The 576,716-nt window shown below is 36.5% G+C and overlaps 5 protein-coding genes across 6 annotated transcripts; 2 read left to right on the forward strand and 3 right to left on the reverse strand.

Annotated features, from left to right (window-relative positions):
- Window positions 1–35,230: 35,230 nt before the first annotated feature.
- Window positions 35,231–35,931, reverse strand: LOC150096901 (histone H2B-like). The gene has a single exon (XM_090407857.1). The coding sequence runs from the start codon at window positions 35,892–35,894 to the stop codon at window positions 35,520–35,522; it is 375 nt and encodes a 124-aa protein (XP_090263983.1). The 5' UTR covers window positions 35,895–35,931; the 3' UTR covers window positions 35,231–35,519.
- A 36,953-nt stretch (window positions 35,932–72,884) lies between these two features.
- Window positions 72,885–73,335, reverse strand: LOC150096902 (histone H3). The gene has a single exon (XM_090408741.1). The coding sequence runs from the start codon at window positions 73,333–73,335 to the stop codon at window positions 72,925–72,927; it is 411 nt and encodes a 136-aa protein (XP_090264867.1). The 3' UTR covers window positions 72,885–72,924.
- An 83,800-nt stretch (window positions 73,336–157,135) lies between these two features.
- Bug22 (cilia- and flagella-associated protein 20) lies at window positions 157,136–213,449 on the forward strand. Its single transcript, XM_090408165.1, has 5 exons — window positions 157,136–157,349; window positions 163,478–163,557; window positions 175,153–175,264; window positions 190,808–190,996; window positions 213,032–213,449. The coding sequence occupies exons 1-5, from the start codon at window positions 157,266–157,268 to the stop codon at window positions 213,152–213,154; spliced, it is 588 nt and encodes a 195-aa protein (XP_090264291.1). The 5' UTR covers window positions 157,136–157,265; the 3' UTR covers window positions 213,155–213,449.
- A 12,489-nt stretch (window positions 213,450–225,938) lies between these two features.
- Window positions 225,939–402,892, reverse strand: csul (protein arginine N-methyltransferase 5). Its single transcript, XM_090408092.1, has 17 exons — window positions 402,804–402,892; window positions 383,286–383,404; window positions 371,219–371,304; window positions 366,573–366,704; window positions 344,375–344,517; window positions 342,102–342,315; window positions 315,323–315,406; window positions 312,781–312,852; window positions 301,759–301,836; window positions 301,614–301,672; window positions 282,005–282,127; window positions 279,481–279,656; window positions 259,375–259,484; window positions 248,058–248,151; window positions 237,258–237,374; window positions 233,226–233,290; window positions 225,939–226,143 (listed from the first exon to the last, which is right to left on the reverse strand). Exons 1-17 carry the CDS (start codon window positions 402,890–402,892, stop codon window positions 225,991–225,993), a joined length of 1,914 nt encoding a protein of 637 aa, XP_090264218.1. The 3' UTR covers window positions 225,939–225,990.
- A 37,130-nt stretch (window positions 402,893–440,022) lies between these two features.
- Window positions 440,023–527,283, forward strand: LOC150096905 (uncharacterized). 2 transcript variants are annotated; one of them, XM_090408416.1, is made up of 6 exons: window positions 440,023–440,197; window positions 458,890–459,259; window positions 463,993–464,134; window positions 492,987–493,117; window positions 507,598–507,775; window positions 526,515–527,283. In XM_090408416.1, the coding sequence occupies exons 2-6, from the start codon at window positions 459,051–459,053 to the stop codon at window positions 527,136–527,138; spliced, it is 1,284 nt and encodes a 427-aa protein (XP_090264542.1). In that variant the 5' UTR covers window positions 440,023–440,197; window positions 458,890–459,050; the 3' UTR covers window positions 527,139–527,283. The 2 variants fall into 2 exon arrangements, with proteins under 2 accessions (XP_090264542.1, XP_090264544.1); XM_090408418.1 differs by lacking the exon at window positions 440,023–440,197 and adding an exon at window positions 458,655–458,689.
- The last annotated feature ends 49,433 nt before the right edge of the window (window positions 527,284–576,716 follow it).

Raw genomic sequence — 576,716 nt, forward strand, 5'->3', positions numbered from 1 at the left:
TTTTACAAAGACATTGTGCCACTCATTAAGCGGATGTTTAAGTGACAGCATATGGTTTCAGATATCAGGTCAGTGAATAAAATTGGTGATTGGTTATCTGATAGATACCAGAATGTTGTATACAAGGAAGCAGAAGGTTACAAGTGAGATTTCGCAGGGGCTCCATACTGGAACCTGTACTGTTTAACCTTTATATATCGAAAGTTTATTTTTCACTTGGTTAGAGTATAATAAATTTAGTTTAATCCTTTATCCAAGTGTGAGCAAACAAAGTTTGCACCTGAAAGTATCTTCAGGACTGGGGTAAGGTGGTACAACACCAGGGCACTCCTTGCAAAGGTGGAGCAAGCTACCAACACTCCTTACTCAGTATCTCCCATAATGCAAAACACATCTCCTTGTGGATATGTCTAATGTTATGCATTAAGGGAAGGGCCACAACCCAGACTAGTTTTGACCTTTATTGAGGGCTCTTCAGTGGGAGCCAGGCCCAAGTGGAGATACCATCTTTTATCTTCTGTGGCTTCATGGATGTCAGTCCCGTGGACTTTATTCCCTACATCGCTCTGAAATTCTCTGTTTAATGGAGAAATTTTTGAGCACTTGGCTCGCCCTTATTAGGGCTGTGTTGAAAGGTTTCAATCTGTGATCAAGGCCGCCTTTGGACGTGTATGTTTCCATCTGTCATTTTCATCATAGTTGGATGACTCACGAATGAGTAGGTTGGGATGGAGTGATGCTTGAGTAAAGTGCTTGGTTGCTATCTGGAGGAGAAATGTAGGTATGTCTTGCAGGTTTCCATCTTGATGGAGAATGGTGTTTCTTACAAACCATGGGGCATCAAAGATCATTCGGAGGCATTTGGTTTGGATTAATTGCAATTGTTTGATGTTGCTAGGAGAGGTGTGACTCCACGCTGGGGAACCATAAGACAATATAGGTCTGATGATTGTTGTATATTCTTAATTTGTTTTCTGGACTGACTTTGCTTCTGCAGTTGAGTAGAGGGTAGAGCTGAGCTATTGTTGAATTTGCTTTATTGCAAGCATGAGAGATGTGGGAGTTGAAACTGAGACGGTTATCTAGTATGATTCCCAGGTATTTTACTTCTGTTTGCCATGGGATAACAGTGTTGAACATCGTGATTGTTCCATGATGGTCTGCTTTCTTCTTTGTAAATAGTATGGCCGTACTTTTTTCTGCATTAACATCTATTCTCCATAATCGAAACCATTTTTCAAGATTTTTAGCTGCAGTCTGTAATCTTTGGGTGGCCAGGTATGGTTTGAGTGATCTGGTGAGTATTGCCATGTCGTCCGCATAAAATGCCATGGTGGTTGATGTCGTACTTGGGACATCAGAGATAAAAATGTTAAAGAGTAGTGGTGATAACAGGGAGCCTTGTGGGACACCTGTTGTGATTCTTCTTGTAGTTGATCTGAGTCCACGAAGTTTCACTTGAAATTTTCGGTCTTTTAGGTAAGAGTCTATGATTTGAATGAGGTTTAGTGAGTATTTTGCAGTAATTAGTTTGTGGATGAGGCCTTTGTGCCACACTTTATCGAAGGCCTTTGCCACATCTAGGAAGACTGCACCTGTAATCTGTCTCCAGTTGTATCCAATAGTGATGTATTCTATGAGTCTGTGGATTTGTTGGGTTGTACTATGTCCAGTTTTAAATCCAAATTGTTCTTTTGGGATTACACCTAGATTCTCTGTTTCAGTTTGGAGGCGTTTAAGAATTACTTTTTCTGCTATTTTCCCCAGGCTCGACAAGAGGCTGATAGGTCTGTAATTCTGGGGGAACTGGGGTGCTTTCCCTGGTTTGTGTATAAGGATTACATCTGCCTGCTTCCATCGAGTGGGAAAATAATCGAGTCTTAGCATAGCATTAATGATTGCCACAAGATGCATTATTGTTTTATGAGGAAGTACTTTAATAATTTTGTTTGAAATCTGATCAGGACCTGGTGCTTTTCTGTTATTGAGGTTCTTGATAATTTGGTGTATTTCATTTGGTGTAGTGTAGTTTGAGTTGTCACGGGTGGCGGGACGACGAAGTGCATAGCGTACTTGCTTGTGGATTTTTTCAATGAAGCGCAAGTCTGCATGAGTGTAGTTTGGTTGAAATTGCAGCTCCAACGAGTCTGCAAAAGCTTCAGCTTTTTCATCGTCTCGGTAGACTATACCTTTTTTTCCATGTATTGGTTTTATGTTGAGGTGATCGCTGCGAAGGGCTTTAGTCATCTTCCATAGCGAGTTATCTTCAGTGCTTAAGGAGCTTAGTTTTCTCTCCCATTACTGATTTTTATGGTCATTGATTGCATATCGGACTAGGTTTATTGCTCTGTTAAGCTCTTTTTTATCCTGGGGTGATAGCGTTGAATGGTACCGACGCCTAATTTTGTTTTTGCTACGGATAAATTTTAGAATCTCTTCAGGGAGCAGGTTAGTTTGGGTTGGAATGGTGACGGTGGAGGCTGTTGTAAGGTCAGATTGGATTGTTCTTTCCAGTTTATTGATCGCTATGTCTACTTCTTTGGGTGAGGAGATAGTTGGAACAGGGCCTGTGGTGTTACTGAGAATTAAGTTGAGCTTCTTGAGATTTATGTAGGATTGTTCGGGGATGGTTTCTGCTTCTCCGCCAAGGCTAAGCAGAACTGGATTGTGGTCGGAGCTAAGATCATTAATAACTTGCAACTTGAATTGATATGGGGTGTTCCTGAAAATGGCGATATCTAGCACATCAGGCCTGCCCATTGGTCCGTAGTGAGTTGGTCCAACAGGACCTGCTATGGTGATGTTTCTTGACATAGCAAATTTGTGTAGGCTCTTCCTGTTGTTATTGGTGTTTTTTACTATTCCACGCAGGGTGTTTTGCATTTAGATCTCCTGCCAATATTGTTGCTTCGTTTGTGTCAAGGAGTTGGGAGAGGACTGAGGCTAGAAGTGATTTGCCTGGAGGGTTGTAGACTGAATATAGTTTTAAACTGCCTGTGTTTTTTGTTTGTATTTCAATTCCTGTTTCTTCCAGGTTTATGGTTGCTGATTTCTTGATCTCATTGTATCTAATGCTATTTTTAACAAATATCGCAGTTCCGCCCCCTCTGGCATTAAGTCTATCTGATCTTAGTAGTGTGTAGTACTTTATTTTGGGGTTGTCACAAGGTCTAAGGTGCGTCTCATTGACCAGAAGGATGTCTATCTTGTATCTTTCAGTAAATTCTTTTAGTTCTAGGAGGTTGTTTTTTAGCCCGTTAGCATTCCAATAAGCAATCTGTAGTGAATTATTTAAATTGACCGTATTATTCATTAATCATAGAGAAGATGACTTGTGTGCTTTTGAGGAATTTATTGGTGTCAGCCTGACTGGGATTTGTTTTGCTAAAGGTTGTCAACATCTCTCCTAGTGTGGCAGCTAGGATTGCTGCAGTGGCTTGGTTGCAAGATGCCGGTTTATTATTAGTATAGACGGTAGAAGCATATGACTTTTCAGGAGTAACAACCCGTGTTTTGCTTTCTGGTGTAATTCTCTTCTGATTGGGCAGGGGTAGAACCTCTCTAGTTTTCTGCAGGTTGAGTGGATAAAGTGAGCATCCCTTGTAATTTGCTGGGTGTGGGCCGCCACAGTTTGCACACTTAGCAGGTGTGGTTCGTGGCTTGACGCAAGTGTGTGAAGGGTGGTTGTTGCCGCATTTGACACACTTGAATTCTGCTTTGCATAGCTTTTGCGCATGTCCTTGGCAGCGATGGCATTGACCAGCTGAAGCCTTTTTTCTGAGAGGCTCAATCTTGATGACCAAACTGCAAACTACTTTAAGATCGTAAATTTCTTTATGCTCTTTACTGATCTCAACCAGGATCAGAGGCATAGGGCGCTTGTCCGATCGGTACATCCGTGAAATTTTAATCGGCTCTAGGCCTTGTGATTTGAGGTCAGTAGCTATTTCTTCGGCTGGTATGGGCTCAGCCAGCCTTCTAATTACTACTTTTAAGTTCTTTTCGCTTTTAAGCTGAAATGTGTGATAAGGAGCATTTAGATCATCCAGCAATCTGGTGAGTTGGCGGTAGTCCGAAATACCTTCAGGTTGAATCCGGATTCCTTCATCTGTGCTCTTTGCTGATGTAAATTTGATGTTTACGTTCTTCATCTTGGTTGTTATTGATGACCATTTTTCTTTTGTTCTCAAGATTACAGGTGGGATCCTCTCTTTAGGTTGTGCCCTGGAGTTTGTCTTTATTCTTACGTCAGGTTGTGCTGTTAACTCCATTGGAGTTGTTTTTTCCAGGGGTTGAAGGACTATTTCAGGCTCTGTTGCTGGCGAATCCTTCTTACATTTTTTCCTGCTGACAACCTGATAGTCTAATGAGTTATCTGAGTCCACTAGGGTCTGATCATTAATCGGTGACATAATCTCTCTAATGTTATCTTGAGAAGTGCAGGGGAGAGGGTCAGGGGATTGGCAGTCCTCTGTTTCTACCTCCTCAACCTGGTGGATTGCCACCTTACCTGGCCATTTCCTTTGTAGTAGGCCTCCTACATGTTTAAAGATAGCCAATAGCTGTTTGAAATCAAGCTCGTCGTATGGAGAGTCCATAGTTTGGCTTGTGAAAAACTGGTAGTTTAGGTGTCTACCAGCAATAAAATGTCACTATAAGAAACAATCAAAGGCGATACTGGCGGTTTTAAGCCTAGCGTATCGCCCTTGTAGTTACATTTGACTTACCTAGGTAAAGTACTATGGAAAAGAAAGTAACTTTATGGTAGCAAGCAATTAACTACTATTACTAATAGATAAGCATAAATATAAATCGCTAAAACATATCAATCATATTCATCATCAATAATACATGACACAAAACACTAACACACGGGCCTCCATCTTTTTTAATCCGTGGAGATACCAGGCAGAAGCATTAATGGTGTGCCACCCTTTTTTAATAAATTACTCTGGATTTAGAGAAAGATGTTGAAAGTTTATTTTTCACTTGGTTAGAGTATAATAAATTTAGTTTAATCCTTTATCCAAGTGTGAGCAAACAAAGTTTATGCCTGAAAGTATCTTCAGCACTGGGGTAAGGCGGTACAACACCAGGGCACTCCCTGCAAAGGTGGAGCAAGCTACCAACATTCCTTACTCAGTATCTTCCATAATGCAAGGAGTGCCCTGGTGTTGTACCGCCTTACCGCGGATATGTTTAATGTTATGCATTAAGGGAAGGGCCACAACCCAGACTAGTTTCGACCTTTATTGAGGTCTCTTCAGTGGGAGCCAGGCTTTGTTTGCTCACACTTGGATAAAGGATTAAACTAAATTTATTATACTCTAACCAAGTAAAAAATAAACTTTCAACATCTTTCTCTAAATCCAGAGTAATTTATTAAAAATGGGTGGCACACCATTTGGAAACTCGTATAGGTAGAGATGACCTGCTAATGCTTCTGCCTGGTATCTCCACTTGGGCCTGGCTCCCACTGAAGAGACCTCAATAAAGGTCGAAACTAGTCTGATTAAACTAAATTTATTATACTCTAACCAAGTAAAAAATAAACTTTCAACATCTTTCTCTAAATCCAGAGTAATTTATTAAAAAAGGGTGGCACACCATTTGGAAACTCGTATAGGTAGAGATGACCTGCTAATGCTTCTGCCTGGTATAACCTATATATCAATAAGATTGTTAGTGGATTGCAGGGAAATGTCCAGTTTTTTGCAGATGATGTGAAGCTGGAAATAGTTATTAGTAATACTGATGTGAAGCTGGGAAGGGTTATTAGTAATAACCCTTCCCAGCATAATACTGATGTGGTTTGCCTTCAGGAGGATTTGAATAAGCCAGATAGATGTATAAATGAATGTCAGTTAAATGAAACCAAATGTAAGACCTTGAAATTTGGGATCTACAGATGTGAGGCTGCATACTCTTATTTGCAGAACTGTACTAGAGGAAGTGGAGGAGGCAAGGTATCTTTGAGTGATGATTGCAAAAAATTTGAATTTTAGAGAATATATTCCAAAGATGGTCAAAGTAAACTAGAAGATTTCTGCAATACTGAGAAGGATGCTGACCAGCAGAGATAAAAGAGTGGTGATTCCATTGTGTAAAGCCCTGATCAGGCCACATCTGTATTATTGTGCTAAGATCTGATCGCCAAGATTTGAAGGAGATAAATTAACCTTGTAGAGGGTACAGAGATGCATAACAAAAATTATATCTGGACTATACAAATATTAGTTATTAGGATAGACTGAAGGCATGTGGATTGCAGGGTTTGATAGATAGAAGAATTGATGTGATCGAGAAATTCAGTATTGAGAAGTAGTTACATGGCTGACACTAAGATCTTTCATATGATAGAACTCCATTTATAACTTCCAGGGGCCCTGGAAGTTATAAATGGAGTTGTGAGCAAGAGAATGAGAAGTGATTTTTTGTTTTATGAAGGATGGTTTGGACCATGAGATGCGTTGCCTGATAGGGTAGCAAGAGCACAAACAGCAAATGAGTTTTAAAGGGTGGTATGATAGACTGTGTTGTGTAAGGTTGACTTCTGATAATGAGCCTTGTGACTCCACAGTAAATCCTGAATAATAATAAAATATCTGTCAGAAAGCCAAATTTCAATCCACTTCATTAACTCATTATCTAAACCTATCCATATGTATATATATATATATATCTACTTAATATGTGGCATCCTGTCAAATGCCTTACAAAACCCTCACAATTAAGTGGTTAATGAGGAAAAATGACTTTTCCTCATTAACCACTCTTGATACTTTATTATAAAGTAACAAGAGCAGTTGATTCATAATAAAACAAAAAGACCCCTTAACACTTCCATGCTGATATTTAATTAATTTTGGAAAATTAAACCAAGTGTTAAGCAAGTAAATAGAATAGGAGTGAAATGGATGAACAGTGAAAACAAGCAAGCTGTGCTGGAAAATAAAATGTTATCGAGGAGGTACAAGACAGTGGTGACTGGATCCATGAAAAGAAAAAATACAGGATGGAAAGGTGACGAGCATGGTAAAGAAAGAAAAGGTGCAGTATGAGAGATTGGCTGGACAGGCCAAGGTCAACTCAAGGGAATTTTTCTGCTGCATGGCAAGCAAGAGGAAGAATAATTATAGCAGATTAATTAACACTCGTGGATAATCATGGCAGCAGGCTAACAGTTACAAAGGATATATAGTGGAATTATTGAACGAGCACTTTATCAGCATATATCATTATTATTATTATTATTACCCCAACACCTCATGGAGTCAAAGACTCATCTGGGAGTTCCTTTTATCACACACACACCTCATCATACCGTGTCTTAAACACACTCAAACTCCTTGCTGACAGCACACTCTCAGGCAAAGCATTCCAATCATTCACAACTCTGCACGAAAAAAACCTGCCTCTCACTCCCCTACTCACACCCTCTTTATACAGTTTCCAGGGATGACCTCAGGTTCTCCCCTGATCTCCCTCTATTCTCTGTAGAACTTCTCCACCATTAATCTTATAACAGCCCCTTACCAACTTGTAGGTCTCTATCATATCTCCCCTCTTCCTCCTCTCCACCAGACTCTGCAGATTACATCTTCTCAATCTTTCCTCATACTCAACATTCCAGAGGTCAGAAACTACCTTAGTCAGTTGCCTTTGGACCCTTTCCAACATCTCTTCATCCTTCTGAAAACCCGGTGACCAAATCTGGGCACAATAGTACATGTGTGGCTTAATCAAAGCCTTATATAATGAAACAAGAATCTCCCTACTTCTACATGTCAGTGTCCTCCGCATCATTCCCAGAAGTCTTTGTGTTGTTTTCACAATTTTGGCAATGTGTTCCCTAAATTTTAGATCCTTATCCACTATCACCAGAGATCTCTTATTTCCTCTGCCTCCAACAATATATTCTTACCAAGCATAAATTCTGCATCCTATCTTTGTTTTCCAAATTTTAAAACCTTCCATTTTGCAACATTGAACTCACATCCCCATTTCCATGCCCAATCACTCAATTTATTCAAGTCTTCTTGCAAGGCCACAACATCTTCACTACTCTTTATGGTTCGTCCCAACTTTGCATCATCTGCAAACACTGAATATCTCCATCCAAATGTTCGCCAATATCATTAATATGCAAGTTAAACAGCAATGGCCCTAAAACAGATCCCTGAATCACTCCACTAGTAACTTTCCTTTTGCTGGATATCGCTCCTCCATACACAACTTGTTGATACCTCTCAGATAGCCGGTCTCCAATCCAATACACTAATCTAATATCTAACCCCATCTGCTCTAGTTTGACTGTGAACTTATCATGAGGTATTCTATCAAAAGCCTTTGCGAAATCCAAGTATATTACTGTGTATCCTTCTCCTCTGTCCAAGGAAGCAGTCACTTTATTGTAATAAGTAAGTAGATTACTAAAACATGACCTCTCTTTAGCAAATCCATGCTGAGATTGTTGTCAACCCAACTCTGGATCCTAGTTCTCACAAGCTTCTCTAACAACTTAAACCACAACACCTGACACACAGATAGGCCTATAGTTTGATGCTTGAGTTCGATCATCTCCTTTATGAAGTGGCACAATCTTGCCCTCCTTAGGAACTTGACCAAGTGCAAGACTCATATTAAAAAAATGTGTCAAGGCAGGTGTCAACTCCCTGGAACATTCCTTCAGAATACACGGTGATATATTATCAAGTCCTACAGCCTTATTTACATCTAGTTTACTCAACTCCCCAAACACCTCTTGCTCACTTACAGTCAGTCTCTCCTCCCCATCAACAACTGCTCTCAATCTCTCCATGAAGTCACATTCACAAGATTGAAAGATCTTTATGAACTGCTCATTTAGTATCTCCACCACACATTCTGCAACAGCTGTCTTTATACCATTTCCTCCAATCAATGTCATCCTTCCATAATCATTCTTTCTTTTGCTGGCTACATATCGAAAGAACTCCCTAGGATTCTTTTTGGCTTCATTAGCTAACTGCTGTTCATACCTCTCTTTAGCTACTCTCACCAACCAAGTCACCCTCCTTGCCTGGTCTTTGTAGACTAGGCAAGGAGATCATACTGGTGTAAATGATGAAGTGCAATATATAGAAAAGAGGCAAGTATTAGGAGGAAGTGAAATAATGAGGTGTAGGTTGGGTTAGATGTTAAGGCTGTGGGAATGAATGACATATCACCACATATTCTTAAGGAATGTGCACTACAGTTAGCTATGCCCTTGACTTGGTTATTTAATGAAAATCTTGCAGTGGGTAGGATTCCTAAGGAGCAGAAAGAAGGCAAAAAAGTACCACTCCACAAGCATGGTTCTAAGACAGAGGTCTCCAACTATAGGCCAGTCTGTATAACTGTGTTTGTGGTCAGGGTGTTGGAAGGATTGGTAGGGAATAGAATGCAGGTTTGGGTTGATGGACATAGCATTCTTTATGATGGTCAGCATGGATTTCTAAATGGTAGGTCATTTTAGTAATTTACTTACATTTTATGATAAGGTAACAAGTGTGTTAGATAAGGGAGAATCATATACAGTGATATTCTTGGACTTTGCAAAATCATTTGATAGATTACTACATAAGTTGGTGTACAAGCTGCAGAGGATGGGAATAAATGGTATATTGATTAAATGGATCAGAGATTGGCTCTCTGAATGATAGCAGCAGGTTTTGTATGATGGAATGGTGTCTCAAAAAAGGAAGGTAACTAGTGGCATGCCCCAGGGTTCTTTTCTTGGGCTCCTGCTGTTTTGTTTGTAAACAATATATCATGTGGACTGACTGGGGATCTTCAGTTGTTTGCTGTTGATGCAAAATCAGGAAGAATTATAAGTAGCACTACTGATGTTAATTCCCTTCATGAAGACTTGAATAGACTTTTTTTTTGGACAAAAGAGTTGGGTTGTAGTTTTAATATCCATATGTGCAAGGTGTTGCATTTTGGAGTGCTGAGATATAAGGCTGTGTACTATATTGATGGTGCCGTACTGCAGGAAGTGGATGAGATTAGGGAGCGATGGCCGACAGTACACTGAAGTTTAGATGGCATATTGGTAGTGCTGCTATGATTAGAAGTACTCTAACATGTAGGGGATAAGGAGCTTATTGTGCCACTGTATAAGGCACTGGTCAGGCCACACTTGGACTATTGTGCTGAGATCTGGTTACCTGGTTTTCAATGTGATGTGGAGACATTGGAGAGGGTCCATAGGCGAGTGACTAAGACAATATCAGAACTTTGGATTGCTGCTATGGAGAGAGGTTGAAGAAATGTGAATTGCAGAGTTTGGTGGATAGGAGGAAGAGAGGTGATATGATAGAGACAATTAAGTTAGCAATTAATTAAATGAGGTTTTGGCTGATGTGCTTCCTCATCATACTTTGCATGTTATTAAAAGTCATTGAAAACTAGTAGATTTCAAACAGCATGTTAATGAGATTAACATGCTGTTTACAGAACTTTCTAGGAATGGCAGGATGGGTAATATCTCCGTACCTCCCACCTCGCCTTCTGTTCCTACTCAACATCAAGTTGATTTTCAACAACCAGATTTAGTAACAGAAGCTCTGATTTCCAAGTTAGCATCAACTTTAGCATCATCAAATTGACCAACAATGGTCCCAAAACTGACCCCTGCAGCACACCACTAGTGACCTTCCTCTTTTTAATTATTAATTTTAGAATGAAAATTTAGTGTATGATGGTTTCATCACCTTCATCAGTGAAATGATGTCTTGCATCCATTTCCAAGAATTTTGCTATCATGAAATGTTTTGTTCTCGGTCCAGACACAAAATGGAAAACCACTCCAAAATGCCTGCTGACAGTGCCACTTTTTAGATAATGCATTTAATTTTCATGTGCTTTTCCCATACCCCACCTTCTAGTTATCATGATATTTCTCTTTGTTCCTTAATTTATGGATATATATATATATATATATATATATTGCCAGTGGATTGCAAGGGGATATTCAGTTGTTTGCAGATGATGCGAAGCTGGGAAGGATTATTAGTAATAGTGCAGATGTGGTAGCCCTGCAAGAGGATTTGAATAAGCTAGATAGATGGGCAAATGAATGGGGATGTCAGTTTAATGCAGCAAAATGTAAGGTCTTGAGGTTTGGGAAACATCGATGGGATGCTGCATACTCTATGGGAGGAGTTATACTGGAGGAAGTTGGGGAGACAAGAGATCTGGGGTTGATGATTGATAGAAACCTGAAGTTTAGGGGACATATTGCAAAGGTGGTGAAGGTAACACAGAGGAATTGCTGCAATTATGAGAAGGACACTGACCTGCAGAGATAAGAGGGCTATCATTCCGTTATATAAGTCTCTGATCAGACCACACTTGGATTATTGTTCTCAGATTTGGTCCCCAGGATTTGAAGGGGATAAATTAACTGTGGAAAAGATACAAAGACGGATGACAAAGATGGTCTCAGGACTGTACAAGGATAGTTATGAGAATCGGCTGAGGGAATGTGGACTGCAGAGTTTGGCAGATAGAAGAAGGAGAGGTGATATGATTGAGACTTTTAAACTGTTGAGAGGTGGTTACAGGGGTGACACTGGGGAGTTCTTTCACTTGGTTGAACAATGGGAAGGAGTGATGACAAGAGGCCATCCCTGGAAGTTACGAAAGGAAACTGTGAGCAAGAGGGTGAGGAGTGGTTTCTTTGCATGGAGGGTGGTTGAGCCATGGAATGCATTGCCTGATAGAGTGGTGAGGGCGAGAACGGTCAATGAGTTTAAGGAGTGGTATGATAGACTTTGTGTTTCTTAGGGGGAACCTCCCCTCGATGAGTCTTGACAGACTTTATGTTCTTAGGAAGGACCTCCCACGATGAGTCTTTTGACTCCATGGAGGCCTGAATAATAATAATAATAATAATAATAATAATAAATGTTAAAGATTGCCTAATGAGTTGCCTAAGACTTGCACTGCGAGCGGATCACCCAGACTTGCACTACTTGCAGGCGCAAACTTGACTTTCTTGTCTGTTTGCTTACTTGGGAAATGGATTAAACCAGGTTTATAATAGCTTGGTATCTTTAACATGTATATATATATAAAATGTAATGATAATAAATAAAGTACATCCTAGTCATATTTCTCTTGATATGTCTTTCCAGTCTGATATTTGTTTCTAATTTGACTGCTGTTTTAATTCCTGTATATATTTCTTCAATAGACTGTAAACAGCTGCTTTGGTTTGGTTTATTTAAATAGGCTAATATTTTAAACAATTTGTGTAACAATATCCGTAATCAATAAAGGCCATATGTGTTTGATGAAATTTCTTCTGTTTTTAATTATTAATTTTAGAATGAAAATTGAGTCTATACTAGCTTTTTTATCATCAGGAACTAACTGAATAATTCCCCTTAAATCGTTTCCTATATCACTGATGTACAAATTAACAGCATGACCAAGTACCGAGCCCTGTGGTACACCACTAGTAACTGCCTTCTCCTGGATTCTGTTCCCCACTATACTTCAGGTGGGAGATGAATTTCATTGTTTGGTGTGAGCCACTGCCCTGCTTATTGGAGGTCTGAAGTGGCTTGAAAAGGTTCCATCTTTGGTTTCTAGACTATTTAAAAAAAATAAATAAAAAATTATAAAAATTAAAAAAAAAAATAAAAAAAATTTTTGCCTGTTCTCAGTACTAATGTACTGTAAAAAATCTCACATATATGTTTTACTTATTATGTTCATTTTTTTTTTTACCATTTTATGAGGAATATATTTTGTTATGTGATTTGTTCACATTTAGTATTGCAAATTATATGTTTAGTATTAGTTTCACTAATTTCAGGAAAGATTTTATATGCATCTTTAATTACTCTCCAAGGAAATGGAACTCTGAAGTTAATAATTGAAGTACAATAATATTTCAGGCCTTTGTATGTGAGAATATTTTGTACTTAAAAAGTCCCTGTTGTATATGCATTTGGAACTGTTCAATTAATGTATTCCTATTGTTTGAGTGATTATTCTTCATGCCTACGTCAAAAAGATTGAAAAATAGATACAGAAGACAAATTCAAGTGAGATCTTTAGCTGTTGTATTTAAGGAATTTAAGAGATAGACTGAATGAGTGTGTAAAAAATTAAATAAAGGAAGATATATTGAACAGTAATAAAATGGATGTTACAAAGGAAATTTCCATATTGCCAAGTGAGACTACATAACTTTTAGCTGAATCTTTGGTTCAGGTTGATTTGTAAAGTATTTTGTGTTATCTTTCAGCATTGAATTTAACTATGAAAGTCGGAGTATGAGAGAATATTATTGACCTCATTTATGTAATTCTTAAAATAGCCATTTAATTATTATTGGTATATAATATAATCATGGCAAATAATTATTGGTATATAATAACATATAATTATTGGTATATAATTATATGTTTACGGTAAATATTTAAATTTTTTTATCACTGAGCTTTATTCTTTAGAACACTACATGATCCGGAAGTCACCATCATGGATACTATTCTAACCAACAAAAATATAAATTAAATATATTGTTATCTTACTCCACAACTGTCTTTAATATAACAAATTTGGATATAGTTGGGAATAACATACTTGCAGCAAATCAAGCTCATTAAAATATAACAGTACTACAGGCTTACAACCTTTCATGAGTGAGAACCACATAAAAAAAAATTTAAAAAAACAACTCTTTGATATCTAGAAGAGTGTGCAAAAAAAGTGTACCAGAGAATAGAATGAAATAAAAAAGAGTAAAAGATGTGATGAGTGATTCTAAGATAGCAGTATATGGAGATTCCATATACTGCTATTTCCATTACTGTCCATAAGGTCCGCTGTCCAGGAGGCAGAATGAGTAGGATAATTAGGCATTAGACAAGAGAGTTAGTTGTGATTGTGGGGACAAATAAGTGGACATAAGCAGGATGTGAGGGCAAATATCAGGAGACTATTTAGAAGAGTGAAAGATAAGTGTAGTAGGAAAAGTTGTCAGTGTGTTGCTGAGGTATGACAATAATGAGTTGTGATGGAGAGCCAAAATCGTGAATGGTATGCTAATAGAGCTGTGTGAGGAGAAGGGAGTACAGTTTGTGGTTAAATGGCATGTGTTTGATGGAAGAATGAAATTATACAGGCATGATGGGTTACATTTGAATGGATTTTGAGTGAGTGCACTGGAGAAAGTGTTGCTAGATGGAAGTAGAGTGTGTCTGTGTATGTGTGGGATGCGTGCAAAGAGATTAGAAGAAAGAAATAAAGGGAAAAATCAGGAGAGTGTCATTGAAGAGACAGAAGTGCTTGACAGTGGAAACAGTAATAGTGTAAGAGATGAAGAAAGAACGAGAATGCAAGAGGAACAGGGAAAGCCCTGGTGGACAAGGAGACATGGCATAGAAAGTGGATGTTAAAAATGGCAGTGAATGTGTGTGTGAAGATGGAGTATATTGCATTGTGGATGGGCATTGTGCATTGTGGAAACATGGTTAAATGAAGATGATACTATAACAGGAATAGTGGAAGGATAGAGTATTTTTTGCAAGGATAGAAAGGACAAGAAGGCAGGGGGAGAATGCTGCTGATGATAGTAGGGGAATTATGTCCACATAAGGTAGACATAAAAGAGGAAAACAGTGGCAATGGTTATGAGGCAATGTGGAGGTTGCAGTAAGATATATTTAGTTGGATGTTGCTATAGGCCTGGGAATGTGGAGGCTGGTGATGAAGAAATGTATAAACAACTTGGATTAGTGAACAAAGGAAGGGTAATTATGTACGATTTTAATTATGGCAGTATAGATTGAAATGAAGAGATAGCATTTGGGAATAAGGAAAATGAATTTCTTGGGTTCTTGAGAGATAACTATCTCAGGCAGGGCTGCCCCTAGGAATTTTGCCACTCCATGCAGTAGCATATTTTGCCACCCTTTCCCCCTTATTTTTCGTAGAGTTTATGCCAATTATGCGAATTTCATTGATCATGAAATTATCACCTGGGTTGTGGCTATTTATACATTCTGTTATTTGTAAAATGGATGAATGTGGAGTTTAAAAATGAATGGAAAAAGAGGGTACTTTGGAGCAAATACAATATGAATAACGGTAATAATCAGTTATGTGAAGAGTATAAAGGAACAAGCCAGGAGAGTAACTCAGTTAGTAAGGAAAACAAAAATGCAGTATGCAGAAATTGGCAAATCAGGTGAAGAATAACCGTAGAGAGTTTTTTAGATATGTGGCAAGATAAAAGGAAGAATGAGCATGGTAAGATGGTATTAATGAATGAAAGTGATAGAATGGTAACTGCTGCAGAAGACATTGTTGAGGTATTCAGTGATCAATTTATAGAGTATTTCATCCTGATCAGGATAGAATCATGAGGACCTTAAGCATAGAGGACATAGGAGAAGATGGCTTAATTGTGAGTGAACAGGAGGTATTAGAGGAAATAAACTTGATGTCAATAAAACAATAGATCTGATGATATATCACCACTCGTCTTAAGGGAATGCTCCATGGAACTGGCAGTAGCATTGGCATGCCTGTTTAATAAGAATCTTGCAGCTTAGGTTCCAGGGGAATGGAAAGAAGGTAAAATTGTTCCACTGTATAAAGATGGTGATAAGGCTGTGGCTTCAAATTTTAGGCCAATCTGTATATCTGGAGTTGTGGTGAGGGTACTGGAGAGATTGGTGAGAAGTAGGATACAGAAATGGATTGATAACAGCTCTGTGGTTATTGGTTATCAGCATATGTTTGTTAAAGGGAGATCATGTTTCACTAACTTAATGTACTATAACAAGGTGGCAAATACCTTGGAGGAGGAGGAGGAGATGCATATGCAGTGGTGTACTTGGATTTTGCAAAAGCTTTTGATAGGCTCTCACACGACAACCTATTAAATAAATTGAAACAGACGGAATTGGATAACAAACTTCTGAGTGGTCAGTGACTGGCTCTCAAATAGTCAAAAAGTTGTATATGGGGTGCAGTATCCCAAAAGAAGAAGACCTGTAGTGGTGTACTGTAGGGATCAGTTTTGCGACCTGTTTTGTTGTTTGTTTTCTATGTTAATGATATTGGGATGGATTTAGTTAGTGATATGCAGCTGTTTGTAAGTGATGCAAAACTGAGGAGAGAATGCAGAGTCAAGTGCAATGTTAACGCCTTACAGAAGGACTTTAACAAATTGTATGAATGGGCTGGTAAGTGGAACTATCAGTTAAATGTGGCAAAGTGTAAGGTTTTAGATTTGGTAAGCAACGATGGGATGCAAAGTATTCACTTCATGGGGAAACTCTAACTGAAATAAAGGAGATGAGAAATCTGGGAGTGGTGGTGGTCAAGGGCCTGAAATTCAGGGACTACATTGCACAAGTTGTGAATTAGTCACATTGGATAATGGCAATGATACAGAGCACCTGACATGCAGAAATAAAGAGATTATGATGCCTTGATCAGGCCTCTATTAGGAAAGAATTTGACATTGTCAGCATCCAGGAATGTGTTAGCAGAGCTAATCTCAGGTGGTATGGTCACTTAAATAGAATGGGAGAGGAAAGATTAGCAAAACAAGTGTTCTCTGCCAGGTTGGCAGGAAAACGACCAAGAGGAAGACCAAGAGGAAGACCAAGATATAGGTGGATTGATACGGTACAATGTGCCTTAGACGATAGAAATATAAGATCTGATAATGTTGCAGTCTTGACAAGTAACAGGCTGATTTGGAGGAAAATTGTAGATAGTAAGTTAGTAATGATGTAATTTTTTCATGTAGTACTATCATATCCTGCACACCCCTTGAGGGTACATGGCAGGAATTTGATGATGATGATGATCAGGCCTCATATGGATTATTGTGCACAGATTTGGTAACCTGGTTTTCATGGTGATGAGAATATATTAGAAAGGGTCCAGGAAGATTCACAAAGGTGGTCAATGGGCTTTTGAATGTGGAGTACGAGGACAAATTGAGAGAAAGTAAATTGCAAAGCCTCATGAATAGGAGGAGGAGGAGGAGGGGTTATGATTCAAACATATTTGCTAATCAGGGGGTTGTTATCAGGCTGACATAGACAAAATTTTTCACAGAATGGGAGAGTGTAGAACAAGAGGCCATCGCTGGAAATTGTATAAGGAGGGTGTGAGCAGAGGAGTGAGGTAGAGGTTCTGTGCATGGAGAGTGGAATGCATTGCCTGAGTGTGTTGTGAATGTAGACACACATTGAATCAGTTTAAGGCACAGTTGAATGAGCATTGTGTGCAATTGTATGTACCTCCCACTGTGAATTTCTGACTCCATGGATGTCAGAGGTTAATAATAATAATAATAATAGTATTACTCTCAGTCCTGAATTCTGTCTTTTACCAACTTCCCCAGCACCTTACCACCATTCCTGAGTGCAGAAAGAGATTTAGGCTAGGTTACCAAGTATGTTACACTTGACAAGAAATTATTTTCTTGTTTTAATCCTTTATCCAAGCACGAGCAAATAAAGTTTGCATGTTAAGCATCTTCACGCTTAGTCTACTTATATATAAAGGTTGTTGACTTCTCACCGACTGCCTTAGAATCTCATGATACAAAGCATTATAGATACTGAGTGGCAGAACCGTATTGGGGACCTGATGGATCTTCTGGTAGTGAAGAAGTTGACGATTAATGACTTTTTTGCATTTTGAAATGCCTGTTTAATAAGAATTTATTGAGGGCAATGGAACAGTTAACTCTTGTCTTCTATTAACATGTATAGATGACATAAGATGGGAGTTAATTCTGGAGTACAATCCATGCAAGTGGATTGTACTCCAGTGGATTGTATTCTTTGACAGATACCATTTTTCAGACACCAGGGGACTTATTGGTATCAAGGGTATCGAAAATTTTTCTAATGTCCTTGTGTTAGATCAGAGGAGGCATGCTCTGAGCAGAGGGACGAGACTGATGTCGAGAGGTTCACCTTACCTTTTGGTGATAGTATTATCAGGATTGAGAGAAAAGGCAGCAGTTGTACCTAACACAGCCTTAGCAAGGGACGAAGGCTTCACTTTCATTGCAGCAGTATGCAATTTTTTTGCATCCAGCCATTATGAAGTCTTTTTTAGATTTGCTGATTATTTAAAAAAAAAAGACAAAAAAACTTTCACTGAAGGTTGAGTGAGAAGCTGGTTTTTTTTTTTTACTTGAACCATTGAATGAACACTGTATTTTTATCTTGGATTGCACTTATTGACGTACTAATACTTGAACAGGAGTGGATAACGAAAGTACTCATTCTTGGGATTATTTCAGTTATTTGATTGGAGCAGGAGATCAGAAATAATAAACAGACCATGAAAAAGAGGCACAGAAATCTAACTGCCACCATTCATGCAAAATAACATGAGGCTGAGATTAGGTAGAAGGTTGATTTGTAGAAAATGAAACATGGAGAAAGTTAGAGTTGCCAAGAGAAGAGCTAACATCAGAAGTGGCAGGGAGAGCTGGTTAATTAAAGGTTCCAGAGTGTTTGGGAGAATGATGAAGATTATCTGATAGTTTTTCACACCCTTGCCAGCAACACTCTTACTCAATTTACAGGGGTGACCTCTTGTTTCATCCTTGTAGCCAAGCACTAAAGCATTTTCTCTGCATCAATCCTACAATATCCTTTAAGTTAAATGTTTCTATCATATCCCTTTTTTTTTTTGCCTATCAACAGACTTTTGCAACCGATGAAACCTCAGTCTGTCCTCATAGAGATCACTCACCATGGTCACTTGCCTCTGGATCTTCTCAACCGCTTCCTCATCCCCAAGAAACCCACCCACCCAGATCGCCAGACCTGAGGATTGTAATTCAGATGTATACATATCAAGGCCTCATAAAAAAGAATAATAACCTCTTTATCACTGCTTGTTAGTTTGTTCTTCAATTTGCCAAGTAATCCAATGCACAGCCTTAACAGTATGCCCTCTGAACTTCACCTCCCTATCTGCTATCACTAACAGATCTCTAGCATCATCAATTTCCTGAAGTACAGTTCCATCAGTGTGGAACTGTACTTAACTTTACACTCTTCCATATAATCTGAGACTCGTTATCTTTTCCCAGCCTATTTAAATCATCCTCCAAGTTCTCTGCAATGCCCTTGATTAACTATTACCCTATTCAATTATATAGTGAAACCTGTGGAGTATTCATAACTAAAAATTCACACATATACCACAGTAATTAAATTTTAATAATATGTAGATGTTTTGTCTTAAGTATCTTAAGACATCATCAGTACAATTATTACAAACAATAGTAGGAATTACATTCACAGGAATAGTTAGTGCACATGCTTTCATTGGAATCCCTCTGTGTGTATAGTATTGTGTTTGAGGAATTAAAATTTAAAAAAAAATCGGCTGTAATTTAAAATTAAATTAAATTATATCTGATAAATTTATATAAATTATCTGATAAATTTATATAAATTATCAGATATATTTAACATAAATTTATCAGTCTGTGCGGTTAGCCTAGTTGTTATGCTCTTTGCAACCATATGTCTGGGGAAGGAGTGTCCTAGGTTCGATTCCCGTCTAAGACATGAGGAGCTTCAGGATCTTTCTCAGCCATAGCCAAGTTAGCCAGTCTTGGGCGTGGACAGCAGGGTTTCCCCCCCAGTTTATCTGGGGATTTTCATCCTGCAAGCAGGCAAACCAGCCCCGTGAACACACACCGATACAGTCAGGAATATTACCCTTAGGGGATGCAGCAGAGGAGTGGCGAACCGGCTGCATTAATATGCAAATAACCCTTCATTAGGAGGGGACTCAACCCATCCTAGATGGGTGAGAAGGATAGGATAGTAATTTATCAGATATATTTTAATTTAATTTTAAATTGCAGCTGATTTTTTTTTTTAAATTACCCTACTCAATTTTGCATCATCAGCAAATAACTGAATATTTCCCTTCAAATTATTTCTTATATCATTTATGGATAAATGAAACAGTAGTAGCCTATAGTCTACATTTTTGGTATCTGTACATCAGTCACCCTCATATATCCATATCACCTCTTTCATATCCATCCCCCATTTGTTGCAGTTTGTATAACACAGTTTGTTGACAGGTACCACAGAGTTCCATGTGGTACCTATCAACCGCCATTGCAAAATCCAACAGTATCATTGTGTAGCCAACGCCAACTTTATTCAACTCAGCTGTCACTATATTATAAAACATTCACAAAGCCATGCTACTCCCATAAAGTATCATATTCTTATCCACCTATTCCTATTCTTCTGTCCTCGACCAACTTTTCCAATACTTTTACTCACTCCTAAGATACTGATTGGTTTATATTTGCTACTGCAGTTTTAGAACCTCCTTTACACAAAGAATTTATTTTCCTTCCTTTTACCCCCATAGGAACTGAGCTGAGACTTAAATTACACAGCTAGTAGTTCTCTTGCACATTCTCCTAAAATGCAAGCTGATAGTCCATCTAATCACATAGTTCACTTGCTTTGAGATTTTGTAATATCCTAAGTATCCCCCAATTCATCATCCTCTGTTCATACATCCGTATCACAACAATATTATTATTATTTGTTAACCTCCATGGAGTCAACAGACTCATCGTGTGAGACCCACTGAACCAGCAATATGTCTATTATAATGAGCTTTGAAGTTATTTACACTACCTGCATATACAATGAGCTCAAGCAATGCATTTCATTCACTAACAACTCTCCATGTAAAAAAAAAAAAAATCTGCTTCTCATACCCTTCTTCACCACATCTTTATACTACTTCCAGGGATGACCTCTTGTTCTTCCCATCTTTTTATAATTCCTTCTGTATTAATCTGATAAAATTTCTTAACTAACTTGAAGGTCTCTATCATATCTCCTCTTTTCCTTCTATCCACCAACCTCTGTAATCCACATTTTCTCAAATGCTCTTCATAACCAATACCCCAGAGTCCTGATATCACTTTGGACCCTCTCTAGTGTTTCTTCTATATTGCAATGAAACTAGGTGAACAAATCTGAGCAGAATAGTCCATATATGGTCTCACCAATGCCTTATGAGATACCACCACCTCCTTATCCCTACATGTCAACGTACTTTTTATCATAGCAGTAGTACAATGTGCCACTGCTTATCCCTACATGTCAATGTACTTTTTATCATAGCAGCAGTATAATGTGCATAACTTTGCAACACTTGCAATATGCCCTCGGAACTTCAGTCCACTGTCTACCATCACTCCAAGATTCTGAATCTCATCTACTTACTGAAGTGCAGCTCCACCAATACAGTACATACATAGCCTTATATCTCTGTATCCCAAAGTGTAACACCTTGCAATGAGCTTTAGCTGCTGAAAATCTGTTCAAATCTTTCTGTAGTGAATTAACATCAGCACTACTCCTGATAATTCTTCCTAACTTTGCATCATCAGCAAATATTTGAAGATCCCTAATCAATCCACATGAAATATTATTAACAGACAAGTTAAACAGTAAGGACCCAAGAACCCTGGGTCATGCCACTGGTTATCCTCCTTTTTTGAGACACTGCTCCATCATACACAACTCGCTAGTATCATTCAGAGAATAAATCTCCAATCCATCTAACAAATATACCACCTTGGCTGGCCGAATGGTTAGCATATCCGCTCTCCATCCAAAAGGCTGTGGGTTCGAATCCCACCATGGGCATGGATATTTGTGATTGTCTGTGGAAATACTAATCGTGGTGGTCAGCAGTAGATGGCATTGGTGTAGTTGTGGTCAGTTGGTGGATTGAGCTATAGAGCGGGTGCCCTCCTTAACAGTACTGTGGTTCTGTGTTTACTTCGGTTGTGAAATGGCGATGCATGGAAGGTCTCAACTTTGAGATCAATTTTTTTCTCACATGGATGATATACTCTTCCACCGTGGTCACTCAGTAACTCAACTAGTGATGGCTGAAATGGATAAGGGTAATCGGTTTACAGTGATACTGCTGGCCTTTGACAGGATACCACATGGAATTCTAATCAGTAAACTGCAGCACGTGGGGATGGATATAGGGTTGGTGAGATGGATAGGAGCGTGTGGTTGATGGAGAGATATCAGAGAGTAGTTTATTCAGGAGTAGAGTCCAAAAGAAGGCCTGTGACTAGTTGTGTGCCGCAAAGTTAGGAAGAATTATCAGGAAGAATTATCAACTGTTCTTGGACCACTGCTATTTAATTTGTTCATTAATGATATAGGAAAGGATCTGAGAGGAACTGTTCATTTATTTGCCGATGATGCAAAGTTGGGTATTTTGCAGGATGACTTGGATAGATTGGCAGACTGGGCTAAGAAGAATGGATGTCAGTTTAATGTAGCAAAGTGTAAGGTTATGCATTTTGGGATGAAAAGATTAGCAGCAGTATACCATATTGAAGTTTAGGGGGCACTTAGCAAAAGTAGCTAAATCAGCTCATGAGATCACTTGGTTACTAAGGAATACTTTGATGAGCAGAGACAAGCAGGTTATTGTTCCTCTTTAAAGCCTTGATAAGACCCATCTTAATTACTGTGCCATATCTGGGCACCAGGGTTTCTTCTTGGCAGATCTGTGGATTACAGAAATTGGTGGATAGGCAGGAAAGGGATGATATGATTCAGACATTCAAATTACTTAAGGGGTTTTTTTCAAGATGAATTCAGAGGAAATTTTTCAGAACAGGTCTGGTGGCAGGAGAACTAGGGGCATCCATGGAAACTGAGCAAGAGTGTTAGAACTACCTAGTTCTAATACCCTTGTTAGAACTAGGTAGTTCTACCTTTTTTACTTGGAGAGTGATGAATGAGTGGAATAAGCTGCCAGTCTGTTGTGGGTGCCATGACTGAGTTCAAGGCAAAGTATGATAGATACTGTGTGAATGCTGAATAGTTCTTGACATGATGTTTAGGGCTTCCTCGATGAGTCTAAGGACTCCTTGGAGTTGCACATAATAATAATAATAACTATTTCATTTACTATCATGTTGAACTTTAATGGAATAATTTACAGTACGAAGAGAAATAATTAAATGTTTATTTTCTCTTTGTGCTATAAATTATTCCATTAAAATGCAACATGAATGTAAACTATCACCTAAGCCTAAATACTCATTTCATGTGCTTCTACACCTCTCCTATCATCAGCACTTGTTAAAGTTATCCTTCCTAAAGGAAATCCGAAAGAGTGCTTTTGAAGTTCCTTTAGCTAATTTCTTCTCATAATCTGATTTTGCCTTCCCTACCATGCTGTTCGCCTTTCTTGTCTAGCTTCGTATTGTTTGTGAGCATTTGATCACCTCTCTCCTTATATACCTACCACAGCAGTTTCTTTTTTTGCAACTCCTGCTTGATGATAATACTGATCTATCTAACTCTTACCTGAGTTATTCTCCAGTCCTTGAGTATATAATCATATTGCTTCCTTCATATACCCTTGACTATCCCCTCATGCACTGCTTAAATTCTTCCCTTGCAGATTTTTATGCCTCTTAAACTTGTCATAATCATCTGCTTTATAGCTCCACATGTACTCCTTACTAACTGAAAACTCCATGTTGCACAGCCTACTAAGTCAAGACCATATATCACTCTCTACAGTTGTAAGGAATGTGGCCACCTTGGTTATAGACAAATCCCTGATCTTATGACCAGATCCAACACTTATATCCCAAGTCTCCATCACATGTTGCTTCAAGCAGGCAGCAGGCACATAAATTCCATTTCTTTCCTGCTATCTGACCTTTCCTCCCTTCAGTGTGTATCATCGTGGTTAATGTCATCCAAAATAATTACTAGACTGGCAATCATGCTAATTTGCTGATGCAGCTTTCACTTTATTCCTCGCCTATAGTAGCAACAACTGTATATTTTATCCTATTCGTGTATAAATTCCATTTTTTTTCCTGCCATATGACCTTTCCTCCCTTCAATTTGTATCAGCATAGCTGAAGTCACTTATAATAATTACTAGAATGGCACTCATGCTAATGCATGTCTTCCACTTCATCCCTGGCTTATGGTAGCAACTAACTATATATTTTGTCTTATTAGCCTCATTGCCTCAAATGAACTTCACTCCACATACGTGTCGCCTACTCTTTTTTTGGCTGCTATTCATCTGCAGCCATTAGCAGTATCCCTCCACCTGTCCAATCCCCTCTATCCTGAAAATACCAAACCTTTGATATTCTGTCCCTGTAACTACATCATCAGTGGGGATGTGAGTTCAATGTTGCAAAATGTAAGGTTTTAAAATTTGGAAAACAAAGATGGGATGCAGAATTTATGCTTGGTGAGGATATATTGTCAGAGGTGGAAGAAATAAGAGATCTGGGGGTGATAGTGGATAAGAATCTGAAATTTTGGGAACACATCACCAAAATTGTGAAGACAACATAAAGGCTTCTGGGAATGATGCAGAGGACACTGACTTGTAGAAGTAGGGAGATTCTTGTTCCATTGTACAGGGCGTTGATTAGACCACATATGGACTATTGTGCCCAGATTTGGTCACCTGGTTTTCAGAAGGACGAAGAGATGTTAGAAAGAGTCCAGAGACGACTGACTAAGGTAGTTTCTAACCTCTGGAACATCGAGTATGAGGAAAGATTGAGAAGATGCAACTTGCAAAGTCTGGTGGACAGGAGGAAGAGGGGAGATATGATAGAGACCTATTAGTAAGGGGTTGTTATAGGATCAATGCTGGAGAGGTTCTACAGAAAATAGTGGGAGATCAGGGAAGAACCAGAGGTCATCCCTGGAAACTGTAAAGAGGGGGTGAGTAGGGGAGTGAGAGGCAGGTTTTTTGCATGCAGAGTTGTGAATTATTGGAATGCCTTGCCTGAGAGTGTGGTGTCTGCAGAGAATTTGAGTGTGTTTAAAACAGAGCATGATGAGTTGTGTGTATGATAAATGGACATCCCAGATGAGTCTTTGACTCCATGGGATCTTGGGTAATAATAATAATTTCCTGTTTAGACCAGTCTCACTAATAGTTATCATTTTTTGACAAGATTGCACTAACCAATGCAAAAACTCCTTCCTGTTATTCTTGCATTGGTATATATTAATTGTAGTATCCCTTTAGATTCCTAAATACCTTTGCATCCTATACTGAAATTTCATTTGATGTTATTACTCAAGAAACTAGATTCCACATTGTTTATTCTTGCACTCACTTGCCTCATAGGTGCCAACATGCACACACAGACCTTCATCCATCCTAATTACTTTAGTTTTCCTGACTATGGACTTCCGCTCTCAGTAAAGAAAGTGCTCTAGACACTTGACTCTGAATCTAATTTATTAGTCCATCAACATTAGATAAGTGCTTCTATCTGTCAAATTTAGTTCATAGGTCTACAAACTACATCGTTTCTTCTGCATAACCTGCACATCAATTCAGTTACTATCATTGTCCTCCTCAGTTCGCTCCTATCATAATGATGGCAACAGACTTCCAGGCTTTGCCCTCCCACTTTTCTTTTTCACTCCTTTCAATAATTCCTTCACATTCTCCCTCATACAGAACTTTTCACCTCTCAGGTTATTAGTGAAAGCCAAAACAATCATCCTGATAGCATCATATTCTCAATGCAGAACCTATAGAAAAAGTAAAATATTTCAGCTATTTAGGCACACTTTTTAGTGAAGATGGGAAATTAAATATGGAAATACTCCTAGACAACAGAAAAAGTGGAGCTGATATGGTTGAATAAATTTATATGGAATAAGAGAAATTAGTCAAAACAGAAAACTAGTGTATAAAAGTGTTCAAACCAGTTTCAAGTAATAGATCTGAGACTTGGGTTAGAAATAATGCAGTTGATCAAAGATCACAGATATGAGAGTTAAGAGAAAAATTAAAGAAATGAACAGATGGAATCAATGGCAGCATCATATTAAAAATGAAGACATTACGAACTTGACATTGTTAGTATTCAAGAATATGTGAGGAGGGTTAATCTAAGCTGGTTCGGGTGCCTAAGAAGTGTTTAATGCCAGGAGAGTAGGAAAAAGACCCAGAGGAAGACAGAGTTCTAGGTAGATTAATTTGGTCATAGAAGTGCCATAGAAGACCAAAGTGTTAGATATGATAATATTGGAGTGCTGCCAAGTAATCTTGAATAACTTGGATACCACAAAGGCAGCTGGACCTGATGGAATCTCACTCGCTGTGTGCTCAAGAGAGATATGCTTCTGAACTAACACCTGTTCTCTATTATCTATTCACTAAACTGTACTCAGCTGGCATCCACCCTTCAGCATGGAAGAAAACTCGTATACAACTAGTTCTCAAAAAAGGAGATAAATGTTTACCTTCAAGTTATCGGCCTATTGTTTTCAGATCTTTCTTGCCTAAAGTAATGGAGAAGGTTATCAACATTCAACTTCTTCAACAACATGAGAACTATTATCTAATTAGTGACCATCAGTATGGATTTTGCCAATCTGGATCCACAGGTGATCTCCTGGCCTACATCACATGTTTGAACCCATTCCATGGAATGGTTTCAAGAACCTGTGGCATTGCTATTGACATCTCAAAGGCTTTTGATAGGGTCTGGCATCAAGGGCTTTCCAACAAGTTACCATCATTTGAACTGCCTTTGTTCTTGTTAAATGATTGCCAGTTTACTCTCAGACTCTTCTATCAATGCCAGTGTCCTTCAGGGTACTGTCATTTCACCCACCTTCTTCCTAATTTATACAAATGACTTGTTCTCATTTTTTTCAAACCCTATTCGTAGTTTAGCTGATGATAGCACTCTCCATTTGGAGTGTGGTATGATATCATCATCATCCTACTCATATGACAAGCCCTGCATTGCTCAAACATCTGAAGCTTCAAGATCATCTGTAATAAGTTCTCTGAACACTGTTCTCCAACAGTATCTTTGATTGGATTGAAAGCAAACTAATCAATTACAATACTTCCAAACCAGTTTTGCTTGTTTTCTCATAAAAAAGAATTCAATCTTCTCCACTTACTTTTGATAAAACTCTGCTCAACACTCAAGACCAAAATCTGTCTTTTCTTGGCAAAAGGATTCAACCACAGAGGTCCCTGCCCCTTCTTTTTTTTTTTTTTTTTAATTAAGACCCATTTATTTTACTTTTGAATAAACAGAATGAGAACTGAATGGATAGTGTGTCATATCTTGCAACTCCATGGCATTCAGGGAAAATATAATAATAATATAAATGAATTGAAATTATCAGATTGTCATTTTGGTCAAGTAATAGTACATAAAACTCAGCAAAAGTCCCATAAAAATTTAGGGTAATGAAAGTATTTGAGCACATCCAACAACAAGCAACATTTTAATTGACTTTCCAACTATTTGGAATATGGCTGAAGCAGGTTTTTTCCATATAAATTTATTCAGTTGACTTCCTACTATACAGATAATATTACTAGCTTTGCTCATTCTATTTCCATATTTAATTTGCCATCTTCAGTAAAGGTTTCTCCATTCAGGATGTAGATGACATTTTCAGTGTTCATGCTTATTTTCATAGTTAGACCAGGTGTATTTATTATATGTATTAAGATGCGTGTGTGCTTCTGGCCAGTTTACATGATGCCACCAACTACCTCTTTTTGTATCCTAGATGGGATTCAAACCTAGATCTTTCCAAAGGGCAATGTCAAACCACCAGAAATATTCTGAGACAGAGCAGTGTAAGCTGGGTAGGTTACCTATTCTTTTGAATGGCAAGAGTAGTGTGGAATGCTATCAGTGATAGCATTCCACAGCTGTAGTCAAATGGGCTAAATCCTCTCCCAAGTGGATTTGTCATCGTGGGAAAAAAGATGATCATCCTAACCCCTCCCCCATTCATTAAAACCATGAATATGTTACATTGAAGAATAGGAGCTGTCGAACTGAACATGTTACACTGACGCAAAATAATAAAACTACAAGAAAACTAAGTTCATGATTGCTACATACAGCAGACGATAAAAAGCAGAGGAATTGTTGTTGTTGTCTTGTCCTTTGAAGAGTCTTAGATGTTTCCGTGTGCTCTTTGTACTGCTTTGGCTATGTCTGTGATTTTGTTTGTATAGAGCTGTTGTTCAGGATTAGGATCTATTTCTTGCAAGGCTGCTGTAATTGCTGGACAGGTAAAGATGTGAGTGGGTGTCAGTTCAGTATTGGGGCAGTTGTTGCAGTTTCTATATGTTCTCGTATCATCTGTATTGATCTTCATTCCTCTATAATGTCCTGTTCGTAGTCTTGCTATCGTGGTGGAGGTCCTTCTGTCAGCATTGATCTCGGGAATTTGATGTTGTATCACTGATTTCAATGGAATTAGTTTAGCTTTTGCTAGTGCATTGGCATCAGCAAGAGTTATCATATGAGTTTCTTGGTTGAGTTCTCTGGCCTCTTTTGCTAATTTATCAGCTGCTTCGTTGTGATCAATGCCTACATGAGCAGGAATCCATTGTAAAATGCAACTTTTACCTAAACACTTTAGATGATTTAAGAGTTTATGGATGTCTTGTGTGAGCTTGGTAGCAGAGGAATTGGAACATGAAATAAACAAAATGAAATAGGATATAATAGAACTAAGAGAAGTGAAAGGAAAATCAGAACAATGCATAACACTAAAGTCAGGAAATGTGCTTTACTGGAAAGGACCAGATGTCAAGCAGAAAGCAGTAGGTTTCTTTATAAACAAAAGTATAGCAAACAAGGCTATTAAATATGCAAGAATGTCAGATTGGATAGCATATATCATAGTTCAAACATCAGAAGAAAACCCATTAAAATAGTACAAATATATGCACCAACTAGCAGCTATGAAGATGAAGAATTCTATGACACAGTGTCCAATACAGCAGGATTCTACAGTCTACACCAGTGGTGCTTAACCTTTTAGAAGTCACGGAACACTTTTGATTATAAGAAAAATCTGGGGAACACCAAGAGCATTAGGGTCATAAAACTAACAATAAAAATATGCATGGACTTGCTTTTTATAAAGATGGAACTTATTTTAATGTGATACTTGAGCTTGTCGGCTTTCAGCAATATTGCTGAATCAGGTCTAATATGTGATATAGCTTCCCTCATCTCCTTGTCTATATTAGCAAGTCTTTCATGCTTTTAGTTAATATTGAGAAACCAAGCTCACACAAATATGATGTTGAAAACTGTAACAAAATTTTCAGTGCCCTTGTGGAGAGAGCTGGGTATTTGGCTTGGACAAAAATCCAAAATTCCTCGAGAGTTATTTGAGAGAATTTCATTTCCTTTTTAGAGTACAATCCATTGACAAGGTAACTAATTTTTCTTCTTCTTGTAATGAAAATTCACAACTCGATGTATTAACTGTGCCAAATGAATTTCGTACCCAGTCATAACTATGTGTATTTAAGGAAGGAAAGTAACTTGAAATCTTTTCTTCCAATATTGTTGATTGTTGTAACTGAAATAATTCCCTCGACATTTTTATTCCGAGTAGCCAATTATACTCATAACTGTGTCATATGACATCTTTCACTGGCAGAACACAAGTGTTCTAGGGAACACCTGTTAAGAACCACTGGTCTACACAATAGTGTTGAGAGATTTTAATGCATGACTGGAGAAAAAATAAACTTGAAAAAGTGTACAAGAAAAAAAAAATGTGATAGAAAAACAAAATGAAAGAGGAAATATGATGTTAAACTTCATGATGAGAAACCAGTTGAATGCTATGAACACATTTTACAAAAGACCAAACCTGAAAAGGACAAACAAAAATATTACAAGAGGAAACAGAATAAAACAAAATATTACATATTATTTTATTCTGTATCATCTTATAACAAAAAAAAAAAAAAAAATGTAATAAACAGTGATACATTGGTAGCCAACAATTATGCAAAGAAACATGAATGAAAAAGGAAATCCAAAAATGGATAATATGCAGATCATATATAATAATATATCTTAAAATAAAACTGCTCCAGAAAAGAAAACTAATTGGAGAAGGAAAACAGAACTTCTATGAGGAAAAAAAAAAAAAAAATATATATATATATATATATATATATAAAAATTAGAAAAAATATTAAAGATAAAATGATGCAAGAAACAATAGATAACAAAAATATGAAAGTACTAGAAAATAATCTAACAGGAAAAAAAAAAGAAATAACGCTAGAAGATGAAAATGGATGAGATTTCAAAGATAAAAAAGCATAGTAGAAAGGACTAGATGGTATTTTTTAAAAGCTGCATACCAATACAAGCACTGTTGAAAACTATTACATGGAAGCCAGAACCGGAAGAAGAAAGTATTCCAGAAATACAAAATTTTGAAATAGAAACGTGCAATATAATAAAATGCTAGAAGATGGAATTACAACAGAAGTGACAAAAGCAGGAGAAATATTAACAGAACTAAAAAATCTGTTTAATAAATGCTTAAAAGATAAAGATATACCAAACAGCTGGAACAATGCTATCATGATACAGATGTATAAGCTTGCTGTCACAAGTATATAAACTGTATAAAAATTATAACAAAAAAGAAGCACGAGATCATTAGATGAAGTGCAGCCTAATGAACAAACTGGATTCAGAAAGGGGTTTAGCAGAATCAAATGTCTGCAGACATTACATTAAATCAACTAAGGAAAACTGCAGAAAATACAACTCTTTTATAGACTATATAAGAAAGCATTTGAGTCAGTTAAAAAGCAAGAAATCTTAATAGCAATGAAGAAATATGGAATAAGTCAAAATTATATACTGCAAAAAATTAAGATGCCAAGAAATATATTCTTGGTTTCACCCTTCATACAGAAAATTTGTTTTCTTACATGTAGATAAAGAATGAAACTAAGAATATAATTTCTTGGTATTTTTAATGTATATACAAGAAAGCATTTAATTCAGTTGAAAAGCAAGAAATCTTAATAGCAATGAAGAAATATGGAATAAGTCAAAATTATATACAACTAAAATTAAAGATGCCAAAAAAATTATATTCTTGGTTTCATACTTTATCTAAGTGTAAACAAACAAAATTTGTGCATGAAGGATGAAACCAAAAATATAATTTCTTGGCATTTTTAATATAAGAAAGCATTTAATTCAGTTGAAAAGCAAGAAATCTGAATAGCAATGAAGAAATATGGAATAAGCCAAAATTATATACTGCTAAAAATTAAAGATGCCAAGAAATTATATTCTTGGTTTCGTTCTTTATTAGCAATGAAGTCTAAATAAACAAAATTTGTGCATGAAGGATGAAACCAAGAATATCATTTCTTAGCGATTTTAATATATATATAGTATAACCAAATGAAAAAATTTCCAGCAAAATATATGAAAAAGCAACTGCTAGTATCCTTATAAGTAAACAAAGCAGCCCATTCTAAATAAATAAAGGAGTAGACAGTAACAAAATGGAACAAATACAAGAATATACATATAAATTTCTTCATGAATGCTTTTTCCTAATTTACATTAGGAAAAAGCATTCATGAAGAAATTTAGCTAGGCTAGATTGCATTTGGCAAACTGAAAAGATTTACTAGTCAGTAAAATAAAATAAAACCAGAAAATAGAGCTAAACTTTTCAATCAGTGTATTATCCCAGGTATGACCTATGGATCAGAGACATAGCCAATAACTAAACAAATATTGGATAAAATGAGGAAAACTGAGCACAAAATGGAGAGAGAGAGAGTCATGCTAAATATCAAACTGCAAAACAAAATAAGGAATGAAGATATAACAAAGAAACAAGTGTTGAATATATATATATTATATTATAAGAGAAATTTTAAAACTTATATGGAGATGGGCAGGAGACATATTGCATGAAGTGATAAATGGACAATCACCCAGTGGTTGTCCTAGAAAAAAAACTATTCTAGAAAATAAGAACATACAGGGAACGTTTTCAAACCACTTCAGGCCTCCACTAAGTGGGTGGTCTCACTCCCACTTTAGGTGAGAAATGAATTTCCCACCTAAAGACATCCACTTTTTTTGGAGGGAATGGCACTGTGACGTGTTTAGGTGGCGGTTAATTTAGTGCTGTAAACTTATGTTTTTTAGTGAAATATTAATGAATTATAATTAAGGGTGTGAAAGATGGTTGTCATAAAAGCATATTATTTAGAGTATGATTAAGTATGACAAAGATTAAGGATATAACTGATGCTGTGAAGTTGCAGAGAGATAGTGAGTGAGATCATTGTAGTTGTGGAAATGAATGACCTAAGAATGTAGCGAAAGATCTGTGACACAGGATTTGAAAGACTTGATGACAGTAATGAATGAGAGTGGAAACATCATGAATGTGCTACCAATGATGAATTAAACAGAAGAGTGATTACAGAAAATGGAATGATGTCAGGATTGTGTAAAAACTTTTGTAAAGAAATGAAATTGAATATTCATTTTATGAATGTCTGGAATGAGTTTGATAAAAGGAAGGAATTTTTTAAGAGCGATGGTTTGTACTTAAAACAGATTGGGTGCATGGCATTTAGAACATTTATTGATAAAGGATAGAGTAAATAGTCAAAAATAGGGAAATGGGATTTGCTAGAGAGGCAGGAGATAGAGTCAGCTGTTAATAGTACTAAGGTTAATAATCACTATGAATGTGGGATTAAATGTTCTCAGAAAATAAATTTTACACATACAGAGTGGGCTAATTTGGAAGGGAGTATTGCAGTTTATGTATGCTAATGACAGAAGTATTTGGAATAAGTGTGAGAAAGTTTTGGCATTAGTTAGTACAACTTGCCTACAAATTATATCATGGGAATTAGTGAGACTTGATTGACTAAGAATGATACAATTATAGGGATAGAATGTAAGGAATACAGTATTTTCAGGGAGGACAGAATGGGGAGAGGGGTTTTGCAAATGACAAGAGTTGAAGTGCCTCGAGAAGACAGGTACGTAGAGGGCAGTTCATTTGTTGGTGTGAGTAGAGATCAACAGGATGAAATATGTAATTGATTGCTGCTATAATCCATGGGTGTATAAGAGAGAATGTAGATGGTATGCATTGGCCTATTAGCAGGATGAGTGAAGGTCGAGTAATTATTATGGGGGATTTTAACTATGGGGACATAGATTGGGAGAAGAAAGTCATGAGGAAAGAAAAGTTTATACAGTTGTTAACAGATAATTACCTGAGACAGCATGTAATGGAAGGGACAAGATGTTCAGGAGTGTTGGATTTAGTCATAGAAGACAAATGCCATGATGACCAGAAGGATTGGATGGGTGGAGAATGTCAGCATTGGGAAACCTTCAAAAGAGAAAGATGGAAACAAATGGGGGAGGGGTATATATAACCATCACCATATCCCTCATCCATCTTTACTGCAGTGGGTTGAATCCCCCCCCCCTACCAAGGGGTGTACAGCTAATTAATGCAGCCAGGTCAAAGATAGCTAAACCCCTTTGTATTATCTCCAGATGTTGTACACATATTAGTATATGCAATTAATATTAGTATAATAAATATTTTTATAATTTAATTAAGACTATTCCAAACCAGTGTTTGAGTATCTTAAAAAATTGTGTGAAACTGTTGTAATAACTGTAAATTTGTATTTATTTTATACGTTTGAAAAATATTCCTGACTTTTTATTTGTTTTTTGTTCTGCAAAAAGTTTTTCCTGTATTTGAAGATTGGGGCAATTAATGACTCTGGATTCCCTGCTGGTGTCAGTTGATACTGCTTTGTTATGCCATGTAATTACCTCTCCAGCTGCAGCATTTGATATCCCATTCCCCCCCCCCCCCAAAAAAAAAAAAACAATTTATCAGCACATTAGTTACATTTACAGTTATAATAAAATTTCAGAACAAATCTAAAACAAATCTAACTATCATCCCAGGCCCGACAAGTAAACATTGAAACAGTTTAAGACATAAGACAAGAACCAATTTAACCCTCTGGAGCTCACAGCTGATGCAAAATGTTTAATATAAATAAATAAATATACTTACACAATTCAGTGTATATAGTATGGTTTAGTTGTTTTTTTAATCTTTGTTCAATAATTTTAGATTGTAACTGAAAATAAATAAACCATCATGTATTATATATTTGAAGATTGGGGCAATTGATGACTCTGGATTCCCTGCTGGTGTCAGTTGATATATTATATTACTGAAATATATATAGAGAGCCAAAGGCTTATTTTTATCATATCATACATGTCCTCTAAATGTGCTTTACATTTTTTTTTTTAAGGAAAATACTAAGGAAAGTGATCTGGAGCTCACTCCACCTTTACTACGAAATGTCCATAAGGTTGCTTATGCTTCCATCAGCCGGAACGTTTGGTCTGTATATTCGAAACTCTTGGTAGTTTCTATATTCGGCTACGAAAATATTGGATTCAATATCCACTTAAATTTTATCGTCATGTATTATATATTTGCTTTCTTTATGTTTTATTGCATTTTAGCACATATACTAGTAATGAATGTATCTCAGATCGTGACCTACGCTGCAATTTTTCCACCGCGAGCTCCGGAGGGTTAAATGTCTGTCTGTTAGAATGCAGTTTACTATTGCCTCCATTGATGAGTCTTGACTCCGTGTTTGTTGTATAATCTGTTCTGTATTCTTTAACTATCTTTAAATTTAAAATAAAAAAAAAAAATTTCAGCTGTAAATTTTACATTTCTGACGTAAAGTTAGGGTGCATGTTGTCGCACTTCCAAGTGCAGTGTGTTAGGGACAAAGGTCTGAAATGATAATTTCAGTAAAGTAGTAAAACAAACAGCAAGTGGAAAATTTCTCTCACACAAGCTTTAAAAAAATATATCCTGAGTGGATATATTGGGTAAGGTGAGTAAGTGTCCGATTCACAATCAATGCTTTCATTCGTTTGGAATGTCGCAAAATCTCTTGCGCAATGACGTTTAACCTTTCCGCAATGCGGGCTCGGCAAAGTAAACGAATACTCTGAAAGAGCAAGGTTTATTGTGAAAAATGTTTTGGCTAATAAAAGTTAAGCATTACGCATAAATATTAAGCCCTGAAGCTTATATCATAGAGGGAGTTAATTATCTAATGATGTCTACTGCTGTTATTTTGCAGGAAGATACTTCAGATGAACGGTTACAATTTTAGCATGATTGTTATATAGGACGTCATGATTGGTAGCGTCATTCATGTCCTTAGCAAATTTAAGCAGAAATTCTACTCAATAATAATTTTATTCGAGAAGTGTATCAAGCAAAATATATTAATACTAGAAAATGTTTAAAACTTATAAAGCACGGATAATTGTCACCAAGTTCAAAAATATTGGAAGCAACCACCTTCAGTCCACGATTAATTACACCAGATAAGTTATTGATTCTAAATGCAATGTATAAACCTGTAAATAAAATGTTAAATCATAAAATTAAAACAGTACGATCAGGTATCTCTTCATCAGGATTTAGTGGCCCTGAAAAGGGCCGTTTGGATCATCTAGACGAGGATTATTTGGCACTAGTATATTTCGTTACAGCCTTGGTGCCTTCGGACACAGCGTGCTTTGCCAGTTCACCAGGAAGCAAAAGACGCACAGCAGTCTGGATCTCTCTACTTGTGATGGTGGACCGTTTGTTGTAGTGAGACAATCGGGATGACTCCGCAGCAATACGTTCAAAGATGTCGTTTACAAAACTGTTCATAATGGACATAGCTTTGCTCGACACACCTGTATCCGGGTGAACTTGCTTCAGTACCTTGTAGATGTAAATACTAAAGCTTTCCTTCCTCCTCTTCTTCTTTTTCTTCTTATCTCCTACACGAACATTTTTCTGAGCCTTTCCAGGCTTCTTCAGAGCTTTCCCACTAGGTTGAGGTGGCATATCGATCGAAGCAAACAAGAAAACACCTGTAACAACAATGTAGACGATGGGGAAATTTTTGGGGCCGCGTTTTTAGCACCCTTTTTATATGAGAACGGTAGATTGGGTGCACAACAATGAGAACGTGCGAGAGAGCTCCTCTTTCTTATTGGTTACTCGATTTACCAATGAAAATAAAAAATTAAATCCATTTTCAAGAGCATATTCATTCAAATATAATAAGAATAATTGTCAATTTCATTTTGGGGAGGGGGAATGAACACCTGATTCCCGGAAAAGTCCTTTTTAGGACTTCCAGGGTGACAAATGGCAATGCTATAGCCAATGAAGTTTTAACTGAGGCTCGGCTATTGCCGTTACCCAGCCATGACTAGAGCTTTTTAGCTCAATAACACTATCCATACAGATTTACTTCATTCAGATGACGGGATAAAGAGTCAAGGACTCAGTCCATCGCCCAGTTCTTTTAAGAACTTTAAGAACTCAATTTCATTTTTTTTTTTTTTTTTCAATGGAAGTAAGATAGCGGGATTGATTAATGAAGATGGCGGCTCGCGTGGTAGTGTTTAGTGTCGTGTATTATTGATGGTGAATTGTGAATTTGACGGTTATGATTTAGTGATTTATGCGTATTCATCAGTAATTTCAGTTAATTGCTTACTGCCATAAACAGGCACTTTATTTATTTTCCATCCAGGTAAGTCAATTGAAGTTATAAGGGCGATACGCTAGGCCTACTGCCGTTAGTATCGCCATTGCTGTATTTTATATCGCGACATCTTATTGCTGGTAGAGTGTCTACGGGATTTGCTAGTGGACCCTCAAAAGTCCACAGGATTACTTTTACCTGCTCGGAACACCAGAGCAATCTCTACTCTTTCTCCATCCTTGACTTAACACATTTCCAAATATTGTCATGGCAAAACTTCTTAATGAGGCCAAATTCGAAGAAGTTTATTTTGAATTCCTCAGACTGGGAAAGCTGCTGAGTGAAAATTGGCCGGGAAAGGTTAAACTGTATGACACGTTTCCCCCCGAATGTGTCTCAGACGCTGTCGCTGAAGATCATTTAGAGTCGATGCCTTCTACTCCTCCAGACTTTGCAGAAGTGCGTGCTCACAAAGTCGTCGCTGAAGATCATTTAGAGTCGATGCCTTCTACACCTTCAGACTTTGTAGAAGTGCGTGCTCGCAAAAAGCGAAGAACAACAGAAGAACCGCACAATGACAACACTGTAATGGAACAGGATTCTCAGGGTTCGGACGCCGCTACCTCTCCCAAAGAAAAGGTGCCACCGGTCATCCTTAGAGAAAAACAAAAGTGGGCAGCTTTACGATCCACAATGTCCAATCTGCATATTGGCTTCATTAAGGCCAAAAACATGGATGAAGGCATAAAGATTCAGCCAGCAACAGTGACAGACTACAGAAGGTTGACCAAGGAACTGGACAACAGAGGCATCCAGTATCATACCTTTGCGCTCAGTTCAGAAAAAAATTTAAAAGTAGTCCTTCGTGGTGTCTGTGAAGACATTGACACAGCAGAAATCGCTGCTGACCTAAATTCTCAGGATCTGCCACCAGTCAAAGTGAGCAGAATGTACAAAGCAGACAAAACTCCCATGCCATTAGTCCTTGTTGAGATTCACAAAATATATAAGGATATCTACAACTTAAAAACAGTCTGTGGTCTCATCGTCACACCGGAACCACTCCGTAAAAGATCATCTTCTGGGCAGTGCCACAGGTGCCAAAAGTTTGGCCATGCCCAGAATCTATGCCGAGCAGAATATAGATGTTTAAAATGTGGAGACAGCCACCCAACCAATACCTGCACTAAGCCAAGGACCACCTCGGCCAAATGTGCTAACTGCAGTGGCCCTCATCCGGCGAACTACAAAGGATGCACTCAACACCCAAAGAACAGACGGATGGAGGCAATCAATCAGCCCTCCTCCTACAGTACAAGAACACCAGCGGCCCAGACATCAAAACCGGAGACTCATCGACCACAGTCGGAGACCTCCAACCAAAAGCAAACAAGAAGTTATGCCGATGTGACCCGTACAACTAGGCCAATTCCAGAACAAAATCAACCAAGAGCACCTAAAAACCTAACAGCTATTATCACGGCCTCACTAGCAAACATGCTACAAAATTTTAGCCTATCAAACCCTACTGAAACCTCCACTAAAAGATTTCTTCGTGAAACACAGGTCATCCTCACAGCTCTCATAAATGAATAGTAACAAACTCATTCCAGCATCTCTTCAAATAGTTGCTTGGAATGCAAATGGCCTCAAAAACAAAATCCTGGAACTCCGTGCCTTCACATCTAGGTATCAGCCAGATGTTATTCTAATCAGCGAAACTCATCTAAGACCCTCAGACAACCCTACAATAAGGGGCTATCACCTATACAGAAATGACAGACTACTCTACAGAGGTGGTGGCACTGCCATCTTCATTAAAAACTACATTAAGCACCACTCTGTGAGCATTCCTTCAACCACTAACCTTGAGATCACAGGAGTGGAAGTAGTCACCAGCTCCACTGGCAAACTGAAAATCTACTCAGCTTACAATCCTCCCCAAAAATCTCTACTTCACTCTGATCTAAATGCCATCTTAGGCATCAGAGGGCCCACCATTATTGCCGGGGATCTGAATTCCAAGCACCCTGCCTGGAATTGTTCAACCACAAACAAGAATGGTTGCATCCTTTTCAATTACTTAGGATCAAGCAACGCTGTTGTGGCAGGCCCCACCGAACCAACTCATCTCAGTACGTTCGGCACTGCTGATATCCTGGATATAGCTATCCTGCAGGATATTAAACTTCAGTACAGTATCATTTCTATGGATGAACTATCATCCGATCACAATCCAATACTGCTGCAGCTGGGAAATCAGGAATTCCTGTGTCCTCCTCACTCCTACATTGTATGGGAAAGACTGTCAGCCGCACTCAAGGATCATATTGGACCTGTTCCTCACATACACACAAAAGAAGAAGTAGAAACTGCAGTTACAAATCTCACACAACAAATTAATTCTGCTATAAAGGTAGCTTCCTCCTACAAATCTGCCCGCAAGCCAGATCGTTTGCCTGAAGACATCATGAACTTAATCAGAGATAAAAACAGAGCTCGAAAGAGATTCCGTAACACGTGTGCACCACAAGACAAAACAAATCTAAACAGATTAAATGGGGCAGTAAGAGATGCACTGAAAGCTCACAGAGACCATGTATGGGATGAAAAGTTATCCTCCATTTCACCTAGTGATCACTCCATCTGGGGACTACTAAAAAATACCAAAAACAAAGGCAGATCCCTTCCCCCAATATTAACTGATCAGGGCCTTGCTCACACAGATGTGGACAAAGCAGAGGTTATAGCGCACAGCTTGGAAGAGCAATGCAGGCCTTCGTATGGAAACCTTGACTTTGACCACATACATAAGATTCACAGCAAGGTCAGACACTCACTCAAACTTCCTATCACCAGCACTGACCATATTGCATCAACATCACCTGCTGAGATATGACATTATTAAAAATTTAAAGAACAAAAAAGCTCCTGGACCAGACGGCATTACTAATCGTGTGATTAAACTTCTGCCCCGGAGGGCAGTAGTGTACCTGACCAGTATAATAAATGCAATTTTAAGATTTCACTATTTTCCTTCAACCTGGAAACTGGCTGACGTAATTCCCATACATAAGCCAGGCAAAGACTCACACCTACCCCAAAATTATCGTCCAATCAGTCTCATCTCAAATCTGGGTAAGGTTGCAGAGAAGGTCATCCTCTCACGACTTCAAACCTCAATAAATGACCTAAACATCCTTCCAAAAGAACAGTTTGGTTTTAGGCAACACCATAGTACTACCCAGCAAATCCACAGAATTGTTGAATACATCACAACCAGCTACAACTGGCGCCAGTGCACAGGCGCTGTTTTCCTAGACTTATCCAAAGCATTTGACAAAATCTGGCATTTTGGACTCCTGCACAAGCTTATCTCAGCCGGCATCTCACCTAAAATGGTTCATTTAATCCACTCATATCTTCAAAATAGATCAATGCAAGTAAAAATCAACGGTTCTACATCCTCCCAGCGCCACATCTTTACTGGAGTGCCGCAGGGATCTCTGCTGGCTCCATTGCTGTTCTCTGTATACATGTCAGACATCCCACACAATCCGATGACTTCCATTTTGGCCCTATATGCAGACGATACGGCAATACTAACCAGATCTCTCAGACCCCTTTTCATTACCAGAAAGCTTCAAGAAAACATTCTAAAGCTGGAGGGTTGGTTATCTAAATGGAGATTGGAAGTCAACCCCCAGAAAAGCTCAGCCGTTCTTTTCTCAAAAAGGCCAATGTCTCCTGTAGGAGATTTGTTACTATTCAATATTAAAATTCCCTGGCAGTCAGAAACAAATTACCTGGGTGTAATTCTCGACAAAAAGCTATCTTTCAATCAACACACCAAGTCTGCATGCACAAAGGCATCTAAAGCCATAGCACAGATCTATCCGCTAATTAATAGAAATAGCAAGCTCAGCAACAGAATCAAATTGCAGCTATACCAGTTGACGGTTCGTCCTATAATCACCTATGCCTCTCCGGCCTGGAGCCACACCTCTAATGCTAACATCATCAAAATACAGCGAGTGCAGAACAAGTGCCTGAGAATGATTTTGAATGCCCCGTGGTATGTTAGAAACACTCAACTCCACAGAGACACAAATATTCCCTATATCTTCTCTTTTCTACGATCCTTAGCCACCAAGTTTTTCCTAAAGACGTCCACACATCCCAACGATTTGGTTCAACAAGCTACAGCATACGATCCAACGGACATATTCAAATACAGAAGACCAAAAGCTATATTGGCCTCCTTTAGTGATGCATAATCTCCATGCTCAATCAGGGCGAGCATTCTGCTCATAAATTTTACCTTCACTGCAACCACAACAGATAGCGGGGAATATGAAAAGCATCTTGCTTCACCCCTAAAGACATAAATGTCAAATGTCAAATGTCAATTTCATTTTGGGCCGAGTGTCATGATTGCGATTGTGATTCCTATTGCGAGATTGCGAGGCCGATCTGATTATGATCTTGAAGAGTGTGTCCTTCACGCAGCAGATTAGCAGTTCAATCGGAGTTTACTACTGTACCGTAGGTTCGTGCTCGATAAACAGAGCAGGTAAGACTTTTAGTTCTACTTTTAGTTCTAGCTTATTTTCATAAGCCTAGCCATGGATAAGTCCTTCGACGATCTCAATTTTCAGGAACTTTTGACGCTTTTCAGGGATTTAGGCAACTTGCTACACAAAAAATGGCCAGATAAAATCGGAGCACACCAGATCCTTGAAGCGGAGATAGAGGATACCCATCCCTCTAAACTTCCTCACCCTTCACATGACAACGCCTGCGAGCCAGCAATAACTACTGAAGACATCTCTCCTTCAAACTCCAGTAGCTTTCAGGAAGTTAAACGGAAGAAGAGAAAGAAAAAATCCCCTGCGACACATCCTGAAATAATACCTCAGACGTCGGAAACTACAGCTCCAATGGATACATCAGCGCTAGCTGATGAAAGAACAGGGACATTGACACAGCCCAAAGAGAGAATTCCGCCAGTAATCTTGAGAGCTAAAGAAAACTGGTCGTCACTTGCTGAGACGATGAAGAACAATAACATCAAGTTCTCATCAGCTAAAAACACCGACGATGGAGTCCGCATACAGCCCGAAGGAGAAACGGACTACCGCCAGCTCACCAGACTTATGGATGAACAGAAAGTCCCATATCACACCTACCAACTAAAAAGCGAAAAAAACCTTAAAGTAGTCATCAGAGGTCTGGCAGAAACCATAACTACTGATGAAATAGCTACGGACCTCAGATCACAAGGTCTTGAACCAATTAAGATCTCGCGCATGTACCGCGCAGACAAGCGCCCCATGCCTCTGGTCTTAGTGGAGATCAGTAAAGACCACAGAGCAATTTACGACCTTACTATAGTCTGCAACTTAGTCATCAAGACCGAACCACTCAGAAGAAAGGCATCCGCCGGTCAATGCCACCGCTGCCAAAAATTTGGGCATGCACAAAAGTTATGTAAAGCAGATTACAAGTGTGTAAAGTGTGGTGACAACCATCCCTCGCACACTTGCACAAAATCATCGTCTACACCTGCTAAATGTGCGAATTGTGGCGGCCCCCATCCAGCAAATTTTAAAGGCTGCTCAATTCACCCATCTAACCAACGGAAGACTAGAGCGGCGTTGGCTCCGCCCACTGAGATTCAAGACACGAAACCTTCGCCGGAAGTCACAGTGCGGAGTGTTCCCGCCGATAAAACATACGCTTCTGCGGTCTCTCCCCGGATTTTACCCGTAGCCTCGACAGATTACAATGAAAATTCTGCACAGATTCTTGCTGCCTCACTAGGGGAGATGCTAATAGCCTTTAGCAAGATGAACCCCAGCCAAGCCGACACTAAGAAATTCCTCAGGAATGCTCAAGTCATCTTCTCCATGATCACCCAATGACATGCTCCTGCATCTCGATGCTGATATCCCAGATATTTCCACATTGCTTCGTAACACTACCGCTACTTTTTCACCTAAGCAGCTTCTCATTCCGAGCAACTCATTCAGGAGTTTTCTAAGCGCCCGAAAGCTGCACTACCTTTCGGCTCACGCGCTTCCGCAATGCCCTAATCAGGGTGAGCCGAGTGCTCGCTAACCTTTAAAATAAGTCTTTTTCATACCGATGACGGGATCAGAATCCACGGGATTGACATCCATCAAGCCACAGAAGTTAACAGTTAACAGTCAATTTCATTTTTTTAAATCATTAAAAAAAAAAAAAAAAGTCAAAAGTTAAATCATTTTAAGAAATTTTTCTAAAAATAAAAATAAAAAATGGAATCAGAAGCTCAATGCTTACCGATAGTTCAACTGAAACGGTAAACAGAAATTAAAGTTTTTATGCTTGATAAATCAGTATTAAAATTTTATTGTATTGAAAATGATTAAAATCATTTTCAATACAATAAAAATATATTGCTCCTTTGATTCAATTCAATACAAACAAATTAATCATTAAACATAACGTTACATTATTCCCAGATTGTAAACACAACGTCTGTTTTTGTTCTCGCAAACAATAGAATTTATTATTTTTATATATGATATAAGATTTTATTCATACAGTGCTGCAAGATTATCCCCATTGAAATTCTCCAAATGTAGACATGACGTCTGCTTTTCTTCTAGCAGACGATCTAATTGTTATTATTATTATAATACAAAAACCATTTAACAGAGGCAATGTTTATCATACCTCGTTTTAAATTGGTTCAATGTTAATTAATAACCACTCCACAAATGCAAAGCGTCTGTAATTTGAAACATCTTAACGATTAACATTTCTGACATAAAGGGTGAAGAAAAATGCTTTTCACATTCCCCGCTATCTAATAGGGAAACACCGAGTGGAAAAATATAAGTCAATTGCTCGCCCTGAGCGGGCTTGAGTATTAAACATTAGAATTGAAGTCCCTCCCAACCGGCGGTATGGATGAAATAGTCAGCTCTCCCTAGCTTTTTTCATGGATCAAAACTTCGTTCGGCATTCTGCCTTTTATCATGCATTACCTTCCTCCGCCGTTAAACTTGTTACGGCTATTCTATAACCATTAGTGGATTAACTATTGCTGAGTGACCTTTGTGTCCCCCTGTCTTTACGTCTATTGTGTTGCTTAGAATTTCATTTACTGTCCTAAGCCATTTGACCTTTTTTGCCTCTAAAATGATTTATTGTGTCTCTTCCCAAAAATTGAAACGAATTTCACATATGCGAAAAAAATCAATCCTGAAATCACCACCGGTCAGCCTTTGCAATGAATCTATTTACTGATAGTAAAATTGGTGTATTTTATTCTAGAAATCAGTGCACCGGAAGAGTTGCACTGATTGTTCTTTCACTTTACTTATAATGTAGAAACAATTTTTTTCGAATTTCAGAATTTTCAAATGTTTGCTTTGAAAATTCTGAAATTCTGTCTAATATTTATATTTTTAAATAATATTTATTGAAATAAATATGTCCTTTTGCTTTCGTTTCTAGCCATAAATAGCATTATATGGATCATCACATTTCAGTTTTAGAAACGATTTTTTGTTATTCATAAAGACAAAATAATAAAAAAATGTTAAAATGCTAAATTGCATTGCTCGGTTTCCGATTGTGAGTCTTTTTGGTATCAAAAATTTATATCCAATGATATTTTAGCAGTGATTCTTTGCCTTCGTCTTTTATTTATTTGTATTATGCATATTACGATAATATCCAGTGCATATCCTCGTAGATATGTTGAAAATATATGAAAAATATCATATACGGAATGATTCAAAATTTTTGCTCATTTGGAAGATTTTTTAATGCCCCCCCCCTCCTGGAACTCAATTGCATTACTCTAAACTTCTACAGGTTTGAAAGCTTTTCTAGATAGTATTCAAAATCTATTACTTCATTTTACCATTTTGACAAAAGATGTACGGCAATCAGATTGTACCGTGAAGCTTCTAATTCTGTACTATTTATTTGCAATCTAAAACCAGCTGTTCTACTGTCTGCTAAAATTATGTGAAATTTTAGAAATAATATGCTACATTTTCACCAAAAAATTGTTTATATGCATACCACACAAAAGAAAGTTCAGTAGTATTATTTTTGTTTGTTTTTCTTTCAAAAAAATCTAAATATTACTTCTTCTGCTGCTAGAAGCTATTTCTGAAATAATCTACGTCTTATAAATACTTGGTAATATCCTCTTAGCTGGAGGCTTATTACTCTCAGTGCTATTGAGAAAGAAAGGGGAGAACACTAAAGTGCCTCAGGCTGTAGTGCAGAATACATCAAGAATGTCTTGTTTCCTTTTCCATTGTTGATTACCGATATCCTACCAGAATACTGACATTTCGTTTTACATGCTTATACATTATTTATGCCAAAATATTTTCTTAATTTATCATGATCAGTTTCACTTTTATTATCGAAAAATTAGAAATTATTTCATACAATTATCTTGAAAAAGGGGATTTGAATTATTTTCAAAGAAAAGGTGCATGTGCGTTTCATAATCTTCTTTTTTTTGGGGGGGGGGGGATATATAGACCTAATCAATCTGCGGATATTTCAGAGAATTTATTTCATAAATCGTTCGCAAGACAACTGTTACAAACGTAAATCACTTGGGGAACATACCCATTCATCTTAGTGTAAAATAGTAGCAAAGGTTCAGTTACTTGAGATATCTAATCTAGAAGAAAATGTTATGTCTGCTGAGATTAGAATCTTACGTGAATAATTTTTTGACATGATTTCTCTATTCGTTATAATGTAACCAATTTCCAGATTTTTTCCCTCCTGCAGACTCCATGTTATATGCAGTTATTTCTTGTTTGTAGTACAAGAAAAAAAAAAAAAATCAGATAACAGAAGAAAAATATGTAGTATTTTCTTTTCCACTTGCTGAATTTACAATGATCTTTCTTTGTGTTCTGAAGAAAAAGTGCAAATGACTTTTTTCTTACTATTTTTGCCATTATAACATCTGATATAATTATAAGAGTGACATTCTACCGTTTTTCTCAAACACGAGAAACAGAAATAAGGTAGTAATAATATTGTTGATTCTGTCAAACTTCATTGTAGCAGAAATTTTTATTACAAAACTTTGTAATATATATATATTTCCGAAACAAGAAATTTGGAACCTATATCACTTCAATGTTGAGTGTTGGCAAATTGAAAATGTTCACGTTATTATTTATATATTTCATTTATTAACTGGGGGGGACTATGCCCAATCCCCCCCCCGTGTTCAGGACTCCTTGAATTCTGATGACTCGAACTTTGAAGACTCGAAAGGGGGTTCCACACACCCCCTGGCGCCTACGGTGCCCAATCCTACAAGTTCCGGACTGGTAGGCCGGTTCTCCTTGAATTCTGATGACTCGACACTCAGGGTAATCCCTGAGTTTCAAAACGTTTCAAAAAACGTGACATAAAAAGGCTTATAATTTTACATATATATAGGGTAGATTTTATTTTATTATTTTTTTTTATCGTTTTGGTGAAATACTTTACCTGGAATACTCTTTCCGGTTCAAGAGGAACTGAAAAGAGTATTCCAGTTCCTCTTATATTTTATTCCTTCGAAAATATCACTGTGTTATAAAAAGAATTTAAAAATTAGCCTTCAAGATGAAAAGGAAACAGTACATTCAGGTATCCCTCTATCAATATTTGCAGTCCTGAAAAGGGCTGTTTGATGGCCCTGAAAAGAAACATTTTTTATTTCATACTGTTCAAAATTTAAAATTCTTGAACAGTTTGGAACACCCTAAAGCAAGAGTAAACACACAAAGCAGTTTTACACTCAGGGCACCAGATTTTTGTTTCCTTTCTGATTTTTTTTTTTTTTTTTTTTAAATATTAGCCGTTGGTGGTAGATTTTCGGGATAATGGTTGGAGTTAGCAGCGTTCAACCTCAGATGTCTGGCAGGACTGCCTGTTTTTCTGCTTGCTGAAGAAGGCGCATGTGCATGCAGCAATGCTTTCGCAATTTCTATTCTGTATTCTAGATATGTTATGGTAGACAAACATTTTTTCTTGTGCAGAAGGAAACTGTTCTAAATAACAAAATCCAATATATGTCCAAACACTTTTTTGTAATATTTTTTATGCTGTTTCCTCATTACAGAGTAGAATGTCGAGTCCACCCATAGTGTTGTTGTATGCACACACAGCAATTGGTTTTTCTTTCTTTAAACCATGCTTCTCCACGGATTCCGTTGATGGATTGTGCAGGGAAGACAGCAGAAAAACATCTTTTTTTGTCTTTCCAACGTAGTGCAAAGACTTTCCCTCGCTGATAAGCTCGGATTTCCCCCTTCGATAGCTTTCCCGAAGCCAGATCTGGAGGCATGTCTCGCCTTTTTGCATTTACAGTACCATAACTATCTGTACGATGCAGTAAAAGCAAATCAGCGAGTTCAGGACACATATAGTAATTATCCAATGTAATGCAGTAACCTTTTCCGAGTAAAGGGTTTAGTAACTTCATTACTGCATGCATCGACAAGGGGAGATCCGAATATTTATCATGCTCGATTACAGTTTGCTTTCCCGTATAAGGTTTGAAATCCCAAAGATATCCACTTTCCGATTCGCAAAGCATAAAAAATTTTACTTCATATTTCGCTTTCTTTTTGGGAATATAGTGCTTACATTTCAGTCTACCTTTGAATGGCATAAGGCTTTCATCGATACTCAAGTCTCTCTCAGGAATGTAGAGTGATCTACATTTCTGACGGATTTTCATCAGAAAATCATAAATTTTGTTGAGAACTGGGCAAGGATGTGTTGCCTGATCGTATTACTCATTATTCTGAAAATGCAAATACTTCGTGATGAGACTGAATTGTTTTTCAGTTATAACATCACGAAACATCGACGTGTTCAGAATCCAGCCTGTAGACCAATACATTTCGAGAGCGGGCTTTTTCACGATACCTTGCACAATGAAGAGTGCTATAAATGTAAGGAGCATGTTGATATCTATTGGGCTCCAAAGTTTACTGCGAGAATTGCTGCTTGCCATCTCGTAAATGAATTGTGTCTTGGGTATACTTACTAATTATTCCTTTCTGTCCAGCTCTAAGCTAACGGAGATTTACTAACCCCCACTGAGAAACAGAACAATAGAAACATGCAGCACACTAAAGAGCCTCAAGCAATATCTGAATATTTTACGGGCAGAAATTTCTTGTTTGGTTTTCCACTTTTTTTTATTCTGATATTGCATTTGAAGGATGACAGTGATTTTAAATATTAATTGCGCCTATTACCGAATATCACATAATTTCCTGATTTATAATAATCAGGAAATAATATGTATATTTTGTGATTTATAATTTGCTAATTCATAATAATCACCACATAGTTTTAGTATGAAAAATTAAAGTTATGTGGAACAATTGCTAGAGAAAAATAACGAATTAAATAAAGACTGTACCTATGTTTCATAACAATTTTCGGTTGCGTGATAGTGTTGCAATGGTGGGGGGGGGGGGGTTAAACTGTCAGAGGCGAAATAAAGTTCAATTCTATTGTGAAAGGAAATGAAATTTCACATTTGATGCATTTGATATACATATTTTGAATGATAAAAATAAGCAAATGTATCGCTTACTTTAAAAATTGGAGAATATAATATCTGAATTATGCAGAAAATATCTAAATATAAATTTAAATCATAAATGTTAATTTCATTTTGTAATGACCAATTATACAATGAAACCCAAAAAATGAAAGTACAAAGAACAGTAGATTAGTATACAACATGAAGAAAAAAATGTAGTGATATGATTAAAGAATTTCATGTTATTCTCTATAAAGCAAAGTTGCTCAAGCGTGTCCTAAAGGAAATCTGTGAAGTATTATTCGATTTCGATGGTTTTGTACAAAAATAAAAATAATATAATCTGGAACGTCAGCAGCCGGTTTTCTTTTCTTTTTTTAAAAGAATATTTCAAATAATTATCGTCAATTAATTTCTTCGAGAACAAAGAAAAATGTTTTGTCTAGTAAGCGATTAGAAAAAAATTACCGCAAAAAAATTAAAAATTAAATTGGTTCCCCAAGGTAAGGCAAGGCAATATTTAAGTGAAGAAATTATGCAAGATCTTTATTTTGTCCAGACATTAAAATTGTATTCTACAATAAAAAGAGAAAACAAAAATTAAATAATTTCTCTATTTTTAGTCTATCCTATATAACTAAAATCTAGTTACCCAACATAGAACAAGGAAGTGCCTTTCTTGTTATATGGCAACTGAGAGACAGCTCGAATGTGAGATAATCCGATTAACCGTTCTCTTCAGCGTGAGGGTTTATCACACCTAATGGACATGACAGTCAAATTGCACTTCTTATCCAGGCGGGCTGAATCATATCCAGATTAGTGTAAATATAGGAGATATCTGTGTCTCGATGGAGCGTTTAGGATCATTTTGCACTCATTGTAACTTGAGAATATTAGTATCAGCGCTATGGCTCCAAGCCGGAGAAGCATAAGTGAGCATAGGACGAACCATCAGTTTGTGGATAAGTAGTTGGATTCTGGTGTTTAGTCTACTGTTCCTGTTGATTAGAGGATAAAGTTGAGCAATGGCTTTTGATTCCTTTACACAGAGAGCCTTGATATGGCAGCTGAAAGATAGCATTCTGTCCAGTACACCAAGGTATTTGACTTCGGTTTGCCACGTGATTTTTATTTTAAACAGGAAGATGTCCTCTTTAGGAAGCATCGGTCTTCTGGTGAATAGCATGGCTACGCTTTTCTGGGGACTCACCTGCAGTCTCCATTTGGAGAACCATTTTTCAATCAATAGTAGGTTTTCTTGTAGTTTTTTTATGGCAAGATGCGGCTGTAGCGATCTGGCTAATATTGCTGTATCATCCACGTAGATGATCATGATAGATGACAATGGATTGTGCAGGATATCACACATGTATATGGAAACAGAATCGGTGTTAGTAAGGATCCTTGTGGGACTCCAGCCAACATGTTTCTGTGCCAAAACTGCACCGGCGATCTTGATTTGCATGTGCCTGTCAAAAAAGTATGATTTCATTAGGCGAACCATTTCCAATGGAATTCCAGTTGAGATCAGTTTATGCAGTAAGTAATCCGAAATGCCAAATTTTATCAAATGTACTGGCTATGTCAAGGAAAACAGCCCCAGTGCATTGATGCCAATTGTGATATATTCGACTAGTCTGTGTATCTGTTGTGTAGTACTATGGAATTGATGGAGCCCAAACTGCTCTTTAGGAAGAATGTTTAATTTGTGTACAGAGGCTTGGAGTCCAGTAAGAAAACCCTTTCTGCGATTTTACCCAAATTTGAGATGAGGCTGATTGGCTGATAATTTTGACAGGTGTGGGACTTTTCCGGTCTTAAGGAGTGGAATTATATCCACCACCTTCCAACAGGAAGGGAAATGTTTGAAATGAAGGCTGGAATTAATTATGTTGGTCAGACGTACAATAGCTATATGAGGTAGCAGCTTAATCACCTTGATGGTGATGCCATCAGGTCCAGGAGCCTTTTTGTTTTTTTAATTTTTTGATTATATCATGTATTTCTGCTGGTGATGTGGGTGCAATTTGTTTGGAGCAGGTTACAGAAGATTTTAATGAACATCTGACATGTCGATGGATCTTATAGATGTGAAGTCTAGATGTACATATGAATGATTACATTGCTTGTCTAAGTTTTCTGCTATTGCTTCGTGGGTTTTATCTACATCAGTGTGGATGAGGCCTAGATCTGTTTGGAGAGGGGGGGGGGCAAGAGATTTGTTTTTGTTTTTGATCTTTCTGATTAGATTCCAAATGGAGTGATTGTCAGGAGAGATAGAAGACAATTTTTCTTCCCAAAGTCGACTTCTATGTGTGCTTTAAGGGCATGTCTCACTGCAGAATTGAACCTAAGTAGGTAAGGATTTATTGACATATGCTATTATCAGCGTCCGTTCATCATGGAGGACCTTCCATTCGAAGAACTGGAATTTAACCAACTGCTCTGAGTGTTCCAAAAAATCGGAATAATACTACACGCCAAATGGCGGGGTGGGGCACAACTCCATTGGATCCTGGCGACCGAAACAGAGGTGAACAACCCCCCTGACCCCTGCAATTATGAAGATGACACAAGAACAACATCCCAGCTACAGTTGCCCAGACCCTGGAAGAACCTGACGACTACCAAACGTTCAGCAGAAAAAAGCGACGAAAAGAGACCAATTGAAGAACCGGAACACCAGCCAATTGGACACAGTGGCACAAAATAAAAAACAAGTCCAGCCAGTAATCCTGACAGACAAACAACGTTTGACAATCTCGGAGGGCATGAGGAACTCCGAGATTAAGTTCAAAACAGCCGAAAACTCCGAAGGAGTTCGTATCCAGCCCGAAGGGACATCAGACTACCGGCGGCTAACAAAGTTAATGGACGAGCCAAAGATTCCATCCACACTTTCGAACTGAAAAGCAACAAAAACCTAAAAGTTGTGATTAGAGGAGATTTCAAACCAAACCATAAAAGCACTCCCCCATAAAACAGTTATGCATCTAGTGCATCATCAACGCGATGCTAAGACACAACTACTACCCCCACTCGCTGGAAGCACAGGTATGTAATCCTCATCCACAAACCAGGAAAAGCACCTCAATTCCCCCCAGAAGTACAGACCCATCAGCTTCCAATCAAATCTGGGAAAAATCGCGGAAAAGATAATTCTGAACCGCCTACAAAACGAAACGGACAAAATCGACTTTATCCCAAAAGAACAATTCGGATTTTGCAAAGGCCACTGCACAATCCAACAGGTCCACAGACTTATAGAATTCATAACTACTGGACACAACACACAGGTGCAATCTTCCTGGATCCGGCGAAAGCCTTTGACAAAGTATGACACAAAGGCCTCATCCACAAACTAATAGTGCAAAATACCCACTAAACCTCGCCAAATTCACAGAATCCTATCTGAAAGACCGAAAATTTCAAGTTAAGCTACGTGGCCTCAGATCCTCCACGATAAGCATCACAGCAGATGTCCCACAAGGCTCCCTCCTATCGCGACTATTCAACATTTTCATCTCAGACGTCCCAAGCACAGCATCAACCACCGTGGCTTTCTATGCAGACAGCATGGCGATACTGACTAGATCACTTAGGCCACACAATGACTACAAAATGCAGCAACAAATCTTGAAAAATGGCTTCAGAAATGGAGGGTAGGATGTCAACGCCGACAAGAGCACGGCCATACTCTACAAGAAAGAAAGCAACCCACCACGGAGCAGTCACGATGTTCAACACATATCCCATGGCAAAAAGAAGTAAAATACCTGGGAATCAAACTAGATAACCGACTCAGCTTCAACCCCCACATCTCACAACATGCCTGCAACAAAGCCAACACAGCAATAGCGCAACTCTACCCTCTACTCAAACGAAGAAGCAAAGTCAATACAAAAAACAAACTAAGATTATACAAAGCAATCATCAGACCCATACTAACGTAGGATCTCCGGTGTGGAGCCACACCTCCTCCAGCAACATCAAAAGACTACAGGTACTACAAAATAAATGACTCCGATGATCTTCGACGCCCCGTGGTTTGTTAGGAATGCTCTCCTCCACCAAGACGGAAACATGCCAGACATACCACGTATCGCGACCAGACTGCTGCCAAGTACTTCACTCAGGCATCACTCCATCACAACCAGCTCATTCGCGATTCATCAAATTACGATGAAAACGACAGATGGAGACACAAACGCCTGAAGGCAGTTCTGATCATCGTTTCAAACGATTCTACACAACCCTAATTCGGGCGAGCCAGGCGCTCAGAAAAAATTTCTCTCTATTAATAATCACAATCTAGCGATGAAGGGATAAAAATCCAAGGGATTGACGGCCATCTCGACATAGAAGTTAACAGTAAGGGCATGCAGAATCCTATTCAGGGTTCGTTTGTCTTGTAGTGTGCAGGTATTGTGAAACCTTTTTCTAGCCTTATTTTTCCCCTTGATCAGGTTCATGATGTCTTCTGGAAAGTGTTTGGGCTGAGGGTAGTTATGGAAGTAGTGACTGCTGTAAGGGCTGTGTTAATTTTTTGGGTCAGGTCTTTAACAACTGTTTCAATTTCTTCTTTGGATTTTATAACCTGAAGTGGACCAATATATTTCGGGAGTACTTTGGTCAACTTTTCCCATCATATGAATGAGTGTGTGTGTCGGGGGGGGGAGTTTTTCTTGGTTTCCCAACTGAAGTAGTGATTTTGATCAGATGAAAGATCATTTAGTGTCATTAACCTGTACTGAAGTCTCACATTCTGCAGTATGACTATGTCCAAGACATCAGGCGTGCCATACGAATTATGATGGCTAGGTTCAGCCAGCATCCTTCTCAGTATTGCAGCAATCTGGATGATTTTCACCATCTTTATAATATATTCCCTGAATTGCAGGTTTCTATCATTCATCACATCAAGAACCCTTGCCTACCCCACTTCACCGAAAAGAGTATGCAGCTTCCCCATCAATGTATCCCAAATTTCAAGACTTTACATTTAGGTGAATTAACCTGATGCTCCTTTCATTTATCCAGTTTATTCAAATCCTCTTGAAGGACTACCACATCTGCACTATTACAGTACTAATAACCCTTCCCAGCTTCGCATCATCTGCATAGAACTGAATACCCCCATGCAGTGCTCTGATGTAAAAGTTATCAGGAACATATTTTCGCTTTAAGACAAATAGCTGAGAAATCTTGAGAATTATGGGGTAAATGGAACATTACAAAGAGCAATACATAATGTATATTTAATTTGCAAGTCAGCAGTTAGAAATGAAAGAAATACCAGTACAGACAGAAGATTTTATTTAAAATCAGGGGGGTTAGAGTGCACATTAAGTCCACTCTTATTCATCATCTACATGGATCACATTTTGAAAGAAAGTGACATTAAACTTGATATTAGAATCGGAGATAGCAAACTTAGCTCTGTATTTTGCATATGATGTATTCCTAAACACATCCAGTGCAAGTCTCCAGGGTTCTCTAACTAAATATACAGCTGTAACAAATTTGGCCAGAAAATGAGCAAGAAAAAGACCAACATGATGAAAATAGGCAGGAATACAGCCGCGTTGTATTCCTGGATAAGCAAAACTGGGCATGGTGGGGAGCTAGTTAAATAAATTTATATAGAATATGAGAGAAATTAGCTAAAACACCAAACTAGCAGTATAACAGTGTTCAAATCAATTTTAAGTTATGAATCTGAGAGTTGGGTTAGAAATAATGCACAAAGAATAGAGACTACAGATATAAGTTCTGAGAAAAATTAGGGGAGTGAACAGATGGAAGCAATAGCAGAATCATATTAAAAATGAAGATATTTGAAAGGAAGCCAACATTGTTAGAATCCAAGAATGTGCGAATAGGGCTAATCTAAGGTGGTATGGCCACTTAAATAGAATGGGTGAGGAAAGGTTAGGAAAAGAGGTGTTTGATGACAAGACAGCAGGAAAGAGACCCAGAGGAAGACCGAGATGTAGGTGGATTGATTTAATTCTCAGAAGTACCTTAGAAGAATGAAATGTTAGATATGACAATGGAGTGCTGACAAATAATAAACTAATTTGGAGGAAAACTGTTGATAGGAGATTAATAATAATGTAAACTTAATCATGTGGTGTTGTCATACTAACCTGAACACCGTTTGAGGGGTACATATCAGCAAATTGATTATGATGATGTATATGTATACAAATTACATTTTAAAGATTTATGTATATTCCTCTACTTTTACAGAAGAAAATGTATCAACTTTATAAACATTCTTTTTTCCCGCAAGCTAATAAGGTGATGGTATGATTTCATCTCTCTCTTTGTGTGTGTGTGCACATGCGTGCATTAAGTCATGATAGAATTTTTCAGATGGAAGAAAGAAAAACTGTGAACGCCAATGCAAAAGAGAATAAGATTTCTTTACAATTATGAACCAACTTTCAGCTTTTAAAAATTTGCAATTTTCTTCTTTTATTTTTTGAAGGATATTTTTTGCTAAGGTAGTTTGGTAACTGTAAAAAATTCAGGGAACCTACTCAAGTTTTATTTATGGTTATAATCTAAGAACCAGTTCACAGATAAAAATCACAAATAATCTAAATTTCCATAATTTTTAAATCATTTCTGTGAAAGATAATTACAGTAATCCTTCGATTAATGCGACCCTATTAGTGCGTCATTTTTTTTTTTCGATACCCAAATTCGATTAGCGCGCCTATATACATTTTAAAATTAAATGATACAGATTTTAAAAAAATTTTCTATCTATACATTTTTATGGCTAACTATTTTAAAAAATCACTACCGATTTAAAACATTTTACAAAGTTATTTTTATTGGCATACTACACTAGTCCCATGTACACTATGTTCCAAATGTTTACCGCCAAAATTTATGTCGTCTGCTATAGTACGCCCACAGATTCGAGACACTTTGACACTTCAGCGCATGACACTTTGACACAAAAAGGCGAATCCATTCCGATAATAGGATAATCAACCCGTCTTCTAGGATGAGTTGTTTATTATTACACGTCCGAAAATTAACTTTTTTTATCTATAAAGCCCGTGATTTCGCTTGTTGGCGACCAATTCCTACGTCCCTAATTTCTTTCTCGCCTTCAATGATAATGTCCAAGAGTTAATTAAATCTCATTCTGAAGAAATGAGTGATTCCGACCTGCTAAATTTAGATGCACAGCGGGAAGATCCCGAAGAATATGAAGAAAATTTAACCACTGATAGTCAGCCAAAAGAGATTTCACAGAAACAATTTGAAAATATTTTTCGTACAATCGAAGTTTTTAAGCAGCAATGCTTGAGGCTGACCCTGATGAAGACAGCAGCAGTAAAATTTGCACAAGAGTAAAAGAGGCAATAGGGCCATACCGTCGGCTGTATGAAAAAAGAAAAAAAATGTCAGCGAAACTACGTTAGCTCAATTCTTTGTTAAGAAGTAGAATAATAAAATTTTTATTCTGAATGTTTTATTATCTTTCATCTTCATGGTTTTCCTTTAACTAGGCCCTGAGACATACCTTAATTCTTTTATAAAAAAAAAAAAGGGTCAAAAAAGAAATCTGAGGAACGAATTATACATTTTCCTATAGGTTATTATATTCGATTAGTGTGTTTTCGATTAATGCACCTGTTTTAACACTTTCATTGCCAAGCTGAAAATTGGAATTTCGTGTGGTGGCCAAATTTTTTTTATCTAGTTAGCGACGTCCACGCGATAACGCGTGATCGGCCGTTTGGTGAGGAGTCGCATCGCGTGATATCGTTCATTGCCAAGCTGAAAATTGGAATTTCGTGTGGCGGCCAACTTTTTTTTTTTATTTAGTTAACGACGTCAACGCGTGATCGGCCGTTTGGTGAGAACTCGCATCGCGCGATATCGCGTGTTTGGCAATGAACATGTTACAGAACGCATTAGCGCACTACGCAAGACGTTGCTGACTATAAGGGTGAAGCAAAATGCTTTTATAATCCATGCTATCTGATAAGGTTGCTGTGTGAGGAAAAGTTTATGAGCTAAGTGATCTGCCTGAGTGGTTGCGATTTAAAGATCTTCATTTGGAAGTAGGATGGCCTTGGGTCTCCTATATTTTGAGAAGTCTGTTTCATCTTTAGGATGAGGAAAAAAGCACATTTGAGGCTGTTTGGTGTGAGATAGAATCTAGCAGAACAAAATATACAATTGGGTGCTGCTATAGACCGGGTGATGGAGTGGATGGTGGGGATAGTATGCATAAGCAAATAGAAGAAATGAGTGGAAGGAGGGTAATTATTATGGGTGATTTCAATTATGGTAACATTGACTGGAAAGAGGAGAGGGCACATGGGAGGAAGGAATTGGATTTTATGCGGTTATTAAGGGACAACTATCTACGGCAACATGTATTTAAAAATACCAGGGGGAAGAGAGTGCTGGACCTAGTAATTGCAACTGAGAATGTGGCTGTAACGAACATAACCATGTTGCCACCAATTGGTGAGAGTGACCATAAGGTCATGACTTGGGAGGTGGCTAAAGGAGTCGAATTTACAATTAAGACAGGGTACATGTGGAATTACCGGGCTGGTAAGTATGACAAGCTTAGGTGTGTGCTTGGCTCAATGCCATGGCATGTAAAACTGCAAGGGCTGGATGTTGATAGTGCATGGGAGGTGGTTAAGAACTGCATGCAGGAGGCAATGGTTGACTGTATACCAAGAGTCCGAATAATAAATCAAGTAGGGGTTAAATCGATGAATAACAGTATTAAGCTTGAGCTGCAAAAAAAGAAACAATTGTGGAGGGAATTTAAGGAGAAGGGATAGACCAGGATGGTAAGAAAAGCAAAAGCAGATTACGAACGGAAATTGGCCACGCAGGCTAAAGAGAATCCCAAACAGTTTTTTCAATATGTTGCAAGTAAAAGGAAAAATGCTCATGGTAGAATGATCTTAAAAAATGCTGAGGGTAGGGAGGTAACCGAATCAGTCGATATTGTGGAATTACTGAGCGAGCACTTTGCAAGTGTATATCATCCAGGTAGTGACTTTGCAGGAATGGAAGAACCAACAGCTTATACTGGAATTGGGATGAATGAAGTAGAGGTAACTAGTCTATTCAGAACCTCAATGTCAATACATCTGTGGGATTGGATGGTATACCAGCTCGTGTTGTACGTGAAGCGGCCAAAGAATTGTCAGTGCCCTTGACCATTTTGTTTTATTTGAGCCTCAGGACAGGAAAGAGGGTAAAATAGTTCCACTGCACAAAGGTGGTTCCAAGGCTGCTGTTGAAAATTACCGGCCAATCAGCATAACAGGAATCATTATCAAGGTCTTAGAGAAAATAGTCAAGAGGAAAATACAAGATTGGATAGAAGAAAATGGTATACTGTATCGGGGACAGCATGGTTTTATGAAGGGTAGGTCATGCCTCAGTAACTTGCTCACGTATTATAACACAGTGACGGCTGAACTGGATAAGGGTAATGGGTTTACAGTGATTCTACTGGACCTTGCTAAGGACTTTGACAGGATACCACATGGAATTCTAATCAGTAAATTGCAGCATATGGGAATGGACATAGGGTTGGTGAGATGGATAGGAGGGTGGTTGACGGAGAGTGGTTTACTCAGGAGTAGAGTCCACAAGACGGCCTGTGACTAGTGGTGTGCCACAAGGATCTGTTCTTGGACCACTGCTGTTTAATTTGTTCATAAATGATATAGGAAAGGATCTGAGAGGAACAGTTCATTTGTTTGCGGATGATGCGAAGTTGGGTAGGGCAATAGTGAATGCAGATGACGTCAAAATTTTGCAGGATGATTTGGATAGATTGGAGGTCTGGGCTAAGGAGAATGGATGTCAATTTAATGTGGCAAAATGTAAGGTTATGCATTTTGGGGTGAAAAGATTGGCGGCAGTTTACTGCATTGGTGGAACCGTGCTCCAGGAAATTGATGAGGCACAAGATTTAGGAGTGTTGGTGGATAAGGAATTGAAATTTAGGGGACACATTGCAAAAGTGGCCAAATCAGCTCATCAAATCACCTGGTTGCTGAAGAATACGTTGACAAGCAGGTTATTGTTCCTCTGTATCGAGCCTTGTTAAGACCCCATCTCGATTACTCTGCTCAGATTTGGTCACCTAGGTTTCTTCTTGATGGGGAGGATCCAGAGGCGAGTGATGAAGATGATAGCAGGTCTGTGGAATGAACCGTATGAGAACAGGTTGAGGATTTGTGGGTTGCAAAAATTGGTTGATAGGCGGAGGAGGGGAGATATGATTGAGACATTCAAATTACTGAAGGGTTTCTGTAAAATTAATTCAGAAGATATTTTTGAGAACAGGGCTGGTTGTGGGAGGACTAGGGGACATCCATAGAAACTGGGCAAAAGTGTGGTTAGTAAAGGTGTTAAGAGCTGGGGTCTTTACTTTTAGAGTAGTGAATGAGCGGAATGCGCTCCCTGAGTCTGTGGTGGATGCTGTGACAGTGAATGAGTTTAAGGCGAGGTATGATAGATACTGTAAGAATGTCGAATAGTTGTGATGAATATGATTTGGGGCCTCCCTCGATGAGTCTAATGACTCCCTGGAGTTGCCCGTAATAATAGTAATAGTAATCTTAATTTGCTGCTTGTTGCACTAATTTATTTGGATGTGAAGAGGATGGAGAAGAACTTTACTGCTGAAGACTGCACATTAGCGCACTAATTGAGGGATTGCTGTACTTCATCTTTAACCTAACCAAGTTGTGTCTGCGCGTGCGCACGCACGTGAGAAAGAGAGATTATTCAGTACAATTGAACGGATACCCTTTCTAAACAGATGGATTTTTTTTTTTTTAAACGTTAAGCTTAACCCTTTTTGCAACAGTACCATTATGCATGGAAATGTGTTTTCAATTCCAAATAACCATTCCATGTTGCTGTACAGTTCTTTCATTTCTGCTTTCCAGCCCAATTTTTCTTTTATTTTTGGTAATAGGCATAGCTGTGTTTATTGCTGTTTTTTGAATACGTATCACTGCTCTCAGCCATTTCAAAATTGTTTCTATTTACTTTGAATGCTTATAAAAATTAGAGTCACTATATATCCATGCAAGTAGCCAAGATTTAATTTAACATCCTGTATATGACATAATAGTGCATAACAAATTCAGCATATTAAAACAAGTCAAACTTAATATTCCAATGAATAATTTTATCAATCTTAAAAATTTACAATTTATAAAACACCAAACAATATATTTTGAGACCTTTCTTTCTATTACCAGAAGTTTCTCTATTGATTTCACATTGAAAATATTATCTATTCTATCCTTCTAGGACGGGTTGAGTCCACTCCTAATGAGGGGTTACTATCGTATTAATGCAGCCGAATCGCCACTCATCTGCTGCATCCCCTAAAGGTGATATTCATGACTGTATCCGCGTGTGTGTTCACGGGGCCAGTTTGCCTGCTTGCGGGATGAAAACCCTCAGCTAAACTGTCCACGCCCAAGACCGGCTAACTTGGCTATGGCTGAGGAATATCCTTAAGCTCCTCACGTCTTCGACGGGAATCGAACTTAAGACACTCCTTCCCCAGGCATATGGTTGCGAAGCGCATAGCCACTAGGCTAACCGCGGGGACTGAGAATATTAACTGAGAAATAAGTCCTTTGTTCCCTCCATGTTAAATGGATCCATAATTCTTGATGCATAAAAATGCTAGTTATATATTTGTGTAATCTATATTCTATAATTATGATTACACAGATATATGATATCATATTACACGTGTATTACGTTATTTGTGCAGCCAAAATTACAGAATAATTACACAAATATAAGCTAATATTTTTATGCATCATGAATTATGGATCAGTTTAATATCGAGGTAATCTATACGAAGGACTCATTTGTAAGTTAATTTTCTTTGCGATGAGAATACTCATTGTCCTGAGTGAAATAAAAACAAAACATGTATTTATCGTTTTTTAAACATTTTTAACGATACCGTATTAACATTTTTTTCTTTATTTAGCATCTATAAAAATAATAGTGAAAGTCCTTAGAGAATGCTTTCAAGACATATTATTCCATTTCAGAACTTCTTGTAGGTATGTTTTTATATCAATAATTACAAAATAGCCTTATGTAAAGTGACTGCTGCAAACAAAACCTTTCTAAATGTAGGGCTAATAAAAGAATGTATGAGTTTTATATTATGGGAAAAAAATAAATATATGCAACTTAAGGACATAAACGGATGATGAATATTGAACTGAAAGTAATTTATTATTATTATTACCACCACTACTACTACACGTCACCTCCATGGCGTCCAAGGACATAAGCTGTATCACTGGGAAAACTCAGTGGACCTTATATCTAGTTGTAAATTCATAACATTTTAGTAAATAATTAATACTGTGTTAGAAATCTCTCATCCCTCTCGTTTGTATGTGTGTATTTTTCCCCCTTCAGTAATAGCGTATCAATATATCATACACTTAGTACTAAAGTGTGAAAAAATTGTTTTGGAAATAAATGTATTATTTCCAAAATGTATTATTTTGACATTGTTTGACATCTCTGGTGGTTTGGCCATTTGAACAGAATGGGAGAAGAAAGATTAGCTAAACAAGTTCTTTGCCAGGATAGTAGGAAAAAGATCCAGAGGAAGATGTAGATGGATTGATACAGTAAAAAATGCTTTAGAAGAGAGAAATATAAGATCTGATAATACTGGAATCTTGAAATATAACAGGCTAATCTGGAAGATTGTCGATTGGAAGTTGGTAATGATGTAACATTTCATGTAGTACTATCGTAAGATCTGTACACCATTGTGTTTTTCAGGAATTTGATGATGTATTATTTCTTAATATAATGAAATTAAATTCAATTGAGATTAAAAAAGGACAAGAATCATATAATAAATTAATATTTTTTCATAATGTTAACACTAGAAATGGGTATTATCAAAACATTGATAGACTGAAAGTTTGTGGGTTAAGAAGTTGGTTGTTAGGTAGAGAAGAGGGAATATGATAGAAACATAATAATAAAGATTGATGCAGGGGAAATATTTCTCCAGTGGGATAGTGGTGGAACAACAAGAGGGTCATCCCTGGCAAATGGAACAGAATATCATCTGTTCCAGTTGCCTTTCTACATATCATGTTTCTGATAGTATGCTTTGCTGAAATTGTTTGTATTATGTGCTGAATATTCTGTTAAGAAGGGTTATATGTGGAATTACAAGGCTGGTGATTATGACAAGCTGAGAAGTCAGCTTTCAAAAGTGCTATGGCATGAGAATTTAAAGGGGAGAGATGTTGATGGTGATTATCGAGGAGCATTTAATGAAAGCAGTATCTGATTGTATTCCCAGTCAGGAGGAGGAATCAGGTAGGAGTAAGATGGATGAATAATATTATTAATCGAGAGTTGCAGATAAAGAGAAAATTGTGGTATAAGTATAAAGAAAAAGGTGATGAGCAGTACAAGATACAGGCAAAAAGGGTAACCTGCATGGTAAGGAAAGCCAAAGCTAATTATGAGAGGAAGCTAGCTGATGAGTCCAAAAAAAATTCTAAGGAGTTCTTTCGCTATGTGGCAAGTAAAAGGAGGAATAACTTTGGAAGGATGACTTTAAAAATGTTGATGGTAAGGAAATTATAGAAACTAATCAAATAGTTGAGTTGCTTAGTAATCATTTTGCAAAAGAGTACCATCTTGATTGTGATATTGCAGTGTCGAATGTGTCATTGACTGATGAGTCTAGTGATGACTTTGAGGAATAGAAGAATTTGAGGTGCTTAGTATATTACAGAAACCTTAATGCTAACACTGCCATAGGGTTAGATGGCATATCATGTTTTAAGGGAATGTGCAAGAGAATTAGCACCTCCTCTAACTTGGCTGTTTAATTTAAGCATCAGTTCTGGTAAAGTCCCAATTGAGTGGAAAGAGGGAAAAATTATTCCGCTACATAAAAGGGGCTCCAGGACTGAGGTAGCAAATTATAGACCAATCAGCATATCGGGAGTGGTGGTTAATGTTCTGGAGAAATTGATAAAAATTAGAATTTAGGACTGGGTGGACAGCAATATGATACTTTATAAGGGGCAACATGGTTTTGTGAAGGGTAGATTTTGCCTTAACAATTTGCTCACTTTCTATAATGAAGTAACAATGGAGTTGGATAAAGAAAATCCTTTTTCACTGAAAAAGGATTTTCTTTATCTGTTGGACTTTGCAAAGGCATTTGACAAGATTTTGCATGGAACTCTGTTGCATAAATTGGAGCAAATGGGTATGGATCCAAGGCTAGTGATTTGGATTAGAGAGTGGCTAGATATTAAAGAGTGGTTTATGGTGGAGTGGAGTCCAGTAGAAGGCAGGTGACTAGTGGTGTGCCTCAGGGCTCAGTCCTCTATTATTTAATTTGTACATCAATGATATTGGGAATAATTTGAAAGCAGATATCCATTTGTTTGCTGATGATGAAAAACTGGGAAGAGCGATAGTTAATTCAGATGATGTGGATATCTTGCAGAATGACTTAAATAGGCTGACGGTTTGGGCCAGTTTAATGTGGCCAAGTGTAAGGCGATGCACTTCGGAAGGATGAGATCACATGCTGTTTACTATATTAATGGAACTGAACTGCAAGAATTTGATGAGGCTAGGGACTTAGGAGTTATTGTGGACAGAGAACTTAAGTTTTGAGGACATATTGCAAAGACTGCCAAAACTTCACATCAGATTACTGTACATGGTTATTGAAGAACACACTGACAAGCAGGGATAAAGAAGTGATTGTCCCACATTATAAGGCATTAATAAGACCTCCTTTTGACTACTGTGCACAGATCTGGTCACCTGGATTTCTTGGCGATTTGGAAATGGTGGAGAGGATTCAGAGGCAGGTTATGAAAATTGTTGCAGGCCTGTGGGATGTCTCATACCAGGATAGATTGAAGGTCTGTGGGCTTTAAAAACTAGTTGATAGACATAGGAGAGGAGATATGATAGAGACATAAATTATTAAAAAGGTTTTATAGGATTGATACTGATAGCTTTTTTAAGACCAGTGCAGGAAGGGAGAGCATGAGGGGTCATCCCTGGAGATTGTGTAAGAGTGTGGTTAATAAGGGTGTTAGGACTAGATTTTTTGCTTGGAGGGTTGTAAATGGGGAATGCATTGCCAGAGGTGGTTGTGAATGCTTCATCTATGAATGAGTTTAAGGGGAAGTATGACAGGTATTGTATAAATAACGGTTAGTATGTCAATGTTGGGTCTCCCACAATGAGTCTTTTGACTCCATGGAGGCACCTTATATATAATAATAAACAGATGGTGAGTTGTGTATAGAGGAGTAGAACACTCTCCCACAACGAGTCATTGGAAGTGTCATGTAATAATAATAATAAATTTAAAACCTGGATTAGAATCTTGTTCAAAGAATCTCTATTAAGGCTCATAATTAGATATAATAGAATGAAAAACAGCACTGGATTCATAATTCACTTTAAAAACAATTAAAATATTATAAATTATGGAATGAACGAATAATAGAAGCTAGAATAAAAACAGAGAGAGGTTATTTAACAATAATTGGTTTATATGCCACAGAAGAAGGAAGAGAAGAGGATAATATCAAATTTTATAATCAATTACAAAATATATGTAATAAAATGAACAAAAATTATTATGTAATATTAACAGGAGACTTAAATGCAAGAATTGGAAATACGAAAATTAATAATAATATAGGAATATATATTATTCCTGATAGGTATCAGAGAGTGTATGGTGGAGCAGTTTCAAGGAGGCACAGGGTTACAAGTGGGGTCCCATAGGGCTCAGTACTAGGACCTATATTGTTTAACCTTTATATCAATGACATTGCCAGTGGATATTCAGTTGTTTGCGGATGATGTGAAGCTGGGAAGGATTATTAGTAATAGCGCAGATGTGGTAGCCCTGCAAGAGGATTTGAATAAGCTAGATAGATGGGCAAATGAATGGGGGTGTGTCGGTTTAATGCAGCAAAATGTAAGGTCTTGAGGTTTGGGAAACATCGATGGGATGCTGCATTCTCTATGGGAGGAGTTATACTGGAGACAAGAGATCTGGGGTTGATGATTGATAGAAACCTGAAATTTAGGGGACATATTGTAAAGGTGGTGAAGGTAACACAGAGGAATTGCTGCAATTATGAGAAGGACACTGACCTGCAGAGATAAGAGGGCTATCATTCCGTTATATAAGTCTCTGATCAGACCACACTTAGACCATTGTTCTCAGATTTGGTCCCCAGGATTTGAAGGGGATAAATTAACTGTGGAAAAGATACAAAGTTGGTTTCAGCACTGTACAAAGATAGTTATGAAGATCGGCTGAGGGAATGTGGACTGCAGAGTTTGGTGGATAGAAAAAGGAGAGGTGATATGATTGAGACTTTTAAACCGTTGAGAGGTGGTTACAGGGTTGACACTGGGGAGTTCTTTTGCTTGGTTGAACAGCGGGAAGGAGTGATGACAAGAGGTCATCCCTATAAGTTACGAAAAGAAACTGAGCAAGAGGGTGAGGGGTAGTTTCTTTGCATGGAGGGTGGTTGAACCGTGGAATTCATTGCCTGATGGAGTGGTGAGAGCAAGAATGGTCAATGAGTTTAAGGAGTGGTATGATAGACTTTGTTTCTTAGGGGGGACCACCCCTCGATGAGTCTTGACAGACTTTATGTTCTTAGGAAGGACCTCCCACCATGAGTCTTTTGATTCCATGGATGCCTGAATAATAATAATAATAATATGGAGAACATGCTCTAAATAGGAATGGTAAAAAAAATTGATCGACTTTGTAGTTTATAATAAACTTAAAATAATGAATTCTCTCTATAAACATAAAGACATACATAAATATACTTGGGCAGTAAGAAGATGGAAATCAATATTAGATTACTTTATCTTAAATGAAAAAGTTCTCTTTAGATGTTAGATTCACAGAGGATATGAAATAAGTAGTGACCACTTTCACATTAAAATAAAATTAAGATTACTACCTAAATGGCTACAAATAACAAGAACAGAAAGAAAATTTAAAACATCTATTTACATCACTAGATTATTAAATGACACAAATATACACTGGCTATATGAACAAAGAATTAACCAATATTTAAATAAGATAAAACGAAATGAAGAAATAGAAATATGGCTTATTATAAAAACGATACTAAATACAGCCGCAAATGAAAGCTTAGGAAAGACCAAAAAAATTCAATAAAAAGAAAAAGCCTGAAGATATGGGATGATACAATCAAAGAAATAATCAAAATGAAAAAAGAAGCACATCATTAATGAAAGATTAGAAGATGAAAGAGAATATAAAAGAATTAGAGCCATAGCTAAAAGAAAAGTCAGAAAAAGACATAAGGAATCATGGAACAAATTTTTTTCTAATTTAGAACATGAATTTATATAAAATAAGACCCAATGCACATAAGATTTTGAAACATTTAAGTACAGATACTAAAGAAAGTGTCAAATTAAACATCAAATTAAAATTAGAAGAATTTCTAAATTTCTATACAGAACTGTGGACAGATAAATATTTTAAAAATATAACTAGCAAACATTTAATGAAAATAAAATAACTAAAGAAGAATTAGAAATCAGCCTGAAAGAAATAAGAAATGGAAAATCACTTGGAGATTAAGTTAGGTTCAGAATTATATAAATATGCAGGAATAAGGTTCAAAGAAAGACTCATTATTTTTAAATAAAATCTATTCAATAATCAAGTAACCCACCAATAGAATGGAAAAAAGCAATAGTAATCCCTATCTTGAAAAAAAGGTAGTAGAGATGACCCTAAAAATAGCGGTATAAGTATTCTAAATTCCTGTTACAAAATATATAGCAGAATTTCGAATAACAAACTAATAAAATATTCTGAAAGCTTTATTTTAGAAGTACAAAATGGAAAAGGATGATCATGTATAGACCAGGCCTTTTGCCTAAAATTAACAATAGAGAAAAGAAGAAAATACAATTTAGAAACACATATTACATTTATTGACTTTGAAAAAGCATTTGATAAAGTTAAAAGAAGTATTTTATTTAACATATTAAAAGGAAGACAAATACCAAATAATATTCTAAAAGTTATCATAAGTATATAGGAAAATAATCAAGTACAAATAAGATTAAATTATAAACTATCATATTCGAGAGAGATAAACCAAGGAGTCCGACAGGAATGTCCCCTTTCAGCAACTCTTTTTAATATTTATCTATATGAAATAATAATAAAATGGAATAAATATTTCCATCAACGAATTAAACTTTCACCTACACTCCTTTTTTGTTGATGACCAAATAATAATTACAAATTCTGAAGATAACTTACAGAAAGATATTTTAAATGCCAAAGATTATGGAATGATAATATCGACAGAAAAATAAAAAACGAAGGCCTTTAAAGGACAAGATCCAAAAAGAAAACTAAAATAGTAATACATAACAAGATTTTATAACAGGTGAATCATTTAATCACCTAGGATGTATGATCACATGAAAATGAAAAAGATATAAATCTAAAAATTGAAAAATATTTAAAAATAACAGGTTTAACTAATATTACATTTACACCTAACCTAGTTCAAAAACAAACCAGACTAAACGTATACAATCCATTAGCCCTGCCAGTGCTATTGTATGGAAGTGAAATCTGGAATAAAACAAAAAGACAGACAAAGATTAATAAACAGCTGAAATAAAATTTTTGAGAAAAACTATAAAATACACTCTATTTGATCACAAAAGAAATTATGAAAGAATTAAACCAGGAATCAGTAATAGAAAAATTTAAAAATAAATGGATGGAATATGTTGAAAGAATGAAAACAGAAATATTATCAAAACAAGGCTTAAATTACAAACTATTAGGAAAAAGAAAACGAAACATCCTCTAAAGAGATTCAACAATGATATATAAGGCCAGAACAGAACACTGGAGGCTTAAATCCTTGAAAAGCATGATGATGATGAAAAACAGCACAAAGAAATAATTAAAGAGAGTTGTAATAGGTTTTTTTTTATGACAATGCCATACATGAAAGGTCATAGGAGTTATAACATGACAGGGCCATGTGTGAGTAAGTTAAGGAGAAAGAAGTAGCCTACTGATATTTAGTTAGAGGTTATACTCAGTGGGGAAAAACAGTATGAAAGAGATTGTTCCAAAGAAGGGAAGTGGATGGAATGAACAAACAATTGCCATAGGATGAAGAGGATTATTGGGTCTATGAATTTGTGGTATTTTCAATCCATTAAACCTAATTATGAACTTACACCATCACTTATGCCTTAATACATAGTTCTATAAAGGCACTTCAGCTGAAGGAGAGTTAGTTGGCATCATACAGAAGCAGCATGATTTTTCTGGAATCTCAGGTTTTTAATTCTGCAAAATGGCAAACCAGCTAGAACAACTGATTAACCTACCAATCTTGAAATGTATTCCTTTTTTTATTTTTTGTGAGTGACTCTCACCCATTAAAGGTTAAACCCAGGGCAGTCTAAGATTTTTTTATATTTTTTTATTAATTATATATATTTTTGTATATTTATTTTACTTTTTTTTTTTTTTTTTTTTTTTTACATAATCCAAAAACTGTTCTAGAAAATAGAGAACATACATAGAACTTTTTCAAACCACTTCAGGTCTCCACTAAGTGGGTGGTCTCACTCCCACTTTAGGTGAGAAATGAATTTCCCACCTAAAGACATCCACTTTTTTTTGGAGGGAATGGCACTGTGACATGTTTAGGTGGTGGTTAATTTAGTGTAAACTTATGTTTTTTAGTGAAATATTAATAAATTATAATTAAGGGTGTGAAAAATGGTTGTCATAAAAGCATATTATTTAGAGTCAAAGATTGGGGATAAAACTGATGCTGTGAAGTTGCAGAGGGATAGAGTGAGTGAGATTATTGTGGTTGCGGAAATGAATGATCTAAGAATCTAGCGAAAGATCTGCGAGACAGGATTTGAAAGACTTGATGACAGCAATGAATGCCAAGAATGAAGGTGAGAAGATCATGAATGCTACCAATGATGAATTAAACAGAAGAGTGATTATAGAAAATGGAATGATGTCAGGATTGTGTAAAAACTTTTGTAAAGAAATGAAACTGAATATTCATTTTATGAATGTCTGGGATGAGTTAACACTTTCCTTTGTAATGAGGCAAAATAACATCCTTATCTTTACATGTGAATGTTTGTTTCAACATTGCAATTATCTTTTGAGTTCAGAGAAAGAAAGTTTACCATTAGGAAGGCATGTTACTCAGGCATCTAGGAAGGGTAAACTATTATTATTTTCGTTTTCCATCGTAAACTGGATTCTTGGATGTTAGCTAATAAGGTGACTAAAGAAGGAGTCTAGGTCATGAGGCAAAACAGAGAACACATCTACATATCCTAGCCAGATAAGTTTTAGAGTGGAAGAGTATGGCTCGTTTTTCAAAATTTTCCATGTAAAAATTGGCAAGAGGAGAGGAAACCCATGGCAGTTCCCTTTATCTGTTCATAGATTTTTACTTCCAAGAAAAATAACCAGATTTGATGGAAAAGAGCTCCAAGATATCTGAAGGAAAACGTTTATTAAGAGTGTTAAATGCCATTTAGGGGAATATTGGTAAACAATGAGATGTCAGAGCTGACCAATATGTCTATTATTTAAAGTAAGATTTTCAATTAAATTTTTAAAGTGGGTAGAGATTTTTTACATAAGTAGTGGTAAGACCAGTGGTGGGGTTAGAGAGAGCTAGCTGCATTGACAATTTGTAGCAAGGTGCTGGCTAGGTTTCTTTAGTTTCACTCACTTGTATTACTTATTGCATTGTATTTGTGTGTTGTTACAAAAAGTTATTTGTAATCCCTGAAGATGTCTCGGACTGAAATGAAATATTAGAAGCATTAAAATTAGTTTAAACCTTTCTCAGTGCTGATAATATTTCATTAAACCTCCAACATGAATGCAGTTAGCACATCCTCGGGTTTATAATTAGTCACCTTTATCATCTGTGATTCGTATTAGTGTTTTTTTCATCTATATGCTTTATCAATAGCCTCTAGAACATTTCGCTACTTTATAAGTGGAATATTATGAAGTTGAGAGAGTACAGAAGCAAAGGACAGAGCGAGATGAGAGGAAAGTGTGATGGAATGAATATAGTTATGTATGGGGATTCAGTGTAGAGTTTTAGGGAGTGCTTGTATGGATGTTGCTTATAAGGCCAGTGAGCACACAGTGATGAGCAGGCAAATTGGTTTGGCTAGTGCAGTCAGCTACCATAATGGGGGATTTTAACTATGGCTAAATAAATGGATAGAGAAACAGCATACACAAATAAGAGTAATAAATCACCCACCACATACACAATCCCATCTCAGCATTATTAAAAGGTCACAATGCTTCAACAGATCTTGCCATATTATTTGTTCAAGCAGTGACAGAATAGTAGTAGAAAATAATCAAGAAGAATGCAAACAGGAGTATACATCAGTGCTGGAAATAGAAACAGCCACCAGAAAACTGAAATGTCAAAAGGAGTAGCAGATATTAGTCATTTACTCACATTTTATATAGATAGAATGGCAGCAGAATTAGATAAGTGAAATGGCTACACCATTATACTGCTGGACTTAGTAATAGAAAACTATTACATAGGTCTGAGCCATTGGGAATATATATGAAGCTAGTAGCACACTAGTTGGCCAGTGGAGTGCTTCAGAGTTTTGTACTCCATTACTGTTTAATCTGTATATTAATGATAGTTGAGGACTACAGGAAAGTGATGGGGCTAGGAAGGGATAATGGTGAACAGAGAGTTGAATTGTGTGGGGTTGCAAACTTCAGTTAATATGCCGAAAAGGGGGCACATGTTATTAAAGGGGTTCTATAAAATTAACACAAAGGAAATTTTTCAATATATATATATATATATATATATATATGTGTGTGTGTGTGTGTGGAATGGATTGCCAGAATTAATGTAGCACCCTGAGAGTGAATGAGCTTAAGCAGTATAAGTATTGTATCACCCACAATGATATTATAATATTCACTTTGAAATGCTCAAATATTAAAATTAAGTTTTACGGTGGCTGCACTACATAATTCATAAACCCTGGTTAAGTCTAATTCTGATGACCAGATTAGTTTCACAGGAGAATAAAAACTAAATAAATTATCAACATCAGATTTCCAATTTATGAAAAATAGTTGGTTCAACTGAATTCTTAATGGAGAACTCAAACAAACAAAAAACATTTTAGCTATTTAGTTATGCAGTTTTTAATGAAGATGGTAAATTAAATTTGGAAATAGATAACAGAATAAGCAAAACTGTATGTTGGGGATGAGCTAATAAATTTGTGGAATAAGAGAGAAATTAGCCAAAACACAAAACTAGTATGCAAGTGTTCAAATCAGTTTTAAGTTACATCAGTCAGGTTAGAAATGAAGCACTGTTAGGAATATGACAGCTCTGAGAGAAATTAGGATGACAAGTAGATGGCATAAAGTGGAAGTAATTAAACAAAGATAATAGAAGGGAAGTTGACATTGTTAGCATTCAAAATATGTGAGCAGAGATGATGTAATGAGTTATGGTCTTACTCAGTGTGTTTAATCAGAAAGGTTAAAAAGGAATTTGATGCTAAGATGGCTAAAAATGACCAAAAATGTATATAGCAATGTCAGTGGGTGACAAGAGATAAATTGGGATAATTTTGTAGCTAGATTAGCAACAATATTCCTTCACCTTTAGTGTACATATCCTAAAATTGATGTAGGCCTCTTATTTTACTGTTTACAATATTATTCAAATAATAAATGTAAAACAGTTTTCTTTCATAAAATTAAGTGAAATACTGCACTGCATGCCCAAGAATGGTTTCCACAAAACAATATTGAACTGGCCAGCTCAGAGCTCAACTCCAAACACTCTGGGAATGAATTAGAATGTTGAATTCACTCCACACCACAGCAGCAATGTGGGATAGCTTTGTATTAGTGTGTTGCAGCACATTGGTTCAAGCATACCCTGAAGGGTAGTTGCTGTTGTTCAGGCCAAAAGGTGTACCTACTCCAAACTAGAAATGCAATTAAAATGCATTTTTTTACTAGTGTCCAGATAATACTTTTGTCAACAGTATATATTTATATATAACATAACACAAGAACCTTCTTTTTACAAAATATTTCCTTCATTTCTGACCTTAAACAGCCAAGAAACTTCTATTCTCATGGTTATTTATTCACTGTGAAGTTTCAATACTCCTTCCCAGGAGTACTAATTTTTCAGTTATTTCCATCTCCTTGCTTTATTTCATCCCTCCTGGCTAAATCATCAAATTGACAAAATCTGAAGTCACCCAAGGAAAGCAAAACTATACATCTTTGAAACCTTTTGTATTTTTAGTTATTAATTTATATTGCAAGAGCTAATTTACCTATATGCTTTTAACTTAAGTCATTACTGTATCATTTCTATTTCCTACATATATATACAGTTAATAGAAAGCCTTGTTCAGGACTAACAAGTTAACTTGTCTAAAATAAAATAGCTTTGAACCTTTCAAGATTGTAGGTTTGAATTCCATAATAGCAAATATTTCAACAGGCAGCCTGAAGTAACCTGTCCTTTAGGTTGGGATATCTGGATTAACCAACACTCACCCATGGCAGGGCTGAGAAAGTATGCAGTACTTTCTTTCATTGTTCAAAATCTAATTTAAGGTACAATATATAAATTGTACCAATCATCACAATATTTCAAGGCTGAATAGATGTCTCAAGTCCTAGCTATGAAGAGCACTTATGAACAAGTGATAGCATCCCAGTAACTTGATAAGTATATTGTTTGAAGTATGCACATGCCATACCTTCACTTTCAACAAATGAAAGGTTCTGTAGCTTGTATTGCTATTATCTGGAGATATTAAATACATGTACTACTGTATAGATTCTCGATTGTTTTCAACGCCCTATCAAAAATTGGCTTCTTATCTGCATGCCTAAAGATAAACTACATTTCCTGATTGAATAATCAAATGTTGAGGAAAGTTGGATTTAATATAAATAAAAATTGTAGTTAAGAACTAGGTTACGCAAAGGAGCAATCATGAAAATGTGGATTTATCCCACCAACAGAATTTTAGGTCAAATAGTCTAAAATGTGAACTCAACTCATAATACAGGGAAATTAATGAAGTCAATGTTATTGTAGCTGAGAACATTCAAGATGTTTCCGAACAAGTTTATTTATGATTTATGAATATGAACATTCCTCTTCCCCCCCCTTTAAAATTAAGCTTAAATTTGTACCCCAACGTATTATCTAGAAACGCTTAAGTTGCTTCGGGCTACTTTTGATTATTAGAGCAGGGACAATCTTGTTGCAGTTTAGAACCCCACTAGAAGAGCGCCAATTACGAAACTACTCATGAAAATCAGAGGAATAACTAATCCTTGAATACCAGATTGAATAACACAGGTGTTAAAAAATGAGAAAGCTGTACACGGTTCGTAGAAAGTTCCTACATTTTACAAGCTGCCTAAATATTAGATTAAGATTAAAGTTACAATATATCTATTGCGCAATAATATACGAAGTTACCTACTTCTGAAGAAGAAAAAAAAAGTACGAAAATGGCAATCTCTTTATCAGCATTTGTTGGCCCTTAAAAGGGCCGTTTGTAAGGGAGAAGATTTATGCCCGTTCTCCTCGAATACGTCGGGCAAGCTGAATATCTTTTGGCATAATGGTGACTCGCTTGGCATGGATTGCGCACAAGTTGGTGTCTTCAAATAAACCTACAAGATAAGCCTCGCTAGCTTCCTGCAACGCCATTACTGCCGAGCTCTGGAAACGGAGATCAGTCTTGAAGTCTTGGGCAATTTCTCGAACCAAGCGTTGAAAAGGCAATTTTCTGATCAGCAATTCTGTCGACTTCTGATAACGTCTAATTTCTCGAAGAGCAACGGTGCCTGGCCTATAACGATGAGGTTTTTTCACGCCGCCAGTCGCAGGGGCACTTTTACGAGCAGCTTTGGTGGCCAGCTGCTTCCTAGGTGCCTTCCCTCCGGTAGACTTACGAGCTGTCTGCTTAGTACGTGCCATCACAGAATCGGTAAAAGAACGTCCGCACACTCTGAAAAGAAAGAGAAAATTGTAGTTCGCGCCCTTTTTGCGCTCGTATTTATAACATTGCAAGGAACACTCTGATTGGATAATGGTATTAACTTGTCATCGCGTTGCTATTGGTCTGTTTACTACAACTGTTGGTTTCGTATTTCCTAATAACCTGAATTTTTAAATATTTTTATTATATTATTTAATACATTTTGTTTAATTGCACAAGATAAATTCAAATAACCAAAATATGAAAGGATAAGACAATTATTTTTTATTCTTTCGATTTCTAAGTCATGTAAAATTTCTTCCAAAAAATATGGAGCTCTCCCTTAGGTCCCTGTACTCCATTTTGATTTTGAAATTCAAATTTTAATATTAAGTAGCCTTAACGAAATTTAATCGTAACGAACGTTCAATAAATGTGCTTTTCACTTATATTTGCACTGGGTATTCAATAAACAGCATAGAATACATTCTTTTCAAACACACTGAAATTTTATTAGCATGTAAGCTGATGCAAAGAGTTCTTGACATTTGTGTTAATTTTTTTTTTTTTGAAACAAAACTTGAGTTGTTATGAACTTTTGATATATGTTAAAGTAAGAAGCTACAAATGGGCTTGCGAGTTATTATTAATATGATCTTATTTATTTTCACTGCAACCACAACAGATAGCGGGGAATATGAAAAGCATCTTGCTTCACCCCTAAAGACATAAATGTCAATTGTCACTGCACATGTAATGTAATCATTGTTAGTTGCACATCCTTGATTAATCTTGACTACAAGAAGTGTTTGTAATAATATATTGTATGAGCTTATGAAAATGAGTTTGATGTTACAAATCTTTGTGCAGTCACTCTTTCAAACATTTTAGAGAACGGATTCTGTTTGTCAAGGCCGAGTGGAAATTTTTCCTTTGTTAATATTTGACCGTTACAGATGAATTTGTCTACCGAACTCGTCATATATTGATACTGAATTGACCTTTTCAAATCATTAAAGAACATTCTTCATACCCTTCTTCACTACATCTTTATGCAACTTCCAGGGATAACCTCTCGTTCTTTCCATCTTAACATTCACTCTTTTTTATAATTCCTTTTGTATTAAGGCTGATAGAATTCATTAGATCCATATGAGGTATAATTTTTAAATCTGGTTTTTGGGGTTACATCTGTTTAAGTGTGTAAATTAATAATACTGATATCTCGACAAAAACTATACCTAAAAATTCTGTTTAAGCCAGTGAATAACAATTGTTTTTGTATCTAGCAAGGAATATTAGGGGGGGGGGGTTAATTGTGGATATAGGATTGAAGTTCAGTAGACACAACGAAGGTGGTGAAGACGATTGCGGGAATAATGAACAGGATATTAGTAAGTCGTGACAAAAAAGTGGTTGTACCATTAGGAGTGCAAATAGGGTCGAATCAATTTATAAGACGTTGATTCTACTTCCATTTGGACTCCTCTGCACAGATTTGGTTTCAGGCGTTAAAGAAATATTAGTAAAAGTTGAAAGGCGAAGATAATTTCAGGACTAGAATTCTGACTGAGAAGATTGAGTAACTGGCAGTTGTAGCGTCTGTCAGATATCACATAGTCGAAGGGAGGTGATATGATAGACATATAAATTAGTGAGGGGGTTTTACAGAATAGATACAGGAGAAAATTATTTTCGAGAAAGATTGGTGATTCGTCATTCCTCTTGAAATTTCAAACTTAACATATCGTGCAATTTCTAACCTTTTAGTGGTAACAGCGCATCTCAATAAAATTGGCGCTCATTATTGGTTTTGGAATTAACCCAATTTGGAAATCGGACTCTTTCCCTTCCAACGGGCGTTTCGTTAACATGGAGGTCTACTGGAGATCGCAGCGGACGCATTGATGCGTGAGCGGGCACCTCCGTCTCCGTTCGCAACCGGATGTGCGTCACCTTAGGGGGGGGTGGGAATTACTCAGATCTGCTGGCGAGGAGGTCAGTGGCCACCGAAACTTTTGTATCTTTCTTGTTATGGTACAGTTGCTTGCGGTGTTATGCGGCCGACGACACCGAATCCGCCGCTTGCAGACAACAAAGGCAGTACGATCATGGATTGTACAAAAACACACATTACAATGTAACGAATACATGCAGTTTTGCAATTTTCAGGGGGAATGAAAACTGGTCAATGGATACCACAATTAACTAGGGTGGCTGGTCTCTGGAATGTTGAGGGATGAATGGGCGATTTTGATGAGGACGGACGTGTTACTTTAGACTGAGCCTGATTACATTGCATACAAGGTTTCTCAGTAATCTCACATTGCACTGGTGCTAACACAGTGTGATTCCTACTGTCTCCCCCTCTGCACGAATTGTGCAAGAGGTCAAATGGCCGGCAGGCCCCACCCGCAATGAGGACCAGTGGTGGTATTAAGGTTTTATAGGGAGGTAGGTTTCTAACTGTGGCCAAGTGAGATATTGATACTCCTTTTCCCAAACTAGTAGGTTCTAAGAAGACTTTGCTAGTAGACTAACTCAGTCTACGGGACATTTGCTGGCAGGCTTCAAGCCCTGCGGGATCATACATTGCTAGTAGTCCGTCTAGGTCCACAGGATACTTTGCTGGCAGGCCCCCGGCCCTGCAGGATTATTATACTGCTTTTAACCCATCTCTGCTGGCAGGAAATCGCCACTTTGAGATGGACAACATCAAAGATCACATCCAGATCCTTAACAAGGAGCAGTCTCTAGAGGTGCTCAAACTTATAATAAGCAAATTAGAAACTGACTGGTCAGGATTTATAAAAGAGTGCATTCATTCTAATGATGGAGTGGAGGAGGAGAATGAGATCTCAAAAAGATCTCATTGCTGCTCTGTCACCAAAAACCCCCTGTCAAAACATCTCTCAAGGGGAGCACTCTCACAAAAGAAGACCAGATGGATGAAGACACACCAACATTAGAAGTCCCAAGGGACACCGAAAAGGTTCCACCAGTAATACTAAGGGACAAGGACAAATGGATCACTGTCACAACAGCCCTTAGGGAACACAAAATTGCATATTCCTGGGCAAAAAATCAAGATGAAGGAGTCAAAATCCAACCAGCCCCAGTCACTGACTACAGACAGCTGACAAGACTAATGGATAACAAAAGTCTCCAATATCATACTTTTGCTTTACCCAGTGAGAAAAATCTCAAGGTTGTGCTTTGCGGAGTGACCGAGGGTATCACCTGTGAAGAAGTCACCACTGATCTTATGAGTTGGAACCTAACACCAGTGAAAGTGAGCAGGATGCTTAGGGCAGATAAACGGCCAATGCCACTGATACTTGTAGAAATTGATAAGACACAAAAAGAGATTTATGAATTAACAACGATATGTGACCTCAGAATTTCTACTGAACCACTAAGGAAGAAGTTGACAGCTGGGCAGTACCAAAGGTTTGGCCATGCCCAAAAACTTCGCAAGGCAAATTACAGGTGTTTAAAATGTGGCGAGGGCCACCAGACCATCATGTGTACAAAACCAAGATCCACTCCAGCTAAATGCGCCAATTGTGGAGGACCTCACCCCGCAAACACAAATGATGCATTACACATCCAAATAACCGAGGGTTACAAAAAATTATCCTTCCAACACAATTCAGCGATGCTCAAGACAACTGTGCCAGTCAAACCCCAGCCCAAACTATCCCTAGCCCAACAACTCAAGAAAGGAAACAAATGCCTAAAACTTATGCAGAGGCAGCACAAACAAAGGCTACTCCATCTCATAACCATATAGGCTCCAAGCTAACATCAGTACTAACTGCCTCACTAGCTACCATGCTACAAGAATTCAGTATGATGAATCCTTTGCCGTCCTCCATGAAAAGATTCCTACGAGGTACCCACTCAATTCTGACAGCCCTCAACAATGAATAGAAGAAAATTCCATCCCAACTCTCTCATGATCACAGCATGGAATGCCAACGGACTCAGCAATAAAACCCTAGAACTACAAGAGTTCTCTCACAGGCATAATCCTGACATAATACTGGTAAACGAAACACATCTCAGACCAGCTAATTATCCCAAATTCCTGAACTATACTATGTACAAAACAGATAGACTAACCGGAAGCAGAGGAGGAACAGCTATATACATTAAAAGCTACCTAAGCCACAATGTTCTGACCAATCCCCAAACCAAGAACCTAGAGATAACAGGCATTGAAGTTAATACCAACAATGCTGGCAATATTAAAATCTATGCTGTATATAATCCACCCAGCATTCCATTGCTGGTATCTGACTTGGACTCCATTCTCGGCTTCACTGACTCCATCATGGCTGATGATTTGAATGCCAAACATACAGCCTGGCATAGCTCCACAATCAACGACAAAGGTCGAATTCTAAATAATTACTCAACGCAAAATTCTATTGTTGTAACCGGACCCACAGAGCCCACCCATCACAGCTCAACTGAAAGTTCAGATGTACTTGACATAGTTGTCCTCAAAAACATCAGATACCAATATCAGCTGGAAACAATAAATGAACTTTCATCAGATCACAACCTTATTCTGCTTCAACTTGGTACACAAGAACAATTCTCCCCTCCCCACTCTTTCATATCTTGGGACAAACCAGAATCCTACCTGATCACACTGGCCCAATCCCTACTATTCACACTAAAGAGGAGATAGAAATGGCTGCAAACAATTTTACCAGTCAAATCAAAAATGCAATAAAGGCAATTACCCAAACTACAGTCTTTCACCCTAGTGGACGGATCCCTGAGGAAATTATGGATTTGATTAGACTGAAAACCAAGACCAGAAAGAGGTATCATAACACAAGAGTCCCTCAAGATAAAGCAAATTTGAATAAATTAAACAGACATGTATGTGAAGCCCCTCCAAAAACATCGAAATGAAGAATGGGAATCTAAGCTAACAAAATTAAACCCTGAGGACAACTCCATATGGAACTTTCTGAGAACCTTCCGACCAAAAGACAACTTTTATCCCCAATTCAAACCTCGAAAGGAATAGCTCACACTGATAAAGAAAAATCAGAGGCTCTGGCTGACAGCTTGGAAAGTCAATGCAACCCCTCATATGAAAATTTGAACATCAATCTCATCTACAAGATGAGATAAATTCACTGCCGAGTTAGGCAGGCCATAACACCACAAAAAGATATACCTAGAACCTCTCACACCTACTTCTCCAACAGAAGTTATAAACATTATAACCCACTTGAACAACAATAAAGCTCCAGGCTCAGATGGAATTACAAACAAAATAATTAAACTACTCCCCAGAAAAGCCATTGTACATCTAGTCAACATAATTAATGCCATCCTCAGACTCCAGTATTTCCCTTTAACATGGAAAATAGCAGATGTCACACCAATCAAAAAGATGGGAAGAAACGCTCAGCGCCCTGAAAACTACAGAGCTATCAGTCTTCTGTCTAACCTTGGAAAGATTGCAGAAAAAGTAGTCCTTATTAGGCTTCAATCACAAACGGACCAACTAAATATAATCCCAAATGAGCAATTTGGATTCAGAAAAAACCCACTCCACCATTCAACAGATCCACAGGCTGATTGAATACATCTCTGAAGGCTTCAACCGGAACCTTCATACAGCCGCAGTCTTTTTAGATGCTGCAAACTTGATGCCACACCTTTTGATAAGGTGTGGCATCAAGGACAAGCTCATCACATTCAATATGCCTACTAATCTAGTTAAAATAATTTACTCTTACCTGAGAGACAGATACATGCAAGTCAAAATAAATGAAACTGTATCAACCAGACGCAAGGTTCTGGCGGGAGTGCCACATGGCTCACTCTTGGCCCCCTTGCTGTTTTCTATGTATATTGCTGATATCCCTCAAAACCCAAGCTCAACAATCAGTGCATTATATGCTGATGACACTGCATTATTAGGAAGATCTCTCAGCCCCAAACTAGCTATTAAGAGACTCCAAAGCAGCATTCACACGCTGGAAAGATGGTTTATGGATTGGAGAATTCAAACCAATCCACAGAAGAGCTCAGCCATACTGTTCACTAGAAAAAAGCCTCAAATCAAGGAAGATATACATTTACTAGGTGGTAAAATCCCATGGCAGAATACAGTCAAATATCTTGGAGTAATTCTGGATAAAAAAACTACAATTCACCAACCATATAGAACACATAAGTTCAAAGACGTCTAAAGCAATAGCGCAGCTCTACCCCATGATCAACAGAAAAAGTAAATTTGATAATCAGAACAAACTGCTCATATAGAAGATGGTAATATGCCCAGTCATAACTTATGCATCTCCTGCATGGAGTCATACTTCAAAAACAAATTCAGAAGCTGCAGAGAATACAAAACAAATGTCTGAGAATGAGTTTGGATGCTCCGTGGTTCATCAGAAACTCCCAAATTCACAGAGACGTCAGCATTCCCTACATCATATCTCTTCTTCATGATCTAGCTGAAAAGTTCTTCAATAAGACAATTAATCATTCACTTGGTTGAACAGCAGGCAGGAGTGATGACACTTGGTTGAACAGCAGGCAGGAGTGATGACAAGGGGCCATCCCCGAAAGTTGCGAAAGGAAACTGTGAGCGAGAAAAATGAGGAGTGGTTTCTTTGCCCGATAGAGTGGTGAGAGCGAGGACGGTCAATGAATTTAAGGAGTGGTATGATGGACTTTGTGTTTCCCTAGGAGGGATCTCCCATGATGAGTCTTGATAGACTTGTGTTTCCTAGGAAGGACCTTTCGTGATGAGTCTTTAGACTCTTTGGAAGCCTAAATAATAATAAGAACAATAATAATAAGAACATCATCCGAACCCACTGATCAAAACAAGCATCAGACTGCAATGAAGCAGATTTCTGCAAATACAAGAGACCCAAGTCAATTCTATGCTCAGCTGAACACAGTTAATCTCACTGCCCTTTCAGGGCGAGCCTAAAGTGCAATAATTCTCCACCCAAAGAACTTTCCTTTTCAGATGGAGGGGAATATGAAAAGCATTTATGCTTCACCCATCAAGTCAGTACCGTTATGCGTGGAATGTTGAGTATGAAGATGCAATTTACGGAGTCTAGTAGCAGAATGTTAGGTTTCCTCTCAGTTATTTAGCACTGAGCTGGCATCACAAACACTTCTTTCACTAACTTTTTCTCATACATTCTTCAATAATAACAATGTTAATTACCTTTATACCTTCATTTTTAATGATTCTTCCATTGACCTCTTTCCATTCCTTTTGCACTCTACCTGACGTGAGATTCAGATTAAACAATCTAGTCAAAAGCACAACCACTTCATTAGCACTTTCTTGTAATACACATGCTGATATCTGTCCAGATGATGAATTTGGACAGGATATCAGTTTGAGGTGTCATGTAATGGTAATAAGAATAAAACTAATAACTGTATTCACATCCAGATTTTGTGATATCCTATGTATCTCGACTCCTGTATCCCTATTTCCACATTAATCCCTGTCATATATAGTACTGTAAGTTCTTCACCTGGATAATACACTCTTGCAAAATGATCACTGAATAATTCAACTATTTTGTCTGCTTCAGTCACCTCCCTACCACCTGCATTAATCAAAATCATTTTACTGGGGTCATTCTTTCTTTTACTTGCCACATATTGAAGAAAACTGCTATGGATTATTCTTGGTTCATTCAGCTAATCTCCTCTCATACTGTGATTTTACCTTTCTTACCATATCAGTCACTCATCTTGCTGTGCTTTATACTGTTCATAGGCTTGCTGGTCACTTCTTTTTGAATCTCTTCCATATACATCTCTTTAACTCATCCATTTAATTCCCAGTTTATTAATCCTCTTAACTCATCATGCTTCAGAATTTGATGATGATACTGCAATCTTTAACAACACCCATAAATGACACAATTAAATTTAACAGTTTTGGTGATACAGGCCTCTCAGATCACTCTCTTAAATCCCAATCAATTGGTTGATTGATTGACATGTACATTTCCAATCAATTGGTTGATTGGAAATGTACATGTTCTTTACATCATAGAAAAACCTGGTATGTGCATTGAAATTTAAAGAAACCTGTGAAATTTTGATTATTATTATTATTATTATTCAGGCCTTCACGGAATCAAAAGGCTCATTATGGGAGGACCTTCCTAGGAAACACAAAGTCTATCATACCACTCCTTAAACTCATTGACCATTCTTGCTCTCACCACTCTATCAGGTAATGCATTCCACGGTTCAACCACCCTCCGTGCACAAAAATCACTCCTCTCCCTCTTGCTCAGAGCTGCCTTTCGTAACTTCCAGGGATGGCCGCCTTGTCATTGCTCCTTCCTGCTGTTTCACCAAGTGAAAGAACTCTCCAGTGTCAACCCCATAACTGCCTCTCAACAGTTTAAAGTCTCAATTATATCACCTCTCATTCTTCTCTCTACCAAAACCTGCTTTCAAATGCCCTCCAAGCATCCACATATTCCAGTCCTCTCTTCTGATACATTCTGGCTATTATGCTATTCATTATTACTGCTCTTCTACTCAGCTTGTCACTATCATACCTGGGAAACACATGCAATCTTTCCTCTCTGCATTTTTTTTCGTACAACCTCAAGCAAGAATCTCAGCTCTCTCGCCACTCGATTTACATTGCCTCTCAAGTCATTCGTGCCCACCATCACAAGCATCTCATCTACCCTTTCACCCCGCTTAATTGCCATAGCCACATTCTCTCTCTTTCCTCCAGGCAAACACTACTCTGGCATCCTATCTTGCACTCCACAGATCATTGAGTCTCCATACATCACAGGTCTTACCACTCTGTTCACTGATTACTCACTTGCATCCCTCACTCTCTCTTCTCTAACTTTCACTCTGTGTTCAACTACTTACCTGCTGTCCTGGCATCACTCTATTCCTGGTTCCCACACTCCCTTGCATTCTTCTCATTCTTTCTCTCTTTGTCTATTTCCATTCTCTCCTCTTCTATCATTCCCATAACTCTCTCTCTCTCTCTCATTCCCCTCCCTTCCACTGTTTCTATTCTCTCCTCTTCTGCCATTCCCATACCTCTCTCTCTCTCTCATTCCCTCTTTTCTACTGCTCCTATTTCTCCTCTTCTATCATTCTAATGCTTCTCTCTCATTCCCTCTCTTCTACTGCTCCTATTCTCTACTCTTCTATCATTCCCTCTCTTCTACTGTTTCTATTCTCTCCTCTTCTATCAACTCTCTCTCACTCCTACTTTGATTTGCTTTGCATTCATCATCCTAATCTTAACAATAATGGTGGCATAAAAATCCTAAGAATTTGGTCTCTCAGTCATATCACATTCAACCTACTTCGTTCCAGCAAAGTTTTCCAGCAAACCCTGACTTTAGGACTCTAAGCAATTTTTCAGCTTTTATTGGCCACCACCCATACTGTTTTAATTTATATGCATATATGAGTAACTTTTGTGTGAATATGTTGCTTTTTAGCTTAATTTATTTTTGTAATCTGAGAGATAATCATAATAACAAGACTCTAGCTTTAATGTAGTAAGTTTTTTTTTTCTGAGGGCAGGCCAGTAGTTTTAACAGTTGACCAAATCAATGTAACTTTAGCATGCCATGTAGACTATAGTCCAGCTTGTTTCTTTGTATATATATGTGTGTGTGTGTGTGTGTGTGTGTGTGTGTATACTCCAGATGATGACCATAATGTGAAGGTCAAAATGTCAAGTGATTAATTTTGGTCTATATTAAACTGAAGTTTTGCTCCATAATTTATTATTATTATTATTATTATTATTATTATTATTATTCAGGCCTCCATGGAGTCAAAAGGCTCATTGGAGTTCCTTCCTAGTAAACACAAAGTCTATCATACCCACTCCTTCAACTCATTGACTGTTCTTGCTCTCACCACTATATCAGGCAATGAATTCCATGGTTCAACCATCCTCTATGCAAAGAAACCACTCCTCACCCTCTTGCTCACAGCTTCCTTTTGCAACTTCCACGGATGATCCCTTCTCATCACTCATTCCTGCTGTTCCATCAAGCGAAAGAACTCCCAGTGTTCAACCCTGTAACTACCTCTCAACAGTTTAAAAGTCTCGATCATATCATCTCTCATTCTTCTATCCAGAAAACTCTGCAGTCCACATTCTTTCAACTGATCCTCATAACTAACATTGTATAGTCCTGAAACCATCTTAGTTATCTGCCTCTGTACCCTTTCCACAGTTAAATTATCCCCTTCAAATCCTGGCGAGCAAATTTGAGAACAATAGTCTAAGTGTGGTATGATCAGGGTCTTATACAATGGAATGATAACTCTTTTATCTCTGCAGGTGAGCACCCTTCTCAGTATTGTAGCAATCCTCAGGGTTATCTTCACCACCTTTGCAATATGTTTCCTGAATTTTCGTTTTCTATCAATCATCACCCCCAGCTCTTTTGTCTCCCCTACTTCCTCCAGTACAACTCCTCCCATAAATGTATCCCAAACTTCAAGACTTTACATTTTGCTGCATTAAACCGATACTCTCCCATTCATTCGCCCATCTGTCTAGTTTATTCAAATCTTCTTGGAGGGCTGCCACATCTGCACTATTACTGACAACCCTTCCCATCTTTACATCATCCACAAACAGCTGAATAACTCCTTGCAATCCATTGACAATGTCATTACTATAAAGATTGAACAATACAGATCCCAGTACTGAGCCCTGTGGAACCCCCCACTTGTAACCTTCTGCTTCCTTGATATTGCCTCACCATACACAACTCTCTGATACCTATCAGACAGCCAATCCTGAATCTAAGTGACTAACCTGACATTTAAACCTGTGTGCTGAAACTTAAATATCAGCTTATTATCTGGCACCCTGTCAAATGGCTTTGCAAAATCCAAAAAATGGCAGTATATGCCTTTCCCTCATCAACTACTCTTGTCACTTTATTATAAAAGGCAATCATATTACTGAAACAAATCCATGTTGACTCTCACAGATAACATTACCCTCATCTGCCTAACACTGTATATGGTCCCATCACTAATTTCTCCAAGATCTTAACAACTTCTGATGAAAGCGCCTCCGTAGCACAATTGGAAGAACGGCAGTACATTTCGCCCTTCAATTAGAAAAGGCCTAAGTTCGATTCTCGTCATGACAGGAGGAATCGTTATATGGACTTTTTCAATTGAAGGTGAATTAGCTTATCTCATACAGAGGGAGCAGGGTTTTTTCTCCCAGTTTTTCATCCCGCATACAGACAAATCAGCCCTTTAGAATACATGCAATTTACAGACAAAAATACTAGCTGTGGTGGTTGTGAGCAGTAGATGGCATTGATGTAGGTGATTGGTAGTAGAGGTTTGGTGTAGTAGTGGTGGAGACAGAGTGTTGTATAGTGGGTGTCCTCCTGCGATGAATCTCGGACTCCTTTGAGGTGTCACGAATAATAATAATAATAATTATAAACACAAACTGGCCTATAGTTAAACACATCCAGTCTGCTACTACCCTTATGCAACAGCACTATCTTACCTTCCTTCCATTCCATCAGTACCTTTCTGTAGCCAGACTTTCATTGAAAAGCCAGGTCAATGGTGCTGTCGGAGCAAACGGAACATTTTTATGATGAATTTATTAAAAAACTTTTCCTGGGTGTGAGCCACATAAAATAAATAAATAAATTTTAGTACTGACTTCCCTCCTGTCTAGTCCAAAACATTAATTACAAACGATTGCACAAGGACCAAACTCACATCTGATAAGCACATGATTTATTCTTTAGGTCAAGTCTGTTTGTGTCATTGTGAATCAGATCTATTTTGAGTTCTTAGATCAAGCTAGCTTAAATAAGGTGTTGCCTAGTTTAATAATTTAAGTATTTATTTCATTCCTTGTTCTGTGTGGCTTTTTCTCTGAGAAAGCCAATAAAAGATTATAGTCATTAGCAAGATTCGACTGAGATGTGAAGGTGCATGTATAGAAACAGAATGCAAGAAGCATATATTTACAGGGAAAATAGAATTGGACAGAAAGAGTGGATGCTTCTGAAAGTAACAGAGGAATTGCATCTTGTAACAATGTGATCCAGACTGAGATTAATAGTTGTAACAGTGACTTTAGATAAAGCACATTTCTGGATCTCATGAAACAGAAGCTAATTATTATAGACTAGTGGTACTATAGACTGCAAGGGAGGAAATAGAGGTGATTGATTATGAAATTATTATTAGTATTATGATTATATGACACCTCCAAGGAGCCCAAGGACCTATTACTGGTGAGCATGCTATTCTACACAACCTGAAATATACAAAAAAATAAAAAAATACCTTAATGGGTACAAGGTAACTAATCACTATAAGCACTTTTAATTATGGAATGTAGATTGGGCGGAAGAACTAGCACTTAAAAAAAAAACCGGACTTCATATGGCTGCTTAGAGACAACTATCTTAGTGGGCATGTGACTGGGAAGGAGAACACTCTCAAAGTTAAAGAGTTATAACATCTGAGGATATACCCATAAATCAGGTGACCATCCTGCTGCCAACTGGTGAGCTATCATATACTTTTTGTCATGTTTGTTGAACATGCTTGGTCAGAACTTCATGATAACTCATCGAGTGATGTGATCTCTTACACAGAGCATATGTTGAATTACAGGGCAGTGCATTATGGCAAACTTAGGAGACAGTTTGAAGTGGCGTATTAACATCGAGGAGATTTTTCATATGGTAAAATGAGGGGAAGGAGCAAGGAGAAGTGGAGAGTAAAAGAGTAATAAGATGAGTTTAAGGAGTGGTATGATAACCTTTGTGTTGATTAGTATTAATCTCCTATAATGAGTCTTGTGACTCCATGGTGGTCTGGAAAATAATAATAATTCTGCCCTTCAAGTATCAGTGTTGTATGAAAAATAAATGGAATACTTGGTGGAAGTAGTATCTGATTGCATTTCCAGAGTTAAAATAAAAATGAGTAATCTCATTTAAGCAAGTATGCCACAAAAAAAAGGAGCGAATGATGTGGAGAAAAACACTATTGAGAGGAGTGATAAGCAACTGCATGAGTGTTAAAAAGCCCAGTCTAAAAAAGTTATGAGTATGATAATGAAAGCAAGATCAGTTATGAGGATCAGCCACTAATGGGCAGGCAAAGTACAATATACAGCATCTCCTATCTATCATGTGCATCCTGCCTTTCTGTGATATGGAACTCACTGAAAAAGGATATCTTTATGGATGGAGGAAATGCCAACTAGACCTTCACCACCTGTCTTATCAGATGCTTGAAGTGGCAAATACTATGTTTGGCTTCAGAGTAGGAGATCCAATTTTTGTCTCCCCTACCCTTTCTCTATGCAATGTGAGTGATACTCTTCAAGAGCATGCTAAACACACTTCATTATCATCATCATTTTGAAGATACATTAGTAAAAATGTACTGCCATTTTAACTTCCTGAGTAGGTAGTGGTATGTTGGTGCCACTGTTGAGTTTACATTATAGCAAGGAGACTGGTCACTTCTCTGTATTGAAGAACTTTTCTGCTAGATCATGAAGGAGGGATGGGTTGCACGGAATGTTGACTTCTAAATCTGGGAGTTTCTAATGAACCATGGGGGTGTCCAGAATCATTCTCAGGCATTTATTCTGTATCCTCTGCAGTTTTGAATGTTTGTAACCGAATTATGGCTCCATGCAGGAGATGCGTAAGTGATGACTGGGCGTAACATGTCCAAGAGTCTCTCTCACTGCATGTCTCCACTCTATCCTTCAATCTAACCTTAAACCTAAAATTAAACGTACAAACATTGATAGTAACACTGTGACTGAAATAAATCTTCCAACAAATCCCAACAAAAAAGCCACACCAAACACAATACACGAAACATGCTGGCATCTCTACTAAGAAGAAAAAAAAAAAAAAAGATGTGGCCCTGTCCAATGCCTTTGTTAAATCCAAGAAAATGTCAGTATATACCTTTCCCTCATCTACTGCTCTTGTAACTTTATTATAAAGGGCTAGCATATTACTAAAACAAGAGCACCCCCTTAACAAATCCATGTTGACTCTCACAGATAACATTACCCTCATCTGCCCAATGCTGTATATGTTTGTTCACTAATTTCTCCGAGATCTTAACAACTATGGATGACACACAAACTGGCCTATAATTATACACTTCCAGTCTGATACCACCCTTATGAAATGGCACTATCTTACCTTCCTTCCATTCCCTGGGCACCTTTCCTGTAGCCAGACTTTCATTGAAAAGCCAGGTCAAAGGAGCTGTCTGTTCTTTAGCACATTCTCTCAAAACTCGTGGTGAAATACCATCCAGTCCCACAGCTTTACTGACATACAGAATACTCAGTATTTGGAACACACTCTCCTACTGCACCTCTAAACTTCGAACCTGCTCTATCCCTCTAGTAGTATAGAAATTTACTCCTCCAGGATGAAATACTCCAATAAAGTGTTCATTGAACAATTCCACTATGTTCTCTGCATCAGTCACTCTATTCCCATTTCTATCCCACAGTGTCATTCTTCCGCAATCATTTCTCCTCGTACTGGCCAAAGAGCTAAAAAATTCCCTAGGATTTTCTTTGGATCTTAAAACCAATCTCTTCTCATATTTCAGTTTTGCCTTCCTCACCATACTAGTCACTCTCCTGGCCTGTGTCTTATATTCCTCATGCATCTGCTCTTCACCTGTCTCCTTATATCTCTTTCATAATCTCTTTTTCACATGCAGTTACTGTTTAATATTGTTTAACATCCACTTTGCACCAAATTTTCTCCTCTTCTTCACTTGTGGAATATAGCTTACTGTTGCTGCTAACAAATATTCCTTCACAATTTCCCAAGCACTAATGATATCCCAGCCTTCCAATTTCTCCCTCCATGAAATTTCCCCAAGTTGATATCTACGACTATTATAATCACCTGCCTTATAATTCCATGTGCGTTCCTATCTCTTTGATACTCCTGCATGTCTATTCATCTTCCAAGTCAAAGCCACATGGTCACACTCTCCAACTGGTGGTAGAGATGTCATCTCAGTCATTATCTTCTGATGGTATGACCAAATCCAAAACTCTTGAACCTCTTGTTCCCCTCTATTACATATTGCCTAAGACATTTGTCCCTCAAGAATTCTAGAAATTTCATTCCTTTGTTGCTACATGCATCTTCCTCTCCCCAATTTATACTGCTGTAGTTACAATCTCCCATAACAATCATTCTTCTTGCACTTGATAAGCTCAATTGTCTCAACATCTCCTGTTTTCCACCCTCTGTGCTCCTTGGTTTCTAGCAGCATCCCACTAAATACCCTCTCTTGCCCACCTCTGCCTTCCAAAGCTTAGAGGACATAAGTCGTCATTTATTATAAGCAGTACTCCACCACCACTCTTTCCCTTCCTATCCTGCCAAAAAATGCTGTTCCCTGCTACTTCTATTCATGTTATTATATCCTCTTCTGTCAACCATGTCTCAGTGATCCCAATAATCTTTGGCTAGTATAATGCTATCAGCACCACCAATTCCTCTCCTTTATTCCAGATACTCTGGCATTAGTATAAAGCATAAAATTACCACTATTTCTATACCTAGCATTATTCCCTCTAGACTCCACTGGGTTCAGCGTTACCTGATGTCGTCCCTCTTCTCCCAAGTACCCATTCCCACAAGAGGCCACCCCTGCTACTATCCACCCTGGGCATTCTAGTTTCCCTGCATCAACAAACAGACTCATTTCAGAACAGCAATTTATCCAGATATCTATTTCCTTCCTCATTCAAATGCAAGTGGTCTCATGCATACAATTACTTTCTGTTCTCGAACGCCCTCCAACCATCTACATATTCCAATCCTCTCTTCTGACACATTCTAGCTATTATGTTATTCAGTATTACTGCTCTTCTGCTTAGCCATCGCTATCATACCTAGGCAACATTCACACGCATTATCTTTCCTCTCTGTGTTTTCTTTTGTACCACCTTAAGCAAGAATTTCATATCTCTCGCCACCCAGTTTGCATTGCCTCAAATCATTCGTTCCTTCTATCACAATCATCTCATCCACCCTCTCACCCTCTCTTAATTGCCATAGTCACACTTTCTATCATTCCTCCAGGCAAACACTCCTCACGCATCCTATCTTGTACACCACGGATCATTGAGTCCCCCATACATTACACTTCTTACTACCCTGTTGTTCCTCGATTGCTCACCTGTATCCCTCACTCTCTCTCTCTCCCTCTCTCTCTGAGTCTCCCTACTTACCTGCCTTTCTGACATCACTCTATCCTTGTTTTCAGCACTCCCTCGCATTCTTCTCATTCCCTGTCTCCTACTGTTTCCATTCTCTCCTCTTCTATCATTCCCACAACTCTCCTCATTCCCTCTCTTCCACTGATCCTATTATCTCCTCTTCTCTCATTCACATAACTCTTTCTCACTCCTACTCTGATTTGCCCTGCATTGATCCCTTCCATTCACCTAATCTCATCTTCCACATTTCTCATCTCATTCCCTAGACATTCCATTCCACTTGCTCTTTCAGCTCATCTCTCTCTCTCGCTCTACAAGTCAGCCACCAATTGACACCATCTCCAAAAACTTCACAATCTTCCAACCTTTCCACACTTCCCGCTCTTATTTTTTCATTCATGTTTCTCTCATTATTCTTGCCCTCTATCATACCACTCATCTTCCTACGTGGAGGATCTCCTGCCTGTGACTCAACGAGATCAGTTATAGTCATCTCTAACTCACCAAGTTCCTCCCATTGCCTGCATTTTGTGCATATACATATTTCCTATTCTCTCACCTAATTTCTCCCACATTAACTTGGTACCAACCCTTTACCAACTTAAATGTCTCAATCATATCCCATCTCTTCCTCTTATTCAGAAGGCTTCTTCTGTCTTCATATCCCACATCCCAAAGATGGTTAGTCAGTCTTCTGTGGTCCCTTCCAATATATCCTTATCACCATGAAAACCAATAGACCAACTCTGCACACAATAATCCATACCATACGAGGCCTGATCAAGGTCTTATACAATGGAACCAGAACCTCTGAGCCTCCATAGCTCAGTTGGTATAGATGAAGCGCTTTGGTTGGAAAGACCCGGGTTAGATTCCTGGGTCTTTTCAAACACTAGCTACATATCCATACCCGAACCAAATGCAAAGCCATTTGATTAGATACCACATGGAATACTGATGTGACTTATATATCAGGATTCCATGTAGTATCCTATCAAACACCTTGTGAAGTTCAACAGTATGGCCATGTAGCCATTATCAACTGTCCAAAATGTTATATGTCCCACCCACCCACCCACACACGCACGTATTACCACATTACCAATACTTATATTTCATTATAGATCTGTAGCTCAGTCAGTATAGACGAAGCCCTTTGGTCAGAAAGATCCAGGTTTGCTTCCCGTCTAAGATGTGAGGAACCTTTATCTGGTCTCTTTCAACTAAAGGTGAATTAGCTGATCTCATATGGAGGAAGGGTTTTTTTCCCTCCTAGAAATTCAGGTTTTTCGTCCCCCAGAACGAAATCTGTAGATTATATATATACAGAAAGAGAAAAATTGGAAAGCACTGTAGAGTAAGAGAAAGAAATGGATGGTTGATAGTTTCGTATCGTGCAGTGAGTTCTGAAAAAGACCAATGATAATTAACATATGTATTTTAGAAATATATTACGATAAATATGATTTTTAAATTTTTCTCTTCGTATAAATATGAATTTAACTATAAATATGAATTTGACAATTAGAAACAATTTAGTTTCTAATTGTCTCTCATTTATGATAAATGTTATTGAGCTTCTGTAGCTCAGTTGGTATAGACGAAGCCCTTTGGTTGGAAAGTCCTGGGTTCAATTCCTGCCCGTGATGTGAGGAACTTTTATCTGGTCACTTTCGACAAAAGTGAGTTTAGCCGGTCTCATGCGGAGGTAGAGTTTTATTTCACCCAGAAACTCAGGTTTTTCGTTTCCCAGAACAGGAAAACTGGCCCTGTGAACACACACAGATCTACAGTCATAAAAAATATATATACTTAATCCCTCATTAGGAGGACTCAACCAGTCCTAAGCGATGGTTGAGGAAAGGGAGGGAATCCCACATGAATAAAACAAAAACAAAACAGAACCTCTTTATTTCTACAAGTTAAGGTCCTCTGCATCATTGCCATAATCTGATGTGATGTCTTCACAACTTGTGCAATGTGATGTCTGAACTTCAGATCCTTGTCCAGAACCATCTAAGGTCTCTTATCTCCTCAAATTCCTCCAAAATTTGTCCATCAAGTGTATACTTTGTATCCCGTTGTTGCCTACCAAATTTCAGAACCTGACACTTTCCAACATTGAACTGACAGTTCCATACTGTTGACCAATCATACAGTCCATTCAAGTCCTACTGTAAGGCTACAACATCTGCTTGATTCTTCATCACTCTCCCCAGTTTCGTATCATCTGCAAAACAATTGTATATCACCAATTAAATCCATCCCAATATCATTAATGTACAACTCGAACAACAATGGTCTCAAAACTAAACCTTGCAGCACACCACTAATGACTTTCCTCTTTCAGGAGAATGCCCATCAATACACAACTTGCTGATACCTATCTAATAGCCATTTACTTATCCAGCTCACTAGTCTATCATCCAATCCATTTATCCATCTGCTTCAGTTTAGTTCTAACTTGTGGTGGCACTTCATCATAGCCTTTGCAAAATCTACTTATACCACTGAAAATTAAAGATACCAAGAAATTATATCCTTGGTTTAATCCTTTATCCAAGTGCAAGCAAACAAAGTTTGCACCTGAAGTATTTTCAGGACTGGTGCAACTTGTATAAAGAAGCTAATGACTTCACATCACTTGCCCTACTATCCCATAATGCAAAGCACATATCCTTACAGACATGTATAATGCTATGCATTATGGGAATGTTCACTACCCAGACCGGTTTCGACCTTTATTGAGGTCTCATCAGTGAGAGCCGGACTCAGAGGTGATACTGAGGTTGAAGTAATGCAGAAGTCATATTTTCATATATGAGTAGCTAAAAGGTGGCACACCTTATTATTAAAATACTCTGGATTAGAGATAGTTGTTGTCTAATTGAGAGTATTTTAATAATAAGATGTGGCACCTTTTGGCTACTCATGTGTGAAAATATGACTTCTGCATTACTGACTCCCACTGATCAGACGTCAATAAAGGTCGAAATCAGTCTGGGTATCAGCACCTTCATCGAAAAGCACGAAATCAGCACCTTCCCATAATGCATAGCATTATACATGTCCGTAAGGATATGTGCTTTGCATTATGGGATACTAAAGCCAGTGATATGAAATCATTAGCTTCTTTATACGTTGAGTTGTCCCTGTCCTGAAAATACTTCAGGTGCAAACTTTGTTTGCTTAATGTATAAAGGATTAAACCAAGTATATAATTTCTTGGTATCTTTAATTTATAGTATAACCAACTGGAAAAACTTCCAACAACTGTCTCTAATCCAGATTATTTTAATAATAAGTTTTGACACCTTTTTGGCTACTCGTATATGGAAATATGACTTCTGTATATATGCGGAAGCGGTAAGAACCCAGACTTCTTCATCATAAGAGCGAACAAGCTCTAATCTCACATCAGCTTTAACCTCGTCACTTGCAACAATGCTGCATGAATTCAGCAAAGCAAGCACCTCACCATCCTAAAGAAAAAGATTCTACCTAGAAACCCAATCCATATTAACAGCTCTCTATAATGTTTAAAAAATTTAAACCAAATTCTCTCATGATAACAGCATGGAATGCCAATGGCTTAACAAACAAAATTCTCAAGCTGCAAGATTTGCAAAAAGATACAATCCAGATATAATCTTGATCAGTGAATCCCACCTCAGACCATCAAACAATCCAAAACTAAGAGGTTATATTTTATACAGGACAGACAGACTTAACTCTAGTGGAGGCGGAACAGCTATTTTTATCAAAAATTATTTAAGCCACAACTTGCTGACCAACCCCCAAACTCTAAACCTTGAGGTGACGGGTGTGGAGGTGCACACAAATAACGCTGGCAAACTCAAAATCTACGCAGCATACAATCCTCCCAGTACTCCACTATTGACAGCAGACTTAGACTCCATCCTCGGCTCCACGGATTCCATAATTATAGCTGGAGACCTTAACTCCAAACATACGGCCTGGTTCAGTTCGTCAATCAACACCAAAGGCCGTACCTTATACAACTACACATTACTCAACTCATCAATAGTAACTGGACCCACTGAGCCCACCCACTACAGCCCATCAGGAAGTTCTGATGTATTAGACATAGTTATCCTCAGAAACATCAAATATCAATACCAGCTGGAGACAGTAGAAGAGCTTAACTCAGATCATAATCCCATCCTACTCAGGTTAGGACTTCAAGACCAACTCTCTCCCCATCATTCTTTCATACCATGGGACAAGCTCTCTAAGGTTCTTCCAATCCACATCGGTCCTCCCCCTGTCATTCGTAAAAAAGAAGAAATAGATCAAGCTGTAAACAATTTAACTAGGCAGCAAATCAACACAGCAATAGCATCAGTCACTCAAACCACTGTCTTCCACGCTTCTAAGATTCCAGAAGAGATAATGGACCTGATTAGAGCCAAAAACAAGGCCAGAAAGCGATATCACAACACCAGAGCCCCGCAGGACAAAGCAATCTTAAACACTTTGAACAGACAGGTTCGAGAAGCCCTCCAGGTCCACAGGAACTCCAAATGGGAAACCAAACTGAAAGAAATCAACCCAGAAGATAACTCCATGTGGAAGTTTGTAAAATCTCTTCGTACCAAAAGACAACCACTTCCCCCTTTAAAGACCAATCTTGGAGTTGCACACACAGATGAAGAAAATGCAGAAGCTCTAATTGACAATCTGGAAAATCAGTGCAGCCCATCTTATGCAAACTTAAATATCAATCTTATTTACAAAGTTCATCGTAAAGTTAGAAATGCACTAAGCCAGCCTAAGAATGATTCAGAAACCATCACCCCCACATCTCCAACAAAAATAATAAATATCATTTCCCATCTGAAGAATAAAAAGGCCCCCGGCCCTGACGGCATTACCAATAGAATAATAAAGCTACTCCCACGGAAAGCCATAATTCATCTAGTTAATATTACCAATTCCATTTTAAGATTCCAATACTTTCCCTCTGATTGGAAAATCGCGGACATTATACCTCTGAAAAAACCTGGTAATAACCCACAACTTCCCCAAAGCTACAGGCCCATCAGTCTTTTTTCCTGTCTTGGCAAAGTAACAGAAAAGGTCATCCTATCAAGACTACAATCAGCAGTGGACCAACAGAAAATAATCCCAAATGAGCAATTTGGGTTTCGCAAAGCTCACAACATGGTGCAACAAATTCACCGACTAACAGAACATATCACTCATGGCTTTAACTGGCACCTTCATACTGCTGCTGTATTTTTGGATGTTGCCAAGGCCTTTGATAAGGTCTGGCATCAAGGCCTTATCTTCAAACTAATTGAAAACAATATCCCAATTAAACTAGTGAAACTCATATATTCATATATCAATGAAAGATACATGCAAGTAAAACTCAACAGAATTGTTTCTTCAAGGCGCAAAATCCTGGCGGGAGTACCTCAGGGTTCTCTTCTGGCCCCAATACTTTTCACAACTTACATGGCAGATATTCCTCTCAACCCAAAAACTACTACGGCTCTTTATGCAGACGACACCGCTATTCTAGCTAGATTGCTTAGCCCTCACCTAGCAATCACTAGACTCCAAGGAAGTATCAATGAGCTAGCAAACTGGTTCACCAACTGGAGAATTCATGTAAACCCCCTCAAAAGCTCAGCCATGATGTTTTCAAGAAGAAAGATCTGCAACAAAGACATCCTGCTCTCTGGTCAAAAGATCCCATGGCATTCAGAGACCAAATATCTTGGGGTATCGATGGATAAGAAACTCCTTTTCAACAAACACATCAATCTCGTTTGCTCCAAATCTTCCAAAGTCATAGCTCAGCTCTACCCATTGATCAACCGCAAGAGCAAATTGAACCTACATAATAAATTGCTTCTTTACCGGATGGTAATACATCCAGTCATTACCTACGCCTCACCAGCATGGAGTCACACTTCAAGATCAAACATTTCAAAATTACAGAGAATCTAAAACAAATGCCTTAGGATGATCCTGGATGCACCGTGGTTCATCAGAAATACACAAATTCACCGAGAAACCGGCACTCCATACATCTCCTCTCTGCTTCGTGATCTTGCAGAAAAATTCTTCGTGAAGTCAAGTTCACATTCAAACCCACTAATCGTGCAGGCTGTCAATTACAATGAGACTGATTACTACAAACACAAAAGACCGAAGGCTATTCTTCTCTCAACTGATCATAGCTAACACTACTGCCCTCAGAGGGCGAGCTTAATTGCTCACAAATCTCCCATTCCCAAATAACTCTCATTACAGATAAAGGGGAATATGAAAAGCACTTGTGCTTCACCCATCCTGTCAGTAACGTCAATGGTCAATGGAAGGAAGATGGCGATGATGCCTTTGTGAATTTTTTCATGAGGTCGCTAGTGAGTTTTCACTGATACGGTTGTGAACTTTCTTCTCTGTTGAACGTGGTAATTAAATATGATGGTTTTGAAGTGTAGCTGCTAGATTAACTAGCAGAGACGCGTTTAAAGTCATTAAATTGCGGATTATACTGTATTTAAGAACATCAGCAAAGGTAAGTGGACGGTAATTGCAACGAGGACGATTCGTTAGGCCTAACAGCCGATAGAATCGCCATTGTTAGCATATCTATTCCAGATACATTTACTTGCGTTTATACGCAAACTGTCAATAATGAATGTGTCAGATTTGGACGCCCTCACAGATTCGCTGGATGAAGAGCCAGCGCTCATACTTGTAAATAAACTTCAAAGGAAATTTAAGCTCAAATGGCCATCAAACTTGATAGATCCTGATACAATTATAGACTCTCTAGATAAAGGATTGGCTTTCAGCTTCATAAAGAAACTCCTTAAGAAGTTCGAGCGTGAATGGCCCGGCTTCCTGAATCTTTACTCTTCACCTGAGACTGACGATGATCAAAATGAAGACACTCCTCAAATGGAGGAAAATTTAAATCCAGTCACCTCTGACTCTACTCATTCAGATCAAGGAGAGAGGCACGTGCGTAAAAAACGCAAAACTCTCGCCTCGGAGTCAGCAAACGAAAATGGCATGGATGAAGATGCCCCCAATATAGATTCCTCTGCCTCCACCAATGAAAAGGTGCCTCCAGTCATTCTTAGGGAAAAACAGAGATGGACAGCCCTAAGAACCACCATGGCCAACCTGCAAATAAATTACTCCACTGCCAAGAATACAGAGGAGGGCATCAAAATTCAGCCCACTACAGTGTCTGACTATAGAAATCTAACCAAGGAGTTGGACACAAGAGGTATACAATACCATACCTTCACACTTACCTCGGAGAAAAATCTTAAAGTGGTACTCCGAGGAGTATCTGAAGACATTGAAACAGCTGAAATAGCTGCTGACCTCAACATGCAAGATCTGCCTCCCATCAAAGTCAGTAGAATGCACAGATCTAACAAGACCCCTATGCCTCTAGTATTGGTAGAAATACACAACATCTATAAAGATATTTACAATTTGAAAACAATCTGTGGGCTTAAGATCTCAGCAGAGCCACTTAGGAAGAGGGCCTCTTCTGGGCAATGCCATAGATGCCAAAAATTTGGTCATGCCCAGAAGTTGTGCAAAGCCCAATACAGATGTCTGAAATGTGGTGACACCCACCCCACATATACCTGCTCCAAGCCAAAAACCACCACGGCTAAGTGTGCTAATTGTGGTGGCCCCCACCCTGCAAATTACAGAGGGTGCATATGCCACCCAAAAAACAGACAAACTGAGTTAATCAGTCAGTCTACCTCACTGTCAGAAACGAAAGCCCCAGAAGCTCAAGTTCATCAGGCTCCTATTAGCTTGAACAAGATGACAGGTGTTCACCCACCATCAACTGAGCCCCCTAAGAAAATAAATCTTCAACACCAAACAAGAACATATGCTGATGTGGCCCGCCCCAAAAAAGCAATCCATGACCAGAATATGACAAATCCACATTCAAATATAACAGCCATTATCACCTCTTCTCTTGTAAATATGTTACAGGATTTCAGTAACGCAAATCCATCACTGAGCACTACAAAAAGTTTCTTGCAGCAAACACAGCTCATTTTATCTGCACTCTCCAATGCATAGGAAAAAATTGACAATTGACAATTGACATTTATGTCTTTAGGGGTGAAGCAAGATGCTTTTCATATTCCCCGCTATCTGTTGTGGTTGCAGTGAAGGTAAAATTTATGAGCAGAATGCTCGCCCTGATTGGGCATGGAGATTATGCATCACTAAAGGAGGCCAATATAGCTTTTGGTCTTCTGTATTTGAATATGTCCGTTGGATCGTATTGTGTAGCTTGTTGAACCAAATCGTTGGGATGTGTGGACGTCTTTAGGAAAAACTTGGTGGCTAAGGATCGTAGAAAAGAGAAGATATAGGGATTATTTGTGTCTCTGTGGAGTTGAATGTTTCTAACATACCACGGAGCATTCAAAATCATTCTCAGGCACTTGTTCTGCACTCGCTGTATTTTGATGATGTTAGCATTAGAGGTGTGGCTCCAGGCCGGAGAGGCATAGGTGATTATAGGACGAATCGTCAACTGGTATAGCTGCAATTTGATTCTGTTGCTGAGCTTGCTATTTCTATTAATTAGCGGATAGATCTGTGCTATGACTTTAGATGCCTTTGTGCATGCAGACTTGGTGTGTTGATTGAAAGATAGCTTTTTGTCGAGAATTACACCCAGGTAATTTGTTTCTGACTGCCAGGGAATTTTAATATTGAATAGTAACAAATCTCCTACAGGAGACATTGGCCTTTTTGAGAAAAGAACGGCTGAGCTTTTCTGGGGGTTGACTTCCAATCTCCATTTAGAGAACCAACCCTCCAGCTTTAGAATGTTTTCTTGAAGCTTTCTGGTAATGAAAAGGGGTCTGAGAGATCTGGTTAGTATTGCCGTATCGTCTGCATATAGGGCCAAAATGGAAGTCATCGGATTGTGTGGGATGTCTGACATGTATACAGAGAACAGCAATGGAGCCAGCAGAGATCCCTGCGGCACTCCAGCAAAGATGTGGCGCTGGGAGGATGTAGAACCGTTGATTTTTACTTGCATTGATCTATTTTGAAGATATGAGTGGATTAAATGAACCATTTTAGGTGAGATGCCGGCTGAGATAAGCTTGTGCAGGAGTCCAAAATGCCAGATTTTGTCAAATGCTTTGGATAAATCTAGGAAAACAGCACCTGTGCACTGGCGCCAGTTGTAGCTGGTTGTGATGTATTCAACAATTCTGTGGATTTGCTGGGTAGTACTATGGTGTTGCCTAAAACCAAACTGTTCTTTTGGAAGGATGTTTAGGTCATTTATTGAGGTTTGAAGTCGTGAGAGGATGACCTTCTCTGCAACCTTACCCAGATTTGAGATGAGACTGATTGGACGATAATTTTGGGGTAGGTGTGAGTCTTTGCCTGGCTTATGTATGGGAATTACGTCAGCCAGTTTCCAGGTGGAAGGAAAATAGTGAAATCTTAAAATTGCATTTATTATACTGGTCAGGTACACTACTGCCCTCCGGGGCAGAAGTTTAATCACACGATTAGTAATGCCGTCTGGTCCAGGAGCTTTTTTGTTCTTTAAATTTTTAATAATGTCATATATCTCAGCAGGTGATGTTGATGCAATATGGTCAGTGCTGGTGATAGGAAGTTTGAGTGAGTGTCTGACCTTGCTGTGAATCTTATGTATGTGGTCAAAGTCAAGGTTTCCATACGAAGGCCTGCATTGCTCTTCTAAGCTGTGCGCTATAACCTCTGCTTTGTCCACATCTGTGTGAGCAAGGCCCTGATCAGTTAATATTGGGGGAAGGGATCTGCCTTTGTTTTTGGTATTTTTCAGTAGTCCCCAGATGGAGTGATCACTAGGTGAAATGGACGATAACTTTTCATCCCATACATAGTCTCTGTGAGCTTTCAGTGCATCTCTTACTGCCCCATTTAGTCTGTTTAGATTTGTTTTGTCTTGTGGTGCACACGTGTTACGGAATCTCTTTCGAGCTCTGTTTTTATCTCTGATTAAGTTCATGATGTCTTCAGGCAAACGATCTGGCTTGCGGGCAGTTTTGTAGGAGGAAGCTACCTTTATAGCAGAATTAATTTGTTGTGTGAGATTTGTAACTGCAGTTTCTACTTCTTCTTTTGTGCGTATGTGAGGAACAGGTCCAATATGATCCTTGAGTGCGGCTGACAGTCTTTCCCATACAATGTAGGAGTGAGAAGGAGGACACAGGAATTCCTGATTTCCCAGCTGCAGCAGTATTGGATTGTGATCGGATGATAGTTCATCCATAGAAATGATACTGTACTGAAGTTTAATATCCTGCAGGATAGCTATATCCAGGATATCAGCAGTGCCGAACGTACTGAGATGAGTTGGTTCGGTGGGGCCTGCCACAACAGCGTTGCTTGATCCTAAGTAATTGAAAAGGATGCAACCATTCTTATTTGTGGTTGAACAATTCCAGGCAGGGTGCTTGGAATTCAGATCCCCGGCAATAATGGTGGGCCCTCTGATGCCTAAGATGGCATTTAGATCAGAGTGAAGAAGAGATTTTTGGGGAGGGTTGTAAGCTGAGTAGATTTTCAGTTTGCCAGTGGAGCTGGTGACTACTTCCACTCCTGTGATCTCAAGGTTAGTGGTTGAAGGAATGCTCACAGAGTGGTGCTTAATGTAGTTTTTAATGAAGATGGCAGTGCCACCACCTCTGTAGAGTAGTCTGTCATTTCTGTATAGGTGATAGCCACTTATTGTAGGGTTGTCTGAGGGTCTTAGATGAGTTTCGCTGATTAGAATAACATCTGGCTGATACCTAGATGTGAAGGCACGGAGTTCCAGGATTTTGTTTTTGAGGCCATTTGCGTTCCAAGCAACTATTTGAAGAGATGCTGGAATGAGTTTGTTACTATTCATTTATGAGAGCTGTGAGGATGACCTGTGTTTCACGAAGAAATCTTTTAGTGGAGGTTTCAGTAGGGTTTGATAGGCTAAAATTTTGTAGCATGTTTGCTAGTGAGGCCGTGATAATAGCTGTTAGGTTTTTAGGTGCTCTTGGTTGATTTTGGTCTGGAATTGGCCTAGTTGTACGGGTCACATCGGCATAACTTCTTGTTTGCTTTTGGTTGGAGGTCTCCGACTGTGGTCGATGAGTCTCCGGTTTTGGTGTCTGGGCCGCTGGTGTTCTTGTACTGTAGGAGGAGGGCTGATTGATTGCCTCCATCCGTCTGTTCTTTGGGTGTTGAGTACATCCTTTGTAGTTCGCCGGATGAGGGCCACTGCAGTTGGCACATTTGGCCGAGGTGGTCCTTGGCTTAGTGCAGGTATTGGTTGGGTGGCTGTCTCCACATTTTAAACATCTATATTCTGCTCGGCATAGATTCTGGGCATGGCCAAACTTTTGGCACCTGTGGCACTGCCCAGAAGATGATCTTTTACGGAGTGGTTCCGGTGTGACGATGAGACCACAGACTGTTTTTAAGTTGTAGATATCCTTATATATTTTGTGAATCTCAACAAGGACTAATGGCATGGGAGTTTTGTCTGCTTTGTACATTCTGCTCACTTTGACTGGTGGCAGATCCTGAGAATTTAGGTCAGCAGCGATTTCTGCTGTGTCAATGTCTTCACAGACACCACGAAGGACTACTTTTAAATTTTTTTCTGAACTGAGCGCAAAGGTATGATACTGGATGCCTCTATTGTCCAGTTCCTTGGTGAACCTTCTGTAGTCTGTCACTGTTGCTGGCTGAATCTTTATGCCTTCATCCATGTTTTTGGCCTTAATGAAGCCAATATGCAGATTGGACATTGTGGATCGTAAAGCTGCCCACTTTTGTTTTTCTCTAAGGATGACCGGAGGCACCTTTTCTTTGGGAGAGGTAGCGGCGTCCGAACCCTGAGAATCCTGTTCCATTACAGTATTGTCATTGTGCGGTTCTTCTGTTGTTCTTCGCTTTTTGCGAGCACGCACTTCTACAAAGTCTGAAGGTGTAGAAGGCATAGACTCTAAATGATCTTCAGCGACGACTTTGTGAGCACGCACTTCTGCAAAGTCTGAAGGAGTAGAAGGCATCGACTCTAAATGATCTTCAGCGACAGCGTCTGAGACACATTCAGGGGGAAACGTGTCATACAGTTTAACCTTTCCCGGCCAGTTATCACTCAGTAGCTTTCCCAGTCTGAGGAATTCCCTGTAGACTTCTTCGAATTGGGTCTCATTTAGAAGTTTTGTCATTTCAAGAAATAAAAATGTGTTGATACACAGATGGAGAAAGAGTAGAGGTCCCTCAGGTGCCCCGAGCAGGCAAAGACAATCCTGTGAACTTTTGAGGTTCCACTAGCAGATCCCGTAGACACTCTTAGGTGTCTACCAGCAATAAAATGTTACTCTATTATATATATATCCCGTAGATCAAATCGATCTACCAGCAACGGTAGCAAATATTTCACCTTAAAAAACCTTAGAAAATGAAGAACACTTACCTCTGTATATATCATTTATCATTCAAAACTATCGCCACTAATTAACAACACAATGACTCAGCTGACTCTTTAATTTCATCATCAATAATACACTACACAAAACACTAACACACGGGCCGCCATTTTTTCCTCGCGCCATCTTCATCTCCATAGGAAAAAATTTACCCCAGATTCTCTAATGATTATCTCATGGAATGCCAACGGCCTTAAAAATAAAATACTAGAAGTGCAGGAATTCAATGACAGATATAATCCGGATATATTATTAATTAATGAGACTCATCTAAGACCTGCTGACAGTCCTAAATTCAAAGGATATCAACTCTACAGGAATGACAGACTGGATTACAGAGGTGGTGGCACAGCCATCCTCATCAAAAATCACATCAATCATCATGCTGTAGTCATTCCTACAACCACCAATCTCGAACTTACAGGTATCAATGTCATCACAAACTCTATCGGAAATATAAAAATATATTCTGCTTATAACCCACCATCAAAAACATTGCTGACCACAGATCTGGATGCTATCCTCGGCATTAAACTGCCGGTTATTATTGCTGGCGATTTTAACGCAAAACATCACGCCTGGAGCAGTAGGTCTATAAATAGGAATGGCCGCATCCTCTATAACTACACAAGCTCAAATTGTGCAATTGTGGCTGGTCCCTCAGTGCCAACTCACCACAGTCCTACTGGCTCATCTGACGTTTTGGATATAGCTGTCCTTTAGAATGTTAACCTACAGTACTCCCTGGAATCATTGAATGAATTATCTTCAGATCCTATTCTGCTCCAACTGGGTTATCAGAGGGATTTTCCCCATTCGCCTCACACCTTCATTCCCTGGGAAAAACTATCCAAAATGCTTCCAAACTACATTGATCCCATCCCTCATATTAATTCCAAGGAAGAAATTGATTCTGCTGTCAATAAACTTACTGATCAAATCAACACAGCCATAGCATCTATCACCTCAAATTCAGCTGCCTTCAAGCCTAAACGATTACCAGATAACATAACGAACTTAATCAGGGAAAAAAATAAAGCAAGGAAAAGATACCACAACACCAGAGCACCCCATGACAAAAAATATCTCAACAACATGAACAGTGCAGTGAGAGATGCACTCAAAGCCCATAGAAACAAACTATGGGAAGACAATTTAGCCTCCATATCACCTGGCGATCAATCCGTTTGGAAGTTCCTGAGAAACATCAAAAACAAAAACAAATCTCTTCCTCCTCTCAAATCTGACCTGAACATTGTTTACACAGATGCTGAAAAATCCGAAGCTATAGCAAAAAATTTAGAAAAACAGTGTAGCCCTTCGTACAAAAATCTAAATTTCAATCATATTTACAAAGTCCACCGCCACGTCAGACACGTGTTAAAACGGCCTGATACCTGTACCAGCCAACTCACACCTACTTCCCCAGCTGAAATTTACGACATCATAAAGAATTTAAAGAATAAAAAAGCTCCAGGGCCTGACGGCATCTCCAACGAAGTTATTAAACTGCTACCTCGAAAGGCAATCGTATATCTCACAACAATAATAAATGCTATGTTCAGGTTTAAGTACTTCCCCTCTGCATGGAAGTTGGCAGACGTAGTTCCTATATACAAGCCGGGCAAGGATCCTCAGCAACCTCAAAGTTATCGTCCCATAAGTCTGATTTCTAATTTATGCAAAATAGCAGAAAAAGCTATCCTTTCCAGAATTCAACTTTCAGTAAAAAAATTAAACATCCTTCCTTCAGAACAGTTTGGTTTTCGCCAATTTCACAGTACCACCCAACAAATTCATAGACTAATAGAATTCATTATCACAAGTTATAATTGGCATCAATACACCGGAGCAGTTTTTCTTGATTTAGAGAAGGCGTTTGACAAGTTATGGCACTTTGGACTACTATACAAGTTGATTTTAGCTAGCATTCCATTAGATCTAGTTCAAATTATAAAGTCATTTCTTAGTGACAGACGAATGCAAGTCAAACTAAATGATATATTATCTACCCAACGACGCATCTTGGCAGGAGTTCCTCAAGGGTCCCTTTTGGCACCGATACTTTTCACGATTTACATGGCGGACATTCCGCACAATCCAATGTCATCCATCATTGCCCTATACGCAGACGACACAGCTATACTAGCCAGATCTATTAAACCTCACCTTGTCACCAAGAAACTGCAAGAAAACCTGCAGAGATTAGAGCACTGGTTCTCGGAATGGAGACTGCAAGTAAACCCTCAGAGGAGTATTGCCATGCTCTTCACTAAAAACTCAACATTCCCCAAAGATGATATCTTCGTATTTAATACCAAGATTCCCTGGAAAGCAGAAGCTAAATATCTGGGTGTACTGCTGGACAGAAAACTAACTTTCAGTTCACATATAAAAGCCTCATGTTCAAAAGCATCAAGAGTCATTGCACAGCTTTACCCTCTTATCAATAGGAATAGCAAGCTGGATACCAAAATAAAACTGCTCCTTTATCAACTGTTGATTCGACCCATTATTACTTACGCGTCCCCAGCCTGGAGTCACACCTCAAGTACAAATATCCTCAAACTACAGAAAGTGCAAAACAAATGTCTCCGCATGATATTAAACGCACCATGGTACGTCAGAAATGTCCAACTTCACCGGGATACAAATATCCCCTACATCTACTCTTTCCTGCAGTCTTCAGCAGTGAAGTTCTTCTCAGTGTCCTCTTCACATCCAAATGAATTAGTGCAACAAGCAGCCAATTATGATGAAACAGACCTCAAAATATAGGAGACCGAAGGCCATCCTACTTCCAAATGAAGATCTCTGAATCGCACCCACTCAGGCAGAGCTCTTAGCTCATAAACTTTTCCTCACACAGTAATCCTTATCAGATAGCAGGGAATAAAAAAGCATTTTGCTTCGCCCTTATAGTCAGCAACATCTTGCGTCTTGCGGAAGGAAGATGACGGCTCGCGTGTTAGTGTTTTGTGTCGTGTATTATTGATGGTGAATTGTGAATTTCACTGATAAGTTTTTAGAGATTTATGTTTATTCATTAGTAATATCAGTTATTTGCTTGCTGCCATAAACAGGCATTTTATTTTCCATACTGGTTTATCCAGGTAAGTCAACTGACTTCACAAAGGCGATACGCTAGGCCTACTACCATTAGTATCGCCATTGTTGTTGTATTTTAACATCTTATTGCTGGTTGACACGCCTATGCTTGATATTGCTGGCAGTCCTTTGCGGCTGCGGGATATTTTACAAAACTTTCTGCTGGCAGGTCTTCAGACCTGCGGGATATTTTATTAACGCACATACGCAGTTAAATCGATATGAGCGTACCTGACATAGACGTATTCACTGATTTCCTCGATAAAGAGCCAGTTCTTGAACTCATTGATAAACTCCAAAAGAAGTTCAAGCTGACATGGCCTACTAGCATGATTGACCCCAACACTATTATCGAGTCACTCGATAAAAAGCTAGCACTCAATTTTATTAAAAAGCTCCTCAAAATGTTTGAACGGGATTGGCCCGGCTACTTAAATTTGTAATGCTCACCTGAAGTCGATGTTGAGGAAAATGAAGACTCCCCTCAAATGGAGGAAAAACTCAATCTAGTTGTCTCTACCTCTAATCCTTCTGATCAAGAAGAAACCCACGCACGTAAGAAGAGAAAAATTCTTGCCTCTGAGTCAACAAATCTTGTTGGTATGGACGAGGATGTTCCCATTTCAGATCCCTCTGTTTCTCCCAATGAAAAGGTGCCACCGATTATCCTAAGGGAAAAGCAGAGATGGACATCACTCAGAACCATCATGGCTAATTCACAGATTCGTTACACGTCTGCTAAAAATGCAGACGAGGGAATACGAATCCAGCCCACCACGGTGGCTAACTATAGAAATCTTACAAAGGAACTGGACACTAGAGGAACCCAATATCACACATTTTCACTTGACTCCGAAAAAAATCTGAAAGTAGTCTTATGAGGAGTCTCCGAGGATATTGACACAGATGAAATAGTTACTGACCTTAACCTACAGCAACTACCCCCCATAAAGGTCACTAGAATGTTTAGATCAAATAACACACCTATGCCTTTAGTTTTAGTAGAAATTCATAACATTTACAAAGACATTTATAATTTAAAATCAATCTGTGGACTCAAAATCACCCCAGAACCACTGAGAAAGAAATCATCTTCTGGGCAGTGCCACCGATGCCAAAAATTTGGCCATGCCCAGATGCTATGCAAAGCTCAGTTCAGATGCCTAAAATGTGGCGAGAATCACCCCACAAACACCTGCGCCAAGCCAAAATCCACCCCGGCTAAGTGCGCTAATTGTGGGGGTTCTCACCCTGCTAATTATAGAGGGTGTATACATCACCCCAAAAACAGATGGAATGATCCAAGTCATCAATCTACCTCGTCATCTAGTGCGAGAGTTCCTGATGCTCAGTCTACTCAGTTCTCCAAGAGTGAAAACATGACAACAGGTGCTCGCCCATCATTAACTGAGCACTTAAGAAAATGAATCTTCAACATCAAGTAAGAACATATGCTGATGTGGCCCGCTCCAAACAGATAGTACAAACCCAGAACCGGAATAATCCACACTCAAATCTATTAGCTGTTATCACCTCTTCTCTTGCAAACAGTCTGCAGGATTTCAGCAACTCAAATCCATCCTTAAGTGTCACAAAAAGATTCCTACAGCAAACCCAATCCATATTATCTGCACTCTCAGATGCATAGGAAAAAAATCGTCCCAAACTCTCTTAGGATTATCGGTTGGAATGCCAACGGTATAAAAAACAAACTGTTAGAAATTCAGGAATTTAATAATAGATACAACCCAGATATACTGCTAATTAATGAAACTCACCTGAGGCCTGCTGACACCCTGAAAATCAGAGGGTATCAGATTTACAGAAACGACAGGCTTGGGTATAGAGGTGGAGGTACAGCCCCCCCCCCTTATCAAAAACTATATCAATCATCACTCAATAACCAACCCTACTACCACCAACCTCGAAATCACAGGAATCAATGTTCTCACAAACTCAAATGGAAACATCAAAATTTTTTCTGCATACAACCCTCCATTAAAGACATTATTGACCTCAGATCTGGATGCCATCCTTAGAGTAAAAGGACCGGTCATCATATCTGGAGACCTCAATGCAAAGCATCCTGCTTGGAACAGTAAATCTACTAACAAAAATGGTCGCATCCTTTCTAGCTACACAGGATTAAACCATGCTGTTGTGGCTGGACCTACCGAACCAACTCATCTCAGTACATCTGGCACTGCTGATATCCTGGATATAGCCATCCTGCAAGACATTAAACTATAGTACAGCCTTACATCACTAAACGAGCTGTCGTCGGATCACAACCCAATTCTACTGCAATTGGGAGAACAAGAATGCCTGTCTCCTCCTTCTCATTCAGGCATATCGTGGGAGAGATTGTCTAAAGCACTTCGGGATCAAATAGGACCCGTCCCTCACATATGCACACCAGAAGATGTGGAATCTGCAGTGACTAGCCTGACCCAACAGATTAAGTCCGCTATAATGGTTGCAACCTTCCAGAAACCTGTTCCCAAGCCTGATCGTTTGCCTGAGGACATTATGGATCTGATCAGAGAGAAGAGCAAAGCTAGGAAGAGATTTCATAACATTCGCGCACCTCAGGATAAGACAGTGCTTAACAGATTGAATGGAGCAGTAAGAGATGCACTTAAAACACATAGAAACGAAGTTTGGGATAAAAAGTTAGCCTCTATCTCACCTATTGATCACTCTATCTGGGGCCTACTGAGAAACATCAAAAATAAAAACAGATCCCTCCCCGCTATAATCTCAAACCAGGGCCTAGTCCACACAGATGCAGATAAGGCAGAAGCCATACTTAAAAATCTTGAGGATCAGTGCAAACCTTCTTATAACAACATTGATTTCTCAGCCGGTATCTCACTAAAAATGGTTCATCTAATCCGTTCATATCTTCAGAATAGATCAATACAAGTTAAAATTAACGGTTCTACATTGTCCCAGCGCCATATCTTTGCTGGAGTGCCGCAGGGATTTCTACTGGCTCCATTGCTGTTTTCTGTATACATGTCAGACATCCCACACAATCCGATGACTTCCATTTTAGCACTGTATGCAGACGATACGGCAATACTAACCAGATCTCTCAGACCCCACTTCGTTACCAGAAAGCTTAGAGAAAATCTTCTACAGCTGGAGGGTTGGTTCTCCAAGTGGAGATTGGAAGTCAACCCCCTGAAAAGCTCAGCGGTTCTTTTCTCAAAAAGGCCAATGTCTCCTGCAGGAGATGTGTTACTATTCAATACTAAAATTCCCTGGCAGAAAGAAACAAATTACCTGGGTGTGATTCTCGACAAAAAACTATCTTTCAACCAACATATCAAGTCTGCATGTGCAAAAGCATCTAAAGCCATAGCTCAGATCTACCCACTAATTAATAGAAATAGCAAACTCAGCAACAGAATCAAATTGCAGCTATACCAGATGACGATTCGTCCTATAATCACCTATGCCTCTCCAGCCTGGAGCCACACCTCTAATACTAACATTATTAAGATACAGCGAGTGCAGAACAAGTGCTTGAGAATGACTTTGAACGCCCCGTGGTATGTTAGAAACAGCCAACTCCACAGAGACACAAATATTCCCTATATTCTCTCTTATCTACAATCCATAGCTTCCAAATTTTTTCTAAAGACGTCCACACATACCAACGATTTGGTTCAACAAGCTGCAGCATACGAGCCAACGGACATATTCAAATATAGAAGACCAAAAACTATATTAGCCTCCTATAGCGATACATAATCTCCATGCCCATTCAGGGCGAGCAAACTGCTCGTAAATTTTACCCTCACTGTAACCACGACACATAGCGGGGAATATGAAAAGCATTTTGCTTCACCCTTAAAGAATAAATGTCAATTGTCGATTGTCAATTGCATTACTTTAACCTTGGTATCATGGAGGGATGGTTTTTCGTTTGGACTTTTGATGAGAACAGATGTATTATTTTAGATTGAGCCTGATTCGATTTCATCCAAGGTTTTTCAGGAATCACACATTGTGCTGGTGCTGACACAGTATGATTCCTACCCTTTTCCCCCTCTGCATGAAAAATGCATGAGGTCTGATAACCATGTAGGTCCCACCCGAAACGAGGACAAGGTGGACTTATGGTATTTTAGGGAGGTAGGTTTTCACTCTGTGGCCAAGTGAGTTCTTGACACGCCTTTCCCCTTTTAGTAGTCATTACAAACTTGTTTTACTTAGACTTGCGTGAGTCTACAGGATCTGATAGTAGGCTATAAGCCAGCATAACTGAACAAGAGGTATATCTACCAAGGTGGATATGTATGGACATCATGGACGATATTGTTCAAGCCTTTACCAAAGAGCAGTTACTTGACCTGTTCAAGAAGATATTAAAAAGGTTTGATACATAATTTGCAGGATTTATAAACATATACGCCCATGATTATGATCAAGGAGAGGATGAGGATACAGAGGGCGAATTCACAACGGTCCCATCGCTCAAGAACCCTCGACAGATTGACTCCCAGGGTGCACAGGCAACCAAAAGTCGGAGGACGACCTCTGAAGATCTTATGGAAGAAAATCTAACACCACAAGTTTAAGAAAACAAAAAAGAAAAAGTCCCACCAGTGATTCTCCAAGACAAAGAAAAGTCGATATCAATTTCAAGGACCCTTGGTGAACAAAACATCAACTTCTCCAGGGCCAGAAACACAGATGAGGGATTTAAGATTCATCCTGCTACTGTCTCAGATTATCACAAAATGACAAAAAATGCTGCACAATTCCAAATTGCCCTTCCACTCCTTCGCACTAGCAAGCGAGAAAAATCTTAAAGTGGTCCTCAGAGGGGTTTCCAAGGGCCTCACAACAGATAAGGTCACTGCCAACCTCATCAGTCAAGGACTTACCCCATCAAAGTTAGCAGAATGCTAACTTTGATTGGGGTAAGATCTGATAACAGGCATATGATCTGACAACAGGCTAATGTCTTAAGTACTAGTAGAAATTAGTAACACCCAGAAAAGGATATACAAAGTGACAAATAATCTGCAGGCTCAAAATTACTACTGAGCCTCTAAGGAAAAGGGCATCAGCAAGCCAATGCCATAGATGCCAAAAATTTGGGCATGCCCAAAATTTGTGCTCAGCAGCCTACAAATGTCTAAAATGTGGTGAATGACACCAGACCAGTTCCTGCACCAAGCCAAGGACTGCACCTGCCTGTTGTGCCAATTGTAGAGAACCTCACACCACAAACTACAAGGGGTGCCTTTTCCACCCAAAAATTGTGGGTCATCAAGAGTGAACCCTGCTCCTCCACGTAAAGACACCATAAGCAACCAAGCAGGTTGCCCTCCTGCTTGAAATACCTCACCCTCAGCAGCACAGGAAGGTATGCGATCTTCATCCATGACCGAAACACATGCAGAGGCGGCTCAAACTCAGATTCCTCCAATTCATGAGCAAGCAAGATCCAACTTAACATCAGTTCTAACTGTGTCTCTTTCCACTGTGCTTGAGGAATTCAGCAAAGTAAGCTCCTCACCATCTTCCAGAAAGAGATTCTACCTAGTAACCCAATCCATACTGAAAGCACTATAAAATATATAAAAAACTCAAACCAAACTCACTCAATATAATAGCATGGAATGCTAATGGTCTATTAAACAAAATCCTTGAACTGCAAGAGTTCACTCACAGATACAATCTGATATAGTCTCAGTTAACGAAACGCACCTTAGGCCAACTAATTGCCCTAAACCAGAAGCTTCACGATGTATAAAACAGACAGACTTACCGCCGGTCGAGGAGCACAGCCGTATACATCAAAAATTATTTAAGCTACAACGTCCTGACCAACTCACAAACTTATAGCCTTGAGTTAACAGGTATTGAAGTTCAAACTAACAATATCGGCAGCTTCAAAATCTACGCCGCATACAACCCACCCGGAATCTCACTGTTGGCAGCTGATTTGAATTCCATTCTCAGCTCTATTGACATATTATGGCTGGAGACTTTAATGCCAAGCATACAGCTTGGTTCAGCTCAACAATCAACGACAAAGGTCGTACACTAAACAATTACTCAACCAAAAACTCAATAGTTATAGCTGGACCTTCAGAGCCTACTCATCACAGCCCAGCTATAAGCTCAGATGTACTTGACATAGTCATCATCAGTCAACTCCATCCACCACACTGATTTATACCTTGGGACAAACTCTCTAGAATTCTCCCAGAGTACATCGGCCCAGCCCCTGTTATTCACAATAAAGAGGAGATAGACTTTGCTCTAAACAACCTAACCAGTCAAATCAAAAAAGCAATAATAAAATCATCACCCAAACTACAGTCTTTCACACGATCAGTCGGATCCCCGAGGAAATCATGGACTTAATCAGATTAAAAAACAAAGCCAGAAAGAGATAGCATAATACAAGAGCCTCGCAAGATAAAACAACTCTGAATAATTTAAATAGACAAGTCCATGAATCTCTGCAAAAACATCGAAATCAAAATTGGGAAACCAAATTGAATAATCTAAGCCCAGAGGACAACTCCATCTGGAAATTCTTGAGAACCCTCCGCACTAAAAGGCAACTCATACCCCCCCAATTTAGACCAAGAAAGGAATTGCTCACATTGCTCACACAGATAAAGAAAAAGCCGAAGCTCTAATTGACAGCTTGGAAACTAAATGGAATCCCTTTATGAAAATCAGAACGTCAATCTTATCTACAAGATTCACCGCCGAGTCAAGCAGGTCTTAAGACAACAAAAGGATAACTCAGAATCTATCACAATCACTTCTCCAGCAGAAGTTACAAATATCATAACCCATCTGAGCAACAACAAGGCTCCAGGCCTAGATGGAATCACAAACAGAATAATCAAACTACTCCCAAGAAAAGCCATAGCAAATCTAGTCAATATAATCAATGCCATCCTCAGATTCAAGCATTTTCCCATAACTTGGGAGACGGCAGATATCAAGCCAATCAAGAAGAATGGAAAGAACTCTCAACTCCCCGAAAGCTATAAACCTTTCCAAGGCTGGACAGACTACAAGTGTTCTATCCAGCCTTGGAAAGGTTGTGGAAAAAGTCATCGTTATAAGGCTACAATCTGCAAAGCATAAATTAGGTATTATTCCAAATGAGCAGTTCGGATTCAGAAAAAAAAAAGTACTGTACAACAAATACACCGACTGGTCGAATATATCACAAAAGATTTCAACTAGAAACCTTTTGTGATATATTCGAGCTTTATAGATGCTGTGAACGAACTAATCAAATTCAATATACCAATTAATCTAGTAAAAATAATTGACACAACCTCAAAGACAGATACATGCATGTCAAAATAAATGAAACTGCATCAACCCGACGCAAGATCCTAGCAGGTGTGCTGCAGGGCTCGCTTCTGGCCACCCTGCTATTTTCTATCTACATAGCCGATATCTCTCAAAACCCAATTCAACAGTCACTGCATTATATGCAGATGATACTGTTTTATTAGCAAGATCTCTCAGCCCCAAACTGACAATCAGAAGACTCCAAAGCAGTATTCATATATTGGAGAAGTGGCTGATGGACTGCAGGATCCCAGCAAATTTCCAGAAGAGTACAGCCTGTTCTTCAAAAAGAAGGTCCAGACCAAACAGGATATACACCTGCTAGGAGTCAAGATTCCATGGCATAATGAAGTAATATCTCGGCTTGATGCTAGACAAAAACTCTAATTCACCAGTCTTACAACATAAGCTCGAAGACATCCGAAGTAATCGCTCAACTCTACTCCATGATCAACAGAAGAAGCAAACTGGATACTCTGAACAAACTACTCACTCATATACAGGATGGTAATATGTCCAGTCATGACTTATGCATCTACTGCATGGAGCCATATCTCGGCTACAAACACTCAAAAACTGTAGAGGATACAGAATAAATACCTGAGAATGATTCTGGACGCCACATGGTTCATTAGAAATTCTCAGATTCACAGAGAAGTCAACATTCCCTTCATCACATCCCTCCTTCACGATCTAGCAGAAAAGTTATTCACCAAGACAAGCAATCATCCAAACATGCTGATCAAGCAAGCTTCAGACTACAATGAAGCAGATTTCTACAAATACAAAAGACCGTAGTCAATTCTGTGCTCAGCTGAACACAGCTAATCTCACTGCCCTTCCAGGGCGAGCTTAAGCTCAATAACTCTCCACTCAAAGAACTTACCTCTCAAACAAAGGGGAATATGAAAAGCATATATGCTTCACCCATTAAACCAGTAATATTCTGCTTTAGTATCAGCTGGAAAATAAGTGACGGATAAAAGATGGCGAATTTGAGTGGTGATTTGTATTACGACGATTACAAATTGTGAGTGAATTTGATCAGTATTCGATTATTTTAGTTTTTTGGAGTTTGGGTGGCGCATTGAATGATTAAGGTAGTCTTGGTATCTGATGTGTAGTTCTAGTTACTCTAGGTAAGTACTTTACTTCAGAAAACTGTAGTTGCAACGAAATTGATTTACTAAGCTTAATTTTTGCTTCCATTACACCCCTTCGTTAGAGTCGCCATTGTTGGCTTATATATATTAGAAATAACATATTATTACGTATTGTAGTGCCGTCATCACCATGCGCAAGAAGGAAGATGACACTTATATTGAATCGTTCAACAATTAATATTCAATACCAGGCTTTCTCTCTCGGCTCGGAGAGGAATTTGTAGGTGGTCCTACAAGGTGTTATAGAGGATTTCACTACAGATGAAATAGAGGCTGATCTCTACCACCAGGACCTACCACATATTAAGACCATCCTACTGACCTAGAGCGGATAAAACCATATGGCTCTGGTTTTAGTGGAGATTCATAAAGCTTACAAAAATATTTATGACCTAAGACAAGTCTGTGGACTCCTGATCACCCTAGAGCCTCTGAGGAAGAAAGCTTCAACTGGGAAGTACCACAGGTGTCAAAGCTCAGAGACTCTGCAAGGCAGAGTATAAACTCCTGAAATGTGCCAAGAGCCACCCCACTAACACCTGTACAAAGCCAAAAGCCACCCTGGCTAGTTGTGCAAACTGTGGTGGTCTTCACCCAGCTAACTTTAAAGAATGTGTTCAACACCTGAATAACAGACGGTCCGAAACAAATAGGCAATCACCTGCCTCTATCAGCTCACGAACACCTATACCTCTGGCACCACAGTCTCACAGTGTTCAACAATATGTGACAGAAGTCCCACCGCCGCAGTTTGAGGCTCCTAAGGGAACAAACTACTAACGGCAGGCAGAACCTATGCAGACATGGTCCATTCCAAAATGATACCGAAGGAACAGAATAAGAATCAATCAGCAGCGCAGTCAAACCTGACAACTGTCATTACTGCTTTGCTGGCAAATATGTTACAGGATTTCAGCATTTCCAATCCTTCACCAGCTGCTAAAAAAGATTCCTATATGAAACTCGATCAATCCTCTCAGTACTTATTGATGAACAGGAATGAACTAACTCCAGACTTTACAGATTGTGATGTGAAATGCCAATGGCCTCAATCACAAGATTATGGAGCTACAAGAGTTCACTCAGAGACTTCAGCCAGACGTTGTTTTGATAAGTGAAATGCATCTGAGGTCATCGGACAGCCCCACAATTAGGGGATATCACCTCTACAGAACTGACATGCCAAATTACAGAGGTGGTGGTGGCACTGCAATCTTCATTAAAAACTATAACCAACACCATACAGTGAACAACCCCTCCCCCCAACCACTAACCTCGAGGTTACTGGTGTAGAGGTTCTTATTAGCTCGGCTGGCAGATTGAAAATTTATGCAGCATACAACCCACTGCAAAAACACTACTGTACACGGATATGGATACCATACTAGATGCTAGAGAGCCCATCATTATTACTGGGGACTTAAACTCCAAACACCCGGCATTGAATTGTAGAACCACAAACAACAATGGACGCATCCTCATCAACTACACAGGATTCAATTGCACTTTCGTTAGACCCCACTGAACCTACTCATCACAGCCCGAATGGCACTGCTGACATCTTGGATATATCCATCCTGTAAAATGTTAAATTTCAGTATAATTTAAGAACATTAAATGAGCTGTCATCAGATCATGATCCAGTGCTATTACAGCTGGGAACGCAACACAACCTCCCCCCCCCTCACACTCATTCACATCCTGTGAAAAATTAGCAAAAGCACTCTCAGAGTTCATTGGCCCCGTTCCTCCTATAAGGTCAAAGCAAGAAATTGAAACAGCAGTCAAAAAGTTAGCTCAGCAAATCAATGCAGCCATAACGGCAGTTACCTCTTACACAAGTCGCTCCACAACAAATCGGTTAACGGAGGATATTATGAACCTGATCAAAGATAAAAATAAAGCTAGAAAAAGGTTTCACAATCCTTGCGTGCCTCAAGACAAAATAATTTTTCACAGATTAAATGGAGCTGTGAGAGACGATTTCAAAGCCCACAGAGATCGACTGTCGGAGGATAAGTTGGCTTCCTTCTCACCTTTTGCAAAATCCAAGTATACCGCGTATATGCATTTCCCTTGTCCAAGGTATTTGTCACTTTGTTATAGTACATAAGTAAGTTAGTAAAGCATGATTTCCCTTTAACAACACAACTCCAGATATACAGATTGGGCCTATAATTTGAAGCCTTTATGCAGTAGAAAAATTTTACCTTATTTCCACTCTCTTGGAACCTGTGCTCTTGTTAGACGTTTAAACAATCATACAATGCTACTGACAATTCCCTGGAACATTCCCTTAAGATGCATGATGATATGTCATGAAATCCCATTGCCTTACTGACATCAAGGTTTTTTTATTTCCTCAGATACCTCTTGCTCACTCACAATTAAGCCATCCTCTTCTATGTCCTGTATACTTAAGTTTCTCATGATTCCACCCTGACACCCATATATATATTGATCACTAAATGCCTAAAAAATGTCTTCTGTAGAAGTTACCATTCTACCATTTTGATCCATTAACATCATCTTACCATGATCATTCTTTCTTCTACTTGCCACATATCTAAAAAACTCTCTAGGGTTTCTCTTCCTGATTTGCCAATTTCTGCTCACACTGCACTTTTGTCCTTAATAACTGAGTCACACTTCTAGCTTGTTCTTTATACTACTCATGTAACTGATTATTATAATTATTCATCCTGTACTGTCTCCAAAGTACTTCCTCCAGATTTCATGCATGAAACCTCATTCATCCATTTACACCTACCTTATTCAGCCTTTTGGCCTTTAGAATACAAGCACATTGATGCTGTTATGTATTCCTTTGTCAGTTCCCAAGCAGAATTTATTTCCTTACCACTCAACTCCTCATTCCCTGCTATAGCTCCAAGCTGTGCCCTAAGCTTGCTGTAATCACCAGCCTTGTACTTCCACATATATCCTTTCTACACTCTGCACATGGTTAGCCACAACCTAGGTGATAACTTCACGATCACTCTCACCAACAGCAGGAAAATGCAAAATTCTACTCACAGTTACATCCTGTTATGAAATGATGAGATCTAAAACTCTCATCCCTCCTTTAGCAGCATGTAAGCCCTCCTTTACATGCTGCCTGAGATGATTGTCTCTCAAGAATTTGAGAAATTCATTTTTCTTGTTCCCAAATGTTATCTCTCCATTCTAGTCTACACTGCCATAATTAAAATCATCCACTTACGTCTTCAAAGACCTACAGCTATAAATAAGGGATAACTCAAATGGACCAGAGCATTGTTGTGTGAGAAGAGGCAGCAATTGGCAGGTCATGTGAAGAAGGTACCAAAAGCGATTTACAAAGAAAAATCCAGTGTCTAATTCAGTCTTCCATTGTTACAAGCTGCCATCGATCACTTTTGTTTCAAAAGTGGTCGATGGCAGCTTGTAAAGATGTGAAAAGGTAAGTTGAGGAGTATCTCAAAATGCGAGAAGAGTGAATACAATTCTTTCTCTGAAATGATCAATTTCCTTAAACTTATTGATTTGCTCTTCAGCATCTGTTATTTTATGTAACTAACTTTTCCATACAAATCAAAATTAGAAAGACAAACGGTAACAATTTCGTCAGGCGATTGAAACCTTCAGACAGGTTTTAACTTGCATCCACATCTGAGGAATGGTAGCATTAGATGGGAATTCAACTGCAAGATACTAAAGCACAAATGATCAGAAGTGATGTCAAGAAGTCGCATTTGAAAATCAAAGGTAAACCTATAGAAATTGGTCAAACGAAAGAAATATGCGAGAGGAGATCCCTCTGTAATTCTCTGACTACCTGTATTACAGACCATTCCCACAGCGAAATGGATCCTTCAGGGAAATATGAGCTCGTGGATGAAAATTCTTTTAAGAAGATTATAATGATACAAGTGTGAGAACTTCGAGCATGAGAGTTGCATTCGTAATGCACTTCCAAAAAGCAAGCCTTTGCTACGGTGAAAATTAGCATTTGTTTCAAGATCTGTTCATGGACATTATTACTAATTTCCAATTTGTAATATGAATTCAAGAGCCTTCGAATATGAAATTCATCAGCTTTAGTTAGTTTGTGACCTCCCTTCGCTAATTTTAGAAGTTCATTAATTGCGAAGCGGACAGAATCCCAAGGAAAATGGAGCGTCTGTCTTCTTGATGGAAACATGAGAACTGCGTCATTCATAGACATCTATTTAAACTTATTACCGTGAGCCACTCTAAATTTGTTTAGATTTGTTTCAAACCCCCTCCCCCCTTTTTAATGTATATTCTGGATGTGTGTTTAGCATTTCCATTGTTGAACGGAGAGAATTGTAAAAAAAAGAAAATTGTTTCTGTATGACAAAATGAAAATGTTTTTTTTCTGTCTTGTGTGTGTGTGTAAGAGAGAGAGAGAGAGAGAGAGAAACGTGAAGTCGCTTTTTTCTTGCTCTTTCCAGACTTTTTTTTTTTTTTTCAAAAATTATTTGAAAAAAAAATGGATGGAGAATAAAACAGGTGATAACTTTTTTGTGCTTTTGTTGAAATTTGAGATGCACCTTTGGTAAAACTTTTCCTCGTATTCAATTATTCAATTAAAATAACAAGAACATTGCTGAACTTTGAACAACATTACTTCCAGCTGAACACATCTGTGGAGTAAGCTGTGTTCAGCTGGGAGCAGGATTGTCTCGGTTCAAAAGAACGTTTGGAATCATTGTAGTTGACAGCTTGTCTGATTAGTGGGCTTGGATGCGTGCTTGCCTTTGAGAAGAACTTTTTAGCTAGGTCAGGGCTGAAAGATATATGGGATTCTGCTCTCAGTGGATCTGGGTGTTTCTAATAAACCATGGGGTATCCAGTATCATCTGCAAGCACTTATTCTGCATTCGCTCCAATTATAGAATGTTTGACTTCGAGGTATGGCTCATGTGCTGTGAGGCATATGTGATTACAGGACAAGTCACTATCAAATATAGCAGTAGCTTGTTTCGTGTATCTAGTTTGCTGTGGCGGTTGATCATGGGATAGAGTTCAGCTATGGCTTTGAGTGTCTGCAGCTATGAGTTTGATGTGGCTGTTATATCTGAGTTTGTTGTCGAGTTATACTCCGAGATATTTGGTTTCTGTCTTCAATGGAATCTTTTCTCCAAAGAGCTTGATGTCATCTTTAATGGAGACCTTCCTTCTTGAGAATAGTATGGCTGTACTTTTGTGGGATTTACTTGGATTCTCCAGCCAGAATCATTTCTCCAGTGTTATGATACTATCCTGGAGTTGTCAGATTGCTAAAGTGGGGGAGAGTTCTTGCTATTATTGCCGTGTCGTCTACATATAGAGCTGTGATGGTTGTCCTCGGGTTTTGTGGGATGTCTGCAATGTAGATTACGAATACTGGAGGGGGGGGGGAGAGCAGCGCGCCCTGTGTAACTCTTGCTAGGATTTTGCACTTGGTTGAGACAGTTCCGTTGATTTTACCTGCATGGTTCTTTCCAAGAGGTTTGCTTTTACTTACCTTATCTGATTTATTGGCATGTTTGCGTTTATGAGTTTACTGAGAAGGCTTGGTACCAGATATTGTAGGAGGTCTTTTCGACATTTAGGAATACCGTGTCGGTGTGCAGATTCTAATTATATCCTCTTGTGATGTATTCTACTAGTCGGTGGATTTGCTGAGCTGTGTGTGCTCTTCTCGGAAGAAGAATGGTTCATTTGGTATGATTCCTAGTTTATTGGTTGTTTCTTGTAATCTTGAGAGGATGACTTTATCTCTGACTTTTCCTACGTTGGATAGTAGACTGATGCGTCGGTAACTTTGCAGGAGTTGGGAGTCGTTGCCTGGCTTCTTTAAGGGTATGATATCAGCAGTTTTGCATGCTGTGGAAAAGTGCTGCATTCTTAATATTGCATTTGTTATGTTGATTAGGTTCACTATAGCCTTTCGGGGAAGCAGCTTTATAATTTTGTTGGTGATGCCATCTGGACCTGAAACTTTTTTTTGTTGTTGAGATGCTTTATGTTGTTATTTCTGCTGGTGTAGTGGAGGTGATGCATTGTGATTTGTCCTTGGACGCCCTTCAGGTCGTTTAACCTGCTGATGAACTTTGTAGATGAGGTTAATGTTTATTTTAGTGTATGATGGGCTGCATTGTTTTTCCAGATTGTCTTCGAGATCTTCCGTTCTTCCATATCCGTGTGTGCAATACCATGCTTGGTCTGCGTGGGGGGGCGACAAGGAACACTGTGCATTTGATACTTTACATAAAATACTATAAAAACAAACAAACTCAGCTTTAAGAGCGTAGGTAGGAGTCGGGTTCGTGATAAGTAAATACGAACAATACTTGAAAAAATATAATTTAATGAAGAAAACATTCATTTTTTACAATGTCAATGGTCAACTTGGCAATGCTTTTCTTTAACCAGCTTGCCGATTTTGGCATCAACATTGGAAGTCGCTATGCGCAGAGTACTCTCGAGATGTTGGTCAGTAATCTGATATCTTGTCTTGGACTGCGCATGCTTCATTCTGCAGAAGAATGAAGAATGCGCTTCTTAACAAAGCACATAGCTTCAAAGCAAGCCGGCGAAGATTAGGGAATGCGTCCTCAGAAATCTATTATTTGTAAAATATAAGCAAGGGCACATTGAATAATTTTTCTCTCAAAGAAGAGTTGATTTGGAATTCAGGCAGTTCCATTTGTATTTATTTAGCTTTTTTGAGATTTATCGAGCCTGGCATTTCGGCAGCATTAACACTGAATGGCATTGAAAATAAATCTAAAGAAGACTGTTGGTTACGAAAATCACTAAATCTTTTCGAACTCATCGCAACGCGGCTAATTTTGCAGCGTATTTATCAAGAGACAAACAGTTGGTCTCAGCGAGAAGCTGAAAATGAGTTAAGTCTTTTTTTTTCGCGAGTTGTGCCTCCCAAAGTTTGAGCCTGCCCACAAAAGCTTTGATGTGATCAAACAGAGTGTGCACTAGTTGATCTTTGGACTGTAGCCGCGTATTTAGGTCATACGTATGCAACGAGATGTCGGTCACAAAGGCAAAGTATGTCAACCACTTCGGATCGTTAAATGCCGCAATCGGATTCTCCTTGGTTTGCATGAAATGCTGTATTTCCCTCCTTAAGTCAAAGACTCTTTTAAAAACCTTTTCTCTGCTCAACCAACGCACTTGACTGTAATGGACCACATCGCCGTGATCCCCTTCGCACTCTGGGGTCAAAAACTCTTGGAATTGACGATGATTCAATCCTCTTGCCCTAATAATGTTGACGACAGTCACAATAACTTTCATGACATCCTCAAATCCAATAGTTTTCGCTCGCAAATTCTCCGGGTGGATTAAACAGTGGTAATGGACGAAATCGTTTCCTTCTAGTTCCTGTTCTTTCCGTAGCAACGCAACAAGCCCTTCTTTCTTTCCCACCATAGCAGGGGAACCATCAGTTACCACACCCTCGAGGTTGGTTAAGCTATGGTCGAAACGCTGGAGCGCTTTCTTGGCGGCTTCAAGAATATCAGTGATTTTCGTCGTTCCCTTCATAGGTATGAGCGCTAGCAGTTCTTCTATCACATTGAATTGTTGATTAATGCCACAGACAAAGAGAGAGCCAGTTATGCTGTATCCTTCACATTTGTACTCTCATCTGAAACAAGTGAATATAATGGAAATTCGGACAACCGTTGTTTTTAAAGTTCCTTCAATATTATTGGAGGCATGATTTGTATCGTAGTGTCGTTTTTTATTGTATTGTTTTGATACTGACACTGACTCACGACAAATTAAACACACTGGCTTATTGTTGATCGGCACAAAAAAAGTACAAATTGGTCGAATTTTCATTAAAAACCTGAAAAAAATTCACTTGATTTTTGCTCGTAGATGCGATAGTGATGTAAGATGAACCCCAAAAATGATCCAAACTGGCCGTGTAACTGTTATTATCCACTGAATATATCTCACAACTAGTAACATTACTGGCTTAACGGGTGAAGCAAAAGCTTTTCGTATTCCCGGCTATCTTAATAGAGACTGTGAGTAGAAAGAGTTTATGAGCTATATTGCTCGCCCTGAGTGGGCTAGGAGATTAATCCTCAGTGAGGGGGTTGAGGATGGCTTTAGGTTTTTTGTGCTTAGAATAGTCCATTGCATCATAGTCAGCGGCCAGTTGGATCAGTCTGTTAGGATGCACAGTTGCTTTTGAAAAGAATTTGGTTGCTATAGTCTGCATGAAGGTGTAGATATAGGGGACCTCCGTGTCGTGGTGCAGTTGGACAGTTCGGATGAACCATGGAGCGCCCACGATCATTCTAAGACACTTGTTCTGAATGCGTTGTAATTTAATGATATTTGAGTTTGAAGTATGGCTCCAGGCCGGTGAGGCATAGGTGAGTATTGGACGAACCATCAGTTTGTATATGAGAAGTTTGATTCTGGTGCTCAGTTTACTGTTTCTGTTTATTAGCGGATAGAGCTGGGCTATGGTTTTTGATGTGTTTGCACAGAGAGTCTTGATATGGGAGTTGAAAGTCAGTTTACTGTCCATTACTACACCGAGATACTTGATCTCTGTTTTCCACTGAAGTTTTGTGTTAAAGAGGAGAATATCTTCTTTGGGAAGCACTGATCTTCTAGAGAATAAGACGGCTACGCTCTTCTGAGGATTCACCTGGAGTCGCCATTTGGCAAAATATTGTTCTATTTGCAGTAGGTTTTCTTGCAGTTTCTTGATGGCTAAGTGAGGCTTTAATGATCTGGCCAATATCGCTGTGTCATCAGCGTAAAAAGCTTTAATTGAAGATAATGGGTTGTGTGGTATATCATGCAAGTATAAGGAGAATAGGATTGGTGCTAGTAAGGACCCTTGTGGAACTCCAGCGAAGATGTGTTTCTGTGAGGACACTACTCCACTTAATCTCACTTGCATGCGTCTATCGCAGAGGTACGTCTTGATGAGTTGAATGATTCCGATTGGAACACCGGATGATATAAGCTTGTATAGCAAGCCATAATGCCAAACCTTGTCAAATGCACTGGCTAAGTCTAGGAAAACAGCCCCAGTGCATTGACGCCAGTTAAAACCTGTAATGATATGTTCCACCAATCTGTGTATTTGTTGTGTGGTACTATGCAACTGTCTGAAGCCAAACTGCTCCTCAGGCAGGATGTTAAACCGGAGTACAGAATCTTGAAGCCTAGTAAGAATTACCTTCTCAGCAATTTTTCCGAGATTAGAGATGAGACTGATTGGCCTGTAATTCTGTGGCAAAGTGAGATCCTTTCCAGGTTTATGAATTGGAACAATGTACGCCAATTTCCAGTAGGAAGGGAAATACTTGTAGTGAAGTATGGAGCTGATTATGTTTGCCAAATGAACAATAGCTTTGCGAGGTAGAAGTTTTATAACTTTGTTGGAGATACCGTCGGGTCCAGGAGCCTTTTTATTTTTGAATTTCTGAATAATAGCATATATTTCAGCAGGTGAGGTGGGTGTAATTTGAGTAGAATGTGTGGGAGCAGACTTGAACGAATATCTGACATTACGGTGTACCTTGTAGATATGACTAATGTCAAGGTGATCGTATGCGGGTTTGCATTGATTTTCAAGGTGATTAGCTATTGCCTCAGCTTTATCAGCATCAGTATGGATGAGACCTGAATCTGTTTGCAAAGGGGGAAGAGGTTTATTTTTGTTCTTGATCTTTCGGATAAGATTCCATACAGAGTGGCTGTCAGTGGAGATGGAGGTCAGTTTTTCTTCCCAGAGTTGAGTTCTATGAGCTGCGAGTGCATCTCTCACTGCAGAGTTTAACCTATTTAAGATCCGTTTATCTTGTGGCGCCCTAGTGTTATGGTATCTTTTTCTAGCCCTATTTTTTTCCCTAATCAGATTCATAGTATCTTCAGGCAGGTGGTTGGATTTGTGGGTGGTTGCAGGGGTAGTAACTGCTGCACAGGCTGCTGTAATCTGTTCTGTTAGATTTCTGACAGCTATGTCAATTTCCTCTTTTGATTTAATGATGGGAACAGGACCAATATATTTTGGAAGCACCTTGGAGAGCCTTTCCCAAGGAATAAATGAGTGAGGGGGTGGGGATAATTTTTCAAGATTTCCTAATTTTAACCGTATTGGATTATGATCTGATGATAAATCATTGATTGTCATTAAATTGTATTGGAGTCTGATGTGCTGCAGTATGGCTATGTCCAATACATCAGCCCTGCCATAGGTGTTGTGATGGGTGGGATCAGCAGGGCCTATTACGTGAAGGTTGTTGAAATCAGCATAGTTCTGTAGTATCTGTCCATTTTTGTTAGTGGAGTGGCTATTCCAGGTAGAATGCTTGGCATTTAAATCACCTGCCACAATGGTAGGCTCTCCAGTATCAAATATGGCGTTCAAATCAGAAGGTAGTAATGATTTTTGAGGTGGATGGTATGCTGCAAAAATTTTTAATTTGCCTACTGAGCTCGTGAGAATCTCGATGCCAGTGACCTCGAGATTGGAGGTAGAAGGAATGTTTATGGAGTGATGAGAGATAAAATTCTTGATGAAAATTGCCGTGCCTCCACCTCTGTGGGTTGATCTGTCAGTTCTATACGACTGATATCCATAAATTTTGGGATTGTCTGCTGGTCTTAGATGCGTTTCATTTATTAATAGAACATCTGGCCGATGTCTGTGGGCAAAATTTTGGAGTTCTAGGATCTTATTTCTTAAGCCGTTTGCATTCCAGGCTATTATCTCTAGGGCTTCTGGTTTTAATTTTTTACCGTTCATAAGTGAGCGCTGAAATGATGACTTGAGTGTCTTTTAGAAATCTGTTAGTAGAACTTTGTGAAGGATCAGATCTGCTGAAATCTAATAGCATATTTGCCAGGGACGCGGTAATGATAGCTGTCAAATTTGGGCGTGATGGTGACTGTTCTAGAGATGTCTGTTTAGGGCGGGTTACATCCGCATATGTCCTGGACTGCCAATTTAGAGTTGTTTTTGGAGGGACCTCAGTTTTCAGCAGATGGGCTTCTGAGTCTTTATTCTGAACTTTAGGAGGCTGTGAAGTAGCCGCAGATGTAGGTGAACTGATGGAAGGAGAGAATGTTCCCTCTTCAGATTTCTTGTTACGTGGATTGTACAAGCATCCTCTGTAGTTGGATGTGTGAAGGCCGCCACAATTGGCACATTTGGCCGGGGTAGATTTTGGTTTAGAACAGGTGTTCGTTGGGTGACAAACCCCACACTTCAAACATTTAAATTCGGCTCTACACATTTTCTGGGCATGCCCAAACTATTGACATCTATGGCATTGCCCAGTAGAAGCTCTCTTCCTTAACGGTTCTACCGAGATTTTCAATCCACAGATGGTTGTCAAGTCATATATGTGTTTATAGGTTTGACTGATCTCGAACAGCACTAATGGCATTGGAGTCTTGTCCCTCCTGGTCATCCTGCTGACCTTGATTGGTGGTAAATCACTCGAGTGCAGGTCTGTAATGATTTCGTCGGTGGAGACATCCACAGGTACACCTCTAATCATTACCTTGAGATTTTTTTCAGAACCGAGTGAAAAAGTATGGTACTGAATTCCTCTAGAATTTAATTCTGTTGTTAACCTACGATAGTCTGTGACAGTTTTAGGGTGAATTTTGACACCATCTGTGATATTCTTTGCGTTGTTATATGAAATCTTTAAGTTGTTCATTATGTTCTTTAGTGTCATCCATTTGTTCTTCTCACGCAGACTAATCGGGGGGATCTTTTCCCTTGCGGTTGTAGGTGAGTCTGGGGCAGAGCCATCTTCTTCCATGACATCTATAATTGGTGATTCGGAGGTCGCAGTTTTGCGCTTTTTGCTTGCGCGAACCTCCTGAAAATCAGTGTGGTCAGTACGGGAATGATCTTCAGCCGTTGTTGTTTTTTCAGTAGCGTTGTCTTGGAGTAGTTCAAGAAGTTGAGCGTCGTCCATATCAACTTCTTGAATTTCATGAACTTATCTTACCTTACCTGGCCATTTTGTGTGTAGCAGATTTCCAATATGCTTAAAAATAGCCAGGAGCTGTTTGAAGGTGAGTTCCTCGTACGGTAGATCTGTGGTTGGACCCACGTTTTGTTCTGGAGAACAGGACATGCTTTCCATTTCCACCGTATTGTGATAATAGATAGTTTCTAAAACAATAACTGATGCAATGAAACAATGGCGATGCTGATGGCAGTAAGCCTAGCGTATCGCCGTTGTTTCAAAAAAAGGTTAACTTACCTACTGAATTAGTTTTTATGAGCCTATTTAAGAACCAAACCGGTTGACTATACCAGTAGGACTATTCACTGCCAGTAAAAATATTTGTTGAGTTCATTAAATCACATTTTATATCAAATATCAGAATCGCGAATCATATGTATGAGCACTAGGCAAAACGCCATTTTTCAATTCTCTTCTACTTCCTATCTCACACTAATGAAAAAAGTCTAGCAATATAAAACCACAATAGGTTATGACTGACACGACGAACCTGCGTGCACTTATACACGAATATCACACTGTTCACGAATGACTGACTGACTGTCACATTTGGCATTTGACATTAACACGTTCATTGCCAATCACGCGATATCGCGCGATGCGAGTTCTCACCAAACGGCCGATCACGCGTTATCGCGTAGACGTCGCTAACTAAATAAAAAAATAAAAAAAATTTGGCCACCACACGAAATTCCAATTTTCAGCTTGGCAATGAAAGTGCTAATGGCTTTAGGGGAGCAAGATGCTTTTCATATTCCCGCTATCTGTTACTGCTACAGTGAGGGAAAAATTTTGTGAGCAGCCTGCTCGCGCTGAATGGACATGAAGATTATGTATCGCTACAGGAAATTAAATGGATTTTGGACTTTAATGTTTAAATAAATCCTTTGCATCGTAGGCTACAGCTTGCTGACTAGATAGTTGGGGTATATGGAATTTTTAGGAAAAACGTTTTTGTTAAAGATTGCAGGAAAGAGAAAATATATCGAATTTTATCTCGATGAAGTTGCTTGGTTCTGACGAACCATGGAACGTTTAGAATCATTCGTAAGCACTATTTTTTACACGATGCAGTTTGAGGATATTAGTGATGGAGTATGGCTCCATGCTGGAGAAGCTTAAGTGACTATGGGACGAATAAGCAGCTGGTATAAAAGTAATTTGATTCTGATGTTTAGCTTGCTGTTCCTGTTGATTATGGGGGGGGTAGATATTGGGAATGGCTTTAGATGCCTTTGCACACGTAGTCTTGATGTGTTGGTTAAAACTTGATTTTTGTCGATCACGACACCAAGGGATTTTGTTTCTCTGCCAAGGGATTTTAAAATTGAATAATAAGACGTCTCTTGCAGGAGATATCGATCTTTTCTTGAAGAGAATGCCTGAGCTCTTTTGGGGATTTACTTGTAGTCTAAATTTGGAGAACCATTTCTCTAACTTAAGAAGGTTTTCTTGAAACTTTTTAGTAACAAGGTGTGGCCGAAGAGATCTCGTTAATAATGCTGTAATGTCCGCATATAAGGCCATGATGAATGACAATGGGTTGTTCGAAATATCTGACATATATATAGCGAACAGTAATGGAGCCAGTAGGGATCCCTGTGGTACTTCAGCCAAGATATGGCGCTGGGATGAGGTAGTACCATTGATCTTGACTTGCATGCTTCTATTCTGATATGATCTAACTAAATGTGCCATTTTCAGAGAGATACTGGCTTAGATAAGTTTTTTCTAGCAATTCGAAGTGCCACATTTTGTCAAATGTTTCAATGGATCAATGGACTCGCATCAGCTTCAGTGTATTGACGCCAGTTGTAGCTGGTGGTAATATATTCAACTATTCTGAGGATTTGTTGGGACATACTATGGTAATGTCAAAATCAAAATTGTTCTTTAGGAAGGATATTTAGTTCATATACTGAAGCTTGAAGAAATGAAATAATGACCTTCTCTGCATCCTTACACTGGTTGGAGATGAGACTGATCGCACGATAATTTTGAGGCAGGTGTGGATCCTTGCCTGGCTTATGTATAGGGATTACATCAGCCAATTTCCAAATGGTAGGAAAATAATGAAACCTCAATATTGCATTCATGATTATGGTCTGGTTTACAGCAACTTTTTTGGAATAGCAGCTTGATCACTTTATTTGTGATGCCATCTGGACCAGGAGCTTTTCGGTTCTTTAAATGTTTTATTATATCATATATTTCAGCAGGCGATGTGGGTGCTTTATGGTCGGCACCAGTATTGGGGTTTTTTAATGAATGTCAGACCTGTCTCTGAATATTATACAAGCGATTGTGGTCTACGTTTTCATATGAACGTTTGCACTGCTCTTCTAAAATTTTTGCTATAGCTTCTGCCTTTTCTACGTCTGTGTGAGCAAGGCCCTGGTCAGAAAGCATAGTGAGAAGGGATCTGCCTTTGTTTCTGATATTCCTCAGTAGTCTACAGATAGAGTGATCAGTAGATGAGGTAGAAAATAACTTTTCTTTCCATAATTGATCTCTGTAAGCTTTGAATGCATCTCTCAATGCCCCATTTAGTCTGTTAAGAATTGTTTTTGTCGTGGTGCGTGGGTATTGTGGAATCATTTCCTTGCTCTATTGTTTTCTCTGATCAAGTTCATAATGTCTTCGGATAGACGACCAGGCTCGGGAACGGATTTGTAAGAGGTGGCTGCCATTATAGCGGAGTTAATTTGTTGGGTGCGGCTTGTGACTGCGTTTCAGCATCTTCTTTTGAACTTATATGAGGAACAGGTCCAATGTAATCCCGTAGTACTTTTGACAATTTTTCCCAAGATATAAATGAGTGAGAAAGAGGAGACAGGTATTCTTGTTTCCCAAGCTGTAGCAGAATTGTGTTATGATCGGATGACAACTCGTTCAATGATTTTAGGTTGTACTGAAGTTTAATATTTTTTAGGATAGCTATATTGAGGATGTCAGCAGTGCCAAACGTACCGAGATGAGTTGGTTCAGTGGGGCGTGCCACAATAGCATAGTTTGATCATATGTAGATGGAAAGGATGCAGCCATTCTTGTTGGTGGTTCTACAATTCCAGACAATTCCAAACAAATCGCGTTTTAATGTTAAGTAGTTATTTTTTTCAAAATGACAGGCGGGCCACAGGTGGCCCGCGGGCCATGCGTTGAAGACCCCTGTACTAAAATAAGCTTCCAACTGTTGTTAATATTGTAAAGCATCTGTTTAAGTGAGTCTCGTTCACTCAAACCGAGTGAACGAGAGATTCGGCGACAGTATTTTCCATCATCACTGACATTATTTTAAAAACACTGTTTTATAAAGAGTTTTTAAAATATCAATAAACTTTGACATTACTTTGTTAAAGTTTTCCCTACCACCACAAAAATATGTTAATTCTTCTTTGTTTTAAATCACGCTCATTTAAACAGCAGCGATATTTATGCACCAACCCTTTTTTACTACGACTGCTCCTAGCAAACTGATTGAAACTATTTCTACGATAAATAAACAAGAAAATGATCTGCTTTTAATTTCCTTCCATTCTCAGAAAGCCACTTATTAAGGTCATTCTCATTAATTTCCGGTCACACTCGAGAAAACTGATTATTATTACATAACACCTCCAGCGAGTCCAAAGACACATCGAGGGAGGGCACCAACTCTTTAACTCTCCATCTCTACCACTCCACCAACAGCAATTACCTTCATCATCTATACCAACGCCATCTACCGCCGACCACTACCACTAGTATTTTCACAGACAGTCACAAACATTCATGCCCACGGTGGGATTCGGAAAAAGACTTAGAAAAATTTCCTCTAGTTGCCGACAAGATTCGAAACCAAGTCTTCCTTCGTGCGGTCAAGCGTCGTGGTGTTGAAACGCCACATCCGCTGAGCCACACAGGCTCCTTACACAAAAAAAGTGACCCAGCAATGCAATCTCATCTCTGCAACTCCCTAACCGAGTGCGCTCTTGAATGTTATTCGCATCATTAGCACCGATACTGTCCACTATACCAGCGGATAGACACGTTATATTAATATTATTGCATATTAATAACATATTAATACTATGAAACACATATTAATAACATAAAACACAGAGGAAAGAAAAAATCTGTTGTATTGTTGCTAGTCGATATAAATTACAGTCACATGAAATTAATTAATACTGATTAACAACAACAGCAAAGAAAATGCAACAAATTTAAGTATTCTTGGAAAGGTCGCCATTCTTTCACGAATGGCGGCTTCTCTCTAAATTATTTACAGCTTTCAGCACATACAAACCACATGTATAACGTGCATATAGCAGCACTCAATGTTCGAAATATCCCTCTTTTGCCTTTATACACGCCTAAAGTCTGCAAGGCCACATAGCGATGGCAACACGTACAACATCTAACGGACACTGCCACTGTTCGCTCCAAATCCATCTTCAGGCTAGCGAAGTTTGGGTGTCGTTTTTTTTCGGGCTACTCTCTTAAGCTGCGACCTCAATTTGATGTCCAACGGATTCAGATCGAGACATTCGGAAGCCAATCAGATGGTGATATGGTAGGGTACATTCGCCTCCAACCACTGTTGTGTGGTCCTCACATTGTGTGTGGGAGCTGAGTCCTTTCGGAAGGTCACGTCCACTGCCTACCACGAAACAAGTTGGTCAGAGGCATTACCACAGGTTTCATGTGTGTTAATATACTTTGGTAGAGGTTTGACTCCTCTTTTATTCCTTTCTCGCTGAAATGTAACTTGGATACCCTCTGATACATCACTCCTCCAAACCATCAGTGACACGGGGTGATGATCTCCCTGAATCCTGATCGCCAAAATACAGATCGAGAAGGGCTACGGTCTGGAACACATACCCGATCGTTTTGGCGATTAAACGACTCTTCAGTGATGAAAATCGCGTGTGTGAAGAGATATTTCTGTTTATTCGCGTACCGCTGGAGAAGCACCTTGATTTTATCATCGTCTTCTACATAAGTTGTAGGGTCAGGTCGTGTCCGGTAGAACAACAATAGGCGTTTACTCAACAGGTCATCAGTTAGTACATGTGACATTGTTCTCTGCAAAATCTTCATCTCTGGCGGTATCACTTTCTGCGTTATCACAGGATTACGGCCGAGGCGTGCCTTCACAGCTCTCACAAGCTGTTGCGTCATACCGTAGCCCTTCTCGATCTGTTCTTTGGCGATCAGATATTTCTTCTGTATGGTTATAACGGTTAATAGTCCGATACACAAACATCCTACTGAACTCGAGTGTTTTTAGTGTGTCAAAAATAACAGGTGGCTTCATTCCAACTTTGTGAAGTGCTATTACAGCTACACGGTTCTCAAAATGCTGCCCAGTCAGCATTTTGAGGACCGTGCCACTAACGGAACCACCTTAACAGAACCCGCGATTCTGTGCGGAAGTTGTGACAGTATTTATGGCAAAAATGTGTATGTGTATCTTATAAATATCTTATTAATTGAAGAAATGAACATGGAAGGAATGAAGCGAGAAGAGCATCCCTGCATGGATTATCGAATGATTAGCTTCTCTATTTTTAGCACATTGACAAAAACACATAGAGGGGGAAGAAATCAATAGCCAAGTAAAAGAGCATAGAAGCAGTACAAAGAAAGAAAGAAAAAACATTGTTTCCTAATAATAATATTTGCCGGCAAAGGTTGGTCGATTGGTAGAGCCTCTGCTACTAATGGCTCAGTTAAGTAAGTTTGAGCGCGGTTAGTAGTTGGAAGGGGTTCAATCGTTCGAAGCTGTCGGCACACTCTCCCTCGATGAGTCTTTGGACTCCCTGGAGGTGTCAAAATAATAATAATAATAATAATAATATGGTACTGGTAAGTATACTGCATCAGGATATTTTCTGGGGTTCCATTTATAGGTCATACAAATTTCTGAAAAAGTCGCGTAGTTGCTCTTGTAATGAAGTTTAATATCAAGGTCTTCTGAAGATTGTTTAACTTCCCACCTGCTGGTCTTCGCTCCAGTTTTCTCCTTAGTTGTACAATGAATGGGATAGTAAATATTCTTTTATATTGTAATACTTGGATCATTATTTATAACGGATATTCACTTTAAACTGCAGTGCCACTATTCAGCAGGATCGCGTTCATTTTCTCCATGAAAAAAAAAAAGTGAGATAGCTGATAAGAACAGGAAACTTGTAATTAATTAATTAATTAGCATAGCATGATACAACGTGAGTTAAATATGAATAGACGGCACCATCTTATGAAACCAATATGAAGCTGCTGGTCGCAATATATTTTTTGTCTCTCACAGGTCACAGAATGATGGTTGCCAATTCGCTAGAGCAGAATAAACCTATTGGTCACAATATATTTTTTTTTTGTCTGTCACGAGTCACAGAATGATGGTTGCCAATTCACTGGAACAGTGACCATGGAAGTATCCGTAGAATAAACAAGTGTTGAAACACTGCGTCTGTGAGATAAAGGTTGACGGGAATATTTAAGAGAGGATTCAACCATTAACCTAATTGCAGGCTTCTGGACACTGTGAAGGATTTATTTCGAGGAAGAGTGTTAGGTGCATCACCTTAAACATGTCAGCAGTATTCCGAGCATGGACGAATTTGGGATTTGTATATAGTTATGAATTGGTTGGGTTTAAAATAGCCACTTGAAGGAAAGAGAATGCCAATTTGTTTGTATACTGATGAATGAGGCTGTTGATGTTATGTGTTTATCTCTGGAGAGACTGGAGGTAAACGTTAGTAAAAGCAAGGAGATCTGATCTTCTCTGGCAATTTATGTATTAAATTAAGGGTAGGTAAGCTGAGTTCTGAAACTAAGGGTAGTGAGTTCTCTTTTAGATGAGCCTGTAGCCTGAGATGTCAGGGTACTGCATGGTTTGTCAAATGAGTAGGGTGAGGAGAGTACTATCGCCTGCAAAGCTGTGAATATGATTAGAGTTGATTGTCAGTAGGCCATTTATTAACAAGGTCTGTGATACCAATCAAGCGATCGGGGGTTGGATTGAAAAGTGGGATACAGAAAGGAAACTTAAACTGACAGAACTATTATCAGTAGGAACATACAATGTACAGACAATTTGGATGTTAGGAAAACCACAATTATTTCGTGAGGAAATGAAGAGATATCGGTGTGATATACTAGGAATGGCAGAGATGCGATGGACATCATCAGGAGAGATACATTGATGCGAAGTCATGTGGTCAGGGCATGACACCAAGCATGAAGCAGGAGTTCGTTTCCTTCTTAACAAAAAAGCTCGAAAGGCAATGTTAGGCTACAAACCAGTCAATGAACGAATCATAGTAGCAGCAAAATTTCAAGAAAAACAATTTAGTATATCAATAATCCAGATATATGCACCCACATCTGAAAGAGCATATGAGGATATTGACTTATTTTAGAAAGATCTGACCGAAACAATAGAAACAATACCAAAGCAAGATGTACTAATTATTGAAGGAGATTGGAATACCGAAGTTGGAATAGAAAATGATGGTTGGGAAAGCGTCAGCGGAAAATATGGTTTTGGAGAAAGAAATGAACGAGGTGAAAAAATGTTAGAATTTTTTGTGGACCATGAGATGATTTGCAACACAAGATCCAGCAAAAGGAGTGTAGAAAATGGACTTGGCGATCAAATGATGGGAAACTAAGAACATGATATGATTATGATTAAAAGAAGATGGATAAAATCAGTGGTACAGCAGTGTCGAACTTTTCAAGGAGCCGATATAGATTCGGATCTTAGTTTAGTGATTGCAAACATCAAATTGAAATTAAAAAGAAAATACAAACCCCATCATCAGAAACGAAGAGATACAGCAAGAATAAGTGAAACAGAAATAGGAAGAAGGTATAGAACAGTGTTAGAAGAGAAACCTAAAAGTGTGGACAAAGATGAAGGCGATAGAAGATGCAGTTGAAGAAACAGCACTAGAAGAAGAGAAGATCAAGAAGTGATTAGACAAGAAACACCGAAGTTATTACATGAGAAAAGAATGCTGAAATAAGAAGATAATAAGAAAGCAGTCAGAATGCATAAGATGAAATGGTTAGAAGCCCAATATAATAATATAGAACAGCACTATGGAGATCATAGAACTAGGGAGATGTATTGATGAATAAAGATAAAATTGTACAGCGGTGGACAAGATACTGTAGTGAGTTATATGAAGAAAAACTAGATTTAGATAGCGTTGGGAAACTGATTGAAGAATTGAAGCAGATATCACCACCAGGCAATGAGTATGACATGGACGTTTTAAAAGGAGAGGAAGAAAAAGCAATACGAAAGTTAAAACACAAGAGTCCTAGTAATGATAATATCAATGGAGAAATTATTAAATATGGTGGCGAAAGTATGATTATAGAAATGCACCAACTATGTAATATGGTATGGAGGGAAGGGGAAAATGCCAGAGGAATTGGTTAAAAACTCGATATTAGTGACATTATAAAAGAAAGGAAATAAGCTAGAATGTAAAAAATATCGAACAATTGCTTTGACAAGTCACCTTGGTAAGGTGGTGATGATGATAATGATACTAACAGAAAGGTTGAGAACGCAATTGAAAGCATACCTTGCAGATGAGCAAGCAGGATTTAGGAAAGATAGAAGTACAATTCGACAGATTTTGACAATGCGGTTAACAGCAGAGAAAGCTAGCAGAAAAAACAAAAGCATATAATACGAGGGTTGTTTGAAAAGTTTGGTAAAAAAAATAAGTTAAACACTTTTTTTGAACAAAATCACCTTTATTTCTCAACATTGTCTCCATCTAGGTCTATACATTTAGTCCAGCGAGTTTCTAATTTTTTCATCCCATCTAAATAGTAAGATTTGTCAAATTGTGCAAAGTCATGACAACCTTGATGATATCCTAGTTCGAAGAAAAGTTTTTGCCACCGAGCCAAATTTTTAAGTTTGGGAACAAGAAGTCGCACGGGACCGAGTTCGGTGAATACGGTGGATGTGGAACCAATTCGAACTTCATTTCGTGCAATTTTGCCATTCTAACAGCCGATGTGCGGGACAGTGCATTGTCTTGATGAAACAGAACTTTTTTGTACGCCATTTTTGGCAGTTTTCTCTTCAGTTCTTCTTTTAAACGGTCCAACAATGACGCATAATAGACTCCTGTTATTGTCTTACTCTTTTCCAAATAGTCTATCATCATAATTCCTTGGGAATCCCAGAAAACAGTGGCCATCACCTTCCCAGCTGACAGAAGGGCTTTCGCTTTTTTTTTCCCGGTGCTCTTTCACCGGGCATTGTCCACTGTTTTGACTACTGCTTGGACTCAGATGTGTAGTGGTGGATTCAAGTTTCGTTCACAGTCACGAATCGACGCAAAAAAATCCTGCAAATTGCGATTAAACATTGCCCAACACTAGGATGAAATGTCTTTTCGAATGCGTTTTTGATCGACAGTCAACAATCGCAGCGCACAGCTTTTTCATGTGCAATTTTTCGTACAGGATATTATACATCCATTCAGTTGAGATGCCTACATTCTCAGCAAAAATCTCACGTACTTTTACTCGGTAGTCTTCCATAATGATACCATGGATATTGTCAATTATTTCCTTCGTAGTGACCTCAGTCAGGCATCTGGAGTGCGTTTCATCTTCGATAGACTTATGACCACGTTTAAACTCATTTATCCAAAAATAAATGGTGCAGAGTCCCCATGAACTGCATCTAACTCGGCTTTGATCTGCGTGGACGTACACGTCTTCAAATAAAAGTGTTTTATCACTGAATGAAACTAGTTTTTCTCTATTTTTATGAAAAATATGAACGGTGTACGGTAATTTTAAATGTTTGCCAAATGAAAAATACGCATTGCACCTGGCTAAAATTTTGCCAGGGGTCATGAAAAAGATGATACTAGTCGTCTCTTGTATCTCGATATAGACGTCTCTTGCAGGAGATATCGATCTTTTCTTGAAGAGAATGCCTGAGCTCTTTTGGGGATTTACTTGTAGTCTAAATTTGGAGAACCATTTCTCTAACTTAAGAAGGTTTTCTTGAAACTTTTTAGTAACAAGGTGTGGCCGAAGAGATCTCGTTAATAATGCTGTAATGTCCGCATATAAGGCCATGATGAATGACAATGGGTTGTTCGAAATATCTGACATATATATAGCGAACAGTAATGGAGCCAGTAGGGATCCCTGTGGTACTTCAGCCAAGATATGGCGCTGGGATGAGGTAGTACCATTGATCTTGACTTGCATGCTTCTATTCTGATATGATCTAACTAAATGTGCCATTTTCAGAGAGATACTGGCTTAGATAAGTTTTTTCTAGCAATTCGAAGTGCCACATTTTGTCAAATGTTTCAATGGATCAATGGACTCGCATCAGCTTCAGTGTATTGACGCCAGTTGTAGCTGGTGGTAATATATTCAACTATTCTGAGGATTTGTTGGGACATACTATGGTAATGTCAAAATCAAAATTGTTCTTTAGGAAGGATATTTAGTTCATATACTGAAGCTTGAAGAAATGAAATAATGACCTTCTCTGCATCCTTACACTGGTTGGAGATGAGACTGATCGCACGATAATTTTGAGGCAGGTGTGGATCCTTGCCTGGCTTATGTATAGGGATTACATCAGCCAATTTCCAAATGGTAGGAAAATAATGAAACCTCAATATTGCATTCATGATTATGGTCTGGTTTACAGCAACTTTTTTGGAATAGCAGCTTGATCACTTTATTTGTGATGCCATCTGGACCAGGAGCTTTTCGGTTCTTTAAATGTTTTATTATATCATATATTTCAGCAGGCGATGTGGGTGCTTTATGGTCGGCACCAGTATTGGGGTTTTTTAATGAATGTCAGACCTGTCTCTGAATATTATACAAGCGATTGTGGTCTACGTTTTCATAAGAACGTTTGCACTGCTCTTCTAAAATTTTTGCTATAGCTTCTGCCTTTTCTACGTCTGTGTGAGCAAGGCCCTGGTCAGAAAGCATAGTGAGAAGGGATCTGCCTTTGTTTCTGATATTCCTCAGTAGTCTACAGATAGAGTGATCAGTAGATGAGGTAGAAAATAACTTTTCTTTCCATAATTGATCTCTGTAAGCTTTGAATGCATCTCTCAATGCCCCATTTAGTCTGTTAAGAATTGTTTTTGTCGTGGTGCGTGGGTATTGTGGAATCATTTCCTTGCTCTATTGTTTTCTCTGATCAAGTTCATAATGTCTTCGGATAGACGACCAGGCTCGGGAACGGATTTGTAAGAGGTGGCTGCCATTATAGCGGAGTTAATTTGTTGGGTGCGGCTTGTGACTGCGTTTCAGCATCTTCTTTTGAACTTATATGAGGAACAGGTCCAATGTAATCCCGTAGTACTTTTGACAATTTTTCCCAAGATATAAATGAGTGAGAAAGAGGAGACAGGTATTCTTGTTTCCCAAGCTGTAGCAGAATTGTGTTATGATCGGATGACAACTCGTTCAATGATTTTAGGTTGTACTGAAGTTTAATATTTTTTAGGATAGCTATATTGAGGATGTCAGCAGTGCCAAACGTACCGAGATGAGTTGGTTCAGTGGGGCGTGCCACAATAGCATAGTTTGATCATATGTAGATGGAAAGGATGCAGCCATTCTTGTTGGTGGTTCTACAATTCCAGACAATTCCAAACAAATCGCGTTTTAATGTTAAGTAGTTATTTTTTTCAAAATGACAGGCGGGCCACAGGTGGCCCGCGGGCCATGCGTTGAAGACCCCTGTACTAAAATAAGCTTCCAACTGTTGTTAATATTGTAAAGCATCTGTTTAAGTGAGTCTCGTTCACTCAAACCGAGTGAACGAGAGATTCGGCGACAGTATTTTCCATCATCACTGACATTATTTTAAAAACACTGTTTTATAAAGAGTTTTTAAAATATCAATAAACTTTGACATTACTTTGTTAAAGTTTTCCCTACCACCACAAAAATATGTTAATTCTTCTTTGTTTTAAATCACGCTCATTTAAACAGCAGCGATATTTATGCACCAACCCTTTTTTACTACGACTGCTCCTAGCAAACTGATTGAAACTATTTCTACGATAAATAAACAAGAAAATGATCTGCTTTTAATTTCCTTCCATTCTCAGAAAGCCACTTATTAAGGTCATTCTCATTAATTTCCGGTCACACTCGAGAAAACTGATTATTATTACATAACACCTCCAGCGAGTCCAAAGACACATCGAGGGAGGGCACCAACTCTTTAACTCTCCATCTCTACCACTCCACCAACAGCAATTACCTTCATCATCTATACCAACGCCATCTACCGCCGACCACTACCACTAGTATTTTCACAGACAGTCACAAACATTCATGCCCACGGTGGGATTCGGAAAAAGACTTAGAAAAATTTCCTCTAGTTGCCGACAAGATTCGAAACCAAGTCTTCCTTCGTGCGGTCAAGCGTCGTGGTGTTGAAACGCCACATCCGCTGAGCCACACAGGCTCCTTACACAAAAAAAGTGACCCAGCAATGCAATCTCATCTCTGCAACTCCCTAACCGAGTGCGCTCTTGAATGTTATTCGCATCATTAGCACCGATACTGTCCACTATACCAGCGGATAGACACGTTATATTAATATTATTGCATATTAATAACATATTAATACTATGAAACACATATTAATAACATAAAACACAGAGGAAAGAAAAAATCTGTTGTATTGTTGCTAGTCGATATAAATTACAGTCACATGAAATTAATTAATACTGATTAACAACAACAGCAAAGAAAATGCAACAAATTTAAGTATTCTTGGAAAGGTCGCCATTCTTTCACGAATGGCGGCTTCTCTCTAAATTATTTACAGCTTTCAGCACATACAAACCACATGTATAACGTGCATATAGCAGCACTCAATGTTCGAAATATCCCTCTTTTGCCTTTATACACGCCTAAAGTCTGCAAGGCCACATAGCGATGGCAACACGTACAACATCTAACGGACACTGCCACTGTTCGCTCCAAATCCATCTTCAGGCTAGCGAAGTTTGGGTGTCGTTTTTTTTCGGGCTACTCTCTTAAGCTGCGACCTCAATTTGATGTCCAACGGATTCAGATCGAGACATTCGGAAGCCAATCAGATGGTGATATGGTAGGGTACATTCGCCTCCAACCACTGTTGTGTGGTCCTCACATTGTGTGTGGGAGCTGAGTCCTTTCGGAAGGTCACGTCCACTGCCTACCACGAAACAAGTTGGTCAGAGGCATTACCACAGGTTTCATGTGTGTTAATATACTTTGGTAGAGGTTTGACTCCTCTTTTATTCCTTTCTCGCTGAAATGTAACTTGGATACCCTCTGATACATCACTCCTCCAAACCATCAGTGACACGGGGTGATGATCTCCCTGAATCCTGATCGCCAAAATACAGATCGAGAAGGGCTACGGTCTGGAACACATACCCGATCGTTTTGGCGATTAAACGACTCTTCAGTGATGAAAATCGCGTGTGTGAAGAGATATTTCTGTTTATTCGCGTACCGCTGGAGAAGCACCTTGATTTTATCATCGTCTTCTACATAAGTTGTAGGGTCAGGTCGTGTCCGGTAGAACAACAATAGGCGTTTACTCAACAGGTCATCAGTTAGTACATGTGACATTGTTCTCTGCAAAATCTTCATCTCTGGCGGTATCACTTTCTGCGTTATCACAGGATTACGGCCGAGGCGTGCCTTCACAGCTCTCACAAGCTGTTGCGTCATACCGTAGCCCTTCTCGATCTGTTCTTTGGCGATCAGATATTTCTTCTGTATGGTTATAACGGTTAATAGTCCGATACACAAACATCCTACTGAACTCGAGTGTTTTTAGTGTGTCAAAAATAACAGGTGGCTTCATTCCAACTTTGTGAAGTGCTATTACAGCTACACGGTTCTCAAAATGCTGCCCAGTCAGCATTTTGAGGACCGTGCCACTAACGGAACCACCTTAACAGAACCCGCGATTCTGTGCGGAAGTTGTGACAGTATTTATGGCAAAAATGTGTATGTGTATCTTATAAATATCTTATTAATTGAAGAAATGAACATGGAAGGAATGAAGCGAGAAGAGCATCCCTGCATGGATTATCGAATGATTAGCTTCTCTATTTTTAGCACATTGACAAAAACACATAGAGGGGGAAGAAATCAATAGCCAAGTAAAAGAGCATAGAAGCAGTACAAAGAAAGAAAGAAAAAACATTGTTTCCTAATAATAATATTTGCCGGCAAAGGTTGGTCGATTGGTAGAGCCTCTGCTACTAATGGCTCAGTTAAGTAAGTTTGAGCGCGGTTAGTAGTTGGAAGGGGTTCAATCGTTCGAAGCTGTCGGCACACTCTCCCTCGATGAGTCTTTGGACTCCCTGGAGGTGTCAAAATAATAATAATAATAATAATAATATGGTACTGGTAAGTATACTGCATCAGGATATTTTCTGGGGTTCCATTTATAGGTCATACAAATTTCTGAAAAAGTCGCGTAGTTGCTCTTGTAATGAAGTTTAATATCAAGGTCTTCTGAAGATTGTTTAACTTCCCACCTGCTGGTCTTCGCTCCAGTTTTCTCCTTAGTTGTACAATGAATGGGATAGTAAATATTCTTTTATATTGTAATACTTGGATCATTATTTATAACGGATATTCACTTTAAACTGCAGTGCCACTATTCAGCAGGATCGCGTTCATTTTCTCCATGAAAAAAAAAAAGTGAGATAGCTGATAAGAACAGGAAACTTGTAATTAATTAATTAATTAGCATAGCATGATACAACGTGAGTTAAATATGAATAGACGGCACCATCTTATGAAACCAATATGAAGCTGCTGGTCGCAATATATTTTTTGTCTCTCACAGGTCACAGAATGATGGTTGCCAATTCGCTAGAGCAGAATAAACCTATTGGTCACAATATATTTTTTTTTTGTCTGTCACGAGTCACAGAATGATGGTTGCCAATTCACTGGAACAGTGACCATGGAAGTATCCGTAGAATAAACAAGTGTTGAAACACTGCGTCTGTGAGATAAAGGTTGACGGGAATATTTAAGAGAGGATTCAACCATTAACCTAATTGCAGGCTTCTGGACACTGTGAAGGATTTATTTCGAGGAAGAGTGTTAGGTGCATCACCTTAAACATGTCAGCAGTATTCCGAGCATGGACGAATTTGGGATTTGTATATAGTTATGAATTGGTTGGGTTTAAAATAGCCACTTGAAGGAAAGAGAATGCCAATTTGTTTGTATACTGATGAATGAGGCTGTTGATGTTATGTGTTTATCTCTGGAGAGACTGGAGGTAAACGTTAGTAAAAGCAAGGAGATCTGATCTTCTCTGGCAATTTATGTATTAAATTAAGGGTAGGTAAGCTGAGTTCTGAAACTAAGGGTAGTGAGTTCTCTTTTAGATGAGCCTGTAGCCTGAGATGTCAGGGTACTGCATGGTTTGTCAAATGAGTAGGGTGAGGAGAGTACTATCGCCTGCAAAGCTGTGAATATGATTAGAGTTGATTGTCAGTAGGCCATTTATTAACAAGGTCTGTGATACCAATCAAGCGATCGGGGGTTGGATTGAAAAGTGGGATACAGAAAGGAAACTTAAACTGACAGAACTATTATCAGTAGGAACATACAATGTACAGACAATTTGGATGTTAGGAAAACCACAATTATTTCGTGAGGAAATGAAGAGATATCGGTGTGATATACTAGGAATGGCAGAGATGCGATGGACATCATCAGGAGAGATACATTGATGCGAAGTCATGTGGTCAGGGCATGACACCAAGCATGAAGCAGGAGTTCGTTTCCTTCTTAACAAAAAAGCTCGAAAGGCAATGTTAGGCTACAAACCAGTCAATGAACGAATCATAGTAGCAGCAAAATTTCAAGAAAAACAATTTAGTATATCAATAATCCAGATATATGCACCCACATCTGAAAGAGCATATGAGGATATTGACTTATTTTAGAAAGATCTGACCGAAACAATAGAAACAATACCAAAGCAAGATGTACTAATTATTGAAGGAGATTGGAATACCGAAGTTGGAATAGAAAATGATGGTTGGGAAAGCGTCAGCGGAAAATATGGTTTTGGAGAAAGAAATGAACGAGGTGAAAAAATGTTAGAATTTTTTGTGGACCATGAGATGATTTGCAACACAAGATCCAGCAAAAGGAGTGTAGAAAATGGACTTGGCGATCAAATGATGGGAAACTAAGAACATGATATGATTATGATTAAAAGAAGATGGATAAAATCAGTGGTACAGCAGTGTCGAACTTTTCAAGGAGCCGATATAGATTCGGATCTTAGTTTAGTGATTGCAAACATCAAATTGAAATTAAAAAGAAAATACAAACCCCATCATCAGAAACGAAGAGATACAGCAAGAATAAGTGAAACAGAAATAGGAAGAAGGTATAGAACAGTGTTAGAAGAGAAACCTAAAAGTGTGGACAAAGATGAAGGCGATAGAAGATGCAGTTGAAGAAACAGCACTAGAAGAAGAGAAGATCAAGAAGTGATTAGACAAGAAACACCGAAGTTATTACATGAGAAAAGAATGCTGAAATAAGAAGATAATAAGAAAGCAGTCAGAATGCATAAGATGAAATGGTTAGAAGCCCAATATAATAATATAGAACAGCACTATGGAGATCATAGAACTAGGGAGATGTATTGATGAATAAAGATAAAATTGTACAGCGGTGGACAAGATACTGTAGTGAGTTATATGAAGAAAAACTAGATTTAGATAGCGTTGGGAAACTGATTGAAGAATTGAAGCAGATATCACCACCAGGCAATGAGTATGACATGGACGTTTTAAAAGGAGAGGAAGAAAAAGCAATACGAAAGTTAAAACACAAGAGTCCTAGTAATGATAATATCAATGGAGAAATTATTAAATATGGTGGCGAAAGTATGATTATAGAAATGCACCAACTATGTAATATGGTATGGAGGGAAGGGGAAAATGCCAGAGGAATTGGTTAAAAACTCGATATTAGTGACATTATAAAAGAAAGGAAATAAGCTAGAATGTAAAAAATATCGAACAATTGCTTTGACAAGTCACCTTGGTAAGGTGGTGATGATGATAATGATACTAACAGAAAGGTTGAGAACGCAATTGAAAGCATACCTTGCAGATGAGCAAGCAGGATTTAGGAAAGATAGAAGTACAATTCGACAGATTTTGACAATGCGGTTAACAGCAGAGAAAGCTAGCAGAAAAAACAAAAGCATATAATACGAGGGTTGTTTGAAAAGTTTGGTAAAAAAAATAAGTTAAACACTTTTTTTGAACAAAATCACCTTTATTTCTCAACATTGTCTCCATCTAGGTCTATACATTTAGTCCAGCGAGTTTCTAATTTTTTCATCCCATCTAAATAGTAAGATTTGTCAAATTGTGCAAAGTCATGACAACCTTGATGATATCCTAGTTCGAAGAAAAGTTTTTGCCACCGAGCCAAATTTTTAAGTTTGGGAACAAGAAGTCGCACGGGACCGAGTTCGGTGAATACGGTGGATGTGGAACCAATTCGAACTTCATTTCGTGCAATTTTGCCATTCTAACAGCCGATGTGCGGGACAGTGCATTGTCTTGATGAAACAGAACTTTTTTGTACGCCATTTTTGGCAGTTTTCTCTTCAGTTCTTCTTTTAAACGGTCCAACAATGACGCATAATAGACTCCTGTTATTGTCTTACTCTTTTCCAAATAGTCTATCATCATAATTCCTTGGGAATCCCAGAAAACAGTGGCCATCACCTTCCCAGCTGACAGAAGGGCTTTCGCTTTTTTTTTCCCGGTGCTCTTTCACCGGGCATTGTCCACTGTTTTGACTACTGCTTGGACTCAGATGTGTAGTGGTGGATTCAAGTTTCGTTCACAGTCACGAATCGACGCAAAAAAATCCTGCAAATTGCGATTAAACATTGCCCAACACTAGGATGAAATGTCTTTTCGAATGCGTTTTTGATCGACAGTCAACAATCGCAGCGCACAGCTTTTTCATGTGCAATTTTTCGTACAGGATATTATACATCCATTCAGTTGAGATGCCTACATTCTCAGCAAAAATCTCACGTACTTTTACTCGGTAGTCTTCCATAATGATACCATGGATATTGTCAATTATTTCCTTCGTAGTGACCTCAGTCAGGCATCTGGAGTGCGTTTCATCTTCGATAGACTTATGACCACGTTTAAACTCATTTATCCAAAAATAAATGGTGCAGAGTCCCCATGAACTGCATCTAACTCGGCTTTGATCTGCGTGGACGTACACGTCTTCAAATAAAAGTGTTTTATCACTGAATGAAACTAGTTTTTCTCTATTTTTATGAAAAATATGAACGGTGTACGGTAATTTTAAATGTTTGCCAAATGAAAAATACGCATTGCACCTGGCTAAAATTTTGCCAGGGGTCATGAAAAAGATGATACTTGCCGACGCTGGTATGAATGAATGAATTGTGTCGCCGTCTATTGGAAATTTGCCGAACTTTTCAAACAACCCTCGTACTTACTCTGCTGATTTTCAGAAGGCATTTGACATGATCGACCAGAAAGTGACATTAGCACTGCTAGAATCCTATGGAATTGACAGAAAACTAATAGCTATATTAAAAGATGTTTATAAGAATGCAGTTGCAGCAGTGAGAATAGGTGATGATTTGGGAAAATGGTTTAGAATAAGCAGAGGTAGTAGACAAGGGGACCCAATATCACCAAGCATTTTCATCGCACGTTTAGAAAGAGCAATGGATAAAATGAAGGAAGATGCAAAAGGAATATCAGTATATAGGTTGAGAATTAACAATCTGGGATTTTCAGATGATATTGTGATTATTTAAGAAGACGAAAGAGAACTACAAAAAATATTGCAGCTGTTAAATCAGGGAAGGAAGATGTTTGAATTTGTTATTAACTTGGAAAAAACAAAGACAGTGGTATTTGGTGGGAAGAAAAGATACAAGTGGGTGGAATTGATATAGAAAATGTAGAACAATTCACATATTTGGGAAGTAAAATGACATATAAATTGTACTGTAAAAAAGAAATGAAGACCAGGATTGCAAATGGAAGAACAAATCTGAAGGTCATGGATAACTTCTGGAAATGTAAAACGATCACCTTGCAAACAAAACTAAGAGTACTAGAAACATTCATTTTTAGCGGTGTGCTGTATGGATCTGAAAAGTGGGTAATAAATATGGAATCAAGAAAAATAATTTTGGCATTCGATAGAACTTGTTACAGGAAGATTCTAAGAATAGGATAGGTACAAAAAATCACAAACGAAAAGTTCTATCGGAAGATACAACCAAAGGAGAATCTAATGCAGAAGACTATACAACGGAAGTTGCAATTATTTGGACACATCTGCAGAATGAGTGAAAACCGGAAGACAAAGACATTCGTGTTTGGTATTATGGACAGTGTAAACGGAAGTAGTAGCCCATACAAAGAATGGATAGAAGACATAAAAGACTGGTATGGAATGGGTTTATAGAAACTGTGAAGCTGTGCACTGGACAAAGAAAGACGTAAGAATATAGTGAAGGAGGCATCGGACACCAACGGGCAGTGAAACCATGGTTGGTGATGATGATTATGATGATGACTTGACATAGATTGGATCATATAGGATGGTAAACTTAAGTGGAACATATATCTAATGAAGACGTAATTTATAGAGACGTAAATCTCTGTAAGAATCATTGCTAAACGTTCTGTACTTTGTGAGATGGTGCGTAATGTTGCTAGGTAACATCCGTCAATTGGAGTGACTGTAAGTATGAAGGGATGCTAGTCAGCAACTTGCAAGTAGATGATAACGACATTCAGATGTAACGTATACTAAGTCGTGTGCCAAGAGTTTCCTTAAGCATATTGCTAGGTGATAATGTAGGAAGTTCCCACCAGCTTTTGCTGTTGCTGCCTTGCAACAATGTATACATTGAATCACGGCGATGTTGCCATATTTTGGCACTCCCCAGCTTGGAACAGCTGAAATTATTATCATTATTATTAATATTCCTGATACCTCCAAGGAATCCGAAGACTCATCGCGGGAGGATACTTACAGCTGTCTCAACCACTACACCGAACCTATACTACGAATCATCTCCATCAATGCCATCTACCGCCCACCTCCACCACCACAACTATTATTTTTTGTCTGTAAGTTGCGTGTGTTCTGAAGGGCCTATTTGTCTGTATGCGGGATGAAAAACCCGAGTTTCCAGGAGAAAAAACCCTGCTAAATCGAATTATTAGGAGTAGTCGACCTTTTCCGCGTTATGAGAAGTGAGATTGGTGTTTCTGTTTCCACTGTACATGTAGACAGTGGACCGATTGTGGACGATTTTTGTAGGAGTCTGTAAAACCCCATCAGTTGGCAACCCTCTATAGCTTTCCAACCCAAAATGCTGCATGTCTTCTAGTTGTCATGCAGCATTTTGAGTTGGAGGTCTGTCGGAATTGGTTACATTCTGTTGTGCCTGCAACCAAAGTCATTTGAAGCAGCATTTATTATGTGCATCTGGAAACATCTAAAAACATAACATATGGAGATAGAAAGCAGCATATTACTATTTCTGTTTGTGATAAAAAGCGACTATGTACCAAAGACGAATTGTATGTGACTATCTTATGAAGTCTGAAATAAGTCAAATTAATATATAACAGGATATATATATATATATATATATATATATATATATATATATATATATATTTATAAAAATAAATTTAACTGACTAGAACCCGAGAAAGTATAACAAAAACCTTTAATACATCACAACTAGTTTCATCGGTGATCCGACTTCTTCAGGTGAGAAATAAAAGAGAAATCCTAATTTCAACAATACATATATATAAATCAGCTAACGCCTTTTTATTCCCGTATACGGGGAGTAGGCGAGGCCATTTAGCCCTATCTAACTTTTGGAGACTGAGTGGGCAGTTCAATCTCCACTGGTACCAATCAGAGATAGATGGCCCAAGGCTATCACTAATTAAGCGGTACATAGTGAAGATATATATATATATATATATATAACAGGAAATATATTAAGACAAAATACAGTCCGACCACAGATGCGAGATCCCTCGATATTTCTGCGCATGGCAAAAGAGAAGACGAATCTTTTCTGATAATAGGGTGATCAATGCTTTTCGTGGGATGGGTATTTATTATTACAGGTCAGAAAATTAGCTTTTCTTTTATAAAAATTGAACTTTTTAAAGTGGTAACTATTTTGCTTGTATAACAGTTGGAAAATTTTACATAAGACACGTAATTTCGCGTGTTGGTGAGGAATTCGTACAACACCTTATTCCTTTCTCCCCTTCAACATGAATTGACTCTTCTTGGCAACGTCTCAGCTAGGGTTCTCGCAACTGTGGGCAGACTCTCTGAAGGCAGATTTTATTGTCTCAGTAAACCAAGTGTCGAATGGTAGCTTATTTACTGAGAAAATAAATCGCTCAGATTACCCGAAATTCCTGATTGCAATCAGTCCTATCAATGCATGAGGTATGATGCCTGAAAAAACTAGGAATGTGTATAATGTGAACTGATTTTTTTTTTTTTTTTGTAAAAATGAATTAAAATACATTTTTCGTGACGATGTAACTGAACCATGAAAAATGTTTGTCCTAAATAAGAGCATCGTAAGTTCTATTCTAGTCAACGATTAGAGGAACTTTTAATAAACCTTTTTTTGACCGATTTCCGAGTTAGTCAATCTCTGGTACGGAAATGGTGGTTTTTGTCCTGGAAATTTTGTTTTTCGTCCCGTAAACTTAGGAAAATCGACTGTAGGATCCACACTATTTTCAGACAGTGAACATAGTGTTAGGATTACAGACTACGAGATGGTGGCACTTCTCAGCTGCCTCCTTGTCTAGATGCCATATGTAGTCTGGGCCAGCTATCTCTGATTGAACTTCTCCCTCAATCTCCAAAAGTTATTATTATTATTATTATTATTATTATTATTATTATTACGGGCAACTCCAAGGAGTCCTTAGACTCATCGAGGGAGGCCCTAAACTCATGTCAAGAACAACTATTCAACATCCACACAGTATCTATCATACTTTGCCTTGAACTCATTCACAGTCATGGCACCTACAACAGATTCTGGCAGCTTATTCCACTCATTCACCACTCTCAAAGTAAAAAACCTAGTTCTAACACCCTCGTTAACCACACTCTTGCCCAGTTTCCATGGATGCCCCTAGTCCTTCCACTAACAGTCCTGTTCTGAAAATTATCCTCTGAATTAATCTTATTGAAACCCTTCAGTAATTTGAATGTTTTAATCATATCACCCCTTTTCCGCCTATCAACCAATTTCTACAACCCACAAATCGTCAACCTGTTCTCATAAGGTTCATTCCATAGACTTGCTATCATCTTGGTCACTCGCCTGTGGATCCTCTCCATCTCCTCCCCATCCATAAGAAACCCTGGCACCAATATCTGAGCACAGTAGTCTAGATGGGGTCTTATCAAGGTTCGATACAGAGGAACAACCTGTTTGTCTCTGCTTGTTAAAGTATTTTTCAGCAACCAAATGATTTGATGAGCTGATTTAGCCCCTTTTGCAATGTTCCCCCCTAAACTTCAATTCCCTATCCACCAACACCCCCAAATCCCTGGCCTCGTCAATCTCCTGGAGTACAGTTCCACCAATGTGGTATACTGCTGCTAATCTTTTCACCCCAAAATGCATAACCTTACACTTTGCCACATTAAATTGACATCCATTCTCCTTAGCCCAGTCCTCCAATCTATCCAAATCATCCTGCAAAGTTTTGACATCATGTGCATTGACAATTGCCCTACCCTGCTTTGCATCATCAGCAAATAAATGAATAGTTCCTCTCAGATCCTTTCCTATATCATAATGAACAAATTAAATAGTAGTGGTCCAAGAACAGAACCTGCAGCAGACCACTAGTTAGAGGCCGTCATTTAGACTCTACTCCTGAATAAACTACTCTCTGATATCTCTCCATCAACCATCCTATTTAGCACAATCATACTGTGCTAAAACGGCCTCACCCACTCGTTATACTGGGATAAAAGGTGTTAGCTGATTTTTTAAAAAATTATTTTTTTACATTAATCAGTAGATGAAATACACCATCTACCGATAACGTAGATATCTAAAGATGTATGCAATTTTATAAAAAATTAACTTATCTGCTGTTTTTGGATACACTCAATATAACTACGGGAATATTCTTCATACTCACTGGCACGGATAATTGCAAGATGAGACATTGCAGATTAAAAACGACCAGTTGGTACAAATATAAATTGATGACAATTTTATAAAAAAATTATGAGAAAATGATTAGTAAAAAATTTGATTAACATTACGATGAATTATAATTGTTTCAGACACTGGAGGACTTAGCCGACACTGCATGGATACATGTGTCCGTTCTTTATTTAAGATACTCTTAAAAGCCAAGTGTTTGATCAGGTCCTGAACCACTCAACTTCCCACCCCCCATTAACATCTAGTAGACTTAACAATGAACGAAATAGACACCAACGCCCTGATTGAAACACTGGACAGAGGACAGAGAATATTTGAAGTGGCCAGGGTCCTTGAACCTCTACTCCACAACGAGGGACGATGAGGAAAGCGAAGACACTGACAACAAAGAGGAAAAATTGGAGTTGGTGGTTCCCCCCCTCACATGATCAAGGTGGGTGAAAACAACCCAAGGATGAAGTTATGGACGAAGACGAACACAACTCTGACTTCCCTGCCTACACTAAAGAGAAAGTACCCCAATTATCCTAAGAGAAAAGAGAAGGTGGGCGGCACTAAGAGCCACCATCGATATCCTGCAGATAGTGTACACAACAGCTAAGAATCTAGACGACGGCATCAAAATCTAGCCCGCCACTATAATCGACTACCAAAGACTCATGAAGGAGCTAGACACCAAAGGTGTACAATACCACACCTTCACCCCCGACTTGGAGAGGAGCCTGAAGGTGGTTTTCCGTGGAGTATCAGAGGACATACCTACAGAACACATAGCCGCTGATCTCTGCTATCAAGACCTACCACCCATCAAGGTCATCAGAATGATCAGAGCGGACAAAAGTCCGATGCCACTCGTCTTAGTGGAGATTCAACAGGCATACAAAAACATCTAAGACCTAACAGAAATTTGCGGGCTAAAAATCAGCCCAGAACCAGTAAGAAAAAGAGCCTCATCAGGACAATGTCACAGGTGCCAAAAGTTTGTTCATGCCCAGACGTTGTGTAAAGCAGAATATAATCGCTTAAAATGCGGTGAGAGCCACCCGTCAAACACCTACACCATGCCAAAAACCACCCCAGCTGAATGTGCAAACTGCGACAGCCTTCACCCAGCAAACTACAAAGGATGTATGCAACACCCAAAAAAGAGACAATCTGCCTCGTTTACTAATCTACAAAAACCAGTAGCAGTAGCACCAGCTCCTCAACCTACCAGAGGTCGACAAAACACGATAGAGAACCAACTGCAGCAACCAGAAACCCCGATCGAAGCAAACCACAAACGGCAGAAGAAGACCTACGGAGACGTAGTCCGCTCAACAAAGGCCATACAGGAACAATATCACCCAAATTTAGCAGCCATCATTACAACCTCTCTCGCAAATATGCAGCAGGGCTTTAGCAAATTTTAGCTTCTTACTCCAGAAAAAGATTTCTACAAGAACCCCAATCCATCCTAACAGCTCTCATAAATGCATAGAAACAAAATCATCCCAGGTTCTCTACAGATCATCTCGTGGAACGCAAATGGCATTAAAAACAAGGTTCTGGAACTCCAGAAATTCACATGGAGATGGAACCAGACATCATCCTCATAAATGAATCTCACTTGAGACCAGCAGACAACCCCAAACTTAGAGGATACCTCCTCCACAGAAACGACAGACTAAATTACAGATTTGCATAAAGAACTACATCAATCAACGCTCTGTAACCATCCCCTCAGTCAAAAATCTAGAGCTCACAGGTATAGAAGTACCCACAATCTCAGCTGGGATACTAAAACTTTATGCAGCCTACAATCCACGATGAAAAACTCTGCTACATTCAGATCTGAATGCCATCCTGGACAATAGAGAGCACGCTATCATTGGCGGTGACCTAAATGCGAAACACCCTTCATAGAACAGTAAAACCAGCAATAGAAACGGTCACATCCTCTTCAGCTACTCCAGTTCAAACTACACGGTGGTGGCAGTCCCCACCGAATTAACACATCACAGTACGTACAGCACAGTTGACATACTTGACATAGCTATCCTGCAAAATATTAAGCTACAGTATAGCCTAGACTCTTAAAACGAGTGTTCACAACCCAATCCAGGTCTCAGATCTAAGTTAAAACTGGCTTGAACCCCGGTTTGTGTTCTGCTAATTTAGTACTTCGACTAATTTTTTTCTTATTCCATAAGTTGAAATAATTTCTTGTTTCAACTAACTTCCTACCATACCAGCATTACTAATTTCTTTACTACAGTTCACCTCTGTAAACTGATTAATTTTGATATGTTTAAAATTTTCTTACACTCTTATTTTCAATATGAAATTAAATTTTATCCTGCTGAAAACTAAATAATGATCACCTTCTATTTCAAATTTTGTGTATACTCTTGTATCTTGAAACTGGGAAAACGTCCCTGTCAATAGTAACATAGTTAATGAGACTTTTCTTATTTCTTGCATCGTCTGTCCATGTGAATTTGTGCACATTTTATGTTGGAATATGGTGTTGACTAGTTCACTAGTTTCTGTTCAGGACATGAACAAAAATCCCACAGGCACTTGCCATTACTATTAGCATTGCTGTTTTCTATAAATTTTCCGCTAACATTTCTATATGCCTGATAATCATTTCCTGTTCTGCTGTTTAGATATCTAACAGGGAGCAATTTTTCCTTTTTCGTTGTGTTAGATGCCTCGAATGTCTGGAAAAATTCCTCCATTTTTACCTTATTAGAACTTTCTGTGTTATGTATAATTAATGACCAGAAATATGAATCCGAAATATTTTTAATATTCTAATAGTTGTAGACGTTCTTCTAGTTTAGCAGAATGGAAAGAAGTTCCTATTTGTTTTAGAATTTTTTGTGTGAAAAGATTTCTCTTTGTGTCCGTGTTCTATAGGTACATGGATGCAAACTGTGCAGGGCATTCTTCATGTTTCGTAGCCTTTATACTCCTTTTATAATCTCTTCTGCGAAAGGAAGTTTCTCTTCGCGTTTTTTTTTTTTTTCCCTTCTTCAGGAACAGTCCACGTGGATGAACTTGCTGATGAATCTTCTTTATGTTTCTCTTTCTGTCTGTTTTGTGTAGATGTAATCGATTCCGTAAATTCCACCAAAATGGGTGAGAGGCTCCTGATTGACTGGTTAATTACAATTTTTTAGATTTATGGTTTTTCCCCTCTTTAATACGCTGCATCGAGTAGTCATTTTTTGAATTAATTTTTCTTGAACGTAATATTTTTTATATAACCGATTTCCTATAAAACTCCCTCAAAAGTTTATAGACCTCTATAATACCACCCCTCTTTCTTCTGTCTACTAGGGTTTGCACTACACATACTCTTAATTTATGGTGGTATTCCACATTTCATAATTCTTATAATTTTTGTAATTTTTGTAGCCTTTCCTCAGTTTCTCTGTTCCCTTTGGAACCCAGGAGACCAAATCTAAATCTATGCAGTAGTCCGTACTGGCGTATTAAGGCCATGTAAAGAGGAAACAACTTCTAGTGACACGTCAGTCTTCGTTACAACATTGCAATTATCCTCTAAGTTGTATTTGCATTTTGTTATATGACATTCGAATTTCAAATTTCTATCCACCACAACTCCAAGATATCCAGCCTCGTCAGTTACTACACGCATAATCCCACCAGTAAAATATTCTGTTGGATATCGCATCACGCCAAAGTGCATGATTTTTCATTTACTAACATTGAATTGAGGTCCATTATCGTTTATCAACACTTCCAGCCTATTCAAAGCATCCTGCAAATGCTGTATGTGAGTAGCATCTCTGATTCCTCTTCCAACATAATCAACAAACAAGTAAACAATCTCCTGAGAGCCGCTCTCCAATATCATTAACGTATTGATTAAAAAATGTCAAAAAACTGATCCCTGGGTTCACAACTGGTCACCTTAAACCTTAGATTCACATCCCCCATATTCACTCTCTGATACGTGTCCTTCAGCCTCCCAGTTTTCCAAGCAAATAATATATATTATAATCCTATATGCTCTAGTTTTATGCAACAGACTTTCGAATGCTATCCTATGAAATGCTTTAGCAAATCCAGCAAACTGTTCAGATATGACATCCCTTTAGTAAACCCAAGCTGTTCATTGCAAAGTATATATTGTTTTTCTGCCTATTTCTGCATGCGAGTTCTTACTAACTTCTCTACAATCTTTGTAATTACACTGCCGTGATACTGATAGGTTGATAGTTAGACACAGCTGTCTTTGTACCAGTTGATAGGTATTGGTATAACGAACACTGATCATTTGAACTACCTCATCTGTTTTTGATAACATGGCACCATCTAGGTTTAGTAAAGTTATTCTTCCACAGTCACTCTGTCTTCCCCTGCAGCATAACGATGAATTCGTTTAGGGTATATAGCCTGTGCATACAATTTCTTTTCATACTCCAACTTAGCTTTTCCTACAATAATTAACTATTCTAGCATGAGTTTAACATATTTCATAACTCCTCTCACTCGTTCTTATGATAGACTGTCGACATCATCTTCTTCTTATGAAAATCTTGTTTATGAGATTTTGCATTCATTTCACCCCCTATATTTATTTTTCGAACTCTACGGACATATTGAGAGATGAAGAATAATATCATGATGAGATATTCAGTGGCCTCATCATTTAAGCATTCTTTTCAAAGCTTCCCATTCATGAACTGATAGCCATGCCTCAATAGGAACAAGGGATAATCCTTGCGGATATATGGAAGACCACCCTCATAAGATCACTTAGCACACCAGAATTCAACTTCGCTGCCAATTACAGAACGCACTTGCATAATAATGTCTGACATCACACACGCTCCATGCGTTTGATGTAACGCATGGAGCGTGTGTGATGTAACGCGTCTTTTGAATTTGTTTAACGTTTATGTTTCTTACTTGACCTGTTTTAAGCTGTTTTTTTATCACCTTATGTATGCCCAGACGAAGCCAACAGTCAAGTTGACGAAACTAGTTGGCTCAATGTGTTATTAAAATCTTCGGCCAATATATCCCAGTCTCGTTTTATTATTGAATTAAAGTCGGTTGTCGGGAAAAAAATAGAATTATCAAAAATAGATCATCGTGTGAAAACGCTGAGGATGTCATAAATGTCAATCAGCATAGTTATCCATACAGTCATCCATCCAGCAGATTCATAATGAATCTGCTGAATGGATGACTATGACTACATTCTGGGTTCAGACATTTTGAGTTTGTGTGGGGAAGGAAAAGAGAAAGTTTCTCAACTGGGCCAAGCAGAATTTAGGTTTAAATATAAGAAAAAATGAAGCAAGAAAAACAGTGAAAAACTTATCATGTTTATACACAAACGTCAGGAACATTAGAAACAAAGTGGCCGAGTTTGCTACTTTGGAGAATATTTTGTGGCCTTAAAGTTGGTATTAACGTAACCTTCTTTAGGATTCTATTCTTTAGAATAGAATCTATTCTGAGATTCTACATTTTTTACGAATAATAGGAGAGGTAGAACTACTAAAAATATCAGATGACTTTAGTCCACTTTGGATAAAAACACGTGAAAGCAACAATGGTAATGATTTGCAGTATAACAGTGAGTTTGAAACTATCTGGCGTGAAGTGGGGGTTAACAGGATGTAATATATGCATGGGTGTTGCTACAGACCAGGAAGTTTATTTACTGCAGATGAAGATATGCATTGACAAATTCCCCAGATGTACAAGTAAACGAGTAATTATTATGAATGATTTAAAATATCAGATGATTGTGTATCAGAGAAAACTCATGATTTATTGAGCTGATGCGTGACAACTTTATCAAACAGCATATGAAAGAAGCAATTCAAGTAAAAAAAAATGTTAGATTTGAACACAGCGTCACAAGTTGTCTCATTTAACGGGATGTGACTATTTTGCCAACAGTGGGGACAGTGATCATTCCATACTAACCTGTTGAGTGACCAACTATATGGATGCTCCGAACAGAACAGAATATATGCTGAACTACAAATCAGGAATTTATGATAAACTCAGGAGAATAATATCTTTGGTTCCATGGTTATCAGTTCATGAATGGGAAGCTTTGAAAAGAATGCCTCATGATCATATCATTTTTCATCTCTCAGTATGTCCGTATAGTTCGAAAAATAAATAAAATAAATAAGTAAATAAAGAAAGAAAAAAAGAACACATCAGAGAAGTTAATCATAACAGAAAATATAATTCCGGGTTAGCTCTTCATTTCTCAAATACCAATCACAACATTGAATGGGACAAAAGTTCTATGCCATATTTATTGGAATACTTTCGTAACCGAAACTTTAAAAGAAGCTATTGTGGTAATCCATTCAAAAGGTAGCCTCAATAGGAACCAAGGGATAATCCTTGCTGATATATGGAAGACCCTCATAAGATCAATTAGTACACCAGAATTCAACTTCGCTGCAAATTACAGAACGCACTTGCATAACAATATCTGACATCATACATGCTACATGCGTTTGATGTAATGCGTCTTTCGAATTTGTATAATGTTTAGTACTCGTTTATGTTTCTTTCTTGACCTGTTTGAAGCTGTGTTTTATCACCTTATGTATGCCCAGACGAAGCCAACAGTCAAGTTGGCGAAACTAGTCGGCTCAATGTAATATTAAAATCTTCGGCCAATATATCCCAGTCTAATTTTATTATTGAATTATGATCTATTTTTTATAGTTTCACTGAGTCTGTTCATTTAGTATCATTCCAATCCATAAATGGTCCAGGTACTTGATGTCAAATCTATTCAAGTTCAAGCCATCTATCCTGTAGACACATTTTCTACCATAAAACTCACTTTACATATCCAAAAACTCACACCCGTTTTTTTCTACATAGCCTGCTCATTGAATCATTTGCTATCATTGCCTTTCCTCTTAACTTATTACTATCGTATTTCGGCAATAAACTAACACTTTTTTACTTTCTCACTTCTTTTATCAAATCTTTCATATCCTCTCTCACTATATACAAGATTAATTCAGAGGAAAATTTTCAGAACAGGTCTGCTCTTGGGAGAACTAGGGGCTATCCATGAAAAGTGAGCAAGAGTGTAGTTAGCAAGGGTGTTAGAACTAGGTTTTTTCCTTGGAGAGTGGTGAATGAGTGGAATAAGCTGCCAGAGTCTGTTGTGGGTGCCATGACTGTGAATGAGTTCAAAGCAAAGTATGATAGATACTGTGCGAATGCTAAATAGTTCTTGACATGATATTTAGGCTTAGACCCTCCCTCAATGGGTCTAAGGACTCCTTGGAGTTGCCCGTAATAATAATAATAATAATAATAATACTATTTTCATTACTTAAATAATTACTTCGCCCTTTTCTGCCTTGCCTTATTTGTTTATTGGGTTACGACGGCCGTGAGTTAAGGATCATGAGATGACAGCAGCTGCCTGCCGTCCTTTCTCCCGAGTACCTTTAACATCGGTATCAACGAGTTCAGCCATGTAAACTGCTTATTGATTTCCAAAAGTTAGGACTAAATGAGCTCTGCCTACCCCCTTTAGTGAATGAAGTGCATTAGAATATTTTTAATAATAATAATAATAATAATAATAATAATAATAATAATAATAATAATAATGACTATGATTATAATGAATTTCAAATTTCATCGCCGTGTTAGACCACTGCATTGATTATTGGAGATCTGAAGTGGCTCGAAAAAGTTCCATGTTTGGTCTCTCAGTAAATTAGAGCAGGGTTACTGAGCAATATAAAAATAAAAATTAAAAATACAAACAAAAAAAATTCCTTAACACTACAAAATGCATCTATAGGTTGCATATAACTTTTCGTAGGAGGAAACAACATTAAAAAAAAAATAATAATAATAAATTGGTATACTAAATTTGCTTTTTTTTTTTTCAAATTGCTATCATGAAATATTTTGATGGAGGTCGCTCTGGATTTGTGTCGTTTGACGCTAGTTATGGATCTGCGGTTGGTGTAATGTTTGTGTTTGTCAAATTCTTGAACGGATAATTGTGTGTACTAGCGAATAAAAAAAAAAAAAGAAGTTTTATTTTAAAAGGGCGAGTGGGTCTTTTGGAAATGTTTAAAAATACTTTTCAGAGTGGCTTTTTATCTATATTATACAGCGTTGGAAGCAAGCCCCTTCAGATTTGGGATAAAAAGGTATATTTAGTTACCCATTTTCTTTTCCAGTCTAGAGTGGAGTTTCTGGATTATGTAAAAAATAAATAAAAATACAAAATAAAATAAAAGATGATAAGAATAGGTGGAAAAAAAAGTCGTACTTTGCCCTCAGTACTAATGCACTATTACAAGTTTTCGGTGGTAGGAGTCACATTAAAAAAAAAATCATAACTTGAAGTAGAAACACTATCTACCGAAGAGATAAAAATGCCAAAGAACAGTTATATAAAAAAGTTATTCGTAGAAGTCGCAGAGATGATACACGAGGGATCGACATTTTTTTTGTTTAAAAAATTGGGCTACAATAGATACGCTAAACGTACTAACAGTGAACCATCTGTGGTTTTAAATGTGGTTTTACAGACCTGATTTGAAATAACCATTCTTGAAACGTTAATGGAATTATATATTTTTATGCTTTTTTTCTTTTCGTTTGGTGTATTTGGCTTCTTATTTACAGTTGTACCTAATCCTGTAACCAAGAATCTGTTCATAGATAAAACAGAATTGTCTAAAAAATAAATAAATTAAAAATTAAAAAAAAATAAATGTCATTCTTTTTTATAGATGGGAAGTATGAGAGCTCTACTCAAATCATCTAGAATTCGACCTTCTGACTAGGCCTTCTGAAGCAGTGTAGCCACAGCAAAACTCAGGTTTTTCATCTTGCAAAGCTGGCAAAAACTGGCCATTAGAACACACACAGTTAACATTCAGAATACACTGGCCTCATAGCCTCAGTTGCTTTGGCCATAAATCTTAATACACCAAACCCTCTTTCATATCTACATTATGTAGACATAATTCCCATCAACAGCACTTCCCTCTCTTCTTGTCCTTTCTAATCTCACATTTTTCTTCCCTCTTCCATTTCTGTACCTGTTAGGATAGCATATTCATTCAACCATGTTTCACTTATTCCAACATTTTTGGATGAATAAACTCAGTCGGTGAAACAATTTGATCTACCTTATTTCTGCTACTCTTGACAGGTGCAGAATTTTGAAACAGTGGGAATGAAAGCTCTTATTTCCAACATGGATAATTTCTGTAACAAGATCACAACATGCAAATGATAATCAATGGAAAAGAGTAAAAAGTATCAGATCTTCTCCTACTTGGTGGTGTTACAGTGCCAGGGGACACAAGGTTGTGAATGGTTGAGGGCATTCCACTAGGGATGAGATTGTGATCTGAATTACCAAGAAGAGTCATCACCTCAGCAGTGTATCTGGAAGGCGAACTGGTTAAGAAAAGATTCAGTGTTGAATGGGTGGAGATGATTATCAGGAATTCTAATTAGGAGATGATTTTCTTTTGGTCTTTGCTTATGGCAGATATCTTGGCTTCTCTTCCAACTTGGTCAGTAATTGGAAAAAAAGGAGCCATTTGGAGTTGTGGACATTAGTGTCACTAAGGATGATGACTTCAATGTTAGGGAATTTCGACAGCAAAAAATCAAGCTTGAAGGAATAGAAGTCAAAAAGGTTAGAATGATTTTCAGAATTGGGAGAACAGTAAAAATAGCAGATGATTGATATATAATTAGGTAAGGAAATCTTAAGCTACAGAAAACAGATTAAAAAAAAAAAATGTCCCACCCAATGCTTAACAAAACCTTTTGAGGGTGAAGGTCTCATCACCAGTGACTACACAACTCAAAAATGGAGATTGAACCTCTCAAGAAGTGCAGATGTTAACACACTCTCTTCGATTGTTGTTTGTCAGTCTATGAGAAATCCACTTGCCGAGCTTAGACACTATTCCAAGTTCTTGCAAATGGTGATGGATGGTCAATGACAATGAATTAAGATCTTTTGCTAAATCTTCAACAGTTACATTGGCATTTTTTGCAATAGCAGCTTCCAGCATATCATTATTGAGAGACAGGGCACCAAAAGCAAGAGGAGTCTTTCAAGCTAAAGTCCACTTGTTGAAATTTTTGGAACCATCACTGGCACTTTCGCACATTCAAAACATTATCACGATACACTTCTTGCACATTTTTTTACGGTGTTAGCAGCATTGTTGCCTTTTTCGAATTCAAACCATCATGTGCCTAATGTGCTCTTCAGTGATCTCCATAGTAATAAAGGATTATTTAAACAATAACTTATGTATGATGTTCTTGTAAGCTGGAATTCCTTAGAATGAGGCTGCCTCAGCTTAGCGGTACATATGAAGCTTTAAAAATTCATGTTTAGACAAGCTGAGACACATTTGAACAAGTACAGTATAAAAAACGACATTACTTTTGGGATGACCTGATACAACAAAATAAAATATTTGAAATAAAAAAAGAAAGAAATACTTTTAAGTTGGAGTAAAAAGTTAAATAAATTTTTCTCTAGCAAATTCATCAATTAATTTTGAAGTATCAATGTTATTTAATATTTTATTCCGTATACAGTAGCATCGTAATTGTTTAACCTTTCTTCTGACATCGTACTTGGGTAGTTTTTTATTCTTTTTAAGCCAGAGAAAGATCTTTCTCCCGATGAATTGGAAATAGGAATAGTAAAAAAAATTTAATTATTTCTACATTTGGAAAGTTGACATTTTTATTTCAGCCTGGTATACTTGTATGGCAGCTTGAAATTGTCTTTGCCTTATTTTAAAAATAGTAGAACCTGTTGTAATTCATCATCAAAATGCGTAACATTTATATTGTTCTTATAGATCTCTTTTAATTTTTTCACATAGTTCTTTTTTTCTAGATTAGGCAAGCTTAAATCAAAGAATATCTGGCCCAATCTTTTTTTCCCTCTGAGCTCTGGACCAATCTTTGAGATCAGGGTCCCTGGTGGCTGCCAAGTCTGACACTTGTTTGATTCACCTCTGGGTATTGAACGCCATCAACACTTAGTATGTTTTAATTGGCATTTTCTCCATCTAGGAAGATATCCCTTTACAGTAGGAATGCTTATTGCTATTGCCAGAGCCTGTTCGACAGAAAACAGGCCACTCCTCAAGAAGTCAGGGTTGACTTGACTGAGAGAGGCTATATATTGTGAATCACCAGCCCATTGTGGCCTGAATACAACCATATTGATAATTTAATATTAAATTATTAATAGTGTGCTTTATTGTTTATATTTATACTGGCCATTTCATTAATGAGGGAACATTATGGTAATTAATATTATTCAGGCCTCCATGGAGTCAAAAGACTAATCATGGGAGGTCCTTCCTAGGAAACAGTCTATCATACCAATCCTTGAACTCATTGACTGTTCTTGCTCTCACCACTCTATCAAGCAATGCATTCAACGGTTCAACCACCCTCCATGCAAAGAAACCACTCCTGCCCACTTGCTCACACTTCGTTTTGCAATTTCCAGGAATGGCCCCTTGTCGCTCCTTTCCACTGTTCCACCAAGCGAAAGAACTCCCAGTGTCAACCCTGTGACTACCTCTCAACAGTTTAAAAGTCTCAATCATATCACCTCTCCTTCTCTCCACCAAACTCTGCAGTCCACATTCCTTCAGCTGATCCTCATAACTAACATTGTACAGTCCTGAAACTATCTTTGTTATCTGCCTCTGTACCCTTTCCACAGTTAATTTATCCCCTTCAAGTCCTGTGGACCAAATTTGAGAACAATAGTCTAAGTGTGGTCTATCAGGGTTTTCCATTGTATGATAAAAGAGTTATCATACAATGGAATGATAATTTTTATCTCTGCAAGTTAGCATCCTTCTCAGTATTGTAGCAATCCTCTGGGTTATCTTCACCACCTTTGCAATATATTCCCTGAATTTCAGTTTTCTATTAATCATCACCTCTAGATCTTGTCTCCCCTACTTTCTCCAGTACAGCTCCTCTAATTGAGTATGCAGCCTTCTATCGATGTATCCCAAACTTCAAGACTACATTGTGCTGCATTAAACCGATACCCCCTCCCCCGTTCATTCACCCATCTGTCTAGTTTATTCAAATCCTCTTGCAGGGCTGCCACATCTGCACTATTACTAACCCTTCCCAGCTTTACATCATCTGCAAACAACTGAATATCCTCCTGCAATCCATCGACAATGTCATTGATATAAATGTTAGATAATAAAGGTCCTAGTACTGAGCCCTGTGTGGACCCCACTTGTAACCTTCTGCCTCCTTGATACTACCCCACCATCCATAACTCTCTGATACCTATCAGACAACCAATCCTGAATCCAGTGACTAACTAATCATCTAAACTCATGTGCTGCAACTTAAATATCAGCTTATCATGTGGCACCCTATGAAATGCCTTCACAAAATCCATAAAAAAGGCAGTATATGCCTTTCCCCTCATCAACAGCTCTTGTCACTTTATTAAAGAAGGCAATCACATTACTAAAGCAAGAGCACCCCTTAACAAATCCATGTTGATTCTCACAGATAACATTACTCTCATCTGCCCAATGCTGTATATGGTCCCTCACTAATTTCTCCAAGATCTTGACTTTGATCTTGATTTGTGACTGATGAGTCACAAACTGGCCTATAGTTACACACATCCAGTCTGCTTATGCAATGGCACTATCTTACCTTCTTTCCATTCCTTAGGTACCTTTTCCATAGCCAGACTTTCACTGAAAAAGCCAGGTCAACGGAGCTGTCAGTTCTTTAGCACATTCTCTCAAAACCCGTGGTGGAATACCATCCAGTCCCATAGCGTTACTGACATCCAGGGTGTTCAGTATTTGGAACACCCTCTCCTCTTGAACCTCTAAACCTCAAACCTGCCCTCACCCTCTAGTATTAAAACTTACTTCTTCAGAATGAAATACTCCAATAAAGTGTTTATTGAACAACTCCACTATGTCCTCTGAATCAGTCACGCTATTCCCATTTTTATCCCACAATGTCATTCTTACACAATCATTTCTTCTCTTACTGGCCACATAACTAAAAAATTCCCTTTGGATCTTAGTGCCAATTTCTTCTCATATTCCAGTTCTGCCTTCCTTACCATATTAGTCACTCTCCTGGCCTCAGTCTTATATTCTTCATGCATCTGCTCTCCAACCTTCTCTTTATATCTCTCCCATAATCTCTCTTTCACCTGCAGTTCCTGTTGATATTGTTTGTCATCCACTTTACACCAAGATGTGTCCTCTTCTTCACTCATGATATACAGCTTACTATTGCTGCCTAACAAATATTCCTTCACAATTTCCCAAACACTAATGTTATCCTGGCCTTCCAATTCCACCCTCCATGAAACAGCCCCAAGTTGATATCTAAGATATTATAATCACCTGCCTTATAATTCCACATATGTTCCCTTTTCTTTGATACACCTGCATGTCTATTCATCTTCCTAGTCAAAACCACATGGGCACGCTCTCCAACAGGGGGGGGAATAGATGTCATCTCAGTTATTATCAACTCTTCTGATGCTATGACCAAATCCAAAACTCTTCAACCTCTTGTTCCCTCCATTACATGTTGCCTAAAACATCTGTACCTCAAGAATTCCAGAAATTTCATTCCCTTATTACTACATGCATTTTCCTCTTCCCAACTTATACTGCTGTAGTTAAAATCTCCCATAACAATCATTCTTTTTGCACTTGCCAAGTTCAACTGCCTAAACATCTCCTGCCCCCCCCCCCCCCCCCCCACCCTCTGTGCTCCTTGGCTTGGAGAAACATCCAACTAAAATCCTAGCCTGCCTCTACCTCACACCATATGCTTTCAAAACCATTAGTGTCACTGCCTTCCAAAGCCTCCACTCTTAGAGGACATAAGTCATCATTTATCGTAAGCATTACTCCATCACCACGTTTTCCCTTCCTATCCTGCTAAAAAATGCCATACCATGCTACTTCTATTCCTATTATTATATCATCTTCTGTCAACCACTTCTCAGAGATCCCAATAATCTTTGGGTAATTATGGTACTCTTTGAGAGATTTCAAGTCATTTCTGTAAAACAGCTTATTTTTAGGAGTCATTTACATTTTAAATAATATTCAAATTAGCACAGTAGAATATTTAACTGTTTACATAACCATTTGAGCACAGTTGAAAATATTTTTTAAGTTACCTGTGATTGTCAAAATGTGATTATCATTTTAAGCATTAAATATTTTATATTAATTTATACTTTCTGAATTAGGTAAGAAATGGGCACATCAAAAGGATTACTGATAATGATATCCAGTCACTTGTCTTAGAAATTGTTGGAAATAATGTAAGGTAAGTGTACTTTTTTTGTTTGAGTAAGGCTATAGCCTATCTTATGTTTGGTGTTAGTTAAGATAAAAAATTTTTACCTTTGTCTGGTTAAAATAATATGAAATAGAGTGGCAGTGTTGGTTGGAAGGGAAAAAAACACATTTGTAAATAAAGACAAGTTTTATCATATAAGAAAGGCCAGATTTTACCTCTCCTTTCTATGAAACAACAAAAAAAAAGCGATTTTGTTGTTAATAAGAATTTATTGCAACTTTAAGTTTAGAAATTGACTTTCAGAAATAAAACGTGTAGCTTTGGATATACGTATTATTATTACTAGACCTCCATTAAAGAGGTTCCTCTTTCTCGCTCACACTCGCACACAGGTAATCAAACTATGCCTTAGTCATTTACTGTCTTCACTACACTCTCCATGTAAAAAATACCTACTCTTATTCATATCTCTTCTTACCTGCTACCCCCTCTCCCCTCTTTTATATTGCTTTCAGGATGGCCTCTTGTTCTTTTCCTTGTCTCTCCTTATTCTGTTAAAAACCTCTTCCACATTTATTTAAATCCTTTGTAACTTATATGCCTCAATCATCAATCTTTCTTTGGCTAGAACTCACCTTAGTCATCTCTAGACACCTTTTCCAGTATCTCTTCATCTTCCTTTTGAAAACCAAATGATCAAATCTGTGCATAGTAATTTCCATAATCATTGTGCTCTCCTTACAATTTATCAATATGCCCCCAAAATTTTAGGTCCTTATCTACTATCAGTACCAGATTCCTGACTCCACCTCCTCTTCTGTAAGATATTATTATGAGAGACCTCCAGTGAGTCAGGGACTCATCGAGGGAGGCTACATGCTACACACACACACACACACACACACACACACACCAGCTATCATACTTGTTCTTGAATTCATTCACACTGCTTGAATTTGTATCCCACCAAGTGTATTCAGATCATCATGTAAGGCTATAGCCTCTGCCTGACTCCTCACATACAACTTTGCATCATATACATATCCCCATTTCAACCTTTTTTGATATCATTAATATACAATTTAAATAGCAGTAGTTCCAAAACAGACCCTTGGGGCACACTACTGGTGACTTTCCTATTTTGGGATGTTGCTCCCTCATACACAACTTGTTGATAACTATTAGTCAGTTAGTCTCTGCTCCAACTCACTATTATATTATCCAGTGCCATTGCTATCTATTCTAGCTTGTCATGTGGCTGTCTATAAAGGCCTTTTTCAAAATTTAAGCATGGTGCTGTATATACATTTCCTTTGCCAAGTGTATTTGTCACCCTTAATCACAAATCCAGATCTAAAGATTGACTTATAATTTGAAACCTCAAGTCTTATCACCTTCTTTATGAATCAGAACCATTTTGTTCTCTTTCTACTCCTTTGGAACTTGGTTCATTGTAAGACTCATGATAAACAAGCATGCCAAAATAAAGGCAGCTGTTAATTCCCAGGAACATTCCCTCAAAACACTGCAGTGGTATATCATCAAGGCCCACTATCTTATTAACATTAAGTTTACTCAATTATCCTTATACCTCCTGCTCACTGAACCATCAGTTCTTCCCCTTCCTACCTTTTAATGGGAGAGGACTGAGTGAAATGCATAAGTTGCTCTTGAGCTAAATACTGGCAAATGAGCTAATAAGTGCAGCACTGAGTCACTAAATGGATACTACAATGTAAGAAGAAACTCCTAGAAAAGTCCCTTAATCAGTTTTAAAATTTCCTTTGATTTAGTTGTAGTGACAAGTCTTTGCTAGCAGTAACTTCTGAGAAGATGTTTAAAGTATGCGAGCCATATTTTAAACATCTTTAAAAATTGAACTTCTCTGTCTTTTACAAGGTGAAGCATTCTTTCTTTTCCATATTTCAGAGAGACATTTTTTGTGGAGAACAGATTCTGTTTAGCTAAAAACTTTGAATGACAATATAAATTGTGTGGAATAGAAATGGTAGTTGTTGTAATAAGTAATTAATCCCACTTGGCTGTTAAGTGTCACATTAAATTGGAGATAGTTTTACAAAGTAAGAAATTTTGGTTTATTGAGATATGAACCAAGATATGATAAATGAAGTATAATAGGTGTGCGCATGAAAATTTGTCATTAGTGTGCTGATCTTTTATGTTGTGACCTGAATCTAGAGTATGTATCATGCAAAGAAATTCATTCTGTTCATAATGAAGGATTGTGAGACATATTTCTTAACATTGAATTTCTAAATTCCCATACTAAGTGTTGCATTATCTGATGTTAGAAGATACTGAGTAGCCTTGCTGAATACTATGTTGCTTAAAGCTGTGTTAAATAAATTCACCATCTGTTAATTGTTCTATTAAGCATTATATGTAATTATTACTATTAAAGCATGTTAATAGACAACTGAGCCTTTTCTGAAATCTAAATAAAGACCATACTCTTACTCTGTTTGCCTGATAAGAAAACTTTTCTTTTTCATCAAATAGGAGATGGATCTGTTTTTATGACCTCACAGCTCAGACTGAGTTTATGCCCCACCCCAATTATAACAGTAGATATCCTAAATTATTACAATTTAGTAATTATTATTATAATTAACTCCCTGGAGGACTTATTATTAAGAGAGACCTCTGTAAAATCAGGGATTTATTGAGGGTGCTACATATCACCAGCTATCATACCTTTTCTTGAATTCATTCACACTACTTGCACTAGCTATCTCCAAAGGCAATCCACTCCAATCACACACCACTCTGATAGAAAAATCTAGTTCTCACCCATTTCTTCACTGCATCATTCTCAACTTCCGATGCCCCTAGTCCTCTCCTGTCTGTTAGCATAGATTTCTCCTGTCTGTTAGCATCCACAGTTTCTCAATTTCCTTCATAATCTTCAGTTCTGAAAACTTAAACAATTTTTCTTTTGCACCCTTTCCACTGTATCTGCATCACCTCAGAAACCAGGAGATCAGATGTGTGCTAGTCCAAATGAGGTCATATTGCTGCCTTGTAAAGAGGCAAAAACAACTTCCATATTCTTACATCAGTTTCGTTTCAGCATTGCAGTTATCCTCTGAGTTTTATTTGCAATTTTTGCTATATGAATCCTGAACTTCAGTTTACTATCTGCTAAAACTTCAAGATTCCTAGCCTGGTCAGTTTTTTCTAGCATAATCCCACCAATATGATATGACAATGGATATCTCATATTTAGGACTCCCACTCATGAAAGACTTCTATAAACTTATAGTACATTCATACCATGGGTGGGCTAAAGATTTTTCTTTTTATTAATTTTAAATATTTTTTTATATTTATACATATTCAGAGACTTTAATGTAAAGACCAAACATAAAACTTTATCAAGCCATTTCAGACTTTCAATAAGCAGGACTCTGGTCTCACACTGGGTGATGAAATTAATCACTTAAAGACAATCAGAAACATTCATGCCCAAAGTGGGATTTGAACTTGCAATCTGTTGTTGGAGAATGGATAGAGTGGTTAGCAAACCACTTGGACAACCAGGCCAGCATAAAAATGACTTTATATTTACTAACATTGAACTGATAGTCATTTTCACATTGCCACAATTCCTGCCTATTCAGATCATTCTGCAAATGCTACATATCAGCTATATTCCTAAGTACCCTTCTTATCCTTGCATCATCAGCAAAGAGCTATGTGTCACCTGTCAAAGCCTTTCCATTGTTATTAATATAGATTGAATAACAATGGACTACGAACTGATCCCTGTGGTACATCACTGGTCACCTTAGTCAGCCATCCTCTTATCCATGCTAATATTTTATAATCCAATTCCAGTATTCTCCAATTTATTATTATTATTATTATATGGGCACCTCCATGGAATCCGAAGACTCATCGCAGGAGACCCAATCTTTCCACATAATCTGCCATACCTCATACCTTTCCTTGAACTCATTAACAGACAAAGCACTTATAACTGACTCTGGCAACCCATTCCACTCATTCACAACTCTTCAAGCAAGAAATCTAGTCTTCACACCCCTACTAACTACACCTTTATTCAACTTCCAGGGATGACACCTTGTTCTGGTCCTTCTAGCCAAGTGCTGAAACATTTCCCCTGCATCTATCCTATAAAACCCTTTAAGCAACTTAAATGTTTCTATCATATCCCCTCTTTTTCTCCTATCAACTAACTTCTGCAATCCACATGCCTTCAATCTATCCTCATAAGGAACATTCCACAGGCCACTCACTATCTTGGTTACCTCTAAATCCTCTCCACAGCTTCCTCATCCCCAAGAAACCAGGGGACCAAACTTGAGCACAGTAATCCAGATATGTGCATATCAAGAGGAATAGCAACTTCTTTATCTCTACTTGTTTATGCATTCTTCAATAGCTAAGGAATCTTATGTGCTACCTTAGCAACCTTGGCAATATGTCCTCTAAACTACCACCACCCCTAAATCTCTAACTTTATCTGTTTCCTGGAGTACAGTGCCATCAATGTGACACACAACTTGCAATCTATTTATTCCAAAATGCATAACTTTACATTCTCGACATTAATCTGGCACCCATTAACTTTTGTCCATACTGGCAGTCTATTTAAATTGTCCTGCAAGCTCTCCACATTGCATTGATTAACTGTTACTCTACCTAATTTTGCATCCTCAGCAAACAACAGAATATTTCCTTTCAGGTTATATTCTATATCCTTTATATACAAATTAAACAATAATGATTCCAGCACTGAATTTTGTGGCACACCACAAGTCACCTGTTTTCGCCTCGATTCTGCCTCTCCATTTACCACTTTTTGATATCATTCCAGCAATGGCTCTCTTATCCATTTAAGCAGTGTCATAATCCATTCCCATTTGTTCTACTTTGCATAACAGTTCCATGTGGTATTCTGCCAAATGCCTTTGCAAAATACATTATGTAGCTATTTCCTTTATCCAACTCAGTTGTAAAAACTTAGTAAATTACTAAGGCATGACCAACCCTTCACTAAGCCACGTTGACCCTCATACACTATCATATTTTTATCTACCCATTCTTGAATTAACCTTTTTTGCAATTTTTCTAGTACTTTTACCATCACACCTCAGATACTGATTGGTCTATAATTTGCTACTGCAGTCTTAGAACCTCCCTTATGCAAAGGAATTATTTTGTCCTCTTTCCACTTCCTTGGAACTCTACTAGAGCTGAGACTTAAATTAAAGAGCCTAGTCAAAGGCATTGCCAGTTCCCTTGCACATTTTTGCAAACCCTAGCTGATATCCCATCTAATCCTACAGCTGTATTTACATTGAGATTCTGCAATATCCTAAGAATCTCCAATTCATCCACATCTGTTCCACATTAGTGTCTGTTACATAGGTTAAAACAGTAACCTCACTAGGATGATATACTCTTGCAAAGTGGTGACTCAGTAACTCAACTATTTTTATCTACTTCTGTCTCCTCATGTCCATCATTCCTCATTAAGGTTAATCTTCCATAGTCATTCTTCCTCTTACTTGCACATAACAAAATAACTCTTTGGGATTTCCTTTGGCCTGCTCAGCTAGATTCTTCTCATAATCTGATTTTGCTTTCCTTGCCATGCTGTTCGCCTTTCTTGCCTGAGCCTTGCACTGTTCATGAGTTTGCTGGTCACTTTTCTCTTTATATACCGTCCACAGCATTTTCTTCTTCTGCTGCTCATGCTTGATGATATTACTCATTCATCTAACTCCTACCCGATTAACCCTCCCTACCCTAGGTATACAATTTATTACTGCTTTCTCTAGATGACTCTTAACTATATCCCATGCACTACTAATATCCTTACCCTGCAGGGTTTTATGCCATGTTACAGGTTTAAGCTTCTTACTATGCATGTCATAATCATCTGCCTTGTAGTTCCACAAATACCTCTTCTTGATAGAATATTCCTCATGTTTTACAATCTCCCAAGTCAAGACTGCATGGTTACTTTCACCAATTGGAGGCAATGTCACCTTGGTTATGGATAGCTCTTCTGATCCTATGACCAGGTTCAATACTCTCCCTCCCCAAGTTCCCTCCATCACATGCTGCCTTATCCCTCAGCAGGTGTATAAATTTTATTTCCTTTCTGCCATGTGATCTTTCTTCCTTGCTGTCTATCTGCATAGTTGAAGCCCCAATAATATCACTTGACCTGTACTCATTGTACTAATTTGGCAATACATGTTTTACAGATCATCTATAGAACTCCCTGGCATATAAGAACAACCAACTGTATATTTTGTCTTGCCGGCCTTAATCTCGCACCAGATTGCTTCAAATGAACAGCCACTCTCCTGTCTGTTCCCTATTCTTTTTTGGCTACTCGTCCACTATCATTAGCAGTACTCCTTTCCCATCCTGTCGTCTTTATCTTCCCCAAACATACTAAATCTTTCACATTCAATCCCTGTAATTACATCATCTGCTGTTAGCCAAGTCTCATCAATGCCTATTACCTTTTGCGAGGTTGCACTAACCAATGCCAAAACTCTTCCCTCTTGTTTGTGATACTTCTGGCATTAGTATATAGAAACTGCAGCATCCCTTTAGTCCCCCACCCACCTTTATTTTCTGAATTGACTACCCTATTTATATTTTTGCTTGAGAGACTAGATTCCTTACTTGGCCATCCTCTCACTCACTCACTCAATGGGTGCCTTCATGTAAACTCACTTGATTCCACCCTAATTGCTCAAGTTTCCCTGAATTTGCACTTCAGCATGTTTGGTGAACAAAGCTCTATCCAGGCCTAACACCAATATACCACTTAGATGCAGTCTATCAGCATTGTACAAATCTTCTTTCCATCAAACAGACTACAAATCCACAAATTCTACATCATTTCTTTTGCACAATCTACGTATAGGCTCATTGGCTATCAGTACCCTCCTCAGTTTGCTTCTATAATAGCATGGTAGGGGGCTTACAATTTTCACCTTCTCATTTTTCAGTTTTGCCTCTTCTAACAATTCCTTTACATCTTCTCTCATACAATACTTCTTGCCTCTCAGATCATTTGTACCAACCAAGACAATCATTTCCTTCGACTTACATTTTTGCATCTGAATGCATGGTTAATATCGTGAATTTTTTCACCAGAGAAACACGTTTTTCTTACACTTTCATTAAGTACTCCCCTGATCATTGAGTCTCCATACATAATTTTCTCCTTAACTTGTTTTTCTTGTTTGTTCAGGCAGTCTTTATTATTCCTTCGGATCACCTGCTTCTTCCTTTTTTAAGCCCTGCTTAACTCTTCCATTTATGCAATTTTTCAATTTCACACTTTGTACTGTGAAGGATAACATTTAAGTGCACTATTTCTTTATTAATATCCATTTCATTCTCTTCTATTTCCACGGCTTCATGTTCAACATTAATAACATCATTTTCCATCTTACTGTCGGTATTTGTTGTGTTTTCTTCACCTAACAGACACTCACTTTTGAAACACTTAATAATTCTCTCTCTCTCTCTCTCTCCAGTCTCAATTTCCTTCCGCATATTCTTTAATTTTCTCAAACAAATACATTTCACACACACTACACCAAATAAAATTTCTCAAATTCAAATTACTGGACAACGTGGTCTTTGCTGCTATTGCTTGTCACGTTGGTGCCATGGCAACAACATCACAATAAAAACGTTATAAAGATACTAAATACTCTAACAAAAATCTAATCAAAAATGAAAACACAAAAATCTACACTAATACACAAATTTTCTAAGGAAAAAACACAATAAAACAGATAAAAAATCAATTTTACACAAGCGCTAAATTACATGACTATTCATAATAACCAGGGTGCTTAAAGGTCAAAGCTGTATAACTGAGAGGAGACCTCCACATAGCCTTTAAAGGAATGCAGAGAACCGACCAGGGCTTCTGACCTAATGTCCAATCCTCACCTTCTCGTGGTGCACCCTGTTGGGTATCTACTTTGATACTGAACGAACGAGGATGGGCTGGCAATTTGGGATTTAGCCGACCAAATTGTATTCTTATTGGTTAAACCAAAATAAAAAATGATGGTACAACATGACAAAATTTCATGCCGGCTGGGGCGTCGCCCGGTTAAACAAGGCCCCCGTTGTTTTCGCCAGGGAACCAGGGCGAACAGCGAAAAGTCAGCTACTGGAACAAATCTGAAAACAAACCCCAACTCAACATCACCAGAGTTAAAGATCGGTACTATCAATGTAAGAAGCCTGAATGGCAAAGAAATGGAGCTAGCTGAGGAATTAGATAAGTACCAGATCGACATAATAGGGGTGACTGAAACAAAAAAGACCAAAACTGGTGAGATCTTTCTGAGCAATAAATACAAAATGTTATATTCAGGCAATGACAATCAAGGAAAAGAAGGAGTAGCCATAGTATTCAACACAAAATATGAGGCTAATCTTCTTGAATGGCAGTCAGTCTCAAGTAGAGTAATGTGGGCAAATATGAGAATGGGGAACTGGACAATGAGACTTATTTGTGCCTATGGTCCCACAGAAGGTTCTACTAAGGTAGAAGTGGAGGAATTTTTTGACGCTTTAGAAAAAGCAATTGACACAATGAAAAAGGAAAAGTTGGTCCTTGTTGGGGATCTAAATAGCAGAGTAGGAAATGATTGTGAGACATATAAAAATATTTTGGGAAAATTTGGAGAAAAGAGCAAAGCTAATAATAATGGCAAATATCTGTTGGATTTCTGCTCAGGACATGGACTGGTTATTACTAACACCATGTTCCAACATAAAAATGTGCACAAATTCACATGGAGAGAAGAGGCTAGGAATAAGAAAAGTCTCATTGACTATGTTATTGTTGATAGTGATGTTTTCTCCCTGGTGCAGGACACCAGCGTGTACAGAGGATTTGAAATTGAAAGTGATCACTATTTAGTCTTGAGCTGGATAAAATTGAATTTCATATTGAAAAGAATAACATGTAAGAAAGTTTTAAAGCGAATAAAAGTTGAGCAGCTCTCAGATGTGAACTGTAGACTAAAATACAGAAAGATTATTGAAAAGAAAATGAAAGAGTTTGAGAACGGGAATCAAACCTTGGAGATTCAGTGGCAAACTCTGAAGAAAACATTGATTGATTCTGCCAGAGAGGCATGTGGTGAGGTTGTGTGCAAGGATAAAAAAATCAGAACTCCCTGGTGGACACAGGAAGTTAAAGAGGCAGTGAAGGAAAAGAAGAAAGCATATCAAAAGTTCCTGGCAAATAAGTCAGCTTTGGCTCTTAGAGAATACAGACAAATGTAAGAAAGCTAAACAGTGTGTAAAACTAGCTAAACAAAAGTCATGGGAGGACTTTGGCAAGAATATAGAAAATAAATATCAAGAAGGTGGCAAAATATTCTGGAGGTTATTGAAAAAGCTTAGGAATGGAGGAAAGAGTGCTGTAAAAGGAGTTAAAGATGATAAACGGTAGAAAAAGATATCCTTGAAGTATGGAGTAATTAATTTGAAAAACTGCTAAATGAAACAAGCAGTGATGACAGCACACTGATAAAAAAAAACACTGACCAGGCATGCAGTCAGGAATACATATCCATACTTGAAGTAGAAAAAGCCATCAAAGACTTGAAATGTGGAAAGGCAGCAGGAGTAGATGATATTCGACCAGAAATGCGGAAGTATGGTGGTATAAAAGTCTTACAGTGGCTGCACTGCATAGTTCAGAAAGCCTGGACAGAGGGACGAATTCCCGATGATTGGAGTAGAGCTCTCATAGTACCCATATATAAAAAGGGAAATAAAACTGAATGTGAGAATTACAGAGGTATTTCCCTACTGAGTGTTCCTGGCAAGATCTATGCAAGTATACTTGAGAAACGGTTGAGAAGAATTGTGGAAGAAAAGCTTGGTGAAGAACAAGCTGAATTCAGGCCAAATAGAGGCTGTCAGGATCAGATCTTCACTTTACGACAAATAGTCGAGAAAGCATGGGAATATAACAAAGATCTGTATTTAAGTTTTGTCTATTTGGAAAAGGCATATGACAAGGTGCCAAGAGAGAAGCTATTCAATACGCTACAGTTATATGGTGTCAATGGGGCATTATATCAAGCAATACTTAGTCTTTATTTGAGTTGTAAGTCAGCAGTTAGAATTGAAGGAAAGGAAGATGGTTTAGTGTTAAATCTGGTGTGAGACAAGGATGTACATTATCCCCTCTGTTATTCATTATCTATATGGATCACATTATGAAGGAAAGTGGTATTAAACATGATATCAAAATTGGAGATGTTAATGTCAGCTCTTTGCTTTATGCGGATGATGTTATACTTCTAAATAAATCCGCTCCAAGTCTGCAAGATTCTCTGACTAAATTGAATAGCTGTTGTAATAGATATGGTATGAAGGTCAGCAATAAAAAGACAAAGACAACGAAAATAGGCAGAATCATTGAAAATGTCAACTGTGTTGTGAATGGAGAACCTGTGGAACAAGTAAAACATTTCAGTTACTTAGGCACGATTTTTACTGAAGATGGTAAATTAAATATAGAAATAGACAACAGAATCAGCAAAGCTGGTATGGTGGGAAGTCAATTGAATAAATTCATATGGAATAAGAGAGAAATTAGTCGGAACACTAAATTAGCTGTATACAAGACAGTGTTCAAACCAGTTTTAACTTATTGATCTGAGAGCTGGGTCAGAAGTAAAACACTTGACCAAAGACTAGAGACCGCAGATATGAGAGTCCTGAGAAAGATTAGAGGCGTGAACAGATGGCATCAATGGCAATATCATATTAAAAACGAGGATATTAGGAAAGAACTTGACATTGTCTGCATCCAGGAATGCGTTAGCAGAGCTAATCTCAGGTGGTATGGTCACTTAAATAGAATGGGAGAGGAAAGATTAGCAAAACAAGTGTTCTCTGCCAGGTTGGCAGGTAAACGACCCAAAGGAAGACCAAGATATAGGTGGATTGATGCGGTACAAAGTGCCTTAGACAATAGAAATATAAGATCTGATAATGTTGGAGTCTTGACAAATAACAGACTGATTTGGAGGAAAATTGTAGATAGGAAGTTAGTAATGGTGTAAATTTTTCATGTAGTACTGTCATATCCTGTACACCCCTTGAGGGTACATGGCAGGAATTTGATGATGATGATTCATAATAACCTTGAACCAACCTCCTTATGCAATTATGCAACAGTATCCTGCTGTATCTTGTCAAAAGCCTTAGTAAAGTCTAAAGTATTGCAAATTTCATAAATCGCACTTTTTTTTTTTACATTTCTCATATTGCAGCATGTGATTTTGACACATTTTGCTGCTTTGTTTGTGCCTTTGCAGAAGATCTAATTTAGGTCGGTTTGACAAATTTTTGTTAGTATTTCAAATAAATTCCAATAAAATCTGTTCAAGTGATTTGTATACAGATGAACAAAATGAAGTTTCTTACAGATGCTTATGCATTTTACAAAATGTACCCTAAAAATGAAAGCTTCAGAAGAGCAAATGGAAGATTTAAAATATTACTTTTAAATAATTTTTATTTCTCTTGAAAAAGGTTGACAAATAGTTTTATTTTTAGCACAACTTTTATCACCTGCCCTGCAGATCCAAAGAAGACATTAGGTATCAAGCTGCCATTTCTAGTTCTCATTGTAAAAAATCTGAAGAAATACTTCACGTTCGAAGTTCAGGTACGTGTTATTTAGAAGTTAATGAATGAATAAAATATATATGGTCATCCAAAAAGTAAAGTTTTTTATATTGTACTTGTTCAAAGGTGTCTCAGCTCGTCTAAACATGAATTTTTAAAGTTTTATAGTACAGCTAAGCTGAGGTGGCCTCATTCTAAAGAATTCCAGCTTGCAAGAACATCATGCATAAGTAATTGTTTAAATAACCCGTTTATTACTATGGAGGGCACTGAAGAGCACATGATGCTTTGAGTTCAAAAAAGGCAACAGTGCTGCTAACACTGTAAAAATGTGCAAAAAGTGTATGGCAATAATGTTTTGAATGTGTGAAAGTGCCAGCGATGGTGCCAAAAATTTAGACTTTAGCTTGAAAGATTCCACTTGCTCTGGGCACCCTGTCTCTCTTGATAATGCTCTGCTAGAAGCCACTATTACAAGAAATGCCAATGCAGCTATTGAAGATTTAGTGTAAAACTATTGAAGATTTAGCAAAAGATCTTAATTCATCATCATCAACCATCCATCGCCATTTGCAAGAATATTGAGTGTTGTCTAAGCTCAGCAAGTGGGATGAACAGCAATCAAAGAGAGCACGTCAACATCTGCACTGCTCTTCATTTTCAAGAGGCTCAGTCTCCATTTTTGAGTCATGTAGTCACCAGTGACGAAAGATGGATAATTTACAAGAATGTTAAGTGTCGAAGGCAGTGGGTTCATTCAGGGGAACAGGCTAAACCTCATCCAAAACAAGACTTTCACCCTCAGAAGGTTATGTTAAGTGTTGTGGGATATATGGCTGGTATTATACACTTTGAACTCTTGCAACAAAACCAAGCAATCACTGCTGAAGTATACCGTGAACTACTCGATTGATCGAATGAAACAGTGAAAGAAAAGAGGTTCTGTAGTCAGTTGAAAGAGTGTTTTTCACCATGATAATGCATGCTCTCATAGCACAGGAATCAGCTGTACTAAGGAACTTGGCTGGGAAAAGATTCCACATCTGATCTTGCACCTTCAGATTACCACTTCATTAACAAAACCAATACGGTACATTAGAGGCACTGAAATTGAGCCTATGAGCCTATTTATTTATTTATTTATTTTTTCCTAATCACACTCCCATGCAGAAGAGGCTAAAACTTTGTACACATTATAATCTAGAAGAGAGGTGACTAAAATTATTGTTGACCAGTATTGTAAGGAAGAACAGTGAATCTTTTGAATATTTGATGTCAACAACTGCTAGATACAATTTTTGGAAATGGTAGGATAAAAGAGAAAAATGACTCTTAGCTGACTGGGCATATATAAGATATAAAGCTTGCACAGAAGTGTGTGTGTGTGTGTGTGTGTGTGTGTGTATATATATATATATATAGTAAAGATGTATGCAGAAACTGGTCATACACACACACACATATATATATGATAGGGAGTGGAGTCGTGAATTATTGAGAGTGGGTCATTAATTGCTCTTATGAATAGGATCAGGAGTTTTTGAAAGGGTAACTTTTTGTCAGAAGTGAGAACTATAGTGATGTTATATGTATGAGAGAAATAATCCTGCAAAGCAAACCAAGATAGATAGATAGATAGCTGAAGATGACATTTATATATAGTGATGTTATATGTATGAGAGAAATAATCCTGCAAAGCAAACCAAGATAGATAGATAGATAGCTGAAGATGACATTTATTGCTAAGTTGGATTTTTTTTATATGTTATCCCCATCCACAAAGGGTTATTATAAACCTGTAGTACATTTTGTACCATGGGTTGGCTAAGGATTTTTTTCTTTTGCCATTTTTATCAATTTTATGGGTTTTTTTTGGAATTTTTTAAAATTTATTTTTACACAGTCCAGAAACCCTCCTGCTCAAGAGATCAAACATGGAACTTTTTCAAGCTCTTTCAGACTTCCAATAAGCAGGGAGGTGGTCTCACACCAGGCAATGAAATTCATCTCCCACCTGAAGACAATCACAAACATCCATGCCCACAGCAAGATTCAAACTTGACCTGTTGGTTGGGAGAGCAGGTGTACTAACTACTCGGCCAACCAGGCTGGCATGTTATTCCAGGAAGAGAGAGACAGAGGTATAGGTATTATCAAGGGTAAAAAGTCTTTGAAGAGATTTTTTTTTTTATGCATGAAGTAATGAAGCATATCTTCCTAGTTAGATGAAATACCATCTAGATTGTCATTGAAATACCACCTAGGCACTGCCTGTTCTTTCACTGGACAGTGAAAATCCCCAGGCTGTGGATTTCATTGCCTAACGAATGTCATCACCCAATTTATTAGACACGTGAAGTAATCATTATCATGATTCATCTCTGGAGATCATTTGTAATAGTTACATGGTAATCATGTAATCAAGTAGAACTTCACTTTATCTTCCCCTCTTCATGCATTGCAGGTAATGCATGAAGAGGGGGAGTTGGCATCTCAATTTTTGAGGGTACAGTGTAAAGCATTTCCATGAGCTGGTTGCTAGAGGCCTGTCCACAGTTCTTTCACCTCTACTGCATTCCTTGCTATGCAAGTTTGATTTTTAATCGCCAACCATGAAAGATAGAATGATGAATATAGTCATACCATAGTTTTAAAAAAAATTCCCTGCAAAAAAACAACAAATTACACAGCAGAAAACCTTAAAAAAAACAATGCATTCATTCATGAATCTAAACCTGATTTGTTTATTAATGAACCTCAGCTTCATCAGCTACAAGCTGCATTTTACTTAAATTATCTTAGATATGATAATTTTTTTTTTTGTTTGTGGTGTTTGTTATTATGACATCCATAATAACAAACACCACAACAAAATGATGTGCTATCAAAAACTATGGAAAAGACCTGACATAAAGTTCCATAGAACCAATGCTCTTTTACACTCACCATTGCAAACAATAAAAGCACAAACCTTCACTATAGTAAACTGAATATCCTCACAAATTATATTACAAAATACAGCTGTTTGAAATAATGCTAAAGTTCTGCATAAAATATTCATCTTTTGTACAAAATCTGAGAAATAAAAGAAAGGATGAAACTAGATTTTTTGTTTTCTCTTATACATTAATTACATCTTTGGTGTATTATTATTATTACTAGAGACCTTCAGGGAGTCAGAGAGTCATCAAGGGAGGACATATCTCACTCACACCATGCCATACCTTTTCTTGAATTCATTCTACCTACACTTGCCACCTCCAAAAGTAAGCCATTCTGGTCATGCATTGATGAGAGAAAAATTTAATTCTTATCCGTTTCTTCACTGACATTCATTCTTAACTTCCATGGATGTCCTCTTTCCACTGTCTGTTGGCATCTATACTCCACAGATTCTCAGTTTCTCCTCATAATCTTCAGTTCCAGTATCACATTGGAATAACATCCAATAACACATTCTCCTTTGTGCCCTTTCTACTGTATCTGCATCATCTCAGAAACCAGGAGACCTGCGTGCACAATAGTCCAGATAGGGTCATATCAGTACCTTGTAAAGAGGCAAAATTACTTCCTTTATATTATTACGTGTCTGTTTAATTTCAGCATTGCTATTATCCTCTGAGTTGTATTTGCAATTTTTTACTGTATGATCCTGAATTTTGACTTCCTATAATGTGGGCAAATATGAGAATGGGGAACTGGACAATGAGACTTATTTGTGCCTATGGTCCCACAGAAGGTTCTACTAAGGTAGAAGTGGAGGAATTTTTTGAGGCTTTAGAAAAAGCAACTGACACAATGAAAAAGGAAAAGTTGGTCCTTGTTAGGGATCTAAATAGCAGAGAAGGAAATGATTGTGAGACATACAAAAATATTTTGGGAAAATTTGGAGAGAAGAGCAAAGCTAATAATAATGGCAAATATCTGTTGGATTTCTGCGCAGGACATGGACTGGTTATTACTAACACCATGTTCCAACATAAAAATGTGCACAAATTCACATGGAGAGAAGAGGCTAGGAATAAGAAAAGTCTCATTGACTATGTTATTGTTGATAGTGATGTTTTCTCCCTGGTGCAGGACACCAGCGTGTACAGAGGATTTGAAATTGAAAGTGATCACTATTTAGTCTTGAGCAGGATAAAATTGAATTTCATATTGAAAAGAATGACATGTAAGAAAGTTTTAAAGCAAATAAAAGTTGAGCAGCTCTCAAATGTGAACTGTAGACTAAAATACACAAAGATTATTGAAGAAAAAATGAAAGAGTTTGAGAACAGGAATCAAACCTTGGAGATTCAGTGGCAAACTCTGAAGAAAACCATGATTGATTCAGCCAGAGAGGCATGTGGTGAGGTTGTCTGTAAGGATAAAAAAATCATAACTCCCTGGTTGACACAGGAAGTTAATTAGGCAGTGAAGGAAAAGAAGAAAGCATATCAAAAGTTCCTGTTAAATAAGGCAGCTTGTGGTCTTAGAGAATATAGAGACAAATGCAAGAATGCTAAACACTGTGTAAAACTAGCTAAACAAAAGTCATGGGAGGAATTTGGCAAGAATATAGAAAATGAATATCAAGAAGGTGGCAAAATATTCTGGAGGTTGTTGAAGAAGCTTAGGAATGGAGGAAAGAGTGCTGTAAAAGGAGTTAGAAATGATAAAGGTGACATGAAAACGGGAGAAAAAGATATCCTTGAAGTATGGAGTAATTACTTTGAAAAACTGCTAAATGAAACAAGCAGTGATAACAGCACATTGGTAAAAAACACTGACCTGGTATGCAGTCAGGAATACATATCCATACTTGAAGTAGAAAAAGCCATCAAAGGCTTGAAATGTGGAAGGCAGCAGGAGTAGATGATATTCGACCAGAAATGCTGAAGTATAGTGGTATAAGAGTCTTACAGTGGCTGCACTGCATAGTTCAGAAAGCCTGGACAGAGGGACGAATTCCTGATGATTGGAGTAGAGCTCTCATAGTACCCATATATAAAAAGGGAAATAAAACTGAATGTGAGAATTACAGAGGTATGACATGTAAGAAAGTTTTAAAGCAAATAAAAGTTGAGCAGCTCTCAGATGTGAACTGTAGACTAAAATACACAAAGATTATTGAAAGAAAAAAAAATGAAAGTGTTTGAGAACAGGAACCAAACCTTGGAGATTCAGTGCCAATCCTTTAAGAAAACCCTGATTGATTCAGCCAGAGAGACATGTGGTGAGGTTGTCTGCAAGAATAGAAAAATCAGAACTCCATGGTGGACACAGGAAGTTAAAGAGGCAGTGAAGGAAAAGAAGAAAGCATATCAATAGTTCCTGGCAAATTAGTCAGCTTTGGCTCTTAGAGAATACAGACAAATGTAAGAAAGCGAAACACTGTGTAAAACTACCTAAACAAAAGTCATGGGAGGACTTTGGCAAGAACATAGAAAATAAATATCAAGAAGGTGGTAAGATATTCTGGAGGTTGTTGAAGAAGCTTACAAATGGAGGAAGGAGTGCTGTAAAAAGAGTTACAGATGATAAAGGTGACATGAAAACGGGAGAAAAAGATATCCTTGAAGTATGGAATGATTACTTCGAAAAATTGCTAAATGAAAAATGAAACAAGCAGTGATAGCACAGTCGTAAAAAACAGATTATAAAAGTAGATTATATTCGACCAGAAATGCTGAAGTATGGTGGCATAAAAGTCTTACAGTGACTGCACTGCATAGTCCAGAAAGTCAGGACAGAGGGACGAATTCCCGATGATTGGAGTAGAGCTGTAATAGTACTCTTATATAAAAAGGGAAATAAAACTGAATGTGAGAATTACAGAGGTATTTCCCTACTTAGTGTTCCTGGCAAGATCTATGCAAGTATACTTGAGAAACGGTTGCAAAGAATTGTGGAAAAAAAGCTTCGGGAAGAACAAGCTGGATTCAAGCCAAATAGAGGCTGTCTGGATCAGATCTTCACTTTACGACAAATAGTCGAGAAAGCATGGGAATATAACAAAGATCTGTATTTAAGTTTTGTCTATTTGGAAAAGGCATGTGACAAGGTGCCAAGAGAGAAGCTATTCAATACGCTACAGTTAATGGTGTCAATGGGGCATTATATCAAGCAATACTTAGTCTTTATTTGAGTTGTAAGTCAGCAGTTAGAATTGAAGGAAGTACAGGGAGATGGTTTAATGTTAAATCTGGTGTGAGACAAATTGTACATTATCCCCTCTGTTATTCATTATCTATATGGATCACATTATGAAGGAAAGTTGTATTAAACATGATATCAGAATTGGAGATGTTAATGTCAGCTATTTGCTTTATGCGGATGATATTATACTTCTAAATAAATTTGCTACAAGTTTGCAAGATTCCCTGACTAAATTGAAAAACTGTTGTGATAGATATGGTATGAAGGTCAGCATTAAAAAGACAAAGACAATGAAAATAGGTAGAATTGTTGAAAATGTGTTGTGAACGGGGAACCTGTGGAACAAGTAAAACATTTCAGCTACTTAGGCACGATTTTTACTGAAGATGGTAAATTAAAGATGGAAATAGACAACAGAATCAGCAAAGCTGGTATGGTAGGAAGTCAATTGAATAATTTCATATGGAATAAGAGAGAAATTAGTCGGAACACTATTAGCTCTATACAAGACAGTGTTCAAACTAGTTTTAACTTATGGATCTGAGAGCTGGGTCAGAAGTAAAACACTTGACTAGAGACCGCAGATATGAGAGTGCTGAGAAAGATTAGAGGCATGAACAGATGGCATCAATGGCAATATCATATTAAAAACGAGGATATTAATAAAGAACTTGACATTGTCGGCATCCAGGAATGCGTTAGCAGAGCTAATCTCAGGTGGTATGGTCACTTAAACAGAATGGGCGAGGAAAGATTAACAAAACAAGTGTTCTCTGCCAGGTTGGCAGGAAAATGACCCAGAGGAAGACCAAGATATAAGTGGATTGATACTGTACAATGTGCCTTAGACTATAGAAATATAAGATCTGATAATGATAATATTGGAGTCTTGACAAGTAACAGACTGATTTGGAGGAAAATTGTAGATAGGAAGTTAATAACGATATAAATTTTTCATGTAGTACTATCATATCCTGTAAACCCCTTGAGGGTACATGTCAGGAATTTGATGATGATTGGGTAGCAGAGAAATCTCATGAGTAGAATGAAACTGAATTTATTGAGCGATTACAATCACGAAGGTAAAATATTCACGGGGGTTTCCCACTTTAATAAATAAATATGCACGGGGGTTTCCCACTTTAATAAAATGGTTCTGCACCTGCCATCTTTTTCCTATGGAAAAAGATGGCGGGTGCAGAACCACGTAATACCCAAGGGGATTAATACATAGCAGAACACAAGGTTAGCGGAGCCAGATAAAAAGGGGGTTGCTACGATGAATCAGGGGAGTCAGAGGACGTTTTTTTTGTGAGGTCACAGCAGTCAGCGAGAAGTTACAAGGTCAACGACAGTCGAGGATTTACAATGTTAGTTACGGCAATGGAGGTGAATGGCTACGTAGTCGCAACGGAGTTTTGCCAATCATCTTAAGGTGGAAGGCCTTGCAGCAGGAGAGGCAGATTTAGATGTGTGTATGGCAGAATAAGTTCATCTTCGTTTCTGTTTTGGATCAAGGTTCGGGAAAGTCGCCCCGGTTCAAGATCGGAGCCCTGCATTCCAGCCAATTCGAGTTATTTTTAGAAGAATGTAGATACTTGAATATCGTGCCGCCAAGTTCCTGATGATCGCAAATAGTAATAGGAAATCCCACGAAACCCAGAGAAGGTACCCGTACGCGTTGCCAAGATCGGAAGGTAATGGAAGAAAGTGATTTCAAGAATTATTCAGAGAGAACTAGACAACTGATTCAAAGTATGATCTTTCTATTGTTTTGCTAGAGACAGAATTGTGGCGGTGATTTGTTTAAAGTTTTTGTTTGTAATGATACTGAGGACTATAGGCATTTTTCTAATCTTTGACTTGAATTGTTCTGTTCAGTTATATGTGAGAGAAAACTTAGCAGAATTTAAAGTGATATATTGTGTGCTAATATTGTTGTTATTAGCAGCTAAGCCTGCTTCTGTTTATGTAACATTGCCCTGAGTGTAACTAATTGATAGAAAAGGTAATATAGACACGTAGTCTTTCAAGAATTGTTTACATAAGAGACGTAATTGTATTTAAGAGAGTTGCTATTGAAGTATTGAATCTGATTTACTTGGAGTTTTAGTATTGACCTTTTTCTACAATTCTCGGATTATGAATAAATTGTTTTCTTGTTTAAATAATTTGCCTGATTCCTGTTACCAATGCACTGCTCATTAAATTCGAATCTGTGTGTCCTTGAATAGCCATGACTGTAGAAAAGAAGTTTTACGTTGCTAGATTTATTATAAGTAAGAGAGGAAGGTCCCGTGATTAACTGAGAAGTTTTCTTCGGAAGGACAATCATATCCTGCGCCACCATTAATTTTGGTGGCGCAGCTAGAAATCAAATAAATTTTCCAAAATTCAATTTAGAAAAACACCAGTTGTTCAGACAAAGAGATTGGCTCCAGCCAGAGGCATTCTCTTAGGTTTGAAAGTTTTGCACACGGGAACAATAATATTTGCGGCCTTGAGTCAACAGTGAATTAAGTTGAGTGAGAGGATTGTGAGCTAAGAGATTAAATCAAGCAACGGATCATATACTCGGAGTTATGACTGTTAAAGTCAAGTTAAGATTGAATATAATATAAATTAAGTAAAGTGAAATTTTAAGGATGAATTTTGCATAGTATAATATCGTAGATTTTACAATGGCACAAAGATTTAATAATGAGATTTAAACGCTATATATTTTTACAATGGCACAGACAACAAGATTTAGTGCGATTTAAATAAAACAATTGTAATAAGATTTAATAATATAGACAAAAATTTACATAATTTTACAACTTCTATATATAGCACACTTGTTTTTTCTTCCATCTAGTCCTGTGCAAAGGGGTATTTAATGGGCTGCTAGTCCTGACTTACCATAATGATGGTAGCAAATGTGTTGTGTTCTCTGAGGCAAATGTCGACCTATCTTCCTGTCTGTCCTATATAGTAGCCAAGTTACAATTTCAGGACATTTCATATACTCTATACTCTAGCACATTCTAGAGTAAATGAAATGTGTTAAAAGATGGTAGCAAATGTATTTCTTGTGTTCTCCGAGGCAAATGTCAACCTATCTTCCTGTCTGTCCTATATAGTAGCCAAGTTAGAATTTCAGGACATTTCATAAACTCTAGAATGCAAATGTATCCACTATCCTTAGGATTAGAGTTGCTAATTTCCATGTGATTTGAATGTGGTGTGAAAGTTTCATTAGTATTTTTGCTATCTTTTCAGATATCCCTTGGATATGTGGAAAGGAATAGGGTGTTCTTCTGTATTTGGGGAACAGGAAGTAGGGGAGGTTGTGTAGTATTTTTTCTATTTTGTTAGAGCTGTAGCCATTTGCCAAAAAACATAGTGAAGATAGTTGAGCTTTGTGGTAGTGGCTGCATCACTACAACAGGTAGCACTGGCTCCATGAGTTAGTGTTTTGAGGATTCTGTATCTGTTGGGCTGGATGATGATGCAATTGTTTGTGTAGATATCTTCTAGCATGTGTCAACTTTAAGACTTTGTATCTTTTGTCTGTTACAATTTTATTAGTTTCACTTACTCATAGTCATATAGATCAGTGCTTCCCAAACTTCTAGATGTCAGGGCCCCCTTTGCAAAAATTAAAATATCATGGTCCCCCCCTCAAAAAAAAAAAATTGTAATAGAGAGATATATTATTATAATATTTATTGTATTTATATTCAATACAAAACATACACAGTGAATATTGCAAAAATCGAATGCATATATTACATTTTTTGCCTCTTACCGTTTGGTTCTGAAGACGATGCGGGCTGTTCTGGTAAAATATGAAATACTGTCCTTTTTTTTGAGTCAGTTTCTGCTTCTTCTGATTGTTCGCGGGAATTTTTTTAAATTTTTTATCAGCCACTTATCCATCTCAGGGTTAAATTTTTTAACGTAGTAGAATAGATCAAATAATAGCACCACTTACCGATACAGGCACACCACAGACTGATGACATGAAATTAGTGAATATTACCTGAATAAGGGAATCCCCGGACCAGGAACATTTTTCTCTTTTGTGATTTCTCTCCCTTTACGGTAATTAAGCCTAACGCGAAACAGACAGCAAAGACAGGTTATTAAAACATGCATATGATTGGTGCGGTATTAACAAAAGATCGTGCAACCGAAAGATAAAAGCAGCATAGCTGACAATTGAGTTAAAATGCTAACTCTCTTTAACCGAATTCCATATGTGAAACTGCCATAACATTCATTATATATATATATTACTTAGTTTTAACACTTTTACGAATTTTAACACGTTCGGTTGAATTTTATTGCTACCTTGGGAAATCGAACTCACACAGATCTAATTAATAACAATAGTTTTTAGTTAGATACTGTGTTTGCCCATGCAACATATGGTTTTGTTTCAGTCTGTACAGCATAATTTCTGTATGAGGGGACACGTGATTCAGTAATTAGTGCATTTTATCCCAGTTGTCTCTAATTGCACTATTTGTTGAGAAATATATTACACAGACTCCTCATACCTTATTCACTGGCATAATAAAAGTACTTGTTTTTATTGCCTCTGCAGTATAGTGGCTGTTAGGGAGGGGTGTTGTTTACCACTGCAAGCGAGTTACTATCTCTCCCACATGAACTCGTTTAAGCTTTTTTTCATGTGTGAAGTATATGCGAAACTTTTATTGGTAACAGAAAACTAGCTCGGATGACAGTGATAATATAAAACGAGTTTTGATATGTATATAAAGTCAATATCAACAGTCCCTGATTACGAACGCGAGATGAAAGGGACAGGAAGATTTGGAGCTTCCCTGGAATTCAAAGTAAATACAATTAACCACTGTTTTGAAATGAAACATATGAATAAGCAATATTTACTAATATTCATTAAGTGCCGAAATACGCAGGAAGCAAAGTTTGTAAACCAACACCAATGTGCAAATTTTTCCATTAAAATATAAAAAATAGCAAAAAAGAAATAATAAATAATAAAAGTTAAATACGTTTCTTTTAAAATAAAAAAAATCTATTTAGTCTTAAAACATTTTAAATTTGTTTTCATTATTTCACGGCCCCCCTCAACAAAACCTACGGCCCCCAACGGGGCCGCGGCCCACAGTTTGGGAAGCGCTGGTATAGATTGTAACAAGTAGTTGTGTTCTGAGGATGCTAGTTTGAAATCCAGTGAAATATAAGCTAGTTAATAAACATCTTTTTTATGTTTTTTTTAATGTGATGCTGGAGTTTTTTACATATGTAAACTGTGAAAGTTTTTAAATATGTTTGGTACGCATGATCCATTAAAACTATTTAAAACACCTACTACTTCCACATACAGAGGTATTTCCCTACTGAGTGTTCCTGGCAAAATCTATACAAGTATACTTGAGAAACGGTTGAGAAGAATTGTGGAAGAAAAGCTTGGTGAAGAACAAGCTGGATTCAGGCCAAATAGAGGCTGTCAGGATCAGATCTTCACTTTACGACAAATAGTCGAGAAAGCATGGGAATATAACAAAGATCTGTATTTAAGTTTTGTCGATCTGGAAAAGGCATGTGATAAGGTGCCAAGAGAGAAGCTATTTAATATGCTGCAGTTATATGGTGTCAATGGGGCATTATATCAAGCAATACTTAGTCTTTATTTGAGTTGTAAGTCAGCAGTTAGAATTGAAGGAAGTAGAGGAAGATGGTTTAATGTTAAATCTGGTGTGAGACAAGAATGTACATTATCCCCTCTGTTATTCATTATCTATATAGATCACATTATGAAGGAAAGTGGTATTAAACATGATATCGGAATTGGAGATGTTAATGTCAGCTCTTTGCTTTATGCGGATGATGTTATACTTCTAAATAAATCCGCTACAAGTCTGCATGATTCTCTGACTAAATTGAATAGCTGTTGTAATAGATATGGTATGAAGGTCAGCAATAAAAAGACAAAAACAATGAAAATAGGCAGAATCATTGAAAATGTCAACTGTGTTGTGAATGGAGAACCTGTGGAACAAGTAAAACATTTCAGCTACTTAGGCACGATTTTTGCTGAAGATGGTAAATTAAATATAGAAATAGACAACAGAATCAGCAAAGCTGGTATGGTGGGAAGTCAATTGAATAAATTCATATGGAATAAGAGAGAAATTAGTCGGAACACTAAATTAGCTGTATACAAGACAGTGTTCAAACCAGTTTTAACTTATGGGTCTGAGAGCTGGGTCAGAAGTAAAACACTTGACCAAAGACTAGAGACTGCAGATATGAGAGTCCTGAGAAAGATTATAGGTGTGAACAGCTGGCATCAATGGCGATATCATATTAAAAACGAGGATATTAGGAAAGAACTTGACATTGTCTGCATCCAGGAATGCGTTAGCAGAGCTAATCTCAGGTGGTATGGTCACCTAAACAGAATGGGTGAGGAAAGATTAGGAAAACAAGTGTTCTCTGCTAGGTTGGCAGCAAAACGACCCAGAGGAAGACCAAGATATAGGTGGATTGATACGGTACAAAGTGCCTTAGACGATAGAAATATAAGATCTGATAATGTTGGAGTCTTGACAAGTAACAGACTGATTTGGAGGAAAATTGTAGATAGGAAGTTAGTAATGATATAATTTTTTCATGTAGTACTATCATATCCTGTACACTACCTTGTGGGTACATGGCAGGAATTTGATGATGATGACTACTTCCACACAATATGAATGATATGAAGAATGATAGTTCTTATATAGCATAATGGTGGCACATATATTAATACTTTCTTCTCTTCCTGTCACTAATGACAGGGAATACCAACACTTTGCTTTCAGTTAAAGAAATTCCTTTAATAAGTATTTTGAAAACAACAGCATATTAGTTGCTGTTAACAGACTTTTTTCCATGCACTTTTTAATAAAACTTCCATTTTATTCCTTAATTCATTTTACAGAAGGTTTCAATCTATATTATTCCATAACTTCAAATTTTCTGCCATTACTTTCTCTCTGTAGTCTCTGCTGAAAACAGAGACTACAGAGAGAAAGTAATGAATTTGAATGAATTTTGGATGAAATGAATTTGAATGAATTTTGGATGAAATGAATTTGAAATGAAAACAGAATTTCCTATTCTGTTAACTAACTCTGCTAATGCATTCTTGAATGCCAACAATGGCAAATTTTTTCCTAATATCCTCATTTTTAATGTGATTCTGTTCATTGATGCCAACTGTTCACTCCTCCTCTTTCGAATTTTATCTACTCTGACTTTCCACATTTTAGTTTTTTGATGGCTTTCTTCTCCACTTCAAATATTGATATGTATTCCTGATTGCATTTCTGTTGATGTTTTCTACCACCATAAGCACAAATAAGTCTCACTGTCCAGTTCCCCATTTTGATATTTGGCCTTATCACTCTACTTGATATTGCCTGCCACTCAAGCAGATTATCCTCGTATTTACTGTTGTATACTATAGGTATTTTCAATGTCAGAACCATCATAGAAAGATATCTAGAAAAACAAAAAGATGTGTACCTCTGCTTCATAGATTACAAAAAGGCATTCGACAATGTCCAACATGAACAATTAATTGAAATCCTTTCAAAAATAGGCATGGATGGAAAAGACATTAGGCTATTAACTAATCTTTACTGGAAACAGACTGCATCTTTGAGAATAAATAGAGAGACCTCAGAAGAATATCCAGTTCAGAACGGTGTGAGACAAGGCTGTGTCTTTTCTCCGATTCTCTTTAACCTGTACACAGAAAAAATATTTAATAAAATTAGTAACCTCAAAGGAATCACTGTAGGGGGCAGAAATATTAATAATCTAAGATATGCAGATGACACGATTCTTCTAGCTGAAAACAAATATGATCTCAAAACTCTTATAGATGAAACCCTCAAGTACAGCAAACAGTATGGCCTCAGTTTCAACTTCAAAAAGACAAAAATCATGATAATTTCAAGAGAAAAGGAAATACCAAAAATATGCATCAATATAAAAGGAAATAAATTAGAACATGTGCAATACCTCGGACACTGATCACAGAGAATGGCAGGACAGAAGATGAAATTAGAAAAATGATTGAAATTGCAAGGTCAACTTTCAACAGTATGAAAAATCTACTAACATCTAGAGAATTAAATCTGAAAACTAGACTAAGAATCTCCAAATGCTACATATGGTCTACATTATTATACGGAGTAGAGACACAGACACTCTCCAATCTGAGTGTGAAAAAACTGGAGGCCTTTGAAATGTGGATGCTGTGAAGAATTATGAGGATATCATGAAAAGACAAATGAAGAGGTACTAGAGATGATAGGCATAAACAGGAGCCTGATGAAAGAAATTAAAAAGAGAAAAGTCAGCTATTTTGGACATATTCTGAGGCATAACTGCCTACAAAGGACACTTCTCGAAGGAACTGTTGAGGGAAAGAGGAAGACAGACTGGAGTGAATGAAAAATATAGAAGACTGGACCTATCTCTCATATGAGGAATGTAGCAGAGAGGTGCAGAATAGGACATGGTGGAGACACATGGTAGTCAATCTCCTGGAGAATATTTGTTACTTAAAAAGATCTCACCTGTTTTTGTCTTCTTTGTTTCAGTCATGCTTATTATGTTGATCTGGTACTTATTCAATTCTTCTACTAGTTCCACTTCTTTTTCATTGATGCTTCTTACATTGATAGTACCAATCTTGACATCTGCTGATGTTGAATTGAGATTTGTACCAAAATGATGGTACAACATGACAGAAAAAAGAGTCTTTATCCAACAAATGAAGCAATTTGTGTATATTTTTAAAATCAGAACTTTTCATTACTGAAGTTAATACGTTCCAATGCCTCTGCAAGATAACCAAGCAGTTTACTCATGTTTTGGTTTATAGACAGACAACAGACATATAGTAATAATAATAATAGTAATTGCCTTTCAGTTATCATTAGTTGATATTCGCTTTGGTCATCACCAAAGCATTTTCATAAACACAAGAATGTGAGATATGCATGTGCACACATGCATATTGATAAATGTTTCTTTTTTGGTCGGTTATGTTTACTGAGGCATAGTCTAAATTCATGCATTTATTGTGGATTTAGTTAGTACCATTGTTCCATACTTAGAGGAAATGTTCACATACTAAATACAAATAAAGTGCTTAGAAAGTTACCTATGTAACTCATATGCCATTGAGGAGACACATGGGTTTTTTTAGGCAACAGGTAGAGTTTTTTCTATTTAATTTTTCTAGAATACATAGCTTTATTCTATTCGGAATTAAACTTTCTGCAGTTAGAAATTGGTAAATTTTGGTGTATTTTCATATTGATTGAACTTTGTAAGACATTTGATTACTTATATCAGTGGCTGCTATTCCTGACTGATCAATCAATACAGATAATTTTTTTTTTGAAAGGTGCTGGATGATAAAAATGTGCGTCGTAGGTTTCGTGCCAGTAACTATCAGAGTACTACTAGAGTGAAACCTTTCATATGCACGATGCCTATGAGGCTAGATGATGGTTGGAATCAGATACAGTTTAACTTGGCAGATTTCACCCGTAGGGCATATGGAACAAATTATGTTGAGACTCTACGTGTACAGGTAGGTCTACTCAAGACTATGTGAAAAGAGTAAACTTTTTTTTTTAATCCAAATGTTGTAAATATGAACTGCTATTTGAAATAAAAAGGACAGCGTAGGTGGTTCGCCCATATGGTAGCACTTTTTTTTTAAAATTACAGATGGAATCTTTTGTAATTGTTGCATATTTGAATCTGATAGTTATATAATGTGTATGGTGAAATAAAGCATTTTTATTTAGTTTCAGAAAGTGACCTATACCATAGTAAAAGTTGAAGTTTAGTTTTAATAAACAAATTGAATTAATACTCAAACATTCTACTATTGTTCCATGTAGCTCGCAAGAAATATACAGAATGGCAGGTATGCCTTGTTACTAGGTATCCATCTGGATATTGAATAAGCAAGAATGGATTGCTAATTTGGCCTAGTTGACCAGATTGCATTCTGTATTGACTTAAACCAGGGGTTTAAGTCAATACAGAATGCAATCTGGCCAGCTGGAATATAGATCAGGCCAGTGGACTATAAACTACAGTCCACAGGCCTGATCTGGCCTACCACCTATTATTATAGCCCTGTGAGCTAAGGAATGGTTTTTAAACGAATTTTGTGACAGAATCATGAAATTGCTGTTTCTGTATCCATAGAGTATTGTTAATGTGATTCAGCCATGTCCATTTGTTTCCATATTGTCTATGGCTGCTTTCAGGACACATGTATAGTTATGGCAGTAACTGTTTTTTGCACTCCTGTCACTGAACATTGCCACTGACACCACTCACACTCACAGTGCTAACTTGATGGTGTTTTGAGTGCTATGCATTTCATGTCGGTGAATACTGGTATATTTTTTTATATTAATATTTGGGAGCTTGGAAAATACATTTTATAAGATGAAACGGATATAATCTCATTACAGATCAACCTTATATCTAATAAGCATTTGAATCAGTTTTGATTAACACTAACCTTGAATCTCAGTTAAGTGTAATCATGTCTCATAAAAAGAATAATGTACTTCTCATTATTTTGCCAAAAATCTGTTTTTACACAATTATACATAGTATGCCTGTTAAGTAATGAGACTACAGTTATTATATCAAAACAAAGAACTATATTTGGAATTATCAATTACACAGATTCCAAATAATCTCCCTCTAACTCCACACAACATTTACATCTGTCATACAGGTGTTTGAAGGCATGGTAAAAGTCCTGAACGGGAACCTCCTTCAGTCTTGGGTCACATCTCATTAGATGCCCTCAATGTAGCTGGTGCTTCCCTTTCAGGGCACACTTCATCTTGTGAGAGCCAAATCTAGTGAATGGGGGGGGGTGACGTTCGATTACACAGATCGACTCTGAAGCCAGAAACTGCTTCACAGGCAGTGCGTTGTTGTGGAACAGTTCTTTCCTGACACGTCACACGTAAGCATACAAATGTTACATTACTCCTAAATGATACTAACTGTTGACTGTGGTGCCCTCAGAAACAAATGTGCAGTGGATAATTCCAGTAGCGTCGAAAAAAAAGAAAAAAAAAACAGCCATTGTCTTGACATGTGGTTTTTGCAACCTGACTTTCTTCTGCCAGGGAGAAGATGTTCCATGCTGTCTGGTCACTGAAGTCCCAACCAGTTTGAAACAGCTGTCAGGCGAGTGAAACCTTATCAAAATGGACTAATAAAAGGCTCATGTTCAGCTGAACTGAAGATAGTTAAAAATCTCATACAGTCATGATTTGCTTATGTTTGTGTCAGTATTATATATAAATATACAGTGGATTCTGGATAACTGGGACATATCATGACTAGAATATTTTGGCTCAATTAAGTGGCTGCCTCAATTATGCAAAGCTTCATGTTAATAGTTAAAAAGACATTATTTATTCAAATTAATTATTATAGTGAAATATATAGCCTATTTAAATTTCCCTCATTGTTAGTATCAATAGAGACTTGTCCTTAAAATCCTTCAATGTAATTCTATTTAAAATCATCATGATTCAGCTTCGTAGTTAGCTCTTCTGACTTCCTTTTTAACGTCGGACCACTGATGCCCACTTCTCATCAGTTATAATGAAAAACCACTGATTTAGGGTGTCCTTAACGTCAGGATCCTTATCTTTGTGCTTCCCTTTTTGAAATGTTCCCTGTTTTCTATGGCGTGTTCATTCTTCACACAGTTTATCTTGCTGTTGTATCAAACATGCAATCATAGATTTTCATAATCCAGTTATCTCTGCCAGATGATGATGACAGTAAGGCAATTTTTTCTTCTAGTCAGTCACAAATGTTGACCTTTTTTTTTTTTTTTAATCTGGCTTCCACTCATAAAAGGTTCATTTGTACCATGGATGGGTGAGGAATTTTTTAATATGTACTTTTTATTGATTTTGTATATTTTTCATTTATTTTTTTTACCTGGTCTAGAGACCAAACATTGAACTTAGGCCTCCAATAAGTGAGGTGTAGTCTCACACCTTTGATTTGATTTTCCCTTTTCAGTTGTTTCCAACTGTAGGTGACTTTGTAAGCATTGCCCACAAAGTATTCCTTATGAGATTTTTACAGGGTAGTTCACCATTGCTTTCTTTCCCCAACCCCCTCAATTTTATCCGGGCTCAGGACTGGCATATGGCTGGAACATATTCATGACTGTAATCCATGTGTGTTCATGGTGCCAGTTTGTTTGCCTGTTCTGGGGAACGAAAAACCCGAGTTTCCAGATGAAAACATCCCCCCCCACCTTCATATGAGACCGGCTAACTTACCTTTGGTCAAAAGAGACCAGATAAAAGTTCCTCACATCACTGATGGGAATCAAGCCCAGGTCTTTCCGACCAAAGGGCTTTGTCTATACTGACTGAGCTACGGAGTCTCACACCAGGATGAAATTCATCTCCCATCTAAATACAATCACAAACATCTATGCCCATTGTGGGATTCGAACCTGCAGCCTGTTTGTTGCAGAGCAGATGTGCTAACTACTTAGCCAACCAGGCCAGCATGGCATCTTGATAAGGGTACAAAATTTTATAAAAATTATAATTAAACACAAAATTATCCAGAAACAGAACACTAAAAAAATCTCTTTATTCTTTCTTGTAGTTTTTTAATTTCTTTACTTTTCTGCAGAGGCTAGTTGCTTTTTCTTATACGGTTATACACTGTATAACTTCAGTTGGTGAGAGTCATTTACATGCGTCACCTAAAACGTGTGGAACAAAGCTGAGTCATTTACAAGTTGTAATTTGGCACATTATGGCCTTTACTCTTCTTGTGCCAGTAATCCTTAAACCACCAACCGTTTACAAACAATTAGCTCCTAGGGATAATCTTGAAAGTTTATTTTTCACTTGGTTAGAGTATAATAAATTTAGTTTAATCCTTTATCCAAGTGTGAGCAAACAAAGTTTGCGCCTGAAAGTATCTTCAGGACTGGGGTAAGGTGGTACAACACCAGGGCACTCCTTGCAAAGGTGGAGCAAGATACCAACACTTCTTAGTATCTCCCATAATGCAAAACACATCTCCTTGCAGATATGTCTAATGTTATGCATTAAGGGAAGGGCCATAACCCAGACTAGTTTCGACCTTTATTGAGGTCTCTTCAGTGGGAGCCAGGCCCAAGTGGAGATACCAGGCAGAAGCATTAGCAGGTCATCTCTACCTATAGGAGTTGCCAAATGGTGTGCCACCTTTTTTTAATAAATTACTCTGGATTTAGAGAAAGATGTTGAAAGTTTATTTTTCACTTGGTTAGAGTATAATAAATTTAGTTTAATCTTTTATCCATGTGTGAGCTTCAACATCTTTCTCTAAATCCAGAGTAATTTATTAAAAAAGGGTGGCACACCATTTGGCAACTCCTATAGGTAGAGATGACCTGCTAATGCTTCTGCCTGGTATCTCCACTTCGGCCTGGCTCCCACTGAAGAGACCTCAGTAAAGGTCGAAACTAGTCTGGGTTGTGGCCCTTCCCTTAATGCATAACATTAGACATATCTGCAAGGAGATGTGTTTTGCATTATGGGAGATACTGAGTAAGGAGTGTTATAGCTTGCTCCACCTTTGCAAGGAGTGCCCTGGTGTTGTACTACCTTACCCCAGTCCTGAAGATACTTTCAGGTGCAAACTTTGGTTGCTCACACTTGGATAAAGGATTAAACTAAATTTATTATAGGGATAATCTTGAGTGCTGCAATCTCCTGTTAGAAATAACTGGCTTGCTGTTTCAAATAAGCAAATACAATTCTGGCAATTTTCTTTATTTGGTTTTGTTCTTTAAGATTTGTTCCAAATAAACTGCTATCCCAATTAGTCTATGGCCCAATTAATCAATATGTATAATATTGTGTAAATTTCATGCTAAAACATTTTTTATGATATTTATTTGTGTGCATTTCTTATGTTTTGTATTATCAGAGTTGCCACGTGGATAAGCAGTATCAATACAAAAAAGAAACTTAAATATATTTTAAATAGGCAACTTGCTTACCTTGATATTGCAATCCTTAGGGAACTAAGTATTAATATTGTGTATGCATGATATTTTATGTTTTATTATTGTAGTTTTTTCCTAAGCCACTGTAAAAAATGTAATCACTCTGCTATGTCAGTCAGTAGCCATGTTGTCATTTAAATTTTGCTTTGAATATAGGTAAAGGGTATCCAGGTAGTGAGTGTATATGCAATAGAAAAGGAGAAAATCTACAGAGTTGAATTCTGCTATCTTGATTTTTTTTTTTTTTAACATGGATCTTTATCTACTCTGCGAGAAAGAACATGAAATTAATATTTAAGGAGAATACAACATATCAAACCTTTGTCAGTAGGAGTGTTATGTATGTATATTCATGGTAATGGAAAGCAGGGAGGAGACATTCCATAAAGTGAGATGAAATCTACAATGAAATCCTATTTCCTCAAAGAACTCAATTAAATATCACCTCTGTTGTCAAAGCAATTATCTTCATGCCCACTTACAAAAAATTAAAGATGTTTTTCATCATACTTCGCTAGAAGAAGATATATGCAATTATGCTAGCGGAGTGAGATCTTCAACTTTTTTTTATTGTTGTGATGTAAGGAATTTGAGAGGTCAGACAGACTGAATGAGTAGAGTAAAAAAAAAAAATGATTTTTTTTTTACTCTACTTCAGCCATAATCCAAAAGGTTATTTTGGATTATGGCTGAAGCAACTCGGGCTATGAGGCACATGTATTATGTCTGCTAATTGTGTGTGTTCTTTTGCTGGGTTTGTCTGTTTTGTGGGATGAAAAACCTCAGTTTCAAGGAGAAAAACCATACCACTTCTGTATGAGACTGGATAACTCACCTTTAGTTGAAAAGTCCTGATAAAGGTTCCTTGTGTCCTAGATGAGATGCAAACTCAGGTTGTTCCAACCAAAGAGCATCGTTGAAAATGACTGAGCTACAGAGGCTCTGGGGAATGAAAAAGGAAGATAGTGAAACTATAGAACATTTAGCTGAATGCTATATTTGTCATTTGTATATTGATTGATATCTCTCAGAAATAAGTTATGAGAAGATATATTAATGCAAGAAATTTTTTTTCTGTGAGTTTGTTTTATGTATAATATTTGTAATCTATACAATTGTCATATAGTTATCTAATTCAAATTCATTAATAAGAATTTGAATTAGATAACTGTATGTAATACTCTCAGGAATGTACAGGATATTATGACCTGAGAAGTTTACATCACTGCTGAATTTATACCAACAAATTTTCCTCCAAATATAATTTGCTATCTGTCAGAACTCCAATATTATTAGACTGCATATTTTGGTCTTTCTCTGTTTTTTTTTTTCCTGCCATCCTTGTTTTAAATAAAACTTATCTCTCTCATTCTCTTTAAGTGACTACATTCCCTGAGATTAGCTCTGCTCAAACATTCTGAATGTTAACAATGTCAATTTCTTTTCTAATATCCTCATTTTTAATATGGTTGTGCCATTGGTGCCAACTGTTCACTATGCTAATCTTTCTCAGACTTATCATAGATGTGGTCTCTAGTTTTTGATCGAGTGTGTTATTTCTACCCAGCTCTCAGATCCATAAGTTAAAATTGATTAGAACATTGGTTTGCATACGGCTGGTTTAGACTAATTTCTCTCTTAGTCCACATAAATTTATTCTGTTGACTTCTTACCATACCAGCTTGCTAATTCTGTTGTGTATTCTATGTTTAATTTGCTATCTTTGCTAAAAATTGTGCCTACAATAGCTGAAACGTTTTACTTGTTCTATAGGATTTCCATTCAAGATGCAGTTGATGTTTTCAGTGTTCCTGCCTATTTTCATAGTCTGTGTTTTTATTAATTTTTTATATACCAAATATTACAGCAGCTTTTCAATTTACGTAAGGAATCCTAAATAAATCCTGTACTGGATTTATTTAGGAGTCTAACATCTTCATAAAGTAAACAGCTGGGATTAATTATTATTATGTGATAAGTTTTAAAAGAGGTAAACCGTGAGTAGACATAACTATACAAATAAATAACGGAAAAACTCACGTAGAAATATTATTTAATAGTATAATTTTCGCCTGTGTGTCACAGGCATCTTCAGTACAATTAGGCACAAAAATTAAACACTAACTGACAATTTAAAAAAGCGCCACCTAAGTAGCTGGTGTAAGATAACTAAAAAGGTCAATAACTTTCCTAAAAAAAAAAAAAAAAAAAAAAAAAATTAATACAATAAAAAGTTAGGAAAGATTAGCTGATTTGTAAAATACTATCTCCCATAAAGGGGATAGTACTTTACAAATCAGCTAATCTTTCCTAACTTTTTATTGTATTAATTTTTTTAGGAAAGTTATTGACCTTTTTAGTTATCTTACACCAGCTACTTAGGTGGCGCTTTTTGGAATTGTCAGTTAGTGTTTAATTTTTGTGCCTAATTGTACTGAAGATGTCTGTGACACACAGGCGAAAATTATACTATTAAATAATATTTCTACGTGAGTTTTTCCGTTATTTATTTGTATTATTATTATGTGGGTATATCCATAGTCAGAAGACTCATCATGGGAGACTTACACAAACCTTTATATACACAATAACTATCATATCTTTCCGTAAACTCAATCACCTGTCAGGGCACTCAAAATTACATCTAGAAGTCCATTCTTCCCTCTTCAAGCAAAAATTCTAGTCCGCATGTTCTTTCACAACCTGCAGGGGTGATCCTTTGTCTGTGTTTTTCATATATTGAAAACTTTTTGTGTCAGTTTTATGGAATTTGTTTTGATATTGTATCTATAAAGAAATTTTTATACTCTGAGTGTTTATTAATTATACAAGGATTCAATTCCGATTTTTGCAATGACTTTCAACTATTTCTTTTAGAATCCAGAAAATCAGACTCAAGACCAAATAAAAAATATATACATTTAACAAAACTATCATCATCATCAAATTCCTGACATTTACCCTCAAGGGGTGTACAGGATACGATAGTACTACATGAAAAATTTTCATAACTTCCTATATACAATTTTCCTCCAAATCAATCTGTTACTTCTCAAGGCTCCAACATTGTCAGATTTTATATTTCTATCTTCTGAGGCGGGGTGCTTAAGGGTCAAAGCTGTATAATTGAGAGGAGAACTCCACATAGCCTTTAAAGGAATGCGGAGAACCGACCAGGGCTTCTGACCTAATGTTCAATCCTCAGCTTCTTGTGGTGCACCCTGTTGGGTATCTACCTAGATACTGAACAAACGAGGATGAGCTGCCAATTTGGGATTTAACCGACCAAATTGTATTCTTATTGGCTTAAACCAATATACAAATGATGGTACAACATGATGAAATTTCATGCTGGCTGGGGCATCACCCGGTTAAACAAGGTCACCATTGTTTTCACCAGGGAACCAGGGCGAACAGCGAAAAGTCAGCTACTGGAACAAATCTGAAAGCACACCCCAACTCAACATCACCAGAGTTAAAGATCGGTACTATCAACATAAGAAGCCTGAATGGCAAAGAAATGGAGCTAGCTGAAGAATTAGATAAGTACCAGATCGACATAATAGAGGTGACTGAAACAAAAAAGACAAAAACTGGTAATGTTGCAATGACTATCTGTGCTCTATGACTACCTGAGATCTATCTGAGCAATAAATATAAGATGTTATATTCAGGCAATGGCAATCAAGTAAAAGGAGTAGCCATAGTATTCAACACAAAATACGAGACTAATCTTCTTGAATGGCTGGCAGTCTCAAGTAGAGTGATGTGGGCAAATATCAGAATGGGGAATTGGACAATGAGACTTATTTGTGCCTATGGTCCCACAGAAGGTTCTACTAAGGTAGAAGTGGAGGAATTTTTTTAATGCTTTAGAAAAAGCAACTGACACAATGAAAAAGGAAAAATTGGTCCTTGTTGGGTATCTAAATAGCAGAGTAGGAAATGATTGTCAGACATACAAAAATATTTTGGGAAAATTTGGAGAAAAGAGCAAAGCTAATGATAATGGCAGATACCTGTTGGATTTCTGCTCAGGACATGGACTGGTTATTACTAACACCATGTTCCAACATAAAAATGTGCACAAATTCACATGGAGAGAAGAGGCAAGGAATAAAAAAAGTCTCATTGACTATGTTATTGTTGATAGTGATGTTTTCTCCCTGGTGCAGGACACCAGAGTGTACAGAGGATTTGAAATTGGAAGCAATCGCTATTTAGTCTTGAGCAGGATAAAATTGAATTTCATATTGAAAAGAATGACATGTAAGAAAGTTTTAAAGCAAATAAAAGTTGAGCAGCTCTCAGATGTGAACTGTAGACTAAAATACACAAAGATTATGGAAGAAAAAATGGAAGTGTTTGAGAACAGGAACCAAACCGTGGAGATTGAGTGGCAAGCCTTGAAGAACACCCTGATTGATTCAACCAGCAAGGCATGTGGTGAGGTTGTCTGCAAGGATAGAAAAAATCAGAACTCCATGGTGGAGTTCTGATTTTTCTGAAAGCATATCAAAAGTACCTGGCAAATAAGTCAGCTTGTGCTCTTAGAGAATATAGAAACAAATATAAGAAAGCGAAACACTGTGTAAAACTAGCTCAACAAAAGTCATGGGAGGACTTTGGCAAAAACATAGAAAATAAATATCAAGAAGGTAAGATATTCTGGAGGTTGTTGAAGAAGCTTAAAATGGAGGAAAGAGTGCTGTAAAAGGAAGTAGAGATGATAAAGGTGACATGAAAACAGGAGAAAAAGATATCTTGAAGTATGGAGTAATTACTTCAAAAAATTGCTAAATGAAACAAGCAGTGATAGCAGTGTTTAAAAACACTCAACCAGCATACAGGCATGAATATATATACATACTTGTAGTAGAAAAAGGCATCAAAGGCTTAAAATGTGGAAAGGCAGCAGGAGTAGATGATATTCGACCAGAAATGCTGAAGTATGGTGGTATAAAAGTCTTACAGTGGCTGCAATGTATAGTTCAGAAAGCCTGGATAGAGGGACAAATTCCTGATGATTGGAGTAGAGCTCTCATAGTACCCATATATAAAAAAGGAAATAAAACTGAATGTGAGAATTACAGAGGTATTTCCCTACTGAGTGTTCCTGGCAAGATCTATGCAAGTATACTGGAGAAACGGTTGAGAAGAATTGTGGATGAAAAGCTTGATGAGGAACAAGCTGAATTCAGGCCAAATAGAGGCTGTCTGGATCAGATCTTCACTTTACAACAAATAGTTGAGAAAGCTTGGGAATATAACAAAGATCTGTATTTAAGTTTTGTCGATCTGGAAAAGGCATATGATAAGGTGCCAAGAGAGAATCTATTCAATACGCTACAGTTATATGGTGTAAATGGGGCATTATATCAAGCAATACTTAATCTTTATTTGAGTTGTAAATCAGCAGTTAGAATTGAAGGAAGTACAGGAAGATGGTTTAATGTTAAATCTGGTGTGAGACAAGGATGTACATTATCCTCTCTATTATTCATTATCTATATGGATCACATTATGAATGAAAGTGGTATTAAACATGATATCAAAATTGGAGATGTTAATGTCAGCTCTTTGTTTTATGCGGACGATGTTATACTTCTAAATATATCCGCTACAAGTTTGCAAGATTTCCTGATTAAATTGAATAACTGTTGTAATAGGTATGGTGCGAAGGTCAGCAATAAAAAGACAAAGACAATGAAAATAGGTAGAATAGTTGAAAATGTCAACTGTGTTGTGAACGGAGAACCCGTGGAACAAGTAAAACACTTGACCAAAGACTAGAGACTGCAGATATGAGAGTCCTGAGAAATATTAGAGGGGTGAATTGATGGCATCAATGGCAATATCATATTAAAAACGAGGATATTAGAAAAGAACTTGACATTGTCAGCATCCAGGAATGCGTTAGCAGAACTAATCTCAGGTGGAATGGGCGAGGAAAGAATGGCAAAACAAGTGTTCTCTGCCAGGTTAGCAGGAAAACGACCCAGAGGAAGACCATGAAATAGGTGGATTGACACGGTACAAAGTCAATTTTATGCCATCTGTTCATGCCCCCTAATCTTTCTCACGACTCTCATATCTGTGGCCTCTAGTCTTTGGTGAAGTGTTTTACTTCTGACCCAGCTCTCAGATTCATAAGTTAAAATTGGTTTGAACACTGTCTTGTATACAGCTAAATTAGTGTTTTGACTAATTTATCTGTTATTAAATATAAACTTTTTCATTTGACTTTTAATCATACCAGCTTTGTTGAATCTGTTGTCTAGGAACCTTGGTTGTCGAACTTAATTCATTCCCAAAGACTGTTCGGAAACCGAATTGTTCGAAAACTGAAACCATTTTCCCATAAGAATTAATGTAAAAGGGATTAATCTGTTCCCGAACCCGAGGTGATTGTTTATTTAAACCTTTACAATAGTACTTCATGCATAAAATCGTATCCCAAAATGATGAAAATCCATAAAATCTTACATAAAAAGAATAAACACAATAAATAGATAAGATATAGACGAAAATTGATCACCTCTTTATTTTTGAGTATTATACAGATCGTTGATTTCGCCATACTGAACTGCATAACAAGATCCGAGACATGAACAGCATTTTCATTTTGGATATGATTTCTTTTTTCATCTCTATTGTGGTGGTTCTAACAACTTTTCTTTTTGGTTTGCTGCTATCACTATTGTTCTGCGGTTCCATGGAGGTTAATTAATAATTTATGAAAAAAAAAACCAACAGAACATAAAGAAAATCAAGAAAACTCACTGCAAATTCGAGCAGGTATCTGCACTGAACGAAGGATGCCGTCTAACTGATACTTTCCTGCTTTATAGCTCAGCATGCAGAGCACGTGGTTGCCATTTGTCTGTTTGTAAAATATATGTTCGGGAACTGAATTGTTCGAGAACAGAGGCATTCGACAACTGAGGTTCCACTGTATTTCCATATTTAATTTACCATCTTCACTAAAAATCGTGCCTAAGTAGCCGAAATGTTTTTCTTGTTCTATAGGTTCTCCATTCACAATGCAGTTGATATTTTCAATGCTTCTGCCTGTTTTCATTGTCTTTGTCTTGTTATTGCTGACCTTCATACCATATCTTTTACAACAGTTATTCAATTTGGTCAAGGAATCTTGCAGACTTGTAGCAGATTTATTTAGAGGTATAAAGCAGAGAGCTGTCATTAACATGTCCAATTTTGATATCAGGTTTAATACCACTTCATAATATGATCCACATAGATAATGAATAACAGAGGGGATAATGTACATCCTTGCCTGACACAAGATTTAATGTTAAACCATCTTCCTGTACTTCAATTCTAACTGCCGACTTATAGCTCAAATAAAGACCAAGTATTGCTTGATATAATGCCCCACTGACACCATACAGCTGTAGCATTTTGAATAGCTTCTCTCTTGACATCTTTTCATATGCTTTTTCCAGATTTACAAAACAATACAGATCTTTGTTATATTCCCATTATTTCTCAACTATTTTTTGTAAAGTGAAAATCTGATCCTGACAACCTCCATTTGGCCTGTTACTTGAGCATCTTTTTATCATAAATCTTACCAGGAACAGTCAGTAGAGAAATACCTCTGTAATTCTCACATTCAGTTATATTTCCCTTTTTTTATATGGGTTCTACGAGAGCTCTGCTCCAATCATCTGGAATTCGTCCCTCTGTTCAGACCCCCTTAACTATGCAGTGCAGCCACTGTAAGACTTTTATACCTCCATACTTGAGCATTTCTGGTCGTATATCATCTATTCCAGCTGCCTTTGCACATTTCAGACTTTTGATGGCTATTTCAGGAATACATATCCATATTTCTTCAAATATAGATATGTATTCCTGATTGCATGCCTAGTCAGTGTTTTTTTTATCATTGTGCTATCATCACTGCTAGTTTGATTTAGCAATTTTTCGAAGTACACTTGGTCGTCGACTTACGACCGACTTCCATTCTGGCTGACAGGTCGTAAGTTGATCTGGTCGTATGTCGGCCATATATTTATTAACAGTATTCTTTAACCTTTCTAATCTTTTAAATTTATAATTATGTATATTTTACATAATGTGAAAAATAATACTGTACATACTGTAAACATAAAAATACAATCTAAAATTAATGTAAAAATTAATAGAAATGAAATTTACAAAATCAATTTTTAATCTTTGCTTGTGCTGGGTTGTGGATTGTCAGGGTCATGTTCTTGGGTTGTGGTAGGAGATGTTCTCTTGATGAGTAACATGCTGAGCTTTGTTTTAACAGTTTGTTTCTTTTTTTCTTCATATATCTCACGATAACAACGCACAGCATCTTGAATGATACTTTCAACCTTTGTGAATCGTTCGAGATTAGGGTCCATTGCTTTGAAACTGGCGAGAGCTTTATTCAGTTTAGAAAAAGAATCTGATAAACTCTTTGCAGTGAATTTCTTTATTGGCTCCTCTTCTTCTTTCTCTTCTTCCTCTCTCGCTTTTTCTTCTGACACTCTCTGTGCTTCCAATTCAATCAACTCTTCATCCGAAAGTTCTTTTATTTCACAATCTAGCAACTCATCTACGTCTTCTATTTCACATTCTAATTTAAGATTTTTTGCTAGTTTAACTATTTTTTCTGTAACCACTTCCAGTTCCTCTCCGTTTTCAAATCCTTCAAATGTATTTGCATAACATTTTAGACACTTTTTCCAAATTACCGACATACAATTCTTTGTTACACATTCCCATGCAGTCGAAATATTCTTGATACACTGAAGAATGTTGTACTGCTTCCAAAAGTTTCGCAAAGATAAATCAGCATCAGAATCTATCTCTTCGATGGCTTGTGCGAATGTCGTTCTGAGATAGTGAGCCTTGAATGCTGAAATAGCACCCTGATCCGTGGGTTGAATGAGAGCGGTTGTGTTATGTGGCATAAAAATCACTCTAACATCATTTTGAAGGTCGTCCAGATGAGGAGGGTGGGCAGGGGCATTGTCCATAATCAATAAAATCTTGAAAGGAATACCTCTCTCTGCAAAATATTCACGAGCCTGGGGAATAAAGCAGTTCATGAACCAGTCTTCGAACAGTGCTTGAGTCATTCAAGCTTTAGGGTTTGAACGGTAGTAAATGGGCAGTGTGTGCTTGTTGATGTGCTTAAATGCACGAAGGTTTTCTGAACGATTAATGAGAAAAGGCTTCAGCTTAAAATCCGCGGCATTCCCACCAACTACAAAGTCGACTGATCCTTAAAAGCTTTGAATCCTGGCATCCTCTTTGCTTCTTGGTGTATGTACGTACGATTAGGCATGCGTTTCTATCGCAAGCCGGTTTCATCTACATTAAATATTTGTTCCGGTAGATAACCTTCTTCTTTGATTAAAGAGTCGAAACCATCAATGAATTTTTGGGCTTCACCTGCACTTCCTGCTTCTCCTGTGACACGTACAGTATGCAAAGCAAATCTTTTTTTTTAAAACGCTTAAACCAACCAGTACTAGCTACTTCTGTGTAATCGTCTTTGGCACGTGATTTTAAACTCTGAAACAGACTTCTAGCATTCGCTTGCACTGTGCAAAGGCTCATGGGTGAATTTTTCTGTATTAAATCTTCCATCCACATAAACAACAATTTCTCCATTTCATGGATGGGTCCCTGTCATTGTTTGGTTAAAATTGTAGACTTCATAGGTGCAGAACCTTTCACAGCCTCTCGAATTCTTTCTTTGTCCTTAAGTATCATCAATAGCATGGAATGCGATAACTTCAAGTCACGTGCTATCGTATTCACTTTCTTTCCACCTTCATACTTCTGGATAACTTTCATTTTACACTCTAAGTCAATAGTTTCCTTGACTTTTTAGCTGGCGTATCTGTAGATGAAGGTAATTTCCTTTTACTAGACATTTTATGGGTAGTATTTCAGTAGAATTTTAATTAATACACCACACGCAACAGATGCTTGAAAGCAACTGAGTGTATGTGAGAGATAGTTATCGTAAGCGGGTTATCGTATGATAACTATCGTATCCTATAGTTATCGTACACGCAGCTGCCTGATTTATTATTAATTTATTCAGTAATTTATTTTATTTTTTGTGGTCGTAAGTGCGGACGATTGTAAGTCACATAGGTTGTAAGTCGACGACCAGGTGTAATTACTCCATACATCAAGGATATCTTTTTCTCCAGTTTTCATATCACTTTTATCATCTCTAATTCCTTTTACAGAACTTTTCCCTCCATTTCTGAGCTTCTTCAACAACCTCCAGAATATCTTGCCACCTTCTTGATATTTATTTTGTATGTTCTTACCAAAGTCTTCCCATGACTTTTGTTTAGCTATTTGTTTAGCTTTCTTACATTTGTCTCCGTACTCTCTAAGAGTGCAAGCTGACTTATTTGCCAGGAACTTTGGATATGCTTGCCTCTTTAACTTCCTGTGTCCACCATGGAGTTCTGATTTTTTCCATCCTTGCGGACAACCTCACCACATACCTCTCTGGCTGAATCAGTCAATTTTTTCTTCAGAGCTTGCCACTGAATCTCCAAGGTTTGGTTCCTGTTCTCAAACTCTTTCATTTTTTTTTTTTTTCAATAATCTTTGTGTATTTTAGTCTACAGTTCACATCTGAGAGCTCAACTTTTATTCACTTTAAAACTTTCTTACATGTTATTCTTTTCAATATGAAATTCGATTTTATCCTGCTCAAGACTAAAAGGGGATCACTTCCAATTTCAAATCCTCTATATACTCTGGTATCCTGCACCAGAGAGAAAATATCACCATCGACAATAACATAATCAATGAGACTTTTCTTATTCCTTGCCTCTTCACGAATTTGTGCACATTTTTATGTTGGAACATGTTGTTAGTAATAACCAGTCCATGTCCTGAGCAGAAATCCAACAGGTATTTGCCATTATTATTAGCTTTGCTCTTTTCTCCAAATTTTCCCCAAATATTTTTGATCTGATAATCATTTCCCACTCTGCTATTTAGATCTTCAACAAGGACCAGCTTTTCATTTTTCATTGTGTCAGCTGCTTTCTCTAAAGCCTCAGAAAATTCCTCCACTTCTACCTTAGCAGAACCTTCTGTGGGACCATAGGCACAAATAAATCTCATTGTCCAGTTCTCTAGTCTGATATTTGCCCACATCACTGTACTTGAAACTGCCTGCCATTCAAGAAGATTAGCCTCGTATTTAGTGTTAAATACTATGGCTACTCCTTCTTTTCCTTGATTGTCATTGCCTGAATATATTTTGTATTTATTGCTCAGAAAGATCTCACCAGTTTGTCGTTTTTGTTTCAGTTACCCCTATTTTATCGATCTGATACTTATCCAGTTCCTCTGCTAGCTCCATTTCTTTGCCATTCAGACTTGTTATGTTGACAGTACCGATCTTGAACTCTGGCGATATTGAGTCTGGGTGAGTTTTAGGATTTGTTCCAGTAGCTGACTTTTCGCTGTTTGCCCTTGTTCCTTGGTGAAAACAATGGGTGGCTTGTTTAACCAGGCAATGCCCTAGCCGGCATGAAATTCTGTCATGTCATGCCATCATTTTGTATTTTGGTTTAAGCCAATAAGAATACAATTTGGTTGTAAATCCCAAATTGCCAGCCCATCCTCGTTCGTTCAGCATTCAGGCAGATACCTAACAGGGTGCACCATGAGAAGGTGAAGATTAGGTCAGATAACCTGGTCAGTTCTCTGCATTCCTTTAAAAGCTATGTGGTGGTCTCCTCTCAGTTATACAGCTTTGTCCCTTAAGCACCTCTTAATAAAACTAAAACATTATATACTTTAAATAACTACAAAATCAACTGGATCTAAGGCCTTCTAAATTAAATCTACACTTTAGATATTTTCTTATACGAAATATTAAAATCATTCATTCTCTGACTCATTCTGTTATTGGATTGTTTGACATATACTTAATCACGTCTATGACTGAACACCTTGTTTTCACAACAACAAAAATGTTCATCAGAGTCCATTTCTTTGTTAGGGCCTTTTCCAGAAATATAAACATTTGCTTCGTTTTTTCCATGGGATCCTTTCTTATCACCCTTATGTAGCATAGAATATTATTCCCTCTTGTCTCATTGAAGTGTAAATACTCTTACCTCTTGCAGTTTAATTTGATTTCATCAGTTGCTTTTTCCATAGAAATCCGGTGTCCTTAAGACAGAAGAAAAAATTTTCCATTCAGCGTTTCTCGAACATTCAAATGGGATCCTTAGAAAGTTGACTCTAATATCTTCTTCTATAAACTAAACACTTGTTGACAGTCTCAACTCCTCCAGTTTAAAGACTCACAGTTCTAAGATTCCTTTTCGAAATGCTCTATTATTATTCTTCTGACTGTCACGTAAAACTTAAAAACTTCCTAACAACAAAATTTCTCCAGTTTGCATTTTTAAACTTCCATTAGTTTCTCTCGTTTTCCTCGTTACTCCAATACTGAACGCGCTCTCTGTCAGTTGTCAATCACACATCAAACATCAGCGGGCATATGCACTCCATGCAAATGGCAAGCAAGAAGTTATGTATAATGGCTGACACATTGTCTTTCTTTACCGACAAGAGAATATCTTCACAAAACACAACAAATATTTCAACACTTAACAATTTTAAATTAAAAAAAAAATTGAAATGATACAACTATCAAAATCTAGTAAGTACTTCTAAATTTGAAACGCTTTACATTTTATTTACAATAATAATATCAATAACAGGTATATCACTAGCTGATATATGTGTTACAAAACCAAAACTAATAATATATTAACATAAACAATTTGAAAAATATTCATAATTTTAAATTATGAATATTTTTAAACTATGATTATTTTTAAACCATTCTTCGGGATATCTACATCACCTTTATTAAATAATGCCCCTATCAATTTTGCATAATCAGCAAACAACCAAGTATTTTCCTCTTAAATCATTTAATATATCAATAATATACCAATTAAAGAGTAGCGGCTGTAGTACAGTCCCTTGAGGCACTCCATTAGTCACCTTCATTCTCCTAGATTCCACTCCATACATATACTGTCTGTCAGCCATTGCCCTATACATGCTACCAGCTTCATATCCATTCCAATTTGCTCTAACTCATGTAATAGTTTTCATTGTGATATTCTGTCAAATGCTTTTGCATATTCCAGCACTATTATGGCATAGCCATTTTCCTTATCTAATTCTGCTATCACTATTATAAAACATGAGTAAATTACTAAGGCAGAATCTACCTTTTACAAAGCTGTGCTGCACCATTCTCCCCTTAGAGTATTATATTCCTATCTACCCATTCCTAGTGATGTGTAGAAAGGCTTATGTGTTCGTCGTACATGTTGTTTAATTTTGACGGTATATATCAGAGTAAATAATTATTTATTGACTTATTGCTGATATTATAACCAGCATCTTCAGAGCACAAAAACACAGTTTGTCACAGTACACGAGACTATAACAACATGGTGTAACAAAGGGACTAGTTTAACAAAATTGTAGCAACAACACAAAGACTAAAGTCCTAATTAGGTGCCCTCTATCTTTAAAAAAAAAAAAAAAAAAAAAAAAAAATACAGAGAGAGAAAGCAGGTACTAGTTATGTCTTAAGATGACTGTCTCCCAAATCTTAGGCAAATTTCTACAGCCATATTTGTTGAGATTCGGAGTATGTTTCAAGGCTTCTGTTGCTTCTAAGAACAATCTCTCTGACTTGTAAAAGCTTCTGTGCAGTACTTTTGTTTTCTTCCAGTTGATTGTGCAGGGGTATCCAAAGCATGGTCTGCTAGGCCCGACTTGCCATAGTGCCAGATGTATCTTTTATGTTCACTGATGCAGATGTCCGCAGTTCTTCCTGTTTGACCATAGTAAGCTTGATCACACGAGCAGAGTACTTAGATTTACTCCTGGATGTGAATAAAGGAGGGATGCTGTCCTTAGGTGAATGGATGAGAATTGCTAATTTGACACACGGTCTGAATACAGTGCGTAGTTCATGTTTATTGAGAATTCTAGATATTTTTTCTGATATGCCTTTAATGTATGGGATAATGATTGTTTTGTTGTAGTTCTCTGTGGTGGATAGTGGGAGGGGGGGGGGTTCTTAGGAGCATTTAGTATTTTGTTAATCTTATGGAGATTATAGCCATTGGCCAAGAAGGTGTGGCATAAGTGAGCCAGTTCAGCAGCAAGAGCATTGTCATTGGAACAGGTTGCTCTCGCTCTGTGGGTTAGCATTTTTAAGATACCATACTGTTGAGAAAGGTGATGGTGTGATTGTTTGTATAGATATCTCCCTGTATGTGTGGGTTTTCTAAAAACTGAGAATGATAAGGAACCATCTGGAGGACATGTAATTAGTGTATCCAGGAAGGGCAGACAGTTATTAGCTATTTAAATGTGCTAAGAATGTATCCAATGCGCCTGGGCCATGTGGCCAAATAGCAAGCATATTGTCAACATAGCATAGCCAAAGTGTTGATTTGAGAGTGGCTGTATTGATAAGTAGTTTTTCCAGGTATTCTATGTAGAAGTTGGCTAAAGGGTGAGAAAGGGAGAAGCCCATAGCTATCCCATCTAATTATTTGTATATTTTCCCTTTCCATGTGAAATCTCCTGCATGTATTGTAAATGTAAATAGTTCAGATATATCAACGGGAAAGTGCGACTTTAGCAGATTAAGGGTTGCTATTACAATTAGTTGTACATTTGGGAATAGTGAGGTGATACCAAAGCTCACCATTAAGTCTGAACTTTTTCTAAATTTAAATCTTTTAATTTATCTAAGAGGTATGTGGATAAACCTTCTTTTTGAGAAATTTAGTTAGCTGCCCTTTCTCTTTTTCAAGTTCTTTGGCTGCTCTTTTTTTATTTGCACTGGATATTTTTTTTTCGTCTCCATTATGCCCAAATTTATTCTGAAGTAAAAAATAAAAAATTTGGTAAGACAAAAAATAAATGTAAATAAAAAAAAATGAAAATACTTAAAGAAATGCATAAATTTTTCACTGGTTTGTAAAGCCTCAGGTTAAATTTTGAATCTACTTACCTCAGTGTGAATTAACTACATATTCACTGTGAGTTTAGCAATCAACAATTCTATGATTTACAAACCAAACAATGCGTGTGGTCTGTTCTACAAAAAAAAATGCCCGAATGTCTCTTCATAATAGAGGTTAAGCTGGATACACGTGAGTGAGTGCCTCACGTTCTAACTGGCGAATGCACGCTGCATGTAATAAAAAAAACCAGTAGTGTAAGGCATGCCCCCCTATAACAGAATGCTCTGGACAAGCATTGGCTTGTTTAGTGCTTCCACCAGCTTTATACTACACAGCAAAAAACAACTTGCAGTTTTTGCTGAATGTTATTAAAAGTTGCTGTATTTATTACAACATATTTAGTGCATATCCACATTTAAAAAAAAAAAAAATCAACTAAACGCCTTTTATTCCCGAATAGGGAGTAGGCGAGGCCTTTATACCCTATCTAGCTTTTGGAGACTGAGTGGGCAGTTCAATCTCCACCGGTAGCCAATCAGAGAGAGCTGGCCCATGTCTATCACTAATTATAGCAGCCACCAATGAAGAGGCTGGCAAACAAGTGCTGCCATCTCTTGGTACCTAACCCTAACAAGATATATCACTGTCTGAAATAATGTGGGTACTGCGGTCGATTTTCTTGAGTTTACGGGACGAAAAACCCGCTTGCCTGTGCCAGAGATCGACTAACTCGGGAACCGGTCGAAGATAAACTTAGAAAAAGTTCCTCCAGTCAGCGACTAGACTAGAACCTAGGTCTAACTTCAAGCAGTCAAGCGCAGAGGACGCAAGCGCCACTTCCACTGAGCTACACAGGCTTTATCCACATTTAATAAACACTAATATTGAAACATGTTTTTATTTTATTTTTTTCTACTCACTTCAGTACCCCTTGAAGAAGGTGCCCCGATGTGATGCATTGCCTACCTACCATGTTAAACTGGCCCTGGTAATAGCAACCAATTAAATAATCATTTACAAAGAATGAAAATCTTCCATACTTTCAGGATAGGAAGACAATCATTCTGATTTATGAGGGTGGTCTGAAAAGTTCTCGGCCTCGACCATAGATGGCAACACTACTGGCAAGATTTTTTTTTTTCTAAGTCGGTACATCTGTCATAAGCATCCATGTGAAATTGCAAGCCATTCCATCAAGTAGTTTGTTTTATACAGCTGTCTGAAGCAAAAGTGTTGTCTGTATCCCTTGAAAAGGATAAAATTGAGTATCATGCGGTTATAAAATTCTTTGTAAAAGAAGGTTTAATGCCAAAAGAAATTCATTTGAAGTTCATAAAAGTTTATGGGCACTCTTCTCCTTCGTTTTCAACAATTAAGAAATGGGCTGCCAAGTTTAAATGTAGCCATACCAACCTTGAAGATGAATCACGTGAAAGACGTCCAAAAAGTGTAACAACACCAGAAATCTTTGATCAAGTGCATGATATGGTATTGGATGACCGGCGAGTCAAAGTGCATGAAATTATAGGCATTTCAAAAGAACACGTAGGATATATTTTGCATGAAGAATTGCAAATGAAAAAGCTTTGCGCAAGATGGATGCATGCTCACAGCAGATCAAAAACGCACTCGCATGAAAATCTCTGAACAGTGCTCTTGGAGCATTTTAACAAGAATAAAACTGAATTTGTGCATTGATTTATTACTATGGATGAGACTTAGATTAACCATTACACACCAGAATCCAAACAGTGGACAGAAGCTGGTTGTTCAATGCCAAAGATAAAGTCGGTTCCATCAGAGGAAAGATCATGACATCGATGTTTTGGGATTTGGGACTAAAGGCATTTTGTTTATTATCTTGAAAAGGGTAAAACAATAACTGGGGAATATTATTCCAATCTTTTATCCTGACTAGATGAAAAAATTCATGAGAAAAGACCCAGTTTGCAGAAGAAAAAAATCATCTTTCATCAGGACAATGCATCTACTCACAAAGGTGTTTTGGCAATGGGAAAATTAAGGGATCTGCACTATGAATTGTTGGAACAACCACCCTATTCCCCAGATTTGGCTCCCTCTGACTTCTGTCTCTTCCCAAAACTAAAGCTCTTCCTTGTCGGGTCAGCATTTTTCTTCGAATCAAGAGGTGATTGCAGCCTGAGAACTACTACAGGGATGGCATAATGGTGCTGGAATAAATGTATTAGTCTTAAGGGAGATTATGTTGAAAAATGAAAATAATTTTGAAATTATAAATTAATTTTTTCATTGTTAGACCGAGAACTTTTCAGACCACCCTTGTAGTTGGCATTCCCTATTTGAGTTTTAAAATTATGCCGTGTTATGCAATTGGCTCTCATTATAGCAAACAGCAGAGCCCAAAAGAATAGTTTGTTATAACGAATTCCCTTTATGAATTTGTTATTATGAGAGTTGACTGTAACTTGCAACATTTTCTGCATAGCTAACCCAAAATGTTTTCATTGCTACTTATATTTTGCAGATTCATGCTAATTGTAGAGTTCGCCGTGTATACTTTTCTGATAGACTGTATTCAGAAGATGAGCTTCCTGCAGAATTCAAGTTGTACATACCTGTACATAATAAAGCAAAAGCCTCTGCATAAAAAGAAGTGACTTATTTGTAATTGTTGCTCTAGAATAATACTTTTTTTTTGTAAAAATTTCATTCTTGTTTTAATATATTTTAGTTTAGTTACGTTTTTATTAAATAAGCACACTGTTTCTTTTCAAGTAAGAAATATACTCCACAGAACTGCCATGCCATTTATGAATAATCATGCCACCTTGTATATGTACTTCATCAGCTGGAACATTTTAAGAACTTTTTCAATTTCTCAGAGGCCAGTTTTAAATTTTTGGAATATATTATGGCAAAAAATAAAGTTTTATCTGATAATACTGTTGATTGGTTAGTTAATGAAACATACTTTTATGAGTAGGTAGCACAGATTTTGTGCTATTAATTTTAATATTTTATTTTTCTGGAATAAAATGATAAAATATTTATTATAGTGGAATAACAGTGCAACTTGAGCAAGCTTTCAGCAACAACATCAAAAGTAATTTTTTTATATGCTTCAGTACATCTTTCAAGCAAGGCAGATCTTTATTGTAAACATACTTCACCATATCAAAGCCTTTATTATAAATTTTTGTTTTCATTGTGTACACCTAACCCTCGTATAATGCGGTACTTATACAACTCGGTTTACAAATTGTAGTAACCCTTGTTCAATTTGGTACTTATACAACATGGTTTCGAAATAACACAGTCTACAAATTGTATTAACCCTTTATCTTTTCATATATTTTTCACAATGCGACTTAAAAATCAAATTTTGTCTTCGTTAAATTTGAGTCTGCCCGTATCGCACATGTAGTTATAAGTAACAAATTTATATTAGGGGAAATACTCTTTAGCATGCATGTACGTCAATTTTTTACCATATATATATTGTTTATTGTTGAAAATCATCTTTGTTTGCTGCCAGGAAAGCGCTTTAAAAATCATAAGTGTATTAATCTCAAGCTAAACACTTTATTTTCTGGGGAGTTACATACAATATGTAATGCTTTTTTTATGTAAAAAATTTATTTTTATATTAATGGCTACTTTGAGGGCTTTTGCGATGGTCATAAACAACTAGTGAATCAATTCATGTGGAAATAGATTTAAATGAGGAACTGGTACAGTTAATAGATTACGTTGAACCAAATGGCGGGGAAAGTTCTGCCGAAGATTATGATTGCGTTAAAGAATTCGATTCAAAGAAATTAGCAGAAGGATTGGACTGGGCGAGGAAGTTATTTTACGGATAATGATCACTCAATGGAGTGCACTGGAAAATACACGAGACAATTGGATATTTAACTCCATATTATGAACTTAATAAAAAAAATTGCAGCATAGTGATAATAAGGTCTTATTTCTGACTTCTTGATAACTAAACTAGCCGAAGTAGACAATGAGAATCAGTAGCACACTCAGGATTTAATCTTGCAGGGCGGGGTTGAGAATACACACTACTCATTGCATACGACCTATGATGGCATCTGCAATGATCGCTGATAAGTAGTATAGAAATAGAAGACATGATGCAACATAAATTTAAAAAAATTAATTTTAATTAGGAAAAGATTTTGGAAAATTTTCTATTTTTTTTCTTTGGGGGGACAGGGCCCCCCTTTCCCCCCACTGATGAGAATTATGCAAATGATGTCCAAGAGATTTGAAGTGATGAGACGTCCAGCCACTCATAAATAAAGAACATCTTCGAAATGTTATTTTTGAAGACAGTGATGACGATTAAAATATGCGATTTTATTTTGCCTAAAACATTTATGCATTATGTGCAATGAAGTTTACGTATAATTTTTATAAGTTTATACTATGTATTGTTTCATAGTTTGTTTTCTTAGCTTACTTAATTACCTGAATTAAATAAAAATATTTTTTTGTTGGATATGTCATTGTTTCTATAATTAAAAAAAAAAAAAAAAAAAAAAACGATTTTGGAACATAACTCTACTTTTTCTGTGTGATCTGAGTCTCTCATAACGCTGCATTTCCATTGAACCTAACATCCACGTTATACGAGGGTTACCTGTACTTATTTTCTAAGCAGTGCTGAACACTTGTGGTGCATTTGCTTCCTGGTTTTAGTGTTCTTACACTTATTTTCTATTGTTTCTTCATTCAAAATTTTTAGTGGATTTTCAATAAAATGAGTTTTTATATGACTTCCTATTTTACTGAAAATCTACATAAAAATTTAGAACAAGGAAACAATGGAAAATGAGTGTATAAATTTTCAACGAAATAGTGGATTTATATACAGCATGGCTCAAAAGTCATGAAGGGGTTTAAACATTTTATACCTTTTATTTTCTGTTATAATGAAATGGGTTTTTAATTAGTTATGAGTTATTCACATTTTAAACCCCTTTTATTTATGGACCACTCTGTCTGTATATGTAAAAATCGCCCTTCATTTTTTGATCAATCTCCCTTTTAAAACATTTTAAAAGGGAGTGCAGTCAAGTAAAAATATTATAATTAAAAAAGAGAATTAAATTTCATCAATTAAAATTTCTTTATGATGAAGTTATTTTTTTAAAAACTGTAGTTTATCACATAAAATAATTTTTAGACTTGAACTTTAAATCTGCTTTGGATTTGTCAAGTATCAAAACCGGGTCTTTCCAAACCCTAAGTACAACAAGATAGTGCCATTAAACACTATCTTGTAATATCTGCTGCTGTCTTTAATGCGTTATTTTATTATCTTTACTATTCTACACATTTTTTCTATATGTTTTCCTTTCTTACTCTGCCTATATTAGTAATATCTCTTTATCTTTATTCTAATTAGGTAGATAAACATAGCACGAAATATTATTACGTGCTATGTTTATCTACCTTTCGCACTACGAGTCTTATGCCTAAGATACTAGAAAATTTATTTAACTGAGACTGCGTCACTAATATCATTAATTAGCATAAAACTCAATAATATGGCCTGTAGATTTCTCTCTCTAACACAGTTTTCTTCAATAAAACTTTACACAAACAGTTGTAGTCTATTCTTTTATTTAACTTTACGCTTCAGCTAACTCGCTTAGTTTCCCACTCACAAATCCGATTTATTTAGAAACCGTGCAGTTGTAAATAAACAATCAGGCAGTACTCTTTTAACAAAAAAATCAAAACACATTTTATTTACATTACTATGAAATATACACGAATTTAAACATTAGGGAGATTGTTTTCTCTATCCATCAATCAAAATTCTTTAGCATAAATTAGAACCTTTTTACTTCAACATTAATTGATCTCTTTAACTCAAAAACTTATTTACTCTCTGCTTACAATTTCAACTTATTAAACCTAGCTTACTTGCAAAGAGTTATCATAAAAGAGTTATCTTTTACAAACTTTATATCAACTTCCAACATACCAATTGATTCTCTTAAAGACACTTATCACTATTAAACAAATATCTTAAAGGTCCTTCTAATACACCTTATAAGAGGAATTATATAAAAGTATGTAACTTACAAATGCTCTGTATTGTACATTCAGTCAAAAGTCTTTCACTAAAAGTTCTATGGCAATTCTTTCATCTCAGATCTCGAACTTCCTTCAGGAAATTTGGCTTCAGTAGTATCTCATTGGAAAAAATAGCTGGCTGTAAACTCGTACAGCTCCGGCAAAAGGTTGCTTTCCCATGGTGTAAAGAAAAACTTCCGAGCAAAGGTGCTTAGGGTAATTGGGCTCGCCGAAAATGCCTGGACGACTGCTGCTTTTGTCTGCCGTCTAGAAAAAGCTCGAATTGCCACTTCCACTAACTCCAACTGCTGCCAATTGTCTCACCAGGATCCCTCTCTCTCTGGACTGGAAACTTTTCTCTGGTGATTGGATCGTCTCCTTTTGGCAATTTGAAGCCCTGTCTGCGGCCTAGAAGCTCCGTCTCTGCAACTGTTGGAAGTGGGAAGCTCTCTGTCTAGTGACTTTTGGATCCGGGAAGCCCTCTCTCTGGCGACGTCTGGAACTGGGCAGCCCCTCTATGCTCGGCTGTCCCTTTTTATTATGCCTTCTCTGAGAACTCGCATGAAGTTTGTAACCCCCAAAGAATTCGGCACGATTCTTTCATCTTAAGTTTCAAGTTCGGTCAGCTCTTTGTTCTCTTCCGAGCTTTCTGTTAATTGTAATTTGTTGGCCATCGGAAAGTTGTTTGAACCTTTCTGACTGACTTCGGAGGTGTTTATGTGCAGAGCTTGTAAGCCTTTCACATACACACAAAATTTCATAAACCTTTCTTATGCCACCATGTAGATCTAATACATACAGCTCTGGCAGTAAAACATTGCCTTGTTTTTTAACACTCTGAAATATTCTTATTAGAGGAGTATATACAGTCAACTTCCAAAGGGTTATTTACAAAAATATCTAGTACAAAATATACAGAGACAAACAAGTTATTTTTTACAACATTCTTATGGGACTTGACCTAAGTAAAAAATCGATGTAATGTGCTTTGGAACATTTAAGCTACAGTCGAGTTTTTACGGTACTTAGGGTTTGGAAAGACCTGGTGTTTTGACCTATTTACAATATAATAGTAGTAATAATAGTAGCAATGAATTTTTTTTTTCATATACAGGTAAAAATGTAGTTGGGCCATAGATTTTGGACACTAATATAGCTATGAAATAATGGCATCTTGTACTTCCAAACTATTACACTGAATATTTGATAGTTCATTTATTTTTGTACATCGTCCCTACTTCTTAAATCCAATGAAAATGTGCATTATGCATATTTGCCAGGATTTAGGCTTAGAGGTTATCTTTAAAGGTTCATGCCAATACTGAAGTGGCAAGCGGAATTTCGATCTTAGTTTCTTGGAATCGTCACATCGAATTTTAAGATACTGGAAATAAATGGGGAATATCACGAGTGCACTAATTTCACAAATCCCAAGCTTTTTTCAGGATCAGTTAGCTGCTCACTACTATAGTATGCCCACAGTTGAGAGAACTGTAGCTGGCACAGTGCCAAGAAGAGTCAATTTGTGTTGAAGGGAAGAAAGGGATAAGGTGATGTACATATTCGTCACCAAAAAGTGAAATCACGTGCTTTACACAAAATTTTCCAACTGTTATGCAAGCAAAATAGTTACCACTTTAAAAACTACAATGTTCATAAAAGAAAAGCTAATTTTCTGTAATAATAAACAACTCCCAGAAGATTACCCTATTATCGGAACGGATTCTCCTTCTGCTATGCACAGAAGTGTCAAGAGGTCTTGCATCGGTGATTGAACAGTAATGAGTAAACATTCTTATCAAGTTATTTATACCCAATGTTCATAAACAATGTTCACAAACTAATGACCTCCTCTATATAGAAGCAACGATAATTGAAATCATCGTTGCTTCTATAAAATGTTCAATTATTTCCCTCAGTATTCTTTTGATGTAGCAGCCATCAAATTAAATGGGCTACTTAATATGGAAATAGTCTAGTTTATTTTAATAAATGGAAGGTGACTTTAAACAGTTTTGATGTTATATCAGTTGACTAAGTTAGTCAGTTTACCAGCAAGTTATTTCCCTTTGGGTAACTCAGATTTTTGCACCTCACAAAATAGACAAACCAGCCTCTCAACACAGGCAGAAAATGATAAAGCAGAAAACAAAGCCACTGTTGTTGCCCTGATAACTGGTTAGTTCTGCTGAATAGGTAACAGAAATGAATCAGACCATCCAGCTACATCATATTTGCATTCAAGTCATGATGTCACATTTGAGACTAAAAAAAAGATGTAAATAGTATCCATCTCCACAGCAGTCAGTTGCTTCCTAATATGACTATCGATGCCATTTTTCACACCATGCTCTTTCGCGTAGGGGGGATTTCATTGATTTTACAGGCCACTCTAGGCCTGTAAAATCCTTGATAGGCATGATTGATTACAGCTCAAATACTTGATTACATTGCATTGTACAAGTTATTCTAACAATGTAAAAGTAACCATAAATTGAACATTTATGATTCATAAAATAAAAAAAAAAAATCTTGGAAATAATTTTCATCAAAGATCAGAAGTCATTTAGCAAGGAAATAAATAGTCTTAAATATTTTTTGCATATGGGTCACAAGTTTATCTGATTTCTTATAGTCATCTGATTAAAGTGATTCTAGTGGCTAGGTCAATTTGGAAAAAGTTAATTGTAATATAAAAAAAATTAGCAGATATATTATGGATAATTTTTTTTCTTTTGCATTTACCAAGAAAGGGGAAAAATTATCAGTTTATTATAAATTTCATATTACAGTACACACTTTTGAAAAGCCATGTGAAACATAAGAGCAGTAAGTTCATCTGAGTTGCAAAAAAATTCATACATAATTATATACACTCAGGGAAGGAGTGCAACATTACTACATATATATAAGACTGCACTAACTACATAAAATTATGGGGGAGAATAAAATAAAGTGGCTAAATAGCACTATTTTGCAGGATTCTTCAATACTTACCCAATCTATCTGACTTAATTACCATTTTCCTAACTTCTGTATAAGAATTAATATTCTTTTATCAGATTCTTGTATTTATTTGGAACAATTTCTTTTTTATTGATAAACGTAGATTATTGAACATTTATTTCCATGCTTTGCTCCTTTATGGGATTTGAGAATATATCTTATGCATTGTCTACTAAAGAAAACACCTTAATATTTAGGTATTCGTTATCATTTTAAGAAAAATATTAGCCTATAAACTTATAAACATAACTGAGGTAATATATGTTCAATAAGGTATATTTACTGCATGCTGAATTATTTTGAGTCAAAACTGGCGTGCAGTAAATATACCTTATTGAATATATATTACCTCAGTTATTTTTATAAGTTTATAGGCTAATATTTTTCTTAAAGTGATTGAATGCGAATATAGTTTTACCATTTTTAATTTTAAGATCTATGTAAGCAGCTCACTTTCCATTACACAAATTAGTCTACGTAATGGACTGTTTAAAACTGGGAATTAAATGGATGAGTTACAACATTGATCAGGAGTTAAAGAGAAGCATGTGGAAAAGATTCATAGATAGAAGGGACCTGCAAGCCCGTGATTAGTATAAATCACAAAAGTGAATGATATTGTAAGAAAGCCAAAATCAGGGTATGAGAGAAGATTAGCTGAATGAGCCGAGAGTAATCTGAAACAGTTTTCTTCAGTATGTGGCAAGTAAAAGGAAGAATGACCACAGTAGAATGATTTTGATTAATGCAGATGGTAGGAAAGTGACAGCAACAGGAGACATAGTTGAATTATTGAGTGATCACTTTGCAAGGATGTATCATCCAAGTGAAGATGTTACAGTAATAGATATATGACAAGAATAGAGAATGTTGAGGTACATAGGATATTATAGAACCTGGATGTGAGTAGTTATGGGTTTGAACAGGATGTCAGCCTGTGTATTACAAGAATGTGCTAGGGAATCGGTAGTGATTTGACTAGATTGTTAAATCTCAGCTCGGGCAGGGTCCCAAGGGAATGGAAGAAGGGGGGAGGGATAGTTCCATTGCATAAAACAGGCTCCAAGACAAGAAGTAGCAAATTATCAAACAATTAACATTTTGGGAGTAGCTGTCAAGGTACTGGAGAAGTTGGTTAAAAACAAAATTCAGGAATTGATGGGGGAGCAGCATGGCTTTGTTAAGGGCAGGTCATGCTTTAGTAACTTACTTTTTATAATAAAATGACAGCTGATTTGGATAAAGGGAATGGCCACATGGTGATACTGCTGGACTTCACAAAGGCATTTGACAGGATACCCCCATGGAATTCTGATACATAAGTTACATGAACTGGATAGCAGGGCAGTGGCTGGAGACACCAGACAGTAATTTCTAGTCACAGACCTTCCTGTAGAAGGTCTGACTAGTGGAGTGCTACAGGGCTCTGTACATGGGTCACTGCTATTTAATTTGTACATTAATGATATAGGAAATGATCTGAGTGGAAATATTCAGTTATTAGCCAATGATGCAAAGTATAGAACAATAGTCAATGATTATGTTAAAATTTTTCAGGATGATTTAAATAGACTGGCAATATGGGCAAAGGAGAACAGATGTCAGTTTAATGTGGCAAAATATAAGGTTATGCGTTTTGGGATGAAAAGATTACCAGCTGGAGAATAGTTTCATAAGCCAGAAACCGAAATGGATGCAATTTTAGTAAGGTGTTTAAAGAGTTTGGGGTAAAAGCAAAAAGTCTTGAATTTTCTGAGGAAATATTTGCTTATTATAGTGAAGAGGGATCATGATAGAGAATCAGATGAAACTACAGAAGAATTTCATGAACAAGAATATTTACTGGCATGTCTCTCTACATCACTACTTGAACAAATGTTGTGCACACACACACCACCTTATCTCTTTGTGCAACCTCTGATATGACAAAAAATTCTTGTGAGCTGTCACATATGTATCAACAAGTAAAAAAAAAAAAAAAAAAAAATGCAATTCTCTATGGAAAACTGCTGAGTGACCAAAATCAGCAGAAATAATTCCAAATATATTAGTAAAAACTCTCAATAGACCAGGTAGAACAACCTACAGTATATGACTCTCTAAAAGAAATTTTAGCTATCAGAGATGGGTGCTATCAGGTATTTGAGGTTCCAGACATAAAAATATGCTACAAGAGGATGAATTCAAATATATTAAAGAGCATTTGACCTGTGCAGCACTGGAGGTAAAGGCACTCAGCATACTGCAAGATAAGAAGGATACTTATGGAATTCTAATGCCATGCCTGCTCGCCTTAAGATGAAAATGTGAAATACTGCAGGAATATAACTGTGTACATGAAAAACCACTTTCAGAAGTATTTTTAAATAGCGTTAAAAGGAGATTTAGTGACAATTTCAGTACAGCTCAGGTATAAAATGTGGCAATTGCTGCCTTATCTTATCCATGATTTAAAAAATGATGGTTCCCATGTATTGAATCTTTATGTCAAGAGCACACTACATTCATTGAATTACAATTCTCCTCAGTGGACAATGATCTTTTTGACTCTGGTCATCAGTGATGATCTGTAGTGATGAATTATTGCATGTAGAGTTCCAAATATGTTTTTCAATGATAAAGATCAAGGGTTGGACATTTTCAGATACCCTGATATTAAAAAAAAGTATTCATAAAATACAACACTCCTTTATCCACTTCTGCTCCAGTAGAATATCTTTCTTATGCTTACTACGCTGAACTTTCCCAAGTCAAAATAAGATTATCTGACGAACTTGGAAAGAAGTGTTGTTGAAAGCAAGTTTATGTGTTAATAAATAACTTTTAATCATATAAATTTAGTTTGTAATATATAATTTTTCGTGTTAACATTTCATTACAATAATGAAACAATAAAGGAATATGGGTTTCTTAAACATTTTTCTTTTCTAAAATTGTGTGCATTTAATATAACATTATTTTGAGCATAGTAATTAGATCCAATGTGTCATGTTTATTATCATATACACCAAATTCTCCATTTACACGGTAGATTGGTTCCAGAAAAACACTGTGTAAAAAAGAATACAGCGCATACGAAAAAAATAGAATGGTCCCAGATGTGAAAACCCAATACGAACAATAAGTTATTTTCAAACAAAACATATGAAAATCAATGAATAAAACTATTTAATTTTAATGGAATATTTTTTATTTTAAATACTTATTTAAATTATATACATATGTATCTTTCTAAAAGAAAATAGTGTCAATAATAAAACAGAAATTCAAAAAGGCCCAAATACACTTGTGTGTATGGTTATTAGTTAAATTTTATTCGCAATCACTTTTTGACAATAGTCACATTCTTTTGTGTGAGAATGGAATGAAATCACTTCCATCACTCGAAACACTTTGGCCATCCTGTTTGTACTATAATGACAAAACGTTTTCTTCAGTAAAAGGAACGAAATTAGCACTAATTTCTAATAATTCTAATCTCAATTAATCGTTGAGATCTTGTTTTGACTACATCAGTATTTCCCAATGTTTTTTGGATCATGCCCCACCTCAACGCCTCAAAGATTTTGATGCCCCCCCCCCCCCCCTTGCCGACAATGGTGTTTTGAGAATATCAGTGATGAATGCAACATCATTTTCCAATTGCCCCATATTGAGAAACACTGAACTAGATCTTTGTAAAATTCTTCATATTGTACCATACATGACTTCAGTTCATGTTTAAAGTGTTCAGCTTGTCAGTATTTGGATCATGTGTAAGGTAATGACTGTGCAATTTACTAGTCATTTGAAGCCCTTCTAAATTTAATTAATCCTGCAGTGATGGAATCTCTTCATCATCACCACTTTTTTTTTCATCAAGATTCTTAAGGACAGCTATTATTTTGTTATCACTAACAGCCTTATCAACCATCAATTCTTGAATATCTGCAGACGAAAAATCATCAACTCCTTCTCTGCCAACTGCATGTGCTAATCTGATGATACTGGGATATTCAGTTGTATGTAAAGGTACAGGGTTTTTCTTTTTCACACATTCTGGCCAAGTAGCTTTCCAGCATGCATTTAAAATTGATGGTACAATTCTGATAATGCCAACTTATCAAGTTTGATGCAATCCAAAATAGAAAATTTCTCTCACACATCAATAACTGTCAGTAAATTATCCTTATCTAGTTTATCCAAAATGTATTGGAATGTTCTTCTTATGTAGTAAGTTTTGAAGGTAGCAATCACTGGTTGTATTAGGTGGCAGAAAACAAAATTCCACATTCGGGTGTTCTAAAACAGGATGGCCAGGATTGTCTGTAATTAATAAAACTAAAGTCCAGATTTTTTTCCATCAAATAGCGTTTAATTTCTGGAAAAAAACATTGATGAAACCATTCATTAAAAATTCCCTTTGTAACCCAACCTTTTTTCTTTGCCTTCCAGTGCACTGGTAATATGTTAAAACCCACAACTTTCATTGCCTGTGGTCTTACGGGTTGATTAATGAGTAATGGTTTTAATATACGATCTCCTGAAGCAATGCTGCAAAATAATAGAATTACACAACCCTTAGCTGCTTTAAAGCCACCAATACTTTTCTGTGATTTCGCTATATAAGTTCTACTTGGCATTTTTTGTCCAAAAAAAAAAAAAAAAAAAGGCCAGTCTCATCTGTGTTCCAAACTTGATCAGGAGTGTAGCCACCATTTTCAATAATTCAAGTTTAAGTACATATGTACAGTTCTAGGAAATGATAATTATAATGAAAATATCCTTTTTAACAGAACTGAATTGAAACAGAAATTTTAAAAATATTAGTGAATTATTGAACTGTGTTAAATCAAAACACACCACATAAAAAGAGAATTAGCTGTATATATTTTTTAATTTTAATGTTCAGCAAAACATTTTTTCAGAGAACTGTATTATGTAAATATATTGTAAATGATTGATTTTTTTTATGTCAAAAAAGAATCATTCCTGTAAGAAAGTAATAAATGTGTAAAAAACATCTTTTGCACATTTTAATTATTTATTTCAACTTATAAAATTTTAGTTAATCAAAATTGTTAAATTTATGATTACATACAGTTGATGTCAATCACAGGAGGAGGATATAATTTTTATTGACTGATTAAAAATTAAGATTAATTTCTTGATCAAATCTAGTTTACTTATGCCTAACTGTACTGTACTGTAGCATCTAAAGAATTTGAAAAAAGGCCACACGAAAAAATCCCAGTCCAACAGCAACATCTTGTCAGATGAGGTATAATCACGCATCACTCCTAGACAAGGTGCCTATTCCCTTTGGCCTCCAAACAATGGCAAACAATATTCATTTGGATGTGGCCAGCATTCCATTAAAATCTGAACATCCTAAGAGCAACATTTCATATCAAAAGAAATAGCAGTCTTAAAAATTTATACAACAAAAATAGTTACAACCAAAACAGACAAGAGTAACGATGCAACAACTGTCATAATGGATCAAACAGAATAATCCAGAAAAATGCACACTTTCCTAATCGACTCCTCTGCTTACCAGGTTATAGATCAGGATTCCATCATGTCTCAAATGAGAAAAAGTATTAAAAAAAAATTAAAAAAAGTAGTAAAAATTATTAAAAGTTAAAGTTACATCTTGGCCCAAAGATTACCAAAAAATAAAAATAAATAAATAATCTTACCATTATAAACCATCGAAGAAGCAGCCCCTCCCCCCCCTTCATTTGTACCATGTCTCCTGGTGTCCAACTCCCCCCCCCCCACATGTTGTAAATATCAGTCTGTACCTTTGATATTTGATTATATGTGGCAAATATGATAATGTTCGGTACCATTATCCTATAGCATAGGCACCTCCCTACCACCTATAAACAGACACTAAACCATCGCTCCCCCCCCTCTTTCTTTCTCTCTCACACACACACATGCGTATGCATATATGGGAATTAATGAAATTCACCACACACTGCTACTTTTAATGGAAAGAAAAAATACACAAAGAGCTATAGATAGGATAGCTATGGGTTATCCCATCTAGCCAATTGAAATCTAGGGAGGTTCCACCCATACACAAACCAAGCCTGGCTATGCTATGTAGACTGTTTGCTATTTAGTGATCAATTAAGGTAAGGATGATATCCAAAAAGATATCAGCCTCAGACCGTACTCTTCTTAAGAGTACGGTCATTTTTTTTTTTAGTCTCTGTCTAAATGGAATTTTCAGGCATGATTATATAAGTGACCTACTTTAATACAATACGAGCTACAAAATAAATCAATACATTCCTTCTTCATTTTCTTATTTTAAATAAGTGGGCAATAAACAACACTCCTAAAAAGAAAATATATTTATTCACATGTTTAGCACGGAGAAAAACATAGAAATTATAATCCTATAGTATATGATCGTCCATTTGGATTATGGATGGGAACAACATATGGTTTTGAGATGCACCACTCATACCAAACATTACGCTGTGTGACACAACGCCAAAAGTGAACTTTCAACTGGGAGCCAGCCTGAAGAGAAACAGGATCCTAAAAAAAATAAATAAATAAATGTTTTGTGGGATAAAGTCTATTAACTTCTAAGATTATCTGCTAACAGAATTCATAACTGTCTTACACAGTATAAACACCACTAGAGGGACAAAATAATATTTTTCAGGTTTGCCATAAGAAGAAAATTATCATAATCAATTCCCTAATATGTACCCTCAAGCTCTTATGACAGCACTATATATGTTCGCATTATTATTAATTTCGTATCAACAATTTACCTTCAAATTAGTTTATTACTTGTTAGCACTCCAATACTGTTGCATCAAACATTTCGTTCTTGTAAGGCACTTCTGACTGAATCAGTCAATCTAGATCATCTTCCTCTGAGTTTCTTTCTTGTCATCAAACGCCTGCTTTGCTAACCTTTCCTTACCCATTCTATTTAAGTGGACATACCACCTTAGATTAGCTCTGCTCACACATTCTTGAATGCTAAGAATGTTGAGTTCCTTTCTAATATCTTTAGTTTTAATATGACTGTCACTGATGCATCTGTTCACTCCCATAAATTTTTCTCTGAACTCTCATATTGGTGGTCTAGTCTTTAATCGATTAGACTTTATTTCTAATCCAACTCTCACATCCACAACTTAAAACTGATTTGAAAACTATCTTGTATATTGCTAGTTTGATATTTTGGCTAATTTCTCTCTTATTCCATATAATTTTTTTCAATTGGCTCCCCATTATACCAGCTTTGCATATTCTATTGTATATTTCTAAATTTAATTTGCCATCTTCACTAAAAAGTACATCTAAATAGCTGAATACTTTACTTCTTCTACAGGTTCTCCATTGAGAATGTAGCTAAAGTTTTCTATGTTCTTGCATCACCTCTGGGACTGGCTCCTGCCGATGAGACTTCAATAAAGGTTGAAACCAGTCTGGGGAGTGACCCTTCCCATAATGCATAGAATTATACATGTCTGTAAGGATATGTGCTTTGCATTATGGGATATTAAGACAAGTGATGTGAGGTCATTAGCTTCTTTATACGAGTAGTCCCAGTCTGGAAAATAATTCAGGTGCAAACTTGTTTGCTTACACTTGGATAAAGGATTAAACCAAGAATATATAATTTCTTGGCTTTACAACATACTTTTCTAACTGAATCAACCCCTAGAAGAAAATTACTGATCAAAAAATACTAATGAAGGTTTGATGGCGACAATGTGATTTATAAGTTGAAAAGAAGTTCTTAACAGTGGATTTGAAGATAGGTATAGTCTCCTTTCTTAGTGTGCTATTTTTTGGAACAAAGAAAAATTTGTTTTTTATGTTGGAGCTGAATCATGACTGGATGTTGAATAGCTGTTGCATGCATTTTAACAGATGCAGAAGAATGGAGGAATTACTGATGTCAAATCTGATGAACAGGAAATATTTTTAGAAAATGCAAACAGTGGAAACTGAACATATGTGAAAGAGTGTGGAGTGAATTAGTGAGAGATGGATCATTAATCAACCTAACTGCTCTTTTCTGTACTGAGTCAAGTCAACTTATCAAGAGAAACAACTCTAATATTCTCTTAGGGCTTATGACCTAAGAGAACATTAGAGTTGTTCATTAGAACACTAGAGAACAGTATTCAACAGTTGGATGGATGCATTATTTCTACAGTTAATAGCAGTCCAGAGATATTTTTTGGAAGATGAGGAGGTGATGTTTAAGCCAAGGGAGATGTGAATGTTGTTGAAAGCAATACCAGAAATTTTTCCTTTCTGCGAGAAATAAAAACAGGATTGTTTTTCTATCAATGAAATTAACAAAGTTATCGGAACTTTAATGAAGAAAAGAATGTTTTGGAGATCAGAATTTAGGATTGCAGAAGTTTGTGTGCGATGCTTGTCAAATGTAATAGGAGTGCATACTATGTCATCAGCAAAACTGTAATTTGCAGTAAAATGGAGAAGGTTGTTGATATATATAAAAGCAGGGTTGTACTTATGCACAGGTGCACAAGGCTCTAGATGGGCTCCCCAAAAATTAGGGCCAATTTACGAGTCCCAAACAACGAGGGAGTGGCCCCAGAGCACTCTAGTGTCTCAGGGGTACTAGAGTGCTGAATGAGAGACTGAAGAACATAATGGGTAAGCATAGATTGGGAGAGAGAGAGAGAAATGTAAATGGTGAACTGAGAAAATATAACGTAGTAATAATTGGCACAATCCTCCAGCATAAGTGTAACCTGGGTGTCATGAGATGGCAGAATCAAATAGATCATATTGCCATCAGTCAAAGGTGAAGGGAAATGTTATTAGATGTCCGAAATAAAAGAAGTGCTGATATTGGCTCAGGTCACCTAATAGGATCTATGCAGTTATATATTTGAAAAGATCATCAGGGGAAAACATTAATAGATGGAAATTTGATATTGCTAAGTTACAAAATGTTGAAGTCTGAAATGAGTTTAAAATAAAGTTAAGGGAATATATGAATAGTAATTTTTATGGAGGAGAGGATATAAGGAATGATATAGAGGCTAAATGAAAAAAAGGTAAAATAAAGTCCTTAATGATACAGCAGAACATGTTGGAAACTTGGAGACTAGTGGATGAAAGAAAAAAAATAAAGCTAAAATTATGTGCAAGAAATACTCCCCAAAAAGAAAATGAACTTGAAGATAAAGTTAAGATTTTAAATAAAAAAAATGTTAAGAGAAGTGCTAGAAAAGATAAATGGCAATGGTTTGAAGAACTGGAAATGAGGGCACAACAAGCTACAGTTAAGTATAATAGTAGAGACTTACACAGTATTTTAAGAAGACTCTGGAGAAGCATGCATGCAAAAGAATATCCCAGTGAAGGATCTCAATGGAAAAATTCTAGTGTTAAACAGACACTAGAATTTTTGTGTCTGTTTAACACTAGAATGGCAGAGACAACATTTTAATCAAATCTTGAACGTTAGCAGTGATATAATACAAAGAGAAATAAAAAAAATGTGTAGATAAATTAAAAATTGATACCAGTTCACCATCTAAATGAGAGGTAAAAAAGGCTATTAAGAAATGAAAAATGGCAAAGCGACAGGACATGGTATCATGGCAGAGGTTCTAAAATCTGACAAAACAACTATCACAGATATGCTCTACCCACTCTTCCAAGATATTTGGGGGAAAGAGACATTCCCTAGGGATTGGAATACAGGAACAACAGTAAAAATACCAAAGCTTTCTTTGGTAAAATGTATTCGCTGTTTGTGAAATATGAAAAAGCCTTGGATTTCATTGATAGATTGTGTGTGGAATGCACTTCAAAACAAAGGAATGTCACAGAAGATAAACCTCATAAAGGAAGAATATAACAAATTCCAATGCCAGGTGTTGCATGATTGGATATTAGTCACAGCCCTGTATCTGGAGTATGATAAGGATGCCTGCTATCTCCTTTATTATTTTATACTGGTGCTAGATCATATTCTAGAACAGACAGCAATGAAACATGCCAAAGGAATATCATGGAAAAAAAAACTTAGTGATCTAGACTATGCAGATGATGTATGCTAATTGCTTACAAACATACAGATATCCAAAACAAATCAACCACATTATAAGAAGAATCACTGAAAGTTGGTTTGAAAATAAATACGAATAAAATGAAAGAAACGAGAATCAATGTGAACAACAAGGCACCAACTACAACTGCAAATGAAAAAAATTGAACTGTTTCAAATGTAACATATCTCAACAGTGTTTTATCTGCAGATGGAGGAGTAACTAGAGATGTTGATATAAGGATTCAAAAGGCAAGAATATGCTAGCTTATGGAAAATGAAAAATATTCACAGATACAAAAAAATATTTAATACATGTATTAAATCAGTTCTCTTATATGATGCAAAATGTGGCTGGTTTCAAAGGAAATACAAAGAAAGCTACAAACATTCATAAACCGATGTCTACGGAGCATACTTTGAATTTGGGTGGCCACAAATTATTACTAATGAAGGCCTCTGAAAAAGAACAAATCAGCAAAAAAATCTGTCAAACTTTGGAATGGAATTCACAAGGAAAGATAAAGCCTGGTCTTCCTAAAAATACATGGAGGAGATTGACTTTAATAGAATATGAGAAGAGTTTTGCTGAACCAAGACCAATAGCAAGGATAAGTAACGTGGAATGCGTAAACAGACTCCCGATGTTCCTGATGGAATCTGGGAAAGAAGAAGCTCTTTCAAAATTAATTTTGGTTGTGTTGGTAGTTTACTTGGAGCTAATTTTGGCTTTGGCATAAACTGAAAAGGAAGATGCAGAACTCAATGAGACAACTGTGACATGCCTGGTTCTTTTCTTGTACAGCCTCCTCGAAGAGCCAAGACTTAGGTAAGGGAGGAGAATTTAGTGGAAGAAGGAAGAATAAATATTACCATACCAATAAGAATTGCTTTAGTGATATGCTCAGAAGACTGAAAACAATAATGCAACCAAGGAATGAGATACAGAAGTAGCAAAGATCATCCACCTTAGCTTTCTTATAGTATCAGACAACACATGGATATGAGAGAGACTGCAAGAGTGTTGCTCTATGGGAGAGAAATCACTACTAGATTGTAACGTGAATCCACAGTATGCTCAAAAGGGTTATTAAGTGACAAGGAGATCTATTTCGTTTTGGAAAGTAGTCAGGATTATCTGGCAGTCATGTGAACAATTTGTGTAAAATTACTGGTGATACCAAATATCTAAGCATTTCTACCAGTGTGATGTGCAACAGGAAAAGAAAAGCCAGCTGGAGTTACAAATGTTAAATACTCATGGAAGATGATCTCATTATTATTAAAATTATACTGGAGAAAATCAACAACTTCATAATGTTGGTGTTATTAAGAAAGCAACAGAAGATAAATAATCTGATAGAATGGGGCTGAGAGATTTTTAGCTACAGAAGATCAAAACGAGGAGATTCTTAGTTGGAAACCCTGAGACAGTATATCAGAATGAAAGTGTATGCAGCCACCTTTGAGTCAGAGAAGCTATAACTGGGAAAATAAATAGAACTTGCAGCTGAAATTTGAGAATTTAAGTTTCTTTTACAAAATGTATGCACAAGTTTGCAGACTGGTGGAAATGAACATTAGAGTTGGAACTAAGACTGTATATTTTGTGCAGTGAATCTGGTAGACTTGGGGAGGTTTGCTTTTATCCAGATGTAATGTATTTCTCTTTACCTTTCATGGTTACTGTTTTCCATTTAGTTGATATTACAAGTAACATTATCCCTTAATAAGCCACACACGTGGAGAATTTTGGCCAACTCCTCTGCAACTCATGGCCTCAGCAGTGTCCCCTCAAAATATTACCATTACTTGACCTCCCTCCTAGCATACTTGGCAGAAATAAGAACTGCAAGATTTGCAGAATAATTGTTTTAAAGCTGTACCCTCAAAAATAAGAAATATTGGGTATCTGCATGATGTCTGATGTATTTTTTTTGAAAGATTTTTTTTTTTCTGGGGGAGGGGAAGTAGAGAGAAGTAACCGGGACTTTGCTTTTGGCTACTTCAAGCTTCAACAAAGTAGTGGTATTATACCAAGTGATAAAATCACCTACTGATGCCTAGTTCCTCACAGATGTTCATCATTTCCTCTGAGGTGTGCCATAACTTGATCTCCGCCTACATTATCTCTAAGGAGCATGGTTACCTCTAAGCTACATGCACACAATTTTTGCTTTCTGAATTTCTAATTTACATTCACTAATTTTTGAACATAGTATAAAAACAAATTATATGATAAATTGTGCTTTCTCCAATGTCTCAACTCCAATATTCCTCTAACCCATTCCAACTCGATACACTCTAATTCGTTACTTTTACCCTACACTGTGTAGGCAAACTGATGCTGACAATCAGCAAGTTGCAGAGACATATTTGTTTAGTGTCTACTGTCTAGACAGTACAGTCACTTGAATTCCTGCAAATGGTGATGACTTTTGTAGCTATGAAGATTTAAGCACATTAATTTAATACTCGCAATTTCACAGGTTACCTGATATTAAGTTCATATTAAACAAAAGCAATTGTTTAACTAGATGAAAAAAGAGCAACATTAATCTGAGAAATGTTATATTAGCACACGTATAGTCTGAGACTGAAAACTTGCACACAAAAACATTTTGTGTGCACAAGCAAAAAAAATTAGTTGGAACAATGATGGGGAGATAGATCTGGGACTATTAAGAGGTCTACAAAATGGTGTAAATGGAGGATTTCAATGCACTCCTGATAATGATGGGTAAAATATCAGTTCCATCAGCATGCTTATGCAGTCTATTTGGCTGTCTTTTAAGCATATAATCCAATACACTCTTCCTTTCTGTTCTTATTAATCCCCCCCCCCCCTTGTGTATTCCTTTTTTCTTCTTTCTTTTCAATTAGAGGATGAGGTCACTTAGTTTCCCAAAATAAGGTTCATCATTTTTTTATTGTATATTTTCAAGGTATGTACCCAATATCATGATAGGCAAACACCCCTTCATGTTTCATCACTAGTCTTCTATTAGCAGTTTTCTTCCATACTGGATTTAATAAACCAATCTAGAAGAATATATTTCATCATCTCTCACATTTTAATATTCTGAAACACTCACAAACCATACTAATCTAATGCTGAATAATGACCATACAGATAACAGCTTTACCCACTGTGGCATTGCAGAAGCAGTGTTTGCAATGAATATCAAATTGCAACCATCCTATCAGTATTCATACCATCATTCAGTCTAGAAACAAGAAGTTGCTTATCTTTATGATCCAAGAACAGTTGCATGATGCTGACTTTGCTGGTGGAACTGCTTCAAGTTACTTGTCATTTTTCCTCCCTGAAGGAAAAATGACAAGTAACTTATTTGCAAATTTCTATTGGTGTGATAAAATCAGCTCATGCCATACACACACACAATCCTGTTTCCAGTCATTTTGTCATCTTGTGACTGTATGAAGACACAGAATGCATATGCTTCCTGCCTTGAGAAAAAGCATTTATGTACCTGATATTAAGTTCATATTAAACAAAAGCAATTGTTTAATATTAAGTATCAATAAAAGTCTATCATACCTTTAATGGAAAAAATATAGGAAACCAGCTAATCATTCCAGGAGAATGGGTTTCAGGGACTATACCTAAATAAAAAGAATATTTTACAAGTGAATTTAAAATGACATACCATATATAGTATTTTTTTTAAAAGTAATATTCCACTACAAATAAACAAGTAAAGAAGAAATGTTCGGTTTAATTTATTTATTCAATTTTTACAGTATTTTTTTCCTTTAGCTTACTAAACCTCCAAGGATCTCTGAAAAGTATCAACTTTTTTCTCTCTCGAGCTCTTTCAGTCCAGGATTCCCATCTCAGTTTAAGTCTTATCAATATTATCTTTCTACCCTTGCCGTGGTTTTTCTCTAGGTCACTTTCAATCAGGATTCATTTTGAATGCTGGTAATCGTCCATTTGATGGAATTCTGGCACATAGCTCAGCTATGTAAATAGGGTTAACATTTTTTGTTCTAGCTTCACCACATGATTATGCTGATGCACAGATGATGGCCAGTTCATTTCTGGGTAAAATATTTGCCTAATAATCTAAACTGTATCATTTGCCTAATAATCTAAGCTGATATACTGAAGCAACCTACACAGATTTAGAAAATTGAATCGGCTGTGATATGTTGAAACTAAATAAGTGATTTAGCAATAATGGCTTTAAAATTAACAATAAGGAAAAATATATATACTTCACCCTAACAGATAAACTAGATCATAATTTAGCTATAAAGTGACCACGAAACATATTGTAGTGGCATTCACGATTGTAAAGCAAGTCTTACAGATTCACTTTAACCTCTATCCCACAGGTTCAGTGTTTCAACACACTGTCTGTTCTACAGGTATTTCCATGGTTACTGCTCCAGTGAAGTGGTAACCATCATTCCTTTACTTTCTGTTGCACCTGTTAATACAAGAGCTGCAGCTGCCCAGCACTTCTTTGCTCTGCAACTGCAAACACATTGAGCCTGCTTCTATTCATCCTCTTTTATTCCATCCACTTCTGTCCTCTGGAACAGCCTCCCTCAAGAAGTATTTCCAGACAATTTACAACCTGCAACTCTTCAAAAAAAAAAACACCTCAGTCCTCTTCTGTATCCCACACATTGAGCACTGATGTGCCTATAGGTCCTGAATTTGCAGTCCTGGAAGAGAAGAAAGCATACCAAAAGTTCCTAGGAAATAAGTTTGCAGATGTTCTAAAAGAATAGAGAGAAAAATGTAAGAGCTAAGTTATGTGTAAAAGTAGCTAAAGAAAAGTCATGGGAAGACTTTGGTAAGAATATAGAAAATAAGTATCAGGAAGGTGGCAAAATGTTCTGGAGGATATTGAAGTTTAGAAATGGAAGAAAGAGTACTATAAAAGGATTCAAAGTTGATAAAGGTGACATGAAAACTGGAAAGGATATCCTAGATGTCTGCAGTAATTACTTTGAAAGACTTAAGTAAAACAGGCAGTGACAGAACCATACTAAAAAATTTTCAAGAGAAATTCAAAGAGGAGTACATATTATTACTTGAAATAGAAAAAGCCATCAAAAACTTGAAATGTGGAGAAGCAGAAGAGAAATGTGTGAATATGAGAATTAGAGGAATTCTTTACTAAGTGATCCAGGTAAGATTTATGCAAACATACTTGAAAAGAGGTTGAGAAAGATTGTGGAAGAGAAACTTGAACAAGCTGGGTTCAAGCCAAAGACGTAAGGAACCTTTATCTGGTCTCTTTGACTAAAGGTGAGTTAGTCTCATGCAGAGTCATGCAGAGGTAGGTTTTTTTTTTTTTAACCCGGAAACTCGGGTTTTTTGTCCCCCAGAAAAGGCAAACCGGTCCTGTGAACACAGGCATCTACAGACATAGGACACTTCGGGAAGGCATATGGCTAACCATCTTATCTTCAAATTACGGTTGAGGAGTCCAAGAAAAATTGGAAGATCGTTGGTGGTTAAGAGCCTGTTAGAACCACTAATATGTGTTTATTAATACCTTATTAATAAACTTTGTGCCTACCTGTTTCTACACATGTGTGCACACACAAATTTGGCTTAGTTCATATATTATTATGTCATTGTTTTTCTTATTTTATATCTTCCCTTTCTATCTTTCAATCGCTATTTTACTTCTTCAGATATCAGGCCTAATATACTTACATCTAGGATTGTTTCCTCTTCGGATACATGCAAATTTATATTATGCTGAACCAGCCAGTATCCTATAGCAGAAAAGATCCTTACTCAGGGAGACAATACTAGATTCTGAGGCATTTCTTACACCATATTTTACCTTTAATAAGGCTGAATAGATTCAGACTGCAGTCATGACCTAAATCTATGATTATATACACTTTCTAATTCCTTCCTGCCAAAAGAGGTTCTATTTTTATAAGTGGTAATTCGGAATAGTAATCAGGAATGACTCAGGTATAGACAAATAAATCATGTTTATTGGAATATCAAAGCAAAATACACTAAAGAAATTCAGGCATTCAATTTATCTAAATACTAAATAAGGAAACTCGAGTTAAAAGATCAACACATTTTAAATTTAAATCAAAGGTTATAAAGCATGTAAGACACAGTGACTGATAATTAGGATAGATAGCAAATGATATGGTGTTAAGCTGAAATTCCCTTCTACAAGCTATTCATAAGATAATACAACTAACATTCTAATATTATTCAGGTACTATAAGTCTACAGTCCTAATCTCGTTATGTCAAATCAATCACATACAACAAGACCTCTTCCAAACAATTCTTCTTATCCTCAAAAGGAGGCTAACTATCTAATTAGAGTCTGTCCACAAAGTTCTTTAGAATAATGTTCATAATTTATATTCACAAGTAATTTTCTCTCTTCTAAGGAATTCTAAACACAAAATAGAATAATTCTACTTTACCGAATCTTTTCCGACGTCCTTCAGCACCATGTATATGTCTGGTTACCTCTTGTCTATTGGCTGTCCTTATGCCAGCGTAGGGGCTACGCTATCTTCATAATTACTGCCGATCACGGACTCGATTCTTTGCGTCTCAGGCAACATCTCTATTCCTCTCGATGGGACTCTTCAGCAAGGGCTGGAAAATTTCACCTTCAGCTCTGCGTGGAATCCTACAACATTCTCAGGAAAGCTCGCCATACGACATCGTAGCACTGACACTTCATCCCCCTTACTCGAACCACCTGCTAACTTCTGAACCAGAAACTAGGAAAAATGATAAGACAAGAGAGAGAGCAGATATGGTGCTCATTCCCTTATATTCTTCGTTTGAGCGTCCCCTTTGCACATGACCTGTATCTTTTCTCCCTTTGGGTTCATCCCTTGCTCTCCCCTTTGCTGTTATACTCTTGTATTCATGGAATTCGCATTGATGTACTTTCTGCGTAAGCTACTGCCTCCGGCGTTACGCTGGAGGCGTTACGTTATCTTCTATGAATTGTTATGTAGTTATCTTCTATGAATTATGTAGTTGTATATCTTCTATGAATTGTTAATTAATATCTATCTGATGACTCAATCATTCTATACAGCTAAAGTGAGGCTTAAATAATATTAACAAATTCCTCTTTTAAGACATTCTCTAATTCGATCTTGGTATGATCACGATAAATTAAAATACATGGCACATAAAATAAAAATGCAATTTTATACATATGTGAAGAAGTTTCACTTTAATTTCAGTCGATGTGCAGGTATTTCTCTTTGTTTGTGTAGTTTAGTATGTTAGACCTTGAATGAATGATTTCTTTGCAAGATTCCTTCATTCAGGATCTAACAATATCCAACACCATTTCAAATTAAAAATGAAGTAACTAATTCTGTTCTATATAACCAAATATTATCACATTATCATAAATGGAGTTTACTTCCACTATTATGCATATACTCTGGAAGCGAAAACAGCATATGAAGTGAACTTGTAACCAGAAACAAAGCAGAAAAAACAACTCAATTATATTGTGGTTATTATATATAAATCACTTTAGAAAGCAATTCGTTATTCACTAATCATCCATAACCAAATTATGTATGAATCTACTTACTCAATGTAATGTCTTTATACAGCACTGTGTCAAAATACCCGCTGAAGCCATGCAAAGTACAATTGGATGAAATGTCAAAAGTAACACATTTGTATCTGGAATTGTCTTTCACTTCACCTGGATTTAATATTCAGATATATAATTATTAAATAAGAGATAAATAAATGATCATTGCTAAAAATTAAAATTTAATCAATAAATAATTTGCTCCCATTTTTTAAGGTATATTTTTATATTCATATTAATTCGTGAATGTTACTCAAAGGCAGATACAAGTCACTGATTATAATCCCATTCAAAGCACAAAAAAGAAAAGTATTCTGATAAAGAAATTACTACCATGCTACTGCCACATTCCTTGAATATCCACATTCTTTGGGTTTTCCCCCAAAGTATGCAAAAGCAATATTCTGCACTGTCCTCTTCCCTTCATACATTAAGAACAAACAGCACATGTGAGAAGAGGGCAGCAATAACTGGTGGAAACTTGCTCTGTAATTTTAATATCTTTGTCCTATTCATTAATGTCCTCATAAACTATACTATTACAGAGCAAGTTTCCACCAGTTATTGCTGCCCTCTTCTCACATGTCCTGCAATCAGGATACCCTGTTTGGCAAAGTACATTTTTCCTACAGAAAGAAGACAGCTGTGCACTTCACTTTCTCCTTCAATATTAATTTTTTATATGAAGTCTGTTAATGAAATTTTTATATGAAGTCTTTATGAAAATAAAATGCACACACTATTACAAGATCAGTCAACATACAAAATTATAGATCACAATCCCACCAACACACAAAAGAATAAGGCACGAAAATTATTGAAAAAAGTCACTTCCTGGCCCAAAGACACAGTTAACAAACTCAAACCCTTCCATGTTAAAACACCAAGGATCTATGGAGCACCAAAAATTCACAAACAAGGCACACCCCTACGTCCAATTGTGGACAGTATAAATAGTCCCACATACAAACTTGCTAGACATTTAGCTAAGCTACTAGCCACTCTCACAAACAATTCTCCCTCCTTTGTCAAAAATTCAGCACACCTAAAAAGCATCTTACAACACCTTACCTTAAAAAGCTCAGACTTAATAGTAAGCTTTGGCATCACTTCACTATTCACAAGTGTACCACTAATAGAAACCCTCAATCTACTGAAGTCACACTTCCCCCCTGATATATTTGAACTATTCAAATTCACAATACATGCAGGATATTTCACATGGAAAGGGAAAATATACAAACAAATTGATGGGACAGCCATGGGCTCCCCCCTTTCCCCCCCCAGCCAACTTTTACATAGAACACCTGGAAAAACAAGCAATCAATACAGCCACTCTCAAACCAACACTTTGGCTACGCTATGTTGATGATGTGCTTGCTATTTGGCCACATGGCCCTGAGACATTGAAAACATTCTTAGCACATTTAAATAGCCAACATCCAAAAATCCACTTTACTATGGAACTGGAAACCAATAACTGTCTGCCCTTCCTGGATACATTCATCACATGTCTCCCAGATGGTTCCTTATCATTTTCAGTTTTTAGAAAACCCACACATACAGGCAGATACTTACACAAACAATCACACCATCATCCTTCTCAACAATATGGCATATTAAAAACGCTAACCCATAGAGCGAGAGCAATCTATTCCAATGACAAGGCTCTGACTGCTGAACTGACTCACTTACGCCACACCTTCTTGGCCAACGGCTACAATCCACATAAAATAAACAAAATACTAAACACTCCTAAGAAACCCCTCCCACCATCCACCACAGAGAACTACAACAAAACAGTCACCATCCCTTACATTAAAGGCACATCCGAAAAGATCTCAATAAACAAACTACACACTACATTCAGACCATGTAGCAAATTAGCCACCCTCATCCGCTCACCCAAGGATAGCATTCCTCCTTTATCACATCCAGGAGTCTACCAAGTACCCTGCTCATGCAATCAAGCCTACTACGGTCAAACAGGAAGAACTGTGAACATCCGCATCAGCAAACATAAAAGATACGTCCGGAATTATCATTATGGGAAGTCGGGCCTAGCAGACCATGCACTGGATACTCCTGCACACAGGATCAACTGGAAAAACACAAAAGTACTACACAGAAACCCGTATAAATCAGAGAGATTGTTCTTAGAGGCGACAGAAGCCCTAAAACACACTCCAAATCTCAACAAATATGGCTGTATTAACTTGCCGAAGATCTGGGAGACAGTCATATTAAGAAAAAACTAGCACTTTTCTAGGACTCTAGTAATATATGATAGCTATTTTTTTTTTTTTTTTTACAGATAGAGGGTGCCAGAATCAGGACTCTAGTCTTTGTGTTGCTGCTACAATTTTGTTTAAGTACACCATGTTGTTTTAGTCTCGCGTATTGTGACAAACAGTGTTTTCGTGCTCTGAAGATGCTGGTTATAACACCAGCGAAATATCAGCATCAAGTTAATAAATTAATTATTTACTTAGTTTCTGTGTTCTATTATACCGTTAAAATAATAAACAACAAAACCAAAAGGTTGGCTGATTAGAAGTTTATTGGTGTAAGAACAACAAAGATCACATTGCACTAAACCAAAGATTACAGATGTACTCAAGGTAATAAGTAGTAATAAATAGATAAAATAGAAAATAACATGTTACATACAAAGAGCAAATTTTAAAAAATTTAGTAAAGCAAAGTGGCCTCTACATATAAACAGAATTCATAATCAATTCTGTTTGTATAAATTAATTGTTTTTAAAAGGTTAAAAACTTCATGCAATTAATCTGAGTCTCATAAGATATTTGCCTAAGTGTATAGAGCTCAGCTAGTGTAGTAAAAAATTTATTCCTTTCTTGAGTGAAATGCAGACTCCACCAGAACATGACAAATGGTGATAAGCATGTTGTTTTGTTCACACATAGGTGAGTCACCAGCCCTCAGTAAATTAGAATATGTAGACTGACCTATGCAGAACTTAGCAAGAACAAATCTCTCTCTCTCTTTTGTTTCTACGTTGATTTGACTGCCAATGCTTCCTGCCATTGGGTTATTAGCTTTAATTTTATAAACTGTCTGCATATGGACTGACAAACAGTGCCTGGAAAATGTATGAGCTTATCTAGCAGCTGCATCTGCAGTCTCATTTACATCAATCGCAATGTGGCTGAAAACCCAGCACAGCTGAATATCAAAATTAAGGATCTTCACAATTTGTACAATAGTTGTAGAACCTCGCAATGTACTAGATGAAGATTATACACAGGATGCCTGTACAGAACTCAGTCTGTATAAACTGAGAAAGCTGCTACTTTTGGTACGGTTTTCTTTTATTATACACAGTGCAAGGTGAATTGCATGCCACTCTGTTGTATAATTCTGCAATCATGTGAGATTTGATTGGATGTACTAAACTCTGGAAACATAGCAACACAACCAATAGAGGTCTCAAATCTTGAACCATCAATATAGAAGGGAAGGAAATCAGAGCGTTCTGCTTTGTGTGCATTAAATAACTGCATGTAGACAGATGATGGAGTGCAAACCAGACAAGGAGAAATGTTGTCAACATTCATGCCAACTGCTCACAAAATCTCTAACACCTATACTGATGGGTTGCATGGCATTCTGATGTGTGATATTGAGTCTCCCAACACAGAGAAACAATAGTAATCCACGCAAGATGCTCTAGAATAGGCTATTTTTAGGGCATACTTAAGAGACAACTGTTTACGTTTAAGTAATAGTGCTGGTTCATTTGCTTCAATATAAAGATTTGAATGGGTAATGTGCAAAAAGTGTCAGTATCTATTTGTATACCCCAATAATGGATAAGATAGAGTCATTGCAGGCTACTCTGCCTTGAAGATTCACAATCCAGCTTTGAATGTAAAAGTGCATGATAAAGATGAAGCAGTAATGACTGTTCTGCACCTCATTTAGCAGAGGAGAGAGTGCAAAGAAGATTCAATTCCCACTTGCACCTCACCCTTAGTTGATGAATGTGTGCAAGGAATGTAAATTTTCGGTCAAAATGGGTAAAAAAAAAAAAAAAAAAAAAAAAACTTGGCTTCTGCTGCTACTGGAATAATATTTTGATCCTTAACTCAGGATTTAGATGAAGGGTGCATTTTTGGCAGAAGTGCACACAGACAATTTTTTCTGCTGAAAACCTGAAAGCATGGAGAGACATGACCAGCTGCTTATTGAAGATGTCTTTCAATTACCTTCAATGTCACAACAGTGACAGTAATTTGTGAAGGAATCAACATAAAGAGCATTGCTTACAGTGAAGGAGATTGTTCAGTGATTGAGTTAATCTTGACAACAACGTGCCAAATTTAAGACAGAGCCTTGAGAAACACCCTCCTCTTAACAATATGGGCAAGATAACGTGTAATTTCTTCTCTGACTTGGAGGTCTCGAACTGGACAGAAAGCTTTTAATAAAAACATGGTGTCCCCTGAGACCAAGATTAACACATTCATGTCGGGAAGTGTTTTGCACATTTATTGTACTGACAGGACTTCTCGTTACTGTTTATGTGCTGCAACTCTTTCGGTAGAATTTTATTTGAAGTTAGCATCTGTGATTTGTCTTAATGATATTGAAGATTTCAAATGCAATCGAACAAACACTTATTTCATGTAATTAAAAATTTAGACAAATGTTAGAACATCTGTTTTTAGTGGTACAACAAAGTTTTGCTTGAGTCTGTGCAGCATAGTTTCTGTTGTTCGCTATATAGGGACAGCTGCTTCCAATCCTTGGATAGTATACACGTCATCATCAAATTCCTGACATGTACCCTTAAGGAGTGTACAGGATAGTACTACATGAAAAACTTATAATCGTTACTAACTTCTTATCAACAGTTTTTCTCCAAATCAATCTGTTACTGTCAGTATACACATAGGGAGTAAAAATTTATCTATTTCTAATAGAAAAAGTATTCTTCTTAAAGAATATAGAAGAATTCATCTCATGAAAACCAACAAACTAGAAACATATGTGGGAAATCCACATGTTCTAGTGATGAGCTTCCTGTCAAAAAGATGAAGTTCGAATTTTCGAAGATGTAGCAAATAATTCAGATGATGATTTCAAGTGAGGTTTCTGAATTTTATCTTTTCAAACAAATGGAATCCAGTAAGTAACATGGCAGTACCGGTTCAGGAGCACACTAGTGAAGATGAACTATTTTTACCACTTGATGCAGAAAACCCATCTGCAGTGTACTCTGCCTTTATAACTGATGGAATAATGAAATTTTTGGTAAGATAAATGAACAAATATGCAGATCAGTGCTTATCTACAACTCAGGGCTTGTGAAACTCCAAATAAACAAGGGAATTCCAAGAAATGGATACCCAAATGCAAAGAAGAAATTTTTTGGAATCCTATTGTTTATGGGTAACACATGTTCTGGAAATACATTTGCACTGGTCAAAGAATTCCATGTATACAAACTGGAGAATAAAGAATGCAATGCAAAGGGACAGATTTCTGCAACTGCTGAAGTATTGGCATTTTTGTAACAATGATGAGGAGACTAGTGATTGTCTGTATAAAATACAAGAACAAGTTGTTTAAAGCTTTTAAAAAGCAGTTTTGCCTGGAAAAAATAATTGAAATTGATGACAGCATGATTCCTTGACATGGGAGGCTGTTCTTTTGACAATATATTCCCAGCAAGACTGATAAATATGGCATCAAAGTGTATAAACTCTGCTTAACAGCTAGCTACACATACAGCATCTGTGTGTATTCAGGTAAAGGTGACATAGTGAATGGTGAATGTGTGCTAAGCTTATTTCATCACTTTGAAATTGCTTGATGGCCTTTTGAATACAAGAAGGATTTTATTTGCAGATGCTTCTTATAACAGTTTGCCACTTGCTGAGGAACATCTCTCTGTGGAACAATCAGGAATAACAGAGTTGGACTCCGGGCAGAAGTTATGGTGAAGAAACAGAAACGTGGAGAAATAATAGCTATGGGAAACAAAAGAGGCATTTAAATGCTGAAATGGACTGACAAAAGACCAGTAACTATGTTAAGAACTTACAGAGATCATTGTTGCAAGTTAGCAGAGTGCTTGTAATAATAGGGCACAGCAGCAATACAGGAATCAGGCAGGGAGCCCAGCTATAATGCTGCTAAGAAAAGTGTCAATCTCTCAGACCAGATGGCATGTTATTATTCCTCTCAAGAAGACAGTCAAGTGGTATAAAAAAAAAATCTCCATGGAAGTACTCTTTGGAACAGCTCTTGTGAATTGGATTATTCACAAAAAATTCAGTTCTAAAGGAAATGTAATTATCTCCATTCCCTAATTCAAAGAGATAATCATAAAAGAATTTTTAGATACAGGAGAGACTATATCTAAAGAGATTACAATGAAAAGGCAAAAAACATTCATCAGTTAAGCAAAATGGATGGACTGTCAACTCAAGGATGGCAAATGCTGCAGAGAATGCTATAAAAAATTGTCAAGAATTGGTGGAAAGAAATTGGCAGATCAGAAATCTAAGGTGACAACATACTGAATAAACTGTGATGCACAGCCTCCCATATGTTCAACGTGACTCATACGTATGAATAATTTAGTCATGTTATGATATCCATAAACAAAAAAAAAAATTTTTTTTTTTCTGTGCATAAGCAAAATAGATTTTTTACAATAAAATGTCTGTAAAAAGAACAAAATGATGTATATATATATTATACTTCATGTAAAAAACACTGATCATTAGTAAATAAAAGAATTATCAGAAAATAAAGTGAAATATATATATATATAAAAAAGAATGAAATACATATAACAAGCACAATAAATTATACAAGATGATTTGCTCCTCAGTCAACCCACATATATTCCTGCCAATTCCACACGAATCACCTGATCAGCATTATTAGATCATGGTATAAGCACAACCCAACAGTTATCTACTGAACTAGCAATGTATACAGTCACTGTTTCTTATTGGTTAGTCATCTATATTTCGCAAGCACATCCTTTTCCATAAATTTCTTTTTCTTTTTTAATTATGCCCATCATAATGCAAATATGCAAATCTATAGTTTATAGGATCATGTATTCTTCGCTCCACTCCCAGATACTTATAACACATAACATCACAGATGTAAATTATTCATAATCCATTTTACAGTACTGAAAGTATTTTTATTCACATCCATTCTTTCTCTTCCTTATATCTGTTATTCTTTACATCATTTAGCAAATCAAGTATAGTAACTAACAATCAAATATATTGTTATCTTTAATTATTGTTTTTAATATATTCTGAAAAGAACATTCCATTTCACATATTCAGATTGAAGTAGAGCTCTCATAGTGCCCATACAAAAAAAAGGGGAAATAAAACTGAATGCAAGAATTAAAGAAGTATTTCTCTACCGAGTGTTCCTGGTAAAGTATATGCAAGTATACTTGAGAAATGGTTGAGAAGGATTGTGGAAGAGAAGCTTGGTGAAGAACAAGCAGGATTCAGGCCGAATAGAGGCTGTCAGGATCAGATTTTCACTTTACGACAAATAGTTGAGAAATCATGGGAATATAACAAAGATCTGTATTTAAGTTTTATAGATCTGGAAAAAGCATATGACAAGGTGCCAAGAGAGAAGCTATTCAAAACGCTACAGCTGTATGGTGTCAGTGGGGCATTATATCAAGCAATATGTAGTCTTTATTTGAGTTGTAAGTTAGCAGTTAGAATTGAAGGAAGTACAGGAAGGTGGTTTAACATTAAATCTGGTGTCAGACAAGGATGTACATTATTCCATCTGTTATTCATTATCTATATGAATCACATTATGAAGTGGTATTAAACTTGATATCAAAATTGGAGATGTTAATGACAGCTCTGCTTTATGCGGATGATATTATACTTCTAAATAAACCTGCTGCAAGTCTGCAAGATTCCCTGATTAAATTGAATAACTGTTGTAATAGATATGGTATGAAGGGCAGCAATAACAAGACAAAGACAATGAAAATAGGCAGAAGCTTTGAAAATATCAACTGCATTGTGAATGGAGAACCTATAGAACAAGTAAAACATTTTGGCTACTTAGGCACAATTTTTAGTGAAGATGGTAAATTAAATATGGAAATAGACAATAAAATCAACAAAGCTGGTATGGTGGGAAGTCAACTGAATAAATTTATATGGAATAAGAGAGAAATTAGCCAAATCACTAAATTAGCTGTATACAAGACAGTATTCAAGCCAATTTTAACTTATGGACCTGAGAGCTGGGTCAGAAGTAAAACATTTGACTAGAGACTGCAGATATGAGAGTCCTGAGAAAGATTAGGGGCATTAGATGGCTATATCATATTAAAAAGTGAGGATATTAGGAAAGAACTTGACATTATCAGCATCCAGGAATGTGTTAGTAGTCTCAGGTGGTATGGTCACTTAAACAGAATGGGAAAGGAAAGATTTGCAAAACAAGTGTTCTCTGCCAGGAAAAAGATCCAGATGAAGACCAAGATATAGGTGGATGGATACAGTAAAAAGTGCCTTAGAAGATAGAAATATAAGATCTGATAATGTTGGAGTCTTGACAGGTAACAGACTGATTTGGATGTACAGGACTATCAGATCCTGTACATCCCTTGAGGGTATATATCAGGAATTTGATGATGATGATACTCCTCCTCCCCAACAAGGTGGGATTAGTTACAACTGAAGAAACATCATGAAAAGCAGAGTGTCTGATGATACACAGGAACGAAATTGGCAGTAATTTTGTTTGCTTTGGCAAATGGATAGGTTCAAGGTTAGCAAGCTACTATTGCCCTAACATGAACGTGTTTAAGAAGTATTTTAGTGTGCTATATCTCCAGTCTGTATCATAATCTTTTTCCATATTAAAGAAGACACCATTAAAGAAGAAAAACAGATGTTCTTGTTTCAAAGCATCTCTTATACATATTTCTAATTGGAACAAATGGCCAAACACTGATTCGGTAATCTATGAAAGCATAGATTGCCGAAGTCTTGGAAGGTCACAACCATTCAGCCTGGTTGTGACCTTCCAAGGTCAGAAAAGTTTAATGTGATATTAAAGGCTGTATATAACATTTACAAGCATTTCTCCTGGCAAGTCACCAAGATTTCAATCTCTAAATAGCTGCGTGATGATTTCTTCTTGTATGGGAAAAGTCAATATTCTCAATAACTTTATTCCACAGGCTACCAATATCCTTTGTCCTCTACAATGGGGGAGGTGCAATAGTACTAAAGGTTGGAAGCCTGTAAGTTGGTTGATCTTATTGTTCCACAGATGTCACAGAATGATTATGATGATCAATCAGTGAGGTGTATGCACTCTAAGCTACAGGACACAGTTTTCTATAAGTGGAGCATACTAATGACAAAGCTGTTCTGTGTAATATGCTGGCATCTGCAAGATATTATTGGAAGGTTTAAATTTGTCAACAATTTCTGTCATATGATCAAAGATCATGTGACAGAGACAGCTGGCAAAAGGGCAAGAACAAACTTCATGGAAACATTCATCTATTTAATTCAAAGCTGATAACTTTTGATTTCTTAAAATGAATTAACTGGAATTTATACAGTGGGCTTTACAGTTATCCCACAGTACATTAGTACTGTGAATGGGCAGAGTTCTTTGTTCCCTTTACTGCAATTCTTCAAATATTGGATATTCGAAGAACCGTGAAGGAGTGTTGAATAGCTGTCTTAGAAAGTGGAAGAATTGAATGCTTCTGGTAAGGAAATGTAATTTCAGAAAGTGCATGGAATGGGCTCACATCACATTTGTCATTACAGTAGCACCAAAACTCTCTTGATAATGTACCACTTGAAAACCAGAAAACCAGAATTATAATGATTATACATTCAAGTAAAACTAAGATGATGAAAATCGGAAGACACCTGAAAATACAGATAACATTTAATCAGGAAACCATAGAACAAGTTAACAGTTTTAATTATCTAGGAGCATATTTGACTTCACATTTAAATGACATAGCAATGATAACACTCTCCATAGCATGGTCAATGATGAATAAACTGAATAAAATTTGGAAAAACAACAAAATTCCTACAAATCTAAAAATAAAATTATACGAAAGTATAATGCTACTAACAGCTTTCTATGAGACAGAAACTGGGATATCAAAAAAGAAGCAGAGATGAAACCATTGGCTTTTGAAATGAAATGCTTCAGGAAAATCAACAGAACTCATTGGACAGAACATAAGTCAAATGCACAAGTGCTGCAAGAGTTGAATATCCCTAACTCAACAATTTTTAACAATCCTAGTTAAAAAGCATCAGTTCTATTGGTTTGATCACACTGGGTGAATGAAACCGGACAGACTTCTTCACATGGTATATGAAGTTTTCCCTGGGTTTTGTGCCCTCCAGGGTACAACCCCAAGATTAGCATGGAATAACGTCCTTAGAACTGCACTGGACTTTCTGCTTTGGACAGACAACAGTGGAAGACTTTTATACACATGGAACTCAACCTGTCTTGAGAACAGAAAAGAAAACAGAATCCAATGGATTATATTTTATCCCTTGATTAGTATTTATTTAAAGGCATCACTGACTGAGAGCACCATTTAGAACTTCTTCATTAATGTTTGTATGATAGCTTAATCTACATAGAATTGAGAAATTATGAAAAAAAAGTTGTGGGTACACCAATTCTCATGAGTAATTGTAATTGACTAAAACAACTTTTATTGCAAGATATTTTAACAATGAAAGTATTACAATTACCTTTGTTTGGATGGTGAAATGTGAACATTGGCTGTGGCTTAGCCAATTCAGTTCTGTTATGTAGACGGACAACATATGGCATCTCAAAATTAGCCTAAAAAATGAAAGTCAGAAGATAAACCAAACAAATATGAATGAATGCAGTATAATCACAGAAATAAAATACTTTACTAATGTTCCTGATAACTGCTCATCATCTTGAATTTATTCTTTATGTGAACTAATGAATTAAATTATAAATATTATACTATAAGCAGCATGAAAAGTGAGATACTAATAATAACTATTTACGTCTGACTTGGATAAGTACAGGTTGAACTTTTCAAAAAATGAAGAAAAGTTGTTCTAAGTACAGTCAATGAAACTTTTGTATTTTATTTATTTTATTAAGCTGAAGTGGAAGAGTGCATGGAATACTATCCAGAAATTCCATGATGTTATCCTTCTGACTGTACAGCAACGTGTTTGTATAATTTTGATAATAATAAATTACTGAAAATAATTTGATGCCTTCTTCTTTTTTAATATATGTACATGCATCAGTCATAGAAAAATCCAAGTTTTACTGAAGTACAAAAACATTCATAATGCAAAGCCAAATCTTGTTGATTCTCTTCGTATTTTAATTACAACCTACAATCTCATAATCCTTTTGATTAGTGTTGCATAGTGATCAGCATTCATTTCTGTAAAATTAAGGAGACGACAATGTGTTAGGAATAATTATTTTAATTTCTCGACGTTTCAACCATCATATTAAAGTCATCATCTGGAGTATACACATTTCAAACAGTAAGCCCAAGTAACAATGATTTAATCAACCTTTATTCTACTGGCCTGACCTCTAGTGAAAAAAAAAATTCTATATTCTATTTATAACATCACCAGAGAACAAATTCATATAGATAGTTTTAATACAGCAAAAGTGATGGCCTATTCCATAATTTAACAAGAGTATTTTATATTCGAGTTAGATCCTAGATTGCTTACAGTCCTAATTATAATTAACTCTTAACCTCCCTACTGGCCAAGGTGGATGAAATAGTGAGACCAAATTGCACTTCTTATCGATGTTATTCAAAGGGGGTTAGAGAATCATATCCAGATTTAGCTTGATGTCTATAGATGTCGTGGCCGGTTGCGGCATTAAACCAAAAGATTAAGTGGGTAGAATATGTGGCATCCATATTCTTGGAATTTTTAGATCACAATTATTGTTAAGATTAGGGTGGTGATAAGAATTTCACAGCCCCCTTAAATTTATGCTCATACCATGTTTTGGTGTGACGTAAACAACAGATGCCTTTCCAGTCAATTCAATGTAGAGTATTCAGGGCATGATCAGAAAGTCAGATTTACTATAATTATTAAATTTAATGTGCCATTTATGTTCCTTTTTTTTTTTGGATAGAAATTATGCATCCTGTTTCACCTATATAGGGCAAATTACATGTGCAAAATTAGCTGTATACAAGACTGTGTTCAAACCAATTTTAACTTATGGATCTGAGAGTCCTGAGAAAGATTAGAGGCGTGAACAGATGGCATCAATGGCAATATCATATTAAAAATGAGGATATTAGGAAAGAACTTGACATTGTCAGCATCCAGGAATGCGTTAGCAGAGCTAATCTCAGATGGTATGGTCACTTAAATAGAATGGGAGAGGAAAGATTAGCAAAACAAGTGTTCTCTGCCAGGTTGGCAGGAAAACGACCCAGAGGAAGACCAAGATATAGGTGGATTGATACGGTACAAAGTACCTTAGACAATAGAAATATAAGATCTGATAATGTTGTAGTCTTGACAAGTAACAGACTGATTTGGAGGAAAATTGTAGATAGGAAGTTAGTAATGATGTAATTTTTTCATGTAGTACTGTCATATCCTGTACACCCCTTGAGGGTACATGGCAGGAATTTGATGATGATGATGATGAATACAGCATACTTCATGGTGGACCAGAGGAAGTGGATCCTTGGATGAGTTGAATGAGTTCTTTAATTTTGCAAGAGGTTTAAAAGTGGCATTAAGGTTGTGTTTCTGTAGTATTCTGTTTATTTTATCTGATATATGTGTAATGTATGTATTGGCTACAGTTTTATTGTAATCTACTTTATTTTTTTTTTTTTTAAGTGGAGTCTTGTGAAGAACTTTGTTGACAGTATTTTTGCTGTAGCCATTTTTCAGGAAGGTATTGTTGATAACTTTTAATTCATGTTTAAGTGCTTTTCACTGGAGTAAATCTTCAAAGTCCTGTTTTTTAGTGTGTTAATGACACCTAGGTTCTGCGTTGGGTGGTGGTAAGAATTTATGCATACAAATCGGCCAGTATGTGCAGGCTTATGGTAAACAGTAAAGGAAAGACTGCTGGAAGGAAGACCTGTGACAAGTGTATCTAGAAAAGGAAGTGTGCTCTGACTTTATATTTCATTTGTGAATTGTATGTGTTTGTGTTGTTTGTTTAGGAGGTTGAGAGAAGTGTCTGATGTTTGGCAGCCATGGGACAAGATAGTGAAAACATTGTACATGTATCTAAGCCAGACTGAGTTTTAAAGTGAAGGAATCTAGGACACTCAAAACTTCCATATAATCAAAAAAAAAAAAAAAAAAAAAAAAAAAAAAAAAAAAAAAAAAAAACTTTTGCCACATTTTGTATTTTGTATAACACAAAATAGCCAGAATGTAGTACATGTGTAAAGAGCGCTGTGATATCAGGAATTTGTACTATAAAAGAATTGTGTCAATGATTGGAACATCTGTGAAAAGGGCAGAGACATCAAATTGACAGCCCCAATTATCATCTAGCTAAGAAACTAGGGTCAATACTCAATGAGTTGGTAGGTCATTTCCCCCTCCTATATTAAAAACACACAACACTTTGTAAACAAAATTAGACATCACTCTAGAAAAAAGTGATTAATCAGTTTTGATGGGACAAACGGTTATGAACATGAAGATAGTGGTATGGATAAGAGGATGGCTGACAGATATTTACAGAACAAGATACCTGAGAAAATAATATTTGCATAAAATATAAAGATGAGATGAGTAGTTTTGGAGCTAGTGTGCACCTTTGTCTTACATTTGATTTTACATCAAACCATCTTCCTGTATCTCCTTCAGTCAATACTGACTACTGTAATAGTTATCTGTTACAGAATATACATAGATGTTGATAAAAAAAATCTTATATGTTAAAATAAAAATCTTATCCGAGCAACCTCTATCTGTTATGCCCCAAGTTTCTCTATCATAATATTTCTTAGCATCTTCAGGTATGCAAACATAAACAAACCTGGCAGCTCAGTTTCAGGGGATGATGAAATGCATCACCAATTTAGCCTTATGGGTAGTGGAAATTTTAACAAAGGGTTCGCATCGTCAAGCAAAAAAAGGCCTAACTTAACCCTTATAATACTTATATTGGGACTTTGTAGAGCTTCTGACAGATATGATAATTCCTGTAGGATATCAATCATTAATGCTAGATCTTTTAAAAATTCCAAATTGAGAAGTCGGTTTAAAAAGCTCTTATATTTATCATTTGATGCAAAATGCTTGCACAAAGCTGGGTAATTTCTCTACAAAGCAAGAGCCGTTCGTAAACTGCAAGTTGCCCATTGCGGTCCAAACACACAGCCAATCTTTAAAATTTCGATTGGAGGGTCTTTTGCAATCATATTTAATTCTCGTTGATTTTTTGGTGATTGATGATAAAAAACATATAATTTATCGATAAATATTTCAAAATGATTTATTTTTTTAATGTTTTTTATTGAATCGTCTAATGCAAAGTGTAAACGATGAGCGCAATGCCAAATCACAACTCTGGGAAATTTTTGTAGAAGTTTGATTGCAACACCTGATTTGTTTCCTAACATTACACTAGCTCCATCAGAACAAAATGCAATGAAATGATTTTTATACAGTTATCAGAAAATCCATATGAATTTAAAGTAGCAGTTATAGTAGCATGTATACATTGCACGGCAGTATTTTCTAGTTCTACAAGATTATTAAACAAGAAGAACAAGGGACTTGCAAGTTTGAGAAAAATTTACAAAGGGCTCGTGCGAGCCCCTTATAGCTCATCACTGCTTAGTAATTTTAATTATCCAAACATTGACTGGGTAGAAGACAAATCTCATGATAAGAATGAAGAGGAATTTATGGAATTGTTGCAAGACAACATTCTCAAGCAGCACATGAAAGAAGGAACATGAGGTCAAGGAGTGTTTGTTCATAGCATTAGAAGGAGTATCAGTTAAGAATATGACTATTTTCCCATTGGTTGGTGACAATGATCATGCTATACTCTTGGGAAGTATCTAATTATATTGATTTCCAATTAGAACAGGTTACATGCTGAACTACAAAGCTGGAAATAATGATTCACTTAGGAGAATGCTATCTTTGGTCTCATGGGGATCAGTTACTGAATGGGAAAAATGTCAGCAATGAATGAAAATCTTTAAAAAAGTGCTTAAACGAGTATCTGAATGTATCGCTAGAGTTCAAAGAATAAATAGCATAGGAGTAAAAAAAGGATTGTAACCTTGTTAAGTAAGATATCAACAAGATGATGATGATGTGGAAAGAATATTGTGAAAATAAGAGTGAGAGGAGTTATGAAATATATAAAGCATAGGCCAGGAAGGTAATGAGTATTGTGCTGCAAGCTATCCAAAAGAATTTCATTAATTAATTTTTATGGCTATGTTGACTATTTTTCTTTAGGAGTACCCCTTTTATGGTGTCATGGGTTTTTTACTCAATTTTTTAGGACATTGCTGATGTTTTAAAGCAGATACATGAAGAATATAAGGAAGGAAGGAATAATTTTGAACATACCTTTGTAGGATGTTCCTGGTTGTCTTCTTATTGAGCAGCATCCAGTGATAAACGTTTATATTACTGCTGAAGTATGACTGAAAGAGGGGGGGGGGGGGGGGTTGGAAATGCAGAGATAGAGGAGTGGGAGAATTGCAGGTAAGACAAAAGGTATGCGAGTTTAAAACTTAAAGCATGGCGGGGTGTGAATTCTTTGGGAAGTAGATGAAAGATTTTTTGGGAAAGGAGAAGGATAGAATATGATGATACAACATTAGGGATGGGAGTAACGTGGTGTGACAACTGTGAAGACAACTGCGTGTTGTCTTCGCAGCTTGTGGGAAAAGTGGAGGCTATGTCATGTCGGCTTGGTGTTTTTGTCTTGGATGTATCTGTGTTGTTTTCTATTGGTCGGAGTCATGACCTAATTTTTATGATTTGGAGTTTCCAATTCTCAGAGATTATATAGGGGCAGTAAACGTTTATTGAGTTTTTGTCACATTTTATGACTATTGTTTCCGATATTCTACTATTATGGCTTTGTCGATTTGTGGGATATGCTTCTGTTTAAAAGTGTGGACCTATTTCTGTTTTTCTTTTGGTTATTACATTTCTTATTGCTTAAATGTTCTGAAATTGCTATGTTGCAGTCTTGGAAATGTTCCTGTAGTCTTGCCAATAAAGATCTGATCATGGAACCTGTGCAGGTGACATCACAGTCTTGTTGGCAAGGAAATTTGTATACTACATTATGATGTTCTGGTATTTCTTTGTATAAGTGATATTTTGTAGGTTTTAGAAGCGTGCCAATTTTTGGTTTGTGGCAAACACTAATTTATAGTTGGTGTGTTTAAAAAAATGTATTTGTAGGCTTTGTATGTGTTCTAGATATACAGCAGTTTAATGATTTTTTGTGTTTGGAAGTTTGCTTTGGTAATTGGATTGCTTTGATGTGTTTTTGCTGTTTTGTTGGCATAATTTATTAGCTGTGTTGGGTAATTTCAGTTTCTAAAAATCGGTGTTAATTTCTTTATTTCTATCGTGAGATAATTATGTGTAGCTGGAAACCTGTATGCATTTATAAATTGTGTTAGAATGACCGATTTTTTGATAGAATAAGGCGATAAAGTGGAGGTAATTTCCGATATGTGTGGGTTTGTGGAATATTTTTGTTGCTTGTTCTAATTAATGTCAGGTTTAGGAAATTGATGGATTTTTCAGCTCTGTTTCTATAGTGAATTTTAATCTGTTGCTGAAGTTGTTAAGGGATGCTTGTAAAGTGGTGATGCATGTAGGTTCTCCAATGTATAGAATATCCTCCACATATTGGCTGTAAAAGGTGATGCCAGGAGGGAGGAAAGGGCTGAGTAGATGTGATAGAAACAATTCAACTAATTGTTCATTAATATTTTGGCCCATAGGGAGTCCAAAAATTTGATACAGATGTTATTGTTAAATCTAAAAAAGTTGAGATTATTAGTTTTATCAGGTTTACGATATCACTGGGTGTTAATTTTGTTCATGATCCTAGGGTGTGGTCTTCTGTGAGTAATGTATGTATGATGTCTAACATTCTGGAGATGTCCACATTGGTGTATAGTGACGCTGCAGGATAGATTTAGGTTTGTTATTTTTTGAAATAGGTCGTCTGTGTTTTTTTATCATTGATTTTGACTTGGTCAGTAAAGGTTTGAGTAGTTTTACTAAGCATTTTGATAAAAGTGATGTGGGGGTGTTTTTGTATGAGACTATTGGGCATACCGGGCAACCATCTTTATGGAGTTTTAATTTGTCCGAATATATATGGAGTATGTGTGGTGGAGTGTTGTGTTTTTCATTGTTATTTTATCTATCTTGTTTTGGTTTTTTAAAACATGTAGTGTGTTGTTAAATTTGTTTTATGAGGTCAGGGGCGGGGTCATTTTGGACTTTTTGATCATTTAAAATAGCTGTTATTTTGTTGTGGTAATCCGTTTTGTTTATGATGACCAATGAGTCACCTTCGTCTGCTTTAGCAATTATTATATCTGGGTTCTTTTTTAATGATATCAGAGCATTTTGAGGTTTGGAATAATGTTGGATAATATTTTTATTTTGTTATTTAGGAAGTTTATTTTATGAAATATTAGTTCTTTGTTGGGATCTGTTTCTAGTTTGGCTTGGATTTCAATAATAATGTCTTTGATAAGATACCACATGAAAAACTGTTGCATGAACTCTCGATTTGGATCAAGGAAGGTTGACAGACATAAAAAAAAGTGGTATACAGTGAGTGTGTGAATCTGCGAGATTTAAAGTGACCAGTAGTGTACCTCAGGGTTCAGTCCTTGGGCAATTATTATTCAATCTACACATTAATGACATTAGGAAGGGTCTAACAGGAGATGTGCAATTGTTTGTCAATGATGTGAAGATAGGTAGGGAAATTAGGGATGCTACTGATATCCAGCACCTACAGAATGATTTGAATAGGCTGGAAATTTGTACAAACGAAAATAGCTATCAGTTTAATGCTAGTAAGTGTAAAGTTATGCACTTTGGCATGATAAGATTTCCAGTGGCATATTATATTAGCAGGATTATGCTGTGAGCAACTGACAAGGCTAGGGATCTTGGCATCATGGTGAATAGGAATTTGAAGTTCAAAAGTCACATAGCAAAATTTGTAAATGCAACTCAGAGAATAATTGCAATGTTGAAACAAATAATGACATGTAAGAATAAGGAAATAATGGTTGCTGTTTACAAGGACTTGATAAGGCCTCACTTGGATAACTGTGCACCAATTTGGTCTCCTGGGTTCCAAGGTGATAAAGAGGCTGTGGAAGGGTGCAAAGAAGAGTTACAAAGAATAGATTGGAATTATGGGATTCAGATTATAAGAACAGATTGCGAGTATGTGGATTACAGATTCTGGTTAACAGGAGAAAGAGAGAGGTATACAAACTTTTGAATGGGTGTTATAGGATATTGTATGAGGAAATTTTTCGTTACGTGGAAGATGGGGAGAGAATATATAGGTATCCATGGAAGTTAAGTTTGTTCATTCAAGAAAGTGTTAAGAGCTAGGTTTTTCTCTCACAGAGCAATGAGTGAATACATCTAGTGTGAATGAAAATAAGGGAAGGTATGGGAGCTGGTTTGGGTGATGTATAGCCTCCCTCGATGAGTCCTTAACCTTGGAGGTCTCAGATAATAAATCTTACATGGAATGCTCAGTATTGAAATTACTCTGTAAATATTACATTTAGTTTTATTTTTTGTACTTTTTCTAAGCAATTACTACAATATCTAGAACATCTTTCTCTTCATTTTCATGTTATCTCTGATTCCTTTTACAGCACTTTTTCTACCTCTTTTTTAAATAGCTTCCAGAACACTGAACGCCTCTGTGATATTTGTGATCTATTGTTACCAGTCTTTCCCATGACTTTCGTAAGTATGAAGCTAAAATGTGTTGTGGATGTTGACCAGTAGCTGCTCATGTTTTTAAATGTTTAGATGAAAGTGGAAGAATGATGGTAGCAAGTTCAGCACCCATGAAAATATCTAGAAAAGGCATAATGAAGAAAAAGGGGACATTCTAATAAGCAGAATGTCAATGTCTCCTTTTTTTGAAGATCATCAAGCATTCTTAAGGAGGTTGAAACTGGTATTTTAAGGTTAGGCGGATTTGGGATTTATAGTGTCAGTAGTCATGCAAGGTACTAGCATCTTACAGAAAATGACACCAAGTATTTTGGAGGCTGAGCAAGAGGTAATGTGTTTGTGACAGGAAAGGGCAGAGATGTAATTCAGCCCAAAGACATACCTGATTTTAAAAGGTGCTAATTATCATCACATCTGATATACTTCCTCAAGGGTAGTATAGGATAGTGTGATGGTGCTGCATGATTACTAGTTCCCTTTAAACAATTTTCTTTCAAATTAATCTTATTTGTCAAGTCTCCAATACTGTCAGATCTTACATTTCAGCCTTTCAGTGCACTATTAACTACATCGACCCACCTATATCTCGGTCTTCCTCTGGATCCTTTTCCTGTCATCTTGGTTTCAACGTTTTGCTAACCATCCCTCCCATTTCTGAATACTAACAATATCAGAGTTATTTTATAATATCGTCTAATACCTAATTTTCCTCTGAAAACTGGAGTGTGATCCACAAGTTAAAATCTGTTTAAACATTGTGTTATATACTGAAAAAGAGAATTATATATTATATAATTATATAGTATAGTAGAGAATTATATACAGCCTAGTATTTTGGTTAATTTCTCTCTTTGCTCATTCTCCATACAGTTTGTCACACAGAAGTCCCTCACCAAAAATTGCCTAAACAGATGACATATTTCACTTGTTTCATAGGTTCTCCATTGAGAATGCAGTTGATGTTTTTCATGTTCCTGCCCATTTTTTTCAGCTTTTACCTTTTTATTGATAATTTTCATACCAGTTATTTAATTTAGACAAAGTCCTGAAAACTTGTGGATTTATTAAGTATAACCCTGTATGCATAAAATAAAGAACTGTATATTCCTGATTTAATGCTATCCTCCTTCATAAATTATGAATAGCATGCACCCATCTTATATGTGCTATATTCTATACTACCTATATACTTCCACATTCAGACTACTCCTCCCTCCAGGCACGGTCCAGTAAAGTGACAACAGATATCTGTAAACTGGTTGGGAAACATATGTTACCTAACAAGAAGAATCTAACCTTGTCTGGTGAAATGGATATATCAAAAGATAAGGGGAGCTGAAATGAGATTTTTTTTTTTTTTTTTTTTTTTTTTTTAAAGTTGTCATCATTCCATTAAAGGATGGGATGGAAATTAGTATTTAGGGCAGTAGTAGCTGAAGCTCAGGATGTTTGAGCACAGATGAGTAGGAGAAATGGAATGTACCAGTATCAGCAAAAATATGGATGGCATTTGAAATGAGTGAAAGAAGATAGTTAATGTACAGGAGAAAATAGGGTAAGCAATAAAACAGAGTTCCAGGACAATCCTGCATAGGTAAAGAAATCTGAAGGGGAAAGTTCCCTGCATCTGCAGGGTAGATGCAGGGAACATGATGTTCCTTGCATCTACCATGCAGGGAACAACTAGACAGTTTGCTGAGTACACTATGACAGATTTGATCTAATGTCTTGGAAATGTCAAGAGCAACAGGCTTCTTCAGGTCTTACCATGACATGGGTCCAGAAGTGATTAACGTAGACTGGAAGATGTGGTATGGGATCTAAAGTGGTATAAATTAAAGAACCAGTCCCATTTTCTATCCTGATTTTGATATCAGATTTAATATTGCTTTTCTGAATGATGATGAAAAACCTTAAAATTAAAATATGAAGTAAATTATACCTAAAGTATAATTCATTTATATTTTCTTCCTTACTTGTATTTTAAGCTTGAAAAATTGCAATATTAAGGAATTTAGCCTACTTTAAAATACACTATAACTTTGGTACAAGAGTCCTCTGGATATCGTTGGTCGGAATATTTTGGACCCATTGTTCTAGGATGTTTTAAAATTAAAACCTTATTAGAAATATATAATGCTGTATCAATCCCTTCTGACAGTAATTAACCTATTTATGGATTTATTTATTTGTATGGAGTTTCCTCTCTTTTTCTTCCCTGTCCCTATTGGGGGGTAAGTATTTTTTTTTATGGCTGTAGATCCATGTGTGTCCATGGGGCCGGTTTGCCTGCTTGCGGGATGAAAAACGCCAGATAAACTGGCGGAAAAAATCCTACTGCACGCGCCCAAGACCGGCTAACTTGGCTATGGCTGAGGAAGTTCCTCAAATTCCTCACATCTTCGATGGGAATCGAACCTGGGACACTCCTTCCCCAGTCATATGGTTGCGAAGCACACAGCCACTAGGCTAACCGCGTGGCCATTTGTGGATTAAAAAAGCTTAAGCCATATTCAATTACTAAATTAAACAAAAGTGCTCCAAAAACTGAACTGAAAGAAGCTCTCAATTTTTTGGTAACACTTTGCAACAACTGTACTATTAACTTCAAATTCAACTTATTAAATTAAAAATGTAGCACATTTATTAGATGTCATTATAAAACCATAATAAAACTTAAAAACTGCGACAACTATACAAATACTTTCTTTTACAAGACATCAATGACTTACGGTAATTCTAGGAAAATATCAGTTGAGTTTATAATAGTGTACAAGATGAGCATAATTTAATAATAAGTTGGCTTTGCCCTTCCCTTATTACATAACATAAATAACTATCATATGATCATATCTTGCCATGCTGGCATCCTAGAACAATGGGTCCAAAATTTTTTTTTCATTATTTTTTCAAGCTTAAAATGCAAGTAAGGAAGAAAAAGAAGTAAATTATACCATTAAGCATAATTTACCTCATGTTTTAGCAGTATTAAAAATATTTTAATTCTTTAATTTTAAAATGTTATGTAAATAGGAAAATGAACTAACAATCATACCAGAGGATGCTTATATCTTTCTTTCATTAATGCTACTTCACTGTACAGTTTTGGAGACATAACAGGAGCTATATAAGATGTATATGATGCAGGAATGCTAACCCCATCATCTATAAAGGATATTAAAAAAATATTTTTAAAACAAAACACTTTTATTATTTATAACTTTCTATGCATTAAAAATATAATGCATTGAGAATAAATCAAATAGTTTCTAATAATAGGATAGAACTGAATTTCACATAAGTTTTCATACTAATTTTTGGATAACCTGCAATATAAACTTTTAAATCAGATGCCTGTACTATAAAGCAATTGTAGTGTAAGAAGCAATTGCCTTTATATATATTGGGATTTCTCTTAAGGCTGTTTAATGCTAAAAAGATTAAATCAATTATATTTGCAACCACTGAATGCACTCCTCATTTATCTCACCTACAGAGAAGCTGATTCTTTTTTAATCACAAAAAATGGCATAAAATTTAAACAGTTGGAAATCAGTTTTTTTTTCCCAACAATTCATCTGATTATTGAGATGAAAAGTTGGGTAACATAATTGAAAAAAAAAAAATTAAAAAAAAAGTATACACATACACAACCCCCCCACCCACAGTTCCAGGTGTATACAAGGTATCTTGCTCGTATTATAGACAAACAAGGTCAGCTAACATTCATCTTGAACAAAGAAAATATATCCACCACTACAATCATGGCCAGCTGACCATGTCTTGGACACAATGAACAAAAAACCTACAATGCTTCATCACAGCAAATACAAACATGAAAGACTTTTGGAATCAGAGCAGCAGATTTTAAAAAGAAAACAACAAATCTTAATAACTATGTTAATACAAAACTTCCCAAGATTTGGGAAACAGTAACTGCTCCCACAGAACAGCCAAGACTCCAGACAAGTACTACAGAATGTGCCACTCTTAGGATTTAAGGTTTCCAACCTAACATTTCTACTTATTCCTTGTGTGGTTTATATCCATTATTACAATTCTTATATTGTATTTCAGATGATGCCTCTGTGTAATGAAGCTGAAATATTCTAACCATTAAACTGGTGTTTATTTCTTTCACTGTGCATATACATTTTGGAAAATTATGGAGACAACTACTGTGTTTGAGTAAAACTTTAGTTTAATATAAACTAAGACCCACTTTCGACCTTTATATCAAGGTCATCTTCTGGAGCATATATACTATATACAGAAAACAAGCTACACTACAATCTACATGGTTGGTTAAAGTTACTGACCAACTGTTACAACAATTATTGACCTGACCTCTGGCGAAAAAAAAAAAAAAAAAAAAGCTTTCACTGTGCAGTTTTTATTCCGTTAAATATGGATATGAGCTTCACCTGGCATCTAAGCTTAAATACTAACAAACAACTACTAGTATATGGAAGAATTGGATAATCAGATATTGATTTTAATCTCAAAATCTGCAGCATTAACGATGTGCAGAATATTATTGATGAAATCCAGTCAGCTGCATCTCCGAAAGAAATGCAGCTGACTGGATTTTACAGCGATATAGTTGACAGTTGAAGCTCAGAACATATTTATTTGTGCAATTACTGAAAGAAACGCACCCAAATTTTATTACCAATAAATATGTTGTTATTTTTTATTAATTATTTCTATAACAGAAAAGAGAATTTTCACCATAATCCTAATTGCATATCTGGTTCTGGAAAGGATAAACATAAAACCTTTTAGGTAATTAATTTAAAGAAAAATTATTTACAAATAAAATAAAAGCTCAATAACATATTTTCTTATATGACCACTATACTAAACATGTCATATCTCCTCTAGGTAATAACAAACACCTTTCAAGACTACTGTTTCAAATTCACATTAATTTTTTTTCCTAATGTAGTCAAAAAATAAACAGCAAGGCAATTCCATATAAAGTAAATGATTTTTACCTAAAATCAAGAATAATAATAATCATCATCAAATTCCTGACATATACCCTCAAAGAAATACAGGATACGATAGTATTACATGAAAAATTTACATCATTACTAACTTTCTATCTACAATTTTCCTCCAAATCAATTTGTTACCTGTCAAGACTCCAACATTATCAGATCTTATATTTCTATCTTCTAAGGCACATTTTACTGTATCAATCCACCTATATCATGGTCTTCATCTGGATCTTTTTCCTGCCAACCTGACAGAGAACACTTGTTTTGCAAATCTTTCCTCTCCCATTCTGTTTAAGTGACCTGAGATTAGCTCTACTAACACATTCCTGGATGCTGATCCTCACTTTTTAATATGATATAACCATTGATGCCATTAATCTTTCTCAGGACTCTCATATCTGCAGTCTCTAGTCTTTGGTCAAGTGTTTTACTTCTGACCCAGCTCTCAGGTCCATAAGTTAAAATTGGCTTGAATACTGTCTTGTATACAGCTAATTTAGTGTTCCGACTAATTTCTCTCTTATTCCATATAAATTTATTCAGTTGACTTCCCACCATACCAGCTTTGTTGATTCTATTGTCTATTTCCATATTTAATTTACCATCATCACTAAAAATTGACTTTGAAAAAGTATTTGACAAAGTTAAAAGAAACATATTATTTAACATATTAAAAGAAAGACAAATACCAAATAAAATCCTAAAAGCTATCACAAGTATATATGAAAATAATCAAATACAAATAAGATTAAATCACGAGCTATCATATATGAGAGAGATAAACCAAGGGGTCCGACAGGGATGTCCCCTCTCAGCAACTCTTTTTAATATCTACTTAAATGAAATAATAATAAAATGGAATAAAAGGTTACATCAAGGAATTAAACTTTATCCTAAAGTTAACTTAAACACTCTCCTCTTTGCCGGCGACCAAATAATAATTACAAATTCTGAAGATAACATACAGAGAAAGCTATTTTAGATCTAAATGAGATAGCCAAAGATTATGGTATGATAATATCAACATCATCATCAAATTCCTGCCATGTACCCTCAAGGGGTGTACAGAATATGATAGTACTACATGAAAAAAACTACATCATTACTAACTTCCTATCTACAATTTTCCTCCAAATCAGTCTGTTACTTGTCAAGACTCCAACATTATCAGATCTTATATTTCTATCGTCTAAGGCACTTTTTACCGTATCAATCCACCTATATCTTGGTCTTCCTCTGGGTCATTTTGCTGCCAACCTGGCAGAGAACACTTGTTTTGCTAATCTTTCCTCGCCCATTCTGTTTAAGTGACCATACCACCTGAGATTGGCTCTGCTAACGCATTCCTGGATGCTGACAATATCAAGTTCTTTCCTAATATCCTCGTTTTTAATATGATATTGACATTGATGCCATCTGTTCACACCTCTAATCTTTCTCAGGACTCTCATATCTGCGGTCTCTAGTCTTTGGTCAAGTCTTTTACTTCTGACCCAGCTCTCAGATCCATAAGTTAAAACTGGTTTGAACACTGTCTTGTATACAGCTAATTTAGTGTTCCGACTAATTTCTCTCTTATTCCATATGAATTTATTCAATGGACTTCCCACCATACCAGCTTTGCTGATTCTGTTGTCTATTTCTATATTTAATTTACCATCTTCAGTAAAAATCGTGCCTAAGTAGCTGAAATGTTTTACTTGTTCCACAGGTTCTCCATTCACAACACAGTTAACATTTTCAATGATTCTGCCTATTTTTATTGTCTCTGTCTTTTTATTGCTGACCTTCATACCATATCTTTTACAACAGTTACTCAATTTAGTCAGAGAATCTTGCAGTCTTGTAGCAGATTTATTTAGAAGTATAACATCATCCGCATAAAGCAAAGAGCTGACATTAACATCTCCAATTTTGATATCATGCCTAATACCACTTTCCTTCATAATGTGATCCATATAGATAATGAATAACAGAGGGGATAATGTTCATCCTTGTCTCACACCAGATTTAACATTAAACCATCTTCCTGTACTCCCTTCAATTCTAACTGCTGACTTAAAACTCAAATAAAGACTAAGTATAGCTCGATATAATGCTGCATTGACACCATATAACTGCAGTGTATTGAATGGCTTCTCTCTTGGCACCTTGTCATATGCCTTTTCCAAATCAACAAAACTTAAATACAGATCTTTGTTATATTCCCATGCTTTCTCGACTATTTGTCGTAAAGTGAAAATCTGATCCTGACAGCCTCTGTTTGGCCTGAATCCAGCTTGTTCTTCGCCAAGCTTTTCTTCTACAATTCTTCTCAACTGTTTCTCAAGTATACTTGCATAGATCTTGTCAGGAACACTCAGTAGGGAAATACCTCTGTAATTCTCACATTCAGTTTTATTTCCCTTTTTATATATGGGTACTATGAGAGCTCTACTCCAATCATCGGGAATTCTTCCCTCTGTCCAGGCTTTCTGGACTATGCAGTGCAGTCATAAGACTCTCATACCATCATACTTCAGCATTTCTGGTCGAATATCATCTACTCCAGCTAACTTTCCACATTTCAAGCCTTTAATGGCTTTTTCTACTTCAAATATGGATATGTATTCCTGCCTGCATGCCTGGTCAGTGTTTTTTTACCACTGTGCTGTCATCACTGCTTGTTTCATTTAGCAGTTTTTCAAAGTAATTACTCCATACTTCAAGGATATCTTTTTCACCTATTTTCATGTCACCTTTATCATCTCTAACTCCTTTTACAGCACTCTTTCCTCCATTTTTAAGCTTCTTCAACAACCTCCAGAATATCTTACCACCTTCTTGATATTTATTTTCTATATTCTTGCCAAAGTCCTCCCATGACTTTTGTTTAGCTAGTTTTACACAGTGTTTAGCATTCTTGCATTTGTCTCTATATTCTCTAAGAGCACAAGGTGACTTATTTGACAGGAACGTTTGATATGCTTTCTTCTTTTCCTTCACTGCCTCTTTAACTTCCTGTGTTCACCAGGGAGTTCTCAATTTTTTATCCTTGCAGACAACCTCACCACATGCCTCTCTGGCAGAATCAATCAATGTTTACTTCAGAGTTTGCCACTGCATCTCCAAGGTTTGGTTGCTGTTCTCGAACTCTTTCATTTTTTCTTCAATAATCTTTGTGTATTTTAGTCTACAGTTCATGTCTGAGAGCTGCTCAACTTTTATTTGCTTTAAAACTTTCTTACATGTTATTCTTTTCAATATGAAATTCAATTTTATCCTGCTCAAGACTAAATAGTGATCACTTCCAATTTCAAATCCTCTGTACACTCTGGTCCTGCACCAGGGAGAAAACATCACTATCAACAATAACATAGTCAATCAGACTTTTCTTATTCCTAGCCTCTTCTCTCCATGTGAATTTATGCACATTTTTATGTTGGAACATGGTGTTAATAATAACCAGTCCATGTCCTGAGCAGAAATCCAACAGATATTTGCCATGATTATTAGCTTTGCTCTTTTCTCCAAATTTTCTCAAAATATTTTTGTATGTCTCACAATCATTTCCTACTCTGCTATTTAGATCCCCAACAAGGACCAACTTTTCCTTTTTCATTGTGTCAGTTGCTTTTTCTAAAGCCTCAAAAAATTCCTCCACTTCTACCTTAGTAGAACCTTCTGTGGGACCATAGGCACAAATAAGTCTCATTGTCCAGTTCCCCATTCTCATATTTGCCCACATCACTCTACTTGAGACTGACTGCCATTCAAGAAGATTAGCCTTGTATTTTCTGTTGAATACTATGGCTACTCCTACTTTTCCTTGATTGTCATTGCCTGAATATAACATTTTGTATTTATTGCTCAGAAAGATCTCACCCGTTTTGGTCTTTTTTGTTTCAGTCACCCCTATTATGTTGATCTGGTACTTATCTAATTCCTCAGCTAGTTCCATTTATTTGCCATTCAGGCTTCTTATGTTGATAGTACCGATCTTTAACTCTGGTGATGTTGAGTTGGGGTTTGTTTTCAGATTTGTTCCAGTAGCTGACTTTTCGCTGTTCACCCTGGTTCCCTGGCGAAAACAACGGGGGCCTTGTTTAACCGGGCGACGCCCCAGCCGGCATGAAATTTTGTCATGTTGTACCATCATTTTTATTTTGGTTTAACCAATAAGAATACAATTTGGTCATCTAAATCCCGAATTGCCAGCCCATTCTCGTTCGTTCAGTATCCAAGTAGATACCCAACAGGGTGCACCGCGATAAGGTGAGGACTGGACATTAGGTCAGAAGCCCTGGTCGGTTCTCCGCATTCCTTTAAAGGCTATGTGGAGGTCTCCTCTCAGTTATACAGCATTGACCCTTAAGCACCCCGGTATGATAACATCAACAGAAAAATCAAAAACCATGGCCTTTAAAGGACAAGATCCAGCAAGAACTAAAATAGTAATAGATAACAAGATCTTAGAAAGTGGATTCATTTAACTACCTAGGATGTATGATCACATATGAAAATGAAAAAGATATAAACGTAAAAATTGCAAAATATTTAAAAATAACAAGTCTAATTAACTCTATATTTAAACCAAACCTAGTTCAAAAACAAACCAGGCTAAAAGTATACAATACATTACCCCTACCAGTCTTAATGTATGGAAGCGAAATCTGGACAATAAAACAAAAAGACAAACATAAAGTTAACAACAGCAGAAATGAAGTTTATGAGAAAAACTGCAAAGTATACCCTATTTGAACACAAAAGAAACGAAGATATTATGAAATAATTAAACCAAGAACCAGTAATAGAAAAAAATTAAAAAATATAAACATATATGGATGGAACACTTTCAAAGAATGAAAACAGAAAGATTACCAAAACAAGCCTTAAAGTACAAGCCATTAGGGAAAAAAAAAAAAAAAAACCAGGACGTCCTCTTAAACAATGACTTCTAAGGCCGGAACAGGCCATGCTAGGAAATCCTTGATACGCATGATGATGATGATGACTAAATATCCGGCCTAAGTAGCCAAAATGTTTTACTCGTTCTATAGGTTCTCCATTCACAATGCAGTTGATATTTTCAATGTTTCTGCCTATTTTCATTGTCTTGTTATTGTTGCCCTTCATACCATATCTATTACAACAGTTATTCAATTTAATCAGGGAATCTTGCAGACTTGCAGCAGGTTTATTTAGAAGTATAACATCATCCGCATAAAGCAAAGAGCTGTCATTAACATCTCCAATTTTGATATCAAGTTTAATACTACTTCATAATGTGATTCATATAGATAATGAATAACAGATGGGATAATGTACATCCCTGTCTGACACCAGATTTAATGTTAAACCACCTTCCTGTACTTCAATTCTAACTGCTGACTTACAACTCAAATAAAGACTACATATTGCTTGATATAATGCCCCACTCACACCATACAGCTGTAGCATTTTGAATAGCTTCTCTCTTGGCACCTTGTCATATGCTTTTTCCAGATCTATAAAACTTAAATACAGATCTTTGTTATATTCCCATGATTTCTCAACTATTTGTAGTAAAGTGAAAATCCGATCCTGAAAGCCTCTATTTGTCCTGAATCCTGCTAGTTCTTCACCAAGCTTCTCTTCCACCATCCTTCTCAACCATTTCTCAAGTATACTTTGCATATATGTTAAAGATATCAAGCTATTTTAACCCTGGTTTTACTCCATTACCCAAGTAAGGAAACAGACAAATAAGTCAAGTTTGTTCCTACACATAGTGTGAGTCTAACTGACCCACAAGGTAGTGCAAGTCTAGACAACTCATGGTAAAAGTGGAATAAGCTCCGATCACTATTCTTAATAGTTACCCTTAATGCAAAGCCCATCTCCTTGAGGAGATGCATGATGCTATGCATTAAAGGCAAGGGGCCACTACCCAGACCAGTTTCGACCTTTATTGAGGTCTCATCAGTGGGAGCCAGGCTTAGATATACCAAGGTTAAGTAATACAAAGCTTATAAGTATTTTAATGACTTTAATGCATAGCATCATACATTTCCTCAAGGAGATGGGCTTTGCATTAAGGGTAAATATTAAGAATAGTGATCAGAGCTTATTCCATTTTTACCACGAGTTGCCTAGACTTGCACTACCTTGCATGTCAGTTAGACTCACACTACGTGCAGGTGCAAACTTGACTTGTCTGTTTGCTTACTTGGGAAATGGAGTAAAACGAGGTTTAAAATAGCTTGGTATCTTTAACATATATTATACCCAAGGTAAAAAACTTTCTATACTTGCATATATTTTACGAGGAACACTTAGTAGGGAACTACCTCTGTAATTCTCACATTCAGTTTTATTTCCCTTTATATATATGGGTACTATGAGAGCTCTGATCCAATCATCTGGAATTCGTCCAGGCTTTCTGAACTATGCAGCAGCCACGGTAAGACTTTTATACCTCCATACTTCAGCATTTCTGGTCGAATATCATCTACTCCTGCTGCCTTTCCACATTTCAGGCTTTTGATGGCTTTTTCTACTTCAAGTAAGGATATGTATTCCTGACCGAATGCCTGTTGAGTATTTTTTTTTTTACCACTGTGCTGTCATCACTGCTTATTTCATTTAGCAATTTTTTGAAGTAATTACCCCATACTTCAAGGATATCTATTTCTCCCATTTTCATGTCACCTTTATCATTCCTTTATTTTCACCTTTATCATTTATAATTCCTTTTACAGCACGCTTTCCTCCATTTCTGAGCTTCTTCAACAACCTTCAGAATATCTTGCCACCTTCTTGATATTTATTTTCTATGTTCTTACCAGAGTCTTCCCATGACATTTGTTTAGCTAGTTTTACACAGTGTTTAGCTTTCTTCCATTTGTCTCTGTACTCTAAGAGCACAAGCTGACTTGTTTGCCAGGAACCTTTGATATGTTTTCTTCTTTTCTTTCACTACGACTGTAACTTTTGGTTCATGTTCTCAAACTCTTTAATTTTTTCTTGAATGATGTTTGTGTATTTTAGTCTACAGTTCACATCTGAGAGCTGCTCAACTTTTATTCGCTTTAAAACATTCTTACATGTTCTTCTTTTCAATATGAAATTCAATTTTATCCTGCTCAAGACTAAATGGTGATCACTTCCAATTTCAAATCCTCTGTATACTCTGGTGTCCTGGACCAGCAAGAAAATATCACTATCAACAATAACATAGTCAATGAGACTTTTCTTATTCCTTGCCTCTATTCTCCATGTGAATTTTGTGCACATTTTCATGTTGGATCATTGTGTTAGTAATAACTAGTCCATGTATTTGCCATTATTATTAGCTTTGCTCTTTTCTCCAAATTTTCCAAAAATATTTTTGCATGTCTGACAATCATTTCCTACTCTGCTATTTAGATCCCCAACAAAGATCAACTTTTCCTTTTTCATTGTGTCAGTTGCTTTCTCTAAAGCCTCAAAAAATTCCTCCACTTCTACCTTAGTAGAACCTTCTGTGGGACCATAGGCACAAATAAGTCTCATTGTCCAGTACCCCCATTCTGATATTTGCCCAATTTTTGATTACTCAAGTGAGTCTTGGTTCATATACAAAATATTTTACTAATAGAACATGTAATACATTCTAGAATGATTCCTAGCAGATTAATAATAATAACAGGATACAATAATACATGAAATTTTACATTATTAACTTCTTACTAACGATATCCTCCAAATTAGTCTGTTAACTAAGACTCCAATATTGTCACATCTTATATATTTTGATCTTCTAAGCCAGGTGAAATTGCATCAATGTACCTATATCTTGGTCTTCCTCTGAGTCTTTATTCTGCCATCTTGGCATCAAACAATTGCTTTGCAAGTCATGCTCATCCTCTTTAAGTAATCATACCACAAGAGCTTAGCAATGCTCATATACAAGGTAGTCTGAAAAGTTCTAAGCCTCGACCTTAGATGGCAACAATATGGAAGAGTTTTTTTTTTTTTTTCTAAGTTGATACATCTGCCATAACCATCCATGTGAAATTGCAAGTCATTCTATCAAGTAGTTTGTTTTATACAGCTGACTGAAGCAAAAGTATTGTCTGTATCCATTGAAATGGATAAAATTGAGTATCGTGTGGTTATAAAATTTTTTTTTGAAAGAAGATTTAACGGCAAAAGAAATTCATTCGAAATTCATAAAAGTTTATGGGCACCCTTCTCCTTCATTTTCGACAATTAAGAACTGGGCTGCAGAGTTTAAACGTGGACGTACCAGCCTTGAAGATGATCCACATGAAGGACGTGCAAAAAGTGTAACAACACCAAAAATCACTGAAGTGTGCGATATCGTATTGGATGACCAGCGAGTCAAAGTGCGTGAAATTGCTGAGACTATAGGTATTTCAAAAGAATGTGTAGGATATATTTTGCATATGAAAAAGCTTCGCGCAAAACGGATGCGTTGCTTGCTTACAGCAGATCAAAAACGCACTCACATGAAAATCTGAAGCAAAAGTGAATTTTGCTGAGAATCATCTGAATAATGCTTGGATAACTGAGAAGGGACCTCCACACAGCCTTTAAAGGAATGCAGAGAACCGACCAGGGCTTCTGACCTAATGTCTAATCGTCACCTTCTCGTGGTGCACCCTGTTGGGAATCTACCTGGATACTGAACGAACGAGGATGGGCTGGCAATTTGGGATTTTCGCCAGGGAGCCAGAAAAAAACAGCGAAAAGTCAACTACTGGAACAAACCTGAAAGCACACCACAACTCAACATCACCAGAATTAAAGATCGGTACTTTCAACATAAGAAGCCTGAATGGCAAAGAAATGGAGCTAGCTGAGGAATTAGATAAGTACCAGATCGATATAATAGGGGTGACTGAAACAAAAAAGACAAAACCTGGTGAGATCTTTCTGAGCAATAAATACAAAATGTTATATTCAGGCAATGACAATCAAGGAAAAGAAGGAGTAGCCATAGTATTCAACACAAAATACGAGGCTAATCTTCTTGAATGGCAGGCAGTCTCAAGTAGAGTAATGTGGGCAAATATGAGAATGGGGAACTGGACAATGAGACTTATTTGTGCCTATCCCACAGAAGGTTCTACTAAGGTAGAAGTGGAGGAATTTTTTGAGGCTTTAGAAAAAGCAACTGACACAATGAAAAAGGAAAAGTTGGTCCTTGTTGGGGATCTAAATAGCAGAGTAGGAAATGATTGTCAGACATACAATTTTTTTTTGGGAAAATTTGGAGAAAAGAGCAAAGCTAATAATAATGGCAAATACCTGTTAGATTTCTGCTCAGGACATGGACTGGTTATTACTAATACCATGTTCCAATATAAAAATGTGCACAAATTCACATGGAGAGAAGAGGCTAGGAATAAGAAAAGTCTGATTGACTATGTTATTGTTGATAGTGATGTTTTCTCCCTGGTGCAGAACACCAGAGTGTACAGAGGATTTGAAATCGGAAGTGATCACTATTTAGTCTTGAGCAGGATAAAATTGAATTTCATATTGAAAAGAATAACATGTAAGAAAGTTTTAAAGTGAATAAAAATTGAGCAGCTCTCAGATGTGAACTGTAGACTAAAATACACAAAGATTATTGAAGAAAAAATGAAAGAGTTTGAGAATAGGAATCAAACCTTGGAGATTCAGTGGAAAACTCCGAAGAAAACATTGATTGATTCTGCCAGAGAGGCATGTGGTGAAGTTGTCTGCAAGGATAAAAAAAATCAGAACTCCCTGGTGGACACAGGAAGTTAAAGAGGCAGTGAAGAAAAAGAGAAGAAAGCACATCAAAAATTCCTGTCAAATAAGTCAGCTTGTGCTCTTAGAGCATATAGAGACAAATGCAAGAATGCTAAACACTGTGTAAAACCAGCTAAACAAAAGTCATGGGAGGACTTTGGCAAGAATATAGAAAATAAATATCAAGAAGGTGGCAAAATATTCTGGAGCTTGTTGAAGAAGCTTAGGAATGGAGGAAAGAGTGCTGTAAAAGGAGTTAGAGTGCTGTAAAAGGAGTTAGAGATGATAAAGGTGACATGAAAACAGGAGAAAAAGATATCATTGAGGTATGGAGTAATTTGAAAAACTGCTAAATGAAACAAGCAGTGATGACAGCACAGTGGTAAAAAATACTGACCAGGCATGCAATCAGGAATACATATCCATACTTGAAGTAGAAAAAAGCCATCAAAGGGTTGAAATGTGGAAAGGCAGCAGGAGTAGATGATATTCGACCAGAAATGGTGAAGTATGGTGGTATAAGAGTCTTACAGTGGCTGCACTGCATAGTTTCAGAAAGTCTGGACAGAGGGACGAATTCCCGATGATTGGAGTAGAGCTCTCATAGTACCCATATATAAAAAGGGAAATAAAACTGAATGTGAGAATTACAGAGGTATTTCCCTACTGAGTGTTCCTGGCAAGATCTATGCAAGTATACTTGAGAAACGGTTGAGAAAAATTTTGGAAGAAACGCTTGGTGAAAAACAAGCTGGATTCAGGCCAAACAGAGGCTGTCAGGATCAGAGCTTCACTTTACGACAAATAGTCGAGAAAGCATGGGAATATAACAAAGATCTGTATTTAAGTTTTGTCGATTTGGAAAAGGCATATGACAAGGTGCCAAGAGAGAATCTATTCAATACGCTGCAGTTATATGGTGTCAATGGGGCATTATATCAAGCAATACCTAGTCTTTGAGTTGTAAGTCAGCAGTTAGAATTGAAGGGAGTACAGGAAGATGGTTTAATGTTAAATCTAGTGTGAGACAAGGATGTACATTATCCCCTCTGTTATTCATTATCTATATGGATCACATTATGAAGGAAAGTGGTATTAAACATGATATCAAAATTGGAGATGTTAATGTCAGCTCTTTGCTTTATGCAGATGATGTTATACTTTTAAATAAATCTGCTACAAGTCTGCAAGATTCTCTGACTAAATTGAATAGCTGTTGTAATAGATATGGTATGAAGGTCAGCAATAAAAAGACAAAGACAATGAAAATAGGCAGAATCATTGAAAATGTCAACTGTATTGTGAATGGAGAACCTGTGGAACAAGTAAAACATTTCAGCTACTTAGGCACGATTTTTACTGAAGATGGTAAATTAAATATAGAAATAGACAACAGAATCAGCAAAGCTGGTATGGTGGGAAGTCAGTTGAATAAATTCATATGGAATAAGAGAGAAATTAGTCGGAACACTAAATTAGCTGTATACAAGACAGTGTTCAAACCAGTTTTAACTTATGGATCTGAGAGCTGGGTCAGAAGTAAAACACTTGACCAAAGACTAGAGACCGCAGATATGAGAGTTATTAGGAAAGAACTTGACATTGTCAGCATCCAGGAATGCATTAGCAGAGCTAATCTCAGGTGGTATGGTCACTTAAACAGAATGGGCGAGGAAAAATTAGCAAAACAAGTGTTCTCTGCCAGGTTGGCAGCAAAATGACCCAGAGGAAGACCAAGATATAGGTGGATTGATATGGTACAAAGTGCCTTAGACGATAGAAATATAAGATCTGATATTGTTGGAGTCTTGACAAGTAACAGACTGATTTGGAGGAAAATTGTAGATAGGAAGTTAGTAATGATGTAATTTTTTTCATGTAGTACTATCATATCCTGTACACCCATTGAGGGTACATGGCAGGATTTGATGATGATTAACATTTTTTAAAATTTTTAACGTCCCCCCCCCCCCCCCCCCCCCCAAACATATCAAAATTTAATTCGGCATCCTAGTAGGTACACTGAAAAAAGTCCCTGGAACATTTATAAAAATCCTCTGAAAAAAGCAAAATACATTGTTTAAAAAAGTGTGTGTGAAATATATATATATATATTTCTTTTTTAAGTATGTATTTCCTTAGTGGTTTTCCTGCACCTATAAAGCCATAGGTCAGGTTCATACCATGAGTATTGTTTTAGTTCTAATTTCTTTCTAATATATTTAATAGCAAAAGCGGCTAAAGCAGCTCATCAGATTACTTGGTTATTGAAGAATACTTAGACAAGCAGGCTAGTGTTCCTCTTTATTGAGGCTTGATAAGACCCCATTTTGATTACTGCATGCAGATCTAGGTATCAGGGTTTATTGGTGATGAGGAGGAGGTTAAGAGGATCCAGAGGCAAGTGACTAAGATGGTAGGTCTATGGAATGAACCTTACGAGAACAGGTTAAAGATTTGTGGGTTACAGAAACTGGTTGATAGGTGGAAAAGGGGTGATATGATTGAGACATACAATTACAAGATTATTTCAGAACAGTACTGGTGGTGGGAGAACTAGGGGCCATCCATAGAAACCGAGGACTTCCTTCAATGAGTCTAAGGCATTCTTAGAGTTGCTTGTAATAATAATAATTATTTATTTACGTTAAAAACAATTTAGTATTTCCCCAACTATTAAAATCTCATATATTACATTCACTCATCTTAGTCTTATAACTGAAACAAGAGAGATATGATATAAAAGAAACACTGTTTAATTAAAATAAGTATACAAATATAATTTTTACATAAAATTAATTTTAAAAGAAACTTGTAAGAGACACACTATCTCACACCCACACATTCAATTTCCAAGAATACAGAAAAAAAAAATATAAAAATTCTAACAAACAAAAACAATCTATGCAAATCCTTTCTAGGATTTAACAATTCTGGCTTTCCAATACAATCACTTTCCAAATAAGAGTCATCTCACTATGGCTCAAAGTTAACTCTCTTTGCAATAAATAAATTTTATCCTACCTCAGTGGTTTCGGTTTAAATAATTTCCAGAAAAATCACCCTGCTTGACTCTTACCCATGAAGAGAAAACACTCCAAGTAAATTGTTGGCCTTACAGTTCTCTAAACAAAATTTCATTACATGAATTCAGTTCCTTTATCTGAACAATACAGTTCTCTGTATTATTCAGATTATCTGAATAATACACTTCAGTATTCTGCAATGCACACCATCGTGAAGAACACTGTTTAGAAGAAAATCAACTTTCTACTTGAAATAAAATGTTCTGTCTTCAGTTTTCATGTATTGATAGGAAAAAACACTAGACAAACCTAGTACTGGAATTTGTTCTTTACAAATGTAACTTATTGTTTATTCCTTTATAAACAAGAACATTAGAATCTTCTAGATTTTTATCTACTGGTGGTTGCATACCATTTGAAAAAATAAATACTTTCAGATAAATCTATAGGTTTCTGAATAGGATTAATGTATACAACAACATATAAAATAAACTTTCAAGTAAGAACAATAGTTTTGCAATATATTTTCAGCCTATTTAAATAAAGAGTGATAATTTCTTGACATCAGATGGCCAAAATTATGTGCAGTTCTTGAACTTGAAAATTCAATTCAACTCTATGTACTATATTCATCACCATTATGAAACATTGACAAAGTTTAGCGATACCTTATAACATATACTTATAAGTATATCTATTTTGTTTCTTCCCCTTTTTTAAGATTGCTTACTAAAAGTTATGTAATATATATAAAAAATATAAAATGTGGTGCATCTGAACGAACATCATCAAATACTCCACAGAGTACTTTAAACACATTCTTTTCCCCACTCTTTTCAGACAATATGTACATAATCTTCACTTCCCTCCAGAATAGCAAGGAATCACAGAAAAGAGTAGATCAAGTTGTTTTCATTATACTTCCACTGATAAGTCTATAGCACACACTGATTGGAAAGAAGTCAACAGACACTCTCATGGGCAAGGTGCATCATGCCATGTAATGAGTCTTAAGAAATCAACTAGATAAAGTATCTAGTTGGTTTCTTAAGACTTATGTCTTTTAAAATTCCACAACTAAGTTGAAGGAATATGATGCTCTCAAATCAGTACAACTATGTCCAAGTGAAATGGCCACGAGAAGAGAATTCATGGAGTTTGAAAGACAGGTTGCAGGCCTATGTGTTCAGCAAATTGTTGACAAATTGAGTCATCCCAGGTCAACAATCAGTGATACCATACTGAGATGGAAGCGAAGGGTGTCAACAGAAAGTGCTACCAGCAGTGGACGACCCACAACACTCATCGAAGTGACTGTACGGTGCTACAAAGGATAATATATAAAAACTACCATTTGTCAGCTGACACACTGAATGCGGAGTTCTGGGTATCAACTGGAACCCGAATCTGCACAACAGTATTCAAAATGGAGGCTCGCAACATGGGTTTCCATGGCAGGACCACAATATGAAAATAGAATGAGCCATGTGATGTTAAATGGTCAACAGCACTATGCTTTAACTGAAGAAAAGGTTAATCATAACAGTGTAAAAATAAATTGTATATATATAAGCTGGTGTTCTTATTCCTATAGATGATTTTATAGTTTCCTTTATCTTAGTGAAGTTTGGAATAATTACTATTGAACCAAGAATGGTATTTTATAAAAACATACATACATACATATATATATATATATATATATATATATATAACTTATAATACACTCAAGAGATCATCAGATAGATATAGTATCTAGTTGGTTTCTTAAGACTTATGTCTTTATAAAATATCATTCTTGGTTCAATAATAATTATTTCAAACTTTGCTAAGATAGCAAAGTTTGAAATAATGTAAAATCACCTGGCACTCATAATGTCATTATACAGCTAAATGTGACCTTGCCATTAATATTCATCTTGTTGCTGAGCTCCAGACTTTTATCTCCTCAAACTTAGACCCATAACTTTCCTACATAATTCTTAATGTAGCTAAATGCTCTCTACAACATTCATTTAATAAACAAAATCGAGAACTAAATCGTAAATTTGATGTTCTTGTTGATAGGCAAATCAAGCCTCTCTCTTTCTCTGTTCCAGATAATTGTGTTATCGTTTCAGGATGCCCTTTAAATGACGGTGAAACACTTATTCTTTCAAAAGGACATGAATTTTCTAAATTTTTTGGAAATGAATTTTTTGGAACTAAATAGGGTATTTAGTTCCAAAAAAAATACCCTATTTAGATTTCCTTTTAAACATCAAATGAAACTTATTTAACATTTCCAGTGAAGTGGCTAATAATCTCCACTTAGAAGTTGCATCCATCCTGCCTAAATCAAAGGTTCCAACCATCTAACATATCTTTCTGAAAAGAAATCTATATATTCTCTTAGATGCAACAGTCACCTTGTTATCACCAAAGCAGACAAGGGAAAAGTTGCAGTAGTTATGGACTCTGCAAATTATAAAAGTTTCTTTTTTTTTTTTTTACTACAAGATTGTTCAACCAACCAGGAACTGGATCATAATCCCATAATAGGCAACTTTGGAAATTAAACTCCATTCTTCTTCTTTGGTGCTTCAATCTGAAGATTGGTAATTATAGCAGCACAACATCCTGTTCTGTGATCTCCTCATAATTCCTAGCACTAGTTACCATCATTATGTTATTTATATATGAAATTATTGATCTGCCTCGTGGCCTCTTTCCTTCTACAGTCCCCTCTATTATTTCTGTAATCAGTCCCCCCTCAAACGGTGTCCAATTAGGCTTTTTCTTCTCTTATTGATTTGTTTCATTAATGACCGCTCTTCATGAACTATATTTAGAACTTCTTCATTACTTTTCCTTTCAGTCCAACTAATTTTCATCATTTTTCTCCAGCACCAAAATTCAAATGCCTCCAACTTTTTGATGTCTTGTTTTGTTAGAGTCCAGGCCTCACAACCATATAATGCAATGCTCCATATGTATGTTTTCACTAGCCTTTTTTGAGCTGGATGCTAAGTCTTTTACTGGTAAAAATATTTCTTTTGTTGTAGAATGCTTTTTTGGCTAGGATTACTACTCCATTCTAGACAAAGTTATAAGTTTAGATGCAGACACCATAGAAAAGTTAAAAACATATTTTGCAAGAACACCAAGGTTCTATGGTTTACCAAAGATCCATAAGAAAGACATTCCTCTCAATCTGATTGTGGATTGCACTGATTCACCTATGTATCGCATAGCCAAATATTTAGCAAACCTACTAAAATCACATACAGGCAAGTCTCACTCTTTTTTAAAAAACTGTTTGGATTTTTTAGACAATTTAAAAATTGTCTCCATACAACCTACTGATCTTATCCCTATTTACAAACGTACAATCTCAAAGAGACTTTACAACTACTTTCTGAAATTCTCACACAATATAGTAAAACTATTTGAATTCGTTATGCATTCTGGATACTTCGCTTGTCAAAAATTCTACAACCAAGTAGAAGGAACTGCCATGGGAAGTCCACGCTTCCCTGCTTTAGCCAACTTTTATTTAGAGCATTTAGAAGACATCCTTTTTTTCATAGATATATAGACATTTTGTGGTGTGGCCTCACAATATAGATACCTTACCAACGTTTTTAGTTACTATAAATACTTTGCATCCTCGTATCAGATTCACTATGGAAATTGAAAGAGACAACAAATTATTGTTTCTAGACATTCTTCTCATCCACTCACCATCAAGTAATTTAACAACATCAATTTATAGAAAAACCACTTTCAATGGACGTTACATTCTTCAACGATCTGTACTTCATCCTTCTCAAAAGACAGGAATCAAAGTGCTTAATTTGATGAGTTAAGACTAATTGCTCAACTCCCCATCATTTACAAGAACTCTCTACTATCAAACAAATATATGAAATTAAATGGCTTTTCCAAAAGAACTACACAACATCTGTTTGATTCCTACAAACCTAACCCAAATAACAAGGAATCAATAGGTCAAGTTCCAATCCGATACATCTCCAGCATTTGAGAGAACCAACTTCAAGAATTCTGAAGAATCATTTAGCAGCAACTTTTATTCCTATTAATAAACTCTCAACATATTCCTCCTCTTCTAAAGATAAATGCTCTCCTGTCTTCTAGGTGTTTTTGAATACAATTTAATAAAATTTGAATACAAGAACATAAATCATAAATTTTCCAGATTTATTGGATTTTCCAAAAAATCCAATAAATCTGGATTATTATTTTTTCCCCCCAATTTTTTCCAAGGTTCAATAATTACTATTGCAAGAATGGTATTTTATAAAGACATAAGGTCTGAAGAAACCAACTAGATACTACATCTATTTAACGATCCGTTGAGTATGATAAGTTATATATATATATATATATATATGCAATTTATTTCTACACTGTCATGATTAACCTTTTCTTCAGTTAAAGCATAGCGCCATTGGCGATTTAACATCACATGGCTCATTCTATTTCAAATAAATCAATTTTTGCATCCTACCTTATAACTGTTTTTTAAGCCACTGATAATGGTCTGTTAATTTCAGATGAAATATATGGCAGTATATTTAATAAACAATACTTTTACCTTGTATTTTTGTGTATATATTGTATAGAACTATGACACAAGTTTCTCTAAAAACAAAAAACTATACCATTTATGCACATTTTGTTGCTGATATGGTTACTTGAAAACATTATCAAACCATTATGTGCATCTAAAAAAAAAAAAAAAAAAGCAATTCATGACATGATGATGGCCCATTGTGTCACACAATTAGGGTATGCCTGTATATGTTTGTGTTGTTTATATTTTATTTGAATTTTACAAGATACTTTATTCCATAAAAGACAAACAAAGATTAATAACAAGAAATGAAGAAATTATGAAAGAATTAAACCAAGAATCAGTAATAGAAAAAATTAAAAAAATATAAACATAAATGGATGGAACACGTTCAAAGAATGAAAATAGAAAGATTACCAAAATAAGCCTTAAAGTAAAGCCATTAGGAAAAAGAAAAACCAAGATGTCCTCTTAAACGATGACTTCTAAAGCCGGAACAGGCCATACTAGGCCTAAATCCTTGATCTGCATGATGATGATGACTTTATTCCATTCCAATGATGTACAGCACTTCTCACACAGACATTTCATCTTGAATGCCTAATGTGTCAGTATCAATGGAATTTGACTCAATCTGTGTATATTTTTCATTGTTGAATTAGCTTGAGGTGATTAGACAGATATAAGGACAATGGATTACAAGGTATTTCATTACACATGCAACAGGATAAACTATTTCACCTAATCTAATCCAAAAAAATCTAAGATCAACATAATGAAAAACTTTATTAGCACTCTATAACTATACTTACCTTTCAAAAACTTCTGAGCGCCATCCAAACATTCAGGAGATAATTCATTATCGCCAAATGATCCCAACAATTCAGAAACTAAAATATCTGTCTTCTCAGGAGGATCCCACTCTCGCATATCAGAGGAAACTACTGTTACTCGATCGCCCCATATCTCTTCCTTCTGGGCTTCTAATCTGAAATAATAAGAAATGGGTGTTTGCAGGAGAAAGACTTGAACGTAATTTATGCTTCATTCAAATGTTTTATCGACCACTTCAATGATTCTGAATATGACAAATACCTGAAGATTTCTTGTGAGATCAAAGAAAAAAATTTCACAAAAGATGAAATAAGTACTGGATTAATCTAAATAACATCTGCAACACAATATATGCAGTAAATGATATCAAACAGTTATGATTTTTTGTTAATAACAGGGAGAAAATTACCATACAGCCTGTAAGAAGTGTGAGTGAATAAACCAAAACCAAAGCTAATAATAATGGTAAATACTTGATGGATTTCTGGTCAGGGCACTGACTAGTCATTCCTTCATTATCATCATCAGAGACTTCTGGTGTAGATCACCAACACCAGATGTCATAACTTCTCTTAAGTTCATGCTGGATGCACTTGCCACTTCAACAGAGAAATTGTTCCACTCACTCACTGCTCTGTAGGAGAAAATATAGTGCTCCCCTTGCTGCATATTTCAGTAATTAAACTTTGTAATTTCATTCCTAAACTGCATTTGCACTTTGTTTGTCTCTGTGCAATACGTCAACATAAATTAAAAACTGCATTTATTAGGCTCAAATAGGTGCAATTGAACTATCATTACCTCACCTTCCATATAACAAAATGTTTCATCAGTTGATAACCTATAACACTCTTTCAGAAGTTTATAGACCTCTATCATATCAATCTTTAAAATGATTCATGATACAAGAACATACAAGGACAATGAAATAGAAAATGATCATGATATAAAATTGAGTATAATGAAAAAGAAACACAGCTTTCAGAAACAAAAGATGTTAACATCAGGGGAGAAAAACTGAGGGAGATTGAAAACAGAGACAATTTTCTAGACCCCAATAGTAAAATCAGATGAAGTGATTGATTCAGAGAAGCAAGTGAAATTTCCTGTAACAGAAAAATTAGAGCTTGAGAACTCGAGAAAGGGGAAGTTATGGAAAATAAAAAAACATATCAAAAGTTTCTGGAATTTGAGAGAGAATAAGGAGAAAAATGTAAGAAAGCTATGTGTAAAAGAAGCTAAACAAAAGTCATGGAAAGACTGGTAAGAATATAGAAGATAAATAATACAAAGGTTACAAAATGTTCTAAGGCAAATGAAAAGTTTAGACATGATTACACTGGAATCTACATGGAGTTCGAAACTTATCGTGGGAGGCCCACACTAACAATTATTTATACAATACCCACCATGCCCTTCACTCATTTGGAAACATAGCATTCATGATTGTCTTAGGCAACCCATTTTGCTCAATTATTATTCTCAAATTAAAAAAAAATAGTCTACTATGCACTTTTGTTAATTTTAACGAGTGATTTCTCATCATCTCGTGTCCTGTCATGTAATGAAACATTTCTTGTTATCAGTCTCAAAAACTCCCCTTTGTAACTTATGTTTCTATCATGTCCCCACTTTTCCATCTATCAACTAATAATAAATTTAGTTTAATCCTTTATCCAAGTGTAAGCAAACAAAGTTTGCGCCTAAAGTATCTTCAGGACTGAGGCAACTCGTGGTTGCCTCAGTCCTGAAGTTAGACTATAATAAATTTAGTTTAATCCTTTATCCAAGTGTAAGCAAACAAAGTTTGCTTACACTTGGATAAATTGTAAGCAAACCACTCTTCTAACATACAATGATACAAGAGGATAACTTTTGTGTTGGATTATATAAAATAGTGCACTGTTATTTTTTTCACATGGCTCACTTAACAAAAACCAAGGAGTCATCTTAAGTGATACTTGGAAATGACTAGATTGCTGCACATACCAGACTTCAATTTTTCAGCTAATCATCTCCAAAGAATGCTAGAAAACAGATAATTCATGCCACACCACATTTTTTTTTCAGCTTTTTACTTTAATTTGTATTTTTACTTGTCATTATGTCTTTTACCCTGAAGAAGCCACAAGTTCCCTGTGGTAGCGTTTTTTATTTATTTATTTTTTTTTTTAAATTTTTTTTTTAACTTTGTATGTTTTGTTGTTTTATATAACCAAATAAATTCAATTTTTCGTAATTTAATTCCTTCAACATACTCATCATGGTTTCCAGCAAGGTAAGAATGAGTATGTTGAAGGAATTACAAGAAATTGGATTTATTTGGTCATATAAAACAACAAAAACATGGGAAAAAAACCACAGGGAACTTGCAGCTTCTCTGAAGAAGCTGCAAGTTCACAAAACACACAACAATAACAAGCTAATATTGTTTTGAGTGGCTCACGTTTATTTTAATTGTTCAAATAATTTAAAAATAATCTGGAAAGTGACTTTACTTACGTAACAACAGCATTAGGATTTTTCTCTACAGCATATACTCTCACTTGCCTCTCAGCCTTCTCTGCTGCTAATAAGGCTGCTCTAACAAGAGGTCCACGGCCTGCTCCAACAACCATAAGAACTCTAAAAAAATAAAAAGTAAAAATAAATAAAAATTTTCCTCTTTCACACAGACTGATAAATTTTCAGATGACATGATACAAAACGTAATTTCTAGTTTTTGTTTCTATTTTTGACTACTGTACAAGGAGAATAAATTTATTCACTAAATATACCAAGTTTCTCATTTGTGAATCTTTTTTCTTCTTCAATTTCACATGATATTTTCATTCAGGTTATTAGTTTAATATCAGCAAGAAACCCAAAAGAACAAACACAGGAAGATGTTGTTTTAAGCAGTTTATTATTTTTAATTGATACAACATGATCTCTTCCTTTCTTCAAAGCATTGGCCTGCTCTGGCTTCACTGGTCTTCCCCTTTGGTAGTCGATATCTTTCCATTTCTCTCTATATTCTTTTATCTTTTCATTTACATTATAAATATCTAGTTCTTTTCTGATGTCTTCATTTCTTATATGGTCCAATTTTGCACATCCTTTAATTGCTCTTAAAAATTTCATCTCTACAGCTTGTATCTTCCTTTTTAACAGTCCATATTTCTGAACTATGGAGCGGGAGTGGCCATTACTTTGTAAAATTTTGCGTTTCTCGTCTTTACTTTTTAAATTTTTATTCAGTGTCCTTTTAACTGTTCCACAGATTTTCTGAAATTTCTTTATTTTTTCATCTAAATCTTTTAGATATGTTATTATGCAGCCTAAATAATTAAAACTGTGTCATTTGTTGTATTATTTTATTTTCTATAACTATTTTTGATCTAACATGATCCTGACCTTTAAATGCCATGACTTTTCTTTTGTGAAATTTTTAAATTGTACTGTTAGCTTATTTTGTTTAAGCTAACAGTTTTTCACTCATTTTTGTTTTCACTGATTTTTGAAGATCATCTTCGTTGTCTTGTAATATAATCTGATCATCTGCATACAGCATGGTATCGATAACAGTTCTTCTGGTTAACTGGATACCTCTGTTTTATTGTTGTTTTCCATATTTTAACAATCCAATCAATATACAGGGTGATTCAAAAAGATGGACTCGACTCAATTTTGTACAGCTATATTTCCTGATTATTTTATAATTATTCAAATCATTTATTTCAATCAATATACTCTCCCTCAGCTTTGATAGAGTATTCAGCATGGTCAATTAATTCCTTAAATGAGTTTTTTTTATATCGGTTTTTGGGATAATGCTCAGGGTCGTGGTTACTGCTGCTTGAACGTTTTCAATGGTGCCGTATCACTTTCCTTCCATCAGCAAATAAGTCAGGAGAAGAGAAAGAAGTCACAGGGTGCTAAATCAGTTGAATATGGCGAGTAATCCAACATACAAACTTGATTTTTGCTCAGAACTGTCTCACAATGTTCGAACGATGAGATGGTGCATTATTGTGCAAAAGTGACTAGCTGCCTGCATCACAATATTCATGCTATCAATCACTTCAAAACTTTGAGATAAAACTCACCATTGACTGATTCGGCTAGGCGGAACGAATTCTTTGATAATGCTCTTGGAATAGTAGAAACAAATCAGCATTGTCTTTACTTTTGACTTCTCCAAGCGACTTTTTTTCGGATGCCCTTATTCTGGTGGTCTCTACTCAGTACTTTGTTTCAGGCTCATACTCAAAACACCACATTTCATCACCAGTAATGATTATTTCAAGGAAGTTTGACCTTACAGTGTTCAATTCGATACATTTTTTGGTTGTCAGTCAACTTGTGGAGAACAAATCGCGAATTCAATTTACGAAGGCCCAAACTCTTGGTCAAAATGTTGTGCACAGTTGATTTTGGAATCCCCAATTCATCTTCAATCAATCAATCTCATGTATGATTTCGAGTCTACTTTGATGAAATCATGCACTTTTTGGATGGCCCGGATTTTTGTCATCCTCAAGCGCCTCACGACCACTTTGAAATCGCTTAAACCACTTGTAAACGTGAGTACGGGATAAGCATTCATCACCGTATGCTTTTTGAAGCATTTGATGCGTTTCAGTAAAACTTTTACCAACTTTAACACAAAAGCCAATCACAGCTCTCTGTTTGAAACTCATTTTCTGACTGTTCGTCAAAACACACTGTCACTGTTGGCACTATAACTTGGCTTCTAATGAAACAAATGTCATAAACAGTTGACACAACACTAATGGAGGTTGCCGCCTTTGACAACAAAAAGATACAACAGGTGGCATCACTTCTTCTATTTTCTAAAAGTTAATTTTTTTTTGGACAGAGGATGTATACATCATATGTGAATGATCTACATAACATTTGAAAGAGGACATCCTAAAATTTGAAATACTACCACTAGAGTGCTTGCTTAGCGCACAGCTGTGCAGCAGTGTCAGTTGTGAGCAAAATTTTGTGCTACTATGCAGCACAAAATTTTTGCGTTTGTGAGCTCATTAAAACCGAGTCGGCGACTGCAGTGCATTTCAACATTAAACCTCCAAAGAGGAAGAGCATTTGTCATTGGAATTATCAATTTGAGCAAATCACAACTGTGGTGAACTCAGTGACGCAAGGCATCCTTCTTCAGGTATGGGATGAATTCAGCTACCGCCTTGATGTTATCCATGCGACTGGAGGCAGGGGAGGGGTTACATTGAACATCTATAAACTTTATTGTGAGTATAATCAAAAATACTTTACATCATATTTGTCACTAGTTCTATGTTTGATATATACAGACTTACAAAATTGAGTCCATCTTTTTGAATCACCCTGTATATATTGAATAGAACTGGAGATAAGCTACATCGTTGCCTGACATCCTCATTTATAACAATCTTTATTAATTTATTTCATAGATATCTATAACTGTATTTTTGTATCTTTATGTAAACTTTGTATAGCTTGTACCAAATGTAATGGGTATCCTTTTTTTTTTCATTATATTCATAGTTTTTCTCTGTGTATTTTATCAAAAGCTTTCTCGTAATCTATAAAGGTCACATGAGTCTCTAAATTAAACTCTCATAGTTTCTTCCATGTCTGAAGCCATTTTTTTTTCTTTCTTTCTGAGAGTAGATTGTTTGATATTTTTAAGTCTTTTAATTCAGGATTTTACTGTAAATTTTGTAACCTATATTTAATAAACTTATTCCTCTGTAATTTTCACAATCACCTCTGGCTCCTTTCTTAAATATAGATATAACCTTAGCTTTTACAAATCTGATGGAACCTCATATTTCCTACAACAGTTATTAATTTTAAGAATCTGTGATGTAAATAATCTCCACCATATTTTCAAAGTTCTGTATTTATGCCTGTGTAGCTCAGTAGAAGTGGCATTTGCACTCTACGGCGCTTGACTGCACGAAGAAAGGATTTGGTGGTTCAAATCTAGTCGCCGACTGACTAGAGAAAATTTTTCTAAGCCTTTTTTTGACTGGTTCCAGAGTTAGTTGATCTCTGGCACGAGCTAGCGGGTTTTTTCTCCTGGAAACTCAGGTTTTTCGTCCCGTAAACTCAAGAAAATCAACCGTCGAACACACACTATTTTCAGACATTAAAAATATTGTGTTAGGGTTAGGGACCACGAGATGGCGGCACTAGCTTGCCGCCTTCTTCACTGCGTACCGATGAATCAGTGATAGCCTTGGGTCAGCTATCTCTCTGAATGGCTACCAGTGGAGATTGAACTGCCCACTCAGTCTCCAAATGCTAGATAGGGTAAACGGCCCTGCCTCTCCCTATACAGGAACAAATAGGCATTAGCTGATAGCTGAGCTGTATTTATGCCATCTAATCCGGTTGATTTTCTATTTTTTTGATATCTTTATTGCTTCTTTTAGTTCTTCCAATTTTATTGGTTCTATATCAAGTATTGATTTCTTCATTATTATTTTCTGTTATTAAATTTGGATCATACCATAAATTCTCATGTTCTATCCATTGTTTCTCTTATATTATGTTGATTTATGATGTATCTCTTTCTTCTTTGTTTAATTTCTTTAACATTTTGTAGACTATGTCGCCTTCTATTTTATTAATAAATCTGTCCCAAGAATTTTGGTAAGCTTTCTGTGTTACGGTTTTAACTATATTTCTTTTGTTTTTGTTTCAATAAAGGTTGAAACCAGTCTGGATAGTGGTCCTTTACATAATACACAGTATTATATACGTCCAAAAGGGGGTGTGTGCTTCATGTTATGAGATACAAAGGCAATCAACATGAAGTCATTAACTTCTATATACAAACAGCCTAGTCATGAATCTATTTCATGCACAAACTTTGTTGCACTTGGATCAAGGATAAACCAAGAATATAATTTCTTGGTAAGTTTAATTTAAAATCACTGCATATTTCCTTTTTTTTCCCCTCTATTGTATCATGCTATTTCTTGCTTATTTTTTAGTTTTGGAATTTTTTCATTCTAGGTAATCCAAGTTTAAACAAGCTTAAACAAGTTTATGCCTAAATTGAATGTCATCAAAGACAGGAATGGATCATTACTAACAGAAGAGTTGGAAATCAAAAACAGATGGAAAGAATACTGTGAGGAACTGTACAGCAGAGTGGATAAAGAAAATGTGGAGTCCTCCCACCAAGAAAATATTGATTTAGAACCTCCTCCACTTAGGCATGAAGTTGAAAGAGCAGTTAAGCAGTTCAACAGGAATAAGGCCCCAGGTGCAGATGAAATCCCAGCAGAGTTAATTAAGGCCACAGGGGATGGAGGGATAAGAGTGTTTAGATTGATTACAAGGATATGGGAGACAGGATCATGGCCAAGAGACTGGAAGAAGTCAGTTTTCATACCACTACACAAGAAAGGTGATATGAAGGCACGTAAGAATTATAGGACTATTAGTTTGATATCTCATGCAAGCAAAATTTTATTAAAGATCATGCTAAATAGGATTGAGGCCAAAGTTGAGGCAGAGATGCCCGAGGAACAAGCTGGTTTTAGGAAAGGTAGGGGATACCAGAGATCAGATCCTTTGACTTAGACAGTTCATAGAAAAATATAAAGAATTCAGACTCCCTCTGGTAATGTGTTTCTTAGACTACTCTAAAGCTTTTGACTGTGTTGAGCATGTGAAACTGTGGGAAGTAATGAAAAGAATGGGTTTTCCTCAACACACTATCAGGTTGATAGCCAACTTGTATAAGGAACAAGAAGCCACAGTAAGAACAGGTGTTGGATTGATTGACTGGCTTCAAGTTGGAAAAGGAGTTAGACAAGAATGTTTACTTTTTCTTCACTCGTTTAGTATATATGCAGAGGACATCATGCGTGAAGCATTGGATGAGCTCAGGACAGGAATTAGGATAGGAAGTAGATTGATCAGTAATCTGAGGTATGCTGATGATACAGTACTCCTTTATAATGACACGGAAGAACTAGGACTAATTCTTGACAAAGTCAACAAGATCAGTAATAACAGAGGACTTCAACTCAATTCTAGCAAGACAAAGATCATGGTTCTCAAAGGAAAAACAAACAGAGCTCTTGAGGAACAAGTGTATCTTAATGGAGAAAGAATTGAGGAAGTCAGCAAGTTTGAGTACCTGGGATCCATTATTAATGTGAAGAATTGCTGTTCAGAAGATGTCAGAAAAAGGTTAGGAATGGCTAAAACAACAGTCAGAGACCTGTCTAAAATCTGAAGAGATGGATCTATCTCCATGGGAACAAAGTTGAGGATTTTAGATGCAGTTGTTTTTCCAACAGTGACTTATGGATGCGAGACTTGGAACCTAAAGAAGTCAGATAAGAAACGGGTATCTGCTTTTGAGATGTGGTGTTACAGAAGGCTGTTGAGGATATCATATATTGAAAGGCGTACAAATGAATGGGTGTTAGAAAAGATTAGTAGAACTTTAAGGCTACTTAAGGATATTGACAGAAGAAAGTTAAAATATTTTGGACACATAGAAAGGATGGAAGGAGGACTTCTCAGAACAGTAATAGAAGGTAAAGTTCCTGGAAAAAGAGGCAGGGGTAGACCATCAATGAGATGGATGGATGGCATGTGTGGAGTGACTGATCTTCAGAGAGTTGAGGCTGCCAGAAAAGCAAACAACAGGACTACATGGCGAGGACTGGTGTGGAATATCACTGCGCATCGGAGTGACCATACGGCATCTGTAGATGCCCAGTGAACATAGAGAGAGAGGTAATCCAAATTTCTGTTATGTTTTGTGTTCTTATACATTTTCTGATGTCATTGCTGATTTCTTTTCTAACTTTTGAATTTCAACAAATTCTATATTGTCTGTTTTATTCATATGTCTGCTTTTCCTTAATTCTACTCCGCTGATTAAATCAAGTGTCTATACAATAAGTATTTCTTTAGATGTCCGGTTTGCTTTTTATCATCATCATGGACTTCAAGATTTACGGATATTATAGTATGTTCTGACCACAGAAGCCATCGAGAAGTTTCTTCCATGGATAGCTGGTGCCATCTCCCCCCCCCCCCCCCTATTGGGTATATTGAAGCACCTGTTTGGATAAGCAAATTACCCAAACAAGTAATAAGCATAGTCAGCCAGTCCTGACTTGCCATAATAGTGGTAGCAAATGTATTTTTTATGTTCTCCAAGGTAGATGTTTTTTTTGTCTTTTTATTGCTGACCTTCATACCATATCTATTACAACAGTTATTCAATTTAGTCAGGGAATCATGCAGACTTATAGTGGATATTATTAAAACACTTAAAGAATAGAACAACGTAGTTAAGGATATAAATTAAATTAAACTTTAATAAATATTTTCTTATAATAATAAATAAATATCGTTTGGCAGGGAAAATTCTACAAACAAATAGAGGGGACAGCCATGGGTTCACCACTCTCCCCACCCTTGGCCAATTTCTTTATGGAGACCTTTGAAGAAAAAGCCTTAGCCTCTGCCCCACAAAAACCAACCATATGGCTTCACTACGTTGATGATGTGTTCGCTATTTGGCCACATGGCTCTGAAACACTTCTCTCCTTAACACACTTAAACAACCAACACCCCAGAATCAAATTCACTCTGGAAAAAGAGGAAAACAACAGCCTCCCTTTCCTAGACACACTAGTCACCCGTCAGCCTAATGGATCCTTGGTTTTCTCAGTTTACAGAAAACCCACCCATACAGGCAGATACATTCACCAACAATCCCCCCCCCCCCCCTCACAACAATATGGAATAGTGAAAACACTATACAACAGGGCTAAACTAATCTGTTCAAACGACTTGGCCCTAAACACAGAACTAAATCACATCCTCAACACTTTGTCAGCCAATGGCTACCCCCCCCCCCAAAAAAATCCAAAAAATATTAGAACCTACAAACCACAGATCCCCCCCCCACACACACACAATAAGGATTGCTCTAAATCCATCACCATTCCCTACATCCGAGGCACCTCGAAAAAGATTACCAAAATCTTAAAAAAACATGACCTGACCTCCTGTTACAAACCTTACAGAAAATTGGCATCCCTTATCCGCTCCACTAAAGACCAACCACTTCCCCTAGACCTACCTGGTGTTTACCAGGTCCTTTGCAGTTGTAAACTGTCTTATTTTGGCCAAACAGGCAGGACAGCGAATATCACAATTTCGGAACACAAGGATTACATCCATTTTCACAAATACAGTCATTCTGGGCTTGCGGACCATGCTCTGGATATACGCCACAGAATACGGTGGAAGAAAGCTACAGTGATACACCGTAGCAAATACAAATTTGAAAGACTCTTTATGGAATCAGCCTCAGCACTAAGAAATTCTCCAAACCTCAACAAATTTGGTTGTATGCGACTGCCCCAAATTTGGGAGGCCTACATCTGCAGACCTTCAGCCCAACGGCCAAGAACACCTACTTAGCCCGCTAGAGGGCACCATCAGGACTGTTAGGAGAACAATAGCTTCATCTCTTCATTCCTAGTTTCTGTGTTGTAGTGCCTACGTGCACGTAACTTTTTTGTAAGTTCCTTTAGAAAATGGCAATGTGACGTTGCCGAAATATCGGAAAATATTTATTAAAGTTTAATTTAATTTATATCCTTAACTATGTTGTTCTATTCCTTAAGTGTTTTAATAATGCATAACCAACGTATAAGCCTGTCTACGAGAATTATAGTGGATATATTTAGAAGTATCACATTGTCCGCATAAAGCAAAGAGCTGACATTAATATCTCCAATTTTGATATCATGCCTAATACCACTTTTCTTCATAATGTGATCCATATAGATAATGAATAACAGAGGGGATGATGTACATCCTTCTCTCACACCAGATTACATCCTTCTCTCACAGCCCGCTAGAGGGCACCATCAGGACTGTTAGGAGAACAATAGCTTCATCTCTTCATTCCCAGTTTCTGTGTTGTTGTGCCTACGTGCACGTAACTTTTTTGTAAGTTCCTTTGGAAAATGGCAATGTGACGTTGCCGAAATATCGGAAAATATTTATTAAAGTTTAATTTAATTTATATCCTTAACTACGTTGTTCTATTCCTTAAGTGTTTTAATAATGCATAACCAACGTATAAGCCTGTCTACGAGAATTATAGTGGATATATTTAGAAGTATCACATTGTCCGCATAAAGCAAAGAGCTGACATTAATATCTCCAATTTTGATATTAGGTTTAATACCACTTTTCTTCATAATGTGATCCATATAGATAATGAATAACAGAGGGGATGATGTACATCCTTCTCTCACACCAGATTTAACATTTAACTATCTTCCTGTACTTCCTTCAATTCTAACTGCTGACTTACAACTCAAAGACTAAGTATTGCTTGATATAATACCCCATTGACACCATATAACTGTAGCATATTGAATAGCTTCTCTCTCTCTCTCTCTCTCTTGGCACCTTGTCATATGCCTTTTCCAGATTGACAAAACTTATCTTTGTTATATTCCCATGATTTCGCAACTATTTTTAGTAACGTGAAGATCTGATTCTGACAGCCTCCATTTGACCTGAATCCAGCTTGTTCTTCACCAAGCTTTTCTTCCACTATTCTTCTCAACTGTTTCTCAAGTATACTTGCATAAATCTTACGAGGAACACTCAGTATGGAAATACCTCTAATTCTCACATTTTTTATTTCCCTTTTTATATATGGGTACTATGAGAGCTCTACTCCAATCATCAGGAATTCATCCCTCTGTCCAGGCTTTCTGAACTATGCAGTGCAGCCACTGTAAGACTTTTATTATTATTATTAGTAGTAGTAGCCACCTCCAGGGAGTCCAAAGACTCATCGAGGGAGGGCATCTACAATACAGCTCTGCTCCCACCACTCACAATCCACCAATTGACTGCAACTACACCAACGCCATCTACTGCCAACCGCTACTAGTATTTCCACAGACTAGTATTTAAAATACTAGTATTACTAGTATTTCCACTATCATACTTGAGCATTTCTGGTTCAAATATCATCTACTCCTGCTGCTTTTCCACATTTCAAGCCTTTGATGGCTTTTTCTAATTCAAGTATGGATATGTATTCTTGACTGTATACCTGTTGAGTGTTTTTTTACCACTGTGCTATCACTGCTTGTTTCATTTAGCAATTTTTCAAAGTAATTACTCCATACATCAAGGATATCTTTTTTTCCCGTTTTCATGTCACCTTTATCATCTCTAACTCCTTTTACAGTACTCTTTCCTCCATTTCTAAGCTTCTTCAACAACCTCCAGAATATTTTGCCACCTTCTTGATATTTATTTTCTATGTTCTTTCCAAAGTCCTCCCACGACTTTTGTTTAGCTAGTTATACACAGTGTTTAGCTTTCTTACATTTGTTTCTGTATTTTCTAAGAGCACAAGCTGACTTATTTGCCAGGTACTTTTGATATGCTTTCTTCTTTTCCTTCACTGCCTCTTTTAACTTCCTGTGTCCACCATGGAGTTCTGATTTTTCCATCCTTGCAGACCACCTCACCACATGCCTCTCTGGCTGAATTAGTCAGGGTTTTCTTGAAAGCTTGTCATTAAAACTCTAGGTTTGGTTCCTGTTCTCAAACTCTTTCATGTGTATTTTAGTCTACAGTTCACATCTGAGAGCTGCTCAACTTTTATTCGCTTTAAAACTTTCTTACATGTTATTCTTTTCAATATGAAATTCAATTTTATCCTGCTCGAGACTAAATAGTGATCACTTCCAATATTTTCCCAAAATATTTTTGTATGTCTCACAATCATTTCCTAGTCTGCTATTTAGATTCCCAACAAGAACCAACTTTTCATTTTTCATTGGGTCAGTTTCTTTCTCTAAAGCCTCAAAACATTCCTCCACTTGTACCTTAGTAGAACCTTCTGTGCGACCATAGGCACAAATAAGGCTCATTGTCCAGCTCCCCATTCGCATATTTGCCCAGATTACTCTACTTGAGATTGCCTCCCATTCAAGAAGATTAGCCTCATATTTAGTGTTGAATACTATGGCTACGCCTTCTTTTCCTTGATTGTCATTGCCTGATATATAACATTTTGTATTTACTGCTCAGAAAGATCTCACCAGTTTTTGTCTTTTTTGTTTCAGTCACCCCTATTATGTCGATCTGGTACTTATCTAATTCCTCAGCTAGCTCCATTTCTTTGCATTCAGGCTTCTAATGTTGATAGTACCGATCTTTAACTCTGGTGATGATGAGTTGGGGTGTGCTTTCAGATTTGTTCCAGTAGCTGACTTTTCGTTGTTCACCCTGGTTCCCTGGTAAAAACAACAGGGGCCTTGTTTAACCGGGCGACGCCTCAGCATATCATATACATCAGCTGCGACTAACATCAGCTAACATACATATGATTTATGTCTCATTCGTTTCAATATAGTTAACGACCTATCTCCTTGACGAAATCCATGTAACGTTTGATGAAATATATTGGATAAATTCTTGAACAACATTTTGAATAAATTCTATATAATTTTTGTTACAGGTGAAACCTACTTTAACTCATCTCATTATGTTTCTTTATAGCCTTTTTTGCATTATTCAATCATTTGTTTTTCTATCTTCTGTTCTTCTGAACACATCGCTTTTGTTTTTCTCTCGGTTACTGGAAATGTTGCCTTTGTATATTTACAACTTTGCACCTTAGAATATTATACTGATTAGTATTTCTATTTTTTTTTTAACAATTTGCCATTTGACAGAAAGTCTTAGTTTGAAGTATTACCAGAATAGTGATCAGTATCTGCACCAGCTCATTACATGGTCAATTTGGTTATTTCTTCTGAAAAAGTCTATGCTACTACCTAATACTTATGTAGAAAAAAATTAAGTGATCTGGGATATTTCTGGGAAAATTCCCATGTTCATAAAGAGTAATTCCACAATACTGATATCATTTTTAACACTCTCCTTTGCATTTCTCTACTATATCAGAATTATCACCAAGGAAACCAAGAGACTAGACCTGCACATGATAGCCCAAGTGAGATCTTATCATGGCCTTGTCAAGAGGCAAAATAACTTCCTTACCTTTATATGTCAAGTTTTGTTTAAGCATTACAATTATTCTCTGAGTGTGTGAAAATGGCTCTCTGTTCATTGCTATTAAATATAAAATTATGCAATTTGGTGTGATGTCATCTAATGTCATATTGTATTGGTGGAATTATGCTAGAAGAAACTGATCAAGCTAGGGAATCTTGGAGATTTAGCAGACAGGAAGTTGAAGTTCAAGGTAATTCCAGTAAGTTTCATTAGCCTGAAACACCCGACTTAGGATTCAAATTGACCAAGTTTGAAAAAACTTCCAAGTGGAAATAAAAACAAAAACTCATTCAATGCTCTAACTAATCTATGTCAAAAAGTGAAATTCACCATAAGTGATCTTTAGGTGGGTGCATGTATTACTACAGAGCTCAGAAGCATATATACTGCTTGGAAAGAGTCAACAGACACCACCATGGGGAAACTGCATTGTGCCATATAACGAGTCATATTTGTAATACAGAGGAATATTATGCTCCCAAGTGTGTCTGGGTGAAATGGCTGCAAGAAGGGAACTGATGGAGTCTGAAAGAGGCATTATGATAGGATGCCATGTTGCAGGCCGATCTGTTCGGCAAATTGGGCCATCCCAGTCAACAATTAACGATACTATAAATTGAAGTGCAACCTACAGTGGGTGACCCATCACATTCACTGAATGTGACCATAGGGTGCTATGAAAGACGTAAAATCTTCATTCGTCAGCTGACACGTTGAATGCAGAGCTCCAGGTATCGACAAGAACACGAATTTGCACAATATTCAGATATGAAGCTCACAACATGAGTTTCTATGGTAGACCACAATATGCAAGTCCCACATTTCCCAAACCAATATGGAGCATCATCTTCAGTAGTGTAAAGAGAATGTACAATGGGACGTGGAAGCTTGAAAAAAAACTGTTATGGAGTGATGAATGTCTCATACCAGAGTGTGTAACCCAGGTGGTGGTGTGATGGTTGGTCCTGTTTTTCCTGGTTTGGCCTTGGACCTCTGTTTGTGGTGCCACAAACAATGAAACGCTGAGAGGTATTTGAACATTCTGGACAATGCAATGCTTCCTACTTTGTAGCATTTCTATGGAACTGACTATTGTTTATTTCAGCAAGACAAGCATCATAAGGCTGCTGCTGTAACTGCGTGGTTTGTGGACATGAATGCCACTACACTTGACTGGCCTCCACAGAGCCCTGATCTCAACCCTACTGAACATCTGTGGGATTAACTGGAGCATCCAACAAAGTCAAGGGATATCTGCCCTGCAACAGTACAGGACCTCATTACATGCTTACAGGAAAAATTGTCAAAAATTTCCACTGATCACTGCAGTCATTGCAGTGAAAAGAGAGCCTACATTTTATTAAGGTGGGCACCATGGCTGTTTGTTCCTTACACTATGGTGTCCATTGACTTCTTTCCAAGCAGTATTTGTTTACATAACATATTATAATAGGAAATATTAGATACATATATGTAAAGATACATGTTTATTTCATGGCCAAATATACATAAGTACAGAAACTTGGAGTTTTGAATAAAGAAGAGAGAGCTTATGAGAATACACTCTTCGGCATTGGAGTTGCCTTAGCTTGCACTACTTGAGAAATTTTTCAAGTTTCTGAAGTATTGCATGAAATATGTGTTTATCTATTTATTTTACAATGCTGAAATGAATACATTTATGTTCTTCTTTGATAATTACTCTTAAGCACCAACTGCTGTTCACTTATGAAAAATACAATTCCCTGAAACAGAATTGCTTTGGTATAAAATGAGGATTCTTGCCATTTTAAGGTTTCCTGATCTTCGATGAAAAACCAAACCAACAGTAGGCCTGAAGCAGCAGTTGTTTCAACTTTCATCAAAAGAACTAATAAAAAAGTGAATATACAACTGCCTCAACAGCACTTGTGTCTTTTAGGTAGTGCAAGTTAAGGCAATACCAATGCCGAAGATTATATGCTCATAAGCTCTCCATTCAGTTTTCGAAACTTTTAATGTTTCTATACGGATATATATATATATATATATGTGGTTACATGATTAGGTGAAATATTAATACACATGTTTTTAATCTTTCTTCATTCTGTAATTTGACGGGGCTCTGGAAATTTTTTCTGAAGTGCTCTTGTAGGAAATGGCCATAACATTACCATAATTGAATAGATTAGATCGGAAGATTCTGTATTATGCTAATTTTGTTGCAATTCTAACTGTAGCAAAGACTGTGTGGCAAATATGAGTCATCTCTGTGAGAGATGACTCACAGAGAACCGAGAGTGCTGGCTATGCTAGCGAGTGTTTTTATAATATTATGAGATTTTTTTTCAATGTATCTGCCCACGTGTGTGTGTGTGTGTGTATGTACACATGGACAGATACATTCAAAAGATGCACCCAAGTTAGACACACCAAGAATTTTCCACATTGACAGATGCATTTCCTCTTATACGTGAACCGAGTAACATATAAGAGGAAGCACTGCATTACTGAGTAATGCAGTAAAAGATACATCCATGCACCTTTATTGTGTTAAATTGTGAATGAAGATATTCTATATATTATAATACTTCATTCATATTTAACATAATCCACCATGTCATAAGCAAGACTTGTAAATATTATTCGTTGTTAGTCTCTTGCTTGTAATATGCTATTCATATAATTACTTTGAGTATTGTTTGTAATTAATTAATTAATTATATAATCTTAGGATATGTAATTGTAATAAAAAGACTATATAAAAATGCCATTCATTTTATTTACTTTATTCTTTAAAATTTATTATAAGAAACTGTGCGTATATAAATTTAAATGTACCTTATGTGAACTGTGATATATTTTTTTTTATTATTTCTTTAAGTGAAAGTAAATTTATGGAATTCTACTGATGGGATTTGATTGGCTGCTGATGGAGAAACGGAGTTTATTTTAGTTAGCTCATGCTAACAGCGTGAGCTACTGTGTATAAAGAGAAAAGCCAGTTGATATAAGCTGAACTGGTTAATACCGGATTTTGGCAGGAAAGAGAGAACGTAGTGGATTGGAAAGAAAACATAAAGGGAAGAAGCCTTAGAGACAGTATAGAGATCGGTAGCGAGTGGCAGAAGGGGAGTTGATATATGCCGTAAATCGACTAAGGAATTAATAGGCATTAGGAATTACTTCTATGGGAGTTCTGATACTACGATAAATTCCAAATGATTAGTGGAAGAATAGTGCAGAACTGAAGTTAATACAAAGAAGAAAATAGGGAATTAGTAGATAACTTAAACAAAGTGCATCAAGACTTGTGTATTTCTGGGTCTATAATTCAGTTATTATAGTGGAAGATTTCTTTTGAATTGTGTTGCCATAAAGTAAAAGCCAACAAGAATTTCAAATGTGCCTATGTGAATTTGATGTGTAGAAGCAGTAACCTGGTAAGAGTTATCCTTTCTATAACCTGTGAAGCTATAACAGTTAACTCCATCGGATATATTTTGTTAAAATCCAATTAATGGTTGGATGTAAGATGTACTGAAGTACTTTCCCCTCGAAATAATAAGTGTTGTGTTGTTCTATTAAGTGTTAGCTGACTGAGAAAGAATATAGTGTAGCCTGTCTTAAGATTAATTATTATAACATTTGGAAGGTTAATCTTTTAAGAACTATTCTCAACTCAAATGACTGAGCATAAAGAACTGAAAAATGAATATTTGATAGTTAATGGATTATAATTATTCTGAATACTTTAAATTGAGCTAATATATTTACTGCTGACAAGAGTGATACCGAGATTGAAGAATTTTATGATCAATTAAAAGAACTAACGAAAAACACAAAAAAGCATGATATTAACATAGTCATGGGTGATTTCAATGCTAAAGTTGGGAAAGGTAGAAGTGGAGATGTAGTTGGCGAACATGGACTGGGCAAAAGAAATGAGAGAAGTGACTGTCTTTTTCAATTCTGCCAGGAAGAGGAGCTAATAATCACAAACACATGATTTAAGCTACCACCTCGAAGATTGTATACTTGGCGATCACCACAGGATAATAATGGGAATATAGTCAGAAACCAAATTGATTACTTACTAATTAATCAACGATTTCGAAATTCTATAAAGAGTACAAAAACCTATCCTAGTGCAGATATTGCTTCTGATCATAACCTACTGGTGGCAGAGTTACAACTTAGACTGAAAGCTATGCTTAAGAAACATCAACAAAAAAGGTTTGATTTGGGAAAATTAAAAAACACAGAGATAAGAAGCAAATTGAGTCAAGATCTGAATCAAGAGCTAGCACTTATCAAGAATGATGACATCATCAGGGTTGATGAATCGTGGGACAAATTGAAATCTGTCTTCATAGAGAAATGTACCAATACCTTATGTCCTAATAGAGCAGTAAAAAAGAAAGATTGGATGACTGATGAAATTCTTTCTCTCATGGATTAACGCAGATCATATAAAAATCATAATCCAAAAAAATATACAGAGGTTCAGAAAATTATTAAACACAAGATCAAAAAAGCAAAAGAAATCTGGATGAATGAAAAATGTAAAAAAATAGAAATTCTACAGGAAAAACATGACAATTTTAATCTACACAAAAAGATGAAAGAGACCTCAGGTATATATAAGAAAAAACAATTCTGCATCCTTCGAAACAAAAAGGGAGAAATTATATCCAAAAAGGATGACAAAATACAAGAATAAGTTTTAAAAGAGGTAAACCGTGAGTAGACATATCGATACACAATAAATAATGGAAAAACTCACATCGAAAGATTATTTATTAGTATAATTTTCGCCTGTGTGTCACAGGCATCTTCAGTACAATAAGCTCAAAATTAAACACTAACTGACAATTCCAAAAAGCGCCACCTAAGTAGCTGGTGTAAGATAACTAAAAAGGTCAATAACTTTCCTAAAAAAATTAATACAATAAAAAGTTAGGAAAGATTAGCTGATTTGTAAAGTACTATCTCCCATAAAGGGGATAGACATAAGCCATCGGATCTGTTTAAGTTAGGAGAATGAAGTAGAGTTTCACATGTTTCTTTATAAAGGCATTCCATGAGAAACTGACTTTTGTGAAGAACTCTTGTCTTTCTCCAATGAACTCTGTGTCTAGTGAAGATGGCATGTGTTCAGAAAGTCCAGACTTTTCAGGTTTAAAGTATTCAATATAAGATTGGTGTTCTTCTAGCCGAATAGAGGCAGATCTTCCTGTTTGTCCGAAATAAGATAATCCACAAGAGCACGGAATCTGGTAGACACCTGGATGATTAAGATGTGGAAGCTTGTCCTTAGGAGAAGTGAGAAAGGTGGAGATTTTTCTAAACGGTCGAAAGGCAACAAAAATATTCAGTGGTTTTAAAACTTTTGCTATACGTTCACTGATGCCTTGTACATAAGGGATAGTAATAATAAATAATCTTTCTACGTGAGTTTTTTCCATTATTTATTGTGTACCGAAAATACAAGAATGGGTGAAATATATAGAACTCTTTACTGATAACAGACAGAACCCAGAAAATACTTATGACCATATGGAAGATCCATGCATTCTAAAATCAGAGGTAGAATGTGCATTAAACTCAGCTAAAAATGGTAAAGCTCTAGGACCAGATAGAATACCAGCAGAAAAAATTAATGGAAGGTGACAACATTAATATATTAGTAAAGCTATTTAATAAGATCTACGATACAGGCATAATCCCTCAAGACTGGTTACAGTCGACCTTCATCATGCTACCTAAAAAAGTAAATGCGAAAACTTGTAATGACTATAGAATGATCAGCCTAATGAGTCACGTTCTCAAAATGTTTCTGAAAATAATTCAAAAAAGAATATACAGAAAATGTGAAGACACCATCAGTGATACCCAATTCGGCTTTAGAAACAAGAGAGGCCCTTTTCTGTTCTCAGATCTTATTTCAAAAATGTATTGACCAAAACAAGGTAATATTCATTTGCTTCATCGACTTCAAGAAAGCATTTGACAAAGTCCAACATACTAAAATGATTGTACTATTAAAAAGAATTGGATTAGATGGTAAAGACATCAGGATCATTGAAAACTTATATTGGAACCAAAAGGCATCTGTTCAAGTTGATGACATTATTACAGACTCCATTAACATCAAATGAGGAGTAAGGCAAGGATGTGTGCTGTCACCTCTTCTTTTTAACATCTACTCAGAAGCCATATTTCAAAAAGTCTTGGAAAGAAGAAAGGAAGGGATTAGTGTAAATGGTGAAATCATCAGTAGCATCCGATATGCCGATGATACAGCTCTTCTGGCTGACAATATTCAGGATCTTCAAAATCTTTTGGAACTAATAAATGCAGAGTGAAAAAATGGGATTAAAAATAAATATCACCAAAACTAAATTCATGGTTATAAGTAAGAAACCAATTCTTAATTTAGCACTTTCTTTAAATAGGAAACAAATAGAAAGGGTGGCAAAGTTTAAATATCTCGGATGCTGGTTAAATGAAGATTGCAATCCAGAAATGGAAATAAAAGTTAGAATTGAAATGACAAGAAAAAATTTTCTCTTGATGAAATCAACACTGTGTAACCGCAGTTTAAACTTAAAACTTAGAGTACGCATGATTAAATGCTATGTATGGTCTGTACTGCTGTACGGTGCAGAAACTTGGACCTTAAAAATCCCATGGACAACAAAAACGTCCAATCAGGAAGTACTGGAACAAATGGGGAAATCACGTGAACTTTTAGATACCATAAAAAGAAGGTCACCTACTTCGTAATGAAAAATATAAGATACTTCAATTGATTATAAAAGGGAAGATAAATGGAAGAAGAGGACAAGGAAGACAAAGAAAATCTTGGCTGGCAGATATCAGACAGTGGACTGGTATGAACTCTGAGAGACTGCTCAGAATAGCTGAGAATCGCTCAAAATTTGCCAAGGTGGTCGCCGACCTCCGATAGGAAATGGCACTCAAAGAAGAAGAATATATTTATGATTTCATTCATCTAATTGGGTAAAGACAACTATGTGAAAGAAATACTGATGCTTTAAGAATTAAGAAGTGTCAACATTAGCCATAATCCTCAAACCAAATTAAGAAGTTACTAATATCCGAATATGAATTTTTGTAATTGTTCAATTCGATAACCTTTTGCAGATAGTTATACTTGAATGTATATGTTGTACTATTCCACATTAAATGTTTTCTTTTGTTGAGTTAAACTTGGTGTTTGCCTGATTTTCTTTCATTGCACTGCTCATAAAATTAATCGGACCTTTGCGGAGGCCTTAAAAGCTATTAAATAACCTTAGCCTGAAGATAAAGTGATAATATAAGCATAGTTGATGATTGATTCCTCTATATTATTTAGACTAATCTGAATATAGGGTGGTGCAGTATAATATAAATTTCTTTATATTCAGATGAGCATCAATCAACAACTAACGAAGAAAAACAGAATTTAAAGAGGTAAAGATAAGATTAACAAACCAACAAAAATGGAACAGTTGGTTAGGTAGGACGTTCCAACAATTGCAATTAATGCAGCTATTGTCTCACTACAAATTAAGCTCTTCTCTGTTTTCAATCCAGACTTTTGCATAAAAAAAAAAAAAAATAATAATTCAAATCAAGTACCATCAAGAAATTTAACAACTCAAAGAATATTAATCCCTAAACACCAATTCAGCCATAAGTGGTAATCAGTCTTTCTAATATATAAGATAGACATCATATGCATGAAGTTCAGATTTAAAATATATGGAAAATGTCCCTCAGCAACAGTTTATATAGAACCTGCAAATTAAGTCAACTTTTAAGTGAGGTGGGCAATTTATATTATGCATATCAGTTTTGTCACAGCTGGGGAAAAAAAAAAACACCTTAGCTTTTAATTTTTCTAAAGTAGGAAAAATATACAGGAAAAAAAAAGTGTGCATGCACACCTAGAATATGAACAACGTTGTAAAACTAAATTCTTAATTTAAATTTTAACTTTTAAGAATGGAATGAGTGTACTTACATTTCTTTTGTATCCTTTTCATCATCACTAATTCTATCTAAAAGTGCCTGGTACATGGCCTAAAATAAAACAAAAAGTTTTTCTTTTTAAATAAAACATGGAAAATTTTAAAAGCAAGCTTTATAAGCCAGCAACATTTCCTTACCTTTTGATATTCTGTGTACTTTATTGGATCTTTTTCGAATATTTCATAAGTACAAGATTCCAAATTATCCATCAAGGGCTGTAAAAAAAAAAAAGAAAAAGAAAAAAAGTAATTACTTAACTTGCAAAAAAGATATCACTTTAATCAATCAATAATATGTATTCTCTCAAGCTTCAATATTAAACTGTAGTGAGATAATGAAAGAAATATAAGGTAATTACTCTCAAAAGTTATTCCATGTTTCAGTTGAAATATTTTCATTCCTTGTTATTGATTGACAAAATATTTTAAAACTTGGAATGTTTGAGCAATGCAAAATCTGTCACAGAGTAGAAGGAATGGAATGATTATCAGTAAAAAGTAAAAGCACATATCAAAGCTACTTATTAGTGTAAAGAGTTATTAATATCACTGTTTATGTTCTATATAAAACTCTTCCATGATGCACTATTATTAATCACTGTACACATCTCATTGCATGTCGCCATTACTTGGTTGCAATCAAAAGTTGCACCAGCAACCAAATGACTGTTCTGTTTCATTTTTACACCAGATGGTAAAAAAAAAAAAAAAGACCCACAGGAACACTAATATCAGTATCTTAATGGATTAGTAGTGCAATAGTCAATAAAGAATGTTTAATTCTCACATTTATATGTTAATTTCAAAGCTAACTAGGTTATAAGTTGTTCTGATATTAAGTAACTCAGAATACTGAAATATAAGATAACACCGGAGACCTGAAAAATGACAGTTCAATTTGGAAGTAGATTTAAATTATCAAGAAGTTCAAGAGCCAGTCAAGGAAAAGAAGAAATCATACTGAAAGTTCTTAATGAGTAAGTCAGCTTGTGCTCTTGGAGAATACAGACAAAAATATAAGAAAGCGAAAGAGGACTGTGTAAAACTAGCTAAACAAAAATCATGAAAAGACTTACTTGGGGAAGAACATAGAAAATAAATATGAAGAAGATGGCAAAATATTCTGAAAGTTATTGAAATAAGTTTAGAAATGAGAGAAAGGGTACTATAAAGAGAATCAGAGATGATCACGACAACATGAAAACTGAACAAAGATATTCTAGATGTTTGGATTCATTATTTTGAAAGATTGCTAAATGAAACAAGCAGTAAGAGAATAGTGGTAAAAAACTGAACAGGAATGCAATCAGGAATACATATCAATACTCGAAAGAGAAAACGGCATCAAAAACCTGATATGTGGAAAGGCAGCTGGAGTAGATGATATTTGATCAGACATACTCTAGTATGGAGGCATAAAGTTTTATGGTGGCTGCACTGCATAATTCAGAAGGCCTGGACTAAAGAGGTTGAATTCCAAATGACTGGAGTAGGGCTCTCATATTAACCATCTATAAAAAAGAAAATAAAATGGTATGTGAGAATCATAGAGGAATTTCCCAACTGGGCATTCGTGGTAAGATTTATGTAAGTATACTTGAGAAATATGCTTGGGAGGGGTGCTAAGAGTTCAAAGCTGTATAACTGAGAGGAGGCCTCCACACAGCCTTTAAAGGAATGCAGAGAAACGAACAGAGCTTCTGACGTAATGTCCAATCCTTAACTTCTTGTGGTGCATCCTGTTAGGTATCTACCTGGATACTGAACAAATGAGGATAGAGTGGCAATTTGGGATTTAGCCAACCAAATTGCATTCTTATGGCTTAAACCACAATGTAAAATGATTGTACAACATGACAGAATTTCATGCCAGCTGGGGCATCACCTGGTTAACCCAGCACTGGTGAGGTGGGAAAATGTAAACAAAAGTGGTAAGATGAGGTCCCGCAGACCCACCCAAATAATGTAGTGTATTATAGAAATCCATATCTTTTTAATCAATATTAGATTACGTATTGTTTAAGATTCTTCCTCACAGTCTTGTTCTGTATCGGACTCATGGTTACTGACTAATTCTAAATCAATTTCACTATCATCATCTCCGCTAAATGGCTCCTTGTCTGTCAAAGCGTCATCTATAAGTTGACGTAACCTCTGTTCTTTCTGCTAGTAATTCATCTGATAAAAAAAAAATATTATTCTCAAAATACCCTCTAAATATTTATGAAAACTTATTTGCTTATAGTTGGTATGTAAAAATATAGAAGACACAGCAGTAACGATAATATTTTAGTAGAATATACACGAAAACAACTTAGATTTTGGAAGTAAATATAGTCACGCTTTTGGTAAGGTGAGATGTGGTGGACCCCAGCACACTAAACTTGCTTGCACGCAACAGCTTGTTGTCTATGACGTCGAACAGTGGGTTACGGGAGGAGAAGCTGTACTGAGGTATTACCCAAAGCTAAGCGTTGTTAAAAGGTTATAGTCAATTTAAAATCTTTGAGGTCTGTGACACACCACCTTACTAACGGCAGGTTAAAGAAGGTCCCTGTTGTTTTCGCCTGGGAACCAGAGTGAACAGTGAAAGTCAGCTACTAGAACAAATCCTGAAACACACCACAACTCAACATCACCAGAGTTCAAGATCGGTACACTATCAATATAACAATCCCAAATGGCAAAGAAATGAAACTAGCAGAAGAATTGGATAAGTACGAAAGCAACATAATAGGGACGATTGAAACAAAAAAGACAAACATTGGTGAGATCTTTCTGAGCAATAAATACAAAACGTTATATTCAGGAAATGACAATCAGGGAAAAGATGAAGTAGCTATAGTAGTCAACACTAAATACAAAGCTAATCTTCTTGAATCGCAGGCAATATCAAGTAGAGTGATGTAGGCAAATATCAGAATTGGGACCTGGACAATGAGACTTATTTGTGCGTATGGTTCCACAAAAGGTTCTAATAAGGTAGAAGTTCAGGAATTTTCTGAGGCTTTAGAGAAAGCAACTGACATAATGAAAAAGGAAAAGTTGATTCTTGTTGAAGATCTAAATAGCAGAGTAGGAAATGATTGTCAGACATACAGAAATATTTTGAGAAAATTTGGAGAAAAGAACAAAGCTAATAATTATGGAAAATACCTGTTGGATTTCTGCTCAGGACATGGACTATTACTAACACAATGTTCCAACATAAAAACGTGCACAAAATTCACATGGACAGAAGAAGTAAGGAATAAGAAAAGTCTCATTGACTGTTATTGTTGATAGTGATGTTTTCTCACTAATGCAGGACACTAGTGTACAGAGGATTTGAAATTGGAAGTGATCACCATTTAGTCTTGAGCAGGATAAAATTGAATTTCATATTGAAAAGAAGAACATGTGAGAAAGTTTTGATTCAACCAGAGGCATGTGGTGAGGTTGTCTGCAAGGATAGAAAAATCAGAAATCCATGGTGGACACAGGAAGTTAAGGAGGCGGTGAAGAAAAAGAAGAAAGCATACAGAAAGCTCCTGGTAAATAAGTTAGCTTGTGCTCTTAGAGAATGCAGAGACAAATGTAAGAAAGCTAAAAACTATGTAAAACTAGCTAAACAAAAGTCATGGGAAGACTTGGTAAGAACACAGAAAATAAATATCAGGAAGGTGGAAAAATATTCTGGTGGCTGTTGAAAAAGCTTAGAAATTGAGGAAAGAGTGCTCTAAAAGGAATGAGAGACGATAAAGGTGACATGAAAACTGGAGAAAAAGATATCCTTGATGTATGGAGGAATTACTTCAAAAAATTGCTAAATGAAACAAGCAGTGACAGCACAGTGGTAAAAACACTCAACAAGCATACAATCAAGAATACATATTCATACTTAAAGTAGAAAAAGCCATCAAAAGGTGGAAAGACTGTGGGAGTAGATGATATTCCACCAGACATGCTCAAGTATGGAGGTATAAAAATCTTGTAGTGGCTGCACTACGTAGTTCAGAAGGCCTGGACAGAGGGACGAATTCCAGATTACTGGAGTAGAGTTCCAGTACAAAAAGGGAAAATTGAATGTGAGAATTACAGAGGTATTTCTCTACCAAGTGTTCCTGATAACATTTATGCAAGTATACTTGAGAAACAGTTGAGAAGGATTGTGGAAGGGAATCTTGGTAATGAACAAGCTAGATTCAGGCCAGATAGAAGCTGTCAAAATCAGATTGTCACTTTACCACAAATAGTTGAGAAATCATGGGAATATAACAAAGATCTGTATTTAAGTTTTGTAGATCTGCAAAAGGCATATGACAAGGTGCCAAGAGAAAAGTTTTTCAGAATGCTACAATTATATGGTGTCAATAGGATATTATATCAAGCAATACTTAGTCTTTGAGTTAAGTCAGCAGTTAGAATTGCAAGTGCAGGAAGATGGTTTGATGTTAATTCTGGTGTCAAACAAGAATATACATTATCCCATCTTTTATTTATTATCTATATTGAACACATTAGGAAGGAAAGCAGTATTAAACCTGATATCAAAAGAGCTGAGATGTTAATCTCTGCTCTTCACTTTATGCAAATGATGTTATACTTCTAAACAGATTCAGTACAAGCTTGACTCAATTGAATGACTGCTGTAACGAATTTGGTAAGAAAATCAGCAATAACAAGACAAAGACAATGAAAATAGGCAGAAACATCGAAAATATTAACTGCATAATGAATGGACAACCATCATCATCATCATCAAATTCCTGCCATGTACCCTCAAGGGGTGTACAGGATATGACAGTACTACATGAAAAAATTACATCATTACTAACTTCCTATCTACAATTTTCCTCCAAATCAGTCTGTTACTTGTCAAGACTCCAACATTATCAGATCTTATATTTCTATCGTCTAAGGCACTTTGTACCATATCAATCCACCTATATCTTGGTCTACTTTCTGGGTCGTTTTCCTGCCAACCTGGCAGAGAACACTTGTTTTGCTAATCTTTCCTCTCCCATTCTATTTAAGTGACCATACCATCTGAGATTAGCTCTGCTAACGCATTCCTGGATGCTGACAATGTCAAGTTCTTTCCTAATATCCTCATTTTTAATATGATATTGCCATTGATGCCATCTGTTCACGCCTCTAATCTTTCTCAGGACTCTCATATCTGCAGTCTCTAGTCTTTGGTCAAGTGTTTTACTTCTGACCCAGCTCTCAGATCCATAAGTTAAAATTGGTTTGAACACAGTCTTGTATACAGCTAATTTAGTGTTCCGACTAATTTCTTTCTTATTCCATATGAATTTATTCAATTGACTTCCCACGATACCAGCTTTGCTGATTCTGTTGTCTATTTCTATATTTAGTTTACCATCTTCAGTAAAAATTGTGCCTAAGTAGCTGAAATGTTTTACTTGTTCAACAGGTTCTCCATTCACAACACAGTTGACATTTTCAATGATTCTGCCTATTTTCATTGTCTTTGTCTTTTTATTGCTGACCTTCATACCATATCTATTACAACAGCTATTCAATTTAGTCAGAGAATCTTGCAGACTTGTAGCGGATTTATTTAGAAGTATAACATCATCCGCATAAAGCAAAGAGCTGACATTAACATTTCCAATTTTGATATCAGGTTTAATACCACATTGCTTCATAATGTGATCCATATAGATAATGAATAACAGAGGGGATAATGTACATCCTTGTCTCACACCAGATTTAACATTAAACCATCTTCCTGTACTTCCTTCAATTCTAACTGCTGACTCACAACTCAAATAAAGACTAAGTATTGCTTGATATAATGCCCCATTGACACCATATAACTGCAGCGTATTGAATAGCTTCTCTCTTGGCACCTTGTCATATGCCTTTTCCAAATCGACAAAACTTAAATACAGATCTTTGTTATATTCCCATGCTTTCTCGACTATTTGTCGTAAAGTGAAGATCTGATCCTGACAGCCTCTATTTGGCCTGAATCCAGCTTGTTCTTCACCAAGCTTTTCTTCCACAATTCTTCTCAACCGTTTCTCAAGTATACTTGCATAGATCTTGCCAGGAACACTCAGTAGGGAAATACCTCTGTAATTCTCACATTCAGTTTTATTTCCCTTTTTATATATGGGTACTATGAGAGCTCTACTCCAATCATCGGGAATTCGTCCCTCTGTCCAGGCTTTCTGAACTATGCAGTGCAGCCACTGTAAGACTCTTATACCACCATACTTCAGCATTTCTGGTCGAATATCATCTACTCCTGCTGCCTTTCCACATTTCAAGCCTTTGACGGCTTTTTCTACTTCAAGTATGGATATGTATTCCTGACTGCATGCCTGGTCAGTGTTTTTTATCACTGTGCTGTCATCACTGCTTGTTTCATTTAGCAGTTTTTCAAAGTAATTACTCCATACTTCAAGGATATCTTTTTCTCCTGTTTTCATTTCACCTTTATCATCTCTAATTCCTTTTACAGCACTCTTTCCTCCATTCCTAAGCTTCTTCAACAACCTCCAGAATATTTTGCCACCTTCTTGATATTTATTTTCTATATTCTTGCCAAAGTCCTCCCATGACTTTTGTTTAGCTAGTTTTACACACTGTTTAGCTTTCTTACATTTGTCTCTGTATTCTGTAAGAGTAAAAGCTGACTTATTTGCCAGGAACTTTTGATATGCTTTCTTCTTTTCCTTCACTGCCTCTTTAACTTCCTGTGTCCACCAGGGAGTTCTGATTTTTTTATCTTTGCACACAACCTCACCACATGCCTCTCTGGCAGAATCAATCAATATTTCCTTCAGAGTTTGCCACTGAATCTCCAAGGTTTGATTCCTGTTCTCAAACTCTTTCATTTTCTTTTCAATAATATTTCTGTATTTTAGTCTACAGTTTACATCTGAGAGCTGCTCAACTTTTATTCGCTTTAAAACTTTCTTACATGTTATTCTTTTCAATATGAAATTCAATTTTATCCTGCTCAAGACTAAATAGTGATCACTTCCAATTTCAAATCCTCTGTACACTCTGGTGTCCTGCACCAGGGAGAAAACATCACTATCAATAATAACATAGTCAATGAGACTTTTCTTATTCCTAGCCTCTTCTCTCCATGTGAATTTGTGCACATTTTTATGTTGGAACATGGTGTTCGTAATAACCAGTCCATGTCCTGAGCAGAAATCCAACAGATATTTGCCATTATTATTAGCTTTGCTCTTTTCTCCAAATTTTCCCAAAATATTTTTGTATGTCTCACAATCATTTCCTACTCTACTATTTAGATCCCCAACAAGGACCAACTTTTCCTTTTTCATTGTGTCAGTTGCTTTTTCTAAAGCCTCAAAAAATTCCTCCACTTCTACCTTAGTAGAACCTTCTGCGGGACCATAGGCACAAATAAGTCTCATTGTCCAGTTCCCCATTCTCATATTTGCCCACATTACTCTACTTGAGACTGACTGCCATTCAAGAAGATTAGCCTCGTATTTTGTGTTGAATACTATGGCTACTCCTTCTTTTCCTTGATTGTCATTGCCTAAATATAACATTTTGTATTTATTGCTCAGAAAGATCTCACCAGTTTTGGTCTTTTTTGTTTCAGTCACCCCTATTATGTCGATCTGGTACTTATCTAATTCCTCAGCTAGCTCCATTTCTTTGCCATTCAGGCTTCTTACGTTGATAGTACCGATCTTTAACTCTGGTGATGTTGAGTTGGGGTTTGTTTTCAGATTTGTTCCAGTAGCTGACTTTTCGCTGTTCGCCCTGGTTCCCTGGCGAAAACAACGGGGGCCTTGTTTAACCGGGCGACGCCCCAGCCGGCATGAAATTTTGTCATGTTGTACCATCATTTTTTATTTTGGTTTAACCAATAAGAATACAATTTGGTCGGCTAAATCCCAAATTGCCAGCCCATCCTCGTTCGTTCAGTATCAAAGTAGATACCCAACAGGGTGCACCACGAGAAGGTGAGGATTGGACACTAGGTCAGAAGCCCTGGTCGGTTCTCCGCATTCCTTTAAAGGCTATGTGGAGGTCTCCTCTCAGTTATACAGCTTTGACCCTTAAGCACCCCAATGAATGGACAACCTATAGAGTAAAACATTTCAGCTACTTGGGCACAATTTTTAGTGAAGATGGTAAATTAATTTTAAAAATAGACAACAGAATCAACAAAACTAGTGTGGTAGGAAATCAACTGAATAAACTTATATGGAATAAGAGAGAAATTAGTCAAAACACTAAATCAGCTGTATACAAGATAGTGTTCAAACAATTTTAACTTATTGATCTGAGAGCTGGGTTAGAAAAATAAAACGATCAAAGACTGGATACCTCTGATATGAGAGTCCTGATAAAGATTAAGAGGCTTAATCAGATGGCATTAATCACAATATCATATGAAAAACGAGGATATTAGGAAGAACTGGACATTGTTAGCAGAGCTAATCTCGGGTGGTATGGTCACTTAAACAGAATGGGAGAGGAAAGATTAGCAAAACAAGTGTTCTCTACCAGGTTGAAAGAAAAAAGATTCAGAGGAAGATGAAGATTATTACAGCTTGGTAGAGCATTGACAAAATAAATTTCCTGGTGGATGCAACTGTCAATTCATAGTTCCATATCCTTATAATGATTCTTAGAGCTCCTGAAGTTCCAGTGAAAATATCACTGTTCACTTCATTTTGAAATATTTGAAAATTTGTTGTCGTTTCCAAATTATGTCAGATTTTGTAATAAAAAGAGCCAAATATTAATAAAAAATATTATATTACCTTCTTCATTATTTGCAACAATTATTGTGTTATTATCCCTTTTCAAATAGGATTCAAATTTAATTACCAAAAAAATATGTTTACAGCAGGTGACACAGTTTCTGAATGGGGTTGAAATCTGGGCTGTTTCCTGGCTACAGTAGTTGCTGTATTGAGTGTTCATTGATCCACTTATATTTGACTATAGTCATGAAAAAAATTTTCATGACTATAGTCAAATGTGGACATAAATTTATTGTCAGCATCCTAATAAATTATATTACACAAAAAATGTGTTATAAATTTCGTATATTAAATTCCAATACTTTTTATATTGTGATTTGAAAATTTGAATGTGAATGTGCTTTCTATTCAAAATCGCCAGTTATACAAATTGCCACAAGCTCATTTGTCTGAATTCGTGGTTGTAATATTCAGACATAGTGTTTGTCCTTAGGTTTTGGACACCAGTGTAGTATAGTGACCCCCCCCCCCCCTCACACACAGCACTACACAGGTGCATGCAAAATCAAGTTTTACAATAGTAGGAAATACCCTGAGCCTCTGTACCTCAGTCAGTATAGTCAAAGTCCCTTGGTTGGAAAGACCTGGGTTCGATTCCTGCCCATGGTGCGAGGAACCTTTATCTGATCTCTTTCGACTAGAGGTGTGTTAGCTAGTCTCATACAGAGGTAGAGGGTTTTTTCTGGGTGAAAAAACCCTCTACCTCATTTCATTGCTCAGAACAGGCACACTGATAAAGATAAAGAACACAAAATGAGTTATTAACCAAAATATGAAATATAACATTTTAAAAATTTAAACGTTAATTCTGGATTTTGTTTTTATAATTTCATATCAGTCTCCCGTCATTGTTTGCATTTGTACTGTTTTTCACGTTATCACGATTTCTCACCATTTCTTTTGACTACTGACTGTAATCATTTGCTAGGAAATTCAGTTTCTCAAAACTGAATTTTGAGAATTAACTTTTTGTAATAGTGAGCTTAAAATAGCATTTGTTCTATGGACTTCAGACATCCCTTGAGGGTACACAAATTGTGAATTTTCTGTAGTTTGTTATAGCACATCGTGGTGTGCATTATAGTATGCTTCTGTACCACCATACTTTAGGATGAATACCATCATACTTGAGGGTACAAAGAGTCACAATTTGTGTACCCTCAAGGGATGATGCTACTATGGTACTATATAATTACTAAGCTCTTTGGGAGGGGACTGACAATTTCTCTATAAATTTATCTTATCTGTCAGGACTCCAATACTGTCATATCATATATTTCAATTGTCTAAGGCACTTCTAACTACACCAATTCACCTACATCTTAATATCCCTATGAATCTCTTTTCTGATATCTTGGCAACAAAAAACTGTTTTGCTAACTTTTCCTCTCCCAATTTGTTTAAATGACCATATCACCTGAGATTACTCTACTCACACATTCTTGAATGCTAACAATGTTGGGCTTCTTCCTAATATCCTTGTTTTTAGTTCTCAGATTCATAAAAGTTAAAACTGGTTTGAATACTTTTTCTATATGACTAATGTAGTGTTCTGATTTCTCTCATACTGAATACCAACTCATTGATATAACACAACATAGTACCACTCCTGATTATACTCTTGTCTATTTCCAAATTTCCCATCTTCAATGAAACTGTCTACATAGCAGAAATTTTTATCTGTTCCAATCAGCTGCATCCTGAATGCAGCTGATGTTTTCAATGTTCCTGCCTATTTTCATAGGCTGTCTCTTTTAATGCTGATTTTTGTAGCAAATTTGGTACAACAGTTTAGTTAAGAAATCCTGAATATTTGCAGTGGATTTATCTGGGAGTATATGTTAAACTCAGCTCTTTACCTCATCTGCATGAAGTAAAGAGCTGAGGTTAACATATCCCATTTTGATAAGAGGACTAATGCCACTTTCCTTCATAATGCAATCCATGTACATGATGAATAACACTGGAGAGTGTGCATCATTGTCTTACATAATTTTATATCAAACCATCTTCCTGTACCTCCTTCAATACTAGTTGTTTACTTGCAACTCAAATACACACTATATACTGCTTGATACAGTGTTCCATTTACACCAATAATTGTAGCATTTTGAAGAGCTTTTCTCTTGACACATGGTCAAATGTCTTTTCCAGATCTATAAAACTCAAATATTGCAGTTATATTCCCATGATTCCTTTACTATAAAGTGAAAATCTGATGATGTTCAATCAATGCTTTCTTATATCAATTTCGTTCGCCATGAGATGGACTAAGGTTTATCATGCAGCATATAGTCTTTTAAAGAATTTTAAAAAAGATGTATTCTGATGGAAAAAAACAAACAAAAAAACCTGGAAACTTTGTGGAGATTTATTAACTCACCTGAAGAGGTACCTGAAGATAATCTTCATAACCACGAGCAAAATGTGTCATAGGATCATCAGGACATTGCGTCTGCAAAAGGAATTTATAAACTAATATTCTGTTGTGATTATCGAAGAACGAATTTATGATTTGAAAGTTCAATAATTAATAAATAAATAAATGGGAAAGAAGTTGCAGCCACATACTATTTTTTTCTGTTCTTTCTATCAAACAATCTGCATTTTTTTCATTTAGGTATGATTTAGCATAGAACCATCTTATCTACTATTTAAAAAACTAAACCAATATTAATCCATTCTGAGTCAAATCTTTTCTTTCTTGTTTGGAGGGGGACAACTGTAATTAAGGAAGCTACTTGAATGAATGAGATACCATGCTACACACTCATGAAAACATATCTTTAATAAGAATTAAAAAAGGATATATCAACATGTTTCAGTTTCTAACATTTGACAGCATCATTAGGACATTGCACTCAAAAAAACAAAGTGAGAATAATCCATGAATTTTTGAAAAATTAATTATCTCCAATGGGTTTTTAATCATTTGTGTAGCTAAATGCTTATTTTAAAGTATATATATATAAAATAACTGACACGGTGTGTGATTGGTAGAACAGTGTAACTTGTTAAGTACTTTGAATTTTATTATCAAAGACTGTTTGATATAGCATAGGGTGGAATGTAAGAATGTATGTGTGGAGGGCAGTTTGCAGGGAGAAAGGCAATGATGATCTTAGAATAAACCAAAAATGTGTGCTGAACAGACATACTGAGGATCATGAATTACTGAATGTGAGTGAAATTTCAAATGACGGAGCAAATGTGATGGCATGGCAGGTAGTGACAAGAGTTATGATGAATGCAAGCATGAATGGAGGTGTTTGCATGAAAGAGTTAAAAATGTGTATGGAAAGATATATGAAAGCAGAAAAAGCTGAGCAGCTCAATGGAAAAATTTATGATGGTTGAAATTGAGGCTTTGACAAGTGCTTCATAATGTCATCACATGGGAGTTAGGCTAGAAAAACACTTGGCAAATAAGAGAGGAAAGAAAGGAAACAAAACTTGAAGATGTAAACAAGCTACAAGAAAGCAGAAAGATGAAATGAGGGGCATGCAAGATGAATGAGCAATGCTAGTATGTTTTGTGGGAGTGAAGATTCATTTATATAACCATAATGTAAAAAGTCAATAAGTGAATGACATGATTGTTGTAGTCAGAAAGAATGACTTGAAAAAGAGAAGTATGATGGCAAAAATTCACAATATGACAGTAGTAAGCTGTGATTACAAATTATTCAGTGAGGAGACTGTGTAGAAGATATGGTGTGCAGTATGTTGATGTATGGGTTCATTTTGATGGTTGCGATTTATACTTGTAGGATGGATTATATTTAAAGGAGTTTGGTGTTAGGCAAGCAGAGTTCTCTGAAAGAATGAATGTGAGAAGTCAGAAAAATGATGTATCTGGGAAGTTGCATGGATGTAGAGTTTCTTTTTATTGCTCACTGTGTGGTGATTACACTTCTTTTCCTCCTTTAATAGTGTTCTAGATTTTGTTGTCATATGAGGAAACAACAGAATGTAGCTGGTGAGTTTCTTATGTAGTTAAAGGTACAAGTGGCATGTTTCTTTCTGCCCTGAGATATCAATTATTCACCTGGATGAATTGCCCTAAATATTTACTGGATCACTGACTATTCTGATAATGTATTGGTTGAATATTGTGATTCTAATAGTAACTGTTCTTCATGCACTGGATCTAGACAGATAGTAAGTCCAGTTTATTTGGCACTGTTGATTAATCTCATGAAAAATAGTTTCTAATTCTGGAGATGCATGTCAAGTGTTTTTCCATCTTTTTTTTATATCTCCTTTTAGTATTATAGAAGGCAGATGACAGGGTGAATGAATAAGGTAATTTGAATTATTCTTTCTCTGCAGTATAAACACCAGAGGCAACAATTTATTGAGTTCCTAATATTTCAGTGGATTTCAAACGAGCATCTTCATAGCACAAATTAAGACAAACAGCACTCAACTAGATTGCCACAGAAACAGCTTAAACATAACTGAAAAGTAACCAAAGTCCTATCAAGGTATTCTCTGGGAATTGGAGAGGTGCATATAAAAAACGAAGTTAATTCAGAGAAGTCAAGCTGAATGTGGTCTCAGAATGACTGTTTTCCAGATCTTAGACATATTAATGCATTAATGAAGCCATAATTATTGAGGCTCCTTGCGCCTGAAGATTAGCCTAATGTTGACATCTGCCTTGAATAACAAAAACTGAATTTGCAATGAAGTGTATAGCAAGTCAGGAGACTGACAGACTTGATATTAAAAAAAAAAAATAAATACAATAAATAAAAATAAAATACACACACAAGCACACCCTATAGCAACTTCTGTGCAACTGTGCTGCACAGAAGTTGCTATAGGTCTGCGAGACTATTTTTAGAATCAGCATCACCTAATCTGAGAAAAAAGTCTTATTTTTTACCTATATTCAAAAAAAAAAAAATCAAAGCACTTACAACCCATAGATGATCCATGTACTGGTGATAGTGTTTGATATGACCATGTCGATTTACTCCCCTGATGACTACCTGTATATCAAGCTAGAGAGAGAGAGAGAGACAGGAAGGAAAAAAAAAAAATTAAACTTCTAAAGACACAATTCATAAAGTTTGCTGCATATTAATTTAATATTGTTATTATTATTACACAAGAGTTAGACTGAAGTGGGCTTCATGAAAGTTCAATAGTTACTGAATCTTTCCCTTAAACATATTCACTAACAGAGCTCTCACAACCAACTCAGGTAACTCATTCCACTAATTTGCCACTCTCCAAGCAAAATAAATATAGTTCTCACTCTTATTAATTTGTGTAATTTTGAGAAGTAGCCTCTTGCTCTCTCTGTCCAGTTAAATATTAGAAAGTTTCTTCAGTACCTACTTAAAAAAAACTAAGTTTTTTTTTTTTAAGTAGATGCTGATAATTCCACAGACTTAAATCACCATTTTGTTCACTTGCCTCTGAATCCTCTCACCATTTCCACATCCCAAGAAACAAGGCAACCAAATCTGTACATGCTAATTTAGATATGGTCATGACAAAACCTCATATTTCTCCTTCCCCACCCATGAACTCCGACTCCCTCATAGTTCCCAAATTCCTGGTCTCATCAATTTCTTACAGTACAGGTCCTTTAATGTAATATATAGTCTGTTATGTTTTCATTCTAAGCTGTACAACTATGCTTTACCACATTAAAACAACAACCTTTATTTTTTTGCCTGCATTGTCACAGAATTTCAATTGCAAGATCTCTACATCACTGTTATTGATTTCATTCTACATCATCACCAACAAACAACTGAATATTCCCCATTATACTACTCCTTATATCATTAATGAACAAATTAAATGACATCCCAACTATGGAGTCCTGTGACATATCACTAATCAGCTGTCTTCTCACTGATTCAACTCTACCTCATACTACTATGACATGTCCATCACCTCATCTCCCCTATCCATGTCACTAGCATCTTGTCAGATTCCATGTGCTCCAATTTATACAAGTGTTTCCTGAAGTATTCTGTCAAATGACTTTGCAAAATATGGCCATATCACTGTGCAGCCATTTCCTTTATCCAACTTGACTCTCAATTTATTGCGAAATACTAACTGATCTATAATTTTCGGTCCCTGCCTTGGATTCACTATTATGTTACATAACCGTCTTGCCCTCCTTCCACTTTCGCATAACACTAAGTTCCACATGTCTCACAGTATTGACTAAGATTTTTTTTTTATTAATGTGACTCCTACAAAAATGTCATCAGTGGGTAGGATAAACCCTTTTTGTACAGAATGCATAAATTGTATGATAGAATACAACAAAACAAGATCCTATAGTGGTCTAGGATTATGTCACCATCTCCAGAAGATATGGTGGAAATGTTCAATGAGTATTATGTCAGTGTCTTTCATGTCAGAGAATTGACAAGTAGTAGTGAATAATAGGAAGGAGGAGAGAAAATACAGTTCAAGAATGTGAAATGTTCAGAATTTTAAGTACGCTTGATGGAGTTGGCTGGTTCCATTTCTTTTACATTGATAGTACCAATCTTGAACTCTGTTGATGCTGAGTTGGGATGTGTTCTGGGATTTGTTCTAGTAGCTGAGTTTTTACTGTTTGCTCTTGTTCCGTGACAAAAACAACAGGGAAGGGGGGGCCTTGTTTAACTGGGTGATGCCCCAGCTGGCATGAAATTCTGTCATGTTGTAACATCATTTTACATTGTAGTTTAAGCCAATAAGAATACAATTTGGTCAGCTAAATCCCAAATTGACAGCCCATCCTCATTTGTTCGTTCAGTATCCAGGTAGATACCTAACAGGGAATACCATGAGAAGGTAAGATTGGAAATTAGGTCAGAAGTTCCAGTTGGTTCTCTAATACCTTAAAAGGCTACATGGAGGTCTCATCTCAGTTATATACCTTTGACCCTAAAGAACCCCCTGCTAGCATTTCTATTACATTGATACTTCCAGGAACATAACAAGAATTTGTATTTTTAAGTTTTGTTGATCTGTAAAAGGCATGTGACAAGGTGCCATGAAGAAAGCTCTTCAAAACACCATAGTTGCATCGTGTTAATGGGACATTATATCAAGCAATGCATAATCTCTATTTAAACTGTAAGTCTGCAGTTAGAATTGAAGGAGGTACAGGAAGATGGTTTGAGGTAAATCAGGGGTAAGAAAAGGATGCACATTATGAAGGAAAGTGGTATTAAATCTAATATTAAAATTGGTCATGTTAATGTTAGCTCTTTACTTTATGCAGATGGTGTTATACTTCTGAATAAATCCAGTACAAGTCTGCAAGATTCCCTGACTCAATTGAATATCTGTAATGATAAATTTAGTATGAAAATCAGCAATAAAAAGACAAAGACAATGAAAATAGGCAGAAATATTGAAAACATCAACTGCACCCTGAATGGTGAACCTATAGAACAAGTAAAACATTTCAGCTATTTAGGCACAATTTTTAGCAAAGATGGTATGGAAGGAAGTCAGCTGAATAAATTTATATGGAATAAGAAAGAAATAAGTCAAAACACTAAATTAGCTGTATACAAGATGGTGTTTAAGCCAATTTTAACTTATGGATCTAAGAGCTGGGTTAGAAATAAAACACTTTATCAAACACTGGACAGCTCTGATATGAGCGTTCTCTAGATGAATTGATCCAGTAAAAAGTGCCTTAAAAGACAGAAATATAAGATATAATATAGCCACTTCCACTTCTGATAAGAAGGGTAGTGATGCTTCATTGTGTTATGCAGAACAAAAGTTCTTCCAACAAAGTTCATTCCTGGAAACTGTAAAAGGGTAATTGTAAGAAATGAAAATCATAAATTTATTATGATTTTCTTATGATTAAACCAATCATAAAAAATCATAAATCAGATTTTTTATGATTGGTGCATTTTCCAACTTTCAAGGTAAGGCATTGTGGGCATAGTGATATGTGGTATTAGCCTCCTGTGATGTAAGAGAGACCTCATCAGTTAGAGACTCATTGAGGGAGGCCACATATCACTTGCACTATCTGTCATACCTTTTCTTGAATTCATTCACACTACGTCCTCACACCCCCAAAGACAATCCATTCCAATCAAATACCACTCTATGAGAGAAAAATCTAGCCCTCACTCTTTCTTGACTGCATTCATTCTCAACTTCATGGGCAGAGTATGCCCATGAAGGTCTTCACTCTCACTGCATGGGAACAGAAACTAGATATGACATGTGGCACCAGCCACTTCCAATAAGAAGTGGCAGTGATGCTTCACTGTGATATGAAGACCATCTACCAGTTGGAGATCTTGTTGACATTTCCTCAAACTATGGAAGATATGAATTGATAAGATTACTTAATGAGATTAATTTAATCAATGATTATACTGAGTGTATTTCTTAGACTTCTGTGGTTTGGACTTAATGCATGTGATTTCCAGTATGCACACTGTTAAATTGTGAATGAAGCTATGTTATGTAATTTATTATTTTTCATTCACATTTAACATTGCCTATTTAAATATTAATCATGGCTCATATAAATTTATTTATTATTCCTTAAATAAGAATTACTAATTAAATATTTACTCAAAATCTGACCTGCTATTAGTTTATAAAATAATAATATGTTTAGAATTTTGTATAACTAAATATATATGGTGTAACGTAAAGTGTTAATTTATATTTAACTGTATACGTAATCAAAAATTTAAAGAAGTAGCTTAAATATTCTGTTGTTTTTATTTGTGAAATATTTAATGTTATGTAATCACTCATGAATAATATTAGACCATACATTACATTAGCGAAATGTTTACGTGCAGTCTGTTGTCATGGAGACGCACGCATAAACAACCACGAGTGGAGTAGAGCGTGGCGTTCGAACGTAAGGTGGGAGTGAAGGTCATAGTTAGAAGAATATAGAGAGAGAGAGAGAGAGAGGAAAGAGAAAGAAGTGGGAAGGTCATAGATAAGATAGAAAGGAAGAGAAGAATTATTATTAAGGAGTGAGGAGAGAGTTTTGCGGAACTAAGATTATATAATCCTCTGGGCAGAAATTTATGTGTGTAGTGTTCGGAAGTGAACCTACAAGTAGTGAAACATAAAGTTTAATGTTATAAGCAAAATCTGCTGTTGTTATGAAGAAAGGTTGATGCCGTAATCAGATAAAAGGAAACTGGACAGTCAATGCGAAAATTCTGATTAGTTCTAGTTTCTGGATTACGATTAAATTCTATGTTGCCCTAGGAAAAGGTTATATTGATTACTTGGAGAAAAGTGAACAGGAAAAGATATTAGTACCTAATTACTGTTGTTTGGAATAGTGAAGTGCGACTTACAGTAATACAGTTTTAACTATGGAGAATATTTGTTATGTGTTCCGCTAATGTTAATTAAGTTAATTCATAAGTGCTCTCTCAATAATTTGATGTATTGAAGAATTTGTCTGGTAAGAGTAGTTGTATAAGTTTCTCTATTCTAGCATTAACTGTAATATATCTCCGATGCTCATGGTCCGGGAATATATTTGCTTGGAATATAGCTTACGTAGTTTATTGCCTGCTGTGAATATAAACATTGAGCTGATAGATTTGTGAAGACTGAATAAAATGTGAAATTGTTATATTAACTTGAGATAAGAAGATTTGTGTTTTTTTGAGACTGTGAATAGTATATGAAAGTTAGAACATTGAATTAGCATCAGTGACCTAAGAAGATGTGTTAAGTTAATTGTATAGTTCCAATTTAAAATAGTTCTTGTATTTGTTAACCATATCATATATTAAATGTTTTATTTTGTTGATCTAAATATTGTGTTTGCCTGAATTCCTTATTATTGCACCGTTCATAAACATTCGAATCTTGCGGGAACCCCAAGTAAAAATGATAATAGATGATTCGGCCTAATGAGATGACTGTTAACTTAATTTAGAACTGATCCTACTATTTATATAGACTAATCTAAGAATAGGGTGGCACAGTATAAATATAAATTTCCCTACTTTTGGATCGGTGATCATTTCGTAATTAGTTGTATTATTCATAAAAGTGACTTGAAACTAGATAGATTTAGAACACGACAGAAAGGAGTCGTCACGACAAATGGCGCAGTCGACAGGATGTGATTTAACCGACAGGATGTGATTTAATAGGTAGGAATTAAATTTAACAACTATAAGATAAGAAATTGAATTTAAGTTTAGTGATAATAATCGTAGAATTACTCCCTGAAATTTTAGAAAGTGAAATAATTAAATCACAGTGAACTGGTTATAATCTGGACTCAGGCAAAGATAAAGGTTTATTTTAAAGTAAAAAGATTGAATTAATTGAGATAGTAATTTATTAATCACTATGGCTGTCACATCAAACTCTGAAATGAATGACAGTGAATTCTTTCGTACGGTAAACCCGCAACAGGTTTTTCCCCAATACTCAGGTGAAGAATCAGATGATGTACTATTTTTCTTTACCTATGTTGAAAAACTTAGAGAAATTGCAGGTTGGACTGATTTTCAATTGCTAGTTCTGATTAGAAGTAAATTGGTAGGTAAAGCAAAAACATTTTTGCATTCTTCTCCAATACTTCGAGAAACTTTTGAGTATTCCAAATTTAAAGACACCTTATTGTCTCAATTTTGTAAACTTAGAAGTGTAGGTCCTAACTTGTGGAAATTGCAGAAAATTGTTCAAAAGGATAAAGAGACTGTTACTGATTTTTACAATCGGTTATTAACATTGGCCAACAGTTTGAATGTTACTGGTGAAGATAAACCTCACTTAGATTGGGCTGTGTTCCAACAATTTAGACAAGGTGTTAGGCAAGAATTAAGAGAAACAGCCTACAAGAAGAAAATTTCTACTTTAGAAGAGTGTCTCAAAAGTGTTAAGGAAAAAGAACAAATACTAGGTGACCTTTATCCCTCAACCAATGCAGGTCTTGTGAATGTCGTGAATAAAACTGATAGTTCATTCAACCAATCAGAAATAGAAAGGAGAAGTAAAGTTGAAAAGGGAAAAGCAAAGGATACTGAAGAAAATTCAAGTAGTGTAAACTACGTGACAGAGAGTAAAGAGCAATTGGACAGGGAACTGATGACAGAAGTAAAAACTTTAATTCACCAGGAAGTGAATAAGTTAAATCAGCCTATAATGGATAGTCTTAATGAAGTTGTGACACAGTTATCAGCTATCACTCTGAAATCTCAAGAAAATCAAAATCCCACTACAAATAAAATTGATGAGATGATCAAACATCAAGTTGAACAACAAAGTCAACCTATTTTAAGTAATCTAGATAGGGTAATGCGAGGATTAAATGATGTTAGACAACAAATGTCTGCTATTCCTCAATCCAAGACAGAGATAAAGCAAAGAAATCCTCTTAGGTGTTACAATTGCAACAAAGTTGGACATTATGCCAGGAACTGCTTCCATAACAAAGAAAACTACTATAACAACAGATGGAATTCAAAATTTGGATATGTGAACCACAGAAGAAATAATGGAATTCAGAAACACCAGGCACCTAATGAAAGAATGATGACAGTTAAAGGAGAAATCCTGGGTTCTAAATGTGACATCTTATTAGATACAGGATGCAATGCCTCTACCATCAGGATGGATTATTTCCTAACATTAAAAAACAAACTGTGGAAGAGCACTGCCAAGCTGAGACAACCTGTAAGGATTACTTCTCTCTCAGACTCAAACTTTGTGGCATATGAAAAGCTTCGAGCAAGATTATACCTACCAGAATTTGGACTGTATGTGTGGCAAGACCTACTTGTTGTCCCCACTACTTCCAATCTAGGTTCTCACATTATCTTGGGAACAAACTTCTTAGCAAGATATAAATTTTCTTGTGACTTTTCTAAGAAGGAAATAACCCTGATGAACAAAAAGAGATATACTAGAAGAAATGAAATTCATAATTATGATAAGTCTAAGTATCAAACAAAACAGTTTAGATTACCACTTGAATCAGGACCATCTACTGAAGAAAAATCAGCTGTGCATCAATCATCTAATAGAGATAGTGATGATAACTCTTATGTACACATTCAATCTGATACTCCTCTTCTTACTGATGAACAAAAAGTAGTAGTGACAAAGCCCAAATCAGAAGTTACCACTGATAGTAAACTAAAGGTTGAAGTCAATTTTGGTAAAATGTCTAATCTATATCGTAGAACAAACCGCCAAGTTGTGAGACAACAAAGACTTAATTCTAATAATGGAGAACGTAAATTTAATTCAAAGAAGAGAATCCTATACTACAAACTTGAAAGACATACAGAAAGTGATAATAATAGTAATAAGAGAATTGATGATAAAGTGAAAGAGAATAAAGGCACAAAACATAATAAAGAACCAAGTTTCAGTAAAACTGGCTATTACTTGAAAAATCGAAAAGGAAATATGTAATCCAGTTTTTTTTTAAAGGAGCCTAGTGTCAGAAGAAAAATTTTTCTTATAATAAAAATTTTTCAAAGAAAGGGTGAGCCTATGTTAAATTCTGAATGAAGCTATGTTATGTAATTTATTATTTTTCATTCACATTTAACATTGCCTATTTAAATATTAATCATGGCTCATATAAATTTATTTATTATTCCTTAAATAAGAATTACTAATTAAATATTTACTCAAAATCTGACCTGCTATTAGTTTATAAAATAATAATATGTTTAGAATTTTGTATAACTAAATATATATGGTGTAACGTAAAGTGTTAATTTATATTTAACTGTATACGTAATCAAAAATTTAAAGAAGTAGCTTAAATATTCTGTTGTTTTTATTTGTGAAATATTTAATGTTATGTAATCACTCATGAATAATATTAGACCATACATTACATTAGTGAAATGTTTACGTGCAGTCTGTTGTCATGGAGACGCACGCATAAACAACCACGAGTGGAGTAGAGCATGGCGTTCGAACGTAAGGTGGGAGTGAAGGTCATAGTTAGAAGGATATAGAGAGAGAGAGAGAGAGGAAAGAGAAAGAAGTGGGAAGGTCATAGATAAGATAGAAAGGAAGAGAAGAATTATTATTAAGGAGTGAGGAGAGAGTTTTGCGGAACTAAGATTATATAATCCTCAGGGCAGAAATTTATGTGTGTAGTGTTCGGAAGTGAACCTACAAGTAGTGAAACATAAAGTTTAATGTTATAAGCAAAATCTGCTGTTGTTATGAAGAAAGGTTGATGCCGTAATCAGATAAAAGGAAACTGGACAGTCAATGCGAAAATTCTGATTAGTTCTAGTTTCTGGATTACGATTAAATTCTATGTTGCCCTAGGAAAAGGTTATATTGATTACTTGGAGAAAAGTGAACAGGAAAAGATATTAGTACCTAATTACTGTTGTTTGGAATAGTGAAGTGCGACTTACAGTAATACAGTTTTAACTATGGAGAATATTTGTTGTGTGTTCCGCTAATGTTAATTAAGTTAATTCATAAGTGCTCTCTCAATAATTTGATGTATTGAAGAATTTGTCTGGTAAGAGTAGTTGTATAAGTTTCTCTATTCTAGCATTAACTGTAATATATCTCCGATGCTCATGGTCCGGGAATATATTTGCTTGGAATATAGCTTACGTAGTTTATTGCCTGCTGTGAATATAAACATTGAGCTGATAGATTTGTGAAGACTGAATAAAATGTGAAATTGTTATATTAACTTGAGATAAGAAGATTTGTGTTTTTTTGAGACTGTGAATAGTATATGAAAGTTAGAACATTGAATTAGCATCAGTGACCTAAGAAGATGTGTTAAGTTAATTGTATAGTTCCAATTTAAAATAGAGTTCTTGAATTTGTTAACCATATCATATATTAAATGTTTTATTTTGTTGATCTAAATATTGTGTTTGCCTGAATTCCTTATTATTGCACCGTTCATAAACATTCGAATCTTGCGGGAACCCCAAGTAAAAATGATAATAGATGATTCGGCCTAATGAGATGACTGTTAACTTAATTTAGAACTGATCCTACTATTTATATAGACTAATCTAAGAATAGGGTGGCACAGTATAAATATAAATTTCCCTACTTTTGGATCGGTGATCATTTCGTAATTAGTTGTATTATTCATAAAAGTGACTTGAAACTAGATAGATTTAGAACACGACAGAAAGGAGTCGTCACGACAACACCAAATTATGATTATATATAAAAATTACCAGACTTATTAGATGCAAAATATAAATGTCATTTCCTTTTTAGTATTTTTCTTTGGTAAGAAATAACATTTACTGAATTCAAGCTAACTGAATCAATGATTAAATATTCCAGAAGTATTCTTAAGTTGAAAGGTATAATGTGCATCACATCTAAAATCTGCATGCTTGAAACATTTGCGTAACAAGACTTAGTGTAAGATAACTAGTTTTTGTTGCATTTTGAATTTAATAAACAAAACATGCCAGGGAGAAGTGCTTAAGGGTCAAAGCTGTATAACTGAGAGGAGACCTCCGCATAGCCTTTAAAGGAATGCGGAGAACCGACCAGGGCTTCTGACCTAATGTCCAATCCTCACCTTCTCGTGGTGCACCCTGTTGGGTATTACCTGGATACTGAACGAACGAGGATGGGCTGGCAATTTGGGATTTAGCTGACCAAATTGTATTCATATTGGCTTAAACCAATATACAAAATGATGGTACATGACAAAATTTCATGCCAGCTGGGGCGTCGCCCGGTTAAACAAGGCCCCCATTGTTTTTCGCCAGGGAACCAGGGCAAACAGCGAAAAGTCAGCTACTGGAACAAATCTGAAAGCACACCCCAACTCAACATCACCAGAGTTAAAGATCGATACTATCAACATAAGAAGCCTGAATGGCAAAGAAATGGAGCTAGCTGAAGAATTAGATAAGTACCAGATCGACATAATAGGGGTGACTGAAACAAAAAAGACAAAAACTGGTGAGATCTTTTTTGAGCAATAAATACAAAATGTTATACTCAGGAAATGACAATCAAGGAAAAGAAGGAGTAGCCATAGTATTCAACACAAAATACGAGGCTAATCTTCTTGAATGGCAGGCAGTCTCAAGTAGAGTGATGTGGGCAAATATCAGAATGGGGAATTGGACAATGAGACTTATTTGTGCCTATGGTCTCACAGAAGGTTCTACTAAGGTAGAAGTGGAGGAATTTTTTGATGCTTTAGAAAAAGCAACTGACACAATGAAAAAGGAAAAGTTGGTCCTTGTTGGGGATCTAAATAGCAGAGTAGGAAATGATTGTCAGACATGTAAAAATATTTTGGGAAAATTTGGAGAAAAGAGCAAAGCTAATAATAATGGCAAATACCTGTTGGATTTCTGCTCAGGACATGGACTGGTTATTACTAACACCATGTTCCAACATAAAAATGTGCACAAATTCACATGGAGAGAAGAAGCAAGGAATAAAAAAAGTCTCATTGACTATGTTATTGTTGATAGTTATGTTTTCTCCCTGGTGCAGGACACCAGAGTGTACAGAGGATTTGAAATTGGAAGCGTTTCACTATTTAGTCTTGAGCAGGATAAAATTGAATTTCATATTGAAAAGAATAACATGTAAGAAAGTTTTAAAATGAATAAAAGTTGAGCAGCTCTCAGATGTCAACTGTAGACTAAAATACACAAAGATTATTGAAGAAAAAAATGAAAGAGTTTGAGAACAGGAACCAAACCTGACTGATTCAGCCAGAGAGGCATGTGGTGAGGTTGTTTGCAAGGATGAAAAATCAGAACTCTATGGTGGACACAGTAAGTTAAAGAGGCAGTGAAGGAAAAGAAGAAAGAATATCAAAAGTTCCTGGCAATAAGTCAGCTTTTGCTCTTAGAGAATACAGTGACAAATGTAGGAAAGCGAAACACTGTGTAAAACTAGTTAAACAAAAGTCATGGGAGGACTTTGGCAAGAACATAGAAAATAAATATCAAGAAGATGGTAAGATATTCTGGAGACTGTTGAAGAAGCTTAGGAATGGAGGAAAGACTGCTGTAAAAGGAGTTAGATATGATAAAGGTGACAAGAAAACAGAAGAAAAAGATATCCTTGAAATATGGAGTAATTACTTCGAAAAATTGATAAATGAAACAAGCAGTGATAGCACAGTGGTAAAAAACACTGACCAGGCATTCGGTCAGGAATACATATCCATACTTGTAGAAAAAGCCATCAAAGGTTTGAAATGTGGAAAGGCAGCAGGAGTAGATGATATTCGACCAGAAATGCTGAAGTATAGTGGTATAAGAGTCTTACAGTGGCTGCACTGCATAGTTCAGAAAGCCTTGACAGAGGGACGAATTCCCGATGATTGGAGTAGAGCTCTCATAGTACCCATATATAAAAAGTGAAATAAAACTGAATGTGAGAATTACAGAGGTATTTCCCTACTGAGTGTTCCTGGCAAGATCTATGCAAGTATACTTGAAAAACAGTTGAGAAGAATTGTTGGTGAAGAACAAGCTGGATTCAGGCCAAATAGAGGCTGTCAGGATCAGATCTTCACTTTACGACAAATAGTCGAGAAAGCATGGGAATATAACAAAGATCTGTATTTAAGTTTTGTCGATATGGAAAAGGCATATGACAAGGTGTCAAGAGAGAAGCTATTCAATATGCTACAGTTATATAGTGTCAATGGGGCATTATATCAAGCAATACTTAGTCTTTATTCGAGTTGTAAGTCAGCAGTTAGAATTGAAGGAAGTACAGGAAGATGGTTTAATGTTAAATCTGGTGTGACACAAGGATGTACGTTATCCCCTCTGTTATTCATTATCTATATGGATCACATTATGAAGGAAAGTGGTATTAAACATGATATCAGAATTAAAGATGTTAATGTCAGTTCTTTACTTTATGCGGACGATGTTATACTTCTAAATAAATCTGCTACAAGTTTGCAAGAATCCCTGACTAAATTGAATAACTGTTGTGATAGATATGGTATGAAGGTGAGCATTAAAAAGACAAAGACAATGTAAATAGGTAGAATTGTTGAAAATGTCAACTGCGTTGTAAACGGGGAACCTGTGGAACAAGTAAAACATTTCAGCTACTTAGGCACGATTTTTACTGAAGATGGTAAATTAAATATAGAAATAGACAACAGAATCAGCAAGGCTAGTATGGTGGGAAGTCAATTGAATAAATTCATATGGAATAAGTGAGAAATTAGTCGGAACACTAAATTAGCTGTATACAAGACAGTGTTCAAACCAGTTTTAACTTATGGATCTGAGAGCTGGGTCAGAAGTAAAACACTTGACCAAAGACTAGAGACCGCAGATATGAGAGTCCTGAGAAAGATTAGAGGCGTGAACAGATTGGATCAATGGCAATATCATATTAAACACGAGGATATTAGGAAAGAACTTGACATTGTCAGCATCCAGGAATGCAGCAGAGCTAATCTCAGGTGGTATGGTCACTTAAACAGAATGGGCGAGGAAAGATTACCAAAACAAGTGTTCTCTGCCAGGTTGGCAGCAAAATGACCCAGAGGAAGACCAAGATATAGGTGGATTGATACGGTACAATGTGCCTTAGACGATAGAAATATAAGATCTGATAATGTTGGAGTCTTGACAAGTAACAGATTGATCTGGAGGAAAATTGTAGATAGGAAGTTAGTAATGACGTAAATTTTTCATGTAGTACTATCATATCCTGTACACCCCTTGAGGGTACATGTCAGGAAATTGATGATGATGATGATGAACATGCTGGGGTCCATATAAGACATTTCACTTAAGAATGCTAGTCTGGAGAGTTTCTTCACTATGTTTGATAAGTCCAGACATGGATATTCTTGGACAAATGAATACATTTGTCCAAGGAGGAGTGGAGGGTTCACAGATAATTCATCACGGGGGAAAAAATTCGCTAGAAAATTGAAACGATATTGTACTGATACCGATATATGAAAAGTAAAATTCACAAAATATAGTTGTTTTTTTTAATGTATTTATGTATTATTTATTTAGATTTTAATTCTATTTTCAGAATACTTTTATTTTTATACAGTGAAATTAATATTTTATTGATAGGTGAATTTTCTAATTTCTGTTTCACCTTAAAAATGTATAAATATTCTTTCTTAGTTAGATATTACAGGTTCTGGTGATGGAATATTAATATTTACAGCACTGGAACAGGGTGGTTTAGGGAAAAAGGGCACCATATTTAAGAATATTTATTCTATAAGCCATTCACTATGTTTCTGCACACACACATTTTATCTGAAGTAATTCAGAAGATGTGTGTATGGGGGGTGTCGATGAGAGATAGTACCTCTCCACTTGGATGGTCACACACAATTGTGGTTCAGCTGGACAATCAACTCTTACTTATGGCTCTGAAAAGCAACTATAAACTGCTAGTGGCCACACCTTGGTAAATAAACTGTGCCAATCCACAGGCTAAACTAAGTGAGGGTAGCAAGATATGGTGATCTCAAGCAGCATATGTATTCAGTGAATCAGCTGCAAACAGTGTCTGTATACTCATGTTAGGAGCAGCTGAATTCAGGTCGAGTGGTGATGGTTAACACTTGATGAAACCTAATCATTGAAACTGAATGAACTCAAACCAACCTAAAGATGCATGCCAGCTTGACCATCACCCAGTCAAACAAGGGTTGCACCCACTATTAGGGAACTAAGATAGTGAAGGCAAAAAATATGCTATTGGAACAAAACATCACCTAGTAGACAGTAAAACATAATAAGCATAAGAACATGGAACTCTTCACTAGGAAGGAGCATTGCAAATACTACCACATGAATTAGACAACTACAGATGGGAATTGATTGGACTCTGTGAAACCATATGAGCTGGAAAAGGAGAATTTCACCATGGACAGTGCAAAACTTTAACTTCAGGAGGGGAGGACAACAAACACCAACAGGGAGTATATGCATAACTGATGATTTTGAGTAGAAAGCAGGAACACATTCAAAATTTTAAATTGCATGCAAAGGAGCGATAGCACACAACGGGATAAAAGGCGAAAGGCTGCGCTAAGTGAATTGTGTTTGAATGAAGCTTTTTTTCTTGAAGGAATAAAGCTTCAAATTAGGATGTTTTGTAATGTTTCAAAAACACATCAAGATGAGTTCAAGTGGGGAAGAATTATTGGAAAGCTTGAAGAAGTCTGAAGAATTACTGATATTGCCAGAGAGTTTGGAATCTCACATAGCATTGTAAGCAGGATCTGGAAAGCATTTCAAACCAATGGAATGTGTTCCAGATGTTTGCTAAGAGGTTGCCCTCACTCTTCCACAGAGCATGAACACAGATTTTTGGTTATAACAGCAAAATGTAATCGACACACCATGACAGGTCAGCTTGCAAGTTGGCTCCATTCAAGTAAAGATATGCAGATATCTCAACAAACTGTGGCAAGATGTCTTCCATGGTGCTGTAGGCAAATAATTCATTTTTATGGATGACAATGTTACAACATATTGTACACGAGCAGTGGCGATACTTCTGGAGACTGAGGATATTAATGAAATCGAGTGGCTATCAACACTCCCCAGATCTCAACTCCACATTTGGGATGCAACAGGCAGATGCATTGCTGCTTGTAATTCCCCCCAGAAAACAAACAAGGCCTTATTTTTGCTCTGAAAGAGGAATAGTCCAGTTTGCCTCAAGAACTCCTGAATCCTTTGGTGTCGTACCATGCTTAGCATGGTACGACATTGTGAAAGCTGCATCACAGTTCGGGGTGGACAATATTCCATACTGAAATGTCTCTCTGCATAGTTTTCTGTAAGCATTGTAAATCAATTCCTTAACTACATACTTAAGAAATTTATAAAAATTTTTTTATGTAATATACTTTATTAGTATGCTGGCAACAAATTTATCAACTACACCTTCTCCTGCAAAATCAAATGAATTGAAACCAAGCTAGAACAGATCCACAACCAGCACATAGACAAAAAATCGCCTACCATCGATACCAGCCAGCTTTGTAGCCTCAATGATGTGTCAATGATGCATGACTCAATCGAGGCAAAAAAAAAAAAACATATATATAACACCATTATATTCAACTTCCACATTGAAAGTGATGATATCCTGAAGGACGATATCACCAAACTAATGGAAAAATTCGGTTTCAACCACAGCAATAACTACTCGGCCAACCTGCTGGCCAGGTTGGCCGAGTGGTTAGCATATCTGCTCTCCAGCCAAAAGGCTGTGGGTACGAATCCTGCCGTGGGAATGGATATTTGTGATTGTCTGTGAAAATACTAGTGGTGATGGGTGGTAGATGCCATTGGTGTAGTTGTAGTTAGTGGAGAGAGAGAGGTAGAGTAGGTACCCTCCCTCGATGAGTCTTTGGACTCCCTGGGGGCATTATGTAATAATAATAAAAAAATCACCAGATGTCTCCACTTCGGATCTTCTAAAACAAAAGTGATGGGACGACTTTTCCACAACTGGTAAAAGTAACCTGTGAAACACCAGTGAGTGCGTCACTACTAATAGTGACTGTGAACACTATTAGTAGTGATGATGGGTGATAACCATCATCTTTGAAGTTCTCACCACTATTGAGAACTTCAAAGTCAGTTCTCCTCAATTAAGTATATGAGCTAGGTCTGACCTTACCTTTACTCGGTGCAAACAAGGCAGACGATTTCGCAAACAGCTGAAAGAAAAAGGACACAGTGGCAATGAAATATGGTACATTGACTACAAAAGAGGAATTCTAGCGTGGAAATCAAACAGTGTTAACAGCCATCATGAAAACCAAAGTACAAGTACTGCATAGGGAATGTGTATAACTTACTTGGTCAACAAAACGAAATTCACAGACTTTCAGCTACTCAGAGCTCTTTGATTTCATCTTTGTGAAAGTCTATGTACTTTAATGCATTCTCCTAGCAATGATATTATCTTTTTCAGTGATTTCAATGTATACAATACAAACTGGCTTTGCATCTCCAACTGCGCAGACCAAGCAGGTAGAGACACTGAGACATTTACCATCACACAAATGACCTTATGCAAATTGTTCACATGTTCACAAGAGTACCAGATAATCCCAACTACTCTCCAAACACCTTGGATCTCTTCCTCAACTAATGATCCCTCCAAATATACTGTGAAGGTTGCATCTCCTTTAAGTAATTCAGACTACAATCTAGTGTTTATCTCTTCCCCTACCGAGCAACACCCAAACAACTATTCTCAAACAACAGTCGTCTGGCATTATAAGATTTCTATGCCTCATTCCCATGGTGAGATTTGTGCTTTCAGTCTTCCAACCCAATCAAGCACATGCACTGAAATCACTAAAATAATCCTCTCTGGAATGGAAGCACATATTCCCCATTACATGTTAAATTTCCATCCTCTAAGTAAACTCTCTTTATCCAAAAGATGCACCAAGGTTGAACAAATGAAGAGCCAGCATACTGCAACTGGTTATCATCAAAAACTCTACCTTCTCTCAATGCTTATGCCAAAGCCTGAAATAGCAGCAAGAAAATCAACACTGCATCGAAAAACAATTTTCAGAGCCAAAAGCAGGAAAACTTGCATCTTGCTCAAATGGCAGCTGTACATTCTGGTCTCTGGCCACAACTTTTGCCCAACACTGCTCCCAGATAGGTCTATTGCTTCATTACCCACAAAGAAGGCCAATTTCCTGGCATCACACTTTTCCTTGAATGTCTGCATAGATGATTATGGTAAAAGTCCCCAAACCATTCCAACACCCAACACTTTCCCTCACCAGATAAATCCTATCGAAATTAGATACCAAAAAGTCCTCTGGCCTTGAGAGAGGACTGACAGCATTTATTCAATATTCCTGAGGATTTGTGCTCCAGAGTTGACGCCTATACTGTGTCACCTCTTTATGTTTTCTTAATGCACTAGCATCTACCCTACATCCTGGAAATTAGCCCATGTCCAACTATTCCCAAGAAGGGTGACAAATCCTTACCATCAAACTATCGCCCAATCTCTCTCACCTTGATCCTCTCCAAAGTAATGGAGAAAACCATCAATAGCCAACTTCTATGCTTTCTTGAAGCACTCAGCTAATAAATGATTGCCAGTATGGATTTTGTCAATGCCATTCTCAACAGGGAATCTACTTGCCTGTTACACAACTCTGGATAAACATAATGAAAATTTTGGTGAATTCCAAGTGCTTGCACTAGATATCTCCAAGGCTTTCAACCAGGACTGGCACAACGGCCTATTAAGTAAACTTCCATCATTCGGTCTGCCCTGTGACTTTTGCAACTGAATCGCCAGTTTTCTCACTGCACATTGCATATGATGGTTGATGCAACTAATGCTCAAGTTCTGCAAGTTCTCTCCTCTTACCTACTCTGTTTCTTCTATACATCAATGACCCACTCCAGTTGACCACCAATCCAATACAAAGTTTTGCTGATGATGGTACACCACATTCTTCCTTCTCACTTGACAAACCTTGCACCAAACAAACCACTGCAAGCCTAAATTCTGATCTCCAAACTATTCTTCAATTTGTCTCAGATATCCTTGTCAATTTCAACCACTGCAAAACACAGTTCTGCCTTTATTTCCCACAAAATAGAACCATATTATCCCAGACTTATTTTTGAGAACACCAAAATCTCTAGAAAGAGGAGATCTCTCTCTCTTCTTGGGATTACTTTGACATCAAGACTATCTTAGCATAAACACATTACAACCATTGCTGCCTCCGCATCCAAAAAATTAGGATTTCTCTTTCATTCAAAGCATTATTTTATCCCTAAACAGCTATTAATTCTACAAATCATAAATCTGCTCAAGCACTGCTCGCATCTATCTGGGAAGGTGCCCCTAAGAGCTCCCTAAAAATACTCACCACAATACAGAAGAGAGTAATCACTGATTAACGACTCATCTCTTACCAACTCACTCCAACCACTCTTGCACAGGCATCTAGTATCTACTGCATACATCTTCTATATTTCCATGGTAAATGTTCATCAGAATTACCATCAATAATTCCTCCTCTTTCATTCCTACTGCTGCTATATTGTAGCAGAACAGCCTTCCCTGCCACGTGAACAAGTTCCTTGTTTCCTCAATTCTCTTCCCATACATGATATTAAAGTACTATGGATTAATCAACCAAATTTTCGTGTACAGAGGCAAAAAACAAAGGGCAGCCGTTCATAGTAGCCTCACCTTACCTTCAGCAGATGAGAATAATAACATGTAAAAGAGCTTAGAACTCTTTAAATAAGCCTCAAAATTTGAAATAGCATCTACCAAGTTTGCCGAGTGGTTAGTGCTGCAGGCATGGATGTTTTGATTTTCTTTAGGTGGGAGATGAATTTCATTGGCAGGTGTGAGACCACTGCCCTGCTTATTGGAGGCCTGATGTAGTCAAAGGTAACATGGAAAGAAAGTATTAACCAAGTTATCTTTTTCAGGGCTCTTGGAAATGGTTTAGAGATTCCAGTGATTTAAAGTATAGGAACTATGTACAAAGTAGTTCTTAGGAACAGGCATGTAAGTATCTATTACAAACTCTTCTTTAAGTTGAAGTGTATAGAGGCTGCATGATAACTCCAATAGTATTCCATTCTATCTTAATGTGAGAGGAGTCAAAACAGATGTGTGTGTTGTACTGAGAAGTGATTTAAAGATGGCAATTTTCAGAGAAGCATGACATGTCAAATTATGTTGTGTATAAGGCTAGTAAGGGTGGATTTATGGTATACTAAAGATGTTAGTATATTACATGGAGAGCAGAAGAGGGAATGTTCAGGAAGCTAATTTTCCTCACTTTTCCTTTCCCATAATAAATGTGATTGAGGGTGTAGTCTGTTGATCTTTGGAATGAAGGAAAATTAGCTTCAGAATGTTGCCATATAACAAAACAATGTCTTCCACATAGCATACTCAGAAAGGTTGTGGATGGATGGAGGCAAACAGAATCTTTAAGCTATTTTAGCCCATCAAGGGTACTTCCCCATGGCAGTATCCTACTGAAGTATGAGAATAATTAAAATAAATTAACTTTTGATACCTCAAAGTCAAAGCAAATTATTAGACACAATGCAGGAATTACAAAAAGATATGAGATGTTTAGAACAGCATAGGAAGGAAAAGAAAGTTACGCAGTAAACGGAGAGACAACAATGCACTGAAGCAGGTATTATTATTATTATTGACACCTCCAGGGAGTCAAATCACAAACATCCATGCCCATGGCAGGATTCGAACCTGCAGCCTTTGGGCTGGAGAGCAGATACTCTAACCACTCGGCAAACCAGGCAGGTATATTATTAATGTAAAAAGAAAGAAGTTATTTGGTATGTCGATTCAATTTTTAACGTACTGTTGTTGATCGCATTACTACTTCTGGGTACAAACATCAAAATGGGTAATAGAAAAACTGAAAAGAAACATAAAAGGGATGATAGTTCTCGTAAGAGCAAATTATTTAACTAATATTAAATACAGTATGAAAGGATAGCTGAAAGAAGTAAGAGAAGAGCGAAAAGCAAAACTCATTGGTATATTACTAAGATATGATAGTACTGAACTAAGAAGGGCCATGGTGACAAACAATTCAATGCACGGGTTGTGAAGAAGAAATGGTTGCAAGTTTTTGTATGTGTGGAGGGGGTTTGAAGGAAGAATAGATTTATATAAGATGGACACCCTATACTTGAATCTGTAGGAGTCAAAGAAACTTGATGAAGAGAGGAATGGTGAGAATCTATGCATAAGTCAATTAAGTTATGACTGTATTAATGATACAAATATAAATCATGGGGTGATTGCAATGAAAGGATGATTGTGTTCATCCGCTTGGAATTATTACATGAAAAGATGTTTGCATATGTGAGACATTATATAAACACATTTGCAAGTCCAAAGTGGATCATATTGACTACATAGGGGTGTATATACAAAAAGCCTGGAAGCAACTTATGTCTGTACATGAATGCCATGAATATAAAGGAAAAAAGGGATAGAATTTGTGATCACATTACTACTTTGGATACCTCGAAGGGCTAGTAAGGGTGGATTTATGATATACTGAAGATGTCAGTATATTAGATGGAGAGCAGAAAGAGGGCATGTTTTGTTGCCTTTCATCCAATCAGGAAATCTCCACCTTTGTTTCCTTGGTGAATATGTTGGGCTCTCAGATTGTAGGCATTAGTGAAACTTGACTCTCATTTAAAAAATTTTTAAATCTTTGTTGAATTTTTGAAATGTTCTGTAAAATTTAAAACCACTGAACATTTTTGTTGCCTTTCATCCAATCAAGAAATCTCCACCTTTGTTCCTGTACTCCCTCCACCTGGATACAAAGGTGGAGGGAGTACAGGAAGATGATTTCATCTTCCTGTACATTCTTCAATTGTAACTGCTGAATTATAACTCAAATACAGACTACATATTTCTCTGTATAATGTTACATTTATCCCATATAATTGAAGCATTTTGAAAGGATTTTCCAGGGAGGCACTTCCCCAAAAATTACATTTTTGGACAAACTGGAAGATCTGCTGCTTTTATTCATCTTGAAGAACACAAGTCTTAAATTTAAAAATCCAAACAGTCTGGGGCTAAGCATGCTGTCGCCACTAAAAACAGAATTCGCTGTAACAAGACAAGAATCCTTCATAAAAGTTGTTTCCTTATAGAATGTCTTTATGAAGAAATGGGTGAAACATTACTATGGCTATCCCTTTTATGGGAGACAGTAAATTCTACAAATAAATAAATTTTAATACGAGTTTTCCTCTGTTTGTATGGTTTGTTATCACATTAATTTCAGTTTGATAAGGAGAATGGCTCCATGGTAGACACAAGAATAATGTTAAAAACGCAGTTGTGGAAAAGAACAAAATGTATCAAATGTTCATAGCAAGTAAGTGGGCACATGCTCAGAGAGTAAAGAGAAAATGAAAGAGCTAAATGACATGTAAAAGCAGCTAAACAAAAATCATGGGAAGACTGATAACAAAAGAGAAGACAAATATCTTGAAGGGACACAAAACACACGTGTTGAAAAGATTATTTTACTGATTATTAATAAAATAAAATAAACAGGGGTCGAAACTTGGCATTTCGACCCCTATATTGAGGTCATCATCAGAAGGATACATGTGTATAGGAACCAAGCTACATGCTGTTGTACTCTATAAAGGTAAATTAAATCTAAGTTGTTAACTAATCTTTTTCTTAGCCTGACCTCTAGTGATAAAAATAAAAAATAAAAACCACAATAAATTAATGAAATAAAGAGCCAAAAGGCTTCACTTCGGCGATGTTAAAATTATTTAAATTAAGGGGATATTTAATCCCACATTATTTCAAAGCCGAATAAGAAAACTCTAAGATAGAAATCAAAGAGTTTCATGCTGAATATAGCAAACTATAAGTTTGGCGAGTCCAAGCGTGAGCAAATACCTGGGTGGTACAATACAGGGCAACTCGTTGCAAAGGTGGATAAAGCTAGGATCGCTATTCTTACTATTTGCCCTAATGTAAAACTCGTCCCCTAGGAGATGTATATTGTTTTACATTAAGGGAGATAGGTCACTACCCAGACCAGTTTCAACCTTTATTGAGGTCTCATCAGTGAATAGGTAGACCAAATAATACCAAGATTATAGTGATAATAGCTTTAAGCCTTTTAGTGAAGTCTTTTGGCTCTTTATTTCATTAATTTATATGTGCACCTTTTTGACAACTCATACCGTAAAGTATTAAAGCTATTAACACTATAATCTTGGTATTATTTGGTCTACCCACTCACTGATGAGACCTCAATAAAGGTTGAAACCGGTCTGGGTAGTGACCTATCTCCCTGAATGTAAAACAACATACATCTCTAGGGGATGAGTTTTACATTAGGTCAAATACTAAGAATAGCGATCCTAGCTTTATCCACCTTTGCAACGCGTTGCCCGGTATTGTACCACCCAGGTATTTGCTCACGCTTGGACTCGCCGAACTTTTATAGTTTGCTATATTCGGCATGAAACTCTTTGATTTCTATCTTAGAATTTTCTTATTCAGCTTTGAAATAATGTGGGATTAAATATCCCCTTAATTTAAATAACTACAATAAACTCTGCTAAAGTCCTCACGTACTAAGATTCTTCTGGAATTGTACAGTTCATATTGTTATATTACGATTATCTTCTGGATTTGTACAGTACAGGTTGCTATTCAGTTCAGGAAAAAAAAAAAAACTTTACCAAGTCTTCTTGTATTGAGATTTTGCTTTGTGGTTGCAGGAGGACCCATCTGCAACCTTCATAGCAACCACAAAGAAAAATCTCTATACAAGAAGATTTGATGAAGTGTTTTTTTTTTTTTTTTCCTGAACATTCAATAGCAACCTGTACTGTACAAATCCAGAAGATAATCGTAATATAGCAATATGAACTGTATTCCAGAAGAATCTTAATACGTGAGGACTTTAGCAGAGTTTATTGTAGTTTTTATTTTTAATTAATTTTTATTTTTTTTTTATCACTAGAGGTCAGGATAGGAAAAACATTAGTTAACAACATAGATTTAATTTACCTTTATAGAGTGCAACATCATGTTGCTTGGTTCCTATACACATGTATCCTTCTGATGATGACCTCAATACAGGAGTCGAAACGTCAAGTTATTTTATTAATAATCAGTAAAATAATCTTTTCAACACGTGTTTTGTGTCCCTAAATTCATAAATATGATGCTGATCACTGTGTAACCTTAAAAGAAAAAATATCTTGAAGGTTTCAAAACATTCTGGAGGCTATTGAATAAGCTTTGAAATAGAAGAAAGAGTACTGAAAGGAATCAGATGATAAATGTGATAATAAAGACTGAAGGTAAAGATATTCTGGAGGTTTGAACTAATTAATTTGAAAGATCACTAAATGAAACAAGACGTGGCAGAACAGTAGGGGAAAATATTTCAGTGGAATGCAATTAGAACTTCTCAATACTTGAGGTAAAAAATATCACTGGAAACCTGAAATGTGAAAATGCAGTAGCTACACTGCATAATTCAGAAGGCCTGGTAAGAAGGTTGAATTCCAGATAACTGGGATAGAGCTCACAGTTATCTTAAAAAAAATAAAATAAAAATAAATAAAACTTTACATGAGAATTACACAGGAATTTCCTTACTAAGTGTTCCAGATAAAATTTATACATGCATACTTGAGAAGAGGTTAGAAACTTTGTGGAAGATACACATGGAGAACAAACTGGGTTGAGGACATATAAAGGTTGTCCAGATCAGGTTTTCATTTTACAACAAACAGTCGCAAAATTGTAGAAATATGCCAAGCATCTGTACTCAAGCCTTGCAAGTATGGAAAAGCATATGACAAGTGCCAAGGAAAAAAAAGCCTTTCAAAATGCTACACTTATGTAACATTATATAGAGGAATGTAGCATTATACAGAGCAATGTAGTCTGTATTTGAGTTGCAACTTCAATTGTAACAACTCAGCAGTTATAATTGAAGGGAATACAGGAAGATGATTTCATTATGTAAAATCAGGTGTAAGAGTGCATTGTTGCCACTATTATTTATCATCTACATGGCTCCCATTATGAAAGAAAATGGCAATAAGCCTGTCAAAAGTATTAAACCTGATATCTAATTTAGCTCTTTTCTTTATGTTGATGATGTACTTCTAAAGAAATTCAGTACAAATCTCCAAGATTCTTTACGAAACTAAACATCTGTAACAGAATTAGTATGAAAATCTACACTAAAAACAAAGGAAATAGTCAGGAGAATGGAAAACTTTCAACTGCATTATCAGTGGACAGCCTATAGAATAAGTCAAATATTTCAACTATTTAGGCACAATTTTTAGTGAAGATGGCAATTAAATATGGAAATAATAGAATAAGCAAACCCTGGTATGGTGGGAAGCAAGATGAATAAATTTATATGGAATAAGAGAGAGAAGTGAGTCAAATTATCACACTATTGATATACAAGACAGCGTTCATCCTAATTTTAACTTATGATCTGAGAGCTGGGTTAAAAATAAAGCAGTTGGTCAAAAAGAAGAGACTACAGATAAGAAAGTTCTGAGAAAAATAATGGGAGTAAACAAATAAAATCAAGGACAGAACCATATTAAAAATGAAGATATTAAGAAGGATGATCTCAGCATTTAAAAATGTGTGAGCATAGCAAATCTGTGATATGGTCTCAAACAGAATTTGAGAAGGAAGGTTAGCAAAATAGATATTTGATATCAAGGTATGAGGAAAAAAGACCCAGAGGGTGAGCAAGATCTAGGTGGATTGAAATCATAAGTGCTTTAAAAGACAAATACTGATGATAATGTAAACTTCCTTGATAATGTGGTGGTTGATATAGATTATACATAATGATAGAGAAACAATACAGCCCTGCACCACACGTGATTTAAGATCATCTTACTTTGGCACTGCAATTTTATTTGGTTGTAAAAAGTCTTCATATAAGTTGAAGTGGCATTAGCAAATGAAGTAGTAGTGCTATTTTGGAATGAGTCAAATTTCTTTTGGTCATTAATAACTTATAATCAATATGCTTTTATTACAGATAATAATAATAATAATAATAAATAAAAATCGAGAACCTGAGAAATTGCTGTAAGCCACAACCTTACGGCAACTCAGTATAAATCCACTGAAAGAACATATACGAGGATGGTCTGAAAAGTTCTCAGCCTCGACCATAGATGGCAGCACTATTGACAAGATTTTTTATTTTCTAAGTTGGTATATCTCCCATAAGCATACATGTGAAATTGCAAATCCTTCTATCAAGTGGTTTGTTTTATACAGTTGTCTGTATCCCTTGAAATGGATAAAATTGAGTATCATGCAGTTATAAAATTCTTTGTAAAAGAAGATTTAATGCCAAAAGAAATTCATTCGAAGTTCATAAAAGTTTATGGGCACTCTTCTCCTTTATTTCAACATTAAGAAATTGGCTGCCGAGTTTAAATATGCCTTACCAGCCTTGAAGATGATCCACGTGAAGGATGTCCAAAAAGTGTAACAACACCAGAAATCATTGATGACATATTGGATGACAGGCGAGTCAAAGTGCATGAAATTGATGAGATTATAGGAATTTCAAAAGAATGCGTAGGATATACTGAAAAAGAGAGCCAAAAGGCTTCACTTCGGTGATGCAAAATTATTCAAATTATTGAATAATTTTGCATCGCCAAAGTGAAGCCTTTTGGCTCTCTTTTTCAGTAATTCTTGGTGCCTTTTGTGATGTGACACCTTTTTTAGCAACTCGTATGGTAAAGTATAAGTTCTGCATCACTTTAACCTGAGTATTTATTTGGGTCTGGCTCCCACTGATGAGACCTCAATAAAGGTCGAAACCGGTCTAGGTAGTGAAACCCCTCCCCCATAATGTATAACATCATACATGTCTGCTAGGAGATGTGTTTTACATTATGAGAAATACTAAGGATAGTGATCAGTTCTTACTCCACCTTTACTATGAGTTGCCCCATGTCATCAAAGGTTTGCTTACGCTTGGAATCGCAGAAACTTTTATAGTTTCTATATTCAGCATGAAACGCTTGTAGTTTCTCTATTCGGCTTTGAAATAATGTTGGATTCAATATCCACTTAATTTGAATAGTGTAGGATATATTTTGCATGAAGAATTGCAAATGAAAAAGCTTTGTGCAAGATGTTGCCGAGTTTGCTCACAGCAAATCAAAAATGACTTACATGAAAATCTCTGAACAGTGCTTGGAGTGTTTTAACAAGAATAAAACTGATTTTGTGCATCGATTTATTACTATGGATGAGACTTGGATTCACCATTACACACCAGAATACAAACAGCAGTCAAAACAGTGGACAGAAGCCGGTTGTTCAGTGCCAAAGAAGACAAAGTCAATTCCATCAGCAGGAAAGGTCATGGTATCGGTGTTTTGGGATGCTAAAGGAATTTTGTTTATTAATTACCTTGAAAAGGGTAAAACAATAACTGGGGAATATTATTCTGATCTTTTAACCAGACTAGACAAAAAAATTCATGAGAAAAGACCCGGTTTGCAGAAGGAAAAAAATTGTCTTTCATCAGGACAATGCATCACCCACAAAGGTGTTTTGGCAATATGAAAATTAAGGTATCTACACTATGAATTGTTGAAACATCCACCATATTTCTCAGATTTGGCTCCGACTTCTATCTCTTCACGAAACAAGCTCTTCCTCGCTGGTCAGCGTTTTTCTTCGAATCAAGAGGTGATTGCAGCTGTAAAGGAGTATTTTGCAGATTTTACTGAGAACCACTACAGGGATGGGATAATGGCACTGGAGAATCTCTGGAATAAATGTATTAGTCTTAAGGGAGATTATGTTGAATTGAAATTATAAACTCGTTTTTTTCATTGTTAGGCCAAGAACGTTTCAGACCATCCTTGTACACACACACACACACACACACACACACACACACACACACACACACACACACACACACACACACACACACACACACACACACACACACACACACATTTTTTATAGTAGGAATTTGTAAACTATTTGAAAAAATAAATAAAATAAACTTCACAAAGACAAAATTTGATGGACTTTCTAAATACAATAACAATATTAAAAATACTGCAATTTAACTTTGGAAGTTCTGAAATACCTTGCTGCTGATTTTATTACCTTGTATAATCTTCTGATAAGATTTTGATGAGCACGCGAAAGAACAGGATACCCTTTCTTATTTGTTAAAAATAATGATGTAGGAACATATATACATCTTACTGGCTCACCAAGCCACCGATCAATTTCTTCATCTGATGGGAGATCAGCACTCAGTTCTAGGGCAAGTCCAAGTTTTTTTTCTGTATTGCATACACCACGAAAAGTGCTCCACCTGTGAGAAATTTCCCACAAAAGCAATAATTTGCAGAAGTTTGTGCTCTTTTGGTATAAAAATTGCCATCAATGCAAGTTATTTTAAAAATATTTAAAACAAATTTCTTTAATGATTTACCTTTACTCCATTCATAGCTAATATTACTTAAAATTGGCAAAAACAAATATTTTATTGTACAATGAAACCTGTAGTGAATTCATGACTAAACAAACACACGTAATAACCATAGTAAAAAGTATTAATAAGTAAATATTTCATCCTAAGTATCTTAGGACATCGTCACAGTTAATTCAAACAATACTAGGATTAATATACAGTCAGGGCACATGATTACAATGGAATCCCAATATGGGTGCAGTAGAGTGTTATAGAATTAAATTAAAATATATCTGGAGGAAAAAAAAAAAAGAAAAAAGATTACATATATAAAAATTATTTTACACAATTTTGTATAACAATTAGGAATAGCAAGAACATCATTATGGTTTAGATTTCATCTGTGAAGTAGGGCTTCAACACTTTCTTTATATAAACCTTCATGTTTATATAAAGATCTATGTAGAAGTTTGGCCTTTTCCCAATGGATCTATGGTTTGGGTTTTCCACTCCGTGTTGTGCGAGGCCAGATTTCTGCAGTTTGATAAGACAGATATGGTCTTGATGTTCCGAAATGCGTTTATGAACAGATCTACCTGTCTGTCCATAGTAAGACAATTTACAGAAGCATGGAACCTCATACACGCCAGGTAGCATCAGAGGTGAGAGTTTGTCTTTAGGAGAAGGTAACAAGTTATAGATCTAGTTGATTGGTTTGTAGGTAGTAGCAAGTTTGTATTTCTTCATAATTTTTGAAAGATGTTCGGAGATGCCTTTGACATAAGGTATGGGAATCCTATGGGCTTGTTCTTGTCTAGGTTGATGTGTGGGGAAGTGACTGGTGATTTTTTGAGTTGTTTTAAGATTGTATCCATTTAGTATGGCTGTATTTTTGTATATTACCAATTCTTGGTTTAGAGATTCTTCAGAGGAGCAGAATCTGTGTGCTCTGGTTACTAATGATTTAATGATGCCAAATTTTTGAGATGGATGATAAGCAGAAGAATTGTGAATGTAGTGCCCTGAAAATGTCGGCTTGTGATAGACAGAAGTGGAGATGGAACCATCTTATTTTCTTTGGATGTGTAAATCCAGAAAAGAGACACACTGTGGAGATTCTTTTTCTAGCGTAAATTTGATGCGAGGATGAAGAAGGTTTATTTTAACTAGAAACAGGTGTAGTTCTTGTTTGGAATGACCCCAGACAGCAAAGATGTCATCGACATATCGTAGCCAAATTTTTGGTTTGAGTTTAAACGTGAAAATTTTTTCTTCAAGGTATTCTAGAAACAGGTTTGCTAAGTTTGGTGATAAGGGAGATCCCATTGCTGCTCCTTCCTCTTGCTTGTAAATTTTTTCTTTCCAAGTGAAGTAATCAGACGTAATAACTTAATTTGAATAATTCAACAATATCAGATGGAAATTTCTGAGTCAACAAGTCTACCGTTTCCTTATGGGGAATATTAGTGAAGAGGGAGACAATGTCGAAGCTAATTAGCATGTCAATTTCCAACAGTTGAATGTCTTTTATTTTTGCATGAAACTGTGGAATTTTTAATTGATGAGGCTGAGTGGCCTATGTGAGGACAGAGAAGGTTAGATAAAAATCTTGATAACTTGTAAGTCGGGCTGCTAATAGAATTCACAACAAGTCTAAGTGGAACGTTATTCTTGTGAAGCTTAGGTAAACCATATATTCTAGCATGGTATGTCCTGAGTTTTATTTATCGTTTCTTCATCTAAGGAAGTGGTTTCAGCAAGTAACTTGTTCAGTTTCTTGAGCTGTCTTTTTGTAGGATCATAACCAAGTTTGCCGTAAGTATTTCGATCTCAGAGTAGTAAATTCATTTTTTGGTCATAATAGAAACATTAGCATAATACAAACATATCAATTTTATTTTTTAAAAAGTCACCAAAATATTAATTTAGTCTTACAAAATAATGCATGAAGATATATTACCATTCCCATGTGTCTATGCTGTCATTTTTATCATCAGGTTCATCCAACTGTTCTCCTTTACAAACTGAAGGGTTATTTATAAATATTTGACTTTGTTCACTAGCAGAAACCATAGGAACATGAATCCATACCTGCAAAGTTCCCTGTTTTGGGGAAAGAAGAATCATATATCTGTTTACAAACTGAATACAGAAGGAGAATTATCCTAATTATGATTTTTTTTTTTTTAAATTAACAAAGATGTTATTAAAGGTACATCTAATTAAATTTTGATTACTGACATAAAACTATCTTTTCTGGTACAAACATGGTATTCACAGCCTCCAGAAAACCATGTTCTATTTTCACCTTCTCACCTAAGAACCAACATTATATAAATCCCAATTCCATCTGACCTTAAAATACTGTTCTCACATATGGGGGTGGAATTACTCCCACACATGCATGTAGACAAAAAAAAAACTCCGAATGTTTGATTTATCCAGAAGAACAAATCTGCTTAACTGATGACTCAACCCAACTAGATTCCTTCCTATCATTTTCTCATAGATTATCTGTTCCTGCATTACCTCTTATAGGTATTTCATGGTTAATGCTTTGATAAATTGTCCACCATCTTCCAAGAGATAGTGTTCTTCCACTTTCTTCGAAGAATTTAGGATATGCAAGCACTGATGAATTGCCAACTTTAAGCTCCAATAAAAGAATTAACATGCTAGTATTCTCTAATACTGGATAAGAAGTCAGGTGTTTGGTTGGTTATCTCACCCCATTTTTGGTAAATTAATGCAGCCATACTTGGTGAGGTTTAGAGAGTGCTTTGCTATCATGTCCAGACAAATACAGAGATAGTTAGGAATAATGATGAACACCAGGATCTATGATTTAACTACTATATGCAAAACTAAGCCCATAAAGCAATATTCTACAGGAAAAAAAAAAAGATTAATTTAATCAAAGCTGACAAGGAAAATGCTACTATAGTAATTAGGTTATCATGCAAATCATATTGGGTAAGAGAGATGCATATGTAGTGATTTACTTAGATTTTACAGAAGCCTTTGACAGACTGCCACATGAGAAGTTGGTAACCAAACTGGAATGAATGAATGGAATCAGATAACAGATCATTAAGTTAGACAGGTAACTGGCTGTTAAATAGGTATATAAGCAGGTTATGTATGGAAGAGCAATATCCTGGAGGAAGAAAGTTACTAATGACATGCCAGAGGTCTGTTTTGGAGCACTTACAGTTTAATTTGAGATATGAAGTAGGGATAGACAGGAACTCAAAGTTTAAGAATTGCATTACTAAACTTGTGAAGACATCAGAATTTTTTCAATGGTTTTTAATGATGAGGACCTTGACATATAGAAGAAATTATAGTTTCACCAGGTCAAATATGAATTACTGTCTGTAGATTTGGTAACGTGATTTTCAAGGGAATGTGGATATACTGCAATGGGATATCCAGAGAAGAACACTAAGAAAACTGAGGAAGTGCCATTTCCAGATTTTAGTTAATGAGAAGATGTTACAAGATTAATGTGGGTGAGGTTTCCATAGAATGGAGGAAAGCAAGGATGGGATGTAAAGTAACTCAAGTAATATATAATGCCTTAACCACATCATTAATGATGTGACAACACTTTCTATTGAACTTTGTGTCAGACAGAAATGTGACTGGCAAGACTTTTACTACACATGGAATTTAATCTTAGCACTCTAAGTGTACCAACACAGATATCCCCATCTGCCTAATACATAAAATCACAAGAGCAAGGAATACAGTATACTCCTGGATGAGAAGAAGAAGAAAGTTGATCCTTTTCTCCCTGCATTAGTTTTCTTTCTGCAAACTCCTTTTTTTTTAGGCTGTCCTAGAATGAGAATTTTAGGAATGGAAAGAAAGGCTCATATTTTCTGGTACCACCATGTAAAATTGACTTTTGGATGGATAGACTTAATTCTGCAAAAGTAAAAATCTACATCTATCAAGAAAGATTTTCAGACAACAAAGATATCATCCATATAGCAGAACAGAGCCATAGAGAAAGCCTCGCAGAGAGAGAGAGAGAGAGAGGACGTGCTACTTGAAATGTTCCATGCAGTTAACTAAGATAGGAAAACCACCATTTACTCTATTATCCTCATCCTCAAAAATCCAAATTTCTTTAACTTTGATATCACATCTCTCATTAGTCCTCCATAGCTTAGTTGGTATAGATGAAGCCCTTCGGTCGGAAAGACCTGGGTTCGAGTCCCATTCACGACGTGAGGAACCTTTATCTGGTCTCTTTCAACTAAAGGTGAGTTAGCCAGTTTCATACGAAGGTAGAAAGTTTTTCTCCCGGAAACTCTGATTTTTCGTCCCTCAAACTGGCCAGTAGAACACATGCAATTTTCAGACAAGAATACTTGGAAGCATAGGGGTAACTCCCTTATCCTCATATTATGGTTGAGAAGTTCAAGGATACTTGGAAGGCTATGGGTGCTTAAGTGCCTGTTAAAGCCACTGATGGATGGATTACATCTCTGATTACAATAAAAAAAATTAAAAAAAAAAGAAGTCAGCAATTGGAATAGCCTACAGTTCAATAGATCTGATGACATGCACACTCTGCACATATAAAGCAACACTGGGAAACAGGTGGATCTAGCAGAAAGGCAAAACTACAATATTATAATAACTAGTGTTGTTTGTTTTTTTTTCAAAAAAGAAAAAAAAAAGATAAGTGAGTACTTCTAAAATACAATGATGTGCATGTGTGTGTGTGATGATATAATCTGGCAATAGTGAATGGGGAAAGAAAGGAGTAACTGTTCAATGCTTTTTTCAACTTCTAAAATGGTATGAAATTTTAAAGTATAGTGCAGGTACACAAGTTTCAAAATGGGAAATCAGACTGATTTGTTTATGCCTATGATCCCACAAGTTTCAGGAAGGAAGAATTAAAAAAATATATAATTATAGAAGATAAAAAGTGATTCTTATTAGAAAGCTGCAGATCAGAAAAAATTAACTCCAGATTATTAGAAATACTTGGTAAAAATATGGAAAAAAAGGGAACGAGGGATAATGGTAAGTATCTGCTAGATTTCAGTTCAGGACATGGACAAGGATTAAAGCCATGTTACACATAAAGATGTCCATAAATTCATATGAGGAGAATATACAAGAATTAAGAAAAATTTTATTATTGATGCTTTAAGTGATATCGTCACACTTGTTCAGAACAGATAAGTATACAGGGGGTTTGAAATAGGAAGTGATTACCATCAAGTTTATAAACAGGATAAAGATGAAGATCACAGGAAAAGATAAATGATACAGAAGTAAACTCACCAGAGCTTGTTATCTGGTGGGTGAGAAAGTGGTACTGGAGAAGTTGTTGCATCTGGCAATAAGGTATGATTGGATATTAGCACAGATGTTAAGAGCGTTCAGCTCAACTGGCTGTGCCTTTAACATGGTTGTATAATTTCAGTCTCAGCAAAGGCAGGATTCCATTGGAGTAGAAGTATGATAATTTCACTACACAAGGGTGGTGCAAATACTGATATGTCTAACTATTAATCATCAGTATCGCTGGAGTGGTGGTGAAGAATTTGGAAACATTGGTAAGAGCTTGTATACAGAAATGGTTGACAGTGAAACTACTTTGCAAAGTAAAGGAAGGTCATGTTTGAGCAACTTGCTCATATTTCATACCAAGTAGATATGGTTGAGTTAGACATGGGGGAAATGGATACATGATGATAATTTTGGTCTTGGCTAAAGCTTTTGACATGATATACCATGGAGGACTGCTGCATGAGTCGTTAATCTTCCATGCTGTTTGGTGTGGGTGCAAGCTTCAAGGTGCACAGTAGTGTACCACAGGGATCAGTCCTTGATCCATTATTTTTCAATATTTACATTAATGATATCAGGTAGGATTTGACAGGTGTTATATATTTGCTGCTGATGCAAAGATAGGCAGGATAATCAGGAATGACTGACATGCAGCACTCGCAAAGACTGTTAAATTCAATACTAGTAAATGTCAAGTTATGCACTTGAATGTAATGAGATATCCAATGGCATACTATATTGGTGAGATTATGTTAGAAGAATGATCAGGCTAGGAATCTTGAAGTTATAGAGGAAAGGAAGTTAAAATTCACAGGGTCATATAGCAAATATAACAGAGGATAATTGGAGTGCACAAAGGAATATTAAAATGTAAGGATAAGTAAGTTATTTCTGCCTCTTTACAAGGTCTTGATACGATTTATCTGGACTACTATGTGCAGTGGTGTAGATATAGTGAGCATGATGCATAGAAAAATGTTAAAGATGTTACTTGGACTTTGGAATTAGAGTATGAGGAAAGATTGTGAATTTTTAGCTACAGACTCTAGCAAATAGAAGGAAGAGGTGATACGATAGACTTCCAAACTTCTAAGTCATATAGGCTACCAATAGATGGAATTTTTCATTGTATGGAGAGAGAATGAGAGGGCAACCAGAAGTTGAGAATGAATGAGTAGCATCCCTGATTGCCCTGCCTATCTTTGCATCATCAGCAAACAATTGCAAATCTGATGATAGACCCTGCTTGAAGTCATTAATGTATAGATTGAACAATAATGGCCCAAGGACTGAACCCTGAGGTACACCACTGGTTACCTTAAATCTGGTAGATTCACACCCACTGTATACCACTTTTTGATATCTGTCTGTTAACCATCCCCTGATCCAAGTCAATAGATTATGTTCCAATCCCATATTCTCCAGTTTACGCAACAGCCTATCGTGTGGTATCCTATCAAATGCCTTAGAAAAATCCAACATATCATAGTGTATCCATTTCCTTTATCCAACTCGGCCGTAACATTGTTATAAAATACGAGCAAATTGCTAAAACATGACCTTCCTTTAGTAAACCCATGCTGTTCCCTGCAGAGTATAGAATGTTTGTCTATCCATTTCTGTATGCAAGTTCTTACTAACTTCTCTAAAATCTTCACTACCACACCAGAAATACTAATAGGTCAGTAGTTAGACACATTAGTTTTTGCACCACCCTTGTGCAATGGAACTATATTACATTCCTTCCAGTCTTGTGGTATCATTTCTGAGCTGAGACTCAAGTTATACAAATGTGTAAAAGGCCTAGCCAATTCAGGTGAACATTCCTTTAACAAACGGCAGATATTCCATCTGTCCCTATTGGCAAATTCTTATCCAGGTTATGCAAAAGCTCTTCAACCTCATTTTCATGATCCTCTAACTCATCCAACATAGCAGTAGCACTGTGCACCATACTACATACACCTGGTTGATATATCTTAGCAAAGTGAGCACTCATTAACTGAACAATCTCCTTAGTTTCCGACACTTGTGTACCATCTGCATTCAATAAAGTTATTCTTCCACATTCATTCTTTCTTTTGCTTGTGGCATAACGATAAAATTCTTTTGGATTGCCTTTAGCTTGCATGGCCAATTTCTTTTCATACTCCGTTTTAGCTTTTCTCACAATACTCATTACTTTTCTGGCCTGAGTTTTATATATTTCATAACTCCTCTCACTCTTATTCTCACTATACTCTTTCCACATCATCTTCTTATGAATTTCTAGCTTAATAAGGCTGCACATCCATTTCACACCCAACCTATTTACTCTTCGAACACTAGGGATACATTCAGATACCGCCTTATTCAAGCACTTTTTCAAAGATTCCCATGCATTGCTGACATTTTTTCCATTCAGTAACTGATACCATGGGACCAAAGATAATATTCTTCTAACTTGATCATAATTTCCAGCTTTGTAATTCAGCATGTAGCCTGATTTAATCGGAGTTTCAATACAAGTAGATACTTCCCAAGCAAGAACAGCATGACCACTGTCACCAATTGGTGGTAAAATAGCTTTATTCTTGACAGAGATCCCTTCTGATGCTATGAGCAAATCCAACTCTTTGACCTCGAGTTCCTTCTTTCACATGCTGCTTGAGAAATTTATCCTGCAACAATTCAATAAATTTTTGTTCTTTCTGATCATGAGATTTCTTTTCTACCCAATCAATGTTTGGAAAATTAAAGTCACCCATAATGATCATTCGCTTGGTACCCATAAAGCTAAATTGGTGATGCATTTCTTTGTCCCCTACAACTGAGCTGCCATTTAGGTTGTCCTTTAATTCTTTCATTGTTATCATATCACATTTAAGGTATTTTGTAAGTTTCTGGTGTAATTATTTTTGATGCCAGTATTATCCGTCCAAAGATCTGTAAAGTAATCCAAGAATTCTTTTACATCTATTTCACAATTTATACGAGGTGGTATCAAAAGGTTTCGGGACTAGCTCTGTTTACGAGAAATTACTTTATTTATCTACGTTTGCACACTATCACCTTCAAAATAGTCCCCTTGCATATCAATACAGCGCTCCCAGCATTCTTGCCACTTCTGAAATGTGTCCTGGAAGTCTTCTTTTCGAAGCATGTTAAGCACCTTTGCGATTCACGCTGGATCTCTGCAATGGTGTCAAAATGGTGACCTTTGAGTTGGATCTTCATCTTTGGGAAGAGGGCGAAGCCTGCAGAAGCCAAATCTGGCGAGTAGGGTGGGTGCTGAAGTGAGATCATGTTGTTTCTGGCGAGAAACTCATGTGTGAGGAGAGCTCGGTGACAGGGCTCATTGTTGTCGTGGGGCATCCAGTTTTTCATGCACCACAGATCTGGCCACTTGCGCCGAATGTCCTCCCTCAGACACCTTAAAACCTGGCAGTAGAACTCGCTATTGACGGTCTGGCCCATGAGGAACGAATTCTCGATGCAAAATGCCACGAATGTCGAAAAAGATGATGAGCATGCATTTGGTCGAGCTGCGGACCTGCCTCGCCTTTTTTCGGTCATGGAGATGATGGGCTCTTCCGCTGTGAGGACTGTTGCTTCGTCTCAGGGTCATACCCGTACACTCAAGTTTCATCACCAGTAATAATCCTCAAATTTCACGTTTGCTCTTTGTTCTAACTTGCTGTTAATGATGAAATCGCAGATGTGGTAATGCAGGTGGTCAGAATAGCATCAGTTACATAGCTCCCGATGTACATAGGACGATGTCTTTTGCCACACTGACTTATGAAGGTAGGTGCTCCCTGTGACTGTGCATGCACTCTTGTGCTGCCATCTGTTGGCGTGTTACAAACCTAGTCCCGAAACTTTTTGATACCACCTTGTATTTGCAGTTTCTTTTATATCTGCATTCGTGTGTTTTAGTATTTTGTACACACTGAATGATAAAGAATAGATGTTAATTCTGGAGCACAAGTTTTTTTGCATAACTGGAAGAATACCACATGGACCAAGAGATATTTTTTTTAGTATAAGCTACTGTAAAAATAATCATAATTTACAATTATGAATCCATTTACAATTGCTTCTCTATATAATTTTTTTTATTAGTTTCAGTTTTGTAACCACATATGATTGGCACTTGCCATGTGCCTGATTAGAAAGGTGTATATATAGTAAAGAAAAAAAAATGTCTTTACCAAATTCTGACAGTTGTAATAATTTCAATGGGTCTTTATCCTAATTCACAATTGTTAAGTACACTGTGATGTTATTCGTCATAAAGATACTTTCCTTTTGCTAATGATGACGTGTCAGCCATGACTGGCTTCTCACTTGCTTAGTTGAACAAGTGCGCATGTTTGCCAAGGAAGTTGAGGTGATTGACAGCTGACGAAAGCATCCAGGATTGGAGTAACAAAAAGAAAAAAAGAAAGAAGAAAGAGAGAATGGAAGTTTGAGAATGAAGACCATAGAATTTTGTTTTAGGAAGTATTTGAAAAATTTGATAGAATGTATTAATAGAAGACTCTGAAAAGGAATCATAGGAAAGTGAATCCTTTGACTGAAAAAGCTGATACTGTCAACAAGTGAACAGTAATAAAAGTAGACGTTATTTCAATGAACGAAGAAAATAACAAAAGGTTTCTTCTTTTTCTGTTTCAAGGACACTGGTGACTGAATTAGAGAAATCGAAAACTATGAAGTGACATTAATGAAGAGCTCTATTTTGATAGATTTAGTTTATAAAGTAGTAAGAAACTGTTATTCTCCGATAAAGAATTTGTGCTTTTTGTAATTAAATTGCCTGAGGTAAGAATATTTGTACTCAGTGGGACCAAGGACATCATCAGTACAGTAGTTCAAACAATTGTTTGAACTATTGTACTGATGATGTCAAAAGATACTTGGGATGAAATATTTACAAATTAAATAGTTATTACTGTGGTTAGTACGTGTTTTTTTTAGTGATGAATTCACCACAGGATTCGTTATGTAAATAATCCCATGATAGTTAAGAAGTTTTATCTTTTGAGAAAGGGCCTGATAAAGAACTCTCTAATGAACATTAATTGTTTTTGCAAGAATTTGTTGTAAAAAAGCTCAGACTGATTGGCCGAGTGATCAGCATATCCGCTCTCCAGCCAAGAGGCTGCGAGTTCGAATCCTACCATGGATGTATGCGATTGTTCTAGTAACTCTGTATGGAAAGGGCATCTGCAATACTTCTACCTCTTCTTCTGGTAGAAGGCTTCACTCCCAAAACCCAGTGAGGTATGGGAGTGACCAATACAGGGTCTACAGACAAATGCAACCCCCCCCCCCCCGCCCATTGTAGTAATTCTTACTACCGCATCATGAATCAAATCAGGAAGATTATTTCTTTCCATTAAAGACAAAACCTCTCTCATATAAGATTTTATCTTCGAAAAAATGTTTTCTACGGGATTAAGCATGCACGAATATGGTGAAAGTAATTTTAATTGGCATGAATAATTAAAACAAATATTTGACAAATCAGTGGGTTTATGAATTCTTGCATTATCCATGATAATCCAAGATGAATGTAAAGAAGGATTATCGCATATGATTTCAAAGAGTTCAAACATGAAAGTATTAAATTTTTCAGCATCGCATGTACTATTTTCAATTGTAAAATATCCTTGACTTAATGTAAAATGCCCTTAATTTATTGCAAATGCTATATTTAGGGTTTTTAGTTTCTAATTTAATAAATAACATTCATTTTGCATTATTCAAAAGTAGATTGTTTAATAACGAAAAGAGTCGCAATATTCATTCAAAGAGCCGTAGGTTGCCGATCCCTGGTCTAAATGAACCAAAACGAACAGCAGGTATATGTATCTTTCACAAGCATTATTTGCATGCAGATATACTTTTCATGCTGTTATCAAAGAAAAACCAGGTTTTAATTTATATGGTTTTGATCCAATTTTTTCTGATGAACTATATTCCGTTATTTCTAATATAGATACAAAGACACAAATGAACACTAATTAAGTTAGGAGAGAACATGAATAAGATACTGAAGGAATGAAGGGGTGTCCTGATACCTAATTGTGCATCACATTCACATTTATGTAGTACGAAAGAAAATAATTTAAAACCTCATCATTCAATTACAAAAGCAAAACTGAAAATTAAGAATTTGGTTCGAATTTGGAATTTCGAACAGGAAATTCCAAAATTAAAAGTACATAATTCAGATAATGTACAATATTAAAATCTTAATCGTAACAAAGAATCTAACACGGATGAATTAATGGTAGAGTATCATAGGTTGGTTAATTCAGAATTAAATAAACCAAGCGAATGTTCCTCTAATTTAGTTGCTGAAGACAAAGAGCTGCAGTCTTTAGAATTTAATTCTGATAGTGATTTTTGAGCAGGATAAAAATTGAACTTCATATTGAAAAGAAGGGTGTGTAAGAAAGTTTGAAACAAATCATAGTTAAAAAGCTATCAGATGTGAACTGTAGACTCAAATACACAAACATTATTAAAAAAAAACTGAAACAGTTTGAAAAGAAAAACCAAACCTTGGAGATTCAGTGACAAACTAAAGAAAACTTTGATTGATTCAGCCAGAGAGGCACGCAGTGAGGTCAACTATGAAGATAGAAAAATCAGAACTCTATGGTGGACTCAGGAAGTTAAAGAGGCAGTCAAGGAAATGAAAAAAACTCATTGAAAGTTTATGGCAAGCAGCTAAATCACCTTATGTTCTTAGGGAATACAGAGAAAAAATGTAAGAAAGCAAAGTATTGTGTAAAATTAGATAAACAGTAGTCATGGGAAGACTGGTAAGAATATTGAAAATAAATATCAGGAAGGTGATAAAATATTATGGAGGCTATTGAAAAGCTCAGGAATGGAGGAATGGGTACTGTAAAAAAAAAAAAAAAAAAAACAGAGATAAATGGGACATAAAAACTGAGGATAAAGATACTGTTGATGTATGGAGTAATTACTTTGAAAGATTGCTAAATGAAATGAGCAGTGACAGCATGGTGATAAAAAACACTCAACAAGAATGCAATCTGAAATATATATCTGAACTTGAAGTAGAAAAAGCTATCAAAAACCTGAAATGTGGAAAGGCAGCTGGAGTGGATGATATTTGACCAGAAATGCTAAAATATGGAGGTATAAAAGTTTTACAGTAGCTACATTGCATAATTCAGAAGGCCTAGTCAGAGGGTTGATTTCCAAATGATTGGAATAGAGTGCTCATAGTACTCATCTATAAAAAAAAAAAGGAAATAAAGCTGAATGTGAGAATTAAAGAGGAATTTCTCTAATGAGTGTTCCTGGTAAGATTTATGCAAGTATTCTTGAGAAACAGCTAAGAAAAATTGTGAAGGAAAATAAGAATCAGATTTTCACTTTAAGTTAAGAAACCATGGGAATATAACAGAATCTGTATTTAAGTTTTGTAGATCTGGAAATGGCGTGTGACAAGGTTCGAAGAGGAAAGCTGTTCAAAATGCTCCAGTTATATCCTTGAGAAACAGCTAAGAAAAATTGTGAAGGAAAATAAGAATCAGATTTTCACTTTAAGACAAATAGTTAAGAAATCATGGGAATATAACAGAATCTGTATTTAAGTTTTGTAGATCTGGAAATGGCGTGTGACAAGGTTCGAAGAGGAAAGCTGTTCAAAATGCTCCAGTTATATGGTGTAAATGGGACATTATATTATCAACCAATACATAGTCTCTATTTGAGTTGTAAATCAGCAGTTAGAATTGAAGGAGGTACAGAAAGATGGTTTGATGTTATGTCAGGTGTGCAAGAAGGGCATACATTATCTCAACTGTTATTCATCATCTATATCATAGGTTCCCAAAGTGGACGGTACTGCCCCCCAGTGGGTGCTGAAGACTTCTAGGGGGGCTATAGTGGGATCAGAAGCATTCAGGAGGTCTAGGGTCAGTGGCTCTTTATAGAAGAAATTAATAATACATATTTAAAAATTAATTATTTTCGTAATTAATTATAATCGTAATTTTGCGATTAGATAATCATTTAAAATTTAAATATTGCATTTTAATTCATCTTATGCCTGTCTTACACGATCAATTTTTTTTTATCAATTTTCTATTTCAATTATTTAATCATTTGAAAATTTACCATGTCAGATAGAAATAGATGTCAATTTTCTATGTCAATGAGAAAATAGAGCATGCATATATGTATGTATAATAGGTTATGTTTACAGTAGCAAATATATGTTATATTTCATTTCAAAATATATATAAAATATATAAAACCACTTTTCTAATTGATTTGTACAAAAATAAAAACCAATTTTATATAATTTAATATTATGAGCAAAAATAATAATGGCAAGAAAGAAATAAAATCGTAAATTTTAATTAGTACTAACTTATATTGCCTAGTTAGTACTAACTTATATTGCTAACTAGAGGGAAAAAACAAAGCAAATATTATTCGAAACTTATTATACTGTTTTCTGTGGTTATGTTTTGTAGGTTTGTTGTTTATATCTTGTGTAATTATTTTATTTATTATTATTTATAATTATTCGTACAATGTCGTGGTCGAACGAACAAAATGCGCTTCCGTGCAAAATAAAAAATTGAACGTGTCATACAGGATATTTTAACTTCTATTTTTTATATACTTAAAAAATTTATTCATTTTTTGCTATTGTAAAAATTGATTGTGCCATACAGGTTTTAGTCTATCTATGCAGCAGACGAGTCTTAACTAGTAGTATGTCAGTCAACTATTACGTAGGTAATTCACTCAATTCAGCTTATTTTGACAGGAATATTGGTGCTTGCAGTGACTTGTTCAAAGCATGAGTACGTTGGTATCGCAAACAAGTCAATACATGCAAGTCGATTTGGGCTAGATTTCAAATCTATAAATACCAGTAGTTTAGGAATAAGTTTCATTATTATTTGTGTGCTTTGCCAACAATCATCAGTCGAAAGTGTGATAGATAAGTGGAGTCATACAAAATGTAAATTAAATCTTTTATTTTGTGAATATTTTTGCAAATTTTATTACTTCATTATGTCTGAATATAAGAAGAAATGTCGACAGAACAGTATTGAGTATTTGAAATATGGTTTTATTCAGTCTCCTATGAACCAATTATTACCCATGTGCTTGATTTGCCAAAAAGTGTTTTCAAATGAACCAATGAAGCCTTCAAGGCTACAAAAGCATTTAACTAAAATGCATGCTGACAAAAAGGATAAAGATTTGTCCTATTTTCAAGTACTAGAAGAAAAATATTTTAAACGTTTAACTATATGAACCAGCCAATAATAAAAAGTATTACAGGAAAAATAGACGTATAAGCGTGAACATGAACAAAATGAAGGATAGAGTGCTGTATGGAGACTCGTTAGTACGAGGTGTGATAGTAGAGGATTTGAAAAAATCGTACCAACCTGGTGCGACCATAAAGGATGTAACTGAGTCTATAGAGAGCAAAAGGAAAGGGTGAAAGAAATGATTGTTGTGGCAGGTACGAATGATTTGAAAGGAGACAAAATGGAAATGATAAAAGACCCGAATGAATTGTTTGAGGTAGCAAAAGAAAAGAGTGAGAGGGTTAGAATGATTAGTCTTTTGCCATGGTATGACAGTGAAATGTTTAAAAGGAGGGCCATAATTGCGAATGACTTTATGCGTGGGTTATGTATGACGAGTGGTGTGGAATTTGTGGACGTGTGGAGCGAGTTCGATGGGCGAAAGGATCTATATAAGATGGATGGCTTGCATTTGAATGGTTACGGTGTAAGAAGACTTGAGAAAGTGTTGCTGAATGTAGTGGATGTGCAAATTCAGGGAAACTAGATTTATTAAGGGGGGGGGGAGTAGATATACAGTCCTTAGGGAGGCAGTTGAATGTAAGAATGAATATAATATGCCCGAGCAAATAAGGACAACAAATCAGAGTGGGATACTTAATATAAAGCATCAAGGTAGGGTTCGGGCTAATGGGGCTCTTAAATTCATGTACACTAATGCTAGGAGTATTAGGAACAAGAAGGAAGAGTTTTTGGCCATGGTTGGCACTTCCAGACCACAGGTTATTGGTATTAGTGAAACATGGCTGACTGTAGATGATATAGCTAGTGGGATTGAATGTGATGGGTATAGTGTGTTCAGGAATGACAGGGAGAATAAAATGGGGGGAGGAGTATTGTTGATGATAGCTGATGAGCTGCAGCCAAGGAGAATAGAAGTTGAATTGTAGGATAGAGAAAAGAGCATATTTGAGGCCATTTGGTGTGAGATTGTGGCTAGCAGAACTAAATATACAATTGGGTGCTGCTATAGACCAGGTGATGGAAAAGATGGTGTTGACAGTATGCACAAGCAAATAGAAGAAATGAGTGGAAGGAGGGTGATTATTATGGGAGATTCCAACTATGGTCACATTGATTGGAGTGAGGAGAGGACACACAGGAGGAGGGAATTGGATTTTATGCGGTTATTAAGGGATAACTATCGCAACAGCATGTAATGGAAAATACTATGGATCAGAGAGTGCTTGACCTAGTAATTACATCTGAGGATTTGGCTGTAACAAATGTGACCACATTGCCACCAATCGTTGAGAGTGATCATAGGGTCTTGACTTGGGAGGTGGCTAAAGGTGTAGAATTTTCAATTAAGACAGGGTACATGTGGAATTATCAGGCTGGAAAGTATAACAAGCTTAGGAGTTTGATTGGTTCAGTGCCATGGCATGTACAACTGCAAGGACTAGAAGTCGACAGTGCATGGGAGGTAGTTAAGAAGTGTTTGCATGAAGCAATGGCTGACTGTATACTTAGAGTCCGAATAATAAATCAACTAGGGGTTAAATGGATGAATAACACCATTAATCTTGAGCTGCGAAAAAAGAAACAACTATGGAGAGAATTTAAGGAGAAAGGTGACCGGCAGGCACATGAACGGTATAAAACGCAGGCCAGAAGGGTAACGAGTGTGGTAAGAAAAGCAAAAAAGGATTAGGAAAGAACATTGGCCATGCAGGCTAAAGAGAATCCTAAACATTTTTTAGATATGTAGCAAGTAAAAGGAAAAATGTACATGGCAGAATGATTTTAAAGAATGCCGATGGTAGGGAGGTAACTGAATCAGTTGATATAGTTGAGTTACTGAGTGAGCACTTTGCAAGAATATATCATCCAGGTGGTGACATTGCAGAAACGAATGTACCAGTAGATTATACGGGAATTGTGGTGAATGAAGTGGAGGTGAGTAGTCTATTGCATAACCTCAATGTCAATAAATCTGTGGGATTGGATGGTATACCAGCTCATGTTGTACGAGAAGCAGCTAAAGAATTGTCAGTACCCTTGACCATTTTGTTTAATTTGAGTCTCGGGTCTGGGTTAGTCCCAAGGGGGTGGAAAGAGGGGAAAATAGTTCCACTGCATAAAGGTGGTTCCAAGACTGCTGTTGTAAATTACCGACCGATTAGCATATCAGGAATCATTGTCAAGGTCTTAGAGAAATTAGTCAAGAAAAGAATACAGGATTGGATAGATGAAAATGGGATATTGTATGGGGACAACATGGTTTTGTGAAGGGTAGATCATGCCTCAGTAACTTGCTCACATTTTATAACACAGTGACGGCTGAACTGGATAGGGGTAATGGGTTTACAGTAATACTACTGGACCTTGCCAAGGCTTTTGATAGGATACCACATAGAACCCTAATCAGTAAACTGGAGCAGATGGGGATAGATATAGGGCTGGTGAGATGGATAGGAGGGTGGTTGAAGGAGAGATACCAGAGAGTGGTTTATTCAGGAGTGGAGTCTAAAAGACGGCTTGTGACTAGTGGAGTGGCACAGGACTCTGTTCTTGGACCACTGCTTTTCAATTTGTTCATCAATGATATAGGAAAGGATTTGAGAGGAAGTGTTCACCTGTTTGCTGATGATGCAAAGTTGGGTAGAGCAATTATGAGTGCACAGGATGTCAAAATTTTACAGGATGATTTGGATAGTTTGGAGGACTGGGCTAGGAAAAATGGATGTCAATTTAATGTGCCAAAGTGTAAGGTTATGCACTTTGGGGTGAAAAGAATAGCAGCAGTATATCGCATTGGTGGAACCGTACTCCAGGAGATTGATAAGGCCAGGGATTTGGGAGTGTTGGTGGATAAGGAATTGAAGTTTAGGGAGGCACATTGCAAAAGTGACTAAAACAGCTCATCAAATCACTTGGCTTTTGAAAAATACTTTAACATGCAGAGACAAGCAAGTTGTTGTTCCTCTGTATCGAGCCTTGATAAGACCCCATCTGGACTACTGTGCCCAGTTATGGGCACCAGGGTTTCTTCGTGATGGGGAGGAAGTGGAGAGGATCCAGAGACGAGTGACCAAGATGATAGCAGGTCTGTGGATTGAACCTTATGAGAATAGGTTGAAGATTTGTGGGTTGCAGAAATTGGTCGATAGGCGAAGGAGGGGTGATATGACTGAGACATTCAAATTACTGAAGGGTTTCTATAAGATTGATCCAGAAGATATTTTTGAAAATATGACTGGTGGTGGGAGGACTAGGGACCATGAATGGAAGCCGGGCAAGAGCGTGGTTGACAAGGGTGTTAGAGCTAGGTTTTTTACTTGGAGAGTAGTGAATGAGTGGAATAAGCTTCCAGAGTCTGCTGTGGGTGCTACGACCGTGAATGAGTTCAAGGCAAGGTATGATAAATACTGTGTGAATGTCGAATAGTTGTTCTTGACATGACGTTAGGGCCTCCCTCGATGAGTCTGTCGACTCCTTGGAGTTGCCCAGAACAATAATAATATCAAAACTTTTTACGTTGTCCACTAAACAAGATAATGACGGATTACAAGCTTCTTATAATATTTCATTATTAATCGCAAAAGCGGGAAAACCACACATAATTGGTGAGGAATTAATCTTGCTGGCAGTAAAAGAAGTAACAAACACTGTGCTTCATAAGCCAGCGTCAGATATCATCAGGAAAATTCCTTTCAGCAATAATTCAGTGCAAAGAAGAATCGATGAAATGGCTGGAGACGTTGAAAAATCATTGTGCGATTATTTGAAGACATGCCAATTTTCCATTCAATTCGATGAATCAACTCTCCCAAATAATGAACCACTACTCTTATCATACATACGATTCATAAAAGAAGAAAAAGTTTGTCATGAATTATTATTTGCTAAAAACTTGGAAGCGGGAGAATCTATGTTTATTATCAGGAATATGTTTTTTCAAGAGAAAGACATTCCTATACATTATATTTTGTCTGCTGCTACTGATGGTGCTCCAGCAATGACAGGGTGCCACAAGGGTTTCATAGCGCATTTGAAACAAGCAGTACCAAATGTACTCGCTATACATTGTGTTCTTCATCGTCAACATTTGGTTGCGAAAAATTTAAGTGAATGCTTGCACATGTCGCTCCATTACGTTATTAGAGTAGTCAACAAGATTAGAAGCAATTCATTGAGTAACAGATTGTTTAGCCAACTTTGTAGTGAAAACGATGAAGATTTCAATCGTTTGCTGCTTCACACAGACGTTCGCTGGCTTTCAAAAGGTATTTGTCTAAATCGATTTTACAATTTGTTTGATTCAGTACTAGAGTTCCTAGAAAACAGAGATGACGGATTGCGGGCCAACCTGATTACATCCAAAAATGACATCACTTATTTGACAGACCTCTATAAAATATTTAATGAAGTCAATCTACAACTACAAGGTGATGAATTGAATTTAATTAAAACAAAAAACGTTATTGCCGCTTTTGTAGGGAAACTTCTGTTCAAGCGGAATATGGGCAGAGGGGAATATAGCCACTTTTCAAATTTATCAGCAGTGTCTCTCGAAAAGGAAGATTTACTTACATACTGCCAACACTTGGAGGTTCTCCATGCTGATTTCAATGAGCGATTCAAGGATATTCTAAACATGAATATACCAAATTGGGTTCTAGATCCTTTCTTACATGCAAGCACAGCAGGATCATCAAATTTAGAAGTGGAACTCATAGAACTCACAACAAATGAAGAACTAAAAATAAAATTCAAAACTGGATACCAAGAGTTCTGGCTTCAAAAATCAATACCGACACTGTACCCTGGATTATGGGAAATAGTGAGAAATTTTTAATTGCATTTCCATCTTCTTATTTGGCTGAGCGTGGGTTTAGTGCTGTAGTGAATTTACTATCTAAGAAAAGGAGCCGATTGCATATAACTGAGCATGGCGATTTACAACTGTTTTTAACGAAAGTTGAACCCGATATTAACAAACTTTTAAATATGCACCAGGCTCATCCTTCACATTAATTTGTTATTTTTTCTTTGCATTTTTACTTTGTAAGTTAAAAATAAACCATATAATACATTTGATGGCGTTTTAATTATTACAATAAGATTCTTACTAATGTAATGCAATCTCTTAATATGTATTCCGAATTTTCATATTTAAACCATTGTATGAAACTTCACATTAATTTGTTATTTTTGCTTTGTATTTTTACTTTATAAGTTAGAAATAAACAATTTTTTTATACTATTATAATTACAGCTATTTTGCCTGCTTCAATCTGCTACCGAGCTTCCCGTGCCCTCATAAAACAAGCCATAAACAACAGATTTAAAAAGAAACAACAAGCATATTCATACATTCACAAAACAAAAAAGAGATTGAAAAAGCTACTAACCACTAACGAATGGGCAGTTTTTTGGGATAATACCCAATCACACATCAACGACTACACGCTATTATTAGAAGATCGACACGCAAAGAAATGGTACACACTAACAAACACCCAATACAACAATCGCGCTGCTTCCAACCCTTCGGATATTTCCGCCTTAGAACCAACAAAAAACAATTCCATTATCAATCTATCACACCACAATCTCACGCCCGACGAAATCACCATCCTGAACAAAGGATTAAACTTTGGTGTTTCCCCAAAATACATACAAAACAGAGACATCATTACCGAAATGCAAGCGAAATTAGAGTATGACCCTAACAAAGAAACTATATTCCACAAAATTAACAACATCATAAACAGTAAAATAATAATTAAACCCAACATCACCCCCAACTTACATGAAGCCCTTCTATCCCTAAAGAAGAACCCGAACATTATTATCAATAAAGCGGACAAAGGGGACACCGTAGTCATCACAAACCAAGCCGATTACCACAACAAGATAACAGCCATCTTAACCGACCCACACACCTACCGAAAAATACAAATTGACCCCACCTCCGACCTCATAAAACAAATCAACGATACCCTACACATCCTAAAAAATGAAAATAAAATTGACAAAACCACACTGAAAAACACAATCCCCCGCACCACACGTACCTCTTGTATGTTCGGACAAATAAAAACCCACAAAGACGGGTACCCGATGAGACCAATAGTCTCCTACAAAAATACCACCACAGCCCCTTTATCAAAATTCGTAGCGAAACTCCTCAAACCACTAACCACAACGTCAAACTTCATGATAAAAAAAAAACACGGACGACCTTTTCAATAAAATAAAAGACCTAACCCTATCCCAAGAAGACATCCTCACTTCTTTAGATGCGGCCTCTTTATACACTAACGTGGACGTCCCCAGAACTTTAGACATCGTACACACACTACTCACAGAAGACCACACCCTACACTCTCGTACTAAACTAACGCCCATTGACATTATTAACTTAATAAAACTAGTAATCTCGGCAAACTTCTTCAAGTTCAACAACAACATGTACATACAAATCTTCGGACTCCCCATGGGCCAAAACATCAGTGGACAACTAGCGGAATTATTCCTGGCACATATAGAATCACTTCTACTCCACCCTTCCCTTCCCCCCCGGCATCACCTTCTATGGCAGATACGTGGACGATATTCTGTGCATTGGTAATCCCACACACATCACCACCTTAAAAACATCCCTAAACAGCTACAGCAACAGGTTAAAATTCACCACAGAAACCGAACAGAACAAATCCATCAACTTCTTAAACTTGACATTAACCAGAACACACAACAAAATAGCCACGAAAATATACCACAAACCCTCACACATCGGAAACTACCTCCATTTTCACTCATACCATCCGTATTCTGTTAAAAAATCCGTCATCTTATCACAATTCATAAATGCTCACAAATTTTCAACCAATCAAAATAGTCTAAACGCTGAAATAAAAAAACTAACACAGATCTTAAATCGCAACTATCCTACACAACTGATAAACTACGCAAACAAGACGGCAAAAAACCGCCAAAACAACCCAAGTACCAAAACGAACTTCCCTACACAAAAAATTATCAAACTACCATACACCCAAAACACATACAAAGCCTATAAATACATCTTCAAACATACTGACTACAAACTGGTATTCACCACAAGCCAAAAACTGGCAAACCTCCTAAAATCCACCAAACCCCACACACAAAAAGATATATTTGAACAGCACAATGTAGTCTATAAATTTCCCTGCCAAAAAGACTGTGACATCACTTACACAGGTTCCACCATCAGGTCTTTATGGGCAAGACTACAAGAACACTTCCGTGACTGTAACATCCCTATTCCAGAACATTTAAACACTAAAAAACGCAACATTAAAAAGAAAAATCGCATACAAAGCACAGGAAAAACTGAAATAGCTGTTCATGCCCTTGAACAAAAACACACCCCACAGATAGACAAGGCCATCATAATAGACAGACAAGACAATGAAACAATGCTCAGAATATCGGAAACAATAGCTATAAAGTGTGACGCGAACTCGATCAACGTACACAGGCCCTACATAATCTCCGAGGTTTGGAAGCTTCACAACATTAAATTGAGGTCACAATCCCGACCAATAGGAGACAACACAAACACCTCTGAAGCACCCACCCGACCTGACATAGCTTCCACTTTCCCAATATGTTCCGATGATGACCACGAATAGTCGAAACGGTCCACCCCGTCAACTACCTTTCCCCTTCCCCCTCCCTATTTTAAAAAATTAACCCTTTCACTTTTTCCCCACCCTATATAAAAGTATATGTTTCTATATATTACGAAAAAAACCCGGGTTTTGCTAACTTATTCTACCAAACTGCCTACCCCCCCCCCCACACACACACACTCTGCAGTTCTCGACATCGCAGACAGAGGAAAAGCCACAACACCCAGAAAAAGGTATGTGCAATTTTCTATTCCTTAAGCTACATATACTTTTTAGTGCATCTACACTCATAATGCCCTAAGAACCCATGAGTAAATAGCCAATGACATTTAAACAGGGGTACTCCTAAACTGAAGCAGGCAAAATAGCTGTAATTATAATAGTTTATAATGAGGAGTAACATGGGAGTTTTCCCAGAAATAATATACATAATTTTGTAATATATTTAATGGTGTTTTAATTATTACAATAAGATTCTTACTAATGCAATGCAATGCAATCTCTTAATTGTATTCCACATTTTCATATTTAAACCATTGTATGAAACTGTGCATAATGTTATTCAAGCGTGCATTTTACAATCTTTACATATGGGCTACATTTCACCAAAATCGGTATAGCAATAACTGTGTTCAAGATGAAGCACATATTGGCCACTTCTTTTTAAAAATTTAACAGCATGAGAAGTAATGTATTATTAGTTGCATTTACGTCAAAAATATCAAATGGCTTGAACGCAGAAAACTGTTATAATGGGGGACATTACAAAATTTATGTCTTGCAAAGTGGGCGGTAGCCCGAAAAAGCTTGGGAACCTATGATCTATATGAATCAGATTATGAAGGAAAGTTGCATTAAGTGGTCATCATTAGCTTCTATATACAAGTAACCTAGTCATGAAGAAACTTCACATGCAAACTTGGTTTGCTTACACTTGTATAAAAGACTAAACAAGAATATAATTTATTGGCATTTTTATTTTAATTTATAACCAAGTAAAAAAATTTCTAAGACTCCAGTCTGTCCATCAAGAATGTTGCCCTTCTCAAGCATCATAACAACTGAGTAGCATACAAGTCAGTTCAAATAGTTCATAGTGTTCTGATATCTCCAAAAGATAGCATTCCTTTCCACAAACATCACTGTTCATAGAATCTAGGTTCTTGTGGTCTAGCCTATATAGATGAATCCAAGAAAGAAGTAAAACATTTTAAAATTTAGAACATTCTTAGTGAAAGTGAATAGTAAAATCAGTCAGCCTCAGTTAATTAAAAAACTACCACAGGCTTGGATGTTTGTGAACATATTTAGGTGGAAGATGAATTTCTTCAACTATCTTGAAAAAGTTTCATGTTTTGGTCTCTGGCACAGGGTTTTCTTTTATCTAACCCTTAGTCCACTCACACTGCTGATACTAATGCATTAGCCTTTCAATGTTTGTGATCCAGATTTAAAAAAGACTCAGATGTAAGACCAAGATTAAGATGATTAATATAGATAGCAATGCCTGAGTAAACCAACATATCAGTCCTGATGCTATTAGAAACCAGACAACATGTTAATTGTAAAAAAAAAAAAAAAAAAAAAAAAAAAAAAAAAAAAAAAAAAAACACTAATAAGAAGCTATCTCCAATGTACTAATGTACTGTTAATTATCTAGTGCTATCATACAAAGGTGAATCCACAAAAGAAGTAAAACATTTAAAACATTCTTTATAATATATATATATCAGAAAACTGATTAATATATTCTTGATATCATTTCTTTATCTATATTAAGAGACAAAACTAACATTATTTAATTATAAATTGAGAAAGTAAACCTATAAAGCAAAAAGAAAAATCATACTTGGTATGCACCAGATGTCAAGATTCGATTGTGAATACAGCGGGCCAAATTGATGCAATTACCATTTTTAAGCGAAAGTAAAATGGCTGGTAATCCTAGATGGGCAGCATAGGTGAGTTCTTGTTCCAAAGCCTAGTAAAGGAAAATAACTTCATTCAAGCAAAATTTTAGTGTTTTCTGAGCCTGTATTGCATTTATGAATTGTATTTATTTATATAGGTAAATAGGAGTAATATTTTTAGGCTTTGTCTTTGTAATATGTAAAGGCTTAAATATCACTATTCATATTTATAAAATGCTGGGAGTTTTCTACCACCATGATCATACTGCTTGTTTCATTTAGCAGTCTTTCAAAGCAATTAGTCCAGACATCTAGAATATCTTTATCTTTAGTTTTCATGTCACCTTTGTCATCTGATTCCTTTTATAGTACTTTTTTCTCGATTTCAAAGCTTTTTCAATACCTTCCAGAATATTTTGGATGAGACCTTTTGTTTAGCTAATTTTACACAGTGCTTCACTTTCTTACATTTTTCTCTGTATTCTCAAAGAGTAAAAGCTGACCTGACAGCAACTTTTGATACGCTTTCTTCTTTTCCTTGACTGCCTCTTTAACTTTCTGAGGAAACCCTAGAGTTCTGATTTTATTATTCTTACAGACAACCTCATCACATACAGTGGCATAGCTAGAGCTTTTGTAGCCTGGGCAGTCACTGAGTTTGCCGCCCTTCTCAATACACACCAAAAATACTACAAAAAGTCAAAACGACATATAGGGAAATAAATTAAAACACTATGTTTATTTTTGAAATAAAACTTTAATTCCAACATTCTAAAATGTTATTTTTCTTGCTTTTCTGTTAGCAAAATCAATGACACAAAGTCTATTTCATCACTCAGTTTCTGTTCTATAGACAGTATGGCAAGATTTCTTAAACGCAAAGTGCCTCCCAGGGCAGACCATCCCCTTCCTTCTCCCTCAGCCATGCCACTGACCGCATGCCTTTCTGGCTGAATCAATCAATGTTTTCTTCAGAATTTGAAACTGAATCTAAAAGAACCAAACCTTAGGGTTTGGTTCTTTTCAATGACAAACTCAAAAGAAAACATGATTGATTCAACCAGAGAAGCATGTACTGAAGTTGTAAGGACAGAAAAATCAGAACTGTAGCGCTCAAGAAGGTAAAGAGGCAGTCAAAGAAAAGAAGAAAGCATATCAAAAGTTCTTGGCAAGTAAGTCAGCTTGTGCTCTTGAAGAATACAGAGAAAAATGTAAGAAAGTGAAGAACTCAGTAAAATTAGTTAAACAAAAGTCACAGAAAGACTTTGGTAAGAACATAAAAAATAAGTATCAGGAAGGTTAAAATATACTGGAAGCTATTAAAAAAATATTACAAATAGAGGAAAGAGTACTGTAGAAGAAATCAGAGATAAGGCAACATGAAAACTGAAGATATTCTAGATGTCTGGAGTAATTACTTTGAAAGACTGCTAAATGAAACAAGAAGTGTCAGCATGGTGGTTGAAAACCCTCCACAGGAATGCAGTCAAGGCAGTACATATCCATACTTGAAGTAGAAAAAGTCATCAAAAACTTGAAACATGGAAAGGCAGCTGAGTAGATGAAATTTGACCAGAAACTCAAACATGGAGGTATAAAAGTTTTACAGTGCACAATTCAGAGGGCCTGGTCAGAGGGTCGAATTCTAAATGATTGAAGCATAGTTCTCATGGTACCAATCTATAAAAATGGAAATAAAACTGAATGTGAGAATTACAGAGGTATTTCACTAACATGCATTCCTGGTAATATTTATGCGAGTATACTCGAGAAACGGTTAAGAAAAACTGTGAAAGGAAAGCTTGGTGAAAAACAAACTGGATTCAGGCCAAATAAAGGTTGTCAGGATCAAATTTCCACTCTTTAAGAAACAGTTGAGAAATCTTGTGAACATAACAAGGTGTATATAAGTTTTGTTGATCTGGAAAAGGTATATGGTGTAAATGGGACATTATATCAAGCAATACATAGTCTCTATTTAAGCTGTAAGTCAGCAGTTAGAATTGAAGGAGGTATAGGAAGATGGTTTGATGTAAAATCAAGCATGTGACATGTGCACAATATCTCCAGTGTTATATTAGGAAAGAACCTGTTATTGTTAGCATTCAGGAATGTGTTAGTAAAGCTAATCTCAGGTATGGTCAACTAAACAGAATGAGAAAGGAAAGATTAGCAAAACAAGTGTTCTTCGCCAGGTTGTTAGGAAAAAGATCCAGCGGCAGATCAAGATCTATGGGGATTGATACAGTAAAAAATGCCTTAAAGATAGAATTATAAGATCTGATAATGTTGGAGCTCTGACAGCTAAGATTAATTGGGAGGAAAATTGTTGATAGGAAGTTAATAATGGCATAACTTTTTCATGTACTACTATCATAATTATCCACAATTATCATAATAAATGCACCCCCCCTGAGGGCACATATCAGGAATTTGATGATATTTTTAAAAGTAATATTTATAGTTAATCCTTTTTAATAACAATAACAGGCAAAATTTTTATTAATGATCAAGTTGCTCTAGAGAATACACAAGTTTTTGGCTCAAAAGAACATCACAGTCACACCCTCATTTTCCTATTCACCAGATTTAGGCTCTGTGACTTCATTTTATTCCTTAAGCCAGTGTTTTCCAAGGTGTGGTATCTGTATCCACACTAGTACATAAAACGTCTTTAGGGGATATAAGGCACTTTTATTTTTTTTTCCAATTTTGATTACACACACACACACACACACACACACACACACACACACACACACACACACACACACACACACACACACACACACACACACACACAAGTGAGGGGGGGGGGCTGGAAAGTTCTGATAAACACCAGAACAATAATGATATTAAAGCAACTGATATAACCAGAAGAAAGAATACACTAATAGCAGAATTATCAATGTAGCATCCTCATATGTTCTTTCTTGTGGTTATATCAGTTGCTTTGATATAATTTTTGTGCTGGTGTTTAGACTTTTCAGATTCCCCCCTTTTGTGTGTGTGCATGTGTGTATCAGTAATCAAAATTTAAAATCATAAAAGTGCCTTATATCCCCTAAAGATATTTCATGTATCTCTGTGGATATCAGTTGCTTTAATATCATCTTTGTAGAATCTAGGTGTTTATCAGAACTTTCCAGACATGTATTTCTGTCATCATTCTATTTTTTCTAACTTTTCAATAATAACCCAAATATTCAAAGTAAGTCTTAAACAAATGCTTCTCTTTAGCATGTATCGAACTTCCTTTAGGGTACATTTGGTTGAAGGCACATCACATTCCAACCAATTAACTGCTTGCATTAAAAGCGCATATTCAAATAGTTCAAATGCATTCAGAATGCTCTGCTAAATTTTGGAATTTTTCCTACCTTAAATTGTAACAGCCCTCAATGATTGTTTCATCACCTGTGCATGCATTTATACATGTTTAACCATATTTGTGACACATGTTATCTTCTTGATGTGGAGTCCCTTCTAGAGCTAAAAATAGCAAATATAGAACCAGATTTCACCCTGTTAACTTCCTCCCAAGAGAAACAATTTCATTTGGCTAATTAAACTTTTTTTATGTTATTGAAAATTTAATTTCACAATTTTTTGTGTTATGCAATTATTCAAATAATGAGTGCTCACTTTGTCAAGATATATCAACTTGGCATATGCAATAATGGGACACAGTAATACAACTATGTTGGATGGAGCGAGGCATGAGGAGGAGAGTCTAGAACTGCTGCATAACCTGGATAAGAATTGGGCAACAGATGGGCTATCAGCACATAGACTAAAGTAACATTCAGCTGAACTGGTACACAATTGACATGGTTGTATATTTTGAGTTTTAGCTAAGGAAAGATACCACAGAAATACAAAGACTGCATGATAGCCCATCATACAAGCGTGGTGCAGGAACCGATGTGTAACTACCAACCTATCAATATCTATTTAGAGATTGTGAAAATCTGAACACTCGGATACAAAAAGGGATTGAGAGCTAAACTTTGAAAGGAACAGCATTGGTTTATTAAAGGGAGATCGTGTCTGAGTAATCTGCTCATATTTTATAATAATGTTATGGTTGAGTTGGATAAAGAGAACGGATAAATTATCATATCGGTGTAATCTATAAAATTTAAGGTGATCAGTGGTGTTCCTCTGGGATCAGTCCTTCAACTATTATTGTTCAACCTATTTGATGATATTGGGAAGAACAGCTGAAAGGAGGTATTCAACTGTTTGCTGATGTTGCAAAGATAGGCAGGGAAATCAGGGATGCTACTGATATACAGCCCTTACAAAATGACTTGGACTCTGGCAAGATGAGATTTCCAAAAAGGTATAACATATTGGTGTCATTATGCATGGAGAAACTGATTAGGCCAGGGATGTTGGGGTTATGGTAAGGTCAAAGGTCATGCAGAAAAATGTACACAATGAATTTTACTTTGGTGAATGCATACACAATTTTTATAGAATACTGGAATAAATTATTTACATTCAAAATAAATATAAGGAGATTAAACAAGTAAAGTAAACATTATTCATGCCATATGTAAAAATTTATAGGAGAAATTACTTTCTCTGAATTCTTCCGTACTGCAGGAACATCTGAATCTAAATCAAGCCAAGGAGAAGTTTTTCCAACAATCAAATAGTTCCAATCTGGAAATAATGAAATGTTAGAAATGGCATTATTATATTTAAAATAAAAGAGGAAAATGATCAACAGCTATAAATTTTTTTAAAATAATGTTTTTAGCTGGAAAACATCTGGATGTCTTACTTTACTCCTTTTAATTATATAAACCAAACCTGTCAATGAAATTGATAGTTTTCTGTTAGGTCAATGGCTTTTGCAATATTTTGTTTGTTCATGTTCTGTATTCTTTCATGTTTGTTACCTATTGTATTCTCAATAGGTAAGAATTTCCTTTTTCATCCACTACTTGGATTGTTATAACTAGGATGCTTATTCATGTTAGGAATTCTGCATTAAATACTTTTATGAAGAACACAAACTCAAAAATTTACTGGGATAAGAGAACGAGACGTTGAGATGTATGTGTTTGGTATATTCCTTTGCAGGTCACTACATTCATCCAGGTAGAATTTTTCAAATTCACTTTTTGTTACTACTTTTTTTGTTACTTTTGTTACACAAGGTTTGCACTACTTTTCAGTAGTGCAAACCTTGTGAAAATGTATGAGCTGAAATGATTTTGCATTTTGATGATTTTATTCTCTACTCATTTATTGCATATTTGTTTATTCATGCATTGCAAACATGTTAGAAGAAAAAAAGACAACATAAAGCATGATCCAAATTAAAGCATCCCTGTTTAAGGTGCTTGTGGAGCACCACGAAGTGATCCAAATGCCGTGAATCTTTGCAAAAATTCATTGTGTATCATGTTATCATGTGGAAATGATATCGAGAGGGAAAAAATTCCCAAATTCACCACCAAGCAGCATTTTAAATGCCAAATGCACAGAATTTGCATATCATGCAACTCAGCAGGTGTCAGGAGGGTTTAAAAAGATGGAGACAGAATTTTCTCCTTTATTCCAGTTGTTAATGCCATTAACCCTGACACAAACAAGTTTTACTCGTGAAGCTGTACTATCTAAACAATTGCAATGCTGTTGCTGCACTCTGCAAATTGTCACCTGAAAAAATGTTGATGAGGTCCACTATCTCTATGTGCTGTGATGAACAAAGTCATTTGGAAGAAACGGGATCATTGGGGGTGGGTAGACCTGGCAGAGTCACAAACCAATCAGTTCACAACAAGTGAATGAAGTTGCTACTACCATTATGGAGCTGGCCATGAGTGCATGTGCTGTATCAAGACATATGATGTGCCTTACACAATTGTCAGGGGAAAATTCTATGGAAGATTCTGCATTTCTACCCATTCAAGATAACCCTGATACAGGAGTTGCACCCACAGGACTTTGAAAGTCAAGTGACATTCGCTTTGACATTCCTTGCTTGAATGGAGTTGGACGCTACGTGATTGTAGATGATTTTGTGGGATGATGAGGCTCGTGCAGTTTGTGGCATACCAGGAAGGACTGCACATTGAACAGTACAGACTGTGAATGCATAATGGAAGTGAATAAAAATGTGTTGTTTATGCTTGTGTCACTTTTCTCCTGCTTAAACACACAGAAAAATTACTACACCTGCATTTGGTACACCATAGAGAATCTTGCTGTATAATTTGGAATTACTTTTTTTCCCCTTTCTCTCTCTCTCTCTCTTAGATATCGTTTCTGCATGAAGCACAATTCCTGGAAAGTTTCACAGCATTTGGATCACTGGATAACACTTCACAAAGCCTTAAACAAGGATACTTTAATTTTGATCACCCTGTATAATTTATTACCCACAAAAGAACCTATCATACCTCAGTTGCATGAGTAGGCTAAGGGTTACATTATCTGAAAAACCTTGCTCTAGAAAAAAAAAAACACAGAGCTTTTCAATCCATTTCAGATCTCCAATAAATGGTAGTGATGGTCTCACACTTGGTGATGAAATTCATCTACCATCTAAAGACTCACAAACATATCCAAGTCCCAGTTGAACCCTTGATCTATTGGTTAGAGAAAGAAAACACTCTCCATTCAGCCAACTGTATATTTTGTAAATTAATAATTTGCACAGTTGGTTGGCTGAGTGGAAAACGTACACATACTATCAAACCAACAGGCTGTGGGATCCAATCCTACCATGCACATGATGGATGGATGTTTGTCTTTTTAGACAGCAGACAACTTTTGTCATCCAGTGTAAGACTACCACCAACAACTGCAACAACTTTTGTCATCCAGACCAACAACAACAAAGGCATGAAGAGGCTTGAAAAAGTTCCATTTTGGTCTTCTAAGCAGGGGAATTGGATAGTGATAGGTTTACAATCTTTCATGGTTAGAATTCATAACAAAACATTTGTAGATTTAAAAAAATAAAATGTCAAAACTTCATCTTGTATAGACAGATATACAAATTAGTCTAGATGCTACTTCATTATTTATCAATACCTTTGTTTGCTTCCCAAGCAGTGATTGTTCCAAGTTTCTAAGGCACATACGTGAAAACCACTTCTCATTCTATCATAAGCACCTGCCTTATAGTTCCACATGTTTAATTTTATTCAAACTGCAAGTTCAATCTTTCTAATGGGATAAAATGTCTGCTTCATGCATATACAGACTCTTAGATGCTATTACTGGATCCAGTATTCTTGCACTACAAGTCTCTTCTACTAAGTGCTACTAAAATAGTTATTCCTCAGTAGCTCTTTATAAATTATCTTTCCCTAGTCGTGTATGCTTTCTCCTCTCTCCAGTCATATTCCTCTGGAGGAAATAATCTATAATGATAATCCTAGTTCTATAAATAAGGACTATCAGTCTATGTAGTTCACAGGAAACTAGAAATCCAACTGCAAGTGCAGAAGGCAGATAACAACCCAGCAGTAATTTATAAAGTATATTTCTATGGCACACATGATTAAATGCCTTGGAAATGTCAAGGGGGTTGCTAATCAGTTTGGTGATGCACAACATAGTCTCTACCAACCAAATGTCACCAACACCTCCATGTGGTGTAGTCTGGAGTAAACAAATGGCACTCCTCTGATGACAGAGGATCGGTGATATAACCATATCTGGACTGGAGGAAATGCCTTTCCTATTGTTGGTGGTACACTTGCCATCTTGGCCTGTAGGCCAAGATGGCAACTCCATCACCACCAGACTTACCTCATTTTGGCTAGTAACCAACTTTCATCAGATGGCCCTTTTGGATAAAGACTCAGGATCAGATAGTAGATAAACAGAAAAATCAGAGTTGCTACCTGGAATGTTCAAAGTATAACACACAAACAAGAGGAACTAGATGTTTAGATGTACACCTTAAAAAAAAAAAAAAAAGTTGATTTAGCAATAATCACTGAAACAAACAAAAAAAAAAAGCCATTAAGTAGAACAAAATCGGAACACTATATACAAATATACTGCAGAGATGGAAGAGAACTAGATCAGGATAAAGATTGTAAAGAAAATATACAAAGTGACAACTATTGGAACGAAAAATTATTATGAATAAAAATAAAATAAAAAAGATGTCATCTAGTAATTATAGATGCATATGCCTCAGTAGAATGTGAATAAAGTTAAGAATAAGTCATTACAGGATATATTACATAAAACAAACCCAAATGCTTTTATACTAGTAGCAGGTGACATTTGGCTTAATAACCCAACTGATATTTATGTTGCTCAGAGATATAAAGAGAGCAGCAAGGAAGCCAATAAAATAATCAGACAACAGAAAAGAAAACAGGTCCACATATGAAAACAACAATAATCAACAATAAAAGTAGACAAATATTGACCACTAGAGATGAAATAGCCAACAGGCAGAGAGAGTACTTTAACAAACTCCTAAATTGTGATGAACTGGCTGAGTCTTTTAAAAAGAATACTTATCATACTTGGCACCTACAAATATATTGAAAGTCCTCACTAGTTGGAGTAGAAGGAAGTATAAAGCAGCTCAAAGACAACAAAGCATCAGGTACTATTGAAATAGTAGCCAAACTCATCAAATTTGGGGGAAATGAATTAACCACTTATACAGGGTGTCCCAAAATTCACGCAAGAAGTAATTTTGATAGAAAACACAGGTTTTTAATTAAAAATTTTAATTTCTTATTGATTCATAAAGTATACGGTATAGGGTTATGCATGGAATAGCATATCGGGTAAATGGCCTCCACGGCTTTGCTGGCACATATGCACTCTTTTGTCGAAATTTTCCATGACCATTTTGCATAAATGTGGCTGAATTTCGTTGTGGCTCAATTTCCTCCTTCAAGGCGTGGGTGGTTGTGGGCTTGTTGGCATAAACCTTAGACTTCAAAAAACCCCAAAGAAAAAAAGTCCAACGCCGTTAAGTCACATGATCTGGGCAGCCAATTCTGATCACCAAAACGGGAAATTACACGACCAGGAAATGACTCATGCAGTAATTGAATTGTTTCTCGGGCTGTATGGCATGTGGCACCGTCTTGTTGAAACCACATGTCGTCCACATCCATATCTTGCAATGGCACAAAAAACTGGATTATCATGGCACGATAGTGAGCACCATTAACTGTTATTGCCTTACCAGCCGCATTTTCGAAGAAGAATGGACCGATGATGCTTCCAGCCCAAAATCTGCACCAAACAGTGACACGTTGTGGATGCATTTGTTTCTCAACAATCACTTGTGGATTTTCTGAACCCCAAATGCGACAATTTTGTCGATTAACGAAGCCATCAAGATGAAAATGAGCCTCATCGCTGAAGATGATTTTGTTTGAAAAATAAGCATCCACTTGTTGTTGTTCTATAATCCATTCAACGAACTCTCTTCGCTGTGTGTGGTCATTTTTAATAACCCTGAATTGTCAGCTGTCACACTGTCTTTTTTTTCTCATCGGCAACACTTTACCGCACAAATGGCGCTAAATTTAAATCTTGCGTGAATTTTGGGACACCCTGTAATACATAAGCTGGTAAATTTATTATGGGAAAAAGAGAGATACCCACAGAATCGCTAACTATTGAAGTATATAAAAAGAGAAATAAAAATCTTCTCTCCTCAATTGCTATCATTAGTGGGATAGCAATATGCTACTTTACTAAGGAACGTTAATTAGTACAAGATGGTTTCCCATTGCCATCCTTGCCTTATTGCAAGTATTTATGTCTGTAGATGTACAAGGTGTGGCTATTAAATAATGAGACTGGTCGCAACAATGTGGTTTATTATTACAACTTAACTGTTATCCCCTTCAACATACTCCCCTCCACTATCTATATATATCGTTGCATATGAATTTTCCATTGTTGGAAGCAGTGCTGCACATCATCAGGTGTTATCTGCTTCAGTAGCACTGCCATTCTCTCTCTCTCTCCTTCACCTCATCCACTGACTGAAAATGGATGCCCTTCAATGCAGATTTCAACTTTGGAAAAAAGGTGCATGGAGCTAAGTCCGGCGAGTAAGGTGGATGGTCCAACACTGAGATCTTCTTATCAGTCAGATATTGCTTTACAGACAGTGCACTGTGGGCTGGAGCATTGTCCTGATGGAGAATCCAAGCATTGTTCTTCCACAGATCAGGTCTCTTCTTCCTCACTCATTCTTTCAGCTTGGCCAGAACCTCAAGGTAATAATGTTGGTTAACTGTCTGACTGTCTGGTACCCATTCAACCATTACCATAATGGAGAATTCAAGCATTGCTCTATATATAAAAAAAGCTATCAGCATTGCCTTCAGTTTTGACTTGCCCATTCTTGCTTTTTTCATTCTCGGTGACGTGGGAGTTTTCCAGTGCATTGATTGTCTCTTTGTTTCTGGATCATACTGGAAAATCCATGCAGAAGAAGATCGTGTAATGATCGTCTCCTGCAAGTCTCCGCATTTTCAGCCAGTGGATAAGGTAAAGGAGAAAATGGCAGCACTACTGAAGCAGATAACACCTGATGACTTGCAGCACTGCTTCCAACAATGGAAAATTTGTATGTAATGGTGTATAGATAGAGGAGGGGAAGTATGTTGAAGGGGGGATAACAATTAAGTTGTAGAATTATAATAATAAACCACATTTTTGCAATTAGTCTCATTATTTAATAGCCACACCTCGTATATGTTCACAGGACCAGCCTGCCTGTTCTTAAGGGATAAAAAACCCCCCACTTCTGTGTGAGACTGGCTAATTCACCTTTAGTCGAAAAGAACTGATAAAGGTTCCTCGCATCATGGATGGGAATTGAACCTAGTGATGGGTTTCACTTTGCCTGAATGTGCCTTGCTTGTGAAGTGCTTCTATAGGCATGGGAAAATGCTGCAGCAGCAATTTTCAAGTAGAGATGACTAAAAACTTTGCAAAAGGCCAATGATACCAAAAGCAGTGCAACACATGGTTTGCTGATTTGAAGAGACAGGCAGTTTGACAGTCCGACCAGAAAGGGACGTAAATCTGAAATTCTGTAAATTACTGAAGATGTTGAAACTGTAGTTGTGGAATAGTCAAATGAGAATTCTATGGGTTCATGCAAGTGCACATATACAGTGGCATGAAAAGTATTGCAATGCTCAACATTTGATCATGTTGGGCTAACATGATCAATTATCTGTGGTTTAAGCTACAGACATTTGATCATGACAAATATTATGATTATTATGCGACACCTCCAGGGAGTCCAAAGACTCATCGAGGGAGAGTGTGGCAACAGCATCGAACGATTGATTCCCTTCCAACTACTGACCAAGCTCATAGTTGCTTAACTTTTTGCATGAGCCATTAGTAGCAGAGGCTCTACCAATCGACCAACCTTTAATTTGTTTGGCTAAATTCCGAATTACTAGTCCATTCATCATTCGGCATCCAGCTGGATGCCTGCCTAAGAAATGGGCATGCTATGAGGAAGATTGGATGTTAGGTCATAAACTCTGGAAGGTTTTCTCCTTTTTTTCTTTCTGCCAAAACTAATTTTGGCATTAGTTTTTCATAGAAGTAGCTAATATTTCTTTTAAAACTGATGCAACATTTTTGCATTGTCAGGTACTATGATAACACTCCGCTTTGACATGATTCCTAAAGACCATATTGCAATTTTGTAATATATATTAAAATGTGTGCATATAGTTCGCCCACCGATTTGAGGTCCCTCGACACTTCTGCGCATGTCAGAAAAAGGAGAATCCATTCCGATAATAGGGTAATCAGTCTGTCTTCTGGGATGTAATAATAAACAAACTGAGTTTGTTTATTATTACAGGTCGGAAAATTTAGCTCTTCTTTTATGAACATTGCTGTTTTTAAAGTGTAACTATTTTGCTTGTATAACAGTTGGAAAAATGTACGTAGAGTGTTAATACGTGCAAATACTGCGTTCAACATAAAACAATGTCACTTCGCTCCATGATAAGTTTCCTTTTATACTGGGACTTTTTAAAACAAAATCCGATTTCATGAAGTATTTTCCTCAAAGTTTCTCTTTTCCAAGGAAAATTAATTTTTTCTTTAAGCACAGGAATCGATTTCGGAACAGTTGGCACTCTTTTCTCGACCACGTAAAATTCGTGAATAGCTCTTCTTATAACGTCTACATCAAAATCATTCAAAGCTACGGTTTCGATAGTTTTCTTTCACTGGCGCTTTTTTTAGGAGATTTAAATTTTGGCTTACCTTCATCTTTTGATTCCCTACGAATTCTTTTAACAGTCGACCCCGATACGCCTGCAATTGCACTTGCACGTTTTATGACTTGAGAAAGGGGAACAAGAAGACGGCCTTCTGATGATTCTTTTTCGCAGAATGTCAGCACATTATTCAATATTCTTTTGCAAGAGCTACTGAAACTTTTAACAACAGAACTTGTTGACTGTACTGGATCCATCATACAAATTAATAATAAAAAAATAATGCAAAAAGAGAACAACAAAAATCAAGCTAGTACTAGTACAGCGACAAGAAAGCACGTGATTTCGCATGTTGGCGACCAATTCGTACATCCTTCATTTCTTTCTCCCCTTCAGCATGAATCGACTATTCTTGGCACCAAGCCAAGAAAGGATCTAGAAATGGTGGGCGAACTATACTGTAGTATATTTGCTTCTCATCTTCTCTGATCATCACTGACCCTCATGAAATTAAGATAAATATTTATTACATTATAAAAGATAAAATAACAATAAACATGTTCACAAATTTCTATTTGATAAATAAAATGTATTCCACGCTTTTGACTTGCTTCAACTTAACCCAATGAGCCATTTGAATGAGGTTTAAAGGGAATTTAGCTTTTGCAATGAATTATCTACTTAGCATGTTGTTTTATCATAACATTATTTCAGCATCACCTGTTTTAAAGGCATTCACTTATGCCTTATATGATAAGAACATGATGCACATTTTGCATCAGGCCAGTTACTATCATCATTCATCCATTTTATCTATACCAATTCTGGATTGTAGCTTGAGAATGCTATTTTTCAAATTATTATTACAACATATTTCCAATGAGTCAAGACTTGAGGAATGTTTTAAATGGCATAATGTATATCATGTCATACCATTTTCCATTCATTTACAGACCTCATATTCAGGACATTGGTAAATCATCTTATCACCTGTCATTTGATATACTAAAGCTTACTCCTAATGCTATACCTTTCTATAATTTCCAGAAATGGCCTCTCATTTACACTCGTCCTAACATTTGAAAAATCTCTTCCATGTTTACTGGTAAGTTCCTCTCAATAATTTGTTTTGATCATACCAAATTCTTTTGCTATTTATCACACTGCAATTAAACTTCATCAATCTATCTCAATAATCTAACTTCCACAAACCTAAAATTATCTTTGTTGCATCCTTTATAAAACTTCAATCATCATCATCATTTTAAGGAAGTCCCTGTCACTATTATTACTTCCCCCAGGCTTCTTTATCTTCAGATCCCCCCCCCCACACACACCTATAACCTTTCCCCACGTCTTTGATTCAGCCACATCTTGACTACTTTGCACAGATTTGGTCACCTGGATTTCTTGATGACCAGGAAGTGGTAGAGAAGATTCAGAGATGAGTGACTAAGCTACTGACAGGTCTGTGGAATGCTCCCTATATTCAAAGTTTAGTTGATAGGTGGAAAAAATGGGACATGATAGAAACTTTTAAGATACTGAAGGGAGTTTTATAAAATTGATATACAAAATTTTTTTCAATATATGACAAGAAGTCAGAGAACTAGGGGCCATCCATGGAAATTGTGTAAGAGTGTGGCTAGTAGGGGTGTGCAGACCAAACATTTTGCATGGAATGCGAATAAGTGGAATGAATTGCTAGAATTAGTTGCGAGTCCCCTATGCCACAGTAAATAAATTTATTATGTAAATATTTTGTCTTATGTATCATAAGACATCATCAGTACAACTAACAACCAACAATAGGAATTGAATTCAAAAAACAGTAGTGTACATGCTTAAATTGGAATCCCTCTATGTATACAGTGGTGTGTTCATAGATTAAAAACTATTGAAATGAAATTAAAATTACTTAAGCTAAATTAAAACATAGCAGATAAATTATTGAATACAACTGAGGATAATAATTTCCAAAACTTTTGGAATAGTGAGACAGTCATTTCAATTAAGATTAGGTCTATGAAGTAAGGTTTCAGCACTTCCTTTATATAAATATTTATATGTGAATGTATGCCGTGTAGTAACTTGGTGTTTTGCAACTGGATCCTGTGGTTAGCATTTTCGATTCCATGTTGCGCAAGGCCAGATTTGTGAGATAAGATAAGGCGGATGTGGCCTTAGTCGTTAGTTGTACTGATACTGATCATGTCTTATGATACATAAGACGAAATATTTACATAATAATAAAGTTATTTCCTGTGGCATATGTATTATTCTATAGACATGAGATGAGAATTTTACTGAAGAAAAAAGTCTTTACCTTCCAGTTTTGAGCAAAATTTCTCTCTCATTCCATATAAATTTATTCAGTTGACATTCTACCATATCAGCTATGTTAATGATGTTGTTTAGTTCTATATTTAGCCTGCCATTTTCACTAAAAATTGTGACTAAATAACTGAAATGTGTGACTTGTTCTATAGGTTCTCCATTCAGAATGAAGTTGATGTTTTCAGTGTTTGTTTCTGTCAATTTTCATTGTCTTTTTATTGCTGATTTTCATACCAAGTTTATTACAACAGTTATTCAGATTAGTTAGAGAATTTTGCAAACTTGTACTGGATTTATTTAGAATAACATCATCTGTATAAAGTAAAGAGCTCAGATTAACATCTCCAGTTTTGATATCAGGTTTAATACCACTTTCCTTCATAATGTAATCCATACAGATGATGAATAACAGTGGAGATAATGTACATCTTTTCTCACATCTGATTTAATACAAAACCATCTTGTTATATATTCTTCAACTCTAATTGTTGACTTACAACACAAATACAGGCTAAGTACTGTTTGCAATAATGTCCCTTTATGTCATACTACATAATATATGATGTTTCTGTTTCTTACCAAACTACTTGGGGGTTTATATTTGTTATGTGGAAGGCTGCTGTGTGGAATGCCGCCTTTTTTTTTTTTTTCCCAACGTATTTTATACATTCAGATGCATATCTTTTCAGACTATCCCATCTGCCTACATAGTAAATGTTACATTTTTTTTTTTTTTTATGGGAGGATGTGGAGGTTTTGGAGGATGTAAGAACCTCAAAATCTTATAGACTGGCAAAAAAAGCCATGTATCCCTCCAGATGATGGGATGGTCTGGAGAGATGCAAATGTAATACAGATCACCAAGTAGTTTGGCAAGAAACAGAAATGTTATATATTGATAATAACTGTTTCATAAGAAAATTTATAAAGCCTCAGAAATTCTCCATATCCTCACACAATGTAACAAAAATCAAGGTTTAATCCTATGCCAAGTCTGGTCTGCATTCATCAAAAATTTAACAACTGCAGAACTGGGATATGACATGCATTATGTCACAATGCGTGTCATATCCGAGTTCAACAACAGCAACAACTAGCATTATGTACTAGTTAATGCAATGGTTTTTTTTGGCCATCTTGTTTATATGTACTAGTTTTGAATTCTGACATTTGCTGTGTGTAATTGATTTTTTTTTTGTGTTTTTATACAAGTCTTGTATCCATGATGATGTAAGTCTGACCCCTTACAAACTTGTTGGGTATACTGTTTATTTTAGTAAACCTGTTTTATGTTTAGAAATATGTAGTCTCAATACCAGAAATTAAAGATTTGCTCAACCATGGGAATATTTTCCCATGGTTTCCATTCTATACATGATAAAATCACTCTATAAAAAACATTAGAAATGTAATTCAATGAAGTTTAGTATTTACTAAGAGTGATTCATTTATTTTATTGCAGATAAAATGTGCAAAAGATTTTAAAGCATTAGGATTGACTAAATGGCTTCCATAGAAGAGAAAGTAAATTGTGTGCCGTGGGTGGCTGAGTTAAAGTCTATAATAAAGAAACAAGTTCCATCAATGATAAACCATGATTTAGAAGGCTAAGTGTAAGTGAGGAAAGTATGGTTTCTGTAGAACAATCCTTTATTGCAAGTCTGCATAATCCCCCATCCCCCAAGGACAGGTTGTTAATAGCATGAGTTATTTGGAAATGCTGCAGAATGAATTCATTATTGAACAAACATGTTTAGGATTTTATAGATGATACAGCATTTCAGCAAGATGGGGCACCTTGTCACTTTGCTCTTGGTGTCAGGAGATTTCTGAATGAAAATTTTCCTAACAGGTTTTGGAAAATTGGTGGAAAGAAAAATGGTGGATATGTTGAGAATTAACAATCCTAAAGAATGTGTATGTAAAAGTCAAATTCTTTCACTTATCCCACCTTTTTTCTTTTTCTTCCCCAGATTCATTTTATCATGTAGAATAGAAATATGAAAATTTATAATGAGGACTTTATGATCTTGTATATATATATATACACACACACACACAATACCATATATACACAGAGTTGAAAATGTATTTTACCTTGTGTGTTTAATAATAGATCAGTGCGGGTAAATGGTCCTGGTCGGAATTTGACTTTTCCAGAAATAAATTCTCTTTGAAAGCGAGGATGAACAATTGGAGCAATAATAAACTGGTATCTAAAACAACACAACAAAGAGTAAATATGTTAGAACTAAAAAGATAAATATAGATGATTAAATTCTATTAATAAGAAAAATTGAATTTGAGATATCAAAAGATATGATTTAGCTGCAAATAACATTTAATAATGCATCTCAATCATTTCGGTTAAACATTATATACACAAAACTTCTCTAAGTAATTTTTCAAAATACGAAATGTTTCTCTTACATTTGTGACTTGGATAAAAAGCACAGCAAAGAATGTTTGTTTATACATCAATTATTGTAATTTTTTTTGAAGGTTTGGTAGACAAACTTATTAAACGAGATCTGAATGCTTGTGCATTGTAGTTTCTAGGAACTATATATGCAGGAATGTTATAGCAAACAATATCAGTAGAAAGAATGAATCACCAATGCTAATTTCTGATTAATAATAACTGTGGCAGTACAGAAAATGCATGCCACTTAATCAGTAGAAAATTTGGAAAAGTTCAATATTTTAGCAGTCTACATAATAGTAATAAGAGTAATAGGAGGCACTTTTTACAGGAATTGAACTGTGAAATTGATGAGGAAATTCGAAAGAAATTTGTGATCTAAAATCAATAAATGTAAAATTTATCGATTTCACTATTTATTGATGGTCACTACCCAGACATATCCATTAAATGAATACTTTCCTCAACTAAAAGATAACTATTGGATTTTCAATCCTTTTAATATTAAAGAAAAACCAGAGGAGCTATTATTATTATTATTCGTGACCACCTCCAAGGAGTCCGAAGACTCATCGCGGGAGGACACCCACTGTACAACTCCCCGTCTCCACCACTATTGAACCTCTACTACCAATCAGCGATGCCAGTGCCATCTACTGGCCACTACCACCACCACAGCTAGTATTTTTTTTGTCTGTAAATTGAGTGTGTTCTGAAGGGCTGATTTGTCTGTATGCGGGATGAAAAACCAGAGTTTCCGGGAGAAAAAAAACTATGCTACCACCGTATGAGATTGGCTAACTCACCTTCAATTGAAAAAGTCCATATAAAGATTCCTCCCGTCACGACGGGAATCAAACTCAGGCCTTTTCCAATCGAAGGGCGCAATGTACCGTCATTCTTCCAATTGCACTGCAGAGGCAATAAATGAAGTTTCATTAAACAAGTTTTGGTGTAACTTATTTGATGAATAATAATACTTTTCCATTAGTAATCTCTCTCTCTTTTTTTTGCATATTTTCAGTAAATTGTATTTAATTTGTTATTTAAATTAAGGGATATTAAATCCTACATTATTTCAAAGCCGAATAAGAAACTCAAAGATCGAAATCAAAGAGTTTCATACCGAATATAGTAAACTATAAAAGTTTCGGAGGATTGTAGCATAAGCTAAAGCATATAGTTTCACACCAGGGCAACTCATAGCAAAAGTGGGTAAAGTTGTGATCACTATTCTTAATATTACCCATAATGTAAAACACATCTCCTAGGAGATGTATGATGTTACACATTATGGTGGAAGGTCACTACCCAGACCGGTTTCAACCGTTATTGAGGTCTCATCAGTGAGCAGGTAATACTGACGTTACAGCGAAAAGAACTTATATACTTTGCTATACGAGTTTTCAAAAAGGTGCACCCATAAATTACTTAAATAAAAGGGCCAATAGGCTTCACTTCAGTGATGTAACATTATTTAAATTAAGGGGATATTAAATCCCACATTATTTCAAAGCCGAATAAAAAACTCAAAGATCGGAATCAAAGAGTTTCATACCGAATATAGTAAACTATAAAAGTTTCGGCGGATTGTAGCGTAAGCTAAAGCACGTAGCTCAACACTAGGGCAACTCGTAGCAAAGGTGGGTAAAGTTCTGATCACTATACTAATCAGAACTTTACCCACCTTTGCTACGAGTTGCCCTAGCCTAGTGTGAAGCCTATTGGCTCTTTTATTTAAGTAATTTATGGGTGCACCTTTTTGACAACTCGTATAGCAAAGTATATAAGTTCTTTTCGCTATAACGTCAGTATTACCTGGTCTACTTACTCACTGATGAGACCTCAATAAAGGTCAAAACCGGTCTGGGTAGTGACCTTCCACCATAATGTATAACATCATACATCTCCTAGGAGATGTGTTTTACATTATTAGTAATACTAAGAATATTGATCAGAACTTTACCCACCTTTGCTACGAGTTGCCCTAGTGTTGAACTATGTGCTTTAGCTTATGCTACAATCTGCTGAAACTTTTATAGTTGACTATATTCGGCATGAAACTCTTTGATTCCGATCTTTGAGTTTCTTATTCAGCTTTGAAATAATGTAGGATTTAATATCCCCTTAATTTAAATAACGTTACATCGCCGAAGTGAAGCCTATTGGCTCTTTTATTTAAGTAATTTAATTTGTTTTATTTATGATCAGTAAAAATTGTCAGGTTTCCAAACTTTTTTTAATCAAGGTAAAAAGGGTTCTGCAATTAAAATAAGTTGAGAACTGCTGCAATAGACTATTCTAACAAACCTGACATACATCATTTCTCCATTTTCTACTAAAATAATAAACAGCTGCTACTCAACACTTAAGCTGAAAATCACGTTAATGAATCTGTTTCTTTCATTCCAATTGCCAGTATTCTGTGGAACAGCTAAAATGTTCATCCACTAACTCCAAGCTTCAGCTTTCAAAAAACAAAAAAGTTCCACATTCCTCAATTCCTACCTCATTTAACACGTTGACTGCTGCAATACTATTTTTTCCCCCCATCTTCACAGGCCACTGGGAATAATAACAAGTTAACCCGTGAAACAGATACATACCACATGGCTCTAGCAGAAAGTGTATGTGTGAGGCACACTTGTTGCACACGGCAGTCAAAGTGTTAAGCAATTGACTACCCCCCCCCCCTTGAGATTTATCAGAGCTGTGGCTTAAGTTAAAACACAGCTAAATTAGAGGCAATGCAAATTCCTTGACATATTCTCATGATATACAAACTGATATATCATCTAATTTCATGACAGTATTTGCACTGAGATTCTGTTATATTTTAAGTTATTCCAATTTATCAACCTCTTCGGTCCCTTACTGTCACTGCAATATTCTCGCTTGGATGAGAGATTCTTGCAATGTTGTCACTCAATAACTCAACTATTTTGTCTACCTCTGCTACTCTCCCAATCATCATCACCTGTTGAGATTATACTTCTACAGTCATTTTTCCTTTTACTTGACAAATAGTGAAAGAACTTTTTTGGAATTTCCCTCAGCCTACTTGGCTAATTTTCTCTCATATTCTGATTGCTTCTCTAATTGCTGCTAGTCACTCTCACCTTTACCTGCTCATGAGTTTGCAAAAGGAGCATCTTCCTCCCTTATATATCCTCACAAGATTATTTTTTGCAGCTGCTTACAACTGATATACCTATTGATGAAACCCAGCATAATTATTTGGCCTAGATGGTCTAAATCATTGTGCCTAGTTAGCCAATGCATGCATGTCTTCCACATCTTCCTTGCATCCCTTGGCTTATAGTAGCAACCAATATATATTTTCTCCTGTTGGCCTCAATCTCACACCAGATTACCTCAAATGTGTTCATTGTCTTCAACATCTGTCTCCACAGTGCTCTGCTACTCTTTCTGGCTACAATTCATCTGCTATCATGAGCAGAATCCCCTTCTCTTTGAAGATATTACACCCATCACTTTCTATCATGTAACTACCTCATCCTGTCAAAAGTCTCACTAATAACTCTGGTGAGTTTTACACCAATCATTGAACAAAACTCTTCCCTGTTATTCTAGATACTTTTGGCATCAGTATACAAAGCTGCAATATGCACAAACAAAACTGCCTCAGGTCCACAATATCCTGACATTAAATCGGCCCTATTCACTTTCATTACCTAAGAAACTAGAGTCTGCACTATTGGTCATTAGCATACCTGCCTGCAAATATGCATGCGCATGCATGCACACACACACACACAATAGCTCTAGTTTTCTTAACTTTCCAATTCACACTATCAGTGACCACTTTTTTTGGGAAATCTAATTCCAAATCCATTAGTCTCACATAAAGCCTATCTATTAAATTAAGTTCAAAAGTCTACACCAGCAGTGCAAAATGATGGTACAACATGAAAGAATGTCATGTCAGCTGAGGTGTCATCCAGTTAAACCCATTGTTTTTTGTCAGGGAACCAGGGCAAAAAGTGAAAAGTCAGCTACTGGAACAAATCCCAGAACACATCTAAACCTAACATCACCAGAGTTAAAGATTGGTACTGAAAAGAATTATAACACCAGAGGAAAACTACTCATGTAAAAAACTATATTAGCACAGAATTTTTGTCTAAGTATCATGGGTATTATCAGTACAAGATCAGAGAATGGCAATTAAACATTAACAAACAATTCTAAAAAAAAAGTGCCACCTAAGTAGCTGATGTAAGATAACTATAAAAGGTCAGTAATTTCCTTATTTAAAATATATATATATATATTTACTGTGCGGTTAGCCTAGTGGCTTTGCGCTTCACAACCATATGCCTGGGGAAGGAGTGTCCCAGGTTCGATTCCCGTTGCAGACGTGAGGAATTTGAGGATCTTCCTCAGGCATAGCCAAGTTAGCAGGTCTCGGGCGCAGTCAGTAGGGTTTTTTCCGCCAGTTTATCTGGCGTTTTTCATTCCGCAAACAGGCAAACCGGCCCCGTGAACATACGCCTCTACAGTCAAAAATATATCCCCACCAGCGGCAGACCAGGCGACGGGTCGGTTGGGAGTAGTACTAACAAGAAGTCACATCTAAATGTAACACGCGGACCCTGCATAGGAAGCAGTTGAATAACACGTAGAAGAAGAAGATAGATATATATATATATTTAGACAAACAGATTCCATGGTCTATGTCTATCCCCTTTGTGGGAGATAGTACTTTTTAAATCAGCTAATCTTTCTTAACTTTATATTGTCTAAATATAATTTTTTTTTTGACACAATGAAAAAGGAAAAGTTGATCCTTGTTGGAGATCTAAACAGTAGAGTAGGAAATGATTACTAGACATACAGAAATGTTTTGGAAAAATTTGGAGAAAAGAGCAAAGCTAATAATAATGGTAAGTACCTCTTGGATTTCTGCTCAGAACTCGGACTAATCATTACTAACACACTGAGTTCCAACATAAAAATGTCCACAAATTCACATATAGAGAAGATGCAAGAATAAGAAAAGTCTCATTGACTGTTATTGTTGATAGTGATGTTTTCCCACCAATGATTGATTCAGCCAGAGAAGTATGTGGTGAGGATGACTATAAGGATAGAAAAATCAGAACTCCACAGTGAACTTGGGAAGTTGAAGTGACAGTGAAGGAAAAGAAGAACGTATATTGAAAGTTCCTGGAAAATAAGTCAGCTTGTGCTCTTAGAGAATATAGAGACAAATGTAAGAAAGCAAAGCAGTGCGTAAAACTAGCTAAACAAAAGTCATGGGAAGACTGATAAGAACAAAGAAAATTAATATCAGGAAGGTGGCAAAATAAGAGGCACGTCCAGAAAGTAAGGTCTGTTCAGAATTCCTTGCCAAATAAGATATGGGTGAGGAATCACTGATGAGTGGTAGCATAGAGTGACTTATTAGCTAGCTGTTGACCATTTTACTTCTGTTCAGTTATTGTTTATCATCTTCTACAAATAATTCATAATGAGTGCTGTGATAAAAAATCAAACCACGTGAGGTTCTTAGTGTAGGATATGGATTTTGTTGGGGGAAAACAATAGTGCTGCATGAATTTATTGATGACTGTGTAAGGTTTACAGGTATAACATAATGATTTGGTGGAAACGACACCAGACAATGGTGTCATTTCCACTAATTTATCCACACCCTTCTTTAAACAAATGACACCACTGTCTAACCTTACTGTCACTTGTTAGGTTAGACCTTAGTCAGTGAATTTCTGCACCACTATTGTTTTCCACAAATAAAAACCCTATCACTCATAAATTATTCATAGAAGACCACAAACGATAATGGAACAAAAGTAAAATAGTCAACAGCTAGCTAACAAGTTATTCTATGCTACCACACATGCACAAACTCTCCCATATCTTATTTGACAGTGAATTCTGAATGGACCTTACTTTTTGGACATGTTCCGAAATTGAAACAGAGAAAAGAGTACTATAAAAGGAATAAGAGATAATAAAGATGACATGAAAACTAGAGATAAAGATGTCCTCGATATTTGGAATAATTACTTAGAAAAGTTGCTAAATGACATAAACAGTGACAGCACAGTGGTAGAAAAACAGGCATGCAAACAAGAATACATGCCAATACTTGAAACAGAAAAAAAGCCTCAAAAGCCTGAAATGTAAAAAAGCTGAACCACAAATGCCCAAGTATGGACATATAAGTTTTACAGGGCTGTACTATATAATTCAGAAGGCCAGGATACATGATAAAATTCCAGATGATTGGAGTAGGGCTCTCATAGTACTCTATAAAAAGAGGAATAAAATTGAATGTGAGAATCACTGAGGTATTTCTCTACTGAGATAAGATTTAGATGAGTATATTTGAGAAACAGTTAAGAAGTATTGTGGAAGGGAAGCTTGGTGAAGAACAAGCTGGATTCAGGCCAAACAGAGGTTGTCAGGAGATTAGATTTTTACTTTAAGACAAACAGCAGCAAAATCATGGAATATGACAAGGATCTGTATTTAAGTTTTGTAGATCGGGGAATGGCAATGATAAGGTGCCAAGAGGAAAGCTATTCAAAACACTATAGTTATATGGTGTCAATAGGACATTATATCAAACTTTGTCTTTATTTCAGTTGTAAATCAGCAGTTAGAATCGAAGATGTTATTATCATCATCATGTGTCATCTCCATCCAGGAGGTCGACTGCCATGGAGTGATAGCATGGTTGTTAAGGGATGTAAAACCAAAGTTTCCGGGTGGAAAACCCTCTACCTCCGTATGAGACTGACTAACTCAGCTTTAGTTAAAAGAGACCAGATAAAGGTTCCTCACATCATGGATGAGAATTGAACCCGGGTCTTTCTGACCAAAGAGTTTTGCCTATACTAACTGAGCTACGGAGGCTCTGAAGAAGGTATAGAAGATTGTTCGGTGTTACATCAGGTGCCAGATGGGCAGTGATGTACATTATCCTCTCTGTTATTCATCATCTATATTAGGGGTTCCCAACATGGTGTATGCATACCCCTTGGGGGGGGGGGTATGTGGTAAAATTTTTGGGGTATGCTGTGAGAGCTCAAAATTTGCTAGATCTAGTAACAAAGTTGCTAAGTTGGTAACACAGATACTGATTAATTTCTGAGAACTGAGTGACAAAGCGTGCCACCGCAGTTCATGTCTATACGCATTTGTCAATCTTCCCTCCCGTTCCCTACCTGAGAGATGAACCTACACGAACAGCCGATCGCCCAGTCAAAATATCCATTCTAAATGAGTGAATGTGCCTTCTTACGGCACTATGATTTATTGCTGAAGCTAACAAAAGTAAACTTTTGTTAATTTTGTGAATCTATGGTCTCCAGTTTTTGATCAAGTGTTTTATTTCTAACCCAGCTCTCAGGCATTAAATTTGGTTTGAACACAGCATCGTATATAACCAAACACGAGTTTTTGACTAATTTCTCTCTTATTCCATACAAATTTTTTCAGTTGAATTGTTGCCATACTAGCTTTGCTAATTCTGGATGCATAATGCAGTTCTACATTCTGAAGGATGCAGTTGATCTTTTTAATGTTTCTGCCAATATCTGAGCCCTACAGGGAGTAGAGGACTCAACAAGGAAGGCCATAGCTTCATATGTCATAGAAGTAAAAGGGGAGATATGACAAACATTTAATCTGGTTATTATTGTATTAATACTGAGGAGATTTTTATATAGTAGAACGAGTGGAAGGAACAAGGACACGAGGTCATCACTGGAAGTTACTAAAGGAACTAGTGGGTAAAAGAGTAAAAAGTCGAAAGAGTAAGAGTGGTCGAAGTATGGAGTGTATTGCCTTGATATGGTGCAAATGATGGCCGAGTTTAAGGAGTGGTGACTAGTTTTGACATTGCATAATGAGTTTTGTGACTCCATGGGGTGAATAAGATAATACTAATAATCTGGAATCCAACACTCCGAATAGGCAATCTGAATAATGCAGCGTGGCAATTTCAAACACTTTATATCTCCACATTTGTTTATTTCTGGAGGCCTCCAGAACATTTATTTCTGGTCAAATATGATCTACTTCAGCTGCCTCTCCATATTTCAGGATTTTGACAGTTTTTACAAATACTTTGCATTCCTCTTGAATATTTTCTACTAATTATTGTCAATCGGGCCTTGTGAACCATGCTTTCGATACAGCTCACAGAACAAATTGGAAAAAACCACCATGTTCCATTGCATTATATTTAGAAGAGAAAGGCTATTTTTGGAATCTCCTGCTGCTCTCAGAAATCAGCCTAATTTAAGCCTTTACACAAATTACTCCAGACTTCTAGAATATCTTTATCTTCAGTTTTGATGTCATCTCCAATTCTCTTCACAGTACTCTTTCCTTGTTCCTAAGCTTTTTCAATAGCCTCCAGAACATTTTGCCATTTTCCTGAGATTTATCTTGTACATTCTTACCAAAGTCTCCAACGATTTTTGTTTCAGCTACTTTTACCCAGTACTAGGATCTTTCATATTTTCTGTTTTCTTTTAAACCACCTGCACTTATTTATTAGGAATTTTCAGTATGCTTTCTTCTTTGCCAGAACTGCATCTACTGCATCTGGTGTTCTAATTTTCCTATTCTTGCAAAGAGCTACATTCAGTGTCTCACCAGATGAATCAGTTACATTTTCATCAGAGTCTGCCATTGAACTTCCAAGATCTGGTTCTTGTATTTCAAGTGTTTAATTTTTTCTTGAATAGTTGACCCTACAATTCACCTACGGTTCTTAAACCTGTTTGACTTGAATTATTTTTAAAACTTTCTTAAATATTATTCTTTAAATGTGATATTCCTTTTATTTCTCTTAAAACTAAGTGAAGATCATGACCACTTCCAATTTCAAATTCTTTGTATCTCCACTTGTACAAAAAAATTTGAACCAACACTATCAACAATAACAGTCGATATTTTTCTCATTTCTTCTCTCCAGGTGAACTTCATGTCTTTATGCTGGAACATAATTAGCAGTGATCAGTCTGTATCCTAAACAGAAATCCAGAAGGTGCTTACCATTATTATTAACTTTACCCTTTTCTCAAAATTTTCCCAAAACATTTTGGGAAAATTTTTATGTCAGTTCACTTCCCTAATGATTTAAAATTCTTCCAATTCTTTCTCAGGAGAATCTTCTCAGGGACCACAGAACAGTAAGTTTCAATGTTCATTTCCTTAATTTGATGTTTGCACACATAATTCTACTTGAAATTGATTACCATTAAACAAATGTATCTTTGGTACCGAATGCTATCAGTACCACTTCCTTTCCTTGATCATTATTTCCCAAATATAACATCTCATGTTTCCAGTTCTTCTGCAAGTTCGATTTCCTTTCCATTGATGCCAGTTATGTTGTTAATTCCCATCTTCTATTCTTTGATATCAGTAACTAACTGTTTGCCCAACGAAAACAGGTGGGAGCCATTCTTAACTGGGCAATGGCCCAGCTGGCATGAAATTGAAATCTCATTTTATACCATCATCTTTATTTCAGCCAATAGTACAATGAGTGCAATTTGATCAACTAATTCCCAAATTTGTTCAGTACCCAGTGGATACCTATTAATGGGGCACATTAAAGTGAAGGTGAGGACTAGATATTCATGTTGGAGGTTTAATGGAATATTATTAGCACTGAGAAAGTATTAAAACTAATTTTAATGCTTCCAATATTTTGTCTCAGTCACAGTTACAATATTTTCTCTGAGGAGACATCTTCAGAGATTACAAATAACTTTTTTGTAACAGCACACACACAAATACAATACAATGATAAGTAAAACAAGTGAGTGAAACTAATCTAGGTGGTGCACCCTCTATGGGCATTTGCAGGTGGCTTAGGATGTAAAGAGGGATCTCTGATAATTAATGTTTTCCAAATTTTGGGAAGTTTCATGCAACTGTATTTGTTTAAATTAGGTTGATTCTCGAGTGCAGATACAGATTCAAAAAACATTCTTTCCTTTTTGAATTTACTATGGTGGTGTTTTTTCCCCAGGAGATCCTGTGGGTCGCATCCAAAACATGGTCTGCAAGACCAGATTGACAATAATCATGACTGCAGATGTATGACTTGTGTTCTTCTAATCGGATGGTTGCTGATTTGTCTGAAGTAAGCCAGTTTACAGGAGCAAGGAACTCTATACACTCTAGACCAGGGGTTCCGAACCCTATGCCTGCGGGCACCTTGGCGCCCGTCGACCAATTTGTGTGTGCTTGCTGCTGTTCAACCATGTGCCGTATAGTATGAAATAATCATGCAACAATTCATGGCATGCTATATGATGCATATGTTAATGACACATGATGAGTATTAAATGCATACAATGTAAAGTAGACGCATATTCGAAGTTGTTCATTTCAGTTTAAGAACTGGAATATCATCATCATATTCTCCTAATTATGAAGCACTGGTCAATGAAATGGAATGCCAAAGATCACACTAACTTACATATATATATATATATATATATATATATTTAAATTTTTATATAATGTAAACTTTTAAGTAATAAAACATTTGATTATAATGTAAACTTTGTATGTATTCATTTAACAAACGAATTCAAAAAATTTGTTTGAAAAAATAGATGGTGCCCGTCGACCTACCAGTATTTTAGAATGTGCTCTAGGAAACAAAAAGGTTGGGAAACCCTGCTCAAGACACTGTGCGAGGAGGGAGCTGATCTTTGGTGGAACGGATAAGGGTAGTAAGTTTACGGTGGGGTTTAAACACTGTATGAAGGTTGTACTTTTTTAACGACCTGGCTATTTTTTCTCATGTGCCACAGATGTAAGGTATGGTGATGGCATTTCTGAAGTCCTTCTGAAAAGATGGTCAGAGAATGGGGAAGGAATTGATTATTTTTTTAATTCTGTAATCACTGTAGCCATTGGAAAGAAAGGTGTTGTGTATGTGTTTGAGTTCAGTTGAAAGGGCAGTTTCAATGGAACAAAGATTGTGGGCTCTATTGGTTAGAGTTTTAATAATGCCATATTGTTGAGAGGGATGGTGGTGGTGGAAAAGTTTGTGAATGTATATGCCTGTATGAGTAGATTTTCTATATGCAGAGAAAGAAAAGTTACCATTAGGAAGGCATGTTACTAAAGTGTCTAGGAAGGGTAAACTATTGTTATTTCCTTTTCCATCGTAAACTGGATTCTTGGATGTAGGCTAATGAGGTGACAGAGGAAGGAGTCTAAAGTGTCTGGGCCATGAGGCCAAATAGAGAACATCATCTACATATCTTAGCCATATAAAGTTTCAGAGAGAAAGAGTCTATGGCTCGTTTTTCAAAATTTTCCATGTAAAAATTGGTGAGAGGGAGGAACCCATGGCAGTTCCCTCTATCTGTTTGTAGATTTTGTTCTTCCAAGAAAAATAACCAGAATTGATGGCAAAGAAAAAGATCTCTAAGATATCAGAAGGAAAAACGTTTTTTAAGTGTTAAGGTGTCATTTAGGGGAGTATTGGTAAACAATGAGATGATGTCAAAGCTGATCAATATGTCTGTATTATTTAAAGTAGGATTTTCAATTAAGTTTTTAGTTTTTTTACATAAGATGTGGTAAGACCAGTGAGGGGAGGGTCAGAGAGTTAGCTAGCTGCTTTGACAATTTGTAGTGCATTAGTGGCATCTACTATAGGTCTTAGGAGAGAATTAAGTTTGTGGATTTTAGGTAAATCGTATATCCGGGGAGGGACAAGAACAGAAAGGTTTGAGTTTTTTTGTAATGTCAGGAGGACACTTTTTTTAAGTACGTTTTTTAATTTTTTAACTTGAGTTTTTGTGGGATTGTGTTCAAGTAGTATGTAGGTAGCGCGATCCCAGAGAATAATATCCATTTTGATTATATTCTGAGGCGTTAAGGACAACTGTAGCATTACCCTTATCAGTTCTGGTTATGACGATACTTTTTTCTTTCTTTACGTAATTTTCTGAGGGCAGAGAGTTGTCTTGAAGATAAATTACTTTTTGGAGGTGACAACTGAGAGAGGATGTTAGCTACGTCAAGTCTAATGTTATTAGCTGTTTCCAGAGCTAAGTGACAGATTCCACATTCAACGTTGTACATTATATCTAGCACCAGAACTTCTTTAGGTGTAACAGCAAAATTGTGGCCAAGGCTTAGGACACTGACAGCATCTTCACTGAGTCTTTTTGACGATAGGTTGACTACTGTATGAAGAGGTTGAACTTGACTGGATATTAGATCAGAAGCCTCATTTGGTTTACTCATGTTGGTGAAAGCAGGTTATTATTACACAGCCATCTTCATAGTCCACAGACCCATCATGGGAGGACTACACTAACCATTACTGATACAATGCCTACCATGCAGCTGCTCTCAACACCAACACACAAATTCTAGAATTATCAGAAACAAGGGAAGTAAAATGGTTGCATTGATTGAGTTCATCCAAAAATTGTTAGAATAAGTGAGACATGGTTGGATGACATCCAGACAGGAATAGAGATGGAAGGTATAATACATTTAGTTTAATCCTTTATCCAGTGGGATCTGGATAAAGGATTAAACTATAAGGTAGTACAACCGTTGCCCGGTGATGATATTCAACACCGGGCAACGGTTGTACTACCTTACCCCAGTCATGAAGATATTTTCAGGCGCAAACTTTATTTGCTCACACTTGGATAAAGGATTAAACTAAATTTATTATAGTCTAACCAAGTGAAAAATAAACTTTCAATTTCTTCACATCAAGAGATGGACAACACAGATTTGCTAAAAGGAAGTCATTTTTAGTAATCTACTTATTATAAGGTGATGACAACTGCATTGGAAGAGGGAGGTGGATACATAATAGTATCTTATATTTTACAAAGATAGATTACCACATAATAGGTTGATAGTGAAACTAGAGTGGATGGGGTTGGATATTAGACTAGTACATTGGATTGGAGACTGGCTATCTGATAGACAGCAAGTTGTGTATGGAAAAGCAATATCGCAGAAGAGTAAGTCACTAGTAGTGTGCCTCAGGGGTCTGTTATAGGGCCACTGCTGTTTAACCTGTATGTTATGATATTGGGGAAGACTTGAATGGGGATATTCAGTTGTTTACAAATGATGCAAAGTTGGGACAAACTATGAGGAGTAGATCAGATTGTGGCCTTACAAGACTCGAATAGACTGAGTGAATGGGCCTGAGTGAGGATGCCAGTTCAATGCTGTGAACTGTCAAGTTTTAAAATTTGGTAAACAAACATGGCATGTAAAATTTACTGTTGGTGGAGATATATTGTTGGATATATTGAAGGAAATAAGAGATCTTGGGATGATGTTGGATAAGAATCAAAAATTTAGAGATCAAATTGCCAAAATTATGAGGACAGAATGAATTTTGACAATGATGTGGAGGACACTGACTTGCAAAACTAAGGAGATTCTGGTTCCATTGTATAAGTTTTGGATTAAGCCACAGATTTGGTCACCTGGTTTTTAAAAGGATGAAGAGACGTTGGAAATGATCTATAGCAGTATTTCTCAACCTTTTTTTGGATCATGCCCCACCTCAACGTCTCAAAGATTTTGATGCCGCCCCTAGCATAATAGTCAGCCAAATTCTGACAAAGTATAATATAAATATGTATAAATATGTACATTTTCTAATTGTCCCCCTGTGGGGGGGGATTTGAATATTTTGGGTCTATAGGCAATTGACTAAGGTGGTTTATGATGTCTAAAATGTTGAATATGAAAAAGGTTGAGAAGATGCAATTTACAGACTAGTAGATAAGAGGAAGGTGACATGATAAAGACGTACAAGTTGGTAAGAGATTGTTATAGGATTAACAATGAAGAGATATTTCATGAAATAGCGGGAGACTGGGGGTCATCACTGGAAACTGTATATGGAAGGTGTGAGCAAGGAAGTGAGAAGGTTTTTTGGCATGGAGAGTTGAGAATGATTGGAATGCACTGCCTGAGAGCATGGTGTCTGCAGAAGATCTGAATGTGTTTAAGGCATGGTACAATGAGCTGTGTGTATGACAAAGAGAACTCCTAGTTCAGTCTTTGACTCCATGGAGTCTTAATAATAATAATACTGAGACAAACATCTCATTAGGAGTACCAACATTTCTCCTGCACACCCAGGTCAATATCTGACACCTGCTTTGACAGAAGTCAATTTTTTTTCCTGGCCCGGTTGGCTGAGTGATTAGAACCCACTCTCCAGCCAAAAGGCTGTGGGTTCGAATCCCACAGTGGGCATGGATGTTTGCGATTGTCTGTGAAAATACTAGTGGTGGTGGTGGGCAGTAGATGATGCAGTTTGCTGTAGCTGGTGGAGACAGAGAAATGTAGAGTAGGTACCCTCCCTTGATGAGTCTTTGGACTCCTTGGAGGCATCACATAATAATAATACCTCAATCAACACCATGGCTACATAGGAGATATATGTTCTTAACTTATTTCTGCATAATATCCAGTCTGTCCATAATGATTCAAACTGGGAATAATTCGATGCTCTCTTTCGAATGGAGGAACATGAGTGAGAAAATACAGGATTGAGAAAACTAGTTTTGTCAATATTTGATGCTTGCTAATTAATTACTAATAATACCTGATGCTCTATTGATGCCAGAATATTGACTGTTCTACAATGCTAAGTATGTATATCTGTTGCAAACTGCTACTGTTTACCAATTATAATGAAGATACAGATTTTTTTGTGACAACAATGGAAGAAGTGAAAAATTACAGACTATTTCATGAAAGCAAACCTAAAACATAATCAGCAAAAGATAGTAAGAATAAAGTTTCCACACAGAAATTAGTAAGTGAAATGAGTAATTCCACCAATAATAACAAAACATTTATGCACACTTTTGTACTCATTGTCTATATATTTAAAGTTTTAAATATATAGACAATTTTAATAAGTTGAATTGCCGATTATAGATCTTCCTAGATCTATAACAGAAGAAGAATTTTATAAAGAACTCTATAGTGATCCTTCAATTGATGAATCAAATATAAATAACTCTTCTCCATCGCACATGGAGTCCAAATGGAGAAATAAAAAATGAAATAGATTACATGCTGTGTAATAATAAAGAAATAGTCCAAGATACCTCAGTACTAAATCAAGTAAAAACAGGAAGTGACCACAGACTGTTTTTACTTGTCAAGATTAAAATAAACCCCAAATTGGAAAGAATAAAATGGCTAAACAACAAAAAATCAAGAAGTTTTGACTTAAAACCAATCAAAAACAAGAAGGATTACGAAGAAAAACTCAATCAAAAATTAGACTTAATAAATATACTTGAAGAAGACATAAATAAAATAAGCAAAAACCTAACGGAAGTAATAATCTCAGCAGCCAATGAATTCAAAAGCAACAAACAACAAAAAGACAAACTTTGAGAGGAAACCTTACAACTACTAAAAAAGAGATGAAATATGAAACAGGACAAAAACTTAATTTCTAAAATAGAATATGCAGAACTATGCAAAACAATAAGGAAAAAGATGAGAAATTAAATAAGATCTTATAACACAAAAAAAAAAAAAATAAAAGAAACAATTGAAAACAATAAAAATATGAAAATACTAAGAAAACATTTATCAGTTGGCAAAAGTCAAATAACTGCAATAAAAGATAAGAATGGAACTACAATAAGGAACAAAGAATAAATCCTAAGCAGGCTAGAAGAATATAGTGAAATTTCAATAGATAAATCAAATATAAATAACTCCTCTCCATCGCATATGGAATTCATCCCCCCATTCACTTCGGATGAAATAAAACAAGCATTAAAACAAATGAAAAATGTCCTGGTGAAGACCTAATTCACATAGAATTAATTAAATGGGGAGGAAACAATATAATTCACCATGTCACAAACTTATTAAATCTATGCCCTAGAAGAGGGGAAGATACCAGAAAATTGAAAAAATGCTACTCTGATACTATTATTTAAAAAAGGGGACAAAGAAGAAGTAAAGAACTATACACCAATTAGTATTCTCCCTAATCTGTACAAAATTCTCACAAAAGTTATAACAAACAGGTTTACCCCTCTTCTAGACTCAAATCAACCAGTAGAACAAGCAGAATTCCGTAAAGGCTTTAACACAATTGATCATATTCATGCAGTAAAACAAATAATAGAAAAAGCAGAAGAAAACCAATTGCCTCTCTGTTTAGCCTTCATTGATTATGAAAAAGCATTTGATTCCATCAAAACTAATGCAATAATCAAAGCACTCCAGAATCAAGAAGTTCCTGGAGAATATATGGACCTTCTTCTCCAGGCAATATACCACACTGCAACAGCAACAATCCAACTTTACACGAGTAGCAATAAAATATCAATTGAAAAAGGTGTCCAACAAGGAGACTCTCTTTCACCCAAAATCTTTACAGCAGTTCTTCAAGAAATATTTGTCCAGCTTATAATAATATAAGCTGGACAAACCTTGGTATAAAAATTAATAACAGAAACTTAACACACCTAAGATATGCAGATAATATAATTTTTGCAAAAACTCCAGAAGACCTTAATATAATGATAGAAGACTTATATCATGAAAGCAGAAAAATAGGTCTAAAAATAAACAGAGAAAAAACTAAAATCATGTTTAATCATTTTGTAACACCAAAAATATAATAATAGAAAACAATTCCTTGGAAAGAGTCTCTTCATATACATACTTAGGTCATCTCATTGATCTAAACTGTGGACTCCAAAAGGAAATAAATACGAGAATTCAACCTGCTTGGAGTGCATTAAGAAAACTGAAAAGCATTTTTCAAAACAATGATATCCCACTCTGTTTAAAAAGGAAGACATTTAACCGGTGTATACTTCCAGTCATCTCATATGGTTGTGAAACTTGGTCATTAACAAAAGCACTGGTAAATAAATTAACTCAAAGAAAAATGGAGAGGTTGATGCTAGGCATCACATTAAAAGATAAGAAGCGAAACACCTGGATAAGAAGCCAGACTAACATCACTGACATCATTCTTCACCATAAGCGACTAAAATGGAAATTAGTTGGACATCTATCCAGAAGAGAAGATGAGCGATAGACCACCATAGTAAGGAACTGGATTCCAAAAGAAGGGAAACGAGGCCGAGGACATCCTAAAAGAAGGTGGAGTGATGAATTGTCAAATTTTGTTGGGGAAAATTGGTCAACCATTGTCAAGAACAGAGAAAGATGGAAAGAACTGGAGGAGGCTGAAAAGAAGAAGAATTGCCTATTATAGATCTTCCCCTTTTAAATGATATAATGCAATACACCAAGCATGGACTTTTTCATGCTATTTTGTGCTTTCCTTTCGATAAGCAAGATGATAGTCAAACATCAGAAAATCAGACAGTAACATTCACTTAAATTTTTGTTCAGTAAAATATGATTAAATGTTACTATGTAACTACTGCTCGTGTAGTTGGCAAAGCAGTTAGCATACTTGCTCTCCAGTAACTGGAGCACCTGTTACAGTAATAGGCTCTCCAGCTAACAGGCTGGAGACCTGTTTGCTCTCCAGCTAACAGCCTATTAACAGGCTGTTTAAAAAAACCATGCCCATATGGCAGGATTTAAACCTGCCATGGGCATGGATGTTCGTTAATATCTCAAGGTGGCAGATGAATTTCATCACCTGCTTTGTGAGACTGCAACCGATATTTGAGAATATTTAAAAATTTACTCTCTAAGTAACTACTGCTGGTGTAGTTGACGAAGCAGCATCTTGCTCTCCAGCTAACTAATAGGATAAAGAATGACAGAAGCCAAAAGTAATGCCTAGCTTCAAAGGTGCAAAAAATAATAATTATATTATTATAAGAAGGCTTCTTATAGAATGACAATGTTCTATGCAGAAATTCAACATTCAATAACAACCAAATCCCTGTTGTTAATGCCTTCACAATCTACTTTCTGACTCTGATTTAGTGCAACTTTTTTCTCACCTACAATTAGGAAGCAAAGAGTTGATTATTATTATTATGTGACACCTCCAGGGAGTCCAAGGACTCATTGCAGGAGGGCACTCTACTTACATCTCATCCTCTCCACTACTACTTAATTCTCATACTATGACACTATTACTACCATCAACACCATCTACTGCCCATCATCACCATCAACAGTATTTTTTGTCTGTAAATAACATGTTCTGAAGATCAATCTGTTTGTTTGCAGGATGATAAACCAGGATATCTGGGAGAAAAAAACACTGCTACCTCCATATGAGATTAGCTAACTCACCTTCAATTAAAAAAGCCCATATAAGGATTCCCCTTGTCATGACAAGAATCGAACACAGGTCTTTTTCAATCGAAGGGCACAATGTTCTGCTGTTCTTCCAATTGCACTATGGAGGCACCAATGGACCCCAGATTTGTTTTTACTTTTATCACCATCTTTCAGGATGTTTTCTCCTTAAGATATATGCATAAAACTATTTTTTTAAATTCATAAATGCAATTTATATACGCTTCTCATTTATTAAGCGACAGTAGTATGTTTTAAATATTATTACAAAGAACTGTGGAAAAGAATTTCAATACATTTTGATAAATCAATTACTTGAAAACTTTTCATTACAAAACAAGACCAATATAATGAAAAATAAATAAATGAAAGAAGTATAATAATCATACAATTTTTTGGGAAAAATTAATTAGGAGCGCGGGGTTCATTGTTGCCATAAGAAAACATCGTAGGAGAATCGAATGCTTTCTACACAGGACTGATTCTGTCAGAAATCTTACAGAAACCTTCTCTCTACTGCCACTAATTGCAAGTACTAAATTATGAATCAAGCGTAGCGTTCGCAAGGATCCCATGTGACGATTAATCACTCTTCCTTATTACACATTCTCCGAAAGATACAAAACGATATAACAGCCGACTTTCCAGTTATCAAATGTTAGGTTCCTAAAAGTATAAGCTAAAACAGAGAAGAAGATGCAAAATGACAATTTTCTATAACAATAAAAGAGAAAGAAAATTACAATATTCAAAATTTTGTCGTGTGTAACTTTGGCAGCAGCCGTCACTACCTTTCAAACCATTTTAAATACATTGTAAACAACACAACTGTATTAATGAAATGCTTTCTAAATGTATTACACAATATAAGAATATCAGGACAGTTTATTTACCCTGATGATGTCGAAGAACTAAGAGTCTCACTAAGATCACTAACAGAATTCAAATCCAATCCGCACGACACATGTTGCCGGGTTGCCATCTTGTAACGATGAAAAAAAACAGCGCCCTCTCATTGCATTCTAATATTCTAGCTATTATTCTGAACAATGAACAATGAACAACAATGAACGTTTTGCACAACACATCTCTAACACTTCCAACAGAGCTCTAAAAAAATTAAATATACTGAAAAGGCTTTGTGGAACAAATTGGGGTGCAAAGCCAAAAATCCTCAAAACTACTTACACTACACTAATAAGGCCAATAATGGAATATGCAGCACCTATCTGGTCACCTTCGGCTTCATCGGTAAAGAAAAACCTAGACAAAATACAAGCAAAAGCATCCAAGATTATCATTGGTGCAGTCTCATCCACTAACAACATCAGAGCCCAACAGGAATGTGGGCTTGACCTGCTGGAGGACAGACGAAAATTTGCCACCATAAAATTCATAAATAATATCAGAAGCTACCAAAGTGATCATGTCTCCCTAAAAACCTATGAACATTGGAACCAAATTTGCAGACTTCACAGATCATCGACTTTACAATATGATGACACTATCAGGAAAGAAATAGGTCTTGATCAGCTAAATGTCCACATAAACAAAGAACCTCTATTTTCCAGTCCTTTACCTTCAAATACCTTCATAAATCTAAACCTTACCAAACTCTGTACAAAAAAAGAACCAAAAGAAATGCTTAAAGAAAAAGGCCTAAATACCATCAACCTTCTTTCATCCTCCAAACAGGTTATTTGTTATACCGATGGATCATCAGACACCAATATGATTAATGGAGGCGCTGGTGTTCTCCTTCTACTCCCGAAAGGTGAAAAACTTTCAATAAAAGTTGGATCTGGGAGAATCGCTTCCAATTTTACCAGCGAACTCTACGCAATAATTAAAGCACTAGAAGCCTACTTAAATCTATCATCATCTCAACAATCTGAAGGAATTATAATTTACAGTGACTCAAGATCAGCTATGGAGGCAATCAAAAATGGCAATACCAAGCTCACACAAGACATCCATAAACTCTTAAATCATCTAAAGTGTTTAGGTAAAAGTTGCATTCTACAATGGATTCCTGCTCATGTAGGCATTGATCACAACGAAGCAGCTGATAAATTAGCAAAAGAGGCCAGAGAACTCAACCAAGAAACTCATATGATAACTCTTGCTGATGCCAATGCACTAGCAAAAGCTAAACTAATTCCATTGAAATCAGTGATACAACATCAAATTCCCGAGATCAATGCTGACAGAAGGACCTCCACTACGATAGCAAGACTACGAACAGGACATTATAGAGGAATGAAGATCAATACAGATGATACGAGAACATATAGAAACTGCAACAACTGCCCCAATACGGAACTGACACCCACTCACATCTTTACCTGTCCAGCAATTACAGCAGCCTTGCAAGAAATAGATCCTAATCCTGAACAACAGCTCTATACAAACAAAATCACAGACATAGCCAAAGCAGTACGAGGAGCGCACGGAAACATCTAAGACTCTTCAAAGGACAAGACAACAACAACAACATTATTCTGAACGACAGAGACAAGGGTCCTAAAATAAGAAGAGCTAGAAGAGGATATATCCAGCTAGGGGACTATGGAAGTGCCACTTCCCTTACAATCAAGATGGTTGCCCTTATGGCCCTGTTAATCCACGAGTCCTTATTCAATATAATCGGACCTTGCCATATCTGGTGGGCTCCCCTATACACCACCGAGGGGACATATAGGGGAGCCCACCAGATATGGTAAGGTCCGATTATATTGAATAAGGACTCGTGGATTAACAGGGCCATAAGGGCAACCATCTTGATTGTAAGGGAAGTGGCACTTCCATAGTCCCCTAGCTGGATATATCCTCTTCTAGCTCTTCTTATTTTAGAACCCTTATGTTATTACAGTACTCGAGGGCTATAGGGTCTTCTTTCCATTTCTGGCATATATATATGTGCCTGTCTCCTCCTCCTATTCCTCGTACGGATTTAAATTTGGAATAAGGCGAGTTCAGAAGCCTTTAGGTAGGAGTCCTACCACTGGACTCTCCATCGCCAGGCTAGTAACCTGAGACGGAGAACACTAATTTACTTCTAAGCTAATAGAGAAGAGTAATCGAAATGAATCTATGGAAAACGATCATGGAATGGAAAAGATAAAAACGAAAATGGAAATGACAAAATATAATACATATAGCAAACTAGAACGTGAGAGGAATAGCATATAAAGAAATCGAATTAGATCAAATATTAAATGAAAGAAATTTACAAATAGCAGTAATCACTGAAACAAAAAAGAAATTAAAAGGAACCATGAAAACTGAAATTTTTATATAATATAGAGTGGAGTCGACAGAGACTAAAGAGCATAAGCAGGTGTCATGATTTGGATTCATAATTACCTTTCAAAACAGTTAAAATATTACTGAAATAGAGAGTCAAAAGGCTTCACTTCGGCGATGAAAAATTATTCAAATTAAGTGGATATTGAATCCAACATTATTTCAAAGCCGAATAGTGAAAGAGTTTCATGCCGAATATAGATAGAAACTATAAAAGTTTCGGCGGATCCACGTGCAAGCAAACCTTTTATGACAGGGGCAACTCGTAGAAAAGGTGGGTTAAGGTCTAATCACTATCCTTAGTATTTTCCCATAATGTAAAACACATCTCTTAAAATATTATAAATTATGGAATGAAAGAATAAGAAAAGCTAAAATAAAAATAGATAGAGGTTATTTAACAATAATTGGTTTATATGCCCCAGAAGAAGGAAGAGAAGAGGATAATACTGAATTTTATAATCAATTACAAAATATGTATAATACAATAAATAAAAGTGATTATGTGATATTAGCAGGAGACTTAAATGCAAGAATTGGAAACAGTAAATTCATGATATAGGAATATATGGAGCGCATACTCTAAACAGGAATGGTAAAAAATTAATCGACTTTGTAGTTTATAATAACTTTAAAATAATGAATTCTTTCTATAAACATAAAGTCATATATAAATATACTTGGGCAGCAAGAGGATGGAAAAAATCAATATTAGATTATTTTATCTTAAATGAAAATACATCAAAGTTCTCTTTAGATGTTACACTTCACAGAGGATATGAAATAAGTAGTGAAGAGTAGTGATAATGAAATGAAATAAAACGAAATGAAGAAATAGAAAAATAATTGCTTAATATAAGAACGATAATAAATACAGCAGCAAATGAAAACTTGAAAAAGAAAAAATTCATAATGAAATTTTTGATATGGGACGATATCATCAAAGAAATAATCAAAATGAAAAAAGAAGCATATCATGAATGGTTAAGCAGTAAAAGATTAGAATATGAAATAGGGCAGGGGTCGCCAAACTTCTTCGACCGTCGACCCCTTCAATAGTTTCTTCACTTTTTATCGACCCCCCCCCTCTATTTTAATATTACGTAATTATAATAGGACAAGCAAAAAAGACGCTTATGTGAGTTTTTAGATTGTTTATTTTATAGTTACAGTGTTTCTTGTATGTATAATATAGTATATATTATTATATTGGCTTAACGTCAAAGGGATACGTTTTTGTTTTTGACGTCCTTTTTTACATTACATATTTGATAGGAGGGATAAATAATATATTATTTATCCCTCCTATTTAATAATTTAATAATTTAATTATTAAATTATTTTATAATTTATCTAAATTATTAAATAAAATAATTTAGTGTGAGCTAAATACAAGTAGTCCTAGAACGTAGTACAAACACGGGCAACTCGTTGCAAAGGTGGGGAAAGTTCTGATCGCTATTCTTGGTATTTTCCATAATGTAAAAACACATTTCCTAGGAAATGTATGCTGTTATTACATTATGGTAGGAGATCACTACTCAGACCGGTCTCAGCCTTTATTGAGGCTTCATCAGTGAGTAGCTAGACCAAATTAATACCAAAGGGTATAGCGAAAAGAACTTATATACTCTGCTATACGAGTTGTCCAAAAGGTGCACCCATTAAATTTGATGAATTTTAGAAGATTAACGCTCACTTGTATGTCGATGCGCAAAAATAAGACTGGGATCGAATACGTGTGTAAGTAAATAAGCAACCACGCACGTGTTGCAATCTTGCTCCAGCCGCGACCCCGGGCGGGACCCACCGACATCAGTTTATTGGTAAATACGTCATTTTGGCTCCATGATTGGCCTCCATAACTATTTTCATGACCTTGCTCCATCTTACAGGTCCTATTCATGTCACTGTTCCCGCGATTCACTCTTAATTGCGTTGTCATTCATGATGGAGGTAATCCAAGTTAACCGAATTAAATATTCGGTTAGGTGTTAGGTGCGATATTAGGTCGATGTTAGGTGCGATATTTTCTCCTCAAGAAACTGTGGTTTCTAACCCTGCAACCCCCCCCCCCCAAATCGACGTAGAACTCACACTATTTCAAAACAATAATGCCAATTAGGGATTAAATATAGGACGTACGGTTCTAGCAACATTAAACATCGAACAATAAACAAATATTTTTCAGGACAAGAGTTCCGTTTACTCAATGAATTTTTTAACCAAAAAAAAGTTTATTTGAAATTTGAAATAACTTCAGATTTTTTTTTGAAGAATAATAAGAAATCTTATAGAATAATACGAAAAATAATAACGGATTTAGACCAATAAATTAAAGATGTCAAGAATTATATTCTTGTTTTAATCCTTTATCCAGGTGTAACCAAACAAAGTTTGCACCTGAAATAATTTCAGCATTCAGGCAGGCATTATACATGTCCGTAAGGATATGTGCTTTGCATTATAGGATACTAAGGCAACTGGTATATAGAAGCTAATGACTTCACATCACTTGCCTTACTATCCCATAATGCAAAATACATATCCTTACGGACATGTATAATGCTATGTATATTCCCATAATGCATGTATATGCATTATGGGAATGTTCACTACCCAGACCGGTTTCGACCTTTATTAAGGTCTCATTTGAGTTGAAATGCTAACTCTCTTCAACCTAATTCCATATGTGAAATTGCTATAATAACATTCACTATACAAAATATATTTCTTAGTTTTAACATGTTCGGTTGAATTTTAATGCTGCATTGGGCAGGCAAACTCACCCACATCTAATTAATAACAATAGTTTTTAGTTAGATATTGTGTGTTGCTAGTGCAGTATATGGTTTTTCTTGAGTCTATACACCATAGTTTCTGTATGAGGGGACATATGATTCATTCATCAGTGTCTTTTTTTTTATCCCACTTGTCTCTAATTGCACTATTTGCTGAGAAATATATTACACAGACTGCTCATACCTTATTCACTGACATAATAAAAGTACTTGTTTTTCTTGCCTCGTGCAGTATAGTGGCTGTTGGGGAAGGAGTGTTGTTTACCATTACAAGCCAGTTACTATCGCCCGACGTGAACGTATTTAAGCATTTTTTCATGAAAAACTTTTTAATTTCTTTTTTCGAAAAGTAAAACCAGGGGTGCGAGTTATATGTGAGGGAGAGTTATATTCCAGTAAATATGGTATTTCAACTATGGAAAAATACATTGGTACCTTCTTTAAACTCGGATGACAGCGATAACACAATACGGGTTTGTAATGACAGTCAGTTTCTGAAGATAAAGAGGTCCATAACGAATCCCCAAAACACAGAATTCCCATCAGTTACAATGCGATAATATTAATCCGCTGAACGAAAGGAAAGATTTGCTGACTTTCTGGTCACTCGACCAGTGAATCACATTAAAAGGTAAATACAACTGGTTATTTTGCAGGAACATTTTTCTGTTTTGTGACTTTTCTTCCTTTACGGTAATTATGCCTGCATTATTGTGTTATTATACAATAATTGTTTACAGTTTTGAATGTGTATATATAAAGTCAATATCAACAGTCTCCTGATTACGGACGCGTGATGAAAGGGACAGGTAGGTTTGGAGATTCCCCGGATAGCTTTCAAAGGTAAATACAATTTGTTATTTTGTATAAGGTCCCGGAACTTATTCGCTTAGAATTTAACCACTGCCTTTGCCTATTGAACTTAATGGTTTCTTACAATCGTGGCTTATTACAAACCTAATTTTGATAATAAGAGAATGGTTTTAAGTCGATCAGAAGTAACGCTGTTACCTTTGAGAACACGACATAATACCATTTCTCTACAGTCGTTTTCTCTGTTTATCGAATTCCCCCTTCTCCTTCTCCTGAAATTTGGAAACAACCATATATATATATATATATATATATATATATATACGCATATATATATATATATATATATATATATATATATATATATATATATATATATATATATATATATATATATATATATATATATATATATATATATATATATATATATATATATATATATATATATATATATATATATATATATATGTGTGTGCGTATGTGTTCTCTGGTTTGTCTATTTTGCAGAGAAATATTAACCACCTATGAAATAAGATTCATTAAATTTTAGTTGCAAAAACCTTTATAAATGTTCTATACATTCTAATCATGACTGATGAGAGTGTTTTTAGCAGTAGTATAAAACGGAGCGCACAAGGCGCGAACTTCAATGATTCACCGGATTTTGATGAGAATGGACGTGTTACTTTAGACTGAGCCGGATTACATTGCATACAAAGTTTCTCAGTAATCTCACATTGCACTGGTGCTAACACAGTGTGATTCCTACTGTCTCCCCCTCTGCACGAAAAGTGCAAGAGGTCAAATGGCCGGCAGGCCCCACCTGCAATGAGGACCAGTGGTGGTACGAAGGTTTTATAGGAAGGTAGGTTTCTAACTGCAGCCAAGTGAGATATTAATACTCTTTTTTCCAAACTAGTAGGTTCTAAGAAGACTTTGCTAGTAGACTAACTCAGTCTACAGGACATTTGCTGGCAGGTTTCAAACCATGCGGGATCAAATATTGCTAGTAGTCAGTCTAGGTCTACAGGATACTTTGCTGGCAGGCTCCCGGCGCTGCGGGATTATTATAATCCTTTTAACCCATCTCTGCTGGCAGAAAATCGCCACTTTGAGATGGACAATATCAAAGATCACATCCAGTTCCTTAACAAGGAGCAGTCTCTAGAGGTGCTCAAACTTATAATAAGCAAATTAGAAACTGACTGGCCAGGATCATTAAAAGAGTATATTCACTCTAATGATGGAGAGAAGGAGAATGAGATCTCACAAGAGGATTTCATTGCTGCTCTGTCACCGAAATCCCCCTGTCAAAACATCTCTCAAGGGGAGCACTCTTATAAAAGAAGAAGAACCATAGAAGACCAGCTGGATGAAGACACACCAACATTAGAAGTCCCAAGGAACACCGAAAAGGTTCCACCAGTAATACTAAGGGACAAGGACAAATGGACCACTGTCACTACAGCCCTTAGGGAAAACAAAATTGCATATTCCTGGGCAAAAAATCAAGATGAAGGAGTCAAAATCCAACCAGCCTCAGTCACTGACTACAGACAGCTGACAAGACTAATGGATAAAAAAAGTCTCCCATATCATACTTTTGCTTTACACAGTGAGAAAAATCTCAAGGTTGTGCTTCGCGGAGTGACCGAGGGTGTCACCTGTGAAGAAGTCACCACTGACCTTATGAGTCGGAACCTAACACCAGTGAAAGTGAGCAGGATGCTCAGAGCAGATAAACGGCCAATGCCACTGATACTTGTAGAAATTGACAAGATACAAAAAGAGATCTATGAATTAACAACGATATGTGGCCTCAGAATTTCTAACTGAACCACTAAGGAAGAGATCAACTGGGCAGTGCCATAGGTGCCAAAGATTTGGCCATGCCCAAAAACTTTGCTAGGCAAATTACAGGTGTTTAAAATGTGACAAGGGCCACCAGACCATCATGTGTACAAAACCAAGATCACTCCAGCTAAATGCGCCAATTGTGGAGGACCTCACCCTGCAAACTACAAGGGATACATTACACACCCAAATAACCGAGGGTTACAAAAAACTACCCTTCCAACACAATTCAGCGATGCTCAAGACAGCCGTGCCAGTCACACCCCAGGCCAAACTATCTCTAGCCCAACAACTCAAGAAAGGAAAAAAATGCCTAAAACTTATGCAGAGTCAGCACGAACAAAGGCTACTCCATCTCATGATCATATAGGCTCAAATCTAACATCAGTATTAACTGCCTCCCTAGCTACCATGCTACAAGAATTCAGTATGACGAATCCTTCGCCGTCCTCCACGAAAAGATTCCTACAAGGTACCCACGCAATTCTGACAGCCCTCAACAATGAATAGAAGAAAATTCCATCCCAACTCTCTCATGATCACGGCATGGAATGCCAACGGACTCAGCAATAAAACTCTAGAACTACAGGAGTTCTCTCAGAAGCACAATCCTGACATAATACTGGTAAACGAAACACATCTTAGATCAGAAAATAATCCCAAATTACGGAACTATACTATGTACAAAACAGATAGACTAACCGGAAGCGTCTATAGACATTAAAAACTATATACATTAAAAACTACCTAAGCCACAATGTTCTGACCAATCCCCAAACCAAGAACCTAGAGATAACAGGCATTGAGATTAATACCACCAATGCTGGCAATATTAAAATCTATGCTGTATATAATCCACCCAGCATTCCATTGCTGGTATCTGACTTGGACTCCATTCTCGGCTTCACTGACTCCATCATCATGGCTGGTGATTTGAATGCCAAACATACAGCTTGGCATAGCTCCACAATCACGATAAAGGTCGAGTTCTAAATAATTACTCAACGCAAAATTCTATTGTTGTAACTGGACCCACAGAGCCCACCCATCACAGCTCAACTGGAAGTTCAGATGTACTTGACATAGTTGTCCTCAAAAACATCAGATACCAATATCAGCTGGAAACAATAAATGAACTTTCATCAGATTATCATAACCCAATTCTGCTTCAACTTGGTACACAAGAACAATTCTCCCCTCCCCACTCTTTCATATCTTGGGACAAACTCTCTAGAATCCTACATGATCACATTCGCCCAGTCCCTACTATTCACACTAAAGAGGAGACAGAAATGGCTGCAAACAACTTTACCAGTCAAATCAAAAATGCAATAAAGCCAATTACCCAAACTACAGTCTTTCACTCTAGTGGACGGATCCCCGAGGAGATTATGGATTTGATTAGACTGAAAAACAAGGCCAGAAAGAGGTATCATAACACAAGAGCCCCTCAAGACAAAGCAAACTTGAATCAATTAAACAGATATGTACGTGAAGCCCTCCAAAGCATCGAAATGAAGAATGGGAATCTAAGCTAACAAAATTAACCCTGAAGACAACGCCATATGGAAGTTTTTTCTGAGAACCTTCCGCACCAAAAGACAACTTTTACCCCCAATTCAAACCTCGAATGGTATAGCTCACACTGATGGGGAAAAGGTGGAGGCTCTTGCTGACAGCTTAGAAAGTCAATGCAACCATAACAGAGGTTCTAGGTCAACAAAAAGATGACCTAAAACCTCTCACACCTACTTCTCCAACAGAAGTTATAAACATTATAACCCACCTGAAAAACAATAAAGCTCCAGGCTCAGATGGAATTACAAACAAAATAATTAAACTACTCCCCAGAAAAGCAATTGTACATCTAGTCAACATAATTAATGCCATCCTCAGACTCCAGTATTTCCCTTTAACATGGAAAATAGCAGATGTCACACCAATCAAAAAGATGGGAAAAAACGCTCAACTCCCTGAAAACTACAGACCTATCAGTCTTGGAAAGATCGCAGAAAAAGTAATCCTCACGAGACTTCAATTACAAACGGATAAACTAGGTATAATCCCAAATGATCAATTTGGATTTAGAAAAAACCACTCCACCTTTCAGCGGGTTCACAGGTTGATCGAATACATTTCCGAAGGCTTCAACCGGAACCTTCATACAGCTGCAGTGTTTTTAGATGCAGCAAGTGCTTTTGATAAGGTGTGGCATCAAGGTCTTCTCTACAAACTCACACATTCAACATGCCTATTAATCTAGTTAAAATAATTCACTCATACCTCAAAGACAGATACATGCAAGTCAAAATAAATGAAACTGTATCAACCAGACCCAAGGTTCTGGCGGGAGTGCTGCAGGGCTCACTCTTGGCCCCCTTGCTGTTTTCTATCTATATTGCTGATATCCCTCAAAACCCAAGCTCAACAATCACTGCATTATATGCTGATGACACTGCATTATTAGCAAGATCTCTCAGTCCCAAACTAGCTATTAAGAGACTCCAAAGCAGCATTCACACGCTGGAAAGATGGTTTATGTACTGGAGAAATCAAACCAATCCACAGAAGAGCTCGGCCATACTGTTCACTAGAAAAAAGCCTCAAATCAAGGAAGATATACATTTACTAGGTGTTAAAGTCCCATGAGAGAATACAGTCAAATATCTTGGAGTAATTCTGGATAAAAAACTACAATTCACCAACCATATAGAACACATAAGTTCAAAGACATCCAAAGCAATAGCGCAGCTCTACCCCATGATCAACAGAAAAAGTAAATTAGATACTGAGAACAAACTGCTCATCTACAAGATGGTAATATGCCCAGTCATAACTTATGCATCTCCTGCTTAAAGACATATGTTTCGTGTTATCCGATCAGTACTTCGATAAACTTATCAATTTCAATTTACACCATCTGTCAAAAAAGAAACCGAACTTTTCGAAAATAGAAGAAACTACTTGCGCGACTTGTACCTTTTTGTTGTCGAATGCGGCAACCTTCATTAGTATTGTGTCAACTATTTATCGCATTTGTTTCATTAGAAGCCGAGTTATAGTGCCAACAGTGACAGTGTGTTTTGACGAACTGTCCGAAAATGAGTTTCAAACAGAGAGTTGCGATTCATTTTAGTGTTAAAAATGGTAAAAGTTTTACCAAAACGCATCAAATGCTTCAAAAAGCATATGGTGATGAATGCTTATACCGTACTCAAGTTTACAACTAGTTTAAGCGATTTCAAAGCGGTCGTGAGACGCTTGAGGATGACAAAAGCTGGACAGTCCAAAAACTGCACTGTGCGAAGTTATCCAAAATGTCCGTGATTTCATTCAAGAAAACCCGAATTCGTCCGTTAGATTGATTGAAAATGAATTGGGGATTCATCTTCAACCAAAACCAACTGTGCGCAACATTTTGACCAAGAGTTTGAGCCTTCGTAAATTGAATTCGCGATTTGTTCCTCACAAGCTGACCGACGACCAAAAAATATATCGAATTGAACACTGCAAGGACCTCATTAAAACCGTTCGTAAGGACTCAATCTTTCTAGAAACAATCGTTTAAGTTTTAATAATGGCAAACCGTGAGCAGACATATAAATACAAAATTAATAACGGAAAAACGCGCATAAAACGATTATTTAATAGTGTAATTTTCGCCTGTGTCACAGGCATCTTCAGTACATTTTAAGCTCAAATTAAACGATAACTGACAATTGCAAAAAGCGCCAACTAAGTAGCTAGTGTAAGATATCTAAAAAGGTCAATAAATTTCCTAACAAAAAAAATTATATATACAATAAAAAGTTAGGAAAGATTAGCTGAATTATAAAGTACTATCGCCCATAAAGGAGATTGTCATAAACCATCAGATCTGTTTAAGTTAGGCGAGTGAAGTAAAGTTTCACATGTTTCTTTATGAAGCCATTCCATGAGGAACCGACTTTTGTGAAAGACTCTTGTCGTTTTCCAAGGAACTCTATGTCTAGTGATGATGGCATGTTCTGCAAGTCCAGACTGTTCAGGTTCAAGGTATTGAATATAAGACTGGTGTTCTTCTAGCCAAATAGAGGCAGATCTCCCTGTTTGTCCGAAATAAGATGATCCACAAGAGCAAGGAATCTGGTAAACACCTGGATAATTAAGATGTGGAAGCTTGTCCTTAGGAGAAGTGAGAAAGGTGGAGATTTTTCTGAATGGTGGAAAGGCATCAAAAATATTTAGTGGTTTTAAAACGTTTGCTATACGTTCACTAATGCCTTGTACATAAGAGATAGGAATGCACGTTATTTCTTCTGTATTTGAAGAGGAAGACATATTAAAACTACTCAGAGCTCTTTTGATGAAGGAATTCTTATATCCATTAAATAGAAAGGAAGAAGTAATATATTGCAGTTCTTTCTGTAATAGATCGTCTGAAGAACAAAAGGAGTGTACACAATGAACCAATGTATTAATAGTACCTGCCTTTTGACTGGGGTGGTGATGAGATGCTTCATATAATGGCCTGTATGAGTCTTCTTTCTATAGACTGAGAAATGTAGGTTACCTTCTGGTTGGCGAAGAATTAGAAGATCTAAAAAGGCTAACTGCTTATTTGTTTCTACTTCTAGGGTAAACTGGATCCTTGGATGAAGTGCATTTAACTTAGTGAGAAGCTGTTCAAGTTCATCAGAAGAGGCATTCCATATAGCAAAAATGTCATCGATATATCTGAAACAATGAGTAGGTCTGGGACAATTGTCGCCAAAGATACGTTGTTCACAATGTTCCATAAAGAAGTTGGAGATAGCAGGAGAAAGAGGATTGCCCATTGCTGTTCCTTCAATTTGTTGATACAACTTATTTTTAAAGGAAAAATAGCCAGAATGTATTACAAAATTAAATATTTTACAATGTCCGAAGTGTTGCAGTAATTGAATGCTGTCAGATAAAGGAACATTTGTAAATAAAGAAACAATATCTAAAGTGATCATGATATCCGAAACATCCAAATGAAGATCTGAAATTTTATTTTTGAAATCCAAAGTATTTTTTATATAAGTATCAGTTCTTCTAGTTGAAGAACTGATAGTTGTCCTTCTCCTAAGGACAAGCTTCCACATCTTAATTATCCAGGTGTTTACCAGATTCCTTGCGCTTGTGGATTATCTTATTTTGGACAAACAGGAAGATCTGCCTCAATTCGGCTAAAAGAACACCAGTCTTATATTCAATACCTTAAACCTGAACAGTCTGGACTTGCAGAACATGCCATCATCACTAGACATAGAGTTCCTTGGAAAAAGACAAGAGTCCTTCAAAAAAGTCGGTTCATCATGGAATGCCTTTAAAAAGTAAAGAAACATATGAAACTTTACTTCACTCGCCTAACTTAAACATATCTGATGGTTTATGCCAATCCCCTTTATGGGAGATAGTACTTTATAATTCAGCTAATCTTTCCTAACTTTTTATTGTATATATCATTTTTTTTCTGTTAGGAAATTTATTGACCTTTTTAGTTATCTTACAATAGCTACTTAGGTGGCACTTTTTGGAATTGTTAGTTATTGTTTAATTTGAGCTTAAAATGTAATGAAGATGCCTGTGACACACAGGCGGAAAATTATACTATTAAATAATCCTTTTACGTAAGTTTTTCCGTTATTAATTTTGTATTTAAACAATCGTTTCTGGTGACAAAACATGGTGTTTTGAGTATGAGTCCGATATAAAGCGCCAGAGTGTTGAGTGGAGACCACCAGAAGAGGGGAATCCGAAAAAAAAGTCCCTTGGAGAAGTCAAAAGTAAAGACAATGCTGATTTGTTTCTACGATTCAAGGGCATTATCCACAAAGAATTCGTTCCGCCTGGTCAAACGGTCAACAGTGAGTTTATCTTCAGATTTGAAGCCATTGATAGCGAGAATTCGTCGCGAACAGCATGAATATTGTGACGACCGACCGTTCGTCAAAACACACTGTCACTCTTGGCACTATAACTCGACTTCTAATGAAACAAATGTCATAAACAGTTGAAACAACACTAATGAAGGTTGTCGCTTTCGACTACAAAAAGACACAACAGGTGGTGCCACTAGTTTCTTCTAGTTTCTTTTTGGATAAAAGGTGCACTCATGATAAGGTTGTAAGCAGGATTTCGATATATTGCTTGGTTTTATATCTACTCTCAGTTGCGTTTAAACTAAAATTTTACACCTCACTTCATTTGCAACTCTATTATTATTATTATTATTTTTTAATTGGAAATAGCATTATAATTCTACAATTTTAAATTCTTTTGTATTACTAATATCCGATTTAAAATGCAATAACGTTTGAGAGCGTTTATGTGTAATAAAGAGACAGCCAGGAAGTTTAGAATTTTAAAAATTACCACTTGTTACGTCTCACCGATACACCTTTCGCGTCCGGTTTTGAAAAATAAATAAATCTTAAGCAACACAATGCAACTGATGCTGTAATTGCGTGGTTTGTGGACATGAACGTCACCACACTTGACTAGCCTCCACCAAATCCTTATCTCAACCCTATTAAATATCTCTGGGATGAACTGGAGCATCGGGTGAAGTCAAGGGACATCCTCCCTGCAACAGCCCAGGACTTCATTACATGAAGAATGGTTTAAAATCTCAACTGATCGCTATTGTAAGCTTGTGTAAATGATGCTCCCATAGGATTGCTGCAGTCATTGCAGCGAAAGATCATAGATCTTATTAAGGTAGGCGCCATGGCTGCTTGTTCTTCACATTATGGTGTCCGTTGACTTCTTCTCAAGCAATATATGTACAAAAGTTCACAAGGGAGTAAACCTGAATAAGATAAATATTTTAATCAAACTCATTAATTTTACATAACTGAGAGCTGAAAGAAACCACACGATGATATTACGAAATAATTATTACAATAATAAAGGAATACACATAAATTAAGCTGGGTTATGCAATTTTGAAGGATAGTTTTCTTCTAGCTAAAAATCCTCTGATGTAACAGTTTGACATCTACTTATTTCACATATAAAATTTGCCACACCTAAAAGCATTAGGATATACGTTTCTGTGGCTTCTTGGAAATCACTCATTGCTGTACTTTGGTACTGGAGGTTGGGATTTTCCCTTGTTCCAATTTCTCTAGCTAAAGGTTGAAATGTTGCTCAATGTATAGATTCATCAACATTATTTGGGTATCTAATTACAGGCACCTCTTGTCTCCCACGTCGTTTGCCATTATTTGCCTTTGAATGGCTCCTTTCGATCGGAGGCGTTTCTTTTCCACCACAACTATATCTGCAGATTAGAGAAAGTTATTAATCATAATAAATTGATTAAATTTAAGCGGAATTATTATCAGAAGGTTTTTTCATTTGGTTACAAAATAAATTAGATTATTGAGTAACGACGTGAAGTATCTTCATGACAACACTACTTGTATACGAAGACTTCACATCAATTGCCTTACTGTCAAATATCACAATCAAGGAGCTTCGAACACGCAGCCAAGAGAGTACGGGTTAGAAGCCAACCAAACCGGCCTTGTGACCACAAGAAGCCAATCAGGCCGACATGTAGTGATCAAAGACTTCTTGACTATTTACGTATTATCTTAGTCCAAGCTAAACTACCTAGCCACTTGCAGGAGCTAGATGCAAATATTTTAGCAACTGTCATAAAATAAGAAACACATCGTCATCTAACGCGCGAATTCATAATTACTCTGCTCTGCCAATTAATTAATGTAATACTAGCGCACATTACACGTTTGTTCTTTTTTCTATGGCACCTCCAATTCTCAAAAGAGATCTCACATCTTATTAACGTAGGCGCCATGGCTGTTTGTTCCTCACACTACCAGTCCATTTACTTCTTTACAAGCAATGTAATAAGTTCTTTCTATGAAAAGTGTGGTATTTTTGACATAATACAGTAAGGAAAACGATTTTTTTTCCTGTACAGGGGTGTATTGCTCAAACTGTTAGACAGTTTCTTTTGCTATTAATTTATATTTGGTCAATATTAATATTACACCCCCTCTTTCTGTTTGGCGGCACGATATATGTTGCTGAAATCCTGGAATTTGGAAGGCAGTTCCTTCATCATTAGTAACAGATACTTCTGTTAGGACCAATATATGAATAACACCGGTGTGATTCTTCAGATAAACCTGTAACATTAACCAATGTTTGCGAATGTTTCTGATATTAATATGCAAGATGGAGAGTCCACTCGTTTGACCTGTGCGTTGTTTCCATGCGTCGAACGAGTCAAAAGCAGAATTGCTGGTATATTCTGGTATTATCATAATGATTTGTCACGGATGCCAAATAAACCGAAGAGATACTGAGGGCAATTATAAACAGTAGTGTTTTCATTAAATTTTTTTCTCTTCCCTATTTTCAGTTTTTGTTATCGTTCTCACATGATTAATCTATTTGTAACTATTTCATTTCACACTTTTCACTCCACAACCTTCATTTCTAAACGGTAGTAGTTGCTTCTTCCTTTGCAAATTGGGGGAGGGAGGATTTTTTTTTTTTTACATAACCTAATGAGGTCAAGGTATTCTTGACTCTTAGTTACATATTTTCCCCCGCCTATATGCTAATTTACAGTGGGAGGGGAGGGGGTATTTCTCAAAACTCGTTAAGCCCAACTTTTTCTTAATTACAGTTGCATTATCACTGTGAAGTTGAAGACATTTTAAAGACACAAATGGTCATGTTCTCAGTTTCCTTTCCATATAATAATTTACCTTTTCATCGATTTGTTGTCATTGTAAATCTGTTGTTTTGCAAGCATCTGTCAAAGTATGTATTAAAACAACATAACCATATAGTCAAGAGCTCCCACAATGTTATATTGTTTATTTTAATGAATCTATAATTTGAAATATGTTGTCTCCATACCCTAATTTAAACGAAAATACGAAGTCTGCTCTACTATAAACAGTAATATTATTGATGAGAACCTTTTATTTGAGTTGTTTTCTTAAATATTTTGTGATCAGTAAAGTGTATGCTTAAGGAAACATGAAACTAGTCATAAGTAAACGATTGCAATCATAATGTAAGGAAAAAATATGTTTAAAAAGCAGATAAGCAAGTTGAATAAAAATTAATTATGCCATTATTATTATTATTATTATTATTATTATTATTATTATTATTATTATTATTATTATTATTATTGTTATTATTTCAAAAATGACGAATCACATTTCAAATACATGTCTCAGTTAACATGAGTCAATACACAGTTTTATTTATTTATTTATTACTTCATTATTTGTGTACAGAATTGTCAACAAATGAACTGCTTTGATATTGTTTCAAATATCAGTCGACAATGATATAGTTGACAATGCTCTCTTCACTAATTTATTTCATGAATATTTCCACATTAACAATCCTGAATTTATCTTGGTTTACGAAATCTCCCCACCATGGCAAAAACAGACAAGAACAAAAAACATATCCGAACAAAGCAAGACCAGGAAATATTCCTACACCACTGAGATCTTCTTCCCCTTGATGGAGTAGAAGGAAACCATTCATCGGTGATCCTGCTATACGACGTTTAGCCAAGCACAGCGGAATCAAGAGAATGCAGGGCCATGTCTATGACGCAGTTCGAAGAGAAATATTTCTGTCCGTGACAGATCTGCTGAAATCCTCCGTTACTGTAACGGAATGCGCCAAAAGGGTCACCGTGAGGGTCGAAGATGTCCAGATGGCGCTTAAAGCATCGAACAAGCTCATCTATGGAGTGTAAACCCAACAGTACTTCACCGAATCCTTTCCTTTTCTCAAAATTCCACGTGTGATTTAATGATCACCTCACAAAATTATTTTCTGTTTGAAAAGCAAGTATTTGATGTGTAATTTAAATTATTGAAATTTAAATAAATTATCTTGGAACTACTAAATATATGAAGAGCCAAAGGTTTCAATTCGACCACATAACTTATTTAAGTTAAGGGATATTACATCGCATATTGTTTCTTAGCCGAATTAAGAAACTCAAAGAGTTTCATGCCGAATATAGAAACTATATAAAGTTCGGCGATTCCAAATGTAAGCAAATACCTGGATAGTACAGCAACTGACCGTTAAGGTACAGCTCTTAGGAACTAAGTTCACATTATGGGTAAATATCAAGAATAGAGATCGGAGCTTGCTCCACCTTTGCTATGAGTTGCCTCAGCTTGCACTACCTTAAGGATCAGTTGCTGCACTATCCAGGTATTTGCTTACGCTTGGAATCGCCGAACTTTATATAGTTTCTAAATTCGGCAAAAACTACTTGAGTTTCTTATTTCGCTAAGAAACAATATGGGATGTAATATCCCTTAACTTAAATTAGTTATATTACCGAATTGAAGCCTTTAGCTCTTCATATATTTAGTAATTTATTAGGACACCTCTTGACAATTCTCATAGAATGGATATAAGTTCTGTTCGCTACAAATTTCATTGTCGTCGTAGACACTCTTAGGTGTCTCTTAGGTCTACCAGCAACAATAAAATGTTTCTCTATACTACCAGCATCGGTAGCAAATATTTCACCTTAAATTTCACCTTAAAAAACTTCAGAAAAGGAAGAACATTTATCTATAAAAAACTTCAGAAAAGGAAGAACATATATCTATATATATCTATCTATATAAAAAACTTCAGAAAAGGAAGAACACTTATCTATATCTATATCTATATATATCTATCTATATCTATATATCATTCAAAACTATCGCCACTCATAATCCTGTAGATCAAATCGATCTACCAGCATCGGTAGCAAATAGCAAATATTTCACCTTAAAAAACCTCAGAAAAGGAAGAACACTTACCTCTGTATATATATCATTTATCATTCAAAACTATCGCCACTCATAATGATCTAGCATTCACACGATAAGTTGCCAATTATCCGCTAATTAATAGAAATAGCAAGCTCAGCAACAGAATCAAATTGCAGCTATACCAGTTGACGATTCGTCCTATAATTACCTATGCCTCTCCGGCCTGGAGCCACACCTCTAATGCTAACATCATCAAAATACAGCGAGTGCAGAACAAGTGCCTGAGAATGATTTTGAACGCCCCGTGGTATGTTAGAAACACTCAACTCCACAGAGACACAAATATTCCCTATATTTTCTCTTTTCTACGATCCTTAGCCACCAAGTTTTTCCTAAAGACGTCCACACATCCCAACGATTTGGTTCAACAAGCTACAGCATACGATCCAACGGACATATTCAAATATAGGAAACCAAAAGCTATATTAGCCTCCTATAGCGATACATAATCTCCATGCCCAATCAGAGCGAGCATTCTGCTCATAAATTTTACCTTCACTGCAACCACAACAGATAGCGGGGAATATGAAAAGCATCTTGCTTCACCCCTAAAGACATAAATGTCAATTGTCAATTCATTGTCGCTGACATGGAAAATCAAATAGATGAGACGATATTCGAGCAAGTGTATCGCGAATTCCTCAGACTAGGTGAAGTACTCAGCACCAACTGGCGCCAGAGAAAATAAAACTTTACGATACGTTTCCCCCCCACAGTCGTTACAGATGATAACACCGCTAATATGGAGGAGCAGTTGCACCCGACGAACTTTAATTCCTCGGAATTCGAGGAGGTCCGCACGCGAAAGAAGCACAGAACAACCACAGACCCACCCAAACAAAACGAAATGGAAGAAGACGGTCCCGATTCAGACTCGACGGCTTCCACCAATGAGAAAGTTCCCCCCATTATTCTTGGCGAAAAGCACAGGTGGGCAACTATTAGGACAACCCTGGCGGAACAACAGATATCCTACAAAATGGCCAAAAACACAGACGATGGCATTAAAATCCACCCGACCACGGTAATGGACTACAGAAGGCTAACGAATGAAATGAACTCAAAAGGTGTAAAATACCATACTTTCTCCCTGAGCTCGGAGAAAAACCTGAAGGTGGTACTTTGAGGTATTTCCGAGGACACATCCACGGACGAAATAGCCAAAGATCTCAGCTCCCAAGACTTGCCACCCGTTAAAGTTAGCAGAATGGGCAGAGTTGATAAAACTCCAATGCCACTGGTCTTGGTAGAAATTCACCAGGCCTACAAAAATATTTACAACCTGACAACAGTCTGTGGCCTCAAGATTAGCCCAGAGCCCTTAAGAAAAAGGGCATCATCAGGACAATGCCACCGCTGTCAGAAGTTCGGCCATGCTCAGAAACTGTGCAGAGCAGATTTTAAATGTCTAAAATGTGGGCAGAGCCACCCCACAAACACCTGCACCAAGCCAAAATCCACCCTGGCTAAGTGTGCCAACTGTGGTGGACCCCACCCAGCCAACTATAGAGGATGTATTAAACATCCAAAAAACAGACAGACAGAAATTAGCAATCAGAATAGCTCCTCTACCAGTTCGCGAGCATCAACTACAACTCCGCAGCCTGAGGCCCTTAAAACAACCTGTCATCAACAACAGACAAGATCCTACGCTGATGTGGCTCGCTCATCGAAAACTATACAAGGCCAGATCCATCGGACATCAACTCCAAATCTGGCAGCCACCATCAATGCATCTCTTACAATTATGCTACAGGATTTTGTAAAGGCAAACCCATCATTAGACTCCACAAAAAGATTTCTGCATGAATCTCAGTCATTCTTAGCTGCACTCTCTAATGAATAGACACAAAATCACCCCATATTCCCTAAAGATAGTCGCATGGAATGCAAATGGCCTGAGAAACAAAATATTAGAAATTCAAGAATTCACCGACATACATCACTCAGACATCATCTTGATAAGTGAGACACATCTGAGACCGGCTGACTGCCCCAGAATCAGAGGATATGATATATATATAGAACTGACAGGTTAGGCTACAGAGGTGGAGGCGCGGCCATTTTTATAAAGAACTACATTAGTCACCACACTGTAAACATCCGAACTACTACAAATCTTGAGGTTACAGGCGTGGAGGTTCTCACAAGCTCGGCTGGTAGACTAAAAATCTACGCAGCATACAATCCTCCATTAAAATCTTTACTACCTTCGGATTTGGATGCTATCCTTGGCACCGGAGAGCCTGTCATCATTGCTGGGGACTTGAATGCCAAACACCCTGCCTGGAACAGTCGAACCACCAACAAAAATGGTCATACACTCGCCAACTATACTGGATCAAGCTACGCAGTCGTGGAAGGTCCCACTAAACCTACCCATCACAACACACATGGCACTGCTGATGTCTTAGACATAGTCATATTACAGAATATGAGACTCCAGCACAGTTTGATGACACTAAATGACCTTTCATCTGACCATAATCCTATACTGCTACAGCTGGGAAACCAAGAAAAACTGTCCCATCCCCCACACGCATTCATATCATGGGATAAATTATCCAAAATACTTCCAAAATACATAAGTCCTGTACCACTTGTAAAATCTAAAGAAGATATTGAAACAGCTGTTAAGGATCTTACCCAACAAATTAATACAGCCCTCATGACAGTCACTGCAGCCGCAAACACCCTCAGGCCCAACCACTTACCAGACGACATCATGAACCTAATCAAGGAGAAAAATAAAGCAAGAAAAAGGTTTCATAATACCCGTGCACCACAAGACAAACGAATCCTGAACAGATTAAACTCTGAGGTGAGAGATGCCCTTAAAGTACATAGAAGTCAACTCTGGGAAAAAAGATTGACTTCTATCACTCCTGACAATCACTCCATATGGAAACTGATAAGAAACATCAAAAACAAAAGCAAAACCCTCCCCCCCCTCTCGACAGACCTGGGTCTTATCCACTCTGATGCAGATAAAGCAGAAGCAATTGCCAAAAACTTAGACAAGCAGCGTAAACCCTCATACGAACATCTAGACATCAATCATATCTACAAGATCCATCGACACATCCGGTGTTCATTAAAACCCTCCGAAAGCTGCTCTAAACAGATTACACCCACTTCCCCAGCAGAAATATATGACATAATCAAGAAATTAAAGAACAAGAAGGCTCCTGGTCTAGATGGCATCACCAACAAAATAATCAAGTTGCTACCTCGAATAGCCATTGTGCACCTTACTAATATAATCAACTCCATCCTCCGTTTCAAACATTTCCCTTCCAGCTGGAAAGTGGCAGATATAATCCCAATCCATAAGCCAGGAAAAGATACATGCTTACATCAAAATTATCGGCCCATCAGCCTCATCTCAAACTTGGGTAAGATCGCAGAAAAAGTTATACTCACCAGACTCCAAACCTCTGTACACAACCTAAACATTCTCCCTAAAGAACAGTTTGGATTCCGTCAGTACCACAGCACCACCCAACAGATACACAGATTAGTAGAATATATCTCCACAGGATATAACTGGCACCAATGCACGGGTGCTGTCTTCCTTGACATAGCCAGTGCATTTGATAAAATCTGGCATTATGGACTGCTACATAAAATGATCTCAGCTGGGATACCACAGGAAATGGTACAACTAATAAAATCATACCTTTCCAACAGGTATATGCAAATCAAGATCAACAGCAGAGTCTCAGCCCAGAAACGTCTCATGGCTGGAGTCCCACAAGGATCATTACTAGCTCCGATTCTGTTTTCCATATACATGGCTGATATCCCACACAATCCATTGTCATCCATCCTGGCCCTGTATGCAGATGATACAGCGGTATTAACCAGATCTCTAAAACCACATGCAGCCATCAACAAACTACAAGAAAACATACTACAGATTGAGAAGTGGTTCACTAAATGGAGACTACAAGTAAACCCCCAGAAGAGCATAGCCATACTATTCACTAGAAGACCGATGCTTCCCAAAGAGGACATCCTCCTTTTCAACACAAAAATCCCCTGGAAAACAGAAGTCAAATACCTTGGCCTAATACTAGACAAAAGGCTAACTTTCAATTCTCATATCAAGGCTCTCTGTGCAAAGGCATCAAAAGCCATAGCTCAACTCTATCCCCTGATCAACAGGACCAGTAAACTAAACCCCAGAATCAAACTACTTATCTACAAAGTGATGATCCGTCCTATACTCACCTATGCTTCTCCAGCCTGGAGTCATACCGCTGATACTAACATTCCCAAATTGCAACGAGTAGAGAATAAATGCCTTCGTATGATCCTAAACTCCCCATGGTTCGTTAGAACTGTGCAGCTCCATCGAGACACAGATGTCCCCTACATATACACTTTTCTGCAAACTACAGCAACAAAGTTCTTCAAAAAAGCATCGGCGCACCCCGACGAACTGGTTAAACTAGCTACGAATTACGACGCCACAGACTGCTTCAAATACAAAAGACCCAAAGCCATAGTAATTCCCCCCTCTGATATTTAACCTCCAAGCCCGCCCAGGGCGAGCAATTAGCTCACAAACTTTTCCACTCACGGTTTCCATGCCAGATAGCAGGGAATATGAAAAGCGCTTTGCTTCACCCTTAGAGCCAGAAATGTTAATCGTTAATCGTTCATTGTCGCTGTAATTGAAGACCATTTTTCTTTTGTTCTTAAAATTACAGGTGGAATCCTCTCTTTGGGTTGTGCCCTAGACAGAGTATCTATTCTTTCATCAATCTTCTCTTTGCTATGAGTTTGCTAAGACACAACAGGTGGCGCCACTAGTTTCTTCTATTTTCGAAAAGTTCAGTTTCTTTTTGGACAAAAGGTGTACTCATGATAAGGTTGTAAGCAGGATTTCGATATATATTGCTTGGTTTTATATCTACTCTCAGTTGCGTTAAACTAAAATTTTACACCTCACTTCATTTGCAACTCTATTATTATTATTATTATTATTATTATTATTATTATTATTATTATTATTATTTATTTTTTTTTTTTTTTAATGGGAAATAGCATTAGAATTCTACAATTTTAAATTCTTTTGTATTACTAATATTCGATTTAAAATGCAATAACGTTTGAGAGTGTTTATGTGTAATAGAGAGACATAGCAAGGAAGTTTAGAATTTTAAAAATTACCACTTGTTACATCTCACCAATACACCTTTCGTGTCCGGTTTTGAAAAATAAATAAATCTTAAGCAACACAATGCAACTGATGCTGTAATTGCGTGGTTTGTGGACATGAACGTCACCACACTTGACTAGCCTCCACCAAATCCTTATCTCAACCCTATTAAATATCTCTGGGATGAACTGGAGCATCGGGTGAAGTCAAGGGACATCCTCCCTGCAACAGCCCAGGACTTCATTACATGAAGAATGGTTTAAAATCTCAACTGATCATTATTGTAAGCTTGTGTAAATGATGCTCCCATAGGATTGATGCAGTCATTGCAGCGAAAGATCATAGATCTTATTAAGGTAGGCGCCATGGCTGCTTGTTCTTCACATTATGGTGTCCGTTGACTTCTTCTCAAGCAATATATGTACAAAAGTTCACAAGGGAGTAAACCTGAATAAGATAAATATTTTAATCAAACTCATTAATTTTACATAACTGAGAGCTGAAAGAAACCACACGATGATATTACGAAATAATAATTACAATAATAAAGGAATACACATAAATTAAGCTGGGTTATGCAATTTTGAAGGATAGTTTTCTTCTAGCTAAAAATCCTCTGATGTAACAGTTTGACATCTACTTATTTCACATATAAAATTTGCCACACCTAAAAGCATTAGGATATACGTTTCTGTGGCTTCTTGGAAATCACTCATTGCTGTACTTTGGTACTGGAGGTTGGGATTTTCCCTTGTTCCAATTTTTCTAGCTAAAGGTTGAAATGTTGCTCAATGTATAGATTCATCAACATTATTTGGGTATCTAATTACAGGCACCTCTTGTCTCCCACGTCGTTTGCCATTATTTGCCTTTGAATGGCTTCTTTCGATCGGAGGCGTTTCTTTTCCACCACAACTGTATCTGCAGATTAGAGAAAGTTATTAATCATAATAAATTGATTAAATTTAAGAGGAATTAGTATCAGAAGGTTTTTTCATTTGGTTACAAAATAAATTAGATTATTGAGTAACGACGTGAAGTATCTTCATGACAACACTACTTGTATATGAAGACTTCACATCAATTGCCTTACTGTCAAATATCACAATCAAGGAGCTTCGAACACGCAGCCAAGAGACTACGGGTTAGAAGCCAACCAAACCGGCCTTGTGACCACAAGAAGCCAATCAGGCCGACATGTAGTGATCAAAGACTTCTTTACTATTTACGTATTTTCTTAGTCCAAGCTAAACTACCTAGCCACTTGCAGGAGCTAGATGCAAATATTTTAGCAACTGTCATAAAATAAGAAACACATCGTCATCTAACGCGCGAATTCATAATTACTTTGCCAATTAATTAATGTAATACTATCGCACATTACACGTTTGTTCTTTTTTCTATGATTATTATTATTACGTGGCACCTCCAATTCTCAAAAGAGATCTCACATCTTATTAACGTAGGCGCCATGGCTGTTTGTTCCTCACAGTACCAGTCCATTTTCTTCTTTACAAGCAATGTAATAAGTTCTTTCATAAAATTAATTATGTCAAAATAAATTTTTGACATAATACAGTAAGGAAAACGATTTTTTTTCCTGTTCAGTAGTGTATTGCTCAAACTGATAGACAGTTTCTTTTGCTATTAATTTATATTTGGTCAATATTAATATTACATCCCCCTCTTTCTGTTTGGCGGCACGATATATGTTGCTGAAATCCTGGAATTTGGACGGCAGTTCCTTCATCATTAGTAACGGATACTTCTGTTAGGACCAATATATGAATAACACCGGTGTGATTCTTCAGATAAACCTGTAACATTAACCAATGTTTGCGAATGCTTCTGATATTAATATGCAAGATGGAGAGTCCACTCGTTTGACCTGTGCGTTGTTTCCATGCGTCGAGCCAGTCAAAAGCAGAATTGCTGGTATATTCTGGTATTATCATAATGATTTGTCACGGATGCCAAATAAACCGAAGAGATACTGAGGGCAATTATAAACAGTAGTGTTTTCATTAAAGTTTATTTCTCTTCCCTATTTTCAGTTTTTGTTATCGTTCTCACATGATTAATCTATTTGTAACTATTTCATTTCACACTTTTCACTCCACAACCTTCATTTCTAAACGGTAGTAGTTGCTTCTTCCTTTGCAAATTGGGGGAGGGAGGGTTTTATTTTTTTTTTTACCTAACCTAATGAGGTCAAGGTATTCTTGACTCTTAGTTACATATATTTTCCCCTGCCTATATGCTAATTTACAGTGGGAAGGTGGGGGGTATTTCTCAAAACCTGTTAAACCCAACTTTTTCTTAATTACAGTTGCATTATCCCTGTGAAATTGAAGACATTTTAAAGACACAAAAGGTCATGTTCTCATTTTTCTTTTCATATAATAATTTACCTGTTCACCGAATTGTTGTCACTGTAAATCTGTTGTTTTGCAAGCATCTGTCAAATTATGTATTAATACAACATAACCATATAGGCAAGAGCTCCCACAATGTTATAATGTTTATTTTAATGAATCTATCATTGAAATATGTTGTCTCCATACCAGAATTTAAACGAAAATACGAAGTCTGTTCTGCTATAAATAGTAATGTTATTGATGAGAACCTTTTATTTGAGTTGTTTTCTTAAATATTTTGTGATCAGTAAAGTGTATGCTTAAGGAAACATGAAACTAGTAAACGATTGCAATCATAATATAACTGAAAAATATGTTTAAAAAGCAGATGAGCGAGTTGCATAAAAATTATTTATGCCATTGCTAACATGCGTCAATACACAGTTTTATTTATTTATTTATTACTTCATTATTTGCGGACAGAATTGTCAATAAATGAACTGCTTTGGTATTGTTTCAAATATCAGTCGGCAATGATATACATGACAATGCTCCCTTCACTAATTTATTTCAAGAATATTTCAACATTAATAATCAACGCTTTGTGTGTTTTTGGTCGCGCTTTTGTCAGTGTGCTGGCTATACCTTCTATCTGAATTTATCTTGGTTTACGAAATCTCCCCACCATGGCAAAAACAGACAAGAACAAAAAACATCTCCGAACAAAGCAAGACCAGGAAATGTTCCTACGCCACCGAAATCTTCTTCCCCTGGAGGGAGTGGAAGGAAACCATTCATCGGTGATCCTGCTATACGACGTTTAGCCAAACACAGCGGGATCAAGAGAATGCAGAGCCATGTCTATGACGCAGTTCGAAGAGAATTTTTCTGTCCGTGTCAGATCTGCTGAAATCCTCCGTTGCTGTAACGGAATGTGCCAAAATGGTCACCGTGAGAGTCGAAGATGTCCAGATGGCGCTTAAAGCATCGAACAAGGTCATCTATGGAGTGTAAACCCATCAGTACTTCACCGAATCCTTTCCTGTTCTCAAAATTCCACGTGTAATTTAATGATCACCTAACAAAATCATTTTCTGTTTGAAAAGCAAGTATTTGATGTGTAATTTAAATTATTGAAATTTAAATAAATTATCTTGGTACTACTAAATATGTGAAGAGTCAAAGGCTTCAATTCGGCCACATAACTTATTTAAGATATGGGATATTACATCCCATATTGTTTCTTAGCTGAATAAGGAACTCAAAGAGTTTCATGCCGAATATGGAAACTATATAAAGTTTGGCGATTCCAATCGTAAGCAAATACCTGGATAGTGCAGCAACTGATGCTTAAGGTACAGCTCTTAGGAGCTAGGTTCACATTATGGGTAAATATCAAGAATAGTGATCTGAACTTGCTCCGCCTTTGCTATGAGTTGCCTCAGCTTGCACTACCTTAAGGGTCAGTTGCTGCACTATCCAGGTATTTGCTTACGCTTGGAATCGCCGAACTTTATATAGTTTCTATATTCGGCATGAAACTAGTTGAGTTTCTTATTCGGCTAAGAAACAATATGGGATGTAATATTACTTAACTTAAATTAGTTATATTGCCGAATTGAAGCCGTTGGCTCTTCATATATTTAGTAATTTATTAGGACACCTCTTGGCAATTCTCATAGAAGGGGTATAAGTTCTGTTCACTACAAACATTTTTCTTTTGTTTTTAAAATTACAGGTGAAACCCTCTCTTTTGGTTGTCAATCTCTATTCTTTCATCAGGTTGTGCTGTTAAGTCCATTGGAGTTGTTTTTTCCAAGGGTTGATGTATTATATTATATTATATATTATATTTCAAGATCTGCTGCTGGCGAACCCTTCTTAGGCGTCTTTCTGCTGACAACCTGATTGTCTGTAGATTTATCTGAGTCCACTAGGGGCTGGTCGTTAACTGGTGACATAATCTCTCTGGTGTTATCTTGAAAAGTGTTGGGGAGAGGGTCAGGGGATTGACAGTCCTCTATTTCAACCTCTTCTATTTGGTGGATTGCCACTTTTCCTGGCCATTTCCTTTGTAGTAGGCCTCCTACATGCTTAAAGATTGCCAATAGCTGCTTGAAATCAAGCTCATCGTATGAAGAGTCCATAGTTTGGCCTGAGAGAAAATAGCGGTTTCCTGAGTAATTCTGTAGACTGAGAGTCTACTAGCAAATCCCGTAGACAGCTTAGAGTAAGCGTCTACCAGCAAAAAGTTAGTTTGTTACAGGTGACTATCCTAAAAACGAGGGAAAAGGAGTTTCGGGAACTTACTTGGACACAGTGCAGCGACCTAGCTCCCTAAAAAACCATTCAACCACCTCTGGTCCTCATTGCAGGTGGGGCCTGCCGGCCATTAGACCTCTGCATATATCATACAGAGGGGAAGATAGGTCACGAACTGTGTTAGTTTCAGTGCAATGCGAGCTTCCCGAAAAACCTTATATAAAAATCAACTAGGCAGGGTCTAAAGGAATACGTCCGATCACAATGACAGCAAAAACTCGACTCCACTGCCAAATTTACATCAGCCAAGAGTAAAGATGAAGGAATCCGGATTCAACCAGAAGGAATTTTGGACTACCGCCAGCTCACCAGACTTATGGATGAACTAAAAGTCCCATATCACACATTTCAGCTTAAAAGCGAAAAAAAAAAAAAATTAAAGGTGGTAATTAGAGGGCTGGCTGAGACCATACCAGCTGAAGAAATAGCAACTGACCTCAGATCACACCTAGAGCCGATTAAGATATCGCGCATGTACCGAGCAGACAAGCGCCCTATGTCTCTGGTCTTGGTCGAAATCAGTAAAGATCATAGAGAAATTTACGACCTTAAAATAGTTTGCAGCTTGGTCATCAAGCTGAGCCCCTCAGAAGAAAGGCTTCAGCTGGTCAATGCCACCGCTGCCAAAAGTATGGGCATGCACAAAAACTATGCAAAGCGGATTACAAGTGTGTCAAGTGCGGTAACAACCATCTCTTGCGTCAAACCACGAACCACACCTGCTACGTGTGCGAACTGTGGTGGCCCACACCCAGCAAATTACAAGGGAAGCTCACCCCGCCCACTCAGAAGCTAGTCACACACCTTAAATCGGAAATTAAAGTGCGGAATATTACACCTGATAAATCATATGCCTCTGTAGTTTCCTCATGCAACAAACCGGCAGAATCCACACCAAGCAGCCAAAAACTCTGCTGCAATGTTTGCTGCCACTTTGGGAGAAATGCTGTCAGTTTTGAGCAAATCAAATCCAAACCAGGATGACACAAATAGATTTCTCAAAAATACCCAAGTCATATTCTCGTTGATTAATGGATAATTCGGCCATCACAATAAATTCTATACAGGTTGCATTTTAGAATGCTAATGGACTCAGCAATAACATTCTAGAACTCCATGAATTTGTTACCCACTACAAAATTCATATCATGTTAGTTAATGAGCCCCATCTGCGGCCATGTGATAATCCCAAACTAAGAAATTACTCGTTAATTAGAAACGCCAGACCTAATGCCAGAGGTGCAATCTTTATCAAGAAAAACATCCGTTATAATGAGATAAAAAAGATTCCTACAACTAATCTGGAAAAAACTGGCATAGAAATTTACACCATTAATGCAGGCAACTTAAAAATATATTCTGTTTATAACCCTCCAGGAAGAACTATGTTATCCTCTGATCTTTCTCAGTTGCTTGACACTACTGAAGCAACAATAGTAGCAGGTGATCTAAACCCAAAACATCCCTTATGGAATAGCAGGTGTACCAATCACAACGGAAAAATCCTTTCCAATTTTTCTAAGTTGAGAAATATTATCATCGCAGGCCCGATTGAACCAACGCACTATGGATCACATGGCAGGCCAGATGTATTAGATATAGCCATATTCAAAAACACATCTCATCAATTCCAGCTGCAAGTAGTTAACGGCCTCAGTTCGGACCACAACCCGGTGACTGACTGGGTGAGGAACCGGAACTTATTCCCAGTCAGTCATTTAATAATTTCACAAAATTCAAGGCTACAATCAATACTATCATGGATTCAGTGCCGAATATCTCCACCTGTGAAGAAATTGATGCAGCAGTCAACAACCTGAAAGAAAAATTCAAACTAGCTTAACTGCAGCCTCTTCTGTCTCCATTCCAGCTCAAATAAACCAACTTCCAGAAGAAATCCTTGCTCTAATCAAAAATAAAATCAGACGTCGCTTTCATAACACACTGTCTCCTCAAGATCGCCAAGAGCTGAACAGAGCATCAAACTTACTTCGCTATGCACTAAAACATCACAGAAATTTGCAATGGGAAAGAAAACTTTGTTCCCTGAAAACTGAAGATCAATCCTTGTGGAAGTTGGCAAAGTCTATCCGTATGGACCGTTCCAATGGAGTTTGCCCACTCCATTCACGGAGAAAGAGGTATAGTATATAAGGACGATGAAAAAGCAGAAGCCCTTGCTGAAGCTCTTCAACTTCAGTGGCGAATTTGGTCTTCATAGAGAAAATTCACCGTCGAGTCCGTACTGCGCTCCAGCAGCCTAACAACTGCGAAAATATCTGTCCTACTTCACCAAAAGAGGTTTTCTCAATCATTAGGAAGCTCAACAACAAAAAAGTCCCTGGCCCAGATGAAATTAACAACAACACAATCACGGCCCTTTCGCACAAAGCTGTCATGCACTTGGTAGCAATCATAAATGCAATGCTCAGACTAAACTATTTTCCAACCCGATGGAAACAAGCAGATATAGTTCTCATTCATATGCCGGGAAAAGCACCTCAGTTGCCGCAAAGTTACAGACCCATCATGCTTGGGAAAGGTTGCAGAAAAAATCGTCCTCAATCGACTTCAGGATGTGGTGAATAATAACAACACAGTACCGAAGGAGCAGTTTGGGTTTAGAACCGGACACAGTACTACACATCAAATTCACAGACTGGTTGAATTTATCACTACTGGATTCAATTGGAGACAACATACAGGTGCTGTTTTTCTGGATGTAGCAAAAGCCTTTGACAAGGTTTGGCACAACGGCCTCATCTATAAATTATTTATGGCCAAAGTTCCGCTCTACCTTATCAAACTTATCGATTCCTTTCTAAAAAACCGGAAATTTCAGGTCAAGTTGAGAGGACTCAAATCCTCTTTGAAAAGAATCACTGCAGGTGTTCCTCAAGGCTCGTTGCTCTCCCCACTGCTTTTTAAAATCTTCATTACTGACGCTCCTATCATGACGTTAACCACCACAGCTTACTATACAGATGATATAGCAATTTTGAGTAGATCTCTGAGGCCGTACTTAGCTACACAGCGCTTGCAGACCGCAGCAGCAAACCTGGAAAGATATCTCAGGAAATGGAGAATATCTGTGAATGCTGACAAAAGTACTGCCATTCTCTTCACAAGACGGAAGGCATCACAATACGGAGAAGTCAAACTTTTCAACACAACTATTCCATGGAAATCCAGCACCAAATATTTAGGTATTCAACTAGACAGCCGCCTCAACTTTAACTCTCACATCTCTCATGCCTGCAACAAAGCAAACTCTGCAATTGCTCAACTCTACCCCCTACTCAACCGTAGAAGCAAAGTCAGCCCAGAAAACAAATTAAGAATATACAAGACAATGGTTAGATCCATAACCTATGGTTCACCAGCGTGGAGCCACACCTCTCCTAGCAACATCAAAAAACTACAAATAATCCAAACTAAATGCATCCGAATGATCTTCGATGCCTCATGGTTTGTAAGGAACACCATCCTCCATCAAGACGGAAACCTGCCAGACATACCTACATTTCTCCTTCAGATAGCAACCAATTACTTTAGTCAAGCATCACTCCATCCCAACCTACTTATTCGTGAGTCATCAGATTACGATGAAAAAGACAGATGGAAGCATAAACGCCCAAAGGTGGCCCTGATCATTGATTGAAATCTTTCAACACAGCCCTAAATAGGGCGAGCCAAGTGCTCAAAACTTTCTTCCTTTAAACCGAGAATCATTCATAGCGATGAAGGGATCAGAGTCCACGGGACTGGTATCCATCAAAACCACATCAGGTAACAGTAACAGTTGGTATTTTAAACTAGATCTACCTACTTACTGATGAGAGGTGGACGCTAGATATATATGAGAGGCTCTCCTTGGGATAGGTTTTCGCCTGTCTCTGAGTAGGGCCACCGCTGAGATTATGGCTTTGGCTGGTGGTGGGGTGAGCCTGCCACTGGGTAGAGCCAATGCTGAGAAGTTCTTGGTGACAGGGTGAACTTGTCACTGAGTGGAAGAACACTGAGTTGGACGGTCTTTCAGCCACTATTGAGTGGTCCAGGGATCGTCTTAATTTTTAGAAAGGTCTTTACCTCTCATAATGTAGAACAGTAATACAGCTCCTAGGAGCTAAGTTCACATTATGGGTAAATATCAAGAATAGTGATCGGAACTTGCTCCACCTTTGCTATGAGTTGCCTCAGCTTGCACTACCTTAAGGGTCAGTTGCTGCACTATCCAGGTATTTGCTTACGCTTAGAATCGCCGAACTTTATATAGTTTCTATATTCGGCATGAAACTCTTTGAGTTTCTTATTCGGCTAAGAAACAATATGGGATGTAATATCCCTTAACTTATATTGGAACTGACTCGTTTAGGCTTTTATTGCTAAACCAGATTCATTCTTCTTAGATTGAATTCTAGTCAATTAAATATTCCCTTTGCGTGGAAGCATACAATATTTGCAAACGATTCGTGAATATGTAGTTCATAAGGGTAAATTATTCAAACATTTATCGATATATCAGTTGCATCACATGGCTTTCGATGGTTCAGTCAAAAGAGATATTTTGAGAAAAATGGGATATGCACGGAATCTCATAGAGAGAGAGATGGATTGAGGATCTGCTTAAGATAATTTGCTGTTTTATTTTGAGTGTGCTGCGTAACAGAATCGAGTGTGATAGGTTTATGATACGAAATGCAAGCGGTAAAGATTTAATTATTCTTGCTCATATTTGGGTGTTCCATTGATGGGATAGCGACGTTTGCATGAATAATGAAATTAAAACATGCATCATTCATAAGTTACTATATATTTATTCGATAAAATTCCATAAGATTTTGATTCTGAATATTTCATTTTTCACTTCTCATATAATAAATGAATATAGAAATAATAATAAATGAAGCCTTTTGGCTCTTTATTTTAGTACTCAAATATCTTCTGCTATCTAATTACTTGTTGACAGTCCCAACTCTTCAAGCTTAAAGATTCACAATGCCGCGATTCCTTTTTAAAATCTTCTATTAATATTCTCCCGACTGTCACGTTTTCTTCCTGAAAACAAAATTTTCTTAGGTCGCCGTTCTCAAATTTCTCTTCTTTCCCTTCTTGTTTTCCTCCATTACTACGGTGCCGAACACTGTCAGCTGTCAATTATCCATACATCTCCTTGGTGAGCATGCGTACTTCACATAAATAGCAAGCGAGAAGTCAAATAGTAATGACTGACGTGTTGTCGTCGTTAACGAAAAGAGAATGTCTTTACAAATAATAACAGATATCTCAACAATTATGAAATACAATAAAGAAGATTGAAATTATTACAACTATGAATCTAGTAAGTACCTCAAATGCCTTACATTTCATTTTAACATATCAATAACTGGCACATTGCAAGTGGTGATCATACGTGTACGAAACAAAAGCTAATAATATACTAACATAGAAAATCAATTGTAAAAATATTCATAATTGTAAATGATGATTATTTTTGCATCATAGCGGGGTGAAATTCTCTCCGACCTAAAATGACTTGTTTTCCTTAGAATAAGTATTTATAAACCGTTTCAGCTACAATCAGCTATCGAGTGATAGAAGCAATAGCCTATCTTCAACAGTGAGTCAAGCATTTTCTGTGATTTCGAAGAAAAAAAAAAATTGAAATACGTTTATGTTATATATGATCCGAATACGACCAATGCGAAAATGGGTTGTTTTAATAAATCCAGCTGAACGTAAATGTTTAAACTAATATTAAACTGTTAAGTAACTAGCTAATAATGCAAATACCGTCTTGACATTTCTAGAACAATTTTTGCTTCACTTTATTATTTATTTATGAGCTGTTATTTATTATTATTATATCCATCCATCCATTTTCAAGGCCCACCTTTCCTAATTAGGTTGTGGGGGGCAGCAGCTGCAAGAGGAACTTCCAATGGGCACGATCCTCCGCCACCAAGCTCAAGTGTTCTGGTGGTATTATTATTATTATTATTATTATTATTATTATTATTATTATTACGTGACAATTCCAGGGAATCCAAGGACTCATCATGCGAGGGCACACTACTACTTCGCTAAATACATCTCATCCACTCCACTACTACTTAATTCTCCAACTACGACACTACTACCATCAACGCCATCTATCACCCACCATTACCAACAACAGTATTTTTTGTCTGCAAATTGTGTGTGTTCTCAAGATCAATTTATCTGTAGGTAGGATGAAAAGCCGGAGCTTCGGGGAGAAAAAACACCACCGTATGAGATCGGCTAACTCATCTTCAACTGAAAAAGCCCATATAAGGATTCTCTTGTCATGACGAGAATCGAGCCCAAGTCCTTTTTCCAATGGAAGGGTGCAATATTCCGTTATTCTTCCAATTGCGCTACAGCGGCTAAATTTCTGCAAACACTTTTATCATATATAATTAAGGACAGGTGTCATTTAGTCCTTTATCTGAAACCAACGTGAAATTTTTATATATTTCAATTTGTTAAAAGTAATTTTATTAAAATGGGGGGGAGGGGGAGAACATTTCGGTTTGTTTTTGAACGAATTCTGATTTTCTTTACAGGTTTCTTATATATTTCATCCAGTGAGCGTTTAATGTTGTACAAGGCAGGGTTGTCCAACCTTTAGTAATCCGAGCCTCATTTAAAAAAAAAAAAAAAAAGAAGATTTACCCGAGGGCCGCATCATAATGCGTATATAGTAATTTGGTGAACAGCAGCGACACAACCTCGATAGCTGAACAAACAAACAACACTAATCGCACCTGACGTTCCTCGTGAACGGCCAGAGCATGCGCGTTTGAACAAAACAGTATAAGAACATAAATTTAGGGGATATTAAATCCCACATAGTTTTAAAACCGAATAAGAAACTCAAAGATTGGAATCAGAGAGTTTCTTGCCGAATATAGTAAACTATAAAGTATCGGCGGACACTAGCGTTAGCCAATGCAAGTGATCCTAGTACATAGTACATTACTGGGCAACTCGTTGCAAAGGTGGAGGAAGAAGTTCAGATCGCTATTCTTAGGTATTTTCCATAATGTAAAAATACATTTCCTAGGAAATGTATGCTGTTATTACATTATGGAGGGAGGTCACTGCCCAGACCGGTTTCAGCCTTTTTTGAGGCTTCATCAGTGAGCAGCTAGACCTAATACCAAAGTGTATAGCGAAAATAACTTATGTACTTTGCGAACGAGTTTTCCAAACAGGTGCAACCATTAAGTTACTAAAGTATAAAGAGCTAATAAGCTTCATTTGAAGCTTATTAGCTCTTTATGAAATGAAGCTTATTAGCTCTTTATACTTTATATAAAGAGCTAATAAGCTTCATTTGAAGCTTATTAGCTCTTTATGAAATGAAGCTTATTAGCTCTTTATACTTTATATAAAGAGCTAATAAGCTTCATTTGAAGCTTATTAGCTCTTTATGAAATGAAGCTTATTAGCTCTTTATACTTTAGTAACTTAATGGTTGCACCTGTTTGGAAAACTCGTTCGCAAAGTACATAAGTTCTTTTCGCTATACACTTTGGTATTAGGTCTAGCTGCTCACTGATGAAGCCTCAAAAAAGGCTGAAACCGGTCTGGGCAGTGACCTCCCTCCATAATGTAATAACAGCATACATTTCCTAGGAAATGTATTTTTACATTATGGAAAATACCTAAGAATAGCGATCTGAACTTCTTCCTCCACCTTTGCAACGAGTTGCCCAGTAATGTACTATGTACTAGGATCACTTGCATTGGCTAACGCTAGTGTCCGCCGATACTTTATAGTTTACTATATTCGGCAAGAAACTCTCTGATTCCAATCTTTGAGTTTCTTATTCGGTTTTAAAACTATGTGGGATTTAATATCCCCTAAATTTATGTAATGTTTTCATTGCCGAAATGAAGCTTATTAGCTCTTTATACTTCAGTATAAGAACGCTTCTTTGACACATCTAATATTTGAAAAACACGTGAGTATATAGTGATGTAAATACACCATATAAAATTAACAACATCGTGATTATCGATTAGTGATAGAATTAAAATATGTAGTACGCATTCAATTCAAATTATTTTATTTTTTTCGCTCGTGAAAATTAAAACCCACAAAGCGCTGCACGCGGCCCGCAGGCAGTGCTTTGGATAGCCCTGGTATAAGTTATGTATTGAATCTGGTGACGCCATGTGTTTCCAGTCGATTTTTCTTATTTCGTTGTTAATAATAATAATAATAATAATAATAATAATAATAATAATAATAATAATAATAATAATAATAATAATAATAATAATTTGGGAAATAAAAAAGGGCTTCACAACACAACATGATCGTGAATATTTAAGATGCACATTTGTCGATGTGATACATTTAAAGGTTAGCTTTATGACAAGCACTCTGAAATGAAAGTGTACGTCAAGATGAATGGAAATGGATAAATCAAATAGTTCTGTGATGTTAGGTTAACAACATAGCAACAGAAAACAAGAGATAATTTTACATACGTGTGTTCACTGATAACAGCTGGAGTAAGTCTAAGGGTCAACTTCAGATGCCTATCAGACTTTTCCTGTTATATTTTTTTCACGTCAGTGACCTATTTCAGAAAGAAGCAAAACTGGTTCATTGTCGCGCTCATAGTACAGTTTCTCAATTTCCGATATAATTTCATTATTTTTTATGGGACAAGAATCGCATGCCTACAAGTATTTCTTTTTACATTTCGGCGAGGTCTAGAATTAACAGTGCAGCAAAAGCTCAGGTAGAACTCGCAGTAACAGATCAAGGTGCGTATATTGTTTTTAAGTAGACTACGAATAAAAAATGACGCAATATTTTTTAAGGATGTTATTGCGTGTACACATCTGCGTAAAAAGAAGCCCGAAATGCCATTTTTAATAATACCTTGAGTAAAAAATTAAGATTATTTTAATATCTCATTATTGTTGAATATACACGGATACACTTAAAAGTGTATCTCTATGTGTAACATTTATACGTATATATAAAACTATTCAAATGTTTTTATGTTTAGCGAAAAGCTATAGTTTTGTCTTGTTTCTAACAAGACAAAATGTCAGAATTTGCGGTAACGTACCTAAATATAATAACTAGTTGGTCATTTTGGGCAACGTCTGGCGTTGAATCGAGTATTATTGCAAAATATGCAGCTTCCTTAATTAAAGGAAAATAAAAAAAAAATAAGAAAAAAGAAAAAAAACACTAGAAAATTTTTAAAAAATCTTTTCCTAATTAAAATTAATTTTTTATTTCTGCTATATCGTGTATTCTATTTCTATACTACTTATGAATTAGCGGTCACATAAGTTGAGAATACCCTATAGCTCTCGGGAATCACGGCCGCTGTGAAAGCAAGGCGAACGAAGTAACGCTCGATTGGACCTAGCGTTACTTCGTTTGCTCGAGCCTGGCCAGAGGTGATCACGGGTATCATTGTATTGGCGATCACTGCAGATGTTCAGTCATAGGCCACATGCAATGTGTATTCTCCAATCGTGTACTCAATTCTCCCCCTCCACCCACCACAGTATTAAATCCTGAGTGCACCCCTTGGCTTTTGCTCACTCACTTTTCCTTCGTTTCGTTTTTAATTTAGATACCTATAAGGCTTTATTACATTCACGCTGGATGATTAAGAAGCTAACTGCAAAAGAACTTGAGCTAGTTTTCAATTACATTGAGCATGCTAATGAAATTTTGTTTGATGCTGATTCTGATATGGAACTAAACTTCTAAGTCCTCCGAAATCTTGATAATACGATCGCAAATTGCACGACAAGATGAAAAAGTCAAGCACTATTCAAACGTCTTTACTTAATTTTTTTTGTTGTTAAAAATTAGCTTAATCAAATATTTAGACATTAAATAAAATTTCAAGCATTTGATTTTTATTAACTTTGATGATTTTATCCTCTAAAATAGATTATACATATTTTTCCCCCCTTCAAATTTATACTAACTGATGGATGAATTATAATGTACGCCCACAGATGCGAGTTCCTTCGACACTTGTGCGCATGTCAGAAGAAAGAGAATGCATTCCGATATTCGGGTAATCAGTGCGTTTCGTGGGATGAGTGTTTTTTATTATTATACGTCGGAAAATTAGCTTTTCTTTTATGAAAATTCTAGTTATTAAAGTTGTAACTATTTTGCTTGTACAACAGTTTTACGTATAAAGCACGTGATTTCGCGTCTTGACCAGTTCGTACATCCTTTATTTCTTTCTCCCGTTAGGCATGATTGACTATTCTTGGCACATTGCCAGACTCGGTTCTATGAAGTGTGGGCGTACAATTATTATTCCTATTGTTTATTGTATTCGCTTAACGCGATTTCGTTTAGCCCGCATTAATTGATGGCCACACTGCTATATTGGTAGGATAAGATATAGCTTGCTTACTGGTAAGTACAGACTCTGATTGAAAATTTTCTTCAAAACCTTCTTGATTTGTTTCATGAAGGTTTTCCATATTTTTTTGATGTTCTTCATTTTCACTTTCGTCTCCTCCTAATACTGATACCAATGTTTCGCTTTCATTCTGAGAAGCTTGAAGTACAACTTCAGTTATATGAAATTCTTTATTTGTTTAGTTTTCTGAAGAATGTAAAAAAGAGAAAACTGCCCACTTATGACTATTTAACGGTTTTTCCTTTTCTCTGAAACGTTTTCTTTTACTACCTCCGAATTCAAACTTTCTTGGCATCATTATGTATGTTATACTATCAAAAGCGAAATAAATATTTATTAAATCCAAAATAAACACAAATAAAACAAATAATTACGTTAAAAGCTTTTAAAAAATACAAAAATAGAAAAAGGAGTATCTGGGTTTTTCTAAAATAAATGAACATCAGTAAAATAAGAATAATTGATTCATTGAAAAATATTGAAAAAAAAATCTAAAACCAACTGCGACAACGTAGACGCCCGTCTGGGTGTCTTGCTTAGAAGAGCAGCCACCATACTGAGAAGTATGGTGACTTTCCCCAGGCATATGATTGCGAAGCGCATAGCCTAGCATAGCTATACGAAATGAAAGAATGACTTGTATACTGCTTTGCAAATACTAACCAAATACAGATAATCCTCGTATAACGCGGTACTTATACAACGCGGTTTCGATATAACGCGACCTAAAATACATTGCGAAGCGCATAGCCTAGCGGCTATGCGCTTCGTCTAGGTTCGATTCCCGTCGACGACGTGAGGAACTCAAGGATCTTCCTCAGCCATAGCCAAGTTAGCCGGTCTTGGGCGTGCGCAGCAAGGTTCCCCCCCCCCCCCCCCCCCAGTATGCCTGGGAAAGGCCTGTTCTAGGTTCGATTCCCGTCGACGACGTGGAGGAACTCAAGGATCTTCCTCAGCCATAGCCAAGTTAGCCGGTCTTGGGCATGGCCAGCAAGGTTTATCCCCCCAGTTTATCTTGGGTTTTTCATCCCGCAAGCAGGCAAACCAACCCCGTGAACACACGATTGCAGTCAGGAATACTTAAGTCAATCTCTCCAGCCATAGGTCTGAATTGTCAGCTATGCCGGTCCCGAGCCCGAATAAAAATAGGGGGGGGGGGTTGAGGTGGTGCCGTACCTCCCCGTTAAAGAGGCTCATTGCCATTGAATCAGTGGCGTAGCTGGGGGGGGGGAGACACTTTGAACCTTTTTGAACTTTTGCAGAATTCCAATTAATTCCAAAATACAGTCTCGAGAACCGAGTTCCAAATTGTAATAGTACTGCAAATTTTCCTCACAATTGCTGTAAGTGTTGCTAGTTGTGAGAGGAGTTTTTGTAAATAAAATCTGATTAAGAATTACCTATATTATTATGAAATAGACTTCGCCAATGTCATCGACGATTTTGCTAACAGAAAAGCAAGAAAAATAACATTTTAGAATGTTGAAATTAAAGTTTTCCTTCAAAAACCAACATAGTGTTTTCATTTACTTCCCTATACGTCGTTTTGACTTTTTTGTAATATTTTTGGTGTGTATTGAGAGGGGCAGCAAACTCAGGGACCGCCCGGGACTGCAACAGCTCTAGCTACGCCACTGCGTTGAATCACCATACGAAATGAATGAATGAGTTGTATACTGCTTTACAAATACTAACCAAATACAGATAACCTCGTATAACACGGTACTTATACAACGCGGTTTCGATATAACGCGGTCTAAAATTGTAGTAACCCTTGTTGAACGCGGTACTTATACAACGCGGTCTACAAATTGTAGTAACCCTTTATCTTTCCATATGTTTTTCACCGCGCGACTTAAAAATCAAATTTATATTAGGGAAATACCCTTTTGCACGCATGTACCTCAATTGTTTACCGTATAAAACGTTTATTGTTGACAATTGTCCCCGTTTCTGCTAGGAAAGTGCATTAAAAATCGTAAGTGTTCATCTCAAGCTGAGCACTTTATGTTCTGGTGAGTTACATACAATATGTAATGCTTGCTTTTTTGTGTAAAAAATTATTTTTATAGTAATGGCCGCGAACTGCAACGAAGGGAAAAACCAACATTGAAAACAAAATTAATTTCTCTCGAAGAAAAATATTCAAAATCTTGGATCGGTTGAAAAATGGAGAAAACCCAGGAGTTTTTGCAGGGACTTTGAATTTAAATGAATCAACAATTCGAACAATCAAACGAAATGAACATAAAATCAGAGAAAGTGTTTAATGCTGGGTCAACGATAAGTGCAAAGCGCGTTACTCGTGTACACGATATTCTAATGGGAAAATGGAAAAATCTCTAATGATTTCGATAGAAGACTGCACATCAAAAGAAAATTACTATGGATTGAAATCTTATTAAACAAAAAACTCTCAAAGTTTATAAACATTTATAGTGCTGACCGGGTGTTTAATACGGATGAATCCGGGTTATATTGGGAAAAAAATGCAAAAACGCACCTATATTTCGAAAAATGAAAGATCAGCTCCTGGATTCAAAGTTTCCAAAGATAGAATTACTCTACTGTTTTGTAGTAATGCATCAGGTAACAAATCCTCGTGCTATGAAAGATTAAAATACGCACTATTTTATTTTGCCTAAAACATTTATGCATTATGTGCAATGAAGTTTAAGTGCAATTTGTAATTTTTATACTTTTATACTATGTATTTGTGTCATAGTTTATATGTTTACTTAACTTACATGAATTACCTGAATTAAATAAAAATATATTCTTTGTTGGATATGTCATTCTTGTTTATATAATTAAAAAAAAAACGATTTCGGAACATAACCCTATTTTTTCTATGTGATCTGAGACTCGCATAACGCGATGGATAAGTAGATGAAATAGCCAGACCACCCAGCATTTTTCATGGATCAAAACATCATCAGCATTCTACCTTTTCTCATGCAATTACCCCCCCTTCCCTCCGCCGTTAATCCCCGAACAGCGATTTTAGAACCCTTAGCGGATTAACTGTGGTGGAGCGACCTTTGTATCTCTTTAGGTGTACTGTGTTACTTGGAATTTTCTTTACTGTTGTACGATATTTGACCCTTTTTCGCTGCACAATTTATTTATTGTGTCTCTTCCGAAAAATATAAACGAATTTCACATGTGCGAAAAAAATTAACTCTGAAATGACCAGAGATCAGTCTTTGCAACGAATCTATTTTACTAATAGTAAATTTGCTGTCTTTTATTCTTTAAATCAGTGCAACGGAACTAGACAACTTTATGTTCTTTCACTTTACTGACAATATAGAAGATTTTTTTCGAATTTTCAAATGTTGGTTCAAATGTAATGTTTTAAGATGTGGCCCCATAGAGAGTGAGGCCCCAGCTTGCGCCTAATGTGCCTTATGGTAAATGCTGCCCTGACTATAGTTATCCGTAAATGTCACAATCTTAATGATGAAAATGGAGAAACTTTTAATGATACAGATTGATTACCCAAATGGTTGGCATGTCCATTAAGCCAAAGTAATAACTTTTTCCTTTGTTCAAATTATTCTAAATTTTTCGTTTGCGTATCTGACATCCACACATATACATACATATGGCTGTTGAAAACCGTTATTAACCATGACAGGCATCTTCAAATTAAAAAAAAAAAAAAAAGTAATTAAAAAAAATTCGTTATACGACAGAATTCTCTGTACGACAGCAGCAGTAGTCGGAACCTAACGTGTCCTATGACCCGGATAAGCCTATATACAAGTTTGGACTTGGATCACAAGTTGGTGGCAGTTGTATAACGTACTCTCTCCCCATTAATATAATCAATGATGACAGGTAGGTGCAAAGAAGGGCTGGATACCAATTTCAAGTTAGTTAATTTGAAACGAGTGCCGACTCTTCGTTTGAGGAATAAACAGCAATAGATGAGCTATATTTATTTATTTTATTTATATTAATTTATAATACTGTACTTGAATATAATTCAGGTTTTATATTTGACTGATCAGTAAAATAATTAGCTCGTAAATAATATGATTTAGGAGATTGTTCTGATCGTGCGATTTGTGCTGCCATGCTGTATATTGTTGTTGTTGTTATATCGAGAGCCTGTGTAGCTCAGTAGAAGTGGCGTTTGCACTCTACAGCGCTTGACCGCACGAAGAAAGGATTTGGGGGTTCGAATCTAGTCGCCGACTAGAGGAAATTTTTCTAAGCCTTTTTTCGGCCGGTTCCTGAGTTAGTTGATCTCTGGCACGGGCTAGCGGTTTTTTTCTCCCGGAAACTCGGGTTTTTCGTCCCCCGTAAACTCAAGAAAATCGACCGTCGAATCCACATTACTTTCAGATATTAAAAATATTGTGTTAGGGTTAGAGACCACGAGATGGCGACGCTAGCTTGCTGCCTTCTTCACTGATGAATCAGTGATAGCCCTGGGCCAGCTATCTCTCTGATTGGCTGCCAGTGGAGATTGAACTGTCCACTCAGTCTCTGAAAGTTAGATAGGGTAAACGCCCCAGCCTACTCCCTATACGGGAACAACATAGGCGTTAGCTGATTTTATCATTATTATTATTCACATAATTGATACACAGTCAAAATGGTGTTGGTGTATACGGGCTGATGTGCCAGAGTGTCACGTGACTAAAGGCAAGTGCTCATCTGCGCGCCTACGAGGTGCGACCAGTCTTCGAAATGGAAGCGTCCTTGGAACAGCGTTATGCGATTAAATTTTGTGTGCGTTTGCAAAAATCGGCATCGGACACTTTTAACATGATACGCGAAGCTTTCCACGATGAAGCAGTGTCGAGGGCAAGTGTTTTTCGCTGGCATAAAACTTTTAAGGAAGGAAGGCCTTCAACGTCCATCACAGAGACAATGATCAACACAGCAGCGATTATCATCAAGCACGTCAAAAGGAAGCGTCCATTGCTGAAGAATGGCTTCTTATTGCACCACGATAATGCAAGGCCACATATTGCTAGTTGTGTAGTGGACATTTTGCAGAAGAACAACACAGGTATCCTACTACACCCTCCATACAGTCCTGATCTCGCACCGTGCGATTTCTGGCTGTTTCCTCAGCTCAAGAAACCACTAAGAGGCCGCCATTTCGAAAGCAACAAAGCATGTGTAAAAGCTGCCGAGGCGGTTTTGAAAGAACTCTCGAAAAACGGACTCTCACATGTGTTTAAGAAGTGGACGCAACGTTGGGACAAATGCATCGCGTCTCACAGTAGGTACTTCGAAAAAGACCATGTAAATGATGACGATAAAGGTAATCTGTTTTCTGTATAAACATAGTCTTATTACTTATTGAACAGCCTACGTATTATAAATATTGTAGAAAGTATTTATATATATAATTATTACGGTATCTATGTATGCAATTTATCTGAGACATATCTGAGATTATTATTATTATTATTATTATTATTATTATTATTATTATTATTATTATTATTATTATTAACAGAGAGGTCCAAGGAGTCACAGGCTCATCAAAGGAGGCCATACTATTCGCACTAGCTGTTATATCTATTGTTGAATTCATTTACGCTACATGCACAAACATTAATATAATCAATCCAACTTCATCCAAAGAAAATACATTCCGATCACGCACCACTCTGTTAGAGTAAAATTTAACCCTATCCTCCCCTTCTTGACAACATTCATTCTCAACTTTCAAGGATTCTTTCTCTACCCTCTATAAAATGAAAAATTCCATCAACTGAACTCCTGTATAACCCTTTCAGAGTTTGTAAGTCTCAATCTTATCATCCCTTCTTTCTCCTGTTTGCTATGTCTGCAGCCTACAAATTCTCAATCTATCTTCGTAATCAGTATTCCACAATCCTGGTATCATTTTGGATACCAGGATTGTGGAATCCTGGTATCCAAAATGACACGCTGTCCAGTGTATCAGAATCACTATGGAAACCAGGAGATCAGACCTGCACGCAAGAGTCCAAGTGAGGTCATATCAAAGGCCTTGTAAAGAGGCAAAAATAGCATCCTTATTTTTATATGTCAAGATTCGTTTCAGCATTGCAATTATTCTCTGAGTTGTATTTACAATTTTTCGCTACATGATCCTTGAATTTCAACTTCCTCTCCAGTCAAATTCCAAGACCCCTAGCCTGATCAGTGTTTTCTAGCATAATCCTTTGATGTGATTAGATATTCAATATAATACGATATTGAATATCTAATCACACCAAAGGCCGTGATCTTATCTTATTATCATTGAACTGACAACTCTTTTCTCGTGCCACAATTCCAGCCTATTGAAATCATCAAGTACTACGCAACATACAGTTATTTGCTGCTGATGATGATGATGCAAAGATAGGTAGGATAATCAGGAATGCTGTTGATATTATCGCTGTTGACAGTGTAAATCCTTTCCAATGCCATCAGAGATATTGATTGGTCGGTCTTTGCACCACCTTTGTGCAATGGGTTACCATACATTCTTTCTACTCCTGTGGAATCTTCCCTGTTCTGAGACTATATAGCCTGGTCAAGGGAATAGCCAGTTCAGCTTAACATTCTTTTAGCATCCGTGCTAATATCCTATTGCAGAATTCTTATTCAGTTCCTATTGCAGAATTCTTATTCAGCCTGTGCAAACGCTCTAGTACTTCCTCCTCATACACACGAGTTTCTTCATACAATGAAAAGGTAGTAATAATTTCAATTTTGCATACCAGGTTAATAGGTTTTATTATAATGGCTACCTAATTAGTTTATCAATCACTTCTGCATCGGTCACTCACATACCATTTGCATTCAATAGACTTATTTCCTCAAATCCATTCTTTCCTTTACTTCCAGCATAACGATAGAATTATTTTGGGTTGTCTTTAACTTGCAGAGCCAGTTTCTTTTCATATTCAGACTCAGCTTTCCATACAACACTTTTGACTATTTTGGCCTGCTGCTTATAATTATCATAACTGACATCATCCTTAGGTACACGGTATTCTTTCCACGTCGCCTTTTTCTTACTAATCTCTTGCTGAATTAGATTACAAATCTATTTCACTCCTACTCTATTTATTCTTCGAATTCTAGGGACACATTCTGATATCGTATCGTTTAAGTAATTTTTAAACACTTCCCACGCACTGTTGATATCCTTCCCATCCAATAACTGACACCATGGAACAAAACCCAGCATACTCCTCAGGTGGTCATAATTCCCTGCTTTGTAGTTCTGCATTTAGTCACTTTCCAAGTGAATACGGCGTGATCACTGTCACTAACCGGAGGCAGAATTGTTACGTCTTTTACTGGAACGTCCTCTGACACTATAATCAGATCTAACTCTCTTTGACAACGAGTTCCTTTCGTCACATGCTGCTCCAGGAATTTGTCTTGCAACAGCTCAATAAATTCACTTTCATTCTTCTCGTGCGATTTCACAGCTACCCAATCAATATTTGGACAATTTAAGGCCCCCATTATTGACATCCCTTTTCGTACCCAATGTCTTTATTTGTTGATGCATTTCTTCGCCACTACCAACCAAACCACAAAGTCTGTAATAACACCCCACGTATTTGATCTTGTTAGACTCCACCTCATATCAAAGGCTTCAAACTCACTGCCACATTAAAAAATTGTTACTAGTATTGCAATCACAGGTCTTAACTCTAACTAGATTCAAGTCATCTGACATCATTAGCAGCACATCCATTCTCTCCTATCCTTTCTAAAAATACTCCACTCTTTGCACTCTTACCAGTTAGTATATATCCGCTTATTATAGCTAGGTCGCATTAATGCCTACAACACGAGGTCCGAATATATTAACCAAGGCAACAAACTCTACTCCTAGTATTCGTGTGCAGACATAATAAATTACATGCATGTTTTTTTTTTTTATATATACTATTCTCTGTGGTGCGTCACATGTCGACAATTTGCAGATCACTGTTCTTATCTTGTCCCTTACACATGCTTGATAGGTCCAACGTTAACAATGACTCAAATGCATTAGCCAAATGATTTTCGGATAACAGAAAAACAGGATTTATATAAGCTGAGCGAGTGGGGAGAGGTATTTGCCTATAATTATTGCAGAGTTCATGTCTCTAATGACGAGAGGTAAGAACGTTCCTTGCTCATATTCGCGTAATTTTTCGATTCTTTGTTAACGTTGCATCGTGCTTTTATGTTTCTCCTCAATTTACTCAATACTTAATATTTATTTATTTTTCCTTTTTTAATCAGCTAAACGTTATTTATTTCCTTATACTGACCTGGACTGCACAGAGTCCTGATTTTAATCCCATCGAACACCTGTGGGACGAATTGGAGAAGCGATTGAGGCCCAGAGCAGTACGTCCGCAATCTGTGCTCAACTCAATGCTGCTCTAATGAAGGAATGGAGACAAATTTTGCCTGATGTCTACTACACATTGATGGAAAGTTTCCCTCAAAGGGTGCAGGAGGTGATCAAAGTCAAATTTGGACATACCCGTTATTAGGGTTCGCCTACTGGCAGTGGTGTAGCTAGAGCTTTTGCCGCCCCTCTCAATACACACCGAAAATACTACAAAGAGTGAAAACAACGTATAGGGAAATAAATGAAAACACCATGTTTATTTTTGAAGTAAAACTTTAATTTTAACATTCTAAAATGTTATTTTTCTTGCTTTTCTGTTAGCGAAATCGTCGATGACATTGGCGAAGTCTATTTCATAGTAATGTAGGTAATTCTTAATCAATTTTATTTAGAAAAACTTCTCTCACAACTAGCAACACTTACAGCAATTGTGAGGAAAATTCGCAATAGTATTACAATAATTGGAAATGAGTTTCCGAGACTGTATTTTAGAATTAACTGCAAAAATTCAAAAAGGTTCACAGTGCCGCCCGGGGCGGACCGCCCCTCCCTAGCTATGCCTCTGCCTACTGGTATCAATTGTAAATTGCTAAAGTGTCCAGACAATTACTGCTATTCCTTTCTCATCCGTCAATTAGGATGGGATGAGTCACCTAATGAGGGATTTACGACGAATTAATGCAGCTGGCTCGTGACTCCTCTGCTGCATCCCCTAATGGCAAGCATTTTATCACTGTAATCCGTGTGTGTGTGTGTGTGTGTTCACGGGGCCGGTTTGTCTGTTCTGAGGGACAAAAAGTCGAGTTTCAGGGAGAAAAAACCAGCATGCCCGTGCCAGAGATCGACTAACTCGGGAACCGGTCGAAAAAAGATTTAGAAAATATTCCTTTAGTCGGTGATTAGATTTGAACCCAAGGCTTCCTTCATGCAGTCAAGCGCCATGGAGTGCAAATGTCACTTCCACTGAGTATGTTTTATTAAACCAATAACAAATACGGTAAATGCATAATAGTCAAAATAAATACATAATAGATGATGATGATGATGATTAGTTTCCTTTCATCCATATGGATGGTAGTGGCAGGCATGCTATCATACTAGGAAAGTGACTATGAACAAGGTGGTTTCCCATTGTCTTCCTTGCCGTACTATATCCTATGATTGTAGATCCGTGTGTGTGTGTTCAAGGGGCCGGTTTGCCTGCTTGCTGGATGATTTTCCCCCAGATATACTGGTGGAAAAAACCCTGCTGTCCATGCCCAAGACTGTTAGCTTGATGAGGAAGATCCTTCAGCTCTTCACGTCTCCGACGGGAATCGAACCTAGGACACTCCCTTCCCCAGGTATGGCTGCGAAGCGCACAGTCACCAGGCTAACCACGTGGAATAAATAGATACATCATATATTTACATATGCTTTAATCTCCTTAAGAGTATTACTATTTGTTACAGCTAATTCATTTTGTAAATTCACTTGTCTTAGTCATTAACAGTGAATAGTTACATGTCACTAATTACATTATTCGTTTATTCAGGTTTTAACTCTTAATACCTTTGTTTTACTGTTATTAACTATTTAACTGTTAGCTCTTTTAACACACCATTATTTGATTGCACGTTCAGATTTCTTAAAGTTCACTTAGCGTTCCAGAAATTTTCTTGTTAACTGATACTCTCTCTCTCTCTCTCTCTCTCTCTCTCTCACACACACACACACACACACACACACACACACACACACACACACACACACACACACACACACACACACACACACACACACACACACACACACACACACACACACACACACACACACACACACACACACACACACACACACACACACACACACACACACACTTATTCGATATTCTGTGGCATCCATTGTTTCACAAGACCAGATTTCTTCTGCTTTTTTACAATAAATCATCATGTGGTAAAGCGTTTCTTTACAGAAACGACAGATTGCAAGACTATCCAACGGTATTCCTTTTGCCACAACCCACATTTTGGTTGACAAACACGATGAAATTTAAGAAAATGTTTTATAGAACGAACTTGTTGAAAGACGAAATACGTTGTTTAAAATTGAGTTTAGTTCGATCTTTCCTCTTTTTTGTTCTCAACTTTGCATATTGCTCTTGATTTGGTATGTAGTACCTTCTCAATGCCGTAATTTTCTTCTAAAAACCAGTCTCCTTCAGCCACATGATGGGCTTTTTTTGATCGAAGGAAGAGAGCTGATGACTTTGTCAGGAAGGCACTTTTATAGAAACGCATATCCATGGTATGATTTATTATGTATTATGTGCTTTTACTTCGCTAATAGCTTTGATTATCAATGTTTGTAGGTGTATATGATCGAAACTTCCAGCTTCTGTTATATGGTACATTGGTTCATATTGTGAACCCCATATGTATGTCGCAAGGAACCTATGAATTTTATCTGCCCATTGTCTATAGTATGGAATGTTATGTATTTTGTACCACAGTCGAGCGGCAAAGTACATATTGCAAATCCTAACTTTGCCGCTCACAAAAAAGGCGATTATTTCGCATATTACTATTTTTTTTATCATTTTTTGAAATATGGCTTCATACAACTCTTCCCGTTGATCTACATATATGTGTAGGCTTTCAATATTTATTCCTAATACTGGCAAGTAATTTTTTCTTAACATTCCCGCCGGTATTTTAGGTTCCTTTTTCCAGTCGCCGACCACCAAACAGCAAGACTTCGCCACGTTCATCCTAAAAGCTGAGGCCTTTGCAAAGGAGTCCAGTATTCTCATTCTCATTGTTTTCTCCATTGAGATTTCATTTTCTAGAGTGAGTGTTATGTCATCGGTATAAGCTAGCAATTTTGCGTTGCTTTCTCAATGAATATTTGTTCCTTGAATTTGTTTATTTGTGTTTATTGCTCTAATTAGTGGTTCAAGTGCCAATACAAAGAAGGTCACACACACACACACACACACACACACACACACACACACACACACACACACACACACACACACACACACACACACACACACACACACACACACACACACACACACACACACACACACACACACACACACACACACACACACACACACACACACACACACACACACACACACACACAGAAAGAGAGAAGGTATCCTTGTCGTACGGAACAGTTGATTTGAATAGGTGCGGTGATTTTTCTATTTATGATTACACAGCTTTCTGTGTAATCATAAATAGAAACTATGGCAATGTTTTTTTGTTTTTTTTTTCCGGCAGATTTTGTTGGTCCATATATACATTAATAAATATGGATATTTTGTTTTCTATTACTAGATATATTTTTAATACTTTATGCCTTATGGGTGCATGAATAAAACCCGGGTTGGGTTTTATTGGTTATCAGTCCATCACTATTACTTTTATTTGCAAATTCGTGGATTAAGATATAATGGGCATTCTTTTTTCAAAATTTTGTACTGGTTCTATAGAGCAAATTTTTGTTTCTTGTAGCATTATAATATATGGAAAAGATTTAAATATTTGGTTTACTAGTAAATTTTGAATATCTTTATGATTTAGACCAGTGTTTCTCCAACTTCAGATATCCGCGTACCCCTTCTTAAATTTTCATTATTACCAAGTACCTCCTAATTAATTAATTAAAAATTAATTACTTAATTAATTAATTAAAATTAATAAATTAATTTAAACTATTAAATTAAAATGAAATATCTATTTTATTTGAATTTATATGTTAATGTAAACAAAAAATATGATTTATTTTTAAATTTTGGTTCTCTAGAAATGTCAGATGACACACTCATCAATTTCATTTGATCCAGATCCAGATCCAATATCAACGTTTTCTTGTTGCTTACAGCTACTTGTATTTCAGTGGCGGCCCATACATAAGCACTGCGACACTGCAGCACCCCAGGAAAAAATGAAAAACATTAAATTTTGTTTGTGTTTATAAATAATAACAATGCTTACAACATTATATAAATGCAGTACAACATGTTAGAGGTTACAGCTTATGTTTTGACATTGACTGAATAGTAAATAACTGGAATTGTTCGATTAATGCTTTAGATTACGAAACAAATGCACTGCGATCTAACGCTGATATTCGTTTGTTCTTGTCATTGCACGTTACGTCATTCCCAACTGTAACTGCTCAAACGGCAGTGTATTTTTAGTAAGCTTACACGCCTTATTTCTGTGAGATATGAAACGTTTATTATTAGTGCATGTGCCTGGTGAACTATTTTTTGTGAATCTTATTTTATTTTGTTAAAATAACAGATAATTATTTATTTATTATAGATACAGGGCTGAATTATGACGAGTGTCACTGTTGAAAATATGAAAAGAATTATATTTTTTCAATTATCGTTACACGAAACAAATGCACTGCGATCAAACACCGATATTCGTTTGCTGTTCGTTGCACGTTACGTCATTAGATATACTGCCGCTTGGGCAGTGTATCTTATGCCTGCTCTCGTTATTTCTGTGAGAGATGGAACATTTATTATTGGCGCGTGTTCATGGTGAACTATTTTTTGTAAATCTTATTTTATTTTGTTAAAATAACAGATAATTATTTATTTATTATAGATACAAGGCTGAATTATGACGAGAGTCACTGTTGAAAATATGAAAAGAATTATATTTTTTCAATTATCATTACTGGAAACAAATGCACTGCGATCTAACGCCGATATTCGTTTGCACTTGTCATTGCTAAAAAAAAAAAATCAACTAAACGCCTTTTATTCCCTAATAGGGAGTAGGCGAGGCCTTGTCATTGTCATACGAAACTTTTATTATTGGTGTTTGTTCGTGGTGAGGATGAAATATTTTTAATAAAGCAATTTTTAATATGTAAATTTATTTATTAATAAATTCGTTGCTGATTAGGAAAAAAAAGTTTTTTTTTTTTTGTATATGCAACACCCACACTTAAAATTTTCACCGGCTGCCACTATTGTATTTGCTATATTGCTCTCTTTTTGGGGTTTTATAAATCCAATCTTTAACCAATGATTCATACATAAGAATTTGAAAGCTAAAAAAAAAACTGTATTTACTCGAATATAACTCTAACTTTTTTCCCAAAATTTAAGCTAAAAAATCGTGTTGCGAGATACGTGCGGGAATTTTCGGAAACTAAAGTTTTCAGAAAAAAAAAACTGAAAATGGTGCAACTTACCAAGAAGCTCCTGCTGGCTATCACTACTTTTGGCATCGAGAACAGTTTCTTTGTGTACATCGTCAAAGTCATCTACCCAAATAGCGTCATCTTCTTTCCCATTATTTCAAGCAAAAATTACCAGTAATTTACAAGACTTGAGATACATAGAGCAACGAAGAACTGCATATGATTGATGCGGTATTAACAAAAGATCGCGCGAACCAATGAGATTAGCATTTCAACAGTTCAGTTGAAATGCTAATTCCCTTCAACCGAATTCCATAATATCTGAAACACATTCACTATATATTTCTTAGTTTTAACACGTTAACGACGGGGTTGGTGTCAAGCAAAACCATATGTTCCACCGGCAACATATGATTTTGCTTGGTCTATACAGCAGTTTCTGTTGGAGAGGGGATGCGATTCATTAGTTAATGCCGTTTTATCCCGGTTGTCTCTAATTTTGCACTGTTTGTTGAAAAATATAACGAATCCTTTAATTATGCATAGCCGACAATTGCCACGTACCCCCTAACGACCTTTCGCGTACCCCCGGGGGTTTGCGTACCACACTTTGTGAAACACTGATTTAGCCCATTAAAATTCAGGCTCATAACTTTCATGATGCGTTATTTATAGTATTATTCGTACGGATTTCTTTTTTCACTGCCTTTTTTTTTTTTTTAAATTTCTTGCTTTTGTGATATTTGGAGTGACTTATTTTCATCCTTCTGTTTTGGGTTACAAAGGCCACTCGTTATCACTGGTGATGTATACTTTATTCCTCTTTGCATTTTCATGTTACCAGTCGTTTTAGGAACACCCTTTATTTCGTTATTTTTCTCAATTTGAATTATTTCAATTTCCTGTCCAGATTCTGTTTCTAGCGTATTTATGCTTTTTTCTGTTTTGTATTTTAATACTTTCGTCTGTTTTTCTAATTTTTTCAATCTCTTGTTCAGATTCTGTTTCCAAGTATTTTTTATTGTTTTGTTTTTTAATACTTTCTTCATTTTTCGTGGTTGTTTCAGGTTCTTTTGGGGCATCATCTTATGGTGTACCTAGACACTTTTTATCATCTTCTGCTTTAATTTTCTCTTCAGGTTTTCCAGTAATTTCTGTCAGAGAATGAGAATTTGTCTGAATGCCTTCCTATGACATAACTTTCTTATCCTGAATTCTTTTCAGGATAAAGAAAGTTATGTTATTTCATTTCTTTTTTTGTGTTTGTGACTTTATTGCTGTTTGCTTACCTTGCACATCATCTTCCAGTTCTATTTCATTCATTTCCCGATCATCCACTTTCCTCCTTAAAACAGAGGCATATGTACTTCGGGTATAATTATCAGTCATATGGCCGATACGAAGGCAATTCTTGCATTTTGGTTCCACGCATCATCTTCTCAGATGACCTATTTTCTTACACTAAAGCATAAAGGTGGTCTTCCTGGAATCACCACAATTTCGATTATCTTCTTTACATGGATAATATAAAGAATTTCATCGATTTTTACCCTTTCGTTTAATTATAGAATAACTTTCTTTTTATTGCTGAGAACATGTGCCCAATCATCATTTTTAATCGTGGCGTCTATAAACTGTATTTTACCATCTTTTTCAAAATGTAATGCAATCAATATATTTGGCACGTGCGTTGGCATCCAGTGCACGATACTTTCTACTTTCCTAGGAGAGCTTACGTTAATAATTTGGAATGTTCCGTTTCTCACTTTAATGTCACCCATATTCGTGAACCTTTCCTTAACAGCCAATCGTTTAAAGCAGCGCTTCCCAAACTGTCGGTGCGACCCCCTTGGGGGCCGCAAGTTTTGTTGCGGTTTTGGTCGTAAATAATGAAAGCAAATTTTAAATGTTTTAAGATTAAGTACTAATTTTTTTTTAAATCTTAAAAGAAACGTATTTAATTTTTAGTATTTCTTTTTTTTTGTTATTTTAATGAAAAAAATCCACATCGGTGTTGGTTCACAAATTTTGCTTCCTGCGTATTTCGGGGCTTAATGAATATTAATAAATATATGCTTATTCACATAAGTTTCATTTCAAAGGTATTGATAAGAAAAAAAAAGCTTACAAACGTAAAATTTTAATATAAATTGTATTGAAATAAATACAATAAATATTATAATAATATAACGTATTATATAATAATACGTTATATTATTATAATTTACATCCATAAGTTTGGGAAGCACTGAAGAAAGACATAATTATACATCAAGTGATCAAGCTGCCATACGTCACTTCCTTTTATTTCCTTTTCCAAGCCTTTTATTATATCTTCGGCTGTATAATGACCAAACTTGGGGGTTACATTTCAAAATAACTGTCCTTGACCAGTCTATGTCCGAGGATAGGTTTAATGATTTTAAACGGTCTAAATTACTAATTACCGATTTCGTTCCACTAACCGTTGCTAAATTCTCTTGACCATTACTGTTGGTTGAACTGGGTTGGTTTAACGTTATTATTTCTCATTTTCATGTTTTCTGGATTTGACGATAAACGGGATACAAAATTACTTTACTTGTTAGATTGACCTTCGCTATTGAAAGCAAATGAACCTGACGGACTTCCATCGCCACAGATGAGCTTTAAGGGCGAGTGATGCGCCATGACACTCTACACATTGAAGACCCTAGGAATTTTTTTTGTATGACCTTCACACTGACTGCGAAGTGACCGGTGATCCCTGATAACTGATATTGGCAAAATAAGCAGTGGCACTGTTATGGAGAAACGTGGGAATATCTGGAATATCGGCATCACGATGTAAGAGAGCATTTCTGACAAACCACGGAGCGTTGAAAATCATACGGAGGCGCTTGTTTTGAATAACTTGTAGCTTTTTGATGTTGGTAGGGGAAGTGTGACCCCCCAGGCCAGCGATCCGTAAGTTAACGATGGTCTGATAATTGTTTTGTAGATCCGTAGTTTGTTTTCAGTGCTGACTTGACTTCCTCTATTGAGGAGAGAATAGAGTTGCGCAATTGCAGAGTTTGCTTTTTTGCATGCATAAACTATGGGGAAGTTAAAGTTTAAATGGTTATCAAGTTGAATGCCTAGATATTTGGTGCTAGATCTCCATGGACCGGTGATCCCAGTATTCCGTTGGCTTACTTAAGCGTGACGGCGCGGATAATCCTAAATAAGCGTGAACGATTTCGCTTGCCATAGGAGCACTAAGCTACACAGGCGTCAACAGCGCCACTTCCTCTTTCACTGAGCTACACAGATTCTTCACAATTCAAATCCAACAATACCAAAGTAAATAAAAACTAACTTGAACTTTAATTTACACTACACTCTTGTCCATCCAATGGACAAGAGTGTAGTACCTTTAAGCACCAAGATTTTGTCTTGAAACAACAGCAATTTTATAAGTAGCTTATCATTATATCACGAATTTTCTCTTTATGAATATACTTTATCTTATTTTATGGTTGTATATCTCATTTACTTTTCAGACTTCGTTTTAAAGATGACCAAATTTGATGTAATTATCCGAGTTTGTTGACGTTTGGAATAAGTGCATTATTAAAAATTACGCCATCCAATTTAAAGGTGATTGCTGCGACCCAGTTTCGATAAAATTAATTACAGCTGCATCTTTCTACTTCAGAACAGCATGGCGCAGGAGCCGATGAAAGTTACCGTGATAGGAGCAGGTGCAGCAGGATTATGTGTAGCGCGTCATCTTTCTGATCGACGTGATCAATATAATTTTGTTGTATACGAGCAACTGGATGCTGTTGGTGGTACGTGGAGATATACAGATGATACCGGTAAAGATAAAAATGGAATTCCAGTTCATTCAAGTATGTACAGAAATCTCAGGTATACTTTTTATTTGCAAACTTACTAACATATAGAGAACATATATATGACAATATGGATATATATGTTTTTTATTTGCAAACTTATTAAAATATGAGCATTATCATTAGATGTACATAAATTAACATTATAACAATTAGCAAGTGTTAATTCATAATAATAATAAGGCTATATGATAATATAATAATAATAAAACTAAGAATTCTAAACAGTAGTACGACATGTTTAAAAAAAAATTAAGATAGTTAAAATAATTAGTGGAAGATAGATTTATTATTATTGAATGGAATCCCTATGCAGTGTCCCAGAACTTATGGAAGACAACTCCCCATAAACCAGTCTGGTTTGTGTGACTGCTCCACACCATATAAATCTACTTCAAGTGATAGTGTGGTACATCAATATCTCAGTATGAATTTTTGTATGTGACAGAACCCAGATTTCTGGAAAAAACAAAACAAAACCAAAAAGTGTCCCTTTTATACCAGACAGGTAGATTGGTCTTCATTAAAATACTACAAAAAGGCAAAACAACGTATAGGGAAATAAATTAAAACACTGTGTTTATTTTTGAAGTAAAACTTTAACTTCAACATTCTAAAATGTTATTTTTCTTGCTTTTCTGTTAGTAAAATCATCGATGACAATGGTGAAGTCTATTTCATAGTAACCTAGGTAATTCTTAATCTATTTTATTTAGAAAAACTCCTCACAACTAGCAACACTTACAGCAATTGTGAGGAAAATTCGCAGTAGTATTACAATATTTGGAAATGAGTTCTTGAGACTGTATTTTAGAATAAACTGTAAAAGGTCAAAAAGGTTCAAAGTGCCGCCCAGGACAGATCGCCCCCCTAGCTATGCCACTGAAGCAGCCTCAGCAAGCAAATGGTACAGTGTACCCTACATACCATGGGCTATGGAGCTGATGCTCTAATTGTGTACCACTGTTGACAGCTCTTCATTGGGCATTGCACCTCGCCTGGTGTTAGGACATCAAACTGGCCCACTGCAGAGTGGATTAAAGTCATGTAGTCTGATGAATCCCATTATCAGTTGTACCAAGCTGACAGGAGGATGTGGCATTGATAGTATGAAGCATGGCTCCATCATGCCTGGTCAGTTCTGTTTAAGGTGGTGGTGGTGGCTTTGTGATGGTTCGGGGAGCCTTTTATTGTTGCACATTAGGTCCCTTAGTACAGTGGTCTCCAAACTTTTTTGATCACATACCCCCAAGACAGAAAAAATAAATAGCGCATACCCCCAATTGATTGAGCAAAAATATATTGTAATAAGTATTATAAAGAGGAAATATGCCTTGCATCATCATATAATAATTAAAAAAAGCTAGATATTTTTACACATTATTTTTATTATTAACAGCTTACAAACATATTTATTACAATATTTAATGTGAACAATGGCCTTGCATTTCTTTCATAATTTCTTGAAATTCTAGTTTGATGGCTTCTGATACTGTGATACGAAGGTCTAGTTCCAAGTTTAATTTATTTCAGTATTTGGTTTTAATACCTGTCATTGCAGAAAATGATACTCCCCATAAATAAGTAGAACCAAACGGTAGGAGTGCATCACTTGTTGTGTTTACTAAATTGCTATACTCGGACTTCAGTTCCATCCACCAATTGTGAAGAGATTTCTGTTGAAATTCGTTTTTCAAAGTTGTGTTGTATCTAATGTCAATTAATTTATTATAATATTAATATTAATTCACTATTTCTAGTGTAAACATAAAAGTAAGCACAAAAAGGGCATTGGAATTGCCCAGAAACAATATATACTAAAAAATCGTTAAACTTACTACTAATAGTCAAATAATTAATACAACTGTATTGTCATCTGTAGATAGCAGGATAACAAAGCAATTTTCCTTCTCTAGTTGGGCTTGTCAACACTAGGATGCTCTACAAACAATGGCAATGATAAGAAGTAAGAGATTTACTACCTAGTTTTAAAAAACATGACAGCTTTGCCACAGACAATTATGTGTGCAAAGTCGCCCAATGTGCGCTACTCGCAAATTTAAGTTTACAGGATCTTTATAACGTCTTTGTCTATATTAGATATATGTTTAATTGATGAAAGAAAGTAATATTCTTTATCTTTAATTAATTACTTAATTTTTTTCCTATCAATATAAAACTTTTTTTGACGTACCCCTGCGTATTGACTCGCGTACCCCACTTTGGAGACCACTGCGTTAGTGTGTCTGGAGACGTCCTTAAATGCTGCAAGCTATCAGAATGTGCTGGTTGATTATCTACACGCTTTCACAGCCTTCGTACAACCAACAACTGATGGTCTGTTTTAGCATTAATGCACTGCTCCACCAGGCTGCATCCACCCAGGCATGGCTCGAGGAGCACTCATCTGAGTTTGGGACCATTCAGTGGCCCCCAAGGTCCTTGGATTTTAATCCGATCAAATTTCTCTGGAATGCTGTAGAACGTGACATCAGATCCATGTATCTGGGACTGACATCTATGGTGCAGTTGTGGACAATGCTGCAACAGGCGTGGCTGGAATTATTGGCAATCTTCTGGCATCTGGTGGAATCTATGCCTTGGAGAGTACAGGCTAATGTTTGTGCTACAGGAGGAGGAGGGCCGACATGCTATTTGGTAGGTATCTCTAATGTTTTGTCTGTTTAGTGTATGTTGAAGCTCAAAATATTTTTAATATATCATGCAAACACTTTATTTCAAAACTATTTAATTTAGCTTTCTGTTTCTTTGTTAATTCCATGTCTCTGAAGGGTTTCAAAAGTAGTCCCCAGTCCTTATCTCAACCCCCCCCCCTTCTGATGTTGCTTGCTGTGCAATAACATAACTTTTTATTTTTTTTAGACATTTTTTTATTATTCTCACATATTTTCAGGAATTTGATAGCTTCTAATAATTACCCATATTGTCTCTGTATCAGTACTCTCAAAAGCTTTTGAAAAATCGAAAAAAGTTAGATGTAAGGTGGCTCAAAATTCTATGTTTTGTTTAGTGACATTCCTTCAAGTAAAAATGTGATGTATCCTCTATCCATCTGTTCTTAAACCAATGTGCCTATGCCGTAAATATGTTTTCAATCTCACTTTTAATTCTATTTATCAAAATTTTAGAGAAAATTTTTGTAGGTATTGACAGTAGACTAATTCCCCTCCAAATTTTCACATTTTGTGAGATCTTCTTTCTTTGAAATTATGGTAGTCATTGTTTGGGTATATTTTCAGTCTCTATGATATTATTAAAGATTATTTGCAATTTCTCAGCAGCAAATTTTTTTTTAAAGTTGTTCTAAGTATTTATATTGATATGTTATCATTGCCATATGATGTCCTGTTTTTCATTTTTTTTTGTTACATTCATTATTTTGTTTTTAGATATTGGTTATAATGTAATATTAAATCTATACTTATAGGAGGTTTGTATACATTACTGAAATTATTATTATGTCAGTTATATTGTTTTCTCCATTTAAATCTCCTCAAAGTGCTCTCTCTCAATCTTTTAACATCTTGTCCTCTTCACTTAGCAGCACACTATTTTTATCCCTTTATAGCATTTGCTTTCTTCTTTCTGAGCATATTCTCCTTGCCACCTCATACAATTCATTTTGTTATGACACAGCTTCCAACAAAGTTGTATAACATTGTGGTGAGAAAGATAGGGATTTGCAGTTTATAGAGTGTAATGAATAGGGTACATTTCCTGAGAGTGTCATGAAGGTCTACTCGGTGATTAAATGTAAAACAGCTGTGGCATGATACAGTATTAGTACCACATGCAAGTTACCATGGGATCCTGAAGACTAATCATGGAATTGTAGCATTTAGGTGTAAACAATCAGCAATGAGGAGTGTTCTTACTCCATAGAAATCCCGTTTTTATAATAGCAGCTAAAAATTGACTTACTCTTGGTATTAATCCTAACCAGTATTTTTGGGGTAGTACTCAATGGTATAGTGTACCACAGCACCTTTATATTAACAGTGACATTTTGACATATGGTACTTGGTAAATGGTAATTTTTTTACATATTTACTCTAGTATACTAAACAAAGAGTATCAGCACCTATAGTGTTAAGCACTGGTCCTAACTATAGACTAATCTTCACTTTTTTTTCTTCTTCTTCTTTTTTCTTATCATTATATCATATGCAATTAAAATGTGTTTATCATTTTTCTGATGCAGTTTTGCTCCATTCATTTAATAATGCTGTCATGCGACTTCATTATTATGTTCCTATAGCACAGTTCTTTCCATATTAATTTATAAGAACAACCTAAAGAATTGGTTTCTCCTTTTTTAATGTGAACTTTTCTTCATTAAAGATTCCCCTCCCCTTTACTTGACTGCACTTGAATTGTGGAGCTAGACTATAGTTTATTGTAATATATATATTGTGGTGTCTGCAAGGAGTTTGAGTGTGTTTAAGACACGGTATGATGAGATGTGTGTGATAAAAGGACCTCCCAGATGAGTCTTTGACTCCATGAGGTCTTGGGTAATAATAATAATATTGTATGTAGCAGGTGATAGATGATGGATCAAATAGTGTTTGTAGTTTAGAGTTGTCCTACATGACACTTCCATGTGTTCCTCAGCTATAGAGGTATCATATAATAATAATAATAATACATTTAAAAATAGCATAAGCTAACATTTAAAGTATCATGAGTTAATATTTGTGTATTATACTTTTGCATTGTTCTTTTTAGAACTAATCTTCCCAAAGAAGTGATGGCCTATCCAGACTTTCCTTTCAGTGAAAAATATGAAAAATCTTTCATTCATCATACCGAAGTTTTGAAATATCTAGAAGACTATGCAGAACATTTTGATTTATATCCGTTTATTCAAGTAAGTTTATATTTCATCGTAACAATCTTTACTTACTTTTGAATATTATTATTATTATTATCATCATCCTAAGACCCCCCCCCACAGTCAAACTCGTCTAGAAGTTCCATTTGTCATACACATAATTCATTATATGGTGCCTTATACACATTAAAATTCTCTGCAGACAATGCATGGAAATTATTAACAACTCTCCATGCAAAAACCTGCTTCTTCCCCCCTTGCACACACCATCCTTATACAGCTTCCAGGAATGATCTTTTGTTCTCATCCAGTCTCCCACCATTTTATGAAAAACCTTTTCACTGTTAATCCTATAACAACCTGTTGCCAACTTGTATGTCTCTATCATATCACTCCTATCCATTAGACTATAAATTGCCTCGTCTCAAACTTTCTTCATATTCAACATTCCAGAGATCAGAAACTATTTTGGCCAATCACTTCTGGATTCTCTCCAGCATCTTTTCATCCTTTTTAAAACCAGGTGACCAAATCTGTGCACAGTAGTCCTTATGTGGCCTAATCAAAGCCTTCTACAATGAAACCAGAATCTCTTTACTACTACAAGTCAGTGTTCTTCCCATCATTGTGTTGTTCACACAATTTTGGCAATATGTCTGCTAAATTTTAGATCTTTATCCACCATCACTCTGAGATCCCTTATTTTCTCCACCTCCAACAATATGTCTCCACCAATAGCAAAGTCTACATCTCATCTTTGTTTTCCAAATTTTAAAACCTTCTATTTCGCAACATTGAACTTGAATTCCCACTCTTGTGACAATTCACTGTTTATTCAAGTTTTATTGTAAGGCCACAACATGTATTTTACTCCTCATAGTTTTTCCCAGCTTTCCATCATCTGCAAACAGCTGTACATCCCTATTCAAATCTTTCTCAATATCATTGACATACAGATTAAACAGCAATGGCCCTAAAACAGTCCTGAGGCACAGCACTAGTGACTTTCCTCTTCTGCAATATTGCTCCACCATACACAAGTTGCTGACATCTATCAGATAGCCTGTCTCCAGTCCAATATATTAGTCTAATATCCTACCCCATCCGCTCTAGTTTGACTATCAACTTATCATATGGTAAGCTATCTTTCCAAAATCTAAGTATACTATGGCCACACTTTGTAGAGCTCTGCTTGGCTTTCTGCCAAGAATAGTCGATTTATACTGAAGGGGAGAAAGAAATGAAGGATGTACAAATTGGTCGCCAACATGCGAAATCATGTGCTTTCTTGTCTGTCACTGTATTAGTTTAAAAACTACAATGCTCGTAAAAGAAAAGCTAAATTTTCCAACCTGTAATAATAAACAAACTCATCCCAGAAGACGGATTGATTACCCTATTATCGGAATGGATTTTCCTTTTTGTGACATGCGCAGAAGTGTTGAAGGGTCTCGAATCTGTGGGTGTACTATATATTATTGTATATCCACCTATGTCATCCAATGCAGTTGTCACCTTATTGTAACGAGTAAGTAGATTATTAAAACACGACATCCTTTTAGTAAATCCATGCTGTCCATCAAAGATAATACCATTGTTGTCAACCCAGTTTTGAATACTGATTCACACCAGCCTCTATAACACTTTAACCACAACACCTGACACACAGTTTGGCCTATTATTTGATGCTTGAATTTTGTCATCGCCTTTATGAAGCAGTACAACCTTGCATTCCTTCTACTCCTTTGGAACTTGTCCCAGTAAGATTCATATTAAACAATGTCAAAGAAAATGTCCATTCCCTGGCACATTTCTTTAAAACACATTGTGTTATATCATCATCATCAAGTCCCACAGCCTTATTAATATCAATATTAAATCCAATTATTTCAAAACTGAATGTTTGTAGAAACCATGAAAGTTTGTAAGTTGACTTGAGAATTTACAAGAATACAATCTTCAGCATCTCCAAGTTGCCTTCGCTTGGACTACTTAGAAGACACGAGCATTGCCCAAGAGTCCATATATTCATCTTTTATTAATCCATTTGATAAAGGTTTCATTGGCCTGACAGCTGTTTTGAACTGGTTGATTCTCTTCAGAGACCAGGCAGAACCCTTAAGAGAGCAAAAACTCTGATTCAGTACTAAGGAAATCAAAGTGTCAGAGAAATGTATTTTTCATAAGTGAACTCTTGGTTGGGTGCATAAAAGCAATTACCAAATAATGAGCCAAAAGGCTTCCTCTCAAAGGACTAGAAACTCATAATTTCTACGAACATTTAGCTTTGAAATAACGTTGAATTTAATATCTGCTTTGCTCACGTAATTTTACATCACTGAAATTAAGCCTTTTGGCTCTTTATTTAGTAATTATTAATATCAGGTTCCCATTCGTCACTGAGAGGGTGGCATGAGTAGAGGCGATTTGCTTGCGTAGTAATCCCAGGCTGGCACGGTTATATATACGGAGTGCTTTTTTGGAATGGAAATTGATCTTCATTTTAATGCAGTTCGGTATCACTCTTGTATCCTGACATCTTTTTAGAAAGGCCAGCCTATTTAGTTGCCTAGATAGTCATAGTTTTGACTTACCATATTGCTTGGATTTGCGTGCTAAATCTTCTCCATGAATGATTAGAATTCGTGTGTAGAGGCTTAAGTGCTGTGAGGACATCATGTTGGAGGCTTAATGGATTTTTTACAACACTCAAAATGAATTAAAATAGAATTTAATACTTCCTATATTAGTACTCCTATATACTTCCTATATTAATACTCCCCCACCTTACATTCCAGGCCACCTACTACCGCCCTTAGAGGGCACTCCACCTAGATAGGACTTTAGTGTCACCCACGTGGTTGGGCTTAGTATTGTAAGATTTGTGTGTGCATGTTACATTAATTGTTTTTGTAATCCCCATAGATGTCCTAGTGACTAGGATGAAATATAGGAAGTATTAAATTCTATTTTAATTCTTTTTGAGTGTTGTAAAAAATCCATTTAAAAAAAAGGCATTTGACAGGGTACCACATGATAAGCTGATATTTAAACTGCAGCACATGGGTTTAGACATCAGGTTAGTGAACTGGATTCAGGATTGGCTATCTGATAGAAATCAGAGAGTTGTGTATGGGGCAATATCAAGGAAGCAGAAGGTTACAAGTAGGATCCCACAGGACTCAGTACTGGGACCTATATTGTTTAGCCTGCATATCAATGATATTGTCAGTGGATTGCAAGTGGATGTTCAGTTGTTTTGCAGATGATGTGAAGCTTGGAAGGGTTATTAGTAATAGTGCAGATGTGGTGGCCCTGCAAGAGGATTTGAATAAACTGAACAAATGGGCAAATGAATGGGTAAATCAGTTTAATTAATACAGCAAAATGTAAAGTCTTGAAGTTTGGGATACATTGAGGGAGGCTGCATACTCTGTCAGAGGAACTATATTGGAGGAGAGACAAGGGATCTGGGGATGATGACTGATAGGAACATATCGCAAAGGTGGTGAAGGTAACCCAGAGGATTGCTGCAATACTGAGAAGGATGCTAACCTGCAGAGATAAGAGTTGTCATTAAAAGATGAAAGTATAAAGCCCTGATCAGACCACATTTGGAGTATTGTTCTCAAATTTGGTCCCCAGAATTTGAAAAGGATAAATTAATTGTGGAAAGGGTGCAGAGGCAGATAACAAAGGTGGTATCTGGACCATACAGTATTAGTTATAAAGACAGGCTGAGAGAATATGGACTACAGAGTTTAGTGGATAGAAGAAGGAGAGGTAATATGATTGAGACTTAAACTGTTGAGAGGTGGTTACAGGTTGACAGTGGGGAGTTCTTTCGCTTGGTGGAACAGAGGGAAAGAGTGAGGACAAGGGGGCCATCCCTGGAAGTTACGAAAGGAAGTTGTGAGCAAGAGGGTGAGGAGTGGTTTCTTTGCATGGAGGGTGGTTGACCCATGGAATACATTGCCCGATAGAGTGGTGAGAGTGTAAACAGTCAATGAGTTCAAGGAGGTGTGATAGACTCTGGTTTTCAAGGATGGGCCTCCCACGGTGAGTCTTTTGACTCCATGGAGGACTGAATCATCATAATAATAATAATAATAATAAATGAGGTGTCAAATCTCCCTCCACTCCAGTTGGTGATAGTGACCATGAAGCGATTATCTAGTGAAGAAAGAGTATATGTGGAACTACAAGGCTAGTGATTATGAGAAACTCAGGAGACAGCTTGCAGCTGTAGCATGGAATGAGGAGTTGGGTGTAAAGGAGATCAATGCTGCCTGTATTCCAAATGAATCTAAATGTATTCAAAAGGTCAGAAAGTTAAATAAGATAGGCATGAAATGGATAGATAAAAAGATTAAGCATGCAATACACAGAAAAAGAAAAGCATTATAGAAGTAACAAAAGAGGAGTGATAATAATAATAAAGATCCTTCATCCTTATGAATATGACATAATGGAGACTTCATAGCAGTGGATGATGAGGAGAAGAGACTGACTGTGAGTGAGGAAAAAGGTATATCCTTTTTCCTCTCTCCGCACAGAGAGAATTTCAAAAAATAAAAAATAAACACGTCAAGAAATATAGCAACCTGGTTAAAAATAAACCACAACCACAAATTCAACCACTCCAGACAGTAGTAAACCTCTCTTCCAAAAGGCTCAATGACGATGCTGTCAGCGCCCTTTGCCTCGGCTGTAATTTTGCCATCGCTCTGAAGGAAGTGCCGGTGCTCGATGTTATGGTTAACATCGAATGGGGGATCGGTCGCTTACTGTCGGAGATAGCCAACAACATCAGGCTTGATGTAGCCAACATCCTCGCTCATTCTTCACCTCCAAAAAAAGCAACTTATCGTATGCCCAATGCATGGCTCTCCTGAAACTACGCAAAGAAAAAAGTATCGTAATCGCCAGAGCGGATAAGGGTAATGCCACAGTCGTTCTTATACCAGTGAATACAATCATAAAATGAACATTATCCTCCACAATCACGCTACCTACATCCCGCTAGAACACGACCCCACAAAAATACAGGTTAAGAAATTAAAAATCTTACTTAAAAAAGTAACCTCCTGGCCCCCTGATGTCACGAAAAAACTTAAACCTTTCCGCTCCCGTCCCCCCCCCCAAATATATGGTTTACCAAAAATCCACAAACCCAGTTCCCCACTCAGACTTATAGTAGATGCCAGCAATGCACCTTGCTACAGACTGTCTAAACAGCTGGCCAACTCTCTGACCCCCCCTAACCGGAAGGTCCACTTCCTATATAAAAAACTCGACCCATTTTAAAGCCCTCACAGAAAATTTAATCTTGAATAATGCAGACATATTGGTAAGCTTTGATATCTCCTCTTTGTTTACCAATATTCCCTTAAATGACACCTTATCTCTCTTAGAAAACGTTTTTCCCTCTGACATCTTAGATCTCTTTTCCTTTGCCATTAACTGTGGGTATTTCTCTTGGAAGAACAAAATCTACAAGCAGATAGAGGGAACCGCCATGGGTCCCCCCCCTCTCACCCCCCTTGCCAATTTCTATATGGAAGATTTTGAAAAACGAGCCATAGACTCAGCCCCACTCAAACCTTCTATCTGGCTAAGATATGTAGATGATGTGTTCTCTATTTGGCAATATGTCTGCATTATTCTCTATTTGGCCTCATGGCCCAGACACGTTAGACTCCTTCCTCAGTCACCTTAATAGCCTACATCCAAGAATCCAGTTTACTATGGAAAAGGAAAAGAATAACTGTTTACCCTTCCTATACACCTTAGTCACACGCCTGCCTAATGATACACTTGCCTTCACTGTATACAGAAAACCCACACACACAGGAAGATACATTTACAAACTCTCCCACCACCACCCCTCACAACAATATGGCATCATCAAAACTAAGAGAGCCCACAATCTTTGTTCCAGTGGAACCGCCCTTACTACTGAGCTTAACCACATACACAACAATGGCTACAGTGAACACAGTATCAAAAAAATAATCAGTTCTTCCCCCATTCCCCGTCCTTCTCGTCAACAAGATTTTAAAAATTCCATCACCATACCCTACATCTGTGGCACATCTGATAAAATAGCCAAGTTACTAAAAAAGTACAACCTACACACACAGCATATAAGCCCTACCGCAAACTTGCTACCCTTATCCGTTCTACGAAAGATCAACTCCCTCCTCTCTCGCTGCCTGGAGTTTGCAAAGCACCTTGCTCCTGTAAGCTGGCGTACTTTGGACAGACAGGCAGATCAGCATCCATCCGCCTGGAGGAACACAAGTCTTACATATGTAAACATAACTATGGCCATTCAGGCTTGGCTGACCGTGTTTTGGACACCACCCACAGAGTATCATGTAAGAAAACCACCATGCTCCACCACAGAAAATTCAAGAAAGAGAGACTTTTCTTAGAAGCAGCAGCAGCTCTCAGAAACCAACCAAATCTTAATAAATACGGTTGCATTAAGCTTCCGAAGATTTGGGAAACACTCATCACCAGAGGTCCCACCTTACATTCCAGGCCACCTACTACTGCCCTTAGAGGGTGCTCCACCTAGATAGGACTTTAGTGTCACCCACGTGGTTGGGCTTAGTATTGTAAGATTTGTGTGTGCATGTTACATTAATTATTTTTGTAATCCCCGTAGATGTCCTAGTGACTAGGACGAAATATAGGAAGTATTAAATTCTATTTTAATTCTTTTTGAGTGTTGTAAAAAAAATCCATTAAGCCTCCAACATGATGTCCTCACAGCACTTAAGCCTCTACACACAAATGCCTTTTGTAAAATCCAAAAAAATGGCATAATATGCCTTTCCCTCATCAACTGCTCTTGTCACTTTATTATAAAAGGTAATTTTATTACTAAAGCAAGAGCACCCCTTGACTCTCACAGATAACATTACTCTCATATTTTATATCAAATGATGTCATTTATAATGATATCCTTTGATGAGATGATCAAATCCAAGATCCTCAGTACTCGTGTGCCCTCTGTTACATACTGCCTGAGGTAGTTGTCCTTCAAAAACTCAAACTCATTTTCTTTACTTCTGGTTGCTATCTTGTCATCCCAATCTATATTACCATAATTAAAATCACCCATAATGATCACTCTTTTTCCATTAATTAATAAAGAAACGTAAAAAACCACAGTGATATCTTTAATTAGTAAAAGGAACAAATATTTCATACTAAAATTAATAGTATATCTTCAGTGTCAGTTATAGGAATGGAATACAAGCAAAACGTTCGGTGGATCGCCTATTAAAATACAATTGTTACCACGTGCTAGGAAATAATAGAAATTAACAAATTTAATCTATTAAGATAAATGGTTTTTTACATAAGATAAAAATCTCCCAGATCTTTGAGAGAGACAGACAGTCATTTCTATTTAAATTCGGTCAGTGTAAGATAGTTTCACAACTTTCTTTGAATAAGTGTTCATATTTGAATCTGCATCTATGGAGGAGAATAGCTTTATCCCACTGGACACTATGAGTAGAGTCAATACTGTGCTGCGCCAGACCAGACTTCAGAGGTTTGTTATAACCAATATAATATTGATGTTCTTTTATTCTTTTTTCCAAAGAATGGCCAGTTTGTCCAAAATAAGAGACATCGCATTCACAAGGTATTTGGTAAACGCCAGCCAAAGATAGAGAAGACAGTTTATCCTTTGTAGAAGGTAATAAAGAAGAAATTTTGTTGATAGGAATATAGGTTGGAATCAATTAATACTTTTTCAGAATTCTACCTATAGGTTCTGAGATTCGTGGAATGTATGGAATAGGAACTCTGCGGACTGTAGAAACTGTAGGTATTGGAACATAAGAGTCAAGTATCTGTTGGATTTGATTGGAGTTGTAATCATTTGATTCTATTAACTTTTTAATGATGGAAAGTTCTTGTTGTAAGATTATTGGGGAAGAGCAAACTTTTTATATGCTCTATGAATTAGAGATTTAAGAATGCCAAATTTTTGAGATGTGTGATGCGCAGACTTTTTGTGACTGTATCTGCCAGTAAATGTGGATTTTCGAAAGACGCTTGTAGATAAGGTACCAGAAGACGTTCTAGTAAAGAGGATGTCCAAAAATGGTAAAGTTCCAGAGTTTTCTTTTTCCATAGTGAATTGGATGCGTGGGTGAAGGTTATTTATCCATTGTAGAAAAGTGGAAAGTTCATCTTCAGTGTGTGGCCAAACAGCAAAAAAATTTTACGTGTTTCTTTATTAATTAATTTACTATGCCACAGGTTCCTCTTAAAATCAGAATCATCATCCTTCACGGGGAAGAATTTACTAAACTAACAGGAAAATTAGGAAAATTATCAGTTCTACAAGGTAAGCTTCGAGCACAGATTGCCTCAAAAAGTGCCGTCATACTAAAGTTATTTCCACTTTCGCTAGATTTAAAGATACAATTCGGTTGCCTGGAGCCCACTCTATTTATATATGCGCAAGTTTTTCCTTAATTCGTAATCAACTTCATACTGCCAAAAAAGAATTAGATTCTAATATCAATTCTATATCAGTTCTTGAAGAAGACATTTCAGCTGTTCTTAATGAAGAATTATTGGATATTGTTCTTTGCTTATCAAAATAATCCTTATCTGGTCTTATGAGAGAAATTTTCAAAATCTTATGCAAAAATACAATTCTTTATATAACAAGCAAAAGAAAAACCTTGCCTCTGACTGTACGTCTACAAATAAATCGATCGTAAACATTTCCGATCGCCCGTTATCCAACACTGAAACCAGTGCTTTAGCAAAGGGCTTTGATTTTGCTGTTATTCCTTCACGCATTCCTTATCTTGTTTCTAACATAATATAGAACACAATCTATCAGGACTTCCTAGCGAAGATGCCAACAAACTACGTTTTGAAGTTGCGACTTCGTTATTCAAAAGCAAATTACCTCCATGCAATTTATCAAATGCTAAAATCAAAGGTCTAACTTCTTTAAGAAAAGATAATACAATATCCATTTCTAAGGCCGATAAAGGAAAAGCTATTGTAATCATGAATAAGATTGACTATGAGACAAAAGTATCCAGTCTATTAGAAGACACCACAACCTACCAAGAGATCACATGTAATCACTAATTCACAAATTAAACAACTAAATAAATTACTTGATAAGGTAATCAGTTTGGATCCTAATTACGTGGATAAAATATGCACCTACTGTGGAAGAACTTCTCGTGTATATGGACTCCCAAAAATCCATAAAGAAGGCTGTCCTGTACGACCTATCATGAATTGCATCGATTCTCCAACTTATTGGATTGCAAAAGTATTATCATGTTCCTTAAGTGCTCTCACTGGTCATTCCAGATCCTATATAAAAAAGTCAACAGATTTTCTTGAAAAAATCAAGGATATTAAAATTACAGATTCTGAATTGTTAATCAGTTTTGACATCGTTTCTCTGTTCACCAATATCCCATTAACCAACACAGTCAATTCTTTATATGAAGATTACCCTCCAGATATTGCAAGGATATTCGAATATGTCATCCACTAAGGTTATTTCAGTTGGAAAAACAAAATCTACAAACAAATCGAAGTTACTGCCATGGGTAGCCCTCTATCTCCACCTTTGGCAAACTACTATTTGAAACAATTTGAAGATATAATGTTCTCATCCATTCATCCTCAACCATCTCTTTGGTACTGTTACGTCGATGATGTTTTTGCTGTTTGGCCACACACTGAAGATGAACTTTCCACTTTTCTACAACGGATAAATAACCTTCACCCATGCATCCAATTCACTATGGAAAAAGAAAACTCTGGAACTTTACCATTTTTGGACATCCTCTTTACTAGAACGTCTTCTGGTACCTTATCTACAAGCGTCTTTCGAAAATCCACATTTACTGGCAGATACAGTCACAAAAAGTCTGCACTTCACACATCTCAAAAATTTGGCATTCTTAAATCTCTAATTCATAGAGCATATAAAGTTTGCTCTTCCCCAATAATCTTACAACAAGAACTTTCCATCATTAAAAAGTTAATGGAATCAAATGATTACAACTCCAATCAAATCCAACAGATACTTGACTCTTATGTTCCAATACCTACAGTTTCTTCAACAGTCTGCAGAGTTCCTATTCCATACATTCCACAAATCTCAGAATTCGTATAGGTAGAATTCTGAAAAAGTATCAATTGATTCCAACATATATTCCTATCAACAAAATTTCTTCTTTATTACCTTCTACAAAGGATAAACTGTCTTCTCTATCTTCTCTATCAAATACCTTATCTACAAGTGTCTTTCGAAAACTCACATAACTGTATTGTGAACATTGATTGCGAGCTTAAAATCACAGTGTGTGTGTGTCATGGATTTATATAGGAGCTTTAGAGAAATAATATGTTATAGAGAAGATATAAAGAAAATACAGTACCCTTCAGTGGCAGGAGTATAAGGCACAGGTGTAATGAGGAAGAGAAATTGGCATATGAAAAAAGATTGACAGAGGCAGCAAAACAAAATACTAGAAAATTCTATACTCATTGACTATCATAAAAGAGAAAGTGAATATGGTATCCTGACTTTATTCGTTAGAGATTGCACATAGGTTACATCTGTTAAGGTTATGGTGGAGATGTTTGAATATTTTTTCAGTGTACAGTCAGGTCTCGTTTTATGTGGTAGATATATGTTCCACAGAAAACCGCATATAAAAAATCGCACAAAAAAGACCTAACTTACGTTGAAAAATTTGGGATACGTTCCATAATTTTCTAAAACCGCATAAAACTGAAACAATGAATTAAAATAAACTTAAAATCGCATAAAAGTTTATAAAAATTCAATAAAATAAGAATTCCCCAGTTTGTTTTAAAGCTTTATTCATTTAATTTTATTGAAAAGTAACAATTTTTTTTTTTACATTTTGTCATCAGAATTATCGTCGCTATTAGACAGTATTTGGCAATGTTTGCGAACTGGTGCGAAATCACTTTCATCACCAGAAGAGATAGTCTGCGCATCAGATCTGTATAATAAAGGCAATGGTTCTTCACAAACAGAATTAGCTTCACCCTTGTTCTGCACTGATTTTTTTCTTCTGACAATGTAATTAGTGATTAAGTATCAGTGACAGACCCTCGACACCACAAGGTAAAAGAGGGTATAAGGAAGATGATGATGATGATGATGAGTATCAGTGACAAAGTAATCGATGATCATTTTACTAATTTTTTATACAGTTCTTCAGTTCACGTTGGAATTTAAAGGCCTCATTCAGAATTTGTGTCATTAACAAGAAAATGATTTTCAAATTTATTGCACAGTTCAACACCTTCTCGAATTATATTTGCAGAGGGGAAGTGGTTTTTCTTCTGCTTCACTATCGTTTTCTGGATCTTTGACGATATCTAAAGTTAATCGATATCCAATAATATCATTGTCACTTAAGGCATTATCCACAAGCAATTCGTCTACATCGTTCTAGCTAAATGTATCAAAACCTTCTCTACCAATTTCATGTGCCAAAGTAATGATTTCAGCTGATAATGTAGATGTTTGAATGGTGCACTGTTTGCAACACATCCAGGCCAAGCTGTTTTCCAGCAGGCATTTAAAATTTGTGGTCTTATTTCAGCGATAGCAGATACAACATGATTTAAACAGTCCAAAATAGAAATTTTTTTCCAAACATCAGTTACTGTTAATGATTTATTTTCTAGTTTATCCAATATAAATTGAAAAGTGTGCATAACGTAATATTTTTTAAAAGTAGCAATTATGCATTGATCTAATGGCTGAATAATGCTTGTTCTGTTGGGTGGAAAAAACACTGCGTGCACATTTGGATGTTCTAAATGAAGTAACTAATAAAACTTTAAAATCGAGGGCTTTTTGCTTCCTATATGTTTCCACTTCTAGTACAAAGCAATTATTGAACCATTCAGTAAATACAGCAGTTGTTACCCAGGCTTTTGTATTAGCCATCCAATGTCCCGGCAGTTGTTTTAGATCTTTGCCTTTTAGAGGACGTAGTCTTAGAGATCAATTTACTAGGAGGGGTTTCAACATTCGATCCCCTGATGCATTGATACAAAGTAACAACATTACTCGATCCTTGCCTACTTTAAACCCAATTGCTTTTTTTTCTCAGACTTTGCGATGAAGTTCGAAAATTACTGTTCAAAAAGAACGGTAATTTTCTTCCAAAACAATCCTGTTTCGTCAGTGTTGATCGGGACAATATCCACCATCTTCAATAATTTTAGCTAACTTCTCTTGAAAATTTTTGGCTGCTGCTTCATCTGCTGCTGCAACCCCACCCATAATCTTCTCTTGAAAACGAAGTGTGTTCATTTTTAAAACCCGGTTATCCATCGTTTGCTAGCCTAAAATTCTTTATCAGCCTGGGAAGCAGAAGTAGATGATTCCAATTGCTTCATCTGTTCATAAAACCAAAGAGTTTTTTTGTTTAATTAAATAACTACTTATAGGAATTCTTCTTTGAGTTAATTCTTCAATCCAAATTACGTTCCGTTTTTTCTAATAAACATCTCTTGAGTACGATGATAATTTGACATAGTTTTGTGCCAGAAATGACTTATAGTAGATTCGCCTAAATTAAAATGTTTACCAATCGCCGTAGATCCCTCTCCTATTGCTAGGCAATATCAAATTGAATTTTTATTTCCAAAAAAATTGCTTTTCTTTGGTGCTTTTTTTTCTCCATTGGGCCAAATTAAATCTTTAAAATAAAAATTAGCAAAATTTAGACTTACAATAACGAAAAGACAAACACTTATTCACATGCAAAATTAAACTTCACGGACACTCACTGCTTACAAGTTACTCACGTTACGCCAGAATGTGCTGCAACATGCTGTTCATTATGTGCAACAGGGAAACCCCGAATCTACATGAAATATGCACAGCATAACTTCAAAACCACATAAAAAGAAACCCGAGTGTATTTAAAGTTTGGGGAGTTGAGTAGTGTTGAATAACAGTAGGAGGAAAAAAGAGAGAAAGAGATTATTGGTAATTCAGGAATCTGAAATGTTTGAAGTTTTAAGTAAACTTGCTGTTACTAATTTTGTTGGATGAGATGGGATATCATCGCATATATTAAGATAGTGTGTGAAGCATTCACAGTGCTCTTGGACTTGGTTCTGCATGAGCCTTACAACAGAAAAGTGAAAGAGAAAAAAATAGTGCCATTACATAAAGGTGGGTTGGGTTGTTTTTGCTAGTTTTGGCAGTATCGAATTTTTACCTTGGACATTTAGAGGAAATTCTCTTCTCCATTCCAGCCATCATTCTGGATATGCTATGTTGATGATATCTTTGCTATTTGACCCCATCCTGAAGATATTCTACTAGTCTTTCTCACAAAAATAAATTAGCCTCCACTTCCATATGAACTTCACCATGAAAGTAGAAAGAACGGTAAACTGGCCTTCTTAAATATCTTACTCTCCTGTTCTCTTTTTAGTGGACTAACTACCTCCTTTCACTAGCCACTGTACAGCAGAATCCTGCACATCGCCCATCTCAAAGAAAAGAAAGATCATCATAAAAATTTTACTGAATCAAGCTTCTGTTATCTGCTCTAAAACAAGAACTTTATAACATCCAACCATCATGCAAAAGAAAAGCTTCTGGCAGAAAATACAGCAAAGTTTTGACTCTGATAAGCCTACTGCCAGTAACCCAGAACATGTACAGAGCTTCCAATTCTGTATACTTCAGGTATCTCTAAACCAATTCAAAAATCCTGAGAAAGTACAACCTAGTATCAGCATTTTATCTTATCAATAAACTCTTCCTTAGCTGCCTTCCTCTACATATAAATGATCTCCTCTTTCCCTTTTTGATGTGTACCAAGTTCTGTGTGATTGCCATATCTTCTACTTTGGACATAATGGGCACTCTGTGGGAAAGAAAAAAAAAAGATTACATTGTATGATTACACAAAAATTTTGATTACACAAAAACGATTACACTATTATACTAATGAGAGATTGTGTAACACAGCATGGGATTGACACTGACCACAGAATCTTCTGGTCAAGTACTCAGTGCTACTCAATGATGCCACTACAAATTCGAATGTTTATTCAAAAAGAGGATCAAAACCATACTAGTGCATTGCTCAAATTTAAATTGGAATGACTATCTCTCCTTGCCAAAATATAGGAATCGCATTCTTTTCGGTCTTCAATAGGATTTTTTTTTTGTCATTCATATATAATCGTACTACATCTCTCTCACATCTCATGTTTGTTGTACCTCCTACCATCAAGCAGCTGATGTTCTTTTTTTAAATTTTTTTTTATTTCAGTTCTTCCATACTTTCAAAAATTTCTTCACTGCAGAAATTGAACAGAAGAGACAGCATATAACCCTACCTAACACCTTTTTTTTTTGTATTTGGAAAGTTTCTGACAGTTTGGTGTTGATTTTTATGTTTACAATTTGCTTTCAATATACATAGCATATTTGTTCTATGTCATTTCTGTCCATTCTTTTCTTTATTCATGTTTCTATCAATTTCTTATGGTCCTTTTATAATTAAATGCTTTATTATAATCTATAATAAAGTACAAACTTGCAAATGCAGAAAGATAAACATCTGCAGATTTCTTTCTAGTATCATTCCGATATTGAAGGTATCCTCTCTTGCTCCTCTGTTTTTCATAAACAGAGGAGCAAGAGAGGATACCTTCAATGTCCTTTATTTCATTTGCAGTTTTGATATTATACATTCCAATATAGTTTATGTATCACAGACTTAGAAACCAGCTTTTAGTAAATGAATGAAAGAATTTGAAGGAATAGTCAGTGTTGCATGGAGAAATATTTAAGAATAAATTGACAACAATGTCAAGTATACCTCAAGTGAAGAAGATAAAGTGATTTTTAGTGAAACGGATGACTAAAGAAATTAAACATTAATTGCAGATAAAAAAAATCATAGAAAATATATAAAGATAGAGAGATGTGGAGAAGTTGTATGAGGAATATAAGGCTAAGAAAGTGACTAGTATTGTAAGGAGAGAAAAAGTGGAATATGAAAGAAGTTTTTTCACTATGTGGTAAGTAGGAGGAAAAATGATCATGGACAGATGATCTAGATAATCTCTATATATATGGTTATCCATTTTTTTTGTACAGCTTTTAGTATTTCTCTATGAATGTCACCTTGACCTTGTGCCTTTCCCTTCTACATTTACTCTACACTTCTAAATATTTCCTTTGTCAGTGGTGGAGGACCATCTTCAAGATGGTTGAATCTGGTATTATCTCTCTCTCATTTCTGAAACAATCTGAAATGCATTCAATTACCTTTTCTTAATTTCTTGAATTTCACATAACATTTTGAAATCATTGTTCTTGATTGAAATGACAAAGAAAATGAATGTTGGTCATTCACTCATTTGGAAAATGAATGTGGATTGTTTGTCATTTCTTTTATTTTTTGATGTATTTCTTGTTGTTGTTTTGTTTCTTTCTTCTATTTCCTTGCACTTATTATTCAGCCATGTTTCTTTGGCCTGTCTGTGTGCTTTCTGTATTATATTGTTTAAAGATTTATTATTATTATTACTTGACACCTCCAGGGAGTCCAAAGACTCATCGAGGGAAGGCTTACTCCACAACTCTCTGTCTCCACCACTCAATCCACCAACTGCAACTACACCAATACCATCTACCGCTCACCACCACCACCATTAGTATATCCACAGAAATTCACAAACATCCATGCCCACGGTGGGATTCGAACCCGCAGCCTTTTCACTGGAGAGTGGATACGCTACCCACTCGGCCAACGGCTGGTGAAAGAGACCAGATAAAGGGTCCTCATGTCATGGACAGGAATCGAACATACGTCTTAATGAATAAAGGACTTTGTCTATACCAACTGAGCTATGGTTGCTCTAATAATCTCTAATAAATCTTTAATATCATTTTGGAGAAGATAAAACTGATATATTGCAAAGATGGAATGAACATTTTGATGAATTGCTGAATCATGAAAATACAGGCAGTGTAGAACTTGATGTCACTTCATGTAGCAACCAAGAAGTAATTGAACTTCCATCACCAACTGAAATCTTGGAGGGGCTTAAGAAACTGAAAAATAATACAGCAGCTGGACCAGACTCAATACCATCTGAACTCCTGAAGAATGCAGGGTCAGCTGTTACAGAAGCAATTCAATATTTAATATTTTGTCCTCAATCTGAATTAATGAAATGCTTCCCTCAGAATGGAAAAAAAGTATAATATGCCTCATACATAAAAAATAAATACATACATAAAGTCTACTTTGTACTGCTTAAAAAATATTTTCGAATATCCTATTTAACAGACTATCTCCTTTTGTTTGATGGAATTATCGGGGATTATGAATGTGGATTCAGAAAGGGAAGGTCCACTTTAGAACAAATATTCAATCTTCATCAGATTCTTGAGAAATGTAATGAATATGGTATTGATACACATCACCTTTTCATAGACTTTAGAACTAACCGCCTATGACAGTATAAACAGAACACTACTTATAAGAGCCATGAGAGATTTTAACCTTCTGGAAAAATTAGTAAGGCTTACTCTGCTTACTCTCAAAGAAACAATATTGAAAATTCGAATCCCAGGAAGTTTTTCAGAACCTATGGAATTTAAATATGGAGTAAGACAAGCAGATGTGCTGGCTTGTCTTCTCTTTCATATCACTTTGAAGAAGATAATTAGAGATTATTATTAATTATATTCTTTTTTCCCCCCTTTTATTTTTGAGTCTTCTTGAGAATATGGTCATAGGTAGCATTTTTAACAGTCTCCTTGAAGCTTTTCCCATTCTTTTTCTGTCTTCATTTTATCAATTTCCATTTCCTGTTTTAAATGAAACATTTTAATGTGTTTAAAACATTCTTTAATTTGTTGCATACTATTTTTTGATCAAGTCATTCTTTAGGTAATTGAAATCCAGATGAAGTTTTTTAGTTTTACTTTTAATTTGAAACAACCAGAATGTGATCTGAATCTATATCTGCTCCTAGGTACATTTTCGGATGCATAGCATTATTTTGAAATCTTTTACCATCTGGACTTTCCCAGGTATATAGCTGTCTTTTTTCATTTTACTCCCAAAACTCTCACTCTGTCAACTTACATCTCTGTCATTCATATTACCAAGTCCAAAGTTACTAGTTATGGGACACTCCTCTTCTTGTGCATCCAACTTTTGCATTTAAGTCTCCCATAATGATCAGGATATCATCTTTCTTTATTTGCTTTATAACTTTTATACTTTCTCATAAAACACTTTAACCTCTTCATCACAATGACTATCAGCAGGAGTATATATCTGGAGGATACCAGTATCAAAAGGTTTTCCTGCAAGGGGGGTGAGGGGGAGGCAGTTTCTTCTGCATGACTAAAATTCAACCTTTGATCCATGTTGTGCAGTAGAAAGAGAAGATGGCAAGACCCTCATCTCTTCCATCTTGCAGTATTATTATTATTATTATTATTATTACAGCCATTCTGATCTAAATTGAGCCTTTCTGGTATTATTTATCTTCAGCCTTATTTTCCCATTGCCCAAGTTACAGATTTTCAGGGCCTACAAGTCCTTCATGGCCGCCGTAGAGGATCAGAGCCCCAAAAAATCCTCACCATACTTCAACTTTTCAGGCATTCCCATAGTTCTCTGTTGTCCCCTTCCATGACAAGCACTTTGGGAGGGAGGGTACATATCAGTCGGAGAAATAAAACATGAATAAAACCAATGATGAAGATGAGGAATAAAAAAAAATCTGTAAATTTTAAATATGAATTAAAAATTAAAGAATTAAAAAATGTAATATACACAGTTAGCCAGCCACATGAATGATGGTGTGCTGGCCATTTTACTGGATGTCATTAGATTTTAGACAGAGAAAACCACGAGCTTAGCTTGCTGCATGATTCATGAAATGATGAGATATTCTGAGTTGTTTGGTTAGAGAGTTAAGTGATTTTTCTTGTTTAATTGCTATGAGGACAAGATTAAATATGGTCTTTATCTGTTTATTGTCTGTTGGTTGATTTTTATTTTTACAGAGGCAGAGCATAAGTAATTTGGTTTCATTTTCTTGGAAATCAATAATGGTGACCTTCTCAATTTTAGGGTTGTGTTTTGATTGAATTGTGTGTGATGATATTTCATTAGTGGGATTTTTTGTTGATAATATGCTTGTGTGTGTATTTTTTCTTTATGATGCCATCTGTATTTTTTGAGTGTATTTCTTCGTTAAAGAAAGGGATTAATGTGGTAGAGAGGAAGAGGAAAGACTAGAATGAAGTGTTAGGAATAGCGCCACTTATATTAAGCATTGTGTGAAGGAATCAGTGGCACCTTTGATTTGTTTTCTCACCAAGAAAAAATAGAAACAATCCTGAAAAGGAAAATAGTTTACTATTTTCCCTTTCAGGAAGAATAGAAGGATCCAATCATTGATGGTAAATTATAAGCTAGTTTATGTTTCAGTTATGGTGTAGTTGATTAGAGATCAAATATAAAACTGGATTGTAATTGATGAGAGTAGAAATCTCTCCAGGGAAGAGAATGCATTTGTTAAAGGGTGATGTAAAATAGTGAAGAATGTGACTCTGGTGTTTCTAGGAAAAGTATTGCTTTTAGCACATGCAGCTATTGATCTTCCAATTATCACTTATTTGGGAGAACATCTGTAGTAATATTGAGTTCATTGGTAGTCTAACTAAACTACTGGGCATTGATTTTTTTTTTTTTTTTTTTCTCCTCCCCATCATAAAGGAGATATTTGTTCAAAATCTCTGGCAGTAATAGTTGAAGTTCCCAGTAGGGCTGGCAAGCATAATATGAACTTTATTGCCACTCTCACTAGGAATAATATGTACACAAAAATCCATACAACTGTATTGCATTTATATATACATTTGTATAAAGTTTTATTATTACGTGACACCTCCAGGGAGTCCAAGGACTCATCACAGGAGCTCTCTCTACTTTACTTTGCTAAATACATCTCACCCTCTCCATTCCTACTTAATTCTCCTACTACGACACTACTACTACTACCACCACCACCACCAACAGTATTTTTTGTCTGTAAATTGTGTGCATTCTGAAGGCCAATTTGTCTGGATGTGGGATGAAAAACCAGAGTTTCCAGGAGAAAAAACCTGCTACCTCTGTATGAAATTGGATAACTCACCTTTAATTGAAAAATCCTATATCATGATTCTCCCTCACCATAATGAGAATCAAACCAAGGTCTTTTCCATTCGAAAGGTGCACTGTTCCACTGTTCTCCCAATTGTGCTATGGAGACTGCACCTTATTATAAGGTGTACTTCTGCATTATATATGGAATATATAAATTGCTTTATTCATCTGCCACTAGCGTTAAGTGTTTTAGCCTCAGGAACATTATTTTTTAAAGACTCAAATATTTAGGTCTTTTTCTTAAATCACTTGAGTAAAAAACGAACGCTTTATTTTGGTAGTCAATCCATGAAGCTAGATCCCTTTACATTTTTTCCACAATTGTCAAATAAGTGGAAAATCAGGCGGCTTGCTTATGCATGCACTTTTACATGATACTTTAATTTTTTTTCAGCATTGTCTCAGACATGAGGTATTGATTCACTAAACCCATCACTACTTTTATATCCTTGGTGTTCTCCTCTGCTCTCACATCTTTTCTCACAACAGCAAGCGTTTGTTATAAGATTTCTATTTGAAGGTTTCTTTTAATATAGGTGTTACAACTTACAACTGCTGTTACTTGTGATAGGTTTCAACTTTTTTTTTTTTTTTTAATCTTTGTTTAGTAATGAAGTCTTTCTTGAATATGATTTTATACATCCAATGGGGAATTTTATCAAGCTGCATGTAAATGAGAAAAACTCTCTCTCTCTTCTCTGTGATATGTGTATTTTGCTAATTTCAGGTTTTTAATTGTTTTTCTTGGCTATAATGAATTAAAGTGCAATACAAAACAACTGAGATTTTTATTATTAATACAGTATGACTAAGCTGCAAATCAAGTTTACATGCTGTAGGATATTATAATGTGGTGCAATATTAAACTGACTGGAGATGTCAAAATTTCACAACTAGTTGAATTAAACCCAGCTTACTGAAACTGTATACATATAAAAAGACTTGGGTGTTGTTAATTTAAGCTGTTGCATCTTCAGCAATTTTCCGATATGTACCTTGAGGTACATATCAGAAAATATGTACCTCAAGGAATGTTCAGGCTACTATGACAACACTATTTGATTAAGTTTACATTATTATTAATCTCCTATAAACAATTTTCATACAATTTAGTCTTTTACTTGTCAGCACTCGAATATTATTGTATCTAATATTTCATTCTTTTAAGCAACTTCTTGACTGAATTAGTCTGCCTAGATCTTGGTCTCTTTCTTGCCATCTTGGCATAAAACATTTGTTTGACTACTCTTTCCTTCTCCATTCTGTTTAAATGGCCATACCATCTTAGATTAGCTTTGCTCATGCATCCTTGAATGCTAACAATAGGTTCCTTTCTAATCTTCATTTTTATATGAATCTGTCATTGCTACCATCTGTTCATTCTCTTAATATTTCAAAGACCAGAGACCACATATCTGTGGCCTCTAGTCTTTGATCAATGCTTTATTTCTAAGATCCACAACTTAAAACTTAAAACTGGTTTGAATATACAAGACAGTTTGAACACTGTCTTGTATATTGCTAGTTTCATGTTTTGGCTAATTTCTCTCTTATTCCATATAAATGTATTCAGATAGCTCCTCACCATACCAACTTTGCTTACTCTGTTGTCTATTTCCAGATTTAATTTGCCATCTTCATTAAAACTCATGCCTAAATAGCTAAAACTTGTTCTGTGGATTGTCCATTGAGAATGCAGCTGAAGTTTGCTTTATTCCTGCCTATTTTCATAGGTTTGGTCTCCTTATTGCTAATTTTCATGTCAAATTTGTTGCGGCTGTTATGTAATTTAGTTAGAGAATCCTGGAGACTTTCATTGGATGTATTTAAGAGTACATCATCGTCTGCATAAAGCAAAGAGCTAAGTTTGATATCCCAATTCTAATATATTAGCTTTATAATGCTACTTTCTTTCATAATGTGATATATATGAATGATGAATAAGAGTGCAGATAATGTGAATCTTGTCTTGCCCCTGATTTTACATCAAACCATCTTCTTATGTTTCCTTCAATTCTAACTGCTGACTTAAATATAGACTATGCATTGCTTTGTATAATGTTCCGTTTACTCCATATAATTGTAGTGTTTTGAGAAGCTTTTCTCTATGCACCTTGTCATATGCCTTTCCCTGATCTACAACACTTAAGTGCAGATCCTTGTCATATTCTGATGTTTTCTCAACCATTTGTGATAAAGTGAAAATCTGACCTTTTTTGTTCTTGTTTCTTCAGAGTTTGCTGCTGAGACTCATTATGTTCTTATTTTCAAACTTGTTGAAAGTTTTTTTCACATGGCTGTATTATAAATTAAAGATGCCAAGAAATTATACTCTTGGTTTCATCCTTTATCCAAGTGTAAACAAATAAAGTTTATGCATGAAGTCACTTTGTGATGGGGCTAATTGTATATATAGAGGCTAATGACTTCACATTATTTGCCTTAGTATCCCATAATGCAATGCACATATTCTTACAGACACGTATAATGCTATGCATATCAGAAGGGCCACTACCTAGACCAGTTTCAACTTTTATTGAGGTCTCATTGGCAGAAGCCAGACCCAGAAGTGATACCAAGGTTGAAGTAATGCAGAAGTCATATTTCCATATCTTGGTATCACTTCTGGGTCTAACAGTTGTCTTTCCCTATCTGGATACATTAATGACCTGACTTCCTAATGGCGCATTATCCTTTCAACCCATCCCAACAGTATGGCATTCTAAAACACTTACTGAGCCAGGGCCAAACACCTTTTAGCCAATGGCTACAGCCCTATAAAATACTACATGAATCCCCCCCCCCCCCGCCATCCTTCCTGCAACCAATTCACAGGATCACAGCACAGCTATTCCCATCCCACATGCTAAGCACACATCAGAACACATAGCTAAAGCTCCATACAAATATGATCTCATGTCACTTTTAAACTTCATTCAGCTAGCCAAATCCACTTGTTCTCCCTAAAGATCAACTTCATCCTGTAGGATATCCCACAAGTTAAAAATAAAAATGAATTAAAAGTAAAAAGTTAATAATGCGGTATTATTATTGTTGTTTGTTAAACATTTGTGTCTTTTGGTATGTCACGAGCAAGACATTTTGAGATATTTGTTTTAAGCTACTGAAGTCTTGCTTAACTGTGAAATAAATTTGTTGAAATTAGTTATTAATATTTGTTGAGCAATGCCAAGAGGCTAGCAGTTAATTGTGATTTTGTATGAGCTGTCCAATGATGAAACATTTGATTGTATGTATACAAAGTTTACAAGATATGTTGTCAATTATGAGGGAGGCACAAGTTACTGCTATATTATCTGAAGTGATTAAATGAGCTTACCTTGGTATGATTCTTGTAGATAAACTTATACATTGGTGGTATAACCATCAGATTTTTAGGGAAAGACAACATATACTATAATATTAATTAAAAACCTTTAATTAATCATTGAAATATCAGCATCAAGTTAATAAATTAATTATTTACTTAGTTTCTGTGTTCTATTATACCGTTAAAATAATAAACAACATGTTCGACGAACACATAAGTCTGTCCACACCTTTAATTAATGCTTCCTATATTTTGGTAATGTTACATTACCATCTTCAGGGAGCATAAAAATAATGATATGTGCATGCAGGCACTAACACTAAACAAATATGGCTGAAGACAACAACTGAAGTTGGTCCTAGAGTCCTAAAAGGTGCCACCTAGTCAGTACCGTCGACAGGGTGTAGCATAGAGGCAGCCTGCCTCATGGCGCAGCTTAAGGGCACTCGTTCAGCCATATTGTGGTAGGCACCGTTGCTACACTAATAATTCCTTTTAGTGTAGTAAGTGCGGAAAGAAGTTTTTCCAAGCTTTAAACTGATTAAAAGTTATTTGCAAACAGCAATGACCCAAGAAAGATTGGTTGGTCTAGCAACTATATTGATAGAGGCGAACATAGCTTATAATTCTAAATTTAGAAGAGCTTATAAACAGTTTTATTGTGCGATATCCCCTTAGAGCAAATATTTAATTAATATTATTATGTAATCATTTTGCATTAATGTTTTTCTTGTAATATAAACAAAATAGCAATTGGAGATTTTCTTATTTTTTTGTCTTATAACCATCAGGGGTGATATTAAATTGTTTGCTTCAGGGTACAATCTAATCTGGCGACGGCCCTGCACTTACTGGGCTAAATTGGGTAGTATTCTGGGCTGTTGGGCTGATATTCTTAGAATGCAAGCTTCTCATATTTGGGGCAGTCTCATGCATCCAAATTTGTTGAGATTTGGGGAGTTTTTTTAGAGGCTGAGGCTGATTCCAGGAATAATTTCTCACATTTATACTTGCTGCGGTATAGTAAAGTGGCTTTCCTCCAGCGTATTTTGTGGCAGGTGTCCAAAGCATGGTCAGCAAATCCTGAGAGTGGCTGTGAGAAGATTGTGAAATGAAAAACTGTTATAAATTCTTGCTGTTTCATTGTGAAATTTTCATTGAATCAACTTTTCAGCATTGTGAAGAAGGAACTTTATTGTTTCAGTGCTGGAAAGCAGTAATTATTATTATTATTCAGACCTCCATGGAGTCAAAAGACTCATTGTGGGAGGTCCTTCCTAAGAAACACAAAGTCTATCAAGACTCATCGAGGGAAGTCCCTCCTAGGAAACACAATGTCTATCATACTACTCCTTAAACTCATTGACTGTTTTCGCTCTCACCACTCTATTAGACAATGCATTCCATGGTTCAACTACCCTCCATGCTAAGAAACCACTCCTTGCCCTCTTTCTCACAGTTTCCTTTTGTAACTTCCGGGGATGGCCTATTGTCATCACTCCTTCCTGCTGTTCAACCAAGCGAAAGAACTCCCCAGTGGCAACACTGTAACCACCTCTCAACAGTTTAAAAGTCTCAATCATATCACCTCTCCTTCTTCTATCCACCAAACTCTGCAGTCCACACTCCCTCAGCCAATCCTCATAACTAACATTGTACAGTCCTGAAACCATCTTTGTTATCCACCTTTGTACCTTTCCACAGTTAATTTATCCTCTTCAAATCCTGGGGACCAATGGCAGCACATGATGGTGGACTTGGGCAGAAGCTTTTCAGTTGCATTTACAAGCATTCTGAGTAGTAAGTTTTAAAAGAGGTATACCATGAGTAGACATATCAATACAAAATTAATAACAGAAAACTCACATACAAAGATTATTTAATAGTATAATTTTCACCTTTGTGTCACAGGCATCTTCAGTACATATCTCAAATTAAACAATAACTGACAATTCCAAAAAGCACCACCTAAGTAGCTGGTGTAAGATAACTAAAATGGTCAATAAATTTCCTAACAAAAAAAAAAAATAAAAACAAAATCGATACAATAAAAAGTTAGGAAAGATTAGCTGATTTGTAAAGTCAGTTTCTTTTTGGAATTGCCAGTTATTGTTTAATTTGAGCTTAATATGTACTGAAGATGCCTGTGACACACAGGCGAAAATTATATTATTAAATAATCTTTGTAAGTGAGTTTTCCGTTATTAATTTTGTATCGATTCTGAGTAGTGAAAAGAATGTTATCGAATGTTGCTAAGTATTTGGCTGCCCATGGAGTAAAAATGGAACATAGTATAAATAAAATTGGAGTTTCTGTGTCTTCAATACACGAAGACTGGACAGAAATATAATGGACAGAAGAAAAGTTAAAAATAGAAGACTGAGAAAGAATATCCTTGTATAAACAGATAAGTGTGATGTTTTTAGGAGTCATTAATCCATATAAGATTTATTCATTTAAGGCTGAAAGAAACTTTATTGCTTGCCAGTTTTCATATAGAAATAGGCTCAGTAAAGGATTCTCAGTCTGATATGTGATTTCTAACAGTTGATATGTTTTTGTTATTTCTTCAGAAGCTTTCATACAGAAGGCCAAGTTGTTCTGAAGTGATGAAACTGCTGATAAGCTTTCAAGAATAATGTTGACTTTCATACAAAGTTAATTCATTCTAAAGTGATGAATTTTTAGTATTTTATTTAGTGGAATTTGCTGTTACTTTCATATAGAAAGTGAAGTTACTAAAGTTTATTGGATTAAGCCAGGATATGTTTTCTTTAGTGTTTTGTGATTTTAAGATGCAAGAAGAATATGACTGTTGTGTTGCTATCATATAGAGAGCAGTTTTTGTGTTAGTCTTGTGTGTGAACTTCAGAAAGAATAAATGTTTTTGTAGGAGGCAAGAAACTAAGGTTATAGGAGTTTTGTCCGTATAGAACAATATCTATTGGTTTTTATGTTGACTCCATGCAAGATCCATAAGACCTATAACACTACAGTGTCAGGTGTGGGAAGTGATTAAGGAGAAAATGTAGCCTGTTTATATGTTTCTTAAAGAGTGGGAGGTTGGAAAAATGCTCAGATGGGTAAAAAAGAAAATTCAGTGGAAACAACAACATGGGGGAGATTGTTCTAAGGAATAGAGGTGGATGGAATGAAGGAAGCTGATGAGAAGTTAGTTCGGTGTGTTCAAAGCTGGACAGTGTATAGGTATGGGCCAGTGGCTACTCTAGTTCTATGTTAGAAGAAAGTGGAGCCAGCCAATTCAGAGGAGCAATTCCCATGAAAGTACCTGTATAAAAAAAAAAGCACAGTGCTGGAACAGAGCACCTGTAATAAAGTGACTGAAGGGAGTCTGTTAAGCAGATTGCCCTCTTCTGAATATTGTCAAGAATTCTTAGAGAGAGATCTTGGGTGCACCATCCCAAATGTGAGAACAGTACTCCAAAGTTTGATGTAGCTGAAACTTATAGAATGTTTGTAGTTGAGAGGAAGAGAAGTAATGTGCTGAACAGAAAAGAACACCAAGCTTTTTAGAGGCTAAGTGAGTGTTTGTGCCACTATAAACTAGATGTGACAGTCAACTCAAGAAGAGACAGTTGATCTTGAAAGGGAACTGGAACATTATCAAAAATGAGAGGGGATACGGTAGGATTTTTCTTATGGGTAATAAGGCAGACTTGAGTTTTTTTTGGCATTGAAATTTACTAAGTTGTCTTCAACACATTTCAGGATGTTGAGTAGGGTAGTATTCAAGTCCCTGGTTATGGACGATCTCGAGGTATCTAACATTGGGGTACTTCAGGGCTTATTGAATGATGAAGAGGAATGAAGGGTACTGGCATTGGTGAAGCTGTGAATAGTATTTGAAGTCACTGAAAGGAGGTTATCAATGTAAAGAAGGAAGAGTGTATGTGAGCGCATACATACAACCCTGAGGCACTCCAGCATTGATGGGGAAATTTGATGTGAGGAAGCTGTCCACCATAATGCAGCTGTTACTTTCTACCAGTGAGGAAGATGGCAGTGTAGTCACAGAGTGTATAAGGGAAGCCATAAGATGGCAGTTTGTTCAGAAGTCCTTAGTGCAGACATGATCAAATGCCTTAGAAATGATGAGAGCATAACATGTGCTTCTCCAAATCATTCTGTGGCCTGAGTCTAAAGGTAGGTGAGATTACTAGGAGGTCAGATATAGAATGAAAATGGCAGAATCCATATTGGTGATCGTAAATAAACTAATGAGCTTCAGTAATGAAGAGGCTGGTTGTTAATAACCCTCCCCATCACTTTTGAAAGTACTGAAGTGAGAGTAATAGGATGATAGTTAGATGGTCTCCTTTTTTAGGTACAAGCTGGATGTGGGCTTGCTTCCATGCTGTTGGTGTAGATCAGTGGCGGCCCATATATAAGCGCTGCGACACTGCAGCACATCCCCAAGGAAAAAATACAGAACCTATCGCAAGAATTCTGAAGAAATATGAGTTAACAGCTACGTATTCACCTATTAACAAATTATCTTCCCATTTTTCTTCTCCTAAAGACAAACGCTCAACTATGTCTCTTCCTGGAGTTTATCAAATTCCCTGCAACTGTGATCTCTCCTATTTTGGACAAACTGGACGTTCTCTTGAAAAAAGAATCCAAGAACATCAATCCTCCATTCATCACAACAAACCTGAAAAATCTGGATTGGCTCAGCATGGGATTGAAACTAACCACAACATCCTGTGGTCAAAAACTCTCCTCTTACATAGATCCCGTTATAAATTTGAACATTTATTCAAAGAAAGTGTAGAGGCTTTACTCCATCGTCCTAACTTGAATCGGAATGACAGTATATCTATATCAAAAATCTGGGAAAGTCTAATCAGGATAACTCATTAATTCATATTAATTTTATATTATTTAATATTATTAATTAATATCTTTATTTCAATCATGTCTCTGCTTAAAAATATTCCCTTTAATACTTAGTGATATAGCATCACACGACTTGTTCTATTTTTAAATGATCTATTGTTAGTATTCCACCTTGTATTTTTTTTAAAACTGTTCTTGTAGTGCCACTGAAGATGGTCTGCTATTTCCAGACCGAAATATTTGGTTAATTAAATATCTTTCTTGTGTTTACGTGCTTATATTATTCAGTCTTTATGTCACAAGTATCCTTAAAACATCAAACATTTAATCTTCATGTTCCCTTCACATTCACATTCTACCTAAAACTGTCATCCTCTTGAATTCTAAAAATTCAGTTCTCTTATTAGTGTAATTCAAGAGGATGACAGTTTTAGGTAGATGACAGTAGATAACCAAGTGAAAAAACTTCCTACACGTATTAATATAATGCTGTTTCCTCTGCCTAGTTTATATTGATACAATTAAAGTCCCTCCCCATAACACTTGTTTAGCACTTGCCAAACCAATTTTCTAAATATTTCCTGCTCATCATCCATATTTTCTGATATATAGCAGCACCCACTAAATATCCTGTCCTATCTACTTCCACCTTACACCATATGCTCTCAAAACCATCATTGCCATTTCTCCTTTGATTCTCTGTCCTGAAGGGGGTGAAACATTCATTTCTTAACATAATCTACAATTGAACACCCAATTTACCTTTCCTACCTAAGTATATTCTTCAATTTCTATCCCTGTTAGGACATCTTGCTCTGATAACTGAGTTTTGCCGATACTACAATCTTCAGACATCTGTTCAGTGAAATTAAACAGTGAACAGCACTCATATTTCATTCATGTAGTCAACTACCATTTGAAATAAAAACTTTAATAATAAAAGTATCTTTACATTAAGGTCATCTTCAGGAATATATACAGATGACTATATATGATAAGAGGATTTGATACTGGGGAATCAGTTTGTTAAAAACCATTAGAGCTAAGTTGCTGTATGAGAATAAAATGCAATAACTTATTCACTCTCTAAATCAACAAGTTGTATGTTCAAATCCCACCATAGTTATGGATGTTCTGTGAATGTCTCAGGGTGATAGATTAATTTTGTCATCCAGTGGGAGACCACAACCCTGATTATTGGAGGGGCTGGAAAAGTGACTTGAAAAGTTCCATGTTTGGCCTCTAGATAGGATTTCCAGATTATCTAATCCTCAGCTCACTCACATCACTAATAGGTTAAAGCCTTTCATCAGTGGGATTCACATATAAAAAAATATCATGTGTGTGCTTTAATTATTTAAAGGCAGCACATTTATATATGGCATGTTTAGGGAAACTGGTTTATTCATTTAATTTTTGTTACAGTTTAACACCCAAGTATTAGAAGTAAAACCAAAGAAGGTAAATGGAAAAGTTTTATGGACAATTGAAGTTAAGAACCTACTTACTGGTGTAAAAGAAAAAAATGTGTTTGATGCAATAATGGTGTGCAATGGGTAATTGTCTTGTATCCTTTATTTTGATATTATTGTTACTATTATTACTTTTTTGCATTTAAAATGATTCAGTTAATAATAATGTTCAGGTTTAAGAATTCTTGCTGTACCCTCTTTCAGCAATTTTTCCTTCTTTCCCCTCAGTCTTGATAAAGTGGTACATTCACAGTAAATATATATTTATTACAAAATTTTTACAAAATAAGTTTTCCTTCTGTGAGAAATATTATTTTGTATTCCAAATGCAATGCTTAATAAAATCCTGATGTTCTGTCTCTTGTCATGATGTCCAACTACATGCAGCATGCTTACAACCATTGTGTAATATTAACCATCCAAACAGCTACACTGGATAAAACTGTCAAAAATATGTGCTTTGTATCCATATTATATGTGTAATATCCCAGGTTATATTGACTTCAATTCCTGTTGTCACAATGAGAATTGAACCTTTGCCAATCGAAGGGTGCAATGTACCGTCATTCTTCCAATTGCACTAATTGGGTTAGTGAATAAGGGAAGGACAGTTATAATTATGATAATATAGATTGGAATGAATTTTGTCAATTCTTGAGAGACAACTATCTTTAGGCAGCATGTTAAGGAGGCCAACAGATAATTGAGAGTTTTAGATCTCATCATTTCATCAGAGTCATTGCGAGTGGGGTATTGCACTTCCATTCATTTGAAGAGAGCAATCATGAAGTGATCATCTGGGTTGTGACTATCATATGAATGAATTACATGACTGATGATTATGAGAAGCTTAGGGGACATCTTGGTGCTATAGTGTGGAATGAGGATTTAAGTGAGAAGGAAAGTAGCATTTAAAATAAATGCTGCTTGGAGACTGACAGAGGACACTTAACAGCATCAATGTGTGAATATATTCTAAGGGTCAACGGGCTGAATAAGGTAGGTGTCAAGTGGATGAATAAATGAAGGGATTAAGCATGAAATCTGGAAGAAAGCACTGTGGAGGCAGCAAAAGATGAATAATGATAATAATCAGTTGCATACAGAGTATAAAGAGCAAGCCAGGAAGGCGACTCACTTGGTAAGGACAGCAAAAGTGCAATATGAGCAGAAATGAGCAAATCAGGACAAGAAATATCCTAAGAAGTTTTTTCAATATGTGACAGTTGAAAGAAGGATTTTGGCAATATGATGTTAATAGATGAAAGTCATAGATTGTAGTATTCATTAAGCAATTCATCAGGTTGTTTTATCATCAGTATGAAATCAGGAGAGGCACAAGTGTAGATAGAGGAAATGGGAGAAGACTTACTGGTGAGCAAGCAAGCGGTATATGAGAAACTAGTAAGCTGAATGTCGATAAGTCAAGACTGACACTAACTCCCTGAAATAGTTCCTTAAGACAGGTGGCAATATGTCATCATATTGCCACCTGTCTGGCAATATGATGACATATCACAAGAGTGTTGCAGCAGCATGAGTCTGAAAGGAGTGGAAGGAAGGAATGCAAAATTGTTCCATTTCACAAAGATAGTAATAAGGTTACAAATTATAGACTGATCTGTATATTTGTTATAGCTAAGGTGTAGAAGAGAGTGGTGAGTGGAATGCAAACGGTATTCCCTCAATCAGTTTTCATATCTCACATTCCAAAGATCAGCTACCACTTTAGTCACTCTCTTCTCTGGATCTTTTCTAATATATCTTTCATTACCATGAAAACCAGGGACCAAATCACTGCACAATAATCCATTGGAGAACTGATAAAGGCTTATACAATGAAACCACAACCTCTTTATTTTTGCACATTACAATCCTGTACATCACTACCATAATTTGATATGATGACATCATGATTTGTGCAATGTGACCTCTGAACTACGGATCCTTGTCCACACTCTCATTTCTCTTGTTCGCTCAATCTCCTCCAAAATTTCCCCACTAATTGTATACTTTGCATCCCATCATTGCCTATCAAATTAAAGAACCTTTCACTTTGCAACTGAACTTATAGTTCCATACACTTGCCCACTCATACAACCTACTCAAGCCCTCCTGTAATGTCACAACATTTATTTGATTCCTGATCACTCTCCCTAGTTGCATATCATCTGGAAACAGTTTTATATCTCTGATTAAATCCATTCCAGTATCCTTAATACAGGGTGGCCATAAAATAGCTTTCCCTCTTTGGAGGCATCTGTAGTTAAAACCAATAAACGGAATGAGACCAAATTTTATATTGAGACTTTGAAGATGGGGGGGGGATGATTTCTGCAAAAAAAAAAAAGATTTAGTACCAAAAGTTGCCGATAGGAGAAATTTCGGCGCTGGTGGAGCCAAAAACAAGTGGATAATTACATTAAAGCAGATAAAATGGAATAATAACATTTCGACGGTGTAAGCGACAACAGCATCACTCATTCCAGCTGGATATATGGAGCATTACAATGATAATAATAATAATTAAATTAAAACAACAACTTGCAAGAGACACAGAAATTAATGTAATGATTGAACTCACAGGAAATGTTTTATTCATCATATTCGTCTGTTACTGTCTCTTCTTGCATCGCTTTCTGTCCTCTGCCAGGTCTAACTCCTAGTGATCCAGTTTCTTCAAACTTCTTAATCATAGCTCTCAGTGCTACAGCCGACATAGGACCTGTACGCAGGTTATGAAGCCTTCTAAATTTCCGAAGGGCTGCTATGGCATTGCACTGTTTAAGGTAAAACAACTTAACAAGTAAAGCACGCTGAGGCAAGGTAGGACGCATATTGAACACACACAATTCGTCAGTCATTCGAATAACTGCCTGAACATTCCAATCCCTTTTTAAGTGGAATTGATGCCACTGCTGTCACGTACGCACAGTAAAATTTGCATAATCCTTTTTACCTGCATTTACTGCAAATATTTGACTGCTTTTGGCTCCCCCAGCACTAAAATTTCCCCTTTTGGCGACTTTTGGTACTAAATATATACTAATGCCAGGAGTATTAGGAACAAGAAGAAAGAATTTTTGGCCTTGATTGGCTCTTCCTGGCCACAGGTTATTGGCATTAGTGAAACATGGCTGACGGAAGATGATATAGTTAGTGGGATAGAATGTGTAGGTTATAGTGTGTTTAGGAGGGACAAAGAGAATAAAATAGGGGGAGGAGTATTATTGATGATAGCTGATGAATTGCAGCCAAGGAGAATTGAAGTTGTATCGCAGGATAGTGAAAAGAGCTCATTTGAGGCTATTTGGTGTGAGATTGAGACTGGCAGAACAAAATATACAGTTGGGTGCTGCTATAGACCAGGTGATGGAATAGATGGTGGAGATAGTATGCATAAACAAATTGATGAAATGAGTGGAAGGAGGGTAATTATTATGGGGGATTTCAACTATGGTAACATTGACAGGAAGGAGGAGAGGACACATGTGAGGAAGGAAATGGATTTTATTCAATTATTAAGGGCTAACTATCTGAGACAGCATGTAATTGAAAATACTAGGGGTGTGAGAGTGCTTGACCTGGTAATAGCATCTGAGAATTTGACTGTAATGAATATGACCATGTTGCCACCTATTAGTGAGAGTGATCATAAGGTCTTGATCTGGGAGGTGGCTAAAGGTGTGGAATTTTTGATTAAGACAGGGTATATGTGGAATTACAGTGCTAGCAAGTATGACAAGCTTAGAAGATTGCTTGGATCAGTGCAATGGCATGTAAAACTGCAAGGGCTGGATGTCGATAGAGCATGGGACGTAGTCAAGGAACATTTACACAAGGTTATGGCTGATTGTATACCTAGGGTCCAAATAGTAAAGCAAGTAGGGGTTAAATGGATGAATAACACCATTAAGCTTGAGCTGCAAAAAAAAGAAACAACTGTGGAGGGAATTTAAAGAAAAAGGTGACCTGCAGGCACACGAACGGTATAAAGCATAGGCCAGAAGGGTAACGAGTGTGGTAAAAAAAAGCAAAAGTGGATTATGAAAGGAAACTAGCTATGCAAGCTAAAGAGAATCCCAAACAGTTCTTTCAATATGCTGCAAGCAAAAAAAAAACTGTACACAGCAAAATGATTTTAAGGAATGATGATGGTAAGGAGGTCACTGAATCAGTCAGAATAGTGGAATTACTGAGCGAGCACTTTGCAAGAGTATATCATCCAGGTGGTGACATTGAAAAAATGAAGGAACCATTAGTTTATACGGGAATTGTGATGAATGAAGTGGATGTGAATAGTCTGTTACAGGACCTTAATATGAATACATCTGTGGGATTGGATGGTATACCGGCACGGGTCTTATGTGAAGCGGCTAAAGAATTATCAGTGCCCTTGACCATGTTGTTTAATCTGAGTCTCGGGTCTGGTTTAGTCCCGAAAGATGTGGAAAGAGGGGGAAAATAGTTCCACTGCATAAAGGAGGATCCAAGACTACTGTTGCAAATTACTGACTGATCAGCATATCAGGAGTCGTTGTTTAGGTCTTGGAGAAAGTAGTCAAGGGAAAAATACAGGAATGGATTGATGAAAATGAGATACCGTATGGGGGACAGCATGGCTTTGTGAAGGGTAGATCATGCCTCAGTAACTTACTCAAGTTTTATAACACAGTGACGGCTGAACTGGATAAGGGTAATGGGTTTACAGTGATACTGCTGGACCTGGCTAAGGCATTTGACAGGATACCAAATGGAATTCTAATCCGTAAACTACAACATATGGGAATGGATATAGGGTTGGTGAGATGGATAGGTGGGTGGTTGATGGAGAGATATCAGAGAGTAGTTTATTCAGGAGTAGAGTTCAAAAGACGGCCTGTGACTAGTGGTGTGCCGCAGGGTTCTGTTCTTGGACCACTGCTGTTTAATTTGTTCATTAACGATATAGGGAAGGATCTAAGAGGAACAGTTCATTTGTTTGCTGATGATGCAAAGTTGGGTAGGGCAATAGTGAATGCAGAAGATGTCAAAATCTTGCAGGACGACTTGGATAGATTGGAGTTCTGGGCTAAGGAGAATGGATGTCAATTTAATGTGACAAAATGTAAGGTTATGCATTTTGGGGTGAAAAGATTAGCAGCAGTATGCCACATTGGTGGAACTGTATTCCAGGAGATTGATGAGGCCAGGGACTTGGGAGTGCTCGTGGATAGAGAGATGAAGTTTAGGGGGCACATTGCAAAAGTGGCTAAATCAGCTCATCGACTTTTTGTTGTTGAAAAATACTTTAATGAGCAGAGACAAGCAAGTTATTGTACCTCTGTACTGAGCCTTGATAAGACCTCATCTCGACTACTGTGTCCAGATTTGGTCACCTAGGTTTCTTCTTGATGGGGAGGAGGTGGAGAGGATCCAGAGGTGAGTGACCAAGATGATAGCAGGTCTATGGAATGAACCTTATGAAAACAGGTTGAAGATTTGTGGGTTGCAGAAATTAGTTGATAGGCGGAAAAGGAGAGATATGATTGAGACCTTCAAATTGCTAAAGGGTTTTTATAGGATTAATTCAGAGGATATTTTTGAGATCAGGACTGGTGGTGGGAAAACTAGGGGACAGCTATGGAAGCTGGGCAAGAGTGTGGTTAGCAAGGGTGTTAGAGCTGGGTTCTTTACTTTCAGAGTGGTAAATGAGTGGAATAAGCTGCCAGAGTCTGTTGTGGGTGCTATGACGGTGAGTGAGTTCAAGGCAAGGTATGATAATGTCATATAGTTGTGTGGACATGATGTTTAGGGCCTCTCTCGATGAGTCTAAGAACTCCCTGGAGTCGCCCATAATAATAATAATAATAATAAATCTTTTTTTTGCAGAATTTCTCTTCCCATGCCTTCGAAAGTCTCAATATAAAATGTGGTCTCATTCTGTGTATTAGTTTTAGCTACAGATACCTCCAAAGAGGGAAAGTTAATTTATGCCCCCCCCTGTATATCAGTTAAATAACAATGCTCCAAAACAACCCTTGCAGTATACCACTAATGACTTTCCTTATTCATGATACAACCACCACATACAACTTGTAGAACAAAGAGCCATTGCTCTCTCTTTGTTCTACAAGTTGTATGTGGGGGTTGGTAAGCAATGACATAAGGAGCAGATTCTTTAGATATATTGAATGAATTTAAAGCACAGTTTAATGGGTTTTGTGTGTAACAGTGTATACCTCCTGTGATGAGTCTTTTGACTCCATGGAGGTCTGCTGTTAATAATAATCATAATGATAATTTATTATTACACAGGTATCTCCATGGAGTCAATATTGGACTAATGCTAACCATCATTCACACTATCATACTTCTCTTTAAGCTCATTACTGTGGGTGCACTCACAACTAACTCCGGGAGTCTATTCCAATCATTCACTGCTCTCCAAGAAAAAAAATTAATCTGTATACTCTTACTAATCAAACTCTTGCATGACATCCAGATGCAATCTTTGTTTTCGCCCTACTCATCACGTACAAAAAAATTCTTTAGTGCTAGTCTTATAGAAGCCCTTTAGTAACTTATACTCTCACATGGAGCATTCCACAGAACTGTCATCAGGTTGGTTCACTGATCTCTGAATCCTGCACTACCTCCTGATACCAAAAAAAGCCCAAGTGACTAGAGTGCTAGATCTGTGCACAGTAGTCAAGATACAGCCAAATCATTGTCTTATGAAGAGGGATAGTAACATCTTTTATCCTTGCTTGTCAGAGTGCTTTCTGACATCCAAGAATACTTGGAGCTATTTTGCCAACTTTTGCGGTATGACCTCTGAACTTCAACTCTGATCTCCCCCCCCCCCCAACTCCACTTCAATTTCCTGCAATATGGTATCATCAGTAAGATACAAAGTATGTAGCCTCTTCATCCCAAAGTGCCACTACTTTTTGCAGCATTAAATTGATAACTTTTGTCCTTTGTCTACACTGGCAATTTATTTAAATCATCCAACAGGATATCTACATCTCCTTTATCAACTGTTGCCCTCCTCCCAAGTTTTGCATCATCAGCAAACAATTGATTATCCTTATCATTAATATACAAATTAAAGAGAAGTGACCTTAGCACTGAGCCCTGAAGCACTCTACTAGTCCTCTTCATTTGCCTTGATTTCAATCCACTGCACCATATATTACTCTCTGATGTCTGTCAACTACCCACTTATCCACAGCATCGTATCCTTTCCCATTTGTGCCAACTTATATAATAGTTTTCTATGCTGCATTCTGTCAGATGTCTTTGCAAAATCCAGCAGTATCATGGTGTAGGCATTTTCTTTATTTAATTCTTCTGTCACTCTATTATAAAATTGAGTAAATTGCTAAGGTAGATCATATGTTTTACAAAACCATACCACTGACTGTAGAGCACTGTATTCTTATCCACCCATTCCTATATTTTACCTTTAACCAACCTTTGCAGTACTTAATCACCATTCCTGAGATACTAATTGGCCAGCAGTTTTATACTTCTGTTTTGGAGCCACCTTTATATTATGGATGGACTTCTGCAATTGTGGGATTTCCGTTGGACCAGAAGCCTTTTTGGTCCAACTGGAAAACCATCACAAGAACCTTTTTTCAAGGTTCTTGTGATGGTTTTTTGGTGTTAAGGTACAGGGACAGATGATCTCGGTCTTCTAATAGTTATTATTATAGAGACAGATGATATGAAATCTGCAAGGCATTATCTTTCTCAGTGTTTTTCATATTCCAATTATGAGCATGAGTTTACAGTTTTAATATTGAAAAAAAAAAGTAAATATATAAGAATAACTTATTATTAGTATAATAAAAATTAAATGCATTCAAGTTCATATTTCATCAATAAACAAAAAAAAAAATAATCAAAACATTTATTGTTGTGATGTTATGGTTTCTTTTAATTTAATACTAAAATATGTTTTACTTTTTTGTTCTTTACCATAAAGTGTAATATATGTACATTTTGTAGCAATGACAGTATCAGAAATGTAGAATCAAATATCAGAAATGCTTTTTTGTGTTTGTCCATTCTTATATATAACAGTGCAGCTCTTATTAAGATAAGTTTGTTGTTTGGAATCTCTACAAAAATTGGTTAATTATTTTACTTTAGGTTGGAATCAGGTGTATGTAAAATGCTGTGATACATGCTGCAATAATAACTAACAGTATGCACTGTTAATTATAATAGTGCATCAATCATTATCAGTTCAATTGATAATGATTGATGTCACTATGCAGGAATGTTATTTTGTTGTTATTATTAATATCATATCTTCCATGGAGTCAACACACTCATTGTAAGAGGTTCATTCAAATTACAAATTTATCATATTAAACCTTAAAATTCTTAACACTCCCTGTATTCACAACATGTTCTAATAACATGTTTCATTCACTTACAATTCTCCACATAAAATTTTTCCACATCCTTCTTCACCACCCTTTTACACAACTTCCAAGGATGGCCTCTAGTTCTTACCTTATCCCTTGTACTTTTTTTTTTATAATCCCCTCCATATTAATCTGATAAAATCCCCTCTAAACTGTAATTTACATTCCTTTAACCTCTCTCCATAGCCAGCATTTCAGAGTCCTGCTGTTGTCTTAGTCACTCATTTCTGGACTTTCTCCAGTGTTTCCACATCATTATGAAACTAAGTAAACTAAGAAGGACTTTGTGGCATGCAGTACTTGCGGCATGTATGCTTCTCGGGAATTACATATGTGGCTTGTTAAAGAGAGTGGAGAGCGTATGTGCGCCAAATGCAGGCAGTTGGAGGAAATAAATACATTAGATATATCGATATCCGACTTTGTTGCTCCAGGAACGGAGAATAGGAAGACAAGTAGTATGATAGGAGCGAATGAGAAAATAATAGTTGATAGTGTGGAAGGTGTGAGTGACTGTGGAAGTTTAGGAGATGGTTTTGTATGGGAGAGTGAATTTAGATTAAGAGTGACTGACCTGCAGAGGGAGATAGATGAGTTGAAAGAGGAGGTGGAATGTCTAGTGAATGAGAGCAGAAGTATGAAAGATAAGATTAGGAGAATGGAAGAGATAAATGCAAGGCAAATCAGAGTAGGAGAGAGAGAGAATTTAAGGAGTATGAGTGAGAGGTATGGGGGTGCTAGAAGAGGAGAGAATGGAAACAGTAGAAGAGAGGGAATGAGAGAGAGGTATGGGAATGCTAGCAGACGAGAGGATGGAAACAGGAGAGACGGAATGAGAGAGAGATATGGAAGTGCTAGAAGAGGAGAGAATGGAAACGGTAGGAGAGATGGAATGAGAGAGAGGTATGGGAATGCTAGAAGACAAGCGGATGGAAACAGTAGTAGGAGAGACAGAATGAGAGAGGGATATGGAAGTGTTAGAAGTGGAGAAAATGGAAACAGTAGGAGAGAGGGAATGAGAGAGATGTATGGGAGTGCTAGAAGAGGAGAGAATGGAAACAGTAGAAGAGAGAGGTATGGGAATGAAAGAAGAGGAGAGAATGGAAACAATAGGAGCGAGGGAATGGTAAGAGGTGTAATGTATGGCGACTCAATGATCCGTGGTGTTCAAGATAGGATGCGTGAGGAGTGTTTGCCAGGAGGAACAATAGAAAGGGTGGCTATGGCAATTAAGAGAGGTGAAAGGGTGGATGAGATGATTGTGATGGTAGGAACGAATGACTTGAGTGGTAATGTAAGTCGGGCAGCGAGAGATGTGAGATTTTTGCTTGAGACTGTACGGAAGAAGACAGAGAGAGGAAAAATAGTGTGCGTGTTGCCTAGGTATGATAATGATGAGCTGAGCAGAAGAGCGGTGATATTGAATGGCATAATAGCGAGAATGTGTGACAAGAGAGGACTGGTATATGTGGATGCTTGGAGTGCGTTTGAGGAAAGAGAGGAGTTGTATGCGAGAGACCGTTTACATTTGAATGAGGAAGGGCGTAGGCATCTGGAGAGATTGCTGTTCTGAACGAGTCAGTGTGTCCCAGGGAGGATGATAGCAGAGGTGGCCTCTTGTGGGAATGGATACTTGGGAGAAGGGAGACAATGTCAGGTAACACTGAGCCCAGTGGAGTCTAGAAGGGATAAGGCTGGGTATAGAAACAATGGCATTTATATGCTGTATACTAATGCCAGGAGTATCCGGAATAAGGGAGAGGAATTGGTGGCGCAGATAGCATCAGCCTGGCCAAAAATTATTGCGATCACTGAGACGTGGTTGACAGAAGAGGATATAAAAACAGGAATAGAAGTCGCTGGGTATAGCATTTTTCGTCAGGATAGGAGGGGAAAGCGTGGTGGTGGGGTGCTGCTTATGATAAGTGATGACCTATGTCCTCTAAGAGTGGAGAATTTGGAAGGAAGTGAGACAAATGATTTTGAGAGCGTATGGTGTGAGCTAGAGGTAGGCAAGACAGGATATTTAGTGGGGTGTTGCTACAGACCCAGGAGCACAGAGGATGGGGACCAGGAGATGTTTAGACAGCTAAGTTTGGCAAGTGCAAGAAGAATGATTGTTATGGGAGATTTTAACTTCAGTAGTATAAATTGGAGAGAGGAACATGCATGTAACAATAGGGGAATGGAATTTCTAGAATTCTTGAGGGACAAATGTCTTAGGCAACATGTAACAGAGGGAACAAGAGGTTCAAAAATTTTGGATTTGGTTATAGCATCAGAAGAGTTGATAATAACTGAGTTGACGTCTCTCCCACCAGTTGGAGAGAGTGACCATATGGTGTTGACATGGAAAATGAATAGACATGCAGGAGTATCAAAGAGACGGGAACTTATGTGGAATTATAAGGTAGGTGATTATAATAGTCTTAGACGTCAACTTCGGGAAGTTTCATGGAGGGAGGAATTGGACGGCCGGGATATCACCAGTGCGTGGGAAATTGTGAAAGAATATTTGTTATCAGCAATGGTAAGTTGTATACCACGAGTGAAGAAGAGGGCGCAATTTGGAGTAAAGTGGATGACAAACAACATTAAACAGGAACTGCATGCGAAAAAGAGGCTATGGAAGAGATATAAGGAGACAGGTGAAGAGAGGATGGGTGAAGAATATAAGACACAGGCCAGAAGAGTGACTCGTGTGGTAAGGAAAGCGAAACTGGAATATGAGAGGAGATTGGCCCTAAGATCCAAAGAAAATCCTAGGGAATTTTTTAGCTATGTGGCCAGTAGGAGGAGAAATGACTGTGGAAGAATGATATTGTGGAATAAAAATGGGAATAGAGTGACTGATGCAGAGGACATAGTGGAATTGTTCAATGAACACTTTATTGGAGTATTTCATCCTAGAGGAGTCAGTTTTAATGCTAGAGGGATAGGACTGGTACGAGGTCTGGAGGTACAGGAGGAGAGTGTGTTTCAGATACTGAGTACTCTGGATGTCAGTAAAGCTGTGGGACTGGATGGTATTTCGCCACGAGTTTTGAGAGAATGTGCTAGCGAATTGACAATACCTTTAACGTGGCTTTACAATGAAAGTCTGGCTTTGGCAAAGGTGCCCAGGGAATGGAAGGAAGGTAAGATAGTGCCATTGCATAAGGGTGGTAACAGACTGGAAGTGTCTAATTATAGGCCAGTCTGTGTGTCATCAGTAGTTGTTAAGATCTTGGAGAAAGTAGTGAGGGACCGTGTACAGCATTGGGCAGATGAGGGTAATGTTATCTGTGAGAATCAACATGGATTTGTGAAAGGACGCTCTTGTTTTAGCAATATGCTAGCCTTTTATAATAAAGTTACAAGAGCATTAGATGAGGGAAAGGCATATACTGCAATTTTCTTAGACTTGGCGAAGGCATTTGACAGGGTGCCACATGATAAGCTGATATTTAAGTTGCAGCACATGGGTCTGGATGTCAGATTGGTCAACTGGATTCAGGATTGGCTGTCTGATAGGTATCAGAGAGTTGTGTATGGTGGAGCAGTTTCCAGGAGGCAGAGGGTTACAAGTGGGGTCCCACAGGGCTCAGTACTAGGACCTATATTGTTTAACCTTTATATCAATGACATAGCCAGTGGATTGCAGGGGGATATTCAGTTGTTTGCGGATGATGCGAAGCTGGGAAGGATTATTAGTAATAGCGCAGATGTGGTAGCCCTGCAAGAGGATTTAAATAAGCTAGATAGATGGGCAAATGAATGGGGGTGTCAGTTTAATGCAGCAAAATGTAAGGTCTTGAGGTTTGGGAAACATCGATGGGATGCTGCATACTCTATGGGAGGAGTTATACTGGAGGAAGTAGGGGAGACAAGAGATCTGGGGTTGATGATTGATAGAAACCTGAAGTTTAGGGGACATATTGCAAAGGTGGTGAAGGTAACACAGAGGATTGCTGCTATTATGAGAAGGACACTGACCTGCAGAGATAAGAGGGTTATCATTCCGTTGTATAAGTCTCTGATCAGACCACACTTGGACTATTGTTCTCAGATTTGGTCCCCAGGATTTGAAGGGGATAAATTAACTGTGGAAAGGATACAAAGACGGATGACAAAGATGGTTTCAGGACTGTACAATGATAGTTATGAGGATCGGCTGAGAGAATGTGGACTGCAGAGTTTGGCGGATAGAAGAAGGAGAGGTGATATGATTGAGACTTTTAAACTGTTGAGAGGTGGTTACAGGGTTGACACTGGGGAGTTCTTTCGCTTGGTTGATCAGCGGGAAGGAGTGATGACAAGAGGCCATCCCTGGAAGTTACGAAAGGAAACTGTGAGCAAGAGGGTAAGGAGTGGTTTCTTTGTGTGGAGGGTGGTTGAGCCGTGGAATGCATTGCCTGATGGAGTGGTGGGAGCGAGAACGGTCAGTGACTTTAAAGAGTGGTATGATAAACTTTGTGTTTCTCAGGGGGGGACCTCCCCTCGATGAGTCTTGACAGACTTTATATCTTAGGAAGGACCTCCCTCGATGAGTCTTTTGACTCCTTGGAGGCCTGAATAATAATAATAATAATAATAATAAAGTAACTAAATCTGTTTACAACAGTCCATATATAGTCTGATGTGCAACTGATATATAGGTTGTTATACTGTTATATAGGATGTGCCACTGATATATCAGTGGCACATCCACCTCACCTTATACAGTGACATATCCACCTCCTTTGCAACATTTGCAATATACCTCGAAGCTTCAATCTACTGTCAACAATCGCCTTTGGATCTTGAATCTCATCTACTTCCTGCAGCACAGTTCCATCAATATAGTATACAGCCTTATATCTCTGTACCCCAAAATGAAACACCTTGCACTTATTAATATTAAACTATAATCCCAAGAAGATATAGAACAACTAAGATATTTCAGCTATTTAGGCACAATTTTTAGTGAATATGGTAAATTAATATGGAAATAGACAATTACCAAAGCCAATATGATAATCAGTGGAATAAATTTATATGGAATAAGCAAGATATTAGTCAAAATGCTAAACTAGATATGTAAAGGACAGTGTTCAAACTAATTTTAACTTATGGATTTGAAATAACATTGATCAAAGACTGGAAACTGCAGTATGAAAATTCTTTGGGAATTCTCAAAAATTGGAGGAGTAAAAGATGGCATCAGTGGCAAAATCACATCTAGAATGAAGAATAAAAAAGAATAGGAAAGAAAATGTGAGCAAAACATGTGTCTGATGCCAGGATGCTTGAAAAAGATCCAGATTTTTTGGATCCTCTGGAATTTTTCAAGATCCAGAGGATCCATCTATCTAGATCTTGGAAGACCAAGATCTAGATAGATGGATTGATGCAGTTAGAAGTGTCTTAACAGACCAAAATATAAGTTCTTACAGTATTGGAGTCCTGACATAATAGAATAATTTGGAAAAAAATTGTTGATAGTACTAATGTAGATTTTTCATGCAGTACTGTTGTTGTATTTTATGTGTTTTTATTAATCTGATATATATATATATAAAAATTATAATATTTAAAATAATTTATAATATATATATTCATTTCAGACAAATTATGGGTATTATAACCTTGTTAGAACTAGAGGTCAGGCCAGTAGAATAACAGTTGATCAACTCATTGTCTCTTTGGCATACTGTTTGAAATGTAATATAGCTTGTGTGTGTGTGGATACTCCAGATGATGACCTTAATATGAGGGTCAAAACGTTGGGAAATTAAAGTAATTAATTCTAACATGGTTGTAGTCACCATAATTTGTCTGAAATGAATGCTGATCACTATAACACTAAGGGAAAGGATATGTATAACAGACACACACACACAAAAAGGGGGGGGGGTCTGGAAAGTTCTGATAAATGCCTAGAACAAATATGATATTAAAGAAACTTATATTCTTATATCCTCGTATGCTCTTTCTTGTGGTTATATCAGTTACTTTAATATCATTTTTGTTCTAGGTATTTATCAGAATTTTCCAGATTCCCATCGTGTATCTATCTATCTATATGCATATGTAACATGTTCAATTAATTTTTATTCTGTCCATATTTAAACATGAATTTTTGCAGTGATCAGTCCAAAAATAATTGCATTATTTTTACAGACACTATTCATGTCCAAATGTTCCAAATTTAAAAGGATTAGAAAATTTCAAGGGCAAAGTACTTCACAGTCATAATTATCGTACCAATGAACTATTTCAGAATATGAATGTTGTGGTTCTTGGTGCTGGTCCTTCAGGAACAGATATAGCTGTTGAAGTCTCTGAAGTTGCTAAAGAGGTAAGTGTATATCTGTTTGTTATAGAAGCAACAAAAAAAAATTGTAATAATCACAACTTCTAACATAATTTGGCTTATAATTCAAAGCCTTATCACCATCTCCTTTGTTAAATTGAACACTTTTTTTGCCTGTTTTCACTCCTTTGCATTTGCTTCACTGAAAGACTTGTTAAACAAGTATGCCAGTGCTGCTCTTAACTTTAACTCACTGGAAAAATCCTCAAAACATGCAGTAACATGTCAATAAATTCCTATTGCCTTATTGATTTACTTAGTGGTTTACTTAATGTACAGGTTACAAGCTTTACAGAACAAGAGATGTTTGGACAGAGCAGTGAACTATGATAAAAGGAAACAGAATGTTGATATGCAGCGACTTGATCGGTTGAAGGGGAGATAAATCATCAGTGCCTGAAACTTGGTCCAGAATTAATTACTTATGGCAATGTCAGATTGTATTTCTAAAGCTCAGAGGATAAATAAATTAAGAGTTAAATGGATCAATCATAAAATTATGCAGGAGCTTCTGAGAAAGATGGAGGAAATATAAAGAACAGGATATCCCATAGCAGCATGAGGAGTAAGGTGTAGGCTAGGAAGATGATGAGTGTAGCAAGGAAATAGAAACTGGCTTATGAAAAGAGATTGGCTGAAGCAGTAAAACAAAGTCCTAGAACCTTCTACAATTATGTAGAAGAAAGGCTGAATATGGATGACTGACTTTAGTTGCTGGAGATGTAACTTGAGTCATATCTGTTGAAGATATAGTGGAAATGTTAGTGTATTTCTTATAGGGAGGGGGGGGGGACTAAGAGTAGTGTTGTATAGGAGTAATAAGGAGGACAGAAAACTGACAGTTCAAAAATGGGAAGTCTTTAGAATATTACGTAACCTTGATGTTAATAAAGCTGTGGAACTGGATATGATATTACTATATATATTATGAATGCTGGAAGTTCCCTTGACTTCGTTGTTCAACAGATGTTTGGCAACAGGAACAGTCCCAGAACAGTGGAAAGAAGGAAAATCTAAATTAGTAATGTCAAACTATAAGCCCGTTTGTATATCAAATGGTGAAGGTGTTAGAGAGAGAATACAACCTGGGATTGATAAAAGTCAAAATATTTTGAGAGCAGCATAGGTTTGTTAAGTTTGAGGTCATGCTTTTGGTTACATTTTATAATAAGGTGATTAGTGTATTGGACAGGAGAGATGCATCTATTGTAATTCATATGGAATATGCTACAGTGTTTGATCAAATACTGCATAATAAACTACTTTTGAAATTGAGGATGATGGGGATGGATAGTCATTTGATGGCTTGGTTACATGCATGATTGACTAATAGGAGTACAGTTGAAATTGAAAAGGAGATTTTTTGCTTGCTCATTGACAAATGAGTGGATTGCATTGCCAGAATGGGTGGTGAGTGAGTGCTCCAACATTCATGGCAAGATGTGACAGTTATTGTGGTCTGTGAGTATTCAAGCTCCCATGATGAGTCTCGGACTTTATGGAAGCTTGGAAGTATAATACTAGTACCATTTCCTGCTCTCTCATTATTAGTTCCTCTTCTTCCATTCCCACTGCATTCAAGCATGGCATGATTTCATACTTACAAAGAAAAAAAATACCTTGATAAATAAAAATTAAATGTGTCATCATTTTCCTACATGGTAGTTACTATTCTAACTGGAGAAAGATTTAACATTCCACTTATAACATTCTGTGATGAAATCCAAGACACTTTATTCTCATGTTCCCTTTGTTATACACTGCCTTAGATAGTTGTGTTCTTCAAAAATTAGAGAAATTAATTATATTTTCTCCAGATGCCATCTCTTCATTCCTTTATATATAATTAAAATTATCCATAATGATAATATTTTCTTATTAGCTATGTAAGTTTGCATATAGCAGGGATCGGCAATGTGCTGCTTGCAAGTCACATGCATTTCTTTGAACATATAAATGTAGTTCTTTGATTTTTAGCCTGTATGTTGTGAGCAGGCACACATACTGCAAGGCACTGAAGGTTAATCGTTGCAGTGGTGGCGAATATGAAATAGTTAAAACAGAAACAAAATAATATCAGTACTGTCCAACCACAGATGTGAGACCCTTTGACACTTCTGCACATGGCAGAAGAAGGTGAATCCATTCCGAATAAATAGGGTAATTGGTGCGTTTTGTGGGATGAGTGTTTATTATTATACGTCAGAAAATTAGCTTTTTTTTTATGAAAATTCTAGTTTTTATAGTGGTAATATTTTGCTTGTGCACAGTTGGAAGGAAAATTTTACATATAAAGCAAGTGATTTTGCATGTTTTTGATGAATTCTTACTTACCTTATTCCTTTCTCCCCTTCAACATGAATTGACTCTTTTTGTCAGTGTGCTGGCCAGGGATCTGGCATCTGTGGTCGGACAGTATGTTTGATGCTTGCACTAGCTTACCACTCACTGGTTTATAAATTTGAATATATTTGCATTTGGACTTTTCTCAGTTTTTGGTTTTGAAGTATTTCTGCAATCAATTTTCAAACATGAGCTATATTAAAAATAAATAAAAAAACTCTGTGTAATGTTGAGAGACTATCTCAAGAAGTTCACTAGCAAAAGTCACATTAATTCATACCCAATTGGATGCTATGCGTTTTCAGTATTAATAAATAATATTTCAATATATGTGTGTGTGTGTGTGTGTGTGTGTGTGTGTGTGTGTGTGTGTGTGTGTGTGTGTGTATATATATATATATATATTTTTTTTTTTTTTTAAATAAAACACCTTCCCATTCTGTTTCATTTCTTAACCCACCCACTCCTCCCTCCTTCCCTTCCAACTTGGGCAGTGTGGCTTTTCAGAATTTTTTTTTTTTTTAATTATATCAAAGATGACTTCTCACTTAAAAAAAGGTTGCTAACTCGTGGCTTATACATTCCTTGTCACTATTCCTCCACATTCCCAGATCTATAGTAAACATCCAACTAAATATTTCATCCTATCCATGCTTGTAACTTCATATGCCCTTCCATTTCTGTCATCCTCACACACCTATATTTCACTTATTTTCACAGTTTTCAATCAGATTAACTCTAGCCATGTGCAGTAATTTCTTTCCCCCTTACTTCATACTATTGGCATTTGTAAACAAACACAGCAATTTTTCTGGGTCTATAATTTTAGCTGAAACTAAGTAGTCTGAGTGAAATCTAAGTTTTAAATTAATATTATTATTATTATCTGATACTTCCAAGAAGTGCAATGACTCATTGCTAGAGAGCACTCCAGCCAACCCACTGTCTTAAAACTAAGCCAAGCCTAACATAAAACCTAATATAAAGCTTAAGAAAAATTTATGTAATTAAAAGCTGGGTACTATTAAGAGCATTCACACTGATCTGGTGTCTGTCCAACAGCTTGGAAGCAAGCCTTTAACCAGCCTGTTCCCCCCCCCCCCCAAAAAAAAAATGGAAGATAAAAATCAACCATTAAGCTATCATCCTATTGCTCTGACTTCAGTATTCTTGAAACTAATGGAAAAGATCATCAGAAATTAAATGCTTTATTAGTTGGAGACTCATCAATTACTTAGTAATCACCAATATGGATTCTGCCAATTTTCTGTCATCAGAGTCTTCTTACCAAGATACCATCTTGGTAAGAAGGTTTTGTTGCCAGGCTCTATCAAACGATTTGGAAATATTAAGAGCAACTATCTGAGTTTCTAAACTTTTCACTAGCTTTCTTCATTTGTTCATTGTGAATCACAGTGGATGGTTTTCTTTCACCAGATCCTTTCCTTTTAATCTATGTTGTACCCCAGGGCTCTGCATTACCTACACTCTTCCTCCTTCAGTGATCAATGATTTTTTTTCTCTCTAACATCCATTCCTATTCATTGCTTTGCTAAGGATGGTTCTCTCCATTTCTCTTTCTTTCAATCACAAAACCTTGTAGTATTCAGTTAAGTTTCGAGATCTGTAATCACTTAAACACTGATTTCCAGTTCTCACAATCGCCATTCTCAAGTGGAGTGAGGAAAGCTTGGTGAGGTTTAATGCTATCAAAACACAATCCTATCTCATTTACCAGAAGAAAGACCATGTTTTACTCTTTCTCTCTCTCATCTTCAGTCAAAAGAGACCAGATAAAGGTTCCTCATGTCACTGATGGGAAGCAAACCCAGGTCTTTCTGACCAAAGGGCTTCATCTATACTGACTGAGCTACAGAGGCTCCTTAATTTCAGTGATGTTAGCATATTTTAAAATGTGAAATTGGACAGTGAGCTTTCTTTGTGCCTTTATTCCATGTAAAAATTCTACCAAGGAAGAAGAAAAGTGGAAGAGGAGTTAAAGTTTTTTATTAGTGGAAAATTTAGAGAAAAGAACAAATTCTAATAATAATGGCGAGTACCTGCTTGATTTTTGTTCAGGACATGAATTAATCATTACTAATACCACGTTCCTACATCAAGATGTTCACATGGAGAGAAGACATAAGAAATAAGAAAAGCCTTATTGGTTATTTTATTGTTGGTAGCGGTTTCTTCACATCGGTTCAGGAGGTTGGACTCGGCTAACCAGGCTGGCCTGGATGGTCAAGTGGTTAGCGTATCTGCTCTCCAGCCAAAAGGCTCCGGGTTCGAATCATGCCATGGTCGTGGATGTTTGTGATTGATCGTCTGTGAAAATACTAGTGGCGGTAGTGAGCGGTAGATGGTGTAGATGATGATGGTAGTTGTGGTTCATTGTAGTTGGTGGAGACAGAGAGTTGTAGAGGGTGCCCTCCCTCGATGAGTCTTTGAACTCCCTGGAGGTGTCACGTATATAAGAGATCTAGAAAGTATGGAAGCAAGCTTTTATCCAGCTTGTTCCTAAAAAGGGAAATAAAAAGTAAACTATCATTCCATTGCCCTCACCTCAACACTCTAGAAAGTGATGGAGGTCATCAACAACCAGCTTCTTGAAGACTTAGAAACTCATAATTTCATTAGTGATCACCAGTATGGATTCTACCATATCAATAACCTTACTCATCTATGAACTTTGGAAAACTGGCAAATTGATCCTGTGAACACAAATCAACAGACATAAATACATTTCTCCCCAATGTCAGGATCTGTAACAAGCTGGCTGGGATTGCTTAAAGTCGCATCATGTAAAATAGTGAACCCGGCTCCAAACGGGATATAATGTGAGGAAGAAGATGGCTCTTATGACTCTGTATTTCGAAGGCATTTTTAATAAAGTGTGACATTGTGGCCATCTTACCAAGCTGTCATTTTGTAGTCTCCCTCCTATCCTTTGTTGAATGAATTGCCAGATTCCTCTTTGCTTGTTCATTGTGTGCCATGGTCAGTTGTTCCCTTTTATCTGATTTTTTTTTCATCATTGCCAGAGTATCCAAGGTCCTGCGCTTTTATCCACACTCTTCCACCTATACATCAATGATCTTTTCTCACTAACATCCAATCTTGTCTATAGCTTTATTGAGAGCACACCTCATTCCTCTGCTTTATTTACAAAACTTTGTGTTGTTCAGATGACTCAGGCTTCAAAAACATTTATGGCCAATGCCTTGAATACCAGTCTTGCCATTCTCCAGTGGGATGAAGATCATTTAGTGAATTTCGGTGCTACTCAAACACAGGACTGTGTTTGGGTAGCACCAAAGAAATATCATTTTGTTGCATAATGAAACCTGTGAAGTATTCATGACTAAACATACACATGTAACCACAGTAATAAGATTTTTTAAGAAGTAAATATTTCATCCTAAATATCATAGGACATCATCAGTACAGTTAATTCAAACCATACTAGGAATCACATCATACCAAATCTGTGCACAAATAATCCATATGTGGCTGGATCAAGGCTTTATGCAATGGAACCATAATCCTCTTACTTAGATTCACCATTACACACCAGAATCCAAACAGCAGTCAAAACAGTGGACAGAAGCCAGTTGTTCAGCGCCAAAGAAGACAAAGGCGGTTTCATCAGCAGGAAAGTCATGGCCAGGGCTAGCAGAAGCGGGCATGCAGGCACAGGCCATAAGTTCATTTTTAAGAAACAAAATTTTTATCATAAAAACAAAAAATTCTTAGAATGATCAATATTAAAATAAATAAGGCCGGATACACCGAATAAAAATTTTTAAAAAATTGTATATTGCCAGCTGTTTACAATTTTGCAGCGAGAGCAGGCTAAATGCTTGCCTCCAGAATCTAAAGTGAAATGGTGAATGGTTTTTATGCGCAGAAACGAATTTTCGTACAAAACATTTGTTGCTACATAACCAGTCATATGGTACTGTAAAAACTCGATTGTAGCTTAAATATTCCAAAGCACGTTACATTCGATTGTTTACTTAGGTTAAGTGCCATGTGAATATTGTAAAAATAAACTTTGTTTGTCTCTGTATAGTTTGTTTTAGATGTTATTGTAAATAACACTCTGGAAGATAACTGTATATACTGCTTTAATAAGAATATGTCAGAGTGTTAAAAACAAAGGCAATGTTTATATCGCTGAAGCTGTATGTAATAGATCTACATGCCGGCATTAGAAAGATTGTTATTAAAATTTGTTTGTATGAGAAAGGCTTGCAGGCTCTAAGTGTAAACATCTGCTAAATCAGTCAGAAAGGTTCAAACAACTTTCCGATGGCCGGCAACTTACAATTAAAAGAAAGGAGGAGAACAAAAGACATGCTGAACTTGATACTTAAGATGAAAGAATCGTACTGATTCTTTGGGAGTTGCCAAATTTCATGCAAGGTCTCAGAGGAGGTATAATAAAAAGGGACTGAAGCAAACAGAAGGAGCTGCACGGATCCAGAGATTGCTGCAGAAGTAGAGGGGGGGCCCGGTTCCAGAGACATCCACAGAGAGACAGGAGAGGCTGCCCAGTTCCAGACGCTGTCAAAGAGGAGGCAGCTCGGTTCCAGATGTTGCCGAAGAGAGACAAAGAGCTGCTCGGTTCCAGACATCATCAGAGAGCATCCCAGATCCAGACGCTGGTTGAGAGAAGAGTTTTCCGCTTCCAGAAAGGAGCTTCTCAGTTCAATATGTCACTAGAGAGAAACTACTTCTAGACCACATACAGGGCTTTCAAATTGCCGAAAGGAGAAGTCCCAAACGCTGTAGAAGAGGAAAGTTTCCAGTCCAGAGGGATCCTGATTGACAGTTGACAACAGTTTCGTTTTTCTTGGAGGCAGCATTTTCAGTTTCTTAGAGGCGGCAATTCAAGCTACGTCATTCAGGCAATTTCGGCGAGCCCAAGTAGAGGAGAAAAGGCAAGGCAAATTTCCCGAAGTACCTTCGCTCGTAAGTTTTTCTTTTCGCCTTGGGAGAATAACATTTTTCCGGACTGTACGAGTCCCGCTACATTCCCAATTGATATGAAGATCTGAGATGAAAGAATTGCCATAGAACTTTTAGTGAAAGACTTTTGACTAATTGTGAGATACAGAGCCTTTTGTAAGTTCAAAACTTTTATATAATTCCTCTTATAGTTGTATTAGAAAGATTTTTAAGATATATGTTTAATAAGGTTAAGAAGTGTCCTTAAGAGAATCAATTGGCATGTTAGAAGTTGATATCAAATTTGTAAAGATAACTTAACAGAGAGATTTAGGTAACCTCTTTGCGAGTAAGCTTGGAGTTTAATAAGTAAACTGAGAGTAGGTAACGTTTTGTGTTAAAGAAAGTATTTTAAAGTTGAAGAAAAAAAAAGGTTCTAAATTTTGCTAAAGAGTTTTTATAGAAGGATAGAGAAAGCAATCTCCCTAATGTTTAAATTCGTGTACATTTCATATAAATAAATGTTATTTGACTTTCTTGTAAACATAGCACGTAATAATATAAACAAGAGAGATTCTGAGAGAGAGAAAGCGTGCACAGCTATATTTGAATAACGGAGAATAAAGTATAAAGTAAAGAAAAAAGACATCACAAGTAATTAATAAAAATTACAAGTATACAAAGTTAAAATAATAATAAAAGTTTACAATGTCGCAGTAATGACAGGATAGCAACAGTAGATTTATAACGGTACGCATCTCAATAGGCTACTGACAGTAGTGCAGTGCGGACTATTGTTTCGTCTCTGTGTCGTGTTGTGTAATAATTTCTTGTGGGTATAAAATAGAAACGGAATCAAAAATTAAAAAAAGTTATCTGGTGCACAAAATCGTAAGCATCATGCTGCAAAAGAAGCAGATATTAAGAAACAAACTGGGGCGCTTAATAAATTTATTAAAATATTCTGATGCAGATTGTAACCAACTCGATACATCAGAAATCAGAGTTGACGAATCGTGCACATCATCCAGTTTGAATGAAAGTACTATTACAACTGTTGAACAAGATAACAAGATGCAGGATTTAAGTGAAAAACAGTTAGAAGAAGATTTAGTTGTAGTTGACCATGAAACTAACACATTGTTAGTCTCTGTAAATTTAGAAGATCCAGGTGAATGGGGAAATATTGATGAAAAATTACGAGTTGTTTTAATTGAAATGGGGCCTGTTCAAAAGAAAAATATAATATATCCCAGAGATACATATGGTCGTAAATTTGGTGACACATATTATAATAGAAAAATGGAAAACGGGGAGCTCATGCCAAGAACATGGCTCATTTATTCCAAAACTTTAAATTCTGTTTTTTGCTTTTGTTGCAAACTTTTCGCACCTACTGAATCAAGTAGTCTTGTAGAAGGTTATAACAATTGGAAAAATGTAAGTACAACTTTGCATAGACATGAGACTAAGTTTAGCTCACATGAAAAATTTCTTAAAATGGAAGGAACTTGATAAAAATTTAAAAAACAAAACTACTATTGATTGTGACTCAAAGCATGTATGAAATGGAAAAGAAACATTGGGTGAGTGTTTTAGAATGCTTGATTGAAATTATAAAATTCCTTGGTAGCCAAAATTTAGCTTTTCGTGGATCATCTAATAAATTATATGAAAGGAATAACGGCAATTTTTTAAAATTAGTCGAACTTTGCGAAGTTTCAACCTGTTATGGAAAATCATGTTGAAAGGGCCCTACAAGGAAACAATAGAGTACGCTATTTGAGTAAAGTCAGTCAAAATGAAATATTGGAAACTTTAAGTAATGCAATCAGGGATACAATTTTATTATCATTTCGAAAATCTAAATATTATTCCATAATTTTAGACTGCACACTTGATGCAAGTAAAACAGAACAAATGACCATTATTATTCGCTTTGTTTCCTGTGACAATGGAATTGTCAAGATCAGGGAAAACATTTTAGGTTTCGCAGATATATCGGATTTCACAACAATAGTGGAACAACTGGAAAAATGGAATATTCCAGTTGAAGACATGCGAAGTCAAGGGTATGACAAAGGGGCAAATATGAAAGGGAAAAAATATGGGCTCCAAAATTTTTGAACAAAAATTCTCGAGCTTTTTACGTGCCATGTGCTGCTCATACTCTAAATTTAATCATTAAGGATGCAGCCAAAGTGAATGCAGATACAATTAGTTTTTTTGCAATTATTCAAGAAATATATAATTTCTTTTCATTCTCATACAAACGTTGGGCAATCCTTTTAAAGTTTGTAAAAAATTTAACATTGAAACAGCCATCAGAAGCGCAATGGGAAAGTAAAATTAATGCAATCCGCCCTCTACGATATCAGTTAGGAGAAATTTACGATGCACTTTTTGAAATTTTAAATAATGAAAATTTTAATAAAGAAACTCAGCATGAAGCACAAACATTATGTGCTAAAATAAAGGACTACAAATTTATTTGTTCTCTTATAATTTGGCATGATTTACTTAATAGAATAAAGCCTGTGAGTAAAATGCTTCAAGACAAAAATGTGAACATTACACTTGCTTTAGAATCTATCAAAAACTTAAAAATATTCTTACAAGAGTATCGATCAGATATAAATTTTAAAGAAGTTCTAAAAACGGCAAAAGAACTGAGTGAAGAGGTGGATGGAGAACAAGAATTTAAAACTGTATGGAAGGTCGAAGATGAAAGAAGACACGACAATTTGACTACAAGCATCATGACAAAACGCCACAATCGCCAGAAGATAAATTTAGAGTGAATGTGTTTTATACACTTCTAGACATTGCAATGTGTTCGTTAATAGAACGTTTTGAACAACTAAAAACATATTATGATAATTTCAATTTCTTGTATAGATTACTACAAATTAATAATGAAGATTTACGAAAAAAATTGTGACGATTTAGAGATTCTCTTGATGGATGGCGACAATAAAGACGTAAATGCAATAGAACTATATGATGAGTTATGTGCTTTCCGGGATATTTTTCGAAAGGATAATTTAAATATTCAAAACCCTTTCGATATTCTTAATTTTATTGTGTCCAGTAATTTATCTTTCTCTAACTTTTTAATTACTTTAAGAATACTATTAACCTTACCTGTTAGAGTAGCGAGCAGTGAACGTTCCTTTTCCAAGTTGAAATTGAAAACCTACTTAAGAACAAGTATGTCACAAAAAAGGCTTGTTAGTTTGGCGTTAATAGCTATTGAAAATGATGTATGTGCGGAATTAGACGTTAAGACCATTATTTCTAATTTGATGAATATGAAATCAAGAACCCTAAAATTTTAATAAAAAAATTTCAAGTATATTTATGTAATTTAATTTATTTTCTGTTATTCTGTAAAGATTTTATTTTTTGAATATTAATATTAATAAAATGTTCTAATTATTATTTCTGAATTCTCTTTTTATTTTCTCATCTATCTTGAGTTTCTTTTATTTTTCTAAAAGATAGTTCCACTTGTAAAAATTTTTTAATAATTTTTATAACTTACTAAGAATTTAGTAAAATGCAAGAATTTTTTAAACTTTAGTTCAAATAAATTTTAACTTTAATTAAAATTCATTTCAATTTTGTTAGCGATTCGGGTCGGTGAGAAGGCTATAATCCCTGTATCATTATATTCAACGATTAAAGTGAAGTGGCTTTATCAAAATTTGCTTTAACTTTTGAGAATTTTTTGAATATTCAGGTTTTTAATGATTATCCTGCCTAGTCAACACCCCCGGTTCGTTACATTTAGTGAACCAGCGTGTGGCTGTTCTGTCAAAATTTATTTAAGAAATTTCAAATAATTAAAATTTTTATTATCGTAAAAGAACCACACACGCCTGGATCATTACCGGGACGCTTAGATAGACATTGCATGTGGGCGGCAAAGACCCTAGCGCCGGCTCTGGTCATGGCATCGGTGTTTTGGGATGCTAAAGGCATTTTGTTTATTAATTATCTTGAAAAGGGTAAAACAGTAACTGGGGAACATTATTCCAATCTTTTAACCAGACTAGACAAAAAGATTTGAGTAAAGACCTGGTTTTCAGAAAAAAAAAATAAAATCATCTTTCATCAATGCACCTGCCCACAAAAGTGTTTTGGCAATGGGAAAATTAAGGGATCTGCACTATGAATTGTTGGAACATCCCCTATTCCCCAAATTTGGCTCCTTCTGACTTCTTTCTCTTCCTAAAACTAAAACTCTTCCTTGCTGGTCAGCGTTTTGTTTTGAATCAAGAGGTGATTGCAGCTGTAGAGGGGTATTTCTCAGATCTTACCGAGAACCACTACAGGGACGGGATAATGGCGCCAGAGCATCACTGAAATAAATGCATTATTCTCAAGGGAGATAATGTTGAAAAATAAAAATAATTTTGAAATTATAAATTCGTTTTTTCATTGTTAGGCTGAGAACTTTTCAGACCACCCTCGTAAGTAAACAGATGTAAGTAGATTGCTAAAGCATAGTCTTCCTTTAGCATACCTGTGCAGTCCATCAAAGAGAATACTGCTGCCATTGTCAACCCAGTGCTCAATCTTATTCCTCGCTAACTTTAAATACAACTCCGGACACACAGATTGATTTGAATATAATAATAAACTATAATTTGAATCCTTAGTCTTATCACTTCTCTTATGAAGTGGAACAGTTTTGTCCTCTTTCTACTTCTTTGGAACTTGATTCAGTGTAAGACTCATCCAGTGTAACATTTTCCTGGAACATTTATTCAAAACACACAGTGATATATCATCAAGCTCTACTGCCAGTCATCAAGCTTACTCAATTTCTCACATACCTCCTGCTCACTCACCATCTGTTCTGCATGACACATTCATGAGAATGAAATGCCTTTATGAATTACTCTTTGATAACCACTGATATAGTTGAGATATTAATTCTATCATTTCCCCAACCAATATTATCCTTCCAAATCATTGTTTCTTTTTCTGGCCATCTATCAAAAGAACTTCCTGGAATTTATTTTATTTTATTTTATTTTTTAGCCTCATTTACTAACTGTTACCTGAGGATAAAATACCTTTATGGATTGCTCATCTATTGTAGTTTTTCTGCTCTTACCAAACAAGTTGCCTTCCCAGCCGGCTCTTTATACTCCCTATGCAACTGATTATTCCCACTCATCTTATGCTACTTCCATAATGCCTTCTTCCAGATTGCATGCCTAACTTTTTCATGCATTCATCCATTTCATACCTGCCTTATTTAACCTCCCTGACTCTCGGAATGCATTCAAGTATTGCCCCTGCCAGATAGTTTTTAAGTGGGATCCAAGCAGCATTGATCTCTTTTCCATCCAATTCCCATTACATGCTAGCTGTCTCCTGGACTTCGTAATCACCAGCATTATAGTTCTATCTATCTACACACACACACCTACCTTTCTCCAAGAAAGTTCTCATATGGCTGTCCACCTCTCAGCTGATCACTTCATGGTCACCCACCTACTGGAGGAAGATTTGATAGCACCATTTATAATAATAATATCCTCTGATGAGATGATCATATCCAAGACCCCAACTCCTTGATATTCATGCTCTCTATTACATACATCCTTCTCTTCAATTCTGTCTCTCCATATACTATCCTTTGAGAGTACATCAGCCATCTCGTTATCTATATCTCCTGATTCATATCTATCCCCATGTGCGACAATCTGTAATAGTTTCATATGCTTCATAGTCTTGCCACCCTGAAAGGAAAGGACTATACAGTGATACTGCTAGTCTTTGCAAAGGCATTCCCTTTCAGGATGGACTGGTTTCCACTCTCCAACCACCAAGCCATAGGCCAGAGCGCCCTATTGTTGGTGTGATTCTGTTTCTGATGACACCCATCATAAGTTGTAAATCACCACATACTATGTGAACCATCAAGTTGTGCTGTAGTAGCCACAGCTTTTCCTTTCATATGCTGCTCTGTTATTTTTACTTCCATTGCTAAATCAACTGTCTTTCTTTTTTCTTTTCTTTTTTTTTGTTTACACCGCTATAAGAATCGCATTTTTGCTTGCTTGTCATTTTCAGAAAGAAATAATGCCACTAACAGAATCACTAATTAAAAGTTTTGTATACAAATGAAATTGCTGTAAGATACTATCTTATAGCAATTTCTGAATAACAGTTGGATAGAGAATTGATACCTATACGATAACAAACATGATACTTTGCATATGTTCAGATCTGATGTTATCATGCCATGGACAGAGAGTGGTCATATCAGAAGTCAAAAATAATATAACAGAATTAATGCTATTAATTTTTGGATTAGAAAAATGGAATACAATCCATAATTCAGATCAATTTTAGTAAAATCAAAATAATTGCACTAGGCTGAAATGGAGAAGATCTTTGTTTAGAAGTAGAAGGAAATAAACTGAAACAGGTTGAAAAATTCAATTACTTAGGCACATTGATCACTGACAGGCTAAATTATGAAGAAACTTAAACAATTAAAAGTATAGGACATTCTACTATGACCAAACTTATAACTATATGGAAAAATACACATTTCTCTAGAGAACTTAAAATCAAAGTATATATAGTTCAATGGTGTGCTCCCCACATCTCTTTATGTGTAGAGACTTGAATTATCAAACAGAAGGACAAAGATTGACAGGCTTTGAAAACAAGTGTGTGAGAAAAATGAATAAAACATCATGGACTGAAGCAAAAACCAATCAGATCAGAGGAGAATTATGCTACATTATTTTAATAATTGCAGGAATTGGAGAAAAACAGTTACAGTGGTATTAACATGTGTACTGAATAACAGGTTTCCTCAAATTCTCCATAATGGAAGAGTAGAGGGAAAAAACCACTGGGAAGCCCTAGAAAGAAATGAATAGAAAACACTAAGAGTATAAGTTGTCTGAACTCTTATAGAAGTTTAAATAACCTGGCTGCCAATAGATTGGACTGGAAAGTTATTGTTTCTGATAGCCTCAACCCACCTATGGTGGGTTGTGGCTATAATGAACCATCTTCCTCATCTAAAGATGATGATGATGTGTGTGTGTATTGTTCAAAACAATTAGGGAATATTTTGGTTTTCTTGTAAATTATAAAGTGATAAAAATAATTTACAAATGTAACACATTTATTTTAAAATATTCTTAATATACAACAGTGTAGCACACCAACTGCATACAAAATCATGTTAAGACTTGTCAAAACGTGTCTTAGCTGTATTAGCATGTGGCAGGTATAAAAGCACGACTTGTTGCGCTCACTTCCACAGTGCATAATTATCACTTCAATTGTAAACTTGTGTCATCTACCACCCATTATTTTGTTAAAAATGGCAGAGCAACATGATATCCCGGCTTGGGGAGCCATTGATCAATTAGAAGCCAGACAAATGCAGCAAGTTGTCGCTCAAGCGTGTCATATATCTCAGAGTGTAATTTCGTGACTTTGGAATCGCTTTCTGGAGACAGGAAATGTTTGAAATCATCTTCATGCCATAGATTTATATGCTTGAAGACCAATGGTTTGCATTCCACTTACTGCAAATCACAAAAGAGCCTGAAGAATTTGACATCAGGAACACTGCAATTGGACAAATGAGGATTGGGCTCATGTACTTTTTAGTGACGAGTCCAGGTTCAGTCTGCAACCAGATACCCACAGTTTGTTCGTGAAAGGCCCCAACATCAAGGTGGGAATTTGATGGTATGGGCTGGAATAAGTACAGGTGGCCATACCGATCTCTGTTTTATCAGAAATGGTTCCTTAACAGCCCAAAGGTATTGCGATGAGATTTTGGAACCTATAGTTCATCCATATGCTGCTGCAATTGGCCAAGAATTCATTTTTATGGATGGCAATGCTTGTCCACACCGTGCAAATTTGGTACAAGGTGGTTTGAGGAAGAAGATATTGAACGAAAGGACTGGCCTGCCTGTTCACTGGATTGTAATCCAATCGAACATGCCTGGGATGCTTTAGGTAGGCGCGTTTCTGCTTGACTGGTGCCACCGTGATCACTTCAAGAGCTCGAAATTGCTTTCACAGAAAAGTGGGAAAATATTCCACAAGAACTGTTTGATTATCTTATCCGGTCCATGCAATCAAGATGTACCACTGTTAATAGAGACCATACGCCCTTTTAAAAATTAACAAAAGCATTTTTGGCTATTCTTGTTAAAGTTATTTCACGCTAAAATGTATAATTTGTTAAATTTGTAATAAATATCGATTATTTAAACAGTATCTCATCAATTACACCCTATCCATAAGTAAGAAATATTTATTCATGTATAAAGTACCCAATAGTTATAATTATTTGCAGAAATTTATAATTATCCGACAAAATTAAAATATCCCCTAGTCGTTTTGAGCAGTGTGTGTGTATATATATATATATATATATATATATATATATATATATACATACATACACACTTCAAGTGATTAGTGGTGGTGGTGGCGGCTGTAGGGTTCTTTGTCATAATTTGTGATTTTTGTTACTTATGGGCAAGTTTTTTTTGAACAGTTGGAAGTCAATACTTCTTGGAAAAAACAGTTTGAGAAAGTCTGTATCAAAGAACAGAGGTAGTCGGAATGAAAGAGGACCTTACTGCCTTCAAAATATATGTCATACTTTCTCAACAGCATGCTTCTTTTCTGCATTACTATGACCTGTTGCCTACCTGGTTCAGTTCATGTTCTTTCTGTCTTATGGTTAATAGCTTATCCAAAGATATCCGTTTCTGTTCATGCATATACAGGATTAGTCAAGAAGATGAACATAACTTTGGGAACTTATAGCAGAACTGTTTTTTGAATAAAAATAATTTGTCTGATGTAGATCTGAATGCTAAATGGTTATGAGCTATAGTCATTTAGAATTTTTTAATCAAAATGACTCCAGAGTTTCATTGGTGCAAAATAAGATGTTTTGGAAAACCGCTGAAGCAACTCAATGAGGACTGTGTAGTATATGTTAATTGTGTCCTCTGGCACCTCTGTCCTCTGGGTGAGATGTATTTAGCAAAGTAGAGTAGAGTGCCCTCCGTGGAGGTGTCATATAATAATAATAATTATTATTATTTTATCATTAGAATACTACCAAATGAGGAAGAGGAATGATGAATACTGTCATTGGCTAAACTGTGGATAGGATTTGAAGTCAGAAAGAGAGAGTCATTGATATAAAGGAGAAAGAATATGAGTGAGAGGTCAGAAAACTAGGGCACTCCAGCATTAATGGAGAAATCTGATGAGAGTAAGCCATCCAACAACTAGTGTGGAAGCTGGTAATCCAGTCACAGAGCACAAGAGGGAGGCCATAAATAGGCAACTTGTTCAGGAGGCCTCAGTGCCAGACACAATCGAATGCCTTTGACATATCAAGAGTCATAACATAGGTTTCTTCAAATCTTGCCATTGCCTGTTTCCAAAAGAAGTAGTTGGGATTAGTTAGGAGATCAGCTGTAGAACAAGAATGGTACAAAAACAATATTGGTGATTGCTAATTAACTGATGAGTCTTCAGGTAATGAAGATGCTGGTTGTTGATAACCTTCTCCATCATTTTTGAAAGTACTGAGATGAGAGTGAGATGATAGTGGTTGACTTTTTATGTTGATTTTCCATGGAATAAAACAGAGGTCTAATACTAATAATTAACTAACTAAATTTATTTAGCTAATTAAATTACTCAGCAAATATTTTGCCTTGGTCACCAAGACATCTTCATGAGCACAAAGAGACATAATGAGCATGTGCACGCAGGCAAACATACCAGCATGCTGATCATAACGGTAGGCTCTTGCTGTCCTAACTGGCATCCACTATGGGTGTGGTGATTTCCATTTGCTGAAGGTCTCAAAATAATGCAGATTTTTTTTGGCAGTATGATATAGCTGAATTTGTAAGTTTGAGGGATGTTGTATTGTTGTGAGGATTCCAGAAATAGTCTCTCTGATTTGAATGGCAGTCTTTTGTCTCCTTTTTTTAGGTACAGGCTGGAAGAATGCCTGCTTCCATGTTGTTAGGTAGATACCAGTTGAATATGATAGCTTATGCAGATGATACAGAATGAGTGTTAATTCTGGACACGAGTTTTAAGCACAACTGGAGGAGTACTATCTGGACCTGGAGCCATATTAGTATCAAGATTAATCAGTTTTCCTGATGTTCTTTTGGCACAAGTTCAGAGGAGGCATGCTGTGTGTAGTTTGTGGTAGTGCCAGTGGTGCACCTGGGGGGGGGGGGCAATGGGCCCTGCCCCCCAAAAAAGAAAGAAAAAGGAAAAACACTAGAAAATTTTCCAAAAATCTTCCTAATTAAATTTTTTTAAAAATTTATATTGTGTTGTGTCTTCTATTTCTATACTACTTATGAATTAGAGGTCACATAAGATGGGAATATATAGCTATGGGAATTAAATATTTCAATATGGAATTCCCATAGCTCTCGGGAATCACAGCCACTGTTGAACGCGAGGCGAACGAAGTATTGCTTCGTCAGACCGAGTGCTACTTTGTTTGCTTGAGCCAGGCCAAAGGAGATCATGGGTATCATGTATTGGCGATCACTACAGATGCTCAGTCATAGGTCGTATGCAATGCGTAGTTGTATTCTCAAATCATATACTTAACTCGTCCCCCCCTCCCCAAGATTAACTTCTGAATGTGTCACTGGGTAGTGCTGCTGGTGATTTGCCTTGTCCATGCAAGCAAGAATTGGATGAGTTTATTAGTGGTACCATTAGGATGCAAGAGAGGTGGGAGCAAGGAATGCCACAAGTTATGAACAAACGGCCTTAGTGAGGAACTAGGCTTGACTGCCATTTGAGCAGGAGGCAAGTTTAATTTTTTTCATTTCATTTCAGGCATTTCATTCTTATAAAGTCTTGGAATCATTGATAACTTTTTACACATTTCAGACTGTTGTGTAAGTTGGATGAGAAGCTGAAGTTTTTAATTTAAGCCATTGATTTGCATTTTATTATGGATTGCAGAGGCACTTTGTTTTTTATTTTGAGAGCTAGGGTTGGATACTGGTCAGGGGTTTGCAGTGGAGTGGAAAATGAAGGCTCTCATTCTAGTAAGGATTATCCGTGTAGGTGCTTGGATCAGGAGGGCAAAAACAGTAATCCGACCATGGAAAAAAAGTCAAAAATTTTGGAGGTCATCCCACTTGGTATAGTTGTAGTGCTATAGGTTGAGATCGGCTGAGAGGAGGGCAAACTTGTTTGAATACTTGTTTGTCTGCCTTACAAATTTCTGTTAGCAAAAGTTCTTGGTATGTTCAGTAATATGTGTATGTTGTTTTTAAAAATAATAGTTAAAATTTATATCTTAAAGCCAATTTTATTAAAATTAATCCTTTTTTTTTTTTTTTTTTCAAATTTCTAGGTCATTCTGAGTCATAACTTAAACAAGAATTTCACCTTTACAATACCAAATTTGAAGGAAGAAGTAGGAGTGTCATCACTTACTGAGACAGAAGTAGTATTTTTAAATGGAAATCAATATCAGGCAGATGCTCTGATTCTATGCACAGGCTATAAATATAACTATCCTTTTCTACATTCAGGCTGCCACATTAACATAGAGGATCAGAAAGTAATTCCATTATACAAACACCTTTTCAATATTGAATTTCCAAGCATGGCAATTTGGGCAGTGCCCTCAAAAATAATTCCTTTTCCCATATACCATCAGCAGGCACTGCTGTTTCTAAGGTATCTTGAAGGACATGTAAAACTTCCTTCCAAAGAGGAAATGATAGCAGATTCAGAGAAAGATGCACAGCATCGAATAAATCTGGGAATGCCTAAACGACATGCTCATATTTTGACTGTCAAGTTACAGTGGGAGTATGATGATGAATTATCCACAATGGGAAAATTTCCCCCTCTATCTCCAGTTGTCAGGAATCTATTTGAATATGTTCATGACATCAGGAAAAAAAATATAACAGGTTATAAGCAGTTAAATTTTAAAGTGGTCAATAATGAAAGTTTTGTACAAATATAATTCATTTACATATATTTAAGTTAATTGTTATAGAAGGAATACTTTTTTTTACTCATGACTGCAAAAATATGTAATTCATATTGAGTAGCAAAAGTTTTCATGAATAATGTGTTATGTAAATTTTAATAAATTTTATTTTTTTAAATTTTAGGTTTAAGAATCCAGTTAAAAATACTTTATTACATGAAATATTTTTGTGCTTCCACCAGTTTGTGTTCTTTCAATATTCCTGAAAGGCTATACAAACACTTATTAATATGGAATAAATCATTGAGTATAAATGCAGAGCAAGTGGAAAGGATATGTCACTGTTTTCAAAGTTTGAGGGTAAGAAAATAGCAGTCAACAATTGATGTTGAATCTTGATACAACTCTTAGTCTATAACATCATTTTTAATTATTTTAAATGTATTTTGCAGCCACCTATTATTAGATAGCCACATCAGAGGAGATGAAATACGAATTTAGTATTGAACATGCAAATAGCTAAATAGCTCAAAGGATATTTGCTTTTGTGCTTTTTGGGTGCAAAATTAATGATGTTAGTGTGGCTATTAGAGCACAAAACAATAAAGTGAAAGAAATGATCATATTGGCCAGAATGAATGATTTGAAAGGAGAAAAGTATGCATGAGAGATGACATGAAAGAATTACTGGAAGTAGCAAAAGAAAAGAGTGCGAGAGTTAATATAGTGAGTCTGTTGCTACAGTATGATGGAGTAGAGCTGAGAAGGTGGACCATAATAATGAATGATGACTTGATGCATAGGTTATGTATGAGGAGCGTTGTGGAGTGAGTTTGATGGGTGAAAGGACTTACAAGAAAGATGTTTTTTTTTTTTTTTTTTTTTTAAATAACGAAATAATCATCTTTCTAATTAAGAAAGATGGTTTGCACCTGAATGGATTTGGTGTTAGTCTGGAGAAAGTGTTGTTGAATGAAGTGAGAGTAGATATGCAAATCAAGGAAACTAAAGCTTTTAGGAGGGGACAGAAGCTGTTGAGTGGATATGCAGATATCAGTGAGGCAGTTGAGTGTAAGAATGCATATAATATGCTTAAGTTAGTACCACTGGTAACAAACCAGAATGGGATAGTTAGTATAAAGCATCAGGATGGCGGTGAGCCTAAGGGACTTTTGCACTTTTTGTACACTAATGCAAGGAGCATTCAGAACAAGTAGATATGTCAGCCATATCTCACTAATCCCAAATGTTATTAGCATTAGTGAGATATGACTGACAGATGATATAGTTAGTGGGATAGAATATAAAGGATATAGTGTGTACAGTGAAGGTAGAGAGAAAATAATGGGAGGGGAAGGAGTGCTATTGATGATAGCCAATGAACTGCAACCAAAGAGAATAGAAGTTCAACTGTAGGCCAGTGAAAATAGCACATTTGAGGCTATCCGTTGCGAGATCGAGGCCAGCAGAACAAAATATAGTTGAATGCTGTTATAGACCAGGAGATGGAAAAGATGATGGAGATGGTATGCATCAGCAAATAGACTAATGAGTGGAGGGCAGGTAATTATTATGGGGGATTTCAACTTTGGGAATATAGATTGGAAGAAGGAGAGGACACATGGGAAGAAGAAAATGGAATTTATGCAGTTATTAAGGAATAATTACCTGAGACAGCATGTCATGGAACATACTAGGGATTTGAGAGTTCTTGATATAGTAATTGCATCTGAGAATTTGTCTGTAATGAATATGACCAAGTTGCAACCAGTTGGAGAGAGTGATCATGTGGTCTTGACCCGGGAGGTGGCTAAATGTGGGAAATTTTTAGTTAAGATGGGGTATATGTGAAATTACAAGCTGGTAAGTATGAGAAGCTTAGGAGTTTGCTTGGATCAGTGCCATAACATGTGAAACTGTTGATAATGCATGGAAAGTGTAAATGAGCGTTTGAGGGAAGTAATGGCAGATGGATACCTAGAGTCAGGAGAGTAAATCAGGTGGGAGTTGAGTGGATGAATATCATCATTAAGCTGGTGCTGCAAAAAAAGAAAAAAATTGTGGAGAGAATTCAAGGAGAAAGATGACTAGCATTGCACATGAGCAGTACAAAGCAGAGGCCAGAAGGGCAACCAGTGATAAGAAAGGTAAAAGCAGTGTATGAAAGGAAATTAGCAATGCAGGCTAAACATAATCCCAAACAGTTCTTTCAATATGCTACAAGTAAAAGAATGTTTATGGCAGAATGATTTTAATGAATGCTGGTGGTAGGGAGATAACTGAATCAGTTGAAATAGTAGAATTATTAAGTGAACACTTTGATGTGCCGACGACAGCACATTACACTCCTCGCTTTCATTTGATAAACCTTACCCTATACAACTCACCTCAACCTACAGAACATCAACCACACTATCCTCAATTCTGATCTCCAAGCCATCCTACAATGGGGTTCAGATAACCTCATCAATTTCAATGCTAATAAAACCCAGTTCTGTCCTATTTCCCATAAAAAAAGAACCATTTTTTCCCAGTATTCTTTTTGACGATAACCAAATTTCCAGACAGTTTGAGATCTCTCTTCTTGGAATCACCCTCACATCAAACCTCTCCTGGCATAAACACATCACAACCATTGCATCCTCAGTTTCAAAAAAACTAGGATTTCTCTTTTGCTCAAGACGTTACTTCACCCCTGAATGAACAGCTTAACAGCCCAAATCACAAATCTGCCCACCTATTGAATACTGCTCCCACACACGGGGTGGGCTCCCTCAAAATGCTTGACTCATTACAGAGGAGAGCAATTAGACTTATTAATGACCCATTTCTTACCAACTCTCTCCCTCTACTTTTGCACAGACGTTTGGTTTCTGCAATATGTATATTCTAGGGATTTGATGGTATTTCAGGATGATGTTATTTCAGATGAGCATTTCCATGGGAAATGCTCATCTGAAATAACATCAATAATTCCTCCACTCAGTACTAAGTTTGTTGGAACACATGCAGCTGCTGCTCAACATCCCTTCATAGTACATCTAGAAATAAACAGAACAAGTTTCTTTTCCTTCTCCTGCAACTGCTGCACTATGGAACAGTCTCTCCCCCCCCTGCTGTGTTTCCCAAGGAATACAATTTACAGTAATTTAAATTAAATGTAAACAAGTTCCTCCTTTCACTACCCATACATGGTACTAATGTACTATAGGTTGATCAGTGCCTTTGACCATATTGTTTAACCTAAGTCTCAGCTCTGGGTTAGTCCTGAGCAGGTAAAGAGTGAATAATAGTTCCGTTGCATGAAGGTGGCTTCAAGACTGATGTATCGAATTATCGACCAATCAGCAAGCATATCAGGAGTTGTCAAAGTATTGGAGAGGTTGGTCAAGAGCAAAAACTGCCAAAAAAGCAACTCCCCCACCTCATCTTTTTTGCTCGTAAGCAGCTGGAGTTTTACAGATACTGGAATTCTATTTTCCTTAGTGCTACTGGTGACAAAACAATCGCATTCTTAACTGAGATTCCTTCTGAAGGTATGATCAAATCTAATACCTTTTGACCTCTCATTCCTTTTTTTTTTTCATATGCTGCTTGAGAAAATTGTCTCACAACAACTCAGTTAATTCTTCATTCTTGTCATGGGATTTCCCTTCTTCAGTGTTTGGATGATTTAAGTCAACCATAATGATCTCACTCAGTTAATAACCAATTTGGTGATGCATTTCATCATCTTCCAAAACTAAACTGCATTTCTGGAACAACATCCCATTATACATTTCATTATATTAGTCTGATCATTACACTGCATAGCCCCAGTAATGAACATTATTACTGTTATTGCTTTCATGAGTTTCTACCATAAATGAACTCAAATCACCTGACAACATTAACAGCACACTTTTCCTCTTTTGTCCTTCCTAAAAATACTATATTCCCACATTACCTGAACCACACCCACCGAATGTGACTGTAGGGTGCCATGATGGATAATATGTAAAAACTGCCATTTGTCGGTCTACACTAGTGATGGCTAACCTATGACATGCATGTCAGCACTGACACACTTGAGAGTTTCAGGTGACACACCTTGGATGTTGAAAAATATTGGTATTCTGATGAAAAAACTGCAATAAATTGTGTAAGATCGCTCTCAGTTAAGGTGAAGGTAGGTTTCAGTTCATTGAAAGAATTATATTTTATAGTTAGTCTATTTCTATTTTATTTTGTAGTTAGCTTATTTCTATTTTATTTTCTAACGCCTATAAACAACGAGCGTTTTAAGTTTATGTTTTCTTTCTTAATCATTATAATTTCTGCATAGTCATATGATATTATAAAAACTTATAAAAAATTATCAATATTATATGATACAAACTTATAAATACATGCTTTATATATTATAAACTTAGTCTTTTTCATTTGACTTCTGTGTGAAATTCGTTGATGCATGCATTCCAAGTCTCTCGACTGAGTAATACAAGTTCTAAACATATTTAAAATCACTTTAACAGAAAATATAATTCGCAGCATTAAATATTGAATTTATCTGAGTAAATAATGAAAACATTTTTTATAGTTGAAAGTTTATTTTTCACTTGGTTAGAGTATAATAAAATTAGTTTAATCCTTTATCCAAGTGTGAGCAAACAAAGTTTGTGCCTGAAAGTATCTTCAGGACTGGGGTAAGGTGGTACAACACCAGGGCAACTCATTGCAAAGGTGGAGCAAGATACCAACACTCCTATCTCAGTATCTCCCATAATGCAAAACACATCTCCTTGCGGATATGTCTAATGTTATGCATTAAGGGAAGGGCCACTACCCAGACTAGTTTCGACCTTTATTGAGGTCTCTTCAGTGGGAGCCAGGCCCAAGTGGAGATACCAGGCAGAAGCATTAGCAGGTCATCTCTACCTATAGGAGTTGCCAAATGGTATGCCACTCTTTTTTAATAAATTACTCTGGATTTAGAGAAAGATGTTGAAAGTTTATTTTTCACTTGGTTAGAGTATAATAAAATTAGTTTAATCCTTTATCCAAGTGTGAGCAAACAAAGTACCACCTTACCCCAGTCCTGAAGATACTTTCAGGTGCAAACTTTCTCCTGCTATCCTCACCCATTCTGTGCAAAAGCTCCCTGACGTTAATCTGGTAATAACCACTTAACAGCTTCTTGTGTAGAGGCTTAAGTGCTGTGAGGACATTATGTTGGAGGTTTAATGGATTTTTTACAACACTCAAAAAGAATTAAAATAGAATTTAATACTTCCTATATTTCGTCCTAGTCACTAGGACATCTACGGGGATTACAAAAACAATTAATGTAACATGCACACAAAAACTTACAATACTAAGCCCAACCACGTGGGTGACACTAAAGTCCTATCTAGGTGGAATGCCCTCTAAGGGCGGTAGTAGCTGGCCCGGAATGTAAGGTGGGACCTCTGGTGATGAGTGATTCCCAAGTTGCATTAAGCTTCCAAAGATTTGGGAAACACTCATCACCAGAGGTCCTACCTTACATTCCAGGCCACCTATTACTGCCCTTAGAGGGCGCTCCACCTAGATAAGACTTTAGTGTCACCGACGTGGTTGGGCTTAGTATTGTAAGTTTTTGTGTGCATGTTACATTAATTGTTTTTGTAACCCCGTAGATGTCCTAGTGACTAGGACGTATTAAGTTCTATTTTAATTCTTTTTGAGTGGCGTAAAAAATCCGTTAAACCTCCAACATAACACTTAACAGCTTATATGTCTCAATCATATCCCCCCTCCTCCTTCTATCCACCAATTTCTGCAAATTGCATTTTGTCAATCTGACTTCATACTCTACATTCCAGAGACCAGAAACTACCTTAGTCAATCACCTCTGAACTTTTTTCAATGCAATTTCATCTTTTTGAAAACCAGGTGACAGATCTGTGCACAGTAATCCATATGTGGCCTGATCAAAGCCTTATACAAAGGAACCATAACATCCTTACTTCTACAAGTCAGTGTCCTCCACATCATTCCCATTATCCGCTGTGTTGTCTTCACTATTTTAGTAACATGTCCCTGAAATTTTAGGTCCTTGTCTACAATCACTCCCAGATCTCTCATTTCCTCTACCTCTTCCAAGATATTCACACCGATTGTGTACTTTACATCCCATCTCTGCTTCCCAAATTTCAAAACCTTACACTTTAAAACATTGAATTGACATCCCCACTTATTTACCCATTCAGACAGTGTATTCAAGTCCTCTTGCAAAGCTACAGCATCCACACTACTCCTGATAGCCCTGCCCAACTTTGCATCATCTGCAAACAACTGCACATCACCATTCAGACCTCCAGATATCATTTACATACAAATTAAACAGCAATGGACACAAAACAGACCCTTGTGGTACACCACTAGTAACTTTCCTCTTCTGGGATATCGCTTCTCCTTAGACAACTCGCTGATACCTATCAGACAACCAATCTCCAATCCAGTGAACCAATCTACTGTTCAGCCCCATCCGTTCCAATTGCCTTTGCAAAAATCTAAATATACCACTGTATATGCAATACCCTTATCCGACACATTTGTCACTTTATTATAAAAAATAAGCAGGTTGCTAAAGCACGATCTTCCTTTAGTAAATCCATGCTGGCTGCCAAAGAGTATTTTTCTGTTGTTAACCCAATTCTGAACTTTATTCCTAACTAACTTCTCTAATACCTTGACCACAACTCCAGACACACAGACTGGTCTATAATTCAAAGCTTTATTCTTATCACCTCCCTTATGAATTGGAACAATTTTACCCTCTTTCCACTCTTTTGGAACTTGACCCAGTGAGAGACTCATGTTGAAAAGATATACAAAAGCTGTTGTTAACTCTCTGGCACATTCCTTCAAGACACGTGGTGAAATAGCATCAAGTCCCACAGCCTTATTTACATCAAGTCTATTCAATTCCTCATATACCTCATGTTCACTTACTAACAGTTCCTCCTCCTCCTCCTTTTTCCACTGCTTTCAAGTTCTGCATGATGCCACATTCACAAGAATGAAATACCTTTAGAAATTGCTCACTAAATATCTCAACTATATCCTCTGCAGTGGTTATCATTCCTCCATTTTCACCAGTCAATCCCATCCTACCATAATCATTCTTACTTCTTCTGGTGGCCAAAAAAAACTTCGATTTTTTTTGGCCGCTTTAGCTAACTGCTGCTCATACTGCATTTTTGCTACCCTTATCAAGCTAGTCACCTTCCTCGCCTGCTCTTTGTACTTCTCATGCAACTGGTTGTTATAAATACTCATTTTGTGTTTCTTCCATAATACTTTCTCCTTCCAGATTGCATACTTTATCTCTTGATTCATCCATTTTACATCCACTATTTACCCTCTTGACCCTTGGAATACACTCTGATATTGCCTCCACCAAATAGTTCTTGAGTATGGCCCAAGCAGCATTGATATCCTTTTCATCCAGTTCCTCTTTCCAATTTATTATCGTAAGCTGTTTCCTGAGCTTTTCGTAATTACCAGTCTTATAATTCCACATACAGGGTGTTCGGGATAAATTTGACATATTTATAATTAATTATATTTTTCCGTAAGTTACATGTATTAACACACACTTCTCTTCATTTAAAAGTTTGGACCCTTCTTCATTCATATACAAGATGTCAGAAAGGATGGATAGCTGGAACCCACCTGAATCATGGAAGAGAATAACTTGTATCATGATGATTCGTGCCCGCCATCAAAATAAGGATATTACGACTGCTGCCCAATGCTCCCTGAATACAGTAAAAACAATCAGGCATGAACTAGAGACTTGCAATGGTGACTACGAGGATGTAGCAAGAAGAAAGATCCCTAGCAGACGATCTGATTGCGTTCGTACAGCAGAATTCCTCGCAAATCTGCAGGAACAGGTGTTGAAGAACCCTGGCATTGGAATTCGGGCTTTGTTCGTGGAGTTGCTAACTGTAGTCAAGCCCTGGATAACAAGGGTAGCCAATGGTAGGCCGTATGTATGGCAGCAGGATTCGGCCCCTTGCCACACCTCTGAGAAAAGTCAAAAATGGTTGTCTGAAAATTTCTACGACTTCACCAGTCCAAATGTTTGGCCTCCAAACTCCCCAGACCTTAACCCCATGGATTATTTTGTATGGGGCGCAGTTGAAAAAGACACCAATCGCACTTCCAGTAATACAAAAGCCCAGTTAATGGATAAAATTAAAACAGTTTTTGCGGCCCTTCCCAGGGAGACTGCAGCATCAGCTTGTTCGAGGTTCCGAAGCAGAATTGAAGCTGTGATCGATGCTAATGGTGGTTATTTTGAGTAAATCTTGTTGATAGTATTGTAATTAACTCTGCCTGTAATGTTTTTTTGTCAATTCATTAAATTTAATAGATACAAAGAAGATTTTCTTTTTCCTTACGAAACTGTCAAATTTATCCCGAACACCCTGTATATCCCTTTCTAACAGACGTCCTCGAATGACTGGTCACCCTGCATGTGATCACCTCGTGGTCACTCTCACCAACTGGTGGAAGATTTGACACCTCATTTATAATAACATCATCTGTTATTATAATCTTTCAAAAACTCCAAAAATTCATTTTCTTTACCCCCAGATGCAGTCTCTTGCTTCCAGTCTATATTACCATAATTAAAGTCGCCCATAATGATAACTCGTTTCTTGCAAGCTAGGCCAATTTGCTTATACATTTCCTTCTCATTACCCTCCATATTACCAGGTCTATAGCAACACCCAACTAAATATTTCATCCTGTTTACTTCTACCTCACACCATATCGCCTCAAAACCGTGACCACTATTTGCACCTTGCAATTCCACCTTAGATGGACACAATTCATCTGCCACCATTTACAGTATTCCTCCTCCCTTTCTTCTCTGTCTATCTTCACAAAAAATATCATATCCGTTCATCTCGATTCCTGTCAGGATGTCATCGTCATCTAACCACGTCTAACTTATACCAACAATTTTGCGGCGAACAGGCTCAAGCAAAGCAACAATTTCATTCCCCTTATTTCGAATACTTCTAGCATTAGTGAATAAACATAAGAAATCATTACTGCTTCTACAAGTCCTAAGAACGTCACTCCTATGATGTGACTCTTTAATACCTTCCCCAGTCACTTCCTCTATATTACCACCAATTCTACAACTTTCTTCACAGCTAAACTTTTTCCGCCCATCCCAGGCCATCTCAATCTGTGTTTGTCCGCTTACACATTCACCTCTTAATTCAGCACCCGCATGTTTCATAAAGTTTCTCCCCGTCCACCCTGACTCCCCCCCCGTTTCCCTGTTCGTGTTGTACCTCCACTCTCTCATTTACTTCATTCATAATATTCACCTCCCCATTTGCAAGTAAACAAATACTCTCCCTTCCTTTTTTGCTCTTTCATATCACTTCGCACCACCTCAGATATATTCATTACAGTCATTACTTCTCCTGCCAGTAACAATCTCTCCAGAAGGCTCACACCAAAACCGTTTAAATGCAGTCCATCTTCTTTATACAATTCCATCCGTCCCTCAAATTCCTCCCACACATTCACAAAATGCACTCCATTCTCACATAACTGCGCTAACATATCATTCATAATCTTTGCCCGCCTCCTCAATTCATCACTATCATACCTTGGCAACACACTGACTACCTTTCCTACCACACTGTTATCTTTTACTCTCCTTAATAATCTCCTTATATCCAATCTGGCATTTTCCTTGTTCCCATCCAAATCATTTGTTCCTACTACAACCACCAACTCTTGTGCGCTCTTATTGCTCATGTCCAACACTTCAATCACTCTCTCCATTCTACCACCAGGAAAACAAACCTTGTGCATCTTCTCATTCACCATACCTCTAATAATGGAATCTCCATAGAGAACCACTCTCGAATCATTCGATATATCTTTCGCATGGCCATCTTTCCTTCTGCTCTTATTCACTCTTCCATGTATGTCTCTAATTCTTTTCATCTCATTTCGCATGCAGTTCATATCTTGCTTCATCATCATCAACTCTGCTTTCATGTCTACATCCAATATATATTCCTGTCTGTCATTTTCATGTAGTTTCATATTATGTCTTTGGATATTTTTGGGCGCACAGCATCTACAGCAGTCCTCACAATGATGTTCTGACGAGGATATCCAAGGATAATTAACTGACCCATTTTCCTTCTCTTGAGCAACATTCTGATCCTGTAATGGAAGCTGCTGATCATGTATTTTAGGAATGTTTGGCATAACAACAGTAGGCCTGGATGTATCTCAAAACATCATCATCATCATGGATCTATTTATTGATAGAGGCGATAAAGTTCTCTGTAAATTGTGTGGTGAGCCATCTGTGAGTAGAACTTGGAATGTAAGAAGACATTTTGAAACTAAGCAAATGGCTCCTAGAAAAAACTTTTGAAGAATACAAAGAAGACATCGCAATATCTAAAACTGGCAGAATCACAATCAGGGACTTTAATTAAATTTGTTTCAGGACCTTCAAATTTAGTAGCCGCAAGTTACAGTATTTCACATACTATTGTTGAACATGGGAAACCACTTAGTGATGGTGATTATATTAAAGAAGCGTTCGTAAAGTGTGCACCATTTTTATTTGAGAACTTTCATAATAAGGAAGCTATTGTAAAGCGCATGAAAGAGTTACTATTAAGTAGGAATACTATTAAAGACAGAGTTATATCAATGAATGCTAGTACAGAAAATCAAACACAACAAGACTTGAACTCATGCCATTGTTTTTCCATTTGTCTCGATGAAACTACAGATATTACGTCATTAGCTCGATTTGCTATTATCGCAAGGTATGTTCACGGTGATTCTATGCACGTAGAATTGATAAAGTTAGAAAATTTACCTCAAAACACGACAGGTAAAGACATGCGACTGTATTGTTAAAGTGTTCCGTGAGAAACAGATTTATCGAAAATATTTTCTATTACAACTGATGCGCGCCTAATATGGTTGGCCGTAATGTCGGTTTTATCAAACAATTTACAGAATATGTTGCCGTTGGTCATTCCCTGGTTTGTTTCCATTGTATTATACATTAGGAGACATGTGCGAAATCAGGCTTAGAGGATTTGGATGATATGATGAGAATTGGGGCAAAGGTAATTAATTTTATTGCTGCCAGGGCTTTAAACAAACGAGAATTTAATTCACTTTTAAGCGAAGTTCAATCAGTATACAATGGTCTATTAATGTACAATAATATTCGATGGTTGAGTCATGGCCAAGTACTTGAACGGTTTGTTGAATGTTTAAATGGAATTAAATTATATTTAAATACGAAGGGCATGGAGCACGAATTTTTTCAGTTGAACGATTCTGCTTGGCTCAGTAAGCTGATGTTTTTCACAGATTTTTCATTGCACCTGAATGAACTTAATATACAATTGCAAGGTTTCGGAAAATCTGTCGATGTTATGTTTGGCACGATCGAGAGCTTTGAGAATAAACTCAAAATATTTCAACGTGATTTAGAAAGTAACCATTTTTAAGTATTTCCCAAGAGTGAATTTTTTTTTAACGAAACCATCCCCAAAAATCATGAACAACATACCAATCAATCTATCGAAGTTCTATAGTCAGTAACTGAGCAGTTTTCTTCTAGATTTGAGCAATTTCGAATGTTGGAACAAACAATCCAATTCATAAAGTATCCTGATGAAACAATTCATGGATCTTAAATTAGATGGTTTTGAGTGGTTGAATTTAAAAGATCTAGAAATGCAACTAGCTGACTTCCAGTGTAATCCTATCTGGAAAAGAAAGTTTATTTGCTCTTAGAAATGAATTGGAAGAACTTGAGTAGGAACGTCTCCATGATACCGCATGTAAAAATTCAGACTGAAATTCTAAGCGTGTGGAATAGCCTTCCCGAAAACTTTCATGCTCTTAAAATCTTTGCTAAAGCTCTTCTGACAATTTTCTCTTCTACATACTCTTGTGAAACTCTATTTTCTGCCTTAAATAATATCAAATCGAAAGGGAGAAATAGATTGAGCAATGATTTGAGCGCTCCCTGTGTGGCATTAAAATGTACACACACACACACACACACAATAGCCCTTCCACAAAGCAACTTTCTACTAGTACTCAGCAACAGAAAAGTCATTAAATGTAATGTAATTTTGTAATTTCACTTTATTAAATTAATTGTATAATATGAATTCATAGATTTTATATCAATGTTCTATTAAATAAATAGCCTAATATGATATGTATAGGTCACCATTTATGATTATGTAGTTAAATTTATAATGCATGTACTGTATGTAAGTGGCACATCAACAATGTCAATATTTAAAAAAAAAAAAGATGTTTGACACACCTGGGTAAAAAGGTTCGCCATCACTGGTCTACACGGTGAATGCGGCTTCCGGGCATCGACTGAGACGCGAATTTGCACAAAAACATTCAGAACCGAGGCTCACAACATGGGTTTCCATGGACTGCAATATGCAAGCCTCACATTACCCGAACCAACAAGCAGCTTCCTCTTCAGTGGTGCAAAGAGCATGTATAGTGTGGCATGGAAGCTTGGAAAGCTGTGTTATGGAGCGACGAATCACGCCACACCCTCTACCAAGCAGATGACGGGTATGGTGGATGATCGGTGAACGTCTCTTACCAGAGTGTGGAGTCCCAAGTATGAAATTCGGAGGTGATGATGTGATGTTATGGTCTTGTTTTTCGTAATTTGGCCTCAGACCTCTGTGGCGCCATGAACATCGAAATCGAAAGGTTTCTGGACAATGCACTTCCTGCGTTGTGGAATTTCTATAGAACTGATCATTGTCTCTTTCAGCAAGGCAATGCACTGTATCATAAGGCTGCTGCAACTGTGTGGTTTGTGGACATGAACATCACTACACTTGACTGGCCTCTACAGAGTCCTGATCTTAATCCTATTGAACATCTGTGGGATGAACTAGAGCATCTGGTGAGGAAATGGATGTGCGCTCCACAACATTTCAGGACCTCATCACATGACTGCAGGAAGAATGGTGCAAAATTCCTATTCATTGCTATTGTACGCTTGTAGAAAGTATGCCCCATAGGATTGCTGCAGTCATCGCAGCAAAAGGAGGTCCTACATCTTATTAAGGTGGGTGCCATGGCTGTTTGTTCCTCACACTATGGTGTCTGGTGACTTCTTTACAAGCAGTGTACATGAGGAAATGTCATGTATTAATATATATGATGTATTATTATATAAGTCAAGTGGATATTAAATCCAGCATTATTTCAAAGCCGAATGTAGAAACTACATTCGGCTTTGAAATAAAAATGAAAGTTTGATTTAAATTTTAAATGAAAGTTTCGTACGAAATTTGACCAGAGAGCTTACAGGAATACACTCGCGGGCATTCACGAGTTCCCCTAGCGCGGATCTTAAAAAACATGATCTATTGTCCAAGCGTCTATATATTCGCCTTCTGTTGGTCCATTTTGATAAGGGTTCACTGGCCTCAGAGCTGTTTCGAACTGATTGGTTCTCCTCAGAGACTAGGCGGAAACTTTAAGAGAGCAAAAACTCTCGTTCGGTTCTAAGGAATTCGAAGTGTCGGAGAGGTGTATTTATTTGCTAAAATAAAGAAAGTTCGGCGATGAAACTATGAAAGTTTCGTACGACATTTGACCATGCTGGATTTAATACCCACTTAATTTATATAATTTTGCATCGCCGAACTGAAGTCTTTTGGCTCTTTATTTTAGTTATGATGTATTGTTTTAGATTGCTCTAAAAACAACTTCGGGTTAAACATGGTCAGTGAAATATTACATATCTTGAAATGGAGTCAAATCAAAAGAAGCCAACTCACATAGCTATTGTGTGGAATTGGCAGAATAATGACTATGTATTATGTTAATTGTGTTATCTTGCCGATTTGCTCATTTCGTAGAATTGAAAATCGGATTTTCTCTAATCTTTCCACCTGCATTTGAAACCCACTAACTCACCTTCCTTTGAAAAGGCCTTATAATGGTCCTTCGCGTTCTAAACGACTTATGCAATATACGGAAAGAAAGCAATTATCAACATACAGCAGTACTCCACCACTCCGTAGAACAGAAATGTGTCACTGTCCATGGGATCAGAGAAAATTCCATGTCAAGTGATAAGAAGAAAAACCAGAACGGTTATTCGTGTTACCCATAAAATTAACTTCTATATTTATATATATAATGCGATGTCGGTAGAGCCCTGCAGGTATGGTTGAGTCACGATTTAATAAAAGAAAGATAAATTATTAAAAAAACAGCAATTTAAATTATTACAATAAAATAGCATGCTATAAAAGAACTGTTACTCTATCACACGCGCGCGCGCGCGCGCACACACACACACACACACACACACACACACAGGAGTGACGGAATAACCTAAACAACATAGCAGACGTGCAGGGCAATGCAATATTCTTTCAGTTTCGAATCACGGAAATGCGAGAAACCTTACGAACTTTACAAGTGAAAGCGGGAAGGTATCCTGTCATCACAAAATTAAAGACAAATAGATAAAAGAAAAGACTAGCTTCGTAGCCTTAATTAATTCAACAGTAATTTCCAGGGGCGAATGCTGGTCTTGAAATTCACGCTTGCTCTTGTATTCAGGGAGTGAGAGGTGTGATTGAAGTCTGATTAGCGGAATAATGAATTACTGACCATTTAAAACTATATATTTAGAAATTTACGTACATTTAATCATACAAATACAACATTTATTTTACAAATGATATTTTATCTTTTTCAGTTTAGCTACTTGAATACAGATTCTAACCTACGGTTCCTCTTTATGAACTGGTCAATAACATCGTCATAAAATGTTGGTTGTAACTTATTTTTCCCAAGCAGCACGCACACTTGCAAAGGCTGGCTGAAGCTCACTGGCTAGAGCTACTTTGACTTCGTATGGCCTGTGTTTAAGCAACAGAGTGAGACGACGTGAAATGGCTATGCGCGCACATGAAATCACAGTGCTGCTGAGAGGACCTGGAAGCTCCTACAACCGAGCAAGCCAAGGTAGCTTTGACTAGACAAGCAAGCATCGGCCTTCGATACACAACGCAAAGCTCAATTATTGCCGCGCAAGCTTAAGACGTCTTCTGTCTACAAAAATAAAAGCTTAAATGGAATGCTTATAAATGCGTGCATTTATTAACAAATAAATATTACTTCTTTCTCAATTAATGAGCTTGCGCAACAAACATATAGAATTCGCCCCTGGTAATTTCAACCATTTCACTTAAATCGTACATTCCTTCGCTCCCGGTTGGCCACTCTCTTACGGAAGGTAGCTAGCATTTCCTTTCTGAAAAACTAAGTATTTTATTCTCCGAAAACGGGCAACTGGCCGCAGTCCACACTCGATTAACAGGCTTGATGATTGGCTTTATTTGCTTCTTTATTACTGCAAAACATCCAGATCCAGTTCTAACCCCCCCCCCCCCACATACATACATACATACTCAGTAAACATTTTCCACTATAGAAAGATCGCTTCATCCTCTGTTAAAGCATTTACAAGATTCATCTGCAAGAGGAAAAATAATCTTTTATGGCAGCAGAGTACGATGCCTTAAGGCTCATTCAGAAACTTTAGAGAAGTATCTGAAATGATTGTCAAGCCTTTGCGATTTTTCAAAGTTTCTTTGTTGTTAACATTACACTGAAGAAGGAACAAATTAAACATTCAACGAAAATTGGGGGAGGGGGGGGGGTGATTTCACATGAATATTCTTGAACAACCACCTATCTTTCAACTGAATATTTTTGGAACTAGGAGTCACATCGATTCTTCGCAACCATCCCTTCTATATCGAAAGTTGAATGTGTGCTCTGATGTCAAAAAAGAAATACATATATTTATTTACTCGTGTATTTCAGTAAACAATAAGTAATTAAAATATGAAATAAGGTTAGTTTAGAAATAAATAGCAGTTAAACAAACAACATTTGTTTCTACCAGTCTTTCAACTGCCTACGCCTCACCACCTAAAGCAATACATTTTTCTTACTCACCACTCCCATGTGCAACTTCCATTAAATGCGCCGTGGCTTTGCATTAAAAAAAAAAAAAAATATATATATATATATATATATCCTATCTCCATCCATCCTGTAAACACCTCTCAACTGCTGTCTCAACCGTACAATATACTCATTTTCTATCCACCAAACTGCAGATTACGTATCTTCAAATTTGTCTGTGTAAATGTGAATTATCTCAATAACTTATAGTAATACTATGGGGCTCCGTTCCCTGGCGCCTATGGCGCCCCCCCCCATGTGTTCTGGACTTGTAGGCCAGTTCTCCTTGAATTCTGATGACTCGAAAGGGGGTTCGGCCCCCTGCACCCAATCCCCCCGAGTTCCGGATTGGTAGGCCGTTCTCCTCTGAGTTTCAAAACGTTTCCAATAACTTGGAAAAAAGCGTGACAGAAAAAGGCTTATCCTTTTATATATATAGGGTAGATATTTTTTCTTGATGCAGGCACTTTCCTGTAATTTGATTCTATCAAAAAGTTAAGAAGCACATGCTTATTATTTTTATTTATTGTACTGATTTTTACTGCCATTTCTTTTGTAACAAATATGTCATCATAACACGAGTATTTTATGAAATCTTTGTTGTTTATCGTAATAATTTCATCTTGATTTTAATTCTTCTTTGATAAGTTTTGTACGTATATTTAGATCATAAATAAATTTTCTAAATTTCTTTCATGGATCACTGCATAATAAGTTTATTCCTCGATAGCTTTTAGGTTCAGATTTTATTCTTTTTATTTTTTTTTTAAAACATTGAAAAATACAATACTGTATTTTCTGTCTTTAATATGTCTGATATTTTTGATTTCTTCTACGTTTTCATATAATGTAAAGTAACAATCTTTCTGTTAACTTGTATAATTACATATTCAGATATTCGCTGGTCATAAGAATCATCTATGGTCACCGAATATTGCAGGTCTAAAGAATACCACTTCAGCTAGAGAAAATACCAACCGCTTACCCTATTTCTCCTAGGAGTTTATTTAAATTGGGAGGAAGTTCCAGAGGCCTTAAGGTAGCATTCCTACCAGTAGACTACTAATTTCATCTGGGGAATTTTTCTTTCTTTTAACCCAAAAAGAGGAACATCCGGCTGGCCAGAAATGAAGAAATTAAAAGGAACGATGGAAAGAGAAAAACTTTGATATCGTATATAGTCAATAAAGAGAAAAGAGTACAGATTTCTAGAATTATAATTTGATTTTATAAATCTCTTTCCCAAAAATTACTACACATATTGGAACAAGAGAATAATAGAACGAAAAAATAAATATTGGATATTTAACAATAACTGGATTATGTTTAACAATATTCACCGAACGAGTTAGCCGAGTGGTTAACGCATCCACTCTCCAACCAAGGCAAATACATAGTAGTAAAATATTTAGATCATGCGGGTTCGAATCCGGGGTGCTTAAGGGTCAAAGCTGTATAACTGAGAGGAGACCTCCACATAGCCTTTAAAGGAATGTGGAGAACCGATCAGGGCTTCTGACCTAATGTCCAATCCTCACCTAATGTCCAATCCTCACCTTATAACGAGGATGGGCTGCCAATTTGGGATTTAGCCGACCAAACTGTATTCTTATTGGCTTAAACCAATATACAAATGATAGTACAACATGACGAAATTTCATGCCGGCTGGGGTGTCGCCCGGTTAAACGAGGCCCCCGTTGTTTTCGCCAGGGAGCCAGGAAAAAACAGCGAAAAAACTACTGGAACAAACCTAAAAACACACCACAACTCAACATCACCAGAGTTAAAGATCGGTACTATCAACATAAGAAGCCTGAATGGCAAAGAAATGGAGCTAGCTGAGGAATTAGATAAGTACCAGATCGATGTAATAGGGGTGACTGAAACAAAAAAGACAAAAACTGGTGAGATCTTTCTGAGCAATAAATACAAAATGTTATATTCAGGCAATGACAATCAAGGAAAAGAAGAATTAGCCATGGTATTCAACACTAAATACGAGGCTAATCTTGAATGGCAGGCAGTCTAAGTAGAGCGATGTGGGCAAATGAGAATGGGGAACTGCACAATGAGACTTATTTGTGCACAGAAGGTTCTACTAAGGTAGAAGTGGAGAAATTTTTTGAGGCTTTAGAAAAAGCAACTGACACAATGAAAAAGGAAAAGTTGGTCCTTGTTGGGGATCTAAATAGCAGAGTAGGAAATGATTGTCAGACATACAAAAATATTTTGGGAAAATTTGGAGAAAAGAGCAAAGCTAATAATAATGGCAAATACCTGTTGGATTTCTGCTCAGGACATGGACTGGTTATTACTAACACCATGCTCCAATATAAAAATGTGCATAAATTCACATGGAGAGAAGAGGCAAGGAATAAGAAAAGTCTCATTGACTATGTTATTGTTGATAATGATGTTTTCTCCCTGGTGCAGGACACCAGAGTGTATAGAGGATTTGAAATTGGAAGTGATCACTATTTAGTCTTGAGCAGGATAAAATTGAATTTCATATTGAAAAGAATAAAATGTAAGAAAGTTTTAAAGCGAATAAAAGTTGAGCAGCTCTCAGATGTAAACTGTAGACTAAAATATACAAACATTATTCAAGAAAAAATGAAAGAGTTTGAGAACAGGAATCAAACCTTGGAAATTCATTGACAAGTCTTGAAGACAACACTGATTGATTCAACTAGAGAGACATGTGGTGAAGTTGTCTGCAAGGATAGAAAAATTAGAACTCTATGGTGGATAGAGGAAGTTAAAGAGGCAGTGAAGGAAAAGAAGAAAGCATATCAAAAGTTCCTGTCAAATAAGTCAGCTTGTGCTCTTAGATAATACAGACAAATGTAAGAAAGCTAAACACTGTGTAAAACTAGCTAAACAAAAGTCATGGGAGGACTTTGGCAAGAACATAGAAAATAAATATGAAGAAGGTGGCAAAATATTCTGGAGGTTGTTGAAGAAGCTTAGGAATGGAGGAAAGAGTGCTATAAAAGGACTTAGAGATGATAAAGATGACATGAAAACGGGAGAAAATATATCCTTGAAGTATGGAGTAATTACTTCGAAAAATTGCTAAATGAAACAAGCAGTGATAGCAAGTGGTAAAAAACACTCAACAGGCATTCAGTCAAGAATATATATCCATACTTGAAGTAGAAAAAGCCATGAAAGGCTTGAAATGTGAAAAGGCAGCAGGAGTATATGATATTCGACCAGAAATGCTGAAGTATGGTGGTATAAAAGTATTACAGTGGCTGCACTGCATAGTTCAGAATGCCTGGACAGAGGGACGAATTCCCGATGATTGGAGTAGAGCTCTCATAGTACCCATATATATAAAAAGGGAAATAAAACTGAATGTGAGAATTACAGAGGCATTTCCCTACTGAATGTTCATGGTAAGATCACGGTTGAGAAGAATTGTGGAAGAAAAGCTTGGTGAAGAACAAGCTGAATTCAGGATCAGATCTTCACTTTACGACAAATAGTGGAGAAATCCTGGGAATATAACAAAGATCTGTATTTAAGTTTTGTCGATTTGGAAAAGGCATATGACAAGGTGCCACGAGAGAAGGTATTCAGTACGCTACAGTTATATGGTGTCAATGGGGCATTATATCAAGCAATACTTAGTCTTTATTTGAGTTGTAAGTCAGCAGTTAGAATTGAAGGAAGTAAAGGAAGATAAAGGAAGATCGTTTAATGTGAAATCTGGTGTCAGACAAGGATGTACATTATTCCCTCTGTTATTCATTATCTATATGGATCACAATATGAAGGAAAGTGGTATTAAATCTGATATCAAAATTGGAAAAGTTAATTTCAGCTCTTTGCTTTATGCAGATGATGTTATACTTATAAATAAATCCGCTACAAGTCTGCAAGATTCCCTGACTAAATTGAGTGGCTGTTGTAAAAGATATGGTATGAAGGTCAGCAATAACAAGACAAAGACAATGAAAATAGGCAGAAGCAGTGAAAATGTCAACTGCGTTGTGAATGGAGAACCTGTGGAACAAGTAAAACATTTCAACTACTTTGGCACGATTTTTAGTGAAGATGGTAAATTAAGTAAGGAAATAGACAACAGAATCAACAAAGCTGGTATGGTAGGAAGTCAATTGAATAAATTCATATGGAATAAGAGAAAAATTAGTCGGAACACTAATTAGCTGTATACTAGACAGTGTTCAAATATGACAATGTTAACTTATGTATCTGGGAGCTGGGTCAGAAGTAAAACATTTGTCCAAAGACTTGAGAGACCGGAGATATGGGAGTCTTGAGAAAGATTAGAGGCGTGAACAGATGGCATCAATGGCAATATCATATTGAAAACGAGGATATTAGGAAAGAACTTTTGACATTGTCAGCATCCAGGAATGTGTTAGCAGAGCTAATCTCAGGTGGTATGGTCACTTAAACAGAATGGGCGAGGAAAGATTAGGAAAACAAGTGTTCTCTGCCAGGTTGGCAGGAAAACGACCCAGAGGAAGACCAAGATATAGGTGGATGGGTACTGTACAAAGTGCCTTAAATGATAGAAATATAAGATCTGAGAATGTTGGAGTCTTGACAAGTAACAGACTGATTTGGAGGAAAATTGTAGATAGGAAGTTAGTAGTGATGTAAATTTTTCATGTAGTACTATTATATCCTGTACACCCCTTGAGGGTAAATGCAGGAATTTGATGATGATGATGTGTTCGAATTCCGCCGTGGACATGGATGTTTGCGGTTGTTTTTAGATGGGAGATAAATTTCATCGTCTGATGGGGGAGCTACTGCCAAGCGTATTGGAGGTCTGAAGTGGCTTGAAAAGGGGTTTCGTGTTTGGTATCTAGGGCGCGATTTTCGGATTATATAAAAAATAATGTAAAAAAAAACACAAAAGGAAAAATTCCTGGCTTCCCCACCATAGTAGCGTACTGTAGATTTACAACTTTTCCTATGTGGGAGCCACATAAAACAAAGATCGAGAAGGGAATATGATAACATTGAATTCAATGAACAATTACAAAATAAGAATTTAGATATTTAAAAATTGGTAAAACAAAGATGGTAAAAGATTTAGTAGATTTTGTAGAATCTACCCATCGTAATCAATTCTTTCTATATATGTAAACTTTATTTGGTCAGGAATACCATGGAAAGTAGTTATACAAGTAATGGACAAAAAATTGGAAACACTGAGCTATTGATATCAAATATACTCAGACATTCCTAGAGACGTTTATTTATATAAAGGCAAACGGAGGCCTACCACCGTTTATTGCATGTTAGAATGGAATATGGACTCAGTGACTTTGAGAGGGACATGATTGTTGGTGCCAGGTGCGTCTGTGACCAAAAAAGCTGAAATTGCACATGTTAGTCGAACAGTCTCTAAGGCTATGGCAGCCGACAGGATAAACATCAGCCAATTGCAGTAGTGGACGAAAGCTCTTACTGCAAGAGAGGGACGTTTGAGCATTAGTGCGCTGTACCACGAAAAGATAGGCCAGCTACCTATTGCTGAGCAGTTGTGTGAAAAATTCAACATCGGTCGTGAGAAACCCATTTTAACAAAAACTCTGCTCCATTAACTATGCAGAGTTGGATATCACGGTCGGGTTGCCTTACAAGCCTTTGGTCACTCACATCGCCGCATCCAGTGGTTCAAACATCACAGGCAGGACTACACAACAGTGGTAGGATGCGATGTGGTCTGATGCATCCACGTTGATTGACACCTTTTGCTGCAAACGGACGAATACTTGTGTGATGTCAGCCGACAGGAAGCTTGCTAGCATCCTTATGGCATGGTTTGGGTCCACTTAAAAATATAGCAACTATCTTGGCATTGACTCCATTAAACCACGGAATTCCTTGTCCTGAGATATTGTATTGGAAGGCAAAGTGGTGCTGCACGTTATCTTTCAATCATAGAAAAGTATGTCTCATGTTGACATACTTCTCTTATACGCAGCCACCCACGTTTCAACAGGATAATCTTCCCATTCATCGAGCAAATGTGGTCACCCAGTGGTTTGGAGAACCTGACGGTAAGATGTCTTGTCTGCCATGGCCATCCCAATCGCCAGACGTAAATCCTGTAGAACATTTATGGTACATCTTGGAGCGAGCTCTCAGGCAACGTTTCCCACCTCCAAAGAACAAAGCCGAATTTATCTTTCTGTCGGAAGAATGGTATAAAATTCTTCCTGTTGAGTTCCAAGCACTGACATAGTCTCTCCCTCGAAGAATTCAAGCTGTACTAGGGGCTTACGGCAGAACATCGCAATATTAATGGAAGCATTTCACTGTTTCCATTTTTTTTAATCCATTACCTGTAGATTACTCCATTTTAGATGAACAACAACAACAACAAAAAAAAAACAAAAAAAAAAAACACCCGAATTTTCTTTAGAGTATAATAGAGGCTATGAATTACGCACAAATCACTTCACAGATTATCTACAATTAATGAAGAAGCAAAAAAGTGTTAAACATCCATTATAAAACAGTATTAAATTATACAAATCTGAATGCACAGATAAGACAGAAAAAAGCAAAGTAAAAATAGAGTAATATAATATTAAAACTGCCAGTTTTCAGCAGTATCATTTCATCTCTCTTTCTCCCCCTCCCAGCTCTCTGGTTTATTTCTTTCGAAGATGACATTTCAGAGTTATCTTTATTTCATTATAGTCAACGCTTCTACAATGCTATTTTGGTGTTTGTATTTTTTGTAGGATGTTAAATAAAATGTTTCTTTTTACCCTATCTAATAAAAACCAATAAATGTAATACAAGTTTCTAGACTGTACTGTACTTAAATTCTTCAGAAAGTTTTATTGGTTTTATTTGAATCTATACAGGAATATCTATTTCTCCGTCCATCGTTCCTTTTAGTTTCTTCATTCCTGTAACTGTTGCAATTTCATTCCTTCCAGCATTGCATTGTTTCTAGAATGCAATCAATGCCAAGATAGTTGCTATATATTTAGCAACTACCTTGGCATTGACTCCACTAAACCACGGAATTCCTTCTCCTGAGATATTCTGAACCAACTATCCGGGATAAAATCCCGGACGTCAGCGACCAAGCATATCACTAGCATGGGATTCAAATCAGGAAAATTAGGCAGCCAAGAAAGCACAAGGAATGCTTGGATATACTCTTCGAACCATCCTTTCAGAATGGTAGAATGGTTTCAGAACCATGCTTTCAGCATCATCTTGCTGAAAAAGTCCAGATCCATTGCGTAGGAATATACCTGGTCCGAAACAATCCTCAGGTAAGAATTAGCGTCAAGCATACATTAAAGAGTATTCCAGAAAATTCACTAAAAATAATTTATCGAACCACAACTTACTGAAAGGCAATTTATCGAAAAAATAAATAAATAAAAATCAGCTGACGCCTTTAATTACAATTATAGGAATTAGGCGAGGCCGTTTTAGCACATCCAACTTGGTAGCCAATCAGAGACATATGACCCCAAGACTATCGAAAAATTAATACATCGAATAAACAATCGAAAAAAAAAAAACGAGTTGGAATCACTGATTTACTCACAGAACTTTGAATATTCACATTCCCGTTTGTGAAAATTTATTTCAAGGAGGTTTTACTTTATCATGACCTTCAATGTCCACTAGACCTTATTCCAAGGTCTCGTGGACAGTTATTGAAAGTCCTACAGGCCTGACTTTCCAAGCAGAGATAGTAATAAAAATATATGAAACATATCCTCTACAGTACAGATTGATTAAACATTTATGCCTATTTTGAAGATTTTCAATTGCAAGTCCCAAGCTCCAGGAACTCAGTTATAACTAACTATTCAATTTTCTACTGGTTTGAAAGTGTTCAGAGAGTTAATTCGAAATCTATCACTTCATTTTGCTGTTCAAAAAAAAAAAAAAGTGTGTTTTGAAGCAGGTGTTTCTAAAACCAAACTATTTCTTTGCAGCAATCTCAGCTGTTTCAGAAATTGTGAGTTTCGGTTTATGCCAAAAAAAAAAAAAAAAAAAAAAAACTTTTTTTTTTCTTTTGAGTGTTAGGATTTTTTAAACAGGTAGTCGTGTATATTTACTCTTGGAAATACCCAGCAACATGCTGAAAGCCCATTGCTTGTTTCGTTTTCATCTGTTTCATTGATTAGCAGTCAGATCAGAATATCAGCATTTTGTAATTTGCGATGTAAATACATTAATACTAATCATTCCAGGTGATTATTATTTATGTATATCAAAAAAAATCAGCTAACGCCTTTTATTCTCTTATAGAGTATACCCCTATCTAGCTTTTGGAGACTGAGTGGGAAGTTCAATCTCCACCGGTAGCCAATCAGAGATAGCTGGCCTATGTCTATCACTAATTACAGCAGCCACCAATGAAGAGGCTGGCAAACAAGTGCTGCCATCTCTTGGTACCTAACTCCAAAATGATATGTTACGGTCTGAAATAATGTGAGTACTACGGTCAATTTTCTTGAGTTTACGGGATAAAAAACCCGAGTTTTCGGAGGAAAAACCCGCTTGCCCGTGCCAGAGATCGACTAACTCGGGATCGGTCGAAGAAAGGCTTAGTAAAAGTTCCTCCAGTCGGTGACTAGATTTGAACTTAAGTCTGACTTCGAGCGCCCAAGAGCAGAGGATGCAAGCGTCACTTCCACTGAGCTACACAGGCCTTTTTTTTTTATTTAAAAAAAAAACCCTACTAACGCCTTTTATTTCCTTATAGGGAGTAGGCGAGGTCTTTATACTCTATCTAGCTTTTGGAGACTGAGTGGGCAGTTCAATCTTCATCTCAAATTACATCGCGATAGCAACAGTATTGGTGGTAGATCTACATTTTAGGGATCCTGAATCGTGCTTTCAGGGAAGCCATTTTTATAAAAAAAAAAGTGTTGGGGCGGGTCTCTAAAAGAAATTCATTATAGAGAAAACTGTAAACTCAATAAACAGAAATTCGACAAAAAGACAAACGATATAATCTGTTTATTTGGCCTATTCTAGCAAATGACTAATTCTGGTTTTTTTTTTTTCTACATTTTCTGCCAGTTTTTCCTGAACATATGATAGTATTCTTACTATGTCATTTCTAATTGATAGTATACTACTCAAATGCAATGGCGGCTCGTGGTTTGAAATCGTGTGTGTGTGTGTGGGGGGGGGGAATGCTGCAACTTTCGAAATAAAGATACACACTGTGTGTATATGTGTTTGAATAAAATATCAAAATTATGGTAAAAATTTAAAAAAAAAATTAAACATGAAAAAATATTTTATTATCAAAAAAATTATACAGTTTGGTATAATTCAAAATTACTTAAAAATAAAATATATTCTTGTATTGTTTCATGAAAAAAATATTGTTTATTATCAATAAAATTATACGGTTTAGTATAATTCAAACTTAAAAATAAAATCCATTATCATAACCCCAATAATGTTCTAAAATATAAACTATAACAAATGTTATGTGTTTAATTGTAATGTCTAAATATTTAAAGAGACGGAGTAAACACGATAAGCACTACGAACACTCCACTACTGGCGCAAACTGCATATAAACAACAGTGGAACTGCGCGACGGACAGTGCCGCATTACGCTAATAGCTCGCAACTCACTATGACGTGTTTATGCTTGCGCGTAGCAATATGGCACTGTGGTAAACACAGTGCTGCTAGCGCCCTCCTAAGTTCTACAAGATGGATTTTTATTATTTTTTATACAAAATAAGAGAATTGTATAGGATTGTTGATGATAAAATTAAATATTACAAGCAAATATAAATAAATTAATAAATATATTTATATATCGAGAAAAATTGGGGGAGCTGCAGTTCCGCAGTGCCTATGCACGAACCGCCCCTGATCAAATGGTTCAGTCTCTCTCTCTCTCTCTCTCTCTCTTCCCCCCCTCTCTCTCTCTCTTTTTTTTAATTAAAGCTTTGAAATTTTTTTTCTGCTTCATAGCTTGTAATTGGTAGAATCAGGCAAATCCTTAAGGTTAAATTTGTAAAAATCTCAATTAGACGTTGTTCAAAAATGAGTTGGTGGATTTTCTAGCTTTGCAAATTTTCTCGTGTATGTCGGCTTTGCCTATTAAGCAAGTGTAAATGCTCTTTGAATTGATAGCAATGCTCATCAGTCTTCATCGTAATGGGGATTGAAAGTTTATACAATGATCTCGTTAGTGTCAACATTTCGAACTAAATCTGAAAGAAAGAAATCTTTTCCCAGTTTGGTGATATGAGTCAATCCTCTTTGATTGTTTGATAACTGAGTTATCAAATAATCAAAGAATATATTTAAGACTTCTGCCTTAAATTTCTCAGCGGTATCGATACATTTCGGAAGACAAAATTCTGAAAGCTCTTCTAAGCTTAAAACAGTCAAAGGCATTGAAAATTACATTCCCATAGAAAAATCAAAAACAATGAGGCTTCCAAAGGCCAGATCCAACTAGAAGTAAAATATTACTAGCTAATCCTTTTACTTATTTCAGATGCACGATGCCATATGAAAACGAAAAGAATACAAACAAGAAAAAAAAAAAAAAGACTTTGTTGCTTATTTGCACTTTTGATTCTTTTCTGCTCTTCATATTTGCTGAATCACTCGTCTCGTAAGTATTCATTTACTTAAGCTAAGTTAACGCCTTTAATTCCCTTATGGAGAGTAGGCGAGGCTTTTAAACCCTATCTTTTGGAGACAGATAGGCAGTTCGGGAACTGGTTGAAGAAAGGCTTAGAAAAAGTTCCTCCAGCTGATGACTAGACTCGAACTTATCTTCGTGCAGCCTAGAGCAGGGGATACAAGCGCCTTCTATTCATTTACTTTGTTTTATTTATTTTTGAATTTTTTATTGTGCTTATATTTTTTTCAGTATCTGGGTATTTCTTTAGTTCCAAATGTTGTTTTGGGTGACTTCCTAATGCTTGTTATCTTATGTTTGTTTTAAATATTTCCCAGTTATATATGCTAGATTTTACAACGGGAGGCCTTAAAATTAATATTGACAGAGTAACATAAAAAAAAAAAAAAACTCACGATAAGAATGAGAATTGAGCTCTTGCGAGACAACTTTCTTAAGCAGCATGTTGAACCATGGTTGTTCAGTCTAATGTTATTAGGAAGGACCTGTAAGAAGATATTCAAGTGCTCTGGCTATGATACAAAGATAGCCAGGGCAATCAGGAATGTTGCTGATATATACAGCACTTACAGAATGATTTCCATAGGTTGAAACTGTGTACAAATAATAATCGCTATTAAATCAACGTTAGTAAGTGTTAAAGTGATGCGCTGTAATGAGATTTCAAACAGAATATTATATTCGTAGAGAAACTGATGTGGCTAAGGCAGGGCCGATCCAAGAGTATCTGATGCCCCTAGGCAAAAAAAATTTAGGCTCTCCTATACATTGTCTCTCTCTGTATATATACTACATACTCACACAAGCACCCGTACACCTACACATATGGATATTTATAAAAATAATATTATTATGAACATTAAAAAAAATATTAATCAAAACCAATACATTTGTATGCATATATGATTACTCCTAATATAATACGCCCACAGATTCGAGACCCTTCGACACTTCTGCGCATGTCAACAAGAGGAGAATCCATTCCGATAATAGGGTAATCAGTCCGTATTGTGGGATGAGTGTTTATTATTACAAGTCGTAAAATTCACTTCTCTTTTATGATCATTATAGTTTTTAAAGTGTTAACTATGTTATTATTATTATTATTATTATTATTATTATTGTTCCGGGAAACACCAAGGAGTCGACAGACTCATCGAGGGAGGCCCTAACATCATGTCAAGAACAACTATTCAACATTCACACAGTATCAATCATACCTTGCCTTGAACTCATTCACGGTCGTAGCACCCACAACAGCCTCTGGAAGCTTATTCCACTCATTTACCACTCTCCAAGTAAAGAACCTAGCTCTAACACCCTTGTCAACAACGCTCTTTCCCAGCTTCCATGCATGGCCCCTAGTCCTCCCACCACCAGTCATATTTTCAAAAATATCTTCTCGATCAATCTTATAAAAATCCTTCAGTAATTTGAATGTCTCAATCATATCACCCCTCCTTCGCCTATCGTCCAATTTCTGCAACCCACAAATCTTCAACCTATTCTCATAAGGTTCATTCCACAGACCTGCTATCATCTTGGTCACTCGTCTCTGGACCCTCTCCACTTCCTCCCCATCACGAAGAAACCCTGGTGCCCATAACTGGGCACAGAAGTCCAGATGGGATCTTATCAAGGCTCGATACAGAGGAACAACAACTTGTTCGTCTCTGCATGTTAAAGTATTTTTCAGAAGCCAAGTGATTTGGTGAGCTGTTTTAGTTACTTTTGCAATGTGCCCCCTAAACTTCAACTCCCTATCCACCAACACTCCCAAATCCCTGGTCTCATCAATCTCCTGGAGTATGGTTCCACCAATGCGATATACTGCTGCTATATTGCTGCGATATACTGCGATATACTGCTGACCCCAAAGTGCATAACCTTACACTTTGCCACATTAAATTGACATCAATTTTTCCTAGCCCAGTCCTCCAAACTATCCAAATCATCCTGTAAAATTTTGACATCCTGTGCACTCACAATTGCTCTACCCAACTTTGCATCATCAGCAAACAAGTGAACACTTCCTCTCAGATCCTTTCCAATATCATTGATGAACAAATTGAAAAGCAGTGGTCCAAGAACAGAACCCTGTGGCACTCCACTAGTCACAGGACGTCTTTTAGACTCCACTCCTGAATAAACCACTCTTTGATATCTCTCCTTCAACCACCCTCCTATCCATCTCACCAACCCTATATCTATACCCATCTGCTCCAGTTTACTGATTAGGGTTCCATGTGGTATCCTATCAAAGGCCTTGGCAAGGTCCAGTAGTATCACTGTATACCCATTACCTCTATCCAGTTCAGCCGTCACTGTGTTATAAAACGTGAGCAAGTTACTGAGGCATGATCTACCCTTCACAAACCATGTTGTCCGCCATACAATATCCCATTTTCATCTATCCAATCCTGTATTCTTTTCTTGACTAATTTCTCTAAGACCTTGACAATGATTCCTGATATGCTAATCGGTCGGTAATTTACAACAGCAGTCTTGGAACCACCATTATGCAGTGGAACTATTTTCCCCTCTTTCCACCCGCTCGGGACTAACCCAGACCTGAGACTCAAATTAAACAAAATGGTCAAGGGTACTGACAATTCTTTAGCTGCTTCTCGTACAACACGAGCTGGTATACCATCCAATCCCACAGATGTATTGACATTGAGGTTATGCAATAGACTACTCACCTCCACTTCATTAACCACAATTCCCGTATAATCTACTGGTTTATTCGTTTCTGCAATGTCACCACCTGGATGATATACTCTTGCAAAGTGCTCACTCAGTAACTCAACTATCTCAACTGATTCAGTTACCTCCCTACCATCGGCATTCTTTAAAATCAATCTGCCATGTACTTTTTCCTTTTACTTGTTACATATCTAAAAAACTGTTTAGGATTCTCTTTAGCCTGCATGGCCAATGTTCTTTCGTAATCCTTTTTTGCTTTTCTTACCACACTCGTCACCCTTCTGGCCTGCGCTTTATACCGTTCATGTGCCTGCCGGTCACCCTTCTCCTTAAATTCCCTCGATAGTTATTTCTTTTTTTGCAGCTCAAGCTTAATGTTGTTATTCATCCATTTAACCCCTACTTGATTTATTATTCGGACTCTAGATATACAGTCAGCCATTGCTTCATGCAAGCAATTTCTTAGCTACCTCCCATGCACCATCAACTTCTAGTCCTTGCAGTTGTACATGCCATGGCACTGAACCAATCAAACTCCTAAGCTTGTCATACTTTCCAGACCGATAATTCCACATGTACCCTGTCTTAATTGAAAATTCTACACCTTTAGCCACCTCCCAAGTCAAGACCCTATGATCACTCTCACCGACTGGTGGCAATGTGATCATATTTGTTACAGCCAAGTCCTCAGATGTAATTACTAGGTCAAGTACTCTCTGACCCCTAGTATTTTCCATTACATGCTGTCGCAGATAGTTATCCCTTAATAACCGCATAAAATCCAGTTCCTTCCTTCCGTGTGTCCTCTCCTCACTCCAATCAATGCGACCATAGTTGAAATCTCCAATAATAATCACCCTCCTTCCACCCATTTCTTCTATTTGCCTGTGCATACTATCACCACCATCTTTTCCATCACCTGGTCTATAGCAGCACCCAATTGTATATTTAGTTCTGCTAGCCACAATCTCACACCAAATGGCCTCAAATGTGCTCTTTTCTCTATCCTGCAATTCAACTTCTATTCTCCTTGGCTGGAGTTAATCAGCTATCATCAACAATGCTCCTCCCCCCATTTTATTCTCTCTGTCATTCCTGAACACACTATACCCATCACATTCAATCCCACTAGTTATATCATCTACAGTCAGCCATGTTTCACTAATACCAATAACCTGTGGTCTGGAAGTGCCAACCATGGCCAAAAACTCTTCCTTCTTGTTCCTAATACTCCTAGTATTAGTGTACATGAATTTAAGACCCCCATTAGCCCCAACCCTACCTTGATGCCTTATATTAACTATCCCACTCAGATTTGTTGTCCTTATTTGCTCTGGCATATTATATTCATTCTTACATTCAACTGCCTCCATAAGGACTGTATCTCTACTCCCCCCCCCCCCTTAACAAATCTAGTTTCCCTGAATTTGCACATCCACTACATTCAGCAACACTTTCTCAAGTCTTCTTACACCGTAACCATTCAAATGCAAGCCATCCATCTTATATAGATCCTTTTGCCCATCAAACTCACTCCACACATCCACAAATTCCACACCACTCGTCATACATAACCCACGCATAAAGTCATTCGCAATTATGGCCCTTCTTTTAAACATTTCACTGTCATACCGTGGCAAAAGAATAATCATTCTAACTCTCTCACTCTTTTCTTTTGCTACCTCAAACAATTCATTCAGGTCTTCTATCATTTCCATTTTATCTCCTTTCAAATCATTCGTACCTGCCACAACAATCATTTCTTTCACCCTTTCCTTTTGCTCTCTAATAGACTCAGTTACGTCCTTTATGGTCGCACCAGGTTGGTACGATTTTGTCAAATCCTCTACTAACACACCTCGTACTAACGAGTCTCCATACAGCACTCTATCCTTCATTTTGTTCATATTCACATTCATACGTCTATTTTTCCTGTCATACCTTTTATTATTGGTTGGTTCATTCAGTCTACTTTTGTTCATGCACTCTAGCTGCTGTTTTGCTCTTTCTATCGCACTATTCAACAACGCGATCTCACTCAATGCATCTATCTCATATTTTTTATTCTCTGAGAAACCATTTATACTATCATTCACACTTTCTACATTCAAACTCTCACAATTTTCATGTACAACCTTGCCGTTTCTTGTCATATCCCTATTTCCTTCATTCTGAAGGTTGACAAAAATATCACACTCACGATCCGAAATACACTTCAATTCCTCATTCTCCCTACATTTTCTACACACATTCAATCCTTTATTATCATCTAACCACACTCCGACCGCACTCCGCAAAGCGTACATTTCACAGCTAGTACACTGACTCATTTCTTTTATACTACCGTTCTTTGATAATGATGGCGAACCTTCACTACTGGCCGCCATTTTCCTTCGCACAGTGCCATACTTATTTGCAATGTGTTTTGTCAAATTATACGTTATAACACACCAAAAACAGACGCACTAAAATACGCAAGGCAAACAAAACAAAACTACACAATATTAAGTAATTTGTATCGATAACTGAAAATGATACTTATCTTATCTGGAGCTTGCACGAACACTACACATTACGAATTCATCTAGCGGCGACTTCCCGACATAGATTATGTTATAAAACACTTTAGTACACTAACCACGCTAATAAAGCTCCAATAATATACCAAAATTACACACTTAAGTCCATTACATTGAATCCAAAACAGTTGGAAAATTTTACCTATAAAGCACGTGATTTCGCGTGTTGGCGACCAATTCGTACGTCCTTCATTTCTTTCTCTCCTTCAGCATGAATGGACTATTCTTGGCAAGACACTAAGCAGAGATCTACAAATTCTGGGCGAACTATATCTGTATAGCAAGAAAATTATTACGGGATGTTATTACATCTTAAATACAAAAATTATGAAATATTACGTCTTAAATACAAATATTATGAAAAATTAATCTTGGGACAGATGCCAGAAGGAGGAAACATCTCTGCACTTCAGGCTAAGTATACAAAGAGTAAGGGAGTGGAGGAAATAGAGAAAGGCGAAAGTAATGTAGGATCATCAGCGAGCACCAAGGACGGCTTCACTTATTTCAGTTTTTTATTATTAATGAAGGTTTTTCTAATTTTTTTCGAAGGTTGTAATTTTTCCCAGAACTATGTAGCAAAATTTGGTGCCCCGAAGTCTTAGCGCTCCTAGGTTCGCCTAATGATAAAACCGGCCTGGGCTAAGGATATCAGAGTTTCTGGGGATAAGAAGTTAAAGTTCAGAGGTCACAAAAAAGGTCACGAGAACTGCAACAACTCATCATACACGCAGTCATTAGCTTTCTTCCTTCCTTACACGCACATTGTTGTGTAAAGATAAGAGGCTATTTTATCTCTTTATAAAGCCTTGACAACCATACAAGGACGCAGCCGTGGAAGTTAAGTTTGTGTACATTTAAGAAAGTGATGAGAGAGAGAGAGAGAGAGAGATAGAAAGTTTCTCAGAGAGCAGTGAGAGACTGAAACAGTTTGCCCTTTAAAGAGGAAGTGGTAAGTGCATCTAGTGTGAATGAATTTGACAAGTGATGAGGGTAATATGACATATCTTGATGAGCCCTTGACTGCCTAGAGGTCTTTGGAACACGGCTTTGTCGCGGCCGGAAGGGAGGCTTGCATGCTTCAATGATGTTGAGAGCTATACTGATGGTAGCTTAGCTATCAGCAGGACCGCTGTAGTCAGACAGGTCTCAACTGTGGAGCCAGACTAATAGTATTTCATCCTCCATCTTAAGGTGAAAATCAAGAAGAATCCATACCCCAATATCTGATGACGCAGTCCTCGATGATCAGGTATGGATTTCTTCTTGCAAGGAGAGGTGGTAAGTAGGTTACAGGATCCAGCTCTCTTTGCTGGGCAGCCAGAACAAAAAGCTGAAAATCGACTGGAAGAAACCAAACGTAAAAAATGGACTATCAAAGAAAACAGGAAAGTCATGAAATGCTTCTATAAATCAATGACAAAAAAAAAAAAAAACACGGGGTTTTGGAAAGCGTATGCACATGATTTGGAAAGAAAAATTCCCATTAACAGAAAAAAGACTTATGGACCAAAAAAATTATATTCCGTAACAAAATATTAAGAACAAATCAATAGGAGGTAGTCGTATTTAGCTTCGAAATTCAACTCAGTAAACATCAAGCTAACGACACAGCTCAGAATATTTTTACAAAAATACAGCATGAGATGAAGTTGGCCATATTGAAACATATGAACTCCATGCATGACCATATAAGACTACCAACATTATTTAAATGCCTTGCTGAAAACGAATAGCATGAAAAACAAAATCATAAATACATGTAATTTGGGCAACAAAACAATTGCTGAAGTTATCGTAGAGTTATTGCGACTGCACAGAAAATTAAAAGAAAAGCTAAAATCACCCAGTATGCACAAAATATGCAATTTCGACTGAACTAACGTCACTTCTTTCAGTTTCTCTAGAGAAATACATATGCAAACAACTATTTACCAGAAAAAGCAGAAACGCAGGAATTTCAGAAGTCGATCTGGGATAATCCTATCGAACACAATAAAGATGCCTCATGCATTAAGGAAATAGAATTTAAAAAAAATCTAGAGGAACAAAAGACCAGATCCTTACTGATAAAATGAACAAATTCAAAAAGACTTGAGGCTAATTTAAACAAGGCATGGATAGACTGCGAGATAGAATACAAGCATGGATAAAATACAAAAAAAAAAAAAAAAAAAAAAAAAAAAAAAAAAAAAACATTTGACTAACTCCCACACTCTTGGATCCTAAAATCACTACAAATATTTGGAATTAGCAAAAACATACTTCCGCTTCTGGCTGCTGCTGTGAAATCATGGAAGACAATTTTAATAGTCTATGATGAGCATTCGGAAATATTAGCATTCAACGTCGAATTTTCCAAGATGATTCCTTGTCTATTGCTCTTCAACATTTCTTTGATGCCTTTGTCTATGAGTTTGAAGAAAACAAAATTGGATATGAAATTCCTAAATATAACATTATAATTCCCCATCTGTTGTATATGGATGACTCGAAGTTATACGGAATATCGGCATAGCTAATAGACATTAGTGAACACGGTTCATATTTTCAGTCAAGACATCAAAATAAAATTTGGTCGTGTTAAAGGAGCAATTTTATCTATTAAACGAGAAAAAATTAATGACGCTAGTAATTTTAATTTTTCACCAGGAAACACATATAAAAGCAATTTCAGCTAAGGGACACTACACTCTAAATACCTAGAAATATTAGAAGTCAGTGATATTCTCCACTCGAAAGTTAAACGACAGGCAACAGCAGAATACACCAAAAGAGTTGGAAATATTATGAAAGCAAAACTAAATGGATTAAACACAATTAGAGCAATGAACTGTTGGCTATACCTGTGATCCGATACACATCTGGCATAACAGATCGGACGAAAGAAGACCTGGGCAAATTGGACCGCAAAACTAGAAAATTAATGATTATGCATCATGCATTACATCCAAGAAGCGATGTTGATTGGCTGTACTTGTCAAGAAAGTATAGGCGGATGGGGTCTTCTGCAAGTGAGACAAACTGTTGTCCAAGAAGAAATTAATTTAAAGAATTACATCGACAATAGCTGAGCAGATGATTCAAGCCATTTCACAAGGTATTCTAAAAGTAATAGGAAACAAATCCAATTACAAAAAAGAACAGCAAAATAATCGATATGTGGGCTGGACCTTGCCAGGCCAATTTCTTTGAGGAAAAAACTGACCTAACCAAGATGAGGCAATGGCTTCAATATAGAAATATTAAAAAAAAAAAGAAACAGAAGAATTTATTCCCGCTCAAGAACAGGCATTACAAACTAATTAATGCAATGAAAGTAAAACTGTTGAACAGCAAATGTAGATTATGTGATCAGAAAGATGAAACTAGAACATGTGATCAGTGCCTGCAGCAAGTTACTACTGAAACTGATTACAAATATCGTCGCCATGATCAAGTAGCCAAAATACTTTCTTGGCATGTATACAAAAAAATATGGTTTTCCCACTTCTGATAACTGGTAGCATCATAAAATAGAGACAGTGCTGGAAAACTGAACAGCAAAAATTCTCGGACTTTGGAATACACACTGATCAGCATTTGGAACTCAATAGCCCTGACATCACAATTACTGAACATTGACAGGTTTGGATTATTGACATCGCACTATCCAGATAACAACATTAAGAACAAAGAACCGGAAACAATTACTAAATATCGAGATCTGGCAATCGAAGTTGGCCCTCTGTGGCTTTAACACGCTAATGTCATCTCAATTTTTATCAGTGCACTTGGTGGAATTTCAGAAAAAGCTACCCAACTATTTACAAGAATTAAACGAAACGAAATAATCAACAAAATAACCACATAATCTAAAAAAAAAGTCATTACTGGGAATAGTCCATATTTTTACGATGCTATCTGAATTGTTTATTGTTTGAATGGTATGTTGTTTTGGCTGTGTTTCAATTGTGTGAATAGTCATACTAATGATCAATGTTATGACCTTCCTAATTTTGTGTGTGAGCTCGACATGTCATCCAGTCCCATCTCCCTACTGGCACCCAAAGTGCTGAATGTTTTCAACAAATCCTTCATTCACTTCTAATTCTTGAACTTTCCACATATTAATGAATGATCTCATTCTTGCTTGTCTGTGTGGCCTTCTCATAACCGTAGCTTCAAATTGGAGATGATGTCATTTTTGAATTGTGAGGTAATTTTATAACTGCAGCTGTTACATTCGTTGGTGCAACTAAACGTCTTACAAGCAGCAATGATTGATATCAAACTGCAACATACACTAATCCCTCGATTAGTGCGCCTATATACATCTTAAAAATAAATGATACAGATTTTAAACTTTTTCTATCTATACATTTTTATGGCTAACTATTTTAAAAAATCACTCACCAGAATGAAATAATTTAGTTACCCATTTAAATTAATCTAATGAAGTTAATTTTACAAAGTTATTTTTAATGGCATACTACACTACTTCTATGTATACTATGTTCCAAATTTTTACCGCCAAAATTTGTAGTCTGCTATGTTCGCCTACGGATTCGAGACCCTTCGACACTTCTGCGCATGTAAAAAAAAAGGAGAATCCATTCCGATAATAGGGTAATCAACCAGTCTTCTGAGATGAGTTGTTTATTATTACACGTCGGAAAATTAACTTATCTTTTATGATCATTGTAGTTTTTAAAGTGGTAACTATTTTACTTGTATAACAGTTGGGAAATTTTATCTATAAAGCACGAGATTTCGCGTGTTGGAGACCAATTCGTACGTCCTTCATTTCTTTCTCCCCTTCAATAATAACGTCCAAGAGTTAATTAAATCTCATTCTGAAGAATTGAGTGATTCCGACCTGCTAAATTTAGATGCACAGCGGGAAGATCCCGAAGAATATGAAGAAAATTTAACCACTGATAGTCAGCCAAAAGAGATTTCACAGAAACAATTTGAAAATATTTTTCGTACAATCGAAGTTTTTAAGCAGCAATGCTTAGAGGCTGACCCTGATGAAGAGAGAAGCAATAAAATTTGCAGAAGGGTAGAAGAGGCAATAGGGTCATACCGTCAGTTGTATGAACAAAAGAAAACAAAATGCCCGCCAAACTACGTTAGCTCAATTCTTTGTTAAGAAGTAGAATAATAAAATTTATATTCTGAATATGTTTTACTGTCTTTCGGCTTCATGGTTTTCCTTTAACTAGGCCCTGAGACATACCTTAATTCTTTTATCAAAAAATTAAAGTTCAAAAAAGAAATTTGAGAAACAAATTATACTTTTTCCTATAGGTTAGTGCGTTTTCGATTAATGCGCCTGTTTTAAAGAACGCATTAGACGCACTAATCTAGGGATTCGTGTGTAGAGGCTTAAGTGCTGTGAGGACATCATGTTGGGGGCTTAATGGATTTTTTACAACACTCAAAAAGAATTAAAATAGACTTTAATACTTCCTATATTTGAAAAAAGTATCGTCATCACCAGAGCGGATAAGGGTAATGCCACAGTCGTTCTTAATACCAGTGAATATAAGCGTAAAACGAACATTATCCTCCGCGATCGCGCTACCTACATCCCGCTAGAACACGACCCCACAAAAACACAAGTTAAGAAACTTAAAATTTTACTCAAAAAAGTATCTTCCTGGCCCCCAGATGTCACGAAAAAACTTAAACCCTTCCACTCCCGTCCCCCCCAAATATACGGTTTACCAAAAATCCACAAACCCAATTTCCCACTCAGGCCTATAGTAGATGCTACCAATGCACCTTGCTATAGACTATCTAAACAGCTGGCCAACTCTCTGATCCCCCTCACCGGAAGGTCCCCTTCCTATATAAAAAACTCGACCCACTTTAAAGCCCTCACAGAAAATTTAACCTTGAAGAAGACAGACATATTGGTAAGCTTTGATATCTCCTCTTTGTTTACCAATATTCCCTTAATTGACACCTTATCTCTCTTAGAAAAGGTTTTTCCCTCTGACATCTTAGATCTCTTTTCCTTTGCCATTAACTCTGGATATTTCTCGTGGAACAACAAAATCTACAAGCAGATAGAGGGAACTGCCATGGGTTCCCCCTCTCACCCCCCCTTGCCAATTTCTATATGGAAGATTTCGAAAAACGAGCCATAGACTCAGCCCCACTCAAACCTTCTATCTGGCTAAGATATGTAGATGATGTATTCTCTATTTGGCCTCATGGCCCAGACACGTTAGACTCCTTCCTCAGTCATCTCAATAGTCTACATCCAAGAATCCAGTTCACTATGGAAAAGGAAAAGAACAATTGTTTACCCTTCCTAGACACCTTAGTCACACACCTGCCTAATGATACACTTACCTTCACCGTATACAGAAAACCCACACACACAGACAGATACATTCACAAACTCTCCCACCACCACCCCTCTCAACAATATGGCATAATTAAAACTCTTACCAAGAGAGCCCACAATCTTTGTTCCAGTGGAACCGCTCTCACTAATGAGCTTAACCACATACACAGCACTTTCCTCTCCAATGGCTACAGTGATCACAGTATCAAAAAAATAATCAACTCCTCCCCCATTCCCCTTCCTTCTCGTCAACAAGATTTTAAAAATGCCATCACCATACCCTACATCCGTGGCACATCTGAAAAAATAGCCAAGATACTAAAACAATACAATCTACACACAGCATATAAGCCCCACCGCAAACTGGCTACCCTTATCCGTTCTACGAAAGATCAGCTCCCTCCTCTCTCTCTCTGCCTGGAGTTTACAAAGTACCCTGTTCCTGTAAGCTGGCGTACTTTGGACAGACAGGCAGATCAGCATCCATCCGTCTAGAGGAACACAAGTCTTACATCTTCAAACACAACTATGGCCATTCAGGCTTGGCTGACCATGTTTTGGACACCACCCACAGAGTATCATGGAAGAAAACCACCATGCTCCACCACAGCAAATTCAAGAAAGAGAGACTTTTCTTAGAAGCAGCAGCAGCTCTCAAAAACCAACCTAATCTCAATAAATATGGGTGCATTAAGCTTCCGAAGATTTGGGAAACACTCATCACCAGAGTTCCCACCTTACATTCCAGGCCACCTACTACTGCCCTTAGAGGGCGCTCTACCTAGATAGGACTTTAGTGTCACCCATGTGGTTGGGCTTAGTATTGTTTGTTATTTGTGCATATGTTACATTAATTTTTTTGTAATCCCCGTAGATGTCCTAGTGACTAGGACGAAATATAGGAAGTATTAAAGTCTATTTTAATTCTTTTTGAGTGTTGTAAAAAATCCATTAAGCCTCCAACATGATAATCTAGGGATTGCTGTATAATTTTACATAATCAACTACTAAGAAGGGATACGACTGAAACTCTGATTAAAATCACGTTAGAAAAATACTGAAAATTGTGTTTGCCTGGTTGACAGAGAGGATAGCGTATCCGCTCTCTAGCCAAAAGGCTGCGGGTTCGAATCTCGCCGTAGGCATGGATGTTTGTGACTGTCTGTGAAAATACTAGTAGTGCTGGTGGGCGGTAGATGGCGTTGGTGTAGTAGTTGCGATTCGTTGTAGTTGGTGGATTGAGTGGTGTAGACAAAGAGTTGTAGAGTAGGTGTCCTCCTCGATGAATCTTTGGACATCCCTGGAGATGTCAATTAATAATAATAATACTGAAGAGACAAGAAAGGAGGCAAAAAGGCTTCAACCTGGCATTGAAAAATATGATAAAAAAAGATAATAAAATATCCATGAAATATGAATATTAATTTTTATGGCAGACAAACACTAAAATGCTCAAATCTTCAGTGTCCGGAATATATGAGAATACAATCTTCAGCAAGCCAGTATAGACGAAGCTCTTTGGTTGGAAAGACCTGGGTTCGATTCCCGTCAGTGATGTGAGGAACCTTTATCTGGTCTCTGTCGACTAAAGGTGAGTTAGCTGGTCTCATACCAGTTAACTCTAACCGGTCCCGTGAACACACATGGATTACAGTCATGAATATGTCTCAGCCATATGCCGGTCCCGAGCCCAGATAAAACTGCGGGGGGGGTTTTAAAAAAAAATAATCAGCTAATGCCTTTTATTCCCTAATAGGGAGAAGGCGAGACCTTTATACGCTATCTAGCTTTTGGAGACTGAGTTGGCAGTTCAATCTTCACCGGTAGCCAATCAGAGATAGCTGGCCAATGTCTATCACTAATTATAGCAGCCACCAATGAAGAGGCTGGCAAACAAGTGCTGCCATCTCTTGAACCTAACCCTAACAAGATATGTCACTATCTGAAATAATGTGGGTACTACGGTCGATTTTCTTGTGTTTAATGGACGAAAAACCCGAGTTTCCTGGAGGAAAAACCCGCCTGCCCATGCCAGAGATCGACTAACTCGGGAACCGGTCGAAGATAAGCTTCGAAAAAGTTCCTCTAGTCGGCGACTAGACTAGCACCTAGGTCTAACTTCCACTGAGCTACACAGGCCTGGGGAAAGCAATGGTGAACTACCCTGTAAAAATCTCACCAGGAATACTTTTTGGACAATGTCTACAAAATTACCTACGGTCGGAAACGACTGAAAGGGAAAATCAGATCAGATCAATCTTCCGCATAAGTAAATCAAGCCAAAGAAGAAATTAATGAAACGTCTTAAATTATAGCACACTGTTATTTTCCCCAATAGGAAATGGACAAAATTATGAGTGATTCTATTTCCTGTATAGAACCGTTTTCGATAATCAAAAAGTATAGATATTTCTCTATGGAATACATGGAATTTCTCTGTATATTGACCCCATCTTAAACACCTTCGTTGTCTTCGTTGCACATGCGCTTATCGTAACTCTCAGCATACATTTTTTTCATTCGTCTGCTTCGATGTTTATAAAGAAACGCACAGAATTTCGTGATCGAGTGATCACGAAAAAAAAAAAAAAAAGGTGGAACAAATAATGACGAATTATACGTAATTCGTGATTATAAGTATGCGTACATCAACCAGATGGCAGGCAGAGCGCAATATCGTTCCAAGCAGGTAACACAATTCTGCAGAAAAAGGAAAACACCAAATTGTCTATTAGGTTGTACTTCAAACATCTTAAACACTTTGGAAAGTAGTGCTAGAAATATAATCCTTTTTTTTTTCTTTTTCTTCTTCTTCTTCGAACTGTTGCAAATGAAGTGTTCATGAAAGAAAATATCGAACGAAGCGATGACATCACGGCACTTCGATCAGCCCACGAAAATTCCTCTCATATTTTGCAGCTGTTCTAGCAAAATCGAATCTCGGGTTTTCGTTACGTCAGCGTCGTTTCCTGGTAGGCCGAGACCAAATTAAACTTAAGGAGCTATCTGCGGACATCTCACAGGAGTGTCTTCCAGGTGCCGCGCGCACTATCTACCGCCACGAATAGAGTTCCGGGAATAGAATGGAGCGTCGTCGTTGCATCTGGAAATTGTGATGCGCTAAACCTCGAATGGAAGGAAACTTCTGTGTGTGTGTGTGTGTGTGTGTGTGTGTGTGTGTGTGTGTGTGTGTGTGTGTGTGTGTGTGTGTGTGTGTGTGTGTGTGTGGTGAATGACCAGCCCACGCGCACACAACACATGCGAGCTCTTAAACATCGCGAGCCAAATAAGTTAGCATGTGATATGTCAAGATATGTAATGAGAAACACAACAATGCGTCAATCGAAACTGAAATGGACTTCAGTTACGGTTTGGATTCCATTAACCAAAACTATTTTCGATCCTTTACGTGGAGAATTCAAGCAGAATACATTGTTATCACAATGGACTGACTTTTCCACTGTTTTAGGCACACCGATGCTAATTACTTAAGTGGGAGCAAGGTATTCAAAACAGATTCCATTTATCCTATTATGCATGTGCACAGAACAACAAAATTGTTTAATTCCTTCTTATTTACCTTTTTTTTTTTTTTTAAAAAAAAAGGTTGTTAAGAATAAAAGATAAACTTGAAATGCAATTTATTGCATTTTAACTTAAACTCCAATCGATACGTTTATATTTATGAAAGAATATGATATTTAAGTAAATATCATATTAAATTAAGTTAAATACGATGTTTAATTTAATACTTTTTCTTTTGAAATTTTATAATATTCACATTTGTATCAATTGCAAGCCAGCTTGTGCACCAACTTAAAAAAAAAAAGACTGCATTGAACGGCAAAAACAACAACAACAAAAAAAAAAAAAAAAACACCCTCCGCACAAACAGAACAATAAAAAATTCTGAGACTACACCTATCAAATAGATAAGGACTCCATCGACTTGGGTAGAAAATAACGACGCCGTTCTCACAAATTGGGAATGACGTTCAATCGCATCGATCACGTTTGAAGTCGTCTTCTGTCAACATGATTTTTCTATCAAGACGTCGCAGAACCTATCGTAAGTTCCGGATAGTACTGTTACCAATTGGATATGCGACCCAAAGAGGAAGTTCTCTTCTTGTTGTTTTTGAAACCTTCCAGGCTTCTTGAACTCGCTATGAAACTCCAATACGAATTACTTTTACTGTTAGCAATGGAAACATTTTGTGTGCAAACTTCTATGATTCCGAAATTTCTAGTGAAAATCAATTTAGCAGTCTACGTGCCGTATTTATTATTATTACGTGACACCTCCAGGGAGTTCCAAGACTCATCGAGGGAGGGCACCTACTCCACAACTCTCCGTCTCCACCACTGAAATCCACCAACTACAACTACACCAACGCCATCTACCACCCGCCACCACCGCTAATATTTTCACAGACAATCACAAACACCCAAGCCCACGGCGGGATTCGAACCCGCAGCCTTTTGACTGGAGAGTGGATACGCTAACCACTCAGCCAACCAGGCTGGCTGGCATTTATGTCTTCCGCTATTCTTTCAGAAGTAAAATGGCTGTCAACATCTGATTTCTTGAACCCTAAACTACAAAGCGATGTTTGGGGACATCGAGATTCTCTTCCCTTCACGGACATCCTTTTGTGTTCTGTCTTCGGAACAGCACTTCCAGAATTTAAATGCAACGAATGTTTGACAATTCCCTCATCTCCATAAACTGAACATTGCAATCATACCAGGAACTTTTCCGTTTCAGTAGAATTCCAGTATTACTTTAATATAAGCAGACGTTAACATTATCACTAAGCAAAGGGCTAATGGATTTTTTAACAGTAGTTAAACTAACATTTAACACCTTAAAAAATTCACGAGGTGTAGTTCCTTTCTAGTATCGCGTTGGCAAATGCTAAGACTAGCGCTTAGCAAATGAAATAAAAGATAGAAGAAGATCATACGGAAACGCTAATTTTTTCATTTATCCGAATAAAATTTGTAGAGGGGAAAGTAAAATCGCAGTTATTGCAATGGTCAGTCACAGAGAGGATTTCTTAGGCGCTCTAAGGTAGAAAGATCAAATTTTGAAGATGGTATCAAGAGAAGAACCTTTTATGGCTCTAAACAAATGAACGTAAAGGAAACCTGATATTATTACGCTAATAGATAGCAACCGCACCCACTCGGGAAATCCACGAACGACGGAGACAGGGACGTCCCAAAATACACTCTATAAAGAACAGGCGAACTTAAAGATAAAGTTGACTTCATTGCAAAAGATATATAAACAGATCTGTTTCTCACTTTAAAGTATTTTGAGTTTATAGTTTTAATTTTTCTTTCGAATTTTTTTAAAACAAATGAACTAGTTTTATAGGACACTACAACAGCAGCGGTTAGTCAATGTGTCTATTCATGGGTTTCAACTGTACAGCAAAAAAGAATAACAAAAAGCGCAATGTTGCGCTATGAATACTGAAATAGTTTGAAGGGAATGTTGAGGCAGCAAATAAGAACCATTATGCCGTATAACAAGGATATGCAAACACTCGAATGTGCAGCAGTGTCCGTTGATAGCAGGTGTGAAAAAGAAAGAAAACATAATAATTAAGTAAAGACATTATAATTCTTAAGATATGCGGTTGTTTACATCATAGCCGAAGCAACAAGCGCTCTGAGTCCAGACATATCAATAAGTTCATTGCACATCATCAGATGCCACATGGTCACTTCGCTCTTCGTTGACATGCAGCACTAGTCATCATCAAATGGTCCTGCTGTATGCTTTTCTGTACACTTCAATTCTGAAAGAAGTCACATTTCTTCTGTGTCCAATACCCTTAAGGAGTCTTGTAAGTTCTACCAACCGTTCTAGCACCCATCCATTCGTCTGCCTTTCAGTACGTGAGATCCTCATCAGCCTTCTGTAACACCACATCTCAAAAGGAGCTATCCTTTTCCTATCAGACTTTAGGTAGTAAGCCTCACATCCATAATTCTCTATTGAAAAAATAAAAAATAAAAAATAAATAAATAACGGCTGCCTCCAGAATCCTCAGTTTTTTTTTCCCCTATGGAAACAGATCAATCCTTCCAGATTTTAGACACATCTTCTTAAAGCCATGTGACCATTATGTAAAATGAAAAACCCTGCTACCTCTATATGATATCAGTTAACTCATTTTCAGATGAAAACGCCCTTATATGAAAACACTCTGGTGGTCGGCGGTAGATGGCGTTGGTGTAGTTGCGGCCAGTTGGTAGAGACAGCGCTATAGAGTACGTGCCCTCCCTCGATGAGTCCTTGAACTCCCTGGAGGTATCAAATGATAATAATAATAATAATAATAATAATAATAATAATAATAATAATAATAATAATAATTTTTTATTTATTTATTATTTTTGACAAAGTTTATTATCCTCTTCATATATACAAAATATTTACAAATATGCAATTGAAGTATTACTATTACATTTTTGTTCACTACAAATATTCAGTATTTAATGTTAAGTGAATGTCTTATTTAAATACATAAATAATAATAACTAACAATGAATTATCCATTTTTCCATACATATTTACAATTATTCATTTCATGTGTTAAGAGAGAGATATTTTTCATATTAACGATATTGGTTGTGGAATAATCTTTTTAGATATATATACATAATTTTTTTTTATCTGCAGTTCAAGTAATTCTCAAATTATATTCATAGTTTCTTTTTTTTTTTTGATATCAACAGGGAATGCTGAATGGATTCATTTCACTTTTTCACAATGCTATTTTTAAATTGAAAATAATATTAATAATATTTTTTATTAATAATAACACTGTATTGTTACGTTTTTTTCACATACATATTTACAATGATTAATATAATATACTAAGAGTAATCTCTTTCATTTTGACAATATTGGTTATGGATTAAATTTGTATAAATATTATATACTATTTTTTTTTCTGCATTTTATTTATTACATTTATATTTCAAAATTAATAGCAAATAATGATGAGCTAAGCACACACACACGCGCGCGCGTGTATGTGCCCGCGTGCGTGCGTGCACGTGAATTTCTCAATCATAGATTTCGTAGCTTCCCAATCCAGCAGACAAATCAATAAATAATAACCAACTGGTGTCTTCCTCAGATAAGCTTACAAATAAGCTTCGAGGATGAAAGCTGAGAAATTAGTTCTCATCCAAGATGTATCATATGTAACCAAATGCATGTAATGTACGTATCACATGAAAACCAATGTATGTAATGTATGTATTATATGTAAACGAATATACGTAATGTAAGTATCATATGTAAATAAATGTAAGTAATGTATCATATGTAATCAAATGTATGGTAATAACTAACAAATGCATGTAATGTAATAAATAAAAATAAAAAAATGTAAAAAAAAATGTATAAAAAAACAACACAAGCACACACACGATAACTTGGAATGTATTGATGCGTCTCCGAACTGGAAGCCCGAACGAATATACAGGTATCCTTTGCTTAGCGCGATTTTGCTTAACGCGGATTTGATTATCGCGGCGAAATTAATTGCGGTAATCCCTTGATATACGCAGCAAGAGTTTTGATTAACGCCTCTTTAACCCTGAGGAGCTCGCAGCTGATCTGACAGATACAAGCAAAATGTTTAATATAAATATACTTACATAATTCAGTGTATAGCTTGGAGGTCATGAGTAGCTGTGCATTCATATATGTCACTCATAACAGCAAAAAAACAGTGCTGTCAGTTTGGTTCAACACATGTTATGTAAAGGTTTGTGATATTTGACTATCTGAGAGATACCGCGACCTCCGATGTCAGTATAGTATGGTTTAGTTTTTTTTTTTTTTATTCTTTGTGCAATAATTTCTGGATTGAAAATAAATAAACCATCATGTATTACTGAAATAGAGAGCCAAAGCGTTATTTATCATACATGTCCTCTAGGAGATGTGCTTTACATTTATGGAAAATACTAAGGAAAGTGATCTGGAGCTTTCCTTAGTATTTTCCTTAGTAAAAATGACTCTCCATACTCCGAAGTATGGAGAGTCATTTTGCTTGTTATCGTAGAATTTATGCCGATAAGAAAAAAACTAAAACTGCTCAAACGACTCTTGATAACTTCTTTTGATAAAAAAATTCAGTAAATAATGTAGGTACAAGCATTTATTAAACATTTACTTTGCATTCATTTTTTTATCTTTCCTAAAAGAGTAACGTATAAAACGAATTATTAATACAGTAATCGATCATGGACGAATTGTAATTTTTCCCATTGATTATTAGATTTGATTAACGCGATTTTGATATACGCGGTAACATTGAGGGATTAGTTAACCGCGTTAATTGAGGGATACCTGTATTGTGTTTCATTAAGTTTGTATTGTATTTTGGGTGCGTGTTTCTTGTTCATAGTATGTTCTTAGAGCTCTTTTCAGGCTATTGTAGTTTGTAAGGTTTCTGTGTTCAAAAGGTAATTTGTTTATCGTGTCTGGGATGTAGAAGTTTCGCGTGGCCTTTCCGCGGTGATTATTGTATTTATATGTGATATAATTAGTTGTCTGAGGTCTTGTTACACGGTATGTATTTCTGACTGTCCTGTTTTAGCAAAGCTGCATAGTGACATAAATCTTTTGCTGTCAGTATTTTGTGTTCTGACAATGCAGTGTATATAAAGTCGTTATTGTCACTTTGTTCCCAAAAGATCAGTTTTATCATTTTGTACGGTAACGACATTAATCTATTTAGTTTGCAGGGTGCACAGAAAGCATATGCTGTTACAGCGTATCTTAATATGTTTTGGCATAGTGCTTTGTATTTTAGTGTTTTTAGGCGTATGGGAACTATGTCTTTTAACCTGTAGAGTTTGCCAGTTATTGTTCGGAGTTTGTTGTGTAGATGGTTTATGTGGCTATTCCAGTTCATATCTGCATCGAATTAAATTCCAAGGTATCGTATTGTTTCAATCTGAGTGATTGTAGTGGTTTTCTGTGTGTTTTTTATGTTGGAGAGTGGATGTTGGATGACTCGACAAGTTGATAACATATATTTGTTATCAACTGGTCGAGTCAGTGGATTTCTGAATATCATTAATTTTGTCTTATCTGAGTTTAGGTGTATGGAGTTTTTCGTGAACCAGTCTGTGATCAGATTTATGTCATGTTGCATATTTGTTTGGGATATGCTTGTGTTATTATGGATGGATATTATAGCTGTATCGTCTGCATATTGGAGTATCTTACCTTTGAGGGGTAGCTGATTAATATCGTGCATGTAAATGTTGTAAAGAGTTGGGGAGAGTACAGCTCCCTGTGGCACTCCACAGGTTACTGGTAGCTCTCTACTTCGGTTTGATCCGATACGTGTGATATGCTTTCTATTTTGGAGGTAGTTTGTAAACCACCTGTGCAGAGGCCCGTCTATTCCAACATGCCTCTATTCTTCTTTCTTCTTCTGCAGCTTCTCCCACTTAAGTGGGGTCACTGTTTCTTATGAGTCTCCTCCACACCGTCCTGTCTTGGGCTGTCACCACATCCAAGTTCTTCATCTTCAAGTCCTCTTCTACCAGCTCCCTCCATCTCTTCTTTGGCCGCCCACGCTTCCGCCTTCCTTGCACATCCATCTGCATGACCCTTCTTCCCACATATTCGTCCTCCCTCCTCATCACATGACCAAACCATCTCAACCTTGCCTCCTGTATTTTCGCTCCTAAGTTCGTAACTTTCACTGTTCCCCTGACATAGTCATTTCTCAGATGATCCTTTCTGGTCACACCGCACATCCACCTAAGCATTCTCATCTCTGCTACTTCCATCCTGCTAATGTTATTTTTCCTCAGGGCCACAGTTTCTATAGCATATGTCATAGCTGGCCTCACTACTGTCCTATAAATTTTGCCTTTCAGATTGATCGGCACCCTCTTATCACATAACACTCCAGCCATCTCCCTCCAGTTCCTCCAACCTGCTTGTATCCTGCATCCCACTTCCTTCTCACCTTCTCCATCTTCTTCCACTGTCGAACCTAAGTATCTAAAGTCTCTCACCTTCCTGATGACATTTCCTTCCAGCTCCAGGTCTGACTCCTGGCCACCGCCCACTGCGCAACACATATACTCTGTCTTACTTCTGCTCAGTCTCATACCTCTCTCTTCCAGTACGTTTCTCCATCTTTCCAGTTTAGTTTCCGCTTCTTCTCTTGAATCTACACACAGCAAGATGTCATCTGCATACAACATTGTCCAAGGTGCATCTTCTCTCACCTCCTCTGTTACCACCTCCATCACAATATTAAACAGAAACGGACTTAATGCTGACCCTTGATGCAAGCCAACTGTTACTTGAAAACTTTCTGTCTGTCCCAAACAGGTCCGAACACTTGTCTTCACATTTCTGTACATTTCCTGCACCAACCTGACATATTTCTCCGGCACCTTCTTCTCCCTCAGACACCTCCAGACTTCTTGCCTTGGCACTCTATCGTATGCTTTCTCCAGATCAATAAATACCAGATGTAGCTCCCTTTGTTTCTCTCGATATTTTTCCATCATCTGTCGTAACCCAAAGATAGCATCTGTTGTTGATCTACCAGGCATGAAGCCAAATTGTTCCTTTGCAATCTCCACCTCCTCCCTCAATCTACCACCAAGAACCCTTTCTAGGATCTTCATTGTGTGGGACATCAACTTTATTCCTCTGTAATTTTAACAGTCTTATGCATCCCCTTTACCCTTGTAGATGGGAACAAGAGTATTCTCCCTCCATTCCTCGGGTATATTTTCCTGTTGGCAAACTTTCATGAACAGGTCCCACAGCAGGTCAATTCCCTCTTCCCCCAGTGCCTTCCATGCCTCCACTGGAATTCTGTCGGGGTCCACCGCTTTTCCATTCCTCATCCTCTTCATGGCCTCCGTCACTTCCATTCTACTGATGTTCTGCACCATCCCCTCAGAAGGCTGCCCATCTCCTCTGTGAGTCCTTACATTTTCCTCATTCAGAAGTCCCTCAAAGTATATTTTCCATCTGTTTCTTATGTCCACATCCCTCCATAATACTCTTCCTTCAGCATCTCTGATCTGCCTCACATGTAAGATGTCCTTAGCTGCTTTATTTCTACATTTCGCTAGTTGGTAAATTTTTCTCTGACCTTCCTTTGTTTCTAATTGATCATACAGATCTTGATATGCCATGGCCTTCGCCTGTGCCACAACTCTCTTG

Source organism: Typopeltis vanoorti, chromosome 18 (genome assembly GCF_054136105.1).
Source record: "Typopeltis vanoorti isolate ZY-2024b chromosome 18, IOZ_Tvanoo_1.0, whole genome shotgun sequence".
In the NCBI taxonomy this organism is placed as follows: Eukaryota; Metazoa; Arthropoda; class Arachnida; order Uropygi; family Thelyphonidae; genus Typopeltis; species Typopeltis vanoorti.

Coding starts and splice junctions, on each gene's coding strand:
- LOC150096901 (XM_090407857.1), bottom strand. CDS start 35,894: ATGCCACCTCAACCTAGTGGGAAAGCTCTGAAGAAGCCTGGAAAGGCT.
- LOC150096902 (XM_090408741.1), bottom strand. CDS start 73,335: ATGGCACGTACTAAGCAGACAGCTCGTAAGTCTACCGGAGGGAAGGCA.
- Bug22 (XM_090408165.1), top strand. CDS start 157,266: ATGTTTAAAAATACTTTTCAGAGTGGCTTTTTATCTATATTATACAGC. Junction 175,265..190,807: donor ACTTCACGTTCGAAGTTCAG/GTACGTGTTATT, acceptor TTTTTTTGAAAG/GTGCTGGATGATAAAAATGT. Junction 190,997..213,031: donor TTGAGACTCTACGTGTACAG/GTAGGTCTACTC, acceptor TATATTTTGCAG/ATTCATGCTAATTGTAGAGT.
- csul (XM_090408092.1), bottom strand. CDS start 402,892: ATGGCAACCCGGCAACATGTGTCGTGCGGATTGGATTTGAATTCTGTT. Junction 383,405..402,803: donor AGTTCTTCGACATCATCAGG/GTAAATAAACTG, acceptor GTGTTGTTTTAG/ATACCAGTTTATTATTGCTC. Junction 315,407..342,101: donor TTATCAGAAGATTATACAAG/GTAATAAAATCA, acceptor CTCTCTCTCTAG/CTTGATATACAGGTAGTCAT.
- LOC150096905 (XM_090408416.1), top strand. CDS start 459,051: ATGGCGCAGGAGCCGATGAAAGTTACCGTGATAGGAGCAGGTGCAGCA. Junction 459,260..463,992: donor AGTATGTACAGAAATCTCAG/GTATACTTTTTA, acceptor TGTTCTTTTTAG/AACTAATCTTCCCAAAGAAG. Junction 464,135..492,986: donor ATTTATATCCGTTTATTCAA/GTAAGTTTATAT, acceptor TTTTTGTTACAG/TTTAACACCCAAGTATTAGA.